Source organism: Cupressus sempervirens, chromosome 3, assembly GCF_028749045.1.
Source record: "Cupressus sempervirens isolate cs-2001-9-10 chromosome 3, ASM2874904v1, whole genome shotgun sequence".
Lineage (NCBI taxonomy): Eukaryota > Viridiplantae > Streptophyta > Pinopsida > Cupressales > Cupressaceae > Cupressus > Cupressus sempervirens.
The window spans coordinates 363681542-364258257 of NC_143120.1; the positions used below are offsets into that span (position 1 = coordinate 363681542).

The 576716-nt window shown below is 35.7% G+C and overlaps 1 protein-coding gene across 4 annotated transcripts; it reads right to left on the reverse strand.

The window, feature by feature from the left end:
• Positions 1-98847: 98847 nt before the first annotated feature.
• On the reverse strand, positions 98848-472915 carry LOC149566500 (uncharacterized). Of its 4 annotated transcripts, none has more exons than XM_089819822.1 (22): positions 472608-472915; positions 395080-395285; positions 394819-394940; positions 394374-394502; positions 359173-359676; positions 357084-357203; positions 356914-356974; positions 356758-356840; positions 356575-356619; positions 330287-330490; positions 329880-330084; positions 329583-329740; positions 329344-329468; positions 327230-327343; positions 326969-327110; positions 276356-276565; positions 230182-230214; positions 181356-181475; positions 181103-181240; positions 179304-179423; positions 99338-99436; positions 98848-99254 (listed from the first exon to the last, which is right to left on the reverse strand). In XM_089819822.1, the coding sequence occupies exons 1-22, from the start codon at positions 472826-472828 to the stop codon at positions 99132-99134; spliced, it is 3282 nt and encodes a 1093-aa protein (XP_089675948.1). In that variant the 5' UTR covers positions 472829-472915; the 3' UTR covers positions 98848-99131. The 4 variants fall into 4 exon arrangements, with proteins under 4 accessions (XP_089675948.1, XP_089675946.1, XP_089675947.1 ...); XM_089819820.1 differs by having other exon boundaries at positions 394819-394943; XM_089819821.1 differs by lacking the exon at positions 472608-472915 and adding an exon at positions 437291-437858 and having other exon boundaries at positions 394819-394943.
• Positions 472916-576716: the final 103801 nt, after the last annotated feature.

Consider the following 576716-nt stretch of genomic DNA (forward strand, 5'->3'; position numbering starts at 1 on the left):
TGAACATTACCCTTACGTAGATAATCTTCTGCAATGATCAAACCTTCCTCTAAAAGAACTACTCAATAAAATGTTAGTCTTCAAAATAAACCAAATTAAAGAATATCTACCATACTGGCTTCCACAAAGTAATGATTTCCAAGCCTTGGAAATCACACTTTATCAATGAAAAAATTCTAACAATACTGATCCTAAGAAACTTAAAAGAAAACCAAAGAACTAACCCCTAAAAATAGCAAAACACCTAAGTTACACAAATCACATGAGACAAGAACTTAAGAGAACAAAACTAATTAACATAAGGACCAAAAAGATATCTACCCATATTCAAGGAGCAAATGAACATATAGGGTGCGTTAAAGAGAATAGAATAAAACAAGATACTAACTCTTTCTAAGTTAAATTCATAACTGACTATAATCTATAACATTTAAAGGAGAAGAATCAAACATTCTACCATTACCATACTTTCCAATCTTCATTTGCTGCATCAAAATGAAATGAAAGATAAGACACCATCCTGTAAACTGCACTCTCTTATTGCCAATAAATGACAACTACTAAGAAGTAAGTAAAGAACATAATCAACTAATCTAAAAAGTAAAAATCTCCACCTTAATAAGAAATATAGAAATCCTGCGATAAATGACATGAAATCTCCAAATGGGCATGTTTTCAAGAGCAACTGAACATAACATAACTCCTAAACTAGATTAAGGGAAACTAACAACAGAGATACTTTGCCGAAATAACATCTAATCTGATTGAAATGTATAACATAGAAGCAACCTAGTCACAATGAAGAAAGCCATGCCATCATCCTAAAAACCAAATACCAAATAGCTATGTGTCTAGTAAAAACAATCGAATCAAATTCATGCAGTATTCTTAATTAGACAAAGAGATAATGGTGAAGATTACCAGAATCCACATAATCCCATAAACAATCTAAGAAATTAAACAATGATAAGAAAAATCTAAAATGTAAGGGATTACAAATCAGTAATTAAGCCAACCCACCATGAAACCTAATCAACAAGTAGATTTTGGCATATAACAAAATCCATGTCATCACCAAGGTAATATATAGTCCATTATGTTAGAATTCTTTAGAATAACTAAGAGGGGGGGGGGTGTGAATCAGTTATTCAAGGTCCAAATGCCCTAATAAAATTTTTTCACTACTTTTAATGAATCCATACACTTTTCATCTATCCAAACTTAAATCAACCATATTAGCAAGTTACAGTAAATCAACATGCAAAGATAAAACATGTAAGATCAACACATGACACAATGATTTACGTGGAAACCCAATTTGAGAAAAACCACCAGTAACATGCTACTTGATTTTCACTCTTCTAAAGTGATGCCCTATTAAAAGTCTGCCTTATTAAAGGCTTACGACACACTGTTAAATGTGACCTTGTTAGAGGATTTCACCAAACTATTAGGAATGGGCCTGGTTAAAGGACTTTAGAACATTCACTTGGAATGTCACCCTGTTAAAGAATTTATCTCATGGCTATCAAACCAACCTAAGTCCATAGGATTTAAACTAACCGTTACAATTGCTAGAAAGTAACAATAATGGCCTTTTGATCTAATATAACTTACAACATACTTTGTAGATTTTAGATCACACTTTCAGTTCAATCCTTATGCTTGGCTTCAATCACTTCAGCTCTGATTGCTTGTCTTCTTATCAAGCTTCGTCTCCTTGAGTCTTCTTACTCATCATGCCAATGCATCCATATCTGGGGTCTTCTTATTGAAACAGAGTAACTATGCTCTCTTTCCTCCTTAGCACCTCCTCCAGCATTTTATGCTTTCATGCTTGACTGCCTCTCTCTCTCTTTTCTTCATGAACTTATGACTCCTTAAATAGAAAGCTGATGTTTCCTTTGTCGCTCAATTCTCCTTCTCCAATTTTAGGGTTTCAAAATGGATTAGGTAGGATACAATGTATCTACCTCATATCTTGTTCTCATCTAGAAACTTCATCAGTTGTATCCTTAGAAATGTTTTACATGGTGTTCTGTGCCACCAACTCATCATTCTTATCTTCCATTTAATTCACAAACTTCTAGATAACAACCTTGTCGGCTTAGATCTGGTGAATCTTCAATTTTCAAAATAATGTAGCAACTCGGCATTATTGTTTTTACTGGTGCTCAGCATCTCTGTGTTTTTTGGCACTATTGGTTTTACTGGTGCTCGGCAATTATATTTTCTTGGTACTTGATATCACTCGACACTTGAAGTTTACTCGACACTTGATATCACTCGGCACTTGAAGTTTACTCGACACTTGATATCACTCAGCACTTGAAGTTTACTCGGCACTTGATGTTGATCTTGCTTGGCTTCAAATAAGAATCTGCTCGACACTTACTAGCTTGCTCGGCTCCTTCTCTCTAATGAAATTTAATTAGGCTTTACAGATGTCTTAGTTTAAACCTTACATCTTTGATATGTTTTAGTGTGCCCATTCTCTATGTCTATAGTATATCATCAAATACACTTTTTCATCAATGGATTAGCTGATCCTTGTACTTCATTACAACATCATAACTTCAACCTTTCTCTAGGTGTACTAGTTACATCTTATTGATTGCCTCCTCCTTGTCAATCAACTAATTGATAGTATTTGGATCACTAAAGCAATTGTCATTCCTACAAGCAGCAAGTTTGACATCAATGACAAAACGATGATTGAGAAAATTCTTTACCATTTTCATATATCATTCCAACAACTTTTTTCATGATCTTTTCAATCATTTCCAACAATCTCCCTCTTTGGCATTGATGGCAAACCAAACTGATCAATTAATCAACTTAGTTACCACCAAGATTGTATAAGTTATTTGCTACTTTTCTTTGCTACTGCATCTTTACTAGCTAATCTCATATATCTCCCTCTTTCATATATAATTCCCTCTTGCTTTGTATTGATCGGGTTTCACATTTCTCCCTCTTTGACATAAATGCCAAAGATGTAGCATCTTTATTATGCAAAATATGAGCTTTGGGTTCTTGATGTTTTCTCCCTCTATCACCATGCTTGTGACTGATTTGGAGTTTCTGCTCCTACTGTTATCATCTGCATCATTCTTCTGATATTTCAATGATTCATTGCTGGTGATGCAGGGTAGCTTCCTTGTTGCTTTAAACTGCTTGAGTTAGGGGTATTACCCCCAACTTGCCTCTAAGATATTCATAAGCATCCTTGGGAAATGGTTTGGTGAAGATATCTGCAGTTTGTTCCTTTGTGTGGATGTATTCCAACTTCACTTGTTTGTCTTCTACTAGTTCTCTAACATAATGATGCTTGATTGTGATGTGCTTGGTTTTTGCATGCATTACTGGATTTTTGGATATGTTTATAGCACTTGTGTTATCACAATACAATATCACAGGTTTTCTTACCTCTTCTTTCATTCCTTTCAATAGATGTGTGAGCCACACAATGTTTGTGCAATTGACTACAACTGCCACATATTCTGACTCTGCAGTGGACTGGGATGTGCATATTTGTTTCTTGCTAGTCCAGGTAACTAGCCTTTTGCCTAGAAATAATGCACCTCCACTTGTGCTTTTTTTGTCATCAATGTTGCCTCCCCAATCTGCATCTGTATATGCATTGAGCTCAAATTTTCTATTCTTTTTGTAGTATAGACCAAAGTTATCAGTTCCTTTAAGATATCTCATTATTCTTTTCACTGCTATGAGATGATTTTCTTTAAGATTAGCAGAGAATCTAGCCACTATTCCAACTGTTAATGCTATGTCTGGTCTACTATGTACAACATATTGTAGTTTTCCAATCATGGATCTGTACATTATTTGATTGACTTCAGCTGATTCATCATTTTTGGACAGCTTATTTCCTGTTGCCATTGGTGTGCTGACTGGTTTGGACTCCTCTAATCCAAATGTTTTAAGAATCTCTTTGATGTACTTTGATTGTGTCACAAATATACCATGTTTGAGTTGATGTACTTGCAATCCAAAAAAGAATTTGATTTCTCCAAACATAGACATCTCAAATTCATGTTTCATTTTGTTAGCAAAACCTTTGCAAAGCACTTCCTTTCCACCAAACACTATGTCATCCACAAAGATTTCAGATAAAATAATGTCTTTACCTTCTTCTGCTTTGATGTACATGTTGCTGTTATCATCAGTTCTTTCAAATCCTATTTGTATTAGATACTTGTGAAGTCTCTCATACCATGCTCTAGGTGCTTGTTTCAAACTATAGAGTGCTTTATGTAGCTTACAAACCATATCCCTGTTGTTTTCATCAACAAATCCTTCTGGTTGTTCATGTATATGAGAAATGTTAGTATGCTAATAGAAACCAAATTTAAATAAAGCTTCTACAAACTAAAAAAAATTCATAAACTTCAAGATAGACTAAGATGAACTCTCAATTGAGAATATGAGCCATTAATGGGCTCTCTCAATGAGAAGCTCTCTTGTTGAGTAGCTTTGTCTAAATAGATAGGATGTATGCTCAAGCTTATGCTTCAAAAAGGGCTTCAAATGGAGTTGGAATTTGGGTGTGAGTGTATGGTTTTGATGTAAAATGGCTTCTCAAAATGGAATTATGACTTTACTTCATGGATTGTGTTGAAATGGCTTGGGAGAGGATTCCTTAAATAGGCAAAGGGCTTGAGGGATCAAGGGCTAGGATGCAAGGATGGGAAAAAGCTCATGGAGGGCTTAGATTGCATGAGAGGAGAGCACATGGATTGTGCTTCCTTACAACCAATCAAGGAGTGACACATGTCACATGGTGAGAGGATGGAGGAAAGGGGAAGAATGAGTCAACAAAGGAGGCTCAAGGGGTAAAATCTTCATAAAGACCCTCATAATGACTTGTAAGAGCAATAAAAGGGCTTGGAAGAGTCATTTATGGCCTAGTGGGCTTCATAAAGTTTTATGGTTGAGATATTTTGAGGGTGATGAGAGCAATTTCGACTTGGACTTGATTAGGAGGGTTTTAAGCTTGCTTAGGCTTGTGCAAATGATTAGAGGATGGATTAAGATGGTTTAGGATTAGCTTAGGGATAGGCAAGTGGATGGCATTTAATGAGGGTGGGTGAAGGAGGAGATATTTGTTAACTTTGGCTTGGGTTAGTAATTCTTAACCCATGTTTAGGGAATGTGACAAGGTTAGGAGGGGATTAGAATTAGGGTTAAAGACATCTTCTAGAAGAGTCTAGGCTTTGGATTAGGATGAAGACTTTCTAGAAGAGTCTAGAACTTCCTAGGATGAGGATGAAGACTTTCTAGAAGAGTCTAGAACTTCTTAGGATGAAAATAAATTAGATTTTTAGTAAATAAATAAAGTTTTATTTATTTCAAGGGTTTGGGTTGAGGAGATATTTATTAAAACTTTTTTTAATAAACATGAGGATTAATATTTAATCTTAATTAAATATTTTGAGTTGGGATTAGGGGTAGGAAATGATGGGATTAGCCTTTAATCGAAATTAAAGAAGGATTAGAAGATTTTGGAAGAGGTTATTGGTCATAAGGAAATTGGCCAAGTTTTGGGCAAAAAATAAATTTTTTATTTATTTTAGGATTTTTGGTCAATTTATTAATTAAATAATTAATAAATAAGGAAATAATGTTTAAATAAGATTTAAACATTTTTGGGAGGGATTCCTTAATTAAATATTTTTAATTAAGATAAAGGGATTTAATGGCATACAAATTAATTAATTAATTAATTAAATAATTAATTAATTAATTAAATAATTAATTAATTAATTAAATAATTAATTAATAAATGATGATGTCATCAGGACTTTTTCAAAAAATAAAAATACTTTATTTTCTAAAGGTTTTTAGGTGTCTACAGTTCAATGTAGACTTCTTCTCCTAGTATGCCATTTAAAAAAGCAGATTTTACATCCATCTGATAGACTTTAAATCTTTATAGGCAGCATATGCAAGTAAAGTTCTTACTCCTTCCATTCTAGCAACAGGGGCAAATGTTTCCCCATATTCTATTCCTTCTTCTTGAGCATAACCCTTGCATACTAGTCTAGCTTTGTTTCTAGTAATCTCACCATTCTCATCTAGCTTGTTTCTGAATACCCACTTTGTGCCAATCACATTCTTGTCAACTAGTTTGGGAACCAAACTCCAAGTTTTGTTCTTCTTTATTTGATCAATCTCTTCTTCCATAGCTTTGTACCAGTCATCATCTTGTAATGCACCATATACTGTCTTAGGTTCAGATTTGCTGATTAGACATGATTCATGTCTTAGTCTGTTCCTTGTCATTGGTCTTGCATCTTTTTCACCAATTATCTATTCAACAGGGTGATGTCTTTTTACATATTTGGATAATCTTGGCTCTGTCCTTGTTTCCATGTTTGATCTTTCAGATTCAGGATCACTATGCACTTCATTGTCAGGTTGTTCTTCATCATGTGTATTGTCTTTAGAATCAGTTTGTGCATTTTCTTCATTCTACAACTCGGCTTTTGAATGCAGCTTGACATTCACTGGTTGTGAGTCGGCTAAAACTAAAATTTGTTGTTGAGTTTCAATTTGATTGGCATCATCCTCATCAACAGTCATTTCTTCATAAGAATACACAAAGGTTCTATATTCATCCATTCTTTTTGGTTCTTCAGCTTGAACTTTTGTATGTTCAGCAAAGTTTACATGTGCACTTTTCACAATTTTATTAGTGTTAGTATTCAAACACTTATATGCCTTACTTCTAGTGGAATAACCAAAGAATATGCCTTCATCACTTTTTGCATCAAATTTTCCATTTCTAGCATCTTTAAGGATAAAGCATTTGCAACCAAACACTTTGAAATGTTTTACATTGGGTGAGTGACCATACCATAATTCAAATTGGTGTTGTATTTGTACCTTTCTTGACTTGTACTCAGTTCAGTGTATGAAAAGCTACACTTACAGCTTCTCTCCATTATTTTAGAGCAATAGTCTTTTCCATCATTAATGTTCTAGCACAGTCAATCACCGATCTATTCCTTCTTTCAGCAATTCCATTTTGTGGGGGAGTTCTAGGAGCTGATGTTTGTCTTTTGATTCCTTTATTATTACAAAATATCTTGAATTCATTTGATGTGAATTCACCACCTCTGTCTGATCTTAGGCATTTCAAGCTTTTTCCTGTTTCCTTTTCAACTCGAGCCACATACCACTTAAACATTTGAAAAGCATCAGATTTTTATTTTAAGAACATAACAGTCATCATCCTGGAATAGTCATCAACAAACAACATTATGTATTTATCTCCTCTATAGCTTTGTACTTCCATTGGACCACATAAGTCAATATGAACTAACTCAAATATCTCTTTAGATGTATAGTTTTTGCTCTTGAAACTTGACTTTGTCATCTTTCCTAGCTAACATTGTTTGCACATGATATTATCAGGCTTCTTCAATTTTGGTAAACCTTTGACTTTCTTCATTTTACTGATGTTGACCAGATTGTCAAAGTTTACATGACATAAACTTCTATGCCACAACCATTCATCATCAAATTTTGCAATAAAACAAGAAACATCATCCATATCAAGGTAAAACAGATTACTCCTTGTTTGATCTCTTTTTTCTATCAGTTTACCATCAGTATCATAGATTTTTGTAGTTTTGTTTCCAAATTCTACTTTGCATCCTATATTGCCTAACTGTGAGACACTCATCAAATTGTAGTTCAATCCTTCAACATAGTATGCATTATCACATCAAATTTGTTCTGTGAGCTTAATGGAACCTTTTCCTTTGATTTGACATGGAGCATCATTACCAAATCTAACACTATTTCCATCATACTGAGTAAAGTTAACAAACTTACTTTTGTCTCTTGTCATGTGATGTGAACATCCACTGTCTATGATCCACCTGTCATTCTTGTTCATACATGTTACCAGTGTTGTGGGATCTTCTTCATCAGATTGATCCTTCATGGCTACATAAACAACTTCATCATCATTGTCATCAAAATTTTCTTCAACAATATAACACTTCTTACCTTTTTCTTTGTAATCTCTCTTGTCATAATCTCTTCTAAATTTGTTTTTGTTGCCTTCCTTATAATCCTTTTTCTATGTACACTTGGTAGCAATATGACCTACTTCATTGCAATTGAAACAAATGATAGCAAGCAATGCTTCCAATTGTTCCACATCTTCCTCATCAGTGCTACTATCACTGGATACATACTTCATTTTTCTTCCTTTCTTTGATTTCACCTATTCAGCATCTTTCAGTGATAACTTGGCCTTAAAGGCAGACTCAACATTTTTTGGTCTGTAGTTGTCAAAATTAGATAACTCAAATGCAGTGAGTCTACCTATTATACCTTCAAAACTTAGATTGTTTCCTGGTATACATCTTAGCTCTTGTATTGCTGATACTCTAATAGCATAGATAGGGAGCAAGGTTCTTAAGAACTTACTATTAATAGTATCTTCATCCAGTTGACCACTTAAGAATCTTATTGCACTTACCACTTCTTTTATTCTTGCACCATACTGAGCAGCATTCTCATTTTCCTCCATTTTCATATCATCAAACTTTCCTCTGAGACTTTCTCTTTTTGCTCTTTGTACATTCTGATCTCCTCCATAGATGTCTGATAGGGCTTTCCACATTTTGAATGCAGTATCACATCCTTTGATATCATCAAATTCAACATAGTTGAGTGCAGAGGCAATTTCCAGCATTGTCTGATTATGTTCCTGCTTATTTTTCATGTCTTCTCCAGTAAGAGTACCTGTTGGATCTACATGTTTAGTGATAATTAAATTTTGGGCATAATCTCCTATGGATCCAAGATGTAGCTTCATCAAGCTTTGCCATGCAACAAAGTTGTCTTTGTTGAGCTTGGGGACTTCTCTCTTAGGCATTTTGATCTTTTCCGCATATAGCCCTTTTAAATTGAATCAACAGTCTCGCTCTGATACCAATTGTTAGAATTCTTTAGAATAACTGAGAGGGGGGCATGTGGGGGTGTGTGTGTTGAATCAGTTATTCAAGGTCCAAATGCCCTAATAAAACTTTTTTACTACTTTTAATGAATCCATACACTTTTCATCTATCCAAACTTAAATCAACCATATTAGCAAGTTACAGTAAATCAACATGCAAAGATAAAACATGCAAGATCAATACATGACACAATGACTTATGTGGAAACCCAATTTGGGAAAAACCACCAGTAACATGCTACTTGATTTTCACTCTTCTAAAGTGATGCCTTGTTAAAAGCCTGCCCTGTTAAAGGCTTACAACACACTGTTAAATGTGACCTTGTTAGAGGATTTCACCAAACTGTTAGGAATGGGCCCGGTTAAAGGACTTTAGAACATTCACTTGGAATGTCACCCTGTTAAAGGATTTATCTCGTGGCTATCAAACCAACCTAAGTCCATAGGATTTAAACTAACTGTTACAATTGCTAGAAAGTAACAATAATGGCCTTTTGATCTGATATAACTTACAACATACTTTGCAGATTTCATATCACACTTTCAGTTCAATCCTTATGCTTGGCTTCAATCACTTTAGCTCTGATTGCTTGTCTTCTTATCAAGCTTCGTCTCCTTGAGTCTTCTTACTCATCATGCCAATGCATCCATATCTGGGGTCTTCTTATTGAAATAGAGTAACTATGCTCTCTTTCCTCCTTATCACCTCCTTCAGCATTTTATGCTTTCATGCTTGACCACCTCTCTCTCTCTCTTTTCTTCATGAACTTATGACTCATTAAATAGAAATCTGATTTTGCCTTTGCCGCTCAATTCTCCTTCTCCAATTTTAGGGTTTCAAAATGGATTAGGTAGGATACAATGTATCTACCTCATATCTTGTTCTCATCTAGAAACTTCATCAGTTGTATCCTTAGAAATGTTTTACATGGTGTTATGTGCCACCATCTCACCATTCTTATCTTCCATTTAATTCACAAACTTCTAGATAACAACCTTGTCGGCTTAGATCTGGCGAATCTTTGATTTTCAAAATAATGCAGCAACTCGGCATTATTGTTTTTACTGGTGCTTGACATCTTTGTGTTTCTCGGCACTATTGGTTTTACTGGTGCTCGGCAATTGTATTTGCTCGACACTTGATATCACTCAACACTTGAAGTTTACTCGACACTTGAAGTTTACTTGGCACTTGATGTTGATCTTGCTCAGCTTCAACTAGGAATCTGCTCAACACTTACTAGCTTGCTCGACTCCTTCTCTCTAATGAACTTTAATTAGGCTTTACAGATGTCTTAGCTAAAACCTTACATCTTTGATATGTTTTAGTGTGCCCACTCTCTGTGTCTATAGTATGTCATCAAATACACTTTTTCATCAATGGCTTAGTTGATCCTTGTACTTCATTACAACATCATAACTTCAACCTTTCTCTAGGTGTACTAGTTACATCTTATTGATTGCCTCCTCCTTGTCAATCAACTAATTGATAGTATTTGGATCACTAAAGCAATTGTCATTCCTGCAAGTAGCAAGTTTGACATCAATGACAAAACAATGATTGAGAACATTCTTTACCATTTCCATATATCATTCCAACAACTTTCCTCATGATCTTTTCAATCATTTCCAACACATTATGTCTATTAATAGTATGTGTCCATTACTTATAAGATCAATACATTTCTATAATCATATGTAAACTTGGAATATGAAATTGAGTACTAAAGACACTAAGAGAACCACAAAATCCAGGATGATATATACATAACCAAAACATCAAAGAAGCCTAAAAACCAAAAACAGATGACAAAGGGCTAAAACATCTCCCTAAAACCCTACTTCAGGAAAACCATGAGAACCTCTAAGATGTCATTAGGATTTTCAACTTGGAAGTTGGGGGGGAGTTCAAAATTAGCCTAGAACTTGCTAGTCTTGTCTGCATTAGGAGTGCAGAAGATCAATGCCTCCAAATTTTCAAATGAAACCCCCAGATAGATGCATGCATAAAAGACATTGAGGTATTCTATGAGCCAATCCCTATTGGCTTCTATGCCCCTCTAGTGCAAGAGAAAATGAATACTTGCCTCCATTTTTGGCCATTGAATGTAGAATGCAAGGCTCTCCTAGATAATAAGGGAAGGACGACAATAGGACATGTCTAGCTCAGGGGAGCTTGGGGGATACACCATATATTTTTTAGGAAGCGGGATACAAAACTTGCTATCAATGCTCCTAACCGCATGCTCCAAACTCTTTCTCCATGTTGGCTAGAATATATCACATGAGAGTTGAATAATTTTGTCTTGGTCCACCTTGGCTCTTGCTAGATAGCCTATGAAGTTGCTATTCATCCACCAAGTATACTTGTAGTCAAACATTCCTTCTCCAATGACCCTACCCACTGCAATTCTCGACATGTCATCTAAGGGATTCAATATTCTGTTCCAACATTCTAGAGTTACATTGTCCCAAAAGGCCATCATGCAGGCTTCTTTGGAATAAAAACACCATAACGTTGGTATCCATTGCCCCGGATAATGAAAAACTAAACCTTTGATTAGGAAACCTCCATAAAAATAGAACACTAGAATGATCTAGATGGAGACTAACATGCCCTCAATAATGATGATGTCATCCAACCAAGCATGAGGATAACAAAAGAACAAAGGTGGAATAGCCTGGAATCTCATCATGACATAGTCAAATTAAGAAACTATCATTAAACATAGACCCTAACTTCGAGAAACTTAAAGGGGAACATAGACATGCCTAAAAAGAATTCAAACAAACACCTACATTGTAAACTTCACACTCAAAATGAAGCTCATGCAAAAATATGATGCTCTATAATCAAAATTATAGATAAAGGGACATAATACAAGGAAAATGCAAAAAAACCCCTAATGCAACACATCTTTGGACAAAATCAAATCTCTTACTAGGTGTATGTTATCACCATCTGCACCTTTGTTTGCAAGATGATCTGCTTTATAGTTACCTTCACAATAAATGTGTCAAATTTGACTATCCTCAGAAGTATCTAGAAGATCTAAGACTTCTCCAAGTCTAGAATTGAGGATCCAGTTGGGAGTAGAGTGTTTCCTAATTGCGTTCAAAATGATCTGAGAATCACTTTCAATAACTACTTTTGACACCCCTACCTCAATACATAGAAGCAACCCCATTTTGAGTGCTTCTAATTCAGCCAAATTGTTAGAGGTAGGCCTGATGGCCATAGCCTTTTTTGCTATCCATTGACCCAAGTTTTTGTTGATAATACAACCTATACTTGCTATGGAAGGATTACCTCGGGCGGCCCCATCAAAATTGAGTTTGAACCAACCCTTCGGAGGTGGGGACCATATACAATTGGCTCAAAATATATAAGAGGGGGGTTAATCAAATTGGCCCAATTTTTTTTCATGATACCATCCAAGTGAGAGAAGGAACCTTCTTCTTTCATGCACTTTCTAAGATGTGAATTAGTGACCTCCATGATGCTAGCCTCAATTTTAAGGATCAATTCCTTGAACTTAAGTTTTGAATCACAGAAGATGCGCCTATTTCTCTCCTTCTAGATCTCCCAAGATACAATCAATGAACAAATATTCCAAATCTTACTATAAATGCCCATACCCAAATTAGAAGGCCAACCTCTAAGGATGTCCTAGAAAGATTGAGAAAATGACGAATGCCAATCCAACCTAAATCTAAGCCACTCCCAACATTTTTATAAGAAAGGACATTTATATAGTAAGTGGTCCATGTCTTCAGAGTTTTTTTTGCATAACACGCATCTGGAGGGACCTTGAATCTTGAATTTACCAAGCCTATCAGCTATTAGAATCCTATTTTGGAATGCTAACCATAGGAAGAAACTTGCCTTAGGAAGGAAAGCCACATCCCAACAAAGCTTGAGTGGGATATCAACCCTATCTTAGCTTTGGGAATGTAATAAAGCTTTGTATCCATCTTTAACTCTGTAATTTCCATCATTACTTGTAGCCCAAATAATTTCATCTTTCTTCTTTGATTGCTTGATAGGCCTATCAACCAGTATCTTGTTAAAAGCTTCAACTTCTGCCGAATCTACACCCAAGCCTTCCACCGATTTCTAGACCCAATTATCAACCCCATTCAATGAGATTTTAGTTTTATAGTTACTAACTTTGTTCCCCCATACAAAAATTAACAAATCTTTTAAATTTTTAGGGAATGCATTGTAGACTATAGGAGGATGGTCATCCCAAGAATCTTCCCAGAATAAGACCTCATCTCCTATACCAATGTCCCATGTAAGAAACTTGTCTATAAGATCATGACATTTCAGCATAAAGTTCCAGCTTTTGGAGCCCCTAGGGGGATTGATCATTCTGAAGATTGAAATAGGGTCCTTTGCATTGAGATATTTTTTATAAAGAATCTTAGGCCCATTTTTGATCTCTTTCATTATACAGATGCCAAATCAATTTTGCTCCCAAGGCTTCGTTTTTCCATTTAAGGTTCTTTATACCTAGGCCTCCTAGTTCCTTAGGTTTGCAAATGTTTTCCCATTTGATGAGTGCTAATTTTTTGTCCTCTTCACAATCCTTCCATAAAAAATTCCTAAGTTTAGCTTCAAATTTGAGACGATGACACTTAGACGGAGGGAAGCAGGAAAGGGGGTATATAGCAATGGCTGACAGAATAGAACTAATTTTAGTTACCTTTCCTACTTTAGAGAGCCATTTGTTTTTCCAAACCCCAATCTTGGTGTCTAATTTTTCCATAGTGTTGTGCCATACCTTGCAGGATTTAGAACCCTTCTCTAGCACAATTCCCAAGTATTTATATGGGAATTGTCCTTTTTTTATACCCCATCAACTCACAAATCTTGTCCTCTATTTCTTTTTTCAAGTTTATAAAGAAAATCTCAGATTTAGCCTCATTTACCTTTTGCCCGGAGGCCATCATATACAATTTTATGATTGATTTAAAGCCCGAAGCTTCATAAATAATACTCTTACCAAGAAGAATTGTGTCATCAACATATTGTTGGTGTGTGATATTAGGTAAATTTTTGGCAATAGTAATAGATGAAATTGTCTATTTATGGTAAGTGTTTGTTAACGCTCTTCCAAAGGCTTTAGCCATAATGATGAAGAGTGAGGGTGATAAGGGGTCACCTTGCCAAATATGCTTTGAGATTTCAAAGAAGCCTTCAGGCATTCCATTGATCAAAATAGATATTTTGGGAATAGAGATAAATTTAAAAATAAGCTTAATCCATTGATAAGAGAATCTAAAAGCTTTGAGAACCTTACATAAAAATCTCTAATCAACCATATCATATGCTTTTTGGATGTCTAATTTCATAAACATACACGGGTCTTTACTTTTGCCGGCCAAATGGATCGTTTCTTGAATAGTAATAATGTCGTCAAGAATAGATCTACCAGGAACAAAACTAGTTTATTCCTCAGAAATTAGCTTTGGTAAGAAACCCTTTAGCCTATTTTCCATGATCTTGGAAAAAATCTTATGAATCGTATTACATAAGGTGATAGGCCTGAAATCCCCTGCAAGTTTCGAATCATTTTTTTTGGGGATCAATGTAAGAAAGGTAAAATTAATTTCAGATAATAGAGCTCCTCCATTTCTTGAAGCTTCAATGGCCTTCCATAAATCAATACCAATTATATCCCAACATTTCTTAAAGAAGAAAGCCTAAAAACTGTTAGGTCTAGGAGATTTATCAGGATTTATATTGAAAACAACCAACTTTACCTCTTCCAAGGTTATAGGTTTATTTAAAAACTTATTATCCTCAGCTATAATTAATTTAGGTGTAAATTTAAGCAACTTATCTTGTGCTTCTTTATTTGACCCTTTGTAGTTGTTTATGATTTCTTTAAAACGAGTTACGAAAGTTTCAACAATTTCACTTGGGTTCTCAACCCAAGAACCCAGATGATTTTTAATACTGGTTATCTTATTTTTGGATCTATTAAATAAAGTAGAATTATGAAAGAATTTTGTGTTTCGATCCCCTTCATCCAACCATTTTTCCCTAGATTTTTGATGCCAAAAAATTTCCTCTTTGGATGAAATTGTTTCTTGGTTAGCCAGAAGATCTTTTTCTAGCAAATAACTTTCTCTGTTCATTCCATTCTTAACAATTTCGAGATTTAGATTTCTTAATTGGTTTTCTATCTCTAGTTTTTCTTTGAAAATATTATTAAAATGTTCTTTATTCCATCTTAAAATGTGCTCTTTTAACATTTTTAGTTTGGAAACAAAAATGAACATCTTAGAACCTTCAACAAAGTCTTGTGCCCAGCAATTTTTAATATTTCTAATAAATTCAGGGTCTAAGAACCACATTTTTTTGCATTTAAAAGGATTCCTAATGGGTTTAGAAGGTTTTGAAAGTTCTAGATGAACCAAGTAGTGGTTGGACCCAACGATAGGCAAAATAGAAGATTGAAAGTTAATATTGTTTTCATCTAGATCACCTATAATAAAAAACCTACCCAATTTCTTCGCGATAAATGTAGAATCTTTCCTCCTATTCTTCCAAGTGAAACTCCCATTATTAATGGGAACATTGATCATATCATGTTTTTCTATCCAAGCTTTAAAAATTAGAGATGATTGCGGAAGGTGGTGAATACCACCTATTTTTTCAGCAATATCTAAAATAGTGTTGAAATCTCCTCCTATGAAAAAGGAATTGTCCTTGGAGTTGGAAATAAAATGACTAATTTCATCCCAAACATCTTTTTTATCGATATAGCTAATAGGACCATATACATTAATAAGAATAAACTACAAATTAGACTCGAGACTCTTGATGCTGGTACTAATCCAGTTAGAACTACAGTAAAGACAACTTAGTGAAACCTTCCTAGGATTCCAAAAAACTCCTAAACCCCCAAACACACCTATAGATTCTTGAAAAATGGAACATTAAAAACCTAACATTTTATCTAATTTTATACCTTCATCCTTAATTTAGTTTCTTGAACTATTATAATTTCTAAATCAAAAGTTTAAGAAATTGTTTTACTAACATTTTCTTGCTAGGGGCGTTTAGTCCCCTAGTATTTCATGTGGTTATCTTCATACCTCTTTGGGAAGGTGCTTCCCTTTCCCAATGTTAAGTAGTTGATCAATCTTCTGCTATTCTCTGTTGAGTCCTTTTGCTTCCTTAAGATCCTTTAGTGATCTTCTACCTCTTTTACCCTTCATTTTGCCATAGTTGGGAGAACTCAGACCTACCTAGTTCTTCTGGATCCCAAGATTCTCTAATAATTTTCCAAAATTCCGATTGTTGATTTTCTTCTTTTCATCTATCCCCTCTATGTCTTCATGTTCTAATTCCTTAATAATCTGATTGATTATGCAAGGCTGAGAATCCACTTTAGTATCCTTACCTGCCATATTTTCCAAGTTGATCCCATTATCTGTATCCTTGGGGCATGAGCCACTAGTCTGAATCTATTTCTTAGCATTATCCTCTATCTCTATACACCTCAGATCTCTTCTTAGATCTTTGCAAGAATAATTATCACCACCTAATTTGATGATTCTTTGTATCAATGCTGCCTTATGTGCCTCTATACTGTTAACAATGTCCTCAAAATAGAAGACTTAAACTAATTCATCTGTTAGCTATTCGAGATCCTCATCTCTTGCATTCAGATCATATAATTCTTCCTCCATCTTACCTTCTTTGTTTAGGAAATCTTGCACCTCTTTTAATAAGGATCTCTTTGCCTTATAAGAATCAACTTTATTAGAATACTCTACTAGAGTAAATGGAGAATTTATGATATTTGATGGAGTCTACCAAAACTTGGAAGATTTGTTGAAGTATTCTTTTCTCGGTGTGGTTTCTAAAGGTTCCAGCATCTGACATTGTTTCACTATGGGTGTTTCCTTTAAAGGTACATGAAACCCCTTTAAATTTGATTTGTCTTCAAATAATATAAAATTTTCTATGTCCACAATATTGACATGTTTGGAGACCCCTAAATCCTTGATTTGCTGACAGATGTGCAACAAATTCACTGTATCTACATTGTTTGTAGAAATAGTTTGCATATTTTTGGAGGCTGTGTTAACCAGATCATTCAACACCTGTTGTTTACTTCTTCTAGATTCTATAGAACACTGATCCCTTGTTGTCCTGCCTGATTGTTCCTGGTCCTACACAAGCGTCTCTCCATTTGTCAATATTTCTTTGTTATCATCTAGTAGTGATCCCTGTTTTGTGATGATCTTGACAGGTTCTTTTTAATGTTCTTTTTCCTTTTAGTTGCACCATCCTTACCGGTTGAGGAATCCGACTTCATGTTCTATTCAACCATAATAACAAATTTAAGTCTTTTCCTAGATTCTGAATTACCTTCAATGATAGCCTTACTTCCACTTTGGAGATCTGTTTGAGCCTTGCAATTTTTATACTCCAGATTAGAAGGATCCAAAATACATGGTTGAACCCTCAATTTCATTATCTGTTCTTTGAAGTTTGGAAGTATATTATGAAAGTTTTAGGTGCACGGTATGGTTTCAAAGTTTGTTTCCTTGCACTTCTCAATCTTAATAATTTCTAAAATCTCTCCTTTGAAATGATGTAGATAGCAATCATATGAAGCTCTTTTTGTTACAACTTTCCTTATCCCCTGAATTAATTGATTGTATTTTATCTTTATGAGAAATTTAACATTATTATCATACTAGCACGATGAGTCTATGCCTAGGAGCTCTCCCAAGCCAAACCCTAAAGATGAATCTCTATGTGATTTAGCTCTAGAGGCATGGACTAAATATTAAACCAGATCGAACACATGAAATCTAGATTATCTACATTGAGATTAGGATTCCAATCAATAAATTTGACAATATACCCATTAAAGAAATACTCTGATACATTAATAAATTGGTTTTTAATGCCTTCATTGCTACATTGTAAATAAAGAACAGTAGTTGAATAATAAGATATACTTACCTGAGATCCGTAGTTTTCTTCTAACCAATTAGAGAGAAAAATCAAATCTTCCTTAGATCCACACCAAATTGAAAAGATTCCAAATTTTTTGCACTTATTCCAAGCTTCTTCAATTTCTTTCCCAAGAAGGGAGATGGAAGGACATCTTTGGGAGAAACTTGAGGATAAAGTATGCCCTTAAGGTTTATGGAAGCCCTTAGAGCTGAATTCTTAGGACGACGATGCAGAGGAATATATGAACCATGTCATTCGAAACCAGTAGGGGATACATTGCCTGATCTAGGAGGGGTTAAGAATGAAGATGGTTCTACCCTAACAGGCTTTGCAAGATGAAGGACTAACTTACCAAAATTGGGTTGAGCATATTTCATAAGGTAAAAAACCCTAATTTGCTCCTCTAGGCTATTTAAGGTGAAGGACGACATTGAGCGATGGTGGATTGACAAATCTGAGGCATGGTATGAAGAATCTCCCTGCACCACTTTGGAAGACCTCAGTTTCTATTTTGGATCATTCTGCTAGTTTACATTATGGTAGTTGTGCTTATCGCTACCTTCCACTTTCTCCAAAGTAGAGAATTTGTTTGAGAGTTTAACCTCGAAATTAGATTTAGGGTTCTGTACTCTTTGCAAAGATGCTCTATACCTCTTTTATGGCACATATTTGGTGTTTTTGCCAATTTTTACCCAAGGATTGGAATCCTTGAATTGATGGATGGTATTCTACTTTGCACTTTTTGTAAGTTCGCTGGAGTTCGCCATTTTTATCATGACTTCACAAGAAACCTGATTAGATTATTATTTATAATTCATACTAGTTGCATACTTATTTTTATTTTATAAACATATAATTAAATAGTTAGATTTATTAAAAAATATTTTTATTATTATTAATTTTAGAAAATAAAAAATATTTATTTAAAAAAAAAGATTATTTATTTATTAATGTCGATAGGCATTCTACAATGGCAGAATGGGTGGAGTGGGATGGTGTAAATGTGTTAATGTTAACTTTTATTCTTCTAGGTTAAATTTGACAACCATATACATGTCAAAAGTTTAAATTTTATTATAAATAAAAAATACTTTTAATAAAAATTTAATAAATACCACATAAAATATTTTTTTAAATTATAATATTTGGAGATATAAATCATCCATTTTTTTAGAAATTAAAATAAAAAGCTTAAGTTAGTAAAAAATTAAATAAATAGAAATAATTTTAGATGTAGTAAATTAAATTATAATTATTTTGTAGTGGATATCCATTGACATTTCTTTAGATAGATTTATTTAAGATATCTAGATTTATTTAAGATATCTATACTAGTTTATTTTAGAAATTAAATAAATAAATACCACTTATTTTCTTATAAGCATTTTTATGCTGAGAGGTGTAACCTACAGTGGCAGAATGGGGGGAGGTGAACTGTTGTGACCGTGTTAATGTTAACTTTTTAAAATTGAAAATTGAAGGCCGACTAATATTGTATTAAATGAATAGTTGCATCCCGTAAAATTAATGTATAAATATACCTTCCATACCCAATATCTTAAATAAACGAACTCGACACAGAAACCTGTTGTTTGTCAGAGGCATAATTCAAGAAAAAAAATTGTTGGAAAAAGGTTTGCATAGTTCTTGGCCATGTAAGATGCTTTATTCCAATTCTTTTAATTTTTGTGTCTTTGTACTCATCTCTACTTTTGGCTTTCATGATTTCTAGTATTGGCTTTCACGTGGGGGATAGAAATTTATGTATAAACTCTGAATGCATCTGCTCAAATTGAGCTTATTACAAGACAGATCAAGTGTAGGGATTGTTTCTTCCTTACACTAAGTCCTAAAACAACCATCTTGTAAATTGTTAAGGTTGTCTCCAATATATTTCATTACTACTATATGAAATCCTACAATTTTCATACTACGACAATTTGAATTCACACTGTGCATCACCCTAATGCATGTCATCAAACTATTGATTGGAAATACATAAGAGTTTATTTTTTAAGGTATCTACAATGGCATAATATTATGAGAGAAGGTTTTTCATTTTCTACTGTTACTCTTATGCCTATAATGACAACCCTAGATTAATAGAGGTTCTCATATAGAAAATAATTTTGGTATTGTGTAATATTCTTTGAATTAGCAGAGTAGAAAAAGGCATTTGGTGCCATAGCTGGCAAGCACATGGGGGATGCCTGATTCTTTTGAGATGCATCTCAATAAACTGCTGAACTTGTGTATATTAGTTTTAATTGTTGAACCTGTGACCTTTGTAATTTTTCGAGCACATGCTAAAGGGAAAAAATTAACCATTAAGATATTTTAGCTTAATATATTCTTTTATTTTGGTTGAATTCCCTTCTTATGACAATTTGAATAAGATATTTGAATACAAAAGGCAGTTTTAATAAGATATTTATTTAGAATGGAATGCGTTTTAGAATTCTAATAAAAAACCACAATATGGAATGCATTTTAGAAATCCCTGCTTAATAAAACTACATATATTAAGCTGAAATAATGGTTAATTTTTTCCGTTTAGCATAATACTACAACAATTTGAATACACATGGTGCATCACCCTAACGCATGTCATTAAACTATTGATTGGAAATATATAAGAGTTTATTTTTTAAGGTAAGTGTCATTGATGATCCAAGACCCTGATTTAGCAAATTCTTGATTGGACAACATATTCTGAATCCTTTATGTAATGCAATGTAATCTGCTGCATGAAGATTTTATTCATTTCTCCATTTTATTTGCTCAATGCCTGTACTCTTTTATTCTCTCTCTATTTATAGAATCTTTATTTAAAAAAAAGATAAAATGAAATCATTGTTATTAATTTACACTTTGCTTTCTCAAGAGCAACAGTGCCTATTTCATTTCTACTTCTATATTTTTCATTTTTGACTCTTTTATTCTCTTTATATTGAATTTTAGACGTGAGTGCTATTGATGGATATGCGGGGAATGCTACTGAAATAGCGACCTAAGTTTCTCAGGTGATTGCATTTTTTAGAATCTTTACAATATTTTTTATATCAGGAATGTTTTTTTTTTTTAATCAAGAATGTATTGATTTGTGAAAAATGATAGTAAAATAAGTCATTTTGATTCATATTTTTTTATTTTATAACATAAAAGTTAATGAGATAATTATAGGAGGAAAATGACTACAACCATATTGTAGATTTATAGTTTAATATGGAGAGTGGGCATTTGAATTTAGAGAAAAGTTAGTAAGCAGTAATCAAATATAATCCCTGCCTACATTAATTTAGTTTTGATGTATTGAGACTGAGATTGAAGTTGACACTATGCATCCAAAGGAACTATGCTTAATTTCTTGGGTCCCATTTGTTATTTGATTCCAAAAGTGAAAATTATGGATCATCCAACTATATATCCTATATCCTTTATACTATATATATTCACTAGAAAATATATTGAATATGCTATTAGTTTTTTAAGGCTATGGTTTTCCTTTTGTTTTAAATATTTAAAATAATATATAGTTCAATATATTTTATGTTTTATTTGTTTGTGAAAGATTACTAATTTAAATCCTATTACTTTTAAAGTTATCAAATTCATATTTTCTAGAATGCCTCATCCAAGACTAAATTTTGAGAATGAAGACCAATGAAGACAACACCAAAGAGAATATGCTCATAATTATATGAGACAATGATGTGAACAAAGGAATAATGCTCAAAGAGAGGAAGCTACAAGTCCTACAAATGAAGAGCAACAAATACAACATAGAGAATATGCACGAAATTATATAAGATAACGATGTGAACAAATAATTAATGTAGAAAGAGAAGAAGAAAGAAATCATCGAAACCAACTTGATAGAGAAAGACATGTCAAACATAGGGCAACTATGATAGTGGAAGAGATTGAAGAAGAAATGAGACAACATGCAAATAAGATGAGAGAAAATTGTACACAAACATCTTAGGATAATCAAAATATAATGAGAAGACAAACAAAAAGAGCTATGAACCTAGACAAGTTGAATGAAAGAGAAATACAAAAAACACAACTATGTAAATGCGACTCAAATCAAGGACAAGCTTAATCTCATGAAAATGGTGGGTTTAGTTCCAATGGGATGAATTCTATGAAAATAGGTCATGTTCTACAAACACCAACTAATAAAGTAGAGGATCTTATGAATGTTGATTCAGGCAATTATAATTTACAACAAGAATTGACATCTCAAATAAGAAGACAAAGACAATTGAAAAGAACACAAAATAGAATGGATAGGGGGACAATCAATACCATTCAAAATAACAGAATTGACTTGAGGACATTACAAATAATGTTTCAAAATGGACTAGATAAACTTGCTATGCCGAGTATGTGCTACATTTGTCAAGAAAGTTATCTTTCAATGAAGGTTGCATGGATCCCCGAAGGCCCTATTTGTCATTGATGTTGACAAGAAAAGAATGAACATCAATTTTTAGCATCAAACAACATGGATCCCAGTCCACAATCATTACAACTTTCCAAAAAGAGGGAAAATGGTTTGTAGGTAAGATAATTATATAGATTCATATGTTTTTTTACTAAGAAATGAAAAATTAGTGTATAAGCTAATATTTTTCTTTATTTTTTAGGTATAATGCACCATGGCCATTACATCTAGATGGATGAAGATTATTTGAAGATCCAACAACAGGAGATAAATATGAACCAACAAGAAATGATGATTGAGTAAACACACATAATCGTACCATACTTCAGTTATGGAGAGTAAATGTAGATTGGCAACCTGTTCTTTCAAGACATGCTGTAATGAATTATATTGCGAAGTATGTAGCAAAATAGAGAAGAGTTCTAAGACATATCATCAAATGTTGGTAAGACTTGCAAATATTGAAAATCTAGATGAAGCAACATTAAAGGCATATAAGAGACTACTAACTAAAACCTTGATTGAAAGAGACTGTAATGAACCCATTTTGGGGGTCATTCATTTTTTGTGCGACTTTTATTTTATTTATATTCTTTTGCCATATTTTTCTCCTAATGATTTTGATAATCTTCTATTTGCTTTGAGATTGCGGAACGCTCCTCCTTTCCCTTTATATTTTTCCTTACTTATGAGTTTCAACCCATTTGATGTGATCATGAAGCCCTCCTTTTTATTATGCCCTTGTTGGAATTAGATTGACAAACTTCTTATAGCTTGCAATTTGAAAGGATTTCACCTCTTCATGTATGATAGGGCACATCTCCTACCAATCATCCTTCATGTTCTCTCCATTAGATGTAGGATAAGGTTTAGTTTATAAATGTTTATTGAATTATATTTAAATGTGTATTAATGATAATATAATTTTATATTATCATCAAATGATTGAATAGATTATAAATATTTATCTTAATTATACAATTTTATTCAATATAGATTAAATGTTTTATAATTATATTTTATGTATATTGAATAATAGCTATATTTTATAGGGTATATGTTATCATTAAATATGTTATATAATATTGTATGTTATTATAACATATTCAAATATATGTTGTTATAAATATAATACCATATTGTATTATTGTTTATATTAATTCTTGTATCATTAATATATATTATATTGATTAGTCTATTAATCAATTTATGATAATTATCATTAGTTATTAATATCATATATATTCAAATGTGAATATATTATAATCTTCTTTGGTTTCATAATGTAATTATAATATTTATTATTATCTATTCATTATTATTCTTAATTATTATCATTGTATAATATGTTATTCAAATATTCATATATCCTTAAATTTGGGCCCATGACAGAGACATTGGTGCACAAGAAACATGTCATATATTATTATAGTTTCCATTAGTAGAAAGTAGCAAAGTATTTGTTATATTAAATGTTTCAAGAGAGGTGTTCAAGCCAATGATAAAGAATGAAGAAAATGATGATGAAGCTCACCTAAAACTTTTCATTGAAGGATATATGTATAGACCATATGCAATGGAAAGTGTCACACTAATAGATGAAGCTAGATCTTGGACTTATAACTCTAGAAGAAAATGAGATAATAAATGGCAAGCAAGGACAATGACAGCTATTGTGAGAGTGTTTCCAAGATTTACAAACATTGCTTCATGAAACTCACAAAATTGGGTTGATTTTTGTTGGTTAGAGTTATTATTATACAATCCAATTCATAATATACAAAGAGATATTGGAGTAGATGATACTACAATTGTATCCAATTGGGAGTCCCTTAATTATAATCCATGACATGTGGATAGGTGGACTATTGAAAATGAATCTAAAAATAATGTTGAAACTCATGATGATTCTGAAGATGAAAATGAATTACCAAATAATCAAAATATAATTGAGCATGAGTGGAAGATAATATCAAGACTACATTGTGGAAAAATGATGGATCTAACAGAAATAGATATTCTGGGAAGAAGAGATATTGACAGACAAAATCCATGGAGTGTAGAATATCGACGAGAAGAATACATAAATAATATAATACATTTTATCAATGCTATGAAACAAAATGATTTACTTATACCTAAAGATATGATCATGAGTATATCATATGAAACTTTAGGTGCTAAGCAAAATAAAGCACTTGATATTATTATGACACATTATAATCAAGGTGAACATGTCATGCCATTATGTATGATAATTCAAGGAACAACTGGAACAGAGAAATCATATCTAATTCAAGCCATTCATCAAGCTCTTTATGATGCATCAACACCACAAAGTTCTCCCCTATTATTATTAGCACCAATTGGAATTGCAACTTTTAACATTGGCACATCAACAATTCATTCAACCTAAGAATTCCTCTTACAGATTTTTTTGACTTACAAGGCACGAGGCTCACGACATTACAAGAAGAAATTCAACATATTAGGTACATATTAATTGATGAAATGAGTTTTATTGTTCAAAATTTTTTACAAAATATAGATTCAAGATTACATCAAGCTTTTCCAGAAAATTCAAACATGAATTTTGGAGGAAGATCGATTATTTTAGTAGGAGATCTGGGACAACTACCTCTTGTTAGTGAAAAACCACCTTATGATAGTAATGTTCATGCAAATTTATTATGGGAAGAGTTCAAGACTATTGTTACTTTGGATAAAGTGTTCAGACCAGAAGGTGAAAATGAAGACCAACAAAGGTTTCACCAATTACTCACTAATATATGAGATGCAACTCCAACTATAGATGATTGGAAATTATTAATGACAAGGACATATGTTTCATTGCCCCAAAATTTTTAAGAGGAATTTGATAGTAATATTCATCTATTTGCAACAAATGATAACATTCATAACCATAATGTGCCTACAACATTGCATCAAAAGAAGGAAGTACTAATCCAGGGGGAGATCAAAATGATGAACCAGATGTTGAATTGTTACTTGCTAAGGATGCAAGGGTCATGTTAACATCTAATTTATGGATTGAAGTAGGACTTGTCAATGGAGCTTTGGGATACATTCGAAATATCATATACAAACTTGGAAATGATCCACCAGATCTACCAACATATGTTATAATTGAAGTTGACAATTACTTTGGAATGCCATTTGAAGACGAAGCTCCACAATTAATTCCCATTTCTCCAATACAAAGAGGGTGCACATGTCAATTTCCCTTATGTTTGGCTTTGAAATTAACTATCCATAAATCAAAGGGATTAACACTTTCCAAGGCAACAGTTGACATTGAACCAAGAGAAAGGACATGACTAATATTTTTTGCTATATCACAAGTTAAGTCTTTGGATGGACTTTGAATTTCACCACCATTTTCTTATGATTGTTATGAAAAGATGAAGACAAGGAAGCAACTTGTGAAAAGGAAAGCAAAGGAGGAATGACTCAAATATCTGGAAAGAGATTAATTGTATTCATTGTATATACTATATTTCAATATCTATAAAACATAATGGATATATGATAAGTGTCATGCTTTAAAAAGAATATTTCAGATTAAAAATTTAATAGATTTTAGTTTTACATGTTGCGCTGCGTATGCCACTAGCTTAGATATCTTTATACATCTATCTAAAACACATCGAGAGATATCAATCTCGAGGTGCCTATTTCAATAAATAGTTATTGAGAATAGATAGGCACCTCGAGATTGATATCTCTCGACATGTTTTAGATAGATGTATAAAGATATCTAAACTAGTTTTAATATTAATCATTTTTAAAACTCTTAATTGGATATAACTTATTATATATTTAATAATACAAATGGAGTTATAAGTTTATAATTATATATTTGTGATTTAGTTATATTTTAAGAGAATTTCTAGTGGAGTTCATTATATAATCGCCTAGTTATGAATATTTAATATTATGAGAGGAATTATAAATAATTTAATTAAAATTAAAATCTTAAGTTTGAATTATTTCTAGTTGCATATGAACAAAAGGAAAAGTAAATATTAATATTGGACTTAATTATAAGGCAAATTAATATTTTATAAATGAAATTGATATTAATATTTAATCTAACAATATATATTTTTGTTATTAATTAAGTCATTTATGATTTAATATTATTTAAATTAATAATATGATAATATTGCATGACATTTTATATGCACAAAAAGATCTAACATTTAAATACTTATTCATTTATATAAGTATATTAGCCTAAAAAATTATGTAAACATGTATATTCTTACTTTATTGCTAAAAACATCCTTATGACTCTATCTAAACATGGAAAATGATGAAATTAAATCATATGGCTGAAAATTGTGTGTTTCTTAATTTTTTTGGATTAATATAAAAATAGGTTTTGAGGGCACCTGTAACCTCATAAAAAAAAAAACCATCAATAGGCATTAAGTCTAGAGTAATAGACAATCAAATAACTTAGGTTTTATAAGGACTCAAAATATCAGAGATAATACATTACAATTCAAATCAAAATCCCTAAAGGAAAACACCCAAAAATTGCTAGAAAAACTAGGACCAATAGACACAATCAGGACCAGAGACTACAACCAAAGACCATAAATGACACAGACATAAACAAAAAGAAACAACACCACACTAAATGACCTCCTTCACCACTTTGGTTAGTCTCTTCTCAAGGCCCAAAACCTCTTCAATTGACTCCCTAGCAGTGGAAGCCAAACCCACTTCAATAGCCCTCTTCATGCTCTGCCTAGTTCGCTTACTGGGACCACAACTTAAAGAAGCAACCATAGGGGAAACAATATCCTTGAAATCTCTCTTTCCTAAACTAGTCGCGACAACACATAGGTTGGAGGTAGTCATATTCATGTTCTGCTCACTATATTTGACAAGTCATAGAAGTTTGGCCTTATAGTCTAAGAGTATTCATGAAATGTTCCCCATCTTGTTCTCCAAGGCCATCCCTTTATTTTTCTTAGCTTCTAGACTATCTTGCAGATCCTTGACATTCTTCTTTAGTGAATTTATCTCATTGTATATCTAAGTATCAACCATGAGAGAGATGTCAACCCATATTTTTTCTTTATGGAGGAATTCAAGATTTCCTTGATGCTCTTCTCCATCCATCTCATCTAGTTCATCATAGGAATAGTTGCGGTTCTCCTTACCTTAATCAATTTTAAAATATTCAGGCCTAATGTCAACTATCCCACCAATCAAATTATTTTTAGTCTCAACCCCCAAATCACCACCTGACTCTTCAACAATTTGGTCCATGCTCAACACATTCTCCATAGGCTTCTCCAAAGGACCAATCTAGGCTTCTGACAAATCTTCCTCCTTTTTAGAAAGCCCCTCATCGTCCCTTGTATCAGACCTCAACATTTTTTCCTTCACATGAACCATTTTAGTCTCTAAGGGGTTAGCATCTAGCTTAGTCTCAATCCTTTTCTTCTTCTTAGAATCAGGGGTCTCAATGGTGTCAACCTTAATATCTGACTCCTTTGAGATAGTACTAGTCTTATTCATAGTTTTCACATAGATCTCTGCCTAGCTCCCAAAGTAACCCTCATTATTTAAACTAGAACCTCTACTTTCAGCAAGAATCTCTTTGTCCTGGTGTCTTGCTTTGGCCTATTTCTCATCCATCTCAAAGTCCTTTTCATCCTTTGATTTAGTCTCCAAATCACAAATTTTGGCTTTCTTCTTACCCTAACCAGAGTCCATTTTCCTCCTTTTATCCAAAGCCAAAACCTCCTCCTTCTTAGCTTTAAATTCATTCTCATAGTCTATATCCATACCCCAAGCCTCCATTTTCTTCTTTCCTTCAAAACCCACCTTACCTTTTTTAACATCACTTTTCTCCATGGGGACCTTAAGCAATTTTTGCTTGTTCTTCATAGAAGACACCGACGCCCCCTAAGCTCTATCCCTACAATATTGTACAATTAGCACGATTAGGTCTTCATGGAGAACAAGTCAACTCTTTTTTTTTATGGTGAGCCTTAAGCCCTTACAATAATGAATTCTTAAGATATTAGTGAAAGGAGATCTTGTCCTTGTGTTGAAAATGATTATGACTTCAATTAGTTGATCAAAACACTAAAATTTTCATGTTTCAACTAAACACAAGAAGGCAATTAAGACCATTTTTCCATAAAGGATTCCACAGGTAATTTGATCTTTGACCCCAAGACTATCTAGCAGGAATGGATTAACTTCTTTCCAAACCTTCCTTATCCTCCTAATACTCCTCCTTTGGATGAACCTTGAAGGGATGAACTTCTTGCTGCTATACCTCAACTAGTTACTCCTCAAGACAACTTTGTATTAATGGTGTCTTTTACTTTATTATAAGTTTGAGAAGTTGTCTTTTTGATGGCTTCTGATAAGGCTCTAGGTTTTGATGGTTTTATGACTATTTTATTTCAAAAATTTTGGGATGTGATTTGTTTTGATCTTCTTAATGTGCTTAAGGAATCTAGGAAAAATTCAACTATGTTGAAATGTTTTAATGCCATGAATCTTGTTCTTATTCCTAAGAATGATGGTCCTCAGACCTTTGCTGATTTTAGACCTATTTAACTTTGTAATACCATTTATATATTATTGCTAAAGCAATCTATTTATGTTTACAAACTTTAATTCCTAGAATTGTTTCTTCTAAGCAAGTGGGTTTTGTTCTTGGGTGCAAAACCATAGATGGTGCTTTGTTGGATCATGAGATGCTACACTCTATTAAAGATCATGACATTCCATCATTTGTTATCAAACTAGACATGATGAAGGCATATGATAGACTTAACTGGTATTTTCTCTTTCATGTTCTAATCAAATTTAGTTTTTCAAGGAAATAGTGTAAATCGGTTAACACATGTATATTAGTTGCTCATTTTTCTATTTTACTTAATGGCTCCTCGCTAGTTTTTTCCCTTTAACCCAAGGAGTTAGACAAGGTGATCCTTTGTCACCCTTTCTTTTCATTATAATGGCAGAGGCATTGAGTCGGTTCATCATTGCTAGCCATACATTTGGGTTTTGGGTTGGAATCCGTATCCTTGGTACTTCTATATTAGTCACCCTTTCTCTTTTTGCTGATGATACTTTATTCTTTGGAAAAGCTTCTATCTTGGAGGCTAAGAATAAGTTAAGAAGGTATTGGAATTATACATTAATGTCTTTGGTCAAAAATTTAGAAACCAAAAATCTAAGATTTATTTGTTTAATATAGCCCCTAGGATTGCTACTAGGATAGTCACTATTTTAGGGTTCCTTGTTGATGAGTTACCTTCTACTTAATTAGGGATTCCTTTAATTATGGGGAATAATAAGCCTTGCTTCTAGTAGTTTGTTCTTGATCATATTAAGGCTAGAGTTGTGGCTTGGAAATCCAAATGGCCTTTGTTATCTGGAAGAACTCTCCTTATCAAATTTGTGCTTTTAGCTATTCCTAATTATTATATCTCCATTTTGTAGGCTCCAAAATCCATTTTAGACCAAACTGATAAATTAATTCATGGGTTCTTGTGGACTGCTAACATGACTGGGGAGAAGAAAATCCCTCTTGTCTCCCTTTTGGATATGTTTTGAATGCTCTTGTTGGGTTTCATAATTTGGCATCTCACAATTTGGCTTTTGGTGGTAAGTTGATCTAGAAATTATTTGCCCATACTAATATCAAATGGTGTCATCTGATGCAAGAAAAATATCTTGAAAACCTTGAGTCTTCTAGGATTATTATTATACTTGATCCTCTTATGGGTTTTGTTGTTTGGAATTTAATGTTAAACTATAGACATCTTGTGACCTCTTTTGTTTCATGGAAGGTTCATAATGGTGAATCAATTAAATTTTGTGTTGAATCCTAGAATGGACTTCCTCCTTTACATACCTTACCCATTTTTTAGGACATTTGGGAAGTTGCTAGATTGCATTGAGGGAATTTGCTGATTGATTATGTAGTGACAATTTAGATTTTCTTGGGAATTATTATTTGGAAAGATTTTTCTAATCTACCCATTGATTCGCTTGTTGTGGCCTCTGCAAATCAATTCTTTTTGGACAAAATTGTAGTGCTATCATCTTTTGATTGCTTATTTTGGACTCCTTCTTCTAATGGGAATTATTCAATTAAACTGGGATACAAGGTTGCCCAAGCTTGGCATGATAATATTCTAAAACAACAAGCTTATATTTTTTGTTGTCATAGCTCTATTTTGCCTAAGGCTAGCTTTTTTGCATGGTTGGTTTTGAGAAAATGAGTTCTTACAAGTGAGAGATTGGTTAGGCTTAATTTTATTGATGCTTTCTCATGTGTGCTTTGTAATCAAGAACCAGAGATCATTGATAATTTATTTTTAAATTTCCCTTTTGCACAAAGGTGTTGGAATTTTGTCATGCAAAAAATGAATCTATATGCTTCTACCACATTTTTCTTGGGATCTCTTTTATTCATAACCCATTTTATTTCCCAAATAAATGTTTTCATGCCTTTGGATTTGTATTCCATTCTTAGTCTTGTGGTGTACTTCGTGGGCGAGAAATAAATGGATTTTTCGGCATTGTTCCCCTTCATTGGATTCTTGTCTGATAAAGTTAGAACAAACCATTTTTGAGGTTTCTAATGCTTATACTAGGAAATTTAAGGGAAATCATATCTTTCCCTCATGGGATAATTTTATTTCTAGGAATTGGAAAGGCCTTTTTTTTTTGTTCTTTTCCTTTTTCTCTTTGACCTAAAGATAAGGTGCAATCTCGCTCCCACATGAAATGGAGTTCACCTTAGGATGGGTATGTTAAGCTAAATTTTGATGGGTCCTCAAAAGGTAACCTTGATAAGTCTAGCATTGGTTTTGTTATTCATGATAGTCTAGGTAGTGTCCTTTGTTTCACATATTACCCCATACCTCCTAGGACTAATAATATGGCATAATTGTATGCTTTATTACATGGTTTGACAACTGCCAAAAGATTAAATATTAGTTCTCTCCATGTTGAAGGTAACTCTTCCATAGTCATTAATGCATGTATCACTAAATGATCTTACTCCTGACAAATTCACTATATTCTCACATAGATCTTGGTCTTACATGACTCTTTTAGTGAATGTTGTTTAACCTATGTATTCAGAGAAGGTAATCAATTGGTAGATTTGCTTGCAAATATGGGTGTTGAGAATGTGTTATTACATTTTCCATCTCCCTATGTCTCCCCTAATCCCTACCCATCCATTTTTAATCTAATTAATTCAGAGGCATGTGCTTAGTATTATTCTTTGAATATGTCTTCCCCCACATGGTGTGTCATTGGGAATCACAAATATTAGTTTTGAAGCCATTATTTATGCATGTTGTGGGGCTCCTTGGCTTTGCGTGTGTATGATTTCAATATTCATGTCCTTCCCTTGTTAAGTTCTAATATGGCATCTTATTTTCTTGCCACTTATTGTACCTCTTTTTGTAATTTTGTAAGTTGATTATTGCACTAATTCTGTGTTTTCTTTGATATTTTTTTTTCTTGCAGGTTGGCACGGATGGATTTTTACTCTTCTACCTTCCCTCATGTAGGCAATTACCTAATTTCCTTTTCTTTTCCTATCTCTAGATTCTCTAGTACAATGACATGTAATGGATAAATATTACCATATTAATTACTCATTGTGGGTGGTGTTTCCACATGAGTTTCAATCTACTTTTTTGTTCTCTATATATGCCCTATTATTGTACAAAGTTTTTGTATTCTCTTCTAGTTGTTCTTTTGGTTTTCTTTGGCTTATGGTTGTTTCTAGATATGTGGATTAATTTTGACCCTTCAACCTTGGAGTGTATTTTCCACCATGAGATATGGAGCTTCCATTTGAAGGTGTTGTTACTAACGATATGTTGGATATTATGTTTGTTATTCACTTCTTTAAGTGTTGAAGATGCATTCGACGACTTATTTGGGAATTGATCCTCACTTCACATTTTAAAAGTGTTATCTTTCCCTCTCAAGTTGTCTCCATTTTTTGTTCAAATTTCCTTGATTTATCTTAATTGTAGTCTTTATTAGTCCATGTTGCTACCTGGATTGTGATGCCCCAATTTTTGCATCAGGATAATTTATTGTTACCAGTACAAGGTTACCATTTATGGGAGGGTGATGCCTTTTTTGAGGGAATTTTTTTACAAAATCTTTTATGTAACTCTGATAAGTTTGTTATGATGTTGGTGGCAATTAAAGATTGTCTAGCATCATCCAATATTGCTCCTCTAGACTCAAACCTTAATAGGATTCCATTTGATGCTAGTTTTAGAGGGAAAGTATTTGTGAAAACATACAACTTTATTGGGTTTGATATCTCACTTGCATGTGATTACTTTGGCTAATACTTTCTCGTATTTGACAACCTCATTTGTGGGTGGTATTAAACCCACTAATCCTCCTTGTGACTCACCAGATAAATTTGTGATGTGGAGCCTAAACAAACTCATAGGTTTATTTGGCATGGTTTTCTCCCATATTATTTCTATGGGGGTTTGGGGGCAACACCTCTAAGATGGGGTCAAGGGGCAATGCCTCTATAGGGTCCTGGGAAAAAAGTGACAAAAGCTTGTATAAAAGGGTTTAGGGTTAGGGATTTTATAATGTAATGGTGTGATGCAAAAATTTCTTCTTGCGGTAGTATTGAACTGTAAGGTATTGCAGATTGTAACCACTAGAAAATAATAATATTGGGCTTGCTATTGGTGGATGTAGCCCAGGGATTGGGTGAACCACGTTAAATCTTGGTGTCTTGTGTTCTCTTTTATGCAATCTACTATTTTCTAGTATTGATTATATTTGCATGTAACTATTATTTTTGTTTGAGGTTAATCCTAACAAGTGGTATTAGAGCCAAACGATCGTCATTTTTTTATCTCAAACTGTTGTCATTTTTTAGGCTAGACTATCATCATTTTTTTTAGCAATCCTCTGCAAGAAGGTCTCATAGTTGAGTGAGAGTCTCACGGTTGAGAGGGAGGAATGTCAGATGAGGGTAAGCTAAAGGTTGAGAAGTTTAATGGGTAAAACTTTAAGTTATGAAAGATGCAAATGGAAGACTATCTTTACTAGAAGGATTTATGGAAGCCATTGGAAGGAAAATCCAAGAAATAGGGAACTATGATAGATGAGGACTAAGAGATTTTAGATAGAAAGGCATTTGGAAGCATTTGATTATTCTTGGCACCATTAGTGACATTTAACATTGCAAAAGCAAAGACAATGAAAGAGTTGATGCAAACCCCAGAGAAATTGTATGAAAAGCCCTTCGCTTCAAACAAGGTATTTCTCATGGAGCATTTATTTAATATGAAGATGATAGAAGGTAGATATGTTATAGATCATTTAAATGAGTTTAATACTATTAGTAGTTAGTTATCTTCTATGGGTATTAATTTTGATGAATAAATTAGGGTTCTCTTGATTTTTGGCTCTTTGCCTAAAAGCTGGAATGGCTTGGTAATGATTGCAAGTAATTGTGTTTCTAGATGTAATACTCTAAAATTTGATGATTTTATTGGTATTATTTCGAGTGAGGAAATTTATAGGAAAAGCCCTGGTGGATCTACATCAAGAAGTGATTTGAATGCAAAAAGCAGAGGCATAATGATTGAGAGAGGAAATAATTTAAGAAATCTTGGGTAATCAAAAGGAAAGCCAAAGGGGAACCAAAGGACTAAGAGATTACTGGTACTGTGGTAAACTAGGGCATAAGAAAAAAGATTGCTAGACTCGAAAGAATAATGAAGGAGATAAACCAAAAGGGAACAAGGAGGCAAATGTGGCAACAAATCCAAAGAGTATATTTTGCTTCTTTTTCTAGAAAGTACTGATGATTCATGGGTTTTAGATTCTGGTGCTTCATTTCATGCTACACCTCATAGAGATTATTTTATTGATTATGTACAAGGGGATTGTGGGCCTATTTATTTGGGGGGTAATGAACTCTATCAGATTGTTGGAAAGGGAAAAGTTAAGATTAAGTTGCAAAATGGGAATCATTGGCTACTACATGAGGTAAGACATGTTCCAAGGCTGAGTAGGAATTTAATTTTAGCTGTGCAACTCAGTGATGAGGGTTGTGTAATTACTTTTAATGATAAAAATTGGAAGGTTTCAAAGTGTTCCCTTGTAGTACTAGAAGGTGTGAAAGTAGGCACCTTATATCTTTGTACAAATCATATTGTTCCTTCTACTCTGATTGTTTTAGAGAAAAATGAATGTTTAGGAATAGTTACTGTAATTGAGTAAGGAGAATAAATTGTTACCGTAGATTCTGATACAATGTTGTGGCATAACATACTTGGGCACATGAGTGAGAAAGGTATGAAAGTACTTCATTCAAACAAAGTTTTACTAGGTCTGAAATGTGTTAATATGAATTTCTGTTAAAGTTGTGTGTATGGAAAACAAAAGAGAGTGAGTTTTGTGAAGGATGGGAAGGAAAAGAAAAGTGAGAGCTTAGAGCTTGTGCATATAGATGTATGGAGACTAGCTCAGGTATCTTCCCTTGGTGGCTATCATTATTATGTTAGATTTATTGATGATGCAACTAGAAAATTATGGGTTTATTTTCTTAGACAAAAATTTGATGTATTTCAAACTTTTAAGAAATGGAAATGCTTGGTTGAAAATGAGACTAGTAAGAAATTAAAATATCTTAGATTTGATAATAGTGGTGAGTATTGTAGTCATGAATTTGAAGATTATTGCTCCACTAATGGTATTCATAGATAGAAAAATGTTAAAAGGAATCCATAGAAAAATGGAGAGGTTGAACGCATGAACATAACTATAATGGAGCGTACAAGAAGCATGAGGCTGCATGCAGGGTTGCCCTTAAACATGTAGGTAGAGGTTATCAATACTATTATATATTTGATTAATAGAGGTCCCTCTACTCCTTTGGGTTGTGGTATTCCACAGGAAGCATGGAGTGGTAAGAAGGTGAGTTATTCTTTTCTCAAAACCTTCAATTGTGAAGCATTTGCTCATATAGATTCTGAAAATAGAACCAAGCTAGAAGCTAAGTCAAAGAAATATGTATTTGTTGGATATGAAATTGATGAATTTGGTTATAGGCTTTGAAATTTTGAAAATCGTAAAATTGTAAGAAGCAAGGATATCATATTCAATGAGAAAGTGTTATGCAAAGATTTTTTGTAGCAACATGAGAAGAAAGAAGATGATTATGTAGTGCTGGATGATACTTCAAAAGATGACATTTTGATGATTCCTCATGATGTGAAACAACCAAAACAACAAATACTACACACCCTAGTGAATGTTAGATGGTTAACAAGGATAAGTGGACCTCCATCAAGATTTTTTCCTTCCTTGTATTCTATTTTACTTACTGATGCCAGTGACCCTGAATGTTATGATGAAGTTATGCAGGTGGATATAAAGATTCAATGGGAGTCTGCAATGAAAGAAGAAATGAACTCTTTGTTGAAAAATAACACATGGGATTTATGCAAGTTGCCTATAAGTAAAAGGGTTTTATAGAATAAATGGGTTTATAGGTTTAAAGAAGAAGATGGAGGTAAGAAAAGATTTAAAGCCAAGTTAGTGGTAAAGGGATTTCCATAGAAAAGAGCATTGATTTTGATGAGATATTTTCTTCTATTCTTAAAATGACTTCTATTCAAATTGTTTCAAGTATTGTGGCTACTGAAAATTTGCATTTAGAGCAACTTGATGTTAAAACAACCTTTCTTCATGGTGATTTGGGTGAAGAGATCTATATGACATAAACACAAGGATTTGAGGTCAAAGGTAAGGAGAACTTAGTATATAGATTGAAGAAAAGTTTATATGACTTGAAGTAAGCACCTCGACAATGGTATCTAAAATGTGATAGTTTTATGCATGAGCATGGCTATTATAGGTGTCATTTAGATCATTGTATTTATTTTAAGAGGTTGGATGATGACAGCTACATTATTTTATGTTTATATGTTGATGATATGCTTATAGCTAGGTGTAACATGGATCACATTAAGGGGTTGAAATGCCAGTTAGCACATGTATTTGCTATGAAGGATTTGGGGGCAGAAAAAAAAAATCCTTGGTATGAAGATTTTTAGAGATAGGAAGAACAAGAAATTGACATTATCTCAAGTTGATTATATTGCAAAAGTGTTACAACATTTCTCTATGGAGAATGTTGAAGTTGTTAGCATACCTTTACCCGGTCATTTGAAGTTGACTAAGGAGATGTGTCCCAAGACACAAGAAGAGGAAGATAAGATGTCCAAGGTACCGTATGCTTCAAATGTAGGAAGCTTGATGTATACTATAGTATGTACTAGGCTAGATATTGCACATGTAGTGGGAGTTGTTAGCAGGTATATGAGTCATCCAAGAATTGAGCATTGGAATGTAATTAAATGGATTCTTAGATATTTGAGAGGAACATCTAGTAAGTGTTTACATTTTGTGGGTTCTACTATTGATTTACATGGCTATGTTGACTCAAATTTGGCAGGGGATATTGATACTAGTTAGAGTACTATATGTTATGTATTTACTATTGGTGGAGCAACAATGAGTTGGGTTTCTAGGTTGCAGAAGGTTAATGCTTTATCCACTACAAAGGCAGAGTATGTTGCTGTTATAGAGGTAGCCAAGGAGATGATATGGCTTTAGTTCTTCCTAGAAGAATTGGGACACCCTTAGAGTGATAATTATTTGTTTACAGATAGTCAAAGTGCCATTCATCTTGCGAAGAATTCAGCTCTACATTCAAAGATAAAATACATATAGTTATGGTACCATTTCATTTCGTTAGTTTTGGATGATGGACAATTAAATCTAGACAAGATAGATATAGATGAAAATATAATAGATATGTTTACAAAGATAGTCACAAGGGAGTAGTTGAACTCCTCTTCAGCTTCAGTTGGTTTTCTAGACTCAACATAATAAAAGAACAACATAGTCCAGGGTGGTTTGATATTCCAATGGGAGCTACAAATTTAGTAATGCTATTATCAGTCTCCATGTGGGAGGTTGTTGTTGTGGAGTCCGATTAGTCTCCAAGTGGGACATTGTTGTGATGTAGAGCCTAATCAGACCCAGAGGTTTATTTGGCATGGTTTTCTCCCCATATTATTGCTATGAGGGTTTGGGCATAGTGCCCCCAAGACGGGGTTGAGGGGTAGTGCCCCTACAGGGTCCTAGGATAGTGCCCCAGGTGCACTCCCTATCACAGTACAGGGTGGAATCGAGGGGCAATGCACCCACCAGGTTTTTTGGGGGTAGCACCCCTGAAGCCAAGAATGACCTTATATTGTAAAGGGAATTGACTACTATTTTTCCTATTGGATGACTTATTCTACCCCCAATTTTTGTAAGTAGTAAAAGCTTGTATAAAAGGGTTTAGGGTTAGGGATTTCATAATGTAATGGTGTGATGAGAAAATTGCTTCTTGTGGCAGTATTGAGCTATAAAGGATTGCAGATTGTAATCACTAGATAATAATAATATTCAACTTGTTGTTGGTGGATGTAGCCTAGGGATTGGGTGAACCACATTAAATATTGGTGTTTTGTGTTCTCTTTTATGTGATCTACTATTTTATGGTATTGTTTATATTTACATGTAATTGTTATTTCTGTCCGAGGTTAATCCTAATAGATTGAATCCTCTTCTTCCTCTGTTGATTTGGTAGGGGTTATTTCTGATTCATTTGTTCATAATGAAGCAAATAGGATGTGGAGCTCTTTGTTTCTTGCTCCATCTCCTTAGTTAGGGGATGATGATACTCAACATGGTCCTTAATTTTTATTTACTCTAACTATAGTTTTTCTTTTTGAAAGTAACATTGTGATACATGGGAAACCTTTATGGTTTGTTCTGAATACTCCTTTAGGTGGAAAATCCTTTTGATAGTTGTTTTTCTTAGTTATATGATGCTACATTGTACTTGGTTTAGCTAAGATATACTCCTACTATCCTTCAACTTCTTTAGCACACTTTTGGGGTTTTATGTTATGGGTAGTCTTTTGACACACTATTGGTGGCTCCCTACAATCGAATATCTTGGTTGTTTGAATTTTTCATCTCCATGACAATTGAAATTGATGGGTCTGTCATATATTGTATAAGGGGATTTCTTCAGGCTTCCATGTTTACTTCTTTAGTTTTAGTCTTTGGGGGTTCTGTTATGTATTGGCTCTTTGGTAGCCCTGATGTAAATGGCTTGCTAATAGCCTTGGTTTTAGATGTGAGTTCTTTAGATAGTTAGGTTTTTTTTCCTCAATGTATAGACCATATTGGAGATTTTCTTACAGGCTCTTTCCTCCATTAGGCTGGTCCTTTGAACCTAGAAAAAAATGTATATGATTTTATTATTTAATATAAATATTCAAGTTTTGCCAAAAAAAAAGTATTTCAAAGTTGTTAAGTTTATAGGATTTATTTATGCAAATGAAATAACACTCCTGATTATTTTTGTGCATTCCAAATGTAGATTTGAAGGTTATATAAATATTTGTAAAAGAGACATGTCTCTATGGTAATAAATTAATTAGCAGTTAGACAATATAAATGGGTAGAAGCAAGATGTTGGGTCTCAAAACTATAGAAGTTTGTGAATTGAAATCTTACTCCTTTAGAAATGGGCACCCATATTAGGCTCGGTTACTCGATGTAAATTTAAAAAAATTGTAGGCCCCCATTTTTTTAATTTTTTTTTTTCTCAAATAGGTGCCCATTTTCAAAAAAAATAATAATAAAATTTTGAAAATAGGCACTTGTTTCTTAAAAATGAAAAAGCGGGCACCTATTTAAAAAAAAATGAGTTCCTGTTTTCAATTTGTTTTGGTATTTAAAATGCATTTTAAAATGTCAATTTTGCTAGGTAAGAGCCTACAACACAACGGTAAATTGTGAGCCTCTTAATTGGGAGGTCTTGGGTTCAAATCTACTAAAGCTTAACTAATTAAAAAAAAAATAACCACAACAAATAATAATAATTAACCTTGGCTTCAGTCTCTTACTAATTAAGAAAAAAAGGTCGATTTTACTTTTTAAAAATGGGCGACCATTTTTTGAATTTCAAATAACGAGTGCCCATTTCTTAAAACATGAGGCGAGATTTATTTCTCTTGCCTTAGTTTTTGGTTTGGGTTAGGTTTGGTGGGACTAAGCCTATGCCTGGACCTCTCAAGATTTGGTTAAGGCATTAAACTAACAAATTTGGGCCTTTCGTAATTTTTAGAGGATCTTTCTGATCATTTTTTTTGATGAAATAAAAACCCATTAGAGTTCTCATTCTCTTGATTCCATAAATGTAAAATTTATAGTGTTATGTTTTGTTTTGCTATTTTTGCATTATTTTTTAATCAAAGGTGGCACCTAAACATAAAATAGTGAGGTTCAGTAAAAATTAATAATATTTTTAGTTTATGGGTTTTATTAAATTAATTTATATGTCATCATGAATCTACATACAATTCTTTTGAAGTTGAAAATAAGAATTCTTGGAAAAAGTAAAATTTTGATGAAATTTTAGTGTTCATACATGAGAAGTTTTAAAAATGATCTTAGTAGCCAATTAAAAATTAACAAAAAATAAAATATATAATTTAACTTTAAATAAAAATATTCTAGTCAAACTTTGGTATGTTAGGTAACTTCCTATAAAATGATTTACAAAAAACTTATTAATTTGTCTCAAATTATGGTGTGCGTACACAAGTTTGGTATGTTCCTAAATGTATTTTGAAAAAGTGGTTTTTAAAGATGCATACCAAAAAACCTCTCTATCATATGGGTAGACAAATAAATAACATATTTAACAAGTAAATTCCAAGCACTACAATTTTTATTATTGAAGCTTTTTTGATATTAAATCCTGAAGTGTTTTAGATTTTGACATCAATTGACAAGAAATTTCAAAAATAAGAAAAACACTTCCACTTTTTGTCCAAAGGCGAGACCCAATTTCTTGCACTTACCCTAATATACAATATATCTATATCTATTATATATATAATATAATATATGTAAGTAGACATATGAGGGTTTGTCTAATTGACGATTAACCAATAACCATATAAGGAAAATTTTGAAGTCAATTCAATCCGACTAAAGCTACAACATTAACACTCCCTCTTAGCTAGGGAGGCTTGTTATAGAACACATTATGCTCAAATATATGGAGAGATATCATCTCAATATGATATTCTTGGAATGACATATTTAAGGATATCAACATATAACCATTAAATTAGATGTTATCTTTTGATATCATCCGAATTATGATTCGACAAGAAATATCATTATGATATTTATCATACTTATATTCTCTTGGTATATGTAATATCCTAGAAAGGATATGTATTATTTGATCTCTGACACACTCCAGGACAAAAAATGAATGTAGTCTATCAAACAAAAATAATAATCTCAATAACTTAAAGTAATATCCTAGAAAGGATATGTGTTATCTAATCTTTGGCGCACTCTAGGTCAACAATTGAATGTAGTCTATCAGATAACAATCATAATCTAAAAAAATTAAAGTAATATCCTAGAAGGATATGTGTTATTTTATCTCTGACACACTCTAAGACAACAACTAAATGTAGTCTATCAAACAATAGTCATGATTTTAAGGACAAGTTAATGTAGTCCATAATGACAAGTATCATGATCTTCGACACATTTTGGGACAACAACTTTAATGTAATCTATCATGATATGTTCATTATCATGATCTTAGGCACATTTTGGGACAACTTAATGTAGTCTCCATCATGATAGAAAGTCAAGCCATTGTTAAGATCACCTTACAATACTGACCTCACAACACAAATATCGATGAAAGATTGTCACCTCTCATGATGTTTTTTAATAGAGTCATGTAGTAACTCACATGATATCCACCATGAACTTAGTCAAAGGGTGGATCCGCTGTAGCTGCTCCTAGATGGTGGAACAAGGGTTTTCACCTCAAAATTCTCTCTCATATAAAAGAATGTATCATAAGGAATTTCACTTCAAACTTCTCCCTCTCAATCTATAGACTTTTTTCTATCCAAGGTTGCATTTGAAGTAATGTCAAACTTCCTTTGAAATTGATATCAACCTTTTGGCCTCATCGTACAAGGTTGTCTCTAATGAAGTCTCAAACTCCCTCTAAATATGATATTATCCTTCTAATCTTTTGACAACAAGTCATCTCATACTTTCATAGTTCAACAAGTATCTTGATAACATAATGTCTTCTAGCCTACATTCATGATCACTGGAGAATCCATCTCAACATGGTATACTCCATCTGAATCAACACCATCAAATTCACCAAAAGTCTGACTGAAGTATATCTTCTATCTGTGTTGTCTCTTTGTCAAGGTTTCCTCTAATGAACTATTAGACCCCCTCACTACAAAATTTGGGGTCAAATTACGATGACAATTTATGACAGCAGTATCATTTGTGATTATTTTCATGTTTTTTTTCAATTGTCCTTGATGCCATTGCAACACCAACGTTGGCATTGCAATTGCGATATCGTCATGAGCAGTAAAAAAAGAAACACGACAATTATTTTCTATTTGTTTTGATTCTGGAGAGAGCTATGCATGAAAGAGGTGGAGAGCTATGAATGTTATCATGGCCCTTGTGATCGTGCATTTAGTTGCTGTGCCGTCATGATCTCTACATTTTGTTGTCATGCCCTTGCTCTGTGATTTCATTATTGTGTCATGCCCTTGTGATCTATGTGCCCTAGCTCTATGATTTTATTAAAGGGCGAGAAGGGGTACGTATGTAAATTCTTTTTTTCTTTTCCTTGTAAACATGTATGTTTTTATATTTTCTTCTAAACATGTAACTCTTTACATATTTAGAGAGATATTTTTCAAAATGCTTATTACATATATGATCCAACTGCATACGTGTTCCAGAATCCAAATAATAAAACAATAAAACTCACTCAACCTGTAGTAAGTGACTTACCTCAAGATCCTGCACAAAAATAATGCAGACCACAAAAATGGGTCAAGTTCGCAAGAAATTCTACAAAAACATATCATAGCAAATATTTTTATAAAGAAACAAGCCATAATGAGTTAAATGGGTCTAGTTGCAGATTAGCTGGGCTGATATATACGTATATTCAATTGGGTTATGGCATCCATAAGGGAATGATCCTCATGATTATGCATATGTGTTTGGTGCATTTCTTTCTTGTGATATATCTCTGGAGTTTGTTGCCATGCCCTTGCTCTGCGATTTGGTTTCCATGCCCTTGTGATCTCTGCATTTCACTATCGTGCCCTTTCTCTATGATTTTGGTGGCATGCCCTTGCTCTAAGATCTTTTCCCATGGTGTGCCCTCACTTTGCGATTTCATTGCCGTGTTGTGCCCTTGCTCTACGATTTTTTTGCCATGCCCTAGCTCTCTAATTTTCTTCAAGGTTATGTAAATGTTGGTTTCTTTTCCTTCTAAATAGGTATCGCTTTATATCTCCTTTTGAACATGTATATTTAGAGATTTTTTAAAGGTGCTTATTACATATTAGCTAGACAACAAAAAATTGATCCAGCTGCATATATATTTAATAATCCAAAAAAAAAAAAAAAAACTCACTCAATTTGTGCTAAGTGACTTACCTCAAGATCCTCTATAAAAATAATGCAGACTAGGAAAAATGGGCAAAGTTCGCAAGAAATTTTACAAAAACATATCATAGCAGATATTTTTAGAAAGAAACTAGCCATAACCAGTTAAATGGATCTAGTTGTTGATTAGTTGGATTGATTACAAATCCCTTTAGAACTGTCATCAGATTAGGTACAATAAAATGAAAAATCAATTGTTCCCAGCTAGCAAGATGAAATATAGTTTTTCGAGGTGATAAAATTGCATATGCAAGGAATTGAAGAATAACTTCAATGACGAGTTGAGTGAAAGGAGTTGAAGAAGCAAGTTTTTCTTATGTGTAAATTCCATAATCACGAGGCTCATTACCTCGTAGAAGCCTCTACCACAATGACATTACCTTTAAACCATGCAAAGGATGTTCAAGTGGTTCCCAACCTTGAACGCTCTTATAAGCATTTATACTTGAGATCATCATAGGGAGTCTGTGCCAATACTTGAAACACTCTTATAAGCATTTGATAGTTGGATTGTAAATTCTCAAAGACACTTGCAAGTGATTCTAATGTCATAGTACCTATCGCAACACTTTCATGGATTCTATCATTCCAATGTCATAGTACCTACTACAACACTTCCCTAGATTCTATCCAGTTGCTCCCATAATATCCTCTATGTTGTCTAGCTGTTGTTTCTGCCTGTAGTCTCTTTCTAAAGCTGCTCCTTCTCATTCTCTTTCTAAAGCCACTCCTTCTCCTTTGATCTCATGCCTTAAATTATGATTATCAAACTTATGAATATCTACCTCTACCTTATCTAAAATCAACTTCACAGTATATTGTAACTCAAGCATAGGTGTTTGATCATTAGTAGCTTTCATTTTAGCATTCAAGTTTTCAAGATTGGTCAACACCCTCACTTGCGAACCTCTCATGTCAAGAGCTTTTTGTACTTTTTCAACACCATGTTCATGCTTATGAGATAACAATTCTTTAGATGCATTTTCTTGTAAAACATTAATTTTGTTGAATAATTGTAAATTCTTAGAAAGTGCATTATTGTTTTCATGTATGTATGCATGTGTGTGCGTGTGTGTGTATGTATATAAAAAGATCTTGTGGATTGTGGATTATGGATTATACATAAAAAAGAAATGAAAACAAGATATTAATCATTCCCCATTTGTTTTGATTGATTATGGAGAGCTACATGCAAAATAGGGCGGAAATTACTGAATGAGTGCGGAGAGCTCTAAATGTTGGTGGAGATCAATGGAGATCTAGGATTTTGTTGTCATTCCCTTATGATCTTCGTGCCCTTGCTCTGCAATTTTCTTCAAGGGGAGAAGAGGTACCTATGTAAATGTTCTTTTCTTTTCTTTCTAAACATGTATCTCTTGTTCATATATAATAGCTTTGTTAGATTCAAGGATAACTAATTATGATGATTGTAAATCAGTTCACTATGTGAATTGATTTACATGCATACAGACACACTTGCATAGTACTTATGCTAAATTAAATTAATCATTCATGTCTTGAATTCACACAAGCAATTATCCTTGCATTCAATTGAATTTATTCATACCAAACTAAGTATGTAGAAATATGTACTTACAAATTATATTATCTCTTGGTGATTGAGTAAAGATCTCGTGCATAATATTGTCCAAGTAATGATCAGATGCATTGACATTAAGTCATAATAGGATCGAGCAAATGATCCATTCATGTTACTCCATACTTGTTTTATTGAACATTTTTTAAACATAATCAATAATACCATAATTATACAGCTACAACTAGTACTCTTGTTTATTTTATTTAAACATATACATTTAATACTATTATTTTTCTTTAAATTAGACTATATATTTGTTATCATTAAAACGCAAATATAGATATCTAATAGTTAACTTTTTTAATTTCAAGATCTTCATATTTAATGTGAAGAGTTTCCACTATTGGACAGTGGAATAGCCACAATGTGGATCCACATAGCTCATGATTTTTTCTACCAAATTATATTTTTGTCCTTCAAAATAATTATAGGTGAATGTTCTTTTGATCTTCCATATATTTAATAATTTATCGCTTGTTGTTTGAGGTAATTTTCTATAACGAGATAGAGACATCTATCATAAGGATGGACATGTCAATTTTGATAATCCTACTTTCAAAGTTGATTCCCTTATCTAATTAATGAAACTACTTGTAACTGGCACCCTAATTTTCTGCAACTTGTCTGATCAACCATTCACACAAACGAATCATCCCATATCATAAACAATATCTAATCTTCTGTAAGTCTCTCTCCTCTAAAGACTCAATACATGGAGCCATTATCATCATGAGTAGACTTACTCTCCTTAGACAAATTCAATCGAAACTATTCATACCAAACTAAGTATGCAGAAATATGTACATACAAATTATATTGTATCTTGGTCATTGAGTAAAGATCAAATACAGTTTTTCAAGGTGGTAAAATTGCATATGTAGATGTATGTATGTATGTATATATGTATGTGTATATGTATGTATGTATGTATGTATCTCTGCATCTCGTTGCCATGTCTTTATGATCTTTGTATATGTATGTTTGTATGTATGTATATACATATATATACATATGTATATATATGTGTGTGTGTGTGTGTATACATATACACACACATATGTGTGTATGTATGTATATATACACATATATATACATAAAGAGAAACTTCTCTAATCATGTGCTGGGGGAAATATAAAAAGATACATATTTAGAAGGAAAATAAAAGAACATTTACATAGGTACCTCTTCTCCTCTTGAAGAAAATCACAGAGCAAGCACTACTACATTTGGGCGAGAACACAACAAATTACACTACTGTCACAAATTGTCGTCACAATTTGACCTTAAATATTGTAGTGCTGCAAAGGGCACAAAGATCACAAGGGCATGACATGGCAATGGAGTCCTAGAGCAAGGGCACAAAGATCACAAGGGCATGACAATGAAATGCAAAGATCACAAGGGCACGACAAAAAAATCTTAGATTTTCACTGATCTCCACTAAGGGCATGACAACAAAATGTAGAGCTCATCATGACACGACATGCAGTGATCACAAGGGTATGGAAATGAAATCTCTACCAACATTCGGAGCTCTCCAACCTCTTTCGCATGCAACTCTCCACAATAAAAACAAATGGGGGATGATCTATGTCGTATATATTTTTTAATATCTCAAATCAACTTCACATTATGTTGCAACTTTGCGACAGGTTTTTGATCTTCAGTAGCTTTCATTTAAACATTTCAACATTCAAGTTTTCAAGTTTTCTCTTCATTATATAGTCCTGTCCACCCTAAAAACCACTTTGTTACTTCATTAAAATTAGGACTTGAAAAATCCAATGATAAAACAAAGCCCATATTTTAGAATTTAAATAATAAAACAATAAAGCTCACTCAACCCATTTTGACTGAACTCTAGATCCTGCACAAAAATAATGTAGACTAGGAAAAATGGGCAAGAATTTTTTGAAAAATATATCATAGAAGATATTTTTAGAAAGAAACAAGCCATAACCTAGTTAAATTGGTCTAGTTGCTGATTAGTTGGGTTGATTAAAAATTCATGTAGAACTATCATTAGATTAGGTACAATAAAATGAACAATTAGTTGTTCCTAGCTAGCAGGATCAAATACAGTTTTTCAAAGGTGATAAAATTACATATGAAAATGTATGTATGTATGTGTATATATGTATGTATCTATATGTATGTATGTATATGTATGTATGTATATATATGTATATGTATGTATGTATGTATGTATATGTATATATGTATGTATATAAAGAGATCTTGTGGATTGTGGAAATTAGTGGAGATCTAGAATTTTGTTGTCATGCCCTTGTGATCTTTGTATATGAATGTATGTATGTATGTGTGTATACATATGTATATGTATATATATGTGTATATGTATGTATGTATATAAATAGAGAGATCTTGGCTCAATAGAAAAATAATAAAACTCACTCAATAGGTAGCATGGCCACAAGTATTGTCACAAGCTTTTAAACATAACTATATAAGGAGTTAGTTATGACATATATAGGTTAACCTTACATTAACTGTAAACTACAACACAAAGGTTACACTAGGGTATTATAGTATTTTAATTATAGAAAACAACATGATTCGCCCGAGTGGGTGTATGACGATGAAGAGTTGTATTAGGTGAGTAAAGCTCACTAGTTGTTCTAGGAATACATCTAAATCAAAACAATTAGAAACCATAACATATTTGTTAGAGTAAGTAGTTCAAGGGTCTTGATCCCATGGATACGAGTATGTAGGTAGCTTGGTAGGTGAAGTATTCTATGGTTCTCTTTGTAAGTTTATAAAATTGAAGTTTAAAATTAATTGCATTTATGTACATCTTTTTCAAGTTTGATATTTCTCTTTTTCTTGACTCATAGTCCAAGAATAATTTTTCAAATGATGCAGGAGCATTTTGGGGTAGTTGGCTATCCTACACGATTAAGGGATTTTGGTGAGGTTGAATGGACCTATTTGAGTCTTGGGTAGTTAATTTTGATGTATTTAATAATTATTGTAAGCCTTTAAAGGCATTTGATATTTGATTCCTATTGGAGGCCGACTTGTGGTGCTTCAAGTAGTTAATGTAAGGGATATTTAATTTGTAGCATACTAGGTTGACTTGTGGCTTAGATTGGTATAAGTAGGGATTGTGGTGAAGTCTTTAGTCATTATTCATCCATGTTGGAGAAGAGGAGGTGGTAGAAGAGAAATTTTTGAAGAGAGCTAGTAGCTGAGGCTTGGGAAACAAGGAGATTGCTTGGTGGGCTTGCAAGTACAAGTTGGATCTTCCTTGAGGTTTCTACCAAAGTGTAGATATAGACTAGCTAGGGTTTGGATTGGATCTTGAGGGATCTTGCAGAACTATTACTTGCTTTGTATTTGGCCGTAACCAAGAAGGCCTTACAACTTGACATATTGCATGTAATCAGTTATATCTATGAATAAATTATTGTGACTTGGCTTCAAATCTTTCATTGTTGTTTATATTTTGTTGTGTGGTCATTTGCTAGGGGCTAGGACATCTCCTTTGGGGATTTTCCTACCTTTCACTGCATCATCAAAACACATACTGGGTAGTTGGAGATTGAGCCAAAAAATTGTAAGAACGATTGTGCCAAAAGAGCTAAAAAAAATGATTATGCAAGATAATCATCTTTTTACGTTCTTTTTGGCACAGTTGTTCTTACATTTTATGATTTTTGGTGAGAACAAAATTACAAACTAATTAGGTAGGTGATGAGACCTGTTTCTTTATTTAATAGAAATCCTAGAATATATCTAATTGAGTTGGTTTTTATTTGGTTTTGGCTATTACAAAATTTTATTTCAAATTTATGTTTTTTTTCCAAATGCCATGATTTTTAACGAGAAAATCTAGCTGAAATATCATATAAAAATCCTAGAATATATCTAATTTTGTTAAGGGAAAATTTGTTCAACTTTTTAAAGAGTATCTGTATTTAATGATTGCTTTCTTTTGGAGAGGGGTTTGAAATATGTTTACTTATCTGCACCTCTTAATTATACTATGTTTTCTATGTGCTCAAGAAATACAAGTCTTTGAAATTCCCATTTGTCTTCAATCAGATTTAGGAAAATTAGCTAAGACAAGGTATTAACAATGTAGGAACATGTTGGGAAACTTAGTGGACTATGTTATTATTTGTTCTATATTTTCCAGTAAATTTAACTGGAATGCTTGGATTTACCAAACTTGGTATTTTATGCCTATCTTATTAAAGGTATAAAAAAATTCTAGATAAATAACTTGATTGAAATTTTGTGGATTTTGGATTGTATTGGCATACTCTCCCTGTGAGGATCCCAAGTATATATCTACTACTACTATTAATTTGGTCTAGTTGCTGATTAGCTAGGTTGATTTTAAATTCCTATAGAACTTTCATCAGATTAGGTACAATAAAATGAACAATCAATTATTCCCAACTAGTAGGATCAAATATAGTTTTCCAAGGTGATAAAATTGCATAGGCATCACTTGAATGCTAGGCATAAAATGCATTCCCCAATTTACAATGAATGGTTGGATATAAAGGCTCCATACACTGGCCCAACAATGGAAGCCAAGGATGTAATCATGCATGTATTGGCACACTCTCCTTATGAGGATCCCGAGTATCTAATGTCGTTGTTAATTTGGGCATCACTATATGATCCTGAATGTAATGAAGTATTGAAGCCGGTAGTAACTTCTCCCATGTCTCAAAAAAATGTAGCATAGGTTTAGGGTCCCTTGGCTCCTAGAAATTTGTAGCATCTATTCTCACTGCTAGAAGAATAACTTCAGTTAAGAGTTGAGTGTAAGGAGTTGAAGAAACAAGTTCTGCTTTTGTGTAAATGCCACAATCACGAGGCTCATTCCCTTGTAGAAGCCATAACCTATATATATATATATATATATATATATATATATATATATATATATATATAGACACAGACACACACACACACACACACACACACACACACACACACACACACACAAGCCATAACCTAGTTAAATGGGTCTACAAATTCCTATAGAATTATCATCATATTAGGTACAATAAAAGGAATAATCAACATTATTTTTGTGTAGGATCTCAAGCTCAGTCACCTAGCATGGGTTGAGTGAGTTTTATTGTTTAATTATTTGGATTCTGGAATATGTATGCAACTGGATCAATTTTGTTGTTGTGCTAAGATGTAATAAGCACCTTAAAAGAGATCTCCTTGTATACATACATACATACATGTATATGTATGTATTTATGTATGTATATATCATGTTGGGATATAGGATTTCATTGCCATGCCCTTGTGATTGTTGCATTTTGTTGTCGTGCCTTTTTGATCTCTGCATCCCAAGCATCTACTGCTATTGTCAATTTGGGCATTATGATATGATCTAGAATGTTATAAAGTACTGAAGCTGATATTAACTTCTCCCATGTGTCCAAAAAATGTAGCATAGGTTTAAGGTCCCTTGGCTCCCAGGAATTTGTAGCAGCTATTCTCACTATTGGAAGAATAACTTCAGTGAAGAGTTGAGTGTAAGGAGTTGAAGAAGCAAGTTCGGCTTTTGTGTAAATGCCATAATCACGAGGCTCATTCCCTTGTAGAAGCCATAGCCTAGTTAAATATACGTATATATTAACCTAGCTAATAAAAAACTAGACCCATTTAACTGGGCTATGACTTGTTTCTTTCTAAAAATATCTGCTATGATATGTTTTTGTAAAATTTATTATCTACCCATTTTTCCTGGTCTGCATTATTTTTGTGGAGGATCTTGAACTAAGTCACTTAGCACCTTAAAAAAGATCTCTCTGTATATGTATATGTAATGTCCCTTTTTCTGAGGTGCATTTTAATAATAATATAGTTAAATATAAGATAATAAATTAGTAATAAATAAATATATAATGTACTAAATCAATATTATCATTATAATAATCTAAATTATATAATGATAATATTACTATGATAAATGTTATAAAATATTTCATCAAAAATGTGTTATCTTAAATATAATAATTATTAAATATAAAACATCTAATACAAAATATTAATTATAATAACATATATATGAAAGTGATATGTTAATGGATAGCAAACTAACTTTTAAAATAAATAATTATAATAAAAATAATATTCAATTATTAGAACTATAACATGAATATAAAATATATGTCTATATTTAGTCATATATATTTAATAATACAACTATTATGAATTGTCTAAAATATATATTAGACATAATAATAACAATTCAGTAAAAGTTTTAAAGAGACTTTTGCAAATTAAACTTCATAAGAGACAACTTTGCAAACTATAAATAATGACTTTGATATCTATCAACGGGATAATAATACTAAAGACACAATATTAGTATTCATATTTATATTATATATTAAAGATATTATAATATTAATACCCATTCTGAGTTAAGGCACGACTCTAAGGCCCTGTTTGGTTGGGGAAGATGAATTTCTCTCATAACTAGGTTATCTGATAACCAGGTTTTCGAAAACCTGGTTATGTATTTTAGGAAGATAGTTGGATCGTTTGATTGACACGGAAGATGAATTTTCAAATCCATATTCTGCATTTGGTTGCCAATTTAGAAATTGGAATTGGAACGGAATATGACTGGGAATATCTTTTTCTTGTGTTTGGTTGTTCATTTTCGAATTGAAATTGGAATTTGATGTAAATTTTTTTAATCTTATTTAATTAGTGAAACACAAGGATTATAATGAGTAAAGTATTAATATTTATGATTTAATTTATTTATAATTAGACTACATTTTTATTATTTTTTATTCTTGAATATTCACAGTTTTATTTTGTTAGTCAAGAATAAATAAAATGATTATTATTTTTTATTTTAATTCTATTTATTAGCAAAGAAAAGTAAAAAATAATCATACTTGCAATCATTTGTACAAAGTTATTTTTTGTCCCATTGTTGGAAATTATGATCATATATATTATATATTTTTGAAAAATTATGTAAGACAAATTTATCGTCGAATTGAATTTATTGTCAAGTTTATCTGAACTTCATAATTGTCGAACTCGAACTCAAACTCGAACCTTGTGACTTAGCCGCTAAATATGTGTGTTTTTGTGTCCTCCCTCTATCCCTCCCTGTGTTTGTGTTCATCCACATGATTTGGCAGAAGGATTGGACATAATAAATGTTGTTTATGTAGATGAATTATTGCCTACACTATATGAGAATTCTCGCATCTCTTAGGACCAGTTGCCAACACAGAGAGGGATTGTGAGGCGTGCTGTGGCTCTTGGTCGGTATCTTCAGAATCCATTAGCCATGGTTGCAACATTATATATTCTTGGCAAAGAAATATTATCATTGAAGCTTCATTCACTAGAACATTTCCTTACTCCAGATGAAAAGTATGAAGTTGTTGAGCAGGTAATGGTTACAACAACCAACTGTAGAGGCTATGAAGCGACTTGTCTTTATAAATGCTATTGGTTTTTTTAAGGGTTAGAGGGAATGGACAAGCAGCATCCGGAAACCATGTTATGGATCCATTGGATGATACTAGAATTCATCCAAAGTCGTATGAACTTGCCAAGAAAATGGCTAAGGACATATATTGTGAAGAAGCTGGACATGATATAGATGATATGGATGAGGAAACACAAGAAATGGCTGTTGAGCATGTCAAAAAAAATCCTGATCTGTTAAATGCCCTTGATATTGATGAATATACTAGAAGTGTGAAGCAACAGACATCTAATAAAAAGCAGGAAACCCTTGCTGACATAAAGAGTGAATTGTTACATGGATTTCAGGATTTGAGATCGCCATATAGAGAGCCATCCCAAGATGAGGAATTTTATCTGCTGACTGGAGAAAATGAAGAGACCTTGTCAGTGGGAAAAATTGTACAAGCAATAGCCTGCAAAGTCCAAAATCATCGTATAATTTGTGATTTGGAATTAGGCTTGATAGGAATAATATTGAAAGAGGAGCTTTCTGATGATCTAGATATAGATCCTGTAGAAAAATTTGCAAAAGGCAGCATCCTTATGTGTTGGGTGAAAACTATGACAAAAATGAAGTACCTAGTTGAGTTAACTTGCAAAGAGAGTTCACTGAAGAATGATAACTATTAGGGTGAACAGGATAAGGATAAGGAGGTTAAGGATCCATATTTTGTGAAAGAGGATTCCATTTCACGAAGTGAACAAGAGAATGAAACCATTAAGTTCCTAGTAGATAAAGAGCCAAGGGAGAGTATTATCCGTCCAAGCTTGAAAGGGCCTACTCACTTGATTCTAACACTGAACATTTTCAATGGACTTTATGCACACAAGGATATTGTGGAGGGAGGAAAAGACCAAAAGGATTTTTCTAGCTATCTTCGACTTGGAAAATACTTTCAATTGGGGAGGAGAAATTTGAAGATCTTGATGAGGTCATAGATAGATATATATTCAAGAGAGGATAAGATATTTCAGTATTTTGTTCTACTGTTTGGTGAGTCATAAAACACACATCAACAGACACCTTTCTACAAATGCAGGAACACACAAGCTCCTCTCTCTCTCTCTCGCTCTCTCCCTCCGTCCCTCCGTCCCCCCTTCCTATCCCACACTCTCTGCCCCTCTATGTATCTCTCCCTTTTAATAAATTTATTAAGTTAGTTAATTATTCAACAAAATATGTAACTAAAATTTTATGTGAAATATTATACAGGAAAAAATATACCATTTTACATTCACATACATTAAACATTTGATGATAACTTTAATAAGAAAAATGATGCTTTGTCAATAATTGCTCTTAAAAAATGTGGAATCTTGGCAACATAGATTTTACATGCAATTTTAAAAAAAAGATCATGAAAATCATTAATCATATAAATCACATTTTAACATCATGAAATTTTGATAATGAATTTCACATAATTACTACAATATGAAAACTTGCTAACTTGATAGAACAATATCCATGATTTGAATGGTGGTGTGAAAACACACCGTTAAATATGAAAACACTGAGAAATCCATGATGTATGCCCTTATGCCCCACATTCGACGACAACCCTCTCATGCTGCTTAATCTTCCCATTACTGTCTGTATTGTTAGATGGTCAATCCTACATATATGAACTAAACATGCTTGAAAAATTAAAACCTGCTTTTTTTTTTAATGGAATACACCAAGGAGTGGCATCAGAAATATTGATCATTTACAAACACAGTAAACAATCATCAGATAACTCATTTTTTATTAGCATGTGTGGTCTTGCAATATCAGCAAATCAAGAGCAATAAAAAAATACAAGAGAAAGACACTCTATCAATACCGTTGACAATCTTGTCAAGAAGCACGTACATAGGAAACCAAATTGTGGAAAAAAAAACAAGAAATTTAAAAAATATCCAAGCAAATTAGGAATATACATATAACATGGGACAGAATCATGATTGTATAATCATCTACCAAAAATCCTCAATATTTTTGATAATCTTGTCAACGAGAACATACATAGGAAATCAAATAGGGACAAAAAGAAAAAAAAATAAAAACATATGGAAGCAAATTAGGACTATAGATATAACATAGGACAGAATGATGAACTATACAATCATCTAGCAAATCACATTTCTATATGCTTTCAAGTTCTACAATTGAGCATTCATCATTTGCCACTCCTTGTGTATTCCATGTATGTATGGTTCAAATATAACTCTAATTAACAATGCAATGAACAACTATACCAAACATTTACGAGATCATAAACTACGTGTTGTGAGAGATCAATGCAATACCATTAAACAAAGCCAACTAACCCTCTGGAATTATTTCACATGCCAATCGTGTGAATGCCAATAAAATGAACAACTAAACTATGTATTGACCAATGCCAATCATGTCAATGAAATGAATGACTAAACTATGCATAGATCAAGTATGTATACATACGTACATACATGTGTGAACATACATATGCATAGACATACATACATACACACATACATACATACACATGTACATACATACACGTGTACATACATGTGTACATACATACGCACGTAAATACATACATACACACATACATACACACATACATACATACATGCTTAACAAAATAGTAAAAATGTGCTCAGTAATGATTTCCAATATAGTGTTGTGACAAATCAATGCAATACCATTACACAAAGCAAATTAACCATCTAGAATGACTTCACATGCCAATCATGTGAATGCCAATGAAATGAACAACTATCCTGCGTATTGACCAATGCCAATCATGTAAATAAAATGGATAGCTAAACTATGCATAGATCAAGTTTGTATACATACGTACATACATGTGTGTACATACATATGCACATACATACATACATATGTACATACATGTGTGTACATACATATGCACATACATACATGCATATGTACATACATGTGTGTACATACATAAATACACATATATATACATACATGCTTAGCAAAATAGTAAAAAAGTGCTCAGTAATGAGTTCCAGTATAGTGTTGTGAGAGATCAATGTAATGCATAGATCAAGTATGTATACATGCGTACATACATGTGTGTACATACATACGCACATACATACATATGTACATACGTACATTCATACATGTGTGTACATACATACTGTTTGTTTCAAATTTGTTTAGCAAAATAGTCAATATGTGCTCATTAATGAATTCCAGTATAGTGCTATGACAGATCAATACCACTGAAATGGACAACTAAACTTTGTAACAGTTTCTTGCCAGTAATGAGTTCTAGTATAGTGCTATGAGAGATGAATGCAATACCATATAAATAGAGCCAAGTAATAAACTATATATAGATCAATGTAATCATGGCTTTCATCTAGACATAATCAATATGTGCTCAATAATGAAATTTATAAGTATATCACTAGCTTTTATCTATACATAGCTGACCTATACATAGTTTATCATGGTTCTATTTCTATCTGCTATCTGCTTAGCATAGTCAATAGATGTGGTAACTATTTGTTTCAAATCTATTTAGCAAAATAGTCAATATGTGCTCACTAATAAATTCCAGTATGGTGCTATGAGAGATCAATACCAGTGAAATGAACAACTAAACTTTGTAACAGTGTCTAACTGTTTGTGTCAAATCTATTTAGCAAAATAGTCAAAATGTACTCAATAATGAATTCTAGTATGTGCTCATGTGATTACCTGTATATATCATAATACCAATCATAATAGCAAAACATGGCAATCATGCTTTTATCTATACATAGTTGACCTATACATAGTTTATCATGGTTCAAATCTATTTAGCAAAACAGTCCAATATATGCTGTAATAGTTTGTTTAGAATCTGTTTAACAAAATAGTAAATATATGCTCACTAATGACTTCCAGTATAGTGCTGTGAGAGATCAATGCAATACCATTAATCAAAGTGAATCATGCCAATGAAATGAACAACTAAACTATGGATATATCAAGTATGTATAGATCCATGCAAAATCATTCAACATACTTATGACGTCATAAACTATGTACAGATCAATGCAATACCATTAAGCATAGCCAACTCATAAACTATGTATAGTTACATGGAAGATCAATGACAATCATGGCTTTTATCTATATATAGTTGACATATACATAGTTTATCATGGTTCAAATCTGTTTAGCAAAATAGTCAATACATGCTGTAACAGTTTGTTTAGAATCTGTTTAACCAAATAGTAAATATATGCTCACTAATGACTTCCAGTATAGTGCTGTGAGAGATCAATGCAATACCATTAATCAAAGTGAATCATGCCAATGAAATGAACAACTAAACTATGGATATATGAAGTATGTATAGATCCATGCAAAATCATTCAACATACTTATGAGGTCATAAACTATGTACAGATCAATGCAATACCATTAAATGCAACCAACTCATAAACTAGGTATCGATACATGAAAGATCAATCACAATCATGGCTTTTATCTATACATAGTTGACATATACATAATTTATCATGGTTCAGATCTGTTTAGCAAAATAGTCCAATACATGCTGTAACAGTTTGTTTAGAATTTGTTTAACAAAATAGTAAATATATGCTCACTAATGACTTCCAGTATAGTGTTGTGAGAGATCAATGCAATACCATTAATCAAAGTGAATCATGCCAATGAAATGAACAACTAAACTATGGATATATCAAGTATGTATAAATCTGGATGCAAAATCATTCAACATACTTAAGACGTCATAAACTATGTACAGATCAATGCAATACTATTAAACACAACCAACTCATAAACTATGTATGGATACATGGAAGATCAATGAAAATCATGGCTTTTATCTATACATAGTTAACATATACATAATTTATCATGGTTCAAATCTGTTTAGCAAAACAGTCCAATACATGCTGTAACAGTTTGTTTAGAATCTGTTTAACAAAATAGTAAATATACGCTCACTAATGACTTCCAGTATAGTGCTGTGAGAGATCACTAATTAAATAGTCAAAATGTGCTCAATAATGAGCTCCAATATAGTGATGTGAGATCAATATAGTTTCAGTTTAGTGCTATTAGAGATTAATACAAAACCATTGAATAGAGTAATCATGCAGCATAAGTCATTGCAATCCAGTCAGTAGCTGAAATAGCTAAATGGTACCAAATGTCATTGCAATCCACTCCACTCTCTCCACCTCATCCATCATCAAGAACCCTTTGGCTCTTTCACATTGAAGCACGAAGGTATCATGTGCTTTCACGAAAATTGGTCGACTCAGTTCAGGGACAGCTTTGAGAGCAGTATATGCAGCAGTCAAAATATTATCATCTTCAGATTTATCCACTTTTACAATCTGAGGCTTAATGAGGCCATCTTTCAGTTCCTTCATAGTTTCGCATATCACATCCAATGATGCAGCCAAAGATGTCTTCTTCCTCTTTCCCCTCCTTGATGATGATGGTGGAGGAGTCCCTCTAGTGCACTCGACTAATTGGAATGATATAACTCTTCATCAATATCTGGTTGGCTGTCAAGAGGTGTACCACAATTGGTATCATCCTCATCAAGCACATTAAATGCATCGTTCATAGGGTGCCTTTCTTCAGCATCAAGGGGCATTGTAGATGCGAACCCTTCAACAATGTCATTACCAACAATTACAACCAACTCATTGAAATATTGGAAAGGTGACCTCTTATACATTTTTGCATTTTTGAATTCTCTCCTCTACATATAAGCATTAATAGATGGATTAGGTTGCAAGTTTTTCAATATTAAAATAAGAAGGGAAAATTTCTTCAATGAAAAGAGTACAAAGATCATCCTACCTTCAAAAGGTCATCCCACACTGAATCCTTAGCATCCACAGTTTGAGTTTCTTCATTCCAAGCTAACCCACTTGTATTTTTCAAGTCCTTCATTACTTTATATCCTACTTTCCATGTTTTCAGCTTATTCTTAAAATGATCTCGTGATAGATTTGAGTTCATCGCTGCATTGGATGTCCTCTCTATCGCAGTCCATGCCTCTTTTTTAAACCCACCTTCACCTTTCCGTCCGAGATGGACTTGTTCGAGGAGCAAGTCTAGAAACTTGCGTTCCATCAATTTTATCGACATTTTCTTCTTTGAAGAAGAAGATTTTTTGCTCACAACGAGAGATCCATCTATATCACTCAAAGTAATGGGAGAACACATCTGGTTCACATGATCAGATCCATCCATGCTCATCATGAGCTCGGTATATGCCATTGTGTACTCCTTCCTGTATTTCATTTAAATTTGAAGGTGAAAATCTTTAACTATCAATTTGTAATACGTCATAATGGAATGAGGCTAACATATTGAATAGGTAAACGTATTACGATTTACAGTAATCATATGACTGAAATTGAAAGTTATTGCTCTTTAAATTTAAATGGAATGTAGCAAGCAGTAACATAAAAAAAATAGGATTTTCAACGAATTCGTTGTTCTCTTCTTACTAGTGGGCTTATGATCTTCATCATTTGGTACTCGTGGCTATATTTCATTTAAAATTGAAGATGATAAACTTTAAATATCATTTTTTAATACATCCTAATGCAATGAGGCTAACATTTAATAAACTTGAAAGTATTTAACTGAAGATGATAAACATTTTAAGCAATAATGATGATAACACATTAACATCAAAAAAACTACCAGTAAGACAAAATGGTGATATCAATGGAAAGTAAATAGTCATGAGCCCCATTATGAAGCATGTTATTGTACTTTCTCAATACAAAGATGTATAATAATTGTGCTTTCTCTCATTTAAAACAATGTAATCTATATTTCCAGTTGAATTGTGTATTGCAAATATGATCAACAATTTTTGTACATAATGTAGATGTGAAATTGAAAGTTAATGTTCTTTTTATTTAATTAGAATGTAGCAAAGACTGATATCAGAATAACAAAATCACACACCATCATTGTATATGCATACATCAATTTAATCATATAAAGCACATTGCCTTCTAATAAATCATTTATTCTCGAGATATATAATCTTCCCATATCCTATTTGCTATATCTTCTCGAAATTGGGCCCAATCATTTCTATCTTCCTGAGACAACCCATATGTCGCAAGCAGTGGCACCTCTATCCCATCACGATCATCTTCCTCTTCAATAGCTTCTTCCGATGGAAGGCCATCCTCTATCGTAATGAAATTGTGAAGTATGCAACATGCTAAAACAATATAGGATTGTGTCATGATATCATAAGACGTTGCATGTCTTAAGATTGGAAAATGCTGCTTTAGAATACCAAATGTACGTTCTACTACATTTCTAAGAGAGGAGTGTTGATGGTTGAACAACTCATGTGCAGAGTTTATTGGGTTTTCTCTTGACCACTCTTTCAAGTGGTAGCGTGTACACCGATAAGGAGCGAGAAATCCAGGTGCATTTGGATATCCAACATCCACGAGATAATATTTTCCTACATAAAGAAAGTATATTGTCAATACTTGAACCATTTAGCATAACCTTGAGTATATTAAAATGTGATTTGGCTTACCAGGGGGAACTACAAGTGGATCTGATCTAGATAGAGCTGAGGCTAGAACACGACTATCTGCAGCAGAGGTTTCCCAACCAACAAGGCAATACTAAAACTTACAATCAAAGGAGCAGACACCTATAACATTTTGTGATAGGTTCCTGTTTCTATCATGATATTTACCCTGTATGTCGACAGATCAACTCGCACTGGAATATGGGTTCCGTCGATGGCTCCAATGCAATCCTGTGGGATATGATACACTGATCAAATGTATGCTCAAGTAATAATAAGATAAGGACAACATTCTAGACAATAAACTTGTAACAATGTGTGATTTACCTTGAAGAATGGTTCAAAACGATCCTTCCCACTAATTTCAGGAGGAGTGCCTGGACTAGGTGGTATGAAGTAATCTCTGTGAAGGGCTAAGATATCCATCAAAACCTTGTGGAAGTATCGACTGACTGTCTCTCCTGAGTGCCCAAAGTTATGGGAAATCTTGCGGTTCCTTAGATTGTGCCCAAGGGTGTGGAGGAACATCACTAGTTGTTCCTCTAACTTCAAGTGGATCATATCTCTCAAGCTTCCTTTCAGCCTCAGAATACGAGCTAGAGAAAAGAAGGCTGCCCTACTCATCCGAATCTGATCATGACAATCCACCTCATTCGAATGAATAATATCTCTACAAAAGGAATTTCCTTTTCTTATTCGTTTACCCATTTGACTGCCTTCTCGGGCTACCAGTACTTTGGCTATCCCAACAAAAGCAAAAAGAATTGTGAGAATGCGGGTGTATGTGGTCTTCCTAACTATGCTTCCTTGGACCTCTATACTCTTCATAGGATCCATCAGTGACCTGAAAGGTGGACAATTTAAACACTATCAGTTATGAGATATCAACTATCACCTATCGAGATACAACATGATTATTTGCTAGCCTCATTGCATTAAGAAGTCAATTATCTATTCAAATACAGGAAGGAGTACCAACTACCGAGGATCATAAGCCCATAAAGAACAAATTACAATGTGTCATTATACTCCATGTAATCTATCTATACCAATGAAAGCATAATACTGATTCCATTTGTCTATATGTATACACACATGTATGTATATATGTATGTGCACACACATGTATGTATGCATGTACGTACACACACACATGTATGCATGTATGTAGGTACACACACAAACATGTATGTATGCATGTACGTACGTACACACACATGTATGTATGTGTGTATGTACATACACACACATGAATGAATGTATGTATGTATGCATGTATGTACGTACACACACACATGTATGCATGTATGTACGTAGACACACATAGATGTATGTACGTACACACACATGTATGTATGTGTGTACGTATGTACACACACATATATGTATGTATGCATGTACACACATGTATAAACGTACAGACACATGTATGTATGTATACATACACATGTACAAACTATAACCTGAATTTGGGCTTTTATGAATGTGTTTTAATAAATCGTCGCGTCCGCTGAAACTAAGGCTCGTCTTTTAGAAGATGAAAAGTAGCATTGTTGGCAATGAGAATAGAGTTTCTTTCTGCATTGATCTATACATAGTTTGAAATCATGGCTTTTATCTATACATAGTTTATGACCTCATAAGTATGTTGAATGATTTTGCATGGAACAATACATACTTGATATATCCATAGTTTAGTTGTTCATTTCATTGGCATGATTCACTTTGGTTAATGGTATTGCATTGATCTCTCACATCACTATATTGGAACTCATTGGACTATTTTGCTAAACAGATTTGAACCACGATAAACTATGTATAGGTCAACTATGTATAGATAAAAGCATGATTGCCATGTTTTGCTATTATGATTGGCACTATAATATATACAGGTAATCACATGATCACATACTGGAATTCATTATTGAGCACATATTGAGCACATATTGATTATGTATAGATAAAAGCCATGATTGCCATTGATCTATACATAGTTGATCCATACATAGTTTATGAATTGGCTCTATTTAATGGTATTGCATTCATCTCTCACAACAGTATACTAGAACTCATTACTGGCAAGAAATTGTTACAAAGTTTATTTATTCATTTCACTAGTATTGATCTCTCACAACACTATACTGAAAGTCATTAGTGAGCATATATTGACTATTTTGTCAAACAGATTCTAAACAAACTGTTACAACATATATTGGACTGTTTTGCTAAACAGATTTGAACCATGATAAACTACGTATAGGTCAACTATGTATAGATAAAAGCCATGATTTCTATGTTTTGCTTGATTGGCACTATGATATATACAGGTAATCACATGAGCACACACTGGAATTCATTATTAAGCACATATTGAGCATATATTGATTATGTATAGATAAAAGCCATGATTGCCATTGATCTATACATAGTTGATCTATACACAGTTTATGACTTGACTCTATTTAATGGTATTGCATTCATCTCTCACAATAGTATACTAGAACTCATTACTGACAAGAAACAGTTAGAAAGTTTAGTTATTCATTTCACTGGTATTGACCTCTCACAACACTATACTGGAATTTATTAGTGAGCACAAGTTTATGACTTGGCTCTATTTAATGGTATTGCATCCATCTCTCACAACAGCATACTAGAACTCATTACTGGCAAGAAACTGTTACAAAGTTTGGTTGTTCATTTCACTGGTATTGATCTCTCATAGCACTATAGTGGAATTTATTAGTGAGCACATATTGACTATTTTGCTAAACAGATTTAAAACAAACAACCAGAAACTGTTACAAAGTTTAATTTTTCATTTCACTGGTATTGATCTCTCACAGTACTATACTCGAATTTATTAGTGAGCACATATTGACTATTTTAAAAACAGATTTGAAACAAACAGTTACCACATATATTGACTAAATTGCTAGGCAGATAGTAGATAGAAATAGAACCATGATAAACTATGTATAGGTCAGCTATGTATAGATAAAAGCTATTGATATACTTGTAAATTTCATTGCTAAGTACAAAAAATTAAAACTTTAACTATGATATATACAAGTAATCAGAGTTAAACAAACTGGGACTCATTCCTAAGGATATATTTTAACTAGTTTTCTAAGAAGACCTGCAACACGCAGTTACGTTTGAATGAACCAAAAAAACTTTAAAAAATCCAGTATGCAAAGGTGGGTGTGAGAAGAGAACAGTTTACTGTCGCCGCTGTTCAAAGAAGAGAAGAGAAATCGCAGAAAATGCCACGGCCACAGGAAACCACGGCTATAGAAAACCCACAAACTCAGCAAACGGCCACAACCCAACAAACGCAGCAAACCAAAAACCCTCGCCTTCACACAACAGAGCACGAAAACAACACAACCGTCGTCTTCCAAAAAACCCAATTTGTTCTTCCAAAAACCTAAGGCGAATTCGATGGACTCGATGATTTATTCAAACGCATTCATAAAAATCCAAAACCTGATTTTCATTTCAACTTTCACCTATTTCCTGGAAGAAGTTTCTTCCAATTTTTGAGCGAAATTGGCAGATGAAACGCGAAACTAGGTTATGCGTTTGATGAACCAAACGCCACCATTTTCCTCCATAACTTGGTTTTGGCGCTAAAAACCCTATTCTGCGCCCGGTATTCCCGTAACCAAATGGGGCCTAAAAGAATACTCAACGGATAATTAAGGGAGCAATAACATTAACACAATTTCAAGAGAAAGGAAAGACATTAGATACATGATAGCTATCACATTCATAGAATATATTGTAAGAACACTATTGTAGAACAAATCAACCACAATAAATTAGGAATATCAAATCTAACGTTCGTCAAAACAATACAATGAAGAAAAAGACATGTTGATGAGAGTACAATCGAACATGTCTCCAAACTATTGCTAATAGTGTGACGTCTAAGAATTGATTTGAATAATTCGCATATATTGCAACTATGGTCTGCGCTCTATATTTTTATGCAAAATATCGCTCGTAGTTTCTATTCTAATAACACTCTAAACTAATTTCGGTTATAAATTCCTTGTTTAGTTACATTTAAAAGATATGATTCCAATATTGGATATTATTTTACCATTCAAACTCATTAAAATTACGGGCTGGAGAAATGCAAAGATAATTAGTAATGAGCAAATCTAAATTTTTTTAAATAATCATATCGATAATTATGGAGTAAGAGATGTCGTCAAAAGTTGCCATCTTTGGATCTGGCAGATATAAAAAACTAGTTCCAATTCATTCAAATGGGGGAGAGGGAACAGAGATTCGATTCGATTCAGCATAGCAAATTTTAAAAAATAAGAGAATAAGTATATGCCAAATGAGCTTCCACTTTCGCATGGTTGGCCCTAATTAGTAGAGAATAGTCTCGAAATCAAGTGAAACTCAATATTAACCTATGATTGCATCATAGCTATTGAACGTTTGCAGTCAATTGTTTTTTAATTAATACATCATGATGTCACAATTGAGATAGTTGTCGGTAGATCCCACAACATTCCTACCACATGCCTGTCCCAATTGTGATGGAGATTTCTGATGGCTTTCTGTGGGACCCATAGCATTTCTGTCGCACAAACATCACAATTACAATGGTGTCTTCGACAAATTTTCGTCACAATTCTTATGATGAAAATGAACGGTTTGCCAAAATCGTAGCCCAATTTATGACACTTGTAGCCATCGCAATTATGATAGTAACCCTTGTTGTCACAACTTGCGATAGCAAAAGTTAGATGTCCATTCGACAGGAGCCAATTCTGATTGATGTCACTTGGACGATGGGTTACTATCATAATTGCGACAGCCTACCATTGTAATTCGAGCCCAAATGTAGTAGTGCCTCTTAATATAAGAGGACATTTTACAATCTCAATTATCAAAGGTATTCACTTCAAGAGCATCACTTTATCTAGCTTGATCATTAGTTGACTAATGAATTCTAGATCATAACTTCTTTGGAGCTATTGTCATATGATTTAGTCTACATAGAGTTTGAAAACATGTGTAAAGTACCAACCTTCTTTTCTTGCAAGGACATTCTCAGATACAAAGGAAAAGATCAAGGTAAATAACTCTTATATATTATGTATAGAATTACAAATAAGAGAGAGACTACATTGAGTAGATAAATGTAATACTCGAGCATAAGAATACTTATCTGTACATGAGGGTCCATAGACGTTAAATAAGAGATTCGCCTTTTTAGATTATTTGAGAATGAAACATCTCCTCCCTAAAGATAGTTTAAGTAGGAATGGAACATTGCTTATCATTTCCCCCCACAATGTAAAATTATCACTCTTATATCATCAAATAATTTTGCATCACATCAATTGTGGTAAAACTTCTTTTTGTTTTTTTTCTTTATTGCAAATCATCATCCATTATCTAATAAATTCCATGTAGAATCCATCACTACTTCCTCAAAAGGCCAACTTGGTTTGAGTTCATGTAATAGAGAGTAACACTTCATCCACAGATGCATTTTCACATCATTAGTTTAGATACACCTCTAATCTCTCACAAACCCTGATAAATGGGAGGAGTATGTTCTGTGTCCTCCAACATGTAACATGTGGTGGTTCACATATAACATACTTTAATAGTTTGAGCATAGTCAAATTTGAAATACATCTCAAAATTGGAACCTCCTACATTATCATGATATTCCACAAGAGTTAATCCATCGTAACACTCTGATTGCCTTAGCAATGAGATATCTTTTGATGAGATGCATAACTCTAAAGAACTTTACCCCTCGTCATCCCACTATTATGTTATTGGGACTCCTCTTTCGAAAACAATTTTGGATCAACAAACTACCAATAACAAGCGAGACATCTCATAGTCTACATCGATCGAAGCTTTACGTAATTACCTTTAATTTGATTAATTAATTTCTTTTTATTATGATCTCAGTCTCATTTTAATCACACTTGTAATTCATTGCACTTCTAATAAATTTAATTCCACTATAATTAACTTACTTTAGCGACATTACTGAATATTATTAACCCTTCTTATGAGGCTCTGTATGTTCATCTTTTCTAGTAAGCATCTCGACCTCTCCTGCCATCAAACCTCTATTTATTTACCTTACTCCCGAAATCGCCTTTATTTACGTTTTCGTCTCAACTATTCGAACTTACACCAAGATAAATCCATCACCGTCTTTACCATGGTTTGGTATCTCAAAAACTATTGGCGTTCAGACCTTGAGGATTTTCTATTTGTCTTGGTGTTCTGATGCTTGGCACAATGCAAATCGGGATATTCAACAGTTTATTGACAGATGTGATCATCATTCTCATGATTACGTGTTTATGGCTTTTAATGTCTATCGTGCATCCAATAGTCTCCCAATCAATGGACGTAGGCTCTGTTTAATTCTTCAGGTGTGTTATACCTGAAAAAAATCCATGGTTCTTTGCACATGTCACTTATCACTCGCATTGTATTGGAAACAACATCGACACTGCCCTCATTGGAAACACCTCACCGTCAAGTTGCCTGACGTTGCATGTGATGATCTGACATTCACAACAAAATTGATCTGGATACATTGTTAGTGCAAGTGGAGACATCGAGCTCAAACATCAACCCACTGCGCATCAGACTTTTGCATTGCAATCAGCATTGCTAGAGTAGTCAAGCTCCTCAACAATCAACATCAGAAGAGCATCACAATGGACCGATTACACATTCTGAGTTGTAACAAATGCCATACAAACATTCTTCATTGAAATATTGCCAATAAAAGAATTTCACTATCTGCCAAATTCAACATCGCCCACATTCAATGTGCAAGTCATTCAAAGTCATTCGCAAAATCTCTGTCTCCACAGATAGCTTCCCACTCCAATATGAATTCTCTTTGGTGATAAAGGTCATGTGAACAATGTTCAGTCCGCTCTTAATCTCCTGGGAATAAAATGAACGAAAAGAGAACCAAAAGTAACTGACGAATCCAGTAAAGCAAATAAAATATGTTGTGATAAAGCAAATTAAAGGCATGCCTGTGAAAACCAAATGGACCATGAATATGGAATGGTCTAAACATCATGCACTAAAGTTCCGTTTGGTTGGGGAAGATGAATTCCTCTCATAACTAGGTTATCTCATAACTAGATTTTCGAAAATTTGGTTATGCGTTTTAGGAAGATAGTTGGACAGTTTGGTTGACACGGAAGATGAATATGACTGGGAATATCTTTTTCTTGCGTTTGGTTGTTCATTTTCGAATTAGAATTGAAATTTGTTGTAAATTTTTTTAATCTTATTTTATTAGTGAAACACAAGGATTATAATGAGTAAAGTATTAATATTTATGATTTAATTTATTTATAATTAGACTACATTATTATTATTTTTAATTCTTGAATATTCACAGTTTTATTTTGCTAGTCAAGAATAAATAAAATGATTATTATTATCTTATTTTAATTCTATTTATTAGTAAAAAAAAGTAAAAAATAATCATACTTGCAATCATTTGTACAAAGTTATTTTTGGTCCCATAGTTGGAAATTGTGATCATATATATTATATATTTTTGAAAAATTATATAAGACAAATTTATTGTCGAATTGAATTTATTGTCGAGTTCTTTCGAACTCGAACCTTGTGACTTAGCCGCTAAATATGTGTGTGTTTGTGTCCTCCCTTTGTCCCTCTCTCAACATAGGCCACTCTTTTCTCCCCCCTCTATGTATATATCTCTCGAGGACATCTTTCTACAGATGCGAGAACACACAAGCTCCTCTCTCTCTCTCTCTCCCTCCCCCCTTCCTATCCCGCACTCTCTGCCCCTCTATGTATCTCTCCCTTTCAATAAATTTATTAAGTTAGTTAATTATTCAAAACAATATGCAACTAAAATTTTACGTGAAATATTATATAGCAAAAAAATACCATTTTACATTCACACACATTAAACATTTGATGAAAACTTTAATAAGAAAAATGATGCTTTGTCAATAATTGTTCTTAAAAAATGTAGAATTTTGGCTACATAGATTTTACATGCAATTTTAAAAAAAAGATCATGAAAATCATTAATTATATAAATCATATTTTAACATCATGAAATTCTGATAATGAATTTCACATAATTACTACAATATGAAAACTTGCTAACTAGATCGCATATCCATGAACAATATGAAAACTTGCTAACTTGATAGAAGATAGAAAAACAATATCCATGAACTGATGAGAAAGAACAATATCCATGATCTGAATGGTGGTGTGAAAACACACCATTAAATACGAAAACACTGAGAAATCCACGATGTATGCCCTTATGCCTCACATTCGATGGCAACCCTCTCATGCTGCTCAATCTTCCCATTACTGTCTATATTGTTAGATGGTCAATCTTGCATATATGAACTAAACATGCTTGAAAAATTAAAACCTGATTATTTTTTAATGGAATACACCAAGGAGTGACATCAGAAATATTGACATTTACAAACACAGTAAACAATCATCAGATAGCTCATTTTTTATCAGCATGTGTGGTCTTGCAATATCAACAAATTAGGAGCAATAAAAAAATACAAAAGAAAGACAGTTTATCAATATCGTTGACAATCTTGTCAAGAAGCATGTACATAGGAAACCAAATTGTGGAAAAAAAATAAGAAATTAAAAAAAATCCAAGCAAATAAGGAATATACATATAACATGGGACAAAATCATGAATTGTACAATCATCTACTAGAAATTCTCAATACTTTTGATAATCTTGTCAGTGAGAACATACATAGGAAATCAAATAGGGACAAAAAGACAAGAAATAAAAATATATGCAAGCAAATTAGGACTATAGATATAACATAGGACATAATCAGGAACTATACAATCATCTAGCAAATCACATTTCTATATGCTCTCAAGTTCTATAATTGAGCATTCATCATTTGCCACTCCTTGTGTATTCCATGTATGTATGGTTCAAATATAACTCTAATTAACAATGCAATGAACAACTATACCAAACGTTTACGAGATCATAAACTACGTGTTGTGAAATATCAATGCAATACCATTAAACAAAGCCAACTAACCATATGGAATTACTTCACATGCCAATCGTGTGAATGCCAATGAAATGAACAACTAAACTATGTATTGACCAATGCCAATCATGTCAATAAAATGGATGACTAAACTATGCATAGATCAAGTATGTATACATACGTACATACATGTGTGTACATACATATGCACATACATACATATGTATACATATGCACATACATACATACATACATATGCACGTACATACATACATACATGCTTAGCAAAATAGTAAAAATGTGCTCAGTAATGAGTTCCAATATAATGTTGTGAGAGATCAATGCGATACCATTAAACAAAGCCAACTAACCATATGGAATTACTTCACATGCCAATCGTGTGAATGCCAATGAAATGAACAACTAAACTGCATATTGACCAATGCCAATCATGCCAATGAAATGGATGAGTAAACTATGCATAGATCAAGTATGTATACATACGTACATACATGTGTGTACATACATACACACATACATACATGCATGCTTAGCAAAATAGTAAAAATATGCTCAATAATGAGTTCCAGTATAGTGTTGTGAGAGATCAATGTAATCCATAGATCAAGTACATGTATACATAAGTACATACATGTGTGTACATGCATACACACACACACACACATACATACGCACGTACATACATACATGTGTGTACATACATACTATTTGTTTCAAACCTGTTTAACAAAATAGTCAATATGTGCTCACTAATGAATTCCAGTATAGTGCTGTGACATATCAATATCAGTGAAATGGACAACTAAAATTTGTAACAGTTTCTTGCCAGCAATGAGTTTTAGTATACTTTTGTGAGAGATGAATGCAATACCATATAAATAGAGCCAAGTCATAAAATATGTATGGATCAACTATGTATAGATCAATGGCAATCATGGCTTTTATTTAGACATAATCAATATGTGCTCAATAATGAAATTTACATGTATATCAATAGCTTTTATCTATACATAGCTGACCTATACATAGTTTATCATGGTTCTATTTCTATCTGCTATCTGCTTAGCAATTTAGTCAATATATGTGGTAACTGTTTGTTTCAAATCTGTTTAGCAAAATAGTCAATGTGTGCTCACTAATAAATTCTAGTATAGTGCTGTGAAAGATCAATACCAATGAAATGAACAACTAAACTTTGTAATAGTGTCTGGCTGTTTGTTTCAAATCTATTTAACAAAATAGTCAATATGTGCTCAATAATGAATTCCAGTATGTGCTCATGTGATTACCTGTATATATCATAGTGCCAATCATAATAGCAAAACATTTCAATCTTGCTTTTATCTATACATAGTTGACCTATACATAGTTTATCATGGTTCAAATATGTTTAGCAAAATAATCCAATATATGCTGTAACAATTTGTTTAGAATCTGTTTAACAAAATAGTAAATATATGCTCACTAATGAGTTCCAGTATAGTGCTATGAGAGATCAAGGCAATACCATTAATCAAAGTGAATCATGCCAATGAAATGAACAACTAAACTGTGGATATATCAAGTATGTATAGATCCATGCAAAATCATTCAACATACATATGAGGTCATAAACTATGTACAGATCAATGCAATACCATTAAACACAACCAACTCATAAACTATGTATGGATGTCTGTCCTATACTTATGAGTATACATGGAAGATCAATGACAATCATGGCTTTTATCTATACATAGTTGACCTATACATAGTTTATCATGGTTCAAATATGTTTAGCAAAACAGTCCAATACATGCTATAATAGTTTGTTTAGAATATGGTTAACAAAATAGTAAATATATGCTCACTAATGAGTTCCAGTATAGTGTTGTGAGAGATCAATGCGATACCATTAATCAAAGTGAATCATGCCAATGAAATGAATAACTAAACTATGGATATATGAAGTATGTATAGATCCATGCAAAATCATTCAACATACTTATGAGGTCATAAACTATGTAGAGATCAATGCAATACCATTAAATGCAGCCAACTCATAAACTATGTATGGATGTCCATCCTATATTTATGAGTATACATGGAAGATCAATGACAATTATGGCTTTTATCTATACATAGTTGACCTATACATAGTTTATCATGGTTCAAATCTGTTTAGCAAAACAGTCCAATACATGCTGTAACAATTTGTTTAGAATCTGTTTAATAAAATAGTAAATATATGCTCACTAATGAGTTTCAATATAGTGCTGTGAGAGATCAATGAAAATCATGGCTTTTATCTATACATAGTTGACCTATACATAGTTCATCATGGTTCAAATCTGTTTAGCAAAACAATCCAATACATGTAACAATTTGTTTAGAATCTGTTTAACAAAATAGTAAATATATGCTCACTAATGAGTTCTAGTATAGTGCTGTGAGAGATCAATGCGATACCATTAATCAAAGTGAATCATGCTAATGAAATGAACAACTAAACTATGGATATATCAAGTAAATAGTTAATTAAATAGTCAAAATGTGCTCAATAATGAGTTCCAATATAGTGACGTGAGATCAGTATAGTTTCAGTTTAGTGCTATCAGAGATTAATGCAAAACCATTGAATAGAGTAATCATGCAGCATATGTCATTGCAATCCAGTCAGTAGTTGAGCTAAATTGAACCAAATGTCATTGCAATCGACTCCACTCTCTCTGCCTCATCCATCATCAAGAACCCTTTGGCTCTTTCATGTTGAAGCACGAAGGTATCATGTGCTTTCACGAAAACTGCTCAACTTAGTTCAAGGACAACTTTGAGAGCAGTATATGCAGCACTCAAAATATTATCATCTTCAAATTTATCCACTTTTACAATCTGAGGCTTACCGATGCCATCTTTCAGTTCCTTCATAGTTTCGCATATCACATCCAATGATGTAGACAAAGATATCTTCTTCCTCTTTCCCCTCCTTGATGATGATGGTGGAGTCATCCCTCTAGCACTTGCATTCGACTGATTGTAATGATATAACTCTTCATCAATATCTGGTTGGCTATCAAGAGGTGTACCACAATTGGTATCATCCTCATCATGCACATTAAATGCATCGTTCATAGGGTGCCCTTCTTCAACATCAAGGGGTGTTGTAGATGCGAACCCTTCAGTAATGTCATTGCCAACAATTACAGCCAACTCATTGAAATATTGGAAAGGTGACCTCTTATACATTTTTGCATTTTTGAATTCTCTCCTCTACATGAAAGCATTAATAGATGGATTAAGTTGTATTTTTTTCATTATTAAAATAAGAAGGGAAAATTTCTTCAATGAAAAGAGTACAAAGATCATCCTAGCTTCAAAAGGTCATCCCACACTGAATCCTCAACATCCATAGTTTGAGTTTCTTCATTCCAAGCTAACCCACTTGTATTTTTCAAGTCCTTCATTACTTTATATCCTACTTTCCATGTTTTCAGCTTATTCTTAAAATGATCTTGTGACAGATTCAAGTTCATCGCTGCATTGAATGTCCTCTCTATCATAGTCCATGCCTCTTTTTTAAACCCACCTTCACCTTTCCATCCGAGTTGGACTTGTTCAAGGAGCAAGTCTAGAAACTTGTGTTCCATCAGTTTTGTCCACATTTTCTTCTTTGAAGAAGAAGATTTGTTGCTCACAGCGAGGGATCCATCTATATCACTCAAAGTAATGGGAGAACACATCTGGTTCACACGATTAGATCCATCCATGCTCATCATGAGCTCTGTAAATGCCATTGTGCACTCCTTCCTGTATTTCATTTAAATTTTAAGGTGAAAAACTTTAACTATCAATTTGTGATACATCATAATGGAACGAGGCTAACATATTAAATAGGTAAACGTATTACAATTTAAAGTAATCATACGACTAAAATTGAAAGTTATTGCTCTTTAAATTTAAATGGAATGCAACAAGGAGTAACATAAAAAAAATACCTGATTTTCAGTGAATTCACTATTCTCTTCTTACTAGTGGGCTTATGATCTTCATCATTTGGTACTCGTGGCTGTATTTCATTTAAAATTGAAGACGATAAACTTTAAATATCATTTTTTAATACATCCTAATGCAATGAGGCTAACATTTAATAAACTTGAAAGCATTTAATTGAAGATGATAAACATTATTCAACTACAACATGTGATAGTTTGAGTGGTTTTGAGGCAGAAGATAGGAGGTATAGTTGAGAGACATTTGAGCTACTCCTATCAGATGATACACATTTTAAGCAATAATTGATGATAGCATATCAGCATCAAAAAAACTACCAACAAGACAAAATGGTGATATCAATGGCAAGTAAATAGTTGTGAGCCCCATTATGAAGCATGTTATTGTACTTTCTCAATGCAAAGATGTATAATGATTGTGCTTTCTTGCATTTAAAACAATGAAATCTATATTTCAAGTTGGATTGTGTATTGCAGATATGATCAACAGTTTTTGTATATAATGTAGGTGTGAAATTGAAAGTTAATGTTCTTTTTATTTAATTAGAATGTACCAAGGACTGATATCAGAATAATGAAATCACACACTATCATTGTATATGCATACATCAATTTAATCATATAAAGCACATTGCCTTCTAATAAATCATTTATTCTCAGGATCAATAATCTTCCCACATCCTACTTGCTATATCTTCTCAAAATTGGGCCCACTCATTTCTATCCTCCTGAGACAACCCATATGTCTCAAGCAGTGGTACCTCTATCCCATCACGATAATCTTCCTCTTCAATAGCTTTTTCCAATGGAAGGCCATCCTCTATCATAATGAAATTGTGAAGTATGCAACATGCTAAAACAATATAGGATTGTGTCATGATATCATAAGATGTTGCATGTCTTAAGATTGGAAAGCATTGCTTTAGAATACCAAACGTACATTTTATTGCATTTCTAAGAGAGGAGTGTCGATGGTTGAACAACTCATGTGCAGAGTTTATTGGGTTCTCTCTTGACCACTCTTTCAAGTGGTAGCATGTACACCGATAACGAGTGTGAAATCCAGGTGCATTTGGATATCCAGCATCCACGAGATAATATTTTCCTACATAAAGAAAGTATATTGTCAATAGTTGAACCATTTAGCATAACCTTGAGTATATTAAAATGTGATTTGGCTTACCAGGGGGAACTACAAGTGGATCTGATCTGGATAGAGCTGAGGCTAGAACATGGCTATTTGTAGTAGAGCCTTCCCAACCAGCAAGGCAGTACTGAAACTTACAATCAAAGGAGTAGACACCCATAACATTTTGTGATAGGTTCCCTTTTCTATCATGATATTTACCCTGTATGTTGACATCAACTCGCACTGGAATATGGGTTTCGTCAATGGCTCCAATGCAATCCTGTGGGATATGATACACTGATCAAATGTATGCTCAAGTAATAATAAGATAAGGACAACATTCTAGACAATAAACTTGTAACAATGTGTGATTTACCTTGAAAAACGGTTCAAAATGATCCTTCCCACTAATTTTGGGAGGAGTGCCTGGACCAGGTAGTATGAAGTAATCTCTATGAAGGGTTAAGATAGCCATCAAAACCTTGTGGAAGAGCCGACTGACTGTCTCTCCTGAGTGCCCAAAGTTATGGGAAATCTTGCGGTTCCTTAGATTGTGCCCAAGGGTGTGGAGGAACATCACTAGTTGTTCCTCTAACTTCAAGTGGATCATATCTCTCAAGCTTTCTTTCAGCCTTAGAATACGAGCTAGAGAAAAGAAGGCTGCCCTACTCATCCGAATCTAATCATGATAATCCACCTCATTCGAATGAATAATATCTGTACAAAAGGAATTTCCTTTTCTTATTCGTTTACCCATTTGACTACCTTCTCAGGCTACCGGTACTTTGGCTAAGCCAAAAAAAGCAAAAAGAATTGCGAGAATGCAGGTGTATGTGGTCTTCCTAACTATGCTTCCTTGAACCTCTATACTCTCCATAGGATCCATCAGTGACCTGAAATGTGGACAATTTAAATACTATGAGTTATGAGATATCAACTATCACCTATCGAGATACAACATGATTATTTGCTAGCCTCATTGCATTAAGAAGTCAATTATCTATTCAAATATAGAAAGGAGTACCAACTACTGAGGATCATAAGCCCATAATGAACAAATTACAATAATGTGTCATTCTACTCCATGTAATCTATCTATACCAATGAAAGCATAATACTAATTCCATTTGTCTATATGTATACACACATGTATGTGTATATGTATGTGCACACACATGTATGTATGCATGTATGTACACACACATGTATGCATGTATGTACGTACACACACATGTATGTATGCATGTATGTACATACACACACATGTATGTGCGTACACACACATGTATGTATGCATGTATGTACATACACACACATGTATGTATGTGTGTATGTACGTACACACACATGTATGTATGTATGTATGTACACACACATGAATGTATATATGTATGTATGCATGTACACACATGTATAAATGTACAAACACATATGTATGTATGTACACATACACATGTACAAACTATAACCTGAATTTGGGTTTTTATGAATGTGTTTTAATAAACTGTTAGGTCCGTTGAAACTAAGGCTTGCCTTTTAGAAGATGAAAAGTAGCATTGTTCACAGTTGGAATAGAGTTTCTTTCTGCATTGATACATAGTTTGAAATCATGGCTTTTATCTATACATAGTTTATGACCTTATAAGTATGTTGAATGATTTTACATGGATCAATACATACTTGATATATCCATAGTTTAGTTGTTCATTTCAATGACATGATTCACTTTGATTAATGGTATTGCATTGATCTCTCACAACACTATACTAGAACTCATTGGACTGTTTTGCTAAACAGATTTGAACCATAATAAACTATGTATAGGCCAAATATGTATAGATAAAAACATGATTGCCATATTTTGTTATTATGATTGGCACTATAATATATACAGGTAATCACATGATCACATACTGGAATTCATTATTGAGCACATATTAATTATGTATAGATAAAAGCCATGATTGCCATTGATCTATACATAGTTGATCTATACATAGTTTATGACTTGGCTCTATTTAATGGTATTGCATTCATCTCTCATAGTAGGGTGATCCCACAATAACGGGTTCCACTTTTTGACCAATTTTGACACTGAAATCAATATTTTTGCAACAAACGTCACGATCAAGTGACTATATCTCCAAAATTATAAATAATTTCAAGATGACATAAAATAGTGATTTTGAATACTTTGTTCCTACTTTGTAACTATATTTTTTAATCTAAAAAAAAAAAAATATTTATGTCAATTTTTTTTCTCCTCCGAAAAGTGGTACATAATAAAATTCAATATGTTAAAGAGTGACAGTCCGTTTGACACACATAACTTTTTTTTCTAGAAATGATAATGAAGTAATTCTTTCGGCGTTGGATTTGTAACATCAATATCCAGTGTCTGCATTTGGTTTGATTTATTTTTGTTGAATATTGTATAGTTTATGAAGTTTTGAAGTGACATGAATCATAATTCAAACATATGTTCCATTTGACACAGATAATTTGAAGTCAATTTATCATAAACCTAATTTTTTTTTTTGAATAGTAAGGTATCTCAATAAGCTAGTGCCTACATATTTTTAAAAAATAATTTGACCTAATTTACTAATTTTCCCGAGGTGTCGAAGTCAGTTGATGTTCAATCAGTAATGAACCTATAATGAGTTAAACTCATATTTGAAAGTCTTAATGACTAAAATATGTATTAAAATTATAGTCGTTGGAAAGCTTGCTCCGAGCAGCACATTTTGACATTTTTTATTTTATAGTAGGAATCATTCTCCTGCAATTATGGGAGTCAAAAGAGCAAAAAATAAAAAAAATAATGAAAAATGGGTTGAAATTTTCTTAATTTTGGGTGTTTGCCTTAACATAGTGTTTGCGCGAACACATGTTCAGGCGAACATGCCCATTGCAATTTCACGGTGGCCGAAAAATTAAGTGGGCATGTTCACGCGAACATGCTTAAATTTTTCGTGTTCGTGCGAACAGTCAAAAAAATGAAAAAAATAAAAAATGGGACCTGCGTCTACATGCATGAAACATCATTCTATCCGCGAAACAAAAACCACCATGTCTCACATTTCAATCATTGATTGCAAATTTCCATCATAGACGTCATTTTGTGCCATCAATCTCCATATTTGGCATCAACCTGATAGTGCATTGCAGGCTTGTCTTTGCCACAAATTTTGTCCACAGATAAATCGAAGGCAGGTGAGAGATTTCTCAATATTTGCAAATTGATGTTCTTCCTATCTTCGTTCACGCTTTCATCAATATTTCCTATCTTCGTTCACAATTTGATAAAAAAAATTGTATATCTAAATTATTCATTTATTTATTTCATTAATGAAGTTGTTTAACGGATGCATTGAAGTTAAATTTAAAAATTAGTAACACATTCATGGTGTTAAGAAATGTATATTCTTATTGATTTTTTCATTTTTTAAAATATTGAATTTGTTAAAAAAAAAATTGAACATCTAAATTATTTCTTTCTTTCTTTCATTAGTGAAGTTGTTTAAATGATACATTGAAGTTAAATAGATTCAAACTAGATACTTTTAAAGTGTGGTTACATGTTAGTTTTACTTATCTCACTTTAATTATCTCGGCAATTATATTTTATTGAATTTTTTAATTTATAACTTGAATTAATGAAATATATTTATTTTTATTTTCAAATCAAATTCATTCAAAAAAAAAAATGTGCCATAACTCTTTATGAATTTTCAATTTCTATAAAGAAATAATCTAAGGTTTTCATTTCCTTCTAGAACATAGATTAGATGATTTTGTGTTACTAATGGTCTCCTTGCAGCATGTGGCAATTGTGGGATGAAGACATGATCATAGTTGTAAACTACTAATGTTTGCTTTGCAGGACATTGTCGAAGACCATTGTGTGTTTGTCAAAACCATGTGTGTGGATTTATTAGATTAAATAACACTTCTTTTGGTGCTTAACATGAACTTTTTATTTTCTGCCTAGTGTGTTTATAGTGTCTAAATCCCTAGGAGTTGCATTGGATGTATCCTCTCCCCTCACCATTCATGGATCTTGGGCGTAAGAGAAATCCATATAACTTCTATAAGAGGCCTACCTTGGACCAAGATACTCAATATTGGGTATGCCAGGGGACAACCTCAGAGCGGTAATAGGCCAAAAGGTAGGTCAACATTCCAGCCGCTATATAAAACTCGATTACGGTGAAAGCCGTGTCGGCAGTATTGCTGACTGATAGCTCTCCTCCAGTACCCTTATGGTGCGTCAAACCCCGGTTCTCGGGGCTGGGAGACCTTCTGAGGAAGTTTATCACTCACTTGCTAAACGGAATGCCCTTACTAAAAACCATGTTTTAGTGGCCAAAATCCTTTCTATCCACTGGCTCAAGGGGTCACCCATGCCCATGAAGACATCCTACATTCTCGTGGTCCTTAGTAGAGACAAAAGTCCCTTGGGAAGTCATGCCCCTTGGGAAGCAGATCTTGGTAGCCCCAAGAAGTGAGTGCACTGTAAGGGGGAGCCTGTGGTGCCAAGGTCCTAAGTTTTTTGCTCTGGATAAGCGCGACTGAACTTTGGTTCAAGTAGGAATTCAGTAGATACAGTCCTAAAGCCTAGGTTGTGGTGTGACTGTTCACTTTTAACAACAACTATTCTTGTCTTAATGTGTCTTGCGTGTGTGTAAAACATAATCAAGATAAAAGCCAACATTCAAATTTACACCTTGGAAACTTGCAAAACCTTGTCAAAATATCAAACATTGTCAAAACATTGTCAAAACATCACAAACTTTGGTTCAATACATTCAAACCTTGGAAAACATGGTAACTTGTGCTCCTAAACGTGCTTGGAAAAACATAGATTTAACTCTTGCATAGCATCCACTTGCATTCTTCATAGTTTGAGCCTCATACTTGCATCATATAGACTTCATATAGCACCTTTTTAGTATCCCTCATATTCACATTGCAATCATTAGCATTTAAGCTTGCATCCTTTGCATTTCACCTCAAAAATTATCACTTTGCATCTTCCATCTTGCATCTTTGCATACCCAACCCTCATCTTGACTAATTTAACCATCATTTCGGATGTCCTACACATCATTTTGAGCATTCATTTCAAATTATCTCCTTGAATGTGTCTCTCCCTCACTGCTCTCTCCCTCTCCCACACACACACAAACACTATTTACTTGTGTCTCATTTTTATATTCATCCCTCCATCTCTATCTACCCCTTTCACTTCTCTCATCACCTATCCCTTTTCTTCTCCACATACACCTCTCCTCTATATCCATATTTCTTCTCCATCTCTCCCTTTATCCATCTCTATCCCTATATCTCCCTCTCTACCTTCTCTTAGTTATATATTTCATTCTCACTATCTCTCTATAGAGGCACTAGTAAAGTTTGACCCATTTTTCAACAAAAAATCTAGAAAACATAGCTCTTAGAATTGCCTTAGTTTCAGCCCAGCTTCCCAACTACTACCTATGTCAAGGTAGATTTGGCTTTGTCATTTTGATCTTATCTTTTTTTGTCATTTTTTTGGTCAAGATCCAAAGTCTATTGTCATAACGTTAAACTCTTAAGTTAATACGTTGTAAAGATTTCACCTAAGTTCAAAAAACCTTATGTATACCGAGCTATCATTAGCATAATCATAAATTCCTAAATGTCATTTTTGACTTACCCTAGTGTTATATCCCCCTCATTTTGCATTTTTCTAACCCTAGCATCATTTTCACTATCAAACCCTATCAAATTGTCCATCAACCAACTTGTCTTCTTGATCACCTATCCTCATTTTGCATAGCCTAAACGTCATTATCAACCATAGGAAACCATCCCTTGCATAGTCCACTTTGCGTACACCTACCTTTAACATCCTTACCAAGTCCAAAATATAACCCTAACCTTCATTTTGCACATCATAATCTTCATCTTTCATACCTTCAAAATGACACCTTGCATTTGCACTTGCATAACATCCCTAGGACATTTGTACTTTTCATATCAAAACCCTAGGTCATTTAACATTTCTTCATATTGCATAACATCCCTAAACACTTAAAAATATCAAAAACACTCATATCTTGCATACCCACATCTTAATTATCAAGTTTTGACCTCTTATATCAACTGCAACCCTGTTTTACCAACTACACACTTCATGGGTGCAGTTGGTAGTTTCAAGGTGCACTTGGTAGTTTTAGGGTGCACTTGGTAATTAGGTGTTTCATTCTAGGTTCCAAAACCCTAATCTACACTTCCACACCTTGCATTGCATCCCAAGACCTTAGGAAACACTCTAAATCACTCAAAACATTCAAAATTTGCATTTTAAGAAACTTTGGAGCTACATCATTTGCAGAAGAAAGAAGGACATGGGAGCTATAAATGAAAGAGGGGGTTTCTAACCTTGTGTTTGCTTCTTTTGATTAGTTTGGCTTTCATGGTAGACTAGTGGGTGCTAATGTATGTTGATTGAGTTTTGTGATTTCTCATAGTATGTTATGCATTTAACCCATTTTTCTAGTCCTACAATAAGAATGAAAAAATTAAAGAGACAAAACAATTATATATTTTATAAGAAAGAAAAATTTATTTTTTAGGACAAACATTCTAGTATTCATACCATGTTATTTGTTTGTGATTCAATGGCTTAAGAAGGATTTGGTGCTTTCCTACTTGTAAAGAATGCGACTCATAGATTTTAGTCATATAATGAAGAATATTTATGCCTTGTTGCAGACGACTGCATTCTATTGATTTCTATAAAATAATTTAAAAGTACTGACAGCGACAGACAAATCCATATAGTGATTTTTTTATCTGGTCATGCGCGAAATTTATCTTGAGGCAAGGGATAATTTTTTTTTTTTTGATTTTATAATGGGAAACAAGAGAGGAAGGCAAAACAAATATGCAAAGAAAAGATCTGATGAAGCAGAACAAAGATATATTTAGAAGACTGCGGCACGTTATCATCGAATTAAACAAGGTGAAATAAATGTTGAAGAAGGCTCAACAGAAGTAGAAGTGGTGCCTATGGGAGAGAGTTTAGGAACACTCCCTACGAAATCTCAAACAATGAATGTTGAAGAAGGTTCAAGATCAGTCCCTATAGAGGTTCAAATAACAGAAGTCGAAGAAGGGTCAGAATCTTTCCCTGTTGAATCTCAAATAATGGATGTTGGAGAAGGCTCAAGATCGGTCCCTATAGAAATTCTAGTAACAAAAATCAGAGAAGGGTCGAGATCAGGTGCAGGAACTGGTATGGATGAACTCTTAAATATTGTCCAATCTATAAAATATGGTATTTCTCATAAGAATTTAGATCATTTACTTAAAATGGATGTAGATAAATTGAGAAAACTTGCAGCTAGTGTTCAACCATTAAGTTTGTCTAAAAGAAGGTCAATGAAGAAGAAGATAAGAGAAATTATGACTCAATTTGATAATACTGAAACACTTGAAAAAGCTCAGTTGCTTTCACTTTTGCTTACACAAAAAAAGTTGCAAGAGGCATTGAAATTGTTAGGTGTAAACACAACATCAAAGAAGAGAAGATTTTCTAACATGCAAATTGATTTGATTGAAAATGTTAAACAAGGTTTGAGAAACATAGGAAAACACTCTTGAACTAAAGATAAGTCTGCGGCAAGAAAAGTGATGTTGATGTCTGTCGTAAGTAAGAATATGACCCAAAATAGACAAATATCTTCAATTTCGTCTGAAATGGGTTTTAGTAGGAAAACAATGAGAGAATATGTTAAGAGAAGATTAATTGTGGATGACAGTACTATGGAGGGCAATTGGGCAATCATGTGTAGAGCACCTCGTTCTGATAGGATTGAAGAGTTATTAAAAAAATTAATCATATCATTTTGGATTGATAACACTCGTCCTTCATCAAATAGTAGAGATGTTATCAGGCATAGGATTGCACCTGGTCAATATGAACATCATACAAAACATTGGTTGGACACAACACAACATGAGTTATATGTGTCGTTTTGTAGTCAACATCCTAATGTAAAAGTTGGGCAAACATTGTTTGAAAAATTGAAGCCATACTTTGTGAGGTCAAACAAAGTGTTTGAAATGTGTTTTTGTTGTCATCATATTGAGTTTGATCTCCACTATCAGGTATTTCGAAAGTTTGTAGAAGACACATATGGTTTTCATGCTCCTCCTCCTAGTAGGGGAAGTGAGTTTATATCATCCATTTTGTGTGACAACATAGATGATCCATCTAGTCAAATAAATTGCATCAAAGGATTATGTGAAACATGTGGTGAATTGGTTTTATTTCCTTTGAAAACTAAAAATATTGATGTAACAAAAATATTGAATTGCAAAAGTTACAAGTATGTCAAGAATGAAACAAAGTTGGGGAAAGAAACAAAAAGGTTGGAATATGTTGAAGAGGAGTTGCCTGTTCTAACATTTATGGACAGATTTAAGAAATTGATTCAACCTTATATTTGTCATGCATTTTTTGCAAAGTGGCAAGCACAACAGTTTCAAACTCTGAGATATAATTTTCCACTTGGAACAATTGTATTAGTTGTTGATTTTGCAGAAAACTATTCATTTGTTCATTAGAAAGCAATTCAATCAGATTATTACTTTAACAAGCAGGTCACTATTATGGTAGATGTATTTTATAGACATGCATAGTTAGATTTGGATGGTGTTCAGAGTACAGTTCAAGCACGAGTAATTATAAAGGAATATCATTTTTATAGAAGTGATGATAAAGAACATGACATTCACTATGTAGAACATTGCTTCAATACGTTCTTTCCTTATTTGAAAGAAAGAAACATAAATGTTGATAAGCATTATGTTTGGTCTTATGGATGTGCTGCGCAGTTTAAATCATCTAGACCATTTTATGCATTGTGTAGATATCATCGCAATGAGAATATAAAACACATATGGAATTTCTTTGAGAGTGGCCATGGAAAAGGTGAACATGATGGTGCTGGAGCTTGCATCAAATGAGCTTTGCGAAAGTATCAAATGAATTATCAGGGAGTTCGTGTAAATGATGCACATGATGTTGTTGAATGGTGTAAGACTCATTTTTCATTAAATGAGGTCGAGACATCATCAACAACGAGTCGACAGACACCATATAGAGTCTTCTAGGAGATAACAGGTATGGATGTGTACGTCTATTTAACTTTTATACATAATTAAATTATAAAATTTTATTGTTAAGTTTTATTTTTGAATTCGTTGAAGTTTAAATTTAATTTTTCTATATTTTCAATTTAACAAACTTTCAGGTGTCAATAGAAAAAACATGCATGATTGCAAGAGGATAGAAAAGACACGTTCCTTACACTCAGTCATGAGTACAGATAATTGCAATTGGACATTGAAGACAAGAGAATACTCATGTTTTTGTGACAGTTGCATTGATAAAAACTATGAAGAATGCATCAATAAGATACATGGATATATAAGTGCATGGATTTCGGTACCACTTGATGTTACTGATACATTTGATAAAGAAGATGAAAATTTTGATGATATTCCATTGATTTTTGATGATTTTAATCATATCTCTGGATTGGTAAAAGTGGGTGAGTATCATAAAAATTAATCTCAACTTTTTATTTAATTATCGATTTCAACTATCTTATATATATTGTACACATGCATTCATGTATACTTGTTATGCAGGAGATGTCTTTGCAGTGATTGTTGAGCCTGGAAATCATGAATGTGTCAGTTATTATTTATTGCGATGTACTGCAGAGAGGACAAAGTTATATGACCCTGAAGAAAGTGATGGAATTTTGTTCCCCATAGGTAAATTATACATATACATGTACATGCACATATATATTTAAATAAATATATATATTTAGGTAACTTCATATCTGTCAAATTTTAAAACACTTAAATTTGTGGTATAGGTTCTGTTGTGATAGAGGGAACATATTTGAAGCAAGAGAAAATAGTCCAACATGGAATACACTTTTTTGATTATCAACCTGACAACAAAGTTTTACAATATAGCCACCTGGTCGTTGCTACAGGGCTTTGTCTGCATCCAGTCAAACTTAAGCGTGTACGTCTCAAGTGGAGACTAGATAGTGAAGATCATGAAAAAATATTGAATTTTATAAGTGTACATCATAGTTGATTAGACCTTTGAGATTTATTTTATAATAATCTGAATATCAACTTTGGTGAAATTGTGTTTTTAATTTGAATATCCAAGTTTCAGTTATCATTAGTTTATTTAAAAACTATAATATTAATTTTACTATGGATGAATTTAATAATTTAACAACTCGATATAAATAGGCTAAAAGTTAGTTCGAACTTACATAATTTCATTATCTATGTTACAATTCTTTAATATCAACTTCTTTTCAAACTATTGAATTTCATCTTGAATTAAATGTGTTTAGATTAATTGTACGATCATAAATTCTTAATTTTCATTAATTTATTAAAAAATTATATAATTTAATAATTTAAATTAATTGTACCATGGATGAATTTAATAATACTCCACCTTAAAAAGTTCCAAGGAAATTCAAGTAGTCGCAAACAATAAATATGGTGATTTTGTATCATTGTAAAACAAAATGCATACTTTCTAAGCCCACGGAGGTCCTCCAAAAGTTATAATTAAAAACCATCCATTAAAGAAGATTAGAAACATTATTATTACGATAAGCTTCCACGAGAAACCACTTTAGAGTCGGTTCAAAAAAATTCGTTGGACGACTAAAAATTGAACTCTCGTTAAAAAAATGTATTTTATGATTGTAGACCTTTATAAAATTAATTTGAAAATGAAAAAAATTACTATTCTTAGTTAGGGTATGTAATCTTTTGATTTGACAATTTAAAATCAGTAGAGAACATTCTGTTCTGGTTAAAATCATTTTCTATTTTTTAGGTAGTCTATTAGCGTTGAGTTATTTACAAAAAAAATGAGCCTACATATTGATCAGGAAAAATGACTAGCTGAGGCTTTTGAGTGCATTATTTCTCTCACTTCCATCACAATGCGAGGAAACTCATAATTTAAGACAGATACAACACAACTTAAATGTATTCCAAATCGATGAAGAGCAACTTCTGCTCCACCAATACCAGAAAATAGAGAAAGTACTCTGACGCCATCAGGATATAATGCTTTCAAGACTGATAAATGATATGCAACTGTATCTGTTTGGAATGAATTACCCAAACAACACAAGCGGTCAGTCAGACAAGAAGTTCTACGAGTGTGATCTCTATCAAATTTTAATATAAGCTCTATCTCATGGAGCTCTAGAGGGACGAGGTCACCTGGCCCCACCCATACCAAATTCCACTCTTCACACTTTTGAAGTATATATTTCTACGCACTATCTTGCAGTTGCCCTCGTGCATTCTGAATCATAACTCTCAGTTGATCAATAAGGACAGTGCCACATCGTCTTGAGTCTATGGAATTTTTTTTTCCTCTAATCCCATGAAGGCCAATACTTTTTTATTTGCGGAAGTGCTTCCTGAATAGTCATGGGGGGAGAGGTTCTACTTGAAATTGCTCTTCTATTGGAAGGTTATGCACATACCCTCTTGCTCTTCTGGAAGTTGAAAAGAACATTGAGTCCACCAACTCTGGTTCAACACTATTAAATTGTTCGAATATTGTCTTGCAAATATCCTTCGATGCAAAAGCATCATTCTCATAGTAGAAGAAAGGTGGCCCTTGCATGAACACATTTATTTCCTTTGAACGCTGGCCAATAGGTTTCAGAGGAACTCCAAAACCAATTAGTTCCTTGGGACACATTAGGTATTACATCGCATACTTCAAACATTGCTTGCTTGTCTTGCATACCCTCTATGTATTTTTTATACTTCAACACTTTGATTATCTATGTTACAATTTCGAACTTACACAATTTCATTATCTATGTTACAATTCTTAAATATCAACTTTTTTTCAAACTATTGAATTTCATCTTGAACTAAATGTGTTTTTAATTGTACGATCATAAGTTCTTAATTATCAAATTTAGCTTATTAAAAAATTATATAATTTAATAATTTAAATTAATTGTACCATGGATGAATTTAATAATTTAAATTCATTTATCAGCTTGTACACATATACACGTCTCAAGAATAAACATCTATAGATCTAATATATCTCTATGTATCTGAAATGCAAATTGTAAATCTCGAATAAATATACATATGTAGCAAAATATAAAAAGTCATATATACGTACATGTGATGGTATCTAACACTGAAATACTCAATAATCAAATAAATAGTGAAAGTACATGGATGTCATCAAGGAACTGAAATACACATGTGTACATGTAAACTGGACCTCCAATATATATGCATCAAAAAATATATAAATCTGATCTACTACTAGAAGGACCCCTCAAGACGCATACGAATAGAATGACCCTCTGATCGAGTCTCCTGTACATCCTCTCACCGAGGCGCATCAACCAAGCCCTGCAAATATATATACATATATACATACATGTGTTAGAGTTCTATCTTTAAAGCATATATATACATACATTCATCATGTACATATACATTCAAATTAAATACAAATTTTCATATATATAGATATATATCTAGTTTTCAAAATATTTAAATAACTTTAAACAAACTATTTAAAACTCAAGTACCTGAGCACTACCAGGTGCCTCAATAGAATCATCTCTCTCATGTATATAATGCCCTAAACCAATAGTATGTGTAACCATGTGCTCAGCGACCTGTGCCTACATGAATTATTACGAGTTAAAGATTAAATTAAATATCTACATATATATCTAAACTAAATTTTTTAATAAATGAACATATTTTTTAATTTCATATATATTTAAAATTAAAAATAAATTATATATGTACCTGGGTCTCCGAAGGTGGAGGATGATCAGCAGACTCCATCATATCATCTACTGATGCACCTGAGCCTGAAACTCCATGTCCAACTGCTAGTAAATCTGAGTGAAGTGGACTATGTAACTGGCTGGGTACATCTGGTGTAGAATCATTGCTACTAGGTTCGAATAACAAGTCCATGTATGATGAAAGACCCAGGGTCGAACTAGTATCAATCTCAAATAGGCCTCGCAACTGCTCACCAAAATCATCAAGGCCCTCAGTTGTGATATGGACATCTCCAACTCGTATGCTCGAGTCATCTGTAGAGTGTCGTGAGTCTGGTGTTGAATGCTATGAGCTACGCACAGGTGTATCATCTGTCACTAGTGTGGCGGCCTGTGTCTATGGAACTATGTTGGGGCTCTGATGCTATCTAACAACATCCATCACCGTGTATACTGGAATCCTCTATGTATCAGAAATATAGCTAATAAAGTGCAACATATCCTCCAAAAAATACAGTGCCATATCCATACGTGTCTGTTGTCCTGAAAGACCACGAATATCGCCTGGCAGTGGTAGCCCAACAGCTCTATATGCATTATTAGAGGAGGCACTTGAAGTGCTACTAGATGCCTGTGAAGATGGTCGACCAAGTGGACGAGGACGTCGACTATGAAGATAACGACCAATAGAATCTGATGTGATACTAGCTGCCGCAGATGTAATGTGCCCAATAGTGTTAATTGCTTCCCTTTAGGAAGCAATGACGACTCTATCTGCAATAGGCGCATGTGTAGGAATCACAGGAGGCATCCTCGATCCAACAAACTATCTAAGATCTGCAGGTGGTAGACGATCTACACTGCGGTATTGGTCACGATCTGTGATCCGACCATGCCCTTGTCCGTAATAATTAGGAATATCCAAGTAGTTGACGTTGAGCCCTATATGGAACTCAACGTACAACTGCTGTGCAAAATAAAGGGGTATTTGGTTGTTATTAGGATAATGACCATATGCAGCTAAAAATTGTGGATAGATCATGCTAGCAATAATAGTGTCTCTGCATCGTGTGACTCTGTAGCCTCTCACCCTACCCTGTGTCCCCTCATAAGCTGGAAATAGCTCTCTCCGGATGATGTCTTTGGGGGCTACCCTCTTGACGTCATCGAATGATGCATCTCTTGAAACCTCAGCCCTAAGCTCCCTAGATATGGAAGCTAATATGGCAGGAGTAAATGAATGGTGACCTCTAAACCTAGCTGTCAAATCCTGTAAACTCCTACATATCGTAGTACATATGTCTCTATAAAGACCATCATCAGAGGTCAATATAGAGTGCTTTAGTCTAGCAACCTTATGCTCTGAAAATGCAAATAATGCATCAATATCGATGTGTGGAGGTGGTGTACTAGGACCTCCAACAGGAGCTGCAGGTGCAGCTTGACCTGGAACATGAGCCGCACCAGGAGCTGGAACATGAGCTGCACGACGAACCCTACGTCAAGGTGCACAAGGAGCCCCACCAAAAGCTATAGCACAAGCCCCACCATGAGCTGCACGAGGAGCCATATCGAGAATTGCATCAGGTGCTACAACAGGAACCGCATCAACCTGTGTCGTAGTAGGAGCCGCAGTAGGAACTACATCAGGTGTCGCACCAGAAGCCGCATCAAGCATATCGTGTGAAGCCATATCTGTAAAAATGTATGAATAGCTAAATTGCCTGTTGTACATACTTTTTTATTTTTAACATTAAAAATTATACACATGTAATTAAACATACATCACACATCATGGACCTAGATAATCTGTAACACATCCAGACCTAGATTAATTTGCATATAAGTATAAGATAACTTTAAAGTTGAGAGTTTGGTTATGGTTAGAGTTAATTTGTTATTCTAAGATTTTATTATATTTTGGGGGGTATTATTAGAGAATTCAATTAAAGGGTACCTAATAAATTATTTATATTACTCTTAAATGATAATGTTTCAAGGTTTGAAATTCTTGATTGATATTATTAGCAGAGTGAGTCACTAGACTCATAGTTGGCTCTCATCTGCTGGGAGGGTTACCCTGGTCAAGACTGTGATTCAGGCTCTTTCTATTTACAGGTGTTTAGTGCAAACACCTTCCGTGGGAGTTTTGAAAGATTTTGATGCTTTGTCATGACAATTCCTTTGGTCAGGCAATCTCCAATCCTCTAAATGGAGCTTAGTCAACTGGGACACAGTTTGTTTGCCTAAGTTTGCTGGGGGTCTAGGCCTTAAATGTATGGCTCTCGGTGTCAAAGCTCTTGCTGCAAAGTTATACTGGAGATGGTGCAAGAATCAAGATCGCGATTGGGCCAAGATTCTGACCCATAAGTATTTCTCAGGAGTGGAGGTCCAGGATATTCCTAGACTTGAGCTTGATGGTAAGGGGTCCTTTATTTGGGACACCCTTAAAAGGGGTGCTCCTCTTATCAAGGATGGCCTTTTCTGGATCTATAATGAGGGGTCAAGTGTGTTATTCTGGCAGGACTCTTGGGATGGCCACCTTCCTATTCTCTCCAGTTTTCCCCACCTTTTGCCTCTGTTTCAGGTTTTTTCTTCTGCAGGTTGGACCACAGTAGCTCACTTCAAGACTGTTCGGAGGTGTGGATTGATGGAGGTGGCTAGTTGGAAGGATCCACAAATTTGGCCCACAAGGGGCTGCTCAGAGATTCGGGCTGAACTGGCGTATCTTCTCTCTACTAGGCTTTGCAACTCTTCTAAAGACAAAGACATCCTGGCTTGGGGTCCTTTCCCAAAAGGTAAGTTTAGTACGACCTAGGGATATGCTTGACTAGATAGCCAATGTAATGTAGTTCGGGTGGTTCCCTGGTGGAGGAAGGTCTGGAATAAATTTTCTTGGCCAAAATGTAATTTTTTTCTATGGTTGGTTGCGCAAAATAAGTGTCTTACTTGGGATAATCTCCAGCGAAGAGGGTTTCAGGGACCCTCTTTCTATCCCCTATGTATGTTGGATGGGGAAGATGTTTCTCATGTTTTCTTCTTATTTCCTCTCTCTAGAGAGATCTGGCATAAGTGGTGGAGGCGTGGTGCCATAGCTGTATTCATGCTGAATCTCTTATTGAATTTTGGGACAGCCTTGGCAGACCCCCTACGAGAACTTAATTCTTTCAGGTGGCCTGGGTTGTTGGACCTTCTTTCATTCTGTGGAATCTTTGGTTGGATCATAACCGTCAGATCTTTTGTAATTCCAGCTTGGGAGCGACTAAACTATGGCAGTTGATCCTAACCAGGCTTCAAGAGACTATCTTTGCTAAATGTGATATGTCAGAGCTGGTGGATCTTGGTGATTCTTGTATTGTCAGAATTTTAGGATTAGTGGATAAAGGATTTGGAACTAGTAGTAGTAAGAGATCTCAACCACAAAAGAGGAAGGTTTGTAGAGTGGGGAGATGGAGTCTTCCTCCTGATGTAGTCCTAAAGATTACACTGATGGCTCCTCCCGTGGGAATCCTGGACTGGCTGGAGTGGGGGGGATTGGGAGAGATGCAGATGACAATGTTATTTTCATATTCTCTATTCACAAAGGAGTTCAATCCAATAACGTGATGGAGGCTTTGGCCATTAAGGTGGCTATGGAGCGGGCTTGTTCTCTTGGTTGGAGGAGAATGGTGTGTGAGTTTGACTCTCAGATTGTTGTGGATATGATAAATAACTGGAGAGTGGATGAATCTAGCTAGCAAATTGCCTCTATTGTTAGAGAGATTCTCCACTTGAGTAGCTTTGTGGATGGGATCTCTTTCTGTCATATTCCTAGGGAATGGAATGGAGTGGTTGATGTCTTGGCAAAATGGGCATCAAAGAAAGGTGTTGGTTGGGATATTTCTGTTAGGGATGATCTTCCTACTGATCTTGTTGGGACTTTCGAGCAATTAGCGGAAAAGGACAGAATGTAATTGGTTTTGGGTTGGTGTTTTGGTTGGTTGGGCCTGAGGCCTTCTATAATCTGGTTTTATTTCAATAATTTTTTACCCCTTTAAAAAAAAAAAAAAAAGATAATGTCTCGAGGTTTAGGTTTCAAAATGGGTTACATATATATCATTTAAAACAAGGGTCATACTTCATGTATGTACATGTGTTTGAATGTATGTGCATGTATCTCAAATGTAATTTTTAACAATTTAGGATTAGGGTCAACTTGTTTTAATTTAATGTAAGTTATGCTTCAATTAGGTTTTCAAATAGGGTTTTAGTGTAATTAGGATCAATTTTAGAGTACGATTTAAGACCTTATGACACTGTCAGGTTTTACACGAACTTACATAATTTCTAGCATTAAATTTAGGGGTTAATATTAAAGTCCATGGTTAAGAATTTAGGATAAGGGAACTTAGCATATGAAGATTATGATTTGGTTCAAGATTATGATTTAGGGTATTTATTATCATTTATAATATTGGGTTTAGAAATTAAATTTTAAGGTCAAGGTTAGGGTTAGGGTTTGGATGTACATGTATGTTATATTCATACATGTAGAAATGCAAATTAATCTACATTCTTATATATGTATAATTTAGGATCTCCCCTTAAGACATGTCATTGAATTATATAGTTAATTATATATTTCTAATTACTAAGACATTAAATATAATAACATATGTACATTTAAACATGAATATTGAAAACATATGTATGTACATCTATATCTACCACATGAACATATTTACATGTACATTTATGAAATAAAATATACATTTTAATCTACATTCTTATGTATAATTTAGGATCTCCCCTTAAGACATGTGTTATTAAATATAGTTAATTACACTTAGTTATAAGATAAATTAAGATCAATAGTTAACATATACACAAATTATACATATAAAAATGTGAATTTATTAAAAATATGTACATACATCTACTTTTAACCATGAACAAATATACATGTACATCTATGTTCAAAATAAAAAATTATACATTTTAATCTATATTTTTACATGTACAATTCAGGATCTAGACCCTTAAGATATGCCATTTAATTAAACTTCTAAGATTAAGACATTAAAGTGAATTTGACATATTTACATTTAACATTTATATATATATATATATATATATATATATATATATATATATATATATATATATATATATATATATATATATATATATATATATATATATATATATATATATATATATATATATTTGTTTTCCAAAATTTTGTAATGTTTTTCTAATTTAAAAAAATATATTTTTTCTAATGTTTTTCTAAATTTATTTTCAAAATATTTGAAAACTATAAATTTTCTAATATTTTTTTAAATTTGTTTTCTAAAATTTATATTATTATAAAATTTCTAACGTTTTTCTAATTTTTTTCTAAATTTGTTTTTTAAATTTTTTATTAAATTATAAATTTTCTAATGTTTTTGTAATGTTTTTTCTAAGTTTATTTTCTAAATTTTATATTAAATTCTAAATTTTCTAATGTTTTTGCTATTTTTTATAAAAAATTGTTTTCTAAATTTTATATTAAATTATAAATTTTCTAATATTTTTTCTAATGTTTTTTTAAATTTATTTATTAATATTTTTAAATTTTTTTATATTAAATTATAAATTCTCTAATATTTTTGTAATTTTTTTTTCTAAATTTTGTAATGTTTTTGCAATATTTTTTTTTCTAAATTTTCTAATTTTTAAAAATGTTTTTTCTAAATTTTTAATTTTTTAAAAATATTTTTAAAAAATTTTCTATTTTTTAACTATTTTTTTTCTAATGTTTTTGTAATATTTTTTTATAAATTTTATATTGAATTATAAATTCTCTAATGTTTTCGTAATGTTTTTTCTAAATTTGTTTTCTAATGTTTTTCCTAAATTTTATATTATATATTTTTTACTATTTTTTCTAATGTTTTCTATATAATATTTTTCTGTTTTCTAAATTAATATAAATAACCAATAAAAATATTAAATTAACATTTAGATATGTTTTATAAACTATTAAAAATGTAAATAACATTCAAATATGTTTTCAAAACTATTAAAAATGTAAATAACATTCAAATTTGTTTTAAACACACAAAAAAATGCATTCAAAACATTAAAATCTATTTTGATAATATAAAAAAATACTTCAAAAACGTTGAAAACATTAAATTAATATTATTTTGACATACCCGATAATGAAAATGAGAACGAAAATGAGAGGATGACGTGGATGGAAGTTGCTCAAGCCACACGTTCGCCTGAACCCTCAATCAATAGTGCTCACCGTAAAAATAAAAAAGACGTTTTAAGGTGCCGAAAAATTGGTCAATGTATGTTCGCGCGAACCCATACGTAGTGAATGTTCGCGCGAACATGTCTTGTTATGTTTACATACGGGTTCACGCGAACATGTCTCGGGTGCTTGCGCAAACGTGTGAGAAATTAAGATGTGAAAATTTGCCATTTTTTTCAAGTTTCTTCGTCCCACTAAAGTGAAACCCATTATTGTGGGTTCACCCAGTAGTATACTAGAACTCATTACTAGCAAGAAACTGTTACAAATTTTAGTTGTTCATTTCACTGGTATTGATCTCTCACAACAGTATACTAAAACTCATTAGTGAGCATATATTGACTATTTTGTTAAACAGATTCTAAACAAACTATTACAACATATATTGGATTGTTTTGCTAAACATATTTGAACCATGATAAACTATGCATAGGTCAACTATGTATAGATAAAAGCCATGATTGCCATGTTTTGCTTGATTGGCACTATGATATATATAGGTAATCACATGAGCACATACTGGAATTCATTATTAAGCACATATTGAACACATATTGATTATGTATAGATAAAAGTCATGATTTCCATTGATCTATACATAGTTGATCCATACATAGTTTATGACTTGGCTCTATTTAATGGCATTGCATTCATCTCTCACAACAGTATACTAGAACTCATTACTGGCAAGAAACGGTTAGAAAGTTTAGTTGTTCATTTCATTGGTATTGATCTCTCACAGCACTATACTGGAATTTATTAGTGAGCACAAGTTTATGACTTGGCTCTATTTAATGGTATTGCATTCATCTCTCACAGCAGTATACTAGAACTCATTACTGGAAAGAAACTATTACAAAGTTTAGTTGTTCATTTCACTAGTATTGATCTCTCACAACACTATACTGGAATTTATTAGTGAGCACAAGTTTATGACTTGGCTCTATTTAATGGTATTGCATTCATGTATCACAACAGTATACTAGAACTCATTACTAGCAAGAAACTATTGCAAAGTTTAGTTGTTCATTTCACTGGTATTGATCTCTCACAACACTATACTAGAAGGTTTTTAGTGAGCACAAGTTTATGACTTGGCTCTATTTAATGGTATTGCATTCATCTCCCACAGTAGTATACTAGAACTCATTACTGGCAAGAAACTGTTACAAAGTTTGGTTGTTCATTTCACTAGTATTGATCTCTCACATCACTATACTGGAATTTATTACTGAGCACATATTGACTATTTTGCTAAATAGATTTGAAACAAATAGTCAGAAACTATTACAAAGTTTAATTGTTCATTTCACTAGTATTGATCTCTCACAACACTATACTGGAATTTATTAGTGAGCACATATTGACTAATTTTAAAAACGGATTTGAAACAAATAGTTACCACATATATTGACTAAATTGCTAAGCAAATAGCAAATAGAAATAGAACTATGATAAACTATGTATAGGTCAGCTATGTATAGATAAAGGCTATTGATATACTTGTAAATTTCATTGCTATGAGTACAAAAAATTAAAACTTCAACTGTGATATATACAAGTAATCAGAGTTAAATGGCGTGAGCACATACCGGAACTCATTCCTGAGCATATATTTTAACTATTTTTCTAAGTAGACCTGCAACAAACTGTTACATTTGAATGAACAAAAAAAATTCAAAAAAAATCTAGTATGCAAAGGTGGGTGGGAGAAGAGAACCATTCAAAGCCGCTGCCGTCGTTCAAAGCAGAGAAACCCTAGCCACGACCACAGAGAAATTGCAAAAAATGCCACGGCCACAACCCAACAAACGCCATGGCCACAACAAACCTAGCAAACCCAGTAAATGCCATGGCCACAGCCCAACAAACCCAACAAACCAAAAACCTTCGCCTTCGCACAACAGAGCAAAAATAGCACAAACCCTCATCTTCCAAAAACAACACAACAAACCCTATTTGTTCTTCCAAAAACCTAAGGCAGATTCTGTGGACCCGACGATTTATTCAAACGCATTCATAAAAACCCAACTTCGGTTTTTCATTTCAACTTCCACCTATTTCCTAGAAGATGTTTCTTCCAATTTTTGAGCAAAATTGGCAAACAAAAACCGAAACCGGATTCTACGTTTGATGAACCAAACACCATGTTTTTCCTCCATAACCAGGTTTTGGCCCTCAAAACCCTATTCTAAGCCAGTTCTTCCTGTAACCAAACGGGGCCTAAGCTTGGAAAAGGTAGACAAGGACAGACATGACGGAAAATACAGATATTATCAAGACCAGTCCACAAATATAGATGGTTGAGCCACACAAAAACATAAAGAATGAAGCATAGATCAATATCTATCAATTCTTGATGCACAGACTGAGAGTTGACACTGCTATAAGAAAATAAATAGACCAAGAAAAAATCTCCATTCTACTCAACATAGAATTCACGATGACAATTGCTAGACAATAAAATAACAAATTATGAAGACCCCAATTTAACACATTGGTAGCTGTTACTATGAAGAATTGAAGAACTGACTCTTTGAATCGATGATATATGTTACTTTGAATTCTTTGCAATATGTGGGGGTCATGCAGGGCACATACACTTGAGAAATCATGATGCCATCACAACATACATGAATATTCAGATTCTTGCAGTTTGTGCAAACCTTTTTTACTTTATTTACACAAGCTTGAAACAACGTAGTGCTGACAATGTATATAGACAATGACAAATTCTAGATACACAAACAATTTTGAAACAATAAAGACATATCTCGCCACATCAAATATAATAGATCGACAAGACATAGAGCATGCCATTGAGTGATGAGCACATACTCAACCTTGAGCATTTCCCTGCATTTTGAATTTCTCACGCAGCTACAAAACTATTAAAAATAGGCTTATACATTCTTCAAAAAGCTTGGTTCTGATACCATGTTAAGTTTATAAGATTACTTTCTCTGCAAATGCAATAACATCCCTAATTATTTCCCTGTGTTTCGAATACAAATTTGAATGTTATATAAATATTCTTAAAAGAGATGTCTCTACGGTAATACATTAATCATCGATTAGACAATATTAATATATAACATATCTATATATGTTATAATATATAATATATATAAGTAGATATACGAGAATTTTTCTAATTGATGATTAACCAATAACCATTGAAGGATAATTTCTAGGTCAATCCAATCCCACCAAAACTACAATATTAACAAAAGTTTCATATGTTATTCCTTGTATAATTATTGATAACCATTTTTTGAATGCAAAATATATCTACACCCCTATCTTGCTTCTCCCCTCACCATCCCAAAACTTAAGTCCTTGCTCACCTTGTCCTTGATACTCATTCATGTTGTCCCACAATTTCAAACCTCGATGAAATATAACATTGAGTAAAAGTCATTAAAAGTAATAAATATTATTATTTTTTATTAAAAAGAATCTATTATGCACCATGTCATCATCTTTATTTTAATATAATTATTAGAAATTAATTTTGAATAAAAACCTCAATAATAAAGGCTAAAGTCTAAATCTATGTCATTCTTAATTACATAATAAACAAAAGTTCTAATAGAGCTCGAGTCCTTGCCTTTTGGTTGGATGGTAAAAATCATAGTTATGACTAGGGAAAACTATAAAAAATAAGAAAATAATTCTAAGTGTCAAATATCTATTTTAGATTTAATGCTATTAGAGCAAAGGTTATTTAATCAAGCTTCATCCAAGAGGAGGGTGCATGTGAATCATTTTTAAATTTATATAATTTTCCCATTTTTTCTCATTGATTGTTCTTAACTTTACTGAGGTTAGCATTATTTTTCTATGAGAAATAATGATAGAACTCACAATCTTGTATGAAGTTAGCAAAATGAGTCTTCTAGATCTTTGTTTTGTAGTTATTTCTATTCCTTAGAGTTGAAAAGTTTTGTGCATTTGTTAATAATTTCTTTGAAGAGATATGTGAATTGATTTTTTTATTGATCCTATTTATGTTAAGTCATGTTTTTCAAAAAAAAAAATTATAATTGGTTCATCTTAGAAAAAAAAATCATAAATAAATAAATATATTTGTATTATATTCTTTCTAATTAAATTTAATAATATTTTTTTCTTCAAATATATAAATTTGAATGTCAATAATTAGATTAAAAATTCAAAAATATTTATATAAATATTAGTAAACTTTAAAATCAAGAATAGTATTATTGACCATTTTTAAACAATAAAAAATGCACCATTGAAATTTTTTTTCTTTATTTATAACAACAAATCAAAGTATTTGAAAAAATGCTTAATTAATAAAACGAAACAATAACTTTTAATCAATTCATAATAATAAAAATTAATAATAGAAATGAACGAGAATAATAGAAATATTTCAAATCATATATATTACTAATTAATCTAAATATAAGAGACAAACATGAAAAATTTCATTAAATTTAAAAAAATAGAAAAACAAGATAGCAATATGGTTGGAGAGAATTGATAGCTTCCCAGAATAATCAGCACCGCCTTCGGTACAATTGTCCAAAATAAGCATTTGTTTTTTTTTGAATTTTACTTAATTTTTGTTTGCAAATATATAAATAAACCTCGTATAAATAAACCCTAGGAAAATGATGAAGGACCCCTTAGAAAATTTGTATTAACATAGGATAATAGATTTTTTAAATCTAGCCTTCCAAGAAATTGAAGCACCAATCGGAAAATTTGAATTAACATAGCATTATAGAATTTTTAAATCTAGCCTTAGAAAGATTGGAATACAACACAAACTAATAGTGATTGAAGCCAAATCGCTGCCTTATATACTAACAAGTACCATGTAGTGGCATGTACTTTCCATTAGTTATAATTATAGTAAAAAAATTATTTATAATAATAAAATTATAATATAATTTTGGTAGTTTTATAATACTACATTAATTAAAATAATAATATAATAATATAAATAAATGAGTCATAGACAAAATTAGGTTTTGCATTTGATTTCCTTATTTGAATATTTTGAATATTTAAATATAATTAGGTTTCTATTTAGAATTTATAATAGTATGCAAAAGGTGTTTCAGAATTTAGGATGAGTGTGTTCAAAAAAGTAAAGTGTAGTGTTAGTATTTAGTAAAAAATATTGAATAAAGGTTTAATATGGAGAAAAAGTAATAATTATATTAATTCAATATACTATTTGATTGTGTACAAAATAACTTCACAATTTATTTTAACCATGTTCTCTATCATAAATTTTAGTCGAAAATATTGCAATATGGAGAACCTCCGAAAAAAGGGCTCCTATAACATAAAATCTATTCAATCAATCATAATTTTTTTTATAAAATATAACATTTATAAATTAATAGCAAACCTTTAGAAATATTTTAATAATTAAAAAATCAATTGTTTGTGATTGGTGGATTGATGTTAAACTAATTGAGTAATCTTCTAAAGTGAATGCAATAGTACTAGCCTAACAACAATTCTTAAAATTTTATAAAAAACTAATAAAATATAGTCTGCCTTATATACTAATAATTCTTAAAATTTTATAAAAATCTAATAAAAAATAGGCAGAGAGGTTTTATTTTAGGAATAAAAGTTATATGTTATCCTAGAATGTAGACTTATTACAAACAAACACAAATAATCATTTTCAAAATTACCATAATTGAATTGTAAATTGGATCCACAATATATATGGTCTTTAAATTCTTTATATGTTATTCCCTCAACGTTAAAATCTGGATTTTATCGGTCGAATAGTACTGGAAGGTGGAGCCCACTATTGTGACTTCCGTGATTAGTACATTTCACCCCAAATTTTCATTTATAATTCTTCCTTTTTCCCTGAATGTTTCTGGAACAATCATTAGGCAATTGAAATAGATTTTTATGTTTTTGGCCAAAAAGATAGCCTTCTGTACATACATTTTGAAGAATAACAACGTCCGCTTAAAGAAACGCACGTTTCATGATTTCGGTGATTTCATCGTTCATGTGTTCTTGCTCTGACTCAGCAGCTCTCACCATGTCTTTCATTGTAATGCAGAATGATTCTTTGTCCCGAAGTGCAGCCTACAATAGAAGATTGATTAATCAATTTAATTGCATAACCAAAAATTAAACCCAGATGATAGGGAGCCGGATCTGAGCAGTACCTTTGAAGCTGCCCGAATAATGGCCATGTTAATGGATCCACTGGTAAATTCAAAACGATGACCCAATTCCTCAAAATTGATATCTTCAGCAAGCGGTGTCTGTTGACAATTCCAGTGAATTGTATTTAGAAGAGGCAAATACTAATCCAATGCATATACTGATTTCATTTTCTGAAGGCATTACGTGGAAAACAACACTAATCATACTGTGCTATGATTCAGCTGGTATTTATACTTCACTATGAATAAGATTGACGAAAATAAGGCTTCACTAGAAACTAAAATTTGAAATATGCCCATTAAAATATTTCAGATATGATTAAGAGGGGTTTCTTGTCATTTGCCTTTTAGAATCGAGTTTGCACAATTTGCAGAGGGCAATGAAAACTGAGAGAATGCTTTGTAACCAAGAATAAGGCTCGCAAAGCAGTTTAAAATCAAAATTATGACTAATAATTGTTTTTTTAATAGTTTCTGTGCTTTTAAATATTTTTATAACATGTTGTGTTCAATTTCAGAAAACCAATATCTAACTAACGTTTTGGGCATGTATCGACAAATTTACTCCAGATAATACTTCCCAGCAGTACGTAAAAATAATTAATTTAGTTGGTAGAGCTGCCTATTTATGCTGATGTGTTGGAAGTAAATTTCACGAATCAAGCATGTTCTATCGCTAGGTTACCCTTCCCTTCATTAGGTGCATGAAGGATTTTTTTTATTAGGTAGATATTTTGAGTCTTGGTTCTTAGTATATTATGTGACTGACAATAACTGTATATATCTCCTATCACTTGTACAGAGGCTCCTTAAATAGAAGTCCAATCATCAGAAATAAAATTACTAGAGTATGAGTCATCATGACCCTACACAATAAAAATGCACAATTTAATTAAAGATAAAAAGCGAAGTATTTTTGTTAAACAAAACCTTAAATATCCAATTACAGAAGAGGTAAACTTTTTTATTTATCAATAACATTTGGAGGTTGGAGTTGTTACAGAAAGTTCTAATCGTATTGATCTATGCAAGCGGATAAATACATGTAACATTTCAGTAATAAATAACTTGGTTCTTTGGATTGAAGTTCACTAAGGTATCACAGCAAAACTATAATATTTTGTCAAAAGATGCACCCTGGACCACCAAGTACGGGGCAAAGAATCTTTTGTGAAAGTGGAGAGTGACAATGTTAAGGCATGGAAATGAAGCAACTATTGTCATACAGAATCTTCTAATCGTATTGATCTATGCAAGTGGATAAATATCTGTAATATTTCAGTAGTAAATAACTTGGTCCTTTGGATTGAAGTTCAATAAGGTATCACAGCCTGATAGGGACACAACCCAACAACAGAATGGACACAATAGAAAAGGGGAATTATATTAACTGAGAAAATAAGCTAGTACAAACAGTGCAGAGAAAATAAACTTCAAAACATGCCCTACGGGCTTACAATAGCATAATTCTGGAGAATATTTCTCCTTTTAGCACCTCCTCTCAAGCTCCAATCCAAACTGCCTTTTACAATGCCAGAAATCTCCTTAAATAGACCCCGGAGGGTTAAGGACTAGGAGTACATTCTAGAAAGTGCTAGTAGGCATCCACCGACAAAATAGAAGGTTCCAGAAGCTGCGTTAGAAGTTGGTGCAAATCTAGAAGAATCCAGAAACGGTAGCCGAACTTCTGGGAGGCATAACTTTTGAACCGTAGCTCCGATTGACGAACCGTTTACATTTTCAGAAAGCTCTCGAAGCGCTCTATAGCCCTATGGACCAGCTTTGCTCGTCCCCCATTTTTCGGCCCTTTTTGCGGTCATTTAATGCCCCAAACTTGACTTTGAAGCATTCTTAGGAGGTCTCCAAAACCCGAAAAACTGCAATAACTTTCAAACCGTGGGGCCTTTTGACCTGATTCTTTTTCTGGAATGCTCTAAATCTCAATTACATTCATCTAGCCAAGTCACACCTTCTAGGTCACCAAAATGATGGTCAAATTGCATGCTCCTATTTTTTCGGAATTTTCAAATGCACTGATAGTTGAACTATGAGAGTTGGAACCTTTATTCGAGCCAAATGGGTATCCAAAAATGTAAAAACATAAAACATAAACTAAGTCTAAGTACATTTTTTTAGGTGACACAGGATTGCCCTTATACCTCTGGATGCTCCTGCATCAGACACCCAGGGTAGATTGAAAAGTGACCCTGTCACTTTATGGATGGTAGAGGAAATCCCAAATGGGAAACCTCAGCTGCTGAAATCCAAGTTGAGCCTTCGATCGGTCGTCCTTTCCATTTGACCAAATACTCTTCATACTGCCTGTTTCTGGTACTCCTACCCACACGATGATCTAGAATGTCTTCTATCTCCTCCTTCTTAGAAGCAGGAATTGGGCATGGCTCTAAAACCAGCTCCTCATCTGCACCATCATCATGATACTCTGTCAAATCTGCAATGTTGAAAATGGGAGAAATGTGAATACCATCTGACAGCTCCACCTCATATGCATTTCCTGAGTTATGTTTCTTCAAAACTTTGCAGGGGCCAAATTTCTTCATTTTCAGCTTGTTGTAAGTACCAACTGGAAATCTTTCTTTTCGTAAGTGCACCATGACAAGATCCCCTACTTGGAATTCCTTATGTCTTCTCCTTTGATCAGCCCTAGCTTTATACTCTTGATTCATCTTGATAATGTGTGCTTGAACCTCCTCATGTAGACGCTTGATGTGTTCAGCAAATTCCTCAGCTTCAGCACTTGTTCTCTCCCCTTGTTCTATCTTCCTCAATTCTGGTGCAGTCTAGGGGCTATTTCCATATACAATTTGAAATGGTGATTTTCCAGTACTCCTATTTACAGAGTTATTATAAGCAAACTCTGCCTGTGGTAGAATCAAATCCCATCCCTTGGGCTTATCTCCAACTAAACATCTCAGCAAATTGCCCAGACTTCTATTTACCACTTCTGTTTGGCCATCAGTCTGTGGGTGATGCGTGGAACTGAATTTCAAGTCTGTTCTCAACTTCTTCCACAATGTCCTCCAGAAATACCCCACAAATTTAGTATCTCGGTCAGAAACTATACTCCTTGGAAGACCATGTAGTCTTACCACCTCTTTGAAAAACAAGTCTGCAATATGGACAGCATCATGAGTTTTGTGGCATGGAATGAAATGTGTCATTTTGGAGAACCTATCAACCACCACGAATACTGAGTCATTACCCCTTTGTGTCCTTGGCAATCCAAGAACAAAATCCATACTTATGTCCTCCCATGGCCTTGATGGAACAGGCAATGGCTGATATAGGCCAGTATTTTGACTAAACCCCTTGGCAACTTGACAAACCTGGCAACTCTGTACAAACTTCTTCACATCTTGTGTAATTTGAGGCCAAAAATAATGTTCTCTAAGAATGGCAATGGTCTTATCCCGACCAAAATGTCCTGCCATCCCTCCACTGTGTTTCTCCTTAATCAGATTTTCCCTCATGGAACTCCTTGGAATGCACAATTGACTACCTTTGAACAACATGCCATCCTGAATCAAATAGTCTAACCACTTGGTTCTATCTACAGCAACAGGTTCTTTACAAGCTTTCCATGCTTTAGCAAAATCAGGATCCTCGGGGTACAAATTCTTGAGTTCATCAAACCCAACTACTTCAACCTGCATTGTTGTAAGCAATAGCTGTCTCCTACTTAATGCATCTGCAACCCTGTTAGATTTTCCACTTCTATGCTTCAACACAAATGTATAACTCTGCAAGAATTCTACCCACTTCATATGCCTCTGATTCAATTTACCTTGGCTATTTAGGTACTGTAATGCTTGATGATCAGTATACAAAACAAATTCCTTTGGCAATAAATAATGCCTCCATTTCTTTAAGGCCTGAACTATCGCATAGAACTCTTGATCATAAACAGAATACTTCTTCTTTGCATCATTCAATTTTTCACTAAAATATGCAATAGGACTACCTTCTTGGCTTAGTACAGCCCCAATAGCGCTACCACTAGCATCACAATCCACCTGGAATACTTTTTTAAAATCTGGAAGTGCCAACACAGGCTGTTCAGTCACCTTCTTCTTCAGCAATTCAAAACTTCTCGCAGCTGCTGCAGTCCATTTGAACTCTTTTCTATCCCCTCTTATTGTATCAGTTAGAGGTGCACATATGCCACTGAAATTCTTAATAAACTTCCTGTAAAAACTAACCAGACCATGAAATGATCTTACCTCAGTAGCAGACCTTGGAGTAGGCCATTCCAAGATGGCTTTTACCTTCTCTGGATCCATTTTGAGACCTTCAGGTGATATAACAAATCCCAAATAGACTAACTCCCTTTTTGCAAAGACACACTTCTTTAGATTAATTAACAGTTTCTCTTCCCTTAGCCTTTCAAGGACACTACGAATATGTAGTAAATGTTCTTCCAAAGTCTTGCTGAAAATTAAAATATCATCCAAATAGACAATAACAAATTTTCCCAAGAACTTCTTAAGTACCTCATTCATGAGCCGCATGAAGGTGCTTGGGGCGTTCGTCAATCCAAAGGGCATGACTAACCACTCATAAAGACCCTCCTTGGTCTTGAAGGCTGTTTTCCACTCATCTCCTTCTCGAATCCGTATCTAATGATAGCCACTCTTCAGATCTATCTTTGTGAAGTACTGAGCTCCGCTCAAGCAGTCCATAAGATCATCCATCCTTGGTAAAGGAAACCGGTACTTGATGGTTATCCTATTTATAGCTCGAGAATCTGTACACATCCTCCACTCTCCATCCTTCTTTGGTGCAAGTACTGCAGGTACTGCACATGGACTCAGGCTCTCTCGAATCAAGCCCTTCCTCAACAGCTCCTGAACCAGTCTATTTAGCTCCTCTGTTTCAGTAGGAGTCATCTTGTGAGCAACCTTGTTAGGCAAACTAGCTCCTGGAATCAGATCTATTTGATGACTGATTTGCCTTACTGGTGGCAATCCATCTGGAACATTATCAGAGATAATATCTCCAAATTCTCCTAGTAAATCTGAAACTTCAAATGGTATTTCACTACTACCTTCTTTATCTTTCCTAGGAATCAAAGCATAGCACATACGCTGATGTTTCATGCCATCTAAAAACTTCCTTCCTTCAACAAGACAAATCCTAGCACTGCCACATACCTTTTCACCTTCCTTTTTCATGGGCTTCAATTTGTGGCGAACTCTATCCTTTGTCAGAGAGTATGTGTTTGCATGTCCATCATGTATTGCATGTCTATCGAACTGCCATGGTCTACCCAACAATAGATGGCAAACATCCATCGAAATAACATCACAGAGAACTTCATCATGGTAACTCCCAATTTTGAATTTTACTAAACATTGTTCACTTACCAGGACCTTATGATCATCTTTTACCCAAGAAATCCGATAGGGCTGGGGATGTTTCTCCCTCTTGAGCTTCAGCTTAGAGACCATCTCTTCTGATACCAGGTTATCAGTGCTACCACCATCAATGATCACATCACAACATTTATCCTCACACTTGCATCTGGTATGGAACAAACTCCTCCATTGCCCTGGTTCATTCTCACCACTTAGTAGGACTCTTTCATTTACCAAGGCCTCTCCTCTTTCTGCATCCTCTGAATGTGATGATTGTGCATCCTCATCCACATGAGCAACCCTAGCTTGGCCCTCAGCTCTCCTATCTGTCCTTCCTTGTCTTTGAGGGCACTCAAAGGCACGATGACCTTCTTCATTGCAATGGAAACAGGTACCATGGAAGCCTCCTCTTCCTTGCCCACGTCCTCTACCTCTTCCTCTTTGATTTCCAAAGTCTTGATCACGGGAGCGGTTGAAACCCTCATTCCTCTGGTTCCTGCTAGTACCCTCATCTTCATTTTTCTTTTGAGTTTCATTGCGGCCTCCAGATGATCTACCGCTTCCCCTTCCTCCTTGACCGCGCCCTCTTTGTCTTCCTTCAAACCTTTTACTCAGCTTCTCTTCAACTCGTAGGGCAAACTGGTATGCTTCTTCAACGCTGGTCATTCTTACCAGACTTAATTCCTCCTGGATGCTAGGTCGTAACCCACTGATATAACGAGCAACCTTCTCCTTATTTGCTTCTGCATGCCCCGTTCTAATCAGGAGTCGGTAAAACTCCTCTGTATATTCTTGGATTGATCTTCCTGCTTGCTTTAACCCATGCATCTTCTTAAACAGATCAAGCTCGTAGTCCACAGGAATGAACTGCTTCTTTAATTTGTCCACCATGCGATCCCATCTTGTGATCTTCTCCTTTCCTCTTCCAAGTCTTTCCAGTTGAACCTCTTGCCACCAGATTTTGGCATGGCCTTTCAGTTTGGCCTTTGCAAACTTAACCCTATCTGGGTCCCTTATATCCTCATACTCAAAGTATTCTTCCAGTTCATTGATCCAATCGATCAACTCATCTGGTTTCAAATTTCCCGAAAATATACCCACTTCAATTGTAGGTCTTTTCCCAAACCTAGTAATGGCCCTAAAAAGCCTTTCCTCTACAGGATTCAGAACTTCCCCGTCAACTTCCATTACTTCCTCTTCATTGTCATCCTCACTATTGTCATCTGCGGCAATATTTGCTCCTCTACGAAGCTCCTCTTGCAATGCTTGTACTTGTCTCTGGAGGGCTCTAACCTTCTCAGGATCAATAGCTCTGGCCCTTCCGCCACGCTCTCTTCGTGGAGGCATCTTCTAACTCGAACCCACAACCACACAGTCCTGGTGCAAACTGCCTCACAGTCGGCGCTCTGTCTACACACTCAGGAAAACCGGCTTTGATACCACTTGATGGGGACACAACTCAACAACAGAATAGACACAATAGAAAAGGGGAATTATATTAACTGAGAAAAAAAGCTAGTACAAACAGTGCAGAGAAAATAAACTTCAAAACATGCCCTACGGGCTTACAATAGCATAACTCTAGAGAATATTTCTCCTTTTAGCACCTCCTCTCAAGCTCCAATCCGAACTGCCTTTTACAATGCCAGAAATCTCCTTAAATAGACCCCGGAGGGTTAAGGACTAGGAGTACATTCTAGAAAGTGCTAGTAGGCATCCACCGACAAAATAGAAGGTTCCAGAAGCTGCGTTAGAAGTCGGTGCAAATCTAGAAGAATCCAGAAACGGTAGCCGAACTTCCGGGAGGCATAACTTTTGAACCGTAGCTCCGATTGACGAACCGTTTACATTTTCGGAAAGCTCTCGAAGCGCTCTATAGCTCTATGGACAAGCTTTGTTCGTCCCCCATTTTTTGGCCCTTTTCGCGGTCATTTAATGCCCCAAACTTGACTTTGAAGCATTCTTAGGTCTCCAAAACCCGAAAAACTGCAATAACTTTCAAACCGTGGGGCCTTTTGACTTGATTCTTTTTCTGGAATGCTCTAAATCTCAATTACATTCATCTGGCCAAGTCGCACCTTCTAGGTCACCAAAATGATGGTCAAATTGCATGCTCCTATTTTTTCGGGATTTTCAAATGCACTGATAGTTGAACTATGAGAGTTGGAACCTTTATTTAAGCCAAATGGGTATCCAAAAATGTAAAGACATAAAACAGAAACTAAGTCTAAGTACATTTTTTTGGGTGACACTGGATTGCCCTTATTCCTCTGGATGCTCCTGCATCACAGCCCAACTATAATATTGTGTCAAATGATGCACCCTGGAACACGGGTACCCTGCAAAGATTTTTTGTGAATGTAGCGAGTGACAATGTTAAGGCATGAAAATGAAGCAACTATTGTCATACATGCTGGAGGAGACAACTTGTGTAACAGCAGCACTGACAATCCTTGCCAAGTAAAAGGGAAGTTGGTTGTTTTCAGACACAAGTACACAGATGAGGCTGGAACCGAATACCTCAAATAAAACCTGCATGGAGAAGGCTAATGCCATTTTTAAACTAGCAACGATCTTCATCATGGAACCTGGTTTTTCATTCACGCAGTGGACTTCAGCATAACCCACATAAGTCAGGGGGCTTTGTAGGGGAAGTCCGTCATAAACAATGTTGCCAAATCATCTAACATAATACAAGGCAAAGTATAATCCTTTCTAACAGAATGGAAGACAAAAGCTCCCCTGATGTTGCTTCTGCTGAGGGAAATGCAGTTCTCGAGCAAGGGAACCCAGAAGGTGGTGCTGTAGTAGCATTTTGTATGTATGTAGTCATTACCTTTCTAATATCATAACCACCCGGCTCTTTAAACAAGAAATGGCCAAATTAAGGTGCATGCAAATGGATTTGATTCATCTTCTGCGGGGCCTAAATGCATGTCATTTAATCTCTTAAAAGAAAAAATGCCAAACTAGAGCTCGTATATTTCCCCCTCCTTAGGAATACGAACGACAAGCTTAAGATTACTATGCTTATGTGAAGTAGGCAGCCAAGAAGCAGGTTAGGTCAACTTGTAAGGCATTCAAGAGTTAAAAGAGACCTCCAATTGTTGGAGACAGTGATGACTATAATTTGATGCTCTTGCAAAATTCCCAAAATGTTAAGTCATCCTTGATTATCATAAAATCTTTTGTTATCTAGTCTTTAAGTCCGAATCATATAAACAAGGTGTCTAGAAGAGCTAATATAGTTTATGTTAGAATTGCCTACTCTCAACAACAGACAGGTGAATCACTTTAGTTATAAGACTGACTAATAAACAAGTTGAAGATGAAAACTTCAAGATTTTTTCTTGATGCTGATTAGGGCACATGAAGAAGTTATGGACAAAGACACAAGGAAGAGTTCTAGTGCAATGAGTAAGAGGTCTATTTTCACTAAGTGGTGTGTAAGATTGTCTTGTATATATCCTTAATATAGACTTCATTGCTAGAAAACTAGAGAGCACTGTTAATGGTTACCTAAATGTCTCAGTGGATGGGAGTGTGCAAAGGATGACTAGTTGCTCAATATACATAGCCAAAATGTGAAAGGGTGATGCTAGGGCCTGAGTTGCAATAAGTTCCAAGTAATTTTTGTATACGTTTTCAACTTAAAGATACAGTCACTTCTCAACTAACAAGAGTTAAAAGAAGGTGAGCTGTAGGAAGGCAACCAAAGGAAATGAGGACAAGAAATCTGATCAGCATGATGGAATTATGACATGAACACATAAAAGGATGTACAAAGACAAACAACAGAGCTTTAATGTAAATGAGTACTGTACTTGAAAGTACCATAACACTAAAATGAGGTAGGTGGGGTCTCATTGTTGTATGATGGGTACTATAAGTTCTCTTTTTGAAGCAGAACAAATGCTGCATTAGAAAATATACCTGTAGACTGTTTATATCAACATTTAGGCTGTTAAAAATTGAAAATATACTCCTCGATGGTTCAATAAGGGTCTATGTTATAGAAAATATGGACTGCCCTTAGAATATGGGTAAACCTCTAGACTTTGTTCTTATGATAGGGTGGGGAATACCAAACTATACTTTTTTCCTGTTGATCCAGTCATTGGCATGGACATCATGTTTGACTATAACTAGGCTTTGGAAGGAAAAAGCCAAATAAGAAGAATCATAGGTATAATCTTCAATCCAAAAACCAGAAAGAGGGGTTTTCATAGGGGATTATTATCTAAGCCAGGATAAAAGAAAAATGGAAGATCACACCTTTCAAATAAAACCCACAAGTACCTCTGCTCAAATGCGAAAATCCTAGACATACAAAGAAATGCCAACAATGGACCATCAAGTGAAGGTATCTGCAACTACTACTTTTCAAATACTAGATCTAGTAACTGTGGAGGAAAGCAATCTACATAAGAACATTGGAGTTGGTCATTGCTAAGGAAATCAGTCTATTGTTGTCATGATATTGTTTGGACGCTGCTACTATGACATTTCTATTATGTTAGTTATTGTTTAGTAAAATTTATTGATTTTTTGTTTAGTAAAAATGTTGCGTTTCCAAGGGAGTTCGAACATGCTGATTTTGGGAGAAAAATGCTTTAAAAGTGAAGAATCCAAAGGCTAGGCAAGAGGGAAAATGAGCTTGAAGTTGTCCCATAACCCCATTGGCGGCTGCCACCCCCAAACCCCTGCTTTTGAATTTAATAACAAAAGAAGAAATTCGAAGACAACAAAGTTTTACAATCCATAATATCAAGATTTAACGGTTTTTAGATTAAATTGTGTGCTAGTTTTCACATCAACATTTCAGATCACTCCATGATCTATCATCAAGATCACACTGGTTCCTTTTGAATCTCTTCACCTTGATGATGGACCATGGAATGTGATCTGAAATGTTGATGCAGAAACTGATACAATTTAATCCAGAAACTGATATCTTGAAACAAGAAATTGATGGGGAAATTGCATTGAATCAAATTGATGTTTTTATACCCACTTCACTGAGTTCTAGTGATCAAGAGGAGTTTTCCTTGAGGGATGGTTAGAGGCCTCCCTTCACTGCATTTTAACAGTTTGTACTTGTTTTAATATCGTGCTACTCATTGTAATCATCTTTATGATTTTTTTGATATAATACAAATCTTCAATCCACCAATTTGAAAACTTTAGTTGTCAAATTGAAATTTTATTTAGTATTGTAAGATTCTATTGATATTCAATGTTCATTGTTAAATGTTCAAGTATTTAATTTTTTACAATTTGCTATTTTACTTCTTATACATCTTTTCATAACTAGCATTTCATGTACTATATGTATAGTATACACCGTCCCTTGGCATCCCCAATCTTAGGCACTTCATCCCCCTGTCCTAGAAGCCTGTCCCAACGTTTGCCTATCCCCTTGTCCCCAATGTTTTCGGTAAAGATCATATTGTAGTCAATGGGTAGAGTTGGTATCTGAAAGGTCACATGATGGTTGAGTCACCCCTTCAGGAAGTATATGTACATCGTCCGAATGGACTTATGGATCATCATTGTAATTGGAATTGCATATGTGCTTATATGAATAAAGTATTTGTTCTGTGTTACATTCTAATCTATTAATGTGATAAGTATCCATTTACCTTGTATGGTAAACATTTGGCACTGTCGCCGGGGATTGAACCCAGGTCACCCATGTGATAGGCGGGAATACTCACCACTATACTACAATGACGTCGTTTCCTTTTTATTTCCTTTACTAGTCTGAATGGTGGGCAACACAACTTCTTCTACATCTGTACGATACTTATCTTCTCTTCATGACTGTACGGTATTCTCTCTATTTGCTTCTAAGACCGTATGGTAGCTTGTCTTGCAAATCCTGTAGTAGTCGATTTGGCCGTACGGTTTGAAAACTCTTGTCTATTCTTACCGTACGGTATCTAAACCTTGCTTCACCACTAAGCTTTTCTTATTGCCGTACGACCGTATGGCCTCCCTAGTGAGTTTGTGATCTTTTCCCTAAATTGTATGGTATATACATGCGCTCTTTCTCACTGATGCTGGCCCGCCGTACGGTAAGTACAACTTTGTTTTTTCTTCGCTTTTATTGCTGCTAACTTGGTAGCTGATTTCTCCTAAGCCCTCTCTGCCACTACCTGGTTTGCCTGGCTCCTCCGAAGAGCATAATAAGCATCATAATATATCTGGACTACCTCACGAGTCAGAGTCTTTATGAGACTCTCCACAACCGGCTCTCTGGTGGTGGCCCAATCTTGGTGCATCTCCAAAGTCTCTACTCTAGGCCACCCATGCTCCTCAAACTAGACTGAAAAGGCAACTGCATACCCTACTCTCATGAAGGATATGACGTGCTCCAGCTCCTGTACTATTGAATCCAAAGCATGATTTTTCTTAGAGACCACCACTTGGCAAGCCCAAGTCATTATGTCAACTAGAAATGTCTCAACATCCTCTCCCATTGCTGTCTCTGGCCCCATTGTAGGCTGCTAAGTACCCATAACCTTCTTTACTGCTTCTACCATCCATTATGTAGTGCTATTCGTCGAGAAGTGTGGTATCTCATCAATCTGTGTTGGGTGACCGTCCTCCACCTGTGTCTGTGTGGCAGTAGAACCTGGTACAAAGAGGTGTTATGAAGATTAATGCCAAATTTTCTTAATAAGGATAGGAATAAAATAAAAGACAAGGATGAGATATGCACAACATGGGAAGCATTAATACTCACACAACAGGCGGGGCGCAAACAAAAGTTTTAGCAACTCATTGACAGGTACTAAAGTGGTGAAGGAGCCCGGATAGAGAGAGCGCATTCACCTAGCAGACCGAGGAGTGTCGAGGACTTACTTTAAGAAACCTGCCATAGATTGAATTTGGTAGAAGAGACAATGGAGGAGTTCCTAAACTTGTATATGCCAATGGTAGAGAATCCGAATGGAAGGGAAGGAACCCGTATGGCTCGAGGTATCGAAGGAGCATGAGCGTGGGGTGAGCTCTTCGTTCTCGATACACTTGACGAACGGATACAAGTAGAGAATAGAACAACTTCGCTTGGAGAAGATCTCTTTACACCGAATAACGTGGTTGTACAGAGTAAGGCAGTTGTCTAAAGTAGCGTGGTTGTGCAGAGCAACGCAAGTACTTAGAAAAGCACGGGTGTGTAGCAAGTACCATAGATTTAGAAGAAATTAACAATGGTAGGACCGAAGGAAAAAATGTCGAAATTCATCCAGTCAGACACTGTAAAACAATTTGGATGGCAAATGGTGTAACCGACCAGGATGATTGGGTCTGACAGTTTTCGGCGACCCTACAAGGTGTAGCGATTGATTGGTTTTTAGACACCGATCCGAAGAAGTTAACTGCATGGCTAGAAGTCAAGAAAGAATTCATATTAGAGTTTCGACTACTCGGAGATGATAACGCGATAGTAGCAAAAATCTACAGTACCAAGCAAAGCAAGAATGAAATAGTCTACGTGTATGCTAGGAGGCTAAAGGAGCTCGTAGGAAAAATGGAAAGCCAACCAGCGGACGGGTTGAAGAAAAGGTGGTTGGTCGAAGGGTTACGACCATCACTACGGAAAAAGATGAAAATTGTACCCCTAGCATCATATGTGGATGCATATAACCGCACAATATGAAAACTAAGGGACACCAATAGGCACTTTTAACGCAAGAAGCATCCACCTTGGGAGTAGAAATGAACATGAACAACGACGTAACCTTAGGAGGATATTGTAACAACAATCGATGCGGACAAGGCAATAACAATAATAATAATAACAATAACGGGGGCTGAAGCCGGATATAGTACAATTCGAGTGGATGGCCAATGATACAATGCCGTGCGTGCAACCTCTGGGGACATTTCGCTAGAGACTGCACTACGAAGGTGTCATCCTGCATTTTGTCACCACAAAATGTAGGTAACAGTATGAAACTTTTTCAAATTAGTTTCGCATTTTTCTGAGTTTAGTTCATTATTTAATTGGTTACTATTGATCAACCAATCAGTATTAATTGATATAATGAATCATTTTACTAAAGGCTTTCGTCAAGTCTTTTTCGTTTTGCTTTCTGTTGAGCCTTTGCTTGATTTTTGAGGTCTTCATTGTCCTTTTCTTTGCTTTTGAACTTGCGTTTGTTGGTTTTTAGTCATTTGGTTATGCTCATGTCATGGCTTTCAGTCTTCCCTTCGATTCAGTCTAACCTAGAGCTCAATCAGAATTGTCAGTCAAAAGTTATTGTCGTTTTAGTGCTCCAAAAGTGGACCTTTTTGATGCAACAACACAAATTAAAAATATGATGTTATATTTCTAATTCGACTTTCACTTTTTGATAAATATAACTTAAATTCACTTTTTGTTATGTTTTTAAGTTACTTTATCTTTTAATTTTTAACTTGAAGTGACTATAGTGCACTTTATGTTATAATTTTAAGTTTCAGAGTTACTTTTTAATTTTTCACTTAAAGTGACTATATAACTATATAATTTCAGTTTAATTTTTTAATTTAAAATCAAATGCTCATTTAAATGTTACTTTTTAAATGATATTTATGTATTGTATTTTTAATATGATATATTAATATTGTTTATATCTAATCTTGTAACATTTCTATTGTTGAGGTTGTTGGAGAGGATTTTGGTGAGGATATTGGGGGAAAAGCAAGAAGAAGGTCTGGTAGGTTAGCTCAGTCCCAGGCTAGGGTTAAGCAGAAGTCCATCAGATACCCTGTTGAGGAAGTTGAAGAAGATAGCCCAGGCAATAACAGTGACAGAAGGGAGGAGGAAAATATTTCCAACTCCAAAAAGGATGAAGATAATGAGGAGGGGGAAAAAGTTTCAATTCTGGGAACATTTTGATGGATGATACTCAAACTCAAGTGTCGGACGGCGAAGAAAGGAATACAAAGACAACCCATGTTTCAGCCAGCTTCTCTCTTAAACCTATTACTTTTTGTGATGAAATGAGCAAAAAGGATAATTCCCCAATTACCATTTCTTCCCCTGTTAAGGAAAATTCGAAGATCTCTAACCCACAGGTGCTGCAGGATAAACCATAGGGACAGAAAATGAAGGAGGTTGCTACAAAGAAGGTCGAGGAGCATAAATAGGAGACCGAGGCAGTGGAGGAGCATTACATGAACTTGGAGGAAAGGGTCAAAGCTTTGGAGGAGGGGTTTTTCACCTTCTCCAAGTTTGGACTTAAAGTTACTCATGCTGCTACTACTACCCTCCAATTGCTGGCACAGGAGAAGGAGGAAGCTGGCTTGGACACGGAGGACAACAAATTACTCTTCAAGTTTCTTGCCGATGACTGGGCCCAGATTCTACTTCATGCAAGGGGAAAAAGGAAAAAGGAAATCTAAGTCTTTTTTAGTTCTGTTCAGTTATGGGGATCTAAGGATCGAAAGACTTCATATACTTTTATGGCAGTTATGGTTTTGCTAGTAATCAGCTGTATTTAAGATTTTCTTAGGCCCGGGTGCCTTTATGGACTATGTGGTTAGTAGCTAGGTTGTTTCCTTTCTGGTTCTAGCTTTCTGGTTTATGGTATAAGTCTTTGCCTGTTGGTACTCCTGTTTTATTTGTCTGTTTTTGTTACTGGCTAGTAATGTGCTGGTTACCAACCTTTTGATTGTTAAGGGCCGACCCCCTTGTTTTTGGTCGCTTTTAATTTCAAAAACATTTCTATGAAATTAAATTGAATAAATGGTTTTAAGTTATTAAAAGTGGATCTTTTATATGTAATTATATGTAAAATCCATCAAAAGTGGACATTTTATATGTCTTTACATATAAAGTTCAACTTGTTATCAAAAGTGAACCTTTTTGATGTCATTACATCAAAAGGTTATCATGTAAGTGGACCTTTTTGATGTAATTGCATCCAAAGTGAAGTTTTCATATCTTTGCATCTAAAAAATGAGATGCAACTTAAAATGTGTAATAGCACCCAAAAGGTGCGATTTTGATGACTTGCACATTTTAAAATATGTAATAGCACTCAAAAGGTTTGATTTTGATGACACACACTTTAAAACATGCAATTGACCCAAAAAGGTCCAATTTTAACCAAAAACATGTTTTAATATGTGCAATGACCTCCAAAAAGTCCGATTTTGAAGAACATGTCTTTGCCCTCCAAGAACCCAATTTTGGAGATTGTGAGAGATTTACTTGATGGTTTTGCATGAGATTTTTTCCAATAGGGTCGTTTTTGCTTGGTAATGGATTTTCTAACATAAAAAATGGATTTATTTTGCTAAAAAATGTTCTTCCAAACTCCCTCGAAGAGAATTTTTTTGGAAAAATCTTCAAAAAATACCATTTTTGGCTCATGTTTTTTGCCCAAAGAGGAATCAATTTGGCATTTTAAGTGTTTGTCATTGCATTGTGATACACATTTTCAACTTTAGAAGCCAAAACGTTTTTGTTTCATGTCTTTTTTTGGAATCACGTTTTTGCTAAAAATGCCTAGATAATTGAGGTTTTTATCATCATTTGTGTGCAAGTGAAAATGTATCCAGATTCGGAAGAGGAAAAGAAAAGGTTGCAGCAAACGCGAGCAAAATTAGAAAAAGGAATGGAGGTTGAAAGATCGCAATCGAAGGTCACTGCTGGCACCTCAAGGAGGAACCTGGCAGAAGAAAATATCATACGACAAGTAATGCAGGTCAAGGTTCCCATGGAGCTGAATGACCACCTTACAATGCCTCAGTTACGGACTACAATCTTGAATATGACACCATTCCTGAAGGCTACAGAAGAGCCAGGAGAAGAACACAAGGTGCAAATGGAATGACCACAGTGGAGCCAATGCTACTTGCGCTCACCACAGGAAGATACTCAGCAGTAGTAGAGATGGGTATTCTAGGAACTATCCTCACAGACACAATCGTAGATGTAGAGTCAAGAGTGAATCTACTACCAGAAGATACATGGAAGAAGCTCGGCCAACCTACGCTATGGCCATCTACATTTCAACTGCTCATCACCGATCAACACGGGATCAAACCCCTAGGGACTCTGATGGCACTACCAGTAATGATTGGGACACAACCATTCTTACTGTACTTCATGGTTATACTGTTGAAAAGGAAAGGGTACCATGCCATCCTCGGATAGGGTTGGCTTGTATAGGCAAAAGTAAAATACGACTAGAAAAAGAACACCTTGTCCATGGAAGGAAGTTGTAGATTTATAATTGACCTACATACATAGATGGTAGGAGAGGAGGCAGCATCGTCGGATTCCGAAGGCGAAGGCGAAGGAGACGAGGAAGGGAAGAAATGAATGGAGCCAAACGAAGAAGGAATCCTGAGATTGGAAGGAGGGTCCAACGATGACGATTTGGATTCAGTGAATGGCCTACTCCATTGGAAAATGGAGGACTATGAGCTCTTTCCGAGATGTAACATGTTAGGGGTCGAGGATGGGAATAAATGAGAGGAAAATGAATTTTCTAAGGAATATAGAGAAGTGAAGGAAGGAGGCGCAGATTAATGAAACACCTTCAGATACATTTAGTGAAGATAAGCCTATTAAATACGAAGAACCCACAATGAAAACGATGAACATGCGGGATGAGGCTAACCTAAAAAATATATTTGTGGGAGATGACTGGAACCCAATCTTGAAAGCAGCAGCGTTTAAAATATTTATGGAATATAAGGATGTTTTTGCATGGACGTATAAGGATCTGAAAGGGGCAAGTCCGAAATTATGTGTCCACCGGATACCATTGATAGTAGTACTCGAATGGAAGCGGTCGTACCAGATGAATATAAACTATGCCACATGGTTCACTAATGAGATCAACTGAATGCTTGAAGCAGGCATTATTTTTAGGGTACATATGAGTGAGTCAGTATCACCGATTGTGATATCTTTGAAGAAAGACACCACTCAGATAAGGATATGTGTGGACTTTCGATGCTTGAATGCAGTAATGATTAAGGATCCGTTCCTGATACCATTCATCGACAGTATCTTGGAAGAAGTTGCGGGGCATGAAATCTATTCATTCATGGATGGATTTTCTAGATACAATCACATATCCATCGCGGAAGAAGATAGTCTTAAAACAACCTTCATAGTAGAAGATGGAGTATATGCCTACAATAGAATGCCATTCAGACTGTGCAATGCCCCAAAAAAATTTCAAAGAATTGTCTTGCACATCTTCGATAAGATGTCAATCGGGAACTTCAAGGCATTTTTGGATGATAGGTCAATTTTTAGTGCAGAGGACAAACATCTGACCACACTCAGAGAATGCATGGAAAGATGTAGACGAGCAAGATTGGCATTAAACCCGAATAAGTGCAAATTCATGGTACCGTAGGGGAAGCTATTGGGACACATTGTGTACAAAGCAGGATTAAAGACAGATACTAACAAAGTCTGGGTAATCTTGGAATGCCACCCTCGACGGATGTGACGCAGGTAAAATCATTCTTGGGTCAAATAGGATAGTACCAAGGGTTCATTAAGAGCTTTGCAAAAATATCCTACCCGCTTGACAAACTAACCTGCAAGGGAGAACCCTACACATGGGAAGTAGAGGAGAATGAAGCCTTCGAAGGACTGAAAACAAGATTAGCCACAACACCTACCTTGGGTTATCCGAACTGGGCCAAGGAGTTCCATGTCCATGTCAACGTATCGAACTACGTAATTGGAGCAATGTTGGCACAAATAGGTGATCACGGATTGGATCATCCGGTGTACTTTGCGAGTAGAATATTGTCTAAAGCATAGAAGAATTATAGTACAACAAAGCGGGAGGTTCTCAGAATGGTGTACACTATGTAGAAGTTTAGACATTATCTACTAGCGACTCCATTTGTATTTTATGTAGATCATCAAGCACTGTTATACCTCATAAACAAACCGATCATCCAAGGATGGATAAGCAGATGACTACCATTGTTACATGAGTTTACATTTAAAATTATGGTACGACCTGGGAAAAGCTATGTAAGTGCGGATCATTTATCAAGGATCAAATCTGGAGAACCACTAGAGGAAGTCAATGACGATTTTCCCAACGCACAACTATTCTAAATTGTCGTACTACCATCGTGGTATGCGAGTATCAGGGAATATCTTTCGACAGGACAATTTCCTAGGGAAATGCCACCGAATGAGAGGAGGAAACTGGTGCTGAGAAGTTGAATGTTTCAATTGATCAATGGGTTGCTGTATAAGATGGGACCTAACCAAATTTTATGATGGTGTGTTCTAGAAGAAGAAATACCAAAGGTGTTGAAGGAAGCACATGAAGGATCCACAGGAGGACATATGTGGCCGGATACAACTATGGGGAAGATACTTCTGGCAGGGTTATGGTGGCCAACCATGCACACCGACGCTAAGGAGTGGGTTGTTGCGTGCGATACATGTCAGAGGGCTAGGAAACCACTAAAGAGGGATTTCATGCCTCTGAACCCTTCACATGCATAGGAATTATTTGAACGCTGGGGGTTGGAATTTGTCGGACCCCTCAAGGTGAGTAAAATTCGGAGATGCAGGTACATTGTGGTAGCAACGAAGTACCTTACCAAGTGGGTAGAAGCGTGGGCCCTACCAGACAACTCTATAGTAAGCACGATGAGATTCATCTATGAACAGATCATCACAAGGTATGGAATCCCATTACAGTTGACAAGCAATCGTGTGAGACATTTTGTCAATCACGTCATCCGGCTACCGACCATAGAATTCAAAATATACCATTCTCTATCAAGCCCGTACTATCCTAGAGCATAAGGACAAGCGAAAGCCAGGAACAAAATCTTGGTTGCGGTAATCTACAAGTCCTGTGCAGTCGAAGTTGAGGATTGGGAGGAAAAGCTGCCACCAGCATTATTGGCATACCGTACCTCATACAAAGTCACCATAGGACACATTCTGTTTTAGTTGATGTATGGGCAGGAAGCCGTGGTACCAACAGAGTTCATGGTACCAAGTTTGCGAATAGTGATCAAAAACAAGTTCAGAGATATGGAGAGTCTGAGAGAAAGATTGCACAACCTAAATAAACTTGACGAACAACGATTACAAGCACAATGGGCTACCAAAGTTTCACAGTGCAGACGCAAGGTGTGGCACGACAAACACTTAAAACAGAACAGGTTTCGACCAGGTCAATTAGTATTAAAGTATAGCAAGCATAACGAGATCAAACTAGGCAAATTTGTGAAGTGGGCGATAATGGAGCAATAAAGTTACGGACGCTAGACGGAAAGGAGGTGACAGATATAGTAAATGGGTAAAGATATCATGAAAGGAATAAGGTCCCGGGAGAGAATGGGAACTAGGTGAATAACTCAAAAGCAATATAAAAATATAATAATAAATAATATATAATAATAATATTATATATAGATAATTATAATAAATATGTGCAAAATACACAGAGGAATAGTAATAGAATATACATAAAGATTATTGTAGTGGAGTAACAGGAAGATTACCATATGGACGGAGTAAAACATGTGTGCATTGAAGGACAAAAGGCATTGTTGTACGGTTTGAACAAAAGACTACATAGAGATACTGTACGGACGTTGAAGATGAAATGAGAATTGTAACCATACGACCAAGTAAAAGCGAAGAAAAAACAAAGCTGTACTTACCATATGGCCGGCCAGCATCAGCGAAAAAGAGCACATGTATATATCGTACGTTTTGGGGTAAAGATCACAAACTCATTGGGGAGGCCGTACGACCATACGGTAGTATGGCAACAATAAAAGCTCAATGGTGAAGCAAGTTTTAGATACTATATGGTAAGGATAGATGGGAGCTTTCAAACCATACGGCCAAATTGAATACTGTAGGATTTGCAAGACAAGCGACCATACTGCCTTAGAAGCAAATAGAGAGAATACCGTATGGTCATGAAGAGAAGACAAAGTACCCTACGAATGTAGAAGAAGTTGTGTTGCCCACCGTACGGACTAGTAAAGGAAATAAGAAGGAAACATACTCTACGACCTAGCAAAGATGAGGAAACAAGAGACTCCAACAAATAGAGATTAGCTATCGTATGGTCATGAGCAGATGAGTGGAAAGCATGTGTGAATCCATTGCAAAATCTACCGCACGGCTCGTATGAGAAAACATTGAGGTTGCAAGAAGTCATAGGTTTCACGAGAGGGAAAGGTATTATAAATAGGCACAAACACAATAGTTATTAATTACCATCAAAGGCACACCGTATGGATTTGAGGAACAAAGAGACTCCCACACCATATAGGAAAACAAAGCACAAGCAGCATCACAATACAAGATATCTGTATGACAGCAAGGAAAATGACCTACAGTTAGCCTAGGGAGACTGTACAACCGTACCCAGCACAGAAGCAATAAACTTCAAAGGGCTATTTCGTAGGAGCCGTATGGAAGCAGAAGAGGCCTCGGGATGAGTTGTATGAAGGAGTTCGAGCAATTGACCTAACTATTTCTTTTCTGCTCTCTTCACACAAAAAGACAAAGGAGGTGATAATTATGCAGTTAGTCGAAAAGAGGGCTTGGAAAAAGAAGTTAGAGGAAGATTCAACAACCAACACAACCATGAACAAAAATGTGAAGACCTTGCCGTCATTAGTGCATGTTCCAGGAGGCACAAGCATAGGCGCAAGTAAAAAGAAGGGTAAGTAGGTAGCACAACCAGCTGCAACCGATCACCTCACAACACAAAATATCTCTTTTGAGGGCTTGAATGGAGTGAAATGCAGGAAATGGTGGCAAAAGACACCTGAGAACCATCTTGCATAAAACAACATTCAAAAGGCACAGGTGTAGTGGGCAATACAAATGCTGGTATTTTGCATTCGAGATTACAAAGGCTTCTTGTGCACGATTGTAGAGACTTAGGATAGGTTCCCTTGAACCAGTTCATTCGCCTATCTTGGGCACGACATTGTAATTTTATTCAAAGCACCAGATTTCACACGAGTATTTGGAATACTTGGTCGCACACAGGGTGGAAAGAAAATTGACAAGCCGAAAAAATTAAAGTTGAAAGGTGAAAGCGAAACTGATATAGTTGGTATGCAGGGATTTGTCCCAACTAGAGAAAGAAGCCCTCATGAACACTTCGAAGTGGAGAGGACTGAAGAAGTCCAATATTCAGGAAGGGCACTGACGTTGTCTCATGGACTTAGTAAAGAGTCAGCTCACTAGATCAAGCCGTGCATCTGATATCTCATTTCTGTAGGTCGCGATGATGAACGGGATCCTGCAAGGGAGAGTGTATGATTGGGCTGCACTATTGGCAGAAAGAATGTATGAATTCATGACACTGCAGCATAAAACGTTCTATATACCGCACTACACAGTTGGGTTATTCTTGGAGGCGACAACGTGGATGATTCCCCACAACAAGCTGGAGGCCAAGCCTGGGCCACTCGCGCCACTATCATGTAGTGGAGGCACCTAGATACACTTGGTAGCAAGACCATGGTCAGGTAGAAGCGACCAAGACAAGATGCAGGAGATACTAATAGTGGTCGGCAGGAGACTTCTTCTGATGAGACTAGGACCGACAGAGAGGAGGAAGAAGATGACGAGGAGGTGGAAGTGATCACGGCAACACCACTACTATTTCTGCGACCCGCACTTTCAGTGACAATGCATTTGGTTCCGGTGGGTACGACACATATCCTGAGGTTTGGTCACTTCAAACAACTAGTGATGATGACCTTGGTCACCGTAGTGGCTCAACTAGATATAACCATTTTGGAGGCCGTGGCTGTAGTTAGGACAGAGTCATCACCGATAGTAGTAGTACCAGAGGAAGCAATGGAGTTACTAGAGGAAGTGATGGAGGTACCTATATAGGTAGAAATAGGTGAGGGTTTTAACACACCCGGTGTTTCCTTGGGTGTAGTGGGCTTGGACACAATGGTCACAGTAGATGTAGTGTTGTTAGCAACACCGCCAGTAGCAGAGGAGTAGGGCAAGCAAATCAAGGCAAGCTGATCTCAAAAGTTGAGCACGTACTTGAGTACGAGGTTTAACAACACACCAACACCACGGGCGTTAGGCATTCTCCCACCTGTGCGAGAAGTAGCCCCGAAAGGAGACTCTACTGTCACATAGACACAGGTGGAGGAGAGTTGCCCAACACAGATCGATGAGATACCACACTCCTCGACAGATAGCACTTTAGAGCGGATGGTAGAAGCAAAGAAGATGACTATGGGTACTAAGTAGCCTACAGTGGGGCCGGAGACAACAATGGGAGAGGATGTTGACACATTTCTGGCTGATGTAGTGACTCAGGCTCGCTAAGTGGTGGTCTCTGCGCAGAAACATGCTTTGGATTCAGTAGTATAGGAGCTAGAGCACGTCATATCCTTCATGAGAGTATAGTGCACAACTGCCTTTTCGGTCTACTCTGAGGAGCGTAGGTGGCTTAGAGTAGAGACTTTGGAGATGCACCAGGATTGGCCACCACTAGAGAGCCGGTTGTGGAGAGCCGTATAGAGACACTGACTCGTGAGGTAGTCCAAATATATCATTATGCTTATTATGCTCTTCGGAGGAGCCAAGAAGACCAGATAGCGACAGACAGGGCTCAGGAGGAGTCAACTACCAGGTTAGCAGTAGTAAAAGTGGACCTAACTGCAAAGAGAGCAGCTCGGGAGTCAGAAAGAGCAGTCTGGGAGTCAGAGAGGATAGCATTTACAGCTCAGCTAGACGAGGCTAGGAAGGAGAAGAGTCAGCTACAGCAGGGGTCAACAAAAAAGGAAGCAGAGCTTGGAGAGATTGCCATGATGATGCAATCAGCCTGGGAAATTTAGATGCAGGCCGAAGTAGATTTGTATACACAGACCAAGCAAGTGCGTGAGCTACAAGCAGAACTGAATGAGCTTAGAGCACAGAGGATGTCTACCACACCAGGACGCGTCCCTCTTCTTCTTAGTTGTTGAATTTTGATGTAATTAGTGGATTAGTTGTTTGAGTCGTATTTTGAGTTTTGATGTATAAGTTGTCTCTGTTTTGTTGTCTGGAGACGACTTTACTTTTGGGGGGGGGGGATGATGTCGGTAAAAACCATATTGTAGCCAATGAGTAGAGTTCGTATTCGAAAAGTTGCGTGACGGTTGAGTCACTCCTTTGGGAAGTATATGTACATTGTCCGAATGGACTTATGGATCATCATTGTAATTGGAATTGCATATGTGCTTATATGAATAAAGTATCTGTTCTATGTTACATTCTAATCTATTAATGCGATAAGTATCCGTTTACCCTGTATGGTAAACACCTAACAATCAATGGAATGCTGCAATAATTCCTTTCTTATTTCTGCTATAAATTAATCATAAATCTACCACAAAATTATCACAATCTCCTCTTGAAAATATGGTAGAAACTTCTACTCTTCTCATTAAATCAGAAAATTATCTTCACGAATGGATCCTCATAAATATGGTGTATATGCTCTATTGTCTTTCCAACACAAAATCCTTAATCTCCATCTCTCAAGCAATATTGATTTTATAACTTTCCTTATGTTTTTCATGAAAGGATGCATCCCTTAGAAGATCGTTGTCAAGTAATTAGCAATTTTTAGTGTTGTTGTCGAGGGATCGATAATTAGCCGATAGTCGCTCAATAGTTAGCACTTGGCACTTCTTTATATATGTATTGTACTTACCATTGGGAATGTTAATTGTTTACGTTATGGTGTGGTCATAATACTATCTTTGAGATATATAGTAATAATTTTGAGACAATGAATGTATAGTCGTGAATTCTCTCAAATACATTGTGTATATGCTTACTATTATATTTTACATCTATTCTTTTCTATTCTGAACATAGACCACATGAGGCATACATAATTTGGATGTTATCTGATATTACGTTATGATGTGGTCATAATACTGACTCAGAAATACATTGTAATTTTTCCAACACAATCAATATATAGTTTTGAGCTCTCTCAAATACATTGTGTATATGGCAATATTCTTCTTGTTATATTTTAAATGCATTCTATTCTATTATGAACATAGACTTTGTAGGGAAAACATTTGGCATCGTTGCCTAGACGAAGCTGGGAATGTACTACCTGAGGGGACAGTAGGCGTATGAAATGGCAATAATCATATAATGGGCCAACCAATGAGTGAAGAAGGCACCGACAACAATAATGGAGAATTTTCCAAATGAGGAAGAGCACTGATGGAGGATTCTGCAAATATATTGTGGGCATCCATTGGAACTTACATCCAAAGGAAGTAGAATGAGAAGAAGTTCGCAAGAGTGTGGTGTGGAATCCACTAGAGGTAAGTCCAGCAATGAACTGTCTTCTATGCCACTTACCAAGACTTTTGGCACAACACTTCATTGCTCTTCATAACTTGCAAGAAGAAGAAAACAAAAAAGACTATCGTCAAAAAATATTGCAACAATACCAAGAGAACCCTAGAAAGGGAAGAGGAGCGTGGCAAGAGCCATCAATGGCAATGCATCCTCAATCCCTACGAAGTGGGTAATTAATGCAACTAACCTTGATAAAAGATAGAAACTGTATCCCAAATGGGCAAGAAGATGAATACGAGGCCATCAAGAAATCACCAAGGTTGGAAGAACAATTGGAGAGGAGATGACTGCTACGAAGAATAATTGAAGGGCTTCCTAAAGGAGAAGGAAAGTGTCCAAGGGTACAAAGTGAACGAGGGTGGCGCTTGTGCCAAAGGGGGATTGGTGGAAGGTGACAAGGTATTTGAATTGATTGAAAATACTTGACATCGTTTGGGACACAAGACCCTCACATCGCAATGAAGTGGGACTGTCAAGGAGTAGAACCAAAAGCCTAGTATCGAAGGGAGTCAAGGGGACTAGAGGCTAGAAGAACACAAAGTGCAGAGCACGTAGAAGAAAGACACATAGGAAATACGGTTATGGCTGAGGGTGTCAAGAGAACACAAGGATGTTGTAGTCAAAATCGTCTATTTGGGTCAAGTCCACCAAACTTAGGAGCAATTCAAATGGGATCTAGTACTCAAAGTGATATGCAAAGTGGGTCACAACAAGCCACTACAATGTCTAAAAATTAGAAATAGTTGTAGTTTATGGAGAATAGATCAATGCATCTTCTACGACACTGTAAGACATGTGAAATGATTGGTTGGCTAATGGGTAGACCAACCAAGATGAATGGGTAGTACAATTCTTGACCACACTATGTAGTGTGGCAATTGACTAGTTCTTGGAAGACGACAAAACCAAGGTGAGCACATGGGTGGAATTGAAGAAGGTATTTGAGCTTGAGTTTAAACTGCTTCGATATGATAATGAGATTGTTCCCAACATACAAAACACAAAATAGAACAAACACGAAAGTGTGAGAACCTACAATCGATAACTCAAGGAGATGTTGGGGAAGATGACGAATCAACTGACAAATGGAATAAAGAAACATTGGTTTGTGGAGAGATTGAAAACCTCCTTTAGGAAGATGAAAGTTGTGTTGCCTATGTCATATGATGATGCTTACAATAGAGTGATGGACAAAGAAAGTGAGGACAAGACCTGAAGGAAGAAGAAGAACCCATGAGAGGATGATGACTAATTTAATGGGAGCAGTAGTGACGAGGAGTCAACTAAGAAGGTGCAAGCCTTATAAAAGGACATGTAGTGAATGATGGAGTTCTAAGCTATGAAGGGAAGTAGCACCATGCGTAAAGGAGAAGTGAAGTATGCAGATTGTAAAGAAGAGGGTCACACAAAAGGCACATGTCCTAAGAATGCCTTTTGTAGCATTTGTCAGGTATTGGGATAATCCACCAAGGAGTTCCCATACAACATGAAGATATGAAGTGCACAAGTGCTCTTCGTACAGTAGCAACCATCCACGACCTCAACAACAATGACCACCACACAAAAACCGACTAGTACAACAACATCATCCGATGCCTATAGAAACAACAAAAGAGGTAGAAAAAAGTAACACCACATACTAATAATAGAAATAGTAATCGGATATAGCATAACGCTAAGGGTTGGTCAATAATTCAATGTTGGGCCTATAAACAATGGGGGTACTTCACTTAAGATTGCTAGGAGAGACTCCAACATCTCTACAAATGGTGTGGTCCTAGTGATCACAGGGACACAAATTACCTAAAGACAGGAATGTACTTGTTGAATATGATGGGTCAAGTGAGGCAAGGGTTTTGGCACTCACGAGGGGCTAAGGGAAGAAACCCATGTACCCTAACTCTCATATGGAGAAGGAAAGGTTATGAGAAGCTAAGGCAGATGTTGAGAGGGAAATAATGACAGAGCGAAAGGAAATAAATGATACTACAAGTATTTCTTTGCATATGACATCCGAGCAAAATATCTTAAGATAAGTGTTGTAGATGTAATTGCCAACAAAACTTAAGGACCTCTTCGACACTATGCCTCAACTGAGAGCTGTTGTCATGAGCACCACACATGTGCCTACCCGTACAGTAGCAACCCACATAGAGATTACCATAATCTCTTCAATGGACTCAATGCTCCTCACGGTGAACAACAAAAGACACCTTGCTGTGGTGGAGATGAGCATATTGGGTACCATCGTCACCGACACCACTGAGGATGGAGGTTCAGGGATGAACATTGCCAGAGGAGATGTGGAAGAAACTCGACAAGTCAACATTGTGGCCATCAACATTCAATCTGGTGGGTGTTGACCAATATGATATCAAGCTGATCGGAATCTTGATGGCACAAAGGGTAACCATTGGAGTACAACCATTCATTTTAGATTTCGTGGTAATCTCTCTAGATAATAAAGGTTATGATGTGATCTTAGGGAGAGGGAGTCTCATCACAACCAAGGTCAACCACAACTAGAAGCGAAATATGCTATCTATGGAGAACAGAGGGGAGAAATATTCGATTACCTTGAGAACACAAGTAGTGAGCGAGGAGGTTGGCATCCTCCTTAGGATCTAAGTTGGAGGGAGAACCGACCAGAGTAGATGAGGGAAGATAGCAGATAGAGACGAATGAGGAAGGCATGCTAGAATTGGAAGGTGCTTAGAGGATGAGTTGGACTCACTGAATGAGCTCTTTCATTTGCAAATGGAGGATTATGAGCACATTCATCGATCATGTAACATGGGACAGGAAGAGAATGAAGGGGAGGAAGACACGTTTCTCCTTGACGATGGAGATATAAAGAAGGGGTGGCTTGAGTAAATGAGACTTGCAAACAAATTTGAAAAAGATCAACTCATACAGTATGAGGATCCCAAACAAAAGGAGACTAACCTCGGTGACTAAACTAGTCCAAAGAACATACTTGCAACCTTTAAAATCTTCGTGGAATATAAGGACATGATGAACAAGGACCTAAAGGGGTCCTACTGAAGCTGCGCATTCAAAGGATACCACTTGTACCAAGAGCCTAACCAGTATAGAAGAGGCCATACCAGATGGACACAGACTATGTTGCAAAGCTGAATGATGAGATTCAATGAATGCTAGATATAGGTATTATGTTTTGGGTGCAGATGAGTGAGTGCATCTCACCCATCGAAATTTCACTAAAGGAAGAGGTGAATCAAATTTACATTTGTGTGAACTTTCAAAGTTTGAATGCAATCACCATCAAGGACCCATTCCCCATACATTTTATGGATAGTATCCTAGAGGAGGTAGTAGGGAACAAAATGTACTCATTCATTGACTTCTCAGGGCACAACTAGATCTCCATTGCAAAAGAGGACAAGTTGAAAACTACATTTGTGGTTGAGGACACCATGTATGCCTACGATAGAATGTCGTTTGGGTTGTGCAATGCTCCTGCAACCTTCCAATAGACCATCCTACACATTTTTGATAAAATTTCCATAGGGAATTCAAGGCATTTTTAGATGACTAGTCCATCTATAGTGGACAAGACATATACTTGGTGACTTTGAGGGAATGCATGGAATGTTTTCAGAAAGTCCAACTTGCACTGAATCTAAAGAAGGTTTATGGTGCCTCTAGGGGAAGTTTCTTGGGCATATTGCGTGTAAGATTGGATTGAAGATGATTCTAGAAAAAGTGAGATTTATCCTTGATATGGAGCCCCCTACAGATATCATTGGACTTAAGTCTTTCTTGGACACATTGGGTACTTCCAAAAGTTCATTATGAACTTTGCATAAAAATCCTATTGGTTGGATAAGTTGACTCGAAATGGAAAGCCATACGCATGGGAGATTGCACAAGGAGAGGCCTTCGAGGAGCTCAAACAAGGCTAGTGTGTACGCCCATTTCGGCATATCTAAATTGGGGCAAGGATTTCTATGTTCATGTGGATGCCTCTACTCATGCTATCAGTGTCACACTAATGCCGGTAGGGGACCATGGGCTAGATCATCCAATCTACTTTGCAAGTAAATTATTATCAAAAGTGGAGGAAAACTATAGAATGCTAGAGAGGGAAGCCCTTGGGATGGTGTACAGAGTGCAGAAGTTCTATTATTATCTGTTGGCAATCTTGTTCATATTTTATGTGGACCACTAGGTATCCATGTGCCTGGTGAATAAACTTATTATTCAAGGAAGGGTCAATGTGTAGCTCCTTCTACCCTAGGAGTTTACTTTTATGATCATTCTACGAACAAGGAGAAGCCATATGATTGTGGATCAATTGTCACAGACCACATCTGGTGAATTGCCAGATGGAATGAATGATGATTTCCCCAACCCCTATCTTTTTCATATTCTTGTACTACCATCATGGTATACCAGCACCAGGTAATGCCTGTGAACCTTGTTGTTCTCAAGGGGAAAAAAGGAAGTTGATTCAATGAAATTGAACGTTCTACTTGATTAATGGGTTGTTGCGTAAAATGGATCTTGAACAAGTCTTGAGGAGGTGTGTCATAGAAAAGGAAATCCCACAGGTGCTAAGTGAGGCACATGAAGGACCTGCAAGAGGCTACATGGGGTCAGACATCATAACATGGAAGGTGTTTCTTGTAGGGCTACTATGGCCTACATCTTACACTAATGCTCATGAATAGATCAGGGTGCAACACTTGTCAGAGGGTGGACAAACCACTCAAGAGGGACTTTATGCCTCTCAATCTCTCACATGCTATTTGAGTGGTGGAGATTGGATTTCATAGGGTACTCAAGACAAGATGTGCACGAAGGTGGTAGTACATCGTGGTAGCAACCGCATATTTGATAAAGTGAGAAAAAACATGAGCCCTACCACACAAATCAGCCTTGAGCATTGTTGGCTAAATATTTTGTAAGCCACTATAACCACAACTTACAAAATGGGAACTTTAGGCAACAATGTAGTGAGATAAATCTCTCCTCTCAGCAATAGGGGAGGCTCCCTTCTTACCACAGGTGGCTACAATATAGTACTAACTGGAATTAACAAATGGGTGATTCATGAGATCTATTCCTCTTCTTTCAAGAATGATCTTATACTAATAACTATTTGCAATTTAGCAAAATGAATCTATTGCTACGGTAACAACGGTGGCTTAAGAATTGATGTAAGAACAACCTTAAGATAGTAGTTATAACTTAACTTACGTGATTGATAGCAAGAACTTGAAGTCTCTTACAAGCAATCTTCTTGAATCAAAATGACGAACAACTAACAAAGTTCAAAGTCTTTTGCTAACTATCCAAATATATATACCACGAGATAAAGTTCAAAGTTTTTAAATCTTAGTACTTACAGCTACTATCAAAGTATGATAATCTTGATTATGAAAGCTCAAAGTCTTCCAAAAACAACACTAACTTCACGAATGCTTCACAAGGAAAGAAGTAACAAAGATGAATCAATCAATGTTACATAAGAGACAAAGATTAACTCCAAGTATCACAACTCAAAGTTTGGGAAAAACTTGCTTCTTTATTCACTTCAAAGAGTTGCAACAAGAAATACAAAGTCTTCTAGTCACAAGCCCAACCTTCTCCTATAAAACAAAAGATGATTATTTAAAATGAGTTCTCTCCTTTATATAGGAAAAACAAAGAGAGAAAGGTGGAGGAAAAAGTGGAACAACCTCAACCACCTTGACTTATCTCTAACTAACTACTATGACTTTATTCAAAGTTACATGCCTAATGCAATTGCAACTTAACTACATGAGCTGGTTGTAAAGGTGCATGTTATTTTGTACTTACAACATATATGCTCGTTACATGTAGCTTCCCTATTACTATTCTACTAAAAACATATGAAAAATTGAAATGTTCACAGCATCTCAACAATCTGTGTAAATTTTCGCACAACCTTGATATCAGTCTCACTAGCATACTCAGCAACCATTATGATCCTTCGATATGTGCTGGTTGCCTCTAAAACTTCCTTAATAGAAATTTCCTTTTTAATTTATAGTTCCTCAAGTGAACACTTCCATCTTGCAAATGTATTCATTATACTGAGATTGAAATCATCCGCTTCAAGCTGCAAGCAAATTGCTTCAGTGAACTCCATAAGGATATCTTTTTTCTTCAGTTCTCCATTCTCAGTAATTACTCCACATTACAACTTTTTGTAGCATTCGCTGATCATGTGTTCTTGCTCACCAATCTTTAACACTGCTGCCTCTACATCCTTCATGAGTTGTTGCAGAACTTGTTCCTTGTTAATCATCAAATGCTTATAATCATGATACATCTCAACATATGAGATGACTTCATAAGCCATAAACCCTCCAAGTCAAGCTCCATCATACTCTTCCAAGCACCAATGTCCCCATTTAGCAACTATAATTGATGTTTAAGTGGCCCTTGAATATCACTTAGTTGAGCAACAACCTCCTTAACCTTCCTTAGCATCCTCTAAATATCACAAATGAGTTGAAAACCTTGTGATTCAATGTTGGTTTCCCATTCATCTACAACTTGTGTCTTTCTTTTGATCTTCTCAGTACAAATATCTAGAACAAATTTAGTACTCGAAGATGACTTCTTTAATTCCTTAATGATCCCTAGGAGACGTGCATTTTCGTCCTTCAGTTTTCTCTTCTGGACCCATAGCTCATCATTCTTTTGTGGTAGGAAATTGATGGCGTCATATGCATCTTGTTGATAACCTTGCCTAGTTTGTTTACTGAGTTCAACTCTTGTAATTCTGTAATCATCAGGTTGCATGTCTTTAGTAGATTTCTCCACAAGTGGTTCAACTACTTCAGCATACTTATTGTGATTTTCATCAACCACAACTCAAGAAATTGTCTTGTCTTTCTTATTCTTTGAAATCCTTGGCTTGGTCACCTATTTGTTGGACTCTTTAGATGGGATTTCATCTTTGTTTCTCTTCTGTGTGAAAATACTCAACCATGGCGGAAGACTGAAAGAAGGTGTGTCAGCCGAAGCAGTAGCCACCATAGTTAACTCTGGATTGCTCTGCATGATAGTAGTGACTATAGCAGGAGTCTCAGTTTCAATGGCCACAAGAGTAGGACTACTATGTGTAACTTCAGTCATGAACTACTCAAACTAAGTTGAAGCCACATCAAGAAATGCTGAAGAATGAACAGTGCCAGTAGGAATTGACAAAGAGTATGCATCAAAAACAATCTCATAATCATATTGATCTCCCCCTATTTATAATGCAAGTGCAACTGAAGACACGGGCAATGCTGGAGTAATGGTCATAGAATCTTCAAGAGAGGGATGCTCGGTGGAGAACGCATCCATAGCAATGTCAAAAGACGAATCATGAGATTCATTTGATACTGGAGTTGAATCCAGAAGAGAAGTTGCAGCAAGAACCTCAAGAGGACATGAAATGAGTGGTGAAGACTCCTTTGATTTCCTTGCTTCATCATCACTTGAATCAACTTGAATTGATTGAGTTTCAATACATTTTACCATGAGTACTCTTGAATCCTTTCCTCCTTTGATAGACAACTTGGGCAAACTTTGAATAGGAGGGTCAAATGTAGATGAGGATGTCCCATCTTTACCTTTTATTTCTCATCTTAGACCAATTGGACCAGCAAGATCAAAGTCTTTGCCAAGCTTTATTTTAATGCATTTGAGACCCCTTCTCTTCATCCAAGTGTTGGTACTAGCAAGAATAGACTGGAACCTATCCCAAATGGACGTATTTCTTTGCATGACCATGTAGGAGGAAGAATGGGCAACTTCTTCACATCATGCTGAAAATATTCAGGATCTAGGATTTGATCATCATCCTCAAATCCAAGAGGGATTGATGCCAAGCTGAAATCCACAATCTGCTTCACAGTCAATCAAGTATAGTCCATGTGACGTATATCCACCTCAATACATACATCAAACTAGAGATCTTCTAGATGATGTATGTGCAGGAACTGTTTCCTCATCTTATACTCTAACCCTCTCTAGTCAAAAAAACTCCTAGCTGCAAATCTTTTCACCATGATCCTTTGGAGTTCAAATTCCATGTTCTTTGCTTTAGGCACAATATCTATTGAGTACTCACCAATTTTCAATGGTTTACATAATGAAATCCCTTCTCCAGGCTGGTGCAAACAAGATTGATAAGCTTGTCCTTCCATAAGTTGCCTTGCCAACCCCACGAGTATAATTTTATTAGTAGTGTACCTTGGCAATGTGTATGGCTCTCCTTAGAAGCATCCAACTTGCAGATATGTGAAGTTGGGAAACTGTAAGAACATACAACCATACTCATTTACCTTGTTCCATGCTTCATTAGATATTCACCTATTTGGAAGTTCTTTATCAAATAAGCACATAAAATGCCCAAAGAAGGAATCGTGAACCCTTCTGAAGTGTATTCGACTTTGCTTCAAAGGCAATTGCTCATAGTACTCCCATACATGAACTATGGACCTATCATGTTTTGTTGACAAACTAGAAAAGGTACCCAAGGCAAAAACAATATATACCATGTAGGAGTTCATGTTGAACACACTAGTATAAAACAAATTTACCAATTGTTCACATATTGAATCACTCACTAATTCAGCCCAAAACACATTCTTTTTCGACCTTATTATAAGTGAGATGTACTTATACATCTAGGATTCAAAGGTGCTTGGGTTTGAATCCTTGAGCCCTACAAAGCGACTGAGCAATGTAATGAGATCATTGATTTCTTCTTTGAAATCACATTGGTGCATACCCTTTACTGGCCATCTGATGAGATTCGGCCTCTTGGTGATCAGCCAGTTGTCATTGACGAATTTGGTACAATAGGGAGTATCCTCATTCCATGGCTCCATAGCCTTCTTGTGGTATTTATAACAACTGGAGTGTGAGGAACATGAAAAATACGATCAATAGACTTAGGATCAAAGCTAATGATAGTATTACCATCTTGATCTCTAATGGTTCGATAGGTTGCATCAAAGTGTCTTGCACATGCAAGGATGAATTCTGGTTAATGTGCTACCAAGGGGAAAGTGGACAAAAAATGAATGCAATTTCGCTTGATCCACATCATATCCTTAGTAGTTGCACCATCAATGTCATGTCCCCACTCTAATTGATGTCCCCACTCTAGCTCAGTCTAGCAGAGACATGTGAGTCAGCTTATTATGGGGTCTTGTAGGTTGACAAGGTTGGATAGAGACCCAGTATGGTTATTCAGTGTTGGGGACTTGGTGTTCTGGCGGTTATTGATCAGTTGGGAGACGTTCCTTGTTTTTAGGAGACAGTTCCTATATTTATGGGGTTCATTCCTACTTTTTAGGAGGTACGATCATGCACAGGGTTGGGTTTCCATGAGTTTGCTCTTTGGGTTCAGTTTCAGAGGGATAGAGCTTGTTTCCTAAAATTTAGGAGCATCCCTAGATTTTAGGGATGAGATTGCCAATGGATCCTTGATTTCTGACTTCAGTCACAGACAGGTGACAGGATGATTTTATGGTTTGTGATGTCAGTTGGGCATTTTGTAGCTATTTGGGTTATATTTTTAATATTTCCTAAGTTAGCGTTTAATAATTAAATAAGGCTAAGTTAATAGCCATTTTGGAGTAATAAGGGGAATTTTGACCTCATTTGGATGCGTACCCCTTGATGTGATAGCTCGTTGGAAAGGTCTTGAACTTTTCTAAATCTTTCTCTTTGGTCTCAGGGCGATTCAGTGAACGGATTTATGTCTATGGAGAAAAAGGGTCATTTTTAGTAACATTGCCACTTTAAAATAAGACATCACTTTTGTAACCCAACGCCTTTTGGAGTCACTTTAGGGTTCGATTTGCTTTGGAAGGGGTTATAAGGAGATGGAGGCACCATTCCTCATTCATATTATGCATTTTAAACTTGCTTACAAATTTGCTCTGCTTGGGTGATTTTATTCTGGGATGCAAACCCTAGGGTATTTACTGGCTGGGACGTAACCCTCAGCAGTATTTGGTCTTGGAATTTTCAGTGGTATCAGCTATTATCAGGGAAGGAGGATGCCATTTCAGCTTGGGTCTGCAGTATTGTTTAGCTGGGCACGATTATTGGTACATGGGAAAGTGAGCCTTGCAGCAGTAGCTGCCATTTGCAGCACTTTGAAATATAGAGTCGGATAATCAGCAGCAGACGTTTGCATGTTCACAGTCCTTTTCCATCAGCTAGTTTGGTGTCATTGTTAGGGATAATGTACTGGATCCTTTATTTGGCTCTATAATTCAGAGATCTACCTGGTACGATTTGTATCAATTTTGATTTTGCTGCATATTGTTATTTATTTTCAGACTCTTTTCATGTCATTTGCTCCTCATTTCTATGTTGAATAATCATCAAAAACGCAAAAACAAACAAACTCCTTTGCATTTCCGTCTATTTCTGCAAGAAAACTTTAATAAACAGGAAAAAGAAAATTAAAAAGAAAAAATATAATTAAGCTACAGCAGATTAGCAGCAGAGATCCATCAGGGATCTTTCAGTGGTATCAGAGCTTACATCCTGCCAGCTTGTAGGGTTTGTGAGAAATTATTACAACAGTTTTTGGCTTCTGGGTATTGGATAAAAAGTTCTGATAATTCATTTCAGCATCTGGGTACTAGCTAAAAAGTTTTGATAATTCATATTGGCATCTGGGTAGTCACTAGTTGGTGGATTGAATACAAATCTATGCATCCTGGTGGAGAAATACATAGGTTCTACGAGTGCAGGAGAAACTAGTGGCAAGCAGAGGCCACCAGAGACACACAGATACCAACTATGGGTGAGGCACAGGGTGCTGTTGGCCACGACATGCCTACAGAGGCAGAAGAAAGAGAGATGGTGTGGACCCTATTTACTACTCAGCCCAGGATTGCTCAAGCTTTAGACAAATTACAGGATACCTTGGAGCGTTTGAAGATGGGTGGACACAGAGGCAGGCAAGGTAGATCAGTTTCAGTGGCTGGTAGTCAGTGCAGCCATCGGTCCCATTCTTCAGTTGGGAGCTCCCTTCATTCCAGTAGGAGGCATCGCCATCATACACCTACTACAAATAGGCCATTGCTTCCCCAATTCATACCAGGCGAACGGCCAGCACAGGTGGAACCACCAGAAGTGGGGTTTCAGGAGTTAGTTTTGGCGGCCATAGCTGAGTGGAGAGCTCTACCTCCTGAGGTTAGGGACGTCTTCCCTCTTCCCCAATATTGTGCACAGCGTAGAGATACAAATAGGTTCAGGGGAGATTGTGGTAATAGACTACCACAGCAGCAGCAGAATTATGACCTCAACAGAGCTACTGGGAAGATTATATTGGCCCCATATAATGGCTCAGGAGACACTAGCGCACGAGCTTGGGTCCACAAGCTAGACATATATCTTTCATTAAGGCCCATGCTTGAGCGTGAGGCTATTCAGTTTGCTGTGTTGCATTCAGAGGGGATTGCCTATGATTGGTGGCACCATGGATTGGTCACCCAGGATCATGCCTTAGTTCACTCCTATGCTGAGTTCACCGAGAAACTCATTGCACGGTTTGATCGTAAGGATACAGAACTTTATTACAGAGAGTTGGCTCACCTTAAACAAACTGGTCATGCAGAAGCCTATATTAATGAGTTCCAGCATATTGCAGTTATGGTACCTAATATGCCCTGGAAACGTAGTGTGATGTTGTTCATTGAGGGTTTACAGAATAGGCTAAAGGGGTTGGTACGTGCTTTCCAACCAGCTACTCTTAAGGAGGCTATTGATGTGACATTGAGACTGGATACTATTCCCACTTCTTATCAGGTAGATAAGAAACCATTTAGAGATTCACGGCCTGCACAGAAGGCCAATACATCACAGAACAAAGGAGGAACCTCATCTAAAACTCCTTGGATGAATTAGGAGACAAGGAATGAATTGAGGAGGAAAAAGTTGTGTTTTTCCTGTAAACAACCATGGGAACCAGGACACCGTTGTATGGGTAAAGGAAAGGTTCATTTGATTGAGGTGACTTCTGAGTTAGGGAATGAGGAGGTTCCTGATACTAATATTGAGGATAATATAGAGGATGTTGAGCAGTTTCAGACACAGTTGGAGTTAAACACCCCTGAGCCTGTGGCATCAGCTAAAGTAGCTATGGCTACCCTCTCCAGTTATCCTAAGTTTCATGCCTTTCGGTTGAAAGGTACACTTAAGGGTAAGCAGATCACCAGTTTGGTAGACACAAGTGCTATGCATAACTTTATTGATCAGAAATTAGTTGAGAGGCGTGGCTTACAATACGAGGAGTTTGGTGGTTTTGGAGTGACTGTGGCTGATGGTGCTATCTTGGGTTGTACCAAGCAGATTCCACAACTTAGTATTCAGATGGGAGATTATACTTTGATTGATGACTTCTATGTGCTTCCCATAGAAGATTATGATGTGATTTTGGGCATGCAGTGGTTACAAGGTATTGGGCGTTACATTATTGATCACCACCGAATGCAATTATAGTTTCTTTCTGGTGGGCAGAAGGTGATTTTGAGGGCAGCGTCAGATGGTGGACCTAGAGAGGTGACTTCTCGCAGGATGGAGACCATCCTTAGGCATAATGATGTGCTTTGGGCTACACATTGTTTGGTTAAATCCAAAACACCCATATCTTAGGATGACCGTGTATTTCATGTGGACATTCAGTCAGTGATGGGTTGTCACGGTAGAGTGGTGATATACCTCCTGGAGTACCACCAGATAGAGGGTTTGAGCATGGTATAGAGTTGGAGGATGGAGCGAAGCCAGTGATTACTACCCCATACCGTCATCCTAGAGCCTATAAGGATGAAATTGAGAAGACTATTCATGAGCTATTGGACATGGGTTTCATTCGGCAGAGTTCCAGCCCCTTTGCTTCTTCTATAGTGCTGGTTAAGAAGAAGGATGGGACTCTACGGATGTGTGTAGACTATAGAGCTTTGAACAAGAAGAAAATAAAAAAAAGATATCCCATTTCGCGCATTGATGAGTTGTTAGATGAGTTACATGGGGCTGTCTACTTTTCTAAGATTGATCTTCGTTCAGGCTATCATCAGATACGGGTATGGGCAGAGGATGTACACAAGACTGCCTTCCGTTGTCACTGCGGGCACTATGAGTTTCTGGTAATGCCTTTTGGCCTTACCAATGCACCAGCTACTTTCTAGTCCTATATGAATCATATCTTCAACAAGTAGTTGAGGAAATCGGTTCTAGTGTTTTTTGATGACATATTGATTTACAGCAGTACTTGGGAGGACCACCTCAAACATCTCGAGGAGGTACTTAGCATAATGGAGAGTCAGTCTCTATTTGCTAAGCTCTCCAAATGTGAGTTTGGATTGAGGGAGGTGTTATATTTGGGTCATGTGATCAGTGCTGAGGGGGTGAAGGTGCATGAAGAGAAGATTCAAATGATTCAGAATTGGCCTGTTCCTCGGAACATTACTGAGTTAAGAGGATTCCTTGGATTGTGTGCTTATTATATAAGATTTCTGAAGGGTTTCTCGCAGTTGGCAGCACCTTTGACAGATCTCACTAAGAAAGGGGCTTTTAGATGGACAGAACAAGCACAGGGGGTCTTTGATAGACTCAAGGAGGTTATGGGTACTTGCCCCATTTTGGCACTACCTGATTTCTCGCAGCCATTTGTCCTAGAGTGTGATGCTTCGGGTTTGGGTATAGGAGCAGTGTTGATGCAGAATAGACACCCTATTGCCTATGAGAGTAGGAAGCTGCAAAACAATGAAAAGTTGTACTCTACCTATGATAAGGAAATGTTGGCTATTATGCATGCGTTAGCTAAGTTCAAACAATATCTTATTGGCAAAAAATTTGTGGTGAGAACAGACCATAACAGTCTGAAGTATTTCCTAAATCAAACAGAGCCCAATGATCGACAACAAAAATGGGTTAGCAAAATTTAGGCTTATGACTTTGACATCGAATTCATAAAGGGGAAGAATAATACTGTGGCTGATGCACTCTTTAGGAAACCTTCATTGGCTGCCCTATGTTCATTGAGCGAGATTTCAACGGATTGGAAGGCTCAACTTTTAGTTGAGTACTCCAAGGATTAGTATGCTTGTGAGATCTTGGAAGGGTTGATAGTGGATGACAGATACAGTGTGGTAGATGATATTATCTACTACAAAGGCAGAGTTTACCTTGTTCCAGGTTCTCAGTTGAAGGAACAAATTTTGCATGCTCTCCATGATACTCCTATAGCAGGACACCTAGGATATGGTAAGACTTACAAGGCGGTTCATGAGAGATTCTCTTGGAAGGGTCTCAAAGATGATGTTTTACGCCATGTCCATGAGTGTATGACTTGTCAGCAGAACAAGTCGGAGCATACCTACCCAGTAGGATTATTGCAGCCATTACCTATACCGGAACAGAAGTGGACGGGGACCTCAATGGATTTCATTACAGGTCTTCCTAGGGTTCAAGGGAAAATTGCATTTACGTTGTTGTGGATAGGCTAACAAAGTATGCTCACTTCTTTCCGATTGCGTTAGATTTTACAGCATCTCAGGTGGCTGAGTTATTCTTCAAAGAGGTGTTTAGACTTCATGGTCTTCCCAAGACCATTGTAAGTGATAGGGACAACAGATTCATGAGTTCCTTCTGGTAGGAACTTTTTAGGCTAGCAAGTACTTTGTTGACACCTAGTACTAGTTACCACCCTCAAACTGATGGGCAGATAGAAATAGTCAACAAGTGGGTTGAGGGATATTTGCGTAACTATGTGTTAGGACAGCAAAAAGCATAGGTGCGTTGGTTGCATTTGGGCGAGTATTGTTATAATACTACGCATCATATGTCCATTGGCATGACGCCTTTCAGAGCTCTCTGTGGATATGAGGCATTATCTTTCACTGATTTGGCATTTAGTGACAGTAGAGTACCCTTGGCTCAAGATTGGTTACAGGAAAACCAGGATGTCATGAGATCTCTTAGGGAGAATTTACAGCAGGCCCAGAATCAACAAAAGATGTACGCTGACAGGCACAGGATTGAGAGAGCATTTGAGGTGGATGATATGGTCTTTCTACGCTTACAACCATATCGACAGAGCACCCTAAAAAGGGGGGGAGCTGAGAAGCTCAAACCACGTTTTTATGGTCCATACAGGATACTCAAGCGAGTGGGAGAGGTTCCATATGAGGTTGAGTTACCACCTGGTAGCAGAGTTCATAATGTATTTCATGTATCTTGCCTAAAAAAGGCCCTTGGACAGCATATTACGGTTTCACCCGAGTTACCTCCTATGGATGAGGAAGGTAAATTGATTTTGGTTCCTGATGAGATTCTTGAGGTGAGGGAACGACAGCTGAGAAGCCGGGTGATTCGAGAGTATTTGGTTCGATGGAGAGATCTTCCCATAGAGGATGCCACCTGGGAGGGTGAGAGCATTTTACAGCATCCAGCATTACAGTTGCTTGTGGGCAAGCATCTCTGAGAGGGGAGGATTGTCATGTCCCCACTCTAGCTCAGTCTAGCAGAGACAAGTGAGTTAGCTTATTATGGGGTCTTGTAGGCTGACAGGGTTGGATAGAGACCTAGTATGGTTATTCAGTGTTGGGGACTTGGTGTTCTGGTGGTTATTGATAAGTTGGGAGACATTCCTTGTTTTTAGGAGACAGTTCCTATATTTATGGGGTTCATTCCTACTTTTTAAGAGGTATGATCATGCACAGGGTTGGGTTTCCATGAGTTTGCTCTTTGGGTTCAGTTTCAGAGGCATAGAGCTTGTTTCCTAAAATTTAGGAGCATCCCTAGATTTTAGGGATGAGACTGCCAGTGGATCCTTGATTTCCGACTTCAGTCACAGACAGGTGACAGGATGATTTTATGGTTTGTGATGTCAGTTGGGCATTTTGTAGCTGTTTGGGTTATATTTTTAATATTTCCTAAGTTAGCGTTTAATAATTAAATAAGGCTAAGTTAATAGCCATTTTGGAGTAATAAGGGGAATTTTGACCTCATTTGGATGTGTACCCCTTGGTGTGATAGCTCATTGGAAAGGTCTTGAACTTTTCTAAATCTTTCTCTTTTGTCTCAGGGCGATTCAGTGAACGGATTTATGTCTACGGAGAAAAAGGGTCATTTTTAGTAACATTGCCACTTTAAAATAAGACTTAAATCACTTTTGTAACCCAACGCCTTTTGGAGTCACTTTAGGGTTCGATTTGCTTTGGAAGGGGTTATAAGGAGATGGAGGCACCATTCCTCATTCATATTATGCATTTTAAACTTGTTTACAAATTTGCTCTGCTTGGGCGATTTTATTCTGGGATGCAAACCCTAGGGTATTTACTGGCTGGGACGTAACCCTCAACAGTATTTGGACTTGGAATTTTCAGTGGTATCAGCTGTTATCAGGGAAGGAGGACTCCATTTCAGCTTGGGTCTGCAGTATTGTTTAGCTGGGCACGATTATTGGTACATGGGAAAGTGAGCCTTGTAGCAGTAGCCGCCATTTGCAGCACTTTGAAATATAGAGAGTCGGATAATCAGCAGCAGACGTTTGCATGTTCACAGTCCTTTTCCATTTGCCAGTTTGGCGTCATTGTTAGGGAAAATGCACTGGATCCTTTATTTGGCTCTATAATTAAGAGATCTGCCTGGTACGATTTGTATCAATTCTGATTTTGCTGCATATTGTTATTTATTTTCAGACTCTTTTCATATCATTTGCTCCTCATTTCTATGTTGAATACTCATAAAAAACGCAAAAACAAACAAACTCTTCTACATTTCCGTATAGTTCTGCAAGAAAACTTTAATAAACAAGAAAAAGGAAATTAAAAAGAAAAAATATAATTAAGCTACAGCAGAGATCCATCAGGGATCTTTCAATCAACTCTTGTGAGGAAATCTTCAATGTTCATATGAGAAATATCAGTATCCCGTACTTCATCACAGTATGATATTATTTGTGATGATGGAATAGAGTTATGATACTAATCGTATTGGTACTTCATCTTCTTTTTGTCTTTGCCCTTTGCTAGAGTAGGTTCATGACATTGCAAAATGGTACACCTACACAATTGTCACATGAAAATCCTATAAAATGAGAATGTCTTCATGTGAAGGATCCATAACAAGATTTGGACAAGAAATGGATGGAATGATTAAAAATAGCGAATGAACAAATGGGTAAGCTCAAAATGGCTAAAATATGAGTAAAATAGCCGAAAACAGGTTTTTTGGAGTGAATTACATATGCGACCAGCAAGCTTGGAATTAAGTGAGCAAGGGGAAAAATAAATAACACATTGAGCATCCCATGTTTTAACAAGTGCAAAATGTGAAACTCTATCTGGTAAGTATGTGGGAGAAACTTTAACCATAGGACAGCCATATGGAGGTACATGGAATGCATAATGGCAAAGTTTTAACTTGCATTCACATATAAGAGAAAAAAAAACGTGTCTTTCTTTTAAGAACAAGATTTTACACCTGATTGCATGTGCAAGTAAGATGAGACCTTGCATATGCAACTTGGAGAAAAAGACAAAAGATATAGGGAGCAACTTCATGAATATAAAAAGAGATGCATGAAAATGGAAATGACAAAGATTTGCAAGAACACACCAACAAATATATACAAATGCCTTAGAGAAAATAACCAAGGAAAATTATCTCAACTCCACCAAGAATGGGAAAAATAAATCCTTATCCAAATCTTGAGCAAATCTGAAATGAATCCAAGAGATTTAGGATTTTAGATTTGTCCAAAGTCAAGACTTAAATAGATTTCGAAGTCCTCATAACATGGTTTGAATTTGGACATGTGGAGATGGTTAGAGAAATGCAATGCCCAAAATGTGGAACAAACTTTGACCTAGCAACTTCAAATGCAAAGACACACAAAACGACGTCTAGAGAAAAGATTAATTTGTTAAAATGATGAAGAACAAACTTGGAATCAAGACCCCTTACCTTTGAAAGTTTTTAAAAGAGATTTGATGCAAAAATGCCTTAAAATACAAGGTATTTTGATTTAGATCATGCCCAAAATAGGCCATTTTTGTGCAAACACATGTATTGGAAATACATGCAAAAGCTCTCAAAATCACCACTCACAAGCTTATAGAGGAAATGCAAACTTCAAATGCCTTTTAGGGAGGCATTAACTGTTACAAAATGCATGCATTTTTTCAAATAATTTCCGTCTAAAAGGGATAGGTCGTTTTAAAGCAAGAACATGGTTTTTAGAAGTCAGAACATGTTGGAAAATGTATGCATTTCCTTGGAAAATTGCCACCATATGTTTTAAAGACCAAAACATAGTTTTTGAAAGCAAATGCATAGACTCTTGCACATGTAAAATGGTGGAAAATTGTCACTAAGTCTTGAACGCGTTTTTTGAAGACATAAGTATATATGTTAAACATAAGCAATATGATATAAAATTGCCACTTTTTCTTTACGTGGAATTTATAAGTCAACACACATTTCTTATAAGCATTTACACATGTTCAAAACATATGCAGTTGGCTTGAAAATCACCACTTTTGCTTTAGACTTAAAGGAAATAATGTTTTTAAATAAAAAACATATGTATTTGGGTCCAAAATCACCACTTTGGCTTAAAATGAATAAAAAAATTACTTTTAAGTTTCCATTTACATGTAAATAAGTTTCAAAAACCCACTTTTAAATGGTGATTTAAAAACACATGCATTTGATTATTAAAATTGAACTTTAAATACAATAACATATGTGATCGCATTTAAAAATCACACTTTTAATCATGTTGGGACTTGGAATTTATTGAAAGCGGATTTTCATGAAGTGTTTTGCATGTGGATATATACAATATGAAATAAAAATCCCACTCTATACACTTAAGTTGTCTCATGTAATTATATTTAGTATTCAGCTATAATTTTTAATAAAGTAACATGAAAAATAGTCTTGAAATAGGCTATTTTCATAAAACATAAAAAACTATGGTTAAATCAACTCAGAATGAGTTGAAATTTAAAAATGGACCACAAAATCCACTTTAAATATCAAATATAATTTAATGTCGTATAATTGCCAATAAAAAGCCCATTTTTATGAGGTTTCTAATAAAATATACAATTAACCTGAAAAACCCCACTTTTTCCCTTATAACTAGAGCTAGACAACTCTGATTTGAACTTAAGTTAGCTCGAATTGAGCGGAATTCCAAAGGCTATTCACCTAAGGCAAAAAAAAACAAAAAAATTATTTGCAACGCCAAGAAAAAAAAAAGAAAGAACATGTAAATTTACGAAAAATCGAGTGTTTGCAGTACAAAGAAGGAAAACTCTTACCAAAAAACAATTAGAGATAATCTCAAGGGAAAACTTTCAAAAGAACACACAAACAATTTGGTGATAATAAATTGTTTTCATGATGCCTCATCATTGCATTGAAACAAAGAGGATGCGCCTATGAGTCCATGAGAAAATTGCGTAGTGTTGCCTCAATTTTGTGATAGTTAAGGACAAGTAGGACACAGTTTATTTATGAACAATTCATTACTTGGTATGGTATCTCTGTCCAACTCACAACTGATTGAGGTAGGCACTTCGTGAATCATGTGGTGGAGCTCTTTAGGATAGAATTTAAAACTTTCCTCTCTATCAAGCCCTTACTACCCAAGAGCCAAACAAGCAAGCAGAGGCCACGAACAAAATATTAGGTCTATGTCATATATAAATCCTATGGTGTTGAATAGGAACACTAGGAGGAGAAACTTTTGATGGTATTGTGGGCCTACAAAACAACATATAAAGTTATAAGAACTCAGACATCCTTATGACCAAGACGCCATCTCATCGATGAAATTCATGGAGCCCAACTTGTAGATAGCAATTGAGAACCAAGCGACATGGAGAATTTATGAGAAAGATTGTACACGTTGAATAAGCTCAATGAACAAAGACTATTGTCCAATGAGCCATCGAGGCAACACATGAACCTCAAAAATCATGGCATGACAAACATATCCATCATATGAATTCAAGGATGGGAAAGAGTGTGTTGAAGTGCAACAATCATGATTAGATAAGATTGGGCAAATACAAGCTCCAATAACTTTGTCCTTATAGAATTCGTGAAATTGGGAAGAATAGAGCTATAAAGTTATCAACTCTGGATGGTGAGGAGGTCACGAAGGTCATGAATGGGTTAAAGTTTAAGTTATAACATGAAAAACGACGGAAGGACGACCAAGTTCAATTGGGTAGGACCAACGAAAAGTAATTATTTAAGAAAAAAAAGAGAACTCTTTTTGTATGGTAATCCACTATATAACAAGTCATAAATGTACAATGATCACCGCATGGTGGTAAAGGAGAGGGTCGACACTAAAAGAACACTGTACAACAAGACATAAGACACTGGACAAGGGGAAGTTGAACGAGAAAAGCACATTGAAGCACAAGATAATACAAGATACCACATGACACATGAAATTAGAAGAGCAACTATATGACCCTAGGTGAGTAGAGGAAAAGGAAAACCAAGTCTAGCAATAAGAACAAGACAATATGGAGACAAAAAGACTACATATTGAAAAAAAGGGTTGTGTAGACATCATAAACACTGTACGGTGGGAGGGAAAAAATCCACACAAAAGGAATAAAAGAGCACTCGGCCACGGAGGTAAAGGAAACCATAGAGACAATAGGGACAACATCTAGACAACTAGACGCAGTAAGGACATCTAGAGGAAATCATCATATGGCTAGGGAAAACAAAAAAGAACCATAAAGTAGGAGAAACACCAAAAACAACATACGGGCAGTGTAAGAAGTAAAAGTGTATAGTAAGCTAGTAACTTTTTCTAACATGAGAACCTACAGGACATGTTGATGAGAGAAATATAGACTATATGGAAAACAAATAAAGCATAGTTTGTATGATATTATGGTGCAAAATAACAATAGTCACACATCAAGTGGTGTTGTACCATTGAGTACCATACTGAGTACCCTACAATAGTCGCACATCAGGTGGAAGTCGAGGGCCCTGCTATAGTTGCACATCAAGTGGTGTTGTACCATTGAGTACCATACCAAGTTGAGGACAAGATACTATTCCTATGGTGAGACAAGAGTAGATTGGCTAGATTGAGGGAGATACACTGGATGTGAGGTGGGAGTCGAGGGCCCTACAATAGTCGCACATCAAGTGGTGTTGTACCATTGAGTACCATACCGAGTACCCCTACACCCTCGAGTCAACATGTAGTAGAGATGCACGTTTTTTTTGTCTTAATCCTTTTCTCCAATAAGGGTTAGTTGATCCCATTTTCCTTGTTGGGTCAAGCTCCCTACAATAGTCACACATCAAGTGGTGGTGTACCATTGAGTACCATACTGAGTTGAGGACAAGATACTTTTCATATGGTGAGACAAGAGTAGATTGGCTAGATTGAGGGAGATTATTTTCCTTGTTGGATCAAGCTCCCTACAATAGTCACACATCAAGTGGTGGTGTACCATTGAGTACCATACCGAGTTGAGGACAAGATACTTTTCATATGGTGAGACGAGAGTAGATTGGCTAGATTGAGGGAGATACATTGGATGTGAGGTGGGAGTCGAGGGCGCTACAATACTCACACATCAAGTGGTGTTGTACCATTGAGTACCATACTAAGTACCCCTACAACCTTGAGTCAACATGTAGCAAAGATGCACATTTTTTTTGCCCAAACCTTTTTCGCCAATAAGGATTGGTTGATCCCATTTTCCTTGTTGGGTGTGACTGTGGCAGCCTTAGCCATACCAAGATTTGTGTAGTTGTGGGCCCTAGTCATTTTCATATCTAGTACCACTACTACAACTGTAGAGAAGCCAACAACATTTGCGACCAACCTTCTAGAGGATGGAGAGGCTGTAGTAAAGGAAGTCAAACTAGAGGCGGTAGAGCCAATTGTAGAGGCTATGGAGAAAGCAAAAGTTCTAAGAAATGAGTAGCTTCATTTTTTTCTTGTCCACGCCTCTTCTAGAACACTATGATCTAAGGAGTTTGAAAGCTCTCTATTTATTAAGTAAACAATAGTATCTACAACATCTGCCCAAAAATTTAAGGGCAATCTTGCAAGCAATCTCATTCTCCTTGCGTGCTCCATGATTGTGCTATTCATCCTTTCAAATGCACCATTTTCTTTTGGTGTTCTAAAACTATTTTTTGTCTTCAAATCAATGGTATGAACAATAACTATCAATCTCTTTGCTGCAATACTCACCTCCATTATCTGACACGAGAAACTTCAAGTTGTTTCCTGTCTCATTTTCAACCAAAGATTCTAATGCATTGGATTTTTTGGGAATGAAATAAAATCAAGTTTTCTTAGTGACATCATTAATAAAAGTAATATAATAATAAGAGCTACCAAGAGATGATACCTAAGCTAATCCCCACACATTTGAGTGGACAAGCTCTAATGTTTCATTCTTCCTTTCCTTCCCAACTGAGAGAAATCTAACTCTCTTTTGTTTTCCATAAACACGGTTTTCATAAAAAATCCAAATCAACTTGTTTCAAACCGACCAATAAATTCTTCGAATTGAGGATCTTCATCCCCTTCTCTCTTTTGTTTTCCATAAACACAGCTTTCATTAAAAATCCAAATCAACTTGTTTCAAACCGAGCAATAAATTCTTCGAATTGAGGATCTTCATCCCCTTCTAACTCATGTGCCTAGGTCAATTCTTCTATAAAGTTGTATTTGTTCCTATGGAAACTAGGGAAATAGAATAATTAGTATTACTAATACATAAATACAATGTACCTACCTTTTCCCTCTTGCTATTATCAATGAGCCTTTGGTAACCTTCCACAAATTTTTTGTGACTGTGAATATGCAACCTTCACTTGTAGTGCCTACCCTAGTTCGCATTTTTGCTATCATTGTCGAACTCTTTTAGGTCAGGATTATGTTGATGATTATTAGTGCCATTTTTTTGAGATTATCAGATATTGTTTCACATTCAGTTTATTATATGATGAGATTACTTGGTACTTTATAGTTCATGTATGTATAATGATTATTACTGTGTTTGCAGTTATTGATGATGATTAGTTAAATGATTTATTATCATATGTGTTTTCTTATGGATACTTACCCCATACTTGCATGTGTATGGTGTGCATGTTTGTTTTCTTTATGTATGGCATTTCTGATGTGGTTAAGGAAGGTAGTCGTAGTCACCTGCTAGTCGGGATCTACACGATGCACTTCCTGCCATTGCCTGTTTAGCTTAGTATATATTTTGTATGTACATGCGTGGATTTTTATGCAGGTTTGTAGGTACCGAGTATCGACTTCCCTGAATTGTCAGGATGAGCGTACCCTATCGCATTATCTCAATGGTAAGAGAGGGGAGATAAATTCTCAAGTCCAAATCCCAACCCTTTAAGCCATTTGTTCTAATTGAAAATTAGGACAAGTATCTGAGTTGAGTACCCTCCGAATGCGTCGGATGACGTAATTCGTGATATTAACCCCTTAGTTTGATTTTGTATGTGTTTTGCTATGATGGGTTTTCGTATTTTACTTTATGAGTCTTTGGTGTATTTTCTATTAATTGAGTCTAATTAAAAGATTTAATTAATGATTTAATTTAAAATAAAATTAAAATGATATTTTAATATTTTATTTTATTTAATTAATTAAATAAAAAGAATTAAATTTGAAGATAAAAGTTATAAGTTTAGATTTGGAATGTGACAATATTTATTTAATTTAATAATAATGTATTTAGAGTTAATTTTTAAATAAATGCTAAATAATATTATTATTATTTAAGTTAATAAATATTTATCAATTAAGTTTCAAAAATAAACTTAAAAGTGGAAAAGAAATTAATTTATTAATAATTTCATGATAAGTTCATGAGATTTAAAATTAATAAATTAATTTAGAAAGGGCCAAGTGAATATTAAATAAGTTAATGTGTATTATTTTAATACTTATTCACATAGCAGTATGCAAACTCTTGTGAGTTGTCATGTTGACAACATAAGAGTTTGCACTCTAATTATGCACGTGTTGTCTACACTTAGGAGTTAGCGCATTATTTGAACACATGGTGTCTACAATATTTTAAACACCTCATCGTGTTTATCTTCTTATCGTGGAAGTTATGTGCTTAGTTGTCATGCTTATCTCCTAGTTCTTTCTAGACACATTCTAGATGCATCTTAGAGGCCTTTATATAGAGGCTCTCCTAGTGTGTATGGACATCCTTAGATGCTTCTACAAGCTCATATGCTTCGACATGCTTATATGCTTTTGCATGCTTCTATATGCTTCTACATGCTTACAATCACTTGGGGATTTGGTTTTTTGGAGGAATTGCGGATATTGGAGAAGGAAGGTGTTAGTGTAGTTTTTTATTTTTCCTATTTTGCTAGGTTTTTCCTACACTTTTAATAATCTCGCTTAGGTTAATAAAGCATGTCTTATTAGGTGAATGGTTGTGAGGTGTCACCTTCCTACATGTGAGCATCCATTAGCTATCTTGGGAAGATACTTTGCTATCTTTAGTCCAATAGATGGTTGCTCCTCATTGGTTGGTGTTGCCACCTCCTCCCTCTTCTTAGCCTATATAAGCATGCTACCTAGCTTGTATTTGTGTCTCTTATTTTTGCATCCTCTTAATGCTATTTTGCTTCCAGCATTTGCATTACTCTCTTGGAGACTAACTCTATGATGCTATTTTGATTTTGTATCATTTGCATTCATAGTTTAGATATTTATTCTTTGCACTAGTTTTCTGGGTTATTAATCTTATCAGATTCTAACATGGTATCAGAGCTTTTCTATGTGCAAGAATAGATTTTAGTTTCCTTATTTGAGAGATTCGGAGGGGGGCTAATAAACTTTATTGTAGTTTTTTGAAAAACGAAGTATGCTCTTCTCTTGCATCTTTGGATGATCCTGAGAATCAGAAAAGTTTTGACAAAAACGATTTTTTTCTGGGGTTTCAATCTCAAATCTGACAACCAACTTGCATATTTGGAGGTTTCAATCAGTATTGCAGGTTCCAGCATGCCATTGATGGACTTAGGAAGCTGATCCAGCATTTGCATGTCATATTCTGGTTGCTGGGGTCGTTTTTTGATTTTTGGAGCCGTTTTTTACTGTTAAAGGCGTCTGATTTACACAACAACATCTTCTGTACATCAGCGAGAAAAATGCTTTCTGGGTTTTGTTTGCAGCCCCGAAAAACCATCTGGTTATCTTTTAGATTTTGCATGCAAGCTGTATATTTTGCAGAATCGAGCATGCAAAACTACAGCCATACCCCTCTCCATTGGCAGTCGCAGATTTGAACGCAATTTTCAAATGTCTCATTCTTGCTCATACGGATTCCGATTTTGATGATTCTTGTTATGAACTTGGCTATTTTTTTGTGCTTTATCCACTAGTAGAGTTGTTTTTTGATTTTCATGCATGAATTCTTCAGAAATTGCAGATTCTCAGCCGTGACTGTGCACAGTTCTCGTTTTGGAAACTTCGGAGGATCATAACTTTCTCATACGACCTCGTATCGAGGCGATTCTTTTTTTGAAAGTGCATGATTTTTCGAGTAGATCGCAGTGGTGCTATTTGTTTCCTTGATTATTGTGCCCAAGTTTCACTTTTAGCATATGCTCTTCATGAGGAGGCCCTATCGGTTTTTCTTTCGTAACTTGAGCATACGGACATATTTTTTCGATCCGAAAAATGCATCGGAAAGCTGATTTTGAGACGGAGATGATGGTATAGGTTTTTTTGATTTTTACTACAGTTTGGTTGCCTGTTTTGGTAGTCAAAGCTAGATGTTCTATTTTGCCTTCCGGGAGCCATATCTCGCTCATTCAGACTCTTTTCTGGGCTTGCCAGATATCGTTGGAAAGCTGGTTCTATGAGTTATTCAGTTGCAGAGGTCTTTTATCCAGATTCTGCTCCAGGTTCTTTCTCCTTCGAGTTTTGCACTTTCGCACTCTGGCGAATTACTTGGATTCTACAGGTCTTGGAATCTCTTCTTCTGTTCTTTTGACTCACTCTTCTTTCTGACTTCTGAGCATTGTATGCTTCTATTCTATTGCATTCCTTTTTCTGTAAATGCACTGAGATAAAGTGCCTGCTTTTGCATATCTGGGATCTTGTACACCTTGTGTTTGTTTGTACTCGCACTCAGTTATAAAGTGCCATGGGGGGTCATGATGTTTTGCCATTTCGTGCTCATCTACCTTTGTCAAGTGAATTTTTCTTCCACGACATTAGCCCATGCAGTGTGTCGGTGACACCGCCCTTTATCCTGTGCTTGTACTTCTATTGCACTATTGGTGTTCTTGATTCTTCTTCTTGCAGATTTTTTGGCATTGCATTTCAGTGTTCCTATCACCCCTCTCCCTGTTCAGCATTATGGGGGGGTTCACCTATTGGCTCTATTGCTTCTTTAGTTCGGTTGAGTGATCTACGTATTCAATTTTTGTTCCTATGTACTAGGCGGATGCAGTGGCTAGGCACCTATGCATTTCGGTGAGATGGTTCATCTACTATATAGACACTCATTCATTCCTACCTTTGGAGGTCACCTCTTCGATTGATCAGCTCTTCAGACTTTGTCTTCTCTACCTGATCATGCACTATTTCAATGGGGGTTCCAGCAGTTTCTTCTGACAATGTTTGCAGCTTCATGCTTTGGAGATGCTTCATGCTCTTTTTTGTTCCTCTCTTTGGGACATTTCCTAGATTGGAGGCTTAGTTTCCTTCATCTAGTTCTTTTTCTTGTATTGGGTACCTGATCAGGCCTTGTTGCCGGGACCCATTTTCCTGCTTTCATAGCTTTGCTAGGTTAGCATCCACCTAAGCTTCGCTTATGGAGAGGTGTTAGTGTAGTTTTTTATTTTTCCTATTTTGCTAGGTTTTTCCTACACTTTTAATAATCTCGCTTAGGTTAATAAAGCATGTCTTATTAGGTGAATGGTTGTGAGGTGTCACCTTCCTACATGTGAGCATCCATTAGCTATCTTGGGAAGATACTTTGCTATCTTTAGTCCGCTAGATGGTTGCTCCTCATTGGTTGGTGTTGCCACCTCCTCCCTCTTCCTAGCCTATATAAGCATGCTACCTGGCTTGTATTTGTGTCTCTTATTTTTGCATCCTCTTAATGCTATTTTGCTTCCAGCATTTGCATTACTCTCTTGGAGACTAACTCTATGATGCTATTTTGATTTTGTATCATTTGCATTCATAGTTTAGATATTTATTCTTTGCACTAGTTTTCTGGGTTATTAATCTTATCAGATTCTAACCAGAAGGAATTTTCGGATAGGAGTAGGATCTAAGAGGAGCTTCTCTACAATTTTCTGAGGCGTAGCAAATTAGCATCAGTGTCTAGGTAGGCATTCGTGATTATTTCGCATACTCTATTACGCTCTCTCTCTTCTTGTCTTCATCGTGTTTGCTAAATGATTGCTTGGATAATTCTTGTGATGAATGTTTTATATTGTGGAAATTTGGATTTGCATGTTGATTCTTTCTTTGTGCGAAGAAATCAAGGAAAAACCCGATTAGAGAACCCTCGTTCCATTGATGAAAGGAATTAGTTTTAAAACGGGGAAGGGTTTGAGATTTAAAAGAAAATTTAATTTGAATGTTAATTGAAATTCTTCCTATCAGATGATTTGGGAAAGATTTGAAATTAAATATGGAAATTCTATTTGAAAAAATTGAATGGTTGGTTGTAATTTATCTATTAGATTATAGTTATAAATAATATATAAAAAAATATATATTAAAAAAATATTGTATTATGGAGGGGGAGTTTGTTTGAGTTTGTTTCCAATTAAACAAACAAATCATACTTTAAAAAAAAGGAACTAGACGTAGATTGGGCGATTTAAATAATATATATAAAAAAATTCAAAAAAATAAAATTAATTGGGAGGGTGGGGGTTCTTACCCCACCAGGTAGGTAAAACAATAAACAGTATATCAAATTTAATCTAATGTATCACAACATATTTTCAAGATGAATCTAGATATCTAAACAACATAATCCACTAGATACATAACATGAAATTAGGTACATAACGCGTAAACCATCATATAGCACTATCCAAATACTGAACTATTAAGTAAATGTCATCAACATAAGAAATGATAACATAATGGCCATCACTAGAGTGTCTCAAGTATCTCCAAGAACAAAATGGAATACTGTAGCAGAATGACAACATGAGAGGCACTACTAAAGGCACTTAAAATAGATAAGTTAACATGGTCAAACACATTACTAACCACTACTATAGGAACCTAGTCCAGTGTAGCAAGATAATAATACATAGTGTAATCTCTACACACATCTTAGGGTGATCATGGAACAACATCATGATACCACATCAATTCTAGTAACCACTGGCACAAACCTCAGTGAAACCATTTGACACATCATAAACCCATAAATCAGCCATAAGCATAATCAAAGCAACTGATACAGTAATAGAAATCTAATCACCACAAGGGTGTAGACCACTCATGGCCCCAAACACGATCTCTTCACAAAGAAATATCAACGATGTTGCATCCATCAGATGGCTTACATAAATCAAATGGGAGAGGCACTACATCAGAGCAAGTTTGGAGATTTTTGAAACCCTCTTCCTGAGGATTACTGTTTTGCTAGATTTGGGAGTTCTTTCCGGTAGAATTCAGCAAGGTCTATTGCAAAGTGTTGGTAGTGGGTAGGCCATTGTTTGCCAAGCTTCTTGGCAGATTCGGCAGCGTGTTATTTTTTCTTCCTCTCTTCTTCAGTTTCTCGGAGTTGCTCGTTCTTTTGTGAGGTAGGATTTGCATTTAAAATTTTGTTTTGAAAGTTTTCGTTTCAATTCTTGCTTGATTAGGCTTAGAGCATGTTTTTGTTTAGTGGGTTATTCCAGTTGGGATTCCACATGCATTTTCCTACTTTTGAGGGTTTTAAATGCAAGTTTATGAACAAAAATGCTGGCCGTTTTTCTGGGTTTTATCGAAAGTGATTTTTTATTGGATTTCTATTGTTTGAGCTTGTTTGCTCAATGGGTTTTCAATCTTATAGTTTTTGGTTAAATTTTGGTTTTGGGCGAAAATTTACTTTGCTGAAATTTTTAGTGCTCTCTAGATTTTGGACATTTTAAGCACCGAATGGAGTTGGAGTTGGTTAATTGTTTGATTACCCAATCCACTATCTTCTGTCTTTCTGTTTCACCCTTGATTCTTTGCTTTCTCATCCAACCCTAGTTCTATATTCATGAGCATGGCGTGCCTTGTCACGTGCATGGTTCCTTTATACGTGTCTACTGAATCTTGAGAGATTCTTACCACCAAGATGTACTTCGATGAGTGTTGGTTTATCATGAGGGTTGGGGTGGGAAATTGCATTTCTTTGGACACTCATCACTTGGTGAGATAGTTGGGGATGTATGGGTAAAGATGTGGAGTGGCCTTTGTTGTAGGACCTAGCACAAAGTGGCTAGGACCACTGCATACATGAGGTGTATGCTTAATAAGATCAAACTAAATAAAATATGGTTACTTAATCAACACAATATATTTGGGATGTTGAGATCGTCGTTTGGCATGTTTTCATGCCTAGGGAGGTTCGGAGCGTCGTTTTGTGTGTTACATGCCCACACTCCACTACAGCCCCATCATAGTATCTTAGAGGTTTTGAATAGGACCAGATCTATGCATTGTCTTAGATTGTTTTCAGTCCTTGTTACTATTTGGCGTGTGTATAAGCCATATGTGACTGTTCTCTACTTGGTCGAATCTCTATTCCTTCAGCACGCAATTATCTTCCTCATTGCATTGGACCGATGTATAGGTTTTCTTTGGTCTTGTTTGTTCACTTGACACCTTGTGTTTCGGCACTATGAGTTCTCTCGAGATTATTGCTTATCTACTTGGTTGCATGTGGTTTCTTGCTTGGTAGATGTTGCTTGTTCTACGTGATGCGCCACTTGAGAGGTGTGCCGTAGGAGTATGTTTCATTATGATGTATGTTACACTGTAGTGATATCGTACACACACTTTCATAGATGCTTTTGTATTATTGTAGTATATTAGGCCTTTAGGGTTCTTTTGATCACTATATTAGTACAATGAAAATTCCAACTTAGGGCTACAGATTGGGTGGTATGGAATATCTTGTGCACAGGGGCCGACTGAGGACTTGATGTCTTATGAAGCTGTGACTGTGTTGGGTGGAAACGTGCACTTAGATAGGTTGTGTGGTTTGCCTGTTAGTTCATGTTATATATCATTGTGATATTAATTCAGTAATGTTGCATATGCTCTTATTGGTTTATAAATGCATATGCGCAGATGCTGAGATTAGATGTTTTACTTCAGTGGTTTAGTCTTGTTGGTTATATCTTAGATGCATTTATGCTTACGAGTGTCTTAGCCTCGTCCTTATTATGCGGGTACTCCCTAGTGTGGAGGTTAATGTTTCAGTATTCCTTTATGCTCATAATGAAGTATAGTCTTTTGTCATTTCAGCATGTGTAGGAATTAATCTTGTGCTTTTTAAATGAATCACATAATCTGATGTTAGAGATGAAATGAACAATGTAGGTGAAGCACACTTAGATGGTTTATGGTTTTGGTAATGGAGCATGGTTGTAAGTAATGACGCTTGGGATTCTTGGAATGTTTTTATGTTGTTAGTCTTTCGTTGCTTATGTTGTTGCATATTAATGTTATTGTACTTTACTTTAACAAAAATAAAATGATGAACTTGTTTAATCCTTGTTTTTCCAAGGATCGCCAGGTGGGGCATTACAGTATGGCTACTATTCCATTGGTTTCCGTACAACATTTTCTCTGGTATGTACCACTATCCAGCTCACCGTACGACCCTTGCAATAACACCATCACATGAGTTTTCCTGTAGCAGACAATAAGAAGACCCAATCAGAGTAGTTGTGGGATACGAGGTCATTACAGCACAAGCAATTGAGGCCACACAGCACAGGAAACTAAGGCCGTGTAGCACGAACAAACCAATACTGCTAGGAACGAAACATTAATTTGCAACTCTGTCAGAAAAAGTTGTGTCCTATTAAGAGCATCTACGTCCCTGTTAGACTTCCCTCTCTTATGTTTCAAAACAAATGTCTAACTATGCAAAAGCCCAACCCATCTCGAATGCCTCTTATTCAACTTACCTTGACTATTCGAATATTGCTAAGCTTGATGATTAGTATACAAAACAAACTCTTTAGGAAGAAGATAGTCTCTCTACTTCTTCAATGCTTGAAATGTAACATTAAATTCTTAATCATAAATAAATATTTCCTCTTGGCATCATTTAACTTCCCATTGAAATAAGCAACAAGTCTACTTGCTTGGCTTAAAACAACTCCTATTGCAACACCACTAGCATAACAGTCTACTTAAAAAGTTAAAACACCTTATTAAAATCTAGATGTGCTAAAACAAGTTGTTTGTAACTTCTATTTCAACAAATTAAAACTTTTATTTGCTCTTGTAGTCCACTTAAACTCTTTCCTATCCCCTCGCATTCTTTCAAGGGTCCACAAACACTGCTAAAACTCCTGGTAAATTTTCTATAAAAGCTATCCAAACCATGAAAAGGTCTTACCTTTGAAGGAATCCTTGGAGTAGGCCATTCGAGAATAGCCTTCACTTTCTCTGGGTCCATTTTTAGACCTTCTGTTGAAACTATAATTCCAAGGTATAATCTCTTCACAAAACCGTATCTCTTCAGGTTAATCAACTTTCTGTTCCCCTAACTCCTCAAACACCTTATGAATATGCATTATATGCTCCTCCAATGTCTTACTGAAGATCAAAATATCATCTAGGTAGACAATGACTGACTTACCCAGAAATTCTTTCAGCACTTCATTCATGAGCCGCATGAAAGTACGCAATGCATTGGTTAGCCCAAAAGGCATGACTAACAACTCATACAATCCTTCTTTTGTCTTAAAGGCAGTCTTCCATTCATCTCCTTCTATGATCTGAATCTAATGATATTCAATCGTCAAATCTATCTTTGTCAAATACACAACTCTGCTAAAAAAAACTATAATATCATCCATCCTCGGCAAGGGAAATTTGTACTTGATTGTGATCTTATTGATAGCCCTAGAATTTGCCTACGTTTTCTATCCTCCATTCTTCTTTGATGTTAATATTGTTGGTACAACACATGGACTTAGATTCTCTCGAATCAACCCCTTTTGAAACAACTCCTGTACTTGCCTGTTCAATTTTTCACTTTTTGCTGTGTCATTCTGTGTCTAGCGTTACTTGGCAAGTTGGCTCCTGGAATCAAGTCCATCTAATGACTATTCTTCCTCATTGGTGGTAATCCAGTAGGAACATTATAGGATACAATATCCCAAAACTCATCCAACAAATCTGCAACTTTTGCAAGTACATCTTCTACTGCGTCTTTGCCAGCTTTCAAAATTATAGCGAAACACATATGCTCATGCCTCATACCTTCTGATGGAGCCCTAAAATTTGGCCTCCATTTGTTTTTTGTTTTTTTTTGGAGACTTGATGAAGTTGTCATTATTGTCAGTAAGATCGACGGGCTTTCTTCTTGTAATCCTAGATTGAGTCTCAAGGAATGAAGCGACACTTATTAGTATATAAGGTTGAGATAAAAATTCCAGTCATAATGAATTGTTAATACATCTTTAAAAAGCCTCAGAAGAGCAAATATATGTATTGTAGCAGATCCATGAAGATACAGATATTAGTTGCATACTCTCCCCTATGCTCAAATCTGAAAGTTGTGGACCAAACAGAGGATATGATTCTATGTAGGAATTTGAAGTTTGTGATACAAAACATTTGATGGCTAAAACTGTTCAAAGATTGCTAGCTTCTAGACTTGCCTCTTCCAATAGCTTTTTGCAAATGTGTACTTAGAAAGGAGCTTGATATATATGATCTTTTGATGTTGAACTTTGAACACACACTATAGTTAAAGAAACAATACCAAACTTTGCCCAACATGAAGGGAGGAAGATGTTAATGAAAGGTGTTGTTTTGAAGAAAGACGTGGAATAACAATATCAAAGATGATAGCTCTAGTTTGCAGATTTGACAACTACTATGAGATGGTTTCAATATGCCTAAGCATCAACATAAAAAACTCCCCCCATTGCAGATAAGCCGTAAATAATAATTCACGTTGTAGGAGAAGGTAGATTTGGTAAAATGCGATGGTGGATAAAACTGAGTTAATCCTCAAACATAAAAATGGGACGGAAGATCCATATGCGAAGATGTCTAGGGATTTATGGAGGATGTTGAGTGGTTTATGTTAGAATAAATGACAAAGTCTTTCATGCATATAGAGCTCGGCAAATTTTAATTGTGAACCGGTTTTGAGATCCCACGTTAGTAATGGACTCCACTCGTCACAAATAAAGACCAACCATATATTGTCACCAAATTCGCAATTCTAGTTCTATCGTGACTCTTTCTCATCGCTCAGCCTTCCAATTCGGTTCCCGACAGACAAATGCACATAGAAGAAAAGATAAAAGTCTATATGTTCAAAAACACCAAGAAAGAAGTCCATGAGAGCACAAGAAGGAAAATCATGTCACACTATTCGTTCGGATGGTTATGGTATTGTTCGCAGACCATTGGAATATCCAAATCCTTAGACAAGTATGTTTATTAGCGGAAGTCACAATAGGAATAACAGTGATTCATGAATAGGGATCATACTCAATCAAACAACAAATAATACATTCAGCAACTGCAGTCAATGAGAAAGGATTAATCAATTCAACACCATGGAAATAATAATAATAAGATTGATACAATATGGTGAAGCGACATTTTTCATAAACAGGCTCGATATGTGTTTCATAAATAAAACAAAGCACAATATAATTAAAATGCCATAAGAAAAGACATTAAAATATAAGATATATTATTTAGATGAAGTGTCATATCCTTTCGTAAATGAAAGGACACATTATTTCTGCTTCCAAAGATATAAATATACAAATCTATCCATTACAACAAGACAAGACACATTCGACATTAACATATTCTCAAGAAGAAGTATTTCATATATTCATTTGTACAGAGGAATAAGGAGTTGCAATATGAGTTTGTAATATGAATTCATTTATTTTATTTTAATTAATAAAATAAAATGTACTTTGTTTATTTTTAAATGGCATGGAGATTTAAACTACAAATGATTTATACTTTGTAATTATTTTTTGGAATTCTGTGTACAATTTAAATATCAAATAAGTGGACATGGTCATTTAGCGTCTTAAACTCAATCATCACAGATGTTGTGAAATATCAAATTGTTTTCGTATCTGTGTCCATTTTGTCTCCCTATTAGAGGAGTTAAGGTTCAATCTGGATTAATCTAAGATTGCATATATATTTGGTCTGTCGCATCTTGATTATTTAATTGTTGATAGTATAAGTGCATATAACATTATAAAGTTGTATGTGAAAATCTTCACTAAAGTTGACTCTATTGCCCGAATGAGCAAAGGCACTAGTCTTTTTATTATTGAAGTTAGATAATCTATAACTTCCTTCTTACAAGCATCAAATCCATTTTTAAAACCTTATACATTGCATTCAATTCAAATACTCAACATTCAATTTCATTTTACTCGAGTTCAAGGAGCTTGCCAGCCAGAGAACTCCAAAGCTTAAATTCTCTTTAGAAAAGCTTTGAACCAAGTGATTAGGCTTGAGGAGAAGGTCTACCTGCTTAGGTGTAGCAGAGCTTGAAGTGCAGGGGAATCAAGGTGATTCTCGTTCCTTGGCTAGAACTGATTGCGGAATCCTACAAGAGAAGTGGCAGGTTCTTGGATTTCCAATCTGCAGTTTTGGGAACCATCAGATTGGTGATTCTGCTAGGGAGAGTTGCTAACAATAAGTATTGTGCTGTTACCCAGAATTTCAAATTTTACAAACCAGAATCAGAAAACAGTTGTATCAATTTGTTTGGAAGCGTACTCTACTAGAAGTGAGAACCCAAAAGATCAATATATTCCTCGAAAGAGGTGGGGACTCTATTTAAAAGGATTTCAGTCTGTACTCTGCTGAGGGAGAAGACTTAGAAGGAAATGATTTGATTACCGAACATGGAGAATATGTACTATGATCAGGAAGCGGATCTATGTTACACCATGGAGGAAGTACACATACATCCCTTGGATGCATTTTTCAATTTGGAAATATATGAAGCCGAATCTACAACACATCTATTTATAAGGATGGTGGATAAGGAATTGATAAGAAAATTTCGCGAGTTGGGAATCTCATCGGATGATCCTGATTTGAAGCTTCTCTTTCAATATTAGATGAAGAGGATGAATGTTCCAGTTATATATCTTCTTTGGATGTATATTTGAACTTAGAAAAATAAGAAGAAGAATCTTGTAATGAGCCAAGATTAATATGTTTTCCTTTATCAAAAATGTAATGTATTAGTTTAAATATTTAAAATTGATATATTCAATATACTACTATGATGGCATTACTTTTGAATTATTTCAGTCAAATAGTGTACGAGTTATAATAAATATTATTAATGTTAAATTTTTAATCTCCAAAGTTCCATGTGAACATTCATAATTATAAATATGTTATTATTTTAGGATACATTAATATCATTAACTTTAAATATATTGACCTTGCCATTATAAATGTTTTCAATGCTAAATAACCCTAAACCTAATTTGATTATTTAAACATTCTTTCAATCCAACGAAACCTAATCTACTAATTACAAATGTTTCCAATTATTATATTGGTACTTTATATATATATATATATATATAAAATTATGAGTACTTACTAAATATAATATAAACGTTGGACTATGCGAATAAGGAAAATTAAAGCCATAATCAAGGGCACGACTTTTCATTTATGACTGCCGAATGATGTATATATAGGTATTAGGGTTAGGTTTTAAAAAACAACAAGGAAGATGTGAGAATACAACACAAACCAATAGGGGCAAAGTAAAAAGGATATTATAGCCTTATAATCTGCGGGTTATCACCTTGCTCGGTGCTTAACTCTCCACGATCCCACCGTCACGCTGTACTGAGAAATCATCAAACTGTCATGTTGCGGGTAATGACGAGACCAGGCTGACAACACTGTGAACAGTCATTCTCGTTGACATAGGTACGACTGTCCAAATTTCACTACGATACCATCATTCACAATTTGCTATAGTATTCACGACACAAAGCATCGCTAATAAATTTTAATATAGAAAGTTGCATTCGAGTCACATGTACAGTGCATTATGTAGAACGATGTAATATGTATTACATAGAGCTTAGTTAAATACAAGGTTATTTCACCCACCGATCCAAATTGGTAAAAATTTATGAATAAACATTGGGTGTAATCGAATCAATTTATATATAAAGCATTTAAACATAGAACTAGATTATATATAGATACACATAATGATAAATATTTCAAATAGTAAATAATGTATAAATAAACATTGCAATAAGAAGGTACTAGTACATTTAAATATGTTCTTTAGACTTAAATAACATCAAGATGCATTTTAAATTATAGTATAGAAAAATCTTATCCTCACCTGAGTTATGAAATCTTGAGATAGGGAGTTGGTGGGGGGAAAGGCAGAGTAATTTCGAGCACTTGTCGGAATCGCTTGGAGCTTGTTTCATGCGCCCTTTGCACCGTCATTCTACCATCTTGAGATGGTCATAACCAGAGTGAGAGGAGTGGATCTGGCACTATAAGGAGAAATCTTCCAATAAACCAATAAATTAAATTTTAATGCTCAACTCCTCCAATATTTAATAACAGAAAGGATCATAGGTTTGTTAATTTAGATGACTCCTAATCTATGCCTAAAATTTAATATCAGGTTGAAGATTTTTAAAAAGGGTTCATCACAAATCTGCAGTACAATTTTGCATAAGGATATTTAATGCCTATCAAGAAATACCTTTAGAATGGAAACCTCCATCCTCTGATCTTCTCAAAAGAATGCGAGAACTAGGTCTCTTGTATGATCATCAGTTTCTTATCTTTCTCAAACTAATGGATAATGAACTGATTGCAGAAGAGAATGAATGTAGAACTGAAGTAACATATGAGTCAAATGATGTTTCAGACTTGAATGAAGATGAAATTTGTGGACATTTTGTAGGAGAATCAGCCCATGATGATACTTATATGCCTACAAACGACAATGAATGTGAAAATGAGGAGGATTCTCTAAGCGTGGAAGAGATTTCAGCCTTGTTAGATATGGAGTATTAGAAACATGTTGAAAGAAATGGTCCAATTTTTTTCTCAATTCACCATGATGAACAAGTTGATGGATCAATCCGTTCTCAAGGGGTACTAAATGAAGGAGATAGTAATTCATAGGAATCATATAGTGAAGATGAAATAGAACTACATACAATGTATGAACATGCGGAAGTTTCAGGCGATAATGAAGATATTAGCCTTGTTGATGAAACATTTTTTGATCCGGATGAAAGCTCTCATGATAGTATGGCTGAATTCTCTATATTCTTGAACCCATTGTTCGAAGAAGTAATAGAAGATACATTTGAATTCACTATACTCTCAAATCCATTATTTGAAGAAGATTTTCTATGCAATCAAATCCATCAGCACCATGATGAAGATAGCAGGCCCAATGGAGTTGATAAAACTCATTCAAATGATGAGATATCTTTTCATTCATTCTATGAGCCGGAAGTACAGCAAATATGTAATGACGAGATGAAATCAGATACTCATGGTTTTGAAAATTTCCAAAGTATCCTAGCTGATCAGACTATTGGTGAAAGAGAAGTTGTACTTATTGAAAATAAACCATTCTCTAAACCTTTTGTGAGGATAAACAATATCAGGAGTTTGGAAACAAAACAAATTGTGTGCAAACAAACATCCAAGTAGAAGAACTTAATCCAACTACTTGTAGGGCTGATCAATGCATGGGGATCCTCCACTCAGCAGAACTCATGGTGAAAATATTGATTTCTCAAAAATAAAGCAAAAGTCAAACACCAAAACCCGCATTGATGAAGAAATGAGTCTTATCCATAAAGATGATGTATGTAACATAGCAAGGTCCAAAGTGACAAAAGAGATGTATACCCTGACTATAAGGTCCAAAGTGTTGAATAATCAAAACTATGTTTGATAGAGGGAAGACACGGTGTTAATTTTTGGGGGGGCTGGGGCCGCCCAATTTCACCAAGCATCATGTTAAGCATGGTTGTTCGGTCTGCTCCTCTAGAGATAACTGGAATCTCATTATGCCCACAAGGGGCATATGTCCCCGGCGAGAGCAATTGATGGAGCCCTACAATTTCACCTCCATTTGTTAAATTTTTATATTTTTTTGGAGACTTGATGAAGAAGTCATTGTTGTCAGTAAGATTGATGGAGTTTCTTCCTGTAATCCTAGACTAAGTCTCAAGGAATGAAGCGGCATTTATTAGTATGTAAGGTTGAGATAAAAATTCCAGTCATAATGAATTGATGATACATCCTTAAAAAGCCTTAGAAGAGCAAATATATGTATTGAAGCAAATCCATAAAGACACAGATATTAGTTGCATACTCTCCCCTACGCTCAAATCTAAAAGTTCGTTTACATTTCCATATGATGAAAATCCTCGTTGTGGACCACATAGAGGACATGATTCTATGTAGGAATTTAAGTCTGTGATAGAGGACGTTTGATGGCTAAATCTGTTCAAAGATTGCCAACTTCTGGACTTGCCTCTTCTAATAGCTTTTTGTAAATTTGTGCTTAGAAAGGAGCTTAATATATATGATCTTTTAATGTTGAACTTCGAACACACACTATAGTCAAAGAAACAATACCTGACTTTGCCCAGGATGAAGGGAGGAAGATGTTAATGAAAGGTGTCATTTTGAAGAAAGACGTGGAATAACAATATCAAAGATGATGGCTTCAGTTTGTAGATTCGATAACTACTATGAGACGGTTTCAATATGCCTAAGCACCAACATAAAAAAACTCCCCCCATTGCAAATAAGCTGTGAATAATAATTCACATTGTAGGTGAAGGCAGATTTGGTAAAATGCGATGGTGAATAACACTGAGTTAATCCTCGACAATAAAAAAGAGATGGAAGACCCATATGCATAGATGTTTGGAGATTTATGGGAGGATGTCTAGTGGTTTATGATAGAATAAATGATGAAGCCTTTCATGCATATAGAGCCTGAAATTTTTTAATTGTGAACCGGTTTTGAGATCCCACGTTAGTAATGGACTCCACTCATCACAAATAAAGACCAAACATATGTTTTCACCAAATTCACAATTCCAGTTCTACTGTGACTCTTTCTCATTGCTCAGCCTTTCGATTCACTTCCTAGCAGACAAATGCACATATAGAAGAAAAGAAAAAAGTTTATACGTTCAAAAACACCAAGAAAGAAGTCCATGAGAGCTCGAGAACGAAAATCAATGGACACTATTCATTCAGATGGTTATGGTATTGTTTGTAGACCATTGGAATGTCCAAATCATCAGACAAGTATGTTTATTAGCAAACGTCACAATAGGAATAACAATGATTCATGAGTAGGGATCATACTCAATCATACAATGAATAATACATGCAGCAAATGCAGTCAACGGGAAAGGATTAATTAGTTTGACACCGTGGAAATAATAATAATAAGATCGATACAATATGGTGAAGTGACATTTTTCATAAACAAGCTCGATATGTGTTTTATAATAAAAAAGCACTATATAATTAAAAATGCCATAAGAAAAGGGATTAAAATATAGGATATATTATCTAGATGAAGAGTCATATCCTTTCGTAAATGAAAGGACACGTTATTTTTGCTTCCAAAGATATAAATATACAAATCTATCCATTACAACAGGACAAGACACATTTGACATTAACATATTCTTAAGAAGAAGTATTTCATATTCATTTGTACAGAGGAATAAGGAGTCTCAACATGACTTTGTAATATGAATTCATTTATTTTATTTTAACAATAAAATAAAATGTCGTTTGTTTATTTTTAAATGGCATGGGGATTTAAACTACAAATGATTCGTCCTTTGTGGTTATTTTTTGGAATTTTGTGTACAATTTGAATGTCAGATAAGTGGACACAGTCATTTAGCATCTTAAACTCGATCATCACAGATATTGTGAAATATAAAATTGTTTTTGTATTTGTGTCTAGTTGGTCTCCCTATTAGACGAGTTAAAGTTCAATCTGGACTAATTTAAGATTGCATATATATTTGGTTTGTCACATCTTGATTATTTAATTGTTGATAGTATAACTGCATAGAACATTATAAAGTTGTACATGAAAATCTTCATTAAAGTTGACTCTATTGCCTAAATGAGCAAAGGCACTGGTCTTTTTATTATTGAAGTCAAAAAATCTATAACTTCCTTCTTACAAGCATCAAATCCTTTTTGAAAACCTTGTACACTTCATTCAATTCAAACACTCAGCATTCAGTTTCATTTTACTTGAGTTCAAGGAATTTGCTAGCTGGAGAACTCCAAAGCTTAAATTCGCTTTAGAAAAGCTCTGAACCAAGTGATCAGGTTCGAGGAGAAGGTCTACCTGCTTAGGTGTAGCGGAGCCTCAAGTGTAGGGGAATCAAGGTGATTCTTGTTCGTTGGCCAGAACTAATTGTGGAATCCTATTGGAGATGTGGCAGGCTCTTGGATTTCCAATCTACGGTTTTGGGAACCAACACTTTCTAGGAGCTTGCTTCCATCAACAAAACATACACTGACATTACTACATACCTTGTCTTCTATGTCCTTCAATGACTTTAGATTATGTCTCACTCTATCCTTTGTCAAAGAATAGGTATTCGCACGACCATCATGTACAACACGCTTGTCAAACTGCCATGGCCTATCCAACAACATATACCATGCATCCATGGGTATGATATCACATAGTACCTCATCATGGTAGCTCCCAACTTGAACTTTACTAGGCATTGTTCGTTGACCATGACTTTGCGTCATCTTACACCCAAGCAATCGGGTATGGACGTGGGTGTTTCTGTGTCTTCAGCTTTAATTTTGTGACCATCTCCTTTGTCACCAAATTGTTAGTGCTTCTACTATCAATAATCACATCACAACACTTATCCTCACATTTTCACCTAGTGTGAAACAAACTCCTCCTTCGCTTAGGTTCATTCTCACCACTCAGAAAGACTCTTCTGTTAACTAGGACTTTTCCTCTTTTAGCATTTTCAGAATGTGATGATTTGGCATCTTTATCCACATGGGAAACTCTTTCCTTGCCTTTAACTCTTTTATCTGTCCTTCCTTGGCGTTTTGGACATTCATATGCTCAATGACCTTCTTTGTAATAAAACACGTTACACAAATGTCTCCTCGTCCAGGTCCATTTCCTCATCCTCTTCCTCTCTAATCTCTATTATTGTGATCATGGAAATGATTAAAAATTATTTCCCCTTTGATTCTAACTGCTACTGGCTTCGTCCTTCTTTTTTTTATCTTCATTTTGTTCTCCATTAGATAGTTCGTTGGATCCTCCACCACAACCTCTTTTGTTTTTCTTGCTCTCAAATTCTTGTTCATCTTTTCCTCTACTCTTAGGGAAAACTGGTATGCCTCTTCAATACTGGTCATTCTAACTGGACTAAACTCCTCTTGAATACTTTGCCTCAACCCATTAAGGTAATGGGAAACTTTCTCCTTGTTAGCTTCTACATGGTCAGTTTTGATGAGGATTCGATAGAACTCTTCTACATACTCCTAAACAGATCTTCCCACTTGCCTTAACCCTTGCATTTTCTTTAGTAGATGAAACTCATAATTAACAAGATAGAATTGTCACTTCAATTTATCCACCATTTGATCCCATCTTGTTATTTTCTCCTTTCCTTTTCTATTCCGATCCAATTGAATCTCTTGCCACTAGATTTTCACACAACCCTTTAATTTGGCCCTTGCAAACTTGACCCTACCAGGATCGTTTATATCTTCATACTCTATATATTCTTCAAATTCTTTGATCAAGTCGATCAATTCCTTCGGGTTAAGATTTTCCGAAAATGTGGGTCCCTCAATCTTAGGTCTTTTCCCAATCTTGGAAATGGCCTTGAAAATCCTTTCTTCCTCTTGGTTCATAACATCGCTTTCTTCCTAATAAACATTTCTTTCTTCCTCAAGTTCATCCTCACCTTCATCTCTTAGTGCAAGATTCATCCCTCTACGAATCTCTTCTTGCAATGCTTGCACTTGTCTCCAGTGGGCTCTAACCTCTATTGTAACACCTCCTGCTCTTTCACTACGTTCCCTTTGTGGAGGCATTTTTGCGCTTATTGTTGAAACTCTAAATCATGGTCGTGGTGCAAATTGCCTCATAGTCAACGATCTGTCTACACACTCAAGAACTCCTTTGACACCACTTGACAAAGGGTGCTCTTGTTAAAACTTAATACGACAAACACATAATAGAAATAATGAAACAAGAGCAATTTGTAAGAATAAAAAGTGGGCTTCTTATTATTTCCATAAGTATGAAATTAAAAATTTAGAAATACAATATGTAAAGCCACATGGGCATTTCCTTAGAATATTCTATAAGACAGCGCTACGAACAACCACCCAGAACTGTCCTAGACAACCCTACGTGTCTTCCTTATATAGGCAATTTTCCACCGCCTAGGAAGGTTCTAGACTTTAGCCTAACCCTTGAACCGACCAACCTTAACGTTCCTTTATTATTCATATTTATTACATTGAGTCGACTCAAAACAATTTCAAATTATAATTTCAAGTAGCCCAACTTCTGGAGGCCATAACTTTGTAATCAAAGCTCTAATTGGCTATTATAACCACTTTTCAAAATTGACAATTTCTGATCTATAGTGCGTGAGAGTGCAAGCATCCATCAGCCATGGTTTGACCTTGTTTTGAAGCCTCTAAGGCCTTCAAAATTGAGCTCAAAGTTATTATACCAAAAATTTATATCAAAAATCCTCAATAACTTCACCAATACATATGATATGGAAAAGTAACTCAACTGGTAGGATGATATATCTCAGATGAACCTCCCCTTGTGAAATTAGAACATTTCAAACGTGTATGACCAACTTACTAAAAATAATAAGTTTCCACAAATAGCAACTCTGGATTGCAACAATGTAATGTCCCCATTTCCAACATCAATTTTAATAATAGAGCTAATATAAGGAATAAATAAATAAATTAAAATAATAATTATATTGATGAAGTTAAATAAATACTAATAATATCTTATAAGAATAGAGTCTCATAATTGTTATTTAATAAATAAATTGATAATATTAAACTAAGTTATCTTATATGATGTCTATTATATAATTATCTTTGAATTATTATTACAATAGAATAATATATTATAATTAAATAGTATTATCAATAAAGAAAATATATAATTGAATAGAGATGCTAATATTAATCAATAATCAAGAAATCACAAATAAATAAATATTTATATGTTACAACATCATTATATTTTCATATAATTACATATGATGATAACTAATAATAAACATTATAACAACCATTGCGACTCTAAGAAGAGTCACGACCATTCCTTCTCCATGTTATATATAGATAGGGGAAGATTGGAAAGAAGACCGGGAGGGGGAAGCATTCTGATAAATATAGAAGCCAACTCATCAATAAATACAGATTAGAGTTTCGTCTACCAATTGCAAGGGGGGCTATAGCATTAGAAAATCTCATGCACTAGAAAGTAGAGGAGAGAAGATAGTCGGATTCTAATATACACCCGACTAGCACACCCAACACTTCATATCCATGTAGATGGAACTAGAAACAAATAAGGAGACCATTAGAGAAACCACTAACTCATGTAGCGGCAAAGGTATACATACTTACTTGCAAAAATCCAACAAAGGAGTAAGAATAAGAAACACTGAATCAAAAACGATGGCATAGAACAGAGAGTAAGATAGGAACAAGTTTGAAACATTATATACTTAACAAACTTCCTTAAGATGGTAGACAATGATAAATATAGAAGGGATGGTAAGACAGAAAATAAACACCCAACCCTAACAACGTGGATAGACAGTAGCACAAGGGAGAAGATTGGAGAGAATACGAATTAACTTCCCTGACTAAGGCGGACAAAGACCATACCTACACGGCATCAATACATATACAAGCGCATTATATCTGAAGGTTATTATTCGCAGAAGCAAGTGATCAAACCATAAAAAATATATTTTGCAAATACTACTATTGTTAATGCTCATAATTCCTAATAGACTTCCAATACTCAACGTCAACATATGTTATCAAGAAGATCATTCTGGAAAGACATATAACAAAGTCCATATTGAACGGGGGATTACTTACGGATCAGATTTAGGTCTGCATAAGAGAGCAACCGCCTAGTTGGCACAAACTGTGGCAAGCATTCATGTCAAAGATAGTGATTTAGAATAACATCTTCATCAATATAGACGCTAGTGTGAAGACAGCTATAAGTGATTAAGAGGAGATAGGCAAAGAAAATAATACTAGCTCTTCTAAGTTAGATACAAGCAAATAATTATTGAACCAGACTGTCAATAAGCATCAAATCTAGAGTTAAAGAGAATCAAATACAAAAAATACCAACAATTGTGTTTATCACTGATATCTTAAATTAGAGGTCATCAATTTCAAATAAACTATATCAGTTCCAATATTTAGCGTCAAAGTGGCTGGATATTATATATATAGTCAGATCCATTTTTATATTTAAAAAACATTCAATTACATTATATCATTTTCCACTTGAATTATAGTCCCTTATAACTGAGTTCTGAAGAAATCAGTCCCAAAATCCATAGAGAAGATATAGCGGACATCACAGTGGTATCGAGGCATAATCCTGTGGAAAAATAGTGAATGCAAATCTATGATGAAGAAAATGATAAACCAAATATTTATAAGAACAAGATATGACGAGAGATGTAAAGATGTAAGATAGCTATGGAAAAACATAAGCTTATTATTTCAAATTAATGATTATTACAAAAGCATATATTATATTTGCAAATGTAAGGGAAGATGGTGCTAAGGAGAAGCATAAAGAGGATAACAACAAACATATAAAGAATAACACCTTGGAAGACGTTGATGAACCATGTATGAGAGCACCATAGTCTAAAAAAGGACACACCAAAATGCGTGAATGGTAATAACAATTTTATGGCATGAAAGTAGAAAAAAGACTTCAAGAGAATTGTATGACACTAAGTCACTATGAGACCTGGGAAGAGATAAAATCTCTCCCAACAATTATAGGATGGATATCGCTTGGATACTTCTAAAGGGATATCCACAGAGGCCTTAAGATGAGATAAAGTCTCTCCTAAGGATTACAAAGAGGGATAATCCTAAAGGGATATCCATAGAGGCCTTAAGGAGAGATAAAGTCTCTCCCAAGGATTATAGAGATGGGTAATCCTAAACGGATACCCATAGAGGCCTTAGGATGAGCTAAAGTCTCTCTTAAGGATTAAATAGAGAGGGATAATCCTAAACAGAGATCCCTAGTGACCTGGGATGAGATAAAGTCTCTCCTAAGGATCACAGAGATGAGTACTTCCCAAAAGGATACTCATAGAGGCCTTAAGGTGAGATAAATTCTTCCCTAAGGTTTATAACAACGGATAAATCCCAAAGGGATAGCCATAGAGGCCTAGGATGGGATAAAGTCTCTCCTAAGGTTTACAAATGCATAGAAAAAGTGGGTATCCATAAGGATTTGGAAGAGATAAAGTTTCTACCAATACTTATGAGGAGTACTAATCAAGACTTGTCATGGGTCAAAGAAAGGCAAAAGAAGGATAGGGAAGTACATAGCATATAAAGATAAGTTCCTCTTTAAAATTGATCTTAGTAATTTAAAATCTAATCTTGTGATATTTAAATTTATATCTTCAACTATCTAATCCCCAATTAAAATTGTTGTTGCAGGATTGTCGACCAAATCATAAGGAGATAGTATTCAATTGCTTGAGGACAAGCAATTTTGGGAAGGGTGGACTATAATGTTCACATTTCCAAGATCAATTATAATAATAGAGTTAATGTAAGGAATAAATAAATAAATTAATTAAAATAATAATTATATTGATGAAGTTAAATAAATACTAATAGTATCTTATAAGAATAGAGTATCCAAATTGTTATTTAATAAATAAATCGATAATATTAAACTAAGTTATCTTATATAATGTCTATTGCATAATTATCTTTGAATTATGATTACAATAGAATAATATATTATAATTAAATAGTATTATCAATAAAGACAATATATAATTGAATAGCGATGCTAATATTAATCAATAATCAAGAAATCATAAATAAATAAATATTTATGTGTTACAACATCATTATATTTTCATATAATTACATATTAGGATAACTAATAATAAACATTATAATAACCATTGCAACTCTAAGAAGAGTCATGACCATTCCATCTCCATGTTATATATAGACAAGGGAAGACTGGGAAGAAGACAAGGAGGGGGAAGCATTCTGATAAATATAGAAGCCAACTCATCAATAAATACAGATTAGAGTTTCATCTACCAATTGCAAGGGGGGCTATAGCATTAGAAAATCTCATGCACTAGAAAGCAGAGGAGATATGATAGTCAAATTCTAATACACACCCGACTGGCACACCCAACACTTCATATCCACGCAGATGGAACGAGCAATAAATAAGGAGACCATTAGAGAAACGACTAACTCGTGTAGCAACAGATGTATACATACTTACCTGCAGCAATCCAACAGAGGAGTAAGAATAAGAAACATTGAATCAAAAACGATAGCATAGAACAGAGAGTAAGAAACAAACAAGTTTGAAACATTATATACTTAACAAACTTCCTTAAGACGACAGACAATGATAAATATAGAAGGGACAGTAAGAAAGAAAATAAACACCCAACCCTGACAACAAGGACAGACAGTGGCACAAGGGAGAAGATTGGAGAGAATACGAATTACCTTCCCTGACTAAGGCGGACAAAGACCATACCTACACGGCATCAACACATATACAAGTGGATTATATCTAAAGGTTATTATTCGCAGAAGCAAGTGATCGAACCATAACAAATATATTTTCCAAATACTACTACCATCAATGCTTAGAATTCCCAATAGACTTCCAATACTCAGCGTCAACATATGTTATCAGGAAGATCATTCTCGAAAGACAAATAACAAAGTCCATATTGAACGGGGGATTACTTACAGATCAGATTTAGGTCTACATAAGAGAGCAACCACCTAGTTGGCACGAACTATGGCAAGCATTCACGTCAGAGATAGTGATTCAGAATAACATCTTCATCAATATAGACAATAGTGTGAAAACAACTATAAGTGATTAAGAGCAGATAGGCAAAGAAAATAATACTAGCTCTTCTAGGGTAGATACAAGCAAATAATTATTGAACCAGATTATCAATAAGCATCAAATCAAGAGTTAAAGAGAATCAAATACAAAAAATACCAACAATTGTGTTATCACTGATATCTTAAATCAGAGGTCATCAATTTCAAATAAACTATATTAGTTCCAATATTTAGCATCAAAGTGGCTAGATATTATATATATAGTCAGATCCATTTTTATATTTATAAAACATTCAATTACATAATACAATTTTCCACTTGAATTATAGTCCCTTATAACTAAGTTCTGAAGAAATCAGTCCCAAAATCCATCGATAAGATATAGGGGACATCACAAACATCCCTTATTCAAAAGATACAAACAAAAATATTTTTGGGTGATGCAAGGTTGCTCTTACACCCAGGATGCTCTTGCATCAGAAAGAGACTGATGTTGTTAGGCACAACCATATTGTTTCTAGTGCCCTCCTATGGAGAATTTCCCATTTTCATTTGTCATAGTCGTCGACTTCTTTGATTTTCTACCCAATGGTAAGAAAAGACCCTTCTAATATACATAATCTTCAGTTTGCATCATTGAACTTATCAACCTTAAGCTTGCCTTCCTCTACCATTGATCCCATTCAAATTTTAGATTTCCTGCCAAATCATTGAAATATAAACTGCTTTGATACTAGTAGTTAGGGTTTAAATCATAGTTCCAAAAATCGCCTTGAAATCGCAGATTTGGCGATAAGATTCATGACCCGATTTTTTTGGGATCGAAAATCGCTAGCGGCAATTTTTTCTTGTGAATCGCCTGAATTGCCAAAATTGGCGATTCATGGCAAAAATCGCCAAAGTCACCATCAGGTATCTCCAAAAATCGGCCGCGGCAACAAGTATAAAAAGTTGGACTTTTTAAAAAAAAACATTTTTTATTTGCTTTCTAATTTGTCTTTTCTCTTTGTTATAACCCTAAAGAGCCTTCTATTTGCTTAGCATGAGTAGAAGAGAGGAAGAGTGAGAGAGAAAAAGAGAAAAGAAAATCCATAAGTTTCCAACCGACAAGAAGAGCACCAAAGAGATCAGAAGTCCATCTGGGGAGGCCATAAATTGCATTGGGAGCATTAAGGAGTCAATATCAACACTCAACTCATTTGCAAGAGGTAAGTGCTGGTATTTTTTTTGCATGTTAGTGTATTATGCATTTTTTGTTAAATATTTTTAGTGTTCATTTGCAAATCTTTAATGTTTTTTATTTCTACTAAATTGCAAACTAGGGTTTGTTGTTTTGTAGTTTTTGTTCATTAGTTGCAAACTTTGATATTTTACATGAATTTTTTTATTGCAGCAGTCCTTTGCTTTCATTTTCCAATTTCCACAATGGGTAAAAAAGATGAATGCTGGAAATATAATGAAGAGTTTCCTTGGGGAACCAAATATCAAACAAAATGTATATTTTGCAAAGAAAAAATAAATTCGGGAGGTATCTATAGATTGAAATACCACATTGCTGGCATACCTGACCATGATGTCACAGTTTGCACTCATCAAACTACTGAGACAAAACGCACTTGTTTAGTGGCATTAGAAAAAATTGAACAAGACAAGTTGAATAGGAAAATGCAACTTGAAGGGTTAAGAGGTATTGGCTCCCGTGCTCCCACATCTGCAACTGCATCTACATCTGCATCTCCATCAGCTTCCGTATCCATAGGTTGTGTTGGAGAGGGTTCTTCCAGGCCTCCTTTTCATCCTAGTGCTAGTGCTCATGCGAGTGTTAGTGGTAGTCGGTCTTATACTGAGACAGAGTCCAACACCAACCTATTGCGGCCTAGAGTGCGAAAAAATAGAATGGATAGTTACTTTGTGCCCCGCACTACTCTTGATTCCCAACCCACGCTTGAGGGCATGGGTTTGAACAAGGAGATTCATGATGCTGCCAGAAAAGAGATTTGCAAATTTTGGTACTTTTGCGACATTCCATTTATTGCAGCCAGGTAATTGATTCTTTTTTCCTTGTTATCTTTAAAGTTAAAGTTAAAAGTAAAAGTAAAACTTTAATTATATCTACTTGTTTTATGATTTGAGTTTTTGACATCTAAATTTTTAATCAATATCATTATCTATTTGTGACAGGGCTCTTTCTTGGTAGAACATGATAGATGCAGTTGCCATTTGTGGTCCGGGGTTTAAAGCCCCAACTGAGGCTGAGTTGAGTGGATACCTCCTGGATGAAATGGTTGAGGATATGAGGCATCAGCTTGAGGACAACCGAAAGGAGTGGATTGAAAAGGGTTGCACCGTCATGATTGATGGTTGGACAGATAGGAGGGGAAGAACACTCCTCAATTTTCTTGTATCTTGTGGAGGTGATTGATTATTCTACTTTCCTACATACATAATTTTGAATTGTGATTGACTATTTCAAATTTTGATTTGTTGATTGCTAATAGTAATTATAATTCGTTGTTTTGTTACTTGTAGGATATACCATGTTCCTCAAATCCATTGATGCTTTTGCTCATGTAAAAAACGCCACATACTTATGTGAGGTTATTGAGGAAGTTATAGCAGAGGTGGGGGAACAACATGTGGTGCAATGGTGATGGATAATGCAGCAAGTTATGTTGCTGCAGGTAAACTTTTAACTTTTCAAGTTTTGAAAATAAATTTATTTGAATTTTGAACTTTTTCTAATTCTAACTTAGAATTTCTAAGTTTCCTAAGTTCTAACATGTTTGAAATTTGAATTTCTAATTAACTTAAAATTGTTGTAGGTAAACTTTTGATGGAGAGGCACCTCACCATATTTTGGTCCCCTTGTGCGGCACACTGCATTGACCTCATGTTGGAGGAAATTGGCAAACTTGACTGGGTCAAGTCATGTGTGGAAAGGGCAAAAAACATATGCAAGTTTATTTATAATCATTCATTTGTCCTTAGCACAATGAGGAAGTACACAGGAGACAAAGAGTTAGCTCGTCCAGGGATCACGAGGTTTGCTTCGAATTTCATCACCTTGCAGTCCTTGTTGACATCAAGGGATGATTTGAGGAGCATGTTTGTTGGGCGAGAGTGGATTTCATCTTCCTATGCTACGACCACTGCAAGGATAGATGTGGTGGATTGCATATTTGATGATGATGGTTTTTGGAAACCTGCTAGAGAAATCCTTAAGGTAAATTTATTGCAATTTAACATTTAATATTTTACAGTTTACTATGCTAATTGTTTAATGATTTAGTTTTACCTTAAGTTATATTATTGAATTATTCTATATTTAAGTTTTGACTCAAATTTTTGTTTTACTTTATATGTAGGCCATTGAGCCCCTTGTATCTCTCCTACGAACTGCTGATGGGGAGAAGCCCTCTATGGGCTACATATATGAGGGCATGGATAGGGCCAAGGAGGCCATTAGAGCCCAGTATGCAGGAGTGCAGGAGAAGTATGCCCCTATTTGGGACATCACTGATAGGAGATGGCAGAATCAGCTCCACAGACCCATCCGTGCAGCAACTTACTTTTTGAATCCAGCATTTCGTTTCCATCCTGACTTCAAGGCGGATGAGGAGGTTCTCACCGGATTATCTACAGTGATCCAGAGGTTGAGTACTGATGAGGATAGCAGTACTGCAATTATTGAGCTTGATAAGTTCAATAATAAAGAAGGACCACTTTTCTCTAGCAGGATGGCCATAGATGCTCGGGAAATAATAAAGCCAAGTAAAAATTAAATAATATATTCAATATTCATGAATCTAGTTTCTAAAGTTAAAGTTGATTATGTAATTTTAGAGTTAACTTGTAATTTGTAATTTGTAAATGAGACTAATTGTTTTTATTTTCCCTTATTTCAAATAGATGGTGGCAAATGTTTGGGGCCACAACCCCAAAACTTCAAAAAATTACCATCCGTATTTTGAGTCAGCCAAGCAACGCTTCTGGATGTGAGCGCAATTGGTCCATATTCGAGCACATCCACTCGAAGAGGAGAAACAGCTTGACAGTGCAGAGGTTGAATGATCTTGTCTTTGTTCATTACAACCTCCGTCTTAGGATCAAATAGATTTTGGGCACTGACTCCTCTCCTATCATTTTGGAGGAGATTGATCCAGAATCAGAGTGGCTCACAGAGGTTGTGGATCCAGTCTTCACTGAGGAAGACCGTGCGTGGATTGACCAGGTGGATATAGAGGTTGAGGCAGCTAGAGCACGTTCTTCAGGCATTGGTAGACGCACACGTGCACGCACAGACACAGGCCCTAGCGACGTTCATGAGCCCATCTTACATGCGGGAGATATGGCTCCGTAGTCCTCTAGGACCTACATTAGATGCCTTGCTACTAGGCAGACTGGATACTTAGAGGTTGAGGCTGAGGCTGCAACCGAGCTTGAGGACGGTGTTGAGGATGATGATGACTATGAGCCTAAGTTTATATTTTGTTTACAGATATTGATACTGAATCATTGATAGACATATGCTTCAAACTTTCATGGATCTTCATCTTAGATTCTTACATACATTTATGATTTGATGTTTTATGGATCATCTTACATACATTCTATGATTTAAATCATTATGATCATTTGATTTCTATTTACTTCAGCTAGCCTACAATTTAACATTTTAGATAACATAGTTACGTATGTGATGGATTTTATGTTCCATGTTTATGTATGTTAAGTTTTAACTTCTATTTGATGATGTTATAGTGTGTTTAAGTTATATTCAATAAAGGGTGCATGAAATAAGTTTTAAATTGTTAAAATCTTTAAATTTAAAGGGTTTTTTCAAATTTGCCGATTCATCGCCAATTCATTGCAGATTCACAATTCGATTCAGCCTTGCCGATTTCGATCCGATTCCGATTCACGTTACTTTGGTTTAAATAGATATGAGCAATAAACAATATCAAGATAATGCAGAAATAAGAAAGACAAAAATACAATAACACAAAGATTTAACATGGTTCACCCAATATGGACTACATCCACTAGAGAAACAACTGTCCACTTATTTTATTATTCAGCAAAGAGCTAATTACAATCTAATGATTTCTAGAAATCCATTGTTGGTCTACTCGATTATGTTCTTTGCCAACTTAAGAAAAAGGGTTGAATAGTTAACTCTATTTAGATGGTAATTAAAGTAGTCTTGTCCTATAGGCTGGCAAGATTATGGCCTAATACCAATTTTAACGTCCCTTCCTAAATTTCCTTAGAAGTTTCCCTAAGATTGAAACAAATTTGGGTCAGGGTTGCATCTTACCAATTAACTCTTTGTAATAATGTGTCCCAAGACTTGAACCGAACATTTATAAACAATATATACAAATTGACACATATACCTATGAATTCAACTAGAGTTAGGCAAACCACCTCATATTTATCAATTATAAATACTGCTACACAAACATACTAGGGTTTGGAGGAAGAGATATAGTGGGTCTACCCAAAGTCATTTCTACACCAAGTCCAAGAGGGATGTCTACTATAGTCCTCTTGGTGGATTGTACCTACTTTCCCCATCCTGTCTCATCTCCTAGATTACACATACCATCTTGTTGGGCAGAGATCATACATGGGTTCCTCAAGTCTCCTAAATTTGGGCCCTTTGGTCCTAGGAGCCATTGTGGTCAACTCTAGTACGACCTACTTACATAGCCCTCTCAAACCCCTTTTTCTTATACCTCAGACCCAACTTCAAGATGGGTTACAAACAACTGGACATTCCTTGAATAAACACAATGGATGAGGATGTTAACATAATAGATAAACCATTGAGTATGAGTGTGATGATTGGGTCTGAGATGTTTAGAATTTTGTTGTAATTTGAATGTTGGAACTAGTATTGATTTTCTCTTTGATTGTTTCACACTACTGTTAGAACAATTCCTTTTTGCTATGCGGTCTGATTGTTTCTTGTGTGTATCCGATTCTAATATTTCCTGATAATTAAATTCACTTAAGCAATTGACCGCCAATTATATTTCATTGGTTGGATTATCCGCTCATGCTTTATACTCCGATCTTCTCTTTAATGAGTTTTGGTTGCTGATTGAGTATTTGATTATTTATCCTTCCATTCACAACATAATGTCATGAATCATCCTTTATCTTGTATTGGTAGAAGTGTCACCACCTATCATAAGGATTGAGTCACCACTTCTCATTATTCCCTTTGACAATAATATATTAATTCCCAGATCATTCTCCTTAAGATATTCTCCTCGAATAAAATCTTCTCCCCTTGATACCCTCCAATGTGAGGGAGAGTCACACATCTTCATAATGGTCACAACCTTTAACCAATATAACCCTTCAAAGTGTCACAAGCCTTCATCTTTTCTAGCATTTGAAAAAGTCTTAATCGCAACTGTTTGAAAGAGTCACAACCCTTGATTTTCTTTTGCCTTTGGAAGGGTTCACTTCCTTAGTTCTTCTCACTTCTTTCGTTTCTCTTGATTCACAACTTCCCTTTTCTCTTCCTTCCTCTCCCCCACCTTCCAAATGAAGTTCTCTCCTTTTTAGATCCCATGTTCGAGGGAAACACAACTTTTCATTTAATCCCCCATGCCATTCCTTAAACTTGTATATTATAATTTATTATTTAGTTATTTATTTATTTATATTTTAATTTTATAAATTTAAATTATTATCTATTATTAAATCCAATTTCATTAAGGGGCCATTACAGTATATGTATGTCAGCGATCTTAATTAAGTTAAATTTTTTAACATTGCATCGAAATCTCTCACAACAAAATTTTCCATTTTTGTAATTTTTTCATTTCCATGTCATAAAAGTCCTCAACTTGAATGAAAACTTACACATTGACTTCATTAGCATCAAATAAATTTATCATCATTCACTAATTATCCCATCAACACATGATACAAATTGTATCATAAAACTCATAGTGCAAAAGGTCATTGTCCCATTTAATAATTTATTGATCTCAAAGTACACTGACTGCACATGTTAAAAGCTACATACTCAGCTTATAGCGCATATTTCACATGATACCATCTCCAGTGGCATGGAGAAATGTTCATTATCATTATAACGTGCAAAAGAATAAAAATAGGATAAACATTCCTACCTAAAATAAATAAACAGCAATTTACTTTGTCACTAATAAGAAAAATATTGAACTCAATTCTACTTATATTTCTTTATCAAAGGCAGTACGATACAAGCACCTACATAGAATGTCCATTGCAGGTATTATTTATATCATTCAACTGATCTTCTATGCATTTTATGCTACTCATGATTTTTGGTTTCTTGAAACTTCATAAAGCATGCTTATATTTGTCAAAAAACTACTCTAAGAGAAACTTCTTTATTATAGATGGCATCACCAGTTTCTCAAGTCTTCACTAATTGAAGTAATTATTTCTGGCCACTATACTAAATCTGGAGTTTCACCTACATTCTAATCTTACATTTCCTTTACAAATATTTTTTTTAATAAGGTGCAACGATATTATACATTTTTACCTTAATATGAATTTCAACATACAATAGAAGGTTTGAGCAAAGGGCAATCCCAATTGAATATGAAATAATTAGTGCACATCAAACTCCTACATAGGCATTGAAAAGATAATCAGCATATCTATCCAATAGGTACATGGTATAACCAAGAGTATTACCTCTTTAGGAATCATTTTCTTCCACATTTGGGACCTCATGATAGCATTTGGCATCTTGAATTCCAAAACGAATTTCAATCTACGCAATAATTCATGATCCAACCTAACAATTGTGCTTCCCTGTACAATGCATGTTAGAAATTACTGAGAAACAGATACATATTGACGATTTTATGGTTATACATGTAAAAAAGAATAATAATATATTATAGGATACAACTCAGAAAATAATCAAATTACATCTGCAACCAAGTAAGGGTTTAATATAATTCCCACAAAATTCGTTAAATAATAAACCACTGAAATTAGGAACTTAACAAAAAAGAAAGAAAGCAAATGCTCTATACATTTTTTATTTTCAGGTAAGATATTAGAATACATTTCATTGAGAGATAAGAACCACCTTAGTCAATGATTAGAATCTGATTTTAATATTTCAAAACTGCAATTTCAATTATTTATCCCATGCATCGTTAGCAGATATCTCAAGGCTATGTTCTCAAATGAAAAGAGGGATGGACTTTTAATTAAATCAAACAACTGTCTTTACCTCAATATAGACTTTGCAAATAAAGAAATGCATGGGAAGGCAAGGGTGATGTAATCATTTGGATTAGATAGATTATTAGATCATAGTAAATTTTTCAGATGAGCATGACTAATTCCATGGAAAGGAAGGGATAGTGCTATTTTTGAAGAACGAAAAGGATATAATTGAAAGTAACAATACAACAATAAATAGAAGTGGATTGACGCGATCTTCAAATTAGATTTGAATACATCCTATATCTGAGATGAATGCCAGTTATGTACAAGGAAACTAAAATAAAAAAGCAGCATTTGAAATGAAGAGCGTATGATCGCCAATGTATCCACAAGGAATTAAGTTTCCAAACTAGTCTCATAAATTGTGACTCAACAATTTACTTGTTTTAATCATGTCACTCATACTGTGGTTATGCTTTTAGGCAGTATTTGCGTTTGAAGATTGTCATTTCTCAACTACATCAAAATTATTGGTTGAGGTGATACAACTATGAAGGAATAAAATCTTCAAGCTCAAGCTCGCCTTCATGCTAGGGAAAATACTATATTAGAGATTGAATCCAAGCTTTTACGTTTTTTTTGGATTCATTGGGTCAATAAGCATACTATGGAAAATAAAAGATAGAGAAGTTTTAGGCATTTAATGGATAAGAAATAATCCACTGATTGTGGGAGATGAATCAATTAGTAGTCATCATGCTGTGTTTTGAATCAGTGAGAGAGCCTAACACCATGCATGCTTGCTTGCTTGTAAAGTTACTATAATATTTCATTTGCAACTATACGCAATAGCTTGTACCCTTCAATGGCTCAACTAATAGCTCAAGGTAAAAAGCATTGTTTTTAAAGTTAAAGTGAGACCTCCTTACCCTAGGCCTGCTTCCATTATGCATTCTCTCTCCCAGTATCAAAAAGTCATGTTGATTTTAATATTTTTAAAATTAACATAGTTTTTATATTATATTTTTTAACTTTTTAATTTAATATAATATGTTCAAAATTTAATATTTTGATTTAATGATCTATATAATAATGACAATTTGGATTGAAAAAAGATGAAACGTGTGTGTGTGTGTTTGATTTTCAGATTCACAAACCAAATCTGCAAACCTGGGCTAGGATCTAACTAAGCCGGAAACACAGGAAATTGTCAGAGAATAACACATATTTCATGTTGATGTCTCTATTCATGAAATGCTAGAAATCGCCACAGAAGACTATTAGAATAATTAAATCTTAAATTCTTATCAAACCTGTTTTATGTTTGCAATAAGGATACACATGCTTGGAAAACTCCCTAACTCATGCAAAAGGGAACCTATGATTCCACTTGACCACTCTGAGATACTGTTGCCGTTTCCTTTAGAAGAGCCAGTTTCAGAGGTTAATATCTGCAAAAGATGTAGAAACAAATTTAATGTATCACAATACTGATTTGTAGAAGGAGGTACAGAAAATTTTGGTACATAAAGTATGTTAGATAAAATAAAGTGAAGCACTTTGAACCTGGAAGTCATCGAAGACAAGAATAGCATCCATTAGTCTTGCATCTTTAAATGCTGAGCGAACATTGGAGCTACTGTCTGAGCTATTTTCTTTTGAAACCAATTGAGCACAGTTTATAATCTGAAATTTGCAAATCAGATTCTATTCCAAACCACTAAGACATACAAAAATCAAGCAAGAGAAGAAAAAGTGATTGGAAGATATGCTTGAATATCTATGGATATTAAATTATTCATCTATAAATGAGTATTGTGTAAGAGGCATGGAAAATAACGATGGAACTTTACCGTGCTGTAGTATTTGACGTTTTAATAAAGTCAAATACAAACTAGTAACAAAGATATCATCAAACAGAAAATTCTCACATGACATACCATATGTTTTCTTCATATGAAGCCAAAAAAAAGGAAACATGTCATGTGCCATGTTTCACAAGAAGGAAAGATCAGTTAACCGAGACTCACAGGTATTGATTAAGTCATTATAAATTTGTATGTATCAACTTAACAAGTCATAGTATTAAGAGCATGATCACTTATTAGCTAGTGAATGCATAGATGCATCATGCAAGAACTGACAGTTAAATGGGAGGTAGACATGGAAAAATAATGATAGAACTTTACTGTGCTGCAGTATTTTGAGTTTTAAAAAACTGAAACACAAACAAGTCATAAAGGTTTCATTAAACAGTGAATCCTTACATGACATACCATAGGTTTGCTCCATCTGATACCAAAAAAAGGAAACAATGTCATGTGCCATGCTTCACAAGAAGGAAAGATCAGTTAATCTAGACTCACTGTTATTGATCAAGTCCTTATAATTTTTTATGGATCAATTTAACAAGACATAAAACATTATGTGAAGAGCACAACCACTTATTAACTAGGGAATCCACAGATGCATCATGCAAGAACTGACAGTTAAATGGGAGGTGGATAAATGACTATCTATCATGCAAATGAGCCAAGTCTCAAATTGTGCCACCCTAAGTCAAAAAATAGAAATTTGAAATAAGTGATTAATCATCTTTCACAATCCTTGCAAATCAAAGAAGAAAAATGAAATAGAAAGCAAATCCTATATTGAGATATACATTTTTAGTATTCAGATAGATCTACTAAACGTAACAACCATTATTTGTAATTCCTAGCACATCTCATTGAGTATAGAGAAGGTTAGCTACAAAAACATTATATTAATATACCATAACTTATAATTTTACAGAAGCACATCATTCCTTGCAAAATTCTTATGATCATTGCAAAAGAGGAAGACAAAGCTACAACACTACAGAAAGGGTGAAAGCATAAGCATAAGACCATTATAAGATAAGATAAGTTTACTAATGTCCAACAAGGGACCTCTAAAAGGGTCCAAGGGACCGAAAGCTACATATATGGAGACTACAAGCAACATGATCACCAAACGATGGCTAGGGAAAAGCAAAACAAGAAATAGAGGAGAACAATGAGGGGAGGACTTAAAGTCCTTCCTTGGCTGAAAGAAATCCGTAACCGAAGGCTATGTATTGGTGCAACTAATCCCACGCCGTCTCTGAGTATTGCTGGAGGTAGAGTGTCGTTGTCTAGTGAATCCCCTACGGGGTCTCATGGATCTGATATGTCTTGGGGTCTCACAGAGTGTTCGTTTCGTGCCTCTAGTAGGGCACACGGGTGAGTAGAAGTCGGTGATATGCTGATCTAAACCTTGGCTCTAGGGAAAGAGCAACTACAGAGTGTGACCACGGAACTGAGTAGTCTTGTAGAGGTAAAGTGCCTGGAAACATTGATTGATGTATTTGAAAAAGGTCAACAGGGACTTGCAGTCTCTAAAAGGACAGTGAAATCTCCCTCTAAACTCGCAGTAGGTGGTGTTGTCTTGCATTTTGTCACCACAAAATGTAGGTAATAGTATGAAACTTTTTCAACTTAGTTACACATTTCTCTGAGTTTAGTTCATTATTTAATTGGTTACTATTGATCAACCAATTGATATAATAAATCGTTTTATTGAAGGTTTTCGTCAAGTCTTTTTAGTTTTTCTGTTTGTTGAACCTATGCTTGATTTTTGAAGCTTTCAACATCCCTTTTCTCGTTTTTGAGTGTGTTTGTTGGCTTTTGGTCTTTTGGTTTTTTTGAAGTCACTACTTTCGGTTGTCCCTTCGATTTGATCTATCTTAGGGCTTAATCGGAGTTAGCAATCAAAAGATATGATCATTTTAGTGCCCAAAAAGTGGACTTTCTAGGTGCAACTACACGAATTAAAATATCATGTTATATTTTGAAGTTTACATTCACTTTTTAAAAAATATAACATAAATTCACTCTATGTTATGTTTTTAAGTTACTTTATCATTTTAATTTTTCATTTAAAGTAACTATAGAGCACTTTATGTTATATTTTTAAGTTGAGTTGCTTTTAATTTTTTCACTTAAGTGACTATATTAACTATATAGTTTGATTTAATTTTTGAATTTTAATTCAAACATCTTAGTAAATATTACTTTTGAATGATATTTGCATATTATATATTTATCTATATAGTGTAAATATTATTTATGACCCATTTAAGTAATATTTCTTCAAAAATTAAATTGGCATGTGCTTAATTAATCACTTAAGTTGTGCATAGCATGTCTAGAAGCACATTTACATCAAAATATGTAATTGCCTCTAGAAATCATGATTTTGAACAAAAAGACAATTTGAAAACACATAAAACATGTGTTTTAAAATATGCAATGACTCTTCAAGAGTGATACATGCATATTTAAATGTTTTCAAAACATGCAATGACCCCCAAAAGGTGTGCTTTTGCGCTAAAGGTCATTTTAGAACATATTATGAAATCTGTAATGCACCCCAAAAATTGAGATTTTGCACTTGGTCTTCTATTTCATTTTTTTGAAATATGTAATGCACCCCAAAAGGTGTGATTTTGCACTTGGACTATTACATATTTTTAAAATATGCATATACACTCAAAAAGTGCAATTTGAATAAGGAGACTCTATTACATGGTTTTAAAACATGCAATCTGTTCTCAAAGGTGCAATTTTCCTTCAATACATGCATAGGCCATCATAGAACCCAAAATTGAAGATTCAAGGGCAAAAAACTTGATGTTTTCCTACTCCAAGAACACGTTTTTCATAAAAAATGCTTAGATCTGCTCATATAATGGCTTGAAATCCATCACAAGGGGGGCATTTTTGAGTTTTAATGCATATACATGTAGTTGGGGGTCATGATTTTGCATATCCAAGACAAAAATGACTCATATTTTTGCATTTTTGAGCCACGTTTTGGTGAAAAACGCCCAGATTTGGAGTGATAAAACTCATGTTTTGGCTCAAATAGAAGTTGTTTTGAGGTTTTGATCTATATATTTGTTATTGAAGAACACATTTTTTCCTTCAGATGTCAAAAATGCTTCATTTCATGACTTCCATGAATTACGTTTTTGCTAAAAACGCCTAGAAAATTAGGTTTTTTATCCACTTTTATGCATTTTGGAGCCAATTTTTTGCATTTGGATCCATGTGTTAGCATTTGAGGAATTCTTTTTTTCATTCACTAGTCAAAAATGATCAATGTGCTTGCATTTTTTGGCAAAATTTTTGCAAAAATGACCTAGATTTTTGCATGAAAAGGACACATTTTTAAAAACACCCAAAAAATGGCATTTCCAGCCCATATGATTGGATCAACTGAAAAGAAGAAAAGCTCCTTCTAAAATCCATCGTCCACTCTAGAATATATCCTTTAACGGAGGCAAGGACCTTTTAATTTGAGATGGTAGCAAGGATGGGGAATACAACAAAAAGATGGGCTACACGTACTTGGAGTCTCTTCAGGGGATCACTAGATCCACACTCCCATTAAGATTCTGATGGGATAAATTTTGTCTCCCTAAGGCTGGTTTTTTCACATGGATTGTTCTCCATCAGCAAGCTCTCATAGGAGAAAGATTTAAAAGACTGGGGTTTTCAAGTTCGACAAGGATGTCCCCTCTGTGAATCAACAAAAGATTTTGGGTATAAGTGTCTCTATTTAATATTTGTAGTAATTTGATAGTACTTCTACTTAGTATGAACATGAATTTTACTTTTGTGGTTGAACCAGGACTCATGGTATTTTGTCATCATTGTTATTTCAAAAATCTTATATTAGATACAATTAGCCTTGAAGTGTTATTCTGATAGTGCTATGGGCTTCATCTATAGTTTCATTTTCTCCTTTAGCCAAATTATCTTCTTTCAGTGATGAATATTCTCCTCTAAGAGCTCTATGAATAATTTGATATGTGAATTTTATGATTTGTTCAATACAATGTCTAGCGAATCTTTCTTTTTGAATTTCAAGCATAAGAAAATGGAAAAGATATGTGGCTTGCCTTTCCTGCCCCCAACTCCAGTTGGAATGATTCGTAACTTGAAAATTGAAGGGATTATTCTTACCTATAAATCCTAGAGCAACTCAAAAGTCTAATCCTTGGCTTTTCCATGAGAGAGGTCCCCAACCTTATGGGCTTTCCCCTCCCTTAGCACACTAGGGATATCAAGGGCCTCGAGAAAGATGTATAGTCTTGTAGGATTTGGAGAGTCAGAAAGGGGCTTTAATTAGAGTGTTGGGTGGGATTTCAAGGAAAAATTCTAGATGGATACCATCATAAAACTCAGAGACCCACCTGATCAAGTCCTCTTTGATGTACCAATTATTGGTACTCGTCTCAAAGAAGTCCTCCTTAATACACACTTTGTAGTTGTAAGGGATGTGTTCAGAACGTTGGGTAAGGAGTTCATTATGAATTCCTATTGGCATCAAATGCCCAATGACATCCTGACTATGTTCATAGCCATAGCTAGCTTGGTGGATTTGGACAAGGGGACCATGAATACTTGAGTGATGCGTCTCTTCAAGCCTAAGTATTTAGGTAATTTGGAAAAGGTTGTAGCTAACTTGATCGAGGATCTTTTGATGTGTCGACCATGCCATTACGATATCCCCTTACATGGAAGGCAACTAGTCCCTCTCTTCTCCATAATTACTTCTTGTGATGTAGCCAGGTTGATTGAGTGGTTCCCCTTTTTGCAAAGGAATGTATGTTTCCTTCTTTGTTTTCTACATGTTAAGAGAACTAGAGTTAGTAATTGGTTGGAACAATACATAGCTGAATATCGAATTGGGGCTTGGGAGAATGACAATGAAGTCAGCATGGAGTGTCTGAAATTCCCGCTGCCTGAAAAAGATGATTTATCAGAGACTGAGAATCCCCCTTCTCCTCCTCACATCCCAAAAGATTAAGTATCTGACCTCCTTCCCTATCTCTCCTGTTTAAGCCTCCTATGGAGAGTGTATCCCGTGATCTTATTATGGAATGTTAGATTTCAGTCACAACTCACATTGGATGGTATCTTTGGATGGATGTATGGTAGTTCTTAAAGTAAATAATTCTGAAGCAATAATGGCTTCCTTTGTAAGAGGCTAAGTTTTGTCTCCTTTATATCACTTTATGGGTTGTTTATCATTTTTAGATGGTGTGGTTATCTTGATAAGTCTATTCATAGTTTTAATTAATGAACAACTATATATCTGATATCTATGTTTCTAACCATTAACAAACAATATAAGTTGGCTTGTTTGTGTAGTTTTTTAGTGACTTTTGGGTTTCACACAGCTTCTTAGGTGGTCTGCATGGGAAATTAATACTTATGATGTGTGTAAATTCGTCCAAAATAGGCTAATACTAAAGGACTATCACCCAATTCCGTCCTCTCAGTGCCTCAATAGTTGGGTTGTAGATTTTTTCGGATCTATATATGGTCTTGGCCTCTTATAAAAAAACAAAAACAAAAAGGCTCTTATAATGTGCAAATGATGAAAAAATCGCCTTCCAACATTGAGAACAAAAACTCATTAAAATGTGGTTTAGAATCCACTTTACATGCTTTGGAACATAGTTGGAAAACTCAGAAAAGCCAAAAATTCAGCAAAGTTTGAAAAATAAATTTAGGAAAAACTCGGCCAGTTTTAAGCAAACACTCGACAACTTATAAAATTGATTAAATTTAATTAGAAATGCATTTTTTTGCTCAATGAGAAGATACATCCAATGAGTCACTATTGAGAACACAAAACAAACAATCTTAATACAGATATATTTAAACACAAAGTGGGTACACAATCACATTCTCCTTAGGAAGACTCATCAAAATAGTAAATAATTTTGTAAACCTAAAAGTAAATACATCATTCCAATTACATCTTCCTATTCTCAGTTCTAATAAAAACTAAGGGAGAGGTAGAACTAGAGGGTCTCGTCTTAAAAATCTGCAATGGCCATGATTGCCTTCTTGTTCGGTATGTCTAACTTAGTTTTTTGGCTTGCCCTCAATCCTAGATATAGCTTTGTCTCTAGCTTCTCCTGGCACTAGAAGTGACTACTCATTTGATTGAATGTCATCTAGCGTGAAACCAAATCCACACCTTCCTCCATAGTTTGCCTCTTCAAATCATTGATGTCATCCTCTTCAAAAACTCTGCTCGAAACCCGCTGCAAATGTGCTTCAAACCCGCCTCGAGTCCGCTTCAAATCGATCAAAATCAGTTTGCAAGTGTTTGATAGACTTCTCCCCTCGGCAAAATACGAGTGAAGAAATGTGAAATGAAACTGATTTGGGTCGTTTTTTGCCTTTAACTGCTGTTATAAAACTACGACCGAGTTTTTAACAAAACCTCAAGAAGCACTAAAAGTTCTTGCCAAAAATTCTACAAGTTTTTGTTGCCAGTAAAAGTCACAAAACTCGCCAAGCCAGAAAACTCGGCCATCTTTTGCAACTCGGAGAGTACTCTGCCAGTAGTCCATCTATGCTTTGGATTAATAATAGGATTTTAAAATGAGAATACATTGGTTTTAATGACTTCATAACACATGCAATCCCACTAAAATTTGCCACCTTTTGAATCAAAGAATGCAAAACACAAGTCCAAACACTTTATAACGGGTTTTAAAATGACCTTTACACATATGAGAAGTCATAACGTGCTTTTAGACTCCATACGCATGCATACCAAGGTTTTTTTAATTTAAAATGCTTGTAATCGTGTTTGAAAAGGCCACCCAAAGTAATGACGAGCTTTTATGACCCTTTTAGTTACATGTGTTCACAACTTTGATTTAATCCATTTATTTGTATATTAAAATCCCCCTTTATGATTTTTGGGTTAAAAATATTGATAGTGGAGTTTTAGGAATGACTTGAATGTAACGATGATATGCAATACTAAATAAAAACTCCACTGTATTGCACAAGTTTTTCCTAATGTTTTAGTTGTGTATGTAACTATAGTTTTAAAATAAATGGAACTATAGTTTTAAAATAGAGATATGAAACAATTATTAAAATGCCCACCTATACATTAGAAATTCATTAAAAGCTATATTTAAATCTCATCGAAATAATGTGAAATTCTAAAATGGGATTCTAAATCCATCTTGCAAGTAAATGACACTTTTTATTCCATGCAATAATCAATAAAGAGCCCACCTATGAGAGATTTTAATTAAAGAGCAAGGATATGCAATCAGGATGAAAAACCCCACTTGAAAAACACTTAATTCTTTAATAACTTTGGCTAGAGAACAACGTTTGAGGCCTATGATAGCTCAGAAAGAGTGGAATTGAAAATGCTACAATCCTAGGGTGAAAACAAAACACAAATCTTAAAAAGTGAAGAAACGATTTTAAGGCTACCAAAAGTCTAGCGCCTGTGGTCAAAGAAGGAAAACTTGTTTTCACAAGCAATAAGCTAATTAACTTTACGCAAACCTTCCAAAAAGGTACATGAGAAGTGTAAAACATAGGGCAATTCAAGGATTACAAATTTTCTCTAGGAAACACTATTCAAAGCACCAAAAACTCAGAGGATACACTTACAAATCCATGAATAAATTGCATAGGGTGTCCTCAATTTTGTGATAAATTAGGGACAACAATTACAAACTTGGCCCCCTTTTAAGTTATGTACTTAATTTTATTGCCCAGGGACTTAAGCCAAATATTGTAATTAATAACCACATTATTATTTTCTAAGTGATTATAATTAATAACCACATTATTATTATTTTATTTAACCAAACATAGGAATTTTATTAAATTATTTCCCGATCTAATTATAGCTCGCCCATCTAGATTTTGTTTCTTCTTTTGTCTAATGCTCGTTGTCCACTGATGCTCTCTGACCATGGTGAGGTAATTGGCAACTCCATTCCAAAATTTAAGAACTCCTAAAGAATAGGAACTGTGAATAGAAGTGTCCATGGTTTTCCTAGAGGTTGTCTACTATGTCCTTGCTACCTCCAAGTTTGCCACTAAAAAATAGGAATTCCTACTAAATTCTAGGCAACTACCCAAACCTAGTACAACTACCTCTCTGTTGTCCTGCATTTTCTCACCACAAAATGCAGGTAATAGTACGAAACTTTTTCAACTTAGTTTCGCATTTCTCTGAGTTTAGTTCATTATTTAATTGGTTAGTATTGATCAACCAATCAATTCTAATTGATATAATGAATTCTTTTACTGGAGGCTTTCGTCAAGTCTTTTTAGTTTCTCTATTTTTTGAGCCTATGCTTGATTTTTTAAGCCTTCAACATCCTCTTTCTCGTTTTGAGTGTGTTTGTTGGCTTTTGGTCTTTTGGTTTTACTCAAGTCATTGCTTTCGGTTTTCCCTTTGATTTGATCTATCTTAGGGCTTAATTGGAGTTGGCAAATGAAAATATATGACCATTTTAGTGCCCAAAAAGTGGACCTTTTTGATGCAACTGCACGAATTAAAAATATAATGTTATATTTTTACGTTGATACTCACTTTTTCAAAAAATATAACATGAATTCATTTTATGTTATGTTTTTAAGTTACTTTATCATTTCAATTTTTCACTTAAAGTAACTATAGTGCACTTTATGTTATTTTTTTAAGTTGAGTTACTTTTTGATTTTTCACTTAAGTGACTATATTAACTATATAGTTAGATTTAATTTTTGAGTTTTAAATCAAATGCTCTAGTAAATATTACTTTTAAAATGATATTTGCACATACTATATTAACTATGTAGTGTAAATATTATTTATGACCTATTTGAGTAATATTTATTCATAATTTAAATTGACATGTGCTTAATTCATCACTTAAGTTGTGCATAACATGTCTACAAGCACATTTTCATCAAAATATGCAATTGCACCCAAAAAGTGAGATTTTGAATGGAAATGCTTTGAAAACACTTAAGACATACAATTACATGTATTTTCAAAACATGCATATGCACCCAAAAGGTACATTTTTGCATTGAAGAGCATATTTCCAAAATATGCATATGCACCTAAAAGGTGCACTTTGCTTATGGCTACATTTGCAAACATGTCATTGCACCTAAAAGGTGCGTTTTGCCTTTGATGTCATTTTTAAAACATGTCATAACCCCAAAAAGGTGCGATTTTCTTACAAGATACCTGCAAATGCATTTTAAGAACCCGACTTTGCATTCCAAGGGCAAAATGTCCATGTTTACAACTCCCAAGAACGCGTTTTTGCTTGAAGACTTAAGATTTTTCCTTTCCATGGTATTAAATCTCTCCAACTAGGGTCATTTTTGCATCTTTATGCGCATTTCCATGCATTGGACGTTTGATTCCCTATAAAAAAAAACTCATTTCTTGGTGTTTTGAGGGCACGTTTTAGCAAAAAATGTCAAGATTTGGAGAGAAAAAGCTTAGGTTTTGGCTCCAACTAGGGTCGTTTTGGCTTTCTATGGTGTAATAGACACATTGAGGGCCACATTTTTTGCATTCCAAAGATAAAAACGATGCATGCAATGCCCTTGGGAAACCACATTTTTATCAAAAACGGGTTTAGCATGTGCATTTTACCAAAAATGCTATATGCATTGAACATTGTTGACCACATTTTTGGGATTGGGCATGAAAAACGCCTCATTTGCTGCTCATTAGTTATTCCTCATTGAAAGTTTGAAGAGGTGCAAGAGAAACTTCATTCCCTTCATTTTTGGCATATTAATCTTCAAGCAAGTGGACATTTTACCCTTTTGCTAATTAATTAATGTTTATCTTGCTGATTTGATGCATGTTTTAGTTTGATGTTTCACATTTGTTGATATAGATGCCATGAAAAGTGCATTTTCTCTTTAACAATGATGAAAAGTCTCATTTTCATACTTTTGGTTTTTTCCCAAATTCAAAATTCGAGTTTGCATGTTGAGGTATCTTGCTTGTTGACATGTTTGAAGGTAAGTGTTTCTTTTGTGTTTGTTTTCTTGTTTGCTTTCTTGTTTTCTTGTTTTTCTTAATTTGGAAGAAGTTGCAAGTTCTTTCCCAAGAACTTGATCACGTTTCACTTCACTCCATCTTCCATCAACGAATGCACATGTATCTTTTCATTCCACCTCCATCATTACATGCCAAAGCACATTGCATTTATTCCTTCCATATCCCCCATTACACTTCATGAGCAATTACATGTAATTTACCATTTCATGTCACAACACATTGCATCTCATCTTTTGCATGCAACTACATGTAAACTCACTTTTCATCCACATTTACATGCAATCTCACTTTTCATTCCTAATTGCATGTCACATATACATGTAATTCACTTTTCGTGCAATGACATCTTGAAAACCTATTTTTGACTTAAAGTTGCTTTTTAAAAGTCAACAATTTTCATTTGCACACATTCCTGAGTTGGCCTAGTGGTGGAGAACTTGTACTCTTGAAAGAGAGGTCACAAGTTCAAATCCCATTAGGGGGTAGGGTATGTACACCTCGTTTGTAGTGCCAAGCGCCTCTCGAAAAAGAGTACGAGGTAGTCTCATATCACTGTCACCATATGTAAATCCAAAAACTATGGCATAGTGTCGTGGACTATAAAACCCCCTTTCCTTTCCTTTTCCCACGCATTCCACTTTCATGTCTTAAAGCATATTCATAAACAACCAATTCCACCTCATATTTTCATCCTCTCAAGCCGTACTTTAGCCTTCACATATAGATGTTTTCTCTTTTCAAGATCATCACATTAGATCTTTGAAGTATCTAATCCATTCTCTAAAGCTTTTTTGTTGATCAAGACTCGACGCTTTTATGGAAGCAATATCCTCTGATGATGTGTTCACATTTTGGAATTTTCATGTTGCAGCACAAGCACAAGGGATGCCCCTATTTGCAAGATCGAAGGGTAAAATGAAATATCAATATCATAAAGAGTTGGCTCATGCAACTCCATCCTAGGTTACATCTATTCTTTATAGTGTGTTGGATATAGAGATCAAGCATGTAGATATGATCGATTTCTTGTGACAAATAGAAGCTCCTACAAGTCATGAAATGAAACATATTAAAAGAAGTAATATTCATTTGGTGTCTTCTTTTCATATGGCTGCCCTAGAACCAAAATTTGTTCTCGGATGTACAAAGCGTTTTAGTCCGAAGTCAAAAACCATCAAGGATGCTGATGGTATTGTTATTATAAGCCTTGATCATGAGGCTACTGAACAAATTTTTGAAGTGTTGCAAAGTGTAGAGTGTGTGGATGACCAAAGAAACATCTTTGGAGATATGGAATGTGAATAAGGAAAATGATCAGAAGTATGTTAATCTATATTGGTTGGATTCTACGAGAAATAATTTCTCAAGATGGCCAAAAGCCATTCACAGATTTAGTTTCAAACCGGAATACAAAGGCCTAATTATCCTTCTCAGTAGAATATGCAATCTCAAAGATTCTAATGATTTTGAACCATAGATGTATAAGTTCATCTTCCAAATCATTGATAATAAGGAACATATCTTTTGGGGAGAACTAATCAGCACTGCACTTTGTGAGTAGCTGCTCAATGTAGGAACATCAGCCCTGTTTTACATGAATTCCTATCTTGTCTATATCGCTGTTGCTATGGAATATTTTTCTAGGCTTTCAACCAAAGGAGATCATCTTCAAATTCTAGTTTGGGAGTATTATGATCAAATTACTCTAACTAATAATAAATACCATTACAGAAGAGTTCTGGATGCATTCTTTGGACATTTTGGATGTATGTTTGATAAGTAGTTGTTTGTTAAAAGGGTCTCTGATGAAGGTTGGGATAAGGTCAATTAGTATGGTTGCATCTTTATCTAGTTTCCAACCTTTACTTATTTAAGAGTTGGGTATTTCAAAGGAGAACCATATACCTTGCCTAGGTATGCTACTGACAAGATCATTTTAATGGAATTGGCCAGACAACTCATGGATGTTCAATTTGATCAACATGCTTTGCATAGACCGAGTTTTGGTATTTCTTCTACTAAGCCCTTGGTGATTGGTCATTACATGATAAATTATGTACACAAAGAAAAGGCCATGGAAGCAGAACTTTAGTTAGTAACATTGAAGAAGTTCAAATACAGATTTGATTTTGATTAGAGAGAGATGAACTCAAAAATCAAGAGAGCATTTACTCATGTTCATTGTATAGAATATATTTGGATTAACATGTGGGCGGAATTGGATATAATGAGAATGGACTACTGCAGGTTGACTTTCCAGTAGATCATTGATCTTAATATGTTCGAGATCCCATCTGATTTCTATGTTGAAGATGATGGTAATATTCTTGATTTAGAATATCATCAGGCTGGTTTTGATAAGCAATGCTCTTTCCCTATTCAATGACAGCAAAAAGTAGGTACTTTTATCGTTGATAGATTTCAATCCACTTTGGCAAACACCAACAAGTGGATGAAATTCAAAGGACTTAAAAGGGTCAATCCAAAGTTGGGTTTGGATTGTTAAAGTTTTCATGCTCCTAGAAGAAAGTCACAATTAGAAATTGCCAGTAAAGATGGAACATCTTCTTCTAACATAAATAAATCCCTCAAATTCAAATTAAAGGGTGGAAAGGATTTAAATTATCTCAGAGACCTGAACAAGTTCAAGAGTCAAAAGGAGTATCAAATGAAGAACTTGATGAAGAAGATGAGGAGGAAGAAGGAGAAGTCATGATTATATCTTCTCCAAGACTTGCACAAACTCAGGAACCATCCATGCAAGAAGCACCTTTTTTGGGTATGATAGATGATGATGTGGATTCATTTTCCATTGTTTTAACACCTTCCATCCTGACCTTAAAAGCCAATACATTGGCTCTTCCTATATCTTCAGCAGCTCCTCCCATTTTAACAGCTAACCAATGTGAACATTTAGGGAATGTGTTCGAGGATTTTCCAACTCTTACAGAAGGTCAAGTTTCTCAACTTGATACATCCTTGATTGGTTTTCAGTTGTTCAAGACAAAATCCTCCTATCATGCAGCTATGAATTCAATTGTGCAAACTGAATCTTGCTCTGTCACAATGGAGATACTATCAGGATCAATACTAATGGTCTCCATTGTACCTATTTCCACAAATGAAAATTTCAGTTTGCCTACATGGTTCAGCAAGATCACAATGGTTCAGCAAGATCACAATGTTGAAATTGCTGAGTCATTGGTGAACAAGCCAATTGAAGGACTTACTCATTTTGATTACAAATTCACCAAGGTAGAAGTTGGGAAGCAGTCACGACTGGGTTACTTATAGGATGCTCAAGACACATTTGCCAATGTATCAAAGAGAAATCATGAATTATGGGAAAAGAAAAATCAGCTCAAGCATAAGGTTGCTCGCTTAAATGAGGTTATTCAACAACAATCCTCACAACATGCAGTTGGTGTATCTCAGACATCTAAGGAGAGAAGGATAGTAGAAGCTGCAAAGTCTTGGAGAAGTCATTTCTGAAGGAGTACAAGCCATTATAGATATGACCAAAGTTCTTGGACGTATCAAAAATGTTGAAGAAATGATACATGATTTGTCTGAATTTTTGGCTCAGGAGGCTAATACTTTGAAAGAAATTCTGAATGATTCGGATGAGATTGCTAAATTTGATCAAGATGCCATGGTTACGTGTGATGTTCTTCCATCTTGTGAAAGGTTCTATAGACGTCATGGACTCATGGGTTACAAGGAAGAGACACTAAGAAAGCTCGTAACAAAGTTGCAGCCCAGTTTAGAAGATTGCCAGCCAATAGAAGTTGGGATCACATTTGACTTAGAACAAATGGGATGCCAAATTCTTGATGAACATGGTAATTTTGGTTGCAGTTGAAGGGATAAATTCAGAATATACAATCAGGATCAATGCTGATTTAGATTTTGAAGATTTTGGTTCTCATACGATGAACAAGTTTGCCTTGTATAAATCTTTAACAAAGCACTTGCAAGATTCTCTAGTGGCAAATTCCAAGATTGTGAAAGTAGAATATGCCGATGCAGTTATAATGGAAGCCATATCAAAGACAATAGAGATTTTTGATCTTCCTACAGTGCATGATGTTATCATCAAATTCAAGGCACTAAAGAACAATCTTTAAGATTGTTATTTCATTTTTATGTTTATAGATCAAAGAGGATGTATTGCATGAAATTACATGTAATATGAGTTACATGTGTAATGACATGTAATCCAATAATTTCTCTTTTAGTTAGACTTAGCCAAAGTTGATTGAATTGCTCCCACTTTTTCCTCCTTTTTCTCAACTCCTTTGCCTATATAAAAGAGTGGTCTCTTATTGTAAAATCTATCTCTTATTATATGCAAGAGAGCTCTGGAGAAATTGTGCAAGCATAAATTTGATTGGGTGGCTCAATTTTGGAAAAAAAGTGAATACAAAGAATCAATTGAGACTTAACTTTGATTGAGTGAGATTGTTACTTATGCAAGTTAGAAGCTTTGATTGTGATTTGCATTTGTTGTCTTTGATTCACATGTTGTTTTGCATTGTTGATAACTGATTTAAAAAAGAGTTAGAAAGCAACCGGATCCGAAGCTTTGGCTAGGAGCGATTGTAGAGATATATAGACTAGAAGCTTTGTCTGTAGCTTATATCTCTTTCTTGATTCACAAAATAATTAGGATATCTTTACCTCTAGACATCTTTGTGCCCCAATAGTAAAGCTTATTCAAATAGAATTATGACAGAACTTAGAGCCAAATCGGTACACTTTCAGCTAGCCTTTGAGTTGGTGTTGGTTCATCGGTATCACCGTGTCCATCTATTAAGATAGAAGCATAGTTAGAGATTTCACCTTGGCCATTGCTTGCTCCACAGGTAATTGGATTCTTTCCTGAAAGCTAAGAGTTAAGAATATTGGTAACACCCCTTCACAAAATCTCTCGACTTCTTGCTTACCTTGAGTTGATCCAAAGAATGGTGAGAAGGGGGAGCCTTCCCTTTAAGGTAGGAGAGACTTTGTCTCACATGCTGTGATGGTCATCTTATTTTGTGATTGGATTTTATCCAAAACTATCAGTTGCAAAATATCCACCCAACACTCTCCAAGCCTTGATAAGTTGCCACAAGTCCTGGAAAGGGTTCCCTATCTATTTCATTGGCCTATGGGATCTCATTAATAGGCCAATCTTGCTAGCTAGTATTGACACTAAGGGAGGCATAAAAATGGGGGCATTATAGTCTGCCAACCCTTAGATGGTTTTTTGAATTTTTCCCAATTTTGATTTCTATATTTTTTTCAAAATTTGACTTTGACCAATTATTGGCTAAACATTTTGTATGTCACTAACTACGACATACAAAATTGTGACTTTAGGCAACATTTCATGAGATTTCTCTCTTGTCTCAACAACAGTGGAGGCTCCCTTCTTACCGTAGGTGGCTTCAATAGGAACTTAACTCAAATTTCAAAAAGGATGGTTCCCTTGATCAATTCCTCTTTTTTCAGAAATGAATCGTATACAACTATAACTTTCCAATTTAACAAAAAAAACTTTATTGCTATGATAATACCATTGACCCTAGAATTGACATAAGAATAACACCAAGGGTAGAAGTTTCTTTTTATATTTTGTGAAACAAAAATAGGAACCCAAGTTCCAACATTTGTCTCGAATGAAGATTCAAGTAAAATAACAAGAGACAAAGTCTCTTATTGGATACTCTCAAATTCAATAAAAGACATACAATTGAAGTCCAAAAGTCTTCAACTCTAAGTGATTACAGCCACTACTATCTATTACAATTTGTCCTCCTGCAGCACAAAGTCTTCAAAGGTTCAAATTGGCTTTGAATGCAATAGGCAACTCAAAGTCTACACGATTAAATTCAAATCCCTCTTGATCAAAGCTCCAAAACTCACAATCAGTATCCATAAATTGTCATCACATAACACCTTGCATCAACACAAAGTTTGAAAGAAAGTTGCATCTTTTATTGATAGCAATTTAGCACAAAGTCTTTGAGTGCAGATACAATCTAACAGAATTTTCCTACCTTACCAAAAGATGATTATTTACAATGAGCTCTCTCCTTTATATAGGAAAATAGGAGAGAGAAAGGTGGAGGGAAACGGTGAAATTCTCAACCACCTTGACTTATCCTCTAACAAACTTCTAACTAACTAATTTGACTTATTCAAAGTTGCATGCCTATTGCAATTGCAACTTGACTATGTTGTTGTTTGGAAACCACCAGGTTGCTAAGGACCTAATACCAGGATGCAAAGGACAAATTTCAATCTAAGGGTTAGCTACTTCCTATATTCAATAGAAATCTCTTCAGATCTGGACCAACATTAACAAAATCACATGGATTTTCTACCCTTCAAGCTCTATAGGGCCTAGGTGGGTGCACCTTATGGATTGAAATGATTGGATATTTGTTACTTTCTTCACAATTCACTCACTGATATTCTTTTCTTCAAATCTATCCTCTATAACAGAAATGGTCATAATTCTTCTTAGATTTGCAAGTAATTCTTGATTACAGCAGCTAACTATAACTCATGGAAAATTATTTGCAAATAAGTGTTGACCAGCAATTTGTTTCTTCATACAGAAAAGTAAAAGTTGATTTGATTTAAATTTGTGTTTTTTGCAACCATATGAATTCTTCAATATGCATCTGAATTGATGATCAATGCCTTATCCATTGCTACACAGAGTCCAACTAGAAGAACTTGACCCATTTAATTGCCTTACAATTAAATCATCAACAGTTAACCTTAAACCCCATTCTTATGAATATCCCTCTCATATGACTGGAAACCCTATCAATTTATTGAAGCATTTACTTAATTCCTTGAATTAAAAGCAACAACAAATTGATATACAACCTATCCTAGTTGCATTAAATTGTACGAACCTTGCTCATACAATCCCAACATAACCAACATATAAAAATGGAGACAAAATTTAGAGACACAGATATGGAAGAACTTTCCTTTGTATTAATATTCTTTGAAAATCATACAATTACTGGTATAACTCAAGAATAACTCAGAATATGATAGAATGTCATTGAATATTCACTAGTATTCCTCAAATGCAAAAATTGAATACAACATACAACATTAACACAAAAGCTAACTGGACCAACTGCAAATAGCATAACACTGAAAATTATACAGACTTCGGACCTCAACTCCACATCTTGGAAATCCTTTTATAGGAAGGATTGCAACAAGCTTCAGATGGGAGGACACATGTCGAAAAACTATTGGAAACAAAATACAAAGATATTTTATCTTGTTACATTACAAACATTCTTTGCATTTTGTTCAAAACTTTGGATGTAGTTGCAAAATTGACAGGTGGCACTTCCAGCCGGTGTCTCCAATCATGATTTTGTTTGTCTTCGAGCTCCTATCGCTTTACTTGGCTTTTCTTTGCTCCTTTTGCCTCTAACTGCATAACTACACTATCTAATCATTGTCACCAGATGTTAGGGCTTTAATATTTGCTATGACCTCCCAGATGGCAACATCTATATCTATGTCAGGCCAGGTGGCATCCCTAACTGCATCCAACTCTTCAATGTATTTGTTCTACTTAGCATCTGTTATTGCCTTGACCTCTACAGTTATCTTTGACATCTCTGGTTCTAACTTGTAGAGCATGTCAATTAAATCATTAACTATTGCCACACTTGCCTCATCATTACAGTATGCTAAGAATCTGGGGTGGTTCAAAATGCTATCAAAAGATGTTGACCATTCCACCCAGCCCTTAACTCTTCCATCATTCTCCAGAATTGTAGGTACAAAATTGGGTGTCCCTATGGCAATTGCCTTCATCTTATTCTGTATTAGCTACAACTTGCCATTAAAGAAACCATTCAAATCCTTCACTTTATTTATCATTTTTCTAGTACCTATAATCAGTACCTTTGGTAAATCTTTCTTTTGAGCCAACAAAGGTACAAGACTATCAAAAAATTGGGTATATGGACCCCATGTGGTAAAAAGTGGAGACAATAAGGCAACAACCTCTGAGCACCTGCATTCTGCTACTTGCAACACAAGATAGTTGCTATGCACATTTTGGGAAACCAGTTTTAGTGCATTTATTTTGTGAATTAGCAAGTTCTTGATTGTTCTGATCTCTATTTCCTTGCTTGATTCCAAATCTTCTTCATCTATCTCCATTGCCTGGCCTGATGCTTCCCTTGTTTCACGTATTTGGCCCTCTGTCTGCACACCTCTGTCTTGGATTTCTATAGCAGATCTAATAGTGTTTTTCAATGTTGCTACCTCATTTTCTAGCTTGAGGGTCTTCTGCTCCAAGACATATGTCTTCTTCATCTCTTCCTCATAGCTCCTAGTTTTAATGTATCTCTCATAGGCTCCCTCTAACTGTGCTTGCAAGGTATCCATCTTATTTTTACCCAATAGAGCCACTGAAGTGTGCATCCCATAAATTTGGCTGCTAGAGGTGGAGTGTACATTCCAAAAAATAGCATTCCCCCTTGGGGATTCCTTGATTTCCATCAGAGCAGGCTTTTGGTCCTCTAGAGCTAAACTCCATATTGTCATTGTTTGGGCATCAATGTTATATCCAGAGCCTCTTAGCTCTTCGAGCTGATTTTCATCTTCAAATGAGATAGACTTAGCCTATCTTCTCATTTGGTCTAATGGAAAAGATGAACTAATATCCCATCCTGGGAAAACAATCATGCCACTTCTTACTAGGTCTCTTGCTTCTTCCACAGTGAGGGCTTCACTGGCAGGATCATATTCTTGTAGCTTCGGAATTAACTCAACAACTACCTCATCAAAATCACTTGGTTTCATCTGCAAGGACAATTCATTTTGTTTCAATTTAAATAAGAAGCTTTTAAACTCTTCAGTTTTGATGAAGTTGTCATCACTCATGAATTCAGTTGCTTCTATGATTCTGTCATCAATCATTTGGGCTTGCAACTGCAACTTCTTGGCCCTTTGTTCATCCTCAGATGCCTGAGATACCAAATATCTCCTTCAAATATTATCAAAGTATTGACTGCCCCTTGGCAAAATTTGTAGGGCTTTTGTTGAGCCTTCTGTGGCACTTCCACCATCTTTTGTTTCTTATTTCTTTGCTCTGCCCACTTTGAGCTCTCAAGCTGATCCTCTTCATCATTAGTGACTTCAACAACTATGTCTTCATCAGAATATTTAGGGTCAACCTTTTTCCTTATTGCTTTAGGGACTTGTGCTGCTATCTCATCAAAGTTCTCTACACACTTGTCCAATCTTGACCAGTAGTCTTCTTCAAGATAGAATCCCTTGAAGGATGGATCAGCTTTTTTCATCTCTTGTTCAAAACTAACAATATCTCTATATTTAATCATCCTCTCCCTACAGACATCCTCATTTAACCTATCAGCAATAACATCTTCTTCCCACATAGGTTTTGTAGGAGGTAAATTGTATCCTCTCATATTTTTTAAGGCATGTCTGACTACATTACAAGGGTCATATGTTCTAGCTGGTCCAGTTGGCAACTTATAACCTCTCAAATAGGCATCAGTTTCCTCAATGGCATTCTTGCCTATCTCAAAGCCTCCCACCTTGGTGCATCTGCACAAGAATGTTCCTCTCTTGACAAGCTTTCCCAAATATTCTTTGTTCAATGATATTAGTTGCCAGAACACTTCTACAAACCCTAGTCTCCCAGGGACATATTTGGGCAAAATGTGGGGTGGCTAAGGGCATCCATATATTTTGATAACAACATATTCCTCAAATAAAAAGACACTTCCCCAGTCATATGTTAATTGTTTACCAGCATCAAAGCACATTTTAGGTTTAACAACCTAACACTTCTAGGAATTCTTTCATTCACTAATCCTATCATTTTTAGAACGGGATGCACAAAATCATTATAAAAAGAAATGACATTTAAATATGGGTAGAACCTTTTCCATACCCTTGTCCACCTTTGCACTGGTAATCTGTCTCCCCATTCCTGTGTGGACTTGAAGAAGCTTTGATCAAATGCATCAACATTTTTGAATAGGATTAGATGCATAATCATTGAATAATGAGGGAATCTGAAATTCTCCAATTGTCCTTGCTGAGTAGCAGTGATCTACTCATGGATCTTGTCAATTATGTATGTGACATTATCATACAGAACATTGGTGTTGTGGTCTTGGATGTTCAAAGCCATAACATAATGTCCTCCAAGGGCATTCATGGTTCCATCTTAACCTAGGACCTTGTTCAGACCAAAGACAATATTTTGGAAATATCTTTGGAAGAACTCAAGAGGCATGATCTTTTCTACTTCCTTCTTCGGAATTTCTCCCTTCTCTTTATGGGACATGGGGATATGCCTTGTCATTGCCTAGTCCATATAAAAATTCTTCTAGTTATGAAATTCTTAGTTAATTCATCAATATCAATAGGCAATGACATTGGGCCTCCTAAATCAAACACCTCTATGAATGTCTCTTTATCTAGGGCCAGGAAAATACTTCTGTCTCTCCTGTAGAATGACTTGCTTATTGGATTGTAGCATTTGATTAGAGCCTTCACCAAGTCAACATCCACAAATACTTCTAGCATGATCAACTTGCCCAAGTTTTTGATCCAAGGGTTGTAGATTGGAACCTTCTCCGTTCTGTTCTTGTAGAAGAACCAGAACAATTCATGTCCATTTTTGTCAGGAACCTCTGCATCTCTACAAAACACATATGGATCTTTGAAAGCATGATCATTTGCAGCTTGTGCATTGCTAGAACCAGGAAGAATGTGTATCCATTCTTCAACAAACAAGCTAGGGCTTTTTGTCTGTGAAGTAGATTCTTCAATTACTACTTGTACAATCAACTCTCCTTTCTGAGCCATTTCTTCAGACAATTTAATCAACTCTGTATGCTATATGCTGAATAATCACTGAAAACCTTCTTTGTAACTCAAAATTCACTCAAAAAACTCAAACAATTATGAAACTGGTTATGAAAATCTCCATGCCCTTCAGAATTTATAGGTTTTTGTAACAGGAGCGTGGCATTAATGGCATTTAACTTGGCACACTTCAAAATCTATCAATTCTTGAAAAGCTGGCAAAATCTACGCTTTTCACATTTTGTACATCCAACTCATCCCTTTTTTTATCCAGCTCAGACAATGCCGTTGAAAATTGTTTTATGCTTTCACAATTGAGAGTCGCGATGATGTGATCACCATCTTTTCATTGCTTCGCCACAGTTTCTTCTCTTTCTTTGTTTCGAGCTGCGACAATGCAAATAGGGCTAGGCCTAGCCTTCGAAATTGCAATTCACTTTGTTTGTTGCTTTGCAACTTCATTTCAGTTTACCCTTTTGACCGCTATGATCTGGCGATGATCTCTTTATTCACCATTTCGCATTTTCACTGCAGTTTGGGACTTAACACCTCTCGTGCCCGCAATGATGCAATGCTTTATATATCTACCTTATTGCTCCCTCACAACCGCCAGTCATGATGCATACTTTAATTGTATGATGTTGTGCCAAGCATTTTCTTTGACTGCTACTTCATCCTTCACAACGTCGTGACTCAATATTCTAGCTATCTTTGAAAGCTTGCGAGAATGTGATCAATAGTTCTTCGCCACTTCGCAACTTAAGATGTTAACAGCAATTGAAAACATGCAAAGATGTGATGATCATCTTTAACTGTAATATTTTCATTATTCACAAGCTCACAACTCCATTTCATAATTGTATCTTTTGACCTGCGAAGATGTGATCTTTGCTTTGTCTGAACGTTACCTCTTTTCGCAACTTCACAGCAAAGATCTTAACTGCGACTAAAAACCTTGCGACCTTGCGCTGACTTTCAACTTTAACTATTCTGTGTTCATTTCGCAAGCTCGCAACTTCAAAGATGTAACCACAGCTAAACCTTGCGACAGTGCGATCTTAAGCATTCGCCACTTCACAGCTTTGACTCTGAATCAATCTTAAACATTAGCGATGTCGCGATGGTCTAAAACTTTACCACTTTAATCATTTGATCACTCCATTGCAACTTAATCTATCACTTTGCTTCAAACCTTTGTGAAAGAGCGATAAGCATTTCTCCTAGCTGTTAGATATCTTTTGCGGTTTTGCAACTTATAATCTTTCTTCATGGTTTAGTTGTGTGATCATGCGATAACCCTTTAACTTGACTGTTTTCTCCTTATCACTGCTTCGCAACTTAGATTCTTAACCCAATAGGTAACCCTACAAAGGCGCGATCACAGGCTTTTGTAGCCTCTCTACTTTAACCTGAGGTTTCCTTTAACCACTTGCGAAGATGCGCTAGTCTTAAAAAACTTAACCATTGTTGTCTTTCGCATCCTCACAACTTTATCTTCACAATTTATCTGACCACTTGCGATCATGCACTGATTCACTTTTAGACTGTTGTTTATGTCTCTCGCACCATCACAACTGTAGTTATACTCAATATTTTCTGGCATGCGACCTTGCGACAACTACCTTGCTGACCGCTTCCTTCTATTCGCAGCATCGCAACTTAAATGTTTTCAGTTCTTATTGAACCTGCGATCATCCGCTTTCCAGCCATCGCTCTTTTGCAACTCAAACTTGCGTGGCTGCACTAATTGCTCTGATGCTGCGATGAATTGTTTAGGCACCATCTTGCACCTTCGCATCGTTCAACAAGGTTAGTGATCAAAGAGTAGTGATGTTGTGCTCAACAGTTCTTCTCAACATTGCAACTTAAGAGACAATAAAAGAGTGAAATATAATAAGACCATGGATTCAAAACTTAGGGATATAAACATATGAGCAAGAATTTTTCGTATATCCCTATTTAATTATTGCAAATCAATTTCGGATAAACTCCATCCAAACATAAAACATAAAATTGCCTTAGGGTTTTTATGAGGGTTAACACAATTTTCAAAAACCCTAAGCATGACAAACACAATTCTACTTGATTTTCACAATTTTTGACAAAAGTCATGCTGAGTGAAAATTCAAGCCATCAGACTACATCAGCTGATTGTATAGGGACATTTTATCCTGTACTTACAACATAATTTCTCTTTACATGTAATCTCTCTACAAATATTTACTAGAAGCACATAAAAAATTTGAATCTTTGAGCCTAGCTAGGCAGCCAAGCAATGTCGTAAGATCATTGATCTCCTCCTTGAACACTAACCTCCGCATGCCTTTAGGGAAAGATTGGGCCACCTTTAAATCAGCCAATTATCATTAATGAATTTGACGTAGTAAGAACTATCTTCATTCCACCACTCTAAGGCTTTCTGTCTAGTGATGCTCGTGACAAATGGAGTGTGAGGAACATGAAAATTCTAATCAATAGTCTCTGGATCAAGATTAATGATGGTATTACTATCTTAGTCCCTGATAGTTTTGGGGGTTGCATCGAAATGTCTTGTGTATGCAAGGATGAATACGGGTTCATGAGCCACCATAGGAAAAGGTAAATAGAAAATGAATATGATTTTGTTTGATCCAAGTCATATTCTTGGTGGCTTTAGCATTGACTCCTATGAGAAAACCTTTCATATTCATGTGCGCTACATCTGTATCTCGAACCTCATCACTATAGAAGTTACTTGTGATGGTGGCATGGAGTTGTGGTATTGGTCATACTGGTACTTCATCTTTTTCTTATCTTTGTTTTGCTAGTGCAAGCTCTTTTGACATTGCAAAGTGATGTACTTGTGCAACTGATGTATGAAAGTTCCATAGTTTAAGAACATCATCATATGAGGAGTCCATAGCAAGCTTTTTTTGTGTAAAAACATGGATTTAGGCATAGTATGAAAAGGGAAAGTGTACGAGATGATTGCAGAGAGTGAATGAGCAAATGGGTCAAGCTCAAAATGGCTCAAAAATGGCTATAATATAGCCAAAAATGAATGTTTTGGAGTGAATTGCATATGCGGACAGTGAACTTCAAAATGTGCAAATTAGGAGTAAATTGTAATGAAATGGAAACATAACATATTTTAATAGGCATAAGTCATGCTATATATCCAACAAGCATGTGCGAAATTATTTTTCAAACATAGGGCAGCCATATGGAGGTCATGGAATGCATATTGGTGGGACTTGCACTTGCATTCTCATGAGAGGAAAAGAGGAACTTGCTTCCAAATTAGAACGAGATTTTAACTTGACTACATATGCAAGTAAATGGAACCTTGCATATGCAACATGAAGAAGATGGAAGAAAAAGAAGAGACAACATATGTAATGTTCCAAGTACGGCAGGATTGAATGAATTTCAAAGATGTAGTTAGGAAATTTGCAGTGTGAATGGAAGGATCCGTACAATACCAGGACAATGCACAGAGAGGTTGTACGGTGTCTCCAGGAAGGCCGTATGGGTGGATGATTTGAGGCCGTACGGTGACCTTAGCCTCTTGGCCGTATAGTGGCTATTTGAAGGTACTGAATGCCGTACGCCAAAGAATTGCTTAGTCTGTACGGTGGAAGAGAGTGGGTAATGTACAAGGCTGTACGGGATAGCAAGTAGCCGTAAGGTGGGGTTACTAGAGTGGCCGTACGGAGCAAGAGTCACAGTGAAGGTGCCAAGCCTTACGGTGTATGGGAAACCATACAGGATGTAGAAGGAGGCCCTATGGAATGTAGTGTGCAGATCATCCGGATTGTAAATGGTATCCATATGGATTGAGGGAGGGAGATGGAAAGGTGCGGGGTGTTTGGAGGATATGAATGAGAAGGCTGTATGGGATGTTATGAAGATGGTTGATGTGGTGCACAGAGATATAGTACGGCAAGAGGAAATGCAGAGTAGTTCGGAGATGCAATATGTAATGCAATTGCAATATATTTAACAGAAATAACTTGCAAGTAACTAGATACCAAATAGATACACACTTATGCCGAATAATATTCCACATATAAAGATGTTTTGATTGTCCAGATCTAAACCAAGTACACAGACGGAATAGGGTGAGGGTTGAATCCCACCAAAACTGCACGAGCCAAATAGGGAAGATCTTTCACTTTCGAAATGGCAAACAACAGAGAATCCCAATAGGAATTCGCAATACATAGAAAATAATCCAAAAGCATACTAACTACAATCTACATGTGCTTAAATACCCTTCGAATAAACATTCCAAGGGTGTACAAAGATAGCTGACGGTCAACACCTACAGAACAATTCATTAAAAATGGGTCCGAGATATACTAAATCAATCGAAACCCTTAAATACAAACATTAATAACTTGGGCCCCAAATTAATTAAAATTGGGAACATTAAAAATCCTTGCCGCCCAAAAACTGCTTGTCCTCAAGCAATTCGCAACTCCAGGATCCCAAACCATGCGTGGAGATCAATAGTTGTATCTTCTGAAGTCTTCATGTAGCATCATGATCACATACACACACTTTCGCTATGCCACTCTGATATAAACATTATCATGTCTTGAGTCACCGGGATCCTAAGGATGCCGATCATAACATACATCGATGTCATCACGTTCATCAATCTCTTCAGGTATGGTCATACACATAGACACCGATGTTGGTACAAACCCAACAATTCTAGCTATAGATAAAACCTTAGCGGCACACAGAACCCTGTTTGAAACCTCGACGATGGATAGAGCCTTGGCAATGAGCAATGTCTCAACAATTGTAGCTGCACTGGCAGACACATAATAATGACACGGATGACCACAACGATGATGACAACTACAAGCTCGGTGTTGGTAATAGACACAACGACGGTAACTAACACAATGATGGTGACAGACGCAACGACGATGATGAATACCACGACGGTAATGATGGTGACGGATGCAACAACGGTGACTGACACAAGGATGGTGACAGATGCAACGACGATGATGAATACAATAGTGTCGGTAAGAGACACAATGACGGTGACTGACACAACGATGGTGACAAATGCAACGACGACGACGATGAATAGAACAACGGTAACGATGGTGATGGATACAATGACAATGACGAATACAAACTCGATGACGGTGACAAACACAACAACAAAGACAGACACAGCGGTGGCAGATATAACGGTCATAACGGTGACTGACACAAACTTGATGATGATGACAGACACAACAACGTTGACAGACATGATGATGATGGACATGGCGATGGACTTTGCAACAGACATGGTGACGACGACGATGACCACGATGACAGTGACGAAAACAAACACAACTATGGTGACGGATACAACCACAATGATGGACATACAACCTTGGCGACGGACATGATGATGGACATAGCTTCCGTGAAAGACATACAATTTTGGCAACAACCTTGGTGACCGGCATAACTTGATCTATACATGTCTTAACAAGATCCATGCGAGCAACTTCAATTTTTTGGTGTTCTCCCCCAATTGGTGTAGAAGAAAGTTTTAGCAATTCCTCTTGGAGCGGCCCTGTAATAATGTCTTCCTTTTGGGGTAATGCATCGTCCTTATTGCTACCATCTATTTTATCCCACTTGTGCAAATGAGATATTAGTTTTTCTTCACAATGCTCGAAAATATGACTGACCAATTTACATGCGGCTATAGAGGGGACACATTCAAGATTACGAACAGCCCATAACATAGATGTGATAGGTTGGGATATTTCATCCATCTCCTCAATGCACGAAATCATAAGGCTCTCCATAGCAACTAAAACTTTAGTATCATGATCTTCCTTGATGGTGGCTAAGAAGTGATGAAACATGTCATCAACCAAATTTTGCAATTCGAGATCTAAAAGGAGGTTACCCATTTTTACATTTGCACAATTCTCCAAGATTGTAGATTTTCTGCAAAAGGGGTTGGAACTAATGTCATCTAGACTCTGAAAGCTGTCAACAATCAAATGCAAGATCTCTATCATGGTGTTATCATCATATGGTGTTCTAGGAGCCGATATTCTCAAGATCTCACTGAGACATGCAACAACTGCCAACCTTTTCCCCTTGTCATGGTGTCTTGTAAGCCTAGGTTGACTTAAGGCATCTTTAATTAGTGAGAGGATTCTCTATATAAATCTTGAAGGTAATTGGTTCACCTGATACAAACAAACTTCCAATATATCTAATGGAAGATCAATACCCTCACTGAGCTCTTTGCCGATTCTTTGTAGTTCCTTCAACCACCACTCTTCGTCACTGTTTGGTGCCATAGCACTATCCCAATCCCAAAATCTCTCAATCATCCCAACAGGTTGGCAAGATCACCAGCTTTGATACCACTATATTGTTCCAAGTACGACAGGGTTGAATGAATTTCAAAGATGTAGTTAGGAAATTTGCAGTGCAAATGGAAGGATCCGTACAGTACCAGGACAATGCACAGAGAGGCTGTACGGTGCCTCCAAGAAGGCCGTACGGGTGGATGATTTGAGGTCATACGGTGATCTTAGCCTCTTGGCTAGACGGTGGCTGTTTGAAGGTACTAAATGCCGTACGCCAAGGAATTGCTCAGTCCGTATGGTGGAAGAGAGTGGTTAACGTACAAGGCTGTATGGGATAGCAAGTAGCCGTACGGTGGGGGTATTGGAGTGGCCGTACGGAGCAAGAGTCACAATGAAGGTGCCAGGCCGTACGGTGTATGGGAAACCGTACGGCATGTAGAAGAATGTTGTATGGATTGTAGTGTGCAGACCGTCCAAATTATAAATGGTATCCATACGGATTAAGGGATGGAGATGGAAAGGTGAGGGGTGTTTGGAGGATATGAATGAGAAGGCCGTACGGGATGTTATGGAGATGGTTGATGTGGATGTTATGGAGATGGTTGATGTGGTGCATGGAGATATAGTATGGCAAGGAGAAATGTAGAGTAGTTCGGAGCCGCAATATGTAATGCAATTGCAATATATTTAACACAAATAACTTGCAGGTAACTAGATACCAAATAGATACACACTTGTGCCAAATAATACTCGACATACAAAGACGTTTTGACTGTCCAAATCCGAACCAAGTACATAGATGGAATAGGGTGAGGGTTGAATCCCACCAAAATCGCACGAGCCAAATAGGGAAGATCTTTCACTTCCGAAATGGTGAACAACAGAGAATCCCAATAGGAATTCGCAGTACATAGAAAATAATCCAAAAGCATACTAATTACAATCTACATGTCGTGCTTAAATACCCTTCAGATAAACATCTTGAGGGTGTACAAAGATAGGCAACAGTCAAAACCTATGGAACAATTAATTGAAAATGGGTCCAAGATATACTAAATCAATCGAAACCCCTAAATACAAACATTAATAACTTAGGCCCCAAATTAATTAAAATTGGGAACATTACAACATATATACAAAAACATGCAAATTTGAAAACGGAAATTGAAAAATTAGCAATAAGAAACTAAACTAAAATTCCTTAAGGAAAATAAGGGAAAAATATACCTCTCTCTACCAACCACAAAAAGAAAAAACAAGTCCTTTTCAAATCTTTAACAAATCCGAAAATAAATCCAAGAGATTTTGGATTAAGATTTGTTTAATATCACAAGACTTATATATACTATAGACTTTGAATTTCAAACCTTAGAGATAGTCAAGATTTGAATTTGGACATGTGGAGATAGTTAGAGAGATTAAATGCCCAAAACTTGCAACAAATTTTGACCAAATCAATGCCATATGCGAATGCATTAAAAAATGGTATCTAGGGCATCATTTTAAGCTTGGAAATGATGAAGAACAAGCTGAAAATAAAATACATACCCTAGGAAGCTCTTTGGAATGATTGAAAACCAAAATTCACCAAGAAGTACAACATTTTTGGTAGAAAATGTGAGCTAGATGGGCTGTTTTTGGCCAAATACATGTGTTAAAGAACATGCTTCCACTCCCAAATTCGGCACTCTTTAAAAACACCCAAAAATGCCTTCTTTTCTGGTAAAATACTTGACTTTTTTGAAGGAAAACACTTGCCAATGTGTTGCTATACATTGCGCCCTTTTTTGGAATGTTTGCATGTGAAAAATGTGCCCAAAAACTCTCCAAATGTAGGTTACAAGTTGGAAACGAGATTTCCTTGTGTAAATGCATATATTATAGTGCGTGCGATGTGCTCCAAAATCGCCACTAAGCCTCTTGCATTCAAACACTGCCCTTAGACGCATTATGGAAGAGCAAAAATATATTTTAAATGTCATGCAATAGGGCATAAAATTGCCACATGTTTTTCAAAAAGGACCTAGTGCAAAACACACTTTTGGAGACCATTTACATGTTTTAAAATACATGTAATCAAGCCAAAAATCGCCACCTTGAGTTATAAGACTTTAAAAGTCACTTTAATGCACTTTTGGTGACAAATTACATATATTTGAAAGATATGCAGTTGGGTAAAAAATTGCCACTTTAAGTCGGTGGGGTTTTAAAACATGAAAACACATTTTAAAATGCATGTAGTTGGGCCAAAAAATGCCAATTTGGCTTAGGTTAAGTGAAATGAGTTTTTAAATATTAGATACACATGCAATTGGGTCAAAAATTGCCGCCTAGTGCATTACATGTTATTAAAACATGTATTTTAACTTAAAAAGTCCATTGTGTAGCAATTTTAAAAGATGTATATGTAACGAGTTAGGAAAACCCCGTTTAAATGCATTGATATAATTAAAATAAACTTATACATGCAACAACATATGTAAATGAGTTAGATTTTCCCACCTACATTAATTAAATAAGTTTAAAATATGTAAATACATATTAAAAATCCACTTAACACATTAAAACATGTTATTGGATATAAAAAGTCCATTTAAATTAATGTTGGGACTTATAATTTATTGGAAGTGGGTTTTAACAATCATTTGCATGTGGATATATGAAATATGTAATGAAAACCCCACTTTAGTGCATTTAAGTGTCTTATGTAATTAAATTTGATATCTAACTATAGCTCTTAATAAAGTAAGATGAAAAACAGTCTTGAAATAGGCTATTTTCATTAAACATAAAAAAGTATAGTCAAATCAAGTTAGAATGAGTTGAAATTTTAAAATGGACCACAAAATCCACTTTAAAAATAAAAAATAATTTTATATCATGCAGTTGCCAATAAAAAACCCACTTGTATGAGGATTTTTAATCGAGATATGTAGTTGTCTTGAAAAACCCCACTTTTTCCCCTATAACTTGCACTAGACAACATAGAGAAGCTAGGAAAAATTGTAAATGGGAGCCTCCTCCCGTTGGCTGGGTTAAATTGAATTTCGATGGGGCACCGAGGGGTAATCCGGGTATAGCCAGCATTGGATGCATCATTCATAATGCAGACGGGCTTTGGATTGCCAAAAAAGAAAAGTCAATTCACCCTACCTCTAACAATTTAGCAGAACTAGAGGCCATCTGTCAAGGGATTAAGTTATGTCATAAGCTTAACCTCTCTAAAGTCATTATCCAAGGCAACTCCCAAATTATTTTAAATGCTATTAGAAAAAGATCAACTCCTAATTGGGTCCTTAATTCTCAATTAGAAGTAGTCCTCTCCCAATTAGAGAAGTTAGATGATTATAGAATCAATCATATCTACAGAGAAGGCAATCATCTCGCAAATCAATTAGCTAATTCGGGAGCTGATGGAGTTGATTCCTTATTAGTAAACAAGGGTTATACTCTCTCTCATTGAACCCTCTATAATCCATTATTTTAATACTCATTTAATTTAACCTTTATTCTTAGGCTCGTTTAATTCTTTAATAGCATACCTCGCGAGCATTGTGTGGTTGTTTATATATCATCCCTACATCTTAAGTTCTCCATTAAATTTCGACTCTGGCTCATCAACTTGCATCATTTATTCGATTTGAAAGGTGTTGGTACCTTCTCATCATTGTTGCATAAGTCACATATGCTCGATCACCCGGAGTTTCATGTTATTATGTCCTCCATTATGACACTTCACGAGCTCGGGTACTTAGCACTTATTTTAAAATCTTCTGCCCTGCTCTTGCAATTTAGCATCAATAGTTCACATGCTCTTTTCTAGTAGTTTCTTGGCTTTACTTCGGGGTGTTGATTATCAGGATCGTAGTTTATGTAGATATCTCTGAGCATGGAGTCCAATGTGGTCCTTTTCCACGCATCTGAGAACCGAACCATGGCCTTCTGTGGGGTAGTGAAACCAGAAAGGTGGAGCCGCATATCATACCCGGTGGATGACATGTCCCATTTTGCAATCAACAAAGCCTTGGGTGAGGGAGTATTTGACTATGAATACACATGGCGAACAAGCAGCGATATCATCAGAATGTTTATTGGCTGCCTGGTTAGAGCTAAAGTACTTGCGGATGATATTATAAGGCTCTGTTGTGATCTGTTTGTCCCCACTTGGAGGAAAGGTTTAGATCAAGCAGTATATAGCATAGACGACAAATCCTGGATACCCTTGCCTGAAAAATACATGAATCTCCCTATAGGTCACCCGGATTTAATCACTGCTCCTCGTCATCAATCTTTGGTTATTTGGGAGAACATGACATTCTCTCTAGAATGGACTAAAATGGAGGCCAGTCTACACTTCCTCCTTCGCCGGCGGGGAATCATAGCTAAAGAGAATGTGGTATGGCTCACCAATTATCTTGGTCTCTTCAAAGCCTATATTCAACCAGGGGTAACATTCGACAATTTGGATGATCTGGACTTCAGCGCTCCAAACACAGAGAAGACCAACAGAGGGAAATTCGACTTTGAAATCCCCCCCAATTATTTGGTGGAGCAGTTTAGTGACAACACGGATGTTATCATGGTACATTGGAAGGAAGGCAGGGGTCTGGCTCGAATTTAATTGTCGTCTCGAGTCAAAAGTAATAGCATAGGGTTCTATGGTTATGCATAAGTAGCGTTTTTGTTAGTAAGCTTATGTCTCTCGGTTTTAGACTCTCATTTTGATATGTTTATATAATCTAAGTAAAGCTCTATATTAAACCTCCAAGACATACCTTTTTGATATTGTTAACAACTTGAATTATATATACAGTAGATGGTAATTGACTTTGATGTAATTAATGGATGGCACTCACTGGTTAAATACTTACTATGAAGGTTTATATTTCTAATGCTCATCATTTAGGTTATTTGTTGTAGATAGTTTTTCTTGGGCTGTGATTGGCTTCAAAGTATTTAGGATTGTTTTATCTCTTAAGTAAGAAATGTTATTTTGGAGAGCTCTGTTGAATCTATACTACAATGGTTGTTGCTCAATCTCTGTTCTTGCGACCTCCTTTAATGTATGGAATCTTTTAGACCCCAAGAAGCATGTAATTTTATTTTATGAATTGTTTAGCTATTTTATTCCTGCATGAGGGTTCCAAACGTAGCATAGGATTGCTGGTGGAAGATATTACAATCTCCTAGACGAGAGTATTAGAACGCCGCCCGTAAGTTTTCTCAAATTTACCATAGCCTTATGGCCCTCCTTTGTAGGTTTCTTCATGGGTCTGATTTTGGTTTAGCATTGTCTGGTATGTCTCTGTATAGTCAGGCAGGTCATTCTTCTAGTTTGTACATTGTAAATTTTGGGTTTATCCAAGCTGTTCTAGGCTCGTTGCTTTCCTCTTTTCCTTCCCCTGTCTACTCTACTTTTTATAGGTCCCTTTTGTTTCTGATTTTTTGTTGCTAGTGCTTTTGGTAGGCCTTCTCAATCCCTCTTGTTTCTCTTTTTTTTCTTAGTTCTTGCTAGGTTTGGTTGCTAGGTGTGCCCTCTCCTTTTGAGGTTTTTAGGTTTGGCTTGGTTCTGTTGCTCTTCCGGTTTTTTGAGTTTGGTTTGGCTTCTTGGTTCCCCCCCCCCCCCTTTTTGGCTTTTTCTCCTTTTTCTTTGTTTCCCTTATGTTGGTTTCTTTATTGTTGTTGTTCTTATTTGGGTTTTTGCTCCTTGATTCTGAGCCTGTTCTTGGTCGTTTGTCTTTAGGTTGTTGTAGTTTTTCCTTTGTAGCATGCTTTCCTTTGGTTATTCTTTCTTTGTTTTTAGCTTATGGTTTTATTTTTTAGACCTCCTTGATTTCCTACATGGAGGCGTATTGCATATGACCAGTATGTTTTTAGCCTTACTCTTGTCCTGTATTATATGTAGCTTTAAATACTTTGCTGTCTTGCTATGGAGTTCAGCTAGATAGCCCGTCATAGGGTAGGTAGCGCTCAACCACAGTGAATAGTTATATAAAGGCTTCCGGAGATGAACATTTTAAGATTGATTACTAATCAATACATTAGGTGTATAGATTGTATATTCCCAGATAGTGCTAACTGGTATGCTGATATGCTCTATTTCGTTCTAAGCTTCTTCCATATTTATATTATATGGGTTTGGTTTTACCTAGATTGATTGTTGTCAGTAGAAACTGTGTAGCCGACTTGGTTGTCGTCAGTGATTTTGTACATTGTAGCCGACGTCGTCGGTAAATAGTCTGTAGCAGACATATTATGTGGCCGACAGACTCCTTTGGGAAGGTTCGACGGAAAGTATTTATACCCCGTCTAGGATCATTGTAAATCATCTTATCATATCTGATCTTATCTTATCACCAGTTATATAATCTGTTGGCATATGGGAATAAAGGAGTACTGTTGTTCGCGTTCATTATCTGTGTGCATTTCTTAATTAACCTATGCGGTAAACATTTGGCGTCGTTGCCGTATGAACCTGGAAGGTGAGAGGAATGAAGATTAATGCCAAATTAGCTTAACAAGGATTGAAATAAGGCGAAGGGAAAAGATGGAATCTGTACTGCGCAAGAACATTTAATTCTGGCACAGCAAGCCAAACACCAAAGGAGATTCCAGAAGATTGTCGATGGAAACCGGAGCATGAAAGAATTATTGGAGGAAACTCAACAGTGGGTGGAATTGGTCAAAGAAGCACGAGAGGAGTTTTTGAATTTGAGTTCGCCGAGGGAAGAGAATCCAGATGGAAGAGCATCGACTCGCACGGCTCGGAGTGCAGACAGAGCAAGAGCGTGGAGTGAACTCTTCGTCCGAGATATACTTCCGTAGGGGACAACTTCAGAAGATCCTTCTTCACCAAGGTTCGCAGCTGTTGAGACTGTCGATGTCGGAGAATAGTCCGCCGGTGTGGGAGAACAATTCATCGATGTGGGAGAACAATGCGTCGGTGTGGGAGTACAGTCTGCCGGTGTGGGAGACCACTCCGCCGATGTGGGAGACCAGTCCGCCAGTGCGGGAGTGCAAACCGCCAGTGTGGGAGTGCAAAGCCACGGTGTGGGAGTAAGCAACGCCTGTTTACGAAAACCAATTGTGATGGCGGGACCAAAAGAAAAACTGCCAAAGTTAGATGGCGATGGTATAGCCGATCCCATTCAACATTGCAAAATATGTGAAATGATCTGGAAGGCAAATGGGATAACTGATGAAGACGACTAGATGAGGCAATTTTCGGCCACCCTACGGGGCATGGCAATTGACTGGTTTACTAGTACAGATTTGCAGAAGCTAGACAGTTGGAATAACATCAAAAAGGAGTTTCTAGCCGAATTTCAACTCTTGCGCAATGATAATGAAATTGTAGCAGAGATCTTCAATACCAAGCAAGGAAAGAATGAAATTGTCCGCGTCTACGCCAGGAAATTAATAGATTTGATAAACAAAATGGAAAATAAGCCGGCAGATGGAATTTAGAAAAGGTGGTTTGTGGAAGGCCTACGCCCAAAGCTGCGAAAGAAAATGAAAATTGTGCCGCCGTCATCATACACGGAAGCCTATAACAGAGCACTGAACTTGAAAAGTGAGCAGAAGACAAAGAAGAAGAAGAAGACGAGCTCATCTGATTTCGATAACGACGAGCCCTCCGGAGAAGATAGCAGCAACGATGAAGGTAGCAGCAAGAAGGTCCGCGCCCTACAGAAAGACATGATCCGCATGATGGAGTTTAAAAATATGCAGAAGGAGAGAAAGGGCAGTGAGCTATGGTGCACGGAGTGTAAGATTGATGGTCATACTAAAGGATCCTATCCAAAGAACCAATTCTGTGACATTTCTCAAATCATGGGCCATTCGACGAAGGAATGTCCCTTTAACATGAAGACCAGAGGAGCTCCGCAAGTACTTCTTACACAGGAGGCTTCCCCGTCAGGCAGTAGCAGAACCACCAATAATGCAGGTGCCATGTCGGGAGGATACAAGAATAATAACAGAGGGCAAAACAACAATAGCAATGCGAACAATAACAATAATAATGGCGGAAGGAGTCGAATTCAGTATGCGAACGGACGGCCTGTTGTCCTACATTTTGTCACCACAAAATGTAGGTAACAGTACGAAACTTTTTCAAATTAGTTTCACATTTCTCTGAGTTTATTTCATTATTTAATTGGTTAGTATTGATCAAACAATCGGTACCAATTGATACAATGAATCTTTTTATTGAAGGCCTTCGTCAAGTTTTTTTTGTTTTGCTTTTTGTCGAGCCTTTGCTTGATTTTTGAAGCCTTCACAATCCGTTCTTTGCTTTTGAGTTTGTGTTTGCTTGTTTTTAGTCCTTTGGTATTGCTCATGTCATGCCTTTCGTTTTCCCCTTCGATTCGGTCTAACCTAGAGGTCAATCGGAGTTGTCAATCAAGAGATATGGTCATTTTAGTGCCTCAAAAATGGACATTTTAGGTGCAACAGCACGAATTAAAAATATAATGTTACATTTTCATTTTGACATTCACTTTTTGAAAATATAACATTTTATTCATTTTTTGTTATGTTTTAAAGTTACTTTTCATTTAAATTTATAATTAAAGTGACTATAGTGCACTTTATGTTATAATTTTAAGTTGAGTTACTTTTTAATTTTTCACTTAAAGTGACTATAGAACTATGTAGTTAATTTTTTAATTTTTTATTTTTAAATCAAATACTTATATAAATGTCACTTTAATATAATGTTTATGCATTATATTGATTAATATGATGCATAAATGTTATTTTTGACCCATATTGATGACATTTTTATAAAAATAAGTGAAATGCATAACTTAAAAGCCTAAAAGTGGACATTTTATGTGCATATGCATGTAAAAAACCATGAAAAGTGGAAACTTTTCATGCTAATGCATATGAAAACTCATTTTAAGGACTTTTTTCAAGTCATTACATCAAAAGTTTGTAAAAGTGGACCTTTTTGATGCAATGACATGAAAAATTGAGTTTTCATGCTTGTGCACGAAAAAGGTGAGATATATTTATAAAATATGTAAGTGACTCCAAAAAGTGAGATTTTTGAGACTTGCACATTTTAAAATATGTAATGGGCTTCAGAAAGTGAGATTATATCTCAAGACATATTTTAAAACATGCATTGGACTCAAAAAGGTCCTATTTTGCCTTCCAACATGTTTTAAAATATGTAATGAACATAAAAATGTCCTATTATGTGAAGAAAACATGTTCTTGCTCCAAAAACCTCCTATTTTGATCATAACTTTTGATTTTCTCCATGGATTTGAATGAAATCAGTTGCATTCATCATGTTCTAGAGAGGTGATCATTTTGCCCTCATCAAAAATCAAGTTATTGCACCCAAAAACGTGTTTGAAACTCCCAAGCTAGGGCACGTTGTTTGTATAAAACTCCATAAATCTTCAAAGTTTGATCACATTTTTGTATGGAATCAAATCATTTTGATCTTATTTGTTGATTCCATTACATTGTGATAATTATGTTGGTGTTAAAACACCAAATCATTTTTGCTTGGAGAAACACGTTTTTGCTTAAAATGCCTGAAAAATTGGAGTTTTAATCCACTTTTATGTGTTTTGAAGCCACTTTTTTGCATTTTGATCCATGTATATCCATTTGGGGAAGTCGTTTTTGCATTCACAAGTCAAAAATGATTTTAAAACATGCATTTTTTAGTCACGTTTTTGCAAAAACGGCCCAGATTTTTGAATAAAAAAGTCATATTTTTGTTCAAAAAACTCAAAAAATGCATTTCCAGCCCATACCTTTGATCAAGAGGGATTGTTTTTGAGTTTTAAATGCATGATATTGTCTTTAGAGACCATTTGTTTGGCACTTTCATGTCAAATCCGACCATTGAATGTCCATTACATACAAGTGCGGAAAAAGTCAAAAGATTGTTTGAAAATCTGGATTTAAGGGAGAATTTGTCTTAAGTCTACAAAACTTGCTATTTTGGCTCTTTCTCCTTCATTTTTGGCATTTAATCTTCATGCAAGTGGACTCTTTCTTTCTTGCTATTTAATTTGTGCTAATCTTGCTATTTCCATGCATATTTTAGCTTGAAATTGCCCATTTGTCCATATATATGCCATGGAAAGTGCATTTCGCCTTTAAAAAGGATGAAAACTCTCATTTTAACACTTTTGGAATTTCCCGAAACTCCAAATTCGAATTTGCATATTGAAGTGGTTTCCTTGTTGACATGTTTGAGTATTTTGCCAAAAGCATGTGTTTATTTTGTGTTTGTTTTTATGTTTTGCTTGTTTGCATTTCAGTTTTTTCTCCATTTGGAAGAAATTGCAAGTTCTTTCCCAAGAACTTGAGCACGTTTCACTTCACTCCACTTTCCATTTCCATGTCACAACACTTTATCTCTCACTCAATGAAATGTGATTACATGTTTTTCATCCCATTCACCATCCGCATATGCATGTAATCCCATTTTTCACTTCCGTTTTCATCCATCTTATTTTTCATTTTCATTCGCACGACACGATTACATGAAATGTCTTACGTGTAATTGCATCTAAAAAGTCCAATTTTGACTAAAAGTCACTTTTTGTAAAGTCAAAAAGATGTCATTTTCTCCTTTCCATATGCATTCACACCTCCATGAGTAAATACATGTTTCCATATCTTTCCATGCTTTTCATCTTAGCCTTCATCCGCATATGCACGTAAAGTGTATCTTTCGCTCACACTTGCATCTCATTTCACCCTCCACCTTCCGTTACATGTTGCATTTACATGTAATCCATTTTCCGTGTAGTGACATCTTGAAAGCCCAAGTCACTTTTTGAAAATCAGCAATTTCCATTTACACGCATTCCCATGCACCAAGCACTTTACTTAAAAAAAAAAAAAAAAAAAGGAGTTAAAGGTGTTGATGAAAAGTTGTTCTGAGTGTATATCCGAACACCATCAAGAAGGTTTCCAAAGTGTCAAAGACTCCAGTTTATGTTGATCTACAAAGGAGAATTCACGACAACTTGAGCAAGAAAAGATGGATCACATCAAGTTTCCACATGATAATGGAAAATTCATCAAAGACAGCGAGAGGTTGTCAAAAGACGCAACACTATGGTTATCAACGTAAATGCAATAGTACAAGGTACAGGAACTCCCAATCCTATTATCATCTAGGATTGCATCGTCAAGTACAAGTCCTTTTAGAATTGTTCTTTTCTCTTTTGTCTTCTTTCTTCTTCTTTCATGTTTGTAGTTGGAGAAGATGTATTACATGAAAAAGTGTAATTACATGTAATGCGAGTTACATGTGTATGTAAAAGATGTAATGCGAGTTGCACATGCAGTTGCATGTAACCCTTTATTTTCTGTAGTTAGACTTGGTCAAAGTTGGTTGAGTTGCTCCCACTTTTTCCTCCCCCTTTTTCTCAACTTCTTTGCCTATATAAAGGAGTGCCCTCTCATTGTAAAAATGATCCTTTGTTGTATGCAAGAAAGCTCTGCTACATTTGTGCAAGCATAACTTTCATTGTATAGTATGAATTTGAGAGAAAAGTGAAAAAAGAAGCAATTGGATTCGAAGCTTTGACTGGAAGCAATTGTGATAGAACAAATTAGAAGCTTTGACTATAATTTGTGTCTATTGTCTTGATTCATGTTATTATTGTGTGTTCAATAAAAGAGCATAGAGAGTTAAGAAACAATTGAAGCCCGAGCTTTGACCAGGAACAATTGTGAAAATCCATAGCTAGAAGCTTTGTCTGTGGCTTGTATTTTCATCTTAATTCGCAAAATAGTTAGATTGTTCTTACTTTTAGGAGTCTTTGTGCCCTAATTGTAAAACTTTTACCATATAAAAGTACGACCGGAGTTAGAGCCAAATCGGTCTGTTTTAGGTAGCTTTTGAGTTAGTGAAGATTTATCGGTATCACTGTTTCCAGCTCTTGATAGAAGTGTAGTTAGAGATTTACCTTGCCCATTATTCGTTCTACGAGTAAGTGGATCCTTTCTTGAAAGTTAAGAAGAAAGGATATTAGTAACACCCTGTTTAAGATCTCTCGACTTCTTGCTTACCTTGAGTTAATCCAAGGAATAGTGAGAAGGGGGAGCCTTCCCTTTAAGGTAAGAGAGACTCTGTCTCACACGCTATGGCTGGTCATCCTATTTTGCGACTGAATTTTTACCCAAAACTGTCGGTTGCAAAATATCCACCCAACACGGCCAATCGTTCAATGCCGAACATGTAATTTGTGGGATCATTTTGCGCGGGATTGTACAACGACAAACACACCAAAATTGTTATGCAGATGGTGTGGACCCGATGACCATGAGGATGCCAAGTGTCCAAAATCTGGAGTAAACTTGATCACTGTCAGGATGGATGAGGAAGAGGTTTTGGCAATTACGCGGACGCAAGAAAAAGTGTACTCGGACCCAGCGGAAGAAAAGAGGGAATTTGGGGAAGCGCGGGTGGAGATTGAAAAGGCATCATAGGCGGAAACATCCCAGTTGAAGGACACCACCAACACTTTGGTGAGGAATGCCGCGGAACAAAACATCGTATGATAGATTTTACAAATGGAGGTACCGGTTAAGATAAATGATTTGCTTCTTATGATGCCTTAGCTCCGATTCGCCCTCACAAATATTGTGGCAGCTTTGAGGATACTCGGAGAACAAGGTAGAGGGAAACAAATTGCTGCAGGTAGAGAAGACCAAATGTTGCTAGCCCTCACATCTAGTCGGCATCCCGTGGTTGTCGAGATGGGGATCCTCGGACATGTTCTCATAGACACAATAGTCGACAGAGGGTCGGGTGTAAATGTCTTACCCGAGGAGACCTGGAAAAAGCTGGGGTAGCCGACATTGTGGCCCCCTACATTTCAGTTGCCCACAGTGGACTAGCATGGCATTAAACCTCTGGGCGTACTCATGGCACAGTCGGTAACAATTGGCACATAGTCGTTCCTGTTGGACTTTGTAATAATCTTGTTGAAGAGAAAAGGGTATGACGCTATCCTTGGCTGCGGATGGCTTATTCAAGCCAGAGTAAGACACGATTGGAAGAACACCTTGCCACTCGAAAGTAAAGGCCGACGATTTGTTATTGATCTACACACTCAAATGGTCGGGGAAGAGGCCTTGTCATCAGATCCCGAGGGAGAGGAGGATGAAGGAAGACAACCTATGGAACCAGAGCGAGAGGGAGTCCTGCGATTGGACGAAGGATCAACAGATGACGACTTGGATTCGGTCAATAGTCTCTACCACTGGAAAATAGAGGATTACGAACTATTCAAGAGTTGCAATGTACTGACAATTGAGGAAGGTCCGAGGGAGGATGAATTCCCGAAGGAGTTCACTGAGGTAAATGAGGGGGATGCACCATTGGATGTTACACCTGCCCATACATTTAGTGAGGGGGAGACCATTAAGTATAATGAAGCTACACTACAAACCATGAATTTGGGAGATGAGGCCAATGAGTCAACTTCGAAAAAAGTGGAGCTACGGCAGAATGAATCAAAGAAGGAGATCGAGGTTATTGTGAAAACAGTGACAAAGCAAGAGCTCTTGGAGAAAATGGAGATCAATGAAACGGTGGAAAAAAATTTGAGAATGAAGAAAATGAGGGCAAGCGTAAGAAGAGTAAGAAAAGAAAGTGAGCGAACAAAGTAAAAGGAAGAGAAGTGAAGAAAATCACAGAGGAAGATAGAGAAGGGAAGAAAATACCACCGGAAGTAAAGAAGAAAACCACAGTGGAAGGACATACGAAGAAAATCACAGAGGAAGATGGAGAAGTAAAGAAAATCACACAGGGAGAAGGACAGCTGAAGACAAGGAAGGTTGATGGAAAAGTAGAGAAGAAACTAGAGGATGATCGAAGAGTGAGCAGTCTGCCAGGACAGGGGTCCCGCGGACACCTTTTTCGCGAGCTGTGTCTCCGCAGGAAGTCTTTTGTTCCCCACGGCCTGCCCTTATCTCCTGCAGACTTTTGTTGTGCGGATGGCTTTCTATTCTCCGCAGATTGCATCTTGGTGTTTGCGAGCTCATCTTGTTCATTGGCGGCTTCACTTTTTCAACCATGGCGTAGTGCAGCTTTTTCCTGTCTTCCGCGAATTCTTCTGTAGGGTGCATTGTGATTGCGGGTTGTCTTCATTCTTCCTCGATGGCATCTTCTTCCACCCTCGGTGGTATTCTTTCTTTCGCAGTTTCCTTTATTTCTTGCACACTTCTCTATCCACGGATGGCTCCCTAGTTCAGCGGGTGGCGTTGTTATGTATCTTTTGACTCCCTCGTCGTTGTGGAATGGTGAAGTGTGGAGGGAAAATTGAGTTGTATTTTTTTATTTTAAAAAAAAACAATAGAAAAGAAAGGGAAAAAAAAAGAGCAACCAACCGCGGGCACACCTCGTGGTCAGGTTGTCCCGCGGATAGTTTTCCGCGAGTGGTCCCGCGAACTGCCGCTCTGCGGGCAGGTTGTCCTGCAGACACCTGTCCGCGAACAATTTTCCGCAGGTGGTCCTGCTGGCCCGCGGACACATCCCCGCGGATGGATCTGCCAATGCTTCTTGCGGATGGCTGAGTCTTCCCGCGGAGTAACCTCGTGGGTTGTTTTGTCTACCGACAAATGTCCCCTTCCTCCATCTTTCTGCAGGCATTTTCCTCCATTGGCATACGTGGTTAACTAGGAGAGGATCTCGTTGGCGTCTTTGCCATAGGCTGCATAGTCGTTTTTTATGACATTGGAATTGTCGGCGTAGCTGGTGATTGCCTGGAGGGCGCCATTGCTTTCGGTGTCGTAGTTGGTGAAGTGGTCGCAAGGGACATTGGTTTAGAAGTTGTACAACGTGAAATCCTTCCGTGGTTGAGGTTTTATTTCAGTTGATTCCTTCTGCGGATTGTTGGTGTGCTGGTGACTTGCATTCCGTGGGAAGCCTTGAATAGTTCTGATGCATTGAATGCTCTAGTGAAGCCAGAGACCCATGTTGCGAGCTTTGTGGAATGATTCGGCAAGAAAAGAATGTTGAGCAGAGGAGCATGACCATCGATTTAGGGTCCCGCGGCTTTGCATTTTTCTTTCCCGAGGATACCTGTGGTGGCGTTCTTTTCTTCTGCCATGGAGGTTTTCTATTAAAAAAAAAAACGACGACAGATTGAAGCAATTTGAAATGAGTATCCGATGATGTCAAAGGGAAGGGAAAACATCAGCGGTTGCCAGAAAGAAGAAATCGTAAAAATAGTGTGTTCCATGCATTTTTGTGTAGGTTTTGGAGTATTAATTTGATCTTGGCAGCGAAGGGCCCCGTCCTATATCGCGACAGGGGGCGCGCCTGGGGTGCTGCCCCAGGACCCCGCCCGGGGCGTTGCCCCCTGGACCCCCAATCGTTGCGGATATCAATTGTGGAAAGTTTGACCAGTTGATGAAGACTTGGAGCTACTGCAAGCATGGAGTGTTTGTGTACCAAAGGCACTTGGAGTAGGTGTTGGACGTGAGGCTGTCATGGTGGATGCATAGAGAGCTCGGGAGGAGCTGAACATCCAGTTGGAGGCAATACAGTGACACTTGGCTCAGTGTACCCAAGAGTTGGAAACAAAGAAAGCAGCACAGGTGGCTATCAAGGTCAGCTTGACTAAGGAGACAATATTGTGTTAGCAGAGGCTACAGATGCAACGTGATTGGAGACCAGTTTGGTGCAGGCATGTAACGAATGTAAAAGTGATGTGACAGAAGCAGATTTATCTTGTTGTAGTCAGTCTGTTAATGTATTTTTTTTGTTAATTTGTTTCAGATATTTTGTAACTGTTGTCCGGAGATGACTTTTTCTTTTGGGGGGGGACGATGTTGTTGGTAGAAACTGTGTAGCCGACTTGGTTGTTGTTGGTGATTTTGTACTTTATAGCTGACGTCATCAGTAAATAGTCTGTAGCGGACATATTATGTGGCCGATGGACTCCTTCGGGAAGGTTCGGCAGAAAGTATTTATACCCCATCTGGGATCATTGTAAATCATCTTATCATATCTGATCTTATCTTATCACTAGTTATGCAATCTGTTGGCATATGTGAATAAAAGAGTACTGCTGTTCGTGTTCATAATCTGTGTGCATTTCTTAATTAACCTATGCGGTAAACATTGATCTCTCTGATAATATTGATTCTGTTACTACTCTTTGTCTTATGGATGACATGAGGTCCTGATGAGATAATTGTTTAAACTTGGTTTAGACTCAGTCGTAATGATGTAAACCTACTTTGTTTAAGGCTCTAGTATATGTATATTACTTATTCTTAGTTACCTCGGGATCACGTTTGAAGCTCATGCATTTCTTAAGATGTTTTTTTGATTCAAATTCATAAATAAATTGCCATCTCCAGATTGCTTTTGGTCTATATCGATATGCATTAGAAAGTACTTTTTGCTACTATTAATTCTTTCATTATTGTCCCTGGGATTTCAGTATTTGGTTAGTAGCTTGATGGTAAGATTTTTAAGTGAATTTTCCTTTAGTTTTATATGTTCATTAATTTATATATGTTATTGGATTATCTCTTTCTATTCATCATTAAACATGGATGCTTAGGGGGTTAAGATAGTATTGCTACTTATATTTTGTTACTCTTAGGTCTTCCTGGTTTTATTAAAATTTTAAATCAATGTTCATGGTTTGATTAATTGGAGACTATTCAAGGATGACACCAACTCCGAATTCTCCATCGGAACATTCATGTGTTGTCCATATATGATATCTAACCATTTTATGTTATTAGCAGGGAGGTTAGTTTTTTGCTTGATTGTTTGTCTCTTAGCAGGCTAACTTGATCCTGGTCATATACCATTTGGTAGCCGCTTCTGAAGATTGGATGCAATTGTTATTATTAGAGGCTTGTCTCTTTATTGATTGTAATTTAATTGTAATTTTAATTAGGACATCAATTCACTGGGGTATGCCCCTTTTAATTTTGTAATAATATAGGACATCTGTCCCAGGCAAGAGTGGAGGTTTTCTTCTTCGTTCTTTCTTACCAATGCCCGTTTGAATGGAGAAAGCTATTGTAACTTATTATTTCACTAATAAAATTTATCATGGCCTTGGCCATTTACCGATAAAAAAAAAAAAATTGAGCTAGACAACTCCGATTTCAACCTAAGTTAGCTCAACACGAGAAGAAATCCAAGGGATATTCACCCAAGGTAAAACGAAGACTAAAAACTATTCACAACACAATGAAAAACGAAGAAAAGACACAAAAGTTTACCAAAAATCGAGCATTTGCAGTAAGAGAAAAAAACTTTTACTAGCGAACAACTAGGGATTTAACTCACTGGAAACCTTCAAAAAGAATTCATAGATACGATCACATAGAGTACAATCCATGGATAACGAATTGTTTCATGGCACCTTATCGACACATTAAAACAAAGAGGATGTGCCTATGAATCCATAAGAAAATTGCGTAGGGTTGCCCCAATTTTGTGAAGCCAAAATTAAGGACAACACCAACATTTCGAGAATTTCTGATTTATTTGAGTTTTAAGCTTTTCTAATTATTTTGTGTTTTTTTGAGCCTTTTTATTTTATTATTGTATTTTTGAGAGAACACAGATTTGCAATGCTTAAACTTAAATAAAAACACTTACTACTAAACTAAATACCCAAACTAGTTGAATGCTGATAAATCTTGATTTAATCAATTCCTTCAAAGATACACAGAGAACTGTACCGAGATTACTTTGGTGAGATATATTGACAACATGTTTGAATGGATTCATTCTTTAAACTCAGTGACTGCTGGTAGTAGTAGCAGATTTGTAGTAGCTGCCAGATTATTTATTGATTTTTTTTGTTGTTTTCTGACTTGTTTGTGTAATCAATCTAGAGGTACTATATTAATTGTTGATGATGTAAGGTTGAGTTGAGGACTGCCTGGAAGCTCAAACACCCTGATTTTATCACTGCCAATAACTCCAATATAACTCGCTCTGATACAGCAGGAGGTTATTCTTATAAATTTTTCCTAACCATTCTGAGACCGCTATGTTCAGCCAAGATCTGGTAATAATTAAGCTAGAAGTAAGGCTGACCATAGTTCAAAATCTCGTTCTCTGTCATTATCAGTGAAGCAAAAAAAACAGTTCTCGACAAATATCAAAGATAAATTGGTAACTTCTTGGGAAACTATCGGGAATTTTAAAAATGACTTAAATTAATTAGAAATGCATTTTTTCACAAAATTCAATAAGGAGAGGCATCTAATGAGTCAGTAAATGTGTAAACAAACCAAACAAGTTGATATATATATATATATATATGCAATATGTAACAAAATCACACTTGCAATCAATTTACAAGGATGCCAAAGATTTTATCTCCACCAAAACCCTTCTCTTCTCCTCCAAACACTCAAAATTGCAAAACAAACAATGACTAGGTAAGTAGCTAAGGTGTCCCAGTTTTACTAGTGGTGCCTGTGAGAAGTAGTTAAGTCACAAGAAGTTTTCGATTTATCGTAGAGAAGTGGCCAACCTCTGGCCAAGAATTTAAGGTCTTCTCAACATCAATTTCTCGAGAGAAAACTTTAAGTTTTCTCATTTTGCAAAAATTATTGCGAGAAGCGGCGATATCTGCCACTTCTTGGAGAGATTTTAATCTATGAGGCTGACTGCTAATATGTACCTTTCATTCCTCAAACCCCTCCAATCAGATCTGTCATTTACTGATTTGATTTTTTACCCTATACAAATCTGATCCAATGATTTTCTTCCCTTCCAAATGAAATCTATCTAATCTATGCAACTGGAAAACCCTTGGATGTTGTTTCACACCTGCAAGTCCTCAAACTTCTGAGAGTTATTGTTCTTAGAAGCTGAAAATGGATGAAAACCCTTCACAAAGGTCCTCAATAATGCTGGTCTAAAAGATGACTTCTGGATGCCAAAACAACCTCTAAAACTTCATTTTATGCTTTTTTATTTTTCCCTCTAAGAATAAATTTGAATTAGGGATTTTAATTCACCCTTTCAAACATAAAATAATGTTTTATTTTATTTTAATTCCCCCTCCTAGGAATTCAATTTCATGAGGGGGTCATTATTCACTACAAACTTGGCCCCCTTTGAAGTTATATACTTAATTTTATTGCCTAGGGACTTGGGTCAAATATTATAATACATTATTATATTCTAAGTGATTATAATTATCACTTTAATATTATTTTATTTAACCAAACATGAGAGTTTATTAAATTATTTCTCAATTTAATAATAGCCTGCTCATCTGGACTCCATTTCCTGTTCTGTATGATGCTCCTTATCCACTGATGTTGTCTAACCATGGCAAGCTAACTGGAAGTTGTCCTACAATATAGGAACTATACTAAATTTAGGAGCTGCATCAGAAGTGTCCAAGATGATCCTAGAGGTCCTCTTGTGTGTCCCAACTCCTTGCTGACTCCTAGTTTGTCTCTAAGGGATCCCTCCTAAAATCTAGGAGACTATCCAAAACTGGTCAAACTGGCTCTCCAAGCCTTGAGAAGTCCTCACAAGCCCCTGAAAGAGTTCCCTACCCGTATCAGTGGCCTACGAGACCCCACTAATAGGCCAATCCTGCTAGCTGGTACTAACACTAAGGCAGGCATAAAAATGGGGACATCACACATTCGTATTTAATCATTAGATTAAATCATTTATACAAATATATTGGAATAGTATATCATATCATCCATCAAGATGTTTTATAAAACTATTCTATAAATATTTATATATTATATATATTCGTTAGAAATATTATATTATATTATGATATCTATTAACATTGATTAATATAATTAACACCGATTTAAATCATTCACTAATATATTCACTTATATATGAAATTAAACAAAGAATTAATTCGAGCAATATATGAACAATTTTTATGTGCACTAAAAATATATTTACATGTACCAATTACGGCTCATGACAAATTTTTTTATCCCACTATTACTGATCATTATCTATTTGAATGATTAGTTATAATGTCTGTGTGGTTCTGGACCAAATTGATATAGATATTGTAATTGTAACTCTTAGTAAATCTGGAAGGTCATATAGCATTGGCCATTGCATTCTAATTGGTTGTGTGGCTTGTTGCTAGCAAACATAACAGAATTTATAATTACAATACTGTAATCACAACCCTGTCCATTTTCAGATATTGGTGATCAGAAAGTGTAAGGATTTGTGCATTGACATGGAAAATTGGTCAAGTTTTTAAATATTCTACTTTATGATATTTAAGTCACATTTGAATAGAATTAGAGTATAGGGGTACCCCTAAAGACATACGCAACTCAGCTACAACTAAAAGTGACACCGAACTTTAAGGGTGGAGTGGATCCACTTGAAATTTTTTTAGGATATAAATCTACCTCCAACTGAGTTTCTTTAGAAGGGATGTTCATCCAAATGAACAACTACACCACTCCATGTAAGTTTGCGTATAGGTTTGTCTTAGAATACTGATATAACCAAACTAGTGCCTAATATGATCTCTTCTAATTTCAAAATCTGGTCCAATAACAAGATTTAGTTTCATCTATTTTACATAAGCTTTTGATTGAAGAGTGTCCATAAATGAGTTCTTTAAACTTTCTCATAGAAGCTTTCAGACCTAGCATCAATTTTTTTACATGTGGACCACTGATCATTTTCAAACAATTTAAGATTATACATGATTTATGATGAGTTGTAGTATCATTGATTGTTTAACGGATTTCTCCATCAACTTATGTGAAGTACTCTTACTTCATTAACTGCATGTTTTCGGGTAGAGTTGGATTCTTTAAATATTACGAATCAGGTCCAAAGTCATGATACATTAAATATCTTCCACATCTTATATATAGATTTACAGTTTATTTCAAGCGTTAGTGGCCTAGTTATGATTTACAAAATTTGTAAATATTGTTTTCAATTTGATCAATATACGGACATACACATATATCATTGATTATATGGTTGCAAGATAAAAGAAAGAATGAATAACGGTTTCTCACTGGCTATTCTATTTAATGTCAAGGTCACTAGTTTTCCCATCATATTATACATGTAATTGAAAAACAAAATCATCTTTCTTACGTTTAATTGGGTATAAATATGTCTGCAAATCAAATTGTTTATATTTAACTACGAGAATCAATTTTGCGATTTCTAATTTCTATTTATGATATTAAAAGAAGATAAAATTTGTATATTTCTGAAATTTTACACTATTCTCCAATGAAAATAATTTACTTACTTTTAGAGGACGACCAAGTTCATATCCAATTGCCTGCAAAATTTTGTACAATAAAAATAGAAATTTTAAATCAACTAGACTATACCAAATAATTGACTAGTTTGAATAAATAGTAAACTATTATTGACACTTAAATGTGATTATTCTAAAGAAAAAAATATTCTTAAGTTAGAAAAGGTAGGATTGTGGGTGGTAAAAGTAAAATTGTCCAATAGGTTTAAGCATGTTATTCAGTCTATGATTAATATGGAAAGTTCATCCTTTTTTTATTCCTAAGGTTTTATTATCTCTTTTAAGACCACTAAAACTGGACAAAAATATTGTGTGAAACCTCATTTCAAAATGTAAGTGGAAAGTCCAACAAATCTAGAAGTACATTACACAATAAATTATAGATGATATATATAGTTATTCACATTATATATTGCATGAATGAAATAACTATCAACCCATTTTTTGCCTCAACTATAAGCACAAGACTGTAACCAACTTGTCTTGGAAGCAATTATTTTGGATTTCCCAAATCAAAGCATAATGACAACCTTCTATGCGCTAAATCAGTCACCACCAATTTAATGCAAACAAGATTTTAGAAGGAATAACAACTTTAATATAGGATGACACATGATTTCATGGTCTAAACAACTAAGTTGCATGAAAAGTTACCAGTTAGGGTAGGTTCCCATGCAACTGCTTAACTTATTTTGCCTAGCAGCCACTGTTAATCTTTAAAAAAGAAATGTGTAATATTCAAAGGTTCTGCTTATTTTTTTAGTAGACATTCAAAATTTTAATTAATACTATATTTTTGGATAATTCGATAGTTGGATATTTATTTTAAAAAATTACTTTTACATTTGTAATGTCCCCGATTTTGGCAGGTCAACATAGTGGATGGAGTTAGCTCATCATAGCAACCCTCATGAGCTGACATGGTGTTTTGGGGATCTTAGTTGTGGAGTTACTATTTTTAGTAAGTCTATTTTTGGCAGTTGCTATTTTTGGCAGTGTAGTGGGTGGCTTCAGTAGTTGGTCATCTCCTGCAGTTAATAAAGTAATAATTGCATGAGCTCTTATTTTTATTAATCATTGAGTTGCATTATTATAATAATGTTTATTTTATTATAATAATGACTTTAAGAGATGTTTCTAAAAAGCGAGTTGGAAAGTTTCTAGTGTTGAGTTCTTTTGGGGAACTTCCACAATTTCTGAAGTGGAGTTTTGAGGAAACTCTAGCCAACAAAAAGCTTATAAATAAGAGCTCATTTGTTGGGAAAGGCACGCTTGATTATACATTTGATTTTGTGCTTTTGTGGCTTCTTCCTGGGTTCTTAACTATATGCCCTTGCTGATATATAAGGGTTAAAAATTTTGAGAATTGCACTTGCAATTTAGCTACTGAGGTATAGCTAAGATTGCCTAACTTCTCTACTGTTCATCACTATATCTGAGAAGTGTATTTATTCTACTGCTGAAGTATAGTGGATTTGTCGTATTTCTCCAACTGTGATTACTATGGCTACAGAGATTATTTATGAAGGGAATCGATTGTAATGTGTACAATTTGGCATTCGATTTAATAATTGATTAAAGGTATTGGAGGCTGCCGTTTTTCATTATTGGGCTGCGTTTGAGATATCAGCTAGATGCCAAGTTGGGAGGTGAAGGTAGCTAGCCATAACCTGCAATTAGGAGCAATATAGGATTAAGATCAGACTGTCTTTAGCTTGCGTTGGGAGTTGTGGGATGGTTGAGTGCTGTTTGGGGCACAACTTCTACTAGCCGTGGACCATAGCAATGCTGGTGATGTGCATCAGCTGTGGCCTGTACTTTGTCGTGGTTTTGGCACATTAACAGTCCAAATTGAGAGCTGGCCAAGTTCAATAAATGAAATTAGGTTCATTTGATATTGTCTTTCTTTGTTTGTGTAAACAAATAAATAAGATTGTTGCATACTTCAATGGGAATTCTGAATATTATGTTATTTCCTTCAAAAGAAATTTTTATATAATTAAAATCTTTGGGGAAATTGAAACATTTATACAAAAGACAAGGATTACAATTTAGTGATCCCAATAGAAGCCAGTTGGGGTTTTTACAGTGGTATCAGAGTGGTTTCCTGCCAACCTGCAAGAATTGGGCTCAGTTTGATCAGTGCCTTATTTTGGAGATTTCGTTTTCAGCATTATGGATGGTGACAGGAGGTTTGGTATTCATTATTCCCATAGAGGGTGTACTTCTTTGCCTAGGGATGGAGAATATGAGATCCGGGGTATTGTGAAATAGTTGGATGTGCTGGTGAATGAGCTGAATCAAAATCACAAAAGGATGACCAAACTGATTTCAAATTCAAGATTTGAGCAGAGCATGATATCACTTTTTCGAAGAGCGAAATGTGATGATATTGTTACAGCTACAAATGTGCGGTACATTTCTTATGAGACACCAAATGAGAAGGGCATAGTTGTGGTGGAGTGTGATGAAAATTCATGTCGGTTTGAGTCAGATGATGCAGTTGTTGGCATGAGTTCCTAGGATCATGCATTTGATAGCGATGCAGTGATAGAGGGAGTAGAAGGATGCAATAATATAGCCATATCCACAACTACTTCTATGTCAGTTAAGCCATTTGTTGAGGAGTCTAGCGATATGCATGCAGTTGTTGATGTGTGTTCTAGTGATAGTGTACATGTCATTGATGATGAGGTGAGTAATGTTGAGGCAAAGCTAGATCAGCACTATGGTGAGGTTCACTTCGTGGACAATTCTATGTTTGACATGGATGCAACATTGTCTTATGACAATCCGCTGTTTGAGGTTGAGGTTGATCACTCACCTGAGTGGAGTTGGACTCTATTTTCACCATTTGTAAATTCGGTTCAATTTTTTGTTGCTGTTGTTGGTGATGTTCCTACGTCCACAGATTTTGACGTGGCTACACCTATTGTTGATACAATTGGCATGAGTGCATATGGTTCTCCTGTAGCTACGTCTTTTCTTGGGTTTGTTGGAGATGATCAGGATTCCACTTAGTATATATTATGTTGGTGGTGACCAAGAAGAAGAGTATGCTGAGATTTCTTGTGGAGTTGTCTTCTAGTGATGCTCTGACTTTTACACTATCAACATAGGTACTGGGTGCTACATTGCAGGTGATGTTGATGGTCTTGATGATGTTAGTTTGCAATTGGTTCAATGTCAATAGGGATGTCATGCACTTCTTCATTTGGGATCCAGGTGGAGGTTGAAATTCACTATATTGCCGGATTGCTTGAGGACAAGCAATCTTGGGAGGGGAGGACTGTAATGTCCCCGATTTTGGCAGGCCAACACAATGGATGGAGTTAGCTCATCATAGCGACCCTCGTGAGCTGACATGGTGTTTTGGGGGTCTTAGTTGTAGACTTACTATTTTTAGTAAGTCTATTTTTGGCAGTGCAGTGGGTGGCTTCAATAGTTGGTCGTCACTTGCAGTTAATAAAGTAATAATTGCATGAGCTCTTATTTTTTTAATCATTGAGTTGCATTTGATAATAATGTTTATATTTTTATAATAATGACTTTAAGAGATGTTTCTAACAAGCGAGTTGGAAAGTTTCTAGTGTTGAGTTCTTTTGGGAAACTTCCACAATTTCTGAAGTGGAGTTTTAAGGAAACTTTAGCCAACAAAAAGCTTATAAATAAGAGCTCATTTATTGGGAAAGGCATGCTTGATTATACATTTGATTTTGTGGCTTTGTGGCTTCTTCCTGGGTTCTTAACTGTATGTCCTTGCTGATATATAAGGGCTAGAAATTTTGAGAATTGCACTTGCAATTTAGCTGCTGAGGTATAGCTAAGATTGCCTAACTTCTCTACTGTTCATCACTATATTTGAGAAGTGTATTTATTCCACTGCTGAAGTATAGTGGATTTGTCATATTTCTCCAACTGTGATCACTATAGCTACGGAGATTATTTATGAAGGGAATTGATTGTAATGTATACAATCTCGCAAACGATTTAATAATTGATTGAAGGAATTGGAGGCTGCCTTTTTTCATTATTGGGCTGCGTTTGAGATATCAGCTAGACGCCAAGTTGGGAGGTGAAGGTAGCTGGCCATAACTTGCAAGTAGGAGCAATACGGGATTAAGATCAGACTGCCTTTAGCTTGCGTTGGGAGTTGTGGGATGGTTGAGTGCTGTTTGGGGCACAACTTCTGCTAGCCATGGATCATAGCAATGCTAGTGATGTGCATTAGCTGCAGCCTGTACTTTGTCGTGGTTTTGGCACATTGATAGTCCAAATTGAGAGCCGGCCAAGTTCAATAAATGAAATCAGGTTCATTTGATATTGTCTTTCTTGGTTTGTGTAAACAAATAAATAAGATTATTGCATACTTCAATGGGAATTCTGAATATTATGTTATTTCCTTCAAAAGCAATTTTTATATAATTAAAATCTTTGGGGAAATTGAAACATTTATACAAAAGACAAAGATTACAATTCAGTGATCCAAATAGAAGCCAGTTGGGGTTTTTACAACATCTTATATCAGATCATTATCAGATCAGTAATAGATATCCTAAACTTCTATCTTGATTTTGTAACTAGAATTTCATACCAAAATGTTTGGCTATACTTTAGGCCAGTGGACTGTACAATTACAAACAAAAAGGGACATTACATAGTACCAAACACCAAAAACCAAGATACTAATTGTAGATGAATAGAGTAAACCACACCATGCGTAATAGGGTTTTCCACATTTCTTTGCATGGGTGCTTCATCCTAGACAGCCTACAAGCTTAGGACTGCCAAAGTTTGTTGACAAGTGGTTTCCCCCTACTGTGAGCTTCATCCCTGTTGCATGAGCTGCACGTGCAATGGCTGGGCAAACACTCTTGCATTTTTGGTGTGTCACACCCTTCGTTGTTTCCTCCGCATCCCTCTTGTCATAGCTCACCAATCTTTGTTTGGTAGGTAAGGGGAGTCTAGATCAAACTAGCACCCAAAGTTCCCTTCAAATACCCAAAAATCCTCTTTCCGCTTGTAATCCTTTGGCCACTCCACCGTTGGAGGTGGAAGAAAGGAGAGATGCCTATCTATGGCCTCCAACCTGGTCATTAGAGTCTCCAATTCCATCGTTATAATGAGACAAAATTTCCTAGTAACCCTTTCATAGTTCTGCTTCAACCCCATATAGTATTGTTGCGCCACATGGATCATATTGTGAGCATCAACATTGTCCAACATGTCATAAATTTCACCCAGATATTTATGCTCAAAAACCTTTTCACAGAGATTTTTGGCTTTCACTCTTGAGACTTCTCTAGTTAGAGCAAAGGCCAAAAACATGGTTGTGATATTCGCGTTGATTTGTAAGTCTGGTAAGTCCATAAGCACTCTCATTCAAGAACCTTCTTAACAACATTAAGGATAAGTCAGTGCTTAATTAAAAGCATTTGCAACAAGCGCTTATCCATCACCTCTCCTAAAAAAGTCACTGTGCTCCTCGTGGATTCCAAGCGAATAGGAGTGTCCATTTTCGCCATGTGTTATTCTGTCCAATCACCAACTTTGTGACTCACAAACCCAAAGACACCTTAAATAAGAGTGCTTAACACCTATCATAACTTCTCCAAATCTCACCCAAGTCCTACCACACATACATTCCACTAACATGAGCCTTATCAATGATTTCGCATGCAGCGAGTCTTTTCAAAATCATCTAGCTAATGCCACCTGACACAAGTCACTTTGTCCTATAGTTTTGAACCCTCCACACATAGTACCATCCTCGTCAATATCGAAAGTCATTTGGAATATTGTGCAAGGCCTTCCAAGCATTGTTAGTTTTTCAAAGGAGCATAACTCATCATAAATAGGCATCCATTTGTCATACACATGGCACGTTGGGCACGTTCACTACCCCATACTCCAATTATCCACCAACATCGTAGAAGTAAGAGGCAAAATTAATCTATCCTAAATTTATGTACACATTGTTCATGATGGCTTCTCACTAACATCATTTCAGACATCCTTCATCATGTGAAATTGTATTAAAACTAATTATGGAGTTATGCAAATAAAAATGTGATCTATATTGCATCCATAGTGTAATTTGTGGAGTACCTTACACTAATGGCTTAGTCTTTGACTTTGATCAAACTTCAGAAATGACACTTTTGGTAAGTTTGTGCACCACAAAGTTGTTTGAAGTCTTTTGTTTTATTGTAGATTTCTTGATCTGCTTGACCTAATGATTTAGCTTCCAATCAGAAGTGGATCCCTACCTTATTCCATTCACAATGATCTTGGAACTCCCTTCCATATGGATTTTCTTGGCCCCTAGTTGTAGGTCCATCTTCAACCCCAGTGTCGCAGCCCTGAACTTTGCACTGTTGTTTGTATCTTGTCCAATGAATTCCTTGTGCTCAGTGATATTAGCCCTGGCATCATCCTTAATGATGATTCCTATTTCGCTAGGCCTAGGGTTGCCTCACACTGCATCATCAAAGTTCACCTTGACCCGTCCAATTTCTAGTGCATCTCAGATTGTGTTAGCATAGGCAATGGATTTGTTGACTGCATCTGATATGCCAGTCATAGTAGGAAGAATGGGTCCTTTGAAGATTTTTGTTAAGTTGTCATCCGATAGAGTTAATTTTAGATTGAACTAAAGCGGTTTTTGTTTATCTCTGCACTTGACTTCATTCCACCATTCCTTGATAAGTTGATACATATACTTATCCCTCAATCACATGATCTCAAAATGGAAAAGAGATCCCCGTTTGGGTGTCTCATTGTTGGAGGTTGAATTGGATAATGATCCAGCCCAATGTATGAGAGTATTGAAGATTCAAATAAGTCTTGATTCGCAGTCCACTCACCAAAAAGGAAGAACTAATCCATTTTTTTCACTATACATGTAAAGCCTTTTCATTTATTAGTCCAAGTGAATTTACTATTTTTAGCAATTCTTGGAAATCTAGTTGGATCCTAGTTGTATTTTGCATACCTCATTTTTCAAAATTGTCCAATGTGGCATTAAAATCACCCCCAGAATTGTTGGAAAACTAGGGTTCAAACTCAGCCAATCTTTAATTTCTCTCCAAAGGATTCCTTTAGCAAGCATGGCTATGGGACCATACACATTAACAATGTAGAATTCCATGTTCTTGTTCAGATCTCTACATTTGACTAACACCTACTGTTGGTTCTTTTTGTGGACGGAGAAAAATACAGTCAATGGACTCTACATTATTCCAATTTTTCCATATGCATCAATTACTTCCAAAAAAAGACCTTCCACTTTCTACATACTTTCATGTGCTTGTTACCTTCCTCCATCTCCCACTTAGTTTCTTGCAATAATATTATGTCTACTCCACTCTGGTCAATCTGGCACTTGATTAGTGTCCTTCCCATTCGTAAGTTTTCTTTGGCCTTTGGCACTGAATTGCATGTTAAGTTTTGGGATATGGAAAAAAATTAGTGGAGACATGTAGCATTTATTTCCAGCCCCTCCTTTTTTCTACTACTCATTTTCAAATAAAATATAGTAGCTTCTCTATTAAAATAAATAAAGACTTCAAATTATTGTTTTCTCACAATTAGAGATATGCATGGGAACACTTTGCCTAGTTAATTTAGAAAAAAATGCACTTAAGAAGACACATGGGGAGATGGGGTTAGAAAGACAAACAACACGTTTGATTTATGGTTGCCTACCTTGGATTTGCACCTGAGGCGCATTTGACCATTGCATTGCACTGTAGGAGATTTTCAGCAATTGGGCAAATGAGCACTGTAGGGGTATCATTATAGGAGGGATTTTAACACTTAGGCAATTAAGGACTGTAGGAAGATTTTTAATGCTTAAACAATTAAGCAATGCAGGAGGATTTCAAGCACTTAGACGAATTTTTGTTTGTCTACCTTGGATTTGTGCCCAAGGCACATTTGAGCATTGCATTGCAGGAGATTTTCAGCACTACAAAGGGTATTAGCAGTTAGACTGATTTATCCAAGTGTGCCCTATACTTGGATTTGTGCCTAAGGCACACTTGAGTACTCCACTTGTAACATCCGGTTTTCCCGGGTATAAATTATCATCTAACATACTCAAAGAATACAGTTATTACTTCGTTTCATAGAAAGACAGCTATATCATTCATGTTCATGTGAATAAGATTTACTGTTAAAATCAGTTAGACAAAATTTCTTTACTAAAAACTTGAAATACCATCAAATGAAATTACTGCAAAAATTGGAAACCACATACCTCAAAAAAATGAGATCGAAATCAAACTAGGGATGCTTCTACAACCACTTGGGTTAGTCCACAATACTCTATAAAAATTTCACCTATCAACTGTCATCTAAAAACTGCTATCTCAAAATCAAATGATGATTACAGTTAAATACCACTATTTTTAAAATTAGGGCATCACATACCACAGTATCAATTAGGGCATTGTTTACCATTGGTCCATTTTGGGCTTTTGATACTGATATATCACTTAGGGCTTCCGCTATCACGGATTCAATTAGGGCTTCCAATACCATGGATTCAATTAGGGCTTCCAATACCGTTGGATTCAATTAGGGCTTCCGATACCGCTGTATCATTTTAGGTTTCTAGCTATCACTCAATCAATTAGGGCTTCAGATTCTTTTCCTTCCGGTTACTTAACTATGACAGTATCTCAAGATTAGAAATATACTCATATTCGATATTCATATAAATGAAAAGCAATCCATGAATCTATCTCTTATATCTAGATGTAAATAATAGTAACAATGAAATAACTCAATTTAATCTTACCTCCTCATAAATAAAAGTGATATTACCCATTTCCATTAAACAATTGATTGCCTAGCTTATCTCTGTCTATCTCATGACTGACATCTTAGGGAGAGGTGAAACATTGTCAAGGGCTTAACCACCCAACCTCGGACCACAACTTATCCCCGCACGATCTCTAAGAGAAAGGCCCTCCCTACTCGGAATAGACAGGGGACATCTTGCCATCCACTGGGCTTCCTGGTAATTAACTCACCATACAACTTGGCAGCAGGAGATCACAATAACAGGAATATGCATAAGCTATTAATTAATTCATATTAAAAATGATAAACGTTGTTTTGTCAATTTGGTACTGATTCATATTGTTGATGATTCATTTCTCTCACCTCATCACCCATCTTCTTGGCTACATAGCTGGGTGAGTCCCAGATATTCGAAATTCTTAGAGCAGACGACTCTCTCAATTATTCATGGAGATCCAACATTTCACACTCTGTGATTACATAATTATGTTCTTAAAAGGTTTCAAAATTGAATGTTTAATTAATTGATTTCTCTTCCGTATTCTTGCAGATTAACTCCACCTCTTCACCATTTCATGGCTTCCCTGCCGGTGAATTCCTTGGTGTTAATAATATTCTGGATTTTCTCAGAAAATTGTGATAGCATGTATATTGATGTTGATTCATTTAAACAATCAGGTTTTTGAACACTACTATTTGAATTCATAAATGATGTTTAAATACAAGGATAATTGATGAAGATCTTCAATAAACTCTATATAATGCAGGGGACCAACAACAAGATATTATAAATTAATTTCAATCTAACAATGCATAGCTGGCTATGGTCAGGTTTCCAAATCAGGGAAAAGAAGAAGTTATGTATATAAAAACATATTTGCATTATTCTCAACTCTACCAATATGTAGCCGGAAGCAATCAAAGAAGGAAGAAACTACGAAACACAAATGCATATGTTATATTTCTTGTAGCCAACTACAGTCAGACATACTACTTAGTAAGGAAGAAACTATGAATTATGAATGCTTATATTGTATTTCTTTCAGCCCTAGCAATGTGTAGCCTACTGCTATAGAGAATCGAATATAACTTGCAATCTATTGTTATGGAATTTGAAAGCTAAAAGAAGAGGTCTGATAACAAGGAACATGAAGTATGCATCAAACCCATACTGTAGCCTTGAGATAAATCTGGAAAAGAAGGAATCTTGTGAATCCAATTGGCTGTTATAAAATGATGTTGATATGGCATACATGACCTGATGAAGTGCGGAGCTGTCTGAAACTTATAATTTGATTGGAAATCGGTTTCCTTCTAGTTGCTTGAAGATGTCATTTTCAGCACATATACCTCTAATCCCCAGCCAGGAATACCTGCACGGAAAAGGGTAAAATAGCTCTGATTGAATCAATGTTAAAATTGATATTTGCAGGAGTATCGATGAAAGTAAAAATTGGCAATGAGAATGGAATTTGGCATTAGAGTCAAGGAGAATTGAAATCAACAGCAGAGAGAATCCGGAAATGTAAAAAGAAGGTATCCGACTCCTCTCACGGCTTCCTCATAAAAAGAATAAAATTGTGACTTCTTGGCTCCCTCCATTAAAAAGATTATATGCCCATTCAAATTCTAAGTATAAAATCGATTGAAAAAGAGAGAAAAGAATATAAAAGGTTGGAAGAGAAGTTGGAAAGATTATAAGACCATTCGAATTGCCAAATATTAAATTGATTTATCTTGTCAAGTGTTATCGTTTAAAAGCAAAGAATACTAAATTGGAAGAACAGAGTTGAAAGGTTGTAATTTGAAAATTATAATAATTCAAATATTATTATAATTCGAATATTATTAAAATCTTAAATGTACTTATAAACATCACTTTATTAAATTATTAAATTTTAATGATGCCAAATCATTTTTATATTATATGCACGCTTATAAATATTTATTTAAATAATATGATGAAAGATAAATTAAAATCCTTTAAGATACATTTTATATTTTAACTCAATTATTTTAATTAAATTATTTATTAAATAACTCATGCGGGTCCCGCAGATGTATTCCATTCCAAGTCGCTAGGTCCTCTACCCATCTGCTCAATAATGGTGATGCTCCTATGCCTAATTGCTTTTTGACAATGTTCCCCCCCATCGACATGTTCCCTGCAAGAAAATTCCCCTCAGTTAAATTATATTATCATAATGAATTATTTAATCTTAATTAATCATAACGGTTAATCATCTTCTCAATTCCATGAGTTTGTGATTAACAATCAACTAACATGTCATCTTCACTTGAAATCATAACAACTAACTATCTTACCACCATATTACGACAAATCAAATTGCCAATTGACTTCATGTGAACCTCAATGGCTATATTTCAAATTAGGTAAAAAATTGGGATGTAATACCATTGCAGGGTATTTTCAACACTTAGACAAATAAGCACTACAAAAGGGATTTTATGTAATGTACCCCCTGGTCCTATAAAATTTGGGGCTAATATATATTGTCCTTCATATACATGTTGATTTAGTATGATGGCTAAAACCAAAAATTTATATAAATTCATTGATACATATGATTCATTTCTTCTTTCCAAAGAGAAAGTATCAAATAGACATTTATCTTTTATTACTTTCATATGAATGGATAATAATTTATGATCAGGTTTCAATTATCCAAAGCCACTCTATATTTATGTATCCATACATAATAATTCTATATCATTCATCCCTAATCCTTTCCATAATATTTGTTACATCCCAAATTTTGACCTAGTTTTAAAATTGCTCATAGCTGTTGGATTTAACAGATTTTTCTTTCATGATCATGTGAAGTAGGTAGTTATTTATATCTATTGTATTAACTGGTAATGAAGATGGCCGTTAAGCATTATTTTCTATATGATGTTAGCAGATGCTTTATTTTGAAATTATGTTTAATAATTTAAAGTCTTTTAAATGTTTATATGAAATTATTATAGAATTGTTATTATGGGAGAAGTGTTTTCATGGGTGATTGCAGGAGAAGATGAAGTGGGGGAAGCATTGCTAAACAGGATCAGAATGGGATGCTCGCTTAGTTCAGTCATCAAAATTGGCAGGTATGACCTTAAACTTCTTTGGTAAGGATTCGATGACTTGAACACAAGATACATTTGTGGGACCCACATGAGCCATTAAATAAATAATCTAAGAAAACATAAAATAATCTATTTAAAATATAAAACGTACCTCAGAATTTTAAATGATCTTTCATCATATTATTATAATATATATGTATATACGTACATATAGATATAAAAATAGAATGACACCATTATATTATAATAACTTAATAAAATGATGTCACCGCATTGATATATTTACGTGAACGTATGTAAATATATATTATAACAATAAATCGAATTATAATTTTTCCAACTTTTTCTTCCATCCTTTTATTTCTTTTTTCTTTTGAATGTAACCGATTTAACACTTGGCAAATTAATTGACAAATGATCCTTAAGTTTGCAAAAGCCAAGAAGTTAGGACCGCTCTCCTTTTTTGAGCCATGTGCGTAGAAGGCAGATATCATATATTCACACCCGACTTCCTGTTTGCTGCGATTTACATTTTTTCCAATATTTTCTTCTGCCTTCCACACTCCCATTTTTCTTACTTCTTGTGACGAATTCCCTACAATATCATTTTTTAAAGCTTTGTTTAAACAACCCATTTTGTACACCCTACCGTACAAGTATTTTTGCTGAGGATAGAAGTTCATATTCACTGTGGTGCCATCTTCAAGCAACTGGGGGGAAACTGATTTTAAATCCATTTGAAAGTTTTCAAACAACTCCGAATTCATATTAGGTCATGAGTTATCATTTCAGATTTGATATTCCAATGTTTTTAATTCAATTTCTATAGCAGTTGGCTAGGTTTAGAAACTCCCTTCTTGTCCATGATCATGTTATAAGCTTGCTGAATAATTCATGTTATTATAATGATTTTCTTCTTAACTTCCATAGTTTCCAGAATCATCATAAATAAAGTTGAATAGTATCTCTTAAAGAAGAGTTTCTAAGTGTAATAAAACCTGGATGAATGATACTGATCTCAAGAACATGTTTTATTTTGTCACAAATCACGATAAAATATACAATCAATGAATCATTTTAGAAAATAAGCCAAGAGTAGAATGCTCGTAATTTTCCAAACACTTGGGATACACCAGCAATGTAGCCATGAATTGGTGAAGAGGTGCAAAGAGTGGATTGCTCATAATCTTCCAAAAACACTTGGGATTCACTGGTTGTGTAGCCATGAATGGTGAAGAGGTGGAATAAATCTGCAAGAAAGCAGAAGAGAAAGCAGACATGAATAAATAAAATAAAATATACTTAATAGCTCATGCTCATCTCTGTAATGAAATCTGTTGTCAAGACGAGCAGTGGTGATCGGGTCAATGAACCTGTCTGAAATCCTTGGCCAAGGTAGTTTAAAGGCATGGTTGCTATCTAATGATCACTTGATGTCAGTGGTGTCAGTTATGCAAACATGTCTGTTTCATAACTGTGTGGACATTCTAAACACCAGGATGCTTAGGTGGCTAGACTAAAGAACATCCCAAGCCCGATCTCGAGGTAGGGAGGGTCTTTCTAATTCAATAGAATGTGTGGAGATAAGTATGGTCCAAGGTTGGGACGTTAAGCCTACGCCAATGCTTTTCCTCTCACCAAGCCAAGGCTTGCACAACCAGCTAAAGATCCTCTGGATGATACTTGTATGTTTCTTTTCTTCTTTTCTTGATAAGCATTTACTTGTATGTAGAAAGGAAAGTTCAATTATTTTCAAATGATCTTTAATCTAGTTACTTTTAGTTGATCATAAATACAATTATTTTCAGTTGAATTTTAATCTAGTTATTTCAGTTGATCATAAAAACAGTTATTTTCAGTTGATCATTAATTTAATTATTTCCGTGGATCATAAATACAATTATTTTCAGTTGATCGTTAACCTAGTCATTTCAGATGATCATGGATATAGTTATCTTCAGTTAATCGTTAAACTAGTTATTTTCAAATGAACATTGATGTGGTTATGGGTATTTTAGTTAATTGTTAAAATAGTTGATGTCATATGAAAGGATTTCAGTTATCTATCAATGAAGGTTGGATTTTCTTTATTTAAAATTATCTTTGTTTTCAATATGAAAAATCGTTTGTTACAATATTCTAAGTGATTTTGTACTCCTTCCTATGTATTTCCCAATCTTTTGTTTGCGGACCTAAACGATCTTGAAGTGGTCATTCTCTTTACATGACAATTTATTACTTGGTTCATTGCTGATGATGTTGATGTAAGATTGCAGAGGCAAATACAATGCATAGACCATCAACTCCAATGTAGATCACAGATTGTTGTGTGTCCAATTACTCTTATTGTCACCATATAGTCTCAGTTTCAATATGAAGATTTGATAATTGAGAATTATACAGTTGGGTGAGAAAATAACATACACTATTTGACTCCATCAACAATGTGTGCAATGTATCTCCAACTCTGATAATATTTGCCCTGGTAATGATATTCATTCCTCCCATAGTTTGCACACAAACATATCTTCCCATACTTGTATCATTCCATAGCACAGTTATATCTATATCTCCTTATTATTACTAACCATTCCTATCATTAAATGTAAATTGTCATTCAATTTGTCACTTCTCTATTTCTTTGTAAATTGTAAAAAAAGCGATTCCATACATTTGCATACATTGTAACCAATACCAAAGCGCTTCTTTTGTATGTCCATGGTTGTGCAAAAAAGTGGATATACTTTTGTGTTATGTTATTCCGGACGATTCTTATGTGCTTGTTGGTTCAATGATATTGATAATTCCTTGATGCATCAATTAACCATGTACACAGGTTGAAAGTTTTAGTGTTGTGGCTTTAATGAATAACCCATTTGTTCGATTTTTATAGATAGTCTCTTTGAGTTGAAATCTATTTTTCCCGTAGCTACTATTGTATACCTAGACTACTGATGTGTATGCATCTAGACTTGATCTGACTCATACGATATTTCTTTCCATTGGAACTTAGTAATTAGCCTTAGCATCGAGGGCATGTATCTCTTTTGAATTTCTTGTGTTTGTATTCCTTCATCTTGTTTTTGATTTGGTCATCTTCCTCTAATAAATGTGTTTGTGTGAAAGGTTGTGACTATTTATAAGTTTATATTTTCAATATTTTGTAATGCTTTGCTTTACAATTAAAGACTTGACAAATGTATGTGTATATTTTAATTATAATATGTATTCAAGAGAGGAGCGTTAGATTTAATCAAACATTATATTAAATCACATTAATTACATATCCCTACATTAAGGATATATTATGTAATAATAATTATCATAGTAAAATTATTATTGTTAATATTTTTTTTTTGTTTGAATTATGATTATGTATTTATTTTTATTATTATTTTTTGATCAATAAGAGGCCGAAGCCAAGATTAATTATTATTATGTGTTGAGATTAATTATTATTATTACTATTAAGCTTGAGTAGAATTGAACCCAAGACCTCCCAAATAAGAGGCTTACAGTTTACCATTGTGTTGTAGGCTCTTGTCTTATTTTTATTTTATTATTAATATCTACCCACTACTTTTTTATATTAAATTTATAATTAAAATCCTATCTTAAAATGGGGACATGATAGTTCATCCTTCCTGAAATTACTTGTCCCCAAGCAATTAAATGATTTCTACTTATGATTCAAACAATGTATGTCTTTTAGTTCTGAAACAACAATTTGAACTTGAGATTAGAACAATAATATATTACAAATATAAACTTATTAAATATGACGATCCTAATATTAAAATACAAAAACAAAAGGATGGAACTTCTCTTAATGTATTGTAGTACTTTCTTTTTGCTTTCGTGAGTACTGCCTTGTTCCATGATGAGTTTTGATGAATGCTCATAATCCTTAGGGACAGTTTGTTACCAGGTTCCAAGATCTCTAGGGAGGACCTCCTGTAGCTCTAATGAGGGCACAACCCAAGACAAAATGAACACATTAGGGAAAAGAGAATTTTATTATCAAATATGATATGCTATTAGATTTAGTACAACGAAAATAGACTCAACTACATGCCCTATAGGGTTACAATGCTATTAGATTCTGGAGAAAAACCCTTCTCATAGTATCTTCTCCCAAACTCCATAAAAACCGCCTTTACAACGCAAGAAATGACCTTAAGTAACCCGAATAAGGTTTACGGTTAGGAATTATTTTTTGAATATGTCATTTGGCATCCACTTCCAAAGAAGAAGGTTCTAGAAGGCGCGTCAGAAGTCGGTGCAAAATTAGAAGAATCTAGAAATGGTAGTCCAACTTTCAAGAGGCATAACTTTTGATCCGGAGCTCTGATTGACGAACCGTTTACATTTTCGAAAAGCTATCCAAGCATTCTATAGCCTTGTGGACCAACTTTGCTCATCCCTCATTTTTTAGGCCTGTACGAGGTCATTTAGTGCCTCAAATCTGACTTTGAAGCATTCTTAGGGGTCTCTAGGCAACTTAAAACTACAATAACTTTCAAACCATAAAGCCTTTGGACTTGATTCATTTTCTGTAATGCTTTAAATTACAAGTACAATCATCCCTCCAACTTACACCTTCTAACTCATCATAATTATGGCTCAATTACAAAATAACCTATTTTCTACACTGACACATATCCCGAGGTGCTCAAAAACACTAACCCAAAAAACCAGTAGTGGAACTATGAGAGTTGGAATATCAATTTGGCCCAAATGGGTATTCAGAAATATAAACACATTATAGAAAAACTAACACTAAGCATATGTTTGGGTGATACAGGATTGCACTTACACCACTCAATGCTCTTGCATCAAGCTCTAGATACCATATGGCCATTCTAGAATGGTCCTTAAATTATGCTACCATCTCATTACGATTATCTCCTCCTAAGGCCTTATGGATATCCTTTACTTGGTATATCCATCGTAATAGTCTTTGGGAAAAACTCTATCTTTTCCCAATCCTTATGGGATATTTCTTGATCAAGTTCTTAGCCCCCCTATGGAAGACTTCCTAGGGTTCTAGTTATCTCATAATTAATTGAGAGTAGTCCTTCCACAACTCCTCTCTCCTTTAGGCCTTATAGATATCAAAAATTAGGCATATTCATCCTCCTTAGAATATAGGTCTACTTCTCCTAGGCCCTACGAAACGCAATCTCTTTCTTGTAGTAGGCTGCCCTAGCAATCTTCCCTTAATTATAGTGTATTAGGGTTCCCTAATAGAAGTTCTCCCTTAACTAATCCCGCAATAGGGTGCCCTCAGTGGTTCTCCCTTAGCTACATGTGCAATAGGGATCCCTTAGTAGTTCTCCCTCAATTACAGTACAATAGGGTGCCCTTCTAGTAGTTCTCCCATACTTGCCACTACAATGGGATTCCCTTCATGATTCTCCCTCAATAGTAGCCTTGATTACTTTTGTGATAGGGTGCCCTAGAAAATCTCCCTAAATCGCAGAGTGGTAGGGTGTCCTTATAACAATTTTCCCTTAACATGCTACTGTAATAGGGTGCCCTAGTGGTTCTCCCTTATTTGAAGCCTTGGAAATATGCTAACAAGAGGGCGCCCTTAGCGGTTCTACATGAATTACAATGCAATAGGGCGCCCTTACAAAACTTCTCCCTTACTACTACTACAATAGGGTGCCTTCACGATTCTCCCTTCCTTGCAGCCCTTTTTCCCCCGTATTTATTTCATATCATTAAATGTGCATTAGTAACAATGAAAATAAATTGATAAGAGTACATAAATTAATTAATCATTATTTCTGTCTTCTGAATTCTCAGGTGATTGTTGCAACCATGGTTGAACCACTTCGAAACTCAATTGATTTTCTACATTATTCTTTCATACTGACTTATTATTGTAGTATCATCTTTTACCCTATAAGATGGTAGGATCATGCTCCGATATTGATGGGGACACAACCCAACAACAGAATGGACACAATAGAAAAGGGGAATTATATTAACTGAGAGAATAAGCTAGTACCAACAGTACAGAGAGAATAAACTTCAAAACATGCCCTACGGGCTTACAATAGCATAAATCTGGAGAATATTTCTCCTTATAGCACCTCCTCTCAAACTCCACCCCGAACTGCCTTTTACAATGCCAGAAATCTCCTTAAATAGACCCCGGAGGGTTAAGGACTAGGAGTACATTCTAGAAAGTGCTAGTAGGCATCCACCGACAAAATAGAAGGTTCCGGAAGCTGCGTTAGAAGTCGGTGCAACTCTAGAAGAATCCAGAAACGGTAGCTGAACTTCCGGGAGGCATAACTTTTGAACCGTAACTCCGATTGACGAACCGTTTACATTTTCGGAAAGCTCTCGAAGCGCTCTATAGCCCTATGGACCAGCTTCGCTCGTCCCCAATTTTTCGACCCTTTTCGAGGTCATTTAATGCCCCAAACCTGACTTTGAAGCATTCTTAGGGGGTCTCCAAAACCCGAAAAACTGTAATAACTTTCAAACCGTGGGGCCTTTTGACCTGATTCTTTTTCTAGAATGCTCTAAATCTCGATTACATTCATCTGGCCAAGTCACACCTTCTAGGTCACCAAAATGATGGTCAAATTGCATGCTCCTATTTTTTCGGGATTTTCAAATGCACTGATAGTTGAACTATGAGAGTTGGAACCTTTATTTGAGCCAAATGGGTATCCAAAAATGTAAAGACATAAAATAGAAACTAAGTCTAAGTACATTTTTTTTTTGGGTGACACAGGATTGCCCTTATACCTCTGGATGCTCCTGCATCAGACACCCAGGGTAGATTGAAAAGTGACCCTGTCACTTTATGGATGGTAGGGGAAATCCAAAATGGGAAACCTCAGCTGCTGAAATCCAAGTTGAGTCTTCGATCGCTCGTCCTTTCCATTTGACCAAATACTCTTGATACTGCCTGTTTCTGGTACTCCTACCCACACGATGATCTAGAATGTCTTCTATCTCCTCCTTCTTAGAAGCAAGAATTGGACATGGCTCTAAAACCAGCTCCTCATCAGCACCATCATCATGATACTCTGTCAAATCTGCAATGTTGAAAATGGGAGAAATGTGAATACCATCTGGCAGCTCCACCTCATATGCATTTCCTGAGTTATGTTTCTTCAAAATTTTGTGGGGGCCAAATTTCTTCATTTTCAGCTTGTTGTAAGTACCAACTAGAAATCTTTCTTTTCGTAAGTGCACCATGACAAGATCCCCTACTTGGAATTCCTTATGTCTTCTCCTTGCATCAGCCCTAGCTTTATACTCTTGATTCATCTTGATAATGTGTGCTTGAACCTCCTCATGTAGACGCTTGATGTGTTCAACAAATTCCTCAACTTCAGCACTTGTTCTCTCCCCTTGTTCTATCTTCCTCAATTCTGGTGCAGTCCTTGGGCTATTTCCATATACAATTTGAAATGGTGATTTTCCAGTACTCCTATTTACAGAGTTATTATAAGCAAACTCTGCCTGTGGTAGAATCAAATCCCATCCCTTGGGCTTATCTCCAACTAAACATCTCAGCGAATTGCCCAGACTTCTATTTACCACTTCTGTTTGGCCATCAGTCTGTGGGTGATGCGTGGAACTGAATTTCAAGTCTGTTCTCAACTTCTTCCATAATGTCCTCCAGAAATACCCCACAAATTTAGTATCCCGGTCAGAAACTATACTCCTTGGAAGGCCATGTAGTCTTACCACCTCTTTGAAAAACAAGTCTGCAATATGGACAGCATCATGAGTTTTGTGGCATGGAATGAAATGTGCCATTTTGGAGAACCTATCAACCACCACGAATACTGAGTCATTACCCCTTTGTGTCCTTGGCAATCCAAGAACAAAATCCATACTTATGTCCTCCCATGGCCTTGATGGAACAGGCAATGGCTGATATAGGCCAGTATTTTGACTAAACCCCTTGGCCACTTGACAAACTTGGCAACTCTGTACAAACTTCTTCACATCCTGTGTAATTTGAGGCCAAAAATAATGTTCTCTAAGAATGGCAATGGTCTTATCCCGACCAAAATGTCCTGCCATCCCTCCACTGTGTTTCTCCTTAATCAGATTTTCCCTCATGGAACTCCTTGGAATGCACAATTGACTACCTTTGAACAACATGCCATCCTGAATCAAATAGTCTAACCACTTGGTTCTATCTACAGCAACAGGTTCTTTACAAGCTTTCCATGCTTCGGCAAAATCAGGATCCTCGGGGTACAAATTCTTGAGTTCATCAAACCCAACTACTTCAACCTGCATTGTTGTAAGCAACAACTGTCTCCTACTTAATGCATCTGCAACCCTGTTAGATTTTCCACTTCTATGCTTCAACACAAATGTATAACTCTGCAAGAATTCTACCCACTTCATATGCCTCTGATTCAATTTACCTTGGCTATTTAGGTACTGTAATGCCTGATGATCAGTATACAAAACAAATTCCTTTGGCAATAAATAATGCCTCCATTTCTTTAAGGCCTGAACTATTGCATAGAACTCTTGATCATAAACAGAATACTTCTTCTTTGCATCATTCAATTTTTCACTAAAATATGCAATAGGCTTACCTTCTTGGCTTAATACAGCCTCAATAGCACTGCCACTAGCATCACAATCCACCTAGAACACTTTTCTAAAATCTGGAAGTGCCAACACAGGCTGTTCAGTCACCTTCTTCTTCAGCAATTCAAAACTTCTCGCAGCTGCTGTAGTCCATTTGAACTCTTTTCTATCCCCTCTTATTGTATCAGTTAGAGGTGCACATATGCCACTGAAATTCTTAATAAACTTTCTGTAAAAACTAACCAGACCATGAAATGATCTTACCTCAGTAGCAGACCTTGGAGTAGGCCATTCCAAGATGGCTTTTACTTTTTCTGGATCCATTTTGAGACCTTCAGGTGATATAACAAATCCCAAATAGACTAACTCCCTTTTTGCAAAGACACACTTCTTTAGATTAATTAACAGTTTCTCTTCCCTTAGCCTTTCAAGGACACTACGAATATGCAGTAAATGTTCTTCCAAAGTCTTGCTGAAAATTAAAATATCATCCAAATAGACAATAACAAATTTTCCCAAGAACTTCTTAAGTACCTCATTCATGAGCCGCATGAAGGTGCTTGGGGCGTTTGTCAATCCAAAGGGCATGACTAACCACTCATAAAGACCCTCCTTGGTCTTGAAGGCTGTTTTCCACTCATCTCCTTCACGAATCCGTATTTGATGATAGCCACTCTTCAGATCTATCTTTGTGAAGTACTGAGCTCCACTCAAGCAGTCCATAAGATCATCCATCCTTGGTAAAGGAAATCGGTACTTGATGGTTATCCTATTTATAGCTCGAGAATCTGTACACATCCTCCACTCTCCATCCTTCTTTGGTGGAAGTACTGCAGGTACTGCACATGGACTCAGGCTCTCTCGAATCAAGCCCTTCCTCAACAGCTCCTGAACCTGTCTATTTAGCTCCTCTTTTTCAGTAGGAGTCATCCTGTGAGCAGCCTTGTTAGGCAAACTAGCTCCTGGAATCAGATATATCTGATGACTGATTTGCCTTACTGGTGGCAATCCATCTGGAACATTATCAAAGATAATATCTCCAAATTCCCCTAGTAAATCTGAAACTTCAAATGGTATTTCACTACTACCTTCTTTATCTTTCCTAGGAATCAAAGCATAGCACATACGCTGATGTTTCATGCCATCTAAAAACTTCCTTCCATCAACAAGACAAATCCTAGCACTGCTACATACCTTTTCACCTTCCTTTTTCATGGGCTTCAATTTGTGGCGAACTCCATCCTTTGTCAGAGAGTATGTGTTTGCATGTCCATCATGTATTGCATGTCTATCAAACTGCCATGGTCTACCCAACAATAGATGGCAAACATCCATCGAAATAACATCACAAAGAACTTCATCATGGTAACTCCCAATTTTGAATTTTACTAAACATTGTTCACTTACCAGGACCTTATGATCATCTTTTACCCAAGAAATCCGATAGGGCTGGGGATGTTTCTCCCTCTTGAGCTTCAGCTTAGAGACCATCTCTTCTGATACCAGGTTATCGGTGCTACCACCATCAATGATCACATCACAACATTTATCCTCACACTTGCATCTGGTACGGAACAAACTCCTCCGTTGCCCTGGTTCATTCTCACCACTTAGTAGGACTCTTTCATTTACCAAGGCCTCTCCTCTTTCTGCATCCTCTGAATGTGATGATTGTGCATCCTCATCCACATGAGCAACCCTAGCTTGGCCCTCAGCTCTCCTATCTGTCCTTCCTTGTCGTTGAGGGCATTCAAAGGCACGATGACCTTCTTCATTGCAATGGAAACAGGTACCACGGAAGCCTCCTCTTCCTTGCCCACGTCCTCTACCTCTTCCTCTTTGATTTCCAAAATCTTGATCACGGGAGCGATTGAAACCCTCATTCCTCTGGTTCCTGCTAGTACCCTCATCTTCATTTTTCTTTTGAGTTTCATTGCGGCCTCCAGATGATCTACCGCTTCCCCTTCCTCCTTGACCGCGCCCTCTTTGTCTTCCCTCAAACCTTTTACTCAGCTTTTCTTCAACTCGTAGGGCAAACTGGTATGCTTCTTCAACGCTGGTCATTCTTACCAGACTTAGTTCCTCCTGGATGCTAGGTCGTAACCCACTGATATAACGAGCAACCTTCTCCTTATTTGCTTCTGCATGCCCCGCTCTAATCAGGAGTCGGTAAAACTCCTCTGTATATTCTTGGACTGATCTTCCTGCTTGCTTTAACCCATGCATCTTCTTAAACTCGTAGTCCACAGGAATGAACTGCTTCTTCAATTTGTCCACCATGCGATCCCATCTTGTGATCTTCTCCTTTCCTCTTCTAAGTCTTTCCAGTTGAATCTCTTGCCACCATATTTTGGCATGGCCTTTTAGTTTGGCCTTTGCAAACTTAACCCTATCTGGGTCCCTTATATCCTCATACTCAAAGTATTCGTCCAGTTCATTGATCCAATCGATCAACTCATCTGGTTTCAAATTTCCCGAAAATATACCCACTTCAATTGTAGGTCTTTTCCCAAACCTAGAAATGGCCCTAAAAAGCCTTTCCTCTACAGGATTCAGAACTTCCCCGTCAACTTCCATTGCTTCCTCTTCATTGTCATCCTCACTATTGTCATCTGCGGCAATATTTGCTCCTCTACGAAGCTCCTCTTGCAATGCTTGTACCTGTCTCTGGAGGGCTCTAACCTCCTCAGGATCAACAGCTCTGGCCCTTCCACCACGCTCTCTTCGTGGAGGCATCTTCTAACTCGAACCCACAACCACACAGTCCTGGTGCAAACTGCCTCACAGTCGGCGCTCTGTCTACACACTCAGGAAAACCCGCTCTGATACCACTTGATGGGGACACAACCCAACAACAGAATGGACACAATAGAAAAGGGGAATTATATTAACTGAGAGAATAAGCTAGTACCAACAGTACAGAGAGAATAAACTTCAAAACATGCCCTACGGGCTTACAATAGCATAAATCTGGAGAATATTTCTCCTTATAGCACCTCCTCTCAAACTCCACCCTGAACTGCCTTTTACAATGCCAGAAATCTCCTTAAATAGACCCCGGAGGGTTAAGGACTAGGAGTACATTCTAGAAAGTGCTAGTAGGCATCCACCGATAAAATAGAAGGTTCCGGAAGCTGCGTTAGAAGTCGGTGCAACTCTAAAAGAATCCAGAAACAGTAGTCGAACTTCCGGGAGGCATAACTTTTGAACCGTAACTCCGATTGACGAACCGTTTACATTTTCGGAAAGCTCTCGAAGCGCTCTATAGCCCTATGGACAAGCTTTGCTCGTCCCCCATTTTTCGACCCTTTTCGAGGTCATTTAATGCCCCAAACTTGACTTTGAAGCATTCTTAGGGGGTCTCCAAAACCCGAAAAACTGTAATAACTTTCAAACCGTGGGGCCTTTTGACCTGATTCTTTTTCTGAAATGCTCTAAATCTCGATTACATTCATCTGGCCAAGTCACACCTTCTAGGTCACCAAAATGATGGTCAAATTGCATGCTCCTATTTTTTCGGGATTTTCAAATGCACTGATAGTTGAACTATGAGAGTTGGAACCTTTATTTGAGCCAAATGGGTATCCAAAAATGTAAAGACATAAAATAGAAACTAAGTCTAAGTACATTTTTTTCTTTGGGTGACACAGGATTGCCCTTATACCTCTGGATGCTCCTGCATCAGATATCACTGTAATGTCCCCTCTCTTGTCCTTTGGTATTTGGGGCTAATTTGTATTGTCCTTCATATACATGTTGGTTTAGTATGATTGCTAAACCCAAAAATTTATAAACCCATCGATACATATGATTCATTTCTTCCTTTCAAAGAGAATCAAATACACATTTATTTATTTTTTATTATTTTCAAATGAATAGATAATATTAATGACCAGGTTTCGATTATCCAAAGCCACTCAATGTTAATCCTTCCATACATAATAATTATTTATCATTCATTCTTGATCCTTTTCCATAATATTCAAAGTAATCGTGTACTCCCAATGTATTTCCTAATCTTTTGTTTGCAGACCTAAACGATCCTGAAGTGGTTATTCTCTTTAGATAATAAATCATTACTTGGTCCATTGCTGACAATATTGTTCTAAGATTGCAGAGGTAGATATGTTCCATAGATTGTCAAATACAATGTAGATTACAAACAGTTGTGTCCAATTACTCTTATCATCACTGTTGTCCTGCATTTTGTCACCACAAAATGTTGGTAACAGCACGAAACATTTTCAAGCTAGTTTCGCATCTCTCTAAAGTTGAATTTGATATTCAATTGCTTAATGTTGATCGATCAATCAACTCCAATTCATACATCAAATTGTTTTACTGAAGGCTTTCATCAAGTTTTTTTCGTTTTGCTTTCTGTCAAGCCTTTGCTTGATTTTTGAGGCCGTCATCGTTCTTTTCTTTGCTTTTGAGTTTGCATTTGTTGGTTTTTAGTCTTTTGGTTTTGCTCATGTCATGGCTTTTGGTTTCCCCTTCGAGTTGGTCTAACCTAAAGTGTAATTGGAGTTGTCAGTCAAGAGTTATGATCATTTTAGTGCCTCAAAAGTAGACTTTTTTGATGCAATAACACAAATTAAAAATATCATGTTATCTTTTTAATTTGACATTCACTTTTTGAAAAATATAACTTAAATTCACTTTATGTTATGTTTTTAAGTTACTTTATCATTTAAATTTTCCCTTAAAATCACTATAGTGCACTTTATGTTATAATTTTAAATTGAGTTACTTTTTTATTTTTCACTTAAAGTGACCATATAAACTCTATAGTTTTAGTTTAATTTTTTATATTTAAATCAAATGCTCATTTAAATGTTACTTTTTAAATGATATTTATGTGTTATATTTTTAATATGATATATAAATATGGTTTATGTCCCATTAAAGTAACATTTTAATGAAATTAAATTGATATGTGTTTATTAAATGACTTTAAGTTATCAAAAGTGGACATTTTATATGCTATTACATGTAAAATTCATCAAAAGTGGACATTTTATGTGTCACTGCATATAAAGTTCAACTTAAAAGCATAAGACTATCAAAAGTGGACCTTTTTGGTGTCATTACATCAAAAATGTGAGCTTTCACTTGAATGTGTCATTGCATCAAAAACATGAGCTTTAACTTAAAATATGCAATCCTCCCTAAAAGGTCCAATTTTAACCAAGTGCATATTTTAAAATGTGTCATGCTTCCCAAAAGGTGCAATTTTCCTTATGGGGAGTTTTTAAAATATGCAATCCATTTTAAAAGGTCTGATTTGCATCTTGTGCATATTTAAAACATGTCATGCCTCTTAAAAAGTCCGATTTTGGAAGAACACATGTAATGGGCCTCCAAGAACCTGATTTTGGAGATTGTGAGAGATTTACTTGATGGTTTTGCATGGGATCTTCTCCAATAGGGTCATTTTCACTTGGCAATAAATTTTCTAACATAAAAAATGGATTCATCTTGCTAAAAAACATTTTTCTAAGCTCTATCCTAGGCCATGTTTTTGGTGAAAACTCCAAATAAATCCATTTTTGACCCACGTTTTTGCTTGAGGAATCGATTTAGCATGTTTTGGAGTTTGCATTGCATTTTAGTACATGTTTTGGTGTTTAGCAACCAAAACGTGTTGATCTCATGCTTTGGAGAAAAATGTTTTTTTACCAAAAACATCCCAAGCATATGCAACCCAAAAACATTGGGATTTAGAGCAAGAGTAGGGCACGTCTTGGCATCTTACACCTAAAACGCCTTTTTTGTTGCCTTCTCCCATTCGAATTTGCAAGGTTTGAAAGAGTCCAAGTGTTTTTGAAGAAATTTTCAACATTGGAGCATCTTTTTCCACCATTTTAAGCACTTAATCTTTATGTAAGTGGACTTATTCTTTCTTGCTATTTAATTTGTGCTTATCTTGCTGATTTTATGCACATTATTGCTTGATGATTGCCAATTGTTGAAATCAATACCATGGAAAGTGCATTTTTCCTTTTAAAATGAAGAAATTGTTCATTTTCATGTTTTTGATTTTTCCCCAAACTCCAAATTCGAAATTGTGCGTTGAAGTGCTTTGCATATTGACATGTTTGAGTCACTTTTCAAAGGTACGTTTTTCTTTTGAGTTTTTGTATTTTATGTGCTTGCTTTCTAGTTTTCTCCACTTTGGAAAAGTTAAAAAAGAACTTGTTTTTTCACTTCATGTGAAAGTATCATCATGTTTTACTTCCATCTTCCATGTCACAACACTTCACATCTCATCCAACAAATGCAATTATATGTTTTCCATTTCATTCACCATTCGCACATGCATGTAATCCCATTTTCTGCTTTCATTTTCACTCATCTCACTTTTCGCATTCATCCGCACGACACGATTACATGAAAAGTTTTACGTGTAATAGCATCTCAAAACCCTGATTTTGATTTAAAATCACTTTTTGAAAAGTCAAAAAGATTTCATTTTCATTTTCCATGTACTTTGACTTCCCCTTTTCACCAAAGATGACTATAAAGTTCATTATCCCTCTTTCATTTTCTATTTCCATCTCTCCATATGCATTGGCGTTTCCGCATCTTTTCATGCTTCACACCTCATCCTCCATTTGCACTTGCATGTAAACTGCATCCTCCATCCACATTCACATGTCATCTCACTTTCCATCTCCCGTTGCATGTTGCACTTACATGTAATCATTTTTCATGCAATAACATCTTGAAGACCCTAAGCCATGTTTGAAATCAGCAATCTCCATTCGGACACATTCCTATGCGTTCCACCTTCACACATTTTCATTTCATCCTGTCTTCCATTTTCCACCTTCATAACACTTCATTCCACATTTTGTTCAGATTTCATCTTCATTCACTACATACACATGATTTCTTTCTTTTTGAGATCATTTCATCAAATCTACAAAGTCTCCAATCCATTTCTGAATCTTTGCTACTGATCGCAAATCAACTTGTATGGTGATTCCTTTTGATAATGTGTTTATGTTTTGGGATTTTTGTGTTGCAGCGCAAATGCAAGAGATGCTCTCACCATAGAAATATAAAGGAATGATGAAATATCAATATGATAAAGAGTTGGCTCATGCAACTCCATCATCAGTTGCATCTAATCTTGATAATGTAATGAACACAATGATCGGTCATGTGGACGTGGCTGATTTTCTGCAAAGAGTTGAAACTCCTGTTGGCCACGAGATGAAGTGCACCAAAAGAAGTCACATTCACCTGGTGTCTGCATTTCCTATGGCAGCCATGGAACCCGATTTTGTTCTTGGGTGTGCAAGACGATTTAGTCCAAAATAAAAGACTATCAAGGATGCTGACAGCAAGATTGTCATTAGCCTTGATCCAGAGGTCATTGAGCAGATCTTCAAGGTACCACATAAAGCAGAGTGTGCAGATCTAACCAAGGAATCATCTTTGGCATGCTGGAATGAGAAGAAAGGAGATTATCATAAATATGTCAACCGATACTGGTTAGACAATAAAAGGAACAACTTCTCAAGATGGTCAAAGACCATCCATCGGTCTAATTTCAAACAAGAGTACGAAGACCTCATCATCCTTCTCAATAGAGTTTGCGGTTTGAAAGATTTTACTGATTTTGAGCCATGGATGTACACGTTCATCTTCCAAATTATGAAAAATAGAGAACACATCTTTCCGGGAGAGTTGATTAGCACCGCACTTTGCCAACAATTGCTCAATGTAGCGACCTCATCGTCCTTTTACATGAACTCTTACCTCGTCTACATTGCTACTGCCATGGGATCTTTCTTTAGTCTCTCAACCAAAGGAGATCATCTTCAGATTCCTATTTGGGATTACTATGACCAAATCACTCTGGCAAATAGTAAATTTCATTAGAAAAGGGTCCAAGATGCCTTCTTTGGGCATTTCCTAGGCTTATTTGATAGACAATTATTTGTCAAGAGGGTATCTGATGCAGCATGGGAAAAGGTGAATCAATACAGCTATATTTTGATTCAGTTTCCAACTTTTACATACTTGAGAGTTGGGTATTTTAGAGACGAACCGTATACCTTACCTAGGTATGCTACATACAAAATCATCTTAATGGAGTTAGCTAGATAGCTCATGGATGTGCAAAGTGATCATCATGCTATGTATAGGCCTAGTTTCAGCATTACTTCAGCCAAACCCTTGGCGATTGACAACTATTCAATCAACTTTGTGCCCAAAGCAAAGAATATGGAAGCAGAGTTGCAGTTGATCACCTTGAAGAAGTTCAAACACAGATTCGACTTTGATTACCATGAAATGAATTTTCAAATGAAAAGAGCTTACACGCATGTTCATCGTATCGAGGACATCTAGATTGATATGAGAACAGAGCTCGACATAATGAAGATGGACTACTGCAAATTAACCTTGTAGCAAATTATCGATCTTAACATGTGGGAGATTCTTTTAGATTTCCAAGTGGAAGATGATGGCAACATCCTTGATCTGGAGTTTCATCAAGCTAGCATTGATAAGAAGTGCCCTTTTCCTATTCAGTTGCAACAAAAAGAAGGTACATCTATCATGGATAGATTTCAATTCATTTTGGTAAACACCAACAAATGGCTGAAAAATAAAGGCCTTAAAAGAGTTAATCCTAAGATGGGCTTGGATTGTGAAAACCTTGGCCCCTCTAGCAGGAAGTCACAGCTGGAAATTACGGGAAAAGAAGGTGCTTCATCTTTTGATGCTAAGGGTTACCTCAAATTCAAATTGAAGGGTGGAAAAGGAGCTAAATCATCTCAGATCTCTGAAGCAATTCAAGAATCAGAGGAAGAATTAGAAGAGGAACTGGAGACAAACTCGGATAAAGAAGATATAGATGAAGAAGGGGAAGTCATGATCATATCTCCCCCAAGGCCTGCACAAACTCGTGCACCGTCCATACATGAAGCACCTTTTCTGGATGAAGTAGATTATGATGTGGATTCATTCTCCATTGTTTTCACAGCTTCTATTCCAGTCTCGAAAGTTAATACAATGGCTCTTCTTATTTCTTTTGTTGCTCCTCTCATCCCTACAAATGAACAATATGAGCATTTGGCAAATGTGTTTGAGGATTTTCCAACTCTTACAAGTGGTCAAATTTCCCAACGTGATACATCTTTGACGGGTTTTGAGCTTTTCATGATAGAGTTCTCTTAAAATGCTCCTATGCCTTCAGCTATGCAGATTGAATCTTGCTCAGTGATGATGGAAATACGATCTGGATCAATGCCAATCGTCTCTACTATACTTGGCTTCCGCGGATAAAAGTTTCAGCTTGTCTGCATGGTTGAGCAGAATAACAACAAAGAGAAGAAAAGTGGTTGTACCTTCGGATAATCTCCTTGTCAAGAAGACCAAATCCAGATCTTTGAAAGATAAGATTGTTTCAAGGATTTTGGTTGATTTAGATAAAACCAAATTTGTTGAAGTTGCTGAGCCCTTGGTGGACAAACCTGTTGAAGAACTTACTCATTTTGATTACAAGTTTACTAAGGTTGAAATCGAGAAACAATCACGTTTGAGTTGTTTGCAAGATGCTCAAGATGCATTAACAAATGTATCAAAATGCAATCATGAATTGTGGGAGAAGAAAAATCAACTGAAATAAGAGGTTTCTCGCCTGAATGAAGTCATACGGCAACAATCTTCTCAAAGTGTTGTTATATCTCAGACATCCAAGGAGAGAAAGTTGATTGAAGCCGCCAAATCTTGGATAGAGGCAATCATCTCTAAAGGAGTTCGAGCCATCACAGACACATTTGCAGTTCTTAGGCAAGTCAAAAAAATGAACGAAATGGAGAGAAACTTGATCTCTTCTTTGACTTGAGAAGCAAATGATTTGAAGGAAATCCTCGATGATTGGGATGAGATGGTAAAATTTGATTTAGATGCTTTGGTCTCATGTGACATTCTTCCGTCATGTTAAATGTTCTTCAGATGCCAAGGACTTATTAGTTACAAAGAAGAAACATTGAGGAAGCTGATTACAAAGTTGGAGGCAACCTTGGAAATTTTCAAGCAGTTGAAACAGGTGTTACTTGTGATTTGGAACAAATGAGATGCCAAGTTATTGATGAACATGGTAATCTCATTGCAGTTGAAAGGGTAAGCTCAGAATATACAATTAGAATCAATGCTCGCGAAGATTTTGAAGATTTTGATTCACACAGAATGATCAAGTTTGTCTTGTATAAATCTTGGACAAAAAACTTGTTGGATTCTCTGGCAACAAATTCCAAGGTTGTACAATCAGCGTATGCAGATGCAATGAGAATTGAAGCCATATCAAAGACAATGGAAATTGTTGATCTTCTTATTGTGCGTGATATCATCGTCAAATTCAAAGCACTGAGAAACAATCTTTAAGATTGTTGTTTTTGTTTTTATTTCTATTTGTAGGTCTAAGAGGATGCATTACATGAAAAGATGTAATTATATGTAAGATGTAATTACATGTAATGTGAATTACATGTACTTGAAAAAATGTAATGTGAATTGCATGTGCAGTTGCATGTAACCCTATAATTTCTCTTTTAGTTATACTAGGTCAAAGTTGGTTGAGTTGCTCCCACTTTTTCCTCCACCTTTTTCTCAACTCCTGTGCTTATATAAAGGAGTGCCCCCTCATTGTAAAAATTATTTTTATCTTTATACAAGAGAGCTATGGAGCAATTGTGCCAGCAAAACTTTGTTTGTGTAGCACTATTTTGAGAGAAAGGTGAATACAAAGGAGCATTTGAGACTTAACTTTGATTAAGTGAGATTGTTACTTGTATGAGTTATAAGCTTGTCTATAATTCATCTAAGTAATCTTTGATTCATGTTATCTTGTGTTCTTGGTAATTGTATCTTTTGAATTGAATATAAAAGAGTTAAGAAGCAATTAGAGCCAGAGCTTTTACCAGGAGCAATTATGGAAATATATAGCTGGAAGCTTTGTCTATAGCTTATACTTCTTTCTTAATTCGCAAAATAGTTAAGTTATTCTTACTTTTAGGAGTCTTTGTGCCCTAATTGTAAAGCTTTTACATATAGATGTACGACCAGATTTAGAGCCAAACAAGTACATTTTCAGCTAGCTTTTGAGTTAGTTTAGGATTATCGGTATCATTGTTTTCCAGCTCTTGATAGAAGTGTAGTTAGAGATTCACCCTGCCCATTACTCGCTCCACGAGTAAGTGGATTCTTTTTTGAAAGATGAGAAGAAAGGATATTGGTAACACCCATTTTATAAAATCTCACGACTTCTTGCTTACCTTGAGTTGATCCAAGGAACAGTGAGAAGGGGGAGCCTTCCCTTTAAGGTACGAGAGACTCTGTCTCACATGCTGTGGCTGGTCATCCTATTTTGTGACTACATTTTAACCCAAAAATGTCGGTTGCAAAATATCCACCCAACAGTCACCATATAGATTTTTGGTTTTGATATGATGATTTGATAATTGAGAATTCTACAATTGAGTAAGAGATGAGAGTTAATTTAATCGTAGTGATCTTTAACCACAAGAAAACCATCAAATCTGTTGCCTTTCCAACCATAGATGATAACCTCTTATCGTCATCATTGAGCACATTGCATATTCTGCATGTTGTAGTATCCATAGCCATTGATGCAAGAATGGCCTTCCATATATATGAATCGACACATCCTAATAGGCCTTCAGTCGACCTTGTGGTTTTGGTGCCTGATGTGTGGTTTTCACACCATCGCTCCATTACAAATGGGAACCCCCTCTTTTGCTTTAGCAAGTAGGAGTCTTTGTCTTAGGCGGTTTTGGTTGGCAACAATTTATCAAGTCTTCAAGTCTAGGGTGAGTTGGAGCAATTTTGGTCTTGGGTTTGTGCGGGCACTTTGGTGCCACTTAGAGGAATTTTTGTGGCCTAAGTCCAAGTAGAGAGTGGAATTTTAGTCTTAGAGAGAAGGGTTTGTGTGTTTGACAAAGTTTGTGAGAGAACCAAGTCCTATGGAAATTTCCCATCTATCTAAAATTTCCCTACCTGTAGATTATTTATCCACAATATCATCGAGTTGTCAAAATCCAAAGGCAAGATTGCTAGTTTTGAACATCTATGACTCCATATAAAAGTGGTAGCATAGCTATCATATGGGTTTTTTCATCATATGATTGGAGTGTTGAGGAGTGTATGTGTGATTGGTCACCCTATGGTGGAAGGACCGTATGACAAAAACTTGTGCAAAGGGTGGAAATAGTGGATTGTACATGAGTGTATAGGCCTACAGTGGGAATGAATTGTTGTATTTGTTCGAAGAAGAGAATCACCATATTGTATGAGGAATATTGTTGTTCTGTATATTATAGTGCTATTAGAGCCCGTGGTCTTGCTAGCCTATCCAGAAATTCAAATCAAGTCATGGAACCCAATAATGGAATGGAAGATGCATTTATGGATATGATAGTCTTTTTAAGGGAGCTAAAAAGAAGTTAGCAATAGTTCTGCAAAACCATAGCAAGAGGAAAGAAGAAAATTGGTGACACACACAATGTGCTTGGCAAATGGAAGAATGAAGTGCGTCATGTCATACACACATCCGACTAATACAAGATCCACAATGTCGAGTTTCCCTCCAAGGGTTGAGCAACTAGAAATCCACCTGCTCACTTTGGTTGAGTCTCTAAGAAAATCAAGCGAGATTGTGTTGAATGTGGATGGAAGATGGACATACCTCTCAAGGACTACATAGAACTTTAAATGAAATATCCATCCTTTGAGGGTAATAGGGTCTATAATGATAATCTAAAGCAAAAGATTCGCAATGGGCTACACTACACCTTAAATTCTAAAGAGGATAGAGACATGCTCACTAATTCACTTCAGCAACAAGAGCATATGGACAAGCAATAATTAACAATTGTCCCCTCAAAAGGAGAACACCTAAAACACAAGGATGAAGCAAATGTTTGCATAATAAATAAAGTATATCAGCTAGTTTGTAGCCCTTTTGGAAACTTCCTAGAGCTCTTTATATGGCCATGGTTGGCATTGTAGGAAGTCATGGAGGAGTTACCTTTACTTGTGTATTTGCAATTCCAGTTAGAATTGAGTGTTTGATATAGTTTCAGAAGTGCATGTAATGTTCTGAACGGTTTCGATAATGTTCCCAAAAATTTCGAAGATTTCCCAAACGGTTTTGAAGATGCTCCCAAATGATTTCTGCTCTGATACCACTATAATGTTTCATTCTTGGCAGTATTGGGTTGTTCATGCTACACGGCCTTAGTTGCCCGTGTTCCGTGGCCTTAGTTGTCCGTGTTGTGTGGCCTTAGTTGCCCATCCTGCGCAGCCATAGCCAGTGCTGCTCAGCCACAGCCTGTGCTGCGTGGCCTCAATTGCCTGTGCTGCGCGGCCTCAATTGCTTGTGTTGTGTGGCCTCAGTTGCCCGTGCTACGTGACCACAGTTGTCCGTGCTGTGCAGCCACAGTTGCCTGTGCTATGTGCCCTTAGTTGCTCATGCTACACAGCCACAATTGCTCGTGGAGAAAGGAGGGGAAGTACGATTGATGGTGTCCAAGAAGTCCGTACGGTGCCAGGGTAATGCACAAGAGAGGTCGTACGGTGTCACCAAGAAGGCCATACGGTGTCACCAAGAAGGTCATACATTGTCACGAAGCAAGTCGTCCGGTGGGTGTGAGGGTGTCTTCCGTATGTGGAATGTGATGGTACAGTAGGTCATACGACAAGATGTATTTGCAGGCGAAGGACGCAGCATGCTGTACGGCACAAGGAAGTGCAATACGGTGATGTATGTATGATTGCCATACCTAATACTAGCTGTACGGTATCAGAGGGAGATAATGGTGTGTGGAATGTAAACCAAGTGACTAGCGAGAAGTGTACCGATGGAGGGGAAAATCCAGTGATGCCACTATAAACTTAAAGATCACAATTCCTCAAATTGAACTGAACAATAATGGAGATAAGAACACAAATAACCTTCAAATAGTATTTGCCAAAAGATAATGCTCCGATTTGCCAAACCTAAGTGAAGTGTTACATGCAACAACGGAATAGGGTGAGGGTTGAATCCCATTGAAACTGCACGAACCAAATAGGGAAGATTTTTCACTTCCGAAATGGCGAACAATCAAGAACTCCAACAGGAATTTGCAGTACATAGAAATGATCCAAAAGCATACCTATGACTACCTACAAGTTGTGCTTAAATACTCGTTGGGGAAAACGTTTCCAAGGGTGTACAAAGATAGCTGACGACAACACTTACCAATGGACACTAAAATAAAAATGGATCCGAGATATACTAAATCAATTGGAACCACACATACAAATATTAGCTTGGGCCACATATTAATTAATTAAATTAACTAATTAAAGGTCCTTATATTATTTAAATTCTAGGACCAGTTAATTAATTAATTAAATTTTAAAAATTACATTAAAATTTCAGGACATGACAAATCCTCGCTGCCCAAAGATTGCTTGCCTTCAAGCAATCTGTCATCTGACGAAACACCAACAGCTCTAGGGTCCCAAATCAAATGTGCAAGCAAGGCAAGTGAAATGACATCAATCCTCCACAACACCACATTGCTATCAAACTTTTGTTGCACCACTCTGATATAAATATTATTGTATCTCGAGTCACTAGGATCCAAAACCAAACACGCAGGCGAAATGAGTGAATTGTCATCAAACCTCCCTTGCACCCCACTGTCATCAAGCATCTGTTGTGCCACTCTAATATAAACATTGTCGTAGCCTTCACCAAGATCCCAATGACACAAATTGATGAAATCTTTCATGTCATTATGTTCAAAAATCTCTTTGGGTATGGTCATGCACACAGACGCTAATGCTAGCACAAACTTACCCACTGACACAACCACAACGATCACCATTATATTCTTGATGGATGAAACCTTGATGAAGAGAGCTTTGGTAGTGAGAATGTTGATGAAGGGGGGCTTGACTATGAGAAACTCGATGACATGAGTTCCGGTAAAGGGTGCCGCGATGATGGGAGCCTCAGCAAATAGTACCTCAGTAAAGGGAACCTTGACAGAAAAAACCTCAACGGAGAGTACCTCGATGGCAAACAAAATTTTAGCTGTAGATAAAACCTCAATGACACGCAAAACCTCAGTTGAAGCCTCGATGATGGATAGAGCCCCGATAGCGAGCAATGTCTCAATGGTGACAAACGTAGCTATTGCGACCGATGCAACCACAATGACAGACACACAATGATGATGGAGATAGCCATGACGTTGTCGATGGATACAACTACAGCGACAGATACACTCTTGATGATGGATACAGACTTGACATCAATGACAGACATGACGTTGACAGACACAATGACAATGACGAACATGATGATGGACTTGGTAATAGGCATGGCTACAGTGACAATGGACACAATGAAGATGACATACATGATGACGACAATGATGTTGGACATGGCAATGGACAAGGCAGCGGTGATGACAGCGGACACAATGACGATGATGAATATGGCGACGGTGACAACAACAGACACAACAATGGTGACGGACACAAACTTGATGATGGACACGGACTCGGTGTCGGTGACAGACACGAGGATGACAGATACGAACTCGACAAGGTATACAAACTCGACGTCGGTGATGGACACAACAGTAACGGACACAAACTCGACGATGAACACAAACTCGACGTCGATGATAAACACGATGGTGATAGACATGACAACGATGACTAACACGAACTCGACGATGGACTTAGCATCAGTGACGGACACAAACTCGACGACGGACACAAACTTGATGTTGGTAACGCAAATGATGGTGATGGACACAACGGTGACAAACACGGACTTGGCGTCAGTGATGGACATGATAGTCACAGACACAAACTTGATGACGAACACGGACTCGGCATCGGTGACGGACATGACGGTGAGAGATACGATGACGGTGATGGACACGAACTCAACGACGGACACGGACTTGGCATTGATGACGGACATGACGGTGATGGACACGACGGTGACAGACACAACAATGGTGATGGACACGAACTCGACAACGGACATAGACTCAGTGTTGGTGATGGACCCGACGGTGACAGATACGATAATGGTGACAGACACAAACTCGACGACAGACACGGACTCGGTGTTAGTGACGGACATGACGATGATGGACATACAACCTCAGCGACGGACAAGACCATGATGATGGACATAGCTTCGGTGACAAACACAAAGCCTCGGCAACAGGCACAACTTCTATGATGGACACAACTTCGGCAACTAATGGAACTTCCTCAACGGATAGTGCCTTGGTGACAAGCACAACCTTGGGCACAACTTTAGTGATAGGCACAACTTGATCCGTCCATGTCTTCACAAGATCCATGCAAGCAAACTCTTCATTTTTTTGGTGTTCTCCCCATGTTGCTGTAGTAGAAAGATTTAGCAAATCCTCCTGGAGCGGCCCTGTAATCATGCCTTCGTTCTCCTCATGTAAAGCATCACCCTTATCGTTGTCATCCATTTTCTCCCACTTGTGCAAATGAGATATTACTTTTTCTTCACAATGCTTGAAAATGTTACTGACTAATCTATATGCTGCTATAGAGGGGATACATTCTAGATTACAAATAGCGCATAACATAGATGTGATGGGTTGGGATATCTCATCCATCTCTTCAATGCATGAAATCATAAGACTCTCCATAGCAACTGAAATCTTAGTATCATGATCTTCCTTGATGGTGACCAAGAAGTGATGAAACATATCATGGACCAAATTTTGCAATTCAAGATCTAAGAGAAGGTTACTTACTTTGACATTTGCACAATTCTCCAATATTGTAGATCTCCTACCAAAAGGGTCACTATTGAAGTCATTGAGACTCTGAAGGTTGTCAATTATCAATTGCAATATCTCTATCATGGTGTTATCATCATACGGTGCTTTAGGAGCCAAAATTCTCAAGACTTCACTAAGACATGCTGCAACTGCCAATCTTTTATCCTTGTCATGGTGTCTCAAAAGCTTGGGTTGACTTAAGGCCTCCTTAATCGGCAAGAGGATTCTCTGTATAAATCTTGAAGGTAATTGGTTCACCTAACACAAACAAACTTCCAATATATCTAATGGAAGATCAACACCCTCATTGAGCTCTTTGCCAATCCTTTGTAGTGCCTTCAACCACCACTCTCCATTGCTGTTTGGGGCCATAGTGTGATCCAAGTACCAAAATCTCTCAATCATCCTAGCGGGCTAGCAAGATCACCAGCTCTAATACCATTGCAATGTTCTAAATAGTTTTGGTAATGTTCCCGTAAGTTTTGGAGATTTCCCGAACAGTTTCAGAGATGCTCCTAAAAGATTTCAGAGATGCTCCCGAACGGTTTTTGCTCTAATACCACTGTAATGTTCCATTTCTGGCGATATTGGGTTGTTCATGCTAGACGGCCTTAGTTGCCCATGCTGCATGGCCTCAATTGCCTGTGTTGTGGGGCCTCAGTTGCTTGTGTTGCACGGCCACAACCCCTGTGGCATGGCCTCAGTTGCTCATGTTGCACGGACACAGCCCATGCTGCGTGGCCACAGCTCGTGCGACACGGCCTCAGTTGCCTATGTTGTGCGACCTCAGTTGCCTGTGCTGCATAACCATAGTTGTCCGTGCTGCATGGCCACAGTTGCCCGTGTTGTGTGGCTAGTTGCTTGTGTTGCACGGCCACAGTTGCTCGTGGAGAAAGGAGGGACAGTACGATTAATGGCGTCCAATAAGTCCGTACGGTGCCAGGGTAATGCACAAGAGAGGTCATATGGTGTCACCAAGAAGGCCGTACGTGTCACTAAGAAGGTCGTACGGTGTTACCAAGGAGGCCGTATGGTGGGTGTGAGGGTTTCTTCTGTACGGTGGAATGTGTGTTAGGAATAAGGTGTCTCAACCTTGTATAATTTCTATTCTTATTATTTGTTTTGTAAAATGTATTTCTTGCAAATAATGTTGATGTGTCAACATCTTGAATTGTGTGTAAGGAGATCATAGCTAAAACGGCTATGATGGATTCCTATGACACGTAAGAGCTATGTTAGGAAGATTCAATGACAGGTGAAGACATGTGGCAACTAAGATATTTGAGTATTGTACACTCTACCCCAATAGTGGGGTTCCACAATACTCTACCCCAATAGTGGGGTTCGGGGCATCGCCCCAAAAATTTTTTTGGGGTTCCTATTTTCTCGGAGAATGGTAAAACCCTAATACAGTTTATCTTTAGGAGTAGCCCTAAAGTGAAGCACATGTTATAAGCATATTTAGGGTTACGAAGAGAAGTGATGCGAGAGAGTGTATTTTTGGTACTGTGAGTTGCTATTGGAGTCTTTTGTTGTCGCCGTTGAGCTTGCACTGCAAGTGTATTGTAACCTTTTGTTGAAGATAATACATTGTGCAGGTTCTAGAGGGGTGGGGTTGTTTTACCGAAAGGTTTTTCCCCACCGGCAAATCATTGTGTTATGTGTTTCTTTCTCTGTCTATTTTCTTTATGCTTGCTTGGCTGAAATATTGTTGTTTACATGATATTGAATCTATAAGTGCAAAAGATTTTAATAGGATTTGCACCATACTTCTCTTAAGAGATTAGTGTAGGAAGCTATTCCCGCACCTGAGTTTCCTTACAATGTGATGGTATGGTAGGCCGTATGGCAAGATGTATTTGCAGGCCATACGGAGGAGGCAGCAGGCTGTACGGCACAAGGAAGTGCAGTACGGTGACGGATGTATGATGGTTGTACCTAATACTAGCTGTACGATATCAAAGGGAGATAATGGCATGTGGAATGTAGACCAAGTGAGTAGCGAGAAGTGTATGGATGGAGGGGAAAATTCAGTGATGCCACTGTAAACTTAAAGATCACAATTCCTCAAATTGAACCAAACAATAATGGAGATTAGAACACAAATAACCTTCAAATAATATTTGCCAAAAGATAATGCTCCGATTTGCCAAATCCGAGCGAAGTGTTACATCCAACAACAGAATAAGGTGAGGGTTGAATCCCACCGAAACCGCACGAGCGAAATAGGGAAGATCTTTCACTTCCGAAATAGCGAACAATCAAGAACTCCAACAAGAATTCGCAGTACATAGAAATAATCCAAAAACATACCTACAACTACCTACAAGTCGTGCTTAAATACCCGTTGGGGAAAATGTTTCTGAGGGTGTACAAAGAAAGCCGACAACAACACTTACCAACAGACATTAAAATAAAAATGGGTCCGAGATATACTAAATCAATCAAAACCACACATACAAGTATTAGCTTGGGCCACATACTAATTAATTAAAGTAACTAATTAAAGGTCCTTATATTATTTAAATTCTAGGACCAATTAATTAATTAATTTAATTTAAAAAATTACATGAAAATTTCAGGACATAAAAATGCAAGACCATCCCTTGTTTATTATTATAGTTTCAGTGGTTAGTAGCCACCCTCGTCTGTCGTCAGTAATATCGCTTCAAATATTCACTTGCGCTTCATTGTTCAAATTTGTGAAGTCTTTTGACAATGAAGATAAACTTGTGCATAAGGATTTAATATGAGGATATAGTCTCAAATTGGTAGCCATTCATTTATGTGGTTTGGCATTGGTGTTGATAATATATGTTCATTTCTCTGAAGATTATTTCATAATTTTATATTCATAAAACTCAAAATATTTATCTGCGATATCATCGAGGCATCGAATTCCAAAGAAAAGATTGTTAGTTCTATACATCTACTGCTCTGTACAGAAGTAGAACCATATATATCACACATGTTTTCATCTTATGATTGGAGTGTTGGGGGTCTACGAGTGTTTGTCACCATATGGTGGAAGGACCATATGACAAGAAGTTGTACAGAGGTTGGAAAGAGTGGGCCATACAGGAGTGTATAGGTCGTACGGGTTGGGAATATGTGTGAGAAGGGAACAACTATGTCATACGAGGAATATTGTTGTTTCGTATATTACATCCCAACGTAATTCATTTGCATTGCTTTCCAACTTGGCTCACTTGCATTGTTTTTCCAACTCGGCTTATTTAAATTGCCTTCCAACTCGATTCACTTGCATTGCTTTCCCAACATATCTCACTGCATTACTTTTGATGTTGGAGGTCACCCAACAATTGAACATGTCCTTTGTATGAGTTTTTTTCCCTGTTGTCACACCTCTGCCAAAATGAGCAGTGCATTTTGCACTGACCCCACTTTTGAAATCTATGTAAAGGTGCGTAACTTTTCACTTTTTAATGCTTTTTCAAACTAATTTTGTTAGTCCTCATATTGCTTTTTCCAAGAGTTCTTTTTAAACTACTTTTTCCAAAGGCTTCTTTTTCAGGGATGCTTTTGTAATGACCTTGGTCTGGTCAGTCTAATAAAGAGCAAAATATCTTCCTAGAAAAGAAAATATCAGATTTTTCCCATACTTCCCTGATGAGAATAACTTCTCATTTATATTGTCCAATAGGTTACATCCTAAAAGACATTCCTATTCGCAACCACCCCTTCATTTTATATTAAATATGGTACTATTATTTCAAATAAGTATAATGGTATATAAATGTGTATAAAAGTTATTGGTATATTTAAATACTATTCAATTATTTTTTTTTTACATATTATTATACTTATTATTGGATTTATATACTATAGTTTAAATATTAATTGTCCATATTTAATTATAATTTTTATATTTTAGATTGTAATTTAAGATTTAGTTTTATTATTAGTAATACGTATTAATATTTCTTGTAATATTTATTATCTATTATTAAATTTCTACTTAAAATGGGGACTTGACAAGTCTGACCCTCTCAAATTTGCTTGTCCTCAAGCAATAAATGTGATCCTAATCGATTCATAGTTTACATTCCTTCTCTTTCCTACATGTGTTAAACACTCACAAAAGTACACATGTTAGTTTATGATGGCCTATGGACGAACATATGAATGAAGGCACAAATACACAAAGTAGACACATTAATGCATGAAGATACAATGCAAACACGAGGTAGGCACACAAATGCATGAAGACACAAAGAAGACACGAAGCAAACACATTAGTGCATGAAGACACAATGTAGACAAAAAGTATACATGTTAAAACTTTGTTAGATTTCTTTTCACAATTTGAACTAAGCAAAGGTTAAGGAAATGTTTTACCAAGTTTGACCATGAATGTCATGTTTTCTTTGCCTGTCTGAAAATTAAAAGTTCTTGAAAATGTGAATTTTAACAACTTTCCTTTAGCCAGCACAACAAGATGCCCTAATAGTTCTCCCCTCATTGCAAGCTCTCTCACATGCCTAATTCCATAGTCAATGGTAGATTTACTGCTGCTCGAGTTTGACAACAACCAACTTGGCGCTCCCTCAGATTTTCCTCCATATTGGGACTCTTTTGCCCCAACGTGATCGAATTACTCCTCCCCCTATGCAAACGCCCTACCCACTCAGTGTGTGCTTAATTTCGTAGTGGATGGTAGATTTATTGTAGCTTAAGTTTGGACATGCTCAACTTGGGGTTCCCTTAGATCTTTATCCATATTCCAACACGATTGAGTTACTCCCCTCCTTGTGCACAGTCCCTACTGACTAGCTATGTGCTTAATTTTGTAGTGGATGATAGATTTATTGTTGCTCGAGTGTGGACATGCTCAGCTTGGGGCTCCCTCATATTTTTATCCATATTGGGATTTTCTTGCCCCAACGTGATCGATTTACTCCTCTTATGTACACTTTCTATCTACCACGTACTAGCACACAGAGTTCATATATTCACTAATAATATTGATTATGATTACATTAGATCCAAAATTACATTACCTTAAATAACTGAAGTCTCCACTATTTATCAATTGTTAGATTTAAAATATTATATTTAATAGTAATGAAATAAAATGAACCAAATCTTACTTATTAACCAACCAAAAGTATATGTACATAACTTTCTTAAGCCTTCGCTTCTTGATCCGACCACCCTCCTTTTATGGTTTGGATATTCTTTGAGTCTTTATTATCCTTTTGTCTTGTCACTTGGTAATATTATGATTGGATGGCAGCACTGTGTTTGATGCCAAATAAAACAATCCCTTTATTCTTGTTGCATTATTTTTCCTTGTTTTACTTTTTCTTTAATTATTGATCTTTTATTTTCACATGCTCTTTTATCGCCCATGTTGGAGTGGGTCTTCTTACTTACATGGCGAATGAGCTGCCTAGGAAGGAAATGTTTATTTCAAACTTAGTTATGTACCTTTCAGGGTGACGAATGTATATATAAAAGTTAATGATTTGTGGTGGTTCCACGTTCTGGCATGGCCACCAACCAACAATGGGAGTTATGTCCTTTGCTTGTCATAGTGATAGTATGTGTTGTCATGATACCTCACTACTGGATTGCATCCATTGACTATGCATTGTTTTATCTATATATATGTGTATATATATATATATATATATATATATATATATATATATATATCCTTTCCCAACCCACTAGAAAACTTTGGTGTCACCTCTTTAAGATGCTTGTTTTTTATTCATAACTTTCTTAATTTCCATTCTCCTTTTCCCCTTGTCGTGGTATCCACATCATCTCCTCCTTTTAAAGAGAGCGGCATTTTCTAATTCAAAATAAAATCTTTTACTTTATATATGCTAGTGGCTGAATTGCCAAGGTGGCGGTACTTTTCACATATTTTAAGAATGTATAAGAATGAGTTGGTGATCTTTGCTAATACAATATTTAGCCTTTGTAAGCCAAAGAGCCTTTGTATCCTTGTTTCTTCATTACTCTCCATGACATTAATTCTTCCAAGATCATATGTATTAAATAGCCTGTCGATTCCCTCTAAAATTATGGCCTTCTGTATTAAATGCTTTTCTATATCTTTTTCTTCAGTTAATGATAATGTGTACCATTTTTTCCCTCGATACTTTTCTTCCTTATATTTCCCACCCCAGGGGTCTGTATTGTTGTCCAATTTATTATTATTTCTTATCCCTTATCTCTCCATCTTTATAGCCCACATTATCGTATCACTTTTCATCCTAATGTCTCCTTGGTCGCTATTTTGCTTGGGTCCTTGTCTTTTTCATTTTCTCCTTATAATGAAAAAAAATCATTGTCGCTTGTTCTTGCCTTATTCTTGACTGTAGGAACTTTATTTTTTCGAAGATCCCTTTCAATTTGCTTAATGTTTCGAGCCCTCCAAGATTGGAGCTCTACAAGACTACGACAAAAGATGCCAATACTCATTAGAAGGTTGCAATTCTTTTATAAACATTTACGCCCACTTCACAGCTGATAGCAATCAGTCACAAGTTCGAAGCATTCTGATGATGAATTTGCCAATAGAACATATCTGTTGCAAACGTCAACCCCAACAGCCTTTGATGTTAAGTCTTCAAGTGTTGCAGGTGGTTTAGTCATTTCCCTTAATGAAACCTTCCTCCCATCTTACTATCAACAATATGATGTGTAATAAACTTGGCTTTGATATTTTTCTTTTTCTTCTTATGGTCTCCTTTGCATTCTCTCTCGTATGTGAAGTTTGGATGTTCAAGGGAAGTCTGCCAAAAAAATAAACATCTACTAGTCTCAACTATATTAAGGTGTTGTTGATATCCAACTTGAGAAACTAGATATATGGTCACTCTAATCCCCATTAGCAAATTTAGGAACAAATTATATTGTCTAGAAAAAAATTAACTCTGTCTCCTTGGTTTGCAGATTATACTTGACACTTGAGAGATATTACTGTCCATTCTCTAAAAATTGCTATCTATTATTGTTCCTCCCATCAAGATGGCATGAACATGCTCGATACCATTTATAATGACCTCGGTCTGGTCATTCTAATAAAGAGCAAAATATTTTCCTAGAAAATAAAATCTCTTAAGATTTTTCCCATACTTCCCTGATGAGAGTAACTTCTCATTTATATTGCCCAATAGGTTACATCCTAAAAGACATTCCAATTCGCAACCACCCCTTCATTTTATATTAAATATGGTAGTATTATTTTAAATAAGTATATTATTATAATTATTATTAAGTACAATAAGCATTATTACATTTAGTTAACTCATATCATATAATGTATATAAATTTATTGGTGTATTTAAATACTATTCATTTATAATATATTTACATATTATTATATTTATTATTGGATTTATATAGTATAATTTATATTAATTGTCCATATTTGATTATAATTATAATTATATTTTATATTTAGTTTTATTATTAATATTATTTATTAATATTTCTTGTAATATTTATTATCTATTATTAAATTTCTACTTAACATGGGGACATGGCAGCTTTTTTAGGAGTGCTTTTTTGGGGATGCATTCTCAAGGGGTGCTTTTTCAGGGATGCTTTTTTAGGAGTTCTTTTTCAAGGATGTTGTTTTGGAGTGTTTTTTAGCGATGCTTTTTCAAGAATGCTTTTTCTTCAACCAATGTTCATCAATTGCCTAAAATAATCTGCTAAAAATAGACACAATATGGACTTACTAAAAATAGACACTACTAAAATAGTAAGTACTTCCCAACTCAAAGTAAGGCCATATCAAGATGCAATGAAACTAAAAGTAGACATGCTAAAAATAGCACGTCAAGATGTTCAAAAATTTACTAGCATCTTCTTTGAGATCTAGATTCTTTCTCACATTTGATCTAATTCACTAACAAACACAATTTTCATTCTAAGAGCCAAAGGTGGACAAAACTTCTCTTCTAGACTTAAACAATTTCACCAATTCCCTTTTTCAAAGTATTTAGTAATTGGCGTATCAATTATTTTCAAATGTTCATACTACTACATGATCCTTTTGAATAACATGGCTTTATTCTTAGAGCTCCCCCAAAAAAGAGTTTATTATGTTTGATTCGAAACTCTATCAAGTTCAAAAGATCACTACCCTTCAATATAAGGTCAATTAGAATGATCTGAAGTGGTAAATCATCAAGGCTTTCATAGTGGAGACATTTGTTCAAATCCATAAGAGATATGTTGCATGACTATGTACAAACATTGAATGTTGAATTGGGTACACTAACACATCCACCTTTAGCTATAAAAAACCCAATAGAAAAGTCCATGTCAAGCCTCAAGTATATTTAACATGAGAGATACCCCTTAGTAATGCCATGTAAGAAAAAGGATACTACACAAAGAAATTTACTAATCAGCGAAAATAAATAAGAATTGAAAAAGATAGATGATTGAATAAAGGATTTAGTTATTGCATACCTTTTATTGACTAGAAATGCGTACATAATAATAGACTGAATTAATTTTAGATAGATAAGATAAGTGTCATTTTAAAAAAAATTCCATGTAGGTTTATGCCTTAAGCAATAGGATTTCCAGACAAAGAGTTTGAAAATGCAAACACGGAGATGATACAAATGGAAAGCCTTGGGCAGGAGAATAAAAGCATTCAACATTAGGGGTGATACTAAAATTTAGATCATTTTGACAATAACAATTTGGATATGTGAAATTACCACAAAAAATATATATATATTAAAGAATACAAGTTTGTAAGTGTTTCCCTTGAAAGAAGAATATTAGGAAATAAACATATCTTGCCTTACCTCTGCAGCTGAAGACTTGCCAGCCCCATTAGGACCCCAAAAAAAACATGTGGCTCCAAGCCTTTCTTGTTGGAACCCCCACTGCCCTAGGAGGACAGCTCTCGCCTTTTCAAATTCCACAATGGAAATTAAACGGTCATGCAAAGTAGTGCTTAGTACAAGTTCATCCATAGATGTTTTTGGAACAATCCTTTGTTTGAGTGATTTTATCTGAAAATGGACAAAATTAGGGTCAAAAGAGTATTTCCGAACACATCATAATAAGACACCGAAAGTGGAAGTTCAATTTTTTTTTACAAAAGGATAAAGCTGTCATATATAATAATACAACTCTTTATAATCTCGTATACAACAAATATTAAATAATTTTATTTTATTTTCAAATTACAGCAGTAGGATAGGCCTAATTTAAGAAATATTTTTCTTTTAATGGCATAACAGACCATAAATTAAAGAATGCTTCAACATCCCAAAATGAAGCAAGGAAATCTCTATTTAGATTTGTAAGGATGTTGATACTTTATCTAAAGTCATTATTCTCATAAATTACAACAATAATTATAGCGAAGATAGTTAATTAAATAAATCTTGAGACTTTACAGATGAGTTGCACCTTGTAATGTCCCCAAATTCAGGGCCTACAAATTGATAGAGAATTTAATAAGTTTTAAATGAAGATTTAAACTTATTTATATAAGCCTCCACCATTTATTAAACATAAGGAAATATCAATGAGATTGCTAAAAAACAGGTCAACTAATACATTGGAAAGACATTAAATAAAGGGAAGTTGGTTTAATAGTGAAGACAAACAATCAAATAGGCAAGTCTAAACTACGAATCGCAAAGAAGTAACAACAATTGTCTGTAGTATTACCAATGAAGGATTTATGAAGACAATAACCAATCAAGAGATATTGATGTCAGACAGACCTGTAAATATATGATTTTGAATGTACATTACTATGGACCAAGACACTGATAGATATGAGATATGCAATAATTCCAAACATCATAGATAATATACCAACTTGTATCCAATATAAATATAAACCTGTTTAGAGCGACTGAATAATAGCAGTTGAAAGGAGTTATCGACATTAAGCATGCATCAAGTTGACATAATTGTAAAGGAACAATTTGGGAGAGAGAACAACAAAAAGGAGTATTACTCAATTCTTTAATTTGATCAAACTTCCTCAATAAAGGATAAGTATGCACTAATACAGAATTCAGCAAGAAAGTGATGGGTACCACATTGTATGCATGGATACATATTCTTACACAGCATAAGAATAGTCTTTGTAAGAGAGGAAGTGTTCGCATGATCCATGCCAATGATATGATAGATGTTATTATCCTTAATTCAAACAAATACAATATGCACTTATGTTGAAATCATATTTCATGAGATAATCTGATACTAAAGTCCCTTCTACCAAACCTAATAAATCAGCAACTATGATCGTATATAATGATCAGGTATATAGTCCGAAGAATCATTCAGATGCATACTATAGTTGATGGATTACCACAGTCACAGGAGTGAAAATCCATACTCCCGAAAGGAACACAACAAAGAAAGATTGGGCATGGTAACACTAAGAATATCTATATCTGAAGGGATAGTGATCCATGTCTTTCTAGGAAGGAGTCGAGGCTTATGGAAACATCAATATCAATAATAAATATAGCATGCCACTTACTAATTTATGAAGTGACAATTCTTAATGGAAGAAAGGATTGTTTCAGTACAGTGACTACTATTAAGAACATCATAATTTTAGGCAACGTTCATGGAGGGACAACATGAAAATAAATATTAAAAAGTCAATGGACCAGTCATATCCTATCAAGATAAGAAGCAGTAATATTAATATCAAGAATTGACTAGCTAGATTTATCAGACTATCATAAAGAATGATTAGAAGGCATTTTGAGAAAATGGTAGTGCTATTAAGTCCAATCAATAAACATAATGATAATAAAAGGTGCAATGATAAATGGTCAGAAAACATGTCCTCTGGTGACATGTCTCATTCTTATTGTGAGCATAGTAAGACAATTCAATCATTAAGAAACATCATGAAATATCTCTTCTTATTCCTACTTCATATGCTTTATGGATCACCCAAATTTAGCAGCAGCCTCTTTGGCTTGGATGCATAATTACAAATGCTATAAATCAGAAACAGTAACAAATAGAATTACTACAATAATTGGACATATTAGGAAAGCATTCAGATTGGAATGTCTTATAGAATCGCTACTGTAAGCACACATATGAGGCAGGTATTCATACAGATCAGGTGGTTGTATCAAACCTAAACAAGTTCAACTTTACATATTGACAGAGCCATATCAGACACGGAAATACTGATTGACCAATTAGTATATTGCCATTTCACAACAAGAATATCAAACAAGCTATCAGGTTGATCAAAGGGAACCATCAGCATAAGTATACAATGTTATCAGGAAAAACATTACCCTTATAAGACAACTTAATAGATCAGATCAGCATATGTCACAGATATCATTTATACACATTGAAACTATATGAGATCAATATATAATATTGATAAAAATCTTGAACTGAATAGTCTGAGTTTCTAGAGAAGATAATCTAAACTCATCTTACACGTCAGACTATATCACTGGACAATATAACTCTGGCACGAATTGAGGTAATTCAATTGTATTTGAAAAGGTTTTTGAGGAAGAAGTCTGTTGCAATTGAAGATATAAGAGAATAGTCCCAATCTTCACTGTTTCAATAAGGGGACATTACACATCTATACAGTATAGTGACACATAATTTGAAGTCATGTTGTAACATAACTTAGTAAACTAAAACACATTGTATCAAAGAACTAGAATTTATGCTTTTTTCCCTCAGTTATCACTTTTAGAATCTCATAGAAAGTCATGGACTACCTTTTCACCCATGAAATATATCAAGGCTAGATTCAGTATCATATAGTTTTCAAGAATTGAGTACCTACCCAAACAATAAGGGAATGAAATGGTTCCATGTAGGGCATGATATTGTTAGTGAAACTTCATTTAAAGACTCACGTCTATGTCCAAGCACTAAATCCTTAGTTACATTTATAATTAGATTGTTACCTTGTATGTTGAATTCCTCACATCACCACCATATGTAGAAAATTAGTGCCAACTATTAGCTCCTATGTATGTCCAAGGACCAAGAATTGTAGTTTTAATCAATTACTATTAAACATTTCTCTTCTATTAATTGCAACAATAATCTCAAAACTCACACTTTTTTTCCTGTCACTCCCCTATGCCATTGATTTTTTATTTTTAATACCAAAGAAAACAATTTCAATTCCTATGAGCGAAAATCAAAATAAAATAAAATTGCATCGATATCAAAATAGGGCTTTTGTTCATGGATTCTCTCTAGTTTTAAAGCAAACTACTCTTTCCTCTTGCAAATTTTGAAATGGTGTCAAGTTAAAATCCAGAAAACAAATGAGTTTTGCAACATAGCATGCACAAATTTTATTTTCTGACCACATTTTAAACTCAGATTTTTGGAAGAAATACCTTCTTAAACTCTGCCAGTGATACATTCTTACACTTTTGTGCTTACTCTGCTTTGTACTATATATCTCTGCAACAATCTCATTATCGTTCGGAAGTAGTTTACACTCAGCCTCAATACCTTCTTAAACTCTGCCCATATGTTTACCTTCATTTCGTCAACCTTAGAGAACCAGTCTATTGCTACCCCATGTAGTGTGGTTGGGAATTGCACTACCCAGTCATCTTGGTTGGTCTGCCCATTAGCTGACCAAATTGTTTCACATCCTATAGTTTCATTCAAGACCCTTTGATCAATTTCTTGCAAACTTTGATAGTTTTTGATTTTCAGACATTGTAGTGGCTCCCTGCATCTCACTTACATACCACTTTGAGTGATAGGTCTAGTTGGAATTGCTCCCAAGTTTAGTACACATGACCCAAATAGATCATTTTGACTATGATGCTCCTGTGTCCTCTCGAGTCTCGACACCCTCAGTCGTGACTATATCCTGTATGCATCTGTCTTTTTCTACGTGCTTGACACTCCGTGTTCTTCCAACCTCCAATCCCCTTAACTCCTTTTGGTACAGAGTTGTTCTACCCCTCAACATTCCCTACTTCCTTGTAGTATAAGAATTAGGTGTCCGAACCGGTATCTAGTATTTTCACTCAATTCAAATACCTCATCACCTTCAACTAATCTCCCTTCATCACATGCGTCCCCTTCGGCACCCTCATTCACTTTGCATCTTTTAGTACCTCTTTCAACACTCTTGTTCCCTTCAATGCTTTCTTGGTTCTCTTTAGGCAAACCTTCTTCCCCTTCAGGCAATCATTCAATATTTCTTCATAGTCATTGTCTTTGCTCAACTTGTTCTTCCGACCTTAGTGCTTTCTGGATGGCATCTTACTCATCTTCTTGCCCCTTAGAGATACGCTTTCTATCCTTCTTCAATGTTAGTGGCATTAATTATCCCCTTCATAGTGATTGAGGACACACTATCGCCAATGACTCTTGCCACACTCCTCTTTTGTTTGGGTGTTCTCCTGATATTACTATTATATTTTTTCATGCCAATCTTCTATGTTTTCTTCTTCTCGCAAGTTATGAAGAGCAAGGAAGTGTTGTGCCAAAAGCCCTGGTAAGTGGCACATAAGACAGTCCTTTGTTGTAGTTACCCCGAGTGATTCTTCTCGTTCTACCTCCCTAAGGACGTAAGTAAAGATGAATTCCTGCAATATATTTGCACAATCCTTCCTCAATGCTCTTTCTCTTTCAACAAATTCTTGGTTAATATTATTAGTGCCTTAGTTGACTAGTTGGTGCATTTTATGATTCTTGCCATGTCATATGCCTACTGTCTCCTCAAGTAGTTCACTCCCGAATTCATCTAGGCAACGATGCTAAATGTTTTCCCTATGGGATCTATGTTCAAAAAAAAAATATTACATGTAAAATACAACAGTAAGTATACATAATGTATTTGAGAGAACTCACAACTCTATATTCATTACTCTCATAATTTTTACAATGTATCTCAGAGTATTTCCAACAACAATATTATGACCACACCATCATGTTAGATAACATCCCCTGAGGGTAAGTACAATGCATATATAAAGAGGTGTTGAGTTCCAACTATTGGCAACCCTCGACCAACATTTGATCCTTGGACAACAACACTAACAAATGCTAATTACTCGACAATGGATCCCTTGTGTAGAGATCATGCAAGTAAATTTTTTACAGATTCTACATAATATTTTAGTATTAACTTTTGATTTATTTGCATGTTTTTCCTTTGTTTGCAAGTTCTCTTATTTTCATTCACATATAATTGTTACTATTTCACAATATTTGAAGGACATTGAATACTAGGTAGCTCTCCTAAGAGTTTCTAATGGGGAGAAGCCTACTATGGAATACATATATGAGAGCATGGATAGTGCAAAGGAGGCCATTAGATTTGTATATGCATGAGATGAGAGTAAGTATCATCTTGGTTGAGCAATAAGTGATAGGAGATAGCACTTCCAACTTCACAAACCCATCCATGCAACTGCTTGTTACCTCAATTTGACATACCATTTCTACCATGATTTCAAGGCAAATGAGAAGGTTCTTGATAGGCTTTATGCAGTGGTAGAGAAAATGTTTATTGGTGATAGTACTATCAAAACTACAATGTACAAGATAGGGCATTTGATAACTCACAAAGGAAGTTGTTTGTGTAATATCCCACCCAGGATATTGAACCAAATTCTTCACAAGTTAATTTTTGGAATTATAATAGAGAATTCTTGCAACTTCAGATTAAAAACAAAAAATAATCTCAGGAAAATTAAATGATTTTTATTCCACTTTTTAGGAATACAAATAAATAACCAGCAGTATTATAATTCTTAGCAAATAATACAATCAAATTCCTCAGTAAAATAATCTTCAACTCTAACCTTAAATACAAAAATGATTGCCAGATTGGAGAATACAAAGTGTAAGCACAAGTGTCACACCTGATATGTCATCTCCACGGACAATGTGTTTTCATCCACTGTCTTTTGACAGGAGGGTTTCCGTCATGGAGTTGGCTAAAGCCGAGCTTCCAATTCTTCAAGAGAAGAAGTTTGAATCCAAAACTAATATCCAAGCATGCTCAAATGAACCAATCTCTCCTCCTCTAATGCCCAACATTGTGACTTGTTAATTTCCATGGTTTGTTTCTTCATATTTCTCTCTGTCTCATTTTATTGATCCACTTTAAATTAATATATCCATTTTAATAATAAAGTGGCATAATAATAGACTATTAAATCTTTTGGCATTAAAAAAAAGGATCAAACGAACTCAGAAGACCATGTGTGATGGTTTATCAAAAAGCTCTCGACGAAACACTCCACGTCCAATGTTGCAAAAGCCTAAAGTTTGAACCCAACTAACTTACTATAAATATTAAGTATCAGGAAACCCTGTCAAAATGACTTCAATTGGCCTGGATTTGGAAGTAGCTATGCCAAATTCCATATTGACCCTTGTATTGTCCCAGTTAGCCTAGGGGATCATGGCAAATAGGGATAATGACGCCTCTAGAAATAATGGCTAGAAGAAGGGAACTATAATGTCCCCACTATTAGGGTTAGTTTGGGACAAGTAATACCTACAAAATAATTGTTAGAATCACACAATAACAAAACTAACTATATTATTCTATCCTCTACTTTAACCCCAATCTTAAGAACGTCTCCATATTGGACTTCCTAGCTCATAGCTACCTCGTTGTCTTCCCGGGAGCGCACCCCTTAAAATTCTTCTTGGACAAGACATCCTTTATCCAAGGCCAATTACATATGCATATGTTGACATCATCAGAATATTCTGGCACATGGAAATTGTCTATTAATCCTGGTCATGGTGGTCAAATGGAGACCTTAATGCCTCACATACCCCATGATAGAGAATCTCTTAATCTCCATGGTGTCAATGCAAAGGAATGGCAAAATATTATCCATTTTTCATCTAGCCATTCATACAAGGTTACTCATCTCTCACACTAGCACGATAGCCATTTACACGAGGATCTCACTTCCTACACTGGCACCATGGAAATTCTCATCAATTAATTAGATCCATAAGAAAAAATATTCCTATCTTCCGCTATGTCAATTAATCATTTATATTAATAAACATAATGACAAATTATTAAATATAATTCCTAAAACAATAACAAACTTACAATATCAAAACTAGAAATCTATTTTTTATAGATTCACACGCTATATATTTCATTTTTTATAAAAATAAAATAACATATTTCTTATTTTATAAAAGTAGAAAATAATATAATTCTACATTTTATATAAAAATAAAATAACATCAAAATATAGAATAGGAATATATGTTTACCTTATTCCTTACCTTTTTAAAGACCCATGTAACTTTAGCCTTGTCTTCTTTCCCCCTTTTTGACTTTGGCATATGTATGAATACTTTTTTCCTCCTTTATATGTTCAATGTACATGGGGAAAGTTATTATCATGCCTATTTGCTATATTTCAAATTTTCCAAAGTTCTTATTAATTTTTTCTTCTTTCCAATAGGATAAATAGTCTTCCTTATTTTTGGTGCAAGTAATGTTTTTTTTTACTAAGCAGGTACGAGTCCTTCCTTATATATCCCCATTCCATGTATAATTTCTCCTAAGATATACATGTCTAAAAGGTTCGATTCCATCGAAAAGGTGGGAATATATGTTGTTTGTTTAATGTAATAAGTAAATATTAGTAATGTGAATGTGTTATTATTTTATTAATATATCTATTAGGCTATAGTTAATTATTTATAAAGTGATCTATGTTTAATTAATTTATCTAATTATTCAGTATTAGTCATTTATTTTAATAGATATTTACTATAAACATTGATTTATTTAAATCACTTTGGAAAAGTATAATTTGTTTAAGACGATAATTTATTTTATTATTATTTATTTATTGAATGATTAACTAATTTATTACATATATATATCCTTTAATTGATTGTGATTTAGTATTTGATTTCATTTTTAGAGGGATATTATAGGAACATTACCGTCCTCCATTCCCATAGATTGCTTGCCCTCAAGAAATCAACATCTGTCTGCTATGACTAAAATACTTGGATCCCAGACTAACCTTAAGAGGGTTACTCCACTCAGCTATGGTGCTACTCCGATACAAACAACATGTCCTAGAAAGTGAAGCCACTCATCACCCCCCACCACATTAGTAATGCATCAATCATATTAATGTCAAGATTCCAAAATATCACGTTGTCACGACTATCTAGTATGAGGAGATATAAATATCTCAAGGAGCTATCAATACTAGATGGCTCTCCATCTACGAGTGATCCCCCAAGGGAATGCATACCATCTATCATAATTGTTGCTCCTAAATTGTTGATAACAAAATCAAACTGCTCAAAAGTTGAAATCAATACCAAGGATGCAGGAAAGCTAATAATACAATCATCAATCTGAAACACACATGAGTACATGGATTTCACGGGTAAAGAAAGAAATAAGAATCCATCCTCTATGATCAAATTGTAACTCCCATCAATTCTCAACCAAGATCTATCCAACTGCTGAAGAAAAGAGTCCATCCAACTCACACGTGTAAATCTGAAACTGAAACCATGTGTAAGTTGATTGGAGAATGAGCAACAATGCAACTCTGAAAATTGGGTCACCACACCAATCTTGTAAGAAAAACTTGCCACTAGGAACTGCAATTGGGTCCCACATCCTACAATCAAGACCATCTTCATTACAAAGATCTGAACGATCTTCCTCATCCAGTTCAAAACGTGGATCATCAAATGTCCAATCAGCATCTATCTTAAATAAAGAACTATCTACCAGCTAAATGTGATCCAAAATTTTGTTACTTGATTTCTTGGGGCAGCTATCCAAGTCATAGGTCTTTTGAATGTTATCAAGTTCCTTAATCGCTCCTTGGAAAAAGTCATGCCTTCCTTTACCCTCTTGTTCCATGGATTTGGTGATGACAACAATCAGATTTTCTGCTTCATGAAGAGCAACTCGTGTATTATCCAATGCCTACTAAGCATCCTTAAGCTCCCTATTGAGATTATTAACCTCGTCCTCTTTTTCCCTCAATTGTTTAGCATATATTACAGCAATCTTTAAGATGTAATCCCTATCTGAAAGTAGACATAAATAATCTGATTTCAAAGATTCAAAGGGCACATACTTTAACCCCTTGTGCATCAGCAACATCATAATCACTTCCCATTCCTTTTTGCCTCTTTCCATTTGAGCCTTCCTATAGAGATCCTCAATGGTCTTGTCACTGTCATCATAACAAACTAAGGCTGCAAGAATCATATCTTCAATAACATTCAGCTGCTTCTTCAAGGCATGTTTCTCATCATTGTCATTGTGAAGTGCATTTCTGATTGGTCATCCAAAATGCCATCATCCTTGAATATCATCTCTGTTGATCTTCTAAATCACTATCATGTATAAGAGTATTCCTGATATGAGAAACACACGATTCATCATGCCTCTCGAGGATGTCATTGTGTCTCAAACTCCCTATTTGATTGATTTGAAAGCAAAGGAAAGGGTGTTGCTTTGCCATTAAACAATTCCTCATGACATGAAGCTTTGTAAACTTCTTTAGAAACATCCAATGTACTCACATTGAGTATGATTATCCTTTCAATATAACATCTGTCAATTTCAATCTCTAAGTCACCAATGTAGAGTTTTGAATATCCCATACTTTTGATGATAGTTGAATTCATGTCATTACCACTAATTGTGTTACTTTGTGGGGACAAAATGGTGAAATTCATATTATCTCCATTGCTGGTCTAAATTTCTTTTATTGCCTTGTCTTCATCACAATCATCACAAATATGATTAGGTGTCCAAGTTTGCTGGCATGTGAAACAGATTTGTTCTCTCCTCATTTGATTTTTGTTCATTTTTTAAGACCCTACAACCAGTTTACCTGTTGATACAAGCTCCTCTTCAGTCATAAACTCTGAATATTTCAGTTTTATGCTCAATCAATCTTTTGGAGAATTCGTATGCAACTGAAGATACAATATGTTTCTTCCTCCAAATGCTCAACAAATCAGATTGTAACTTTTTGCATATGTCATCATTTTCTTCAAGGATTAGGGACATAATAGTATGCATGCAAGCCTTCACATTGTCTAGATGATAGTCCCCGATTTCAGCCAAGAAGCATTGAAACATGTGAAGAATCAAATAGATGATAGTCCCCGATGTCATCAGATGAAGGAGGTGATAATTTTCAGGAATCTGATTGTGGAGATGAAATAGAATTGCATACAATGTATGAACATGAGGAAGTTTCAGGAGATAATGAAGATATCAATCTTGTTGATGAAACATCTAATGATCCAGATGAAAACTCTCATGAAGGTATGCCTGAACTCTCTATAATCTTGAATCCATTGTTTGAAGAGGAAGTAGATAAAGCTATGGCTGATTTCTCTATGTTCTTGAATCCATTATTTGAAGAGAATTTTCTTTACAATCAAGTCCATCAGCATCATGATGAAAATAGCAGTCTTAATTTTGAAGTTGATGAAATTCATGATATGCATTCAAAAGGTGAGACATTTTTCAATTTAGCCTATGAGTCGTAAGTACATCAAATGTGTGAAGATGAGATGGAATCAGCCAAGCATGATGAGGAAAGTGTATTGAAGGGTAGTTCTGAAAATTTCCAAAGTATCCTAGCTGATCAGACTCTTGGTGAAAGAGAAAGTGTATTTCTTGAAGATAAGCCATTCTCAAAGCCTTTTTGTGAAGAGAAACAATATCCAGGGTGTGGTAACGAAGCAAATTGTATGCAAGAAAATGACCAAGCAAAGAAGACTCATTCCGATGCTTGTATATTTGATCGAAAATGTGACTCAAGGGATCTTCCATTCAGCAAAGACTACTTTGATGAAGAAAAACAAATGAGTGTTGTTCATAAGGGTGATGCATCCAGTGTTACAAATGTAAATGGCGGAAAATTTGAATGAATTAATCAGAGATCAAACTGATCTATATATACAAAGAGGAGAGTCGAATAGAATAGAAACATTCTATTCTAGACTATACTAAATATTAGAAACATTCTAATATTTACAGAGATATAATAAGATACAATAGTGAGCATTAAAAGGAAACATGAAGGTTATTTTAATACCCCCCCTTAATGCTCAATCTATTTACTACACCAATAGATCCCCTGAATTTAACAAACTTGTCAGGACCAAGGGGTTTAGTGAAAATATCTGCTGATTGCTCTGAGGTAGGAACATAGCGTAACTGAATAGATCCATCTTCTACTAATTGTCGGATGTAATGGCAATGAAGCTCGATGTGCTTGGTTCGTTCATGAAACACTGGGTTCTTGGCAAGTTTGAGTACGCCCTGATTGTCTGAAAACAAAGAAGTCGGACCTACTTGAGGAATATGCATATCTGCAAGCATCTACCAGAGCCAAACTGCTTCACAAGCTGCCTTGACAACTCCTCTATATTCTGCTTCTATAGAGGAGAGTGCATGTGCCTGTTGCTTCTTACTGGTCCAAGTAACTGCTGCAGATCCGATACTAAACACATAGCCAGAAGTAGATTTCCTATCATCAACTGAGCCGGCCCAATTGGAATCAGTGAATCCACTGAGCTGAGGAGTAGTACTCCTTTTGTAAAGAAGACCATAATCTGAAGTACCATGTACATAGCGTAACACACGTTTCGCTGCAATCCAATGATCAGTCTTGGGGTTTGTCATGAACCGTGAGATGTAGCTGACTGCAAAACTGAGATCAGGTCTAGTAGTAGTAAGGTAGATGAGACTACCTACTAGCTGCCTGAAGAGTGTTTCATCTACAGGAGGAGAAACAGATTGTGCGGACAATTTCAGACCAGTCTCCATAGGAGTGGAGGCAGATTTGCAATCCTGCATTCGAAACCTATCAAGCAAACTTCTGGCATACTTGGACTGAGATAAAAAAATGCTGTTGTCAGTCTGCCAAACCTCAATACCTAAACAATAATGAAGCAATCCGAGATCTGTCATATCAAAAGTTCTGCATAGATCTTGTTTGATTTCTGAAGTCAAATGTTCTGAATTTCCAGTAATGATCAAATCATCCACATAGACAACAAGAAAAAGAATATCATTACCAGAGTGTTTAATATACAGATTACTGTCTGACGGACTACGCTGAAATCCTTGAGTAACCAAGTAATGATCAATCTTTATGTACCAAGCCCTAGGGGCCTGTTTAAGACCATAGAGGGCCTTCTGGAGTCTACATACTTTGTGTTTTGAACCAGCAACCTTAAAACCTGGGGGCTACGTCATGTAGACTTCTTCCTGTAATTCACCATTGAGAAAGGCGCTCTTCACATCCATCTGATGAACTTTCCAACCATACTGAGCTGCAATTGCAAGAAGAATGCGAATAGTGCTCATTTTGGCTGTCGGTGCAAATGTCTCCTCATAATCAATGCCTTCGCGCTGGGTGAATCCTCGAGCAACAAGTCTAGCTTTGTATTTGTCCAAGGTACCATCTGCATGGTACTTGACCTTATAGACCCATTTACAGCTAATGGGTTTCTTCCCAGGAGGAAGATCTGAAAGAACCCAAGTGTGGTTCTTTTGAAGACTCTGAAGCTCAGAATCCATTGCTTGTTCCCATTCTGGAATTCCTTTGGCCTCTGCATATATCTGGGGCTCAGGGATACTGTGGATGTTGGCCATAAGAGCTATATTAACTGTGTTGTGCTGAAGGCTCTTATTTATGGAGGTTCTACCCTCAATGAGTTCATCAGGACGAAGATCACTAAGCATTTGAGCCCACCATTTTGGCCGAAGAGTCGAGGAGCTAATATCAAATGCTGTCGGAATAGCTGGAGGAGAAGCAGGAGCAGGAGTTGTATTATCTGGAAGTGACTGAGGTGGTGTATCAGTAGCATCAGATGACTCATATAAAATAGAAGAACCTAAGTCAGAGATTGCTGAAGACTGAATCTCGGAATGTGGTGGGGAGTCAGAGAGCGGAAATGGTCCAAATTCCTCATCAAACACAACATCACGACTAAAGATTAAACGATCAGTATTTACATCAATCAGTCTGTAGGCCTTATGTGTGTGACTGTATCCTGTAAACATAAGTTTCTGGCTTTTGGAATCCAACTTAGTGCGTTTGGCATCAGGAATCCATACATATGCCAGAGAGCCAAAAACTTTCAAATGGTTGATCCTAGGTTTGTGACCAGACCAGGCTTCCTCAGGAGTCTTATGATTAACTGCAAGGGTGGGTGACCGGTTAAGAAGGTAGACAGCTGTGGATACTGCTTCTTCCCAATATTTTCTGGGAACATTTCTATGTTCTAGCATAGCCCTAGCCATTTCTGTGATGGTACGGTTTCGACGCTCTACAACACCATTTTGCTGAGGGGTGTGAGGTGTGGTGAACTGACGTCTAATGCCATGAGTAGTACAGAAGGCAGAGAAAGCAGAAGAACAGAATTCCCCCCCATTATCAATCCTAAGAGTTCGGATGGAGGAACCAGACTCTTTTTCTACTAGAGCTTTAAACTGCTGAAATACAAGAAAGGCATCTGATTTTTGCTTAAGAAAATATACCCACATTTTGCGACTGAAATCATCCACAAAGAGTAAAAAATACCTGTTCCCAGTAATAGAAGGAGTATTCATAGGACCACATACATCAGCATGGACTAGCTGGAGTACTCTGTATGCCCACCATGTTTCACCATTCTTAAATGGTGTCCTATGTTGCTTCCCTGCTTGGCAAGCTCCGCAAACGCGATGGTTCTGGGTCTGAATATTAGGTAGGCCATGGACTAAATTATCTCGAGCAAGTTGTGCTAGATATTGAATGTTCAGATGACCGTATCGCTGATGCCAGAGACTGCTGAGAGCGGATGATTCGGCGATGAAGGCATGCTTAAGGGAATCGCCTGAATCTACAAGCTTATAAATACCATGATCCTCAAGACCGGAAGCAAGGGTAGTGCGAGAAGCACGATCAATAATCGAACACTTATTTCCACTGAAAACGACATCCAACTGAGGGGAGTGCTTTATAATCTGACTAACAGATAGAAGATTATGTTTCATGCCAGGAACATAACATACATTGAGAAACATGAGTTTTCTTCCTCCAGTCTGAATCTGAACATTGCCCTTGCCGACAATATTGTATTCTTCACCGCCTCCAAAGATTACTGAGTCAGAATAGGGAGTGAATTCAACAAACCAATCACGCCTATGAGTGAAATGTCGGGAGGCACCAGAATCGATGTACCAGGCAGAAGATTTCACATGATTTGCAAGTATGCTGGCCATAAAGGCATGGTAGATAGATTCTTTCTGCTCTGAGTGTTGGGTAGCATTGGCGTACTGTTTAATTGAGTCCGACTTCTGATGTTGCTGATACAGATGCTTATAATATGTGAATATTTCAAATGGCACAAACTTCGAGGTGAGAAAATGAAAGACCCAGAAGAATTGGAGAAGTACCCAGAAAAGAGCTCAAAAAACCCAAAAATAAAGTGTTGTCGGAATTCGGATCCGCTGGCTCAAAAATCAACGCACAAAAAACGAGGCACCCACAAAAATCTGATGAAGACCCATTTGAGATTTCAAAAAACCCACCAAGAATATGTGATCAGAAAATTTTTGGAGGTCAAAAAACTAGGGTTTCGAGCAAAAACCTAGTCGGCAGCTTCGAAGGTCAAATTTGCAGGAAAAAATGGCAGATATAGGCAGATTTTGGAACAAGCGGATTTGAGATAGACGGATCCAGGCAGATAAGGGCGGATTGAACACGTTTTCACTCACACAAAATGCCGAGTTGCAAAAAAACGGCGAGTTGCAGAAAAACGACGGTAGAAACCCGCGATTTGTAGAAGATCAGACGTGAGCCAAAGAAACCTGCGATTTAAAAAACGTGAACTCGAGATTTGCAGAATGAATTTCAGATTTCTCAGAACAAAAACCCTAGACGGGTTGTAGAGAAAATGGCAGAAATAATTTCAAAATTTAGAGCAGATAATTTCGAAAGAAATTATAAACTATTCAAAACCATTTGAAGCAATAGCTCTGATACCATGTTACAAATGTAAATGGCGGAAAATTTGAATGAATTAATCAGAGATCAAACTGATCTATATATACAAAGAGGAGAGTCGAATAGAATAGAAACATTCTATTCTAGACTATACTAAATATTAGAAACATTCTAATATTTACAGAGATATAATAAGATACAATAGTGAGCATTAAAAGGAAACATGAAGGTTATTTTAATATCCAGTACATCAAGGTTCAAAGAGTTACATGATTAGAATCGAGTGTTTGATAGAGTAAAGATGCAGTGTTCACTTTTGGGGGTTCTTGAGGTCGCCTTATTTCACCTTGCATCATGTTAAGCATGGATGCTTGGTCTGCTCCTCTAGAGATAACTGGAGTCTCATTATGCCCACAAGGGGCATATATTTCTTTTAGCAAAGAATAGGATCTCCATTTGTGCACTCTCCTTAGTTTCTATTTTTATTATTTGTCCTTTTATAAGCTTCATAGTTTTCTTTAGGATGTAAAGACTCTATATTGGAAACAAAGATCAGATGTTTCTCACATTGAAATAAACATGAATTTTGAATAGAAGCATTATAAGCCAGGAGTATAATGGTTTGGAAGAATGAGGATGATTCAGATTGCAACAAACATTTTTGAGCATATACCATATGATGGGAATTAGAGCAGGATGTTGTTTCTTTCATTACATGTATATTTCTTCATTATGTATGCTATAAATGTAAGAGAAATTCCACTAGATTCACAAGATCAAAGAAACTCTGCATATGGTCATACCGCAGACTACCCCCTCAAAATACCAGAGAATAAATCCACTTGGCAACTACAACTTTGTATATCTTTTGATGGGCTCGTGTCATTTATACATCGCTAAGCATCCTCTTCAAAACATAGATGTGAAATTATTCATTAAAGAATGGAGATTTACGCAATCAAGAAATGATTGAGTTCTACAACGATAAACTAGTGATTGAATCAATTTATTGTTAAGTTTCAATGGCAGGTCATGTGCTTGAATATCTATCATTAACCTATATTTGATTTGCACTAAAAGGCTTGAGAAGAAAGTTTCGAGTATACCACAATACAAAGAATAAATTCCACAGAATCACAATATTAGACATAATATTTGTATCATGTCAATGCCAAAAATGAACCTGCAAGTATATATGTTAGTTGAATAATTTACAACAGCTATAGTCTTCTTGTCTCATATTAAGCATCACACATAGTTGAAGGTTGTGATCAAAGCAAGTCCTCGTGCATCTATGGAGGCTAAGTCAGAGCCTACAATGTGAAAAGAAACAGAATCCAAGAGGAGAAGCCATTTACGATAGAGGATTTCCGATTCTTGGAATTGAATGGCAGAGAATGAAGAATCTTGATTTGCATCTTGCAATATGAATGAGGCCTGATGAAATGAGTGAGTGTGTTGAAGCCAATGGACATGAGACAGTTGTTGCCATTGCTACACTTGCAAAGGGTTTCAAACTTTCAAGACACACAAAGGTTAGAGGAATTAATAACAACGGGAGCCATGAGATCACAAACAATGAAAGTTTTGCAAGATGTACACAGTAAGAATATATTTGATATCTTCATCAGTGGGTGAGAAGACGGTTCAGACCATGGTCACATATTTTGAAGTTATTCCCATCAAACAAACAATGATGAACGACTATCATCACAATGTGGGATGGAGAAGAATATGAAGGTCATTCTTACAGGTAAATAAAAGATTATGCCATAAAATAGTTACGCAACTTAAATAAAGTTCAAATTATAAAGTTTAATTGGGACCATGTTATACACTCGATTAATTTTTATTTACGAAGGGGTATGATTTGTTTTTGTGTAAGGAGGTGACTTTTGAAAAGTCACATACTTTTAAATAACCTCCCATAAATAATAAACCATAGAGTAAAGAAAAAAAAAAGACATATTCGAAAAAGTGTTTTACATTCACTTGTAAGAGGAATAAGGAGCAAAATATGGTTTTGTGATATGAATTCAAATATTTTATTTTAATGATAAAATAAAAGGCCCTTTGTTTATTTTTATTAAAGACATGGAGATTTAAATTGCAATTGATTTGTCCTTTAAAATCATCTTTAAAATTCCGTAAATAATTTAAATGTCAGATGAGGGATAGGGTCATTTATGACATTTTTAACTCAATCATTATAGATATAGTGAAATATTGAATTGTTTCCCAGTCTATATCCAATTTGTCTCCCTACCTTAGGAGTTAAAGTGTAATTTGGACTAGTTTAAAATTGTGTATATATACTTGATCCGTCGCATCTTGATTATTAAATTGTTTTTAGTTCAAGTGCATAGAACTTTATAAAGTTGTGCATGATAATCTTCATTGTAGTTGACTTTGTTGCCCAAATGAGTAGAGGCACTGGTCATTTATATCCGAAGTCAGAAAATCTATATCTTCCTTCTTACAAGCATCAAATCCATTATTGACAATTATTATACAAAACATTCAATGAATTCAAACATTTAGCATTCAAGTTGTAATTGATCAAGTTCAAGGACTTTGCCAACCGAAGAACTGACCAAAGCTTAATTTTTCTGTAGAAAAGATTTAGATCAAGTGATCAGGTTTGGAGTGAAGGTTTACTTGCCTAGGTGTAGCAAAGCCTAAAGTGCAGGGGAATTGAAGTCATTCCCGTTCGTGGGCCATAACTGATCGTGGAATCCTATTGGACAATTGGCAAGCTCTTGGATTTCCAATCTTTGGTTTTGGGAACGAACACATCCTACGACGATAATTAATTATGTTTTCCCCAACACTATAGTCTACTTGAAGTAGTTAAATCCTCATTTTTGTTATTGTTGTTCGCATAGAGAGGCTTGATAATCATATTCCAAATATTCAAATTATTTTAATGTGTAAACTTCAACTTGAATTATTTATTCCAAGCACTAACCAATTACAGAACCCACAAATATTTCAAAATAGCCTCCAATGAAATATTAAGAGCTTGACGATTTTAATAGCCAAACATTGTGAACTCAATATTACTTTTTCAAAGACTTGCCTTCAACATAAATACTATATTAAAAAAAATCCCACAATACCTAATAATTTCCTCTCGTGCTAATAGTCCGGACTTTCATTTAAGATATATGAAATAATAAGCCACTGCAAATTTAGCTTCCAAAATTTCCACAAAAAGCTGTCGAGAGACTTTTTTAGATTAATTTATCATACTTTATGTTAAATATAAAGGCCAATCTATAAAGCCTTTATAATATCTCTATTATACAACTATGATAAAACTTTTGAGGAAATTTGTTTATGTAGAAAACCCTTTTGATAAAACCTTCTGTAATGATTTTTATCCTGAAGAAACTCCACAGGATGGCAGGGTTTTTAGCTCAGATACCATTGCAATATCCCACTCGAGATATCGAACCAAATTCGTAACAATAATTTTTAGAATACTAAGAATTCTCGCAATGTCATATGTAAACCAACAAATAATAACCTTAGGGAAATTAAATGGTTTTTATTCCACTTTTCAGTAATTTACATAAATAACCAGCAGCAATATAATTTCCCATGAATATTACAATCAAATTCCTCAGCAAAATAATGTTCAGCTCCAATCACAAATATAGAATTGACACTTAGATTGGAGAATAGAAATAAATTGTAAGCATGAGTGAGACAACTGATATGACATCTCTATGGACAATGAGTTTTCTTTCACCGTCTTCTGGCTCCAGAGTTTCTATCCTCATGTTGGCTGAAACTAAGCTTGCAATTCATCAAGAGAATGAATCTAAATCCAAAACCAATATCCAAGCATGCTCAAATGTGTTGAAGATTTTAGCTACGATAGAGATCTTTACCTATGATTTTTAGAAATATGGTCGTTATAGCCGTTATGATCACTTTCAGCTGAAGAGGACATTTGTGATAATAATTGAGACAATATTAAATATAGAGACATGTGTTGTACAACATGCGTTGAGGCAAGCATATGGAAATACAAAGAGTTATGTATTTGGGATTTGAAGAGACCTTCAGTTTTAATTTGAATAGTCTCTCTATTTATTATATATATCACATCAAGGGAAAAATATTGGACACTTGAAGATTTTCATTATCAATAAAAATGATTTTTTGGTTGTGTGGCTGGGTGTTTCCCTTCGAGTGGAAGGGTTTTCCTAGGATAATCTTGTGTTTCCTTTGTATCTATTTTATTCTTCCTTATTGTTGTATATCATATATTTCTGGGCTAACTTAGCATGGTATCAGAGCCAAGTTAAATAAGAGAAGATAAGGAAGTTGTAGTTTGCATTGATTATTCTTGTAGTCAATGTTTATAACTGCATGAAAGATTGTTTCTACTTGAGTATGCCTAGTCAAGTATCTCATAAATCTTTGTGTGATTCTATTATTTTTGTTTTCTCTATGGAGTTGGAGAGACACTCTTGTAAATAATTCTCTTCTTCCTTGGTTCGTTTCTACTTTGCAGAGGAATGTTTGTTGTGTTGCTTCAACTCTTTTCTTTTTTGTCTAAAGACTTCTTGACTTTGGGCCCCTCTTCATTGTGATGTCCCTTCCTACGTGGCTCTTGGTTGTGTTGACTATGCCACACACTGTAGCCACATTGTTTTTTGGCTTTCTTTAATGTTTTTGTCACTCAAACGGTTTTCATATGTGACATTTTGTTTTGGACTTCACTGTAGTTTAGTTAAGTCTCGTCACTCCTCTTGATGGAAGTTTGCAACATCAAAGTTTTATTTTTCTAGTTGGATCAAGCTTTGCAAGAACCATTGCAATTGGAGATGACAAAAATGTTGACCTATTAAGAGACATCAAATTTGGTGGCTACAATTAGGTGGAGGTTTGGCAATAGCAATGGGCTTGCTTCAAACAGTGCAAAAAGGCAGTGGGCACTACTAATTTCTAAATATAATGAGTTAGAGCTTGTAACTCCTTGTCTAGTTGACAAGATAGGATTAAGCCAATCTGCATAAGGTAGAAGCATTTAGGCCTCTATTAGTGTAGCAGGCAAGAAGGGTGAGACAAGATGACAGGGGAGTTGATTGAGGAATGTCAACAATTTCACGATGATTTTGGAAGCAGGCAATAGTAGAGCATATGCCCGAGCAAGAGCTATGATAGGGATACCTTCAACCTTGACGGATCTATAGTCAATGTCATTCTTCCATCCCGACATTAACTACATCTGTTTCGGGCTGGTGAGTGCTTTCTTTGGCAACTACAATCTCTTCATCTTGTTGTCTTCCATTTTCATTCATCTCTATTTGATTACAGGAGATTGTGTTGTATGTTGTTTATTTCAGGCTGAAACTGTGATTGAAATGGAGGATAGATGCCTATTGAAATGAAAGCATAACTATGGCTTCAAAATTTTTAGAAGCAAAACTACAACAAATTAAATGAATTAACATTGACCTACTTACGCTTTAATCAGTCTCAGAATCATGATTTATCAACTTCTTTAAGTCATCATTTATGTCGTTCATATCCACCTTCGACATTCTTCTTTCTCAATGTAATGGAGAGGCTATCAACAAGTCAACAATAGTGGCCACGTGTGGTCTCGCTTTGCAACCTAACTTGGATATTACTTGGTCGCCTATTTGCTTGCATAGAACATGAGACTTGGATCATTTGTGTTGATATGAGCGTTTAGGACTAGAAGCATTAAACAATACGCAGTGTGAGGAAGTGTGATTTCTACCTTTGCAACAATGATTTCTATGTGAGACATTGTAATATTTGTTGAACCTAGCTGACCACTGACTATAGAGTCTCACAATTCCAAGGACCATTTGCAATCTAGATTAGAAGCTTGAGTTGTCGGGTACGGGAACGTTGGGATATAGCAAAGCTACCTAAGCACATTATATTTCTTGCAAGAAGTCTTAATGTAGATGTCAATCAATCATATGGAGATCAAAGCTAAGAAGGCAATCGAAAGATAAGTTTTCATATCATTGAATATTGATCATGAACTAGCGTATGCATTTTAGCATTAATCTCTATAAAGGATTAATTTTTCTGACCTCTCTTTATTGCAGGACAAAGCACCAAAATGACTATTGCTTTGTATTCAGAGGGAAAAGCTTTAGCTTCAGAGGGAGATTTCTTTTGCTATCTTCTTGTGATTATCAAAACTATTTATGTTAAGAGGGAGTCTTTATCCATATCATTCTCATTCATTTTTTTAATAAGTGTTTTTTGTGATATCTTAGGCATTGTCTAAATTGATACTCCTGTTGGATATGAGTCTCAGTTGTGATTTTCCTTCTTGTTGATTATGGATTCTTATTTATGTGAAATCAATAAAGTTATAAGGATAGCTATGAGAACTCTCAATTATGAGAGAAATCATAGTGAACATCATTTAGAGAGAGCCCATGATGTCATCACGTTGAGAGATTTTGTAATCGGAGTTGGATGTCATGTTGACAGAGTCCATGACAATATTACGTTGAGAGAGTCCATGATATAAGTTGGTTGTGATCCTTCCAGGCTTGTCATGTTGAGAGATTCCATGAAGCATCACATATCGAGTCTGTGATGTAAAAGTCTTGCAGGATTGTCATATTAAGAGATTCCATGACAACATCACTTTGATAGAGGCCATGATGAAAGGTGGGTATGATTCTTGTAGGTTTTTGATATTAAGTGATTCCATGAATTATATTAAGCCAAGATAACATGCTTTTATGAAAATCTATGTGATTAGAATTTATCATTGACATTTTTTGTTGCAGCTGTGTGTAACTGTTGTGCTAAAGACCTCTCTCTCTTTCTGCAAGGGAGTGTTGAAGATTATAGCTGTGATAGAGATATTTATCTCTGATTTTTAGAAATATGAACGTTATAACCATTATGGTCATCTTCAGCTTAAGAGGACATTTGTGATAATAATTGAGATAATATTAAATATAGAGACATGTGTCATATGACATGCATTGAGGCATGCATATGGAAATACAAAGAGTAATGTATTTAGAATTTGAAGAGACCTTAGGTTGTAATGTTAAGAGTCTCTTTATTTGTTATATATATCATAGCAAGCGAAAAGTATTGTACACTTGAACATTTCTATTATCAATAAAAGTGATTTTTTTGTTGTATGGTTGGTTTTTTCCCTTCAAGTAGAAGGGTTTTCCTAGGTTAATCTTGTGTTTCCTTTGTATATATTTTGTTCTTCCTTATTCTGTATATCATATATTTTTGTGCTTCTTGTCCTGCATTTTGTGGTCAGTAAGAAACTTTTTCAACTTAGTTTTGTATTTCTCTGAGTTTAGTTCATTATTTTCTTGGTTAGTATTGATCAACTAATCAATTCCAATTGATATAATGAATCCTTTTACTAAAGGCTTTCGTCAAGTCTTTTTTAGTTTTTTCTGTTTGTTGAGTCTATGCTTGATTTTTGAATCGTTCAATGTCCTTTTCCTCGTTTTTGAGTGTGTTTATTGGTTTTTGGTCCTTTGGTTTTGCTCAAGTTATTGCTTTCGGTTTTCCCTTCGATTCAATATATCAACACTGGAACTCTCCTTAATGAATTAAACACTCAAGGGATTTAACAATGGATCTTCTCTACATCTTAATATAATTCATAATGAGCTCTTTACCCAAATTTTTGAACTCCAACTAATTTACTATCAAAATGTAGATAAAAAGAAGATTGTGAGAAGAAGATTGGTTCTCTGTTTGTGAAGCATTTGTTCCTCCTGTAGCAGAGTTTAAGTGAAATTCATAATAGAGTATGTTTATGTCATGTTCATGTAGCAGATTATGTTATTGTAACAAAATAAAATGTGCAGATTGTGAAAGTTTCCAAATTGATGAGTGTGAGCCTTTGAAGCAACCCTTGGAGTTGAGTATATCCACAAAAGGTTTCCAAAGTGTAGCTCTGCATCATTATGGAAGAAGAAGCAGAAAGATAAAGCTACAGCCAAAGACATTCTATATTTCAAACAAAGTGCAAGTGCAAGAACAAGGTATGCAAAGTTATAGTTGACAGTGGTTCCTTTGAAAATATAATCTCAGTAGAAATGGTTGAGAAACTGAATCTTCCAAGAGTACCTCATGATTTACCTTACAGAGCATATGGGTTAGGAGATGAACAATAGATTGATGTCTTTGAAAAATCATATGTTTCTTTTAATATTGGACCATATTTTGATACCATTGAATGTGATATTATGCCTTTAAAAGATTGTCACTTGATTTTGGGAAGAGCGTGGCAATATGACAGGCCAACCATGTATGATTGTAGACAGAACACATATACCATCAACAAGGATGGAAAGAAGATGTTGTTTCCATTGAAAGATGATGAAACATGGAAGGACTCAAGAAGTCTAGGCCTTATTGATAGGATAGCATTTCTAATACATTATGAAGTTAAAGAGGAAGTGAAAGAAGTTTTGGTAGAGGATAATGAAACTGTGGAGAAGGCATCCATACAGAGTACAGATGTATGTGAAGTTGGGACAGAAATCTCAATAATGACAGATGTAAGTTGTCCTTTGGAAGGGCAAGAATACAAAATGCAAGAACATAAATTGCAGCAAAAAGAAGTGCAATGAGTAAATGCTGATGAGACGAGTAAAGAGGCAAGTCATATGGAATTTGAGTGTGATAAAGTTGTGATAAAGTTATGGTTGGAACAGTAATGAGTCTTTTGAAAATAGAGATGAGTACAATGCTGGAAGGTACTCCTATGAACAAGATTTTGGAAGAAAATGATGAAGCCTTAAATATGCATGGTGAAGTGAAATGCCAAGAGGAATGGCATGAGGATGAAGATAAAGAATGTGCAGTAGCAAGTCATGAAGAGGAATCTTATTTATGGGAAGAGTTTGCAGCCATCATGGGAGAATGGAAAAAGCATGGTGGTAGTATGGAGACTCAGCATGAAGAAGTTTCCAAAGAAGAGATATCACATGATGTTATGGAAAAAGAAGAGGAGGCTGAATATGTTTATGACAGGGTAACAAATTATTTTTGGGACATAAAATTCAAAATACAAAGTCAAGTGTATGCAGCAATAATAAAATTTAAAATGTGATGAAGTTACAAGTGTCTGTAGCAGCCATACACATTCAGAATATGATGAAGTGGATGCATAGTGAGAAACAAATTGTTTTTATTTTACTAATGGGAGACAAACCAAAGGTAACAATAAAGGAGAAAGATAAAATTCAAAAGATACAAGTTCAAGCAAGGCCAAGTTTTTTGATGGAGGACAAGTACAAACCAAAAGTCAAGCTGAAGGGATCCATATGTTTTTCTAATGCTTTGTTTTTGTAGTTGTTTCCAAGGGACTTGAAAAATTTAGAAATTCGTGAGTATGGTGCAAGAGCACATATGCGACAGAAAGATAGCATGCAACATTATTTATGCAAAATTATATTGCGAAAGGAAGTCTGGTGGTGATAGGAAAACAACCTGCAATATTACAAAAATGCAGGGGCACAAAGCAAATATCAGAAAGTTTTGAGTTTAAAATATGAAATTTGAAATGTTTGTGTGTATGTGAGTTTAGAGTTTTATGTTTTAAAATAACTGTCCTTTTTTCATGTGGTAGAAATATTTAGGTGGCATTCTTATACGCCTACCCAACATTATCCACTTAGGACTTAGTATGATTTTATTTTAGTTTGTTTTGGGTGTGTTAAAAGTTTCTAATTTTCGAAAATGTTTTATGGGAAGAAATCAAAAAGAAGAAAATGACGAATATTCCTAAAAGCATCATGTATCGACATTCAAAATGTAACTACCACAAGAAAGCTATGATGGTTTCTTGGGAGTTACATTGGAAGGTTTTTTCAAAAGAAGAAAGGAGATCATATTGTAAAAGAAGAGAGATTTTGGAGAGGTTTTTTTGAAAAAAGTGAATAGAATGAAGTCCTTGAGTTTTCCTATAATTTTCCTCAGTTTTTACTGTTATATGATTGTGATTGTGTAGTATTCTACATGCATCTTTCTGTTTGTATTTAGATCATCATTTTGGAAGAAATCTGAAAATCAGATCTTAATAGTTTAGTATTTTCTTATTTTTCATTTTCTATCAGCCAGATCTCTCTGTTGTTTTGAGAGTGGCCTTTGCATGGGGGTTTCTAAAGATCCTCCAATGGTCTTTGTTGGCCATTGGAGGATCCTTTGTAATTTCATGCATTTATTTGTTTTTGTATTGTTGTCTCATATCATGTTATAGGAAAACCCAGTTGTAATGCAAATTTCAATGGACAACATCTTCATGTGTTGACCCTTTCTTGAGAAAAAATTATGAAATCTGTATGTATGCATGTGCAATCTGATTTTCTAAAGGTTTTCAAATCTCTCTACATCATATCTTAAGGCTTAATCGGAGTTGACAATCAAAAGATATGGCTATTTTCCTACCCAAAAAGTGGACCTTTTAGGCACAACTGCACGAATTAGAAATATCATGTTATATTTTGAAGTTGACATTCACTTTTTGAAAAATATAACATAAATTCATTTTATGTTATGTTTTTAAGTTATTTTATCATTTCAATTTTTCACTTAAAATAACTATAGAGCACTTTATGCTATATTTTTAAGTTGAGTTGTTTTTAAATTTTTCACTTAAGTGGCTATAATCACTATATCTTAATATATACTACTTTTAAAATGATATTTGCACATACTATATTAACTATATAGTGTAAATATTATTTATGACCCATTTGAGTAATATTTTATCTAAAATTAAATTGACATGTACTTAATCCATCACTTAAGCTGTGCATAACATGTCTACAAGCACATTTTCATCAAAATATGCAATTGCACCCAAAAGGTTAAGATTTTGAATGAAAATGTCATTTAAAAACACATAAAACATGTCATTACATGTGTTTTAAGATATGTAAAGACTCCCAAAAGGTGAGACTTGCATCTTTGTGTGTTTTCAAAACATGCAGTGAGCTCCAAAAGGTGTGATTTTGCACTAAAGGTCATTTTTGAGCAAAATTTTAAACATGCATATACACCTAAAATGTGCAATTTTTCTTGTGGCTTCCCTTACATACATGTATTTGCACCCAAAAAGTGTGATTTTTCCTAGACTCTTTTCATGAGATCTTAAAACATGTAGTTGAACCCAAAAGATGCAATTTTGATAGGGAGTCATTTTTGAAGATTTTAAAACATGTAATGGCACCCAAAAGGTGCGATTTGTTCCCAAGAGCATGCATTTGTCTTCAAGAAACCTGTTTCTGAAGATTGAAGAGAAATTTTTATGCACTTGCCCTCCAAGTACACATTTTTGCTTGAGATCTCCAAATTTCTTCATTCCAAGTCAAGGAAATCTTCTACCTAGGGTCATTTTTGCATTTGAGTGCATTTCCATGCATTAAACATTGAATCTCTATGCAATAAACATCATTTTTCATTCCATTTTAGGGTACATTTTTGTTTAAAACACCCAGATTTGGGCATTTTGGGATCGCATTTTTGCACATAGAGAAGGTGTTTTGTGTTATTGATGCATCCCATTGTTATTGGAAGTCATATTTTTGACATTCAATGCCAAAACAAATGTATGTAATTGTTATCTCCAAAATTTGCACTCTATCACGCTAATGTCCTGAAACTTCAGCAATTTTTGGAGCAACATGGGATCAATCAAGGGTTGTGGGTAACCTATGATCTGACTGAACATCCAAGTTCTAGGCCGATTCCTATATGATATATGATATATCTGATGAGCTCACCTATACTAATAAAATATGTAAACTTGTATGGAAAAGGGATAAAAAGGGAGATTTGTAAATGGAAAACCTAAAATATTGAAAAATAAGATGATACACCAAAACAACAATGCAAATTACTATTATATTATGACACAATGAACGTTTTCAACAGATAACCACAAGCCACACCTTGAAGGAAATGTTAATACATATAAATATTTCAAGAGAAGGCAAAAAATGAATATTATGAAAGGAAATACATCACAGTCAAATATATCATCAAGGAAACACAACTCAAGACCTATGAATAACAGATATTAGACATGGAAGATGTAAAACGAGACATTACCCAAAAGGTTTATGAATGAAACACAATTAAATAACATCAATCACCAAAGACATACAACCAAATCTCACTCCAAAAAGCTGAGTCCAATGAAAACTATATTACAATCCAAAGCCCAAAGAACAATACATTTGCATGAATAGCTGAAAAAAATTGAGAAAAAATGCTAAGGACAAAATATCACATATGCATCCCTCTCCTCTCAAAATTTGAATCCCTTCTTAGTCAAAATGAGAGTTATATATCAAAAGTCTAAACTCCTGCACTTTCCCACACAATCAGGAAGTGAGGATCGAATATCAAAGAAAACAACTTAGAACAAGAGTCTAAAAACTCTAAAATCATGCCACATGTGCTCCAAACTATGCCTTGATCACATACATATTAAGACAAGTCAAAGAAGGCTCCACAACCGCCAAAAATCCCTCTACAATTGACTCCAAAGTCATGAGTCAGAACTCCAAGTCTAAAATAATAATTGAGACATGGCAGTTATAATTGTCATCACTATCAAACTGTAAAAGGAGACTCCAAATCGAAACTGAAACTCAACTCCTTATGTTTAGGTAATTAGACTGCACCTCTCCTTGAAACTCCTAGTTGACCAATGATTCAAACTTTTAATTTGAAATCAAAATGCAAAGTCCCTTTTACTTATTATTTAATTGCATTAAATTTATTATTAAATAATTGATTTATAAAATATCAATTATAAAATAATAATTACATTATTTAAATCATGCAATTAAAATAATAATCATAATGATGTTTTATTAAACATGATAATATACAACTCATAAAATAAACAAGTTATTCATTATAATGTTTAATAAAATATTAGCATTGATCAAACACATATGAGGCGGACCCGAAATATAATGCAATTCCATATAGGAATAAAAGAGAAAAGATCGTGAAGAAAGGTGTTATTGTTGTATTTGATCACTTCGATTTTGAGGAACACAAGGCTTGGTCTTCAAACCCTAGCTGCCATAGTTGGGGAAATCTTGAGGGTTTTGGTTGTTGTTCTTATGACTATTTTTCCTTTAAGCTGAAGCTGTGTCTCTTCCTTGCTCATTTTCCTCTTGCTGGGAATATGGTGTTGAATTTTCAGTTGTTTAGCAGTGGAGATCTGGAAGTTTTTGCACTATTGCACGGCTTTATGGAGTTTTGCAACTCGCTGCTATAGCCGTGAGTCATGGAGGTTTTGTTTGAAAAGATTTGAGTCGTTTCTTGAGATATACAGGCCTTCTTTTCTAGTCATTTCGAAATGCTGAAGTGGGTCATCTTCTTGTTTGCCATGGAGTTAATTTTGTTGGGTATTATTTGGCTGCGATTGAGTCTTCTTCTTGAGGTTTTCTTGAAGTTATAGTGATCAAGGGTTCCTCAAAAACCCTAGCTGCATGCTATGAAAATTTTGTGTTTCTATTGCTTATGGTTGGCTGGCAGAATTGTAACCTCTACTGCAAATGGAGTCCATTCTGAAGCAAGAACACAACTATTTTTATATTCGTAGGTAATACACTTAGTTTTGTTTGCTTTTATTTTTGTTACCTAGCCATTAGAATAAGAATATCTAAAGGGCTTTTTATGGAATTTGTTTAGACTCACCATGTCACGATATTCTTTTTCCCTCTGTTGTTTGAAATAAAAAAGAAACTAGGGTTCATTGCCCTACACGTTCGTTAGTTGTTGCTATGGCTAGGTATCTACGTTCTTTTACTATTGTATTTGATGGTTATCTAACACGCCATTGAGCTCCTTTAGCTGTGACTGGATGCTTTGTTTGAACACTTGCCATTATTTACTAAAGAAAATCTGTAATTTTCCTTTTTTGAGCAAACAATGGCCAGTAGATTGTATTTCTTGAAGCAAATATGGTTCCATTTTCTGCTATCTAGCCGCTATGACGGATTCAGCTTCACCTATTTGCTATTGAATCTGTGACTTCCCTTTACACAAATGTTCAATTTTGTCATTCACGTGTATTCATTGACGGACTTATGTTGTTTGATGTAATAACCCCAACAGGTTATAACTTCTTCAAACACCAAAAATCTTTATACTTCAGTTGTTTGACATTTCGTCAAACATTTTGCAAGCAAGCTCTGACACCACTGTAATGACCCTCCTCAAATCTTCTCTCAAAAAAATGCTGATGAAAGCTCAAAGAATTTCATCAAACAATTCACATGCAAGGGACGTATGACTAATATAGTATTTCAGCTGGCTTTAAATGACTCTTTTTCAATTTGCATCAATGAGAATTTTGTGCTAGAAGACTCCAAATGGACTACACAATGGCCTAACATGAGTGTTCTACTAATTTTGACAATATTCAATGCATATATATGATCTAAGCATGAAAAATGAACACCTACAGCCAACTGGCATTTTTACAAATAGTTGGTGTATAAACTAACTAGCTGATAAATAATGATATTGAATTGCTTAAATGACACCACCAACTATTATCTTCTTAATTTGCAATGAAATTTCTAATACAATGCTCATGAAATATGGCCAAGACTTTTCGCATTTACATGGATTACAAAATGATAATGCTGGTATAATGCACACTTACAGCTGAAACTTAAAACACCCTAAAAAAACAATACTAATAAAGGAACCTGGTTGTAGATGGTTGTAATAATTTTCTTCAATGCTGCCCCTTCAGCTTTGCTTTTCCGATTTGCTATTGCGAACTGCTTTTTCGGTCTGCTTTTTCGGTTTCGCTTTTCCGGACTGATTTTTCGGCCTGTTTTTTCGGTTCTGCTTTTTCGGACTGCTTTTTCATATCTGCTTTTTCAAACTGCTACCCTTTTGAATCTCAAGACCATATCTTTCAATCGCGTCAAGATTTCCAGCTTGAAGGGATTTCGTCCTTCAAACTATTGAGATATAATCTGTAGAAAATTTTCCAATTTCTTTGATATTTCCAAGCCTGCCAAAATAGAAGCTCTTCCATTTCTTTTATAATGTTCTCACAAGAGCTCCATCTTTCGTTTTCTCAATGTGGGATAAAAGATAACTCCCTTTATGTAACTTATGTCTCCAATGTGTTATAAAATAAAGGGGACTCTTTTAATTTAAATATTTCCCACAAACTATAGTCTATGCATTAATAAAGTTAAATATTTAAATTTAACTTTATAAAATAGCTTTATCAATGCATAACAAATCTTATCAATGATAAACAAGTCTTCTTGTCGATTTTAAACAATTACCATCGACATACCGCTGCCACTGGATGTCCGACCATATCCAAGATGACTTACTATAAATAGTAAGTATGCCCAAAGTTGCCTCAAAACCCCTCAGAAAGACGTGCAACTGAAACTATCTAGGCCAAATGGCCTCTAAGCCCCTTTAATGTCCTGGTTAGCCTACGGGACCGTGGGGAAATAGGCTAACGACAACATCATGCTATGAATGCTAAAAAGGGGACATTATAGTCCGCCCTTCCCAAAATTGCTTGTCCCCAACCAATGGTCGAACAACAACCCAATCAATCCACTTGGATCCCAAATGTAGTCATGAACTATACTGTTGTCAGTCAACATAGGCTCCTGCAACAACCTCTGAAAATTAACCAAGGGGAATCCATAATCAAATTGGCAATTTAAGCTCAACCAAACTCAAAAATCACAACTGCCATAGTCAGAAACCCACGAGACACAAACTGTTAGAACATCAGAACCCAAGTAAAGTGGACAAATCAAGCTGCCAACACAGTAAATACCATCAACGCATCCCACTGGCCTATACGGAATGTATAATCCAACTCTGCAACAATGGTAAACGCTCCCGAATGAAACTGCACCAAGTATGGAGAATCCACACACTACACAACTCCTGCAGTCAACACAACTCTGCTAAACAGCGACCACTGTCTTTTAACCATAACTCCCATGCACCGCTGATGGTGAAAAGACATCACAAGATAAACAACAAGAAATGGAACCCAAACCAAATTTGCCTGCCATCAACTCCTCAACACAAGGATTAAATGCTAACTGATGTACATACCCTGCAGTATAATGCTGATAAAAAGAACCAACCTCAGTCAACAGCTTACCATGAACAAGTGATACAACCCACTGTGACTGATCACCAGTTAAGTCAGGAGATGTCATAGCCAAAGGCGTAGAATCAATAACAACAATCACTGAAGCATCACTCCAAAACTCCCGCTCTAAGTCATGTATTATCAAGCTGTCAACCGCAGAACCTATCACCATGTCATGCCCATCACAACTCTCATCCCGAGGCGTCAAACCGTCCCATAACTGATGACAAGCACTAGGAACCAAAGTACATCTCTGTATCATCATCTCATCAACATGGTCATCAAAGGTAAATTGAAGAGCATACCTCACAGTGCAATGTCGATAGAATGCGCCAATCTTAGTCAGTGGCTCAGACTGCAATCAATCATTAACCATGTTGGAACTGACTACTACCTTCGAAGACATCACCAAGGGAGTAGTATTACTAGCAGGAACCATGCCAACTGCTAGCTCACCAATATCACACATGATCTTTGATACAACATCTCTAGTCTCCGTGCCATCAGTACTAGAGGCCACCACCATGTCAGGCATACCACAACAATCTGCTGTAGCACCCAACTCAACTAATCTTGACTCTAGTGGGAACGAACCCGATATGCCAATGTTAGTATCAAGGATGGATGTATTCCCATCTCCACTGTCTTTGACAATCTCGACCATGGCCATCCTCAGATCACCAGACACCACAGCTTGAGACTCTACAGAATCTGGTAAAGACTGCAGTCGCTCTAACTCCACGGTCACCTTAGCCAAATGAAATTGTGACTCCTCGAAAGCCAACTGTGTACTCTCAAGAATCTCAGAAGTCACCTCGAGCTGCTGAGTAAGCTCACTCACCTCATCTTCCTTGGCCAATAATGCTTCGTATGCTGTACTCCCCCACTCCATAAGATAATCTCTGTCGGCTACCAACTGCATATAATTCTATCTCAGAATCCGAATAGCCTCCCATAAAGAGTGGATCTATGTCAAGGAAAGATAACTGCCTCCCTGCTCATCACTAGTAGGAGAACCCCATCCATATACTGCTAACAACTGGTGAGCAGCATCAAAATGTTCGTACACAATAGCAATGTCTCGCTTACCAACTCTCAGCTGACTAGACACATGATTGTGCCGATTGGTCGAACTCCTATACTCTATCCCTGTTACACTGTCCAAAGGAGTAACCTCAGAATAGCTATCATTTGTAATACTCAGATCCTGGGACTCTCCTGTAAACTCTGTCATCTCTGAGAAATCATCAACATGTGACCTGACCGTAAAAGAAAACTGAGTCCCTGATATATGTGCTAACTCACGAACTGAGCTCACCTCAAGACAAAGCTCGTCCACATGTCTCTCAGAATCCTGGAGTGCCAACTGAATACACACCAAGGAATTTCGAGTATCCTCCAGCTCATGAGAAAGCCGGTCAACCTCCTCCTTCTTCTTCTTCAATGCATCTGAATAGATCCCTGCAAGATTAAGGAGATGATCATGATCTGAAAGTAGGTGTATGTAACTTACGTTCATTGCCTCTATGCCTTCCTTGATCTGCTGTAAGTCGTCACAAGAAGAACCTGTTGTGACTCCTTTCTGTCTCTCCTGCAGTTGAATCATCCAAATGTGATTCTCAACCAATCCATGCATCCTGTCATGATGAGATAAAGCCGCGACAATATCCTTGTCCCCTGTCTTCAGCTGGCTTGCCAAACCAAGTGAAGAGCTACTAGCCTCTATCTCATGTGAAGAAGCATCCAACTGTGCTTGATACTCATTTTCTGCAAAGTCCTGAATGCTCACTTTTTGATCAACTGTACTATCCTCAAACATGACAGTATCCTCAACTGCTGTAACTTCATCCAGCCCAACTGTACTGGAATCACTATTTGTGTCAATCACACAATCTGGTGTGCCTATGATATCACCTTCTGATGCAACTGGCTCAACCTGCACAATATCTGAAACCCCTTTTGTTTGTGAAGATAATGCAAATAAACCATTACCTGAAGATGTGCTAATGTTTGCCTGTATTGAATCAGCATGTCTGTTAAACTCCTCATACAAGTTTCTGCCTATAATAAGGAAGGTACGATCCTTAGGCCTATCAAAAAGTTCAATCAGTCTCTCCGTAAACTCCACATATGAGATAATGTGTGCATGACCCATACTGACCATACCATGATGCCACCACTCGTGTGCTAACCCATCCAGGTGAATTGCTGCATACTTAATAGCTTCTTCCTCGGGCATAGGGTTCATTTGAAAGTATGTGTCAAGCTTTTGAACCCAAACTCTTGTTGTAGACTTCCCCGAGCCATCATGATATGGTAATTGAAGTTTCCCTAGTTGCTTCTGTAGCTCATAACTCTGGTTCCTTTCATGTCCATGTGGCATATGCTTCATCCGCACATCTATATACTCCCTAAAGGTGATTGCAGCAATAAAATCTGGACCTCCGACTTCCTAATCTCTCCTTAGCTGGTCCTGTACATCAGTGATCTGGAGCTCTGTACGGGCTGCTCTGGAGCTCTAGGAGGAAATGTGAGAATAATGGGCCTCGAACTCACTGTCCTAGTTTGCTGGGGTGCATGACCAAAATTGTTCTCAACTTGTTCGCCTCCATTATGTGCCTCATCCTGATTATTACCATTCTAATTATTTCCTCCACCCACATTAGCATTCAACCCCATTTGACAAGCCATCATCTGCATCATAAGCTCAAATCTCTGACTCTGTTCCTGTGCTCTTTGCTCTACTAATCGCTGTCCCTGTGCTAAGGTGTCTAATAATTGTAAGAATCTTTCCTTTCCCTGATCTAGACCGGCATTCATTTTGTCAAACATTTTTCTCTTTATTTGGCTATTCCAAATTCCCTATAAGACCTCCGCAGGATGGCAGGACTTCTAGCTCTGATACCACTGTAATAACCCCAACAGGTTATAACTTCTTCAAACACCAAAAATCTTTATACTTCAGTTGTTTGACATTTCGTCAAACACTTTGCAAGCAAGCTCTGATACCACTGTAATGACTCTCCTCAAATCTGCTCTCAAAAAAATGCTGATGAAAGCTCAAGGAATTTCATCAAACAATTCACATGCAAGCGACGTATGACTGATGTAGTATTTCAGCTGGCTTTAAATGACTCTTTTTCAATTTGCATCAATGAGAATTTTGTGCTAGAAGACTCCAAATGGACTACACAATGGCCTAACATGAGTGTGCTACTAATTTTGACAATATTCAGTGCATATATATGATATAAACATGAGAAATGAAAACCTACAGCCAACTGGCATTTTTACAAACAGTTGGTGTACAAACTAACTAGCTGATAAATAATGATATTTCTAATACAATGCTCATGAAATATGGCCAAGACTTTTGGTATTTACATGGATTACAAAATGATAATCCTGGTATAATGCACACTTACAGCTGAAACTTATAACACCCTAAAAAAAAATACTAATAAAGGAACCTGGTTGTAGATGGTTGTAATAATTTTTTTCAATGCTGCCCCTTCAGCTTTGCTTTTCCGATTTGCTATTGCGAACTGCTTTTTCGGACTGCTTTTTCGGTTCCTCTTTTTCAGACTGCTTTTTGGGCCTACTTTTTCAGTTCCGCTTTTTCAGACTGCTTTTTCGTATCTGCTTTTTCAGACTGCTACCCTTTTGAATCTCAAGACCATATCTTCCAATGGTGTCAAGATTTCCAGCTTGAAGGGATTTCGTCCTTCAAACTATTGAGATATAATCTGCAAAAAAATTTCAATTTCTTTGATATTTCCAAGCCTACTAAAATAGAAGCTCTTCCATTTCTTTTATAGTGTTCTCACAAGAGCTCTATCTTTCGTTTTCTCAATGTGGGATAAAAGATAACTCACGTTATGTAACTTATGTCTCTAATGTGTTATAAAATAAAGGGGACTCTTTTAATTTAAATATTTCCCACAAACTATAGTCTATGCATTACTAAAGTTAAATATTTAAATTTAACTTTATAAAATAGCTTTATCAATGCATAACAAATCTTATCAATGATAAACAAGTCTTCTTGTCGATTTTAAACAATTACCATTGACATACCGCTGCCACTGGATGTCCGACCATATCCAAGATGACTTACTATAAATAGTAAGTATGCCCAAAGTTGCCTCAAAACCCCTCAGAAAGACGTGCAACTGAAACTATCTAGGCCAAATGGCCTCTAAGCCCCTTTAATGTCCTGGTTAGCCTACGGGACCATGGGGAAATAGGCTAACGACAACATCATGCTATGAATGCTAAAAAGGGGACATTACAGTCCGCCCTTCCCAAAATTGCTTGTCCCCAACCAATGGTCGAACAACAACCCAATCAATCCACCTGGATCCCAAATGTAGTCATGAACTATACTGCTGTCAGTCAACACAGGATCCTGCAACAACCTCTGAAAATTAACCATGGTTACCAGGAGACCCGTCTCCCCCCTAAAAGTGGCGTCTCGGAGACCGAGACGCGTCTCGGAGACTTTTCGCGTCTCCGGAGACCTCAAAAAAGATTGGAGACTTCATGACGAAGTCTCCTGAAGTCTCCCCGTCTCCTAATCCAAAAAGTGAAGTCTCCCCGAAGTCTCCTGATAAAATATAAATGTAAAATATAATATTAAATAATTTTATATATTTTAGCCCTCATTTAAATGTTTTTAATGCAAAAATCTAAGGTACTATATGAATTCCATAACAACTGCTTGGTGATGTACGTCACCTACAGGAACACGATACAAGTCTAAGACAACATATTGGAAGCTGTACAGGATTGCAATAAAGATCCCAAATCACATAAATTTATGCGGCTGAGGAATTAGGGTGCAAAAACTGTTGTTAGTGCATTAGAAGATAGTATTACGTATGTTACAGAAATCTGATATGCAAATGCTTGATAACAGTATTATTCCTCATGAAAACCAAGCATCTATTTGCTGATAAAGACTCAGCGATAACAGTGATAGACTAGAGGTTTTATGTATGTTAACATGAATGTATTTGGTCCCATATTTCTGTTTTTTCAAGAGGATATCATGTTTCAGTTTGATGTATAAGTCGTATTTGTTATTCGTACCTGTTTATCTGCTGTTGGCAATATCCTAGTACCAATATAGGAATCTTTGTTAGTTGAATCTGTGTAACTGGAAAAAAAACACTATTACAAAATGATTTACTCCCTTTTAAACTAAGCAATCCTAACTCTTAGTTAGAAAATAGAAATCCTAAGTGTGTCTCTATGCATGCATCAATGTTGAATAATTCAATAATTTTCACAAATTTTTTGTAGCAAAGCCAATTTGTCAGGTTTTAAAATCTATTTCAGTAATATACTTCTGTATCTGACCGCTTATTATTATTATAATCTTTGACAGTTTGACTCTATGAATCTATTTTAATTTTTAATGTGACAACACTAGTATTATTAATTTATTATTTACTTTAGTCTTTTAGTCTTAAGGTATTACTATTTTGAAATTTTGAAATTTTGTATTTACTTTTAGTATTAGACTCTTTAAGTTTAAACTATTAAAAATTTATTTTTAAAAAAAAAAAAAAAAAAAAATTGCCGTCTCCAAGTACCCCCGTCTCCTATTTGAAAAATTGCCGTACCGGTACCAGTACCAGTACCGGAGACCTCAAAGTCTCCCCGTCTCCCGGTGACCTTGAAATTAACCAAGAGGAATCCATAATCAAATTGACAATCACAACTCAACCAAACTCCAAAAATCACAACTGCCATACTCAAAAACCCACAAGACACAAACTCTTAGAACATCAGAACCCAGGTAAAGTGGACAAATCAAGCTGCCAACACAGTAAATACCATCAACGCATCCCACTGGCCTACACGGAATGTATAATCCAACTCTGCAACAATGGTAAACGCTCCCGAATGAAACTGCACCAAGTATGGAGAATCCACACACTACACAACTCCTGCAGTCAACACAACTCTGCAGATCACCGACCACTGTCTCATAACCATAACTCCCATGCACCGCTGATGGTGAAAAGACATCACAAGATAAACAGCAAGAAATGGAACCCAAACCAAATTTGCCTGCCATCAACTCCTCAACACAAGGATCAAATGCTAACTAATGTACATACCCTGCAGTATAATGCTGATAAAAAGAACCAACCTCAGTCAACAGCTCACCATGAACAAGTGATATAACCCACTGTGACTGATCACCATTTAAGTCAGGAGATGTCATAGCCAAAGGCGTAAAATCAATAACAACCGCCGAAGCATCACTCCCAAACTCCTGCTCTAAGTCATGTATTATCAAGCTGTCAACCGCAGAACCTATCGCCATGTCATGCCCATCACAACTCTCATCCCGAGGCGTCAAACCGTCCCATAACTGATGACAAGCACTAGGAACCAAAGTACATCTCTGTATCATCATCTCATCAACATGGTCATCAAAGGTAAATTGATGAGCATACCTCACAGTGTAATGACGATAGAATGCGCCAATCTTAGTCAGTGGCTCAGACTGCAATCGATCATTAACCATGTTGGAATTGACTACTACCTCTGAAGACATCACCAAGGGAGTAGTATTACTAGCAGGAACCATGCCAACTGCCAGCTCACCAATATCACACATGATCTTTGATACATCTCTAGTCTTCGTGCCATCAGTACTAGAGGCCACCACCATGTCAGGCATACCACAACAATCTGCTACAGCACCCAACTCAACTAATCTTGACTCTAGTGGGAACGAACCCAATATGCCAATGTTAGTATCAAGGATGGATGTATTCCCATCTCCACTGTCTTTGACAATCTCGACCATGGCCATCCTCAGATCACCAGACACCACAGCTTGTGACTCTACAGAATCTGGTGAAGACTGCAGTCGCTCTAACTCCACGATCACCTTAGCCAAATGAAATTGTGACTCCTCGAAAGCCAACTGTGTACTCTCAAGAATCTCAGAAGTCACCTCGAGCTGCTGAGTAAGCTCACTCACCTCATCTTAGTTGGCCAATAATGCCTCGTATGCTGTACTCCCCCACTCCATAAGATAATCTCTGTCGGCTACCAACTGCATATAATTCTGTCTCAGAATCCGAATAGCCTCCCATAAAGAGTGCATCTCTGTCAAGGAAAGATAACTGCCTCCCTGCTCATCACTAGTAGGAGAACCCCATCCATAAACTGCTAACAACTGGCAAGCAGCATCAAAATGTTTGTACACAATAGCAATGTCTCACTTGCCAACTCTCAGCTGACTAGACACATGATTGTGTCGATTGGTCGAACTCCTATACTCTATCCTTGTTACACTGTCCAAAGGAGTAACCTCAGAATAGCTATCATCTATAATACTCAGATCCTGGGACTCTCCTGTAAACTCTGTCATCTCTGAGAAATCATCAACATGTGACCTGACTGTAAAAGAAAACTGAGTCCCTGCTATATGCGCTAACTCCCGAACTGAGCTCACCTCAAGACAAAGCTCGTCCACATGTCTCTCAGAATCCTAGAAAGCCAACTGAATACACACCAAAGAATTTCGAGTATCCTCCAGCTCATGAGAAAGCCGGTCAACCTCCTCCTCCTTCTTCAATGCATCTAAATAGATCCCTGCAAGGTTAAGGAGATGATCGCGATCTGAAAGTAGGTGTATGTAACTTACCTTCATTGCCTCCATGCCTTCCTTGATCTGCTGTAAGTCGTCACAAGAAGAACCTATTGTGACTCCTTTCTGTCTCTCCTGCAGTTGAATCATCCAAATGTGATTCTCAATCAATCCATGCATCCTGTCATGATGAGATAAAGCCGCGACAATATCCTTGTCCCTTGTCTTCAGCTGGCTTGCCAAACCAAGTGAAGAGCTACTAGCCTCTATCTCATGTGAAGAAGCATCCAACTGTGCTTGATACTCATTTTCTGCAAAGTCCCGAATGCTCACTTTCTGATCAACTGTATTATCCTCAAACATGACAGTATCCTCAACTGCTGTAACTTCATCCAGCCCAACTGTACTAGAATCACTATTTGTGTCAATCACGCAATCTGGTGTGCCTATGATATCACCTTCTGATGCAACTGGCTCATCCTGCACAACATCTGAAACCCCTTCTGTTTGTGAAGATAATGCAGATAAACCATTACCTGAAGATGTGCTAATGTCTCCCTGTAATGAATCAGCGTGTCTATTAAACTCCTCATACAAGTTTCTGCCTGTAATAGGGAAGGTACGATCCTTAGGCCTATCAAAACGTTCAATCAGTCTCTCCGTAAACTCCACATATGAGGTAATGTGTGCATGACCCATACTGACCATACCATGATGACACCACTCGTGTGCTAACCCATCCAGGTGAATTGCTGCATACTTAATAGCTTCTTCCTCGAGCATAGGGTTCATTTGATAGTATGTGTCAAGTTTTTGAACCCAAGCTCTTGCTGTAGACTTCCCCGAGCCATCATAATATGGTAATTGAAGTTTCTCTACTTTCTTCTGTAGCTCATAACTCTGGTTCCTGTCATGTCCATGTGGCATATGCTTCATCCGCGCATCTATATACTCCCTAAAGGTGATTGCAGCAATAAAATCTGGACCTCCGGCTCTCCAATCTCTCCTTAGCTGGTCCTGTATATCAGTTACCTGAGGCTCTGGTACGGGCTGCTCTCGAGCTCTAGGAGGAAATGTGAGAATAATGGGCTCGAACTCACTGTCCTAGTTTGCTGGGGTGCATGACCGAAATTGTTCCCAACTTGTTCGCCTCCATTATGTGCCTCATCCTGATTATTACCATTCTAATTATTTCCTCCACCCACATTAGCATTCAACCCCATTTGACAAGCCATCATCTGCATCATAAGCTCAAATCTCTGACTCTGTTCCTGTGCTCTTTCCTCTGTTGATCGCTGTCCCTGTGCTAAGGTGTCTAATAATTGTAAGAATCTTTACTTTCCCTGATCTGGACCGGCATTCATTTTGTCAAACATTTTTCTCTTTATTTGGCTATTCCAAATTCCCTATAAGACCTCGGCAGGATGGCAAGACTTATAGCTCTGATACCACTGTAATAACCCCAACAGGTTATAACTTCTTCAAACACCAAAAATCTTTATACTTCAGTTGTTTGACATTTTGTCAAACACTTTGCAAGCAAGCTCTGATACCACTGTAATGACCCTCCTCAAATCTGCTCTCAAAAAAATTCTAATGAAAGCTCAAGGAATTTCATCAAACAATTCACATGCAAGGGACGTATGACTGATATAGTATTTCAGCTGGCTTTAAATGACTCTTTTTCAATTTGCATCAATGAGAATTTTGTGCTAGAAGACTCCAAATGGAGTACACAATGGCCTAACATGAGTGTGCTACTAATTTTGACAATATTCAGTGCATATATATGATCTAAGCATGAGAAATGAACACCTACAGCCAACTGGCATTTTTACAAACAGTTGGTGTACAAACTAACTAGCTGATAAATAATGATATTGAATTGCTTAAATGACACCAGCAACTATTATCTTCTAAATTTGCAATGAAATTTCTAATACAATACTCATGAAATATGGCCAAGACTTTTGTTATTTACATGGATTACAAAATGATAATGCTAGTATAATGCACACTTACAGTTGAAACTTATAACACCCTAAAAAAACAATACTAATAAAGGAACCTGGTTGTAGATAGTTATAATAATTTTCTTCAATGCTGCCCCTTCTGCTTTGCTTTTCCGATTTGCTATTGCGAACTGCTTTTTCGGACTGCTTTTTCGGCCTGCTTTTTCGGTTCCACTTCTTCAGACTGCTTTTTCGGTTCTGCTTTTTCGGACTGCTTTTTCGTATCTACTTTTTCAGACTGCTACCCTTTTGAATCTCAAGACCATATCTTTCAATGGCGTCAAAATTTCTAGCTTGAACGGATTTCGTCCTTCAAACTATTGAGATATAATCTGCAGAAAATTTTCCAATTTCTTTGTTATTTGCAAGCCTGCTAAAATAGAAGCTCTTCCATTTCTTTTATAGTGTTCTCACAAGAGCTCAATCTTTCGTTTTCTCAATGTGGGATAAAAGATAACTCCCTTTATGTAACTTATGTCTCCAATGTGTTATAAAATAAAGGGGACTCTTTTAATTTAAATATTTCCCACAAACTATAGTCTATGCATTAATAAAGTTAAATATTTAAATTTAACTTTATAAAATAGCTTTATCAATGCATAACAAATCTTATCAATGATAAACAAGTCTTCTTGTCGATTTTAAACAATTACCATCGACATACCGCTGCCACTGGATGTCCGACCATATCCAAGATGACTTACTATAAATAGTAAGTATGCCCAAAGTTGCCTCAAAACCCCTCAGAAAGACGTGCAACTGAAACTATCTAGGCCAAATGGCCTCTAAGCCCCTTTAATGTCCTGGTTAGCCTACGGGACCGTGGGGAAATAGGCTAACGACAACATCATGCTATGAAAGCTAAAAAGGGGACATTACATTTGAAAATGAAATCTGATGTGTATGTTATGTATCTGCTCTCTTCTTGGAACTGTTACCTTCAGCGTGTACTTTACTTTCTTTTAAAAGAGGTTTCTTTGTTGCTTCTAGATAGTTATGTAGCTGGACTAGTTCTATTACAGCCTTGCTCTGTTTCATTACACCTTTTCATCCTGTGACTTTCATACTCCTTTGTTGATTTTGAAAGCTGCAATTGTCTTCTTGTAATTTGATTGTTCCATCAATCTTGTAGCTGAATTGCAGATTACATTCGTTCTTCTTGTAACTCCTGAATGATTTCTTCTATGCTATTGAAACAAAAGGTTGCAAGCCAAAAGATTACTTGGCCCTTTAATGTTTAATTTTCTGATATTGAAAGAGTTGAAACATCTTTGTTATAAAAGAAAAAGGTTTCGTAAGTGAATACGTCCCTTTAGTACCTCTGTTCTTACCATTTAGATCAGCTATTCAAGCAATCTTATCTCTGATAATCATGTTGCATAGGAAACAAACATGTTAGTAATAAAGCATTTGTGCCGTGATTGTTTTCCTTTTCTGCTGATATATATTTTTATTTTGCGTAAATGAATGGCATGATAGGAATATGAATATGAGGTGAGATGAGACACAGTCATTGCATAGATCCATTGGATCTATAATCTTTTTCAAGTTCCAGTGGTGGAGAGAAAGAGGCGACTGAACCACTAAGCCCCCACCCACCTCATTTTAATCCGAATACAGTGCTAAAGAATAGCCCGCCCACGAGACTGTAAGGTTGAGAAGCATGGATGGGACGCGATTCAAGGTAGTGAATGGGTGGAAGCAAATGGATGGAACTCAACCAGTCATTATAGTGAATGACTAGTGCCTAGGACCTTTCCTCTCTTTCTGTTTCTTTTATGTTATTTATTTTGGCAGAGTAGGAATATACATTAGTAGTTTAGGGACTACTCCCACAGTTGATTGTGTGAGAGAATTTAATTTTCAGCATTCCTTTATCATTTCATGTTCGTAAATATAAATTGTATTATCATGATAAATAATACAAGGACATTATCTATTCTTTCAATATGAATGAAAAGTGTTTCTTTTGCAATTTTGAGTATGACTTGAAAGTAATAAACATGTATGCTTTACTTCATTTGATTTTTCACAACTGAATTTTAACATGAGTTAAAATTAAGTAACAGTAATGGCAGATTGAGACCACGTTTTTTATGAAAAACGTCCCATAAGCTTGCATTTATTGAAAATGTTGGAGTTTTGAGGGATTGTAGGGCATGTTTTGGGCATTCTTATTCAAAAACGCCTCATTGGATGCTCTTTTCGAATTCATCATTGCAAGGTTGAAGAGGTCCAAGTTTGTTTGAGAATTTTTCAAAGTTGAAACTTCTTTCCCTTCATTCTTGCCATATTAATCTTTAAGTGGAAATTTTCCATTTTGCTAATTAATTCATGCTTATCTTGTTGATTTGATGCATGTTTTAGCTTGATGCTACAGACTCGTTGATATAGATGTCATGAAAAGTGCATTTTTTCATTAAAAATGATGGAAAGTCTCATTTTCATACTTTTTGGTTTTTTTCCAAATTTCAAATTCGAATTTGCATGTTGAAGTATCTTGCTTGTTGACATGTTAGACGGTAAGTGTTTTTTTTGTGTTTGTTTGCTTTCTTTTACGTTTTTCTTCATTTGGAAAAAGTTGTCAGTTCTTTCCCAAGAACTTGAGCACGTTTCACTTCCCTCTAGTTTCCATCATCGCATGCAAGTGCATCTTTTCATTCCATTTTCACCATCACATGCTAAGGTATATTGCATCCATTCCTTTCATTTGCAATTACACTTCATGAGCAATAACATGTATTTCCACTTTCCATGTCATAACACATTACATCTCAATCTCTACATGTAATTACATGTAAACTTACCTTCCATCCGCATTTACATAAAATCTTATTTTTCGTTCCCAATTGCATGTCACATATACATCTAATTCATTTTTCGTGCAATGACATCTTGAAAACTCGTTTTTGACTTAAAGTCACTTTTTAAATGTCAAATTTCATTTGCACACATTCCCATGCATTCAACTTTCATTCCTTGAAGCATATCCATAAATGCTCACTTTTACCTCATGTTTCCTTCTCAAGCCATATTTCAGCCCTTGCATATGCATCTCCTTTCGAAATCATCACATTAGATCTTTGAAGTGTCTAATCCATACTCCAAAACTTTGTTGCTAATCAAGAATCAACGTTTTTGTAAAAGTGATATCCCCTGATGATGTGTTCACATTTTGGAATTTTCATGTTGTAGCACAAGCACAAGGAATGCCCTCATCTACAAAATTGAAAGGCAAAATGAAATATCAATATGATAAAGAGTTGACTCATGCAACTCCATCCTAGGTCTTGTCTATTCTTGATAGTGTCAGATACAAAGATTGGGCCTGTGGATATGACTGATTTCCTGCAAAGGATAGAAGCTACTGCTAATCATGAAATGAAATGCATCAAAAGGAGTAATATTCATTTGGTGTCTTCCTATCCTATGACTGCCCTAGAACTAGAATTTGTTCTAGGATGTGCAAAGTGTTTCAATCCAAAGTCAAAAACGATCAAGGATGTTGATGGTGATGTTATTATTAGCCTTGATCCTGAGGTTATTGAGCAGAGTGCAAAGTGTGTGGATTTGACAAAATAAGTATCTATGCAGATATGGAATGTAAATAAGGGAAATTATAAGAAATATGCTAATTTGTATTGGTTGGATTGCAAGAGAAGCAATTTCTCAAGATGGCCTAAAACCATTCACAGATCCAGTTTTAAGCCAGAATACAAAGACTTGATTTTCCTTCTCAGTAGAATATGCGGTCTTAAGGATTCCAATGATTTTGAACCATGGATGCATAAGTTCATTTTCCAAATCATTAATAATAAATAACATATCTTTTGGAGAGAGCTTATCAGCACTGCACTTTGTGAGCAACTACTCAATGTAGGAACATCCACACTATTCTACATGAATTCTTATCTTGTCTATATTGCTACTACCATGGGATCTTTTTCAAGACTTTCAACAAAAGGGGACTGTCTTCAAGTTCCAATTTGGGAGTATTATTATTAGATTACTTCGACAAATAGTATCACTATTGGAGAGCTCGAGATGCATTCTTTGGACATTTTTGGTGCTTGTTTGATAAGCAATTGTCTGTCAAAAGAATATCAGATGAGGCTTGGGATAAGATTAATCAATATGGTTGCATCTTTATTCAATTTCCAACTTTTACCTATTTAAGAGTTGGGAATTTCAAAGGAGAATCATATAGCTTACCTAGGTATGCTACTGATACAATCAATCTAATGGAATTGGCCAGACAACTCATAGAGGTTGAATCTGGTCAACATACTCTGCATAGACCGCATTCTGTATTTCTTCTACCAAACCCTTGGGAATTGGTAATTATATGATCATTTCTATACGCAAAGCAAAAGCCATGGAAGCAAACCTTCAATTGATTACATTGAAGAAGTTCAAAGCCAGATATGATTTTGATTACAGAGAGATGAATTCAAAAATTAAGAGAGCATTTATTCATGTCCATCGTATATAAGACATTTGGATTAACATGTAGACAGAGTTGGATATAATGAAAATGGACTACTGCACGTTGACTTTGCAACAGATTATTGATCTTAATATGCTCGAGATTCCATCTAATTTCCAAATTGAAGATGATGGTAATATTCTTGATCCAAAATATCATCAGGCTGGTTTTGATAAACGATGCCCTTTCCCTACTCAATGGCAACAAAAGGATAGTACTTCTATCCTTGATCAATTTTAGTCTATTATGGCAAACACCAACACAAGTGGTTAACAATCAAAGGTCTCCAAAGGATCAACCCAAAGTTGGGTTTGGGTTGTGGAAGTTTTGGTCTGCCTGGAAGGAAGACACAATTAGAAATTGTAGGCAAAGATGGTGCATCTTCCTCTGATATAAAGAAATCCCTCAAATTCGAATTGAAAGCTGGAAAGGGATTTAAATTATCTCAGACACTTGAACAAGTTCAAGAGTCAGAAGGAGAATCAGATGGAGGACTTAATGAAGAAAATGAGGAAGAAGGATAAGTCATGATCATATCTCCTCCAAGGCCTACACAAACTCAAGTTCCATCTATGTAGGAAGTATCTTTTTTGGGTGTGATAAATGATGATGCAGATTCATTTTCCGTTGTTTTTACATCTTCTATCCCAACCTCAAAAGTAAATACATCAGCTCTTCCTATATCTTTAGCAGCTCCTAATTTAACAACTGAACAATGTGAACATTTAAGGCCTGTGTTCGAGGATTTTCCAACCCTCACAGAAAGTCAAGATTCTCAACTTGATACATCCCTAACTGGATTTGAGTTGTTCATGGCATAATCCTCCTATCATGCACCTATGAATTCAGCTGTACAAACTGAATCATGCTCGGTCACAACAGAGATACAATCAGGATCAATGACAATGGTCTCCACTTTACCTGTTTCCACAGATGAAGATTTCAATTTGCCTGCATGGTTGAGAAAGATTACAATGAAGAGAAGAAAGGTTGTCGTACCCCCAAATGACCTTCCTATTAAGAAAACTAAGTCCAAATCTTTGAAAGATAAGATTGTTTTAAGGATCTTAGTTGATTCTGAAAAGGCTAAATTTGTAGAGATTGTTGAGCTATTGGTGGACAAGCCAGTTGAAGAACTTACTCATTCTGATTATAAGTTCGCTAAAGTGAAAATTGGAAAGCAGTCACAGCTGGGTTTCTTACAAGATGCTCAAGACACACATGCTAGTGTGTCAAAGAGAAATCATGAATTATGGGAAAAGAAAAATCAGCTCAAGCAAGAGGTTGCTCGCTTAAATGAGGTTATTTGACAACAATCTTAGCAACATGCAGTTGTTATATCTCAAACACCTAAAGAGAGAAGGATAGTAGAAGCTGCAAAGTCTTGGATGGGAGAAGTCATTTCTAAAGGAGTACAAACCACCATTGCAGATACAACCAAATTACTTGGACGTATCAAAAATATTGAAGAAATGATACATAATTTGATTGCATCTTTGGCTCAAGAGGCTAATACTTTGAAAGAAATTTTGAATGATTGGAATGAGATTGCCAAATTTGATCTAGATGCCATGGTTACGTGTGACGTTCTTCCATCCAGTGAAATGTTCTACAGATGTCATGGACTCATGGGTTACAAGGAAGAGACACTAAGAAAGCTCGTAGCAAAGTTGTAGGCCAACTTAGAAGGTTGCTAGGCAATAGAAGCTGGAATCGCGTGTGACTTGGAACAAATGGGATGCTAGATTCTTGATGAACATGGTAACTTGGTTGCAGTTGAAGGGATAACTTCATAATATACAATCAAGATCAATGCTGATTCAAATTCTGAAGACTTTGGTTCTCATACAATGAATAGGTTTGCCTTGTACAAATATTTAGCAAAGCACTTACGAGATTCTCTATCGGCAAATTCTAAGATGGTGAAATCAGCATATGTCGATGTAGTAAGAATAGAAGCCATATCAAAGACAATGGAGATTTCTAACCTTCCTACAGTGCGTGATGTCATCATCCAATTCAAGGCACTAAAGAACAATCTTTAAGATTGTTATTTTGTTTTATGTTTGTAGATCAAAGAGGATGTATTGCATGAAATTATGTAATTACATGTAATTCAATTTGCATGTGTAGTGACATGTAATCCAATCTTTCAGTTCCACTAGGTCAAAGTTGGTTGAGTTGCTCCCACCTTTTCCTCCATCGTTTTCTCAACTCCTTTGCCTATATAAAGGAGTGTTCTCTTATTGTAAAATCTATCTTTTATTGTATGCAAGAGAGCTCTGAAGAAATTATACAAGCACAACTTTGATTGTGTAGCACCATTTCGAAAGAAAAGTGAATACAAAGAATCAATTGAAACTGAACTTTGATTGAGTGAAATTGGTATGTGTGAAAGTTAGAAGCTTTGACTGTGATGTGCATTTGTTATCTTTGATTCATTTGTTTTTTGCATTCTTGATAATTGAGTATAAAAAGAATTACGAAGCAATCGGAGCCGAAGCTTTGACTGTAGCTTATATCGTTTTCTTGATTCACAAAATAGTTAGAATCCTTTACTTCTGGACATCTTTGCGCCCAAATAGTAAAGATTATTCTTATAGAATAGATTAAGACCGAACTTAGAGCCAAACTAGTACGGTTCCAGCTAGCTTTTGAGTTAGTGTTAGTTTATCGGTATCATCATTTACAACTCTAGATAGAAGTGTAGTTTGAGGTTTCATCTTGCCTATTACTTGCTCCACAAGTAAGTGTATTCCAAGGCAACCATATCCTAATGCTACAAATAATTATGCAGCTAAAAATCAGAGCAAGCTTCCTCCTCTAGAGAGGCTTGCACTTGAAGCACCACCAAGCAATTCAACTACCAGTTACTTTGAAGCTAATCCAACTAATGATAATCAAGAAGAATATCCTTCCGAGGATATTGCTTCTCTATATCATGAAAATCATCAAGCAGTTGGCGACTCTACTATTGGTTACGTACAATACAATGATGAAGATCATGAAATTGATTTTTCCATCCTATTAAGAAAACTAAGTCCAAATCTTTGAAAGATAAGATTGTTTCAAGGATCTTAGTTGATTCTGAAAAGACTAAGTTTGTAGAGATTGTTGAGTCATTGGCGAATAAGCCAGTTGAAGAATTTACTCATTCTGATTATAAGTTCACTAAAGTGGAAATTGGAAAGCAACCACGATTGGGTTGCTTACAAGATGCTCAAGACGCACGTGCTAATGTGTCAAGCAATCATGAATTATGGGAAAAGAAAAATCAGCTCAAGCAGCAGGTTGCTCACTTAAATGAGGTTATTCAACAATAATAGGACATCCCCGTTGCCCCTGATGTAGGAGTAGGATATAATGGTGCCAGCGAAGTACTACACCAAGCTTAAGAATTGCAATTTAGAATAATCCAGGTAATGCAGAGAGCTTGTATTAATGTCTTTTGAATCTCAAAAAGCTAGATGGACTATGAGAGTACAATAGGCGAAAAATGTGTTGTCATGAGAAATACCTCTGGCAAATGAACATTCGGCCAGGACAGTCAGTTATAAAATACTTCGGTAGTAACAAGATCAAGCCTGGAAACTTCAAATTTGTTGGCTAGTATCCTATAAAGTGAGGGAAGTAGTTCATAATGATGGAATCAAACTTGTGAAACTTGCCTCTACCACCCTATGAGAGTCCCTATCTTACATCATACAAAGGTGTGTGATTTGTGTCATACAGCAGGTTAGCATAGTTGTACGAAAAAGTTGTTCCTTACAGATTTGTATAGTACAGAGGGTTGTAATAGTTGTTTGAAGAAATTGGGTTGTACATAATTATATCGTACGGAAGTTGCCCACAATTGTCGTGTGGAAGTCACTCTCTATATAGAAGGGAAGTGTGTCCATTTCACGGGTTGCCATTGTTGTGTGTAAGTTTGCAGAAGAGGTCATCACTACTGTAAAAAGTCTCTGCCATGCAGTTACTGTACAAACCACGCCAATCAATCAAATCGTATAGGTCCTCCATCCAACATCAAAACACCTTACCACTGTTTTCATGCAAACAGAGAACATTAAATTGTTTTACCATACAGCAAGTGTGTAACTGTTTAGAGAAGCACTTGCAAAAAGTTAAGTTGACATTATTAATTCTTAAAATGTAGATAATGAAAGTTGGTTTTGGTAATCCAGCCGAAACAGAAAACCATTACAACAACAATCAACAGAAGAAGGGAAAGCTAAGAATGGCAAATTAGAGGGGCTCCAAGTTAAAGAAATTGTGACCTTGCGTATAGGAAGATGAAAGAATTATAGTGGATGTCCTCACCTAGGAGGGTATGAATCACATGAACTATTGCACTTGATGGCAGGAGACAAGTCATAGCAAAGAGACGAGGAAGGTGCTCAAATATTCAGAAATGGAGAAAGGCATTCAAATGCCAGTATTTAATGTCAGAGAATTCTAGCATGTACTGAAGGGAATGGTCTTGTGTTACAATAGTGACTCACACAAGACAATCATCCTCTAAGACGATTGACAGTCTTATCTAGCCATTCAGAACTCTTTATGTTTGGTTCTGGAATAAGTTCATGTTATGATTGTACAAATATGACACTTGATAATAAAACTATATCTTTCTGCCATATTGATTTTTATTCCTGAATTAATACATTGAACATATTCATCATTATATTCCTCTTTATTTTGTAGGTTAAGGCATTCGCCATAGGGATTAAACAATGAGATCATATAGATTATGAAGGAGTTCATAAAGAACATAAAGAGATTAAAGATCTCAATTTATTAAAGCCTAAAGACTCACCCGTAAGTAGAAAAGTTGAGCAATAACTCTAAGTTTCAGCATTACTTCCAATGTAACCAGTAAACATTTTATTCTACCAAAATTTCCTTGATAAATACAATAGTTGAGGTCCACCGGATATTATGCTCGTTTTTTAAATTGTGATCTCAACACCAATGATTCAACTAATATGAATGAACAAGATTATGTAGTTAGAAACATTATGTCAGATCAATCCAAATATTGAAACAAAGTCCCTAGATGCAATTTAACTAGAGTATTTATCAATAACCAGAAAATTCATAGAAAAAACTTGTGAAGGTTCATTTTACAAAATACCTGCAAACTACTACGCATTTGCAATCGACACCCTGAAATAATATCATCTTCTGTAATCCTTGGGTTATTGCTCTCTCGTGAAATAGCCATTAGCAAAGAGCTTACCAAGGCATTTTTTATATAGCCTCCAGTCAACTCATACCTGAAACTTATAATTAGGATACATAGAACACCTCAAACATGAATTGATGATTAGTTTAAAGTCTTAAAAAGCAGAAATGGGCAAGACTACATCAAATAGGTCAATTTGTATATCTCCACCTTAGTGAAATCTTCATCCAATCAATGTTTTCATCAACCGGCAGGCGTTCAGATGCAAGCTTCCATATCTTGTATCGTTGTGTATGATCTGGCGCATAGAAGTCAATCACACATCTACAACGACAAAATACATGAAAATAATGTAAGAATAACACAACTCATAAAAAATGTACTTTGAGATTAGGCTCTCATATAGTTTAACAAAATGAATAGTTGCTTAATAATGCTTTACAAATGCTACATGTCAAATAGTTTTCTGGTGGTTTCCTCAATAGAAAGATCTTACTCAGGCAAGGAAAGGGACTTCCAATAGATCAACATATCTTCAATCCTAATTATATTAAATGATTACCTATGAGAATTCAGTTTATTTTAAATGTAACACTAGGTTAGGGGAAATTGTCATGTCTAAGCAGTAATATTTCAAATGTCAGTTTGTCTATGAAAAAAGCATATTTTCATTAACAAGATTCAATTACTAACTACAAAGCTTGTACAGAATCATTCTTAAAGGAAAGCATACATGCTAACATGGAATAAAAGGGACTGATGTCATGTTTTGAAAGTACAATAATATCAGTAAATTATTCTAATTTTATATATACAGTTATCTTTTATGTATTCTACATTTCCTTATATTCACTCTAGATATTATATTAATAATATTATTGCAAGTGGAGGATTAGTATGATTCCTTGATACAAGTAGAAATAAAAGAGAAAATCAAGCTCTATCGTTTTGAGCTTATAGGTCTTGTAGTTTTTAATTGACCACAATATAGGCTTTAGTTTGGATAAATTATTTTTTAATATATTAAAAAATTAGTTCCAGTTATTTATTGTTCATCCATATTTTGAAGACTAAAAATAGTAAAAAAATAAAATTGCAAATCCAGTTGTAAATTGTTTTGAGTTGATTTTTTTTTTTAAATGAGGAACATATCCTATTTAACTTGCATTAGATTAAAGAAAATAGCACAATTTTCACAAACAGAGGAGAGTGCTATAGAGAAGCAGAGCCACAAGTCCAACATAAGGGCATATCCCTAAAGAAGCATTACAACAAAAAAAAGGGGCCAAGTCCAAAAAAAGCTAAACAGCCGTTATGCTAGGCAGAGAAGGATACATTGCCAAGGATAAAATCATCAATTCTCTCCCAACTAGTGAGAACATTGTCTTCAAAATTCTCTTCCAATGGTGGTTGAGTGTGAACCAGAGATGGCAAGTGGCATAGGAGGATATTTACTAGTGTCCGGCCAAGGAGCAAGTGAATGCAAGGGCTGAGGGCATACTCCACAAGCAGCATAGTTCCTAGGATTGTAAGGCATAAGACCACAAGAGTGAGATTCGTGGTCTACACAAATATCTCATTTGGAAAAGTGACTAATCTACAGTAACACCCATGAGAAGAAATGGACTTTGGAGGGACCTGGGCAACCATGCATGGGGCATTATCCTAATAGTCAAACAACTCTTGGAGATTCCTAACTTCAAGTGCAACTTTACTAGCTTGCACCTAAATCTGTACGAGAACATTAGGGAAAATCGTAGCTTTAGAATACAAACAAAAAGAATGAATCAGCAGTATTGCAATCAAACAATGCAACAATCCTATGCTTCCAAATGCTAAATAGAATTTCCAACATGAAAGTGTGCCATGTCTAGGTAAACTAGTGAGGAATGTTATGACAAACCCTAAGACGAATCGTGTGCAATGAGAAAGGAGTAGGCCTGAAGGGCCTGAAGAATTTATGGATCCAATTTAAGGCATCTTGAGATCGAGTGAAAAACTAAGAGAGGTGCTTCACAGACTCAAATGTTCCACAAAAAGGGCTAATTCTGAGTGAGAAAGCCCATGTGAGTGAGACGAGTCCAATAGAAAGATCTCTGAGACCACAAATCTGTCTATGAAGATGGAAAGTCTATCATTTAACTACTGATTTGACAATAATAAGAGACATCAAATCAGTATGTAAATATAATATTGGGAATTCAAGAAACCTCGTGATACATCACATGAGGAGACATAAAATGGATGTTTACTAGAACAACCCTCATTAGCAAATCAATGTAATGAAAAATGAAGTTTGTGAAAGGAAAGATATAGTTATATACGTTATACGTCTATGCATTGCCTCATCAAGGTCTAAAGGACGGTTAGTAGCTAGCATAATAATCCCTTCATGTCGTTCCATTTCAGTCAGCAGTGCATTGAACAATTTATCACCACCTTTTTCTCTCTGCAAACAATAGCGTGTGTATTAGAAAATAAAGCACCTAATACATAAGTGAAAATGAAATGACCACTTCCTGCAAGTTTTATCATTTATATGATTCTTTCTTGGAATTTTTACCTTTTTAAATAGAGCCTCGCATTCATCAAAAAATATAATTGCATCATTCATATCCACATCTCGAAAGAGTCCACGGAGATCAACAGAATGATCATCATGTTTACTTCCCCCAAATACTGATCCAAGAGAATGAAAATCTACAAGAAGAACACGTTTCCCTGGCCACATGCAAATTCACTATTTATGATTTCAAACATTAGATATAATCTCCTACATCATTCTGCACATCATGGCACTGCCATTATTAAAGCTTGAGCAAGGATAAAATGGAACATAACAGTCAAAAACAATACAAACCTAAATGATGAGCAATAGCATCAACTGTCATAGTCTTCCCTGTTCCTGATGGACCACATAGAAGAATCACTAATCCTGCACCATATGTGATAACATCTTCAAGACCAACTTCTTTTCTGAAATTCTTGAACTTTGAAAAGTTATCAATGTTCCTCAACAGCATTTCTTTCTGCTCATCTGGAAGTACAACTTGTTGCATTGATACCTGCTTAAATACAAATAAGAAAACAGAATTGATCTTTAGGCCTTTGTTTACATTTTATCTTGTACGACAGAAAAATATGCACCAAGGGCATGGAATGACGCATCTGGCAAACCAGAAATATATTATTAGGAGGTTACTATTACATATTGGCACCAAAATTATGTGTGTGATTACATATAAGCACAATCTACATGAGGCATACCTTGGGCTTGTATAAATGGCTTCCTTCAATGACCTCATCAATTTCAGTGTCAAGACCTACAATCCAATCTAAAATACGACGATCTAGATCTACCTGTTGGTCCATTAAATCCACACTTCCACGTGTGTAATTGACAGTCCTAAGCCTAATCATTCCCCTTGAAACAAGTATGCTTGATTTATGGAAGTGTGTACGGGCCAAAACCTACAAAAAATCATATGATGATGAGGCTTTAGTGAGACAAGTATTGAGAAAACTATATGAAATAAGATATTTTTATCAGCTTACTGAATCTTAAAACTTGTAGAAAACATAGCATATATGTTGATCTTTGTACACAATACTCAAACAGACTGGAAAAAGAAAATGAGAAAAAAATGAAGCTTTAACTTTCTCTTTTTTAGACTAAAGGAAAAAAGAAAAGAAACAAAATGTCTCATGATAAGTGTCCAAATTAAATTGATGTCCTACATATATGCATTTCCTTTTAATATATTGAAATTTTGAATCTTGTTTACAGAAGATTTGATCAGTCAACTTGTTGATGGATATAAAGCTACAAGACGATATCAAGAAAGCAATAGTAGTTTTTAGGTTAGGAGAAAACTCACCCATTTAACAATACAGCAATAGACATGGAAATGAACAACAATAAAAATTATTCAGTTAAATCAGACTAAAATATTTGCTATGCTACATATCATAAACAAGATTTTCATGATAAATGTGTCACTTAAAAAATAGAAAAAATGTACTATCTCCACCAGAATTGTGAATATTTACTGGTATTAAATAACACAAAGTATACCTCTATAAATGCATCCAACTGTAATACCCTAAAATTGGTCTCCTAAACCAATTTGTCCCTAATCTCCAAACATTAATCGACAAAGTCCTAACTCATTAGGCATTTCTATTTCTGTTGTCTTTACTCGATTTGAGTATCAATTGCATAAAACCAATAATTTGCAATAATCTTTAAACCTTAATAAATTCCTACATATCGGACTAAATTGGACATTAAACCTCTTTCGATAAATTAATTTAATATGAAGTCCTAGCACTTTTATTAAATCAATACCCTTTTGCCCAATTACACATAAAATGGAATTTATTAAATCAATTGAATTACCTTATCTCAAATTACCAGTTTTTTGAATTTAACATTTAATAATTGACTAAAAAATGAGATAATATTTAATTAATATCCTCAAATTTCTAAAATCATCTCTTCAGTTTGGAAAGGGAAACAATTACTTAACTTCAATCAGAAAAGGAAACAGAACAAGTTAACTGCCTCATTCACTTCAAAAACAAACAATTAACTCCCTCCAAAATGGAAACTTCCTATTCGAACTCAACCGCAAATCAATCTTGACCATTAATCCGATTTGATTTAAACCGTTGATCTGTTTGGGTTTGTTATAAACTGAGAACTCCTATCTCTCATTTCGAAGGTACAAATTTGTGAGCATTGAAACTCTGCTGAATTTGCACTAGAGCAATTTGAATACTTGTCAAGTGCTCTTTATTTCCTTGATAGTATTTGTTTATCATTTAGATTAACTTGCATTGTTCTTAGTGATTAGAATTTGTTTAATCATTTTAGTTTAATACTTTCACAATATAGAGTAGATTCATTCCTACTGGCATAGAAAATACAAAAATACAGATTAGTTGCATTCATACTCATAAATCCTTCGTTCTAGCAGCATCTAATGGTCACTGAGCCTCTTGGTTCTGAGAGAAAATCAAACCCCTGTTAGATACAAGGCAATAGATCGATTTGCTTGATCTTTGACAATGGATTTCTTCATATTCATTTGTGAGTGATTCATACATATAATGTGTATGTTGAGGTGTGCTGCTGAGGTACAATACCACATTTAGCACATACACAAACCACCCATTATCTCCCATCATGCTTCATGCTCATAAAAAGCTAAATTTTCAATTATATAGTGCTCTACTTGTAGACCATTGATTTAGAAATGTTGTTATTATTGCAAACCCATTATGTTTTTGTATTAGATAGTAATGTAACTTCTTGTATTTGGTTGTTGATAGTTGTATAACCAATATCTGAATTTATTTTAATTCTTCATTTAAAATGAAATTTAATCAACAAGGGTATGCTGATTTATGCCTCCCTATACTAAACAACTGTAAATACATTACCTATATCAGAGCACTCTCTTAAGTGGTATTTATCGTGTTCATTGTTACTACTGTTATTTTTTATGTTGCTCCATCTCATAATATAGAATCAAAGGCAAATATTTTGGCACCTTTACCTTTGTAGGCATTGGTCATCAATCAATAGCTATTGAAAAAGACATTAAATGGATGGCAAAATAAATGGGCCAACCAAATGACAGAAATTATTTCAAACTACCCTATCTAGCCATTAATTAAATAAATATTTATTGCTTATTTTTTCTATATTAAAATAGTTTTTAAAACTTTGCTACATCAAAAAAATATAAGCAGGGTGAATGTATCAAGAGTTCAGTATAATGTCCCCACTTTAGTAGTTGTCCAATTGTGTGACCGTTAGCCTATTTCTGCATGGTCCCAGAGGCTAATGAAGAGGTCAGTGGGATCCTGAGATGTTTTGGCCTAGTCATTTCCAGTTTGGGCCAGAACGGAGTTGATTTACACGGTGTTGGGCAAACTTACTATTTTTAGTAAGTCAGCAGGGCATGGGCGATGTCAGAATTAGTGATTGGGTTTGATGCTCCTCGATGAGAGCTTTTTGACGAGCTATCACTTTTATTATTCTGAGCCCAATTACTATTTTATTTTAATGCCTGAAGTTTATTAAAGTAACATTTAAATTAAATGTGAAAATAATAAAGTGTTACTTTAATATTATTCATGTTGGCTTGTGTGTTGGAAAAGGGAAGCCCGAGGGAGACATAAGGTGTTATTTTATTTTATTTTATTTTAGAACACTTTATCCCACATTGCTTGTGAAAAGTGGGTCGACCCTATGAAGTAGAAATAAAAAGGAGAGCTTGTGGCCCTTGTTGGGATGTTGAATGTGAGAATAAATTTGTGTGTGAGTTGCAGATCTGTTCTTGGCATTAGAGGACATCTATTCTCTCTTGTGACATTCTAGACATCATTCCCTTGGGGTTTGGCCTTTGGAATCCATTGCTATCAGCTTCGCTATCAGGCAGTTTCGTTGCATTTCCAACTACAAGCGGATTTGATATTTTGCTCATATCTTCTTTACTACTTGTCTGATGCTTATGCCGCTTTGAGGGAATGATTTTATGAAGGTAGTGAACTGTTTGAAAGTCAAAGTACACTGTTCATGCGGCACTATTCACGCGGCACTATTCACACAATACTATTCACGTCACTGTGGTAGCAAGTTCAAAAGCATGGGCTGGAGTATTATGCCAATGATATTGGAGTAATTAGTGAGTTGATAATCTGTCATGTATTTGATTTAATTAAATTCTGAAAATAACATTTTATCGGCAACAGTGCATTGTCCACTTTGCATATTATTGTAGTTTCTTTCTTGTTTATGTTGTATGATTCCTATTCCATGCACAAAACACAACAAACAAATAAACGTTTGATTTCCGAAGTTATAAGTGGTTTAAACATTAAACAGAGAAATAAGAAGTTGAATGCAAACTGTTTGACATAATTCCTTTCAGCAGTTGGTTTAGTTTTTTGGGGAATTCAGAGGTGCCCATTACAGTGTTATCAAAGCTATAAGTCATGCCATCTTGTGGAGGTCTTATAGAGAATTTGGAACAGTTGGATAGAGGGAAAAGTTTTTGACAAAATATCAAAACACTAAAATTAGAAATTAAAAAAAATAGGCTAAGCATTTATGTTTGAGCATGCGACAGGGGCCTTATAATTTCCACAATACTAGAGCAAGAGAAAATAGGATTTCAGACTTGCAGAGCGAACAATTGAGTTCATCCGTCCAGGTGGACATACAATCCAGTCATACAGACACAAAGGAGATATTCTTTGATCAGGACAGCAATATGGGTGACCAAGATGACAAGAATACAGGATTAGGCGGAGGCAGGAATACCGGTCCAGATCAGGGGGAGGTAATGTTCAGACAGTTACTGGATACATTAAAGCAGGGGCAGCGTATGCAGCAGGAGCAGAATAGGTGAATGGACATGATGTTGCAGCTTATGGCTAGACAGATGGGTGTCAATATTAATCCAAGTGATGCCAACAATAGAAACAATAACAATGGGGGAAACAATAACAATAGGGGAAACAATAACAATAGGGGAAACAATAACGATAGGGGCAATGATGATAACAATGGAGGCCGAGGCAACAACAACGGTCCTGAGAATAACATTAATGGTAATAATGGACATGGCAACAATGGGAATGAGGTTGATAACTTTAGACACATTGCACGCCCAGCTGGAACAATGAGCTCAAGACCTCTTCTACTCACCTTCCCACCTAGAGATTCGATTCAACTGGTAAACGAACCACAAATTACTAAGTTACAGGATCAGTTCAAGAGGGACTGGGAGGCTAGTGGACTGGAGTTTCAGGCAGACATTTCCCTTAGAGATTATATGGACTTGAGGATGAGACACATGCGTAGAGTAGGAGGGAGAAATCAAAACTTTGAGTTGAGAAAGAAAGTTGGAAAACTTTCTTTACCTTATTATGATGCTTCAGGGAAGATGACTGCACGAGCTTGGGTGCAAAAGGTAGATGCATACTTGCAGCTGAATCTTATGCCTGAGGAGGCTATAAAGTATGCGGCCATTCATTTAGATGGCCCAGCACATGAGTGGTGGCACCATGGCATGGTAACCTTGGGGCATAATCAGATCACATCTTATGAGGATTTCACTGAGAGGCTCATAGAGAGATTTGATACCAGGGATCTCGAGTTATAGTTTAAGGAGTTGGCACAACTCAAACAGTGGGATTAGTTAAGACATATATCAGTGAATTTCAGAGGTTAGTTGTGCTGGTCACAGATATTTTAGAGAGGAGGTTAGTAGTTTTGTTTATGGACGGACTCTCAGATCCCTTGAGGGGTTGGGTCAAGGGGCATGACCCAACTACATTACAGGAGGCTACTAAGAAGGCTCGTGACTCAGCACCTTCTTCTTTTAGGAGCAAATTTCAGCCTAGGGATTCACATACGAAGAAGGATAAGGAGAAAGACAAAAATCATTTTCACCGGGATGCTCAGCCAAAAAGGGATAATAAGTTGGATAATAACACCCTGAATGAGTTGAAAAGGAAGAAGCTATGTTTTCATTGCAAAGAGCCTTGGGACTTATCTCATAAGTGTCCTCTCAAGGCTAAGGCAAATCAAATGGAATATTTCTCAGCAGACGAGTCACGGTCAGAAAGGGAGGAAAAGCACTCTGATACAAATGAGGGTAGCACTACAGAGGAGAGCAACATTCCTAAGGATGAGAAGTCATTGGCATGATTAACGGGGGCTCAGAAGGCAATCACATTTAAGGTTAGGGGTACTATCCAAGGGCAAAAAGTGATCTCACTCATTGACACTAGGGCTACACATAATTTCTCAAATGCACAATTAGCCAAAAGAAGGTTATAGACCGAGGAGCATGTTGGGTTTAGAGTCATGGTGGCGAACGGTGATAAATTATTATGCACTCGGAAGATATTTAACCTTCATATAAGGTTTGGAGATGGATATGAATTGGAGGATGGGTTCTATGTAGTAGACATGGGAGATTATGATGTCATCCTCAGCATGACATGGATGGCCTCGCTGGTTGAGTTCACACTCAACCTAGCAAAATTGGAGATGAGGTTCCAGCATGAGGGTAGAACTGTTGTACTAAGAGGACTTTTAGATGGGAGTTGCAGAGTAATCTCCTTGAGGAGAATGCAGAGACTGTTTCAGCATGATGATGTAGAGTGGGCGGCAGAATGTTTCACTATGCCAGCCTCACAGGAGCCACAGGTGAAGAGTCATCCACTAGATATCCAGGGGATACTTGATAGGCATGCTAAAGTTTTTGGCAAGATTTCACGTGGGGTTCCTCCTGACAGAGGGATAGAGCATGTTATTGAGCTCGAGGAGGGAGCCAAACCAATTATGATTACTCCCTTTAGTCATCCTAAGAAACACAAGGATGAGATAGAGAAGGCAATTAAGGATTTGTTGCAGATGGGGCATACTAGGCCTAGTAAGAGCCCCTATGCTTCAACAGTAGTATTGGTAAAGAAGAAGGATGAGACGATGCGCATGTGCATCGATTATAGGACATTAAATAAGAAGACCATTAAGAACAGATATCCCATCCCATGGATAGATGAGCTGATTAATGAGCTACATGGTGCATGCTTCTTTACAAAGATTGATTTACGGTCAGGGTATCATCAAATCAGGATGAGGGTGGAGGACATTGAGAAGACAACCTTTCAGTGTCACTATGGCCACTTCGAGTTTTTGGTTATGCCATTTGGGCTAACCAATGCCCTAGCTACATTCCAAAGTTGCATGAATCAGGTATTCAGGGGGCAGCTTAGGAGATTTGTCCTGATTTTCTTTGATGACATTTTGGTCTTCAGTAAGACTTGGGAGGAGCATTTACAACATCTTGAGATGGTGTTGTCCATTTTGGAGAAAGAGTCACTATATGCCAAGGAATCTAAGTGCAAGTCTGGGTTGATTGAGTTACTATACCTTGGGCATATCATCAGCGCAGATGGAGTTCGGGTAGATCCTGAAAAGATTAGAACTGTTGTTGATTGGCCTACTCCTACGAATCTCACATAGCTTAAAGGTTTCTTTGGTCTCTGCGGGTTTTATAGGAGATTTGTTAAGGGATTTTTACAAACTGTTGCACCCTTGACAAACCTTACCAGGAAAGGGGCCTTCGTATGGACAAGGGTAGCTCAGAGATGCTTCAATCATTTCAAGAAAGTGATGTCATCATGTCCAGTATTAGCTCTATCGGACTTCACGAAGCCATTTGAGCTTCATTGTGATGCATCAAGTGATGGGATTGGGGCAGTCTTGATGCAAGAGAAGCATACCATTTCTTTTGAGAGTAGGAAGCTCCGTGGAGTGGAGAGGAGCTATTCCATCTATGACCGGGAGATGTTGGCCATTATGCATGCATTGGCCAAGTTTCGGTCCTACCTAGTTGGGGGGAAGTTTGTTACCAAGACTGATCACAACAAGATCAAATACTTCATGAGTCAACGTGACTTGAATGATAGACAATAGAAGTGGATTACGAAGTTGCAGGCTCATGATTTTGACATTGAGTTTGTCAAAGGTAAGAAGAATGTGGTGGCAGATGCTTTATCTAGGAGACCTCATATTTGTGCTCTAGCTAAGATTACAGGAGATTGGAGAAATAAGATTACAGCAAAGTATGCGAGGGACACTTGGGCTTTTGGAGTGATTGCAGGCACCATACAAGATGATCGTTATGCGGTGATGGACGGATTGATCAAGTTCCAAGGTAGGATATATTTGATTCCTTCATCACAGTTGAGGGAGGTAATACTGAAGGCATTTCATGCTGCAGCTACAGCTGGACATCTAGGGGTCTTCAAGACCAAGAGGCAAATCTGTGAGCGGTTCACATGGAAAGCGCTCAAGGATGATGTTCAGAAGCATGTCAGGGAGTGTGCAATTTGTCAGCAAAATAAGGGAGAGTACACATATCCTGAAGGGTTGTTAAAGCCTTTGCCCATTTTGGATAGAAAATGGGAAAGTATTTCTATGCACTTCATCACCAGGTTACCATGAGTACAGGGGAGAGATTGCATCTATGAGTTGATCGGCTGACGAAGTTTGCTCACTTTTTTTATATTACATCCATCTACATAGCAGCACAAGTGGCCGATCTTTTCTTCAGAGAGATATTCAAGTTACATGGGCTACCTAGTTTCATTATCAGTGATCAGGATAGTAAATTTATGAGTGCTTTTTGGCAAGAATTGTTTGGGTTGTGTGCCATAGATCTTACGCCTGGCACTAGTTATCATCTGCAAACAGATGGGCAGATGGAAATTGTGAATAAATGGGTGGAAGGATATCTGAAGAACTACGTGATTGCATAACAGAGAACTTGGGTCAAATTGCTATATATGGGAGAGTACTATTATAATACCGCTTATCATATGTCCATCAAGATGACTCCATTCATGACATTGTATGGTTATGAAGCACCTAGCTTCATGGATCTAGTTTTGGGGGATATTAGAGTGCCCAAAGCCAAAGACTTCTTGCAGGGTAGTCAGGATATTTTGAGGGTGCTCAGGGCGAATATTCAGCAAGTTCAGAATCAGCAGAAATCGTATGCTGATCAGCACTGGATAAAGCGCAACTTTGAGGTTGGGGATATGGTTTACTTGAGGCTACAACCATACAGACAATCATCACTCAAGAAGAGCAGAGCAAAGAAGTTGAAGCCTAGATTTTATGGTCCCTATAGAGTGATTCACAGGGTGGGCGAGGTTGTCTACGAGATTGAGCTTCCAAAGGGCAGTTGAGCGCATAATGTGTTTCATATTCATTTATGAGTGATTCATACATATAATGAGTATGTTGAAGTGTGTTGTTGAGGTATAATACCACATTTAGCACATACACAAACCACCCATTCTCTCTCATCATGCTTCATGTTAATAAAAAGCTAAATATTCAATTATATAGTGCTCTACTTGTAGACCATTGATTTTGAAATGTTGTTATTATTGCAAACCCATTATGTTTTTGTATTAGATAGTAATGTAACTTCTTGTATTTGGTTGTTGATAGTTGTATAGCCAATATCCAAATTTATTTTAATTTTTCATTTAAAATGAAATTTAATCAACAAGGGTATGCTGATTTATGCCTCCCTATACTAAACAACTGTAAAGACATTACCTATATGAGAGCACTCTCTTAAGTGGTATTTATTGTGTTCATTGTTATTACTATTATTTTTTATGTTGCTCCATCTCGTAATATAGAATCAAAGGCAAATATCTTGGCACCTTTGCCTTTGTAGGCATTGGTCATCAATCAATGGCTATTGAAAAAGACATTAAAAGGATGGCAAAATAAATGGGCCAACCAAATGACAAAGAAATTATTTCAAACTACTCTATCTAGCCATTAATTAAATAAATATTTATTGCTTATTTTTCTATATTAAAATAGTTTTTAAAACTTCACTGTATCAGAAAAATATAAGTAGGGTGAAAGTATCACGAGTTCAGTGTAATGTCCCCACTTTAGCAGTTGTCTAGTTGTGTGACCGTTAGCCTATTTCTGCGTGATCCCAGAGGCTAACGAAGAGGTCAGTGGGATCCTGAGATGTTTTGGCCTAGTCATTTTTAGTTCGGGCCAGAATGGAGTTGATTTACATGGTGTTGGGCAAACTTACTATTTTTAGTAAGTCAACAGGGCATAGGTGATGTCAGAATTAGTGATTGGGTTTGATGCTCCTCGATGAGAACTTTCCGACAAGCTATCACTCATATTATTCTGAGCCCAATTACTATTTTATTTTAATGCCTGAAGTTTATTAAAGTAACATTTAAATTAAATGTGAAAATAATAAAGTGTTACATTAATATTATTCATGTTGGCTTGTGTGTTGGAAAAGGGAAGCCCGAGGGAGACATAAGGTGTTATTTTATTTTATTTTATTTTAGAACACTTTATCCCACATTGCTTGTGAAAAGTGGATTGACCCTATGAAGTAGAAATAAAAAGGAGAGCTTGTGGCCCTTGTTGGGATGTTGAATATGAGAAGAAATTGGTGTGTGAGTTGCAGATCCATTCTTGGCATTAGAGGACATCTATTCTCTCTTGTGACATTCTAGACATCATTCCCTTGGGGTTTGGCCTTTGGAATCCATTGCTATCAACTTCGCTATCAGGTAGTTTGGTTGCATTTCCAGCTACAAGCGGATTTGATATTTTGTTCATGTCTTCTTTACTACTTGTCCGACACTTATGCCGCTTTGAGGGAATGATTTTATGAAGGTAGTGAAAGACAAAGTACTGTAGCAGCACTGTTCATGCGGCGCTATTCACGCGACACTATTCACACAGCACTATTCACACAACACTATTCACACGGTACTATTCACGTCACTGTAGCAGCAAGTTCGAAAGCATGGGTTGAAGTATTATGCCAATGATATTGGAGTAATTAGTGAGTTGATAATTTGCCACGTATTTGATTTAATTAAATTCTGAAAATTACATTTTATCGGCAGCAGTTCATTTTCCACTTTGCATATTATTGTAGTTTCTTTCTTGTTTAGGTTGTATGATTCCTATTCCATGCACAAAACACATCAAACAAATAAATGTTTGATTTCCGAAGTTATAAGGGTTTTAAACATTAAATGGAGAAATAAGAAGTTGAATGCAAACTGTTTGACATAATTCCTTTCAGCAGTTGGTTTAGTTTTTTGGGGAATTCAGGGGTGCCCATTACATTTAGCTAAGAACCACTATTAACCAAGTATCTAAATGTATGTTATTACATCTTGTCTCAGCTGGTCAATATACTTGTATTGCATGTATATACAAGCAACAAAAATGATGCAATGGAAATTCGTTCCCATTAGTTGATTCAATTGTTGCTGTGTTCTGGGTATGTGACTGTCAAAGACATCCATTGAGGGGTTAACAATTTCCTGAGCATTAATGTTTTCTTGCCAGTTGTGCTCACTGATTTCCCCCTTTTCTTGATTTGATTGCCTCTCATTCTTATTGCCAATTTGATTTTCCTGTGTACACTTTTAACCTTTCGTTTTCCTTTTCATTCAGCATGCCAGAGTAAGTATTGAAGTATTGAACAAATTGCACACCCTTCCTGTGCAGGATCATTGCTCCCTCCCAAAATAAAGTCATAAACCTGTCCTTTGGCACTTCCAGCACTGCAGAGACCTAAGACATTATATAAAAATGGGAGAGTTCAGAATTAAACTCAATAAGCACCCTCTTTTGTTTTCAAAAAGGTCTCCGTCTCTTCTCCAAAGAAACCATAGTATTTCCATAGTAAGAACAAACAAAAATCTATTCATATTAATACCAAAGGGTTCTGCAAAACCTGCTAATAGTTCTTGCCAAGAAGTTCCAATTCTGTTATTCCATGTTAAGGGTTTACCAAGAAAGAAAGACTAAGTTTCAAAAGAAAATTTGCACTCAAAAAAAAAAAGTTTTCAAAAGATTCAAGACAATCACATAGGGGACACTGAACAGGTTACAAACCAATAGAGGACAATCTAGAACCAATAGCAAAAATTTTAAGTAGCAAAATTCATCTAAAGAAAATTTTCTTAGGCTCACCAAGGTAGTGCCAAAACAAATCAAGAACAAGGTGTCATCAAGAATTAGACAAACCAAAATTCCAACTATGATTAATCCATGTAAAAACCCCTATCGGTGATAGCTCATTTAATACCAATTCTCTTTACAATTCAATAGTTAACATTCCGTTAAACATGCAATACTGATTAAAATATAAGGTAATAAAATGAACTCCAAACGTTTGTCAACTTGTATTATCCTTGATTATAAATTGCCACTCTAAAATATGATAATACCCAAACCCAATCAAATTGCAAGGAAAGTTTCTAAACACATATAACCTCTGTAAAATTATTGCATGTGCTGATGCCAACATCTAATAGAAAAAATATTTGCAAATAGCATCAATTGTTTCACTATACTTGAATTAAATAATCTGACCTTCAATTCATAATTATCATCAGCAACACAACTCACAACATGCTTGAATCTAAAGCAAATTTTGCCACCTCCAAGTTGCTCACACACCAATGCCAAGAAGTGATGCGATCTGCAGAAATAACACCTTCAAATTCAAACAGACTGGAGCTGGAAAACGACACCAGATATAGGTGTCTGACAATGGCCTCTTAAGACACAGCTCATTTAGTTCTGAACTTTGCATTAATTGTAATGCTCAGATTTCATTTGCAGCAGCACAGACTGCAGGTCAATATCAGCCTGTTGTGGACATTGGTTTCCAACTCAGTTGCCCAGGTTGCAGCTCCAAACAACAGTTATTACAGTCGCGTAAATGGTGAGGGATATTATGCCCCAACCACACAGTGAATCACACAAACTTGCAAAGTGAAAGACGCGCCCAAAACCACAGCAAATTCACCACACTAACAATAGGAAATACAGGCGCTCAGAACAAATCTTGTACATGCCAGTCTGAACGATCTTAATCACAGCCGGATAGAGTAATTTGTCCTCCCACAATGGAGCTCGATCTTCTCATAAAAGTTGCCCAGAAATTTTAATAGCTTTGGCATTCAATTTGCAGATGGAAAGAATAAATTTGCAAAAGGCTAGGAAACCCACGTTAGATAGAGATCTTTGACGCCAATAAAGATGAAAAATCAGTGATAAAGGTTTCCCTATTGCAGATATAAGTGAACTTGACCTCCAACAAAAACATAGTCTTCCAGGCCACAGTAATTATAGAAATGGAAGACAAACAGATTCCTAGAAATCCTATATTACACTCCTCAGCACACAATTACCTCTCAGCTACAGTAGACACAGTCAGAGAAGTCTCTTTAATTTCAGATTGCAAATCAAATCAATACCACTTTACCTCAGCAGTGGATTGATGCACAAACTCAAAACTCCAAACCTTTATACTTCAGCAAGGGCGACAAAATTCAGAACCTCAGAAAAGCCACAAAGGCAACAAAAGAAAATAAATATTCAAGTGTACTTTTTCCAATGAAATGAGCTTGTATTTACAACCTCTAGATTCGCTTTTGTTGTCAAAATGTAACTTCACTCAAGAAGCTTCCCCACAAAACATTAATTAGAAGCTTCCATTAGATTCTTTCACTTGAGTTGGCTTAACTAATTAATAAATGGCACTTTCCAATGATAACTCAACTCTCAACTTAATTGAAATTATAAAGTTAAATTATAACTTTATAATAAGTCATTTAATAATTAATAATAATTTGGTCATTAAAAATATAATAACTCCCAAAATACTTATCATTTAAATATGTCATTTGAAATAGAAGTCATGCCTATTATTTCCCCATGTGACCAAATGCACTTTTCAAAAATTGAAAGGTTCCATCTCGATCAACACCAACTTACCACAAATAGTAAATACATAAAACTAAGCCCAAATGAAGTCTGATCTGAGTCAAACAAAGACCAACCTATAGTTTACTAAAATGTGGAGAAGATAAGACCCTCCCAAGCCAAGCCATTGCCACAAAAGACCCTCTATCCACAATAATTAACCTATGAGGATCAGAATAATAGGCTGATCCTTGAAACGCCAATGCTGAAAAAAATTGGGGACATTACAGTCCTCCCTCCTTGAGATTGCTTTTCCTCAAGCAATCCGGCAACACGGTGAACTCCAACCTCCACCTAGATCTCAAATGAAGAAGTACATGGCATCCCCGTCAACACTGAACCAACTGTATGCCAATATCATCAGGACCATCAACATGTCCTGCAATATAAGCCCAAAACTTGTGCTGATGATGTAGAAGTCAAAATTTCACCAGAAGGCAACTCCGTAGATCTATGCAACCTCTTCTTCCCTGTATCCACCCACATAATATATATTGGACTAGAATCCTGATCATCACCAACATGCATTGAAAAAGATGTAGCTACAAGCGAATCATATGCACTCATGCCAACTGTACCAACAATAGGTGTAGCCACATCAAAATATATGGACACAGGAACAACACTAACTGCCGCAACAGAAAACCAAACCGAATCTGCAATTGATGAAAACTCATAATCATCAACATGTGCGCCACCATTAGAACAAACATCTACAACTGGATGCATATCGCTAAATTCCTCCATAGATGGCTCAATTGGCGTAGACATATCTACCAACGCTGATATGACTATATCATCTAATGCTCCTACTTCCACTATCATCGCATCACCATCGAAAGCATAATCCTAGGAACTCATACCAACAACTGCATCATCCGACTGTTTTACAATACCCTGTATCTCAGATTCTCCATCCCTAGGCAGAGAAGTATGTGCTCTACAAGTATAATATCTACCTGGACTGAATCTCCTATCACCATCCATGTCACTATACCAATCACAAAATTAATCTGACAATCTCAAAAGTAAGCACCAATCAAAATAATAACTGAGCCCAATTCCTGTAGGCTGGCAGGAAACCACTCTGATACCACTATAAAAACCCTTATCGGTGATAGCTCAGATAATAAAAATTCTCTTTACAATTCAATAGTTAACATTCTGTTAAACATGCAATACTGATTAAAGGGTGATAAAATGAACTCCAAACTTTTGTCAACTTGTATTATCCTTGATTATAAATTGCCACTCTAAAATATGATAATACCCAAACCCAATCAAATTTCAAGGTAAGTTTCTAAACACATAACCTCTGTAAAATTATTGAATGTGTCGATGCCAACATCTAATAGAAAAAATATTTGCAAATAGCATCAATTGTTTTACTATACTTGAATCAAATAATCTGACCTTCAATTCATAATTATCATCAGCAACACAACTCACAACATGCTTGAATCTAAAGCAAATTTTGCCACCTCCAATTTTCTCACACGCCAATGCCAAGTAGTGATGCGATCTATAGAAATAACACCTTCAAATTCAAACAGACTTGAGCTGGAAAACAACAACTAGATATAGGTGTCTGGCAATGGCCTCTTAAGACACAACTCATTTAGTTCCAAACTTGGCATTAATTGTAACGCTCAGATTTCATTTGCAGCAGCACAGACTGCAGGTCAATATCAGCCCATTATGGACATTGGCTTCCAACTCAGTCGCCCATGTTGCAGCTCCAAACAACAGTTATTCCAGTCGTGTAAATGGTGAGGGATATTATGCCCCAACCACACAGTGAATCACCCAAATTTGCAAAGTGAAAGACACACCCAAAACCACAGCAAATTCACCACACTAACAATAGGAAATACTGGCGCTCAGAACAAATCTTGTACATGTTAGTCTAAACAATATTAATCATAGGCGGATAGAGTAATTTGTCCTCCCACAATGTAGCTCAATCTTCTGATAAAAGTTGCCTAGAAATTGTAATAGCTTTGGTGTTCAATTTGCAGAGGCTAGAAAACCCATGTTAGATAGAGATCTTTGACGCCAATAAAGATGACAAATCATTGATACAGGTTTCCCTATTGTAGATATAAGCGAACTTGACCTCCAACAAAAACATAGTCTTCCAAGCCATAGTAATATAGAAATGGAAGACAAACAGATTCCTAGAATTCCAATATTACACTCCTCAGCACACAATTACCTCTCAGCTACAGTAGACACAATCAGAGAAGTCTCTTTAATTTCAGATTGCAAATCAAATCAATACCACTTTACCTCAACAGTGGATTGATGCACAAACTCAAAACTTTAGACCCTTATACCTCAGCAAGGGTGACAAAATTTAGAACCTCAGAAAAGCCACGAAGGCAACAAAAGCAAATAAATATTCAAGCGTGCTTTTCCCAATGAAATGAGCTTGTATTTATAACCTCCAGATTCCCTTTTGTTGCCAAAATGTAACTTCACTCAAAAGCTTTCACCACACAACATTAATTAGAAGCTTCCATTAGATTCTCATACTTGACTTGGCTTAACTAATTAATAAATGGCACTTTCAAATGATAACTCAACTCTCAACTTAAGTGAAATTATAAAGTTAAATTATAACTTTATAGTAAGTCATTTAATAATTAATAATAATTTGGCCACTAAAAATATAATAACTCCCAAAATACTTATCATTTAAATATGTCGTCTGAAATAAGAGTCATACCTATTATAATATTATTTCTCCATGTGACCAAATCCACTTTCCAAAAATAGAAAGGTTCCATCTTATCAACACCAACTTACCACAAATAGTACGTACACAAAACTAAGCCCAAACGAAGTCTAAACTGAGCCAAACAAATACCAACCTGTAGTTTTCTGAAATGTGGAGAAGATAAAACCCTCCCAAGCCAAGCCACTACCACAGAAGACCCTCTATCCACAATAATTAGCCTACAAGGATCAGAATAATAGGCTAATCCCTGAAACTCCAATGTCGACAAAATTGGGGACATTACAATCCACTTAAGAATAGAGTCATTATATTTCAACATATTATATATCAATTTGGTAGAGACATCAAAAAACACATTTTCATCCTTCCACTTAATTGATGAATGAATTGTTCAAAGTTAAGAATTTTGTCGGGGAAGATAGGTCCTATAGCTTTTATGGTTAGAGTATAAGTTTTCTTTCGAGTAAATGGTAGATCATATTTATCTTTTAAGGCCTCCCAATCTCCAAGCTAGTTGTCAATTAGCAGATCCCTAATGCATTTTATGCCCTTTTCATTCTAGGCTCTAGAGGAGTAGCATTGGGTTAAAGCCAAGGGTTTATCAATAAGATAGATGCCCTGCCAAATGGATCCTTCAGAAATAGAAAAGAAAAGGGGACCTTCCACAACATGCTTGGAATAGAGCAAATGTCTCACCTGAGTCCACGCTTTCCAAAGAGAAACATAAACTTTAGAGCCAAAAACTTTAAAATCAAACTACCCAAAACGAAAATCACATAGTGGAATGCCTTTCCTAAACTTCTCTTTCTTAACTTTCGATCTAAAGATGTTATTCCTGATAAGGACTTTCTAGAGCTCATTGCAACTGAGGCAATTAAAGAACCACTTGGATGCAAAAGCCACCCCATGAGTCTTGAGATCTCTAATACCCATTACTCCCATGCTTCTTTGAGTACAACACCATTCCCAACTAACACAATGTGTTTTGCTATGCCACATACCATCAAACCACAAGAAGTCCCTTCGAATCTTCTCAAGTTTATGGTTTTGATAAATTGTAAATAACCATGAGGAAGTATAATAAATGGCATGTAAGGATAAGACATTTTGCACAACTTAAACTCTACGGGCCAGAGAAAGCACGTCAAAATATGTTGTCATGGGAACATCACCAATTGCCACTATAGAAAACTGAACTAAATCTATAGATGGTGAAAATTGAGTCCAACTCCACTTAGGTGAGTGATCAACATCAATCTCAAATAGAAGATTGTCATAAGACAATGCTGCATCCATGTCAAATATAGGATTGTCCACGAAGTGACGAAGTGAACCTCACCACTGTGCTGATATGAACTATAACATGACTCTACCTCAACACCACTCACCTCATCATGATTGACGTGTACAATCATCAGGGCACACATCTACAACCACTGCATGCATACTGTTAAACTCCTTTCTAGATGGCTCAACTCACACAAAAGTGGTTGCAGATATTATAGTATCCTCGCATGCTCCTACTCCTACTATCGTTGCATCACCATCAAATACACAATCCTAGGAACTCATGCCAACAACTACATCATTTGACTCAACCTGACATGAATTCTCATCATATTCCACCTCAACTGTGCCCAACTCATGCAGTGTCTCATAAGAAATGTCCCACACATCTGTAGCCGCAACTGTATCATCACATTTCACTCTTCAAGAAAGCAATATCATGCTTTGCTCAAATCTCAGATTCAAAATCAGTTGGGTCATCCTTTTGCAATTTTGATTCAGCTCATTCACTAGCGCATCCAACTGTTTCACAACACCCCTTATCTTAGATTCTCCATCCCTAGGCGGATAAGTACACCCTTTGTAGGTATAATGAATCCCAAACCTCCTGTCACCATCCATAATGTTGAAAACCGAAACACAAAATCAATCTAACAATCTCTAAAGTAAGCACCAACCAAAATAATAACTGGGCCCAATTCTCGCAAGCTGGCAGGAAACTGCTCTAGTACCGCTATAATAACCCTATCTAGATTATAACTTTAATAACTTCAATTCATAACAAACTCAAGAGTTTGGCAATTTGTTAAACACTTGGAAAACATACTCCAATATTTGCCAGTACGACTGAATATATATGTAAATTCCTCTAGACTTATCTAATCAATGATTTATGTATTTCTAGTAGAAATCTGCTTGATAAGTTATGATTCTACAAATGATGAACCAAGAACAATTTACCATTCACTTTCTATGCTTAGTAAAAGTCTCCAGATTTCAATTAACAATGATAGCTAATGATAACTTGGAATGCTAATACAATAATCAATTTCAAATTATAATGAGGAACCTATAGTTTTTGCAGTCCAAATCTACAGTGAAACTGAAAATACCAAAACCCCAACAGCAGTGACGCCAAATCTGGAAATGCAACGCCAAATTTCACTGTGACAATCACCTTCTTTGCAGCTATATAGGTGATCAATAGCAGGCCCTAGTAATGCCAAAAGGAATGACAATCTTCAATGCCCAGCAATAGATGTAATACACAGTAATTAATTCTACCAATTTTCTCCCAACTCGTCATCTTCTTAGCAACAACATATATAGAAAGAAGACTCAAATTTTTAGCCTTGAACAAATCTCATAATTTAATCCACAATACTTCAGCTGTGGATTAGATCCACGCCCAAAATCAAACCCTTATACTTCAGCAACGGCACAAACTTCAAACTAAAAAAAGCCACAAAGGCAATAAAAACAAATTAATATTCAAGTGTGTTTTTATCAACAAATTGGCTTGTATTTATAACATCCAAATGCCCTTTTCGTTGCCAAAATGTAACTTCACTCAAGAAGCTTCACCACACAACATTAATTAAAAACTTTCATTAGATTATTTCACTTGACTTGGCTTAACTAATTAGCTTTTTCCAATGATAACTCAACCCTCAAGTGAAATTATAAAGTTAAATTATAACTTTATAATAAGCCATTTAATAATTTAATAATAATTTGGCCATTAAAAATATAATAACTCCCAAAATACTCATCATTTAAATATGTTGTTTGAAATAGGAGTCATACCTATTATTTCTCCATGTGACCAAATGCACTTTCCAAATATAGAAAGGGTCCATCTCAATCAACACTCCACTTACCACAAATAGTAAGTACACAAAACTAAGCCCAAACAAAGTCCAATCTAAGCCAAAAACTATCATATAGCTTATTGAATTGTGGAGAAGACAAGACCCTCCCAAGCCAAGCCACTGCTTCAAAAGACCAACTATCCACAATAATTAGCCTATGAGAATCACAATAATAGGCTAATCCCTAAAACTTGAATGCTGGCAAAAATGGGGACATTACAACGAGTGCATTGCATGTACGGGCTTATCATCCAAATGGCCCACTTGTAGAGCGCCTCCAATCTCCCATATTATTTATTTGATAAAATGACCCGTCACCTTTATCCCACCCAATCCCAATTGTTGACTTAATAATAATTTATCATTAATTTAAATAAATATATAACTATTTTATTTATTTAATAAACTAAATATTTAAATATAATATTTAGTTAAATAATTTATCCACCACATAATATTTTCTTTTTGATGGGTAATAGACCAAAGCCTAGATTTATTATTATTTATTGAAATTGATTAGTATTATTTGTCAAGCTTGAGTAGATACGAACCCAAGACATCCCAGATGAGAGGCTCACAACTTATTGTTGTGTTGCAGGCTGATGCTTATCTACCACATCATCTTTATAAAATAATTAAGTGAATAATTGTATTATCATCCAATTAACTATTGAGAGTTGCATGAAAAACTATGACCTTGTCCATATTTATTTAACCTAGATACTTGCCACAAAAGTCAGAATGATCACTGTTACATGACTTAAGACTTACCTCATACTTGGAAAGATGATTTTTTACTCAAACTCAAACTTAGCGTTCGGAATTAGAAAATTGAAAAACCCATGAAATTCAAAAAATTTTAAGGATTTAAAACTTTTCTCATGCATCATTTAATAAATTAACATTAGAACCTCAATAATTGAGATAAATAGAAGCTAATTTTCACACTTATACAAGTTTACACTAATCACATAAGTATAAATGCAAATTTTTGAAGGAAATAAGTTAAACTAAATAACACATTAAATATATAATAGTATTGTTGTCAAATGTCTACAATATTCATGGAATATGAAATTCATAGAATCAAAAGTTCAAAACATATATCAAAGTAAAATCTAGAGCCTAGAAAACTAAGGCTCAAAGTAGCCTATATCAATGACCAATTGACCTACAAACTTCCTACATGTATGTCCGAGATAGGTCCTAGAGGCTTCTGCAACCATGATCTTTGTTTGTGTTTAAGGCCTAGCCTCATTGACATCCACATCCTCATCTTCATATTTCTTACTCTTAGCCTCAAGTTCCTCCAATGGGTCTCCTTGCACTCTAGCCTCCTGTATCATCGCTGCTACTACTAACTTGCACAAACAATCCACAATCAATATCTGAGACCCAACTGATCTATTGGTATATGTTCTAAAATCCCATTAGTTTTCTCTTATCCCTTTTTTCCTCTCTTTCTTGTGTTTGAATTAAAAAAATGTTATTTTTTTTCTTTGAGAGAAAGCAATAAACCAGAAAATTCAAAGACTTTGCATTCAATTAATGTTTTTTTTTCTTTTTTTGTTGCTACCCCACATTGAGTCATGAGCTCGGGACTTGGCAGGTCAGACGAGTTTCGCTAACTAGACAAGCTAGTTGAGTCTGGCTGATGCAAGTCAACCAACTCATTCTATCTCAATCGATTCTACAGACAGGTTAGTTTGACCCATTTTCATGGTCTAATACCCCTCCCATAGTTTACATTTTAGTATTGATGCTGAAATCTTTTAGACCACTTTCCATGTGTGCATTGGTTATTTCATGGTGATTATGTATATGTTATGATGTTATTTATGTTTATGGTTCTATTGACCCCATAGTTGCATGCATATAGTTAGTGTGTACATTTCTGTGTTTTGTTTGACATGTCTGATGTGGTTGAGGGACGGAGTTGTAGTCACTTGCTTAGCAAGATCTACACAATGTATTGATCTCCAACATTGTTTGCTTGATATATATATACATGTCAGTCTTTTATGCAGGTTTGTAGGTACCCAACATCAACTTCCCCAAATTGTCAGAATGAGCATATCTTATTGCAATATCTCAATGGTAAGAGAGGGGAGATAACATATAGATCCAAATCCCAACCCAAGCCATTTATTGTCCTGAGATAGTGGACAAGAATCTAATTGACTTCTCGTTCAAGTTATCAAAGTGACATGAATTTGTGAACCTTGTCTTTGAGCTTGATTATGGTATTTCGACTTAGTCAGATCTTTCTTCATGTTGGCATGTCATGTGGTTTGATGTGATTTTTTTGTTAAAATATTAAGTGATTTATAGGTTTGATTATGTGATTAAATAATTAAACCTTATTAATCATTGAAATATTAAGTATGAGGGTATTTAATTAATAAGAATTAATTCAATACATTTTTTATAGGTCAAAGGTATAAGCCTAAAAAAATTATTAATATAAGGATTGGAGTACATTGCAGAATATAAAAGCCAAAATTTGTTAATTAAAAACTCTAATTATAGAAATAGAGGGTTCAATTAATTATTAAATGCAAAATTGAAATTAAAGGCATATTAATAAATTGGTATTTAATTATTAATATTCTAAAATATTATTTGTTAATTAAATATTAATATGCAATTGAAGTTGCACATTCAATTTAGTAAAAATTGAAATATAAAGTTACATTTAAAGTTGAGTGATTGCATGAATGAGAATTCTCTTTATTCAATTTTAAGTCAAGTGAGTTTGACTTAAGAATTTATTTATTAAAATATTATTTTATTTTTTGCATGTTGAGTTTCTAATTTTAGGAACCTATTGTGTCATTCTACATTAGAGGGTTTTTTAGTTATTATTTTATTATATTTTATCAGGTTTTGGAGATTGTCTAGAATTGGGTGTTTAAAGAATTCGTTCAAAACTTCAAAGTTTTGAGGAGTTTTGGAATTGTTCTTTGTGATTGCAAATCAATTTGGTAGATTAAGGTAGGATTTTGAAATCCCTTTTACAATTTTCTTTCAAAAAGATTGTTTGCATTGTCTTTGTTAGGTTGTTGAAGGTTTTTGAATTGATTGTTGCATGGTTTCTATTGTTTTGTAATAACCCCAACCGGTTATAACTTCAAGAAACACCAAATTCTTTTTCTAGTTCAGTTGTTTGACATTTCATCAAACACTTTGCAAGCAAGCTCTGATACCATTATATATCCCTTGTCAATTCGAACCTCAACTTGTTGATTTGTAGGTCAAGGAGAATTGTCAAACACTTTCAATACGATCTCTATGCTTGTTGTTTCTGAGTTTCAGACTGATTATGCTTGCTTGAAACGATATCAAAGGGAATCTAAAAGCATGTAATTGATTACTACTATATCTATAAAATGAACTAAGTGCATATGCAATTCTCTTTTGGCTTTTTAAATGCATATATATGAATTCTAAATGAAAAATGTGCACTTACAGCCAATTGGTATTTTGTCAAACACTTGGCATGCGTACTATTATGTCAATCATGAAAGATATAGTTATGCACATTACATCAAATATAGAGACCTGCAACTTATCACTCCTTTACTGAGATATTTTCTAATTCAATGCTTAACATAATATTCCAAGGCTCTTGGCTTTGCAACCCCAAAAATCTGAGTAAAAATGATATTATAAATCTGATATAAAATGTGCATCTGCAGCTACTAATGACAGCCACCTTTACAATGCCAAATGACCAATTTAAATGATGCAAATTGATTGTAGAACTTGATATACAAATCGCCCAATGAAGGAGATGAAATTGCAATCATAATCAAGCCAAGTACTATAGTGCAGTACTATTCATGGCACTATTCATGACATTGTAGCAGCCAGCAATAAATGTATTCTCCAATTTAAGCACAAATAGAACTCCAGAATGAAGCTCTCCTGAATCCCAAATTCAGTGGATATTTCACCACCTCAATGGTTACAACACTAAAGAATTGACGCTCTCCAATGGCTAACTGAAATCAAAAACCCTTAGTTTCTTCTCCCAAGTTTATATCAAATGCAATTGACAATAATTGGATGCCTAACAATGAAGCTCTTGCCTCTATTTATTATTTTCCTTCAAACTTCTAGAAGGAAATAAAATATTATTTAATTGCACTCTCTAGAAACTTCTCCCTTTCCAATACAATATTTAGTTGTGCTTCTAGAAAATGCACTCTCTAGAAGCTTCCCGCTTTCCGATACAACAATTAGTTGTGCTTCTAGCAGATTAAATTAATTATATATAAAGTCACCTTTAGATTTATTTATTTATTGACTTTAATTTAATTTATTTCTCCTTATTTCTCCACTTAGCCTTCGGAGAATGAAAGGCTAAGAACTCCATTGAAGGCCCAAAAGATGGGGAACATTACATGTTTCAGGTTTTGGATTTGAAAGACTTCCTAAGTTTTATTGTGTGAGGAGAAATTCTTGTTTATGTTAATAGTTGTTAAACCCTAGATCTTTAGTTGAGAATATATATCCTTTGGTGTGTGTGTGTGTGTGTGTCGACTTGCATGTGAGCATCATAATATTTTTATAAAAAAAAATTTTAAAAAGAATTAATATATGGGAAAAAAGAATTAATATATGGGAAAAAAGAATTAATTTGAAGAATGTAGAGATTTATTTTTAAAAATAAAAAAATAAAATATTAATTTCTGAAATTATTAAATAAAAAAAAATCGAAAATAAAAAATAATCATTTATTTATTTATTTAGTTTAAAAATTAAGTAAATCATTTTTTTAATACATAATATAAGTGGGTTTTAAAAAAAAATCATTTATATAATTAAGAATACTTAAATTTTTAGTTGGATATAGTTTATTATATATTTATTCATTCAAGTATGGTTACAAGTAATAAATATATGATTATCATTTAGTTATATTTTAACAAGAGTTAAAATGGAGTTTTTTATATAACCATTTAATTATGATTATTTGATATTGTTGATGGAATTGTAAATCATTTAATAAATATTAAAATGTAATTAATAAGAAGCCCTAAGAAGTCGTATAGTGATAGAGGTGGTGTCATGCGGTGTTGTTCTTTTGATTCGCTATAACTAAGTCCTCCAGAATGGAATTGACAACTCAAGGAAAGTGTACAAAGAGACACTAGAGTCTATTGAGATAAACACAAATAGATATATATATATATATATATATATATATATATATATATATATATATATATATATATATATATATATATATATATATATATATATTCCAGACTAAAATGGCGTTCCGGATTTGCCAAATCTGAAGCAAAGTAATACACCGACGGAATAGGATGGGGGTTGAATCCCACTAAAATCGGAGAAGCCAAGTAGGGAAGATCTTTCACTTCTGAAATGGCGAACAATAATGAACTCCAACAGGAATTCACAGTACAAAGAAATAATCCAAATCGCATACTAACTGCTACCTACATGCCGAACTTAATACCTTTCGGAGGAACTTCCCAAGGGTTTACAAAGATAGCCAAAGGCCACACCTACGGAAACAATTAGATAAAAAATTGGTCTGAGATATACTAAATCAATCAGCCCATAAACAAAAGTTTAATTAATTATTTATTTTATGATAGGAACATTACAGGGCCAAAGGCTACGAAATCACTGTCTAAACCAAACCTATCCAACAACGAAAAAAAGGGTTCGCATTTAAAATGAGACGTGTATTAAAACTAAACAAAACTTAGCCTATTTTAATTCTCGTAGACCTTTTGGAATGTCAAAATGGAATATTACTTAAATAAATTATAGCGTCTACATTTTCAAACTTACATTTAATTAACTTTATAAAATTAGATAGTGAAATAAAAAATGCAACTTTATGTGGCCAAAATATAATGTTAACTAAAAAGTCAAGTTAGATGGAAAAGTAAAAAGTTATGGAAATAAGATTTTATTATTTTCAAAAAGTGTACAAAAAGAAGAAAGTTCATTCATGGCAAGTCATTTGCAAAACCCTAGTTTGTAGAGTTGGCAATTGTTAATCAACTGCATTGAGACGAAAACCCTATGTTGATATTGATTTGAGGATGAACAACCTCCTAGCCACTTCAAGGTGGACTAATACAGGATTGTGTGCAAATAGATTATGGTGATTGTGAACATTTACATTTAAGTGTCAAAGAATCAATTCAGGATCCTTGGTGATAAAGAGTTAGTGGAGATTGAAGATTACAAGTGTTTGCATTCAAATGCTAGTTCATTATCCTAAATAAAGCATTAGTGGCTACACATTTAACATTATCTGGCCACTTCAGTTTGATAAGACCAAATGCAAGCAGAAGTGGGTGAGTGAGATAAGGTAGAGCAGCTAATTATATTAATTCCTTGTATGCTGACAGGATGCTCATTTGAGTTGCAACGGAGCTTGAATCCCATCGGGAGTGACCCATGTGGAGCAGGAAGAAAGGAAACTCAGGTTTTGGAGGCTTCCGAACCAAGTTTTACAACCTCCATCACTCAAATTTCTGTTCATTACTCAATGAAGGTGGCATGAGGATTTGAAGGGAGTTATGAGGTTTCTAGGAGGAAGTGTTGTCTATTAAGGTGGTCTAATGTCTTCTACATCAGCTTTCACACAAGTTCTTAAATATTCTACATAATTCAGGCTACAAACTTGGTATTTGTCATCTATATTATTCTTCCAACAGATGTATCAAATAAAATTGACAACTAAAAAAGGTACAGATGTGAATTTATATATATATCTGTAACAGCAGTCTTAGAATTGTCTTTTATTTTTATATATAGTCAAATTTTATATTGCTTCAAGCCTATTCATATATCAAAATTTGAATAATGTATTTTGGTGAAATTGTATTGAGAAAATGTCCCAGTTGGCTTATTTTAAAGCAAGTAAAAAGTCAGCATGTTGGCATTTATCATTACTTGCCATTTTGTCAAACATTTGTCCAAATTACAATAAAAACTTAGCCATCCCATTACAATATAAGTCCAGGCCAATTCTAGCAATATCGTACAATGTTTATTTAACTTAATTTTCAATATACACAACAATATTTGTGCTCCTTGGTTAGAAGTTCCAAACTAAATTTCATTCAAATTGGAAAATCATTAAACTTATTAGTACACAAAATTCTTCAAAAAACTTAAACATTACCATCAAAACCATAAGTCATTTTTTGATTTCATATTGCCAATGTGCTGAATATTCACCAAATAATGTACCCAACTATGGTTTAAAATGAACCCAAAATACCTGTTCCTTAAAGGAATCGAAGAAGATTGATAGAAAGTCTTTCACCTAGCAAAGACAAAAGTAACCATTAATGATAAAACTTATTCACATTAACAACCCCAAAGTACAGAAATCTAATAGTTTTTTATTCATAGAGTAAACTAGAGAATAAGTTGGAAAGATTAAAGAGACATTGCAACATGCCTGCAAACATTTACTTGAATAATAAAACCCATCTCCAGCATCACCTTGAAAAATACTTTTCACAACTGGTGATATTGATACGGCTGCAATGTGAACCACTGATTCGTAAGTTATCATTCAATCATAAAATATCTGAAACAAAAGTTTCCAATTTACCAGTGAGCATAAGGATAACCCCTTTCTCAAATGTATCCAATCCAAGCTTTGTAGCAAGCACCTGAAGAACACAGCAACTTGTTACCACCATGATTAGCTCCACCAACAACCAACCAATTAAAATAAACCTATCTTTGGGTATGACTTGAATAATGGGCACATTAGCATACTTCCAATCGAGGAAGCTCCCTGTATCCATGGTTGAATGCTTCCTCAGTAAGTTTGATTCTCTCCTCATGTCGACTTTGTACAAACTTTAGCTTTGCTTGCAGTTCACGAATACTTGTGTCCTTGAATAAAAACATGAATAACATGAAAGAATGTATAGTTAGAATAAAATACTTGCTCCACTTGAAAAGGCATAAATCCATGACAATAATTAACAACAACAAATGCATGCTCTAAAAATAAATTTTGGGGGCAAGCCACCACAAACTAGAAATAGAAAAATCTGTTAACTTAATCAACAAAGGCAGGCAAGTACAAATGTTGCATCATCAGAATTTATAGGGAGAGAGAGACATAGCTCGTATATGCCTCTCATCACCATGTTTTCTGTTCTCAAACTTTATTAGCATTTTTCCAAAGAGAATAAGGGATCTTTATGTTGCCAGTGGAGACAGAAATGAGGTGAAGCCTGGTTGAGAAATAAGATTTGAACTCTTTAGAGGATAGAAGAGATATTTTTCTAGTTCTCTTGCAGTGAAGAACACAATGGTTTTTATTTTCTCATGTTATCTAAATTGCCTTGATGGTATTGGTGACCCAGTGATAATTTTGCCTTCACTATTCAACTACTGCAAAGTTGTAGGTAATTTTGTGTATGGCAATGGTTTCGTGTGGTCTCGGAAAAGTTCATATTGCAATCATGGTTTGTCCCTTGGTAAAGTCCAAAAAGTGTGGTGGAGTTGACTGCGAAATAAGGCAAAATTGGAAGCCTTATCTATTCTGAATTTGGCATCTGGAGATCCACTTTATTTTATGGCTCATAATCAAGGAGTTCCAACCACTTTGAATATGTATTCTTAAGTTCGTTTGATGTCAATAGATGTTAACTAAACTTGTGAAGGATACTTCTAAAGCTCTAAGAAGGGTATTGTGCCCATTTTCATGAATTTTTGTGGGGTTTCCATTTGTCTCTCCATGCCATCCAAAAAGTGTCCTTTTGTCATCTCAGATGTTGCTTTGCTACAATCTTATTAGTAGGGGAGGGTGTTCTTAAGGCGATGACTGTGTAGTTCTGATATTTAATTTTTTCCCATGAGATAATTCTGTGTTCTAATTTCTCATCTTCCTAGTTGGCCACCTGTCTCTTAGTAGTACAACTTTTGCAGGCCAGTACTTCTTTCATAGCATTAGTGCGCTATCATGTTAATATGATATTATGAAACACTTGTTCAAGTCAAACAAAATAAACATGAACTAAGACAAATTTAGCTCCATAAATACAAACAAATTTGACGCAAATGATGTAATAGAAGATTCTAGGATTCAATCAAGTAAAGCTAAAAGCTGTTCTAGTGGTTTCATTAATTTCTTTAAAATGGAGCAAATATAATCCAAAAAAATTAAGATAGAAAATAACAAATCCTTTTCTTCTTGTACTACATCTATCCTTATTGAAAGGAGCAGATTCCAGAAATTAGTCAACTAAACATAAGAGCTGTTCTCGGGGCTTCATTGATTTTTGTTAAATCAACAGGCAACATAATAAAAAAACATTTAGGATAGAAAACCAGAAATCCTATTTTCTTTTAATACATATATCCTTATTGATGAGAGAAGATTCCAGGAGTCGGCTAAGTAATCTAAAAGTCGTTCAGAGGGATTTACTAATCTCTGTTAAATCTAATAGACAACACAATCCAAAAAATTCAAAGTAGAAAACCTAGATAAGTTATTTTTCTTGTAAGACTTTTATCCTTATCAACAAAATAAAAAATTAAGAGCAAAAAAATAATAATCTCTAACTGGAGCAAAATGTGATAAAAAAATAAACTAAACAAAAAAATTTGCTTTTATTAATATCTAAAGTTGCTGTTCAAAAGAATTAATAAAAAAATTGAACTCTAATTACAATAAGTATCCTTTATTAATATCTAAAGTTACTACTAACTATCCTTTATTAACATAGACTAGAAAGATGGAAATTCAAAAGAAATAATATAAATATCTAACTCTAATTACAAAGTATACCTAGCCTCAAATTTCTTCCATTTCACAAAACAGGTTTCATTCTGGAATCATTTCATAACTTACATTGCTTAATTGGGAGGACCGCTGCTTCTTGCTAAATGCTTCTTTCAAATTATCTTTATGGCGTGCCTTTGAAATACGAAGTTTCAGAGACAGGACTTGGAATGCATCATCCAAATATTCAAGACTTGAACTATATGGGTCAAGCTCACTGTCTGAATCCTTTGGCTTTTCACTGTAAATAGAGGAAGATGTTGAAATTTTGTCATTTTCTAAACTTTTCTGGTGAACCACATCAGGGCCTTTCATTTCAGAGGCAACAAAATCTAGGTTTTTTTTATGGGTCGAAGTCTGTATTTGATTGATCAATGTGTAGTGGTCATTGACTTCAGAAATGATATCCTTGACTGGACATCTACCAGAAACCTCACATGTTGCCTTATCGTCTGGCATGCTATTACTGGCATCTTTCAAACAAGATGATGATGCTGGAATTGTTTCCATTGTCCCAGGAACCTCAAGTGGAACAACATGCTCAACTGCTTCTCCAGGTATTTTGTTTTGAATCTGCAAAGAAACAAATCTAGTTCAGTAAAATGAGAAAAGAAAAACATCAAAATTGTGATAAGAAATATGCCTTGGTACCAAAAACATTTTACTAAGAAGTGAATGTTGTAGTTACACATCTCAAGAATCTGACAACATTCTTGTCCTTCAATAAGATATTAATAAAAACTTTTATCGTAATGCATTTCAACATGCTTTATTAATCCTCAATTGAAATTTTGAATATTTTTAATCCTCAAGTACACGAAAACAAATTCACACTTGATATTCCAAAGACAGTTGACACCACCAAGTTGGTGGATCAAAATGGGATGTTCATATAACAGGCTTGTCTAAAATAAAATCTGTCAAACCTCTGTGAAACTACTTAGTAGAAATTGGGAAAAAACATTGACACAATAACTATGATATTTGCATAACTTATATCTTGAAGAGCTTCAACTTTTGATCTTAGTGTTAGTTGGCAGTCTTAGCTATTAAGGATTGGCCATTTGCTCCAAATATGTTAAATGCAGTTTCCACTTTCTTCAAAACATATTTAATACTAAAGCTGTGTTTTCAATAAAGAACAAAAAAATTATATAAATATACTTACAATGAGAATAGATCTCTCATAAATTCCAAAAGCATTGAACTTTCCAACTGCCAATTACCATGTTATGAAATAGTACATAAAAGGAGGTTCCAGAGTTTCAGAAATAAGGAATTTGAAGGGTTCTTAGCGCAGGTCCCATGAAGTACACCTTTTTTTTTCAGCAGGCACTCATATTTTTTAGAAGATATTTTTGGAGATAATGGTTCCATGATATTTTTGCTTTATTAAATTTGAGTAATTCATAAACTTGTTGATTTTTTAATCACTAGATTTTGATGATAGCTGCTAAAAAAGGAGGGAAAACTATATGCGGCCATGTGGAAAATTTGAGGTTAAAAAGTAATCTGGATTCTAAAATCTCCATCCTGAATTTGATTGTTTTGTAACATTCATAAGAGTTGTTTTCTTACCTGTTTGGGAAAGCTCCCATGGAGACAAGTGATTTTCTAATCTGTTCCAATATTTTGATGAGAACTGGGATGACATCTTTCCAGGACATCCAAATTCAGCCTCTTTGATCTTACCATTCTCAATTCTCAACTTGTGAAGAACATTCATAGGCTCATCAATCGTCACCAATACCTGTATCAACAATTTCTCAAGCAAGGCATTGGTTGTCCTACTGTAACTGCCAATTTCATTTATTTCTAAGTGGGTACTTATGTCCAATCGGAAATCAACAAGAGAGACAGGCTCAAGAATCTGGGAGTCAAAATTGGGCAGATAAAATGTACATCATAACTTAGATTCCACATCATTCAACTTAACCTCAGAATCATCATCCTCCATCAATATATTTGATTGTGAAGTTGAAAACTGTTTGCTACATCTGTATTTCTCCTTCTCTGGAAGGCTTGCAAAGGGTAATATCCTACATCTGTTAGCCAATGATGGCTACCATTTCGTTATTATTACTTTCTGTAAGTGTTATTAGAGTCCCTACCAGGAATATCCTTTAGCTATTCCAAGAAGGATGGCTAGCTTTAATTGGTATAAAAGTCACTGTAGTTTTGTTGACTGAAGTGGAACAAAAGGATGGAATGATTGTTCTTAACAACTATGACAGTCGTGTTGTATTCTCTGTCATCTGCATCTCAAGTACTATACTTTTCTCAAAATTGATCAGCACATTTCAGAATAACAATCAGATAATAGAACTGAAAGCCAAAGCTGGTACACACTGTTGAAGTGAAAAAAACAATGCATTCCCTTATCAGCTGTACTTTTTTCTGTTTCAATATTTTTTACTGAGAATTTGGAATTGTCATGCATTGTTAAAAATAATTCATTAATCAGTCTATTAATGGTAATTAATGCATATCAAACAAGGACAATGTCATGCTGATTGTTCCAATCGTTCATGATTAAACATAGAAAATAAAAATAAAAAACCTTCTTTCCACAAAATGTAGGGATAGCTAGCATACATAAGCCAGCTGAGTAGTGCAGATGCTTTTTACATTGTGTATTGAGAAGAGAAGACGGTTGTATGCATTTTTTGAAAATGTTCAGTAGCTGGAGGGTTTAACTCTTGGGTTTGGTTATTGAGTTGAACTCAACTTCCTTTTTACTATTCTATCTTTTAATAAGAACCTCTTCCTGCAGACTCTTAGATGATCAAGGACATTTATAAGAGTCTTTGGCAAACAATTCAGTTGACCGCAATTAGTTTCTTTGAATGAATAGACGAAAAGCTATTTTTCAAGAAAATTTCACCCTAAGTAGTTTAGTGAATTTTCCATAATGCACCATAAGTTTGAGTGGTCTTAAAAGGATGTGAATACTTTTCCCATTGGGGTGAACTCCCGCGTGATTTATTTCCTTTCTCATGAAGGGTTGCATTTCCCTGGTAATTCTAATGCTACAAAATTTACTCTCTAGAATAACATAAGTTCTATTTCTTCAAGATAATGTTGATATAGGTTGGCCAAGAGAAAAGATCGGAGATTTGTCCTAATTTTCTTGACCTTGATGAAATCATCCCCTTAAATATGACTCAAACAATATAATAATGATGTTGCATGTAATTAGATGATACTATAAATAACCGAAAGTGAAAATATAATGGTTATTTCATTCTCTTATTTTGTTTTTGAATGAATGGTCTTGTAATTTTTATGTTGAGTTTCTATTTATCACTTTGACAATATAGATCACAATGTCATAGCTACTTACCAAAGGTTTGTTTCATATTGTATCTCTACTCATATCTAAATATAACATGAATATATCTCCAGTATGATCGTTGTGATTCTAATACATCTCAAATAAGGAATTGCTTTATCTCAGCCATATTTCTCAATAGGTAGGGCCATGACATATCGAAGTGTCCCTTTTTATTTGTGAAGGTTAAAATGGAGCAAAAGGAACTAAAGTTATTTATTACATAAAAGATAATGTTAAGAGTGGGATTGTTGTTGCACCAACAGAACAATCTATTAGTGCCTGATACAACCTTTCAACTTATAGTACACAGGAGGTGGTTAATCCCTTGTCATGAATCCTAAGGGGAGAGCTGAACATTTTGCCAATAATCGCCCCCTCAACGTTACTCGAGGGTCTGAGGATTTAAACCTGTGAGCAAGCTCTAATACAACTTGTTAGAGTGGGGTTGTCACTGCATGAAAAGATAGACCTGTTAGTGCCTGATACAACCTTTCAACGTATAGTAGACTAGAGGCTGCTAAGCCCTTGTCACGAATCCTGAGGGGAGCGCTAAACATTTTGCCAATAGATAAATTAGAAGGTAATATTAAATAATTAACTAAAGTGACTTTAGGCTTAGATTAATTGAAATGACTACTAAATTATATAACTACAGTAAACTATTTCCAACAAAAAAATAACATTATTTTACTGTTCTTTGGTTGCATGAAGGATATGAATTGATTACTAATTTCTCTTTAGTGAAGATTTGAGAAATTTTCCACAATTAGTCTTAGGATGGATACCTAAGGAAGCCTACCATGTTCTAAAGTTTGTATGGCACTCCTAACCGTATGGTTACCCCTCTTTGCACTCCTGAGACACCTCTAATGGATAGCATACTCCTCTTTAGAAGGAATCTTGTATAGAAATTTTGTGCACCCTCGAGTGTACAGGAAAGGCCATATGAAAAATCTATGACTCCCTTGGCATACGGCAAAAGGAATCCAATGAATGGTCTCACTAAACGGTGGGCATACTATTGGTCATACGATGGAGATGTTCCACCTATATGGTGGGAACAACAAGCTCGTATACTGGAAGTACACAATGTACGGATTCCTTCAATTGCTAATAGATGCTACGTGTGTATGGTTTGTATCAATTGGATGACGATGAAAGTCTCATCGATACTTTTTGGATGTCTTGATGCAATAATTATTATTATAGTCAAAATGAACACAGATGGATAAACAAAGATCACAACTCGCAAACAAACATATCAAATAGAGATGAGTAAATGGAACAAATAATATAAATTATTCTGGAGTTACAATGCTTCTTCCTTCAACTGAAGACTCCCAAAATACAATCTACTAGGTAGAATACAGTGAGGTCTAATTCCCACCCAAATTGCAAAGTGCCAGAGTAGGGAGGATCTTGCAACTCTGAAATAGTAGACAATGTTGAACTTCCAACTGGAGCTTACAAATATAATTATTAATTAACAATCAAATTCACTATGGCTACTACTGTGCCAAACTTGGCCTTACAAATGGGCTCCGAGAAGTTTCCTAAAGGGTTACAAATTTGTCAATGCGACCAAACATATAACAAACTAATAAATAAAAAGGGGCCTAAAAAGATAGTATTTAATTTCAAGGCCAACCAAACAACTAATTCAATTTAACTATTTAATTATTTCAAGGACATTAGTCCTCCCCAACCATAGATTGTTTGCCCTCAAGAGATTGTTAATGTTTTTCCAAAAAATAAAGATAAACAACAATAAACAAAATAAAGAACACTAAAACACAGAAAGACACAACAATTTATCCTAGGAAAACCCTCCAACTTGAGGGGAAAATCCCAGCCACAAAAAAATCCCTTTTATTAAATAATAGAGGTCTAACTACATTGCTTTTAACTAAATACAGAACTCATCATACAAAGAAATCATATATCTCTTGAATTGAGAGACTCTTCATAGCATAACCATAAGTCTCTTCATTTTCCAAATGTGAGTCTCTTTATATTTCTAAACGCACATCTCTTTGCATGTTGCATGTCTTTTTATATTTCCAAACACATGTATATAAAAAAGCACTATGCAAGTAATCAGTATATGTCCTACAGCTACAAACATCAACACTCCCTCTTAGCAAAGGAGACACATTTGGGGATTTCATGAAATCTTGATGAACACAATGGCTATACCCATGTGTGTCAACAACAAAGCTTTATCACAGATTTTCTCAAAGTGATATAGTTATCCCAACATGATATTCACCATGCCTACTCCTAGAGGGTGAAAGAAACAAAAAACTAGGTAATGGAGTCTCACACATGACTTCCCCCATGCCTCAAATAGGGTAGATCCATATATCTACTCGCAAAGGGTGGAACGATTGCTTTCACCTCAGACTTCTCCTAAAGAAGAATGCATCTCCACCATGCCTAATAATAGAGGGAAAATCCACCATACCTACACGTAGATGGTGGAGCAATAGATTTCGCCTTGAACTTCTCCCTCTCAAAGAACTCATTAACAAGGGATTCACCTTGAGCTTCTCCCTCTCAAAGAACTCATTAACAAGTGATTGCACCTCAAACTTCTCCCTCATGTAATGTTCCTGTAATAAAATAAATTATGTATCAAACTATTGTTAATGGGCCGATTGATTTAATATATCTCGGACCCATTTTTAATTTTGTTTCCGTAGTTTGTGTTGTCGTCGGCTATCTTTCTACACCCTTGAAAAGTTTTCCCAATGGGTATTTAAGCACGGCTTGTTGGTAGTCTTTAGGTATGCAATTTGGATTATTTTCTATGTATTGCGAATTCCAATTGGAGTTCTCTGTTGTTCGCCATTTCGAAAGTGAAAGACCTTCCCTATTTGGTTTGTCCGGTTTCGATGGGATTCAACCCTCACCCTATTCCATCACCTATAACATTTCACTCGGATCTGGCAAGTCAGAGCATCATCATATTGCGAATATTCATTGTGTTGGTTTGATCTCCTCTTTTGTCCTGTGTATTTCCATTTGTTGTTTATCTACATTCAATCTTGCTATTTGTTCACACTATTTGTTAGTCTGCAAAAACTCTCTGTGCATCACCTACAAATTCCAACCATCCATCTCCAGTCCCATTCAGGCAACGCCCTTCACACTATCCACTCATCTGTCTATCACTCAGGCACATCGTATGGCCCAGTCATTCTCCTTCAAGCACACCATACGGCCAAGTAACCCCCCCCCTTCAGGCACTACGTACGGCCACATCTACCCCGTACGGCTCAACTTCATCACCCACCATACTGCCCCTTCTATGCCACCGTACGGCTCACCATCTCCCCCTTGCCATACCATACGGACTGTTCTATACGGCCTTCAATTCGTCTGTACCTTGGCTATTGCCACCCGTACGTTATCTCAACGCCACTGCACTAATCACGTACGGAGTCCATCTGGTGTCCGAAATTGTCTAGAGAGAGATTTCCTAATTCGAGTACGAGAACAAAACATCATAATGGTATCAAAGCAGAAACCGTTTCGGAGCAGCTCCGAAACCGTTCGGGAAATCTCTGAAACTTTCGAGAACATTAGCGAAACTGTTCGGAACATTACACTTCACAAGGAAAAACTCATTAACAAGGGATTGCACCGTTTGGGAGCATCTTCGAAACCGTTCGGGAAATCTCCGAAACTTTTGGGAACATTACCAAAACTGTTCGGAAAATTACACCTCACAAAGAAAAACTCATTAACAAGGGATTGCACCTCAAAGTTCTCTCTCACAAAGAACTCATTATAGAACATAATAAGAACAACTGAATGCTACGACTCCCTCTCAATAGGGGGTTGCATTCTCACAGCTAAATTATCTCAATAAATTATACAAGACTTCAATGTTTGACAGACCAAGAACTTTTTGCAATCACACTGCTACATAAGCTTGTTGATCCTCTACAAAGGACTTGGCACTCTTCATCTTCCACTCATGCTCCATCTAAATCTTAATGAGCCTAAAGAAGTCCTTCCTCTTTCGCTCATCAAGCTTTCCCTTTATGTTATAAATATTTTCAGTCTCAAACTCATCTCTACCACTTTAGCCCTTTGATAGGTCGGCTTGAGTTCTTGGAATTTTAACTCCCCCTGAATGTCATTATTTCCTCTTGGAAGAACCCAAATGCAAAGACAATCTATATAGTTTCTACCTCTTCAATGAAGTTATGTGCCATCAACTCAATCCCATGGCTGCAAACAATGTCCTTGCATTTGTTCATTTCTACAGCCTACACGACTCTCTTACAAGATGCATAAAGCTCTTACTGCCTTGAATTCCTTATGTAATCTCTCATCATCTTGTTGCTTCTCGATCCATCCTGGAAACATTTTGGAGAGATTAGTAAAAGACTCAACCTATGTCCCAAAGAGAAATATACAGACAAATGCTAGAAGCATACATGATTTTCCCTATGTTATTGCATGAATTAACTACATAAAATTCATGATCAATAATCAAAGGTATAAAATACTTCTCTATTTATTGCCACTATAGTATCTCTTTTTTGCAATTGATCAAACTACACCTTGAACTTCCAGCTCCATAGAGAAAATATTCTAAATTCAAAGAGAGTGCAAATAGTCATCAAAGGTTTGTTCTCAACATAGGAATGCAACTACTCATACACCTGTGACACAAATTGGTGATATCTTCGTAACAGGCGCCTCCTTGCCTTCCATAGAATTTCTTTAATTACTATGAATGCTAACTCCTTCAATGCCCATAGGTATTCTTAACCCAATAGCAAAGCACCCACGTAAGAGGACAGTATTCAATCTTCAAAACCATATGAGAAAGGAACTCTATCCCAACCATCCATGAAAATATCTGAGCAAATATTATTTCATGAAAATAAGAGTTAATGCTCCATTGTTTACAATCCCCTCCTAAAGCTTCTCACAACCCTTCTAATTGTGGATACCTTCAAATCTTCCACAGCAAGAACTGAGCCGACAAAAATGCCTCTTCCTCGACTCTTTCAGCTAAAACTATTTTAAAAAACCATTGTCGGCAATATAAGAGTCCCTATTAAGATAATATATTTAATATCTTTATTAAGATATTATCTCCTTAGTTAAATACTTTCTATAATGGTCAACTACTTGTCTGTAGTCCGTCTTTCAGTCTAGATAGGAATGTTTCCTACTTTGTCTCTTTTGTCTTCAGTCCAGATAGGAATGTTTCCTATCCTGTCTTCAGTTTTGTTTCTAATTTCGTCTTCAATCTATGTTGTTTTTTTTAGAAACAACGTCCTTGTAATTTTTTATAAGGAACACATTTGTTCCTCTATTAATCAATCAATCCTCCGGAAATCCATTAATCTGCCAATTCTTGAATCTTGTAACAGTCCCTATTGGAAGAGTTACAAGTTGCGAACATTACAAATTGGTTTTGAGCATTGTTTCACGGAAATATTAATCAAAATCTTTGACTTCCCGAAATAGTTCTTTTATATTCACAACACAATAGAGAATTTGAACATCACTCACAATACGAAGTGTCCCTACCTACAATATTGGGAAAACATCGACTTTGGCATAGATTTCTTGAACAACCCAGATCGAGTTAGGCACAAACATATATTTGAATAATAGTGTTGCATAACCATAATGTTTTAATGAAGTAGCCATAATATTTTGTCAAGCCATAATTTCCCTAAGTACACTAATATTTTTAAATGTGGCAGTATAAAATATTTTTTGTTCATTCAAAGTGCGTCCAAACTTTTAATCTACCAGACCAGTTATATATTTCTCAAAATTAATTCACCAAGCCGCCAATTAACCTTAAGCACCACTAATACGGTAGAAATAATATTACATATCCAACTTCTGAATATAGAATTTCAAGAAGACAATATTTTTATCAATTCTAATTATGTAACTTCTCTCTAATTTGCCTTCATAGATGTCTTCACAGCTTTCACACAAGTGTGGACTCCATCATGAATCCACTTCTAGAAGAACTTGGTTTTCATCCATCTCTTTTGCAATTTGTTGTTATCCAACCTACTCTAATGACATGTTAACTTTAATCCCAAAAATAAAGATAAACAACAATAAACAAAATAAAGAACACTAAGAGACAAAAATTTATCCAAGGAAAACCCTACAACTTGAGGGAAAAAAGCCAGCCGCACCAGAAATATAGCTCTTTTATTAAATAACAGAGGACTGGGTACAATGCTTCTAATTGAATACAACACTCATCACACAAAGCAATCATATATATCTTGAATTGAGAGACTCTTCATAGCATAACCAAAAGTCTGTTCAGTTTCTAAATATGAGTTTCTTCATATTTCCAAATGCATGTCTCTGTGCATATTGCATGTCTTCTCATATTTCCAAACACGTGTATATGAAGGAGCATTATGCAAGTAATCAATATATCTCTTGGAGCTACAAACATCAACATAGAGAAGTTTCCTGAAGGGTTACAAATGTACCAACATGACCAAACTTATAATTTACTAATAAATAAAAAGAGGCTTGAAAGATATTACTTAACTTTGGGGCCATAAAAACAATTAATTCAATTGAACTATTTAATTATTTCAAGGACATTACAATCCTCCCTGCACAAAGATTGTTTGTCCTCAAGTGACTGTAAATTCAATCTTGGAAATCCTGCTAAAGTTGAATCATGAATCAATCTTGTGGTCATCTTCTGTTTTAAGTCAAGTACCAAATAGATTTTATCATTGTAATAGATGACATATTTAACCACCTTGTACATGTCATCCCGTTTTTGACCATCCATCAATTGGCATACAAAGGTTTTCTTGGAGTAGTTAACTAACAAATGGTCGCTCCAATTATTTTAAATCTGAAACAATGGGCATGTGGCAGGTATCTTGAGTAAAGCATTGGTCACCACATTCTTCCTCCCATTTCCAATATCAAAGTTATATGCCTAAATCATATCTTGTCTGAAATTTGTCTCTATCTTCTTCATTGAAATTTCCCTTGGGCCTCTATTTGCAATCCATCATATCACCACCTTCTTGTCATCTACCTCAAAAGAAAACTCCATCTTCTTGACACTCTATCCATCGAATGCCCAATATGACATCTATGTCATCCAGATCTATCACAAAGAAATCGTTCGTCACTGTATAGTTTCCATGGTAATGTTTAGTTGTGGAATCACATGAATACAGGGTAGTAAAGTTCAACCTATCACCTTGACCTTAAATCCCTCATGCTCTACTATGTGGAAAGCCCTCTTAGCAACAAGGGATGAATTGATGAAATTGAGTGTTGCTCCACTATCAAGCATGAATGTGAATTTCTCTCCCTAAAGTGTGCCATGGACCCAAAATATGCTACATCTAGAAGTTGTGGAAAGTGTAGAAATGAGACCCTTTTGCAGAAGTGTGCCAATCCTCTCTGCATGATTAGTCTCTTGTAAATTGGGTAGTTTACTTTCTTCCTCATTGTTAGGTATCACCTCAATATAGTGAATCTTTCCCTTGCCAAGACAAAAATGACTTGGTTCCCAAGGTTCCCTACAAGCGAAACAAATGTTCCTCCTCCAAAGCTCTTGATAAATGGCCTCATTCATCAAAGGTTTGTTCTGAATTGGCCACTTATTTATGTCCTCTTGTGGGAGAGGTAGTTGGGAATGAGTGTAATTCTTGGAAGAGGAAGATGTTGCCATGTCACACCCCTTCTTGATTGCTTTGGTGAGCATGTTAGGACTGAACCATTTGACCCAGCGCTTTAGGTATTCCATTAGCCCATACATGAACAACACAAGTAGTCTCCTCTCTGAAATATTTGTCACCAAAGAGTCTCTAAAATTCTGTAATGTAATTGTCCACTAGTCCGGACTACTTTGGCTAAACCAATTCTTTGAGATTGAGCTCTGGATCCCTCCATCAAAGTGGTCCATAAGTACCTCTATGAATTCAGCATACAAAGTCACTTGAATTCAGCATACAAAGTCACTTGATCGTGTTCGAGCGTAACCATCCCACAATGCCAAAATTCATGAGAAATTCCTTCCAGGTGAAGTGCTAAAAATTTAAATGCCTCATCCTCAAGCATTGGGTTAAGCTAGAAATAGGTATTTGCCTTTTGTGCCCATGCCTGTGCTGATTTTGTGCAATATCTATCAAAGGATGATAAATTCATCTTGCCTATCTTTTGTTTGATGTCATCATTGTAGTAGCCATGACTATTGCCATTTGAGTATCTCATCTGAAGACATACATAATTCTTGAAGGCTATGATATGTCCCCTTTGAGATCTGCATCCCTCTAGTCTCGCATCAATTTCTCTTGCATTTCTTGGCAAGTGGGCTCTCATTCTCTATGAGGTGCTTGTATTCTTTGTGGGAATGTAAGCATCAATGTTTGATAATGTGAGCAAGGAATGTTTGACCTTCTTGTGATGGAATTGTCACCATGTCCTTGGTCATCTCCATTTGTTTTACCTTCTACCAATATCTACAATGTTTCCTCCATTCCTTGTTGTCATTCCCCTCCAATTATGGCTTTGTTAAGTTGCCTTAACAATGTTGTGATTGCAATGTTAGGTTCCTGTGGGTCCTCCATTTTATGGATTTTGTCCATTGAACGATACCTCCTTCTAGCATATACTTTGAGCTCCTTCTGCATCCATTACCCGACAGGCTGGTAGAATCACTAGCTCTGATACCATTGTGATGTTCCAAAGCAGGTATGGCACACTCAGTCATACAATTACCCCTCTTTACACTCTTGAGATTCGTCAAATGGATGGCACACCCCTCTATATTACCTCTAGTGGTATGACGACAATGTCTATTTGGTCACCTTCGGAAGGCAGCCCATACAGAAATCATACGAAAAATCGACTCCCTCAATGTACAACAAAAGCAGTACGGTGGATGGTCTCACTGTACATTGGGAAGACTATGGTTTGTACAATGGAGATGTTCCACCTATATGTATGGTGGGAACAATAAGCCTGTACGATGGAAGTACCCACCATATAGAGTTCTTTGACCTCCAATAGATGTGTCCATAGGATTTGTATGGATTGTATGACGACGAAAGACTGATCAGTACCTTCTAGATGTCTTGATGCGATAATTATTACTGTGATCAAAACAAACACAGATGAATACAAAAAATCACAACTCTAAAAGGAAAATATCAAATAGAGATGAGTAAATAGAATAGATAATATAAATTTGTCTCAAAATTACAATGATTTTACCTTCAACTAAAGACTTCCCAAACACAATCTACCAAGTAAAATAGGGTGAGGGATGATCCATACTGAAACCACAAAGTGCTAGAGTAGGGAGGATCTTGCACCTCTGAAACAAAAGATAATGTTGAACTTCCAATTGGAGTTTGCAAATACAACTAAAATATCAAATTCACCATGCCTACTACTATGTCAAACTCAACCTTATAAATGGTCTCCAGGAAGTTTCTTGAAGGGTTACAAATGAGTTGACACGACCAACTTATAACTAACTAATAAATAAAAAGGATCCCAAAAAACATTATTTAATTCTAGGACCATACAAACAATTAATTGAGTTGAACTATTTTATTTCGAGGACATTACAAAGCCATTTTTTGTAGTGCAGGATCTTCTCTATGCGGAGGAAGAAGAATCAATTAAATTCTTAAATTGGGCTATAGTGAAGATTGTGGAAACTATATATATAGAATGATTATAGAATAATCAGAGCATAACAAAATAGGAAACTTGTAGAATATTACTTAGTGTTCATTAATATGGTAAAGAAAACCACGATGAAAATAGCTATAAAATATTACTCTTAGAGATTCATATGTTATCAATGAGGACAAAAGACTATGGGAATTTATATTCTCATAAAAATCATTTCCATCAATTTTCACTTTTGGAAGAATCAATATGTTGAGGTTATGTTCTATTCCCAATGCAAGCAATTCGAATGAAGGCATATTACAAATAATCACTAAGGATCACATTAACATATTTGGAGGGCATCAAATACATTTCATGGGAGTTTTACAGTTCATATCTTCTCCTCTTCTTCATTACAGCGCTTACCAAAGCCCATGCGAGAGTTACCATGACATGGTGTTTGTCGGACATGGTGTAAACCATGTGTTGGCAATAGTTTTGGCAATCAAAACAAATAATATTTTGTTAAATAAATGGAGATATAATGGATTTTAGTTCTTGGGCAGTCATTGTTGGTGGTTGCGACTCACAAACCGCTGACAACTTACAATTGCCCAAGAACTACAATCAATTACATTGTTATTCATTAAACAAAAGATTATTTATTCTTATTGTCAAATTTGTCACCAACACCATGTGGCAATGGGTTGTTAGTAAAGAGTATCTTCCTTCAAACACCATATGATGTCTATTGTGCTTTTACAACAGGCATTTATGTGGATGAATGCTCTTTGGGAAAGTTGTTATAAAATACATGGTCCACATTGAAATTTCTACTTGCACTTATGTTTTATCAACTTCAGAGAGGAGGAACAATGATGAATATAACCATTTTGCATTTATTGTTATTTCTCATTGGGTTGGAATTACAAATCTGGCACCATTGCCTTATTAGCTATTTATGATTGTTAATACATTCTTGCATGGAAGCACAGTATATGAAAGGTGTGCACATACACAAAAGATAAGATAAGATAATTTTATTAATGTCCAACAAAAGACCAACTAGGGCCTAAGAGACTACAATAGTGTGGCGAGGGAAAATCCAATTGTACACCAAATAGTGGCGGGGAAAAGGAATAAAACTCAAACAAAGATAACAAACGAAAAAGGAACCAAACAAGGAACTGAGAAGAGTAGTTGAAACGCCTCATAAGCAATCCCAAATAACTAGGAATAAGTCCAAAACTAAAGGATAGGTCTTAGGTCAGGAAGAGATCCTGAGTGATCATTGAGAACCTCTAGAGGAGGGCTACCACTGTAAGGAAGACATGCAAGGGAACACAACCCGAGGATTCCTAGAAGGGGAATCGAGAGGTTTCTTGGCTCCTAGAACCAGGGGAACCACAGTTCATCCTGGTGTAGCCCCATGTGGAAATGTTGTTCGAGAGATTGGTCTTAGAGCCCCAAAGCCTCCTAGAGGTAAAGGGCAAGGCACCAATGATCAGAGTACTCGAAGGAGGGGAGAAACTGTGACTCTTTGAATAAACATTAAAACATTTATATGATCTCATTGTTTATGTGGCAGCAGAAAATAAAATGAGTCTCAGTCTCAGCCACCCCTAAATCACATAGCTAGCAGGCATTGTCCTCTCTTTGAAGGTTGCAATATCCCCATTATTATATAAAATGAAATAATAATATTTTGTATTTAGGGTCCCAATCAATTTTTGTGTATCTCGGGTCCATCTTTAATTTTCTGTAAGCGTAGGTGTTTTTCGTGTCGTGTTAGAACACTGTTTCTCCTTTAGGAGTTTTTCCTTTGATGAGGCATATATGTCAATCGTGTTGGATTGTTTTAGGTATGGGACCTGATTTATTTAGTATTTTGCAAATGCTAAAGAATTCTACTTGGTTTACCATTTTGGAAGTGAAAGGCCTTCCCAACTTGGCTTGTGCAGTTTCAATGGGTTTTGGTCCTACCCTATTCTTCTTGTTGGATTACTTTGCTCGAATCTAGCAAATATGAGCACCATCACTGTTAGCAACTATAATTTTTATTTTGGCTATAAATTGATAATATTCCATATGTTTGGCATATATTTAATATATTGGAGCATATCATTATTCATCTAGCAAATCTAACACAATAACATTTTGCCATTACACACAAAATACGAAGGGCTAATTTGTGTGCGACAAAGGCATAAAACATTGACCTTATCATTATCCGCGACTCAGGATTCCCACAAATACGGCCTAACATATATCCCTCCTTATCATACGGCCTACTACCCTCCCAAGACATGTCAACACACGTTCTCACACCATAGGACTTTCATCTACTAGTCATATGCCTCCCAACACCACCATACGCGCTAAACCACCAACTCATAGAATCACATAATGGCCACTTTAAGTGTCTCAAAAATCCCAATATCCGAAAGCCTTTGAAGAAACATCATCCTAGAAACCAAATCAAAAGCCTTGCACAAATCGATAAAGCACCAATAGACCTTTGGGAAGTGAGATTGTGATTCCCCAATGACCAATCTGAGGGTCAGGATATGGTTGGAAGTTTGAAAAATTCAACCAAAACCCAGCTTGCCCCCTAGCACTAACATATCTCTGATCCAACTCACATGAGAGAATAGCTTGTAGAATAGTAACGTAGAGTTTGGAGAATGTGTTCTTAACCATGATGGTTCTATAGTTATATGGATCAAGAGGGACCTTCACTTATGAATCAGGTGGATAATGTCTAAACTAAGAAGCGAGGAACCCACTGCAAACCACTCTATTGAACAACTCTACAAGAAAAGAACAAAGGGTCTTGATGACATACTTGAACAATTTCGTTTGGAACCCTTCTTCATTCGCTACTTTGCTACTGCTCAAACACCTAATTGCCTCATAGATGTCGTTGGTCGTAAAAAAATGATGGGAGGGAGGGTGACAATAATGGAGGGCTGCCCCAAGATGTCAAAGGCTGGAGGTGTGGGCAACTGGAGGTCTAAAGCGGTATTTGTGGGGGAACTACGAGTAAAACGGGTGCACCAAAAAACCTTAGGGATAGGAGGAGCGAGGAACAGAGCAAATGACTATGGTACAAGATGAAGGCACACTTTTTACAGCAAAGGATGAGGCAATAGGAATGCTTTAACTATGTGTTGGGTGGATATTTTGCAAATGACATTTTTGGGTAAAAATCCAATCGCAAAATAGGATGACCAACCACAATGTGTGAGACAGAGTCTCTCCTACCTTAAAGGGAAGGCTCCCCCTTCTCACCATTCCTTGGATCAACTCAAGGTAAGCCAGAAGTTGAGAGATTTTATAAAATGGGTGTTACCAATATCCTTTCTTCTTATCTTTCAAGAAAGAATCCACTTACTCGTAGAGCAAGTAATGGGCAGGGTGAATCTTTAACTACACTTCTATCAAGAGCTGAAAACAGTGATACCGATAAACCTTCACTAACTCAAAGGCTAGCTAAAAATGTACCAATTTGGCTCTAAGTCCGATCGTACTTCTAAAAGTTTACAATTACAGCATAGAGACTCCTAAAAGTGAAAGTAACTTAACTATTTTGCAAATTAAGAAGAAAACATAAGCTACAGACAAAGCTTCTAACTATAAATTTCCACAATTGCTCTTGGTCAAAGCTCTGGCTCCAAATGCTTCTTAACTCTTTTCTATTCAATTCATGAGATACAATTACCAATAACACAAGATAATATGAATCAAAGATAACTTGGATGAATTATAGACAAAGCTTACAACTCACACAAATAACAATCTCACTTAATCAAAGTTAAGTCTGAAAAGCTCCTTTATATTCACTTTCTCTCAAAAATAGTGCTTACACAAACAAAGTTTTGCTGGTACAATTTCTCCAGAGCTCTCTTGCATAAAGATAATGATGATTTTACAACGAGGGGGCACTTATATAGGCACAGGAGTTGAGAAAAAGGTGGAGGAAAAAGTGGGAGCAACTCAACCAACTTTAACCTAGTCTAACTACAAAAGAAAATAAAAGGTTACATGCAACTGCACATGCAACTCGCATTACATCTTTTTACATATATGTAACTCGCATTACATGTAATTACACTTTTTCATGTAATGCGTCCTTTACAACTACTAACATGAAATAAAAACAAAAACAACAATCTTAAAGATTGTTTCTTAGTGCCTTGAATTTGACAATGATGTCACACATTGTTGGAAGATCAGCAATTTCCATAGTCTTTGATATGGCTTCTACTCTCATTGCATTTTCATATGCTGATTGCACAACTTTGGAATTTGCTGTTGTAGTATCTAAAAAGTGTTCTGTCAAAGATTTATACAAAACAAACTTGTTCATTGTGTGCGAACCAAAATCTTCAGAATCTACATCAGCATTGATCCTAGTTGTATATTTTGAATTTACTCTCTCTGCTACAATAAGATTACCAAAGTCATCATAACACGGCATCCCATCTATTCCAAATCACAAGTAACACTTGTTTCAACTACTTGACAATCTCCAAAGGCCACCTGCAACTTTGTGATCAGCTTCCTCAATGTCTCCTTGTAACGAATGAGTCCTTGAAATCTGAAGAACATTTCACATGACGGAAGAATGTCACATGAGATCACAGCATCCAAATCAAATTTTATCATTTCATCCCAATCATCAAGAATTTCCTTCAGGTTATCTGATTCTTGAGTCAAGGAAGAGATTAAGTTTCTCTCTATTTCATTCATCTCTTTGACGCGCCTAAGAACTTCAAATGTCTCTGTGATGGCTCGAACTCCTTCAAAAATGATTTCATGTATCCAAGACTTAGCGGCCTCAATCAGTTTTCTTTCCTTAGATGTTTGAGACATAACAACAACACTCTAAGAAGATTGTTTCAGAATGACTTCGTTTAGACGAGAAACCTCTTGTTTCAATTCATTTTTCTTTTCCCATAGCTCATGATTGCTCTTTGATACATTAGCCAATGCATCTTGAGCATCTTGCAAACAACTCAAACGTGATTGCTTTCCAATTTCAACCTTTGTAAACTTGTAATCAGAACGAGTAAGTTCCTCAACAAGTTTATCCACTAGGTGCTCAGCAACCTCAGCAAATATGGTTTTATCAGAATTAACCAAAATTCTGGAAACAATCTTGTCTTTCAAAGATTTGGATTTAGTCTTCTTAACAGGAAGATTCTCCGAAGGGACAACCACTTTCCTCCTCTTCGTTGTTATTTTGCTCAACCATGCAAGCAAGTTGAAATTTTCTTCCGCAAAAACAGGTACAGTGGAAACCATTGGCATTGATCCTAATTGTATTTCCATTGTAATAGAGCAAGATTCAGTTTGTACAGCTAAAGGCATAGAAACATGTTGAGAAGACTCCGTCATGAAAAGCTCAAATCCTATCAAAGATGTATCAAGTTGGGAAACTTGCCCATTGGTAAGAGTTGGAAAATATTCAAACACATTTGCTAAATAATCGTATTGTTCATGTGCAAGGATGCGAGGAGCAGCAGAGGATATAGGAAGAGCCATAATATTAACCTCCGAAACTGGAATGGAAGGAGTGAAAACGGTGGAGAATGAATCCACATCATCATCAACCTCATGGTAAAAAGGCTCATGTATAGAAGATGTATAGGCTTGTGCAAGCTTTGGAGGAGATATGATCATGATTTCCTCTTCTTCATCTGAATCTCCTTAATCAGATTCTGTTTCCAATTCCTCTTCTGATTCTTCCATTGATTCTTGAATTGGTTCAGGAACTTGAGATGAGTTAACTCCTTTTCCGCCCTTCAATTTGAATTTGAGGGAACCCTTAGCATCAGAAGATGAGGCACCATCTTTCATTATGATTTCCAGTTGTGACTTTCTGCCATGAGGACCAAAACTTCCACAATCCAAGCCCATCTTAGGATTTACTCTTTTAAGGCCTTTACTTTTCAACCATTTGTTGGTGTTTACTAAGATGGATTAAAATCTATCCATGATAGACATACCTTCCTTTTGTTACCATTGAAGAGGAAAAGGGCACTTCTTATCAAAGTCGGCTTGAGAAATTCTAGATCAAGGATATTGCCATCATCTTCAATTTGGAAATTTAAAGGGATTTTCAATATGTTAAAATCAATTATCTGCTGCAGGGTTAATCTGCAGTAGTCCATCTTCATGATATCAAGTTCTATCCTCATATCAATCCAAATATCCTCGATGTGATAAACATGAGTCTAGGCTCTTTTCATCTGAGAATTCATCTCTTGGTAGTCAAAATTGTATCTAGTTTTGAACTTCTTCAAGGTGATCAATTGTAACTCTGCTTCCATGTTCTTTTCTTTAGGCACTATAATGATCGAATAATTGCCAATAGCCAAAGGTTTAGCTGAAGTAATGCCAAAACCAAGCCTATGTAAAACATGTTGATCACTCTATACGTCCATGAGTTGTCTAGCTAGCTCCATCAAGATGATTTGATTTGTAGCATACCTAGGTAAGGTATACGGCTCACCTTTAAAATATCCAACTCTCAAGTATGTGAAAGTGAGAAACTAAATAAAAATACAGCCATATTAGTTCACCTGCTCCCATACTGCATCAAATACTCTTTTGATAGATAACTACTTATTGAACAAACACTGGAAATGCCCAAAGAAGGCATCTTGGACTCTTCTGTAATGGAATTTACTATTTGCCAAAGTGATTTGGTCATAGTAATCCTAAATAGGAACCTGAAGACGATCTCCCTTGGTAGAAAAATCAGAGAAAGATCCCATGGCAGCAGCAATGTAAACAAGATGAGAATTCATGTAGAAAGGCACTGATGTTCCCACACTGCATATTTGCTGGCAGAGTGCAGTACTGATGAGTTCTCCCCAAAAGATGTGTTCTTTATTCTCCATAATTTGAAACATGAACTTATGCATCCATGGCTCAAAATCAGTAGAATCTTTAAGGCCGCAACTTCTATTGAGAAGGATGATGAGATCCTTATATTCTTGTTTGAAGTTAGACCGATGAACGGTCTTTGGCCATCTCAAGAAGTTGCTTCTCTTATTGTCTAACCAGTAAAGGTTGACATACTTCTGATAATCACCCTTTTGCCCATTCCAACATGCCAATTATGATTCTTTGGTCAAATCAAGACATTTTGCTTTATGTGGAACCTTGAAAATTTGCTCAATGACCTCAGGATCAAGGCTAATGATAACTTTGCCATTAGCATCTTTGATAGTCTTCGTCTTGGGAGTAAACCGGCCTGCACATCCGAGAATGAAATCAACACCATGGGAAACGTGGACACCAAGTGAATATTGCTTCTCTTAATACGCTTTTTCATGACTAGCTAGAGCTTCAACTCTTTGTAGAAAATCAGCCACATCCACATGACCAATCATTGTGTCCATTATGTTATCCAAAATTGATATGACTGATGAAGGAGTTACATGAGCCAATTCTTTATCATATTGATATTTCATTTTGCCTTTGGATTTTGATGGCGAGGACATGTCTTGTGCTTGCGCTGCAACACAAAAATCTCAAAACACAAATACATCATCAGAAGGAATCTCCATACAAATGGATTCTAAATCAGCAGTGAAGATTCGAAAATGGATTGGAGATTTCGCAAATCCGACAAAGTGACTTTAAAGAGAAAACATATGCATATGAAATGGAGTGCAGAATGAAATGGTATGAAAGCGAGAATATGGAAGATGGAGTGAAACGAAAAGAAATGAGAATGCATGAAGGTGGAACGCATGGGAATGTGTGCAAATGAAAATTGCTGATTTCAAAAGTGACTTAGTATTTTCAAAACATTATTGCATAAAAAATGAATACATGTAAATGCAACATGTAACGGGAGATGGAAAGTGGAATGAGATGCAAATGCGGGTGGAGGATGCACTTCACATGTAAGTGCAAATGAAGGATGAGATGAAAAACATGGAAAGATGCGGAAACATGTATTTGCTCATGGGGGCACAAATGCATATGGAGGAACGAAAATGGAAAATGGAAGAGAGATAATGAGTTTATAGTCACTTTTAGTGAAAAGGGGAAGTCAAAGTACATGGGAGATAAAAATGACATCTTTTTGACTTTTCAAAAAGTGACTTTTAATCAAAATCAGACCTTTTGGATGTAATTACATGTAAGGCTTTTCATGTAATCATGTTGTGCGAGTGGATGCGGAAAGTGAGATGGGTGAAAATGGAAGCGAAAAATGGGATTACGTGCATGTGTGGATGGTGAATGAGATGGAAAACATGTAATCGCATTTTGAAAGATCCCTGATAGATGCCCTTGCTGATCTGCTGTAGTTTTTAAATTAATAAACTATAAATTCCTGTGATTTCTTTATGGTCTTTGAGAATAGACAGAAGTTGCAGAAGGTTTTTTTTTTGTTTTGTGTTTTTTGATAGTTTTCACAATAGTAATGAATAATGAACAATAAACATGAGAGGAGACTGAAAATAAATAAGAACATAGAGCCAAATCAGAATTGCTATAAATTGTACCAGGCAGATTTCTGATTTATAAAGCCAAATAATAAATTCAATGCAGTTCCAAGGAGCTTACATCCAACAATGATGCCAAACTGCTGCAAATGGAAGCCGTACGACTGCAAGGAATCACGTCCCAGCTGAAAGAATCAATCTGTAACGCTGAAACCATAAATCTGCAACCTAAATCCACAATAAAGAATGGTGTACTCTATCCCTGATAGCAACGCACATTGTTTGAAGAATCCAATGCCAATAACTGCTGAGGGCTACGTCCCAGCCAGTCCAGAACCTGGGGTTTGCGTCCCAAATGAAGAATTGCTCTCTCAGAGCCAATTCACAAAAAACAAGTTTTTCAATCTACAAAAGATGATCTTAGAATGAAGCTTCCATCTCCTTATAACCCCCTCTCAATTGCAAATCGAACCCTAAGTGTCTCCAAGTGGTGTTGTGTAGTGAAAATATTATAATTTCTTATTTTAAAGTAGTCATGTTACTAGAAAATGACCTTTTTCCTCATAGATAGAATTCCATTCACTAAAATGCCCTGAGACCAAAGAGAAAGATTTAGAGAATTTTGATAGCTTTCCAACGAGCTATCACACCATAGGATGCGCATCCAGATGAGGCCAAAAAACCCCTTATTACTCCAAAATGGCTAAAACTTAACCTTATTTAATTTATTTAATCACCAACTTAGGAAATATTTAAATATATTAAAATATTTCCCAAATGGTCCCAAAAGGCCCAAAATGACCAATCAAACATGAATCTAACCTTGTCACCTGTCTATGATTGATGCCGGACAAGATGTGTCAACTAGTAGTCCATCCCTAAAATCTAGGAATGCTCCTAAAAAGGAGGAGACAGCCCCAATCAACCAAAATTGAGTCCCAATGACTCCCCTGCTGTGTGCACCTCTGAGAGAACTGTAACTGAACTAGGAGTTCCTCCTAAAAAATAGGAATGCCTCCTAAAAAATAAGAGATGCACTCTAAGTCTCCAAAACGTTCGCCGAGGTCTCCAAATGCTTCCTAGACAACTCCTAGTCAATCCCTACAAATTAGGAATCTCTCCTAAATTGTAGGAAGCTGTTGTCTACTGCTTCAAACTACTTGGGAAGCTCATGCATGACTCTCAAAGTCCCTAGGTTGGTTCCCTCTACACTCTACTGGCCTATGGGAACCAGAGAATAGACCAACCTTGCTAGAAATGTTGTCACTAAGGAAGGGCACAAATTGGGGACATGACACATTTGTCAAATGGAATGTGAAGTGTTGTGACACGGAAACGAAATCTGGAATGTGATGATACTTTCGCATGTAATTAAGCAAAAACAAATTGTTGGGAAAGAACTTGCAATTTCTCCAAGTGGAGAAAATTGGCAAGCAAGCATAAAACGCAAAACACAAAAGAAACAACGTATCTTTGGAAAGTGACTCAAACATACCAAGATGCAATGCACTTCAACACTCAAATTCGAAATTGGAATTTGGGAAAGAACCAAAAACATGAAAATGAACAAAAACTTCATTTTAAAAAGAAAAATGCACTTTCCATGGCAAAGATTTTAACAAGTGGTAACCATCAAATAATTACATGCATAAGAATGGGAGAGGGCAGCAAACAAGGAATTCTTATTAAATGATGCCAAAACGTGCCCTATTCATGCTCCATAATCCAACGTTTTTGGGTGTTCATGCTTGTGGGACATTTTTGGTAAAAACATTTTTCTCCATGATGCAAGATCAAAACATTTTGATCATTAAACACCAAAATATGAACCACAATGCAATGTAACCTCCAAAATATGCCAAATCGATTTACTTGAGAGTTAAAACATGCATTAAAAATGGATTTATTTGCTGATTTCTCCAAAAATGTGCCGTATCATAAAGCTTTCAAAAACGTTTTTGAGCTTAATAAATCCATTTTAAAAGAAAAAGAAATCATTGCCAACCAAAAACGCCTCCAATAGAAGAAATCTCATGCAAATCCATTGAGAAAATCTCAAGTTATGATCAAAATTGGGTTCTTGGAGGGCAAAAACATGTTCTTCAAAAACGGACTTTTCAAGTGTCAATGCATTTATTAAAACATGTCTTTTGATCAAAATCAGACTTTTTTGGGTCATTTACATATTTTAAAATGTGCATCTCTTCAAAATCGCACTTTTGGAATGTCATTACATGTTTTAATATGTGCTCATAGGCAAAATTGGACCTTTTGGGGGAGGAAGCATGTTTTAAAATGCAACTCACCTTTTAGATGTCTAAGCATGAAAAATTCACTTTTGATGCAATAGCATCAAAAAGGTCCACTTATGACAGACTTTTGAGATAATGACATCAAAAGGGTCCACCAAAGTAAACTTTATATGCAATGACATGTAAAATGTCCACTTTTGATGGATTTTTCATGTTATTGCATATAAAATGTCCACTTATGAAGACTTTAAGTCATTTAATTCACTTAAAATTATAAAAATGTTACAAAATGGGTCATAAACAATATTTATTTATCATATTTAGAAATATAACATATAAACATCATTTTAAAAGTAACATTTGATTTTAAAAACCAAAAATTAAATTGAAACTATATAGTTATATAGTTGCTTTAAGTAAAAAATTAAAAAGTAACTCAACTTAAAATTATAACATAAAGTGCACTATAGTCACTTTAAATTAAAAATTTAAAGTTAAAGTAACTTAAAAATATAACAAAAAGTGAATATAAGTTATATTTATCAAAAAGTGAAAGTCAAATTTAAAATATAACATCATATTTTTAATTCATGTTGTTGCACCCAAAAGGTCCACTTTTGAAGCACTAAAATGGACATCTTTTGACTGACAACTCCGATTGACCTCTAGGTTAGACCGAATCGAAGGGAAAAATGAAAAGCATGACATGAGAAAAACCAAAAGACAAAAAACAAACAAATGCAAACTCAAAAGCAAAGAACGGACGATGAAGGCTTCAAAAATCAAGCAAAGGCTCGACAGAAAGCAAAATGAAAAAGACTTGACGAAGGCCTTCAATAATACAATTTGATATATAAATTGAAATTGATTGATCGATCAACATTAAACAATTGAATATCAAATTCAAGCTTAGGGAAATGCAAAAATAGCTTTGAAAAAGTTCCGTGTTGTTACCAACATTTTGTGGTGACAAAATGTAGGACAACACTATGCAAAGGAGGTCAATGATAGGTGGAGGAAGTGTGAAGGGTGAGGTGGAAGGATTGCATTCATCCTCAAACCACAGATTATGGGGACAGGCAGTCTTACAGATAAGAAGAGATGAGTCAATCTTGTGTGAGTGGAGGATGGAAAGGTGAGTTGCTTCCCAAATGCACGCAAAAGTAAGGTTGAACAAGGAACAAGCACTACCACTTGAGGTAGATGGGTCAAGGGGGAGGAGTCGCCTGAGATGCGAGGTGAAGAGATCACAATCCCCACTATCAAAGTCAAAGGAGATACAGGGGGAAGCGGGGAAAGGAGGGGGGAAGGGGGTTGGGCAAGAAAGGGAGGTGACAACTATGAAGGTGGGGGGTGAGGGGCAAGGAGGGGGTCGCAAGGTGAGACCGAGGACAACATCGTCCACAAAGGGAAGGCGAGCGAGGGAGAGACAACTAACCATGAGAAAGAGGGAAGAGCAAGAAAGGGTGTAATCTACCACACTTGAAAAACCACAAGGGAGGCAGCAAGTGAAAGAACCGAAACAAGAAAATGGGGGAGGCAATTTAGAATCACTCAGTCCAAGGACTTGAAGAAGATGGCGCTCGTACCTCATAAGAGGGCTTGCAGAATCATCAAAGGAATGCTGAAGACCAAGTAGGGTTGACTCTGACTCGAAGGTGCACATCAAATCCAAAACCCTGTCATAGAGAGGACTCTATCTATCCTTAGTCTGTGCATTGAAGTCACCCGGAACAATGACGTCACCCAATGCAAAGAACCTAGTAATATTATCATGCATGTCAAAGAAAGGGTCTCCCTCAAGCTCATTGTGAATAGCATAGGGAGATGTGGCAGGCAAGAAGTAGCAAACCACATTAAAGACATCCCCGATACAAGTCCTCAACTGTGACACCTGGATCCACATAAATCTAGCAAGGTTGTTTATATGAGGTATAGAATCGCATGCAGGATTCGACCGCTAACCAAACAAGCCACCCCCCAACACTACTAAAACTCCAAAATCCCACTTTGAAAGTTGAGAGCCAGTGATAATCTATAACCTCGGGAAGCGATCGAGTAGACTCTCATGTGTCTCCATGATGAGGAGAAGGTCAGCTAAGCCAACAACATCAAAGAGAAAGCTAGACATGGACCAATAGGACCTATTACCATTCTAGCAGTTGACAAGCAAAGAACCCCCACTTGCTTCGTTCATGCCCAACTGCGTCTGAGACCATCATTTGATAGCACATGTTGCCCTAGTATCCCACCTTGAAGGAAATGAATCTCTAGTTACTGCTTTCAGGTTACTGATGACAACCCATTCAGCCTCATATCTCTTAGTTGAATTGAGTACCTAGGAATGTTTTAGTTCAGCCACCTATGATCTAGTAAGATCCTCGTCAAGAAGATTTTTGTGGTAAGGGGAAACAATTTCCTCATGGCTTTCAGGACTCTTAAGCAATCAAATGGAGAGAGGAAACAAAGGAAAAGGATGTTATGAAAACCCAACAAAGCTCTGTCTATAGTCAAATATGGGATATCCAGCTAATCTTTGAGAAAGGAGTATGTCACTGTGAGTGGATCTGAGGAACAAGAAGGGAGACCATGAACCTTAACATTCATCTCACAAACTCTCCAAATACGCTCTTTCGAGAGTTTGGCATGAACCAATTCCTCAACTACCACAAGAGATGTAATGCTGCTGTTACAAATTAAGGCATAAGTCTGTAGCTATTTTTCAGTCTCACATTTGGGGTTTTGCTGAAGTGTAACCAGTTCCGACTGTTTGTTTTTAATTTCATACCTCATCATCAAAGCTAGCATGTATATGACATAGGAACTCATGTAGAATTCTCCTAACTGCTCTCGATTTTTTAGTTTCTCATTCAAATTGTCACTAATCATTCTAGCCCAATCCATAGTGTCAAATCCTTTGATCACTTGCTCAACAAAATATGACATCCATGATTCAAATGCATAGGACTACAAAATCCCAAATATCCTACTCAGCATTATGACCAAGTCATTGTGCTCTTGCTAGAGATCCAACCAAACCAATGGTTTGGATAACTTGGAATGGTGAGCCCTATTCTTCCGTAGCCATTTATAGTTGATCACCCTATCACAATGGTCAAACCCAACAATGTAAGCTCTAAGTGCCTACTCCATTGACTTCAACAGCATCGATATGTATGTTGGGATTCCAAAAGCTTTTGAAATCACTAGTGCAAATAGATCGGCTAGCACTTTGCCATCTAGGTCTCAAATTGATATATCTTTTGAATTATAATGCCTCGAGCACTCCACAATCAACTACGCATGTTGGATGTCCAGAAGAAAGCCAATTGCAGCAACAATCCCACTTTTGAATATCCGACTAGCTAAGTATGTGGGATCATGGTCCTTATACCTAATAATTATTTAATTGAATTCACCAATGTCAAGACCTCCCAGATATGTGTTGCCAACATTCCTTCACTTTGAAACAATCTTTGACTCTGGATAAAATCCCCTCTGCTCATTCTTGACCAAGGTTGATATGGACAAACTGTATCCTCTAGACTCTATCACTCTCTTTCCTACAAAACAAAATGACAAACATAAGAACATGCAAGGAATAAAAAAGTAGATTAAATATGTTCCCCTGTGGAACAAATTCAAACATTGAAGAAAATCCTATGAAATTATGAAAAAAATAGTACAAAGCTTCCTCTTCTCTCTCCTCTCTCTTGAAATTTATGCCTCTTCTCTAATTTTGCAAACTTACTATAAAATTGTCTCACTCAATTTCAAAGCTTCTTTTATTGATTCTTCAAATTCAATGCGGCTTCATCTCTCTCTAAAAAAGATTTTCTCTCTTCAAAATTTTCAAGACTTCTCAAAAATTTGAATATCTTCACGACTTCATCAAAATCTTTGCCTCTTCTCTTGGCTTTCCAATTCTTCGACATGAGAATGAAATGAGAAGTTGTTTCTTATATACAAATTTGAACCCCAACCTACTTAATTTGAGGCAATTGTATTTTATTTCCTTCCATGTGATCATTCTAAGAGATTCTCTTACGAAAATTGTCACACGTCTCTAAGTTTCTATAATTTTAAAACATATGCCATTTTGAGCATTTTAACTTCATTAATAAGCCTTGGCCATGTGTGCGCACACAAAGACGTTGGAATTTAAATATTCTGGAAATTAAATTATTCCCAATGTTTTATTAACTAAATATTGAATGATGAAAAAAATTCCAATATTTAATTTATTTTTCAAAATAATCTCAATATTTATCTCAATCTCATATTGGATTCTCTTCACTTTTAATAAATTTTAGAATCTATTATTGCAATTTCAATTTAATTTTAACGAATTTGAAAATACTTGTAATGTCTACCATGTATTTTTTTTGCACTTGATCATTTCCACCTAAGTATGATTGAGGATTTATCAATGGAATAGATTTTATATTTCCAATATCTCTCGTATCCTTGACTTTTACCATGGATTTCTTATCCAATCAAACCTTTTTTTTCTCACCTTTTAAATATCATTTCAGATATCAAATTATTATCTCCAATATCATTTTGAGTGCTTTTTGTCTACTATGTAGGATTTTAAATATTTCCTCAGTCATGAATGTTAAGTAGAATAGATCGGTTTTTTGCAAATGTAATTACACTGCTATTTTTATAGGTGTGTTCCAAATGCAGATTTGGATCTCATATAAATATGAGAGGAGGAGACATGTCTCTAAGGTTTAATCATCATTTAATTAATATATTTAATAATAATAATTTGTATAATATATATATCTATATATATGAATATATATATGTATGTATATATATGAATATATATATATATATATAATGTATAATGTATATATGTATTATATATTATATGATATATATATTATAGTATATTATATATTATAATATATATAATAATATATATTATTATTACATGAATATGTATATATAGGAAATGATGATTTACCAATAACAATAATGTACATTGAATCAATCCGACTGAAGCTACAACTTTAACACTCACTCGTAGCTAGAGAGGATTTGTAGAACACATTATATTCTCAAGTGTATGAAGAGATATCATCTTAGTATGATATTCAATTCACTATAAGGCTAAATTTCTCAACACTCCCTCTTTAGTACAAGAGAATTGAAGCAGTTATATTACAAGATTTGAACACTACTTTAAGTGTGGTCTATGACAGATTTAAGTTATGGTGTCCGGCAAGATCCGGCTCGAAGAACCATAAGAATTGATTTTCATGGTGTCCGGCAAAATCCGGCCCGAAGAGCCATGATGAGTTGATTATCAAGGTGTCTGGCAAAATCCGGCCCGAAGAACCATGATGAGTTGGTTATCAAGGTGTTTGGCAAAATCCGGCCCGAAGAACCATGATAACACTTGCTCCAACACATTTTGGTGTTAGCAGATAGATCAACTATTGATAAAGTCATCACTTTACAATAGTAACCTCACACAAATGAAAGATTGTCACCTTTCATAACACAATTGCAAAAATTTAATCTTTTTGTGACAACTTAATGAAGTTTGTGATGATACATTCATTATCATGACTTTCAGCACTCTAGGACAACAACTTCATGAAGTCTGTCATGATAACAAATCTACCATTTATAAGATTGTCATCTTACAATGATTACCTTATGTTTATATATGTCAATGAAAGATTTACACCTTCATTACATATCATATGTGAAATAGTAACCACCATGAACCAAGTCAGAGGGTGGTACAAGGGCTTTCACCTCAACTCTCTCATAGAGAAGAATGCATTACAAGGAATTTCACTTCGAACTTTTCCAGATCACACTTCAAATTTCTCCCCATGAACAATGATCCTGGGAAGTCAGGTCCTCTAGTTACTCCCTTAGAGCTCTCTTTGCCTAAGGATGCTTGTTGAACTCCCTCTAAATCTGATATTAATCTTCTTTCTTTCTAGTGAAAAGTTATTATTTCCTCATGTGTACGTAGGAGTAGGCCCATCAAAATCATGCAGTCACACACATGTATTTCTAGACTCCCTCTGATTATAAATCTCCCGAGCTACAACATTGCCTTAGAAAAGTTGTCAAACTCCCTCTTAATATAGAAGGATACTCATAATCTCGATCATCATGGATATTTGCTTCAAGATCCTCACTTTATCCAACTTGACCATCAGAAGACTAATGAATTCTAGATCACAACTTCTTTGGAGCTACTTCATAAGATTTAGTTTGTACCGTTCTTGTTTTCCTACGAGATCATCTTTAGATACAAAGGAAAAGATCAAGGGAAATAATTCATATGGTACATATAGAAATAAAAATAAGGAGACTAAAATAGATAAATGTAATACTTAAGAAAAATAAATACTTATCCTTGATATCAATTGTTCTAATGAAGATCCACATGCATCAAATTGAAAAAATGCCTTCAATAGGGTATGAAATGTTGGTTAAGGTAATCATTCACCTCCCCTCAATGTAGAATTCCCACATGCTTCATTATTATAGGGTTTTCAATTAATATCAAGTCTAATGAGAGACAATTATCCATGAATGATATTAACCTCTACCTCTTGTTATTAACTTCTTCTTTCTTCTTTCTAGTTTGATCCTTTCATCCAATGAAGATTTAATCTTATCAATAGAAGAAAATGAGTATTAACTTTCCTCTAAACCCATCCACCATACTTCAATATCTTAATGTAAAGTTCCCTTCTAGGTTCACTTCATTGCTCTCTTTGTTTGGTCAAGTAGATATACTCTAATTGAATCTTCTCCTAATATGGTTTCTTCTCCAATTTGCTGATCAAGAATGAGTTCTTCCTATGTGATGTAACCCTTTTTTAATTTAATTTTACCAAAACTTGAAATCTCTGTTCATAATCATCACATCAATCTCAATGCTCCTTAGAAAAGGCCTGATAAAAGATATCTTAGTGATCTCAACACTATTTCTTCCACTTGGTTTTGTTGTACCCAATATGTGATGGTTGTATAAACTCCAAACTGTTGTGTGATATACTTATTTGTAATAGTTGTGGTTACGTGTCCCACAGCCAAAATAGTATTGCTCATATTTCGTAATTCCTCAAGGATGTGAAAAGGAAGTTTTGCATATCCATGATCTTCACAAAATCAACACACTCAAACTCACATTCATGTGTGAGAGATAGCTTCCCCAGTACCAACTGCTGGCTTGATATGGTCGCACTAGAAGGGACGTTGCTTGCAGTGACCATAGGCACAGTGGTACTAATATTTGACTCATTGTTATGCATGTTCCGAGCCTCCATTCTGCGTGATGAATGTTATATTGATAATCTCCTATGGATTAGTTCTTAGATAATGATGTTATCAATTCTGGAATCATCTGCAAAGTAACCCATTATGGATGTTTATCCGACTTGGTGACTGATTTCATCTATGATTGTTATCATTTGGTGTATATTCTTTTCACTGGACTTATACTTCTACTGGTCGCCCTTAGTCACTGATTAAATTCTCTCTCGTTGTTTGAGGTGGTCGTTAATATGAATATCTTATTTTGGCAGTAAATGTACATTCTTATTCATTGAATTGACATTCCCATTTCATACTTCCTTCCTTATAACTAAAATTATACTATCAATTATCAATTATCATTATGAATAAATGTATATATGTAAATACATATTTCACAATATTCAATACAAAACATATTATATATTTATTGACTTAATAATGTAGAAGAACCTCAAATAAAACATGTGTATTATTCAATAATAATATCAAAGAGAACATACCTTATACTTACCAAGTAGGTACCCAATGATAACAATGTAGTTTTAATTTGACTAGCATGGAATAACTATTTATCGATAGTAATTTAACAGACCAAATGAATAGAGTTACCCATTGGCATTTGTTGATGTCTCTCCATCCTTCTAATTTTGATTGTCTTGCTAGAGTGCCACGAGCAAATAAAAATCAGAGAATGCAAGATTGTCAAGATTGGTGCCCTCATCTTTCATTGAGCAGAACTGTCTCACCGCCATCCCACAGTGTTCAAGGCAACCATACCCAAGCTCGAGACTACTTGTGCCACATGTTGATGATCTCTCTTTTAGTTATGCCGCCTGATTTCAAGGTTATTAAGAATAACTCATGAAATATGTGCATAGAATTTGGGAGTTTCAGTGTTGTATGAACTTCATATCAGCTTTGAAGTATAAGAAGTGGATTGATGCTCTGAATTTCTTCCATCTCTCCTTGGAATAAGGTAGTTTATTTTCGGGCAGCCAAACATGACTGAAACAAATCCAAAGCACACAAAGCATCAACACTAGTGATCCACATACTACCAAAACACACAATGATATCTCTTCAAGCATAGGACTGCATTCACTGTTTTCATTTCCTTAGAATTTGCATTTCCAGTAGCAGAAAGAGAAAAAAATAATTTAGGATATGATGTTTATTCGCATGACTATCCTCATCATTTCCAAATTAGGTCATCTACTTCTGCCCACACTTTTGAACTCCATATTTCCTAAACACAGATCTATTATGTGGTGCTTCTGTTTATTTATGTCAGTTTGCAAAGTGTTGAAGTTGTGCAGAAGGTTGTAGCCATCAGAAACGATAGTGAAGAGCACTTGGGATTAGAATGCCACATGATTTCTGATCGAACTGGTTATTTAGTACACCTCGGTCCCCTCTTCATCCATTGATCGGGGTCTTTGGGCTATTCAAGCATGTCTATGCTGCATATTTGACTATTAACTAACTTGCATCATCAATCTCATTTATATCCAACATGGACCACAAATCTTAAACCCATTACAAAGTTTTATGAATTACTCTTTTGGAATAGTCACAGTGAATTCATGAAATGACTTTACATTGGGGTTTTATCAATTATCGGCAAAACATGGTGATTTGGAAGCATTCTGAAATCTGCGTCTGATTACAATGTCAACCTCTATGTTATATTTCTTGGGAATTGATAAATGTTTGGACATATCGGTGATCAATGGTCATACAAATCTTGCTTCTTAGACATTTGTTCTCCCTTACATTTGCAATTGGCTCTAATACCATGTTAAGTAACATGGATCGGTTTTCTACAAATGTAATTACACTACCATTTTTATAGGTGTGTTCCAAATGCAGATTTGGATCTCATATAAATATGAGAGGAGACATGTCTCTAAGGTTTAATCATCATATAATTAATATATTTAATAATAATAATTTGTATAATATATGTATATATATGAATATATATACATATATAATGTATATATGTATTCTATATAATATAATATATATATTATATACTATAATATATATAATAATATATATTATTATTACATGAATATGTATATATAGGAAATGATGACTTACCAATAACAATAATGTATATCGAATCAATCCGGCTGAAGCTAGAACTAGTCTTTAACAATGAAGACAATTGAGTGCATGTTTGTGAATGTGAAGGACTTCTTAATATTTGCCAAGAACTTTAATATTTTCTATCATGTGCATATTTGTGCAAATGAGCGCATAATAACCATAGTGGAGGACTTCACATTTTATAATTTTTCCTTGGCCTTCACAAATCCGTGCTCTGGGTGCATTGGGATCTCCTAGACTTTTTCTCTATTGCATTCCACTAGATGCTTGGAAACGTGCTCTAAGAACATATGAGGGCATACAACAGATTTTTGGGATTTTTTAACACTCCACGACCATGTGAGTTTCACACCCTAAGTGTGTTTGGAGGTATTTGGTGGATTCTTTCATAGGAGAGGGATTTTTATACCACCACATCTTTGCCCTAGAGAATACCTACTACCTTTGATTGTGTATTTCTAAAGTTCCAAACATTTATGCACAAAATGGGATGCTAAGGAGGATTTCAAGCATAATAGAGATCCTTTTATTTGGCCCGTAAAGCCAATAACCGAATATTTACACTCAATTGTGTTCTTTTTATGATATCAACATGCTTAGCATAATAGATTGTCGTCAATTTACGCTACAAACTTCTATACATCATCCCACAAATTTGCTTTGATAAAAACACAAAAAAAAAAAGCTATAAACACAAAGAAGATTAAGGAAATCAGAATGGGAAGGACATAAAATCAATAATGATTACAAGAAAAGATATATTCAAGATACTCCAATTTGTTTTCCCATTTAATGGAAGATGCATTAATTATAGTCAATCTTCCTAGAACAATGCTAAAGCTAGTAAGGTTGCTTCTCTCATTTGTAGAAAAAATATAATTACACAATTGGACTTGTCTAATTATTCATGTTCAAGAAGTATTGCAAACAGAAGTAAATGCTAATGTGAGTGATTATTGAGAATGAATGTTGCATAGAAATGGAAATCCACAATACAAGATAAGATAAGAGATAAAATTATTAATGTCCAACAAATGATGACAAAAGATCAAAGGGGTTGTCAAGAACAACTAAAGGGGGCCAGCCCACAGCAAGGATGCCAAACAATATCTAAAGGAAGCAACAAGAACAGAAGAAAAACAAGGGGGGATGGGGAGAACCCCAGAGCCTCAATAGGGATCCTAAGAAACTACAAGACTAGACGGAGCTCTAGGCCGCCTCAGAATAGTTGTAGAAGATAAAGATTGTTACTAGTAAGAACCCATCCTAGGCTTCATGGGTTTGGAACAACGGTCGGGGACAAGATATTTCTTGGTATCGCATGCACAAATGGGGGCTGGTTAAGGAGGTGATGAGCTAAGAATATTGGGGCATTGCAAGATATCAGCCCTGAAGTATACAGTCCTTGTGCCTAATGGCTTCTTGAAGACAAAGAGAAAGGCAACTTGGATGCATATGCCTGAAGGAGGAGAGACTATGCTTCCTTGAAGGGACAATAGAACCTTCCTCTGATCTCATAATATAAAGGGAAGTGGAAGATAATTCACCTTAGACTCAACCTCCCTGATATTGCAAAGCTAACAAATGTTGTGCTCTCTGTCAATCTAGTGGCCTATCTCAAACATGGAGCCAAAACAAACCCACTCTAAAGGAACCTAGAGGAATCTAATGGGAATAAGACCGGTGGTGGGATAAGTAGGAGGAAGACAATAAGTTTGTCCTTCAACTCCAGAAAATGTTGTGTAGAAAGCCATCTTAGGACGAAAGCCTTTGTCAGGGTTGACCTAGATGGTGTCAACGAATTGCTTGTAGATATCTTCTCCGACACACGACCAGATAGTAGAGACTAAATAATAGCATGTTATCATGAAACATTACTTCAAATGAACATCCCAAAATTAGATTCAATTCTAAATAATATAATTTGAACCAATCATACAAGCATCCTATAGACACACAATTCATATAGAAGACACAATTATATGCATTTTCTTGGATGATAAATACACAACTGAAGAGAAAGTTCTATGTGAAGAACATTTTAATAAATATAAGGATTTTAACTGTGGAAAAATAACTCTCTAGAATGGGTACATAGTGCACTGTTGTGAATGTTAGAACCAAAAAGTCAAGAAATCAAACCTTTCTAGACTCCAAAATATTTAAAAGCTCTGTTTTATTCAATTTCAAGCGCTGCTCTGTTTTCAAGGGCCGCAACAATAATGCAGCTATAGCATCATTGGACATGATTAGCTTCCCATCATAATCATCCTAAAAGAGCAAGAGAAAATATCAGTTGCTTACTAGGCATAATAGCAGTTTAAAAACATTTTCACCAGAGCAGTATCACAACTTTCTTTGAAATAGACAAAGGTCTTGGTGTTTCACTTGACTACAAATAATGACACAAATATAATAAAATTTGAGAAATCGTGTTGAGGAACTTAAATCCTTAACAACTATAAAATGAGCTCAATCTTGCCATCCAAAGTGTCTGATCTATTCCCAATCACAACCTTATTACATCAAGAAATGAACAAATCTAACTCGAAAGTCTCCATATGTGAGAATGGCAATAAAATTACACCTGTATAATGATTCCCTCCAATATATGAGTTCTTTTGTCATGCAAGAAGTCCTGCAAATCCACGAAGCTCATACCACAAAGACATATGATTGCCTCTTTATCATCTTCCCCTCTAATTTTTGCTGCTGTGATAGAAATTTATATAGTTTACAACAATTTCTGACTAGACATAAAGATGAAGAATAAAGTGCATCAAACAGTTGATATAAGCTTCATTTTTCCTCTAAGAAAAATCCTTCTAATCTAGTAAATTGTCTGCACCTGTTGAAGTGCGAACTAATGTAGATTTGGAAGCTCCACGAACAAATAGGAGTTGGAATAAATCTGTTTCATTGGCTGATAGTTTGTATCGCCAAGCTAAAGACAATACTATTGGAATTGAACAAGGGTCAGTTACCAAAATACGGTTGTGTGAATTTATTTCAATCTTTTCAAGCAACTCTTGCACAAATGAAAGTGACTCCTTCCTGCAAAAATAAAATCAATCACTTGTTATGCTACATAATATAGATTTCGGAAATAGAATGAAAATATGTATGCATAATTTAACAATATGTCAAGCTCAAAGCTCTTACAGTATGTTATCAAAAAAATCAGAATTAAAATATGAAGCACAGTTTGCAATCAAAAAACACCATGTTTATATATACTGAATGTTCATAATTATGTAGTGTCCCCTTATTCGTGACCTTGAAATATACTTAAATAATTAAATCTAAGTTGTTGAAAATAAATAAATCACATGAAAACTTATTTTAATTATTTAATAAGGTTACTAAATTCACTTTAATAGTTAGTTGAATAAAAAATTGATAAAATCACTTTACTATTATTTCTCTCTAGTTCATTAAAAGAAAAGGAAAATCAAGAGACAAAGCGAAGGGAAGAGTCTCTAGAGTGGATTACAAAAGAACAATGAGAGATTCATTTAAGATATGCTTGGTTGATTTCTTATTTGCAAATCTGTCGAGCTTTTTGAAGCTTGTAATATCCCCATTTGAAAAGGTTTGAGATGACTTAATTTCTGAAATTTAAAAATATATTTAATTATTTAATTTTTTATCGAATAAATGATAATATTAAATAATTGTTTAAAACCTTAGCAAGTTAATTAATTAAATATTAATTGTATGGGAATGTAACTAAAAGCAATGGTTATATAAGACTTTCGGGTTAAGTGCAGAATGACTTGGGAAATTTATTTTATTGATTTAAGAAGTTCTCTCAAATTTGTTCCCAGGAATGGATGCCTGGAAAATATTATTTTCAGTAGTGGAAGATCTATCCCAAGTAGTCCTGGAAGAATTATCTAAGATTCTTCAGATGAGCTTTAATGGAGTTGTGAAATACAGGTCAATCAGAGAATATCAGTTCAGTTCAGAGAAGACTTTGAAAGGAGTAATCACTAGGTCATTGTAGTAATCAATGCAAAAATGTTTGAATAAAGTATATATGTAGAGTTTTGGAAGAATATCAATACTGCATAACATTGGGAGTGTTAATAAATCTTTCCTTTCATATCATACTTTTCTTTATTTTGGAATTCATATATTTATTTATACTATTGCCGAGCAATTAAGGGAACCCGTGTCATAATACTCACAATGCTCGATGGGTTAATATTCATATGAATATTGATGCAGTAAAAATGAAAGTTGCCTTATTATGTTTTTGGACTTGCAAAATTATATTGAGCCAGCATAAGTTTTTCAGGCTCTAATGTGCATAAGAAAAGTTTGATTAAATTAATAACTTTGTCGGACCTGAACTATTACAAAGTCCAACCACTAATAATATTTCAAGAGTTCGTTCTTGCCCTTATGGAAGTCACAATTAGACTACAGCGATGTGGGAAACATCTTCATTCCCTCTGTGTTACACAACATAGCAATATTTCTGGAAAGTGTGCTTGAGGTGGATGATATCTTGGACGTATTAGGCTCAAATGACTCACCACCAGACTTAATACCAGAGCGTGAAGTTCCAAACAGACAACTTTGTCATTGCCAACCTCCAGAATCAGCAATTACTAAATGCAGGGCATACAATACTCAATATGTTGAAACAGATGATAGATTGTGTGCCTCTTTCCCTTGATCAGAATGGTGTTGGGGAGTCTTTATGTGCTCTATTATTAACCCCATCATCCAGTGATAGTAGTTTCACAGGGATCATCTCTACGGCAAACAAACATCTATCCAAAGAAAGAATTCAAGAAGGATTGTAGAGGATTATTCCTGCTATCACAAAAACAACTTGTTTCTCCATGACACTGAATGCCTCCAATATCAAGTCAGGGAAAAGTAATTATTCTCTCTATACATTAATTATATTGTAATTATATGATGTTATATTTCATTATAATTTATCTATTTATTTATTCACATAGCGGGCATTACACCCACTGGTCAACCCTAAATGGCTACTTCCAACTGTAATGTCTTGTGCATGGCTAGTGTACCCCAGCGGCTACATGTTCGGGTCTGCATAATTCAGGAGTGGTCCCCACCCTCGGATGCTCCGGTGGTAGGGAGATGTGCCCCATTATGACATCCTTAACACCTTGGGTAGCCGCCCTCACCACAAGGCCAATCTTTTGGTTTAGTGGTTGGGCCTTAGTGGTATCAAAGCCAAGGTCTCAAGGTCAATACCAGCGGAGCGAAGTGGGCTATAATGTCTTGTGCATGGGCAGTGCACCCTGGCAGCCATGTGTCTGGGGTCTGCATAATTGGAGGGTAGTCTCCCCCCTCAGATGCTCTAGTGGAAGGAAGATGTGCTATGTAATGCCACCCTTAATACCCTAGGTAATCACCCTCACCACAAGGCCCTCAGTTCTATATATATATATATATATATATATATATATATATATATATATATATATATATATATATATTCCTGAATTTGCAGCTGCTATATCAAACTAGTATATTAATGCTCTAAATCTGTGTAAGTACTATTAGATATTTTAATGGTCTACAAGCAATTTGCAGATTCTTGCAGTGAATTTTTTTTCTCCTAAATCTATATTGTATAATCAATTTGTCTTTTTTAATTTTATTGTTTAAGAAAATAAGAGATTTATATCATAGAGACCTTGAGGTCTTTGCAGTGATATCAGAGCCTCAACCTTGCCAGTTGTGGATTTGTTTTATGAGAGAGGGAGAAATGATACCATCAACAAGAGAAAAAGAAGGGTTCCACCATGGGTCACGATGAAGAAGCAAAGGCCTTCTTTCAACATTTTGAAGCTCTGTCACTTGGTTTGGCAGAGAGTTTAAAAGAACTTGCCCAATTGCTGAGAGGGTTTAAACAAAAACAAGATGGTGGAAATTCAGCCAATGAGAAGGGTAAGGAAGTGCTGTTAACAAAGACAAGTCTAGCATTCAGGGTGAAGAAAGTAGCTTCAGTGAGACAAGACCTATCCAAGGGAGCGAGAGGAATTCAGCCAGAACATTTAGGGCAAGTTTTTTGACAAACAAAGAGGTCAAGGTAGAACAACTAGACCAGACTAAGGAAATGAACCGCCTCTTAGCAGAATACAATATGTTAAGTGAAGCAGTTAAGAATAACATGTCTTACCCTGAGTATTGTGGTCTGAAATCCAAATGTGGACAAAGAAGGAAGGAGTATAATGAGAAAAAAGGCATTTAGCATCACTTGACTAAGATTACTCTACCTAATTTTGATAGTACAAGTAGCACCACAGCAAGATCATGGTTACAGAATTTGGATACTTATTTCTCATTGAACCCAATGACAGAAGAAGAGGCCCTCGTGTTCACCACCTTACACATGGCAGGAGTAACTCACAAGTGGTGGTACCATAGACTTGGAAGTCAAGGACACGACTCAATCTCCACTATAGAAGATCTCAGTTAGAGGCTGATTGAAATATTCGACAGAACCAACCCCGAAGTTCATTTTGGTAGCTTAGCCCTCTTAAAGCAAGAAGGTAAAGTAGAAGATTATGAATAATTATTTGAGAAACTTGCAGTAATGGTGCCTGATGTGCCACAAAGGAGGTTGATAGCACTCTTTGTGGAAGGATTAGCTGAGCCACTAAAAGGGTTACTAAAAGCCTTAAATCTGACAAACATTTCCAAAGGCCATCAAATAGTCTTCAACCTAGAGGATTCAGTGATCAAGGGCACTTTCAGTAGTAAGAAAGAAGCCCCACTGATACAATTCAAGAAAACTTTTCAGAAAAAACTAATACCTCCCAAGATGTCGCCAACAAGGCCCAACTAAATGGAAGTTAGTAGAAATGAGCTGAGATGAACGAAGCTATCTTTTACATGGAAAGAACCATGGCAACCAGAGCATCGATGTCTAGGTAAAAGGAAAATACATTATGTTGAAGTAATTTCCGAGGATGAAACAAAAAGTGAGGGGGTTGATATTGAAGATGAAATACATGCATTTGAGGGGCCTGAAGGTGGTACACTTGCAGCCCTTACTCGAGAACCACATTATAATGCATTTCGTGTAAAAGGCATTTTGAAGGGGAGCAAGCTATCATCATCAATAAAAATGGAGCCACCTATAATTATGTAAATAAGGAAGAAGTAAGGTGACTTAATCTGAAAACAACTCCAACAGAAGGTTTTGAAGTAAAGGCGGTTAGTGGAACTACTCTTTCTTGTACTCAGAAGGTTACCCAAATGGAGTTGTCTATGTGAAATATCCCAAACCAGATATTTGTGAATTTCTTTCCCAAATAACATTTAGAACACATATATGCGAAGTTGCATAGTAAAAACCAGTGATATATATCCTAGAAAATATCTCCAATAGTTGTATACCCAGCTGTTATCTCAAGACCGATATTCAGAACTTAAACCATAGGTAGATGTATTATGAACAACAACAGGAATAAAAAAACCAGATTCTCCAATAGATATAACCCATTCTTTTCAAAATAATATTCAAGAATTCAAGCATATAAAATGAGTTACAAACCCACAGCACAAACCAGTGAACTCTCATAAAAACTCCTTAAATTGACATTACTGCATTATACAACAGCAATACAATAACTAGCTATAAAAATCCAATCCTAAATACAGCTTCACAGTCAGATTGGAAAACTTAAGAAAAGAACCTGTAAGCACATGAGAGACACCTAATGTGATGTCTCTGAGGACAGTGGGTTTGCGTCCACTATTTGCCAGCACGAGGGGCTACGTCCTCATACTAGCTGCAAGCTGAAGCTTTCCGATTACTCTCCCAAGAGAACTGAAATCTGAATAATAAATCCAAGCATGCAAATGAAAGAGTCTCTTCTCTTTTTATCCCCACAGTTGTGACTCTTCGACTTTCCTCCTGGCTTTTCGTCTTATCTCTGTTGGGTGGATATTTTGCAACCGACAGTTTTGGGTAAAAATTCAATCGCAAAATAGGATGACTCGCCACAATGTGTGAGACAGAGTCTCTCCTACCTTAACGGGAAGGTTCCGCCTTCTCACTATTCCTTGGATCAAGTCAAAGTAAGAAAGAAGTCAAGAGATTTTATAAAATGGGTGTTACCAATATCCTTTCTTCTTATCTTTCAAGAAAGAATCCACGTACTCGTGGAGTGAGTAATGGGCAGTGTGAATCTCTAACTACACTTCTATAAAGAGCTGGAAAAAGTGATGCCGATAAACCTCCACTAACTCAAAAGGCTAGCTGAAAATGTACCGGTTTGGCTCTAAGGCTGGTCGTGCTTCTATATGGAAAAGCTTTACAATTAGGGCACAAAGACTCCTAAAAGTAAGAATAACTAAACTATTTTGTGAATTAAGAAAGAAATATAAGCTACAGACAAAGTTTCTAGCTATACACTTCCACAATTGCTCCTGGTCAAAGCTCTAGCTCCAATTGCTTCTTAACTCTTTTCTATTCAATTCACGAGATACAATTACCAAGAACAAAAGATAACATGAATCAAAGATAACTTAGATGAATTATAGACAAAGCTTATAACTCACACAAGTAACAATCCCACTTAATCAAAGTTAAGTCTTAAATGCTCCTTTGTATTCACTCTCTCAAAATAGTGCTACACAAACAAAGTTTTGTTGGCACAATTTCTCCAGAGCTCTCTTGCATAAAGATAATGATGATTTTACAACGAGGGAGCACTCCTTTATATAGGCACAGGAGTTGAGAAAAAGGTGGAGAAAAAAGTGGGAGCAACTCAACCAACTTTGATCTAGTCTAACTATAGGGGAAAATATAGGGTTACATGCAACTCGCATTACATCCTTTTGTATACATGTAACTCACATTACATGTAATTACACTTTTTCATGTAATGCGTCCTTTTACAACTACTAACATGAAATAAAAACAAAAACAACAATCTCAAAGATTGTTTCTCAGTGCCTTGAATTTGACAATGATGTCACGCATTGTGGAAAGATCAGCAATCTCCATGGTCTTTGATATGGCTTCAACTCCCACTGCATTTGCATACGCTGATTGTACAACTTTGGAATTTGCTGCCATAGTATCCAACAAGTGTTTCATTGAGGATTTATACAAGACAAACTTGTTCATTGTGTGTGAACCAAAGCTTTCGGAATCTACATCAGCATTGATCCTAATTGTATACTCTGATTTTACTCTTTCTACTACAATGAGATTACCAGATTCATCAATAACATGGCATCTCATCTATTTCAAATCACAAGTAACACTTGCTTCAAGTGTTCGACAATCTCCAAAGGCCGCCTGCAACTTTGTGATCAGCTTCCTCAATGTTTCCTCTTTGTAACCAATGAGCCCTTGATATCTAAAGAACATTTCACATGACGGAAGAACATCACATAATACCAAGGCATCCAGATCAAATCTTACCATTTCATCCCAATCATCAAGGATTTCCTTCAAATTATCCACTTCTTGAATCAAAGAAGAAATTAAATTTTGCTCCATTTCATTCATCTCTTTGACGCGGCTAAGAACTGCAAATGTCTCCATGATAGCTCGAACTCCTTCAAAAATGATTTCCTGTATCCAAGACTTGGCAGCTTCAATCAGCTTTCTCTCCTTAGATGTTTGAGACATAATGAAAACACTCTGAAAAGATTGTTGCCAAATGACCTCGTTCAGACGAGAGACCTCCTGTTTCAGTTGATTTTTCTTTTCCCATAGCTCATGATTGTTCTTTGATACATTAGCCAATGCATCTTGCAAACAACTCAAACGTGATTGCTTTCTAATTTCAACCTTAGTAAACTTGTAATCAGAACAAGTAAGTTCCTCGACAGGTTTGTCCACCAAGGGCTCAACAACTTCAACAAATTTGGTTTTATCTGAATCGACCAAAATCCTTGAAACAATCTTGTCTTTCAAAGATTTGGATTTGGTCTTCTTAACAAGGAGATTGTCCGGAGGAACAACTACTTTTCTCCTCTTCGTTATTTTTTGCTCAACCATGCAGGCATGCTAAAATTTTCATCCGTAGAAGCAGATACAGTGGAAACCATTGGCATTGATCTTGATTGTATTTCCGTTGTAACAGAACAAGATTCAGTCTGCACAACTGAGGGCATAGGAACATGTTGAGAAGACTTCGTCATAAAAAGCTCAAAACATGTCAAAAACGTATCAAACTAGGAAACTTGACCACTTGTAAGAGTTGGTAAATCCTCAAATACATTTGCTAAGTGCTCAAATTGTTCATTTGCAAGAATGTGAGGAGTAGCAGAAGAAATAGGAAGAGCCATTTTATTGACTTCTGAGACTGGAATAGGAGTGAAAATAGTGGCGAATGAATCCACATTGTCATCTACTTCATGTAGAAAAGGCTCTTCATGTATAGAAGGTGCACAAACTTGTGCAGGCTTTGGGGTAGATATGATCATGACTTCCCCTTCTTCATCTGAATCTTCTTTATCAGATTTTGTTTCCAATTCTTCTTCTGATTCTTCCTTTGATTCTTGAATTGGTTCTAAGATTTGAGATGATTTGGCTCCTTTTCCACCCTTCAATTTGAATTTAAGGAACCCTTAGCATCAGAAGATGAGGCACCATCTTTCCTTGTGATTTCCAGTTATGACTTTCTGCCAAGAGGACCAAAACTTCCACAATCCAAAACTATCTTAGGATTTACTCTTTTAAGGCCTTTATTTTTCAACCATTTGTTGGTGTTTACCAAAATGGATTGAAATCTATCCATGATAGATGTACCTTCCTCTTGTTGCCACTGGATAGGAAAAGGGCACTTCTTGTCAAAACCGGGTTGATGATATTACAATAATAGATAAGACGTCTATTATTAGTTAATGGTTATCTTGTAAATATCTTTAGCTTTAGTTTGCTTTAGTTTGCTTTCGTTTTTTGCTTTCTCTGGAATAGAATGTTTCTATTCTTTACAATCGTTTCCTAAGGAAACATCGTCTCTTCCTTTTGTATAAATTGACCTTTCGGTCTCTGTTATTAATAAGCAAGTATTTACCAATTACCTTGTAATATGGTATCAGAGCTAAATAGTTAAATTTTTTCGGAAAAATTTATAATTTCTTCTTGAAATTATTTGTTTAAATTTTTCCAAAATTATTTCAGCTAATTTCTCCAAAACCCACCTAGGGTTTTTCTGCTTGGAGAAATTCCCGAATTACGGGTCTGCAAATCACGTGGAAATCGTGGCCATTTTTTGAAGACTCGCGTTTTTGGGGTGAAAATTTGCATGTTTCTGTATCAAATCTTCATGCTCTTAGCCGTCTCAGTCTGTCATCATGCTCTGGGAAGCAGATTTGACCATTTTTCATCAAGAAATCTGAAGTTTTTTCAAGTTTTTTTCATGGTCTTTTCAGACTTACTAATTCTGGTGATTCTCAGGACTTAGCTATGGCTGCTCGGCGATCTTCCATCAGCACACTTTGGCATCAGCGATATGGGCACTTAAATGTGCATTATCTCTCACAACTTGCTCGGGATGAGCTTGTTCTTGGTTTGCCAGAGATTCAAACCCAACACCTTGGAGTTTGTGACGCATGTCAGGCTGGGAAGCAACATCGCACACCTTTCCCCAGTGGCGATTCTTGGCGAGCTTCTCAAGTACTTCAGCTTGTTCATGCTGATATCTGCGGCCCTATGGCCACTCCTTCTGTTCTTGGGTACAGGTATTTTCTGTTGTTTGTAGATGATTTCAGTAGAAAAATGTGGGTGTATTTCCTTAAAAAGAAATCCGATGCATTTATTGTATTTCAGAAGTTTAAACCCTTAGTTGAAAAAGAGTCTGGGAAATCTATTATTACTCTTAGATCAGACAATGGGGGGGAATTTTGTTCTAATGTTTTCTCCAGCTTCTTGGATACACATGGCATCCAACGCCAGTTCACCACACCCCACACGCCACAACAGAACAGTGTAGTTGAACGTCGGAACAGGACAATCACCAAGATGGCTCGTTCCATGCTCGAACACAGACATGTTCCGAAGCGTTTTTGGGCAGAAGCAGTTAACACTGCAGTTTATCTGTTGAACCGGTCACCCACAATGGCGGTCAAAGGTAAAACTCCAGAAGAGGCCTGGTCAGGTCGCAAGCCTAGAATCAGTCACCTGAAGGTTTTTGGCTCTCTTGCTTTTGTTTGGATCCCTGATGCTTCACGCACCAAGTTGGATGCCAAGAGTCAGAAACTGATGCTTGCTGGATATAGCAGTCTTCACAAAGCCTACCGCCTTATTGATGTTGAGACATCTCGTCTCATATACAGCCGCGATGTAGTCTTTGATGAGCAGCGAGGACCATTCATGCCTATTTCTCCTGTTCCTGATCCAGCAGTCCAGCCTATGCAGGTTCATGATTTGGGAGTTCGGCTTCCATTAGGTCCACCTGATGGGAGGGCTCCAGTAGCTCCTACAGCTCCAATCCTGCCAGTGATACCTGTACAGCCACCTCCGGCTTCTCTTGTAGGATCACCTCGTTTTGAAGATGCTTCACCTAAGTTTGATCTAGATTCTTCTGATCAGGATCCTGCTGATCAAGCATCTCCTAGTACTACTGTTGGTCATTCTCCTCTCCGGCCTAAGTGGTGGGCTAAGACACTTGCTGATCTTCATGATGATGAGCTCATTGATGGGAGAACTACTCGGAAAAAGAGCAAAACTATAGATTCTGTTAACTTTGCTCTTATGGCCAACATTCACAGTGTGTTTGAACCTCAAACATATTTCGAGGCTAAAGGAATTCCAGAGTGGGAACAGGCCATGCAATCTGAACACTAGAGCCTACTGAAGAACAACACTTGGGTCCTTTCTGATCTTCCCCCAGGGAAGAAACCCATTAGCTGCAAATGGGTCTACAAAATCAAATACAAATCAGATGGTACTTTGGATAAGTACAAAGCTCGTTTAGTGGCAAAGGGCTTTTCTCAGCGTCAGGGCATTGATTATGAGGAGACCTTTGCTCCTACTGCAAAGATGAGCACCATCAGATTAGTCCTAGCCATGGCAGCACAGTTTGGCTAGAAGGTCCATCAAATGGACGTAACGAGTGCTTTCCTGAATGGTGATCTCCATGAAGAGGTCTACATGACACAGCCTCCTGGTTTCAAGGTTGCTGGTAAAGACCATCAGGTTCTTAGATTGGTAAAAGCTCTCTATGGTTTGAAGCAGGCCCCTCGGGCATGGTACATCAAGATTGATACGTACCTCAGTGATCAAGGCTTCAAGAGGAGTTCTTCAGACTCAAATCTGTACATCAAGACTACTGACAGTGACATCATCCTTCTGGTTATCTATGTGGATGATCTGATCATCACTGGCAGTTCGGCATCTTTGATTCAGGGAATCAAACAACACTTATGCCAATCTTTTGATATGACTGACCTTGGGCTCATGCATTATTGCTTAGGTGTTGAAGTTTGGCAACAGTCTTCTGGTATATTCATCTCTCAGTCCAAATATGCCAGAGCCTTGTTAGACAAATTCCGAATGCAGGATTGCAAACCTGCATCTACACCTATGGAGAAAGGTCTCAAGTTATCAGCCAAGTCTGATTCTCCTTCCGTTGATGATACTACGTATAGGCAACTAGTAGGCAGCCTCATCTACCTATCTGCTACTAGGCCTGATATCAACTTCGCAGTCAGTTATATTTCACGCTTTATGACAGCTCCTAAGGCTGATCATTGGATGGCAGCAAAGCATGTGCTTCGTTATATGAAAGGCACTTCTGATTATGGACTTCTGTATTCTCGGAGTTCTAATCATAAACTCAGTGGGTTCACAGATTCAGATTGGGCAAGCTCTGTTGATGATAAAAAGTCAACATCTGGATGTGTTCAGTTTGGGATCCGGTGCAATCACATGGACCAGCAAGCAGCAGCAGGCAGTTTCTCTCTCTTCTACAGAGGCTGAATATAGAGGGACTGTTAAGGCAGGATGTGAAGCTATCTGGCTTCGTCGGATGCTTGGGGATATGCATATGTCACCAGCAGGGCCAACTACTCTGTTTGTTGATAACGAAGGCGTTATCAAGTTAGCATGGAATCCAGTCTTCCATGAACGAACCAAGCATGTGGATGTTCATTGTCATTACATACGACAGCTGGTTGAAGACGGGACTATAGATCTGCAGTATGTTCCTACCTCAGATCAGACTGCAGACATTCTCACCAAGCCTCTTGGTCCTGATAAGTTTGTCAAATTCAGAGGACAGATTGGTGCGTTAGATAGATTAACCATTAAGGGAGGGTATTACAATAATAGATAAGACGTCTATTATTAGTTAATGGTTATTTTGTAAATATCTTTAGCTTTAGTTTGCTTTCGTTTTTTGCTTTCTCTGGAATAGAATGTTTCTATTCTTTACGATCGTTTCCTAAGGAAACATCGTCTCTTCCTTTTGTATAAATTGACCTTTCGGTCTCTGTTATTAATAAGCAAGTATTTACCAATTACCTTGTAATAGATGAAACTCCGGATCAAGGATGTTGCCATCATCTTCAACTTGAAAATATGAAGGGATCTCCAACATGTTAAGATCGATTATCTGTTGTAAGGTTAATCTACAGTAGTCCATCTTCATAATGTCAAGCTCTGTCCTCGTATCAATCCAAATGTCCTCAATGCGATGAACATGACTATAAGCTCTTTTCATTTGAGAATTCATCTCTCAGTAATCAAAGTCAAATCTGGCTTTGAACTTCTTCAAGGTGATCAACTGCAACTCTACTTCCATGTTCTTTGCTTTAGGTACAGAAATGATCGAATAGTTACCAATAGACAAGGGTTTAGCTGAGGTAATACCGAAACCAGGCCTATGCATAGCATGTTGATCACTCTGCATGTCCATGAGTTGTCTAGTTAGCTCCATCAAGATGATTCGATCTGTAGCATACCTAGGTAAGGTATACAGCTCGCTTTTGAAATATCCTACTCTCAAGTATGTGAAAGTTGGAAACTGAACGAAAATACAGCCGTATTGGTTCACCTTCTCCCATGCCGCATCAAATACTCTTTTGACAGATAACTGTTTATTGAACAAGCACTGGAAATGCCCAAAGAAGGTATCTTGGACTCTTCTATAATGAAATTTACTATTTGCCAAAGTGATTTGGTCATAGTAATCCTAAATAGGAACCTGAAGACGATCTCCTTTGGTTGAAAGACCAAAAAAAGATCCCATGGCAGCAGCAATGTAAACAAGGTAAGAGTTCATGTAGAAAGGCACAGAAGTTCCCACATTATCTACTGGCAAAGTGCAGTGTTGATGAGCTCTCCCCAAAAGATGTGTTCTTTATTCTCTATGATTTGAAACATGAACTTATACATCCATGGCTCAAAATCAATAGAATCTTTAAGGCCGCAAATTCTGTTGAGAAGGATGATGAGATTCTTATATTCTTGTTTGAATTAGACTTGTAGACAGTCTTTGGCCATCTGCAGAAGTTATTTATTTTATTGTCTAACCAATATTGGTTGACATACTTTTGATAATCACCTTTCTGCCCATCCCAGCATGCCAAAGATGATTCCTTGGTTAGATTTGCACATTTTGCTTTATGTGGAACCTTGAATATCTGTTCAATGACCTCAGGATCAAGGCTAATGACAACCTTGTTGTCAATGTCTTTGATAGTCTTTTCCTTTGGAGTAAATCACACCGTGCACAATCGAGAACGAAATCAAGTTCTATAGCCGCCATAGGAAATGTAAACACCAGGTGAATGTTACTTCTCCTGATACGCTTCATTTCATGGCGAGCTGGAGCTTCAACTCTTTGCAAAAAATCAGCCACATCCACATGACCAATCTTTCTGTCCATCACGTTATCCAGAATAGATATGATCAATTAGGGAGCTGCATGAGCCAACTCTTTATTATATTGATATTTCATTTTGCCTTTGGATTTTGATGGTGAGAATATTTCTTGTGCTTGTAGTACAACATAAAAATCTCAAAACATAAATACATCATCAGATGGAATCGCCATACAAGTTGATTTGTGATCAACAAAGATTTGGAAACAAATTGGAGACTTGGTAGATCCAACGAAATCATCTCAAAGAAATCATATGCATATGCAATGGATGAAAAATGAAATGAACGGAAAGTGGAATGAAGTGTTATTTAGGTGAGAACATGGAAGATGGAATGAAATGGAGTGAAATGAGAATGTGTGAAGATGGAACGCATGGGAATACGTGCAAACGAAGATTGTTGATTTCAAACGTGACGTAGGGTTTTCAAGGCATTATTGCATGAAAAATGAGTACATGTAAGTGCAACATGTAACAAGAGATGAAAGGTGAGATGAGATGTGAATTCAGATGGAGGATGCACTTCACATGTAATGGTGTCATTGAAGGTTGCGAAAAGTGAGATGAGTGAAAATGGAAACAAAAAATGAGATTACATGCATGTGTGGATGATGAATGAGATGGAAAATATGTAATCGCATTCATTGAATGAGAGGTAAGGTGTCGTTACACGGAAACGGAATGTGGAACATGATGATGCTTTCGCATGAAGTGAAGCAACAACAAGTTCTTGGGAAAGAACTTGTGACTTCTCCAAAGTAGAGAAAACCAGCAAGCAAACACAAAACACAAAAACACAAAGAAAAACGTACCTTTGGAAAGTGACTCAAACATGCCAAGATGCAAAACACTTCAACACTAAAATTCAAAATTAGAACTTGGGAAAGAACCAAAAACATGAAAATGAACAGATTCTTCATTTTTAAAGGAAAAATGCACTTTCCATGGCATAGATTTCAACAAGTGGCAATCATCAAGCAATTATGTGTATAAAATCAGCAAGATAAGCACAAATTAAATAACAAGAAAGAAAGAGTCCACTTACATGAAGATTAAGTGCCAAAAATGAAGGAGAAAGATGTTCCAATGTTTAAAAATTCTCCAAAACATTTGAATCTTTCAACGTTTTACAAAATTGAAAGGGAAAGGGCAGAAAACAAGGAATAGTTGTTAAAAGATGCCAAAACGTGCCCTAAGATTGCTCCAAGATCCAACATTTTTGGGATACATGTACTTGGGACATTTTTGGTGAAAAACGTTTTTCACCAAGATGCAAGACCAAATCGATTTGGTGTTTAAACACCAAAATATGCATCAACATACAATGTAACCCCCAAATAAAGCCAAATCAATTTGCATTAGAGCAAAAATATTGATAAAAAATGGAGTTATTCTCTTATTTTTTCAAAAACATGCCCTAGATTTGAGCTTCAAATAATGTTTTTGGGCATGTTAGATCCATTTTTGATGCAAGGAAAATCATTGCCAAGTGAAAACACCTCCAATAGAGAAAATCCCATGCAAATCCATCAAGAAAATCTCTCTTTATGATCAAAATCGGGTTCTTGGAGGGCAAAGACATGCATTTCTTCAAAATTGAACTTTTTGAAGGCCAATACACATATTAAAACATGCTTTAGTTTAAAATTGGACCTTTTAGAGTCAATAACATGTTTTAAAATGTGCAAACAAGGCAAATCGGACCTTTTTGGGTCAATAGCATATTTTAAAATGTGCAAGCAATCAAAATCGGACCTTTTGGAAGGGAATGCACATTTTAAGTTACATCTCATATTTTGGATGCAAAGACATAAAAACTTACCTTTTGATGCAAAGACATCAAAAAGGTCCACCAAGTTGAACTTTATATGCAATGACATGTAAAATGTCCACTTTTGATGGATTTTACATGTAATTGCTGTAATGTCCCCGTTATAAAATAAATCATTAATCAAACTATTGTTAATGGGCTGATTGATTTAATATATCTCGGACCCATTTTTGTTTTTGTTTTGCCATCGGCTATCTTTGTACACCCTCAGAAAGTTTTCCCGACGGATATTTAAGCACGGCTTGTAGGTAATCTTTAGGCATGCTTCTTGGATTATTTCTATGCACTGCGAATTCCTGTTGGAGTTCTAGATTGTTCGCCATTTCGGAAGTGAAAGATCTTCTCTATTTGGCTCGTGCGGTTTTGGTCAGATTCAACCCTCACCCTATTCCGTTGTTGCATGTAATACTTCGCTTGGATCTGGCAAATCGGAGCACCATCCTTTGGCAAATAATATTTGAAGGTTATTTGTGTTCAAATCTCTAATCTTGTTTGGTTTTCTCTGATAAATCCGGAATTCATAGTTTATGGTGCATAACTGAACTCATCTTCCAACCATACCCCAACTACAGCTCACAAACATTCAGTCGCACTTCCGTTCTGCAAACTCTACCTTCCGTACAATCTCCCAATCCAACCAAGCTAACTGCACAACTTCATAAACTCTACCGTACAACTTACACATACCTTACGTATGGCTATCATCCATACTGCCTACCGTACGGCTTACCTATATCTTCTGTAGGGCCATCATCTTCTGCCTACCATATAGGTAAACCACTTGTTCACCGTACGTCATTGACACACCGTACGGCCTCGGGAAGTCCGTACAGACAACCTTTTCCCTGTCCTGTCGTACGGCTATAGTCTTGATCATACACCCCCCTTGCACACCGTACAGTTCACATAAGTGCTTCCTAGTCTACCGTACATGCTCCCAACCAACTGTGTCACTATTGCTCGGCTATAGATACCTAGGCAGGAACATTATAGTGGTATTAGAGCTTCGATCCTGCCAACCTATGGACAATGAATGAGAATTTATAGCTGAAAGAAAAAAAGAACCCATTATGTGGATAGAATGGCTACCAAACCTGAACCCACAACTGCCGAACTCGTAGCACTACCAAGAGAACTTGCAAAGAATCAGACACAAATCAATGACACTCAGCGACTCATGGAAGAGACTCTCAAGAAGTTGGTAGACAATAAAATATCCGAAGAACAAAACGGTCACAGCGCGGATTCGGTGTCGGGTAAAACAAACCCTCATCCAGCACGCTCTCGACCTTCAATGCCATCTTTTCCCCCACGAACGGAGACACCACCGGGAGGGAAGCAGCCGACCTTTGAAGAAATGCAAGAACAACTAAGAGAACACTATAAGAATGCGAATTTTGAGGAAGATATATCCTACAAAGATTATGCAGATCTGAGAATGAGATATTCGGGATGCGGAAACATAAGATATTTTAATGATGATCTCAGGAGAAAGTTGAGTAAAGTAAATTTGTCTCCATTTGACAGATCCGGATCCATATCCGCACAAGCGTGAGTAATGAAGGCCGATACTTACTTCCAGCTTAATCCCATGCCAGAAGAAGCAATCAAATTCGCAACATTGCACTTGGAGGGAGTTGCGCATGAATGGTGGCATCATGGCACCATCACACTAGGGCATGATCAAATACTTATGCAGAATTCACTGAGAGATTGATAGATCGATTTGATGGTAAAAATTCAAAAATCAATTTCAAAGATTTGGCACAGCTGAGACAAACTAGATCGGTCAACCAGTACATTGCAGAATTTTATAAACTCTCTGTTTTGGTTACGGACATTTCTGAAAGAAGACGGATAGTGCTCTTCATGGACGGACTGACAAAACCACTAAAAGGTTGGGTAAAGGGGTTCAATCCTGCCACCTTGTCGGAGGCCATTAAGAAGGCACGGAGCATGGCATCATCATCGACATCATCCTCGCGAAGTTACTCACATTTCAAACCGCCAGTATCTAAGGGATAGAGATAATAAACCTCTGCCCAAGAAGTTGTCGTTGGACGAAGCCACCACATGGGAGCTCCGATGGAAGAAACTATGTTTCAATTTCAAGGAACCTTAGGAACCTAGCCACAGATGCCTCGAAAAAGGGAAAATCCATTACATTGAGGTTGTGTCCAATGATGAGGATGAAGAGGAAGTAATACCCACTGTAGACAACCAACATCACGACGACACCAACATTGTTAGTCTAAACCGCACGAAAAGAATTGCAGCATTGGTACACCACGGTGGAACTATCGCTCTAGCCGGTAGCCCAAGGTGCATAGTTTTTCATGTACGGGGAACCCTTCAAGGACAAAGGGTTATGGTAATGCTCGACAGCAGAGCCACTTTAAATTTCATAAACTCATCTCTAGTAAAGCGAAGAGGTCTACCTACGGAGACGCACGCAAGATTTCAAGTCAAGGTTGCCAGAGGGACTATTCTGCCCTACACACACCTTGTTCCTCAGCTAGGTATCACAATGGAAAATCACACGGTGACCGAGGATTTCTTCATAATGGACCTTGATGACATGGAGGTTATTTTGGGCATACAGTGGATGGAAACACTGGATGAATACACTTAGAGTTTCAAACGGATGGATTTCACTTTTGTTGTCAATGGAAAGAGGGTTGTTCTCTGCAGAATGGCAAATGAGGGTCCGAAGGAATTTTTTGCACATCGGATGGAGGCAATTTTCTAGCGTTGATGATGTTGATTGGGCCACACATTGTTTTGTTTCGGCAGAACCTATAAAAGGGCAATGGACACCTCCTCAGGATGACGATCTCTAGAAGATTTTGAGCAACCATGATAAAGTTTTTATAGACATTCCCTCTAGCATACCACCACATTGAGGGTTTGAACATACTATCACCGGTCATAACCACACCGTACCGCCATCCCAAGAAATTCAAAGATTAGATTGAAAAGACGATTCAAGAACTGCTAGAGAAAGGATGGATCCATCCCAGCTCTAGCCCTTTCACGTCATCAGTGGTATTGATCAAAAAGGACGGGACAATGCACATGTGTGTGGACTACCATGCATTGAACAAAAAAAAATAAAGAACAGATATCTCATTCCAAGGATAGATGAGTTTCTGGATGAATTGCATGGCGTAGTTTACTTTTCAAAAATAGATCTTCATTCCGAATACCATCAAATTTGCATGAGGGAGGAAGATGTAGAAAAGACGGCTTTTCATTATCACTACTAGCATTATGAATTCCTAGTCATGCCGTTCGGATTGACAATGTACCTACTACATTCCAATCGTGCATGAATCGCATCTTCAACAAAAAATTGCATAAGTACTTATTGGTATTTTTTGATGATCTACTTATTTATAGTAGGACATGGGAGCACTTGAAACATCTAGATGAAGTCCTAAGGATTATGAAGGAGCAATCTTTGTTCACCAAGCAATCCAAGTGTGAATTTGATATGACAAAAATATTGTACCTGGGGCATGTTGTCAGTAAATATGGAGTTCAAGTTCATCAAGAGAAGATTCCGGCTATCCTTCATTGGCCTCCCCCAAAATCACTCACGGATTTGCAAGGATTTTTTCGGACTGTGCAGTTATTATTAGAGATTCATTAAAGGATTCTCTCAGCTCAGCACACCCTTAACGAATCTGATAAGAAAGGGGTCTTTCCAATGGAATGAAAAGGCACAACTCTTTGATAAGCTGAAAGAGGCAATGAGCACTTGTCCCATACTTGCATTACCTGATTTCACTCAACCATTTATTTTGGAGTGCGACGCGTCCAGGGAAGGCATTGGCGTGATACTGATGCAAGATAAACACCCATAGCTTATGAGAGTAGGAAGCTTACACAAACAAAACGTTTATATTCCATCTACAATAAAGAGATTTTGGCCATCATACATGCACTAACCAAGTTCCGGCAGTATCTGGTAGGTGCCAAGTTTGTCGTCCGCATGGATCACAATAGTTTGAGATATTTTCTGGAGCAACAAGATTTGAACGAGAGGCAACAGAAATGGATAAGCAAGGTTCAGGCCTTTGATTTTGACATTGAATATTAAAAGGAAAGAATAATGTGGTTGCAAATGCTTTGTCCAGGAAACCCACCGTCTACTTACTAACCCAGATTTCAACCCATTGGAAAGCACATTTGTTGGTAGAATATTCCAAAAACACATTTGCCTATGACCTAATGGATGGAAACACCAAGGATGATCGATACAAAGTGGTGGATGACATCATTTACTATAAGAGTTGGATATTTTTAGTGCCGGAATCCAAATTGAAGCAAAAAATCTTGAAGGAGGTACATGACTCACCCTTGGCAGGACACCCGGCCTTCCTCAAAACTTACAAAAGTCTTTGAGAGAGGTTTTCATGGAAAGGACTTAAAGGAGACATATTACAGTATGTAAGAGAGTGTGTGGTCTACCAGTAGAACAAATCCGAACATACTCTACAAACCGGGTTACTGCAACCTCTGTCGATTCCAAAACATAAGTGGGAAAGTATCTCAATGGATTTCATAACGAGGCTTCCCAAGGTGAACGAAAAGGATTGTATTTTCGTGATGGTTGACAGATTGACAACGTACACACATTTCTTCACCATCCCCTCTGATTTTCAGGCCGCACAAGTTGCCGATCTATTTTTAAGAGGAGTCTTTTGTTTGCACGAGTTACCCTGAAACATTGTCAGTGATTGGGATGGGCAATTCATCAGTATCTTTTGGACAGAACTATTCCGATTGGTAGGGACAGAATTATCACCAAGTACTAGTTACCATCCTCAAACAGATGGACAAACGGAGATTGTGAACAAGTGGCTCGAAGGTTACCTTCGAAACTATGTTTCGGCACAACAACGCGCATCGAAGTGGATACACCTAGGAGAATATTTTTACAATACCATGTATCACATGTCCATTGGGATGGCACCATTCAAAGCTCTGTATGGGTACAAACCCCACTCCTTCATCGACACAATGCTGGGAGACATTCGCGCACCAAGGGCAAGGGATTGGCTTCAGGAGGGACAGGACATCCTACGATACCTAAAGGAAAACTTACAACGAGCACAGAATCAACAAAAGATGTACGTCGATAGACACCAAATGGAGAGGAGTTTCAAAGTAGGGGACTTGGTTTATCTCAAGCTCCAACCATATCGACAATCCTCATTGAAGGAAAAGGGAAAAGAAAAATTGAAGCTACCATTTTATGGCCCCTATAGCATAGTTTGTCGCATTAGTGAAGTCGCTTACAAGCTAGAACTTTCGGAGTGAAGCCATATTCATAATGTCTTTCATGTTTCATGCCTGAAGAAGGTCGTGGAGCAGAATGTCATAGTAGCTACAGACCTTCTGCCGCTCAATGAAGAAGGAAAACTCATATTGGAACCAGTCGAGATCATCGAAGTACATGAAAAGACCCTACAGAACCACATGGTAAAGGAATATCTGGTGCATTGGAAACACTTGCCATTGGATGATGCAACATGGAAGGGCGAGCACATTCTCCAGCACCCGGCATTGCATTTGCTTGAGGACAAACAAAATTTGGGATGGGAGGACTATAATGATCCCGTTATAAAATAAATCATTAATCAAACTATTGTTAATGGGCTGATTGATTTAATATATCTCAGACCCATTTTTGTTTTTGTTTTGTCGTCGGCTATCTTTGTACACTCTCGAAAAGTTTTCCCGATGGGTATTTAAGCACGGCTTGTAGATATTCTATACACATGCTTCTTGGATTATTTCTACGTACTGTGAATACCTGTTGGAGTTCTGGATTGTTTGCCATTTCAGAAGTGAAAGATCTTCCCTATTTGCTTCGTGCGGTTTCGGTTGGATTCAACCCTCACCCTATTCCGTTGTTGCATGTAATACATCGCTCGGATCAGGCAAATCGAAGCACCATCCTTTGGCAAATACTATTTGAAGGTTATTTGTGTTCAAATCTCCAATCTTGTTTAGTTTTGTCTGATAAATCCGGAATTCATAGTTTATGGTGCATAACTGAACTCATCTTCCAACCATACCCCAACTGTAGCTCACAAACATTCAGTCGCACTTTCGTTCTGCAAACTCTACCTTCCATACAATCTCCCAATCTAACCAAGCTAACTGCACGGCTTCATAAACTCTACCATACGGCTTACACATACCTTCCGTACGGCTATCATCTGGACTACCTACCATACAACTTACCTATATCTTCTGTACAACCATCATCTTCTGCCTATCGTACGGGTACACCCCTTGTTCACCATATGTCATTGATAAACCGAACAGCCTTGGGAAGTCCATATGGACAACCTTTTCCCTGTCCTACCATATGGCTACAGTCTTGACCATACACCCTCCTCCTGCACACCGTACGGCTCACATAAGTGCTTCCCAGTCTATCGTACATGCTCCCAAACAACTATGTCACTATTGCTCAGTTGTACATACCTAGGTGAGAACATTACAATTGCATATAAAAATGTCCACTTTTGATAACTTAAAGTCATTTAATCCACTTAAATTTATAAAAATGTTACTAAATGGGTCATAAACAATATTTATATATCATATTTAAAAATATAACATATAAACATCATTTAAAAAGTAACATTTAAATGAGCATTTGATTTAAAATTCAAAAATTAAACTGGAACTATATGGTTATATAGTCACTTTAAGTGAAAAATTAAAAAGTAACTAAACTTAAAATTATAACATAAAGTGCACTATAGTCACTTTAAGTTAAAAATTTAAAGTTAAACTTAAAAACATAAAACAAAAAGTGAATTTAAGTTATATTTATCAAAAAGTGAAAGTCAAATTAAAAATATAACATCATATTTATATTTCGTATTGTTGCACCAAAAAGGTCCACTTTTGAGGCACTAAAACAAGCATATCTCTTGACTGACAACTCCGATTGAGCTCTAGGTTAGACCCATACGAAGGGAAAAACGAAAGGCATAACATGAGCAAAACCAAAGGACTAAAAACCAACAAACATAAACTCAAAAGAAAAGAAAGGACGATGAAGGATTCAAAAATAAAGCAAAGGCTCAACAGAAAACAAAATGAAAAAGACTTCACGAAAGCCTTCAGTAAAACAATTTGATATATGAATTGAAATGGATCGATCGATCAACATTAAACAATTGAATATCAAATTCAACTTAGAGAGACGCAAAACTAGCTTGAAAAGGTTTTGTGTTGTTACCAACATTTTGTGGTGACAAAATGCAGGACAACAATCTCCACTTGTCCTTTTTGCCCACTTTATAACATTAAATTGACCTTTAATATTTTGAGTCCACGCTCTCCAAATTAATTTTAATATTATATAATACGCCTTTGACATTTCTAATGTCCCAGAAAAAGAGGACATTACAAATCTCCCTTCCTTAAAATTGCTTGTTCTCAAGCAATGAGTACCAGGATCCCATACGAATCTGCAGGCAGCCTTGAAGCCCAATCTGAAAACAATTTTGGCCACACTGCAAAGCAAGGTGTTACTCTGCAACCATCCATCACCAGGAATCCCGGATCCCATATAAAACTATGAAATATCACTGCACCTATAGACTATACAACTTTGCTTGTCCTCGCATCCAATCTCAAACTGAGCAGAACTGTAACCTACTCCTCAATAAACAATAGATGCATACTATCAACACCCAGATCCCAAACCCTGTTGTCATAACCAACCAATATGATAAGGTAGCTCAGATGTATCAATGGACTATGCATGAACCAGTAGATGGTGACAACCCGACCTAAATAGATGATGTAATAAACAAGCCACTCAAAAACTGAAAGTAACACCCTGGGTGCATCAAATACCATACTACCATCATCAATCTGGAGAACTTCCGAGTACATAGGTACTATGAATAAGAATGAAGCTAAAAACCCATTCTTGAGATTGAAACATAAATCCCATCAATAATACACCAAAATCTATCCAAAGGCTGATGTATGTAATCCAACCAACTCTTGTATGGTATGAAATCAAGAACTGTGATGTCCCCGATTTCTGATTAGGTTCAAAAGCTATAACCTGCAACCAATTCTCAGTACAATATCGAAAATTGTATGTAAAACATATTAGCAACATTAGATTTAAATAAATACTAATCTAAATACTACCCAAGCCTTCCTTCCTAATCCTTCGGAAGAGATCCTTTCTCCAATCACCTAATCCTCTGGTGAGAACTACATCTCGATTAGGTAATGGTCATAGAAAGAGCTTCTCCCTTAGGCCTCTTCGAGATCTCTGGTAACAATACTTGGTAGAGATCCCACCTCTAGAGATCCCACCTCTACCAAGTCTCTATCTCTGACATATGCATATGTTTGACCACTAAAATATATATTGTCTCTAAAAGATTCTCTAAAATCTCTCTCTAGGACTCTGATCCCGACATTCATTTCTGAATGCCCTCTAATGTCTCTAAGAGATTCTCTAAAATCTCTCTCTGGGACTCTGATCCCAACATTCATTTCTAAATGCCCTCTAATGTATCTATGAGATTCTCTAAAATTTCTCTCTAGGACTCTGATCCTGACATTCATTTCTGAATGCCCTCTAATCTCTAAGTTCTCGTAGGAGAACTTGACATTCAAATTTTGAATGTCCTCTACCAAGTTTAACTTGGCCTTTGGAGTAAATTAATTATTTGGTCTCTACTTCTATAAGGTTTATATCCTCAAGAATATCTATCATTTAGTAATTGATTCTGAATTTTTTTCTCTTATCTCTCTATAAATTTTGAATTCTTGTCCGCTTAAGATTCTTTGTTATATATCCCTGTCCTCTTTGATATTGTTCTCTTTATATGTGGGCATGCTACTAATGATATGTTTTCTACAGCTATGCTTGACTTAGTCACATTGTCTTCGAAGCCTCTGTTGGTTCTATTTGCTTGCTCTTGTTATATTGCCTCTAGAGATTCATGACAAACCTCTCTCTGAATTCCACTTTGGAATCTTCGACACTCGTAGAGAATGTCCTCTAAATCTCAACATTGAAATGAATGTTCACTATTCTCTAATTCTCTATTAGAGAAGTTAAACCTCTGAAGGTTCTCAAGTTAGCTTATAAATCTCAAATTCTCATGTATATATATATATATATATATATATATTTGAATTAACTCATACTTACCTCCCTGTATTACTATTATATATTCTTTATTATCCTTTGGATATGCTATCTTGTGAGAATATCTCCTTTCTGTCTGATCATTCTTAGTGAATACTATCATCTAGAGTTTATAATAGTTTGATTGCAGATATACTGGTGACTACACTGACAATGCAGTTGTTTGAGACTGGTTTGTAGATTGTAATGACTTGTTGTTATGTTGCCCGATGAGAGGGAAAAAGTATGTGCTTTAGATGTCATACAATCCCTCTCCTACCTACATGCCAACCTCTGGTCCTGGCCCATGCTTGTTTTGGCTATCATCTGATTGGATCAAAACTCCGCTTGTTATCATTGTTTGCCTGGGTGTCGTTATTCATGTGATCGTCAGATGGAATAAAAAATTGCTTCAACTCCTTTTAGAGCCCGTGATATGTATTATCTCCAACCCTCCTCATTGATATTCTTGGTGCGATCAGTATGTAATATGAATTATCAATTCCTGTCACGTCTTGGGTGCTAATAATATGTGTTTGTTTGAATTGTGCTCTTTGATGCCATGTCCACAATCGGTATTTGCTTTTTTAATTATGTTTTCTCCTTATCCCGCCGTTAATTCTGGTGCTCCCTTCTTCCGTCAAATGTGTCTACTCTGGGATTCACATGATTTGATTTATGTCCTCTCCAACTTCCAGCTATACACGATGTATTTTCTTCCATGCCAATCGTTCATTTGGTTTTTAATATCTTAGGCCTCCTTGTATTGTCTTATTTGCCCACTTCTGTGATTAGAAATTCCATCTGCTATTATCATGTCTTCCTTCATATATGTATCTGGTCGCTCCTCCCCTTATTTGCAAGATATTTAGTTCCTTGTACAAAGTCTACTTCTCTTCTATCTGCCATCTCCTTCCTTATAATCCTTCTCCCTTCTTCCCAGCCTCATGATTGTTCCTTAATATCTCACTAGAATGCCTGAGTGGTCACGACTCTTAAGGGAAGTGTAATCATATTAATATAATTTAGATATAATATTATAAACATAAGATATTCCAGATTATATGCATGTCTTATCTTATACTATTATATTTATCATTAAATTAATTATTAATTTATATATATAGATTTGACATATTATTATTTATTACTATAAATAATATTATTATTTAAAAATATCATCTTATTATTATTATTAAATATTAAAATCAGGGTTTCATATAAGGGATATGAGTGTCCTACCCTCCCAAAATTGCTTGTCCTCAAGCAATCATTCTCTTCATGTTTCAAAAAATTGGTCGACAAAATTTGGGACATGTTTCTTTCCATGCTTGGGAACTATTATTTTAACCATCTCTTCGTGTTGAGTTTTAAAAAGCCACGTTTGTATAGTACCTTATTCACTCTTATAAATAGATATATTCTTATTTATAATCTTAGTTATACAAATTTATATGTTTCCATTCTTTAGAATTGTTTTGGACTCCACAGGATGGCAAGATCATGCTCTGATACCACTGTGATGTCCCCGATTTTCGATTAGGTTCAAAAGCTTTAACCTGTAACCAATTCTTAGTACAATATCAAAAATTGTATGTAAAACTTATTAGCAACATTAGATTTAAATAAATACCAATCTAAATACTACCCAAGACTTCCTTCCTAATCCCTCGGAAGAGATCCCTTCTCCAATCACCTAACCCTCTAGTGAGAACTACGTCTCAATTAGGTAATGGTCATAGAAAGAGCTTCTCCCTTAGGCCTCTTTGGGATCTCTGGTAACAATACTTGGTAGAGATCCCACCTCTACCAAGTCTCTATCTCTAACATATGCATATGGTTGACCACTGCAATATATATTGTCTCTAAAAGGTTCTCTAAAATCTCTTTAGGACTCTGATCCTGACATTCATTTCTGAATGCCCTCTAATGTCTCTAAGAGATTCTCTAAAATCTCTCTCTGCGACTCTGATCCTGACATTCATTTCTGAATGCCCTCTAACGTCTCTAAGAGATTCTCTAAAATCTCTCTCTGGGACTCTGATCCCGACATTCATTTCTAAATGCCCTCTAATCTCTAAGTTCTCATAGGAGAACTTGACATTCAAATTTTGAATGTTCTCTACCAAGTTTAACTTGGCCTTTGGAGTAAATTAATTATTTGGTCTCTGATTCTATAAGGTTTATATCCTCAAGAATATCTATCATTTAGTAATTGATTCTGAATTTTTTTCTCTTCTCTCTCTATAAATTTTGAATTCTTGTCCGCTTAAGATTCTTTGTTATATATCCTTGTCCTCTTTGATATTGTTCTCTTTATATGTGGGCATGCTACTAATGATATGTTTTCTACATCTATGCTTGACTTAGTCACATTGTCTTTGAAGCCTCTATTGGTTCTATTTGCTTGCTCTTGTTATATTGCCTCTAGAGATTCATGACGAACCTCTCTTTGAATTCCACTTTGGAATCTTCGACACTCGTAGAGAATGTCCTCTAAATCTCAACATTCAAATGAATGTTCACTATTCTCTAATTCTCTATTAGAGAAGTTAAACCTCTGAAGGTTCTCAAGTTAGCTTATGAATCTCAAATTCTGATATATATATATATATATAGATACTTACCTCCCTATATTGCTATTATATATTCTTTATTATCCTTTGGATATGCTATCTTGCAAGAATATCTCCTTTCTGTCTGATCGTTCTTAGTGAATACTATCATCTGGAGTTTATAATAGTTTGACTGCAGATATACTAGTGACTATACTGACGATGTAGGTGTTTGAGACTGGTTTGTATATTGTAATGACTTGTTGTTATGTTGCCCAATGAGAGGGAAAAAGTATGTGCTTTAGATGTCATACAGTCCTTCTCCTACCTACGTGCCAACCTCCTGGCCCATGCTTGTTTTGGCTATCATCTGATTGGATCAAAACTCCGCTTGCTATCATTGTTTGCCTAGGTGTCGTTATTCATGTAATCGTCAAATGGAATAACAAATTGCTTCAACTCCTTTTAGAGCCCATGATAATTATTATCTCCAACCCTCCTCGTTGATATTCTTGGTGCGATCGTTATGTAATATGAATTATCAATTCCTATCATGTCTTGGGTGCTAATAATATGTGTTTGTTTGAATCGTTCTCTTTGATGCCATGTCCACAATTGGTATTTGCTTTGTTTAATTATGTTTTCTCCTTATCCTACCATCAATTCTGGTGCTCCCTTCTTCCGTCGAATGTGTCTAGTCTGGGATTCACATGATTTGATTATGTCCTCACCAACTTCCAGATATACACAATGTATTTTCTTCCATGCCAACTGTTCATTTGGTGTTTAATATCTCAGGCCTCCTTGTATTGTCTTATTTGCCCACTTCTCTAATTAGAAATTCCATCTGCTATTATCATGTCTTCCTTCGTATATGTATCTGGTCACTCCTCCCCTTATTTGCAAGATATTTAGTTCCTTGTACAAAGTCTGCTTCTCTTCTATCTACCATCTCCTTCCTTATAATCCTTCTCCCTTCTTCCCTGCCTCACAATTGTTCCTTAATATCTCACTGGAATGCCTAAGTGGTCATGACTCTTAAGGGAAGTGTAATCATATTAATATAATTTAGATATAATATTATAAACATAAGATATTCTAGATTATATGTATGTCTTATCTTATACTATTATATTTATCATTAAATTAATTATTAATTTATATGTATATAGATTTGACATATTATTACTTATTACTATAAATAATATTATTATTTAAAAATATCATCTTATTATTATTATTAAATATTAAAATTAGGGTTTCATATAAGGGTTATGACAGGAACCCTATTTGGAATGATCCAATGACGCACAACTGTAGTCAAATCACCACTCCCATCCTGTGACCAAGATTCGCTATTAGGAGTTGTACTCGGATCCAAAATTCTGAAATCAAAATCATCCTCTTCATGGCAATCAAAAGGAACTCTCTCCTTTAACTCAATAAGTGGGTTATTGGAAAACCAAACAGCATCTACCTCAAACAAAGGGTTGTCTATAAGCTGAATGTGATCTGAAGTTTTGGAACTTGGTCGCTTGCGGCAACTATCCAAATCATACATCTGCTGAATGCTATCAAGTTCATCAATTACCTCTAGGAAAAATTCCTGCCTCTCTTTATCTTCATGTTCCTGAGAGTGATTTGTGATCCTAAACTGATTTTCTGCTTCCTGAAGGGAAAACCGAGCATCATCTAATGCCTCATGAGTATCCTTAAGCTCCCTATTGAGCTCCATAATCTCATTCGTTACTTTATCTAGCTGATCAACATATATTTCAGCAACTTTAAGAATGTTATCCCTGTCGGAAAGCAAATACAAATAATTTGATTTCATAGTCTCAAGAGTTGTTTTGATCACCAACAAGCCAATCTCCTTCCACTCCCTTTTGAGCCATCCTGTGGAGATCTTAAATCTTTTTGTGAGTGTCGTCATAACGTACCAAAGAGGCAACAACCATGTCTTCACTAACCTTCAGTTGGTTCTTTAAGGTATGCTTTTCATTGTTGTCATGCTGACGTAGTTCATCATCTTGCAGGTTCATCTCAGTTTGTTCCTCCAATTCCATGTCATGGACATCAGCAATATAAGGTTCATCACCTCTCTCAAAATCATAGTTATCCTTTCCCTTGTTCTCTTGATTTGTATGCAAAGGCCAAAGTGTTGCCATGTTATCATTTGTATATAAGGTCTCATCATACAAGGACCCCGACCTGTTATTACCTCGCGTGCAACCTAGCTCATCAACCTGCCTGTCAATGCTAATCTCTCATTCACCAACGTAGAAACTTACACCCTACGAAACATCATCTACTGGATCATGAGAAGGCTGTAAATCAAAGGCGGTTGATAGTTCTTTTTCAAGATCCTCCATTAAATGATTTTGGCCTACTGGAAATTCTTCGTACAAACTTTTGCACTGGTCATTTTCAAGGAGATCCTGAACCAATTCAAACTACCTTATTTTTGCCATATCCATCTTATTTTGCTACTCTAGATGAAGCTCCAAGTAATCGCTGAACGGTAAGTCATTCTGAACTCGGCTAGGAAGTTTTTTATATTCTCTGTAAATGTTAAGTATTTCTGCTCTTATATCATAATTCTGGGCTGATTGCTCTTGTAGCTTCATATTACCTTTCCTGATCCCTGTAACTGGATATCCTTCTTCAAAAGATGTCCCAACTATATCAGATTGGTCATATAAAGATTTGGAGTGTATTTGTTGGTTCTTACTTTGCAAGAAATTCATGAGATCAACCATATAATTTTTGTCCTTGTCCACACAATTTTTGAATTGATTTTGATGGTTGTTTCTTTGCTGCAGTTTGCCTCCCTCTTTTGATGCCTTTCTTTCCCATTGATTTTGTTGGCACCACTTGTTATTCATGAGATCAATAACACTTTTATTATCTATTCCGTATACAATTTCTTAATATATGTCCTTCAATCGTATCATATTCATCTGAAGCAGATAATATTCTTGTTGACAAACACGTGCCAAATTGGAACAGTATGCAATTGATTTACTGAATAAATAGTTCTAGTGCCACAAAGTATTGCAGAATGTTTTGTTTGTAGAAAGGCATAATGGTGTAAGGCATTTTAAATGTGAAAGGCTAAAGACTGTCCATATTTGTGGATGAACATTTTACAATATATTTCTATGCATAGCAAACAACAAAATACACTTGTTGAGCTCCCCTTGTCTGATCAATAACCCCCGATGCTCCTTTTGGAGATGACCTGCACCTCTAGAACATTTGTTCTTTTAAGTTTAATATTTCCTCCTCGGATCCAGTTTCAATAACAGGAATAAGATGCTCATCAAGGGCATCGACTTTGTGCAGCCTTTTGCATGCCTCTAAGCATACAAATTGCTTTGCTTTCTGTTTGACACTATGTTGACTCGTGACCTCATGAAATGGAGCACTTGGTGGCAATCTCAAAATACAAAAATGCAAATTATTCTTCCCCTCAATAGAAGTAAATTCTGGTCGCGGTGATTAGTACCTGCTGGTTACTAGGTAACTTAGCACAATAATTGTGAATTAAATCAATACTTTGAGTCACAGTTAACAGTAGCTCCAATTGATGAAACATTATAAGGAATTATCTTCTCATCATCATCAATACTGAACTTTGGAGTTTAACAAATATTATCTCTATCCAAAGATGTATCTTCTCAATGATTCCTCACTACTTATAATATCAACAAAAAATTTAATTGTGTTTGATTGTTCCTCTTCAATAAGTACAACATATTCTGACTTAGGTTTGCGAGCTCGACCATGGGACTGAATGTAGCTGCAAATAGTATTTGACAAATCTAATCGGATGATACCACTACCATCTTGGACAACAATGAAATATCCATTGATGCATATTATGACGTTAGCTCAACCTTCATCCTTCCAGAGGAAATATCGATGAATTATACTGTCTCTAATATATGCAAGGGATGATTGAATATATAAGCCAGAATATAAGCAACTGCTATGTCAATTCTTAAGATTCAAATAAGTATCATAATCCTTGATTTAATTCATTTGATGGCAAATGTTATAATATTAGTGTCCACCAACCATATTGTTATATCTGACGTCCAGCTTCACACGAAATACACAATGCACACCAAATTATATTCGACATGTAAAGTTTTTACCCGTCTTCATATCCCTTCAACGGCAGATATGATCTCCATCTACTATAATGTTCCTTCTGTCCAAACTGACCAAATTCTTATTCGGTGCTAGGTGTCGTTCCTCCTTCCATGAGATTGTAATGCCTAAAAAGAATCGCACAAGGAAAAATAAAAGACAAAATTCTCATCTACTTCCCCAAATGTAGTCTGGCGGCTCTCATCCCATTGGCAAGTACTCTTAATTTGCGACTAAAAGACTCTTATCATTCCCAAACATCGTATGCCTTTCTAGATTCAAAGGAATCCAATGATTAATGTAACTAAGGTGGAAGTTGAGCATGAACTCTTAACGTATGCAACCAAGATGCTTTCCTACCACTGTAAGATTCCCTCTTGATGTCATCGATGGTGACCTCTCTCTTCCCATGCTTCTATCTAGCAGTTCGTAATTAGTTTCTTCTTCCGATACTAGAAGGTACAGTCGGGTCTAGTTGCCATGAGAGGTTTACTCCTTCAACCGCAAATCCTGGTCTGGTCAAATCGAAGTTTCACTGCTACTCCGGACTATCAATGACCTATCTCAATATCCCATGACACCCGAGATGTGATAAGACTTAACACGAGCTTGCCTACCCCGCAGTTAGTATTCCCCTTCGATGCAACTACCACTAGACTCGGATTTGATGGACGTGAACCTGCACATGATGCGTGACTCGTAGCCAAGCCAAATCAATTGTCGTGATAGGCTCGGTTATAGTGGAGGTCAAGCTATAGGAAAAGTTTGCCGTGCAACCTGCTCACGATGATGTGACTGGAGAGGATCTATGAAAACTTGGGACTGATACTGATGTTGCCACCCCCGCTTACTGCTATATCACGCATGGCATCTACCACACACCATCATTATCCCATACCGTCTAAGACCTAGCCTCCTTGGGTAGGTTGTCGTGAGTCTACTAATATCACTCCCTGCTGTTATTGATACTATATGTCTTCCACAACCGCCAATATATCAAGACTGAACATATGCTTTTAATCAGATAGAATAAGGGTTGCAAATGGTACCGCTGCCACATGAAAAAAAAATATATGATTTGCTAAAAATATGTCGTCTCCCTCTTCCAAATTGCTGCTAAAATTAGTTCACATAAAAAAATAACGTTCACAGAAGTGCCAAGGGAACAATTCACTCAATTTATCTAGTCTGCTAATATTCGAGATAGACTAGCAAGGGCCACAAAGTAAACTGTTCTTCAATATTTCAGCTCAGAATTTTCCCTCTGCATGCTGTTAGACATATTTCATCTGTATTGAATCATTCCCCATAATTCAATTCAATCACCAGAATGGTTTCCTCAACCCAGAAATAACTATTCAAAAGCGTAGTTTTACTCTGACAAAGCACTACTAATAAAATCTTCAGCGAAAATGTTTTGGTAAAGCTTCACAGGCTGGCAGGGAAAACCGGCTCTGATACCACTAAAATATCCCAAACTGGATATTTGCGAATTTTTTTCCTAGATAACATTCAAAACACATATATGCGAAGTTGCATAGTAAAAACTAGTGATATAAATCCTAGAAAATATCTCCAATAGTTGTATACCCAGCTGTTACCTCAAGACCGATATTCAGAACTTAAACCATGGGTAGATGTATTACGAACAGCAATAGAGAAAAAAAATAAAATAAAGATTCTCCAATAAATATAACCCGTTCTTTTCAAAATAATATTCAGGAATTCAAGCATATAAAATGCATTAAAAACCCACAGCACAAACTAGTAAACTCTTATAAAAACTCCTTATTTCGACGTTATTGCATTATACAACAGCAATACAATAACCCGCTACAAAAATCCAATCCTTAATACAGCTTCAAAATCAGATTGGAAAACTTAAGAAAAGAACCTGTAAGCACATCCGAGACACCTGATGTGACGTCTCTGAGGATAATGGGTTTGCGTCCACTGTTTACCAGCACAAAGGGCTACGTCCTCATACTAGCTGAAAGCTGAAGCTTTCTGATTACTCTCCCAAGAGAGAATTGAACTCTGAATAATAAATCCAAGCATGCAAATGAAAGAGTCTTTTCTCTTTTTTTCCCCACAGTTGTGACTCTTTGACTTCCCTCCTGACTTTTCGTCTTATCTCCACTTGTCTTTTTTGCCCACTTTATAACATTAAATTGATATTTTGAGTCCACGCTCTTCAAGTCAATTTTAATATTATATAATACGCCTTTAACATTTCTAATGTCCCAGAAAAAAGGGGACATTACACTATGGGAGAATATAAATTGAAAGATAGTTTTTACGTAATTGACATGGATATGAAACTAGTTTTGGGCTTTCAATTGCTGCATGCAATTGACAAATACAGGATTAGCCATTGGAAGGTGGAGATGGCTTTCCTACACAATGAGAGAGATCGTTCTGCAAGGAATCTCCAATAAAACTATAGAAATATCGGCCAAAAGAATGGAGCGGGTGTTCCATAAGAAACAAGTTGGCTAGGCAGCAAAATGCATTAATATGAATGCAAAAGACACCAAGAAAGAAAGTGCTAACAACATGCCGATTCAAATTATTTTGGACAAACGGAATAAAGTCTTCAAAGACATACCCTCGAGTTACCACCCAACAAGGGTTTCCAGCACATCATTGAACATGAGGGGGCAACACAAGTGATGATAACTCCATTTCGCCATCCAAAGGTTTACAAGGAAAAAATTGAAAAGGCAATCAAAGAATTACATAACATGATTCATATAATACCTAGTTCCAACCCTTTTGAATCTTCTATAGCGTTGGTCAAGAAGAAAGATGGGACTATGAGAATGTGCATTAACTACCAAGATCTCAATAAGAATATAAAAAATCGCTACCCAATACCTTGCATTGATGAATTGCTTGATTAATTACATGGCGCTAGTTTCTTCTCCAAAATTGACTTGCATTCAAGATACTACCAGATCAAAGTTCAAGATGAAGACGTACACAAGACAACATTTTGATGTCATCATAGGAACTATGAGTTGTTCTGTAATGCCCTTTAGTTTACTATGTTGGAGTTTATCACTGCGATAGAAATCTTTAACTCTCGACATTAATTCCTTATGGTCACCTCTAGCTAAAAATGACATTTATGATAAATTGTAATATTGAATATAAAAACATGCGTCAATCAACATGCATCAAGGCATGGAAATACGAAGAGTTGTATTTGTAATAAAGAGTTATGTTTTCAAATTTGAAGAGACCTTCAGTTGGTATGTGAAGGGTCTCGTTTTAGGTTATATATATCACTTTAAGTCGAAGGCATTGTACACTTGAATTTCATTATCAATAAAAAGATCTTTTGTTGTGCAGCTGTGTTTTTCCCTTCATTCTTGAAGGGTTTTCCCGCGATATTTCTGTGTACCTCTTTCATCTTCTCTGGTTTTTGTTATTGTTGTTTATCTGACTATGGGTTACAATCCAACATGGTATCAGAGCCAGGTTAGATAGCAACAATAAAGAAGGTTATTTTGTTCTTTATCTTGTGTATCTATTCGATAGACAATCTATAAGTGTCAAAGTGTTTCAAGAATATTACTTCAAGAAAAATCTCATTCTTAAATATTGAATGAATGAGATTCTCAGGATTCAAAGTGTAGTTTCTATTGTCATATAGTTTGATATGGGATTACAAAATGATTCCTCTAGCTTCGTGCTCATGATGGTTTATTATTGCCATTGGGATTTTTTTTTTTAATTGCAAGTTGGTTTGAATTAAATTGATCATTTGTTGGTGGGAATGCATGTCCATGCATCTGGTCAATTTTGTCCATGGCACCAGAAGAAGCGTTGGATCATATTTGCATCTGTTGTTTTTAATATTCTGATTTGACATTAAACTGTTTATATCAACCCAGTTGCAATCTCCTAGCTTGTGTCACACTCTTTGTCGTCCCATTATAGTGTAAAGAACTAATTCATGATGAAGATTGGAAGTCATTTCTATGGAGTGCCTTCACCTATGTTTGTATTTCTCAGTCGGCAACATCACAACATCTAAATAAAGTTGAATGGAGATGATTTGTATATGTATTTGGTGGTCTTTTTGATCAGTCTAATAGTGTTAGTGTGAGACACACCACATCAATAAATTTTACTATGGTTGTTGTGCCTTCCCCAACAGGATCGGCAACTCATTCTTTGTCGAAAGACTAAATGTGAAGCAACAGAAAATTGTCCAATAAATTGAAATAAGACGTCAAAAGACCTGCGTTTTATTTTCCTAGCCTTTTGTTCATCCTCATCTCAACAAAAATGTTGAAGACCAAAATATTCTTGCCAATATCTAGAGGCTTCTATCTACTCTCTTGAGCTAGGGAATGTCATGTGTTTTTGCCTGCATCACCAGAGAATCATTCTTGATTGGTATATTGAAGTTTGTGCCATTGTTGGAGGCAAGCGTTCACAGGAGGATATTTGCAAAGTTGTTTTGGAGTAATCTCAAGCATCTTCAAACCTATATCATGTGGAAGAGTGAGCATTGCAAGCATTTGAGTCGACAATTACTCTTCTTTATAAGGGCCCATGCTCTTTTCATTGTGCTCAATATTCCACCTCCACTCCAAATTCATTAGTGACAACCCGTTAAGGGGTAGGGACTCTATGTCTATCACTGCTCAAAGGCGCTGAGTGATCATCCATCAATCTTCCTTAGGAAAAGAAAGCAGAAACAACAGGTGAGAAGAGATTGTCGGGGAAGATTGAAAGAGGAAGGAACCTTTCATGATTTTAATTTATCTTTCAGTTGTTCTTTTAACGTAACATTATTATTTTTTCATTTTGGTTGTATTGTTTCTAATAGATATATGATGTTTTTTTCTATTTGATCAAGGAAAGCTTATTTATTTCGAATGTGTGGGGAAGTCATGTCTGGGAGCTTTTGGCAACCGTTTTCTGGATGGAAGTCGTTGCTTTTGATCTTTTCTCGTGGTCAGTTTACTATCAGAGGTGTTATGCATGGAAGTCCAACAGTTGTTAGGTACCAAATAAAAGTGGCCAAAGTTTGTGTCTTAAATGCTTGGAAATGTAATACATTTGGATGATCCAAGAAGCCAAAATGAATCCCAGTAATTTGACTTATCAGCACTTGAAGAGGGCACATTTTAGGTTGGAGAAATACAAGGAAGTTATGATATCAAATCGTCTTTGGTTACATCTGTTAGTGCTTCATGTGGTTGAAGCAAGTATCGTGATTTCATATCAATGATGAATGAAAGGAGATCATCTATTATTGCAAATGGTAAGACTCTATTATCGTATTTGAACAACAAGTTCAACCATTGTATCTGGAAGAGATAATTTATTGTTGCATAACACTGGAAAAGTCTATGACGAGCATGTGCTTCTAGTGTGGAGTATCATGCACATTCAAAAACATACAAAAGCCTATAATATTCAGCAAAAGTGTCTTCATGTTTTGAGTGGCAACAGATTACTATTGTTATTTGTCAGATTTTAATCTGTGTTGACGTTCTTTGATACTTATCACATTTGTCTAAACAAAATCGAGGATTTAGGATGCGAATCCGATCATTTTTTATTGCAATAGAGACTTGGCATATTCATTATGACTCTGTATGTTTAACCAATATTTTAAAAAAGATTTTTTTTTATGAAGTTGCAAGAGGATGGATTGGCACTAGAATAGAGATAAGTACTCCATATTTTATATAGCTGGTAATAGTGTTTTCCTTTCAGTATTCATCTTCTTATATGATAGATTGGTTTACTAATCTCTCTTCATTGCAGGATGCAACAAGAAAAGAAATGATTAAGAGTGAGAATTTTTAGCTTCACAGGAGGCCTCATAATTAAGAGGGAATGCTTATGGAATCCCCATCATTCTCATATATGCTTGTAATACTTGTGGTATTTGTAAAATTTGAGACTTAAATGGAACCAAGTCTTGTTTTTTGTTTTTTATTAGGCCTATTTCTATTCTTGTGTGAATAAATAAGATTGTAAGAATCAGCTATGATAACTCTTCCACTCTGGGAAGTAAACATCATGTTGAGAGAGTCCACGATGACATCACGTTCAAAGATTCCATGACAGTTCAAGTTGAGAGAGTCTATGATTAAAGGCTTAGCTGTGATTCTAACAAATCTATCATGTTGAGTGATTCCATGATTATGAGTAATTGTTACAAGTCTATCATGTTGAGTGATTCCATGATTATTAACAATGAGTAAATTGATTCTCTTAGTGTCATGTTGAGAGATTCCATGACAAAGTCTATGATGAAAGTTGGTTGTGCTTCTTGCAGGGGTTTTGTGTTGAGTGATTCCATGAATTTCATAGGATCTATGTGATTAGGTTTTATCATTGACATTTTGGTTGCAGCCTTGTGTCACTAATCAGCTAAAGATTTCTCTCTCGCTAAGAGGGAGTGCTGAAGTTTATAGCTGCGATAGACCTTAGTTTGCAACAAGTTTGTTGTTAGAACTGATCATAGTAGCCTAGAGTATTTCATTAATCAGCAAGAATTGAATGACAGAAAACAAAAGTGGATCAGCAAATCCCAAGCTTATGATTTTGATACTGAGTATGTGAGAGGAAACAACATTATTGTAGTAGGTGCTTTATCTTGGAAACCTCATTTGTATTCTATTTCTGATACAATATCAAATTGGAAAGAATTGATTACGGTTGAATATGTAAAAATTCATTTGCTAGTGAAATTTTGGAGGGCAAGGTATTGGATGATAGATTCAAAACAATGAATGAGCTAATTTTGCTCAAGGGGCAAGTATATCTCATGCTTGTACCTAAAATGAAGGGAAAAATCTTGAAGGCATTCCATGACACACTATTGGCAAACCACCTAGGGTTCTACTAAACATAAACAGGTATGGGAGCATTTTCTATGGAAATGATTAAAGAAGGATATGATGCAGCATATAAGGGAATGTAAGGAATGTCAACAGAGCAATGGTAAAGTATATCTATGGATTTTTTTACTGCCTACCAAAGGCCCAAGGCAAGGTTTGTTTGTATGTGATGGTGGATAGACTCACCAAGTATGCATTATCAATAGACTTTAAGGTGCCTCAAGTAGCTGATCTTTTCTTCAGGGAGGTATTAGGTTACACAGATTACCAAAAACAATTGTCAGTGACAGGGACAACAGATTTCTCAACCTGTCTTGGCAAGAATTATTCACTTGACAAGGACAAACTGGACAACCAATACCAATTATCATCCACAAATGGATGGACAAACAGAGATAGTGAACAAGTGGATTGAAGATTATCTATAGAACTATGTAACAGGTCAAAAAACATCCTACGTTAGATGGTTACATCTTAGGGAATACTACTATAGTACAACTTATCGTATATCAAATGAGATGTCCCCCTTTAAAGCATTGTATGACTATGATGCAACTTCCTTTACGAGTTTGATTCTAGTGATAATAGAGTACATAGTGCTACAAATATGATTAAAAAAAAGTAAGGATATTTTGGAACCCTCAAAGAGAACTTGCAAAAAGTCCAAAGCCAATAGAAGATGCATGCAAAAAGACATCAAACAAAAAGAGCATTGAAGAAGGTAATCTGGTGTTTCTGAGGTTACAACTCTTTAGGCAATCATATATGAAGGGAAGCAGAAAAGAGAAGCTTAAACCGCGCTTCTATGGTCCTTATTGGGTGATGAAACAAGAGGGACAGGTTGCTTATGAATAATAATTAACACCTGATAGCAAGATCCATAATACTTTCCATGTTTCATGCCTAAAAAAGGCTCTCAAGCATCAACCCGTCCAAGGAACTCTAGTGACAGGGACAACAAATTTCTCAACCTGTCTTGGTAAGAATTATTTCACTTGACAAGGACAGATTGGACACCCAATACCAATTATCATCAGCAAATGGACAGACAAACAGTGATAGTGAACAAGTGGATTGAAGGTTATCTATAGAACTATGTAACAGGTCAGAAAACTCCCAGGTTAGATGGCTACATCTTAGGGAATACCACTATAGTACAACTTATCATATATCAAATGAGATGTCCCCCTTTAAAGCATTGTACAACTGTGATGCAACTTCCTTTACAAATTTGATTCTAGTGATAATAGAGTACCTAGTGCTATGGATATGATTCAAACAAGCAAGGATATTTTGGAACCCTCGAAAAGAAGTTGCAACAAGTCCAAAGACAATAGAAGATGTGGAAATAGACATCAAACAAAAAGAGCATTTGAAGAGGGTAATTTGGTGTTTCTAAGGTTACAACTATTTAGGCAATCATCTATGAAGGGAGGCAGAAAAGAGAAGCTTAACCCGCACTTCTATGGTCCTTATTGGGTGATGAAACAAGAGGGACAGGTTGCTTATGAATAATAATTACCACCTGATAGCAAGATCCACAATACTTTCCATGTTTCATGCCTAAAAAAAGCTCTGAAGCAGCAAATCAACCCATCCAAGGAACTCCCTCCCTTGAATTATGAAGGAAAATTGATCCTAGAACCTGAATCTATTATAAATGTAAGGGAAAAGAGATTATGCAACAAAGTTATTCCAGAATACTTAATCAAGTGGAAGGGACAACCACCAAAAGATGCAACCTGGGAAGGAATTGAAATCTTTGAACACCCTTATTCTAGGTTGCAAGGTTCAGACCCTACTAGTCGAGTCCGAGTCCAAGTCCTTCTCAGGTCCGGATTAGTGTTGGGTTCATGGCGGGTCCAGGCAAGGTCTGCGCCATGAAATGTGGGTCCTTGTGAGTTTGTGGATCTGCAAACCCATAGCCCATGGCATGGACCCTGCTCGGAGCCGCAAGAACCTGGGAGGACCACTAAGGACCCTACGTGAACCCTCAAGGGCCCCACATGGATCCTCAAGGACCTGTGAGGATGTGCAGCCCATGAGGCCAACAAGTATATAAAAAACACAAAAAAACTATATATTTTTTATTTTATTTTATTATGGTATAGCTCACACACACACACACATATATATATGAGCTATACCATTTAATTTTAAATTGTATCCAATTTCAGTTTGCTAATGGTACTGTTAAACCATTTTGACTGATCGCATCTTATATTATTTTCAAGCAGAATTGTAGTTGTTACCTTTCCTTGCCTATAACTCGCTTGTCATACCAAAATAATATAAGATGCAATCAGCCAAAATGGTATAACAGTACCATTAGTAAACAGCAATTTCATATAATTTAAAATTAATGGTATAACTCATACAAATATATATGTTTATATATTCAAGCCCACCATTAATAAAATAAAATATGTGACACTAAATATCAATGGCAATTGAATTAATCCAAATCTAACACAAACCTGATTTAAAATATCACACCAATTTGAAATATATATTGAATAACTGGAAACCACATTGGCAATCAAGCCTAGTCCTAAATATTGTCTCTTATTTATATATATAATGCATGTGTGAATATATATACATATACACAGACTCACGACCCCACCCTCCCCCAAAAACCCAAATGGAAAAAAAAATTTGCCCAGACCCACGAACCATTACCTAATCAGAACCGGCAACTTAGCCCTAACTTGAAATTGGTTGAGATCAAGCAATTACGGAGAAGAGGACTGTGATGAACCCATAAAGGTGAGGCAACCTAGCCTAGACAGCGATGTTGGCTGTCAACTGTGAAATTTCATCTCCTTCCACAAAAATCAGGAAAAGATCAGATTGTTGCCAATTGTACAATTTTATCTTGCATAGGAAGAGAAGAATCAAATTTAGCCTTGAATCTTCCATTAAAAACTACCAACTTCTTAAAGTAGCCCAGGTCTGTCTTGCAGTGACAGGAGTCTCCTAGAAGGAAACTCCAGTTCGCTGCCAACTGTGTAATTTTGTCTTCTTGCAGAAAATTAGATTTTTGCTTTGTCTTGTTTTGTTTTATATTTCCTACCATCTTCTAGAAAGGGGCCAAATCACATTGTTTACTTGCCTTGCATGACAAGTTAATTAGCTGCACCTGATAGGTATTTATAGAGGGGACAGGCTAATCTCCCACAAAAAAAGCATCAAAGACAAAACAAAGCAAAACTTTTTTTTCCCAGATTCATGAAAACACAGTGAAATTTTTCCAAATTTTTTACAGTTTTTGACTACAAAATATGCAAATCATGAAGATCAAATGCTGAAATTTTCAAAAAAATCCATGATGTTTTCGATCTTTTGAAAATTGGTCAACTGTACATTTTTGTGGGAGGATAGCTGCATCCTTTATAGAGGACTCTACCACGTTTTTTTATCATGCAAAATAATAAAATATTTTTTTTAATTTTTTTTTTTTTTGCCTTTGAACACGTTGGGCCTTGAGACGAAAACCCCAGTTGATCTGTTTCATCTGTAAGATCAAACTACTACAGTTCTCTATGTGTATTGATTCCTGAATTCGCAGCTTTTATATCAAATTGGTATATTGATGTTCTAAATCTGTGTTAGTACTATTAAATATTTGAATGGTCGATAGGCATTTTGGATATTCTTGCAGAGAAACTTTCTTCTCCTAAATCTATGTTGTACTATCAGTTTGTCTTTTTTAATTTTATAATTTAAGAAAAACAGAGATTTATATCATAGAGACCTTGAGGTTTTTACATTTGCTAATGGTCACTTGCATTTCCACCACCTGACAGAATCGTAATAGAGCTCTTAGAGGTTCTTGCAAATCATGTGTAAATTTTGTTATTAAGATAAGGTAATCTGCATGTAGCAGCAACTTTACCACATGTGCAGCCCCAGTGCCTAACTCGTCTATCCACTCTACTAACAAAGTGGAGGAAAACGAGCACTTATGGTCGTTTTCATTTTGGCTTCAATTTGATCATAAAGCACGTGGACTGCTGCCCCGTGTTTTTCCAATATTCTCAAGTTTTTCATTCACCCGGAACGTTTTCTTTTAGGATCCATGAAGCCGTATGTTTCAATATTCTCGACTTCTCCAGTCTACCGGAACGTTTGCTTTTAGGAACCATGAAAAATGCCTTAATTGATAAAACACCGAAAGACCTCTTCCTCTTGTTTTTTCAAAACTTTTCAATCAAATGTCAATTGTGTAGTGTTTTGGCATGAAACTTGCCTGCCTTCTAGCCCTCTTGGCCTCATTTTCTGCCCAAAGACTAATGTACACTCCGCCATAATTTGAAAACAGTTTTTCAAAGGAATTATCAATATAATAAGATACTTTGCCAGGTCACTGACATTCCAACTTTTGAGTTGAGGGATGAAGACACTAATTGCTCATTTTGCTGGGAAAATACACAGATTAATCATACCAATTCAACCAGCTTATGTGAATAAAATGTAAAGGCAACAAAACAATTCGTAAATTAAACTACAATACATTGGCTAATGGCATCTACAGTAAGTAAAAGCTAATTAAAATTAAATATTAGGTGAACTGGCCGCGCATTAAAAATCGGAAAGGAATATGAACTTACAGGCGAGCTCTGGAAGACGGCTTGTGCAGTGATTCAAATCCTTTTGCAAATGATCGTAACAATCTCACACGTTGAGCGCGTAAAAAGAATTTGAGCTCCAAATGAGACAGCCATTCCTCATCCGTGAACGGAAGATTCTCCTTGGTTTCCACCGAATTCAGCTCCTCCTTGAATTCATGCAACAGCTGAAGAACGTCTTCTTTAACAGGGGAGCCCATCCTTACTCAGATGACCAGCAATCGAGAAGACAGAAAACAGAGTGAACTTCTATTTGCCAAATTACAATTAAGGACATATGCGAGAAATTTATGGTGCTTTTCACGAACGTCCCGTTCGACGAAATTGCAGAGAAGTCTTGAATGTGAAGCGGATAGGTACTGCGAGGGCCAAGGTTAAAAGTATCCATTACGACCTTGACTCGAAGTTGACAGGCTCCGGACGAGACAAAATTGACACGAAGTGAGAGGATTTCTCAATTTAATTCATATTCATGAACCTTAACTGGGACCACGCATGTTCCACGAAACAGGAAATCCTACGTACGAACCTTATGGAGCTTCTGCGAAATGTGGAAATTGCGATTTGACATCCAGCCTATATTAATTGGTTTTTTTAATACTGTAAGTCTTATTGTTCTTTCGACCGTTTGTTTCCCTTATAATTAAAATATAATTATTATTTAATTAGGAGTTAGAATTTGTTCATGTTTGAAGGAGAGGAGTCCAAAGTTGCACATCCTACATCATTTCGGTCTATGTGGACCATTACATGATCTTAAATATTTGTTTAGTTGGCAACCTCAAATCAAAAAATTTAGTGTTGAGTCATTTGTGTACCATGTTCATAAGTTGAGTTGGAGAAATGTGTAAAAAATGGTAGAGAAAAAAAAGTAAAATTCATAGGTTTGAACTTGATTGTGTTTAATGGTCTGTTGATGTGACACCACATGGATCGTTGTTTCTTTAAAAATTTCTCCCTTTTTTGGAAATATGCATTGATGAGACATTTTTAGTGTGCCACTATAAGTCTATTTTGTTTGCCTATTGGCTCATCAACAATATCATGTTTTGGACCATGTTCATCTATTAGATCCCATCGGTACCACTCAAAATGTATTTACAAATACCTTTTTTATATAAATAGGTTTTCTCTATTAATTTATAATATCAAAGTACATATTCATAAAAACAAGTTGGGGGATACTAGATCACCTTGTGAGAATCACATTATTGTGTATAATTATGTATATTATTTTTACTACGTATTGTGTAAAGACATGAGATTTGCAAAGTTAATAATGATTATTAATGAACTTGATTTCGCATTCTATTGTGTGAAGTTATTTGCAACTACATTTCAAATCATAATTAATGATCCATCGAGTGCACTTTTTCTCATCCTTATGATGGATCATGGAGTGATCCAAAAAGTTGATGTAAAAAAGTTCACACAACACAATTTTCTCATGGTGATGATGGATCATGGAGTATGATCTAATATGTTGATACAAATAACTTCACCTAGATTCTGGAAATCAAGCTCACTAATGTATAGTTTTACACTTCATGATCCACATCAGGATAAGAAATCTATAGAAAGTTTTATAGCATTCTCATCTTGGCGATAGACAATAGAGTGTAATGTGAAATATTGGTGCAAATAACTTCCCATAATGAGATCAAGAAATCAAGCTCACAAATGTATATTATTTTTGTTATGTATATTATTTTAGTACATGATCTCGATTGGTTTGGATTTTTTATTGGTTTTAAACTTAATCTGATTTTTACAAATAAGAATTATTTTTGTTCACAAAACTCTCAAATATGAATTATACAAATAATTTGGTATGTTTAAAAAATATAAATGTAAAATTGATTGATTCATTTTTGTAATTTATCAAGATTGACTTGAGTTTTCAAAAGCTAATCTTTATTTTGAGCCCAAGCCATCTCACTTACAACTAGTCATCATATGTTGGCTTTTGAAATTTAATTCTTATTGATAAAGTTCTCAAATATGAATTGTACAAAAACTTTGTATATTTAAAAAATATAGATGTAGAATTGACTGATTCATTCTGGTAACTTATCAAGATTTACATGAGTTTTCAAAAGAAAAAATTTATTTTTACCCTAGGCCAACACACTTTCCTACTAGATAGTATAGGTTAAATTTTGTACCAAAATTTTAAAATTCTAAGACAAGTGTATAAGTACATCCAAATGAATTGTTTATAAGGAGTAGTCGCACAAAGGAGTAAGTTCACAAAGAGGAGCAAGATTGTAGGGATAAATGATGTGAGCACCAAAAACCAACAAATAATTAGATGAAGAAAATAGAGAGCTTTTGATGGAGGAACATTGGGCATGAGAAGACAAAGGATTTAGAACTATAGGTATTCATGGCTAGGACCAAATATCTTGACATGGATAAACATAATTCCCTTAGTGAAAAGGAAAGCATTAGGGGTAGTAGACAAAAGGAGGTCATGGACCATTCAATCAAGAAATGATCCAAAAAGGTTTGAAGTGAGATTTCATTAGTCAAAGGGATCATATTAGATGCAAACTAGATGGAGGGAATCGGGGAATGAACATTGAATTTTAACCTTTGAACTCTCATAGGAAAAGGATAAGAGACGAGAGAGAAAGAAGTCATCTAAAGGGTTTTGCGAGGAGGGAAGATGGATCTCGGATATGGGAGGATTGCAATTTGCAAAGGGTTGGATTTTCTTTCATTATCTTTTCCTAGAAACTACCTAGGTGAGTTAGGTTGAAAGATGTTTCAAGCGCTTGGTGACCTGGATATGAAACTAGAAGGTGTTCTAATAGTGCTATAAGGACAACTAGGTCTTAGAAAGTTTGGCTAAAAATGGGAAATGACTATGAGAGACTTCTAGAGGGGAATGACCTTAGGTGGATCAAGGTTGAGAACAAGTTATGGCACTCAAAAGTGAATAGTGGTTTAGCCAAGTCAACAGGAGAAATAATAAAAAAATTATCATCCAAGGCATGTTTCTTCTCTGAAAATGATTCCCCTATTTTGACTAGTGTTTTGATTATGTAAAAATAGGTTTTAAAGGACTCGAAACCTTTAACAAAGTATCAAGGAGTTACAAACTAAAGAGTATAGAAACTAGAAAGCTTCAGAATACAGATAGGCAAATCATAGAAACATGAGGCCCACAACAGTTATGCCAAAAAAAGATAGCAAAAAGTAAGAAAAAGGATAGCACCCGGATAGCTATAGAGTTTTCAATAGGTCCACCGCTTGATCTGCCAAAATGTTCATATTCTCTGCAATGGCTTTTATTTCTTCTAGGTTTTTCACTTCCCCACCTACATTCTTCTTGGAATTGGCCCTAGTGCACTTGCTCAGCCCCTTAGATCCTCATTCCCAACAAAGGAGTCAAGTCCTCTAGCCTGAACTATCTTATTCAGCAAAGTATTGAAATTGTTAGCCATAGTTTTTAGAATGTTACAATTTTTCTCACCCACATTCTTGATCATTTTTTCCATATTGCTCATTCTAGCTTCCAGGCTCTCCATCCTATTATGGATATCTTTATTATCCTGTTCCAAATTCCTATTTTTTATTTCAATTGGAGGCACCCTTTTCATTAAGTTTTTAACCTCCTCTGCATTACCAATGACATCTGAGAGCCTATCAATATGTTGGCACAACGTGCACTCCTCCCTAGCCATTTTGCCAAGCTACTCAAAATCCTTAGAGATCCCCTGTAATTATTATTTTAGGGTTCCAATCTCCTTCAAAATTAGCCCTAGATTACCCATGATACCCTTAAGTAAATCCTTCTCGTTCTCCCCCCTACTTTGGTCCAAATGATATTCCTGCTCCCCTAGCTTGCTGATACCAATATCCACCTCTTTTGGGATGTCCTCCCGGGTATGTGCAGGATCATGGTGTGCCAAAAAGTGGCAATGTGAAAAAAATAGAGTTTGAACATGTCTAAAAGTGCTTCAAAATCCACTCTAACTTTTTTTCACCTATCCAGGTACCAAACCTAGAAAGTAAGGCCCAAGCCTTATCGGATATCGGATATTCGATCTCATATCAGATATCGGATATTCAATCTCATATCGGATATCCGATCCGATATCCGATATCGGCGGCATAAAAATTGGAGGGAAAAGGCACAAAAATTAGAGGGAAAAATAAATTTGTAAGTGATATAACTAATTTGAGTTATGAAATGTGTAAAGATATAATATATAACCTATAAATATATAATATAACAACATAACTATTATATATAAAATAATATATAATCTATATATTATATAATAATATAATATTATATTATATAATAATATAATATAATATTATATATATATATATATATATATATATATATATATATATATAACTTAATGTAAAGATATAATATATAATCTATTAATATATATAATAATATATTATGTTATTATTATTATTATATATAAATATAATATATTATTATTATTATTATTACTATATTTTTATTAAATATAATAATGTAATATATTATATATATGTTATTAATACATATTATTATTATTATCATATATAAATTATAATCTATAATATATTATTATTATTATTATTATCATATGTAAATTATAATATATAATATATTATGTTATTATTATTATAATCTATAAATTATATATATATGATTGTTATACTATATTATTATTATTTTTACTATATTATTTCTAGTGGAGTCATTTATATGGGTCAAAAGGGCTCATAGGATGACTTATGACCCCTTTCGACACATTCCATGACGACATATGTCCCTAAGGGATCCTAGGACCCCTAGGGACATATTAGAATAGTTTATATGGGTCGAAGGGGGTCACAGGATGACCTCTGAACCCTTTCAACATATTAGAAGATGACATTTGTCCCTAGGGGTCCTAGGACACTTAGAAAAATATTAGAATCTTCATATGGGTCGAATGGGGTCATATGGTGACCAATGACCACCTTCGACACATTCAACGATGACATATGTCCTTAGGGGTCCTAAGACCCCTAGGGACATATTAGAATCATTTATATGGGTTGAAGCGGATCATAGGGTGACATATGACCCCCTTCGACACATTCCACGATGACATATGTCCCTAAGGGTCCTAAGACCCCTAGGGACATATTAGAATCTTTCATATGGTTTGAAGGGGGTTATAGGGTGAACTATGACCCCCTTCGACACATTACATGACAACATATGTCCCTAGGGGTCCTAGGACACCTAGGGACATATTAGAATGCTTCATATGGGTCAAAGGGGGTCATAGGTTGACCTATGACCCCCTTTGACCCATTAAATGATGACATATGTCTCTAGGGGTCCTAGGACCCCTAGGGACATATTAGAATCACTCTTATCAGTCAAAGGGGCTCATAGGGTGACCTATGACCTCCTTTGACCCATTAGATGATGACATATGTCCCTAAGGGTCCTAGGACCCCTAGGGACATATTAGAATCGTTCTTATGGGTCAAAGGGGGTCATAGGTTGACCTATGATCCCCTTCGACAAATTATATGATGACATATGTCCCTAGGGGTCCTAGGACCCGTAGGGACATATCAGAATCGTTTATATTGATCAAAGGGGCTCATAGGTTGACCTATGACCCGCTTTGACCTATTAAATGATGACATATGTTCTTAGGGGTCTTAGGACCCCTAGGCACATATTAGAATCGTTTGTATGGGTCAAAGGGAGTCATAGGTTGACCTATGACCACCTTCGACACATTACATGATGACATATGTCCCTAGGGGTCCTAGGACCCTCAGGGACATATTAGAATGCTTCATATGGGTCAAACGGGGTCATATGATGACCTATGACTCCCTTTTACCCATTAAATGACAAGATATGTCCCTAGGACCCCTAGGGACATATTGGAATTGTTCTTATGGGTCAAAGAGGGTCATAGGTCGAATCATTACATGACGACATATGTCCTTAGGGATCCTAGGACCCCTACAGACATATTAGAATGCTTCATATGGGTCAAAAGGGTTCATAGCTTGACCTATGACCCCCTTCCACCCATTAAATGATGACATATGTCCCTAGGTGTCCTAGGACACCTAGGGACATATTAGAATGCTTCATATGGGTCAAAGGGTGTCATAGGTTGACCTATGACCCCCTTCGACCTATTAAATAACGACATATATCCCTAGGGGACCCCTAGGGACATATTAGAATCATTCTTATGGGTCAAAGGGGGTCATAGGTTGACCTATGACCCCCTTCGACCTATTACATGATAGGGGGTCATAGGTTGACCTATGACCCCTGTTGACCTATTACATGATACCCCTTTTGACCCATAAGAATGATTCTAATATGTCCCTAGGGGTCCTAGGACCCCTAGGGACATATTAGAATCGTTCTTATGGGTCAAAGGGGATTATAGAGTGATGTATGACCTCATTTGACCCATTAAATGATGACATATGTCCCTAGGTGTCCTAGGACCCCTAGAGACATATTAGAATCATTTTTATGGGTCAAAGGGGGTCATAGGTTGACCTATGACCCCCTTCGACCCATTAAATGATGACATATATCCCTAGGGGACCCCTAGGAACATATTAGAATCATTCTTATGGGTCAAAGGGGGTCATAGGTTGACCTATGATCCCCTTCGACCCATTACATGATGACATATGTCCTTAGGGGTCCTAAGACCCCAAGGGACATATTAGAATTCTTTTAATAGGTCAAAAGGGGTCATAGGGTGACCTATCACCCTCTTCGACCCATTACGTAACGACATATGTCCATAGGGGTCCTAGGACCCCTAGGGACATATTAGAATGCTTCATATGGGTCAAAGGGGGTCATAGGTTGATCTATGACCTCCTTCAACCCATTAAATGATGACATAGGACCCCTAGGGACATATTAGAATCATTCTTATGGCTCAAAGGGGGTCATATGTTAACCTATGACACCCTTCGACATATTACATGATGACATATTTTCATAGGGGTCCTAGGACCCCTAGGAACATATTAGATTCATTCATATGGTTCTAAGGGGGTCATAGGTTGACTTATAACCCCTTTCGACCCATTACATGATGACATATGTCCCTAGGCGTCCTAGGACCTATAGAGACATATTAGAATCATTCTTATAGCTCAAAGGAGGTCATAGGTTGACTTATGACCCACTTCGACACATTACATGACGACATATGTCCCTAGGGGTCCTAGGACACCTAGGGACATATTAGAATGATTCATATGGGTCAAAAGGCGTCATAGGTTGACCTATGACCCTCTTCGACCCATTAAATGATGACATATATAGCTAGGGATCCTAGGACCCCTAGGGACATATTACAATCGTTCTTATGGGTCAAAGGGGGTCATAGCTTGACCTATAACCCCCTCTGACCCATCACATGACGACATATGTCCTTAGGGGTCCTAGGACCCCTAGGGACATATTAGAATGCTTCATATGGGTCAAAGGGAATCATAGGTCAACCTATGACCCCCTTCAACCCATTAAATAACAACATATATCCCTAGGGGTCCTAGGACTCTTAGGGACATATTAGAATCTTCGACCCATTACATAACGACATATGTCTCCAAGGGTTCTAGGATCCCTCGGGACATATTAGAATCATTCATATGAGTTAAAAGGGGTCATAAGTTGACCTATGACCCCGTTCGACCCATTACATGATGACATATGTCCCCAGGGGTTCTAGGATCCCTGGGGACATATTATAATCGTATGTATGGGTCAAAGGGGGTCCTAGGGACTTATGTCCCTAGGGGTCATAGGGACTTATTGGAATAGTTCTTATGGGTCAAAGAGGGTCATAGCTTGACCTATGACTCCCTTGGACACATTACATGATGACATATGTCCCTAGGGGTCCTAGAGCCCCTAGGAACATATTAGAATAGTTCTTATGGGTCAAAGGGGCTAATAGGGTGACCTATGACCCCCTTCGACCCATTACATGATGACATATGTGCTAAGGATATATTAGAATCGTTCTTATGGGTGTAAGGGGGTCATAGGTTGACTTATGACCCACTTCGACACATTACATGATGACATATGTCCCTAGGAGTCATGAGACCCTTAAGGACATATTAGAATGCTTCATATGGGTCAAAGGTTGTCATAGGTTGACCTATGACCCCCTTCAACCCATTAAATGATGACATATGTACCTAGCGGTCCCAGGACCCCTAAAAACATATTAGAATCGTTCTTATGGGTCAAAGGGGGTCATAGGTTGTGCTATGACCCCCTTTGACCCTTTAAATGATGACATATGTCCCTAGGGGTCCTAGCACCCCTAAAGACATATTCGAATCATTCTAATGGGTTCAAGGGGGTCATAGGTTGAACTATGACCCCTAGGACCTCCTTTGACAGATTACATGATGAAATATGTCCCTAGGTGTCTTAGGACCCCTAGGGACATATTAAATTTTTTCATATGGGTCAAATGGGGTCATAGTTTGACCTATGACCCCCTTCGACCCATTACATGACAACATATGTCCCTAGGGGTCCTAGGATCCCTAGGGACATATTAGAATCATTCATATGGGTCAAAGTAGCTCATAGGTTGATTTATGACCCCCTTCGACTCATAAGAATAATTCTAATATATACCTAGGGGTCCTAAGACCCCTAAGAACATATGTCATCATTTAATAGGTCGAAGGGGATCATAGGTACCCCTATGGGCCCCTTTGACCTATAAGAATGATTCTAATATGTCTGTAGGGTTCTTAGGACCCCTTAGGGACATATGTCGTCATATATTGGGCCGAAGGGGGTCATAGGTCCCTTAGACCCATAAGAATGATTCTTATATGTCCCTAGGGGTCCTAGGAACCCTAGGAACATATGTCATCATGTAATTGGTCGAAGGGGGTGATAGGTCAACCTATGACCGCCTTTGACCCACATGAACGATTCTAATATGTCCCTAGGGGTCCTAGGACCCCTAGCTATATATGTCATCATTTAAGGGGTCGTAGGAGGTCATAGGTCAACTTATGACACCCTTTGACCCATATGAAGCATTCTAATATGTTCCTAGATGTCCTAAGACCCTTAGGGACATATGTCGTCATGTAATGTGTCGAAGAGGGTCATAAGTCAACCTATGACCCTCTTTGACCCATAAGAATGATTCTAATATGTCCCTAGGGGTCCTAGGACCCCTAGGGACATATGTCGTCATCCAATTGGTTGAAGGGGGTCATAGGTCACCCTATGAGCCCCTTTGACCCATAAGAACGATTCTAATATGTCCCTAGGGGTCTTAGGACCCCTAGGGACATATGTGGTCATGTAATTGGTCAAAGGTGGTCATAGGTGAACCTATGACCCCGTTTGACCTATAAGAACGATTCTAATATGTCCCTAGGGGTCCTAGGACCCCTAGGAACATATGTCATCATTTAATAGGTTGAAGGGAATCATAGGTAAACCTATGACCCCCTTTGATTCATAAAAATGATTGCAGTATGTCCCTAGGTGTCTTAAGACCCCTAGTTACATATGTCATCATTTAATGGGTTGAAGGGCATCATAGGTAAACCTATGACGCCCTTTGATCTATATGATGCATTCTTATATGTTCCTAGGGATCCTAGGACCCCTAGGGACATATGTCATCATGTAATGTGTCGAAGTGGGTCAATTGTCAACCTATGACCCCTTTTGACCCATAAGAACAATTCTAATATGTCCCTAGGGTTTCGAGGACCCCTAGGGACATATGTCATCATGTAATGTGTTGAAGCGGGTCATAAGTCAACCTCAGACCACCTTTGACCCATAAGAATGATTTTAATATGTCCCTAAGGGTCCTAGGACCTCTAGGGACATATGTTATTATGTAATGGGTCGAAGGGGATCATAAGTCAACCTATGACCCCCTTCGACTCATATGAATGATTCTAATATGTCCCGAGGGGTGCTATGACCCCAAGGGACATATGTCATCATGTAATGGGTCAAATGGGGTCATAGGTGAACCTATGATGCCTTTTGACCAATATGAATGATTCGAATATGTCCCTAGGGGTCTTAGGACCTATGATCATAAGTCAACCTATGACCCCCTTAGACTCATATGAATGATTCTAATATGTCTCTAGGGATGTTATGATCCCTAGGGACATATGTCATTATGTAATGGGTCAAATGGGGTTATAGGTCAACCTATGATGCCCTTTGACCAATATGAATGATTCTAATATGTCCCTATGGGTGCTAGGACCCCTAGGGACATATGTCATCATTTAATGGGTCGAAGGGGACCATAGGTCAACCTATGACCCCCTTTGACCCATAAGAATGATTCTAATATGTCTTTAGGGGACTTAGGACCCCTTTGGACATATGTTGTCATGTAATGTGTCGAAGGGGGTAATAGGTCAACCTATCACCCCCTTTGACCCATTAGAAGCATTCTAATATGTCCCTAAGAGGTCGTATGACTCCTAGGGACATATGTCATCATGTAATGGTTCAAAGTGGGTCATAGGTCAACCTATGACCACCTTTGATCCATAAGAATGATTTTAATATTTTTCTAGGGATCCCAGGACCCCTAGGGACATGTGCCATCATGTAATGCGTCAAAGGGTGTCATAGGTCAACCTATGACCCCCTTTGTCCTATACGAACAATTCTCATATGTCCTTAGGGGTCGTAGGACCCCTAGGGACAAATGTTGTCATTTAATGGGTCGAAGGAGATCATAGATCAATCTATGACCCCCTTTGATCCATATGAATGATTCTAATATGTCCCTAGGGGTCCTAGGACCCCTAGGGACATATGTCATCATGTAATGTGTCGAAGGGGGTTGTAGATCAACCTATGACACCTTTTGACCTATAAGAACGATTCTCATATGTCCTTAGGGGTCCTAAAGACATATGTCGTCATTTAATGGATCAAATGGGGTCATTGGTCAACCTATGACCCCCTTTGACCCATATGAACAATTCTAATATGTCACTAGGGGCCCTAGGACCCCTAGGGACATATGTCATCATTTAATGGATCAAAGGGGGTCATAGGTCAACTTATGACCTCTTTTGACCCAAATGAACAATTCTAATATGTCCTTAAGGGTCCTAGAAGCCCTAGTGACATATGTCGTTATTTAATGGATCAAATAGGGTCATAGGTCAACCTATGACCCCCTTTTACCTATATGAACAATTCTAATATGTCCTTAAGTGTCCTATGACCCGTAGGGACATATGTCATCATGTAATGTGTTAAAGGGGGTCATAGGTTGACCTATGACCCCATTTGACCCATAAGAATGATTCTAATATGTCCCTAGGGGTCCTAGGACTCCTAGGGACATATGTTGTCATGTAATAGGTTGAAGGGTGTCATAGGTCACCCTATGACCCCCTTTGACCCATAAGAACGATTCTAATATGTCCCTAGGGGTCCTAGGACCCCTAGGGACATATGTCGTCATGTAAAGGGTCAAAGGGGGTCATAAGACAACCTATGACTCCCTTTGACCCATAAGAACGATTCTAATATGTCCCTAGGGTTCCTAGGACCTCTTTGGATATATGTCATTATATAATTTGTCAAAGTGGGTCATAGGTCAACCTATAACCCCCTTTGACCCATAAGAAGCATTCTAATATGTCCTTAGGGGTCCTAAGACCCCTAGAGACATATATCATCATGTAATGAGTCAAAGGGGGTCATAGGTCAACCTACGACCCCCTTTGACCCATATGAACAATTCTAATATGTCCCTAGGTGTCCTATGACCTGTAGGGACATATGTTATCATGTAATAGGTTTGACCCATAGGAATGATTCTAATACGTCCCTAGGACCCCTAGGGACATATGTTGTTATGTAATGGGTTGAAGGGTGTCATGGGTCACCCTATGACCACCTTTGACCCATAAGAACGATTCTAATATTTTCTTAGGGGTCCTAGGACCCCTAGGGACATGTGTCATCATGTAATGCGCTGAAGGGGGTCATGGGTCAACTTATGATCCCTTTTGACCCATAAAAATAATTCCAATATGTCCCTAGGGGTCGTAGGGACATACGTCGTCATGTAATGGGTCAAAGGAGGTCATAGGTCAACCTATGACCCCCTTTGACTCATATGAACAATTCTAATATGTCCCTAGCGGTCCTAGGACCCCTAGGGACACATGTCATCTTTTAATGGGTCGAAGGGGATCATAGGTCAACCTATGACCCCTTTCGATCCATATGAACAATTCTAATATGTCCCTAGGCGACCTAGGAACCCTAGGGACATATACCGTCATGTAATGTGTCGAAGGGGGTCATAGGTCAACCTATGACCCCCTTTGACCCATAAGAATGATTCTCATATGTTCCTAGGGGTCTTCAAGACATATGTCATCATGTAATGGGTCAAAGGGGGTCATTGGTCAACCTATGACCCCCTTTGACCCATATGAACAATTCTAATATGTCTTTGGGTGTCTGAGAACCCCTAAGGACATATGTCATCATTAAATAGGTCGAAAGGGGTCATAGGTCAACCTATGACCCTCTTTGATCCATATGAACAATTCTAATATGTCCTTAGGGGTCCTAAGACCCCTAGGGACATATGTCGTCATTTAATGGGTCGAAGGGGTTCATAGGTCAACCTATGATAACTTTTGATCCATATGAACAATTCTAATATGTCCCTACGGGTCTTAAGACCCTTAGGGACATATGTCATCGTTTAATGGGTCGAAGGGGGTCCTAGGTCACCCTAAGACCCCATTTGACCTATATGAATGATTCTAATATGTCCCTAGGGGTCATAGGACCCCTAGGGACATGACCCCTAGGGGTCATAGGACCCCTAGGGACAAATGTCTTCATGTAATGGGTCAAAGGGTGTCATAGGTCAACCTATGACACCCTTTGATCTATAAGAATGATTCTAATATGTCTCTAAGGGTCCTAGGACCCCTTTGGACATATGTCATCATGTAATGTGTTGAAGGGGGTCATAGCTCAACCTATCACCCCCTTTGACCCATAAGAAGCATTCTAATATGTCCCTAAGGGGTCGTATGACTCTTAGGGACATATGTCATCATATAATAGGTCAAAAGGGGTCATAGGTCAACCTATGACCCCCTTAGACCCATAAGAACGATTCTAATATGTCCCTAGGGTTTCGAGGACCCTTAGGGACATATGTCATCATGTAATAGTTCGAAGCGGGTCATAGGTCAACCTATGACCACCTTTGACCCATAAGAATGATTTTAATATTTCCCTAAGGGTCCCAGGACCCCTAGGGACATATGTCATCATGTAATGCGTCAAAAGGGGTCCCCTTTGTCCCATAAGAATGGTTCTTATATGTCTCTAGCGGTTGTAGGACCCCTAGGGACAAATGTTGTCATTTAATAGGTCAAAGGGGATCATAGATCAATCTATGACCCCCTTCGATCCATATAAATGATTCTAATATGTTCCTAGGGGTCCTAGGACCCATAGGGACATATGTCGTCATGTAATGTGTCGAAGGGGGTCGTAGATCAACCTATGACACTCTTTGACCCATAAGAACGATTCTCATATGTCTTTAGGGGTCCTAGGGACATATGTCGTCATATAATGGGTCAAAGGGGGTCATAGGTCAACCTATGACCCCCTTTGACCCATATGAACAATTATAATAGGTCTTTAGGGGTCCTAGGACCCCTAGGGACATATGTCATCATTTAATGGGTCAAAGGGGGTCATAGGTCAACTTATGACCTCCTTTGACCCAAATGAACAATACTAATATGTCCCTAGGGGTCCTAGAAGGCCTAGTGACATATGTCATCATTTAATGGGTCGAATGAGGTCATAGGTCAACCTATGACCCCCTTTTACCCATATGAACAATTCTAATATGTCCTTAGGTGTCTTATGACCTGTAGGGACATATGTCATCATATAATGTGTCAAAGGGGGTTATAGATCACCCTATGCCCTCCTTTGACCCATATGAACGATTCGACTATGTCCCTAGGGGTTCTAGGACCCCTAGGGACATATGTCATCGTTTAATGGGTCAAAGAGGGTCATAGGTCACCTTATGACCCCTTTGTATTATGGGTCAAAGGGGGTCATAGGGTGACCTATGACACCCTTTGACCCATATGAATGATTCGAATATGTCCCTAGGGGTCCTAGGACCCCTAGGGACATATGTCATCGTTTAATGGGTCAAAGGGGGTCATAGGTCACCCTATGACCCCCTTTGACCCATATGAACGATTCAAATATGTCTCTAGGGGTCCTAGGACCCCTAGGGACATATGTCATCGTTTCATGGGTCAAAGAGGGTCATAGGTCACCCTATATTACCCATTCGAATATGTCCCTAGGGGTCCTAAGACCCCTAGAGACATATATCGTCGTTTAATAGGTCAAAGAGGGTCATAGGTCACCCTATGATCCCCTGCGACCCATATGAACGATTTGACTATGTCGCTAGGGGTCCTAGAACCCCTAGGGACATATGTTGTCATTTAATGAGTCAAAGGGGGTCATAGGTCACCCTATGACCCCCTTTGACCCATATGAACGATTCGAATATGTCCCTAGGGACATATTTCATCGTTTAATGGGTCAAAGAGGGTCATAGGTCACCCTATGATCCCCTTTGACCCATATTACCCATTCGAATATGTCCTTAGGGATCCTAGGACCCCTAGAGACATATATCATCGTTTAATCGGTCAAAGAGGGTCATAGGGTGACCTATGACCCCCTTTTAGCCATATGAACGATTGGACTATGTCTCTAGCGGTCTTAGGACCCCTAGGGACATATGTCGTCATTTAATGGGTCAAAGGGGGTCATAAGTCACCCTATGACCTCCTTTGACCCATATGAACGATTCGACTATGTCCCTAGGGGTCCTAGGACCCCTAGGGACATATGTCGTCGTTTAATGGATCAAAGAGGGTCATAGGTCACCCTATGACCCCCTTTGACCCATATTACCCATTCGAATATGTCCCTAGGGGCTTAGGACCCTTAGAGACATATATCATCGTTTAATGGGTCAAAGAGGGTCATAGATCACCCTATGACCCCCTTTGACCCATATGAACGATTCGACAATGTCCCTAGGGGTCCTAGGACCCCTAGGGACATATGTTATCGTTTAATGGGTCAAAGGGGGTCATAGGTCACCCTATGACCTCCTTTGACCCATATGAACGATTCGACTCTCCCTAGGGGATAGGACCCCTAGGGACATATGTCATCGTTTAATGGGTCAAAGAGGGTCATAGGTCACCCCCTGACCCCCTTTGACGCATAATACCCATTCGAATATGTCCCTAGGGGTCCTAGGACCTCTAGAGACATATATCGTCGTTTAATGGGTCAAAGAGGGTCATAGGTCACCCTATGATCCCCTTTGACCCATATGAATGATTCGAATATGTCCCTAGGGGTCCTAGGACCCCTAGGGACATATGTCGTCGTTTAATGGGTCAAAGGGGGTCACCCCCTTTGACCCATATGAACGATTCGAATATGTCCCTAGGGGTCCTAGGACCCCTAGGGACATATGTCGTTGTTTAATGGGTCAAAGATGGTCATAGGTCACCCTATGACCGCCTTTGACCCATATGAACGATTCGAATATGTCCCTAGGGGTCCTAGGACCCCTAGGGATATATGTCGTCGTTTAATGGGTCAAAGAGGGTCATAGGTCACCCTATGACCCCCTTTGACCCATATTACCCATTCGAATATGTCCTTAAGGGTCCTAAGACCCCTAGAGACATATATCATCGTTTAATGAGTCAAAGAGGGTCATAGGTCACCCTATGACCCCCTTTGACCCATATGAACGATTCAACTATGTCCCTAGGTGTTGTAGGACCCATAGGGACATATGTCGTTATTTAATGGGTCAAAGGGGGTTATAGGTCACCCTATGACCCCCTTTGACACATATGAACGATTCGAATATGTCCCTAGGGGTCTTAGGACCCCTAAGGACATATGTCGTCGTTTAATGGGTCAAAGAGGGTCATAGGTCACCCTATGACCCCCTTTGACCCATATTACCCATTCGAATATGTCCCTAGGGGTCCTAGGACCCTTAGGGACATATGTCATCGTTTAAGGGTCAGAGGGGGTCATAGGTCACCCTGTGACCCCCTTTGACTCATATGAACGATTCGACTATGTCCCTAGGGGTCCTAGGACCCCTAGGGACATATGTCATTGTTTAATGGGTCAAAGGGGGTCATAGGTCACCCTATGACCCCCTTTGACCCATATGAACGATTCGACTATGTCCCTAGGGGTCCTAGGACCCCTAGAGACATATGTCGTTGTTTAATGTGTCAAAGGGGGTCATAGGTCACCCTATGAACCCCTTTGACCCATATGAACGATTCAAATATCTCCGTAGGGGTCCTAGGACCCCTTGGGACATATGTCATTGTTTAATGGGTCAAAGAGCCCCTTTGACCCATAGTACCCATTCGAATATGTCCCTAGGGGTCCTAGGACCCCTAGAGACATATATCGTCGTTTAATGGGTCAAAGAGGGTCATAGGTCACCCTCTGACCCCCTTTGACCCATATGAATGATTCGACTATGACTCTAGGTGTTCTAGGACCCCTAGGGACATATGTCATCGTTTAATGGGTCAAAGGGGGTCATAGGTCACCCTATGACCCCCTTTGACCCATATGAACGATTCGACTATGTCCCTAGGGGTCCTAGGACCCCTAGGGACATATATCGTCGTTTAATGTGTCAAAGGGGGTCATAGGTCACCCTATGACCCCCTTTGACCCATATGAACAATTCGAATATGTCCCTAGGACCCCTAGGGACATATGTCATCGTTTAATGGGTCAAAGAGGGTCATAGGTCACCCTATGACTGCTTTTGACCCATATTACCCATTCGAATATGTCCCTAGGGGTCCTAGGACCCCTAGAGACATATATCGTCGTTTAATGGGTCAAAGGGGGTCATAGGTCACCCTATGACCCCCTTTGACTCTTATATATTAATAATATACATATTAATATAATTATATATATATATATATATATATATATATATATATATATATATATATATATATATATATATATATATATATATATATATATATATATATATATATATATATATATATATATATATATATTACATTATTATATTTAATGAAAATATTACGTTATTATATAAATATATTAATAACATATATTAATATAATAATATTTATAATATATATTATATTTAATAAAAATATTACGTTGTTATATATATATTATATTATTATACATATTAATATAATAATATATAATGCATATTACATTTAATGAAAATATTACGTTATTGTATATATTAATAACATACATATTAATATAATAATATATAATACGTATTTTATATATATATATATATAAATTACGTTATTATATTTAGTAGAAATAATAATAATATAAATTATATTTATTGATTGTAATACGATTAACATAAGATATTATTATATATTACTAGATTATATCTTGTATGTTTAAATTACGTTTTATATATATATATATATATATATATATATATATATATATATATATATATATATATATATGCCTTTACATATTAATATAAGTGAAATAATTTAAAAATAAAAAATTAAAACGTTTAAATCAAATTTCCCTCCAAAATTTGAAATTTTTTGGAATTTGACTACTGAGCCATATCGGATATCCGATCGGGCTTGGTATTTACCAAGCCTGCCCGGTCAACCCCAAAGATGTGTTTATAGAGAGTTTTAGTGATACTCAGACTTCGGGTAGCCGTTTGACAATGTTATTTTGATCGAAATTGAATGAAACAAAATGAGTTTTTTAATATCGCTCTCTAGATTCCATCAATATAATTTCTGTCAAATTCTGAGTTCGATAAGTATTTATTAGTTAATTATCAATGAAGATTATTGTAAAGTGCTGATTGACATACTGAATGAAAAATAGCTATAACTTTCAAACGGTATAACATTTTTTAAATCTAAAAGTTGCGTCACATTCTATACTTCGCCTAGTATAAGGAAAAAAAAAAAATTTGATCAAATTTTCTATTAGTTAGGGTGGTTAGACACGAGACTTTTTTTAATCCGAAAAAGTTTTGGTAGAAAATTCATATTTAATTATTTATTTGGAATAAAAATATCAAAAAATATGTGTCATATCCAGGCATGAGTCTAGTTTTCATATCTATAATTATATTAAAAAAATATTATGATTTGATTTTGATTAAGGTGGTCAGACATACACCTACTTTTTATTTTCACCTTGAAATTTTCTTAGTACTACATTAAAATTCAAACTTTTGACCAATCAATTATTTTTTTCTCCTGATAAGGCCTAGTAGTTTAGAAACTACATTCAATTTTCTACAAATTATTTTCTTACAACTTTTTGATATAAAGTCCATAACCACTTCAAAATTATGTGTCAAGTTGACATAAACCTGATTTAATTATTTTTCACTGCCACTTAAGGCCATAGTTTGGTACACCATGATCCTGCACATACCCTCCCCCTCATTCTGAGCCGACCCCAGTTTTCTTTTTCTTCCCATCCTTTGTATTAATGGTTCATCATCAGAGGGAACTAAGGCCCTATCCACATTCAAACCCTTATTACCCTGACCCTTCCCTTGAAATCCCCTCTTTTGAGAACCCTTCCTCATTTCCTCCTCATAATCACTATCCTGATCCGTGTCACTCCCCTTTCCTTTCTTTTTCTCCTTGGAACTGCTGCCAAAATCTCCTTTCAAACTCTTCTTAATATCCACCTCATCCCCTTCATCCTCAGTGTCTTTATCTAGGTCCTCCTCCAAATTAGAGCCCTCTATCTCGTAATCAACCACTTTCTTACTATACCTAGGCCTATCCATCTTTTTAGACTTTAGAAGGTTCATAATGAGAACCATAAGCCCCTCATGGCAGACATGATCACCATCTAGGTCATTTTGGGAGGCCACAATGGAGTTACCCAAAGATAGTCTAAGATAAAAAGGCAGATTTATTCTAATCCCATGCCTAAAATGATTGAATAACATAAAATGGTGACCATATTTTTTTGTGAACTGACCATCTAGAGTGAGATATTCAATAATCACAAACACCACAAATCACCAAGGGCGTGAAATAGAAGTTGGGCTGAAGTAAGATTTACCTATTTTACCCAGTCTGTTGTGTTCTTTGGCAGAATCTGCAAACTCATCGATCGCCCTATCAGACAACTTTCTATCCTGATAAAAATTAATGCCCTCCATCTCTAGACTTGTAGCTTCAATGATGATATTTGCAGTCACATCCATTGTTTGATTTCCCACAAGAATCGGCCCATCTCTCCAAGTCTTTATGAATTGTCAAGTTATTGCAAGGTTGTTTCCTTTTAGCTTCTCCATATATCCAGTAAATTTTCCTTGCTCAAGAATTTCCCAAATTTCCTTCTTATTCCTCCATTCTTTATAGCTAGTTGGTTCAATTCTCTTTCATTTTCCTCCCATATTCCTGTTTCGAAAGTGAGAATCTTGTCTTTTCCAAAAAACCTTTTGCAACTGAAAGAGGTAATCAATGTCACAACCAAGGCACATAGTGGCTAATAAGACCCACAATCCATGTGGAGTTAAGTAGCAAAACTCTGCCCTTCTCATAATATCCCATCGCAGCCCAAAACTATCACAAAAATAATTAACTATTTTTGACATGGCAATCATTAATTGACCACTTTTTCTTACTTCGAACTGTCATGTTTGATCAGTAAGTACCCCTCTATGGGTATTTTATCATTATTGTTCCATATTACCTTTTTGTCATTCTTACAAGCCACATTGGCAGCCTAATCAGCAACTTGATTGGTTTCTCTAAAATTATGAGTAACAATATGATTATCAAAGGAATTAATAATATCTTTGGCTTGACAAATAATATTATTAATAGTCTAGGATGACTTGGTAACTCCATTAAGGCAATTGATAATATTAAGGGAGTCCCCCTCAAGCCATATATTTTTCAAAATCAAACTCTTAGCATAGATAAGACCATAAAGAGTAGCATTAGCCTCAGCCACATGATTAGTTTGAGTGCCAATAGGGATGGCCATACCCCCTATTCTATCTCCATTGTCATTCCTAATAATGATCAACAACCCACAATTCCTATGTTGCCCTTCAAAGCCCCATCAAAATTTATCTTATACCAATCCATCAAGGGACAATCCCATCTAGCAAGCTCCCTAAGGTTAGGACCACTTTGAATCAGGCTGATATCCTTAAGGTTCCAATTTTCGATCACCAAATCTTCCCATTCATTCTAAGAATGTTGACCACTTCCACTGGATCTTATATTCTCAATCACCAAATTCTTAATCTTACAGAAAACTTGATCAGGATTTGATTCAATTCCCCTTAAACACCCTATCATTCTGTTCTTTCCAAACACCCCAGTAAAGGAATGGGAGAATAAAATCCCACAATCACAAAACTAAGGCATTCTTAGAAGGTTGCTTCCAACCATTAAAAAAGTGTTGAATGGTGTCAAGGAAAACCCAAGCAATATTCAACAAACCACATACCCTATCCCACACCTTTTTAGTATAAGAACAATGCAAGGTCATATGGTTGACCGACTCAGCATCATTCTTGCAAAGATAACATCTATTAACCATGTTGAACCCTCTCTTCAAAAGGTTATCCGAAGTCAAAATTTTATCCTGTAAAAGAATCCAAAAAATTATGTTGACTTTGGGAGTCATACAATTAAACTACGCTTTAGCCCAACAAGGCTGTGGATGCTCTTCAAAAGCATTTGCATACACTGAAGACATATAGAAGAGCCTATTAGGATTGAATTTAAAAATTAGCACATCCTCCTCATGGCTTAAGAAAATCACATTCAGCATCTTTTTGAGATCAATCAGGTTTCTATCCACCCTTTTTAGGTCCATCCACTTATCCCCCTCCCAATAATCCTCAACAAAAAACCTGAAGAGATTCTTACATTGCTCCATAGAAGCATTCCACCTTTGAGTAGCACTAAGAGGATGATCAAGAATCCAAATATCATCTCAGAACAGAACTATCCTCCCATTTCCCACCTTCCATCTAACCCCTTTCTTAATAATATGTTTATGTTTTTGGGCATTTTTCCAAATCATAGAACCTCCTTGTATTGACTCATTATTAAGAAAGTAATTAAGATCTTGGTTTTCCCTATTATACTTATCAATCCAAATTTCACGCCATTCTCCTTATTCTTTGTGCCATCTCCATAACAATTTGGCTAGCAAAGCATCATTCATTGTAGTGACTCCTCTCAGACCAAGGCCACCTTTATTATAAGGCATGCAAACTTTCTCCCAAGCAATTAGAGGCAATCTTTTCTTTTTCTCCATGCTTGTCCATAAGAAAAGCTTCTAAATTTTTTCAATAGCAATCACAAACTTTCTAGGAATCTTAAGAACACTCAGAGCATATAGTGAAACATTTTGTAAAATGGATTTGAGAACAATAATCTTACCAACCTAACTAAGGAGGGAACCTTTCCAACTAGCTAACTTTGAGTGAATTTTGTCAATCAAGGAACTCCAAAAAGACTTAGGTGGATCCAAACATAGAGATAATCCAAGATAAGAACCCGATAAGGAACCAATCTCGCATCCAATGATTCTTTTAATTTTGTTCTGTCTCTTCTCATTCACATTGACCAAATAAATCACACTTTTACTCCAATTAATAAGTTGACCTGAAGCTTGCCCATAATCCTTCAAATCCCTCTTTAAATTCCTAGTATTTCTAACTGAAGCTTCTCCCATAACAATAGAATCATCCACAAATTGCTGGCGCGAACAAATCAAGTCTTTGGAAGAGGGTTTAAGACCAACAAAATCCCCCACCCTCACCAACTTTTCCACAAATCTTCCTAGACATTCAACCATCAAAATAAAGAGGATAGGTGAAAGTGGACCCCCCTTCCTTAAACCATGTGAGGCCTAGAAAAAAGGAGAAGGGGAACCATTCACAAGAACTAAGAAAGTAGCCGAAGAGACCAACACAAGGACCAGATCCCTAAATCTCTTGTTAAAAGCAAAAGCTTTGAGTCCTCTTAGTAGAAAAGCCCAATCCACTCTATCATAGGCTTTGGATAGGTCCAACTTAAGAAGAAACCCCTCTGTCTTAGAAGCATTGAGAAAGTGAATATTTTCATGCACTAAAATAGTTGAATCCAAAATCTACCTTCTCGGAACAAAACCATTCTGCTGCTTGGAAATCAAGCTATGGAGAAGGGACAAAATCTGAGAGTAAGCACTTTAGAGATAATCTTATAAAAAGAATTACAAAGACTAATTGGTCTAAATTGATCCAAACTATCAACACCCAACTTATTGGGAATTAAAGCAAGGAAAGTGCCATTTAACTCTTTGAGAAATTTCCTAGAGCCAAAGAACTCCTTAACCCCATTACACACATCATCACTGATAATACTCCAATACGTATGAAAAAATAAGAAAGGAAATCCATCTGGCCCTGGAGCCTTATCACCTTCAAAGGAGAAAACAACCTTAGATATCTCTTCATAAGACAAAATAGAAGTAAGGACTTTATTCTATTCTTCTGAGATACAATTTGGAATACAGTCCAGAAACATATTCTGCTTATCCTTGTCCAAATTAGGGTCCCCTTGGAGTAGACTGCTGAAAAAATTCATGGCTTCCCTTTTAATAATCTCCTCATCCTCTGTGGGCCTTCCAATGGTATTGATTCGAGAAATTCTATTAACCATCCTATGTTTCAAAGTGGTCATGTGAAAATACTTGGTATTCCAGTCTCCTTCCTTCAAAAAGACTTTTCTAGATCTTTGCCTCCAGAACATCTCCTCCTTTGTGATAATGTCATGAATCTCTGCGCTTCTTAGTTTCTTCCTCCCTAGAGACAGCCTAAATACTATCCTAAATGTCTTTAAGTTCCTCTAAGACCTTCTTTTTATTCTAAAAAGTGTTCCCAAAAGTATTCTTATTCCAAAATTTGAATTTTTTTTTTTAATGTTTTTCAACTTAGCAGCAACTTTGAACATAGCAGTGCCCTCCACATGAATATTCCACCATTCCTTGATAAGATTTTCCAGACTCAGATGGAGGGTCCACATTTTCTCAAATCTAAAAGGATAATTCTTCTGAAAGGTTAACAGATCCGCCCTAAGAAAAATGGGATAGTGATCCGAACCAATACAAACTTGAGTAGCAAGAAAACATTTATATTTTGAAAACCAGTCACTACTAATGAGAGCTCTATCCAATCTGACTTGAATGAGATCCTTAGCAGTTCTTCTATTGGTCCAAATATAATCAATCCCATGCAAATCCATATCATGAAGAAGATGATAATCAATGAAGTCCATTAGATCCAGTCTATTATCCAAATTGGTTTGACTTCCTCCCATCTTTTCAGATTCTTTCAATGGGGTATTAAAATCCCCCATAATGATCTAATTCTCATCAACAAATTTTTTTCTTTGATTGGTAATATTATCCCAAAGAACCTTCCTTCCCCACTTAGAATTGGGGGCATAGACATTGGTAAGTACCTAAGTAGAGCCATCCTTGGAATTGGTAAATCTAATGTTGATCATGTTCCTATTTTGAGAAATAAGTTCACTAGCAATGCATTTCTCAATTCAGTAAACTGCCATACCTCCTAAGGCCCCATCAGAATCATTCCGAATAATCCTTCCTTCCCTAAAAACCAAGAGACCTTCAACTTTATCCTTCAAAATTTTTGTTTCTTGAATCAGAACAATATCCAGTTTATTATCCCTAATCATGTTTTTAATAATATCTTGTTTATGAGGATTATTTAATCCTCAATGTTCCAAGAGATGAACTTCATTTCTTATGGAAATTTTTTGTTTCTAGGATAGTCCTCTGACTACCATCAGTAATACTTCTATTAGTCTCAACCATTCTTCTATGCATATTAGATGGTCTATCGGCCGAAGAAGGAGAAACACCAACATCTCCAGCCTTAAAGCCTTTACCCGAAGGTGTAGTATGTGGACAACAATCCCTAGCCTTGCTTCTCTTCACTTCCCCTTTTTTATTACCTTTTCCCAAAGGTGTACTAGGGATATCATCTTTCTTATTGCTCCTGGTTTTAACCACAACATTCTCTTTATTCTTTTTGGATGATACACCCACATTTTTCTTTTTAGATTTAGAAGATCGAATACCCTTAATGTACGTCCATTCTACTCCAAAGTTCACCTCTACCTCCTGAAGCACATTACATATTTCCTCAGCTTCCCCCCTTATTTTATATCTTTCATCAGCTGTAGCATCTGCCAATGGTTCAAGTAGACCATGATCTACCTTACTTATAGGGAGCGAAGAAACTTCCTCGACTACCATAGAAACTTCATGGGTGCCATCATGCTCAACCTTTCCACCCTCAACTCCATCCCCATTAAAGGGACTTCTCACACCTCCTTCCTTATCCCTACCAATGTCCTCACTGCTAGGCTCCAATGGAATAACCTAAACATTATCTTCAACGTTTCTTATAGATTGAGAAGCATCTTCAACAGTCATCAGTAGTTCCTTAACCATAACCACCAGGGAGTTCCTATCCTCCCCATTGTCAATCTAACCACCATGTTGAACCTCTTTTCTAACCCAGATTTTTAAAAACTTTTTGGGAGCCATATTCAAAGATGGACATTTTTTAGCCCAATGTCCAAATTTTTTGTAGTGGAAAAATGCAAAGGGGATGGTCTCATACTCAATATGGAAGCAACATATTTTATTATTAAACTAATTGCTCTTGATCGATCATGTCTTTTGAGAGTAATATGGTCTTGGTATATAAGGAGAATACATTTTAAAAGGAGGATATCAAAAAAGATAATAGAAAACATATGCAAATTTTGGAAAATAATTAATACTATTAAGGTTTTTTAGAATAATGTCCCTATTTTCTAACTGGAGGAACTAGGGACATTACAGTGGTATCAAAGCTTCCGAACCTGCTATCCTGTTGGACATAGTTTGAACATTCATCAAAAACATATTTACAGGAAGATTTTTAGCAAAGCATCGATCTTGCCATTTCATGAAATTTGAGACAAAAATAAAAATTTGCACAGATTATATTAGAATCACATTTGCAAAAAGCTTCAAAAAGAAATTTTATTAGAAACAAATATTTGTAGAAAAAATTATTCGAGAGTTTTATTTTCTACAAAATAATTTATTATATCTGCAAATATATTTGTGACTTCAGGATTGGGTTTTATCTCTGCAAAACAAGCCATCAATGGGAGACCTGTATCGTTGAAGATAACTCTAGTGCTTGAATCAGGATCTGAAGATTAATATTAGCCACATGCATAAGATAGACATTTAATTGTCAAAAAAATATTTGTGTAGGGGCAAAAACTAAGTTGGAAGATGTTAATAACAAAATAAGTCTTGAGCAATAGTTTGTGAATTTTACGGGCATGATTTATCAAGGTAGACAAGAAGAGAGCATTTTAACAGTTCTATACATGTTGAAGGACTAAAATTCATGAGCTGAGCAAAACTACAGGAAAATATATATTTCCATTGTTAGAGTGATAGAATCAAGTTCAGCTTGATCTTTGAGAAAGAGCCCAATTATAGTTTGAAGAAATAATTTTAGAACGTCGATTTTGATTGGAGAAACAGTGGAAAGCTGAGAAAGGTAGAATGATATAATTTTTGCATGAATACGAAGGGGGAGTCGTGACTGCCTAAATTGTTTATTTGCTTGAGCAGTGATTAGTCTTGACTGGACTTTCAAAGCAAATTCATTTTCCTATTATTTCTAAAATTGGTCAGTTGAAACGAGCTTTTTGGCATCGTGTTCATCCATTCTGGAAGCTTTCATTCATTCTGCACACTGAAATGTCATTGTGTCTGGGCAAGGAATAGACAGATTGCAAAAAATTGGCGAGTGTAAAGAATTGGCTCAGAGGTAAAATCCAGAACTCGTTCATTCTAGGGAGAATAGTGGAAGTTAACAGTGAGAATAAAGTTGTCGAGTAGAGCTTAGTCACAACCATTTCATTTTGAGATAGGCAAGAAAGTGGGAACACAAATAATCATTGCAGTTTCATTACAAGAGTGCCTCCGCCAATACATATGAAATTAACATAATCACATAAACATTAATTATGGCACTGGAGCATTTACATTGACAAGACTATAATATTTGCAAAATATATTATAACTTCCTAGTCGTGGTCATTAGGTAATAAATTTTCGCAAAGGTTGTAGGAAGAATATTGCCACTAGAAGAAGAGTAAATAAAATCAGTCAACCTGGCATCACAGTTTAAAGGAAATGATATAGACAAAGTTGTAAAAGCCCTGAGAACAGGTGATGCTGGTCCATTTTGTGAATGTTGGATGAGTTGGAGTATGTTTTCGAACATGACAATATGTTAAACACCTAAACTAGAACCTTGCCATTAGCAACACAAATAGTTGAATCGGTATTAATTTGTGGGTTGAATTGATTTGAGAAAATATAAATTATCTTGAATAGTTTGTCTAGTGCCATGTACTACTCCAATTATGCAGTGATTAATGAATTTTTTTAATGGAAGAAGGAGGGAAGTGGAAGGTAATCGACAGACATCACGCAAGCCTAGGAAGACAAGTATATTGTAGAGACGCCAAGCAACAGGGACATATTAAACAAAGGTATCCGATCTTATGACAATATTTGAATGATTGGTTTCTTTAGAGAGAAACTTAGGGTCAAATATTCATTGAGAGTTTTGAAGAAGAACTTATGAATTATCTAGTTTCTTTAGAGAGAAACTCAAAATGCAATAAGCAATACAGATGATTAAATTCTTTAGATAAGAGTTTAGTTTCTTTAGAGAGAAACTACCAGTTTGAGCCTAGTTTCTTTAGAGAGAAACTAAAAATAAATGGAAAGAGTGGCAATTAAGGGAGAACTGCTAAAGACACCCAATTGTTAGTACCTTCCTAAGAGGGCAATTAAGGGAGAATAGCTAGGGCACCCTATTGCAGCAGTAAGTAGGGAGAACTGTGGTCAGGACACCCTATTGCTCTGTAATTAAGGGAGAACTGCTAGAGCATCCTATTGCATGAATAGTTGAGGGAGAACCGCTGAGGGCACCCTATCATAGTGATAGTGAAGGGAGAATTTCTAGCAGGGCACCTACTACACTATGATTATGGGAGAACTACTAAGGCACCCCACTACAGAGAAATATTATAGAGGCCTATGATGAGATAAAGTCTCTCCTCAGGATTAAATAGAGATGGATACTCCTAAAGGGATATCCATAAGGGCCTAGGATGAGATAAAGTCTCTCCCAATTATTATAAAGAGGGATAATTCAAAAATAATATCCACAAGGGCTTAGGATGAGATAAAGTCTCCCCTAAGGATTAGGAATGCAAATGGAAGAGTATCCTTAAGATTTTGGAAGAGATAAAATCCAAACCAAAGATTACAAGGATTAATTATCAACACTCATCATGGATCAAGTTAATATACAATCAGGAGTACAAATATGTTGCAACACATCCAAATAAGTATCATTGAATTGTTTCAAGTATTTTAATTTAGTATTCAATTTTTTCTAGCTCTAACATGTTTATAGTTATAAATTTAATAAGTTGTTGGTAATATTATCGTCCTAATCAAAGTGAAATTACTGTTTCAGGATGCATCGATCAAATCACAAGCAGAGAATAGTGAATTGCTTGAGAACAAGCAATTTTGGGAAGGGTGGACTATCATGTCCCCTATTTTTCCAATAAAATTCAATAATTTAATGAGTCAAAGAAATAATTAGTTTTATAATCTTAAAAGAGAACATAATATGATAATAATATTATAATAATATTATTATTATTAAATATATTATAATAATAACAAGAAGGAATATTTTAATAAAGGATTATTATAATAAAATATAATACTATTAAAAGGTAATATAAGATAATGTTAAATAAACATAATACCTTATTAATCAAAATTATAAATGTAATTATTATTAAACTAATTGCTCCTGATCGGTCATGTCTTTTGAGATTAATATGGTCTTGGTATATAAGGAGAATACATTTTAAAAGGAGGATATCAGAAAAGATAATAGAAAACATATGCAAATTTTGGAAAATAATTAATACTATTAAGGTTTTTTAGAATAATGTCCCTATTTTCTAACTAGAGGAATTGGGACATTGCAGTAGTGGGAGCCATGCCCAAACACATTCCTTCCTCTACCGCAATCACCCCATCTTTATGGAGGCTCAAAAGAAAATTTGTCCAGAAATAATACGCAATCAATTAGTTCCTAAGAATGTTGTAATCCTTGTCACATTTGAGCAACACAATTTGTGGCACCAAGCTATCAACATAGAAAACATGCCACAACAGTGGTTAGAAGCATGAGAATAGATGCACCATACATTCATATATTAAATATCTTTCTCATAGCTAATAAATTCATTTTATATCAGTTCAATAAATTCAATAAATCAAGGCATTTCTTATCATGAAGAAGGTATATCATACTCATAACAGGGTAGGCATTTAGCTACTATGGCAACTATTGTGTTCAATGAAATCCTAATTGGGATATGATTCCACTTTGTAAGCATCATAAGATTTGATTTTATGACATATGTATACCATGTGCTATTTTTCTCTGTTATGATCTTGTTCATTGGGATTAATTCTATTCCTGAGGACTGAAGTTGCTTGATAAATCCCTCAAAGAATTAGTGAAGTGCTTTTGTAAGAGAAAGGATATGCTCTATTTTGCTTGAAATATAACTCTGCATTGTGGGAGAACTTTAACTTCCTAGAATTTTCCATATTTTACTACATAAGGGTTATGCATTCTCTTTTGCTTTATTCTACAAATGATGAAGTTGGGGTTGTCCATTCAACCTATTAGGCTCATTTGAAGCTGGGTTTTTTTTCTCAATGCTTTATTTTTATAGGCTGGTTTATAGATATTTTGACAAAGGTAGTGTTTACAACTCAGAGTAGGTACTAGGAAGAGCTCTCAATTCAGCTTTTTAGACTGGGCTTCTCTACAAAGAAGATGTTAACTCAAGAAAACAAAGCATGACAATACACTTGCTACAATCAAAGATTATCACTCCTACTGTCTGTTATCTTTATCTTGTATAAAGGCAACTTGGAGACTAAGTATCTACCCAATACCAAGACCCCAACACAAAGAACACAGAAGCCTAGCTCTGTGTTATGTGAAAAAATAAATACATTTCTAAATAGCTAGAAAACCTAAAGCTGTAAAAAGAGAAAATTGATCAAAACGCATAAGAGGTAATATCAAAACCATGTTGATTTAGAAATGTGGTGATCCTTTCTCGCAAGAACTGTAAATTTGGCAATCAGTTCATTGTAGAACTCGAAACTTTACAAAATGATTTAAACCAAAATGAGGTAAAGCTCAAATTAGTTTTTACTTCATAAAACAAAATTTAAACGGTCATTTCAATATTAAATGAATTTAGTTTCTTTCACTTTTAAATAGCCTCATTCATTACTTATTATTATTTGTTGTTGAAAAATAAATTCAGCAAATATAAATATCTTAATTTTGATTACAAATTAAATTTTAACTATTATCATATTGTTTATTTTTTAATATAAATATCTTACTTATAACTCATTTTTATATTTGAGCAATACAATCATAATTAGAACAATAATAAAAAAAAAAAATTGACATATTTATGATTAGAATATAGTTTATAATTATCAATATAATTCAGAACTTACTTTTAACATGTTTTAACATTCGATTTATCTTATAAGTAGGGGAAGCTTTCTCCAATAATAAACCTAGTTAAAGGAGTTATGGAAAACTGAGCACTTGAAGAAAAATAAAAATCAATGAATAATATGACTTCTCTTTATATTTTTAATTATTTAGTAATTATAATTTTTTATTTCTACAACCACTGACTTAAGTTTTGAATTTTTCGTGTAATGTTTGTAAGCATTTTGGTGCATTCATGATCTAATTTTAGAGCTCAATGATTCAACAAAGTCAAACTCACATGCCTGACATACATTATATTCTACCCTTGCACAAGGCAAGGACTCGAGCTCTCCTGAGCCCTTGTTTGTTATTTTCCTTATTTTCATTTAAAATAAATAAAAAATTGATTTCCATGATATTAACAACTAGGCTTTTGTATCTCATAGGAAAAACCTAGTGCATAGGAGGCTAGACGTCAAAATTTTGCTTCTTTTCTCATGCAGCCATTATTTCTAGAAAAGGGGTCAACAAAGGTAAGTTTTCGTTTGAATTCTTGATTATATGTTATAAATTCAGTATGCTATCAATTGTAATGTTATAGTTTAAGTTGTAGATCCATTTGACAACCATACTAGAACATATACAAGCCACAAACAATGAGGTTCAAGAATTCTTGACATATGAGAGGACTCCTGAACATTGTAGGAGGTTGATGAGAGAGGTATTTAAGATGAAAGTTTAAAACTATAAATCTTCATTAAAAAAAGAATCATTATGCATTTGAATAATTCAATGTTAGATGTACATAGAATCATATAAATTCAGTAGTCTAACTTTGGGTTTTCCTTTTTTGTTTATGTAGGAGGCATTCAATCCACCTAGTTCAGTGAAGAGACTACATTTTGATTTTCCACCAACAACATAGGATAGTATAGTTGTCATAGGATGTGTCATGAGACATTTTGAAATGGCATATATGCCACATTGTATACAAAAATTTTGATATTATACACATTTTGATGGCATGATCCGCCACATTTTGTATATGGATCTATGTATTTTGATATATGTTTGCATAATTTGTCTATGGATACATGTATTTTGATATATATTTGCATAATTTGTCTATGGATACATGTATTTTGATATATATTTGGGTAATTTGTCTATGGATACATGTATTTTGATATATATTTTTAGCATTTATGTGCACAAGGATATACATTTTAATTTAGTATAGTATTGTTCAATTTATCGTGCATCATGTGTATTGTTCATGTTTATGGAATATCATTCATTTTAATCATGTTTTTTATATTCAATTCAATTGTACTAATTTGTGAAGAACATTTATCAACCTTTATTATCAAATTTTTATGCAATGTTTAATTTTAAATTATATCATATATGTTTAATTTGAAATAAAGTCTACAGTCCCTTAAGATGTCTACAATTAGCCAAATCCATGGCCAATTTGGTCTTATGAGCCCATCTTTGGTTTTAGGGGACGCTTTAGTATGTAGTGGTCACAAATATTATAGGGTCTCTTTGGTCAAAATAGAGGTATCTATAGGGTTCACCCCTCCATCCAGAGCTAATAGCACTGATGATTCGATGCCATGATCAACAATTTGAAAGTAGGGCAATGATGCACCAATGAAGTGATGTACAATGCAAGTTTTGGTATCAAACAAGATCATTGTGCCAAATCCAAATGGAATGTGATCTCTCCAAATTGAAAGTGGTTATTGTAGACCTCAACATCACCATCCTATAGCATTTTCCATTTCACCAATATCCCTCACAAGCTTCGAGTCATGACCCTCAGAAGATCGATCTCCAAATGCACTTAGTGCATCTTAGAGACTCTTTGGTACGGGTTGGCCATGAATATTGTAGGATCTTCATGGTCAGAACAAGGGTTCACCTGCCCATCTGGAGATAAAAAAGTTGACAATTTGATGCCACAATCAACGATTTACAAATTATGTTAGGAATAAGGTATCTCAACCTTGTATAATTCCTATTCTTATTATTTGTTTTGTAAAATGTATTTCTTGCAAATAATGTTGATGTGTCGACATCTTGAATTGTGTGTAAGGAGATCATGACTAAAATGGTTATGACAGATTCCTATAACATGTAAGAGCTATGTTAGGAAGATTCAATGATAGGTGAAGACATGTGGCAACTAAGATATTTGAGTACTGTACACTCTACCCCAATAGTGGGGTTCGGGGCATCGGCCCGAAATTTTTTTTGGGGTTCCTATTTTCTCGGAGAATGGTAAAACCCTAATATGGTTTACCTTTGGGAGTAGCCCTAAAGTGAAGTGCATGTTATAAGCATTTTTAGGGTTACGAAGAGAAGTGATGCGGAAAAGGTGTATTGTTGGTACTGCGAGTAGCTACTGGAGTTTTCTGTTGTTGATGTTGAACTTGCATTGCAAGTGTATTGTAACCTTGTGTTGAAGATAATACATTGTGTAGGTTCTAAAGGGGTGGGGTTGTTTTACTAAAAGGTTTTTCCCCACCGGAAAATCCTTGTGTTATGTGTTCTTTTCTTTGTTTATTTTCTGTATGCATGGTTGGCTGCAATATTGTTGTTTACATGATATTGAATCTGTAAGTGTAGAAGATTTTAATAGGATTTGCATCATACTTTACTTATGAGATTAGTGTAGGAAGTTGTTTCCGCACCTGAGTTTTCTTACAAATTACACAGTGGTGCACCAATAAACTGAGGCACACTTTAAGTTTTGGCATTGAGCGAGATTGTTGTACCAAATCCAAATAGAATGTAATCTATCAAAAATGAGAGAGGTTATTATAGACCTCAACATCACAATCCTTTAGCATTCAAATTTTTACCAACAACCCTCATGAGCTCTGAGTTATGACCCTCAAAAGATCAATCTCCAAAAGCACTTAGTGCATCTTAGAGACTCTTCAGTACGGGGTGGTTGTGAACATTGTAAGATCTCCATGGTTAGAACAAGGGTGTCACTAGGGTTCACCTACCCATCTAGAGCTAATAGAGCTGATGATTCAATGCCACGATCAACAATTTCAAAGTTACACAGTGGTGTACTAATGAACTGAGGCACATTGCAAGTTTTGCCATCGAGTGAGATCATTACGAAAAATTCAAATGGAATGTGATCTCTCTGAAACGAGAGAGATTATTGTAGACATCGACATCACCATCCTGAAGCATTCAATTTTTCACCAATATCTCTCACAAGCTTTGAGTTATGACCCTTGGAAGATCGATCTCAAAACACACTTAGTGCATCTTAAAGACTCTTCGGTACGAGGTGGTCATTAATGTTGTACGCTCTCCATGGTCAAAATAAGGGTTTCACTAGGGTTCACCTTCCCATCCAGAGCTAATGGAGCTAGCAATTTGATGCCATGATCAACGGTTTCAAAATTACGTAGTGGTGCACTAATGAACTATGGTGTACTGCAAGTTTTGGCATTGGGCAAGGTTGTTGTGTCAAATCCAAATAGAATATGATCTCTATTAAATGAGAGAGGTTATTATAGACCTAGATATCACCATCCTATAGCATTCAATGTTTGACTGATATCCCTCATGAGCTCTGAGATATGACCCTCAGAATATTGATCTCCAAATGCACTTAGAGCATCTTAGAAACTCTTCCATATAGGGTGGCTGCGAACGTTGTAGGCTCTCTGTGGTAAAAAAAAAGGTGTCACTAGGGTTCACCTGCCCATCTGGAGCCAATGGATTTGAATATTTGATGCCACGATCAATGATTTCAAATTTACATAGTGGTGCACTAATAAACTGAGACACACTGCAAGTTTTGGCATCGAGTGAGATTGGATTACCGAATCCAAACATAATGTGATCTCTCCAAAATGAGAGAGGTTATTGTAGACCTCAACATCACCATCGTGTAGCATTTGACATTTTATTGATAACCATCATGATCTTTGAGTTACGGCCCTTAGAAGATCGATCTCCAAATGTACTTAGAGCATCTTAAAGACTCTTTCATACAAGGTGGTTGTGAACATTATAGGCTCTCTATTGTTGAAACGAGAGTGTCACTAAGTTCACCTACCCATCTGGAGCTAATGCCACTAATGATTCGATCAACGGTTTCAAAGTTACACAATGATGCACCAATGAACTGAGGCACACTGCAAGTTTTGGCATCAAGCGAGATTGTTGTGCCAAATCCAAACAGAATGTGATCTCTCCAAAATGAGAAAGGTTACTGTAGACCTTGACATCACCATCTTATAGCATTAAACGATTCACTAATGCCCCTCACGAGCTCTAAGTTATGACCCTCGAAAGATCGATCTACAAATGCACCTAGTGCATCTTAGAGACTCTTCAGTATGGGGTGGCCGCGAACATTGTAGGCTCTCTATGGTAAAAAAAGGGGTGTCACTAGGGTTTACCCACCTATTGAGAGCTAACGAAGTTGACAATTCGATGCCAAGATCAACATTTTTAATATTTACGTAGTGGTGCATCAATGAATTGAGGCATACTACAAGTTTTGGCATCGAGCGAGATTATTGTGCCAAATTCTAACAAAATGTGATCTCCTAGAAATGAAAGAATTTATTGTAGACCTTGACATCACCATCTTGTAGCATTTGAAATTTCACCAATAGCCCTCACGAGCTCTAAGTTACAACCCTCAGAAGATCAATCTCAAAATGCACTTAGTGCATCTTAGAGACTCTTCGGTACAGGGTGGCCACGAATGTTGTAGGCTCTTCGTGGTCGGAACAATAGTGTCACTAGGGTTAGTATTAAGTAAAAACATCATTTTTTAGTTCTCTCAAGTTTTGGCATTGGGCATAGTGCAAGTTTTGTGTTAGTATGTAGTGAAAACATCATTTTTTAGCTCCTTCGACATTAATTACATTAAGTAAAAATATCATTGTTGCTTACATTAAATCAAAAAGTTTATATTTACAATATCTCAAGTGTTTCATCATTATTACATCAATACACAACTACCAAAAATTGTAGTGTCAAAAATATAATAGATTTTTTAAACTTGCCGTCTTCTAGCCCTCTTGGCCTCATTTTCTGCCCAAAGACTAATCTACACTCCGCCATAATTTGAAAACAGTTTTTCAAAGGAATTATCAGTATAATAAGATACTTTGCCAGGTCACTGAAATGCCAACTTTTGAGCTGAGGGATGAAGACACTAATTGCTCATTTTGCTGGGAAAATACACTGATTAGTCATAACAATTCAACCAGCTCATGTGAATAAAATGTAAAGGCAACAAAACAATTCGTAAATTAAACTACAATACATTGGCTAATGGCATCTACAGTAAGTAAAAGCTAATTAAAATTAAATATTAGGTGAACTGGCCGCGCATTGAAAATCGGAAAGGAATATGAACTTACAGGCGAGCTCTGGAAGACGGCTTGTGCAGGGATTCAAATCCTTTTGCAAATGATCGTAACAATCGACTCACACGTTGAGCGCGTAAAAAGAATTTGAGCTTCAAATGAGACAGCCATTCCTCATCCGTGAACGGAAGATTCTCCTCTGTTTCCACCGAGTTCAGCTCCTCCTTGAATTCATGCAACAGCTGAAGAACGTCTTCTTTAACAGGGGAGCCCATCCTTATTCAGATGACCAGCAATCAAGAAGACAAAAAACAAGTGAACTTCTATTTGCCAAATTACAGTAAAGGACATATGCGAGAAATTTATGGTGCTTTTCACGAACGTCCTGTGCGACGAAATTGCAGAGAAGTCTTGAATGTGAAGTGGGTACTTGCTGAGAGGGACAAGGTTAAAAGTATCCATTACGACCTTGACTCGAAGTTGACAGGCTCCGGCCGAGACAAAATTGACACGAAGTGAGAGGATTTCTCAATTTAATTCATATTCCTGAACCTTAACTGGGACCACGCATGTTCCGCGAAACGAAAATTCCTACGTACGAACCTTTTGGGGTTTCTGCGATGTGTGGAAATTGCGATTTGACATCCGGCCTATATTAATGCGATTTGACATCCAGCCAATATTAATTGGTTTTTTTTAATAAGATAAGTCCTATTTTTCTTTCGACCGTTTGTTTCCCTCATAAATTATAAAATATAATTATTATTTAATTAGGAGACATAGGGGAGAGGACCCGGTACTTGTGCACCCTAACTTTGGACTTCTCAAAATCTATCGTAACAACAATAAAATTGGCTAAATTTTTAATGATGTCTTCTTTACCTAGTTAAGTACGTATACTAAGGTTTGGACTTCTCACCATGAAAATTAATATCAATTTTATAGATCGTAGTAACAGGTGTACAAATTCTCATTTTGGAACCCCCTACCAATCGTAGTCAATTAAAAGCCCTCATCGTTAATTTACCAAGACCCAATACTTGTACATTTTGTCATGTTACATTTTAATATATGCCACTCGTATATGAACATATAATATATTTGCCTGCACACTATATCATTTATGTTCAAATGACAATGTTCTCCATTCACTTGGCAACTAACTAATAATTTCACAAAAAATATTATATTGTCAATTATTAAAAGCCTAAAATTAATCACAAAAAAACATTTCTTTAAATTCGTTTTACCCTAACCCTATATTCTTTTTCCTAATGCTAAGCAAGCATTTTCCGCTTGCCACTCGTTGTTGCTCAACGATGTTGCTGCTATTCGTCTAATGGAAACCCATTGTCGTGGCTACTCCTTTGATGAAAACTCATTGCTGCTGCCACTCGTCTAATGGAGAACCTTCCATTCATTTTTTGGTGGATATAGTTGAAATTTATGAGACACACACAAGCCTCCATGGATATAAGGACCGAGTCTCAAAAAAAGGGCATGCCTGGTAGCTCTGTTACAACATCCTATGTAAGTCTCCTGATTTATTATGTAATCCTTTTGAATCGGTAGCGGGTACCAGTCTAGTTTGGTATCACAATTTTGATTTTTTTTTACAGCTGTCGTCTCAAGGGGAGGGGATGCTCATTGTTGTTCCCTAGCCCACGACCGACTTCAAAAGATTGACAGGTTTAGAAAAAGGGTAGGGACTTGTAGTTAGATACGATTTTGTGCAGAACCCATTTTTAGTATAAGCTTCAAACCATTTATTTGTTGATCCCATACAATCATGGCTTTTCAATGTGGGTCTTACTATTAGGAAAGGAAGAGGGTTTTATGATTATAAATTTTAAATAAAATCTTGAAAGTTTTCCATTTTTTTGTATTAAATAAATAGTTGTAGTTGTTTGATAACATTCTGCTGTAAATGACTTTGAGCCCTCAATGGTAGCATGATCTTTATTTTGCTAAAACCCATTTTTCCTTCAAACAATGCTATAGATTTCTTTACAATTTTGGAGCACAGAGATATCTAAAATGTTAGCTCAGAGGGATCTAATATGTTGTACTTACCAGTCTTCTCTTTCATTGTTCTATTTCACAAGCAAATTCATTTTTTTGTGGATGTTCGAGATAACCCTGGTTGGAAGAAATTGCCAAACAATTTGCTTTTGTAAAAGATCATAAGTTGGGGTTTAAGATTCCTATACAAATGTCATTTTTGATTTGCATGCATGTTGACTGCCTGTATTTGTGACATGGGGAGTGTAGGGATTCTTCAAATTATTATTGGAACCAGCTTTTGCAAATGTGTCTATGGACACAAATAAATTGAAGGAATTTGGCACATCTCGAGAAGGTAAGGTCTATGTTAGACCTTACTGGGCAACGACCCATCTGTTCCTTTTTTAAACTATGAGTTTCTCTTTGAACTCCTAAATTTGCATTATGTGGTTTTTTAATAATTTTATTTCCATTGCTTCTACATCTTGCAATTTTCTTTCTACAATATATCCATTTTATTTTGCACATAGATTTTATGTTATATTGGAATTTTTTGATTTTCCCCTCATTGAATCACATATATATTACAATTATAGATATATTCTTGTGTTACACAATAACCAATGTTATCAGTATTACAAAATGACAACTTGTATGCATTGCAAAAGAAGTATGGTCATGATATTAGAAGTACTATAGAAGGGCCAACTATTACAATATTACAAAATGACCATCTTGTTTGGAAAATAAGCATGGTCATGTAGCTAGAAATTATATTTTCTATAGGCTGTACATTTTCATCAAAAGCAAGTATAGCAATGTGCAGATTCATATAAGTCTGCACATTGAAACATTGACATTACAAAACGACCAGCTTGTGGAAATTGGAAAATAAGCATGGTCTAAGAAAAATCACATAGTTGGAAATAAAAGAAACATCATTAGTTTACCATAAAGCCAGGGAATGGTTTTGGTTCCTCCACAAGACTATCTTTTATAGGATTGTTTAGACTAGATGAGTCAACCTATGGGGTGATAGGAGTTGTATGGCCAAATATGTTTTCATCTAACAGTCTAGAAAAATGGAGTTGTTTGGCTGGAGAGTGAGGGGGACTATGGCTATTAGTATCTTGGATGTTGTGAAGGGCAACATAGGTTGGAGTTAGAATGTTGTACATATCTCTCAGAATTTGGCGATGCTCGAGTAGGGGGGTTGTTGGAGTACTATGCTGGCTTTCTCTTCTTGAAATCAGCTCTGAATTACTACCATGACCAAACTGGAGCTCATTAATATTATAGTATGCAGGGGATATAGTGTTGAATATGTCTCTTACAATTTGATGATGTTCAAGCAACTGTGTTAGTGGAGTACTCCCCTCCCCAATAATAGTTTCAAGTCCCTTATTGACCTGGTTTTTTGATATCTTTCCTAATTTGCAGTCTTGTCTTTCTTTCTTTTTCAACTCTCTCTCCTTCCGTTGTTGCTCCTTTTCCTCTTTCTTCCTCTATTTTATTATTTCTCTCTCAAGTTTCTGCTCATGTTTTCTCTTTCTCAACTCAATTTGATTAATTTTCTTTGCTTCCAACTATTTTTTCTTCCTTTCTTTCAACTCTTGAAGTTCAACCTTCTTTTCTTCTTGTTTCTCTTGCAAGATTATGTACTCATTCGATGTAAGTATTTGAGATTTCCTACCCAATCTAAGAGTAGTATTATCAAAGGAGTGCATCTCTTTGTAACCCTTTCAATTGGTAGTTTCGAGAATTTTCTTAATGATCCCTTACTACATAAAAAATGTTCATCTTCTGTCTCAATCACTGCAAATGTCTTCAATGCATCTAGATTTTGTTTAGCTTGACCATCTTCATCTTCTTTATGTTCCATGTTTGGAGTTTCCCAGTCTATTGTTTCAGCATAATAATGAACCATTTCTAATCTTGACAGTGGAGGTGGAGAAGGCATGCTTAGTGAAATGTCTTCATTTTTGAAATCAATCTGCAGTCCTAAGTTCTCTACTCCTTCTTTAACCCAGCTGGGTGGATCAACTTGTGTTGGGAAACTCATTTCATCCTGTAGGTCATTTTCATATTGTGTTTGGCTAACATGTGTTGGTGAAATTGTGCTTTCATTTGAATCGTCTATCTGTTGTTTTGCCATCTGTGTCAAACATTGTTCAATAGCATCATCATCATAACCAGCTAACCTTAAGATGCCTATAATTTTTGTAGCATCATTTTCATCTTCTACATTGAATGCATTACTTGGATTCATGTAATTACAAAGAGCATCCCTATCTAATGGCCAAATTCTAGTTCTTCAAAAACTAGCTGTGATGTTGTCAGACACAAGGGTAACTTTGAAAGCTTTGCTTGCAAGTTTTGCCAATTCTGTTCTCCTTATCTCTATGTGTGGATGTTTGGCCATCCATTTTGACCTTACAGATTTGAAATATCCCTTGAATGGAGAAAAGACACTTACATCTAAAGGTTGCAATTTATGACTAGTGTGAGCAGGTAATGTAAGAAGATCTATGCCTAGAGATCTTGCCTCTTGAATTGTGGCTAAGGCAACATGGCTGCCATGCCCATCAAATATGAGAAGGTGCCTATTTTTAGGTGAAGCACCACTTGGAACAGATTTGGAAATGATGCAACCAGTTTAAGAATAGTTCCTTTGTCATCCAAGCATGTGGTTGTGCTGCCATGAAAGCTCCTGATTCACAATTAGCAATGTAATTTCTAAGATTTCTTTTTGCCTTGAAGAGATAAAATCCTGCTATTCTATGACCTGCTGCATTTATACAACACAATATTGTGATCCATTCTCTGCTTTTAGATAAGATCTGGGGCACACTTCTACTACCCAACTTTGCAATCACTCGCATGCCACAATTTCTACCTACTTGCACCCATGTTTCATCACAGTTCCATATGTTTATTGGTTCATAATGATAAGTATTATACAATGTCATCAAATTATCATAAAAATCTATTGCAATACTTGGTTGTAGCATCACTACTTTATCCCTATCTAAATCCTTTGCAATCCTTATTGTCAAATTTGGATGGTGTTTGTGGAATCCCACCCACCATGACCTACCTAGTAAACCATTCTTGAATGGATTTGGCCTGGTTTGGCATATGTGAGTCACATGTAACTTAAGTTGAATAACCTCCAATCCATGACCAAGCTGAGCTAAATCATTACACCACTAAACAACCTCCAACTCTTCTTCCAATGACATAATTGTTGGTGGTCTTTTTGTTTTTGTTGTTGTCAGTCTTGCTAGCCAATAAGACAACCTACTAGCAGGGATTCCCCACTTTTTGGCTGCTCCTCTTATAGAAAAGGAATTATCTTCAACATCTTGAATGACACCTTCCATCTCCTCTTCTGTCCACTGATTGCCTTGGAGCCTTTTGTTTCTTTTATGTTGTTGACAAGATTATTCAACATCTTCATTGTTTGCATTACTGGCAACAACATTGTAGCCTGTGTTATCAGGAGTTGGTTTGGTTGCATGGTCACCATCATCAGAGTCAATGACATGCAATTTAACACCATGAGGATAACCACTTCTTGATTTTCTGATTGTTCTTTTGCTTCTTCTCTTTCCTGTTGTCATAATGCCTAAACAAAGAAACATAAAATATTAACATGTATAACATGAGGATATAGAAGATGGAGATATAAGGATTGTATGTATACGTATACATATGTATGTGTATATATATACATCTGCATATGTATATAGATATATGTATATATATACCTATGTATATGTATACATATATATCCTGAAATAAAATGAGTCCAAAATTTTTGCCTGCTGATTTATTTCTTTGTTTATCCTCAGCAGAAAGTTTAACAAAAAATTGGAATAGTATATATACATGTATATGTTTATGTATACATGTATAAGTATATGTATACATGCTTATGTTTATCTATACATGTATATGTATATGTATATGTATACATATATATGTTGAAATAGAGGAATGAGTCATCTATCTACTTCAAAAATATGTATAGAAAGCCAAGACTAATCTTAGCTTATAGAATCAGACCAAAATTTCTACCTGCTGGAATGGAATGAGTAATCTATCTACTTTAGAAAATACATATAGAAAACCAAAACTAGTCTTAGCTTAAAGAACTAGTCCAAAAATTATGCCTGCTGGAATGGAATGAGTCAACTATCTACTTTGAAAATATGTATAGAAAACCAAAACTAATCTTAGCTTCAAGAAAATAAGTGTAGTTTTAATATGTATGCTGAAATAGAAGAATCACTCCAAAATGACTATATATATATATATATATATATATATATATGTTGAAATAGAAAAATAGATTAATAGTAATATTTTCTTAAAGGAAGTCACACAGAGGAATCGATCCAAAAATGATGTCTACTAGACTGGAATCAGTCATTTATCTATTTGAGAAAATGTTGTCTACTAGACTAGAATCAACCATTTATCTATTTGAAAACTAATCTTAGCTTACTATTAGACAATGTTATTTAGTAATGAGATCATTGGGAAAAATTAAATTGTACAAGGATTACAAATAATTCAGAGATGCCCAATGACTATATATATATATATGCTGAAATATAAAAATAGAATAATAGTAATCTTTTCCTTAAAGGAAGTCACACAGAGAATCAGTCCAAAAATGATGTCTACTAGGTTGGAATAAGTCATTTATCTATTTGAGAAAATGCTGTCTAGTAGGCTAGAATCAGTCATTTATCTATTTGAAAACTAATCTTAGCTTACTATTAGACAATGTTATTTAGTAATGAGATCATTGAGAAAAATTAAATTGTAAGGATTATAAAAAATTCAGAGATGTAGGGCATCTGTTATATTATAGAGAACTACTACCTTTGATCCTAATACAAAATTGTAAAATTAAACTAGCATTGATTGTTTAGTAATTTATAAATCAAAGATAAAATAGCTTTCAAACTTAAATAGCTCTTTCAGTAATATGCAATGTAATATGATTATATTAGTACAATATATATATGGAAAAATACCTGGATTTGGATGGTTAACTAGGCCCTTTGATATCTTGCATAGTTGATATTCTATGGAGTCTCTGAATTGGGCCCTCTGATATTTGAAGCAGATGATATTCTATGCAACCCCTCTGTTTTGTACTCACAAAGAATACAAAATTTTAATGCATAAGCTAAGCCCTCTGATATCTTGAGATCTCGTTGATATTTTGTGCTCACAAAGAAGTCTATACCGAAATAAAATTTAATGCATTATAATGTGCAAAGAGAATTTAAATTGATGTGGTATGAGCTTAGAGAGAATGTAAATGCATTAGTAAAAGCATTCTTTCATGGAATGCCATATTAATAGATAATTTTTCCCTCCATCAATTTGAATTTGAATTTGACGATTTTGTTTCATTTATGGCTTTCCTTTCGATATCTGGGCATTTCTAAAAGATTTTGTAATTTGGTTGATCTTTGGTGATCCATGGCTATCAAAATTTGTAATTTGATTGGTTGACAATGCAAATTGGGTGATCTATGATGATCCGTGGCTATCAAAGTTTGTAATTGAATTGGTTGACAATTGATTGTTGTCTTTCTAAGAGAAAATTTTGAATTTTGTTGGCATTAATTGTTTGATTTCGATGGATTGGGGAGCTTGGATATATCTATGTTCATTATGCAGGTACTCTAAGTTTTCTTGTCAAAGACACAACTTTGCTTGCCAAAGACTCTGATTTCAGCATTTGAGCTGAAAAACTGTTAGAGATGGGATGAGTGTCAAAAGAAAGATTGATTTATTTATATATGTAATGGCATTGAAAGTTGAACAGCTATACAGTATTACTTGCTTATGAAGCAAGTAAAAAGTTGATGTCTTGTCCATGAGTTTAGACAAGTATTTTGTAAAAGAGTACAATTTTAAATATAATATGTTATACATGTTTCTTTATATTGTGTAAGGATTGATTTACATTAATAAACTTTGCATTTTATATTAGTTTGTATGAAACATATAATGATGGTTCCTTGTCTACAACTTGAATTGATTTTAGTAAATCAATGATATATGTAATATTAAATTTTAAAGATTTTCTAGTATGTAATTACTGATTTAAAAATACATAAAAACCAATATCTTACTGTTCAGTCAATAGGTTGTATTGATTCTACATTTAGCTCAAAAAATCTTAATGACCCTCACAACAATTGATACCTATTCAAGTTTTGGGTCATCTCCCCTATAATTTATTCATGTTTGGGGGGAGAAGAGTTTGAAGTTGCATATTGTACATTATTTGGTTCTATGTGGACCATTACATAGATCTTAAAGGTTTTTTTTTTTTTTTTGTTGCAATTTCTTTAGCAACCTCAAATCAAAATTATTGGGGTTAAGTCATTTGTCTACGATGTTCACAAGTTGAATTAGGACAAGCCGAGTTAGGGAAACTTGTAAAAAGTAGTTGAGAAAAAATGTAAGATTCATAGGTATGAAATTGATTGCCTTTAATGGTGTGTTGATGTGACATCACATGGATGGTTGTCTCTTGAAAAATTTCTCCTCTTTTTGAAACTATGAATTGATGAGATAATTTTAGTGTGCCACTATAAGTCTATTTTGTTCACATATTGGCTCATCAACAATAGCATGTTTTGGACCCTCTCATCTATTAGTTCCACTCTCATACCACTAAAAATGTATTTACAAATACCTTTTTTTTTATAAATAGGTTTTCTCTATTAATTTATAATATCAAAGTACATATTCACAAAAAAAGTGGGGGATATTGGATCACCTTGTGAGAGTCAAATTATTGTTTATAATTATGTATATTATTTATACTATAAATTGTGTAAAGACATGAGATTTGCAAAGTTAAGAATGATTACTGAAATTGATTTCACATTCTATTGTGTGAAGTTATTTGCAACTATGCTTCAAATCACAATTAATGATCCATCAAGTGCACTTTTTCTCATCCTTGTGATAGATCATGGAGTGATCCAAAAAGTTGATGCAAAAACTTTCACACAACACAATTTTCTCATGGTGATGATGGATCGTCGAGTATGATCTAAAATGTTGATACAAATAGCTTCACCTAGATTTTGGAAATCAAGCTCACTAATGTATAGTTTTACACTTTATGATCCACATTAGGATAAGAAATCTATAGAAAGTTTTATAGCATTCTCATCTTGGCGATAGATAATAGAGTGTAATTTGAAATATTGGTGCAAATAACTTCACATAATGGAATCAAGAAATCAAGCTCACAATTGTATATTATTTTAGTACATGATCTAGATTGGTTTGGATTTCTTATTAGTTTTATACTTAATCTAATTTTTACAAATAAGAATTATTTTTGCTCACAAAACTTTCAAATATGAATTGTACAAATAATTTCGTATGTTTCAAAAATGTAAATGTAGAATTGATTGATTCATCTTTGTAATTTATCAAGATTGACCTAAGTTTTTAAAAGAAAATCTTTATTTTGAGCCCAAGCCAACTCACTTACAACTAGTCATTCATATGTTGGCTTTTAAAATTTAATTCTTATTGATAAAATTCTCAAATATGAATTGTAGAATTATTTTTTGTATTTAAAAAATATAGATCTAGAATTGACTTATTCATTCTTTCAACTTGTCAAGATTTACATGAGTTTTCAAAAGAAATTTTTTATTTTGCACCCAGGCCAACACACTTTCCAACTAGATATTATAGGTTAACATTTGTACCAAAATTTTAAAATTCTAAGATGACTATATAAGAACATCCAAAAGGATTGTGCGTAAGGAGTAGAGTCACATGAAGGAGTAAGTTCACAAAGAGGGGTAAGATTATAGTGAGAAATGATGTGGGCACCAAAAACCAATAAATAATTAGATGAAGCAAATAGAGAGCTTTTGATGGAGGAGTGTTGGGCATGTGAAGAAAAAGGATTGAGAACTATAGGTATTCATGGCTAGGACCAAATATCTTGACATGGATAAACATAATTCCCTTAGTGGAAAGGAAAACATTAGGGGTAGTAGATAGAAGGAGGTCATGGACCATGCAATCAAGAAATGATTGAACAAGGTTTGAAGTAAGATATCATTAGTGAAAGGGATCATATTAGATGCAAACTAGATGGAGGGAATCGAGGAATGAACATTGAATTTTGACCTTTGACATAGGAAAAGGATAAGAGATGAGAGAGAAAGAAGTCATCTTAATGATTTTGCGAGGAGGGAAGATAGATCTTAGATATGGGAGGATTGCAATTTGCAAAGAGCTGGATCTTCTTTCATTGTCTTTTCCTAGAAACTACCTATGTGAGTTAGGTTGAAAGATGTTTCAAGTGGTTGGTGACCTAGATATGAAACTAGAAGGTGTTCTAATAGTGTTTTCAGGACAACCATGTCTTAGAAAGTTTGGCTAAAAATGGGAAATGGCTATGAAAGAATTCTAGAGTAGAATGACCTTGGGTGGATCAATGTTGAGAATAAATTATGGCACCCAAAAGTGAATAGTGGTTTAGCAAAGTCAATAGGAGAAATAATAATTTAAAAATTATCTAAGGCATGTTTATCCTTTGGAAATGATTCCCCTATTTTGACTAGTGTTGATATTGTATGCTCAAATGATAATGTGAGTTGATTGAGGGAAAAAGGGGTTCTTTATGAAATGGGTAGTTGACTAGCCAACCATGTCTAAAATATTGAAATGGCATGAGGAGTCAGAACCTTTCAAAATTGAGATAAAACCCTCTCAAATATTTTTTTGTCATTCATGAAATGAGACAAGTGAAGCATTAGATCCTAAAAAATGAAGCCTAATTGATGGAGGGACATGGAATATCCATTAGATATTGGGAAACCAATTTCAACCCCCCCCCCCCCCCCAAAGACTCAAATTAATGATATTCTTTTATGGCTTTGGATGTATAATTTATGTTGGACAAAATTGATGCAGATGAAGTAAAAGGGACATTGATGAAGTTGATGAAGATAAAAATCATAAAGAGTTGTAAAGTATATGTGAAAGGATCATATCAGTTGTAATGTTGTCATTGATGTCAAGCCTGAAAAAGTAAGACATTGTGCTAATTAAGTAAAGTGCTAAATCATCTAAAGGATGTAGTTTTAGTTGATGAAGAGGTTGATAGAAATAATGATGATTGAATGATAAAGAAAAAAATGGATTAGAAGAAAGTATTGATAAGTATGTGAATTTCAATAGGCACTTGATGAGTTAGACTTTGGAAAGATAATATTGATTTGATTGTTTTACATGATTTGATTAAGCGTTGAGATGATACACAAGCAAGTTACTTTGGTCAGAAAGGAAGGAAAAAAACTATGAAGTGGAAAGAGAAAAAAGAAGTGAGTTACACTGAGTTAGATAGTGAGGTCAGTAAACGAAGGACTAATAGTCAACAAGCTATCACAATAGTCACCGAGCCAAAGAATGAACACTATTACCCAAGAAAGTATAATGTTAATCTATCTTAGTATTGATTGAACAAGTGTAGTATTATCCAAGGGAAAGAAGATCAATTTTTAGAAGAATCAATTTGAGGCTGGCATTTGCTAAGAATAAGGATTGATCGAGAAGTTACTAAGATAAGTATGAAGTAAAGGAGAAATTTTTATAAATGGATTGAGTCAATTATGATTTGATGGAGAAGGTTCAACGATCAAAAGAGAAGTTCAAAGTTCAACGGAAAACCGTGTTGATATAGTGTTTAGATTCAATAAACCTAAGCTATAAGATGATCTTATGGTTATGATTAAGTAGAAAAATCTTGGAGAATTTGGTTAAGCACCAATAATTTGTCTATTTAAGGGACAAACAAGATGTTTACAGTAGTTGATCAAAATCATTTGTAAAGGTGAAGATGGAAGATGATACTGAGAAAAACTATATTGCAAGATCAAACAAGTGAATTGCAAAGTTGACGTGTATGAGTGGATCAACTAGAGAGAGATCAACCAAAGATGAATAAGCTAGGACAAGGGATGAGCAAAATGGAGATCTAAAACAAAAAATGTAGTTGCATTATTTATCAGATCATTTCACTATTACTTTCTAACAATTTTAGTATAAAATCTCTTAACCAAGTGGACTTAATAGTCTTATTTGCAAATCCTTTTTAAGGTGACATTCCATTAAATTTTTGTAAGGCCTTTAGAGAAGGCCACTCAATTGAGGATTGATAAGGTCTAGATGATCTTTGGTGTAAATCCCTTAACATGGTCATCTAATAATGTGCACGTAACCTTTAATAAGGTTGGCTCCTAATCGAACTCACTTCAAAAGAGTGAAAGTTTTTGGGTTGCCGATCCTAGGTGTTTTTTCCCTTAACAGGGTTTCTGCATTAGAAATATTTTTGTCAAAATGTAAGGATGATTGTGTTGCATAATATTTCATGTTTACTACTTCTTTTTCTAATTTGGTATATGAAGCCTATAGTTAACAATTAACTACTATGATACTCATTATAAGCTAAAAAATTATTGGTAAGTGTTAACCTGGACAATATTGTGAAGTTTGAATCTACTACCAAGCTTGTATATTAAAACAATAACTTGTTAAATTGTTGATAATTGGTAATGAGGACCTGAGGATAATTGACTCACCCCACTCTTAGTTATCTAACAATTTGTATCAAAGCTAAGTGCTTAAAGAAGGAAAGTTTAAAGGGACTTGAGCTAAATATTTGAAGATGTATAATGTAGATTAGGTACCTAAGTTGAATAGAGAAAACTTGCATCATGGAAAAATAGGATGAGATTGTACTCATCAAGAATTAGAGATTATGCATTGTACTATTTGGACAACTATTACACTTCACCACCACTTGGACCAATGAGAGTTGAGCTAATGAAGGAAAAATAAGAGCATAATACCTTGATGATAAATATTTTTTATTCTTTTAATGATGTTGAATTTTATGATGTCAAAGACTATGCTACTACTAAAGATATGTGGGATAAGCTTGTACTTGTTTATGGAGGAGATCAAAATGTGCTGATGGAAAAAGATGAGAGCCTAAGAGGAAAATTTGATGAAATGTGGAAGAAAGAAGGAGAGAACAATGCACAATATAGTAACCAAATCAAGGAAGTGAATATTGTTGTTAAAGTTGATGGAGGATTCATAATTGATGAAGTTGTAAGTAAAGTGCTAAGAACTTCGTTACTTATTTATGCTATTAGAGTTTTAGGTATTCAAGAATTGAGATCTATCCCTGGCAATAACCTTACTCTTGATGCTTTGGTTGGTAGATTGACTACTTTTGAAATGAGTAATTTTGATAACAATTTACCTAAGTTAGAAAATGCTTCGAATGAAGTCATCACTAACTATTGGAAGTATAAGGAAAGATAAGAATACTCACTATAGTAGAGATGAAAGTGAGTATGAATCAGATGAGAAAGAACAAGATGAGATAGAATTAATGTTGGCAAGAAGGCTACTAAGAGGAAAAGGAAAATTTAAAGGTACATTACCCTTGATATGTTTCAAATGTAATGAAGTTGGTCATATTTTATCTAGATATCCTAACAAGATTAGGAATGACAAGAGTGACAAAAGGGAGAAAAAATATCAAAGGAACAAGGATTACAAAGATAAGGGAAATAAGTCTTGTTATCTAGCTAGGGAAGAAAACACAAGTCATAATTTGATGATCAATATGAAGGTGAGGAAGTTGTGTATGTTGATGTAAAAGAATATTTAAAGGAGGAAATGAATGAAGAAGAAAAATCCCTTATATCTCATGTTAGTAAGAATGATACTTGGATTATTGATAGTGGTTATTCACATCATATGACTGGTGATATTGATAAATCTAATAAACTAGAAGAGTATGATGGTGGATTTGTTAAACTTGGAAATGATGTTTCATGTCTTATCAATGGAATAGGTTCACTAATTTTGAATGAAGAGATTATGTGTTATGATACTTATTCTATTCAAGGTCTTAAATATAATTTGTTGAGTGTTGCACAATTGAATAACATAGTGACCAAATGGAGTTTCAAAATATAAAAGTGAAGATCTTTGATGTTGATGGAAAACTTATTGGGACTAGTGAACAAATGAGAGGTAATCTATTCCACCTAGATTCCACTATAAATATATGCATGTTTGCTAGAGTCGGAGGCAGTCATGCCCCTAGATTCTATTTTTCATGCTCCTTGAAATGATAGTTTTGTCATGGAATGTGCAAGGCTTGAATAACGGCCCTAGACAAAAAGCTGTTCATGAGTTAGTCAGAAGACAAAGCCCTGATGTTCTGTTTCTGCAAGAAACTAAGTTATTTGTGGAGAGTATGCAAGGTCTGAAGCCTAGGTTATGGAGAAGTGGGGATTGCCAATGCATTGGAGCCCATGGTGCTTTAGGGGGTTTGGCTTGCCTTTGGAATCCTAGAAAAATCTAGCTTCTTTGGTGGATTTCATCCAAATCCTCTCTATCCATGATTGCTACTTGCTAAGAGATGGGAGAGGTCATATTATTTTCCAATATTTATGCACCTACTGATCTCCAGGGCAAACATACCATGTGGTTCCATAGTATGCTAATTCATAGCATGCTACGCTTTCATCCTTGGATTTTGGCTTGAGATTTCAATGCTATCTGTGAGTTAGCTGAGAAACAGGGGGGTATTGGTAGATTGGATCCTTTTGCACTATTGCTTGAAGATGATATCAATTTCTTGAACCTTGTGGACATTAAACCGAACAATGGGCAGTTCACTTGGAACAATCGGCAGAGCGATGAGTTTTGTATTGCAGAAAGGTTAGATCGGTTCCTGGTTTCTTGATACTGGATTGGAGAGATGTGGTCATCTTTCTTTGAGATTTTTGATTGGAGGGGATTGGACCATTGGCCTGTCAAACTTGCTATAGAATCATCTCGAGTGCTTTGGAAGCCTTCCTTTAGGTTCCAACTTATGTGGCTTTAGGGCTCATCTTTGCATGATTTGGTCTTAGTTTGGTGGAAGAAAGGTAGACCTGCCTTTGGCACTTCAATGTACATTTTTGCCAAGTTGCTTCAACATGTTAAATTTGAGCTCAAGAAATGGAATCATCTACACTTTGGGAATCTATTTCATGAAAAGGCAGGGGCTCAGGTAGATTTGGATGGCATCACTAGAAGGATAAGAGAGGAAGGGGTAACTGATGCATTGCTTCAGGATGAGGCTTGGGCTATGAAATCGCTGGAAGAATGGGAATTGAGAGAGGAAATGTACTAGAAATAGAAGGCATGAATTGAGTGGCTCTAGGAAGGGGACAAAAATACAGCTTTTTTCTTCATTTCTATGAAAGCCAAGAGACATGGTAACTTAATCTTGGGATTGGTGAATGATAGGGGAGAGCTTCTTTCTTCCTCTCCTGAAATGTTTAGGGAGGCTATCTAGTACTTTGAATCCCTCTTTAGAGAGGACTCACAAGGGGGGTCTCCTGAGGAAGAGCAAATTATTTCTTGTATCCCCTCTCTTGTGACTTAAGATATGAATCTGCAGCTCATGAGGGATATCTCGCTTGAGGAGCTTGAAGGGGTTGTTTTTAACATGAAGAGAGGAAAGGTACCAGGTCCATATGGCTTCCCTATAGAGTTTTTTCAAGAGTTCTGGGATATCATTAAATTTGATCTCTTGGCCATGGTTCAAGAGTCTCAACATAATAAGCAGATGTTAAGGGCTCTAGATGCTACCTTCCTTGCTCTTATTTCCAAGAAGGAGGGGCCTGATAGGTTGAGTCAATTCTGATCCATCTCTCTTTGCAATGTTATCTACAAAATTATTTCCAAACTTATTGTAGATAGGTTAAAAAAGAGGCTTGCTGATTTGATCTCTGAGGAGCAAAGTGGTTTTGTTGCTGGTAGGCAAATTCTGGATGGGATTGTTATTGCAACTGAGGTCATCCATTCTATGGACAAATCAAAAGAAAAAGAAATGTTTATCAAATTGGATATGGCAAAGGCATATGATAGTGTAAGGTGGTCCTTCCTGCTATAGGCTCTCAGTGCTTTTGGCTTTGCAGAAGAGTGGATTCAATGGGTTTGGAGTTGTGTTACTTTAGTCTCTTTCTTGGTGCTGATCAATGGGAGCCACTCGGAGCTCTTTGGGGCTTCAAGGGGGCTACGTCATGGTGACCCTCTATCCCCTTATTTGTTTATTCTTTTGGCAGAGGGTTTGGGGAGATGGATTAGGTAGAATGTGGAGGCTAGTTTTATTCATGGTTGGAGGTGGGGGGAGCTTTACCCCTGCAGACTCACTTGCAATTTGTGGATGATACTGCTTTGATTGGGTTGGCTACAATGAGGGAGGCTTCTAATCTTTGCAGGGCCTTGGATGTATGCTTGGCTACTTTAGGAAAACAGATTAATGAAGGAAAATCTTCCATCTACTTCTTCAATACTCTGGATTCTATTCAGCATAGGATTGCCCACATTTTGAGGTTTCAGATTGGGAATCTTCCATTGAAGTATCTTGGCATTCCCATCTCGGTGAGTAGGCTTCCCAAGGAGTCTTGGCAGGCTATTTTGGACAAATTTTGGGTGAAAGTTAATCATTGGACCCACCACTAGTTATCCTTTGCTGGTCTTGTCCAGTTAATTAAATCAATTGTGCAGGCTTTTCCCATTTACAAATGCATGCTTTAGGTTGCTTCTATGGGATTTCTTAAAGACCTAGATTCTATGATGCACCAATTTTTATGGGCGAGCTACTTGGAGGCTTCCAAATGGAGTTTGGTTAGATGGGAAGTGGTGTGCAGTCCTAAACACTACGAGGGACTAGGTTTGAGGCAGTCAGCTTTAACTGGTGAGGCTTTGGTTGCTAAGCTTTACTGGAGGTGGTGTATTGAGCAGGATAAGGGCTAGGCTTTGGTTCTTTCTTAGAAGTATCTTCCAGGGATTCCTCATCTTGATATTTCTAAGTATTCTCTTGGAGGGAAGGGTTCTATGATTTGGGATACTTTAAAGAAAGGAGCCAAGCTTATAAAGGATGGGTTATTTTGGATTTGTAAAAATGGGACGGAGGCCCAATTCTGGTCTGACTCTTGGGATGGTCATCTCCCAATCACTTCTCAGTTCCCCAATGTAGTGGTTCTTTGTCAGTGGTTTCTAGATGCCGGATGGTCTTGGGTGAGTGATTTTAAGTCCTTTTTCCCTTGTGGGCAGCTGGAAATGGCTAAATGGAAGTCCCCAGATGAATGGCTAGTTGCTAATTTATAGGAGGAGTGCATTATGCTGCAAAATATCCTTTCCAGTAGAAGATGTTGTTCTCTTCAAGAGGATGATGTTCTTGCCTGGTCTCTCAATCCTCAGGGGACCTACATAGTTGCCTCAGATATAGTAGATTGGTGTCTCATAAGATAGTCTTGCTTGAAGTACAGTGGTGGAAGAAGGTCTGGAACAAGCTATCTTGGCCAAAATGCAACTGTTTTATGTGGATGCTGGCTTGGAATAAGTGCTTGACTTGGGATAATATTTGGAAGAGAGGATTTCTTGGCCCTTCTATCTGTCTTATGTGTGGGACTAATGAGGAGGACTCTTCCCACTTGTTTTTTTGTTCCCCTTAGCTTTGCAACTTTGGCATTTCTGGTGGGGAGTCTGGGCAGTTCCATGTGTCCATGCTTCCTCCTTGATTGAGTTTTGGTAGAGGATGGGATGCCCCCCTGCCATGGCTCCTTTTCTGCAGGAGGTGTGGTTTGTGGGGCCTATTTCCTTATTATGGCAGATTTGGCTGGAGCGCAATCAAAGGATTTTTCATGGAGAATAGAGGCTAGTACAAATTTTTTGGAAGAGGTAACTGGGCATGATTCAAGAGACAGTGGAGGCTAAGTGTGAAGTGTACTTTCCTTTGGGGAAACAAGATACAGAATTGGTTGAGAAGTTGGGGATCTTGGGATCTTCTTTGGTCTTAACCAGGGTTAAGAGATAGAGTCATGAGAAGCAAAAAATTGACAAGGTAGGTAGATGGAAATTTCCCCCCTAAGGGGTCTTGAAGATCAATATTGATGGTTCTTCAAGGGGTAATCTAGGTCCAGCTGGTATTGGCGGGATTGGTAGAGATGCTATGGGCTCAATGATTTTTATCTTTTCAATTTATGATGGGATAGAGTCTATTAACTTGGTGGAAGGTTTGGCTATTCTTGCTACTCTTGAGAAAGCTCATGCTTTAGGATGGAGAAAATTATCTTGTGAGTCTGACTCCTAGGTTTTGATCAACTTGATTAATGAACATAAAGTAGCTGATGTTAATTGGCAATTGGCTAGGATTGCACAAAAATTTTGCATATTAGTTCTTTAATGGAAATCGTGAGTTTTGCACATATTCCAAGGGAGTGGAACAGGGCTATTGATTGTGTGGAAAAATGGGCTTTAGAGCATGCTGATGGGTGGAGAATTGAGGAATGGGAGCTAGTTCCTCAAGAGCTTCGTTTGGACTTAGGGAGCATTATTGATGAGGATAGGGAGGAGTATGGTGATAGATGATGGTTTTGGTTGTTTTGCCCCTATTTGGGTCTATTCTTTTGTTATTTCTCAGGACATTAGATCCTTGTTCTCTTTGTATTAGTGCTTTTTGATTTCTAATAAAGTTTTTACCCTCTTTATTTCAAAAAAAGATATTTAGTTATTGTGTAAGAGGCTCCTTCATGTGAAATTTGATAATATGATTAAAGTGAGCAGGAAGAAGAATGTGAGAGGTTTATTGAGCTTACATAAGCTTGATAACGTCATGCATAAAGAATGTCAATTTGATAAGATGGCTAAGTCAAGTTTCCCAAGAATATCATATTCATCTAATGATATATTGGATTTGGTTCATACTTCCCTTTAAGGTCCTATGAAATTTGAAATCTATTATGATCATAGATACTTTATTTTATTTATTGATGATTATTCAAGAATGATGGTTGTGATGTTTCTAAAAGTTAAATATGATACATTTCAAACGTTCAAATGGTATAAGACAAGAGTTGAGAAGGAAACTAATAAGAATGTGAAATGTTTAAGATATGATAGAGGAGGTGAGTTAATGTCTAATGAACTTACTTTTGTAATGAGAAAAAAATTAAAAGGTAAATATCTACACCTAGGACAGCACAATAGAATGGTATTGTAAGAAGGAAAAACATATCCATTATTGATTGTATTAGTACACTGTTGATTAGGAAAGGAGTTAAACAAATATTCTAGAGAGAAACAATAAGTATTATTGTATACACCCTTAACTAAGTATAGTTGAAGAAAGGTACAAACAAAAACACCTTATGAACTCTGGTATGGACACACACCAAATGTAAGTTATTTCAAAATCTTTGGAAGTAGGTGTTATATTAAGAAGGATGCTAGAAATGGAAAGTTTGATTCAAAAGGAGATGAACAAATATTCCCAATATAGTCTACTAGGATCAAAGCATATAATTGTTTCCATAAAGTTATTGACACTATGGTTAAAAGTCAAAATGTGGGAATTGATGAGTTTGTAGATAAGAATGATGAGGAAAGCAAGAAAGAACCTGAAGAATATCAAAGGTTTATCTATGTACAAGAAGGAGCACCTAACACTTTACCCAAGAAAAAAATTGAGTCATGGTGAAGGATGTCTGAACTACAATAGAGAGCCACTAAGAAACAACCTACAATACTTGAGCAACAACAAGGGCATACTAAGAAAATAGTTGAGCCCTCACTAAATGTTGATAATGATGAAGAACCTAGAATGGAGCATGTTTTAGCAAAGTATGTTAAAAGGAACCATTCACATAATAAAATAATTTGAGAGAAGAATGCAAGAGTCATGACGAAAAGTATGTTAAGAGATAACACATGCTTGATTTCTAAGTTTGAGTCTAGAATATTCAAGGATGCACTAAAAAATGAAGATAATATTAATGCAATGAATGAAGAGAGAAATTAGATTGAGAGAGTAACATATGGACATTGATACTAAGACCCCAAGACGAGAATGTAATTGGGACAAAATAGATTTGCAGGAATAAATGAAGAAGTTGTAAGGAACGAAGCAAGACTAGTATGTAAAGGATATGTTCAGGAAGAAGGAATTGAATTCGGTGAAACATTTGCCCCTTTTGCAAGATTGGAAGGAGTGAGAATACTATGCATATGCAACATACAAAAGATTCAAGGTCTATCAAATGGATATTTAGTCTATATTTTTAATGGAATTTTGGTGGAGGAAGTCTACATTGAACAACCTGAAGGGTTTGTTGATCCAAATCAAAAGAACATTGTATGTAAACCGCACAAAGATTTGTATGGATTGAAGAAAGCACCCTGAGAATGGTATGAAATATTGCATTCTTATTTGATTAGAATTGGTTTTATTAGAGCTAGTGACAACAATAATCTATACTTGAAGAGTGAAGTTGAAGATAAGGTCTTAATAGTAGAGATATTTGTTGATGACATTATATTTGGCGAAAATGAATTGATGTGTAAGTCATTTGCTGATGAAATAAGGAAAGTGTTTGAAATACCAATGTTTGGTGAGACAAAATTCTTCATTATTTTGCAAGTTTATCAAACTATAGGTGGAATACACATTACTCAGTCCAAATACATCAAAGAGATATTGAGAACCTTTGGTATGGAAGGGTCAAGACCAGTAGGTATACTAACAGTCACTGGACGTAAATTTTCTAAGGAAGACAACTTAACAGAAAAGAATGAGGCACTGTACATATTTATGATTGGGAAGTTGCAATATGTAGTTCATAGTAAACTTGATATTGCACATGCAATTTGAATAATAGCAAGATTTTCAATCAATCCTAATGAGACATATATGATTGTAGTGTAAATAATACTTAATATATTTGAAGGGAAGTGAAAATTTTGGATTATGGTACAAGAAAGATAGAGATTTTAATTTGAGCATCTATAATGAGGTTGATTGGGTAGGAAATGTAGATGATAGAAAGGGTACTAGTGGAGGAGCCTTCTTTTTAGGAGAAAGGCTTGTGACATGGATAAGTAAGAAGTAGAGTTGTATATCACACTCCATTGTTGAAGCTAAATATATTGCTACTATAATCAATTGCTCAAATATTTTATGGATCAAACAATGGTTAGAAAGTATGCAAGAGGAAGTCATAGATCTTGTTACAATCTATTGTGACAACACTAGTGCTATTAACATATCAAATAATTTGGTGATGCATGCAAAGAAAAAGAACATACCTATCAAGTATCACTATTTGAGAGAACAAGTTTAAGAAAAATAAGTGAGATTGGAGTATGTAAGATCAACAAAACAAATTATTGATATCTTTATTAAACTGTTGATCAAAAAAATTATTCAAATTGCATGTTGTCATTAATGTTACACAAATGTCAGAATTAACTAAGCAATGAAGAACTTGTAGTATTAACCAAGCATATTCAACATTGACCGAGTAGTCGGGCAATGAAGGGAATTTAGTGTTAACCAAGTAGTCAAGCAATGAAGGATATCTAGCTTGCAGCATTAATCTAGTGGTTGGGCATCAAAGGACTCCCAATGTTAACTAAGCGTTCAATCCTAGTATTGACGAAGTGAAAAAAAAATACACTTGTCTAGTAATTAAATATTTGAGGTCTACTATTTGGATGTTTAATGACTATTTGAAAGGGTATTCAAGCTAACTTGTCAAAGCTTATAATATCTAAGAAAGGTCAAGTAGTGAGGATATAATGAGTAAGTGGAATACATAGAATAAGACGAATATATGATTGAAGGAAAAAGAAGAGTACAAAAGTGTGGAAGATAAGTTTCAAAAAACATTATGATTAGTAAGGATCTAGAGGTCAAGCTCAAATAGAGATTTGAATCAATAAAGGAAGTTGCTTCATAAATTAGGTCAAATTACCATTGTAGTAATGTAGAAATCCCTTAATAGAGTTGACTTAATAGTCATATTTTAAATCCTTTAACAAGGTAGCATTTCAAGATTAAAGTGTTTGAAGACCTCTAACTAGACCATCCTAACTATTAGAAACAATAGTCCACCAAAATAACTGAGAGGGGGGGGGGGGGTGTGTGTGAATTAATTATCCAACAATTAAAACATTTATCTTCTTTAAATAGACTTAACCATTCAACCAAAGTAAAAAACAACCATAATGAAATGCACATAGAGAAATACACCATATATGTTGACTAGGGAAACCCATGATTAGAGGGAAAACCCCGGTGGGAATGATGCCCGCAAGATGATGTACTAATATAAATATTCCTTGTTAGAAGATGGACCCTGTTAGGAGTCTATTACAACATTTAGTACAATGAGTCCTTGTTAGGAGACCTTGAATCCTTGTTAGGAGATTCCAATCCTATTAGGAGTTGTGCCAACTCTGTTAGGAGTTGTGGTACAATGTATGCAAGAAGAGCCCATTGCCCAAACATGCAATTTCAACTACAAGAAGAACTTACTGCTCAAACAAGTAATTTATTGTTATCTTCCTCTTTCCTTTGTTCTTTCCTCTATCCTGTCAACTGAACTAATCACTGTCAGACCTTGTAGACTAGGTCATGAACCTTAGATCTAAATACCAAACATCGGATCACTCAGAAAAACTTTGGCAATGAAGTTTCCTTCACTTCCACACTGTTCTACTCAAATTTGCATTCCACACTTTTTGCTGCTTATCATCGATCATAAAATCATATCATCCATACCATGATAAAGGAAAATGTCCTTCCTTTATACTGAGTCCATAAAAAAATTGCCTAAATCAGTTGTTATACTTTCTCAATTAATTATTATAAGACCACATTAAGAACACGTTATACTTAGCAATAACCTTAATCTTTTGTCTTGCAACTTGAATAAATTTCTTTACATGAAATATTATGATGAGTGAGATTAGCCACGTCATCACTAACACGTCTTCTTCATGTCATCAACCTCAATCCTCAAGATATCAACTTTGCTAAGAGATATAACAAGTTTACCAGAACATGCCTCTGTAAACTCTATCTCAGGACATACATCACCAAAACTTACATAAGTTCTTCCAAACTTTTCATTTCTTTTTTTGACATTAACTGCATATACCAAATACTTAGAATTATCTCCCATAACCTCGGATGCTTATAATACTCAACTAGCTATCCATATCAACTTGATCTTTCCATTGTTCTCCTGTCAGATACCACAGAAAAGTGCTATGTTGACATCAATGAAAAACTCAGTCATGAATGTAATATATCATCATAGTAACATAACTATAATACTCCCCATAGGAATATCATCAGCATTCATGCTTACAACACTAATAGGGTGATCTAAATCCTCTAACAAGGTCATACTTAACAGTATGTTTTGTAACCTTTAATAGTGTTGGTTCCCAAAAAGGATCACTTCAAAAGAGTGAAAAATATTGTAACTAGTTGCATGGTGGTTTTATCAAATTGGATTTCCACATTAAATCTTGGTGTCATCTATGTTCATGTTATTTTCTTTATGCTTTATGTCTTTGCAACTAAGCTAGTAAAAATTAAAATAGATTAATATTCACAAGACTACTTTGTTAACTAAGTGACAACAATAACTTAGTTATAACCGAGCTGAACAATATTGTATTATCAATGAAAATTTTGATTTGACATCTAAGAAAAGGGAATTTTTTTTGTGGCAACTGATTCATCGCCCCTCTCTTAGTTACTCTCTTCTTTTCAAAAATTGGTATCAGAGCATTTGGTGCTTGCAAGAAAGGTTTCAAGGACCTAAGCTAAAGATCAAGATGTCATATAGAAGAAGGATTCCCAAGCTTAACAAATAAAACTTTTCAACATGGCAGGAGTTGACGAAGCTACACCTATCAAGCATTGGAGATGTTGGTCTGTTCTACATGGAAAACAAATATGTGCCACCACTTAAACTTATGACTATGGAAAAGATGTCCAGATGTACAAATAAAACTTTTCAATACTTAGTATACCCATATCCATAAAACCTTGTCATGCATGCATCCATTAGATCATATAATACTTAAACTTTGTAGGTTACTATCCTAGGTCAAAACAACTTTGTAGAAATGTAAACATGAAACACCTTATGAACATTAACACAATTTGACACAAGGATTTTACATGGAACCCCAATTTGGGAAAAAAACACCAGTGACATGCTACTAATTATCACTCTTTTGAACTGATGCCCTGTGAAAGGCCAACCCTATTAAAGGTCATAATACACACTATTAAATGTGACCTAGGGTTTCAATCACCCTATTAGGAGTGAGCCTTGATAGAGGACTTTAGACCATTCCATTATAATGTCACCCAATTAAAGGATTTACAAATGACTATTAGGTCAACCTTAATCCAAAGGATTTACCCTAGACTGATACAATGATTAGAAAGTAACAGTAAGACTTGATCTGATAACAAATTACAACTCATTTGCATATTATAGATCTATGTTTTAGTCCTCCATTTTGCTTGGGTTTCACACACTTCATCTCTGATAGTTTGTTTACCCTTTAAGCATTCTTACTCTTTAGCCTTCTTGCTTTGTATGCCAACTATAGTCTCTTTTGTTGAACCATTGAATAAAGAAATACCATAGAATCCTTGTCTTCGTTAGGTTCTTGCACATGACAACCTTTGATTCTGACCAACTATCTCTATAAATAGAGAATTTAGATCTTTTTCTGCTTAACCTCAATCATTCATTTTAGGATTAGGTCAGATTAGGTAGGATTCAATGAATCTACCCACTTTTCTATTTGGTTCCTCTAGAAACTTCTTCTTCAATCTTCGTTCAATTCACCTAAAAATGGTTTACCTTGAATTATGTGCCATCAACCCATCATTGTTATCTTCCACACGCTTCACATAATTCAAGAAATCAAATTAGTTGGCTTAGATTTGTCAATTCTTTGATTTAACATTGTTTGTTGTCACTTGACATCTATACTATTCACTCAACCAACACTAGTTCACTCGATAAACACTAAAGTTTATTGATGCTCGACACCAACTAAACATTACTTGGCATATACTAACAATTACTTGACTTATACTATTTTTCATGTTTGCTAGACACCTCTTGATTTTCACTTGGCTTCTACTGATTTTTGCTCGACTTGCACTGATTGCTCGGTAAGGCTTGGCAAACACTTTTCTTACTTGATCTTCTTCCAATCTTAACTTGAGTAATTATTCATTTCAGACTTTAAGAATATAAACAATACACTATAATATCAATGTCTTACATGGTCTTAATGCTTCTTTTACATACAAAATAACTCAACCTTTCTCTAGGTGATATTATTATCTCCTCTTTTCAAATCTTCTTCATTAATCAACTAAATGATAGCTTTGAAACCAAAAAGTAATTGTATCACAAGTAGGTAGCAAGTTTGACATCATTGAAAAAATAATGATTGTTCTATTATAGGATCTTCACTTCAAAATAATCTCATATCAACAATCTCCCTCTTTGGCATTGATGGCAAACCAATACCAACAACAATACCAAAAAGAAAATAATATCTTTAAAAATTCTCCTTCTATCAATATATATCCTTCCTTTGTGTGGGGTAATGTGAGCTTTGTCAATCTCCTTCAATGTATCACTCTTATATCTTCCTATTTAGGTTAGTTTCTCTTTCTTATATCCCTCTCTTTAGAGTATCTCTCCCTCTTTATGATATTCAGGTATCTATCTCTCTTTGCTCCTCTCTTTAGGTTTTCTACCTCTTACTATGTATGTCTTTGTTGTATATCTCTCAGTCATTCTCCCTCTTTGACAAAAATGCCAAATACTTATCATCTCTGTATGTAAATATAATCAATTCAAGTTCTCCCTTTGTCACCTTGCATGTTAGTACAATTCTTCTAATTCAGCTCCTTCATTACTTTAGATAGCTCCTAAAGTAAGATGCAATGCATCAAGTTGTAAGATACAAAATTCAACTCAGTTGATGTAGGGAACTACTTGTGCTTCTTAAGTAGCTTTGGATAGGGGTATCACTCCTAGTTTACCTCTTAGATACTCATGAGCATCCTTAGGTAAATCTTTTGTGAATATATCAACTATTTTTTCTTTTTGTATTCACATATTCCATCCTCATTTCTTTGTCTTGAACTGACTCTCTAAAGTAATAATACTTGATTGCAATGTGCTTAGCCTTTGTGTACATCATAAGATTCTTTGATATGTTTATTGCACTTGTATTATCACAATAAAGTACTACAGGTTCAGTGATTTCCTCCTTCATTCCTTTGAGTAGTTATATGATCCATACCACATTTGTACAATTTATCATAGTAGCCACATATTCAACTTTAGTAGTAGATTGAGATATGCAATTTTGTTTCTTGCTAGTCTAGGTGACCAACCTCTTTCCTAAGAAAAATGTTCCACTGCATGTGCTCTTTCTATCATCAATGTTTCTAGCCCAATCGACATATGTATAGGCTCTTAACTCAAAATTTTTCATTTTTCCTATAGTATAGACCATAGTCTTTTGTTCAGGTATCTCATAATTCTCTTAACAACCATCAAATGATTCTCCTTAGGATTTACAAAAAATCTTGCAACAATCTTGTTGAGCTATCATTTTGTATGATGCTTAACGGTAGGAATCCTTTCAAATTCCTCTCTTGAAAAGCTTATCTAAGATCAACTCCAAGGTTCCAGGTGATCTTGCAACATACTAGAATCCTCTCCATTTGTTGGTTGAAACCAATTCAGATGAAATGTTTGAATTTTTTGTTTTCAAAAGTAACCACAAAAGAATTGTTTTTTTGGTATTTTATGTTTTTATGATGAAATGCAATTTAACAATGCAACTATATGAATTCCTAATTTAACCAAGTTTTAAAAAATTAAATAACAAAGATAAGGTAACGAGAGATTAAAGCAAATAACTTGAAAGGGAAATTCCTAATGGACATAAACCATGGTAACAACACGTCTATGAGTTAAAGTGTCAAAAAGATTGGGTAGGAAACCAATGAGAATAGGAGAAATACTTCCTCAAATCCACTGATGCAATAGTAGATGGGAACTTAGTAAAAAATGAAAGATGTTTCACTTCTCATTGAATCACAAGGCTAGAAAAAGTGCGCTCATGTGAGACAAGAAGCTATGTAGGAACAATAGGTTGATCTCTTCTCTAAATTGGTACATCAGTGGAATTCCTCAACACATGAAAAACACCAAAACTAAAAGATCACACAATTAAATAAATACAACAAAACCATTGGCTCCATTATTATTCATGAACAAAAATTCACAAAAATAACACACTTCGACAAGAGTAACTACACTTAGAATGAGAGCACCAATAGCATATATTATTGCATCAAAATAATGGCCTGAAATACATATTACATCCTTGTATTCATAGGAAATCATCTCCTCAATTCGTGTTGAGAGTGAGAGATCTCTTAATGTAAATATATGCTTCCAAACTAATAAAAAAAATCTAATTATATACAAACTGACTCTCTAAATTGGTGCTAAGTAGGACTTCACCCTTGTATTTATCAATTAATGGGTGCATGAGCCTTTACATGTCTTAAAACAAAGAAACAAGAAGTAGATAAGAAGAAGGAAGTTGCAAGAGGATCTGAAATTCATTGGAGGCTCTAAAAATGGAAGCTTGACCTTCTCTGAGCATTTCTAGGAGTTAAACTATTGTTAGAATGTGTTGCCAGTGCATGCAAAGCTCTAAATTAGGAACTGGCAATTAACTATCGATGCATTGTTAGTTCTTCAAAATTATCGACACACCTTCATGAAAAGTGCATCTTGTGCACCTTGCGCACCTTGGTGCCAGGTTCAAAAAAAATCAAAATTTTCCCATGTGTCAAAACTAAATTTCTAGCTTCTAGGTTTTCTTCCCCTTAATACCAAAGTGATGTCTGGATGTTCTCTCTTGAATTTCTCTATAATCTCTATCACTTGGGTAGCATCTAGAAAATTTAAAGTGTTATACTTATCTTTTACTATTTGCTGATAATTGCTAATCTCCATATGAATATCCACAAAATCCTCAAGTTTAATGTCTAGCTCCAATAGTGCCTCGTCAGTCTTGAATGCTTGTCTGATATCTTCTTCTAACAAAGCATATTTGAAGATTTTTTGGAACTGTTGGACAACTGATTGCACTGGAATGAGTTTAGTCTTTGACTCATCTTCAAAAATATCAAGGTAGGCATCGATGTAATACTTCTCAGCTTCTAAAATCTTCTCTTCTATTTGATTTATCAACTTCCATATACCCTCTTGTAATGTCTCGATTACTTTATTACTAGATGATATCTTCTCAATCCAATCTTCTAACTGATCCAGTTCCTCAACTGAGTACACCTCTGTAAGTGTATGATACCTTTGACCCTTTATTGCTTGAAGTGCTTGGAGGTCCTTTCCCCAGGTATGTACCTCATCTAATAGCCCAAAATCCTAGTTCAATATAGACACCACCTTTTATATACTAGACGAAACATGGTGGAACATGTTCAAATTAGCCTGTGTAATCTATACACCTTTATCCTCAAAATTGTCACACTATTTTTGACATGCGCCCAAAAATGAATCTATCTGTACATTCCCCTTATCTCTCCTTTCTAATGCCACAACGAGAGTAATCTTTGGATTATCAAGGTCAATGGGGCCCACTACTCTATGTAAATAGCTTCTCATAAGTTTATTTTGGGGCCCACTACTCTACCCGTTGTGATCAAAACTTTGGCAGTATCTACCGTGGGCTTTCCTAATAGGACCTCCTTGATTTGGTAATCACTAGAAGTCAAATTCTTGACGACAGCATGTGGAGGAGGTATGGCAATATGTGTAAATAAGTCTTGATCTTGGTTCTTCATTATGAAGGCCAATGTTTGTGCATCACGCATTGGTGGCTCAGGCTTCTTGATGGCTTTCGCTAGCTCATCCATTCCCTCCTCTACACTCAAGTCCAGATATCTTTTCTATCAAATCATAACCTCCCTCTTCAGATAGGTTGGTGTAGTTCCCATGGGAGACATGTATTTGGCTGAAGAGGAAGTTTTCCCTGCTGGCCCTTTTCCCTTATCACTCCTTTCTAGAGTCTTCTCTTTCCGAGAGAGATCTATGTTGGGAGTTCCTATATCCATTGTAGCCAAAGCCCTTGTCTCTATATCATAGAAGTTTTATGAGGTTATTCAGGTATCTATCCCTCCTTTGATACTTCATCAACTAACATTTTTTCTACCTCTTCTTCATTTATTGCTTGTTCCTCCATCTATATAGCGAAAGGAAGTGGGGTGACTAAGCCTTTGTCCATGAAAGATAAATCCTAAAATGGTAGTGGTGGTATACTTAGAGACCCTTGTGGTAGAGGTAGCATTTGGTTCCAATTCTCTCCCAAAGGTTTGTTCATAGGTGTATCACATATCTTATCACCCACCATCTCAGTTCCTATCAGCATAAAGTTGAAATTAGATATGTTAAAGATATATGTTTCTTGCCCCTCTTGTTCTTCAATCCATTATTGTTTCTCATCTTCTAAAGTCGTAACTTGAATAGGTTTCCTGGGAATAGATGGTGGCATTACAGTGGAGCTCCTTCTTTGTTCTTCTTCTGAAGCCCTAGCTAGGCAAGTCCTCTAACTCAAGGGGAGATTATCTTCTTCTTCTTCATCATCTACCTTAGGGGTGGTTTTAGGCACATGAGGGATGGGAATAACTTTCTTTCATAACTTGCCTCTTCTTATCCTTTTCACTATAGGCTCAACCCTAACCTTCTTGGCAAGTAAAGTGGAATCTTCTTCCTCTAGACCAAATAGTGGCACTTCCTATACTTCTTCTTCCCATTCTTGTTCTCGCTCTTGTCCATGTGGGGGAACTTTTTAGTATCTTGGGCTTGAGCCACCTCTTCATCTTGAGGCTCTTTAGTCTCAGGCTCAATGTGCTTTAGGGACTCCTATTTACTCTTATTCTTCCCTTTATCTACCTTGAAGTACTCAAAATCCCTCTCATGTTGATGCACCATTTTTGGCTTGCTTGGGGATTGAGCGGGGAAAGTTGGTACTGTGACTTTTGCACCTTTACCTATAATTGGGTGTGTTGTGGCTTGAAGTGTAACCATCTATGGAATTGGGTCAAGGTCAAAAGGTTTCTTGATCCATTCCCTCATTAAATGAATTATGTGCCTTGCCTTGTGATTTATATCTACATTCTCATCTCTATCTATCTCTGTATTCATGATCAACCTATCATAGAATTTTTTGCAGTTGTATAATGGATCCAAGACATCTTGAGTGTCTTTCTAAATAGCCTTGAGTAGGATCTTTACTTTAAAGGCCTTTTTCTACAAGATATAGGGTTATCCTACAATAATCCCTTATTTGTGTATCATAGCCATCTATTGCATTCATCCAATGGTCTTCTATAGCATCTTCATGCACAAATTGCTTCCCTGCCAAATGCTGAACTCTACCAATATTATCAAAATAAGGGTGAGGGGAGTTGTAATCTTCCAAGGGATATTGATCCTACTCTAAATCAAAGGTTATAATATCTTGTTTCTTCTTGACTTCAAATTCACCTATAGTAATAGGCCATGCCCATGTCTTCTTATGTTGTTTTCTCACTTTGTCATTTGTAGACATAAGTTTTTGGCAATCTCCAATAAGATGAGCCTATCAAATGGATATCTCAAGAGTTTCTTCAAATTCACCACAGTACTAGCTACCCTTAGGTAAGTGAATGTTTTAAACTAGATGTAGTAGGTGTCAATCTTTGCGTTCCTTGCTACTATTTCTACTAAAAACCATTTAGCATAATCACCCTCTATAAATTAAATGATTACAAAATAAAAGTATCATTCACTATTTAGTACTCCTTGCTCTAATTTGAGAGCTTCTTCTTTACCAACTAAGGATATACCACATAGGGCTAGGCATTGACATCTTGCATGCTTCCCTTCTTGTACAGTCCTGGGTAATCAATTGTCCTTTCTGCCAATAAGTACACCAAATATGATGCCATATACAGCTTGGGGTCAACTTTAACTCCTACCACCTATTCATCTAGGTTTTCACTTAGCATTGTAGCTCAATCAATTGACATTTTGGCTTTTCTGATGGTCTCTAGGAAATGGACCATCTAGATATGAAGATTCCCAACTACCAGTAGACCCATAACTCTGCTAAAAAATATAATGGCATATCTGATGTTGTCCTTGATATACCCCCTAGTCATGTCTACCTTTCTAGCTTTGCATCTTAAAGGTGTTTTATCACTAGAAAATAATTGTATGATATCTGTGGCCTTCTTATCATTCTCCCTATACCATCTTTCTGCATGATCATAAGTTATCTTTACATACTGATTAGTTATAGGGAGATGAAATACTTTCTCAATATTCCTAGGTCTAAGGTCGAAGACTATCTCCCCTATGACACTTTTAACAATTCTTTCTTCTGACACATAGTTTTCTACCAATGCCATGATAAGTTTTGAAGATTGCACTAATGTAGGATGATATGCTATATTGACCAACCTAGATTAGATAAGTGCAGAGACCATTGCAGACTTCTCTTTAGGCTTATTGTAGAGTTTGAGGAATGTTATTTAGTCTATGTGTCCCAACTTAGTATCTTTGATCTTTGAATGTCCATCCTAAAAACATAATTTCTTTGGTGCACCTTGAATCTTGAAGAAAATGGGTTTTGGAGCAATCTTCTCTACAAGTGAGGATGATGTGGATGCCCATTTTTTTTGTACACATGAGAAAAAATTTAGTCTATAAATCCAAAAATAAAATGCTAAACAAAACCTAATTGCCAAAAAATCAAACCCAAAACACGAAAACCTTAAAAAATCACTTAAAATCCCCCCCAGAAAGCTCTATAATGTAAAATAGTGAACCTTGCACACCTTGATAGGTACACTAGGTGCACTTAGAAGGAATTATAGAGTCTTTTGGCACAGTTGTGCACTTGTGCACCTTGGTAGGGTGCACACATGTACATGTGCGCAACTGTCACATGCACTGTGCAAGTGCATATGTGGGGACATTAAGTGGTTTTCCCTTTGCATTATGCTAAGGGTGCACACATACACACCTTGATGGGGGTGGGCATGTGAACACCCTTATTGTGCCTTAATACAAAGGAGACTTAGTTTTTTTGTTATTTGAAAGGTGTGCATGTGTGCACCTTGGGGAGGTTCACACATGCACACCTTTCCTTGGTGTTGCCTTATGTTGTTAGGTTCTTTTTAATTTTAGATTGTAAACAAAGGTACACACATTCAAACCTTTAATCGGTGTGCATGTGCACACCTTTGGGTGTCTTAACACTTGATTGTTTTGCATTTTTAGGTTTGGAGGTGCACCTTTAAAGGTATAGAGGTGTGGGATCAAGGAGTACAGAGAAAATAATGAGGAGAGCAGAGCAGGTACCCGGGCTTATATAGGCCCCGATAAGTTTGCACCCTTTGGAGGTGCACACCTACACAAGTGTGGAGGTGTACATCTCCAAAGGTAGATAAAAGTGAACTTGTGTGCTTTGGCACAAAACTAACCCTTTTCTTCAAAATTCTCATTTTTGACACCATATTTTCTTAGTTTAAAGGACAAGGGTTGGACTCAAGCTCTAGGTGGAGTTCCAAAAATGACCCAGGCCCCAGATTAGGGGTCTAGGAGATAAAAATTTACTAGGGGGTGTCCATTTCTAGTAGAAATGAGGCATGTGTTATGAAACTACAACAAATCCCAATAGCTAATGCAATGTCAGGTCTATTATGTACTACATATTGCAACTTACCAATCATAGATCTGTATTCACATTAGTAGAATCATCATTCTTTTATAGTTTATGTCCTATCACCATAGGTGTGTTAATTAGTTTTGAATCTTCCAATCCAAAAGTTTTCAATATTTCCTTCACATATTTAGATTGAGTGATGTATATGCCATAGTTCATTTGATATACTTGCAAACCAATAAAGAACTTGATCTCTCCAAACATAGACATCTCAAATTCTTTCTTCATTTCATTTGAAAATGCCTTACATAATGTATCTTGACCTCCAAATATGATATCATCAACACAAATTTCAGCTAATAAAATACCTTTACCTCCTTCTTGTGCGTACCCCTTGTAAACTAATCTTGCCCTACTCCTTGTGACTTCACCATTTTCATCTAACTTGTTTTTGTACACCCACTTGGTTCCAATCACATTCTTGTCCTCTAGTCTAGGAACAAAAGTCCATGCATTGTTCTTCTCAATATGATCTAGCATCTTAATCTCCAATAATTTGTTCAACAAGGTAATGTCTTTTGACATAGTTTGACAATCTTGTTTTTGCTCTTCTTTCCTCAATATGTCTATCAACTTATGAATCACTATGTACTTCTCTATCAAGTGGATCAACATTTATTTCATGCACACTTATCTCGAAATTAGAATGTGCCTTAGCTTCTATCTATAACTTGGCTCCTGACTATAACTCAATTCTTGAATGCAACTCAACATTCATTGTATGTGACTCAGCAGTCACATAAACTTGCTGTTGATTTGTAACTTGGTTCACAACACCTTCATTTGTAGGCATGCCTTCATAAAAGTATACAAATTATTTTTACTCTTTAGGTTCCTTCATAGGTTTGAAAAACTTCATGTACCTCTGTATATTCGTCAAATTTCACATTTGCACTTTCCACAACTATGTTAGTGTTAATATTTAAACACGTATAAGCTTTACGTCTTGTGGAATAGCCAAGAAATATATCTTCTTCACGTTTAGCATCTAATTTATCATTCCTACAATCCTTAAGAATGTAGCACTTGCTTCTAAATACCTTAAAATATTTTACATAGGGTGAGTGTCCATAATATAGTTCAAAAAGTATTGAATGAGTACCTTTCTTGACTTGTACACAGTTCAGGGTATAGATAGCTATACTAATAGCTTCTCTCCAACATTTCAAAGAAAAATTCTTCTCCATCATAAGTGTCCTATTACAATCCATTAAAAATGTATTCCTCCTTTCAACAATCCCATTTTGTGGAGGGGTCCTAGGTGAAGAATTTTGTCTCTTTATTTCTCTATCACTAAAAAACATCTCAAACTCATTTGATGCGAATTCTGCACCTCTGGCAGATCTTAGCCATTTCAATCTTTTGCCTATCTCCTTTTCAACTTTAGCTAAGTACCACTTAAACATTTGGAAAGAATCAAATTTTTGTTTTAGAAACATAACTATCATCATGCTAGAATAATCATCAACAAATAAGATAATGTACTTGTCACTTTTGTAGCTTTGCACATCAATTGGTCCACACAAATTTGTATGAATTAATTGCAAATTTCTTTAGAGGTTTGAGTCTTTCTTTTAAAACTAGATTTTGTCATCTTGCCTAACTGACATTGTTTGCAAATCATATTGTCAAATTTCTTGAGTTTAGGAAAACCTTTGACTCTTTTAGTGTTACTGATATTCACTAAGTTATCAAAGTTAACATGACTTAACCTCTTGTGCCACTCTAGTTTGATCACCTTTTCTAATTAGTTTCTCATTAGTGTCATTGATTTTTGCTATCTTGTTCTCAAACTCAACTTTGCAACCTGAACTATCCAGTTGTGACACACTCAACAAGTTATAGTTAAGTCCTTCCACATAATAAGCATTGTCAAACATGATCTTTTCTATGAGTTTGATTAATCCTTTACCTTTTATCAAACATGGTGCATCATCACCAAACCTTACACTATTTCCATCATAATAATCAAGGGTAATGAACTTACTTGTATCTCTAGTCATGTGTTGTGATCACCCACTATCAATTATCCATCCATCTCTCCTATTCACATAAGATACTAGTGCACTTGCCTCATCCTCATTAGAATCATCCTTCATTACAACATATACCACTTCATCATCATGGTTGTCAGATCCATCTTTGGTTTCCTCTTCAACAATATAGTAAGACTTCTTTGTCTTTATAATCTTTTTTTTCCTCATCTCTTTTACTTTTGTATTTGTCTACACTTCTATTTTTCTTCTTCTCTAGACATCTAGTAGAAATATGACCAACCTCATTACAATTAAAGCACATGATAGGTAACTTACCTTTGAATTTGCCTTTGCCTCTGTGAAATCTGGTTGCCAACAATGCTTCAAGCTATTTTACATCTCCTCATCTATATCACTATCACTAGAAACATATTTAACATTTTTCTTCTTCTCTTTAGGCTCTTTTAATGATAATTTAGATTTGAAAGTAGATTCAACATTCTCAGATTTAAAATTATCAAAATTAGAGAGTTCAAAGGAAGTGAGTCTACCTATGAATCCTTCAAGGGTCTACCTATGAATCCTTCAAGGGTCAGATCATTACTAGGTGTGCACCTTAGTTCTTGTATGGTAGAGACTCTAATAGCATAGATAGGAAATAGGGTTCTTAGTATTTTGTTGATCATAGTCTCATCTTCAATCTTACCAGTTTCTCCTCTAATAAAATTAACAACTTCTTTTACTCTCGCACAATATCGAACTATATTCTCACCTTCATGCATTCTCATATCATCGAACTTACCTCTAAGACTTTCAGATTTGGCTCTCAGCACATTTTTGTCTCCTCCATAGATCTTTTCCATAGCATCCCACATCTTCTTAGTAGTATCACATTCCTTGATGTCATGACACTTAGTGTAGCTTAGGGCAGATGCAATCTCTAACATAGCTTGATTGTGTTCTTTCTTCTTTTTCAGATCCTCGACAGTTAGGGCTCTAGCAAGGTTAACATGCTTAGGGGTGATGGTAGATTGTGAATGATCTTCAAGACTTCCTATGTGTAGCTTCATCAGACTTTTCCATGTAGGGAAGTTCTCCTTGTTAAGCTTGGATACCACTCTTTTAGACATCTTGATCTTTTGCTTCTAGTACCTTCGAACTAGTCCTCTCAACCACTATGGCTCTGATACCAATTGTTGGAATTCTTTAGAATAACTGAGAGGGGGGAAGGTGAATCAATTATCTAAGGTATAGATGTACAAATAAAACTTTTCAATTCTTAGTAGATCCATATCCATAAAACCTTGGCATGCATGCATCCATTAGATCATACAATACTTAAACTTTGTAGATTACTATCCTAAGTCAAAACAACTTTGCAGAAAATGTAAACATGAAACATCGTAAGAGCATTCACACAATTTGATACAAGGATTTTATGTGGAAAGACAACTTGAGAAAAACCACTAGTAAGATGCTGCTAATGCTCACTCTTCTGAAGTGATGCCTCGTGAAAGGTCAACCCCGTTAAAGGTTACAATACACACTATTAAATGTGACCTGGTTAAAGGATTTCAATCACCCTATTAGGAGTGAGCCTTATTAGAGGACTTTATACCATTCCATTATAATGTCACCCAGTTAAAAGATTTACAAATGATAGTTAGGTCAACCTTAATCCAAAAGATTTACCCTAGACTGATATAATGATTAGAAAGTAATGGTAAGGCTTGATTTGATAAAAAATTACAACTCACTTGAAGATTACAAATCTTTGTTTCTATCCTCCATTCTACTTGGATTTCACACATTTCAGCTTTGGTAGCTTGTTCACCCTTCAAGAATTCATACTCTTCAACCTTCTTGCTTTGTATGCCAACTGTAGTCTCTTCTGTTTGGCTACTGAATGAAGTAATACCCTAGACTCCTTGTCTTCCTTAGGTTCTCACACATGACAATCTTTTCTTCTAACTAGCTATCTCTATAAATAGATTATTTAGATCTTTTTCCACTTAGCCTCAATCATCCATTTTAGGGTCAGATTAGATTAGGTAGGATTCAATGAATCTACCCACTTTTCCATTTGGTTCCTCTAGAAACTTCTTCTTCAATCTTCCTCAAATTCTCCTCAAAATGGTTTACCTTGATTTCTATGCCACCAACTCATCATGGTTATCTTCCACATGCTTTGTCAAATCTTTGAAATACTATTATGTCACTCAGCCAACACTAGTTCACTCGGCAAACACTAAAGTTTATTGATGCTTGACATCAACTAAAATTTACTCAACATATACTAACAATCACTCATCTTGCACTATTTTTCATCTTTTCTTGGCACCTCTTGATTTTCACTCGACTTCTACTGATTTCTGCTCAGCTTGCACTGACTGCTCGACAAGGCTTGGTAGACACTTTTCTTACTTGATCTTCTTCCAGTCTTAACTTGAGTAATTGTTTATTTTAGACTTTAAGTATATGAACAATACACTATCGTATCAATGTCTTACTTGGTCTTAGTACTTATTTTACATACCAAATAACTCAACCTTTCTCTAGGTGCTATTGTTATCTCCTCTTTTTGAATCCTCTTCATCAATCAACTAAATGATAGCTTTCAGAAGAAAAAGAAATTATCTCACCAATAGGTAGTAGGTTTGACATCATTGAAAAAATAATGATATTTGCATTACAAGTTCTTCACTTCAAAACAATCTCATATTAACAAATACAATGATGAATGATATAACTTCCTCTCTCAACTATTCTAAATTTGATGAGGTTAAAGACTGTCCTACTATATTTGAAATGTGGGAAAAATTACAGAAAGTCTATGGAGGTAATAAAAATATGCAAAGAGCCAAGACATAAAGTTTAAGATGCAAGTCTGATTGAATGAAAATGAAAGAAGGTGAGAACATAATCCAAAATAGTGAAAGAACTAAAGCAAGTGTGAGTGCAATCAAAGCAGCATGAGGAATAATAATAGATGAAACTATGATCAACAAGGTACTAAGAACTCTTCTTCCTATTTATGCAATTAGAGTTTTAGAAATTCAAGAAATGAGATGCAATCCTAAAAATAATATAACCTTGGATGCACTTGTGGGAAGATTGACTACTTTTGAATTGGATAATTTTGATAACTATGCTCCTAATCCTAGCAATGTTGAATCTGCATTGAAAGCCAAACTCACTCTTGGTAGAAAAGGAGGAAACTCAAAATGAAAATAGGTTGATAGTGAAGAAGAAGAAGAAACAAATGAAGACCTTGAAGTCATTGAAGCCTTGCTAGCAAAAAGAGTATCAAAAGGGAAAGGAAAATTTAGAGGCAAAATTCTATTTATTTGTTTCTCATGTGAAGAAGTTGGTCATATTGCTGCAATATGTCCAAAAAAAGAAGATAAACATGGGAAACGAAATAATAGGTTCAAAGGAAATAAAGGCTTTAAGAACTATGAAGACAAAGATAAGAAATCTTGTTACATTGCTAAAGATTTTCATAGTGATGATAATGAAGAAGAAGTAGTTTATATTGTTGTTAAGGATGAATATGATAATAAGGAAAATGAAAAGATGACACTTATTTCACATGTTAGCAAAAATGATCCACGGATCATAGGTAGTGATTGTTCTAATTACATGACTAGTGACAAAACAAAGTTTGAACATTTAGAACACTATGATGGTGGAAGTGTTAGGTTTGGAAACAATGAACCATGCTACACAAAAGGACACAAAATCATAACATTAATTAAAGGAATCAAATGTGAAACTACCTACTGGGTTGAAGGACAAAGACATAATCTACTCAATGTGGCACAATTGAACAATATAGGATATAAGGTAGAATTCATGAATGAAAAAGGTAAACTATTGGATGGAAGAGGAAACTTGGTTAGGAGTGGCAATCAGAGAAAAGGTCATTTGTTTTGCCTAGATCTAACTGAAAGTACATGTTTAGTAGCTCAAATAGAGAAAAATTGGCTGTGGCATAAAATGATGTGTCATGTTAACTTTGATAACTTGGTTACCAAAAGAAAGAACAAAAGAGTACAAGGCATACCAATTCTAAAGAAACTTGAGATGGGCATGTGCAAAAAATGCCAAATCAGAAAGATGAGTAAAAGAAGTTTTAGAAGCAAGTCTTTCAATTCTAAAGAAGTTTTGGAACTAGTTCATAAAGATCATTATGGACCAATAGGTATAGAAAGCTACTGTGGAGACATATGTTTTATTCTATTTGTTGATAACTATTCGAGGATGATGACTATAATGTTATTAAAAGATAAATTTTATACTTTTCAAAAGTTTAAATGGTATTTGGATAGATTTGGGCAAGAAACAAGAAAGAATCTAAAATTCTTGAGATCAAATAAAGGAGGTGAATTCATCTCAAATGAATTCAATGAATTCTGCAATTAAAGAGGAATCAAAAGACATGTATCAACACCTAGAACTCCAGGGAAAAATGGTATAGTAGAAAGAAGGAACGCATCCATTATGGAATGTGAAAGAATACTAATGATTAAGAATAATGTTGCACCAAAATACTGGAGAGAAGCAATTAACACAATAGTTTATACACTTAACTAAGTTAAACTAAAGCAAGGTACAAACAAAACACCTTATGAATTATCATATGGGTACAAGCTTAATGTTTTCTATCTTAGAGTATTTGGAAGCAAATCCTATATCTTGAAAGATGTAAGGAAAATAAAAATTGATACAAAAGGTGATGAAGGTACATTCCTAGGTTACTACAATAAAAGTAAGGTATACAAATGTTTGAATCTTGCTACTCACAAAGTCATAGAAAGTGCGCATGTGAAGATTGATGAGCTTGTAGAAAGAAGTGAAGAATAAATCAACAAGGAGCCTGAAGACTACACAAAGTTTTTTTACTATGAGGAGGAACCTAAGAATTTACCACAAATAGTTGAAGCCAAGTGACACTAGAGGGAACCTAGAAAATCACAAGTAGTACAACCCAAGTCATAGATAATACAAACCAAGTTCAGCTAGAGGAGCCTGAGAAAAATGTATAAGATAATGGAGAACCAAGTTCATAATCAAGAAAGAAAGATCCAAGACTTGCAAAATATGTTAAAAGACATCATGTACATGAACACACAATTAGAGGAGAGACAAATGATATATTGACAAGGAACAAATTAAAAGGTACATGTTTTCTTAGTGAATTTAAACCTAGATCTTTAAAATATGCTTTAGAAAATGAAGATTGGATAGAGGAAATGAATGAAGAAATTGAAAAAATAGAAAAGAATAAAACATGGTCTCTTGTACCTAGACCTAAGGATAAGAATGTGATTGGTACAAAATGGATATTCAAAAATAAGTCGAATGAGAAAGGAGAAGTAACAATGAACAAGACAAGGCTAGTATGCAAAGGTTATGCACAAGAAGAAGGTATTGACTATGGAGAAACATTTGCCCCTATTGCAAGACTTGAAGGAATCAGAATACTTCTAGCATATGCTACACAAAAAGGATTCAAAGTATATCAAATGGATGTAAAATCATCTTTCTTAAATAAAATTCTAGAAGAAGAAGTCTACATTGAACAACTTAAAGGTTTCATTGATCCAAGAAAAAGAGACATGGTATGTAAACTCCACAAATCTCTATATGGACTACTAAAGAAATCTCCTAGAGCATGTTATGAAAGGTTGCATGGGTATCTGGTAAGAATTGACTTTGAAAAAACAAATGATAATAATAATTTCTATATAAAGGAAGGACCACAAGACAAGATATTGCTTGCAAAAATATTTATGGATAATATCATATTTGGAGGATATGAGATGTTATGCAAATCATTTGTTGAAGAAATAAAGAAAAAATTTAAAATGTCTATGTTTGGAGAGATAAAATTCTTTTTTGGCCTAAAATTTCATCAAATGAAGGATGACATATACATCACTTAGTCAAATTAGATTAGGAAAACATTGAAAGCATTTGGAATGGAAGATTCCAAACTAGTTGGAACACCTATGTCTACTGGACATAAACTTTCAAACAATGATGATTTAAAAGAGGTAAATCAGATTACGTACATATCAATGATTGAAAAACTTCAGTATGTGGTACACACTAGACCTGATATTGCATTGGTAGTTGGCATAGTTGCAAGGTTGTTTTCAAATCCTAAAAAAAATCACATGATGACAGTAAAAAGAATTTTGAGGTACGTAAAAGGAACTGAAGTATATGGTTTATGGTATAAGAAAGTAGGAAATATTGATTTAAGAACCTTTATTGATGCAAATTTGGGTAGGAAGCATTGCTAACAGAAAAAAACACTAGTGGAGGAGTATTCTTTCTTAGAGAGGGTATCTTGAACAAGCAAGAAGAAAAAATGTATTTCTCAATCAACAGTAGAGGCAGAGTATGTTGCTGTAGTTGTTAGTTGTTCTAACATAATATGGATCAAGCAATTATTGTTAGGAACAAAGGAGGAAACCAAGGAACCAGTGATTATCTATTGTGATAACACAAGTGTAATCAATATATCCAAATACCCTATGATGTATGCAAAGACAAAACACATTGCAATAAAGTATCATTACCTAAGGCAATTAGTTCAAGACAAAGAGGTGAGATTGGAATATGTGAACACCAAGGAGCAAATAACAAACATATTTACCAAGGCATTACCCAAGGATGTAATTGTGTATATAAGAGGTAAAATAGGGGTTATTCCCCTATCTGATGCTCACTAAAGCACAAGATAGTGATGCATCAACCAAGTTCTATTGAAGATCTATCAAGTTGATGTAGATTGTCACACTTCAGGTGTGAAATGTAGAGCATGTTGCATATGAATTAGTACAAAAGGTACATAGTAACTTCAAAATTTGTATCCTTTGGCATTTAATGTCAAAGGAGAGTTTAGTGTCAACAAGGAAGAGTAAATGTCAAAGAGGAAGAGGGAGAGTTTTGTATCTTAGAAGTAAAGTATTCAGATGATGGGATCTACAACAAAGAGGGAGAAAATTAAAAAAGTATACAAAAAAGTGATGACAGATGTAAGAGAGAGAATTCATTTGGAAGAAGCTGAGATAAATCCAAGAAGAATCTTAGAGGGAGTTGGTATGGATGAGAATTAGAATGAAACTAAGGATATTATATAAATTTCTCATACTCTTAGAATTTTATTTTGACATGTTATATTTTCATCAATGCCAAAGAGGGAGTTTGTTGGAAATAATTCTTAAAATTGTATGTTGCCATTAATGTTATACAAATGTTAGTATTAATCGAGCAATGAAGAATTTGTAGTATTAGCCAAGCATTATCAGTATTGATCAAGTAGTCAGGCGATGAAGGGCATTCAGTGTTAACCAAATAGTTGGGAAATAAAGGATGTCCAACTTACATTGTTAACTGAGTGGTTGGGCATCAAAGGACTCCCAATGTTAACTAAGTGTTTAATCCCAATACTGACCAAGTGACAACATAATATACTTGTCTAATAACTAAATGTTTGAGGCCGACTATTTAGATGTTTAATGATTATTTGAAAGGGTATTCAAGATGACTTATCAAATATTATGATATATAAGAAAGGTCAAGTAGTGAGGATATAATGTGTAAGTGGAATGCATTGAATAAGATGGATATATGATCAAAAGAAAAAGGAAGAGCAGGAAAGTGTGGAAGATAAACTACAAAGAACATTTTGATCAGTAAGGTTCTAGAGGTCAAGCTAGAACAAAGATCTAAATATGCAAAGGAAGTTGCTTCATAAATCAATTCAAATTATTGTTACCTTCTAGCCATTGTAGCAGTGAAGAAATCTCTTAATAGAGTTGACTTAATAGTCAAATTGTCCTTTAGCAAGGTAACATTTCAAGATTGAAGTGTTTGAAGACCTCTAACTAGGTCACTCCTAATAGGGTGATCTGAATCCTCTAACAAGGTCATACTCAACAATACGTTTTGTAACCTTTAATGGGGCTCACTTCAGAAGAGTGAAAAATGTTGTAACTAGTTGTATGGTGGTTTTCCCAAATTGGGTTTCCATGTTAAATCTTGGTGTCATCTATGTTCATGTTATTTTCTTTATGCTTTATGTTTCTTCAACTAAGTTACTAAAGCTTAAAATTGATTAATATTCACAAGACTGCTTTGTTAATCGAGTGACAACAATAACTTAGTTATAACTGAGTTGGACAGTATTGCATTATCAGTGAAAATTTTTATTTGACATCTAGAAAAAGGGAATTATTTTTGTGGTAACTGATTCACTCCTCCCCTCTCAGTTACTCATTTCTTTCCAACAATTACTACCTAAAGAAGCATTTGAATATTTAAGAGATAAACTAGGGGTCATTTCCCTATCCAATGTTTATGAAGTCAATAGGTAGGATTGCATCGACTCATGATTTCTCAAACTACCTATTTGGTAGTTGATGTAGGAGTTCACTCTTTAGGAATCATCCTAGAGTTGTGAAAATGATTGTAATGCAACAAATGTAATCATTACATACAAGGTAGAAGTTATAACTATAGATGAAAGTTTTTTAGCCTTTGACATTGTTGTTAATGTTTAAAACTACAATTGAAACAGTTGTTATGTTGTCATTGATGTCAAAACTTATTGGTAATACATTTGCTAATAGTGTAGAGTGCTATATCAATTGATGATGAAGAGAATTTTAAAATGAAGATAACAAGGTAAACTAGTAAAGTTGTTGAGTAAAGAGGAGTAAGTATAATGGAATTATAATGGGCACTTGATCAATTAGTATTTGACAAGATAATATGTTGTTTGATTATTATATTAAGTGAAGAAGAAATATAATTTGGAGTGTAGAAAAGATGTTGATAAAAGACAAGAAGTTGAGAAAAATACTAAGCTTGACGGAGTGACAAGTTACTAGGTCAATAAAGAAGCTAAAGTAAAAGATTAAGGAACTTTAGTAATAGTTGAGCACAACAATATTAGTCAGGTGATGATAACGAATGAACAAGATGAAGAGAAATTTGAAATATTAACTGAGCGTAGTGGTTTCTAAGTGAGGCAGTGTAAGCCAAGAAAGATAGATAAGTAGTCAAGGCCGAGCTACATAGCGATGAACAAGCTGAAGAACATAGTGATGACTAGGCATCACCAAATTAATAGTTTGTGAAAGAATCAAGATTTCAGGCCGACACATTTGAATTTTTGGATTGGTCAAAATATGTGAATGATAAGGACTAATGAGCTAACACATTTAATGCATGAATTGAGTTTGTTAAGCAATATAAGGAAATAATTCAATGAGAAGTTTCCAGAAAAAAGAAGGATAAAATGATGAGAAGATTCAATGAATTTGATCAAACCCTAAGATCTATGGTTATGTTTAAGCGGGAAAAGATTAAATATATCTATTTAAGGAGGCACAAGAGATGTTTTATGTTGGTTTTTTGGTTATTGGATTGGAAATTTTTTGGAGAAGACAAGTGAAGAATAGAGTTGTAGAGGAAAGTGAGAAATTCGTGACCAGTGATTGCTTGAAGTGTTGCCAAGCAAATAAGTGATGGAGTATATGATGAAGTCTAGTAAATGAATCAAGAATGAGCCAAATGGAGATCTAAATTTGTAAAGTGATTTATATTTTATCAGATCAAACCTATTTTTTACTTTCTAACCATTATGGAAATAAAATCCTTTATTCAAGGTTGACCTAACAGTCATATTGTAAATCCTTTAATGAAGGTGACATTCTAATTGAATGATCTAAAGATCTCTAACAAGGCCACTCCTAACAAGGTGATTGAATCCTTTAATAGAGTCATACCTAACAGTGTGTTTTGTAACCTTTAATAGGGTTGGCTCTTAACCAAGCTCACTTTATAAGAGTGAAAAGTGATAGCATGTTACTTGGTGGTTTCTTCCCAATTGGGTTTCCACTTTAAATCCTAGTGTCATACTTGTGTGAATTTTATTTTCATGATTCATGTTATTTATTCTTACATATTTTTATTATTTGACATTTACTAAACATAAAGCTAAGTGATATAATGAATAAGTTGAATTATTGATGAATTTCTATAATGGGCGTGTGGATTCATGAGACTTATTAAGTTGTTTGAAGTTGTTAAAAGTTGAATTGGTACATCTAGACTTGAGGAAAACTAATTCACACCCCCTTCTTAGTTATTCTAATCATTCTAATAATTGGTATTAGAGGTTTTGTGCTAGTAAGGAATTTTGAAGGGACTAAGCTAAAGATCAAGATGTACAAGAGAGAGGTACCCAAGTTGAACAAAGAGAAATTCCCAACATGGAAATGATAGATGAGATTGCATCTATCTAGAGTTGGAGATTCTACACTATAGTACTTGGAAAATGAATACATTAAAGTTCCTAGAACCATAAAAATTGAGAAAATAAAAGAGAAGTAGGAGCACAATAAAATAATGATAGATCTAGCATCTTCCCTAAGCTATGTTGAGTTTAATGACGTGAAGGATTTCACTAATGCAAAGAAAACATGGGATAAGTTGGCACAAATTCATGGAGGAGACAAAAATGTTTTAAGGGCTAAAGTAGAAAGTTTGAGGGGTAAGTTTGATGACATGAGAATGAAAGAAGGAGAAATTGTTGCTCAGTATTGTGACCAAATCAAAGAAGTGGTGAAAGTAATTAAAGGAGTTGGACTAGACATGTTTGATAAAATTGTGATCAGAAATGTATTGAGGACTTTACTTCCTATCTATACCATTAGAGTATTTGTAATACAATAACTGAGATGTACACCTAGTAATGATCTAACCTTGGATAGTCTAATTGGTAGACTCATTGCATTTGAATTGTTAATTTTTGGTAATGATACACCTTCTACTATTGAATGTGCTTTCAAGTCTCAACTAACCCTTGATAGATCTAAAATAAATAAAAGTTCAAAGAGTAAGCTTGTCGATAGTGGTAATGAATGAGATAATGACCTTAATTATCCAAAAGCATTATTGCTGGTCATATTGCTGTCAGATGTCCTAATAGATATGAAAATGAGAAAAGGAAAGACAACTAATATCGATGAAGGAGAGACAACAAAAATAATTGAGGTAACTTAGAAAAAAAGGGAAAAGGTACAAAACCTTGTTAAATTGTTGAAAGAGATGGTTCTAAAAGTGATTCTGATGAACATGATGAAGAAGTTGTTTATGTTGTAATGAAAGATGAATTTTATAAACATGAAAAGTTTGAGAAAAATTCTCTAATTTCACATGCGAGTAAGAATGATAAATGGATAATTGATAGTGGTTGTTCATATCATATGACTAGTGATACAAGTTATTTTGAAATGCTATAAAATTATAATGGTGGTTGTGTTAAGTTTGGAAATGATGCACCATATTATGTGAAAGTAAAATGATCTATTATATTGAATGACAAGATTAGATGTGAAAATTTGTATTAGGTTGACGTCCATTGAAATATAACCTATTCAGTGTGGCATAATATAATAGTTTAGGCCATTGAGTTGAATTTCAAAATAAGAAGACAAAAATATATGATGCTACTGGTGAACTAAATGGAAGTGGAGAGAAAACAAGAGATAACTATTGAAATTATAGATGGAGTAACTAAGAGTGGGGGGGGGGGGTTGAATTAGTTACTACAAAAACAAATCTAGATCCCTTAGATGTCTTACATAACTAGTTATTGCTAATGCTTGATAAATACTTCACAAAAATGCTATAACTCGATAGATTAACTTGTTACTGATCTTTAAGAATTCATAATTATTAACATGCATGCAAAATTAAATAAGATGAACACAAGAGACACTAGATTTAACATGTAAACCCAATATGGGAAAAACCACCAAGTAACTAGCTACCAATTTTCACTCTTCTGAAGTGAGCCTTGTTAGGAGCCAACCCTATTAAAGGTTACAAAACACACTGTTAGGTGTGACCCTATTAGAGGATTTAATCACCCTATTAAGAGTGGCCTTGCTAGAGGTCTTTAGAATAATTCAACTAAACTGTCACTTTGTTAGAGGATTTACAAAATGGCTGCTAAACCAACTCTATTAAGAGATTTTGAAATCACTGCTACAATGGTTAGAAAGCAACAATGAATTGAACTGAATAAGATGCAACTAAATTTGCTGAATACAGATCTCTATTCTATACCAATAGATCCTCCTTGATGAAATATAGCTTTGCTGCTCCTCAATGATTTCTGATCATCCTTCAAAATTTGCTCTCCCAATAATCAGTCCTTCTCCACATTCACATCACATCAAATCTATCACACACTTAGAATTCACAATTTGACCTCTTATATATACCATTCAGATTATCAAGTCAGCTCATTCAAAAGTTACATTTACCAATAAACCATACATTAGTCAGCTACAAGTATTGCATTAAAAAAAAAAACTTTATTTCACAAAACAATGAAATCCTTCATTGGCTGACCCTGCTTAATAAACACTGCTCCAGAAATAATTTCCTGAGTTAACCATCTCAACTCAGTTAACACTGCAAATTTTGTGAAATCCTTTGGTTGCTGAGTGAACTCGGTAAGAACTGAACTTCCTTCGCTGATCATGAGAGCTCAGTAGACACTGATTTCTACCATATTTTCCTTTGATGATCGAGTAAGCTCAGTAGACATTGAATTTCCTTTTCTTACCATGAAAGCTTGGTAACAACTATCTACACAAGTTAAAGTCTAGGAATGCTTGGTAGACACTATAAATCTTCTTGCAAACCTTATGAGCTTGGTAGACTCTGTCTTATGCCTTGCTGACCAACTGAGCTTGGTAGACTCTATCTGATAACTGATATGACATTTGTGTGACATCAAAGACAACACACAATTGAACAATTGTATCCAAAAATAACTTGTTCTATCTAGACCTATTTGAAGATACATGACCATTTGCAAAACTTGAAGATGTTTGGTTATGGCATAAGAGGTTATGTCATGTGAACTTTGATAATTTGGTAAGCAATAGTAAGATGGAAAGAGTAAGATGATTACCAAGATTTAGAAAACTTAATAAAGTGATGTGCAAACAATGTCAAATGGGAAAAATGCCAACATCTAGTTTCAAGAGAAAGACCTATTCTTCTAATGATATTTTGGAGTTGGTTCATACTGATTTATGTGGTCCTATTAGAGTGAAAAGTTATTTTGGTGACAAGTACTTTATTCTATTTGTTGATGATTTCTATAGAATGATGGCTGTGATGTTTCACAAAGAAAAAAATGATGCTTCTCAAAAGTTTAAGTGGTATTTGGCTAGAGTTGATAAGGAAATAAGTAAAAGGTTGAAATGATTAAGATTAGATAGAGGATGTGGATTCATATATGAGGAGTTCAATACAATCTGCAATGACAAAGGAATCAAAAGAAAAATTTGAGCACCAAGGACTCCACCACAAAATGGGATAGTTGAAAGAAGAAATATATCAATCGCAGACTATGTAAGAACACTAATGATGGAGAAGAATATTTTACAAAAGTATTGGAAAAAAGTTGTAAGTACTATTATTTATACATTGAACTAAGTTTAAGTCAATAAAGGTACAAAAAAAACCCCTTTTGAATTGTGTTATGATTATGCACCTAATGTCAAATATTTTAAAGTCTTTGGAAGAAAGTGTTATATATTGAAAGATGTAAGGAAAAGAAAACTTGATGCAAAGAGTGATGAAAGTTTATTCCTAGGATATTCCACTAAAAGAAAGGAATACAAGTGTTTGAATACTAACACTAAAAAAATTGTGGAATGTGCCAATGTTAGAGTTGATGAATTTTTAGTAAATAATGAAGAAGAATGCAAGAAGGAACCTAAAGATTACATAAAATTTGTCCACATCTATGAAGGATAACCAAGTACTTTACCTAAACCAGAGAAGGAGATTGTTGAACATCAATAGAATAACACTGTTGCCATCAACAAAAAAGATCTATTGATCATTAGTGAGATACTAAAAATTAGTATATAGGAGTTGATTCATAGAGAGAGGAGACAAAACACCAGATAGGAGTTACAATAGGAGATACCTAGAGAAGATGAGAAAGTTGGACCAAGTGAATTACCACAAGGAGAAAGAAGACCTAAACTTGTCTTAACAAAATATGTGAGAAGACACCACATACCTAATAAAATCATTGGAGAAAGAGATTCAAGAGTTATGACAAGAAATAAATTTAAGAACGATACATGTTTACTATATAAGTTTGAGCCAAGAATAGTTACACTAGAGAATGAAGATTAGGTTAAAGCAATGAATGAGGAAATTGATCAACTATATAAGAAGGGGACATGGAAATTGGTATCAAGATCAAAGGATAAGAATGTGATTGGAACCAAGTGGATCTTCAGAAACAAGTTGAGTGATAAAGGTAAAGTCACAAGGAAAAAAGAAAGACTAGTTTGTAAGGGATATGCACAGGAAGGGATATGAGTAGAAACATTACTTGCATATGTTGCATAGAAAGGATTCAAGGTATATCACAATACTACATTTGATACCAAATTATCACCATAGGTCCATTGCAGTTTTGGCATCAAAAATTGTCATCATTGCAATTATGATGATAAGCCATCAAATTTTTGATGCTGACAGGTTGTGATGCCAAAACTATGATAGATTTACCATGGTAATTTGGTATCAAATGTATGTCAAATTTGTATTTTTAAATAGAATCTTATAAGAAAAAGTCTACATTGAACAAATTGAAGGATTTGTTAAACATTGCTAGTGGAACATAGTATATAAGTTTAAAAAAGAATTGTATGGTCTGAAATAAGCTCCTAGAGCATGGTATGAAAGGTTACATACATATTTGGTAAAAATTGGTTTTGAAAGAACTAATGATAATGACAATCTATACTTGAAAAAGTGAATCTAAGGATAAGATATTCTTAGCTGAAATATTTTTTGATGATATCATATTTGGAGGATATGATTCATTGTGTAAATAATTTTCTCATGAAATGAAGAAAAAATTGAGTTGTCAATGTTTGGAGAGATAAAATTCTTTGTTGGTTTGCAAGTTTCTCAAATGAAAGGAGGTTTATACATTACATAATCAAAGTATATCAAGGAGATACTGAAAACCTTTGGTATGGAAGATTCTAGATCAGTTGGAATACCTATGACTATTGGACATAAACTCTCAAAAAATGATGATTCTAGTAAAGTGAATCAAACATTGTACATGTCAATGATGGGAAAATTGCAATATGTTGTTCATAGTAGACCTAGCATTACATTAGCTATTAGTATTGTTGCAATATTTTTTACTAATCCTAAGGATAATAACATGATGGCTATATAAAGGATATTGAGATATTTTAAAGGAAAATAAGAGTATGGTTTATGTTACAAGAAGAATGACAAGTTTTATTTGAAAGTTTATACAGATGTTGATTGGGCTAGAAACATTGATGACAAAAAGGGTACAAGTGGAGGTGATTTATTTCTAGGCAAGAAATTGATTTCATGGACAAGTAAGAAGAAAAATTATATTTCTCAATCTACATTAGAAGCTGAATATGTTGTAGCTACAATTAATTGTTTAAACATTGTATGGATCAACCAATTGTTAGAAGGAATTAAGAAATAGATTACTAAACCTATGGTGATATATTGTGATAACACAAGTGTTATAAACATGTCTAAGAATCCTATGATGTACACAAAGACCAAGAATATTTCTATTAAGTATCATTACTTGTGGCAATTAGTGTAAGACAAAGAAGTAAGACTAGAATATATGAATACAAAGGAACATATAGCTAATATATTCACTAAAGAACTAACTAAGGATTCATTTGTGTATCTAAGAGGTAAGTTAGGGGTCATTCCCCTATATGAAGAGAACTAAGAAAAGATACAACATTGCATCTATTGTTACAATCAAAATATCTTATAGATTGATGGAGGAGGTCACACTTTAGGAGTTGCCTAAAGCTGTGAAAAGAAGAAAAAATGTATGAGTAGATGAAGATCTGTAAGTAGAAGATGAAAGAGAAACATATATTTCAAAACCACTCAGTACAATGATAAAGAAAGATGATGTGTATAGTGGATGATGTCTTTGGGATTGTTGTCAAAGAGGGAGATGAATGTTAAGTTATCATCCAATATCTGAAGATGTGTGAGATCATGAGAGATATGTAAAAGAGCGAGTCATCACAATTAGTATCATAGAGGGATAAGTGCAAATAAGAAAAGAGAGAGCATATCTAAGATTATGTGGATGAGAATTAGATTGAAACTAAGGATATTAATGAAGATCTGTTACAAGACATAGAGGAAGTTGATAGTTTCAAATCTAGAGAATACTTTTTCCATTGCATGATAACTAAAGGTGTTCCCATAAATTCCAAAGAGGAAGATTGCTGAAAACTACAATTGGAACAATTGTTATGTTTCCATTGATGCAAAACCTTACTGGTAAAACTGGTAATAGTATAGAGTGCCATATCAATTGCTAATAAAGATGATTTTGAAAATAATATAGCCAGGTGAACTAATAAATTTTTTGAGTAAAATAATGGAATTGTAATGGGAACTTGATTAGTAAGTATTTGATAAGATAATGTGTTGTTTTATCATTGTATTAAGTGGAGAAGAAAGATGAGTTGGAGAGTAGAAGATATGTTTGATGGAAGATGAGAAGTTAAGAAACTAAGATACAAGTTACTAGGCCAATGAAGAAGTTGAAGCAAATGATTAAGGAACTTAAATAATAGCTAAGAAAAATAGTATTAGCATTGTAATGGTAATGGCGAATTAAGAGGAAGAGAAAATTGTAGTATTGACCAATTTTAGTGATTGTCGAGCAAGCCAATGTAATCCAAGCAAGACAAATTAGTAGTGAAGGTTGAGATACACAATGGTGATCGAGCTAAAGAACATAGTGATGATTGAGCATCAACAAATTAATAGATTGCGAAAGATTCAAGATTTGAAGGTGAAAGAGTTGAATTTATGGATTGGTTAAAATGTGTGAATAAAAAGGATTGATGAGAAGGAATATTTTAATGGATGAATTGAGTTTTTAAAGGGACCTAAGGAAATGATTTAATGAGATATTTTCAAAAGTTCCAAGAAAGAAGAAGAAGAAGAAAATGATGAACACATTTAATGAATCTAGTCAAGCCCTAAGATCTATGGTTATCTTTAAGTGGAAAAAGATTAAACACATCTATTTAAGGAGGCACATGAGATGTTTTATGTTGGGTTTTTGGTTTTTGGATTGACAATTTGTTGGGGAAGACAAGTGAAGAACATAGGTGCAAAAGAAAGTGAGAAGTTGGTGAAGAGTGATTACTTTAGTGTTGTCAAGGGAATTAGAAATAAAGTATATGATGAAGTCTAGCCAATAAATTAGGAATGAGCGAAATGGAGATCTAAATTTACAGAGTTAGTTATATTTTATCAGATCGAACCTAGCTATTGCTTTCTAACCATTGTGGCAGTAAAACCCTTTAATCAAGGTTGACCTAACAACAATATTGTAAATCTTTTAATCAAGGTGACATCCTAATGGAATGATCTAAATACTTCTAATAAGGTCACTCCTAATGGGGTGATTAAATCCTTTTATAGGGTCACACCTAATAGTGTGTTTTGTAACCGTTAAAAGGGTTAGCTCTTGACTGAGCTTACTTCAAAAAAGTAAAAAGTGGTAGCATGTTACTTGGTGGTTTTTCCCATATTGGGTGTCTACATTAAATCTTGGTGTCATACTTTTGCGAATGTTGTTTTCATGATGCATTATATTTACTATTACATATTTATGTTATTTGACATATACTACAAAGAGCTAAGTGATGTGATGAATAAGTTGAATTAAAAAAGAATTGTTATATTGGATGAGTGGATTTATGAGATTGAGTAAGTTGTTTGAAGTTGTTAAAAGTTGAATTGGTACATCTAAACCTAAGGATAATTGATTCACCCCCCTTTCAATTATCCTAATCATTCTAACAATTAAAGGGGGGGAGGAGGTAAGATTACTGAGAGAGATTATGATTATAGGGGGATATATTTATATGAAACATGTTGTACATGTTTGTGCCAACTAATAATGTTGATTAATGTACATATAAGTGTCATATCAGTTGTTATGTTGTCATTGATGTCAAGCCTTAGTTGGTTAGACATAATTTTAATTTAGTAGAGTGCAATATCATTTGATTGATGAAAAAGATTTGAAGTAAGTATGCTGATGTAGGTGTTGATAAGAGTATGGTATTCAATAGGTACTTGGATGAGTTAGACTCTAATAGTATAATGTTGGTTTGATAGATTTACATAATCTTAAGCAAGATGTATGTTCAAGATACACTGACCGAAGTACATGGTGAATAAAGGAATACAATATTAATTGAGCTACTACGGTTGTCACTAAGCTCTTGAGAAAGAAATGTCAAAGTGTAGTGTTAACCAAGAAAATTTAGTGTATACCAAGTCACGTATTGACCAAGAAACTTGTTATGTTCACTGAGCATGAACATGAAGAACAAGTTTGCAAAAGATTTATTTGAGGCTAACATTTGGTGAAAATTAAGAATGTTGGAGAAGTCTTAAGATAAGGACAGAATCAATTGTAAGATTAATGCCTGAAACAATTTGAGAAAGATCTAATGAATGATATTTACTATTTTTAGAGTATACACAAACTTTGAGGTGGACTAGTATTAACCAAGTGACTAGATTCATTGAACCTAAGCTAAATGAAGATCTATAGATGTAATTAAGTGGCAAAATATGGAAGATTCTAGAAGGAAAAGGTTATCTATTTAAAGGGATGTACATGGTATTTTTAGTTGCCAATATTGCTAATATCAAAGGAGGAGGTGATTGAAGAAGAAGATAGAAGGTGAATTGAGCATAACCATATTAAGAAGATCAAGTAGAGGAATAACTGAGAGAGGCGGTGGATCAGTTATGTTTCATTCTCCTATAGTCCCTTCAAACAATTTTAGTACCAAAAAAAGTTCATAAACTTCATAAATGATGCTCAACGTACACATCCAACTTATCATTTGAATCTTTCAATCATTTTACTTCAAACTATTAGCTTACTATTCTTTGCATAACCCAATATTAGTAAAATAACTTAGTTATTATTGACTATTCACTTACTTGTTACCGAGTTGCAATAATATGTAAAACAACTTGCAAAACAAATAACATTTACACCATTAACACCATGATTTTAATGTAGAAACCATGTAAAGGAAAACCCACCTGGGATTGACAACCCAAACTTTTCACTCTTTTGAAGTGAGCTCAGCTAAGAGCCAACTTTATTATAGGTTGCATACACATTGTTAATGTGACCTCGTTAGATGATTTTACCAAAAGATCATCTAAACCTTATCACTCCTCGATCCTATCTAAAGAGTTTCCTAGTATAAAGTACTTATACACATCACTGATCAATGTTACCATATTGGATTTCACAAATTTGTTAGGTCCGCTATTTTTTTTTTTGAGATTTTTTACTATAATGATTAGAAAGTAACAATAGTAGCAATCTATTTAGTCAGGACACTACCTTTTCTTGTTTAGATATATGATCTTTTCTCTTTCTCCTTCTAATCTCTCACTCGGTTGATTCTCACCATCACTTTCACCCACTATACTCCTTGCTTTTATCTGCTCTTCTTAGTTCACCTTGCTCTATTATTCTTCTCAATACTTTCCACTCACCACAATATTAACAAAATCAACAGTATCACAATCAATATAATCAACAACCATAAATTATCTTAATCTCATCCTTAAATAGTCATTTTGATGATTCCATATTCTTCCATCTATTGTTGCTTAATTACAACCATCGATGCCAGATTTAATGTACTTAACCACATAGAAAATTGAACTTTGGATAGAACTTTTTGCTCATCCTTATCCTTCTTTAATCTCCCTCATCAAATCCTCATTAAATTTTCCTAGCCATAGATCTTGTAAAAAACTTTACCTCATGCCTTTGACCATCTTGAACTTTCCACATTTGGATCAAAAGTTGATCTTGCATTCCAATTCTCCAAATTTGTTCTTCCTATTGTTACTCGGTAAGCATAATGTTTCACTTGGGTAATATAGTACTTAGTTGATGCTAGAATTTCTTGACAAACACTACATTTCTTCTTACTTAACCAAACTACTCGATCAACACTGTAGTCACTTAATGAATATAATCTACCTTCATTAACATTGTCACTCATTTAAGATTGTGTACTTCAATACTTTACAAAATTACATGGTTGTAAAATAATCAAAGCAACATTACATTATCACTATCAAACTCATTCAAGTACCCACTGAATACCATACTTATCAATTTTATCTTCAACATAATTTATTCAAATTCTTTTCATCAATCACATCCTCTTCATCAATCAAAATGATATAGTATTCTACTAACTTAGCATAATGTCTAGCCAACTAATAATTTGACATCAATGACAACATAACAATTTATATGACCATTTCACATACATTCATAGCATTTCCTATTCATTATCATTTGGTTCTAACAATCTCCCCCTTTTGAATTGATGGAAACAGATAACATATGATTGTACATCACAAAACATTACATAAGATAATCAAATGTATGTATTGTCAATAATACAACTTTTCAACTCTTTTTCTTCATTTGCATGATCTCTAGCACTTGGTTTGTATCTTCAGCATCAACAACAATCTTTTTCAACATATATCCCCCTTTGGATATGATCTCATTCTACTCAAAATTCTTCTAATTTCTTCAACTCTCTTCATTATTTCTTCTCTTATTTATTATCTTTTCCTTTAGACTCTCTCTCTTTGTTATATTCTCCCCCTTTGACAACAATGCCAAAGGTCATTATAAATTTCAATATGAAACTTATAAAACCTTTTAGTTATCCTTGTACCTTGCATGTATAGTATTCATCAGTTTCATCATAGTAATCTTCTCAACTTCAGAAATATACCTAAAGTGTGAACTTTTGCATAAACTCCACAAAGATATTATAGTTCATCCATGCCCCAGTTTACCTCTTAGATACTCAAAAGAATCCTTAGGTAACAGATTGGTAAATATATTAACCATTTATTCTTTAGACTTCAAATATTCAAGACTTACTTGTTTCTCTCATACTTTCTCCCTCAAATACTAATATTTTATTGATATGTGCTTTGGTTTTGCATGCATCACCAGATTTTTTGAAATATTTATTGAACTAATATTATCACAATAAATAGTATTAGGCTTAGTTACCTCTTCTTGCATGCCTTCCAATAGTTTCTTAATCCTTTCAATATTTAAACAATTGATTCGAACAATAACATATTCAACTTTAGTAGTAGATTATGAAATAGAATTTATTTCTTGCTTATCCATGTTATCAGTCTTTCTCCTAAAAAGAAAGCTCCACCATTTGTACTTTTTCTATTATCAACATTACTAGCCCAATTGACATTTTTGTAGATTAAGATTAAAGTCATCCTCTTGTTTATACTAGAGGCCATAATATTTTGTTCCTTTGAGATATCTAAATATCATTTTCATAATAGTCATGTGTGTCTCCTTTGGATTAGATGAAAACCTTGCAATAAATAACAAAAAGTGCATTATCTAGTCTACTATGTACAACATACTATAACTTATCAATCACAAATCTATATTGAGTCTTATTTACCTCACCAGTAGTGTTTTCTTTTGATTATTTCACTCTAGTCACCATAGGCATATTATCTAGCTTGAACTCATCCATCCCAAATATCTTCAAGATTTTATTCACATACTTAGATGGAGTCACATATATACCTTTCTTTGTTTGGTATAATTATAGTCAAATGAAGAGTTTTATCTCACCAAATATAGATTATCAAATTATGTACTCATTTGTTCAACAAATATCTTACTCAACATGTTAGTTCCACCAAATATTATCTCATCAACAATTATTTCACTAATCAATACCATATATTCATATTCATTTTTCAAATATAGATTACTATTTTAACTTGTTCTAGGACATCCAATATTAATTAGATAATAATGTAACATTTTATACCATACTCTTGGTGCTTGTTTCAATCCATATAATGCTTTTTTAAACTTGAGGATCATGTTCTTCTGATCAGGTTCAATGAATCCTTCAAGTTCCTTAATATATACCACCTCTTCAAGTATTTCATTAAGAAATGAAGATTTAACAACCATTTGATATAATTTAAATTTCTTGTATGTAACATAAGCCAATAATGTTCTTACTCCTTCCAATCTTGCTACAAGTGTAAAATTTTCACCATAGTCTATTCCTTCTTCTTGTGCATAACCTTTGCAAACCAATCTTGCCTTGCTCCTTGCCACTTATATATTCTCATTCAACTTATTTATTAAAATACATTTGGTTCCTATCACATTCTTTACAGTAGGTATTAGTAGTAATGTCCAAATATTGTTCTTCTCAATTTGATCAATCTTGTCATTCATAGTATAACCCAATATTCATTATCCAATGCAACCTATACTAATCTAGGTTCAAAATTAGTAATCAAACAAGTACCATCTCTTAACTTACTTCTTGTTTATACTCCAACACTTTAGTCTCCAATTATATATTCATGTGAATTATTCTTTCTCACATATTTGGCCAATATAGGTTCAGTTATTTGATTTCCAAAAATTTCTTCACTCGGTAGGGGTTGAAGTTCTTCCTTAGGTTGAGCTATCCAATCTTCGGTAAAACATTTTGTAACTTGGGTATCATTGATTGATGCTCGATAGATCATTGTTGTAACTCAGGTAGTGTATCAAGTGCCTCTCCATAGACATACCCAAACTTGTTGTAATATTTAGGTTCCTTCTTGCTTTCCACATCATTCCTTTCTATAAAATCATAAAATATTACATTCACACTTTCAATCATCTTGTTAGTAGTTTACTCAAACATTTATAAGCTTTTCTCTTAAATGAATAACTAAGGAATATGCCTTCATCTCCTTTAACATCAATTTTTCCATTCCTTGTATCTTTGTGAATATAGAACCTACTTCTAAAGATCTCAAAATAACTTACATTAGGTGTGTGACCATACTAGAGTTCATGGGTGTTTTAATTGTTTCTTTCTTCAATTGAACTCAGTTGAGAGTAATAATAGTGCTAATTGCTTCTCTCTAGAATATCTAAGAAATCTCCTTCTTAATCACCAACATCATTTCATAATCCTTAATTGATCTATTTCTCCTTGTAACAATCCCATTTTTTTGTGGTGTCCTCAGTGTATACAACTATCTTTTAATACCATTCTCAACATAAAAGCTGGCAAATTTCAACATATATAAACTCATCACTTCTATCAGATCTTAAATATTTAAAATATTTACCCATTTCCTTTTTATCTCTAGCTTTGTACAATTTGAACATATCAAAAGCATGTAATTTCACCTTCATAAAAATAATAGTTACCATTCTTGAATAATCATCAACAAAAAATATGAAATATCTGTCATCATAGTAACTGTCAACACCGATAGGACCACATAGATTTGTGTGCACCAATTCTAGGATATTATTTGATGTTTGTATCTTACTAGAATAACTAATCTTTTTCATCTTACCAAGCTGACATTCTTTACACATAACATTCTTTGGTTTTTGAAGATTCAATAAGCCTCTTACTCTTTTCTTTCTACCAACTTTCTCCATGTTATCAAAGTTCACATGACATAGACTTTTATGCCATTACCATACATCTTCAGCTTTAGAAAATAAGAATGTCTCAACAATAGGATCAAGATAAAATAAATTACCTTTTGTTTGTATTTATGTTCCAATCAGATTACCTTCATCATCAAAGATCTTGGTTGTTCTATTCTAAAATTCTAGCTTGTGACCTAAGTTATTTAACTATGAAACAATCCAAAGTTTATACTTTAGTACTTGAAGCCAATATGCATTGTCACATCTAATCTCATCATTCAGTATTAGTGATCCTTTACCTTTCATTGGGTATGGAACATCATTACCTAGCTTAACAGTTCCAACATCATTAATTTCTTCAAATTTATCAAACTTACTCAGATTACCAGTCATGTGATGTGGGAATCCACTATCAATAATCCATGAGTCATTCTTACTAATATGTGAAATAAGGGTAGTTTCACTTTCATACATTTCACCATTTGGATCTTCTTTAATTGCAACATTAATCATCTCAACTACTCCCTTTTCATCATCAAAATTGCACTCAATATGCTCTTCTTCACCAATGTAGCAAGATTTCCTCCCTTTGTCTTTGTAATCCCTATTCTTCCTATACTTATAATATTTCTTCTCATTTCTATCACTTTTACTTTTTTTTAGGATATTTAGCAGCAAAATGACCAACCTCATTTCATTTGAAATAATTCAGGGGAAATTTACCTTTTCCTTTACCTTTACCTCTTGACAATCTTCTTTCAAGAAATGCTTCAAGTTCATCCATATCATCCTCAAATTCATATTCAATTTCCTCTTTACTTGTCTTTCCTTTCTTGGAACTTCCTATGGTTAGAGAAGATTTAAATGTATTTCCAATTGTAACCATAATATTGTCACGTTTTCTAAACTCAAATGGAGTCAACTAACCAACCAAACTATCAAGTGTTAATACATTACCAGGAAAGGCTCTCACTTCTTGAATAACATAAAATTTGATAGCATAAAATGGTATAAGAGTTTTGATAACTTTAATTACAATTTTAGAGTCACTGATAGCACCTCTAGCAGCTTTGATTATTCTTACAACTTTGTCGATTTGGTTTACATACTGAGAAACATTTTCACCTTCTTTCATTCTCATGTCATCATATTTTCCTTTGAGACTTTTCCCTTTGGCTCTTCTTACATTATCATCTCCTACATGTACAAGTGTCAAATTACCCCACATATGTTTAGCAATAGTGCAATCCTTGATATCATTAAAATTGACATCATTGAGTGCAAAAACAATCTCAATGATCAGGCTATTGTAATTTCTCTTTTCGTTGATTTTCACCATAGTCAAAGGACCAATAGGTGTAGTGTATTCATGCTCCAACCAATGTGTGATATTATCTCTAATTCATAATAGATGCAACTTCATTATATCCTTCCATGATGAGAAGTTCTCTTTGTTCAATCTTGGTACCTCTCTCTTATACATCTTTGATATTTTTCTCAAGTTCTTTTAAACTTCTTTCTCCAAGCACTATGCTTTGATACCAATTGTTAGATAACTAAGAGGTGTGGGGGGGGGTTGTGGTGGGGGCATGGGGCGTGGGGTGGTAAATCAATTATGTTCAATTATTCTACAGTTCCTTCAAATAGTTTTAGTACCAACAAAACTTCATAAAGTTCATAAATAATCACTCAATGTACACATCCAACTTATCATTCAACTCTTTCAACCATTTGAATTCAAACTATTAACTTACTATTCTTTACATAAACTAATATACATAAAATAACTTTATTATTATTGACTATTCACTTAGTTTTTACCAAGTTGCATTAATATATAAAACATGTAAAAAACCCTACAACATAAATAACATTCATACAATTAACACCATAATTTTAACATAAAAACCCCATAAAGGAAAAAACCACCTAGGATTGACAACACAAAATTTTCATTCTTCTGAAGTGAGCTCGGCTGAAAGCCAACCTTGTTACAGGATACATAGATATTGTTGATGTAACTTTGTTAGAGGATTTTACCAAAAGATAATCTAGACCTTATTACTCCTTGATCCTTTCTAAAGAGTGGTCTACTCTAAAGTACTTACAAAAATCATTAATCAAAATTACCATATAGGATTTCATAGGATTATTAGGCCCACTTAGATTTTGTCCTACAATGATTAGATAGTAACAATATAAGTGATCTATTTAGTTATAGCACTACCTTTAATTTTTCAAATCTCTGTTTCTTTCTCTTTCTCCTTCTGATCTCTCACTCAGATGATTCTCACCTTTACTTTCACCAACTCTACTCCTTTCTTTCCTCTTCTATGCTTAGTTTACCTTGCTCTATTCTTCTTCTTAATACTTTACATGCACAACACAATCAACAACATAATTAGTAACCAAAAGCTATCTTAATCTCCTCCTTAAATAGTCATTTTGATACTTTCAAATTCTTCCATCTATTGTTTCTTAATCACAATTTTTGATCTCAAATTCAATGTGAGTGTGTAAATTAGTCATAAAGAGATTAGAAGGAAGAGATATAACAAAGAAGAGATCTAAAAAAACAAGTTAGTGCTAAAACCAAATAGATCATTTGACTATTACTTTCTTACCATTGTAGAAGAAAAATCTCTTAACCAAGTAGACCTAACAAGTCTTTGAAATCCTATATGGTAACATTGAATAGCGATGTTTGCAAGTCATTTAGAGTAGGCCAATCTTTAGAAATGCCAAAGAGTGATAAGGTATAGATGATCTTTAGTGAAAATCCTCTAACAAGGTCATACTAAAAATGTGCATGTAACCTTTACCAAGGTTGGCTCCTAATAGAGCTCACTTCAAAAGAGTGAAAATATTTTGGGTTGTCAGTTCCCAAGTTTTTTCCCTTTACATGGTTTCCACATTATATACTTGTGTCAAATTGTTATTTCTTATTGTGTTTCAAGTTTATTTCATGTTAATTTTTTAATGTTGCAACTTAGTATAAGCTAGATGATTACTCTAATACTCGATATATTAAGAACTAGTGAGATAACAATTTGATACAAAATGTTAAAAGTTCAATTTAAGAAGTTTGATGCAGTTACCTAGTTTTTTATTTGAAAGTTTACAAAGTTGAGTTGGTATAATATTGTTTTAAGACTTTTAGGATAACTGGTTATAGCTTATTCACCTCTCGTCAATTACCTAACAATTGGTATTAGAGCTAAGAGCTTGAAGAAATAATTTTCAAGGAACTTGAACTAAAAATATGAAGATGTATAAGAGAGAGGTACCAAAGTTGAATAAGAAGAATTTCTCCTCAAAGAAAAAAAGACGAGGTTACATCTATCTAGAATAGGAGAGAATGTTACAAATTGGCTAGATAGTTAGTATGTTTCTCCTATCCCTCCTATGGTAGTAGAATAAATGAACTAGAAAAGAGAATATAAGAGTATGATGATTGAGATTACATCTTTCCTAAATGATGTTGAATTTGGTGATGTCAAAACCTGTGGTACTACTAAAGAAATATGGGACAAGGAAGCACTTATGCATGGAGGAGATTAGAGACAAGGAAGAAATCATAAGAGGTAAATATGATGAGATGAAGATGAAGGATGAAGAAATTATTGTCTAGTGTGTTAACCAAATCAAGGAAGTTGTTAGTGCTATCAAAGCTACTAGAGGTGATATCAATAATGAAGAAGTTGTAAGTAAAATTATCAAAATACTTTTATGTGTCTATTCTATAAGAGTATCTCCAATGTAGGATCTTAGAGCTATGCTTGATAGTGATCTTAATGTTGATGGTTTAGTTGGTCATTTGACTACATTTGAAATGAGTAATTATGATAATGGGGTACCTAAGATTGAGAATGCATTCAAGTCATCACTAGCCATTGGAAGTTCAAAGAAAGAGAAGAATAGTAAGGATGAAAGTGATTCAAAATTAGAGGAAGAATTGGATGAGATTAAAGCATTACTTATGTTGAGGTTTCAGAATGTATGACCCATTTATCCTAGAAAAATAGACCCCCTAGTAATTTTTTTTGTCTTCTAGACCCCTAGTCTGGGGCCTGGGGTCATTTTGGAGGTCTATCCCTTGTCCTCTAATTGAGAAAAATCTAGTGTCAGTATTGAGAAAAAGTGAGTGACTAAGGGTCATTTTGTGCTAACACACCTAGTGCACATGCCCACCCATTTGGGGTGCACAAGTGCACTAGATGCACAAGTGTGCACTTTACTCCTTTGGAGATTCACACTCGTGCACATGCGCAAGTGCACACCTCCAATGGGTAGATACTACACCAGGCCTATCAAAGCCCAAGACCCCCTCCCCTATCCTCATTATTCTCTACATACTCCTTGATCCCGTACCATTCACACATTCTTAGGTGCATCAAAGTTGCAAAATTAAAAAACATAATTCATCAAAGGTGTGCACATGTCCACCTGTTCAAGGTGTACATGTGCACACCTTTGTTCATACTAAAAACCTAAGCTAAAGAACTTAACTGCAAACATCAAGAAAAGGTACACATGTGGGCACCTACCCAAGGTGCACACATGCACACCTCCCCAAGGTGTGCACATGCACACCTTTTTACAAAAAAATACCTTAAGGCACACAAGGGTCCACAAAGGTGCACATGTGCACACCCTAAATTAAGCAAAGAATATTAAGTTCCCCCATTTATGTTCATAGTTGCGCACATGCACATGTGCACACATTACCAAGGTGTGCACATGCATAGGTGTGCAACTACACATAAATAATCTAAAGAATTCTATTTGGTGCACCTAGCACACTTGTCAAGGTGCACAAGGTGTGCTATTTTGTATTCTAGGGGTCTCTATGGGGATTTTAAGCATTTTTTAAAGGTTTTTGGTGTTCTGGGTTTGATTTTTTAACAACTAGGGTTGTTTAGGGTTTAATTTTTAGCTTTCCAAAATAATATTTTTCTCTTGTGTGCAAATAAAATGGCATCCGCATCATCCTTGCTTGTAGAGAAGATTGTTACAAAAACTGTTGTCTTCAAGTTTCAAGGTTCACCAAAGAAATCACATTTTTAGGATGGACATTCAGAGATTAGAGATACTGAGTTGGAGCACATAGAATGGATCACATTCCTAATACTCTATAATAAGCCTAATGAGAGGTCCACAATGGTCTCTACACTTATCTGATCAGAGTTGGTCAATACAACATCTCATCCTACATCAGTGCAATCTCAAGATGGCATTGGCATAAAACTATGTGTTAGAAGAAAGAGTTGTTAAAAGTTTCACATGGGAGATAATCCTTGATCTTATACCTAGGAATATTGAGAAAGTATTCCATCTCCCTAGAACTGATCCATATGTAAAGATAACTTATGATCGAGCAGAAAGATGGTATAGGGAGAATGATAAGAAGGCCACAAAGATCATACTATCATTTTTTATTGATAGAACATTGGTAGGATGTAGAGCCGAAAAGGTTGACATGAATAGGGGGTATATGAAGGATGACATTATCTATGCTATTATACTTTTGAGTATAATTATGGGTCTACTGGCAATCGGGCCTCTTCATATCCTGATGGTTTGTTTCATAAAAGCCATCAGAATAGCCAAAATGCCAATTGATTGGGCCACAATGTTGAGTGAGACCCTAGATCAACATCTAGTAGGAGTTAAAGTTGACCCCAAGTTTTATATGACATCATATTTGGTGTACTTATTGATAGAAAGGACAACTAATTACCTAGGATAGTATAAGAAGGGAAGCATGTAAGATGCCAATGCCTTGCCCTATGTGGTATATCCTTAGTTGGTAAAGAAGCTACTCTCAAATTAGAGCAAGGAGTACCAAATAGTGAACAATGCTTTTATCTTTACAATCATTTGATTTATAGAGGGTAGTTATGCTAAAAGGATGTCAGTAGGGGCAACAACAAGGATCATAGAGATTGGCACCTACTACATCTAGTTCAAAACATTCACTTACCTAAGAGTAGCTAGTACTATGGTGAATCCAAAGAAACTCTTGAGACATTCATCAAATAGGCTCATCTTATTAGAGATTTCTAAACAACTCACATTTGCATATGACAGAGTTAGAAAGCATCATAAGAAGACATAGGTATGACCTATTACTATAGGGGCATTTGAAGCAAAAAAGAAACAAGATATTATGACCTTTGATATAGAGTTGGATCAATATCCCTTGTAAGATTGCAACTTCCCTCACCCTTATTTTGATAATATCGGCAGAGTTCAACATTTGGCAGGGAAGTAGTTTGTGCATGAAGATACTATAGAAAACCATTGGATGAATGGAATTGATGACTATGATATCTGAATAAGGAATTATTGTAGGATGAATCTATATCTAGAAGAAAATGCCTTAAAAATGAAAATATTCCTTAAGAGTGTAAAGAAAGACACCCAAGATGTCTTGGATCCATTGTATGATCATGAAAAAATCTATGATAGGCTGACCATGAATGCGAAGATAGATAGAGATGAGAATGTGGATATAAATAATAGGGAAAGGCACATAATTTAGTTCATGAGGGAATGGATCAAGAAACCTTTTAACCTTGACCCAATTCCATAGGTTGTTACCCTTCAAGCCACAACACACCCAATTAAGGGTAAAGGTGCAAAAGTTATAGTACCAACTTTCCCTTCTCAATCCCTAGTTAGGCTAGAAATGGTGCATAAATGTGAGAGAGATGTTGAGTATTTTAGGGAAGATAAAGGGAAGAATAAGAGGAAAAGAGAGTCCCCAAAGCAAGATGAGCCCGAGACTAAAGAGCCATCAAGCCCAAGATACTAAATAAGTACCCCCACAAGAACAAGAAAAGGAGATGGAAGAAGAAGAACATGAAGTGCCACAAGCTAGTCTAGAGGAAGAAGCTTTCCCTTCAGTTGCCAAGAAGGCTAGGGTTGAGCCCATAGTGAAAAGGACAAGAAGATAGAAGTTATAGAACAAAGTTATTCCCATCTCTCAGGTTCCTAAAACCATCCCTGAAGTAGATGATGAAGAAGAAGAAGATAATCTCCCCTTGAGTCAGAGAACTCACCTAGCTAGGGCTATAAAAGAAGAGAAAAGAAGGAGCTTGACCATAATGCTGCTATATATTCCTAGACAACCTACTCAAGTTACAAATTTAGAAGATGAGCAGCAAAAATGGCTTGAAGAATAGGAGGGGAAAGAAATAGATGTCTTTAACATATTTGATTTCAACTTTATTTTGGTGGGCACTAAAATGGTGGCTGATAAGATATGAGATTATGAGAGGTTATTTACATGGACTAGTGGGCCCCATTGACCTTGGATAATCCAAAGAATACTCTTGCTACAACATTAGAAAGGAGAGATAAGGGGAGTGAATAAATAGATTCATTTTTGGGTGCATGCCAGAAATGGCATGATAATTTTGAGAATAAAGGTGTATAGATTATACAGGATAATTTGAACCTATTACACCATGTTCAATCTAGTATGAAAAAGCTGGTGTCTATACTGAACAAGGATTTTGGGCTATTGGATGAGGTACATACCTATAGAAAGGACCTCAGAGAACTTCAAGAAATCATGGGTCAAAGGTATTGTAAACTTATGGAGGTGTCCTTAGTTGAGGAATTGGATTAGTTAGAGGATTGGATTGGGAAGATTACTAATGGAGGTGTAATGCTAATAAAGTAATGGAGACATTACATGAGGTTATTGTTGTCACAAAAGCTTGTAGACTTGTCCAAAGTTTTTACCTAAGGACAACCTTGTGAAACATTAAAACAACCTCCAAGCTATGGGACTTGAACTATGAGGCTGAGTCTTTGAAGAAGGCCAACTTCCTCACTATTAGGATGCACTTAAACTATTCTTGAAGAGAAAAGGTAGAAGGAATGCATGAAAATGACTACCTAATCTATTCTAAAGAGGTGATGCACAAAAATAGGGTGTTCAAATGGAACTCTGCCCATACATGCACAATACCATTCTAATGACAGTCCAAAGATATATAGATTTAGACTTACGTTATTCTATTAACCACATATAGATAATACAACCACATGAGTGACACAAGGAAAAAATACTTCACTTCTTATCATTCACAAGCCAAAAGATATACAAAAATATAGATTATAGATATTCATAGTACATCAAAGAGAGGCAAACAAAGCTTGCATAGTACATTGATAGCTGAAAGAGATAAAATAGGATGTCATATAGCTTGGAGGCAAAGAGGGAATTTATAGTAGCATGCCTAGGCAATACTAGAAAAATAGAGAAGATCTGACCCTAAGAAAGAGTACAACATTTTCCTTTATAGTGCAAGCATAACTTTGATAACTTCCATTATAAGACATAATTCAACCACTACAATCAAACCCATAGAGAATAATCATAGAAAAACTAGAAAGATCTGATCACAACACAAATCCATACATAAGAAGATCACTTCTTCACCAAACAAATCTTTGAGAGGTCAGGAATGGTGACGTAGGACTAGAATATGGGCTAATATTTAACATACTATGACCAAATCATAAACTAAATAAACATACATTGATACCCTCTAGTCTACCATGAAAGCCAAATAAACAAAGGAAGCAACATAAAGTTAAATACCCCCTCTTTCATTTGTAGCTCCCATCTCCTTCTTTCTTCTCCATGTGATGTAGCTCCAATTTCCTATAATGAACACAATTCGGAAGCAAAAGATTATGATAATTATATGAGAGTACTAGAAGAAGTGATTTAAGCTTGAGAGATCAAAGACCAAGGGACTTGAAGGACTAGAAATTAGAGGAAGAATGCTCAATTTATAATCAACACACAAGATGAGAGCATTGGACTTATCACCTTGGATATGTGACTTGGCAAGAGATTCCATTGAGAATCCATGACAAATATGACACAAGATGCCAAATGTAGGATTGTATGACACTTGGAAGTCAAAATGGCTATAAATGGAAGAGGATCTATGATGTGTCATGTGACACTTCAAACCCACTTAAAGCAAAGAATCTATGACAATGGAAGTCAAATATAGACATGCATAAGGGAATACGAATATGTGGATTATGACATATCTTAGCCAAGTGTAAATGGAGAATCCATGATGTGTCATACCCATGTGTCATGATGATGTCAATATTGTGTCAATATTATGTGGAATATCTGAATCCATATATCCACTCAAATAGAAATTAGGAAGAATAATTAGTAAAATGACATAGGATTAAATTATGGGTTATTTAATCCTATAGAGAAAATTAGTAGATGATTGGCCAATTTGATTAAATAAGTGCAACAGTATCCTTTGATGAAAATGTGACAATTATGCAAATAGAATGGGATGATGATAGGTAGACCAAAGCCATGGTCAAATTGATTGATTGATTAGAAAAAATAGCACGCCAAGGACACATGACATGAACTAAGGACATGTAACACTTAACCAATATCATAAATACTATAGGATCAAGATTGATTGATATGGTTGATCATAATAACATTGAAAAACATTTTCAATGCCATTAAAATGGTTTGATGATGTCATGATCTGACACTGAGGGACTCAACAATGTCAAAGATTGAATGACAAGAATGATGGTTTGACCTAGTATTGAGGGCCATGATAGTACTAAGGTTAGATTGATAAGTTTGATAGATTGATAGGTTTTCGAGGCATTGAAAGCCATAAAAATGCCTAGGATTGGACAAATGATGATAGATTTTGGATTTTTAACATGTTCTGGGTTGATTACGAGTGATTCTAGGTGATTTTGGATAGATTTGGGGTGATCCCAAGTTGATTTGATATGATTTTGAGTTGATTTTATATGATTTTTGATGATGTTGAAATGGTTTTGAAATGAGATGCAATTGATGTGAAAGAGGATATGAATGATGACAAACACTGTTGAGATATAATCAAGTTGGCCAAAAGATCAGATTTAGTGGAATGAGAAAATGGGATGAATTAGTATGAAAATGTGATGAAATTGTAGACGAGAAACATTTTTAAGCATCTACATTTTCCCCCTCTATGATGCAATATGATTTAGAACATTGTGTCAAAGAATGCTGACGAAAAAGTCATAAAAGCATGCCCTAGTAATGGTGTGTTAGATTATGGTGACTGATCAAGAAAGTAATGTATGATTCGCCATTCGTAGCAATTTTTTTGGTAATGTATGATTCGCCATTCGTAACCCTAAAATGGCATAAAATACTTGTATAAAAGGGTTTAGGGTTAGGTATTTTTTTTCATTATGTTGTGATGTGAAATTGGTTCTTGTGGTGGTATTGAGCTATAAGGGATTACAGATTGTAATCAGGTTGTAATCACTGGATTGTAATAAGATCAGACTTTGCTATTTGGTGGACATAGCCCAGGGATTGGGTGAACCATGTTAAATCTTGGTGCCTTGTGTTCATTTCTGTGTGATCTATTATTTTCTATTATTGGTTATATTTGCATGTAGTTTTATTTTTGTTTGTGGTTTATCCTAACATGGTGGTATATATTGATGCCCCCTTAAGGAATTGACCAATATGGGCATATGATAGGTTGATTTTATTGACAATGAGAAGACAAAACCATAACAATTGACGAATTGCAAATTAGAGCTAAAATGTGGAAGCTATGGGCTCTAGAGTGCAAAAAGGCATCATGACTAACATAGAAAGTACCTCTTGCACATCCATCTAGGTAGAAATAAGCTATAAAATGGCTTGGAGAGGTTTCTAAGAGTCATTTTCACCTTCACATTAGGTAGAAAAGAGCTCTGGAGCAAGCAGAATGGACTAGTTACCTAGGGAGCAACACCATGGTGAATGAGTGCATACCTATCAAGGATGGGAAGAAATAGGATCTTCAATGAGTACATTGAGGCCATCTTTGTTCTTTTTAAGATCTTCTATACTTTGGATGCATTTAGGAGTCAGGCAAGAGTCAAACGGGGTCAAACAGGGGTCAAATGGGGTCCCGAGGCTAGTTTAGGGCATCAAAATGCCCCAATTACACCCAAAATGCAGCCAAATATGCAACAGACACACTTGGAATGACCAATTGTGCATTGAGCACACTTGGTATGACCAAGTATGCTGTGGGCGTAGTTGGGGCCCCAACTATGCCCTAAGATTCTCCGGGACTCTTAACAGGGTTCAGATGAGCCCGGATCAACCCAAAACTTTTGGTAACCTAGAAAGACCCTAGGAGGATGTCAAAAAAGGGTTAAGACTCAGTAAAAGGTGGTAAAAGTGGTCAAAATTGGTCAAAATTAGGGTAGATGTAGGTCAAACCCAGTCAAATATTGATAAAGAGCAGTGCAAAGGGCCTGAAAGGGTGCAAACAGACTCAGAATAACCCAAAACTTGGATCACATGTTCAAACCCATAGGAATATTTGAAAACATAGGTCAAATCAGGTCAACATGGTCATAAACATTCAAACCTAGTCAAACCTAGCTCATATAGGGGAAAAAGCTAACAGATGGATAGGCAGAGGGTCAAAATGATGCAAATGAGCTCAAAATGACCCAAAACTTCGTAGACATGTTCAAAATAGTAGAAAGAGTTCAAAACATAAGTCAAATTAGTCAAAAATTCTTATAAAAAGTCAAACTTAGTCAAACTAGAGCCAAACCAAGTTAAACTTGGGTCAAAAGTAGGTTAAATTAGATGCAAAGCCATAGAAGGTTGACATAGGCTATATGGCTATGCAAGAGGATCTTCCCTTATTGTGGATGAGAGGACATAGGCCTTAGAGCCTAATGATACATCATCAAATGACTATTAGTAAGTGAGAAACCTTGGTAGGGCTTGGTTTGTATCATATCACATTTATGCTAGAGGTGAGAGGGAACAAGCCCTACTAATAACATTGATGGAGAGATGGCATTTAGAGACTAGTTCATTCCATCTACCAATGGGGGAGGCTACTATGACCTTGGAAGATGTATGAAACATCCTCAAGATTCTGATTCATGGGGACTTAGTTATTTATGACCCAGTTACTGGGCGAGCGACTCTACACTGGTTTTTCAGATGTGGAGATGTAGAGCTAGGAAACCAAGATTATGAGATTGGATGGGATCTACTGGTGGCATTGCATAAGTTATTGATAGCTGTGATCTAATAGATTATTGGTGGACTGCTAATACCTAATAAGTGTGGACATGGATTCCTTGTCAGATGGGGCTAGGTGCTAGAGAGGATGATCATGGATGGGACTATGTTTGCCCAAGGCCCATGCATGTTGGGGATGTTGTATTATTATCTACATCAGGTAGTATATAGAGGTAGGTTGGCATTTAGTACTAGAGGTACACTATTACAGATTTGGACATAAGAGCACATTGTAGTATTTAGACCACTTGTAGAGAGGGAGCTAGTGGAGGACATGTCATATTCATATAGTTATAGAGGCATACTAGTACAAGGACTAGTAGGGTACACACAATACTTTTGGCATCAGTTAGATACTATGACACCATTTATCTGGAGACCCTACATAGATTTCCCTAGGTGGGATGATGATGAGATTCACTTACCATGCTACAAAAAAGAGTGCTATCTCATAGAGCACATAGTAATTGGTCACTTAGTGATAGAGATGTACTTATTGCACCAGAGTGGGTACATAGTTAGTTTGGAGAGATATAGGAGGTCCCGATAGGTCTACCATTATTTTCACAGTCTAGAGCATAGATCTGGGTGTGGGGAGCACCTATTAAGACATAGGTGGCTTACGCATAGCTAGAAGATTTACAGTCGAGGGTATGGGGAGTAGTAGCAGATGTGGTGGGTGTAGGAAATATGGTGGCATATGATAGATAGTTTGTGTATCATTGTCTGAGGCCCTTGACAGATCTGACAGTGCCAGCGCCACAAGTGACATCATAGGTAGAGCAGGGTAAGGAGGATGATGAGGATGAGGATGGGGGAGAGGATGAGAAGGGAGGAGATGAGGATGATGATGAGGAGGGAGGAGATGTGGAGGAGGGAGAGGATGGAGAGGATGATGATGAGGGTGCAGATGATGATGAGGACAAGGAGGGAGATGATGACGAGGGAGATGGTAAGGTAGAGGTTGGTGACAGTGGGGGTGGAGGTGGTGATGGGGATGGTGGTAAGGGAGAGGATGAGGATAATTATGAGGAGTGTGTGGATGATTATGAGGAGGGTGGGGATAACGATGACATAGGTGTGGATGTAGTGATGATGGATGTCAAGGGGAATCTAGTGGATTATACTAGGGGGATGATAGTATCAATATAGGTAGGACCTAGCTAGTTTGAGCTTATGGAGGTGATCAGAGGTCTTAGTTAATAGGTTATAGAAGAGAGGGATGTAATTCTAGTAGAGAGGGATCAGGCTATGGTGAAGAGGGATCAGGCCAACAAGGAGGGATGCCATATTGCACAGGGTAGAGAGGGCAGTATAGAAGTCCTAGAAGTTCATTAGCATTTTTAGAGATCCAAACTTTTGAGAGATGACTACAATGATGACCAAGGCACATATGGAGACATAGTACTGGAGGGATCAGTATGAGATGCTAGTGCCACCTAGGCAAAGGGTAGAGAGCTTTCAAGCATTGAGACCTCACTCATAGTGGACACAGAGGACATAGAGTAGTGCAGAGGTGATGGGATTGATGAGGCCACCATCGACAATAGAGGGATCATCCTCAAGACTAGATAGAGACCATGAGGCTAGGGACAACATAGGGTGAAACTGACATGCTCATGTACAAAGGGGCTTCTTTGTTTTGGATTTTTGGTTTTTTGTTATGCTCTTTCATGGTTCACACCTACAGGCAGTTAGTATTTATGTAAACAATGGTCATGTACTCTGATACTTTTGTGAGACATTTATGAGATGCAACTATGTTACGATGACTATATGAAATGGATTATGCATATGTTTTATATGCTTTATATGGATGTATTTATGCTTTTCTAAGTGGACTTTTATATGATGACATCATGAGTTGATTTATTACATGTTATACTTAGGAAATGACATCTTTGTTGTTGCCACATGTTTTTCTCATGAATGAATGCCTAATGAAATGTAAATGATATGGAGTGTTTTCAAATGAAATGTGAAATGATATGGAATAAATGCAAATGAAATGTGAAATAATATAAATGCCATGTTTATGAAAATATGTATTGCTTTGGATTGTTCTGGACTTTTGACATATGCAGGAATGCAGGATAGCAATGCTTTTGATGTATCAGAATATAAGACCAAGGTGATAGATGAAGGAGACACAAAAGATAGAGGAGATGAGATGAGGAATAGTTAGTATGAGGTGAGGAATTTTGCTTTTCTAAAGTGAACTATATGTTATTGGAGCTTTATTTTGATATGGCAAATAGAATGCAACACATCATGGCATGAAGGGCCAGAGTGCAAATGAAAACCTTTTGCATAAATAAGCATGATGTAGATAGAAAATGACCTTGTCCTTCCTGAGGCATATATACATGCCCCAAACTCTCAAAGGCACATTTTAATAGGAAAAAAATAAAAGATTACCATGAACCATCCTGGCCACTCTCATAGATCAGTTTATATCATCCACTAGCATAGGAACATGATCAAAGAAAAACAAAGGAAAAATAAATCACTCACTAAAAAGCATGAGCCAACAACTATTCTTGTCCATTATTACTTGCCTTTTAGTGTTTTAGGTCTTCATATAGTGTTTGATAGGTTGATCATGTAATAGTTCTATTTATGGATTTAGTTGATAGGTTCATAGTAACATGTTGGATTAATTGTTGGTTCACATTGCTTAGATAGGTGTGATTGCCATTGAAGTGCAGTGCTTTGAGTTTCAATTTGTGAAAGTGCAAGTGTTTATGCAAAAGGAGTGATAATCCACAATGAGTATTTACAAGGTTTATTACAAAATTTTGGTGGGTTTTGTGATTTTTAGGGTTTTTGGGGATATTTTATGCTTTTGGGTTACTTGTTTCTTCAAGACATTTTACAATTTTTAGGATTTACTTTAGGATGTTTTATGATGTTTAGGGATTTTTAAGGATATTTTGCAGTTTTTGATGATTATTTCATGACATTTTATGATTTTTAGTGATTATTTCAAGATATTTTACGATTTTTGGGATTGTGTTTAGGTCATTATTTGAATTTTTAGGACTTTTTCACGATCATATTTGAACTTTTAGTATTTATTTAGGATTATATTTGAATTTTTATGACTTTTTCAGGGACATATTTGAATTTTTAAGATTTTTACAAGATCATATTTGAATTTTAAAGATTTTTTTAGGATCGTAAAAGCATACACAAGTGTTAGGTCCAATCTGATATGTGATAAGTCCAATGGATAAAAAGTGCTTAGGGCTATGCCCCTAGTTCAAGTTCAAACTCATGCACTATGTAGATAATATGGCCCCAGACAAGACGCAGACTATGTATAAAGGTCAATGATAGAGTATGTACAGACTAGTGATGCTTAGGTAAGATAACAATGGACATTAACTAGTTTGTAGGCTATGATCAAGGACCAAGGATGTCTTACAATATGAAGGATATGATTAGGGAATGACAAAAGGGATAAAGACTAGATAGAATCTCGATAGATGGAGGAGTAACAACTAATTACACATGGTGACCATTTGCCAGGTTTTCACCATGGTACTTTCCCGAAGTGTTTATTTGCCAAGTTTTCACTTTTGGACATAATTTTTCTCTTGATTCAAATTTTTGTGCCAAGATGCCTATTTGCTAGGTTTTCATCAAGGCATCCATTTTTTCATAACTTTTTTCACTTTTTTCTTTTCTTTTTTAATGACTTTTTGCCTTTTTTTTGCTATTTTTTCAGGACCTTTAGACAAAATCAAGTATAGTACTTGTAGAGATGCATGCTATTGATGGACATGGATAGTAGTTCACCCTCTAGAGTTGTATGCTGATATACCCTAGACCCAAAGGTTGTAGTAACTACATAAGGTCCTTCCCAATTTGGTTCAAATTTACCTAGCTTTTTTCTATGTTGCTGAGTTTTGTAGTTCATCATTAGGACTAGATCACTGATCTCAAAATGATGACCTTAGAATTTCTTATTATAGCTTCATTTGATTCAATTTTGGTAAGCTTATAGATGTCAAGGTAGCTCATCTCCATTCATCAAGCATTTCTAATTCATGGAGTCTAGATATTCGATAGTTTTCATCATCAAAAACATCTTGTAGGGATACTCTCAATGATGGAATTTTAACTTCAATGGGTAGTATGGCCTTAGTGCCATAGACAAGAGAGTGTAGTGTTGCACTAGTGGGAGCATGCACACTTGTTTAGTGGGCCCAAATAGCTGGATTTAGTTGTAAGTGCCAGTCTCGACTAGAATCATTGACAGTCTCTTGGAGAATCTTAATAATGGTCTTATTAAATGCTTCTACTTGGCCATTGCCCTGTCGATGGTAAATACTGGAATATCCATGGTATATGTTGTACTTCTTGTAGAGATTATTGACATCTTTATTTTTAAAAGAACTTCCATGATTAATAATAATAGCCAAGGGGACTCCATACCAACATATGATGTAGTTCTGAATAAACCTTGAAATCTACTTTCTAATGGTGAAAATTAGAGGGACGACTTCAACCTAGTTGGCAAAATATTCTTTTGCTGTTATGATAGAGGAAGGAGGAGAAATAGCTTTAGTAAGATCAAATGGCCACTATGAAAAGGGTCATGGAGATATAACTAGTTGTAGTTCTTGTGCTAGTGCATGGATTAGATTGCTATGTATTTGACACTTATGACATGTTTTAGAAAAATCATATGCATCTTGTTACATGGTGGGCCAATAATATCTAGCTTTGACAAGTTTCTTAGCTAGACTCAAACCATTTAAATGACCTCCACATATACCTTTTTGAACCTCATGTAAGGTAGTTTTAGCTTCTTGCAAGTCAAGGCATCTGAGAAGGGTTTGGTCAAAGGATCTCATGTAAAGGGTGTCATTGATGATGACATATCTAGCAGCTTGGTGGATAAAGGCTTGACATTCATTTTTGGATAAGTCCAGTGGTAGGATTTGGGCATGTAGGTAATCATAAATGTCTTGATACCAAGGGGAATTGGGACCAACAAGTTCACATACAAACTTAGATCGAGAGAGTTCAAATGCTAGAATCAAAAGTTGCTCAACAAGGAACTCATAATGCTCCATATTTTGAGGCATATGAATCATAGAAGTGATGGCAGCCATAGCATCAACTTGTTTGTTGTATATTCTTGGTAGCTGACAAAAAGAGATAGTGCCAAATTTAGATTTTTTAAAGTCTTCCATCTACTTGTAAGACATTAACTTATCATCTTTTGTTTCATAGTCATCATTGACTTGGTGGATGACTAATTGGGAATCACCAAAAACTTGTAAATGTTGAATGTTCCATTGGATAGCTAGCTTTAGTCCTATAATCATTGCCTCATATTCTGCTATGTTGTTTGTATAATTGAATGCTATCCAATATGACTTGGGGATTATGTCACCTTGGGGAGTGATAAAAATAATGCTAGCTCCTGAACCATTTCTTGTATGTGATCCATCAAAGTAAAGCTTCCATTCATTAGCTATATTCATGTTAAATATGACTTCATCTAAAAAGTCTACCAAGATGGGATAATAATCTATCACAGTTGCTCCTTCTAGCTGATATGCTATTACTTATCCTTTGATTTCATTTCTATCTTTATATTCTATGTCAAATTCACTAAGGATCATAACCCATTTGGCTAAGCACCTTGTGAGAGCGACCTTTCCTAGGAGATACTTTAGTGGGTCAATCTTAGAGACAAGCATTATTTTCTGATGGAGCATGTAATGTCTTAGCTTTTGGGCTACAAAGATGACAACAAGGCAAACTCAGTCAATGAGTGAATAATTCAGTTCATACCCCACAAGTGTTCTATTGATGTAGTAAATGGCTCACTCTCTTCCTATTCATCATTTTGTCCTAAGAGAGCTCCTAATGATGTATTTATAGCAGATATGTATAGAATGAATGGTTTACCTAGAATAGGAGCCATTAAAATTGGTGGATGTAGAAGATAATCTTTGAGTTGTTGGAAATATTCTTTACACTTGTTGTTCGATTGAAATGATACTCCCTTACGTAATAGGTGTTGAAAGGAGCGACACTTATCTACTAGTTGTACAATGAATTTGTAGATAGACTGTAATATCCCTTTTAGATTTCGTAATGTTTTTAGATTTTTTGGAGGATGCATTTCAAGTATTGCTTTTACTTCCTTAGGACCCACTTCAATGCCTTGTTGAGAAACAATGTATCCTAGGATTTTTCCAAAAACAACTCTGAATACACACTTTTTTGGATTTAGATGGAGCTTATAGCTTTTCATTCTACTGAATACTTGATCTAGGATGCCCAAGTGATCCTTTCTTCTAGGGGATTTGTAAAGTAAGTCATTGACATAGTCTTCCATGAGGACGTGCATGAAATCATGAAAGATAGTAGTCATTGCTTTTTGATATGTTGCCCCAACATTTTTGAGACCAAATGGCATAAAATTCCAGTAGTATGTTCCCCAAGGGCATGTAAAAGATGTTTTGTGTTGATCTTTAGGAGCTATTCTTATCTAATTATAACCGAAGAATCCATCCATTAGTGATGTCATCTCATATCCAGCTATCATGTCTACTATGATGTCTATATTTAGTAATGGAAAATCATCTTTAGAACATGCTTGGTTGAGATCATGGAAGTCGGTGCATATCCGGATGCCCCTAGAGTGTTTTCTTATTGGAACTAGATTAGATATCCATTCTACATAGTCAATGGATCTAATAAAGCTGACATCCAATAATTTATTCAATTCAACTTTAACAAGGAGAGCAACTTGAGGATGCATCTTTCTCAACTTTTGCTTTACTTGCTTCACTCCTAGTTTTAGTGGCAAGCAATGAAGGACTAGTTTAGGATCTAATCCTGACATGTCTACATAAGACCAGGCAAAGTTGATCTGCCTCTTTTGAAATAATATGATAAATTCATCTTTTTCCTTTGGTGATAATGAGGTTGCAAAATTTATGATCTTAGGGTTGTTAGGTGTTCCTAGATTTATCTCTTCTACCATTTCCACAGGTAATGCTGATCTTTCCTTCAATGGGGGTATGTCCAATCTTCCATCCTTAGGCTTGAAGGACTTGAAGGACTAGAAATGAGAGGAAGAATTCTCAATTTATAATCAACACACCAGATGAGAGCATTGGAATTGCTATCTTGGATATGTGACTTGGCAAGATATTCCATTGAGAATCCATGATGTATATGAAACAAGATGCCAAATGTAGGATTGTATGATGCTTGGAAGTCAAACATGGCTATAAATGGAAGAGGATTTATGACATGTCATGTGACACTTCAAACCCACTTAAAGCCAAGAATCAATGACAATGGAAGCCAAATATAGACATGTGTAAGGGAATAAGAATATGTGGATTATGAAATATCTTAGGCAAGTGTAAATGGAGAATCCATGATGTGTCATGCCCATGTGTCATGATGATGTCAATATTATGTTAATATCATGTGGAATATTTGAATTAAAAATCCATTTATCCACACAAATAGAAATTAGGAATTTGGAAATTATGAGTGGAAAATGGGACTTGGGAAATTATGAATTCCCATAGTTTGCGAATGATGAATCAATAAATTAATAAAATTAATTAATTGAGGATGTTAATTAGGAAGAATAATTAGTAAAATGACTAGGAGAAAATTAGTAGATGATTGGAAAATTTGATTAAATATGTGCAACAATATCCTTTGATGAAAATGCGACAATTATGCAAATTAATTGGGATGATGATAGGTAGACCAAAGCCATGGTCAAATTGATTGATTGATTAGAATTTATAGCATGCCAAGGACACATGACATGAACTAAGGACATGTAACACTTAACTGATATCATAAATGCTACAGGATTGAGATTGATTGATATGATTGATCATAATAACATTGATGGACACTTTCAATGCCATTGAAATAGTTTGATGATATCATGATCTGATACTGAGGGACTTGACAATGTCAATGATCAAATGACAAGAATGATGATTTGACCTAGCACTAAGAGCCATGACAGTACTAAGGTTAGATTGACAATTTTGGTAGATTGATAGATTTTCAAGGCACTAAAAGACACAAAAATACCTAGCATTGGACAAATAATGATAGATTTGGGATTTTGACATGTTTTGGGTTGATTAAAACTGATTTTGAGTGATTCTAGGTAGATTTGGGGTGATTTCGGGTTGATTTGATATGATTTCAAGTTGATTTGATATGATTTTTTATGATGTTGAAATGGTTTCGAAATGATCTGCAATTGATGTGAAAGAGGATATGAATGATGATAGACACTGTTGAGATACATGTTGGCCAAAAGATTAGAGCTAGTGGAATAAGAAAATAGGATGAATTAGTATGAAAATGAGATGAAACCATAGATGCGAACCATTTTTGAGCATTGATAGGTGGTCATTAACTTATGACTAAATGGATGGATCAATATGTGATGGTGGAGCATCTCTTTGTATTTATCAGACTTAAGGAACGATGAAAGTGGTTGTAGGAGATTGGAAAGATTGGGTTCATCATCAAGGAGCTGCCTCTACTGTTGTTAATTTTGCCAAATTTAACCATGTTATTTGGTCAACTAGAGTTAACCATCAATCCTTTCCATGTGGACCAAATATTTCCTATCATTCTACCACTTTGTTAGCAATTCAACTTATACTTTGTGTTTGACCGCCTGTGATTGCAACCTCGCTACCACCCTTTTTCAATAATAGTTTCTACTAGTAAAACCTCATCCCATTAGTTATCGCTGCTTTGTAACCCACTCTTAACATTCTTCATTAACCACTATGACCTTGTAAAGGTTGAGATTCTAACCACATCTACACCATTGCCACCTTAGCCCGAGGTTCCCTTCTGACCCTTGCGACCAAGCGTAACAAGGGAAATCCCTTGATCGCAAGTCAAAACTTAAGCACTTCTTAACCTATTGTGATCATACACTAACTATAGATTTGAAAGATTTAATGGTGAAAAATATATCTTTGAAGCATTGAAGGTTTACTCTCTTCACACTGTCACAACTTAAACCATAGTGCATTAACATAACTATGTGATCACATGAAAACAAAGCAATTGAGCCCTTACCATCTTGATTCTAGTTAGTGCTTAAGAAACCGTGACTATATGAATTGCATGGTCACAAATTAAAACATTTCTAAGGCACAAAATGAAATAAGGAACACAACCAATATTTAAATTATTTCATAAAAAACTTTGGGCAACTATGTAAAATAATTATTATTTGAATTTGATTTTGGTGGGAGGGAATTTTGGCTAACATTTCTAGCGACTTAGAGGGGATGCAGGCCTACTTGACATATGACCAGTGTCCATAAAATGATCCATTAGGATATGGAGTCCCTGAAACCATAAAAACTCATCAACTTTATCACTTCTTCCACATTTTGAGCCATAAAACATGCCTTTCTTACTCTGCAACTCGCAAAAACTTGGAACCACAACTCTCTTTAACCTCTACAAAAACACATATGCTTGTACACTTCTTGGAAAATAGGAAATAACATAAATAAAACTACTCTACCTATGTACATGAACATTTATTTCCATCAGAAATAGGGTTTGAGATATATTCCATTGACTGGAATAGACAAGATTTCACGATTAGGCCTACTCAATTGGAAATCATTGGCTTGCTTGCAACTGATGATTACATAGGGACCACTCCATAGGGCATCAAACTTTGAGTGCCTCCCTACTTTTTCTCTGTCTGTATCCTACTTTAGCACAAGATCACCTTTCTTGAAATTTTTAACCTTAGCCTTCTTATCAAAGCTCCTCTTCATCTGTTGCTGATGTATTTCTAAGGTTTGTATTGCTTGACCTCTTTTCTCCTCTCACTCCATCAAATCTTCCATTCTTATAGACATAGCATCATTTTCAATTAATTCCAATTGATGAGCTAGCTCAAGAGCATGAAAATCTAATGAGATAGGAAGCCTAGCTTCCCTACCATATACTAATATGAAGGGAGAATTTCCTATGGCTCTCTTGGGTGTTATTCTGTTAGCCCACAGGGAAATTCTCAATTTCTAGTGCCAACACCTTTGATTATCATCAATAGTTCTCTTGATGATTCAGATCAAATTTTTATTGGATGACTTGACCAAGCCATTACCTTGGGGATAGTAATTAGAAGAAGTGCTCTGGTAAATACCATGATTAATTTCCCATGCACAAATCTAAGCTCCTAAAAATGATTTGGCATTATCTAATATTGTAGTGGAAGGTGCACCAAATCTTGTGACAATTACATTGAGGAATTCCACAACTAAAGCTTCTATATATTACTTTAATGCTATTTCTTCTATCCATCTTGTAAAATAATCTGTAGTAGCTAGAATCCATTTGTGATTAGAGCTAGAAGGTGGATTAATAGGACCAATAAAATCTAATCTGCACTAGGAAAAAGGTTGATTAACCTAGATGGGGTGAAGTGAAAGGGCTACAAGCCTCTGTTTACCTGAGAAGAAAGCATAGTTTGCACACTTCCTTACATGTCTATGGAAGTCATGGAACAAGGATGGCCAGTAGTAACTAGATCTCATGATCTTCATTGCATTGGTTCTTGCTGAAAAGTGGCCACCATTAGTACCATCATGAAGCTCCTTAGTCATTCTCTCTACTTGATCTACATCAATACATCTTAGCAAGGCTCCATTGAAGTCTCTCCTAAAAAGAACATCATCAATTATAGCATAAGGAATGGACTAGAGTCTAAACTATCTTCTCTTAGCTTTATCCAACCCTTGAGGATATCAATTACTAGCTAAGAAGGTCTTCATGTCATCTATCCAACTCTTTGGATTATCATTTATTGCTTCTTGTTGTTCTTCTAGTACCAAGACAAATTCTTCATCAGGCTCACGAGATGAGATCATTTGTTTGCACAATCCCTTTCCCCTTACCAGTTTGGTAATTTGGATATCCACACCATACTCCATTACCTTAGTAATCCATCCAGGTGTTTTCTCACTAATGCCTTTTCTCAACAAGAAATCCTTAACACTTGCATGAGGAACCGACAAATGGATTTTGTTATGAGATAACATGTATCTAAATTTCTTCATGGCTCTTATGGCCACAAGGGCTTGCTTTTCCATAGCTGTACTTCTTTTTATACTCTTTGAGTCCTTCAATAAAGAAAGCAATAGGCTGATCTTCATTTTTATCGTTTAATTGAGTCAAAATAGAAGAAATACTTGACTTGCTTCCTAGGGTGTAAAGAATGAAATCTTTATCAAAATTTGGATTAATGAGAGTAGGAGATGAAGCTATGGATGCTTTGATCTCTTCAAAACTTTCTTTCCCTTCCTTAGTCCATGAGAAAACCATATTCTTTTTAAACATTGTAGTAAGAGGTGTCACCATGGTAGCTAGATTAGGAATAAATCTTCTCACAAATTTTATTCTACCAAGAAAACTTGGCAGATCTTTCTTGTGAATAGGAAGAGAAAAGGAAATTATTTCTTTTGTTCTCTTTGGATCAATAGTTAGACCATCCTTAGATAAAATATGTCCTAATAATTTTCCTTGATTAGTGGCAAAGACACACTTGCTTGGATTCAAAGATACTCCATACTCTCTACATCTTATAAAAACTTGTCTAAGATGACCAAAATGCTCTACTAAATCCTTTGAATATACTATGATATCATCAAGGTAGACTAACATAAACCTTTCAATTATATTTTTGAAGGCCATCTCTATTGCCTTTTGAAATATGGCACCTGCATTTGTTAGTCTAAAAGGCATTGTACTATAGGCATAGGTGCCCCATTTGGTAGTGAAAGTAGTTTTATATTTGTCGGCTTCTTTGACTAATACCTGATTATAACCTAAGAATCCATCCAAGAAGGAGAATCTCTTTGAACCACTAACTTTGGACAATATCTATTCCATGGAAGGGAGAGGATGATGATCTTTAAGGGATGCTTGGTTAAGATCCCTAAAATCTACACATAGTTCTCCATTCTTTTTCCTAATAGGGACAAGGTTTTCCACCCAAGAGGATTGCTTAATAGAGAAAATGATATTGGCCTCAATTAATTTGGATATCTCATTTCTCATTAGAGGCTTAATCTTTGGGTTAACTGGTCTCTATTTTCTCCTAACTAGCTTGACACTATCCACTAGATCTACAGTATATTGAAAAAGACTAGGGTCAAAACCCTTTAAATCATCATATGTCCAAGAACATATATCATTAAATTCTTGACATAGATGGACAAAACTTTCTCACTCTATTTTGGAACATACCTTCCCCATGTTTAGTATCCTTCCATCAACAACTATGATTGGCATATTGACTCCTTTATTTGTAGCAAGATTCATGCCTCTATCCCTTGCTTGGTCATTAGGATTGAAGACACTCTCTAAGGTAATGAGACCCTTAGGTAACTTATTGGAGCTTGAGGTTGATGATTTGATCACCATATTGGTCATGCAATCTTAATTGATTTCTATCTAAGAACTCTACTTCATTCTGCAAGAAACTTACAATTTGTGCATCGAATTCAAAAACTTGCCAATCGATATCATTATCAGGGATAGTAGGTCTGACCACCATTTTAATCTTCTACTTCTTCTCATCTTCAAGGCTCCTTGGGATATTATAAGATGCACCCACTACCACAAGTCTATCAACATGTCTATTTCCTCTTTTAGGGATACTCTAAATATTAAATGCATTAAAACCTTCAAGCAAATCCCATACTCTATGTTTATAAGACTTGAGCAAACTATTCTTGGTAACATTTTGATTCCTCACTTGATTTATCACCAGCTCACTATCTCCATATACACTTAATGATTTGATTCCTCTTTTTTGAGCAAGAGTCCTTGAATCAATGCCTCATACTTGATCACATTATTAGTACAACTAAATTGAAGCCTAGATGAGAAGTAGTACCTTTCTAGTGTAGGAGAAATCAACATCACACTAGCCCCTGACCCATTCTTATTTCTTGATACATCAAAATACATATTTCATATCCCACTTGTATATTCTTTAGTTTTCATTAAGTTGGGGACAAGATCATCCTTTTTTGATATACAATAAGTGCCCAAGCTTTTCTCTAAGGTTTTTGATATAGGATCAAACTGAAATGCATTAGCCCACTCATCCAAGAGAAAATTAGGTGTATCAGCTAAAGAAGTGGTAGGCTCACTTGTTGTATCATTTTCATCTATTTCTAGGATGGTACAATTCATATTGAAAAGATAAGGAGTGTAGGGCTCAATATAATGGAGGGTTAATGGTTCTACTCTGATTGAAGCTTTGGTTCCATATCTAGTTCTAGAAAACATATATGACCAATCATAAGATATGTAACCACCTATTTGAGCAGTAAGGTCTCTTGAAAGACAAATGGAAAAATGTGTCTTAACCTCATCAATTGGTATATCTTGAATTATAGTACAACCCAGGCATGTGTGTAAGGCAATTTCAACATTTCTAAGGATTCCCATAGTCTTGATAGTACAACCATCTAATTGCAACACATCCTTAACAAGGGTTCATATTTCACTTCTAATATATTAGCAACATATTTGGGCATTACTAAATTACTAGCCCCTAAATCAATCATGCAGTTATGGACTAGCTTATCTCCTATGATTAGAGAAACATAAAATGGAGGTGGTCTAACCTTTTTACTTGTTTCAGCCTCATTTGATGGCTGTATCAAACTCATGTCATTCTCCACGCTAGACAACTGATCTTTGAGTTTAATGCTTTCCAAATCCTACTGCAGTAGCCTTCTTTGTGATGCTATAGTACTTACAACATCCCACATAGAAATGTTCACATTGGTCTTCCTCATTTGATCTACCACACTAAAAGAAGCATTATATGTTCTGGTGAAAGCCTTAGAAGTAGAAGTTTAAGGTGGGATAGTTTGTGGGTTATTCACATTAGCTCTACTTTCACTCTACCTTTGCTATCGAGGGACATTAGCGGTTTGAACAACATTCTATTGATGGGAAACTATTTGTACATGTGGCACTGCACTTAATGTCAAAGTCTAATTAGGAGGTTGAGGAGAAACCACTTCCACATCTCTTCTCTTGCTTCTAGTGTTATAAGAATAAGAATCCTACTTTACATTACCATGCTCTTCCACTAGGTAGTTCATGAAAGAACAATCATCCTAATGAAAAGTATCAACAGGTTGATTAGTATTGTGTTGCTGGAAAACTACTTACTCTAGTACAGTTAAAGCCAAATAAGATTCTACCTTCTAACACATGCAATATCCATAGGAGTAATTATAGTAAGGGCATAATTCTTTATTTTGGGCAAGGTTGTTCTAGAGGAAGCCCTATTTTGGTTGATATTTGAAGATTGGGGGTGGTTGATAGGTCTATTTTGATTGTAAGGGTGGTCGATAGATCTATTCTGATTGTAGGGGATATGACTCTAATTTGGAGGTCTACCATGAATGGGACCTTGACTTTCCAGTTGGAGAGGCTTATTATTTTGAGCTTGTTTCCTCTTCATGGTCATCAACTCATTTCCCATCTTTTGCACTACTACATGACTTACTGAAGAGACATGAATAGGGGCTACAATAGGCTGGTGATTGGGAAAGTTGGGGAAGAAAGGCATTGGGGGTCTTCAAGCTAACTTCCCTCCCTATATCAAAATGTTTTTAGCTCTTATGGAAGCCTTATAAGCATTTGGTAGAGTCTCCCCTCCCATAGATTGTAGAGTGGTAGCAATATCACTATTGAAGGCTTTGAGATAATATAAAAATACATTACCAGGAGAGGGATTCACTACAGTAGATATTCTATCCCATGTCTTTTGAAATCTATAATTGAAATTGGTCATACATTCATGGGGGGCCCTTTTGATAGTTATCAACTATTCTAAAAGTGACAGGTGACCACTTTTGTCCTCAAAATGCTTGCATAGGGTTGCTCCTAACCCATACCAATCAGTAATAGAGTTATGAGGCAAACCCCTATATCATTGTAGTGCCTTTCCTTTAAAGGATGAGACCAAAAGCTTGACCACTACATCATCCTCAATGATATTATGACTATTAAATATGTTAGACACCTCTTGAATATGCTCAATAGGGGAAATGGATGTTTCAATAGTAAACTTAGGTATACTTTTAAAAGCCGATATTGGTATGCCATGCCTCTAGGTTAATAGAAGGGGGCTCCCACCAATAAAAGTAATGAAAGCATGAGCTCTAGCCATGTAAGAAAGTGTTTTATTGATATAAGTAGATGGTATTCTATGGTGAGACCTACCAATAGGAGGATTGGAGATAGATCTTACAGGGGTATGTGTTACTGTTGTAATCCTAATTGGTGATAGAGATACTCTAGCCTTTCTTCTTGGATTAGAAAGAGAAAGCTCTTGGTATTGAAAATTACCTTAGGAAGATGCCCTTGTGTGTTTCCTTGGCATGAATCATAGCAACTCTGGTCTAGAAACTAGATTACGCTTGAAACTTAGAGTCGCCAAGTACTTCTGAACAATGAGCCTCTTGAAGGATTTATACCAAAGGTAGTACTATCTCCTCAGCATGAACATAGAATCTTTTCAATGCTAGTGAACTTTAAATGTTTAAATATATGGTCCCACCAGGGATGCCAAAAATTGTTGTCAGAAAAGCTTGCATCGTTGTCCAAATTTTTTACCTAAGGAAAACATTGTGAAAAATGGAAACAATCTCCAAGCTATGGGAGTTGAACTATGAGGCCGAGTCTTCGAAGAATGCTAGCTTCCTCTACTATTAGGATACACTTAAACTATTGCTGAAGAGAAAAGGGAGAAGGAATGCATGAAAATAATTACCTAATCTATTCTAAAGAGGTGATGCACCAAAATAGGGTGTTCAAACCAAACTCTACCCATACATGTACAATACCATTATAATGACAGTCCAAAGATATACAGATTCAAACTTGCTTTAATATATTAACCACATATAGATTAGAAAACCACATAAGTGACACATGAGAAAAAATCTTCACTTCTTATTATTCACAGGCCAAAAGAGATACAAAAATGCAGATTATAAATATTTACAATACATTGAAGAGAGGTAGATAAAGCTTGCATAGTACATCAATGGTTGAAAAAGATAAGACATGATGTCATATAAAATAGAGGCAAAGAGGAAATTTATAGTAGCATTCCAAGGCAATACCAGAGAAATAGAGAAGGTCTAACCTTAAGAAAGAGTACAACATTTTCCTTTATAGTGCAAGCCAGGGTATAATATAGTCGCAAATTTTTGTATTTTGATGAATTTGAGGTTTTGCTGGTGTTATTTTGGTGATTTGTGAGCCCTTCCATGGTTTCCCTATTCGCCAAGCTTTGTTGGGTTTACTTGGTTGCCTAGCATTGTTGGTTTTAGTAATCACCAAGGCAAACTTTACATTTGATTTTTTTCCTTGTAGTATTCGCCTTTTACGCAGCTAACCAGGTAATGCTAATTGGGTAATGTTCTCCAAGTTTCAAGTTTCTATTTCATGTAGTATGTGGGAATTCACCAACACACTTTCATTTTACCATGGAGGAGTCAGCTCATTTCACCTTATGGAAAGTGGAGGAGTCAGCTCATTTTGCCAACACACTTTCATTTTGCTGTGGAGGATTCAACTCGTTTTGCATGGTAAATTGGTAATTGATTTGTATAAATCAAAATTCTCCTAAGCAATGAGACATTCACTAAATACTGCTGGCACTCCTTCAAGTTTATGGTAGTGTAGGACACATCATGGGCATGGATTAGACTCCAGAGATAGCTTCCACAAGTTGTGGTATGTGCTATAAAATACTCTCCCTAAGCTTATCTAGTTTAATTTAATAAGAATTTTATCTACAACTTCCTTTCATATCTCATTTTCATTAGAATTTTTTCAAAAAGTGGACGCAATGCTGCAAGTTGGTGGCAATGTTAATGGTTTTTAAAGCTTGCATGCATGAATATTGAGCACCTTTATTTCCTTTGCCATGGAATGTCAATTCACCAACTATTGAAAATAAGATTTGAAATTTTCCTTTTTCTCTTTAAGTTTGAATTCCTAGTTTGAAACTAATATTGCTTATTCTCAAGGAAGTAAAAAAATTGTCAGTGGATTGAGATGTCAGGGGAGGGTGAGTCTCTAACTAATATTGCTAAATTTCAGGGAAGTGAAATTGAAGGGGTTGTCAATGGAAGGCTACATGTTGACAAGGGTAAGACCCCCAAGGGTAGTGAAGGGATTAATCTCACATAAAAATGCCAAAACTTAGAAATACTACCATAAAATCTTTCTTTGGAATTGGTCCACCAACTTGTGCAACTACAAGTGCAGAAGGAAACCACAATAGTTCACCACCACTAGAAGATTGGGTTGTTATTTAATTAAATCAAAATGCATCAAATTACGATAACAATGTTCAAACAATAGAAGATGTTGTAATAGAAGATAATGTTGATGTTGGTATGAAGAAAAGAAAAAAGAATGTAAAAATGGGGTGGGAGTGGGAAATGAAAAGGAATTCCCAGGTTGATTAGGTAGAAAAGTACTAGTTTATTGAACTAGTCATAAACAATGATGAATAACCAATAGAATACAGGTGTAAAATTTGTACCTAGAAAAGTAAAAGAGAGAAAAAGTTGCAGCTAAAGCTTGACACTATAGAAAAACATATTGTAAGGTTTATGAAAAAAAAAATCATAGATGGAAAGGAAGTAGTGGTAGTGATATGGAAATCAAAGGAAGAATGCCTTCATGTTAAGTATGCCATAGAATATGAAGAACATTTCAAGAAAATAGTGGTAATTGGTAGTGACAGTAGTGGCAATCCAATCAAGGATGGGCTTCAACATGTAGCCAATGATGCAAACTAAAGATAATTTAGATGAGTGTTATTTTTCATATTCTATCTAGAGGGCATCCTATGAAAGACTTTTTAGAATATAGTAATTTATTATCTTTTTTGAGAGTTCCTAACTATCCTATGTCACACTGGTCAATATACATTGGATGGGAAATGAAAAGCTATCTTGTTGAGGTGGAAAAGAAAAATGTATAGGAGACAGTAAAATAATCCAAGTTCATTTCATTATCCTTAGATGAAGTCACTATGGTAGATAACACTGCTTGGGTCTATATGCATGTATATACAGTAAAAGAACATGTCAGTCAAGCTAATCTACTTTCTGTCCACAAAATGAGGGCTAATTCAATTGTAGAAAATTTATATTTAGAAGTTAAGAAAGCTTTGAATGAAATTTTTGGTATGGATGACTTGACAATTGCAAAAAAGTTAGTGTGTGTCAGAGCTTATGGAACTACAGTAATTCAAGGGCAAAGGACTAGTCTTTGTGCAAGATTACAAACTAGTATTGCACCTTACATGCTTGGCATACATTGCATGGCCCACCAATCAAATTTAGCATATAAGATTGTAAGTAGTTTTCCTACAGTGTCAAAACTTGAAGATCTAATCCATGAGCTCCACTCCTAATTTTACAAAATTCCTAAATGCTATGCAAAATTTAGGATTTTTTTCTAAGGGAGTAACAATAGGAAATAAGATTGTCAAGGATAATGAAACTAGATGGATATCTTTGCATGGACCAGTAGAATAAGTTCTAGTAGAATATCAATCCTTGATTGGAGTTATATATGAGAAATGCCTTATAGTAGACAAAGCTCCTAATTAATTAAATAAGTTAAGTGATATAGAGAGCTATTAACTTTAGCCATTCTCCTCCCCATGCTGGATTTAATGAACAAACTTGTTAAGAAAGTGTTATCTAATTTCACCCCCGCAAAAATTTGAACTTCAAATGCAAGCCCACCCAATGGCTACTTCCCATTTTCTATATTATTTAAATGCCCAGGAAATACAAAAAAGAAGAAGTTTAAAGCCTTAGGTTGTATTTTATTTCCTAAGTAACTGCACACTTTAATATTTCTTGGGGCCTGCAACTCTCCTGCCGTTGGATCTTCTCAGGATCTATGGCCTTTGCCATGTCGCTATGAGAAAATGCTTGACCTTTAGCTATAGTGACATAGCGAGTGTTTTCCAAGTGGATCAACAGGCCCAGTTTGGTGATGGTGGTGTTTTTGTTTCTCTAGCACCGAGTTTTGATAAAGCCCCCAACACTCTCTATCTCGCTATCAGAAAACTCAAGCATCTCGCCGTTAGTGACATAGCGAGTCACTGTGAAATGAGTTTTTGGTGGGACCTCATGCGATGTGGAAAGGTGACAATGGTTAAGTGAGGTTTTGTTTCACTAGCTATGCAGATTTCTTGATGCCATCAGTACCTCGAGCCATGCCCCTTCTATAAAGCACAGAGGGATTCTGACAGTCAGATCATTGCAAAATCAATAGTCCTCGCTATCTCGCTATGAAAAGTTGCAAGTTGTTTACTCATAGTGACATAGCGAGTATGGGACCACCAATCTTTAGAATACCTGATGCAGTTTCTTTACCCTTGGATTGACCTCAGATCAATGGCTTTCGCTATCTCGCTATGGGAAGTTGCTTGAAGGATATGTATAGCGAGATAGCGATTTGTTGCCGCATGTCTTTGTGGGGCCCAAATTTTAAGGGAGATAGCACAGTTATGATGAGTCTTCATGAATGTCAGATCAGTCTAGATCAATGGAGGGTGCTGGTTCACTATTAAAACCTACAAGGATATTTACATGTAGGGACACAACATAGTAATGTGACAAGTTTACACAATCATCGAATCTCAGAGGATCAAGGGCTGGCGCATATTTGCAAGGACTTTAAAAGGCTACGAGAAAGTGCCTCAATGACATGTGGATCAATGGGGTCAAGTGTTATGAACCGTAGGGATGGTACGACGAGTATTCATAATCATCAGATCTCAGAAGATCAATAGTTGGCACAGACTTGCAACATGAAATTGCAAGATGTTTAAAAGGCTGTGAGGGAGCCTCTTTGTGATGCATGGTGCAAATGACATCATGGGCCCACCCTTCTCCAAAGTGATATCTTGCTCATCAAATTAGAAAAAATCTATAGTCGTCACTATCTCACTATGGGAAGTTGCATGGTCCTTTGCCCATAGCGACATAGTGCTTTTTTGCCTTGTGTTTAGTGGGCCTAGAAATATAAAGGTAAGCATAGTGTTATGAGGATCTTGTGTGATCGTTGATCTCATGGAGATCAACAATCGGTGCTCTCCTGCAAGGTAAAACTGCAAGGACTTTAAAGGGCTGTTGGGAAGCGTTCAAGGGACATGTGTCCCAACGGGCGTAGCCAAGGTATTAACGTGGAGGGATGGTAGTTATGTTGTAGCCGTCATGGTTAGGGTTTAAAGAAGATGGTGTAGTTAGTAAAGAAGAGGTGGTCAACTTGGGAAGACTTTGCAAGGTGGCAGGAAGGAAAGAAATTATTGGCCCACGTGGCTCATTCTAAATGCAGATTTTAGTTGACTCCTCTAACCGTGCTTATTCACAAGATAGGAACAAGGGAAATCAAGGGTTTCTTGTGCGATTTGATCCTATGATCAATGCCAACCACCTTTAAGTGAATGCTAGACATGCTGAGACACTCCAACCCCTCTATTCCTGTCTATCTACCCGATTAGAGTGATTTAATGGCACTTTTCTTCTTAGGTCCCTATTCCAACCAGAAGATCAGATATTGTTGCATTTGGGTCTGTGTTCAGATTGGATTTCTTCAGATCCCCATGATTGTTCTTGGTAGAGCTTTGATGGTGGTGGTTGCAGGATAGTTTTGGAGGGAAAATCTTAGTTATGCCTGAACTATAAAGGCAATTTTTGTAGTTTTTGTTCAGGTCAGACCCTTCTCTATTTTCTCTACTGTTGCTCTGCAATTTTAGTGTAAATTCCCCCGTGCCTCTGAACTGTATGGTTCTCTACTTTATCTTCTTCAGCCATTGGTATGAAAGTACACGAATTATTTTCCTCTTACTAGTGTTTTGTGGTTATCTGTAACCTACATGACTGTATCTTTGTTGGCCTATGAATGACATATAAGTGAATCTTCTCTTTCCTTGTGTCATTCATTCTGGTTTTTTGATCTGCATGTGATTATTAGATTAAAACAAGTCTCAATGTGTATATCCTTAGTTTCTTTCTGGTTCAAAATAGTGCATATATGGGTAGAGTTTGGTCCGAACACTCTATTTTGGTGCATCACCTCTTTAGATTAGATTAGGTAGATTTGCTTTCATGCTCTCCTTCCCCTTTTCCTCTCCAAGAGTAGTTAGGTGCATCCTGATAGTAAGAGGAAGCTGGCCTTCTCCAGAGACTCAACCTCACAGTTCAAGTCCCACAACTTGGAGGTTGTTTCCATGTTTCACTAGGTTGTCCTCATGCATAGGCTTTGGACAAGGGTGCAAACCTAAGTGACAACAGTTTTTGGCACAACTAGTGGGACACCTTTTCAAAAAAATTCAAGCCTATTGGTGTCAAAAAGGGAAGATTTCAAGATCAATACCGAGGAGATAGTACTGGTTTCGATGTTTAAGCCTTCAAGAGGCTCATTCTTCAAAGTACTTGGTGACTCTGAGCTTCAAATACATATCTGGTTCTAGACCAAAGTTGTAGTGATTCATGCCCAGAGATGAAACAAGGGCATCTTCTAGAGGTAAATTTTAGTATCAAGAGCTTTCATTTTCAAATCCTAGAAGAAGGAGGACTAGAATATCTTTATCACTAGTTAGGAGTGCAATAGTAACAAATACACTTGCAAGATCTATCTCTACTCCTCCTGCTGTTAGATCTTAGCCTAGATTGCCATTAATACATATCAATAGATCACTTGTCTATATGGAATTTCCTAGAGCTCATACTTTTTCCACCTTTAATGGTGGCAAACCTCTCTTCTTAGCCCAAAGACATGACATACCAATGGCTGATCTCAAAAGTATACCAGAGTTTACTGGTGAAACTTCTATCTCTCCCTCAGAACACATTCAAGAGGTTGCAAATGTCTACAATATTTATGGTATTACAGAGGATGATGTTGTAGTTAGGCTCCTAGCCTTATCCTTGAAAGGAAAAACACTACAATAGTATAGAGGTTTGGCTCATGGTTCTATAACAGATTGGGATGGATTAGGAGGAGGATTGTGCAAACATTTTGAGGATAAAAGTGACTATTTGTCACTTTTAGAGTAGTTGAATACCATAAAAAGGGCCCCCCATGAATGTATGACTGATTTTAATTATAGATTTCAAAAGACATGGGATCGAATACCTACTTCAGTGAAGCCTACCCCTGGTAAAGCCTTCTTGCATTATCTTAGAGCTTTTAACAGTGATATTGCCACTACAATCCAAACTATGGGAGGAGATACCTTGCCTAATGCTTATGACATAGCAATAAAATTAGAGAACATCCTAATACAAGGAGGTAAAATAGCTCTCCAAGGCCTCCTATGCCCTTCTTTCCTGATGTTCCAAATCATCAACCAACAATGGCTTCCCTTCCCAAAACTTCTACATCACAATCCCTTGTCCTAGTCCCTCAACCTTCCACATCTTCAAATGGGATAGATGAAATCAAGGAGATGATGCAATCTATGATGTAGAACATGGAAAAAAGAAAGAAGAACCTTGATAAAAGATTGCAAGATCAAGGGAAGATATTAGAAGATAAAGGAAGGAGGCTGGAGGGTAATTTCTCTATGATGCAGAAAATGAGCAATAAGGTGGTGACTTTGGAAAGATAGCAAGCTCAAGGTAGTAAGACTCAATAATTACAATATCAAACTCCCAGTAGTGGTAGGCCTCCAAATCCTAATCATTGGAATAATTCTTTTGATTAGAGTAGGTAGGGTGGCCATGCTTCAACCTCAAATGTAAATGAAAGTAGGGCCATAGTCCCTCAAAATAATATGGCTCAAGATCAAGATTTTTTTCCCTCTTGCAACTACTCCTATGCCTATCATATGTGTCAAAAGGCTGAATCTTTTATGGCTTTGGGAATCCAAGAACTTGCAGCAAAACAATCATACAAAGAGGACCAATTTAAAGATGCCTCAAATATGCAAAGATAGAGTGATTGTTCTTTTATGAATCATCAAATGGAGGAGCATTGTAATGTAAAATAGGATTCCATTGCTCATAACACTAGAAGCAAGAGAAGAGCTATGGAAGATGCTATCCCTCCTCCTAATCAGGTCTCAACTTCAAGTACAACACCTCATGAGAAATTAGAAAATAATCAATCAAGTACCTTTCAACAACAAAGGCAAAATCATGGCAGAAAGGATGTAAGTGATCCTCAGGTTATTCCATCTCAACCTCATACGAATGCAGCTCCCAAAGCTTCTACCAAAACACTTGCTATGCCATTCAGTGTGGTAGAGAAAATGAACAAGACAAATGTGAATATCTCTATGTGGGATGCTATTGCTACTATACCCATGCAAAAGAGGTTGCGTTAGCAAGAATTGGAAAGAGTTGAACCAAGGGATTAGACACTCAGCATGGAAAGTGCCACAAGCCTAGTATAACCATCAAGGGAGGTAGAAACAAGTAAAAGGCATAGACCTCCTCCATTTTATGTTTCTCTAATTATAGGGGGCAAGCTAGTCCATAATTGCATGATTGATTCAGGGGCTAGTAGTTCAGTGATGCCTAGGTGTGTTGCTAATGCTTTGGGAATGAAATATGAGCCCATTGTTAAGGATGTATTACAGTTGGATGGTAGTACTATTAAGACCATAGGAATCCTTAGGAATGTGGAGATGGCCTTGCATGCATGCCCTAGTTGTACTATAACCCAAGATATCTTTGTTGCTGAGGTCAAGCCATATTTTGTCATCTATCTATCAAGAGACTTTACTGCCCAAATAGGTGGTTTCATATCTTCTGATTGGTCATATATGTCTTTCAAGATGAGATATGGAGCCAATGTTTCAATCAGAGTAGAATCTCAAGCCCTCCATCATACTGAAGCTTACACCCCTAATTCCATCAACATGAATTGCCCTATTCTAGAGATGGATGAGAACAACATAGTGAATGAGCCCACCACTCCCCTAGTAGAGATACCTGGTTTTTTCTTGGATGAATGGGCTAATGCATATCAGTTTGATCCTACATCAAAGACTCTTGAGATAGGTCTCAGTACATATTGTATATTGGAAAAAGATGCTCTAGTTCCCAATCTTGTGGAGACTAAAGAAGATATGAATGGGATATGGAGTATGTACTTTGATGGATCAAGGAATAAGAATGGGTTAGGGGCTGGTGTGATGTTGATTTCTCTTGCACAAGTAAGGTACTACTTCTCCTTTAGGCTCCAATTTAGTTGCACTAGTAATGTGACCGAGTATGAATCCTTGATTCAAGGTCTCCTACTTACTCAAAAAAGAGGAATTCAAGCCTTAAGGGTGTATGGAGATAGTGAGTTGGTGGTTAATCAAGTGAGAAATTAGAATACCACCAAGAATGGTTTGCTCAAGTCTTATAAAAATAGGGTATGGGATCTGCTTGAGGGTTTTAATGCATTTAGTATTCAAAGCATCCCTAGAAAAGAAAAAAGACATGTTGATAGACTTGCAGTAATAGGTGCATCTTATGATGTACCAGGGAATCTTGAGGAGGAGAAGAAGCAACAAATCATAGTGGTAGTAAGGCTTGCCATCCCTGATAACAACATCCATTGACAAGTGTTTGAGTTTGATGAGAAAATTGTGAGCTTCTTGCAGAATGAGGCAGAGTTTTCAGAGATAAATCAGTCAAGACTGCAGGATCATTATGGTGACCAAATCATTAACCTCAGCTCCAACAAGCTTCCTAAAGGTCTCATTACTTTAGAAAGTGTTTTTAATCCTGATGACCAAACAAGAGGTAGGGTCATGAACCTAGTTATTAATTAAGGTGACTACATTCCAGTCATGGTAGCTGATGGAAAATCCTTAAACATGGGTAAGGTATGTTTTGAAATTGAGCAAGAGAACTTTATTCATCTATGTCAAGAATTTAATGATACATTTGCCTAAACATATGATGATTTAAAGGGTTTTAACCCAAGGTTATTTCAGCATACCATAGATTTAGTTGATAATGTCAAACCAGTAACACAAAAACAAAGACCAGTGAATCCCAAGATTGAACCCCTAATGAGAAAGGAGCTATCCAAATTGATTAAGGCCCACATAATTTTCCCTATCAAGCACTTATCATGGGTAGAAAACCTTGTCCCTGTTAGGAAGAAGAATGGAGAAATTAGATTGTGTGTGGACTTTAGGGACCTTAACCAAGATTCCCTTAAAGATCACCATCCTCTCCCTTCTATGGAGCATATTTTGTCCAAAGTTAGTGGTTCAAAGAGGTTTTCATTTCTTGATGGATTTTTTGGTTACAATCAAGTGCTGGTTAAAGAGTCTGATAGATACAAGACTGCATTTACCACTAAATGGGGTACCTATGCTTATTGTAAGATGCCATTTGGGCTAACCAATTTAGGTGCTACATTTCAAAAGGCAATAGAGATGGCTTTCAAGAATATGATTGAAAGGTTTGTATTAGTCTACCATGATGATATCACTGTGTATTCAAAGGATGTAGATGATCATTTTGATCATCTCAGACAAGTATTCTTAAGGTGTAGAGAGTTTGGGTTTTCCCTTAATCCAAGCAAGTGCATCTTTTCTACTAACCAAGGAAAATTATTAGGACATATTGTACTTGAGGATGGCTTAACCATTGATCTAGAGAGAACAAAAGCAATACTTTCCCTCCCTCTTCCTAAACACAAGAAAGGGCTACAAAGTTTCCTAGGTAGGATACATTTTGTGAGAAGATTTATTCCAAATCTTGCTACCATGGTGAAACCTCTTATAGCTATGCTCAAGAAAGGTATGGTCTTTTCATGGACCAAGGAAGGGAAGGAAAGTTTTGAAGAAATCAAGGCAGCCATAGCCTCAGCCCCTACTCTCATGAATCCAAATTTTGAGAAAGATTTCATTCTTTATACCTTAGGTGGTGAGTCAAGTATCTCTGCTGTCTTGACTCAAACAAATGAAAAGAATGAAGAGCAGCCCATAGCCTTCTTTAGTGAAGGGCTTAAAGAGTATGAAGATAAGTACAATTATGTTGAGAAGTAGGCCCTTGCAGTCATCAGAGCTTTGATGAAATTTAGACACCTCTTGTCTCATAATAAAATTCATTTGTTAGTACCCCATGCCAGTGTGAAGGATTTCCTTTTGAGCAAAGATATTAGTGAGAAGAGAGCTGGTTGGATTACAAAGGTAATGGAATATGATGTTGACATCCAAATCACCAAGCTAGTAAGAGGGAAAGGATTGTGTAGACAAATTTTATCACCTCAAGAACTAGATGAGGAAGTTGCTATGGTACTAACAGATCAACAAGAGGTGAGAAATAATAACCCAAAGAGTTGGATGGATGATATGAAGAATTTCTTGCTAGGCAATGAATACCCTCAAGGATTGGATAGAACTAAAAGGAGATAGTATAGATTGTAGTCAATTCCTTATGTCATAGTTGATGGTATCCTATTTAGAAGAGATTTCAATGGAGCCCTACTAAGATGCCTTGATATAGACCAAGCTAAAAGAATGATCAAAGAACTTCATGATGGTCCTAATGGTGGTCATTTCTTGGCAAGGACAACTACAATGAAGATCATGAGGGCTGGTTATTACTGGCCATCTTTGTTTCATGATTGTCATAAGTATGTAAGGAAGTGTGAAAAATGTGCCTTCTTCTCTGGAAAACAAAGGCTTGCAACTCTTCCCCTTCATCCTATTCAGGTGGATCAACCTTTTTCTCAATGGGGACTGGACTTCATAGGCCCTATCAATCCTTCTTCTAGTTCAAGTCAAAAATGGATTTTAGCTACTACAAATTACTTTACCAAATGGACAGAGGTAGTTGCATTGAAGGATGCCACAAAATCTTTAGTTGTTGAGTTCCTTGATGAAATTGTGACCAGGTTTGGTGCCCCTTCAACCATCATTTCTAATAATGCAAAGTTTTTTTTTGGAACTCAGATTTGTGCATGGGCAGTGGATCATAACATCTATTTGAGCACATCCTCAAATTACTATCTTCAGGGTAATGGTTTGGCTGAGTCCTCCAACAAGAACTTGATCAGAATCATGAAAAGAACGATTGAGGATAACCAAAGATGTTGGCATAAAAGACTGAGGATAGCTCTGTGGGCTGATAGGATAACACCTAAAAGGTCAATAAGGAATTCACCATTTGTGCTGGTATATGGTAGAGAAGAAAGGCTTCCAATCTCATTGGAGTTCCCAACCCTAGAGTTAGCTCATCAGTTGGAACTAATTGAAGATGATGCCATGATAGTGAGAGTGGCAGAATTGATGGAGCTAGAAGAGAAGAGAAGTAAGGCCATGTAGACCCTAGAGGCACACCAACAACACGTAAAAAGAGTTTTGACAGGAAGCCTAAGGTCAGGATCTTCAAGGAGGGAGATTTGGTTCTAAAATGGGATGCAGATAGGGAAAAATTGGGAAGACACTCAAAGTTTGATGCATTATGGAGTGGCCCCTATCTAATCATTAGTTGCAAGCAGGCCAATGCTTTCCAGTTAAGAAAGCCTGGTGGTGAAATTTTTCCCATCATAGTTAATGGGATTTATCTTAAACCATGCTTCTAATGAGGGTTGAAGGTTTCATTTATATAAGTAGAGTAGTTTCCTTTTCCCTATCTTCCAAGAAGTGCATGAGCATAGCTATCTCTCTATGAGACAACAAGTTTCAAAATTTTGAAGGTTGCAGAAGGAGGTTTTGCTCTCTGGTTCCAGTTGCAAAGATAGGGGCTTCAATATTTTCCTCTTAGAGGTAGGGTTAGGGTTTCATAGTGCTCAGGATCCACATCTTTTTGACTCTGTATCCCAATGGATGCTTCAAGCCACTGGTGTTATGCATAGCAGGCTAGCATCCCCTATGAGTCACCAGAAATGGTACCTAATTTCACCCCCGCCAAAATTTGAACTTCAAATGCAAGCCCACCCAATGGCTACTTCCCATTTTATATATTATTTAAATGCTCAAAAAATATGAAAAAACAAATGTTTAAATCCTTAGGTTATATTTTATTTCCTAAGTGACCACACACTTTAATATTTCTGTGGGCCTACAACTCTCCTGCTATTGGATCTTCTTAGGATCTATGGCCCTTGCCATGTCGCTATGAGAAAATGCTTGACCTTTAGCTATAGTGATATAGTGAGTGTTTGCCAAGTGGATCAAAGGGCCCAGTTTGGCGATGGTGGTGTTTTTGTTTCTCCGATGTCGAGTTTTGATAAAGTCCTTGGCACTCGCTATCTCGCTATTAGAAAACTCAAGCATGTCACCGTTAGCGACATAGCGAGTCACCATGAAATGAGTGTTTGGTTGGACCTCATGCGACGTGAAAGGGTGACAATGCTTAAGTGGGGTTTTGTTTTGCTAGCTATGTAGATTTCTTGATGCCATCAGTGCTTGGACCCATGCCCCTTTTGTAAAGCACAGAGGGATTCTGACCATGGAATCAATGCAAAATCAATAGTCCTTGCTATCTCGCTATGGAAAGTTGCAAGTTTTTTACTCATAGGGACATAGTGAGTATGGGACCCACCAATCTTTAGAATGCCTGATGCAGTTTCTTCACCCTTGGATTGACCTCAGATCAATGGATTTCGCTATCTTGCAATGGGAAGTTTCTTGAAGGATATGTATAGCGAGATAGTGATTCGCTGCCGCGTGTCTTTGTGGGGCCCAAGTTTTAAGGGAGATAGCACAGTTACGATGAGTCTTCATGATGGTTAGATCAGTCTAGATCAATGGTGGGTGTTGGTTCACTATTAAAAGTTGCAAGGATATTTACATGTAGCGACACAGCATAGTAATGTGACAAGTTTTCACAATCGTCGAATCTCAGAGGATCAAGGGCCAGTACATATCCTTAGGGTGAAATTGCAAGGACTTTACAAGTCTGTGAGAAAGTGCCTTGATGATATGTGGATTAGTGGGGTCAAATGTTATGAACCGTAGGGATGGTACAATGATTTTTCATAATCGTCAGATCTCAGAAGATCAATGGTTGGTGCAGACCTGCATCATGAAATTGCAAGATGTTTAAAAGGCTACAAGGGAGCCTCTCTAAAATGCATGGCATAGATGACATCATGGGCCCACCCTTCTCCAAAGTGATATCTTGCTCGTCAAATTAGAAAAAATCTACGGTCATCGCTATCTCGCTATGGGAAGTTGCATGGTCCTTTGCCCATAGCAACATGGCACCTATTTTCCATGTGTTTAGTGGGCCCAAAAATATAAAGGCAAGCACAATGTTATGAGGATCTTCCATGATTGTTGATCTCATGGAGATCAACGATCGATGCTCTCCCACAACGTAAAACTGCAAGGACTTTAAAGGGCTGTGGGGAAGTGCTCGAGGGACACATGTCCCAGCGGGCCCAACCAAGGTATTAATGTGGAGGGCTGGCAGTTATGTTGTAGCCATCATGGTCAAGGTTTAAAGAAGATGGTGCAGTTAGTAAAGAAGAGGTGGCCAACTTGAGAAGACTTTGCGAGGTGGTAGGAAGGAAATAAATTATTGGCCCATGTGGCTTGTTCTAAATGTAGATTTCAGTTGACTCCTCTGACCGTGCTAATTCATGAGATAGGAACAAGGGAAATTGAGGGTTTCTTGTGCGATTTGATCCTATGATCAATGCCAACCACCTTCGAGTGAATGCTAGACATGCTGAGACACTCCACTCCCTCTGTTCCTATCCATCTACCTGGTCAAAGTGATTTAATGGCACCATTCTTCTCAGGTCCCTATTCCAACCAGAAGATCAGATATTGTTGCATTTGGGTTTGTGTTCAGATTGGATTTCTTCAGATCCCCATGATTGTTCTTGGCAGAGCCTTGATGGCGATGGTTGCAGGATAGTTTTGGAGGGAACATCTCAATTATGCCTAAACTATAAAGGCAATTGTTGTAGTTTTTTTTCATGTCGGACCCTTCTCTATTTTCTCTGCTATTGCTCTGCAATTTCAGTGTAAATTCCCCTATGCATCTGAACTGAATGGTTCTCTACTTTATCTCCTTCAGCCATTGGTATGAAAGTGCAAGAATTATTTGCCTCTTACTAGTGTTTTGTGGATATCTATAACCTACATGACTGTATCTCTTTTGGCCTATGAATGATATAGAAGTGAATCTTCTCTTTCCTTGTGTCATTCATTCTATTTTTCTAATCTGCATGTGATTATTAGATTAAAGCAAGTCTCAATGTGTATATCCTTAATCTCATTTTGGTTCAATAGTGCATATATGGGCAGAGTTTGGTCTGAACAATCTATTTTGGTGCATCACCTCTTTAGATTAGATTAGGTAGATTTTATTTCATGCTCTCCTTCTCCCTTTTCCTCTCTAAGAGTAGTTAGGTGCATCCTGATATTAAGAGGAAGTTGACCTTCTCCAGAGACTCAACCTCATAGTTCAAGTCCCACAGCTTGGAGGTTGTTTCCATGTTTCACTAGGTTTTCCTCATGCATAGGCTTTAGACAAGGGTGCAAACCTAAGTGACAACAGAAAGCTCAAGGCAGAACTATGTATATTCGTGAGTATAGTGATTTATGTAAAATGACATGCATGGCTCTAGATTCTTTGTATTTAGATCTCACAGGTCATAGCCCAATTTTTTCTAGGTGGGAGATAATTATAGATTTGAATCATGCTGAGAATTTTTTACGATTCAATGGAAAAATGAGCTGTGTGTTTGTGAAAGAATTTGAAATACCAATGCACCAATCTAAAACAACCAAGAGAGGCAAAATATTACCAGTTAGAAAGGATGATTTTGACAAGATTGTTAAATCTGTTAGTGAAAATGTGAAGTCTATTTCTTACCAACTTTCAAGTGAGAATCATGAAAGATTCCCTCAAGAAAAAATTCTTAAAGCCATGAGTTCTGTGTTTCCTCAATTTTGGAAACACTTCGGACATAATCCAAGTGATGCAAAGTTGTTTCATAATGAACTTGATGAATTGATAACACACTTTTCAAAGCATATAGATTGCAATGGACAACTAATACAACGTATCTTATATTCAAATAATCTTGAAAAAAATGTAAACTTTTTACATTGTGTATGAAACACTAGATGGAAAACTTTGAGAATCCATTCAATCCTAGTGCAATAACAAGGCTTTGAAAAAGGATAAGTCAGAGTGAAGTATTGCATACTTCAATATTAGAATATTTCAAACTTGCTAAATTATGTCAAACAATGATATTAGGGTCAGTGGAAGATGAGAGAGTTTTTAGTGCATTGGGGATTTTGAAATCAAAGGTCAGAAAAAAACTAGACAAAAATTTGGAAACTTGCTTGAGGTTGTTTGTAACTCAATACAATGTTAGAGACTTTCCTTATGATAGGTCATTGGCCATTTAGAATTCCACATGTGAAAGATGAGGCCTTTGCAACACTTCAAAAGATGGTGGTGCTAGTACTGATTCCAACATAAATGATGAATTTAGGTCTCAAAGTCAGAATGAAGATGAAGATTTTATGGATTTTGAATACCCGATTTAGAATGAAGAGGAACCTATTAGTACTAGTCAGTTTCAAGATTTGGAGTCCATATGGGAAACATAAGCATCACATTTGAGACTGAGTCAATGAAGTGATTTAGCAATGTAGCATTCATTTCTAAGGAATTTATAGCTGTACTTTACTTCAGTTCTTCCATATTTAGTCATATTACAATTACAATTTACAAAAATTGAGTTCAAGATTTTTGTTACTCTATTGTTGACATAATGTTATTTTTGTAGCTTTAAGGAGTAGCTTATGGTAGCTTATGGTTTGCATTTATTGACATTAAATTGCTTCAATAGATCAAATGCATACAGGTTAGGAGATGGGAGTTCCCTCTATGTGGATTTTGGAATGCTTGTTTGTTTGGAAAGTAAATGTAAGCCATTTGATTAATTTCACTCTTGCCCATGGTATGGTTATCTTAAATCTTGTTGAGAACACCTCATTAGTAATTGGCTTGAGAAAAATTTACTCCCTGGTTTTTACTATAATTTTGGTAGTGAGATGAGGGCATTGAGTGAATGATTCTCATAAATAGTTGGGCACTGTATCTTTCTCTTGATTTAGCTCTTTGATAAAATAAGAGAGATAATAGAGACATGTGCAAAGGCCATAATATTAGCTCTAAATATGATACTTTTCATTAACATTAACATCAAATGGAACTACAAAACATAATGGAAATACATAGAGTTGGAACAATCTGTGCTCTTAAAGTAAATTATACTTAATCTAAAAAATAACAACAGATTAGACCATTTCTAAGCCTTGGGAACTCATATTTATATCAATTGAGTTGCAACAAGCTTTAGGCTTACAAAGGTTATATCATTACAAAAGACAAAAGATAACAACAATTAAGATAATCATTACAATTTGATGAAACCTTTTGTAACATCTTTTAATAGAAAAAGGGGAAATAATTACAAAATGCAACAAGTGGCAAGTGATCATTAAGCCTATCTTCCAGTTCTAATTGTAGCATTACCCATAGGGAATTTTCTGCAAAGGTAAGGTATTCTATTACGATGAACAAATTCTCTTTGATATTCTTTTGAAACACTTGTCCTCCAATTGATTCCCCAAGGCCACCATTTTTTCTGCTAATCATCTTCTACTGAAGGGATTGCCATATCTACTATAAGCTCCCAGATGACAATATTTGTATCCACAACATACCATGTTGTATTTCTAGCTACCTCTAATTCACTGATGTTTTTAGTCCATTTTTCATCTGTGGTGGCTTTACCCTCTCTAGTAATTTTGTACATATCTGCTTGAATTTTGTATGTGATATCAATCATATCATATACAACTTCAGCACTTGATTCACCCCTTGAATATGCTGGAAATCTTGGATGGTCTAATATTAGATCAAAAGATTCAGACCAATCCTGCTAAGATTTGACATATCCTTCCTTGTTCAAAATTATTGGAATGTAATCTGGGGTACCCAATGCTATGCTTTTCAATTTTCCCCTTATTGCTTGGATCTTACCATTGAAGAATGAATTCAATTCTTTAACTTTATTTATCTTTTTCTTGATAGGAACAATGATCTCCTTAGGTAGTTCCTTTTTTTGTATGAGTAAAGGAACTAACCTATCAAAGAATTTAATGTATGGCCCCACTAGGAAAACAATGGAGATAAGAGTGATAATGCCTCAGAGAATTGGTATCTATTACTCTGCAGAGTATTGTGCATACTATGTACTTTTTTAGAGGCTCTCTTTAAAGCAGTGATTGTATGAATCAAAAATTGTTTCATTGTCCTGATCTTTGCATCCTTTCTAATCTCAAATTCATCCACATCCATATGTGTTACTGGATGTGGTTCTTCTGCTATCTGGTCATTTTTAATATTTTGGTCTTGTACCTCCCTTACAGACCTTTCTTCTCTTTTCAAATATTCATTCTCCTTTTTTGATTCCTCCAAAGCCTACTATAGAAC

Coding starts and splice junctions, on each gene's coding strand:
- LOC149566500 (XM_089819820.1), bottom strand. CDS start 472,828: ATGGGCTCCCCTGTTAAAGAAGACGTTCTTCAGCTGTTGCATGAATTC. Junction 330,491..356,574: donor TCGATTCCTTTAAGGAACAG/GTATTTTGGGTT, acceptor GATTTTTTGTAG/GTTTTGGCCCGTACACACTT. Junction 230,215..276,355: donor GCAAGTCTTCAGCTGCAGAG/GTAAGGCAAGAT, acceptor AAAATTTTGCAG/GCAATTGGATATGAACTTGG.